The sequence below is a fragment of the Microcaecilia unicolor genome, chromosome 6 (assembly GCF_901765095.1).
Source record: "Microcaecilia unicolor chromosome 6, aMicUni1.1, whole genome shotgun sequence".
NCBI lineage: Eukaryota > Metazoa > Chordata > Amphibia > Gymnophiona > Siphonopidae > Microcaecilia > Microcaecilia unicolor.
Genome location: NC_044036.1, coordinates 92,069,567 through 92,645,182, shown reverse-complemented (window position 1 = coordinate 92,645,182; position 575,616 = coordinate 92,069,567). Strand labels below are relative to the sequence as shown.

Sequence of the window (575,616 nt, the reverse complement as noted above, 5' to 3'; positions counted from 1 at the left end):
CGGGCCATGGGAGTCACATGAACTGTGGAGGCCATATGGCCCAGCAATCTCAACATCTGCCGAGCTGTGATCTGCTGGGACGCTCGCACCCGCGAGACTAGGGACAACAAGTTGTTGGCTCTCGTCTCTGGGAGATAGGCGTGAGCCGTCCGAGAATCCAGCAGAGCTCCTATGAATTCGAGTTTCTGCACTGGGAGAAGATGGGATTTTGGATAATTTATCACAAACCCCAGTAGCTCCAGGAGGCGAATAGTCATCTGCATAGACTGCAGGGCTCCTGCCTCGGATGTGTTCTTCACCAGCCAATCGTCGAGATATGGGAACACGTGTACCCCCAGTCTGCGAAGTGCCACTGCTACTACAGCCAAGCACTTCGTGAACACTCTGGACGCAGAGGCGAGCCCAAAGGGTAGCACAAAGTACTGGAAGTGACGTGTGCCCAGCTGAAATCGCAGATACTGTCTGTGAGCTGGCAGTATCGGGATGTGCGTGTAAGCGTCCTTTAAGTCCAGAGAGCATAGCCAATCGTTTTCCTGAATCATGGGGAGAAGGGTGCCCAGGGAAAGCATCCTGAACTTTTCTTTGACCAGATATTGGTTCAGGGCCCTTAGGTCTAGGATGGGACGTATCCCCCCTGTTTTCTTTTCCACAAGGAAGTACCTGGAATAGAATCCCAGCCCTTCTTGCCCGGATGGCACGGGCTCGACCGCATTGGCGCTGAGAAGGGCGGAGAGTTCCTCTGCAAGTACCTGCTTGTGTTGGAAGCTGTAAGACTGAGCTCCCGGTGGACAATTTGGAGGTTTTGAGGCCAAATTGAGGGTGTATCCTTGCCGGACTATTTGGAGAACCCACTGATCGGAGGTTATGAGAGGCCACCTTAGGTGAAAAGCTTTCAACCTCCCTCCGACTGGCAGGTCGCCCAGCACTGACACTTGGATGTCGGCTATGCTCTGCTGGAGCCAGTCAAAAGCTCATCCCTTGCTTTTGCTGGGGAGCCGAGGGGCCTTACTGAGTCGCATGCTGCTGACGAGAGCGAGCGCGCTGGGGCTTAGCCTGGGCCGCAGGCTGTCGAGAAGGAGGATTGTACCTACGCTTGCCAGAAGAGTAGGGAACAGTCTTCCTTCCCCAAAAAAATCTTCTACCTGTAGAGGTAGAGGCTGAAGGCTGCCGGCGGGAGAACTTGTCGAAAGCGGCGTCCCTCTGGTGGAGCTGCTCTACCACCTGCTCGACTTTCTCTCCAAAAATATTATCCGCACGGCAAGGCGAGTCCGCAATCCGCTGCTGGATTCTATTCTCCAGGTCGGAGGCACGCAGCCATGAGAGTCTGCGCAACACCACACCTTGAGCAGCGGCCCTGGACGCAACATCAAAGGTGCCGTACACCCCTTTGGCCAGGAATTTTCTGCACGCCTTCAGCTGCCTGACCACCTCCTGAAAAGGCTTGGCTTGCTCAGGGGGGAGCTTGTCCACCAAGCCCGCCAACTGCCGCACATAGTTCCGCATGTGTATGCTCGTGTAGAGCTGGTAGGACTGAATTTTGGCCACGAGCATAGAAGAATGGTAGGCCTTCCTCCCAAAGGAGTCCAAGGTTCTAGAGTCCTTGCCCGGGGGCGCCGAAGCATGCTCCCTAGAACTCTTGGCCTTCTTTAGGGCCAAATCCACAACTCCAGAGTCGTGAGGCAACTGAGTGCGCATCAGCTCTGGGTCCCCATGGATCCGGTACTGGGACTCGATCTTCTTGGGAATGTGGGGATTAGTTAGAGGCTTGATCCAGTTCGCCAGCAATGTCTTTTTTAGGACATGATGCATGGGTACTGTGGACGCTTCCTTAGGTGGAGAAGGATAGTCCAGGAGCTCAAACATTTCAGCCCTGGGCTCGTCCTCCACAACCACCGGGAAGGGGATGGCCGTAGACATCTCCCGGACAAAGGAAGCGAAAGACAGACTCTCGGGAGGAGAAAGCTGCCTTTCAAGAGAGGGAGTGGGATCAGAAGGAAGACCCTCAGACTCCTCGTCAGAGAAATATCTGATGTCCTCTTCCTCTTCCCACGAGGCCTCACCATCGGTGTCAGACACAAGTTCACGGACCTGTGTCTGCAGCCGTTCCCGGCTCGACTCCGTGGAACCACAGCCACGGTGGGAGCGTCGAGAGGTAGACTCCCTCGCCCGCACCGGCGAAGCTCCCTCCGCCGACGTAGTCGGGGAGCCTTCCTGGGAGGCTACCGCAGTCGGTACCGCAAACGACACCGATATCAGAGACCTCACCCCGGAAAATGGGCCAGCCGGCGCCTCGCTCGACGGTACCGGTGGCGCAAGCACCCCCGGTACCAGAGGGGTAGGGCGCAACAGCTCTCCCAGGATCTCTGGGAGAACGGCCCGGAGACTCTCGTGCAGAGCGGCTGTGGAAAACGACATGGAAGCCGATGCAGGTGTCGATGTCAGAATCTGTTCCGGGCGTGGAGGCTGTTCCGGGCTGTCCAAAGGGGAGCGCACCGACACCTCTTGAACAGAGGGCGAGCGGTCCTCTCGGTGCCGATGCCTACTGGGTGCCGACTCCCTCGGCAACCCAGAGCTCTCGGTGCCGACACGGGAAGGGGACCGGTGACGATGCTTCTTCGACTTCTTGGGACGAAGCATGTCACCGGAGCTTCCCGGCACCGACGAGGAGGACATAGAATCCAGCCGTCGCTTCCTCGGGGCCGAGGCCGAAGGAGGTCGGTCTCGGGGGGGGCTGTACCGCAGGAGCCCTCAGGGTAGGGGGAGACCCACCCGAAGGCTCACCGCCACCAGCAGGGGAATGGACAGCCCTCACCTGCACTCCAGACGAAGCACCACCGTCCGACGACATCAGCAGACGAGGAGGTCTCGGTACCACCGACGCCGACGCAGCCCTCCGATGTCTCAGCCCCGATGCAGAGGGCCGATGCCTCGATGCACTCGATGCAATCGGGGGCGAGGATGAAACTCCGGGCGGCGACGACGTCGAAGCAGTCGATACTTCCGGTGCCGATGCCGACGAAGAGCCCGAGAACAAAACGTTCCACTGGGCCAATCTCGCTACCTGAGTCCGCTTTTGCAAAAGAGAACACAGACTACAGGCCTGCAGGCGGTGCCCAGCTCCCAGACACTGAAGACACGACACGTGCCTGTCAGTGAGCGAAGATTACCCGGGCGCACTGGGTGCACTTCTTGAAGCCGCTGGAAGACTTCGATGTCATGGGCGGAAAAATCGCGCCGGCGAGATCAAAACTCGAAATGGCGAAAATGGCACCACAAAAAAAGGGAGAAGAAAAACTTCGAACCGAGGCCTAAATAGGGCCTACCCCGACGACGAAAGAAAACTTACCGGGGCAAAACTAGAAATACGGGAAGGGGAGCAGACTGAAAAGGTCTCCTTCCGACACTTTTTTTTTTTTTTTTTTTTTGAAGCGAAGTCCAAAAACGACGCGCGAGGTCAACTTTCGGGGCGCGAACGGCGAAACACAACCGTACCGAGCGCGGACAAAAGAAGACTGGCCAGCACGAGCCGGTTCGGGCGGGAACACGGCCGCGCATGCGCGGTGCGCATCGGCGCGCGAGGACTAGCAAAGGACTTTGCTAGAAAGTGTTTGGAGGGGCTGCCGTGGACGTCACCCATCAGTGAGAACAAGCAGCCTGCTTGTCCTCGGAGAAAGCGTGACGCGACTTCTTTTTTTTTTTTTTTTTAACGCTGTGAGGAAAGCAGAGGCAAAAGAGGTAAATAAAATCACTCCGGAGGCTCAGATAAGTGGGAAAGGCAGGGAAAGGCGAACCAATGTGCCTGCATCCATTGAGTGGGAAAGGACAGGGAAAAGCAAGCTAATATGTCCACATCCACGGGGGCATGGGTAAGGCAGGAAAAGGACTGACCTATGTGCCTTCAAAGTGAAGCTGCTATAGCCTCTAACACCCCGGCTAACAACTGGCAAGCCAGGAGCCACCCCCAGGCAGATTTTTTATGGAGCTCGAAGAAGCTGCAGCCACCCTGCTTGGGGAGATAGAGAATACCGAAGAGGCAGTGGAGCTAGCTGACCATTAATAGGCACTGTGAAAAGTTGAGTGCTCTCTATCTCCCCCTGCTGGTTGATGGACACAACCCATACGTAATGGCTTCATCTGCTTGATGACAAGGAATTTTATTTTAATAATATTCTTGAAGTTCACATTATCTCAGTCTTGATGCTTTTCTCTTGTTGTAATAATTGAACTACTTTGTTAAATCATTCATTAACATCACACATAGCAGCGGACTCTATGGGTAATTCAGTAACTCCAATATTGAACAAACTCCTTGATTCTGACAGGGGAGACGAATTTTTCTGTTGGGTTTAGGACCCCAATAATTTTTGAAAAATTGGCCCCCATTACAGCAATCTGATTGTATGACCTGCTATTTTAGTGCTTGATAAATTCACAGCACATCACATACTACTTTGTTTTTCCTAACTTCATGTTCTTATAGATGCGTGTTTTTATATTTTAAAACACTTCTTCAACCAGAGTCTCTATTCTTTACAGTCCGAGGTTCTCTCCAAGTATATTTCTGATTCATTACTTCTATAATGGTTATTTCCCTGTTAACAAAGCATCCAGTAAATCAACTGCTTTTTCTCCTCTTTTGTTTTCTGGAGTTTGGCAATGTTTGCCTATGCTTCTACATCCTTTTGATCAGTCATATTCCTCCGTTTTGAATTTAGCACTAACAACAAATAATAGACTACGAACTGTGCAGTATCACTCTTTTATATTTTACTGCTTGTATTACGTTTCACACTTGTAATTCAGTATCATTCCTCTACTTTCTTAGATAACCTGTATCGATTAAAAAAAATTATTGCCACATCTCTACCCATCTTCTTTGACTCAGTTCTACCCACCTTTCATGATTGCTTTACCATCTATTTCGGTCAGCTGCTGATAGAATTATACTACAATTTCACAACCTATAGTGGCCTGTCTTCACTATGTCTTTAACATTATGAACAAAAAGTCTAGTTTAGAACCCATCTTATTGATGTCATACTACAAAGTTAGTCTTTTGACATCTTCCAGTAAGAACCTGTCTCCACTATGTCTTTAATATTTGGATACCAAGTAGTGCTACTACCTGGATACTAACAACAATGCTGTTGTTTTTGTCAGTATCATTCTATTGTTTTTGCACATCCATTAGTGTGCACACTGACTGAACTCCCATTACAAAACCACCTTATCCAGAGTGGACTACTTGTATTTTCGTTTTTTAACTATTGGAGAATTTTACAGCATACCTTCCACATGATTATGCTTCTCTTGCATCATAAGTTTTGTTTTCTCGTATTCATTGACAGATTCCATTTATTGCCATTATACAAGTGATCAGATCACTGTTACTTATTGTACAATTACTAATTTAAAATGAAGATACATACCTGTAGTAGGTATTCTCTGAGGACAGCAGGCTCAATATTCTCACGTATGGGTCGTCGTCCACGACGGCCCAGGAGACCGGAACTTCAAAAACGAAAAAAAGAAGTCTCTAGAATGCGGCGTCGCGCGGGCCGAACGCACTGCTCATGTGCGAACGGCTTCCCACCCGAGACGCGAGCATGCCCTAATCAGTTAGTAAAAAGCAAAGTATAGAAAAAGAAACAACTCCAACGGGGAGGAGGGTGGGTTGTGAGAATATTGAGCCTGCTGTCCTCAGAGAATACCTGCTACAGGTATGTATCTTCATTTTCTCCAAGGACAAGCAGGCTCAATATTCTCACGTATGAGGTATCCCTAGCCCCCAGGCACACTCAAAACAAGAAACATTGGTCAACTGGGCCTCGCAACGGCGAGGACATAACAAAGATTGACCTAAAAACAAATTGAACTAGATGAGAGTGCCCCTCCGAAGGGACACCACCTTGTAAGTGGTGGAGGGGCTTCCGTGTTTCAATGACTTAGAGGGCTATGCTGAAGGGTTACCCATATCAGACAGGCCTCTGAGGAGAAACCAGACAAAGAGTGTCCCAAACTGGAGGATCCAAGATGGTGTCGAGGGAGGACATACGTTAGTTGAGTTCCCGTTTTACACCAGAATACCTGAAGAAGTAGGCGCGCTCCCCAGAGAATGGGGAAGAAAAAGGCAAAGCCGTGGTGTTGTCCTCCTCGAACACGGCTGGGGTTCCCACCACTTCTAAGTCTACTTTGGAGAGATTCGGAGTCATAATGTCGGGGAACAGCAAGGCTTTATCGCCGAATCTCAGTGGAGAGGGAGTGACTTTGAGTTCCCCTGTTGGGGACCCGGAAACAGTAACGCTTCGCTATGGAGGTCGACAGTGGAAACGCCCGAAGTGGGTTAGGATTCGCACGCGATCCGAGGAGGTCCTGGCGCAGCATTGACTCCGGATAATAAACCAACTGGGGGATTGGAGAGTGAGCTCTTCCCCCCAAAGATATCTGGAGTGGTTTCTGTGGAGAAATTGGACCTGGTGAAGCTAAAAAATGTCATAATGGACGCACTATGGGAAGTGCTGCAGAGTGTGAATAATTCTCTTCTTCAGATGTCAAAAATTTTTCAGGAATAAATATGTGATTATATCAATACTTATCTAACAAAGTTGAAGTCCAAGATATAAAAATAGAGACTTTGATTACGGAAATGGTTTCTCTACGAAAATCAGTTAATCTGGTAATGAAGGACAGTCATGTTTCTTGTAAAAAAGTGGAACTTCTGGAGAACCAATTAAGGAAAAATAGCTTGAGAATGATAAATCTTCCTAAAATACCCTATATATAGAGTTATATTACTAGTGACTTTTGCCTTTGATTTAGATAGGAACAATGTTTTGAAATTGAATTTCCGATACATGGCTGATAGTTTTTTGGGTTCAAAGATAAATATATTTCCTGATATATCAAGGGAATCGCAGACTAGGAGGTGTGAACTCTTTGCTTTTAAGCCAAGAATCATTGCCCTAGGTGGGACCTTCCTAGAGCGATTCCCTTGTAAGTGTTTCATTTCCTTATTACTTATTTGTTGAACCCAAGAAATTACAAGAGTTTGTGGAGTTAAAAGAACAGATGAAGAACCCTCTGCAGCAACTTCCTTTAGTTACCACTGTACCGGCTGCAATTACCAATTAACCTTCCTCCCCCAGAAAATATGAATTTGTAAGATTAACCACTTCGTGTTTTTCTTATTTTCTTTGAGATTGTTTTCCTGATCTTGGATCCCCCAATTGTGGACAATTATATATATTGTTGAGAGAAAATGTTTTTTCTTTTTCCTTATGTTAATTTCTGTTTTTCCTTACATTTACATGATAAATGTGAATGTAATTAAGTAAAATGATAAATAAAAAAATTAAAAAAAGAACTAGATGAGAGTGTAGCCTGGAACAGAACTGGGCCTAGGAGGGTGGAGCTGGATTCTAAACCCCGAACAGTACGCCAGCCCAATATCCATCAGCGACATCTGAGGAGTTCCTGGCATATCCGAAATCGAATCCATGACAGAATGCACCAACTGAGACAAACTCTAGCCGCATAAGAACTACAAACAGAAGCTTGAAGTGTCAAAGCGGCCACCTCAAAGGCACGTTTTAAAGAGGCCTCTAACCGTCTGTCTTGCATATCCTTAAGTGCCACACCACCTTCCACTGGAAGAGTAGTCTTCTTAGTGACCGCCGTCACCAGGGCATCCCACCCTACATACAGCAAACTGCTCTAAACGGTCCGCTGAAACCAGATACAGCCTGGCCATAGCCCTGGCTACTTTCAGCCTCCCATCCGGATCCGCCCACTGGGCCAAAATCAACTCTTCCAATAGCTTCATGTACCAGAAAGGCCTTAGAAGGTCGCCTGGTACTAGCCATCTTGGGGTTGACCGCCTGAGAAACTGCAACCTCGGGGTCCTCTATATTCAAGGCTTCCAGCGCCTGAGAGATAAAGGAGGACAACTGGCCCTTGTGGAAAATCCTCACGGTGGAAGAATCCTCCGGTTGGTCAGTGAGGACACCGTCCTCCACGTCCTCTACCCCATCTGCTCTGAGAGAGCCACCACGGAGGAAGCTGCAGGCGACCATATGCAGGACCCCTCCTCAAACCAAAAAGAAAGCCTAAGCTTTTTAAGAGAGGAGAAATCCTCTGGGGAAAACCCCCAAATCTCTTGGTTACCCCCAGACCCCCTGAGAGAATCAAAGGCCGAAGCTGTCGCAGCCATGTGAGGGGGGGGGGCAGAGCCATTTTCAATAAAAACGCCTGATGGAGTAGCAAAATAAACTCTGGCGAAAACCCCTCCCCCGCAATGGAGGTCGCAGCCATGGCACCTGCACCACTGCCCACAGTGCCTGACGACCCCCCCCCCCCCCCCCCGACTCCCCTGCCAGCGGAGAAGAAGCTTTGCCCAAAACTGCTACTGGAGCAAGCTCCGCGACCGATCGCAAAATATTGCGAGAATCACCAGGCTCTGGCCGGGAAAGCACGATCTCAGGGGGGTGGGGGGCACTGCTCCATCGAGTCCCGCCAAATCAGCGCACCCCGCGCTGCAAAGGCCTGCCACCGAACGCAGTATCCCACATCGGGAACAGCGTTTTACCGCCTCCGCTGCCATCGCCCGTTCCCAAACAGGAACCCAGCAGGACTTACCCCGGACCGGGAAAGCGCGGGAACTGACAGCTGAGCCGAAGGGAAAAAAAAACTCTCCGACTCCACTTTGAGGCAGGCTCAGACAAGCAGGCAACAGAAAGCAGGACTCGGACAGCAGTAAAACAAACCTGCTCTCAGCAAAAACACACTTCCCTGTGCTTCTGTTTCTCTTTTAAATAAATTCTATGGTTCTCTTTTTTTTTTTTTAGTGAGGAGGCAGAAAAACAGGGAAGGAAAGGAACAGCAAAAGCCTATTCAGAGGGAATTTGAGGTGTAGCAGGGACCCAGCAACTGCGTATGCTGCCAAAGGGCACACCACCAGTCTGCCACCCCCGGCTCAAACTGGTCACCGGCCCAGAAGCACCCTCAGAGGCCTTGGGCCCAGGAGCTGGAGAAAAAGCCATCCACCACCTGCTGAGATAGAGACATACTAACTGAGGAAGGAGTTGGCCATCTGGCATCACTGCCTTTAGTTTGTTTAACTCTATCTCCACCTGCTGGTAGGCGGACTTAACCCACTAGTTCCTGGATTCATCTGCAAGTGACAAGGAATGTGCCATTGGGGAGGGTGGGAAGAGGAGCAGACAAAGGTGAATGTGCTATTGGGAAAAGTGGGAAAAGGGAAACTTGAGGAAAATAGGAGGAAATTTCAAGCCTTAGAATGGGGAAATGAGCAAAAATGCTAATAGCGCAGAATTTTCAGACATTTTGCATAAAAACAGTTTCTACTTTATGATGATGGACCTGACTGTGCCCCACTGAAATATCCTTATAACCTTCCCCCAAATTTATACCTTTAAATAACTTTATCCCTGAGTTCTTCTGATAGCTAAGTTTTCAGTGTGTTTCAACCTTTGTTTCAAATTACTTTATACAAATGAAACAGCTTAATTTTTCATTCAGGAGTATTTAAATTAGCTCAACTACTGTGACTGGACATAGGTAGGCTCTAACTTATTATAGGCCTTGTTTTAGAAAAGGAGCTAATTAGGTTTGCTGCTACAAAAGATGTGAAGACCTATGCAATCAAACCACTTTGGTTTCTTATTCTTTACTTTTTGCACATTTGTAAAGTTATTCTACACTTTCAACGTGAAACAGCATGTGTAGATGAATTAAATCAACTCCTACTTCAATGAATTCTGAATTGTATTTTTTTATACAGCAAAATATGAAAAAAATATACAAGAACGTGAAGACTTTTACAAGGCACTACAGTAAGCATCTTCAAAACAAAGACAGTACTTCTCCATTTACATTTAAAAAAATGTAAACAGTTACCTCAACTAGGATTTCAACAAAAGGTATGGAAGACTCTTCATACTGTAATTTAGCAAAGAAAAGTTCTGGATTGGTCTTCCAAACCCCTATCCACTTATTTTTCTCCTTCAGTTTTTCAGAAAGATATTTGCTCATAGACTCATCTGCTTCTTCAGCCTGTACAATTGGAAAATATAGACAAAAAGAACAAGAAAAACAGTATTACATCCTTGAAGTCAAAGAACATTGCCAAATGGAGTCAACAAGATTATTGAAAGTGCATGTATGACTAACTTACAAAACAAAAATGTAATTCCATTTATTCCTTCCGTTCCAATGTAATATTATTAAGAAACTACTATATATAAATAGTTGGAAAAAATGTGTACACGTCTATCTGTTTGTCTCGGGGCAAAGTAGCTCTCCAAAAATGAAATGGAGTAGGACTAAATTTGGCATGGAGACCAGGGCAAAGATATATGAATTTGAAAACAGGCCAAACCAGACCAGGGATTTCAGAGAAGTGAAGCTCTCTTACCCCCTTCCCCCAAAAAATATAGTCCAATGCATTTCTGTGGGAGAAGAAGTTCCAAAAGCTGCAACATACAAATATTATTTCACTGTTAACATAGTTTAGAAGGAAACATTATATCTTACCGGATAATTTTATTTCCTTTAATAACAGCAGATGAATCCAGAAACTTGTGAGCTATGACCACCTACCAGCAAATAGAGACAGAGGACATCAAACTGAACTATGCCATAGGATGATAGGCATCCTGGTCAGTTAGAGCGAAAGCTACAGACCTGAAGAATGTATTCTCCTAGGACAGCAGGCTGATTGTTCTCACAAATGGGTGATTTCCATGGCAGCCCCTCCGATCGGAGATCTTCACTAGCAACAGTGTTTGCTAGCCCTCGCGTGCGCATGCACGACCGTCTTCCCACCCGAACGCGAGCGTGATCGCCAGTCCAGTAAATAGCAAGACAAGGGAAGACACAACTCCAAAGGGGAAGCGGGCGGATAGGTGAGAACAATCAGCCTGCTGTCCTCAGAGAATACCTTCTACAGGTATGTAGCATTCGCTTTCTCCGAGGACAAGCAGGCTGCTTGTTCTCACAAATGGGGTATCCCTAGCCCCCAGGCTCATTCAAAACAATAAACATTGGTCAATTGGGCCTCGCAACGGCGAGGACATAACTGAGATTGACCTAAACTTATTCAACTAACTGAGAGTGCAGCCTGGAACAGAATAAAAATGGGCCTAGGGGGGTGGAGTTGGATTCTAAACCCCAAACAGATTCTGTAGCACCGACTGCCCGACCCGACTGTCGCGTCGGGTATCCTGCTGAAGGCAGTAACGCGATGTGAATGTGTAGACAGATGACCAAGTCGCAGCCTTGCAAATCTCTTTGATAGTGGCAGACTTCAAGTGGGCCACTGATGCTGCCATGGCTCTAACACAATGAGCCATGACATGACCCTCAAGAGTCAGCCCAGCCTGGGCGTAAGTGAAGGAAATGCAATCTGCTAGCCAATTGGATATGGTGTGTTTCACCACAGCCACTCCCCTTCTGTTGGGATCAAAAGAAACAAACATTTGGGCGGACTGTCTGTGGGGCTGTGTCCGCTCCAGATAGAAGGCCAATGCTCTTTTGCAGTCCAATGTGTGCAGCTGACGTTCAGCAGGGCGGGAATGAGGATGGGGAAAGAATGTTGGCAAGACAATTGACTGGTTCAGATGGAACTCCGACACCACCTTTGGCAAGAACTTAGGGTGAGTGCGGAGGACTACTCTGTTAAGATGAAATTTAGTATAAGGAGCATGAGCTACCAGGGCTTGAAGCTCACTGACTCTGTGAGCTGAAGTGACTGCCACCAAGAAAATGACCTTCCAAGTCAAGTACTTCAGATGACAGGAATTTCAGTGGCTCGAAAGGAGGTTTCATCAGCTGGGTGAGAACGACATTGAGATCCCATGACACTGTAGGAGGTTTGATGGGGGGCTTTGAAAAAGCAAACCTCTCATGAAGCGAACAACTAAAGGCTGTCCCGAGATCAGCTTACCTTCCACACGGTAATGGTATGCACTAATCGCACTAAGATGAACCCTTACAGAGTTGGTTTTAAGACCAGACTCGGACAAGTGTAGAAGGTATTCAAGCAGGGTCTGTGTAGGACAGGAACGAGGATCTAGGGTATTGTTGTCACACCAGACGGCAAACCTCCGCCATAGAAAAGAGTAACTCTTTTTAGTAGAATCTTTCCTGGCAGCAAGCAAGACACGGGAGACACCCTCTGAGAGACCCAAAGAGGCAAAATCTACGCTCTCAACATCCAAGCCGTGAGAGTCAGGGACTGGAGGTTGGGATGCAGAAGCGCCCCCTCGTTCTGAGTAATGAGGGTCAGAAAACACTCCAATCTCCACGGTTCTTCGGAAGACAATTCCAGAAGAAGAGGGAACCATATCTGACGCGGCCAAAAGGAAGCGATCAGGATCGTGTTGCCTCGATGTTGCTTGAGTTTCAGCAAAGTCTTCCCCATCAAAGGTATGGGAGGATAAGTATACAGGAGGCCTTCCCCCCAATCCAGAAGAAAGGCATCCGACGTTAGCCTGCCGTGGGCCTGAAGTCTGGAACAGAATTGAGGGACCTTGTGATTGAGTTGAGTGGTAAAGAGATCCACCAAGGGAGTGCCCCACACTTGGAAGATCTCGCGTACAACCCTGGAATTGAGCGACCACTCGTGAGGTTGCATTATCCTGCTCAATCTGTCGGCCAGACTGTTGTTTACGCATGCCAGATAGGTGGCTTGAAGAAACATGCCATTCCGGCGAGCCCAAAGCCACATTCTGACGGCCTCCTGACACAGGGGGCGAGATCCGGTGCCCCCCTGCTTGTTGATGTAGTACATGGCAACCTGATTGTCTGAATTTGAATAATTTGATGGGACAGCCAATTTCTGAAGGCCTTTAGAGCGTTCCAGACCGCTCGTAACTCCAGGAGGTTGATCTGTAAACCTTTCTCCTGAAGGGACCAACTCCCTTGGGTGTGAAGCTCATCGACATGAGCTCCCCACCCCAGGAGAGACGCATCTCTTGTCAGCACCTTTTGAGGCTGAGGAATTTGGAAAGGACGTCCCAGAGTCAAATTGGACCGAATTGTCCACCAATGGAGGGACTGAAGAAAACTCGTGGACAGTAGGACTACATCCTCTAGGTCCCCAGCAGCTTGGTACCACTGAGACGCTAGGGTCCACTGAGCTGATCTCATGTGGAGGCGGGCCATGGGAGTCACATGCACTGTGGAGGCCATGTGGCCGAGCAATCTCAACATCTGCCGAGCTGTGATCTGCTGAGACGCCCGTACCCAGGAAACGAGAGACAGAAGAGTGTCGGCCCTCCCTTCCGGAAGGTAGGCACGAGCCGTCTGAGAGTCCAGCAGAGCTCCTATGAATTCTAGCTTCTGGGCTGGAAGAAGATGGGACTTTGGATAATTTATCACAAACCCAAGTAGCTCCAGGAGTCGAACAGACACCTGCATGGACTGTAGAGCTCTTGCCTCAGAGATGTTCTTCACCAGCCAATCGTCGAGATAAGGGAACACGTGCACTCCCAGTCTGCGTAGAGACGCCGCCACGACAGCCAGGTATTTTGTAAACACTCTGGGCGCAGAGGCGAGACCAAAGGGTAGCACACAATACTACTACTACCACTTAACATTTCTAGAGCGCTACTAGGGTTACGCAGCGCTGTACAGTTTAACAAAAAAGGACAGTCCCTGCTCAAAAGAGCTTACAATCTAATGGGCGAAATGTCAAGTTGGAGCAGTCTTGATTTCCTGAATAGAAGTATGGTGGTTAGGTGCCGAAGGCGACACTGAAGAGGTGGCTTTGAGCAAGGCTTTGAAGATGGGCAGGGAGGGGGCCTGGCGTATGGGCTCAGGGAGTTTATTCCAGGCATGGGGTGAGGCGAGGCAGAAAGGGCGGAGCCTGGAGTTGGCGGTGGTGGAGAAGGGTACTGAAAGTAGGGATTTGTCTTGAGAGCAGAGGTTACGGGAAGGAACGTAAGGGGAGATGAGGGTAGAGAGGTAAGGAGGGGCTGCAGATCGAGTGCATTTGTAGGTTAATAGGAGAAGCTTGAACTGTATGCGGTACCTGATCGGAAGCCAGTGAAGTGACTTGAGGAGAGGAGTGATATGAGTATATCGGTCCAGGCGGAAGATAAGGCGTGTGGCACAGTTCTGAACGGACTGAAGGGAGGATAGATGGCAAAGTGGGAGGCCAGTGAGGAGTAGGTTGCAGTAGTCAAGGCGAGAGGTAATGAGAGAGTGGATGAGAGTTCGGGTGGTGTGCTCAGAGAGGAAAGGGCGAATTTTGCTAATGTTATAGAGGAACAAACGACAGGTCTTGGCTATCTGCTGGATATGCGCAGAGAAGGAGAGGGAGGAGTCGAGGTTGCGGGCAGATGAGACGGGGATGATGAGGGTGTTATCAACTGAGAGAGAGAGTGGAGGGAGAGGAGAAGTGGGTTTGGGTGGGAAGACAATAAGCTCGGTCTTGGCCATGTTCAGTTTCAAGTAGCGGTTGGACATCCAGGCAGCAATGTCGGATAAGCAGGCCCAGACGAGTTCCCAGACGGAATCGAAGATACTGTCTGTGAGCTGGCAGTATCGGGATGTGAGTGTAAGCATCCTTTAAATCCAGAGAGCATAGCCAATCGTTTTCCTGAATCATGGGAAGGAGGGTGCCCAGGGAAAGCATCCTGAACTTTTCTCGGACCAGATATTTGATCAGGGCCCTTAGGTCTAGGATGGGACGCATCCCCCCTGTTTTCTTTACCACAAGAAAGTACCTGGAAAAGAATCCCAGCCCTTCCTGCCCCGGTGGTACGGGCTCAACTGCATTGGCGCTGAGAAGAGTGGAGAGTTCCTCGGCAAGTACCTGCTTGTGCTGGAAGCTGAAGGACTGAGCTCCCGGTGGACAATTTGGAGGTTTTGAAGTCAAATTGAGGGTGTATCTCAGCCGAACTATTTGAAGAACCCACTGGTTGGAGGTTATGAGGCCACCTTTGGTGAAAAAGTTTTAACCTCCCCCCGACAGGCAGATCGTCCGGCACTGATACTTGGACTTCGGCTATGCTCTGCTGGAGCCAGTCAAACGCTCGTCCCTTGCTTTTGCTGGGGAGCTGCTGGGGCCTATTGAGGCGCACGCTGTTGACGAAAACGAGCGCGCTGGGGTTTAGCCTGAGCAGCAGGCTGGCGGGAGGGAGGATTGTACCTACGCTTATTAGAAGAATAGGGAACAGTCATGGGCGTAGACTGGGGGGGCGAGGGGGGGCAATGCCCCCCCAAACACAGGGCCGGCACCAGGCAGCTCTCCCTTCACCCCGCCCTCTCACTGTTCCTTCTCCTCCCCCACCTGGCATCCCCGTGAGCCGGCTCTCCTCCCTCCCTCCGGATCCGTCCCTCACCAAACTGATCTTTGAATCCTTTGCCTGCCAGCTAGCGCTCTCTCCCCTGCTGGTTTGCGCTTTAAAAATGGCCGTTGAGACTTCCAGAGGAGGCCTCGCTCTCGGCGGCCATTTTGAAGCGCGAACCGGCAGGGGAGAGTCAGCGCTAGCGGGCAGGAGAAGAATTCGAAGATCAAGTTGGTGAGGGACGGATCCGGAGGGAGGGAGGAGAACTGGCTCGCTGCGGGGGGGGGGGGGGTGCGGGGGGGAGGAGAAGGAAAGGGGAGAGGGCGGGATGAAGGGAGGGCAGGGGAGAGGAGGGTCACTGCTGGACTGGGTGGATGGAGGGCAGGGGAAAGGAGGGTCACTGGGTATGGGTGCTTGCAGGGCAAAGGGAGAGAAGGGTCGCTGGACATGGGTGGATGGAGGGCAGGGGAGAGAAAAGAAATGCTGGACATGGATGGAGGGGAGGAAAGAGTGAGGAAGGAGATGAGATGAGGGAAAAGGAAGAGAGGAGAAAAACTGCACATGGATGATTAAAATAGGCAGAAGCTGAGGACCAGAAATGAAGAGGAAAGGAAAGAAATAAATGGAAAGGAAGCCCTGGAAACGGAGTTAAGAGGACAGATAGCAGCAGAATCAGATACTGGACCAGCATGATTGAAAAAAGAAAGTCACCAGACAACAAAGGTAGAAAAAAAATTATTTTATTTTCATTTTAGCGTTTGGAATATGTCCACTTTGAGAATTTACATCTGCTATCTTATTTTGCAATGTATAGCATGATCAGAAAAACAGTCACCAGACAACAAAGGTAGAAAAAAATCATTTTATTTTCATTATAGTGTTTGGAATATGTTCACTTTGAGAATCAGGTGCTCAACATTAAAAGTTTATATTTACTTATTTATACCCCCTCCCCCCCCCAGGCTCTCTCCCCGGCTATAGCCAGCTCTGCAATTTGGGGGGGGGGGGGGGGGGGGGCGCAGAGCTGGCTATAGCCGGGGAGAGAGCCTGGGGGAGAGCCTGTTGTTAAACATTTACCAGCACACCACTGCCTGCCGCCAAACCCGCTGCCTCTCCGATTCAGTGGTTATCCATCGGCAAACGAACACTAGTTATTCCCAAAAAAGTCAGCTCTTGCTTCCCTTCCTTCCTCCATATTAGCATAATTTGCATATACATATATGCAAATGATATGCTAATATGCCCCGCACCTTCCTTTGCCCCTCCCCCCTCCAAATGAAACAGTCAAACTACGCCTATGGGAACAGTCCTCCTTCCCCCATAAAAACGTCTACCAGTTGAGGTAGATGCTGAAGGCGCCCGGTGGGAGAATTTGTCGAAGGCAGTGTCCCGCTGGTGGAGTTGTTCTACCACCTGTTCAACCCTTTCTCCAAAAATGTTATCCCCCCCCGGCAAGGAGCATCCGCAATCCGCTGCTGGAGCCTATTCTCCAGGTCGGAGGCAAGCAGCCATGAGAGTTTGCGCATCACCACACCTTGAGCAGCGGCCCTGGACGCGACATCAAAAGAATCGTAAACATCCCTGGCCAGGAATTTACGACACGCCTTCAGCTGCCTGACCACCTGCTGAAAAGGCTTGCCTTGCTCAGAAGGGAGCTTATCCACCAAGTCCTTCAACTGCCGCACATTATTCCGCATATGAATGCTCGTGTAGAGCTGGTAGGATTGGATTTTGGCAATGAGCATTGCAGAATGGTAGGCCTTCCGCCCAAAACTACTACTACTACTTGACATTTCTAAAGCGCTACTAGGGTTACGCAGCGCTGAACAAGAATGGTAGGACTTCCGCCCAAAAGAATCCAAGGTTCTAGAGTCAAGGCCCGGGGACGCCGAAGCGTACTCCCTAGAACTCTTGACCTTCTTAAGGGCCAGATCCACCACACCAGAGTCATGGGGCAACTGGGTCCTCATTAACTCTGGATCCCCATGGACCCGATACTGGGATTCAATTTTCTTGGGAATGTGGGGATTAGATAACGACTTCGACCCAGTTCGCCAGCAATGTCTTTTTGAGGACATGATGCATGGGTACAGTGGACGATTCCTTAGGTGGCGAAGGATAGTCCAAAAGTTCAAACATTTCGGCTCTTGGCTCATTCTCCGTAACCAGAGGGAAGGGAATGGCCGTAGACATTTCCCGGACAAAGGCCGCGAAAGACAGACTCTCAGGAGGAGAAAGCTGCCTTTCAGGAGAGGGAGTGGAATCAGAGGGAAGACCTCCAGACTCCTCGTCAGAGAAATATCTCGGGTCCTCCTCTGCTTCCCACGAGGCCTCGCCCTCGGTATCGGACACAAGTTCACGAACTTCAGTCCGAAGCCGGGCCCGTCTCGACTCCGTGGAAACATGGCCACGGTGGACACATCGAGAGGAAGACTCCCGCATCGGCGGCGATGAAGCTCCCTCTATCGATGTCGTTGGGGAGTCGGCCTGGGAGGCTGCCGATGCAGGTACCGCAAGCGGTACCGGAACCGGAGACCTCACAACGGGCGAGGGGCCAGCCGGCGCCTCATTCAACGACACCGGCGGCGCAAGCACCCCCGGTACCGGAGAAGGGCGCAACAGCTCCTCCAGAATCCCTGGGAGGATGGCCTTGAGGCTCTCGTTCAGAGCGGCTATCGAGGAAGGCAAGGAGTCCAGTACAGGCGACGAGCTGAGAATCTGTCCAGGACGCGGAGGCGTTACCGGGCTGTCCACAGTGGAGCACATCGACACCTCCTGTATGGAGGGTGAGCGGTCCTCCCGGTGTCGACCCAGAGCTCTCGGTACCGCGTCTGGAAGGCAACCGATGACGATGCTTCTTTGCCTTTGCACGAAGCACCAGTACCTCCCGGTACCGCAGAGGAGGACGTCGAATCCAAATGTCTCCTGTGGGCCGGGTCCGAAAGAGGTCGATCCCAGGGGGCCTGCACCGCAGGAGCCCTCGAGGCAGGCGGAGATCTACTGAAGGGCTCACCGCTACCAGCAGGGGAATGGACAGCCCTCACCTGCACTCCGGAAGACGAAGCACCCTCCGACGACATCAATACCACCGATGACCTCGGTATCACAGATGTTGGAGCACCGGCAGATGAGCTGGGTACCGCAGACGTCGACGCACCGGACGATGACCTCGGTACCGAAGACGTCTAAGCACCGGACAAGGCCCCGAACAAAAGGTTCCACTGGGCCAATCTCACCGCCTGAGTCCTCTTCTTCAACAGAAGACAAAGTACAGGCCTGGGGACGATGCCCGGCCCCCAGACACTGAAGGCACGAAACGTGCCTATCAGTGAGGGAGATAATCCGGCTGCACTGGGTGCACTTTTTGAAGCCGCTGGCAGGCTTCGAGGACATGGGTGGAAAAATCACGCCGGCGAAGTCAAAATTCGCGATGATGGCTAATGGCACCAAAAAAGTTAGAAAAAACCCGCACGGGCGGCTACAAAGGCCGTGTCCGACAACGAAAAAAACTTAACGGGAAAATTCTCGAAATAAAGGATTTAAAAAAAAAAGAAGTACGAACACGACGGAAAAGAAGAATCCGGACACTTCCGAACAGAATGCGGCAAAATGACGCGAGGGGTCTCCTTGGGGCGCAGACCGACCGAAAACAGCCGTCCTGAGCCGCGGAAAAAAGAAGACTGGCGATCACGCTCGCGTTCGGGCGGGAAGACGGTCGCGCATGCGCACACGAGGGCTAGCAAATGCTGTTGCTAGTGAAGATCTCCGATCGGAGGGGCTACCGTGGACGTCACCCATTTGTGAGAACAAGCAGCCTGCTTGTCCTCGGAGAATATTTTTCATAACAAAGGAGAAGGAAAAATTAGAAAATACGACAGCTCTCCTTCCTCACAGAAAAGAGGTACGTACAATATAAAAATATGAACTGCAAAGAATAGGAACTTGCAACAACTAATCTAAACATAGAAACCAACTGATATGATCATGTTGTTACAACAGAGAGATTAAAGGTTTCTGGATTCACCTGCTGTGGTAAAAGGAAAGAAAATTTTCGGGAAAGACATAATTTTTCCTTTCTCGTCATCAGCAACAGATTAATCCAGAAAACTTGTGGGATGTAGCAATCCAGTCCTTGCACAGGGCAGGAAACAGAAACACCCACAGAGAGAACTGAAGCTCTGAAGGATGTCCAAGCAATAATGTTTGGAAAAGGTACATAACGAGGACCAGATAGCCAATCTGCAGATTTCTATTTAAAAAAAAAAAAAAAGAAAGAGATTCTGACCAAGACGTGGAACAAGCTCTGGTAGAATGAGCTCTTAAGGAAACCAGAGGTTGCTTGCCAGAGAGTCTGCAAAACCAAAGAAACAGATTCCTTAATCCAGTGAGCAATGGTTGATTTTGAAGCCACATTCCCTTTATTTGGACCCACCAATAAAACAAAAAGGTGATTAAAACAATGAAATGAATTGGTGACCTAAAGGTAGTGGAGGAGTAGTGCAACAAATGAAAGTCCTTCTCATAATCTTATTTTCAAAAGGATAAAAGAAACAAAGGTTGGTTTATATGAACAGAAAAAGAACCTTAGTACAAAGAAAGGAACAGTACAAATAATTACTCTTGCTTTCATGAAGCCAAGGAAGGATCTCTGCAGAACAATGCTTCAAGTTCAGAAATTCTTTGTGCAGACGTAATTGCCACAAGAAAGCCAGATTTCATTGTAAGATCCTTTAAAGTAACCTTTCTCAGGAGTTCAAACGGTGACTTCCGGAGAGATCAAAGTATTAGGTTCAGATTCCACTATAGACAAGGAAAGCAGAGAGGTGGCTGAAGACAGCTGATTCATTTTAAAAAATGAACATCAGGTGTGCAGCTATGGAGGAATTCATCAGTCACCCTCAATAACAAGTTAATGCTGGCACTTGAACTTAAGAGAGTTACAGGCCAGACCATTCTTAAAACCATACTGCAAGAATACCAAAATTTGAGGAAAGGAAGAATGAAAGGGAGATATATTTCTTTCCAAACACCAAGCTTCGAAAACTCTCCAAACTGGGGCACATGTGGTAGAAGTAGAAGATTTCCTTGACTGAAGCAAGGTAAAAACTTCTTCAGAGTATCCTTTCTTCCTTAATTTTGAATGCTCAAGAGCCAAGCCTTAAGATCAAAGGGGGATGGATCTTCCATCTGCACTGTTTCCTGCTCAAGTCTTGAAGAGGTAGCCGAATTGGCTTGTCGACTAACATATGAACCAGGTCCACATACCAAGACCTTCTGGGCCAGAACAGAGATATCAGAATTACCTGACCTGGATGAAGAAGGATTCTGTGGACTACTCTTCTTATCATGGGTCATGGGGGAAGAGAGTAAAACTCTCTTCATCCAAGATTGTAGAAGAGAATCCATTCCTCCAGAACCATATTCTTTTTTTCTGCTGAAGAACCTTGGTACCTTTGCATTGTGACAAGATGATGTGAGAACCAGAATTTGAGCCCCTAATCAGATAATATGCAAGGACATTCAGCGAGCCTTGCTGCTGAAATCCATAGAAAATGCATCTATGTCCATTGGATCAACTAATGTGTCACCTTATCTGTTTATGTAAGTCACTTGTGACATTGTCCAACAAAATCCAGACCAGCTTGCCTTCCAGAATAAACTGAAAGGCAAGTAATGCCTGGCGGACTGCTCTGAGCGCCAAACAAATTGACAAAGTTATTCTGTCTTGTTCCAAAAGCCCTAAAGCACTGTGTTGGAGACAGTGAGCACCCCAGCTGGACAAGCATATATGCATCACCACCACTACCCAAGGTGGAATGAATAGAGTCCCTCAGAGGAGATTGTTTGAAGCCACCAGCACATGCTGCCTTTCACTTTAGGAGTCCAGAATAGGTGAAGACTGTGGTCCTCAGACATGGGAGACCAGTGGGAAAAGAGAGATTGATGAACAGGACACAAATGAGCTCGGGTCCAGGGAACTACATTGATGGTTGCTACCATGAACCCCAAAACTTGCACATAAAGCAAAGTTATTCACCTGTAGCACGTGTTCTCAGAGGACAACAGGCCAAGTATTCTCACATATGGGCAACATCATCCGACAGAGCCCAGTGCGGATGCTGACTAGCGAAATGATTGAAGAAATTTCTAGCAGTGTCCCACCACGAACAAGCTGATGCTTTCAACCTGACAGGCGAGTGCAGATACCTCAGTCATGTAAAATAAAATAGTTAAAGAATACAACTTCAAGGGGAAGTGGGAGGGTATGTGAGAATACCTAGTATGCAGTCCTCGGAGAATATCTGCTACAGGTGAGTAACTTCACTTTCTCCAAGGACAAGCAGGCCGTCTATATTCTAACATCTGGGAATTCCTAACTACCGAGCTCACCAAAAACAAAAATGCTAGGACAATGGACTCAAAACGTCAAGGCCTCAAAGTAAAAGTCAATCAACCTGAAACTATTTATGCACTAGCTGTGAAGGTGCAGCCTGAAACCAAAGAAAACTAGGCAGGGGGGTGAAGTTGGATTCTAGACACCAAACAAATTCTTCAGGACTGCTTGACCAAACCAGCTGTGAAGTTCGGTATCCTGCTCAAGGCTGTAATGAAAGATGTGAATGTCTGGACAGAAGGCCATGTTGCAGTTTTGCAAATCTCCTCTATGGAGGCTGACCTCAAGTGGGCTACAACAGTAGCTATGGCTCTGATATTATGAGCCTTGACATGACTCTCTAGAGTAAACCCAGCCTGGGCATAAATAAACAAGATGCAATCTGACAGCCAATTGGAATACAGTGTGTTTGCCGATGGCTACCTCCAACCTGTTTGGGTCAAAAGAAACAAAGAGTTGGGTGGACTGTCTATGCGCTTTAGTCTACTTCAGATAGAAGGCTAAGGCTTGCCTGCAATCAAAGGTATGCAGTACATTCTTGCCAGGATGGGAACGTGATTTGGGGAAAAATGTTGATAGAACAACTGACTGAGTAAGATGGAACTCTGAAACTATCTTAGGAAGGATTACGGTGCATGCGGAGAACTATTCTATTGTGGTGAAACTTAGCGTAAGGTAGATCAGCTACTAGGGCCTGAAGCTAACTGACCCTGAGAGATGAAGTGACTACCACCAGAAACACAACTTTCTAGGTCAAATACTTCAGATGACAGGAATTAAGCAGCTCAAAAGGAGCTTTCATAAGCTGGGTGAGGACAACGTTGAGATCTCATGACATAGTTGGAGGCTTGATGGGAGGCCTTATCAACATCAAACTTCTCATTAACCGAACAACTAGAGGCTGTACAGAGATGGGCTTACCACCTACATAGAGATAAGCACTAATTGCAATGAAATGAACCCTTACAGGGGTTGGTTTTCAAACCAGAGGTGCAGCAGATATTCATCCAGTTTTTGTGTAAGACAAGTGAGGGGATCTAAGGTCTTACGCTCACATCAGATGGCAAACCTATTCCATTTAAATTAATAACACCTCTTAGTGGAGCCTTTCCTGGAAGACAAGATGTAAGAGACACCCTCCGGCAAATCTAAGGGTTCAAATTCTACGCTCTCAACAAACAAGTCGTAAGGGGCAAGGATTGGAGGTTGGGATGTAAAATGGATCCCTCATTCTGAGTGATAGAAAACAATCCAATCTACATGAATCTTCAAAGGACAACTCCAGAAGAGGAAACCAAAACTGCCTCAGCCAACAAGGGGCGATTAGAATCATAGTTCCCTGATCTTGCTTGCATTTCACCAGTCTTCTCTATGAGAGGTAGTGGAGGATACGCATACAGAAGATCTTCCCCCCAATGAAGGAGAAAAGTATTCGACGCTAGCCTGCCATGTGATCTCAGCCTGGAACAGAACTGGGCGGCCTTGTTGTTGAGATGTGTGGAAAAAAGATCTCCCGAGGGAGTGCCCCACTCTTGAAAGAACTTGCAGGCTACACCCATGTTGAGAGACCACTTGTGCAGTTGCAAAACCCTGCTCAGTCTGTCTGCCAGGCCATTGTCCTTTCCTGCTAGGTATTTGGCTCAGAGGACCATTCCGTGAAGGAGGGCCCACTGTCACATCCCCACTGCCTCCTGACAGAAGAGATAGAATCCTATATTCCCTGCTTGTTCACACAGAACATTGCAACCGGTTTGTAAGTTTGAATTGAGAATAATTTGGTTCTGTAGCCAATCTTTAAGGTGGGGATGGATCAGAAGGGACCCTATAAAACTCCTCCTCTGTGAAGTAATGAGGGTCTTTTGAGTCCCATGAGCGGTCGCAGTCAGACTCCTCATCGTACTCAGTTTGGACTGAGTCTGTGCCTGCCCCAGCTCGGCAGAACCATGTCCATGCCCCAAAGATCGCCAAGGTACAGTCCTACCCTCAGACTCTAGGAAAGCTTCCTCCTCCGACATCGAGTGGTACTCTATGAGTTGATGTCGACCCCCTTCAAGGCGCCAACACAGAGGATCTCTCCACAGGCATGGTAGGAGTCTAAGGAAGAATCTGGGGCTGATCTGCAGTTGGCGTACGTGCCCTCAATGCCTAAGCAGAGTGCAACCGCAGTATCTGTGCCAGCTCCTCCCTGAGCATGGCTCGGTACCACTTATCGAAGAAAGGCATCGGCAAAGGTAGAGCAGCGAGGACAGAGGCAGCCTGAGAAGGAGTCGGTTTCGAACCAAAAGCAGGAACTTGGCTGTTCGGAGACCTGTGCACCGGCATCTCTACCAAAGAGGGGGAGCACTCCTCCCAGCGCTTCTCGGGTACCAGCGATGCTGATGTCCCAAAGATCCCGGCAATGTGCGTCGAAGAGGACCAATGCTTATGCTTCTTGGACTGCCCCAAAAGCTCAGCATTGTAGTCCTTTGGTGCCAACAAGTTTGATGTCGAACTCATACACACCCATAGTGTCGGGTCCAATAACAGACAATACTAAAAAACTAAAAGGAAGCAAAATAAAATGAAGATGAAGAATAAAAGATTTGCGAAAGAGACAAGAATACCCGCACCGGAAAGCACTGCAATAGCAGAGAAAAAAAAGCCCTGTGAGGAAAACATAAAGACATGTCCTCCCTAAGCTGCAGAAAAACAAAGTCAGAGGGACCTGCGCTCGCAAGGGAAGGCAGCAGCACATGAACAGTGGGACGCTGTTAGAAATATCTACAATCACCTCACTAGTCAATGTCTGCACCGAGCTCTATCGGATGACATCACCCAGATGTAAAAATACGGACAGCCTACTTGTCCTCAGAGAATCCTAGGTACGAGGATTCGAAATAAGCAACAAGAATCAGATCTGGTTCTGGACCTTGTCCCTTCTGTAATCTCGTGGAAATACTTTCCCTTGCAACATATCAAACTAGACTCCCAAAAACTCCAAATATTGCGAGGGAGTCCACTGGCCCTGGTGATGACTTGGCAACTCACAAGCATGGATGAGGCCCTTATGAATCAGTCATCCAGATAGGATGTATTCGGATTCCCTCCTTTCTCAGAAATACCGCTACCAGAACCATGACTTTGACAAATCTTCTTGGAGCTGTAGAGAGGTCAAATGGCATTGCTCGGAACTGAAAGTTGTGACCCTAGGACTGCAAACCATAAGCGCCCATGCTGGGGGGGTGGGGGAGGAGAACATGGAAATAATCCTCCTTGAGATCTAACAAGGTGAATTCTCCTGGCTGCACAGCTGCTATTACAAGGTTTCCATTCAGAAATGCTTGACCCTGCTCTGTGATGATTTTGCTTGCTTGCTGCTCATTAGTTGCAGTAGTTGATGGGGCATGGGTACGTTACAAAGGACTGTCTGCTTTGGCAGATGCACACTGGAATCTTCCAGGGGGCACCACAGTTTATTACCAGTGACGTCACTGGTAGAATTCAGTCTTTTTCTACCTCCACCTGCTGGTAGGAAGGAATAACAACTCAATTGTGAAGAAAGGTTGAGCTGACACAGAGAAATGGCCATTTTCTTGTGCAAGGTTCTGAATGGGGATTCCAAGAAAAAATCTGCAATTTGAGAGAACTCTAATTTGTAACCGTCTCTGATGATATCTAGAATCCAAAAGTCGAGAAAGAGAGGCCTAGGAAGACTCAAGACAGTCACAACCCTGAGGGCAGAATCCTGCTGCCACACTGAGGACAGAGAATCTGCTAGTCCAGGAAAGCAGGAACCTCATTATGCTCTCCACTGCTACCTTGGTGCAATGAGGGAAACACAGAGTTGCTAGGCAGATGACAGGGGCTCAATGCCTAGGCCAGGTCTCCGTTCCCTTGGTCACATTGTGCATTCACCACCCTGAAAGAGAAATCCTTAGAACACGATAATCACATACAGTAACAACCACACTGTCTTAACACAAAAGATTCCCTCTTTGTATTTTGGGGTTCTTTTAAACAGCAGTGACTCCTCTCATAGTTATTTCTTCTACTACTGCTGCTTGAACGATAGCTCAGTACCGCTATAACAGCAGTGTAGGCCTCACATTTTCAAAAAAAAGGCAGAGTAGCTCCCCCCTCCTCCGACTACCTTACAATCTCTTGTGGTCTAGTGGTATAGTAAGGGCAGGAGTGTTCTCTAGTTGCTCTTGCCCATGTCAGCTGTACTCTCAAAATGGCTGCCGTGACCTCTTGCAGCAGTCTCACAAGATAGTCACTAGAGATCAAAGAGGTTAGATTGAGAACAGGAAACGGGGTGAGCCTATCCAGCCCATTATATGGGCTCAAGCCAGTAGGCAGAGCTTGCCACCATCTTCACTCAACCAAAACAACAGCAAAAGATTATCAAAAATAAGGGACTGTCTATGCGTGGTCCATCTGTAAAAAGTCAAAAGCTGTTCCAGTTGTTGGATAAACAGTGCCTTACAAGGTGGAGGACAAAAGATTTTTTTTCTTTTTTCACTTATCTGACTGCTTTTTAATTTACTTGAAAGCTTCCCATATATGTAGATATAAAAATCATGAAATAAAAATTGAATATCACTAAAACAGCTTAAAAATTATTGTAGCTAGCAGAAACAGCAGTTATAAGGAGAAACTAGGCCTTACCTGCTAATTTGCTTTCCTTTAGTCAATCCAGACCGGCCCAGAATGTGACTGATGGGTTGTGCATGCCTTCCAGCAGGTGAAGACTGAGAATTAACTCTAGAAAGCCAGCCAATAAGAGCCCTTGCCAGCTACAGAAAGATCCAGTATTCTAACAAAGCAGAAGGAAAGGAGTAGAACCTCGTCTGTGCATCCGCGGGTCTGAGCAGCCACTGGCACATCGCCAACATAGAGCCTGTGCCTCATATCGAACGTGCTTCTCAAAGATGCCACTCCAGGTAGAGCACTGATTTCTTTGCTGCATCTTTTTTTTTTTTTTTTTAAATAATAGAACAGCAAATGTGCAACACAGCTCCAAGAGGAACCCTATAGCAGAACAACAGAATACACTGAGGGATCTGGGCCGGTCCGGAGGGACTAAAGGAAAGCAAATTAGCAGGTAAGGCCTAATTTCTCCTTCCTTAGCGTCCCTCTGGACCGGCCCAGAATGTGAGTAATAGGAAGTAAGAAAGCAGTATGAACCTGGGAGGGAACCAAGTAACCTCACCAACAGAACAGTTGTACCGAAAACCAAATCCTCACAACACTGCACATTCAACCTATAATGTTTGAAAAAGAATGCAAAGACAACCAAGTGGCCGCCTTAAAAAACTGTAAAAGAGGTACCAAAAACGCTTCGCCCAAGAAGTCGTCTGTCCTCTCATAGAAGCGCCTTCACCCCTTCCGGTATTGACTTTCTGGAGAGCAGATAAGTGGAAGAATTCACATCTGTAAGTCAAGAGAAACAGTAGGCTCAAAAGTCATGCTGGGTCCACTTCCAATAACTACCACACAGCCTTTGCATTAAGCGCGTTTAAACATCTGACAGAACAGTGGGAAAGCACACTTTATCATTGTCTCTGGGAGTGCCCTGTTATACAAAGGTACTGGCAAATGATAATAAAGTACCTGGAAAGCTTAGTAAATTCTCGGATTAGCTTCACTCCTATGGGGATTATATTTGACAAATATGAGATTTTTGCCCTTCAACGGGGAGGTCAGAAACAATTGATCCGTAAAGCTTGCCTGATGGGGAAAAAATTGATCCTGAACGGGTGGTTGAGTGTGGACCTACCAGAATTCTGGCATTGGAGGAACAGATTTCATGATTTATTACTGCATGAACACAGGGCGGTGGGACCCTCCCAGAAGAAAAGAACACGCTTTTTGGAGATCTGGAAACCTTACATTCAGTCCCTATCTTCAAGTGCGTGAAGTTTAGTATTAAATGGTTTATAATTTTTTTTTTCTCAGGGGTTTAGTTAATTAAGGGGTTGGTCATTGGGGCCTTATTGGGTATATGGTGGATCCATGACAGGGCTTAATAGGAGAATGGGAGGTGATAAGGGACAACAACCTCTCATTCGACTAACGATATTTATCACATGGAACCCTAGCCATAGCTATATAGTGGCAGGGACTGAGGTTTCCATGGTGTATAATCTACCAGAACGCATGGATAAATTGGAGAGACGGATCAAGCAATATTAGGTTGTGCAACTCCTAATGATTTAAAGGGTAGAGGGAGTTCGGTGGGGAGTGGGAGGGTGGGGACGAGAATATTTACAATGAATGTTGAATAGCAGTCATACGGAGAATTCTCAGTTACATATATTTTGATTGGGGGATAGATAAGATGAGGTAGGGGGGAGGAAGACGTCAGGAGGGGTGGGGAACACAAAGGAGGGTGGGGGGGAGAAGGAGGGCTGATTGGGGATAAAAATGAAAAACTAATTTACATCTGCTGCAGTGACAGTTGTTGGTTGCACTGTTATTATTCTTTTGTTGCAACATTCTGCGTGTATTTTCTGTTCTTTAAGTCAAAATAAAGCGAATGCTACATACCTGTAGAAGGTATTCTCCGAGGACAGCAGGCTGATTGTTCTCACTGATGGGTGACGTCCACGGCAGCCCCTCCAATCGGAAACTTCACTAGCAAAGGCCTTTGCTAGTCCTCGCGCGCCCATGCGCACCGCGCATGCGCGGCCGTCTTCCCGCCCGAACCGGCTCGTGTTCGTCAGTCCCATATGTAGCAAGACAAAGACAAGGGAAGACACAACTCCAAAGGGGAGGCGGGCGGGTTTGTGAGAACAATCAGCCTGCTGTCCTCGGAGAATACCTTCTACAGGTATGTAACATTCGCTTTCTCCGAGGACAAGCAGGCTGCTTGTTCTCACTGATGGGGTATCCCTAGCCCTCAGGCTCACTCAAAACAACAAACATGGTCAATTGGGCCTCGCAACGGCGAGGACATAACTGAGATTGACCTAACAATTTTTCCAACTAACTGAGAGTGTAGCCTGGAACAGAATAAACATGGGCCTAGGGGGGTGGAGTTGGATTCTAAACCTCGAACAGATTCTAAAGCACTGACTGCCCGAACCGACTGTTGCGTCGGGTATCCTGCTGCAGGCAGTAATGAGATGTGAATGTGTGGACAGATGACCACGTCGCAGCTTTGCAAATCTCTTCAATAGTGGCTGACTTCAAGTGGGCTACCGACGCTGCCATGGCTCTAACATTATGAGCCGTGACATGACCCTCAAGAGCCAGCCCAGCCTGGGCGTAAGTGAAGGAAATGCAATCTGCTAGCCAATTGGATATGGTGCGTTTCCCCACAGCCACTCCCCTCCTGTTGGGATCAAAAGAAACAAACAACTGGGCGGACTGTCTGTTGGGCTTTGTCCGCTCCAGATAGAAGGCCAATGCTCTTTTGCAGTCCAATGTGTGCAGCTGACGTTCAGCAGGGCAGGAATGAGGACGGGGAAAGAATGTTGGCAAGACAATTGACTGGTTCAGATGGAACTCCGACACAACCTTTGGCAAGAACTTAGGGTGAGTGCGGAGGACTACTCTGTTATGATGAAATTTGGTGTAAGGGGCCTGGGCTACCAGGGCCTGAAGCTCACTGACTCTACGAGCTGAAGTAACTGCTACCAAGAAAATGACCTTCCAGGTCAAGTACTTCAGATGGCAGGAGTTCAGTGGCTCAAAAGGAGATTTCATCAGCTGGGTGAGAACGACATTGAGATCCCATGACACTGTAGGAGGTTTGACGGGGGGCTTTGACAAAAGCATAAGTACATAAGTACATAAGTACATAAGTAGTGCCATACTGGGAAAGACCAAAGGTCCATCTAGCCCAGCATCCTGTCACCGACAGTGGCCAATCCAGGTCAAGGGCACCTGGCACGCTCCCCAAACGTAAAAACATTCCAGACAAGTTATACCTAAAAATGCGGAATTTTTCCAAGTCCATTTAATAGCGGTCTATGGACTTGTCCTTTAGGAATCTATCTAACCCCTTTTTAAACTCCGTCAAGCTAACCGCCCGTACCACGTTCTCCGGCAATGAATTCCAGAGTCTAATTACACGTTGGGTGAAGAAAAATTTTCTCCGATTCGTTTTAAATTTACCACACTGTAGCTTCAACTCATGCCCTCTAGTCCTAGTATTTTTGGATAGCGTGAACAGTCGCTTCACATCCACCCGATCCATTCCACTCATTATTTTATACACTTCTATCATATCTCCCCTCAGCCGTCTCTTCTCCAAGCTGAAAAGCCCTAGCCTTCTCAGCCTCTCTTCATAGGAAAGTCGTCCCATCCCCACTATCATTTTCGTCGCCCTTCGCTGTACCTTTTCCAATTCTACTATATCTTTTTTGAGATACGGAGACCAGTACTGAACACAATACTCCAGGTGCGGTCGCACCATGGAGCGATACAACGGCATTATAACATCCGCACACCTGGACTCCATACCCTTCCTAATAACACCCAACATTCTATTTGCTTTCCTAGCCGCAGCAGCACACTGAGCAGAAGGTTTCTGGGTATCATCGACGACGACACCCAGATCCCTTTCTTGATCCGTAACTCCTAACGCGGAACCTTGCAAGACGTAGCTATAATTCGGGTTCCTCTTACCCACATGCATCACTTTGCACTTGTCAACATTGAACTTCATCTGCCACTTGCACGCCCATTCTCCCAGTCTCGCAAGGTCCTCCTGTAATCGTTCACATTTCTCCTGCGACTTGACGACCCTGAATAATTTTGTGTCATCGGCGAATTTAATTACCTCACTAGTTATTCCCATCTCTAGGTCATTTATAAATACATTAAAAAGCAACGGACCCAGCACAGACCCCTGCGGGACCCCACTAACTACCCTCCTCCACTGAGAATACTGGCCACGCAATCCTACTCTCTGCTTCCTATCTTTCAACCAGTTCTTAATCCATAATAATACCCTACCTCCGATTCCATGACTCTGCAATTTCTTCAGGAGTCTTTCGTGCGGCACTTTGTCAAACGCCTTCTGAAAATCCAGATATACAATATCAACCGGCTCCCCATTGTCCACAGGTTTGCTTACCCCCTCAAAAAAATGCATTAGATTGGTGAGGCAAGACTTCCCTTCACTAAATCCGTGCTGACTTTGTCTCATCAGTCCATGTTTTTGTATATGCTCTGCAATTTTATTCTTAATAATAGCATCCACCATCTTGCCCGGCACCGACGTCAGACTCACCGGTCTATAATTTCCCGGATCTCCTCTGGAACCCTTCTTAAAAATCGGAGTAACATTGGCTACCCTCCAGTCTTCCGGTACTACACTCGATTTTAGAGACAGATTGCATATTTCTAACAGTAGCTCCGCAAGTTCATTTTTAAGTTCTATTAATACTCTGGGATGAATACCATCAGGTCCCGGTGATTTACTACTCTTCAGCTTGCTGAACTGACCCATTACATCCTCCAAGGTTACAGAGAATTTGTTTAGTTTCTCCGACTCCCCCGCTTCAAATATTCTTTCCGGCACCGGTGTCCCCCCCAAATCCTCCTCGGTGAAGACCGAAGCAAAGAATTCATTTAATTTCTCCTCTCATGAAGCGAACAACTAAAGGCTGTCCTGAGATCGGCTTACCTTCCACACGGTAATGGTATGCACTGATTGCGCTAAGGTGAACCCTTACAAAGTTGGTCTTGAGACCAGACTCAGACAAGTGCAGAAGGTATTCAAGCAGGGTCTGTGTAGGACAAGAGCGAGGATCTAGGGCCTTGCTGTCACACCAGACGGCAAACCTCCTCCATAGAAAGAAGTAACTCCTCTTAGTGGAATCTTTCCTGGAAGCAAGCAAGATGCGGGAGACACCCTCTGACAGACCCAAAGAGGCAAAGTCTACGCTCTCAACATCCAGGCCGTGAGAGCCAGAGACTGGAGGTTGGGATGCAGAAGCGCCCCTTCGTCCTGTGTGATGAGGGTCGGAAAACACTCCAATCTCCACGGTTCTTCGGAGGACAACTCCAGAAGAAGATGGAACCAGATCTGACGCAGCCAAAAAGGAGCAATCAGAATCATGGTGCCTCGGTCTTGCTTGAGTTTCAACAAAGTCTTCCCCACCAGAGGTATGGGAGGATAAGCATACAGCAGACCCTCCCCCTAGTCCAGGAGGAAGGCATCCGATGCCAGTCTGCCGTGGGCCTGAAGCCTGGAACAGAACTGAGGGACTTTGTGGTTGGCTCGAGATGCGAAGAGATCTACCAAGGGGGTGCCCCACACCTGGAAGATCCGTCGCACTACACGGGAATTGAGCGACCACTCGTGAGGTTGCATAATCCTGCTCAACCTGTCGGCCAGACTGTTGTTTACACCTGCCAGATATGTGGCTTGGAGCACCATGCTGTGACGGCGAGCCCAGAGCCACATGCTGACGGCTTCCTGACACAGGGGGCGAGATCCGGTGCCCCCCCTGCTTGTTGATGTAATACATGGCAACCTGGTTGTCTGTCTGAATTTGGATAATTTGGTGGGGCAGCCGATCTCTGAAAGCCTTCAGAGCGTTCCAGACCGCTCGTAACTCCAGGAGATTGATCTGCAGATCGCGTTCCTGGAGGGACCAACTTCCTTGGGTGTGAAGCCCATCGACATGAGCTCCCCACCCCAGGAGAGACGCATCCGTAGTCAGCACTTTTTGTGGCTGAGGAATTTGGAAAGGACGTCCCAGAGTCAAATTGAACCAAATCATCCACCAATACAGGGAGTTGAGAAAACTCGTGGACAGGTGGATCACGTCTTCTAGATCCCCAGCAGCCTGAAACCACTGGGAAGCTAGGGTCCATTGAGCAGAGCGCATGTGAAGGCGGGCCATGGGAGTCACATGAACTGTGGAGGCCATGTGGCCCAGCAATCTCAACATCTGCCGAGCTGTGATCTGCTGGGACGCTCGCACCCGCGAGACGAGGAACAAGTTGTTGGCTCTCCTCTCTGGGAGATTGGCGCGAGCCGTCCGAGAATCCAGCAGAGCTCCTATGAATTCGAGTCTCTGTACTGGGAGAAGATGGGACTTTGGATAATTTATCACAAACCCCAGTAGCTCCTGGAGGCGAATAGTCATCTGCATGGACTGTAGAGCTCCTGCCTCGGATGTGTTCTTCACCAGCCAATCGTCGAGATAGGGGAACACATGTACTCCCAGCCTGCGAAGCGCCGCTGCTACTACAGCCAAGCACTTCGTGAACACTCTGGGCGCAGAGGCGAGCCCAAAGGGTAGCACACAGTACTGGAAGTGACGTGTGCCCAGCTGAAATCGCAGATACTGCCTGTGAGCTGGCAGTATCGGGATGTGCGTGTAGGCGTCCTTCAAGTCCAGAGAGCATAGCCAATCGTTTTCCTGAATCATGGGAAGAAGGGTGCCCAGGGAAAGCATCCTGAACTTTTCCTTGACCAGATATTTGTTCAGGGCCCTTAGGTCTAGGATGGGACGCATCCCCCCTGTTTTCTTTTCCACAAGGAAGTACCTGGAATAGAATCCCAGCCCTTCTTGCCCGGATGGCACGGGCTCGACCGCATTGGTGCTGAGAAGGGCAGAGAGTTCCTTTGCAAGTACCTGCTTGTGCTGAAAGTTGTAAGATTGAGCTCCCGGTGGGCAATTTGGAGGTTTGGAGGCCAAATTGAGGGTGTATCCTTGCCGGACTATTTGAAGAACCCACTGATCGTAGGTTATGAGAGGCCACCTTTGGTGAAAAACTTTCAACCTCTCCCCGACCAGCAGGTCGCCCGGCACTGACACGTTGATGTCGGCTATGCTCTGCTGGAGCCAGTCAAAAGCTCGCCCCTTGCTTTTGCTGGGGAGCCGAGGGGCCTTGCTGAGGCGCATGCTGCTGACGAGAGCGCGCTGGGGCTTAGCCTGGGCCGCAGGCTGTCGAGGAGGATTGTACCTACGCTTACCAGAAGAGTAGGGAACAGACTTCCTTCCCCCATAAAAACGTCTACCTGTGGAGGTAGAAGCTGAAGGCTGCCGGCGGGAGAACTTGTCGAAAGCGGTATCCCGCTGGTGGAGCTGCTCTACCAACTGTTCGACCTTCTCTCCAAAAATATTGTCCGCACGGCAAGGCGAGTCCGCAATCCGCTGCTGGATCCTATTCTCCAGGTCGGAGGCACGCAGCCATGAGAGTCTGCGCATCACCACACCTTGAGCAGCGGCCCTGGACGCAACATCTAAGGTATCATACACCCCTCTAGCCAGGAATTTTCTGCACGCCTTCAGCTGCCTGACCACCTCCTGAAATGGCTTGGCTTGCTCAGGAGGGAGCTTGTCCACCAAGCCCGCCAACTGCCGCACATTGTTCCGTATGTGTATGCTCGTGTAGAGCTGGTAAGACTGAATTTTGGCCACGAGCATAGAGGAATGGTAGGCCTTCCTCCCAAAGGAGTCTAAGGTTCTAGAGCCTTTGCCCAGGGGCGCCGAAGCATGCTCCCTAGAACTCTTAGCCTTCTTTAGGGCCAGATCCACAACTCCAGAGTCGTGAGGCAACTGAGTGCGCATCAGCTCTGGGTCCCCATGGATCCGGTACTGGGACTCAATCTTCTTGGGAATGTGGGGATTACTTAGAGGCTTGGTCCAGTTCGCCAGCAATGTCTTTTTTAGGACATGATGCATGGGTACTGTGGACGCTTCCTTAGCTGGAGAAGGATAGTCCAGGAGCTCAAACATTTCAGCCCTGGGCTCGTCCTCCACAACCACGGGAAGGGGATGGCCGTAGACATCTCCCGGACAAAGGCTGCAAAAGACAGACTCTCGGGAGGAGAAAGCTGCCTTTCAGGGGAGGGAGTGGGATCAAAAGGAAGGCCATCAGACTCCTCGTCAGAGAAATACCTGATGTCCTCCTCCTCCTCCTCCTCCCATGAGGCCTCACCATCGGTATCAGACACAACTTCATGAACCTGTGTCTGAAGCCGTGCCCGGCTCGACTCCGTGGAAACACGGCCACGGTGGGAGCGTCAAGAGGTAGACTCCCTCGCCCGCACCGGCGAAGCTCCCTCCGCCGACGTAGTCGGGGAGCCTTCCTGGGAGGCGACCGCAGTCGGTACCGCAAGGGGCCAGCTGGCGCCTCACTCGACGGTACCGGTGGCGCAAGCACCCCCGGTACCGGAGGGGAAGGGCGCAACAGCTCTCCCAGGATCTCTGGGAGAACGGCCCGGAGACTCTCGTGCAGGGCGGCTGTGGAGAAAGACATGGAAGCCGATGCAGGTGTCGAAGTCAGAGTCTGTTCCGGGCGTGGAGGCTGTTCCGGGCTATCCAAGGTGGAGTGCATCGACACCTCCTGAACAGAGGGTGAGCGGTCCTCCCGGTGCCGATGCCTACTGGGTGCCGACTCCCTCGGCGACCCAGAGCTCTCGGTACCGATGCGGGAAGGAGACCGGTGTCGATGCTTCTTTGACTTTTTCAAACGAAGCATGTCACCGGAGCTTCCCGGTACCGACGAGGAGGACGTAGAATCCAACCGTCGCTTCCTCGGGGCCGAGGCCGAAGAAGGTCGGTCTCGGGGGGGCTGTACCGCAGGAGCCCTCAGGGTAGGGGGAGACCCACCTGAAGGCTCACCGCCACCAGCAGGGGAATGGACAGCCCTCACCTGCACTCCAGTCGAAGCACCACCGTCCGACGACATCAGCACTAGTGGAGGTCCCGGTACCACCGACGCTGACGCAGCCTTCCGACGTCTCGGTACCGACGATGCAGAGGGTCGATGCCTCGATGCAATCGATACAGTCGCCGCCGAGGTCGGAGGTCTTGACGCTGTCGACGTCGATGCACTCAATACTCCCGGTGCTGTTGCCGATGAAGAGCCCGAGAACAACACGTTCCACTGGGCCAATCTCGCTACCTGAGTCCTTTTTTGTAAAAGGGCGCAAAGACTACAGGCCTGCGGGCGGTGACCAGCCCCCAGACACTGAAGACACGACGTGTGCCTATCAGTGAGCGAGATTACCCGGGCGCACTGGGTGCACTTCTTGAAGCCGCTGGGAGACTTCGATGACATGGGCGGAAAAATCACGCCGGCGAAATCAAAACTCGTAATTGCGGTAAGGCACCAAAAAGAGGGAGAGAAAAAACTCGACCTGAGGCCTCAAAAGTGCCTACCCCGAAAACGAAAGGAAACTTAACGGGGCAAAAACTGGAAATAAGGGAAAGGGAAAAAGACCGAAAGGCCTTTCTCCGAAATCCCTTTTTTTTTTTTTTTTTTTAAATAGTGAAAAGTGAAAAAGACGCGCGAGGGTCAACTTAAGGGGCGCGAACGGCGCAAACACGACCGTACCGAGCGTGGACAAAAGAAGACTGACGAACACGAGCCGGTTCAGGCGGGAAGACGGCCGCGCATGCGCGGTGCGCATGGGCGCGCGAGGACTAGCAAAGGCCTTTGCTAGTGAAGTTTCCGATTGGAGGAGCTGCCGTGGACGTCACCCATCAGTGAGAACAAGCAGCCTGCTTGTCCTCGGAGAAACAGATTTAAACATAAACATCTGACAGAAATAGATGTAAACTATTTCTCAGCCCTGTAGCCTGGAGATAGGTACATAAAAGATAAGGAAATTTTGCCCAAGAATAAAATCATCTATCGATATTTTTTTTATATAACGAACAGAGAAGCACATCCATCTGGAAGCTGTTGTCTGCATCCAGCAACCTTCCAAAGGCCATACACACAGCATTAAGTTTAGACCATCTTCATAAAATATTTAATTTTTTTTTTATTTTTTAATCAAGCCAGAGCATGCCTAGGAAGATCAGCCTTAGCCCTTTCCAGACTGAGAAATGTGGGATATGCTCACAGACTTCAGCAATCAACAGCGTGCACGTGAGAGCCAGAGAGCCATTCCCAGCCCTGCCAACTGAGGAATGCAGATATCAACTCACTCTCAATGAAAGGAGAGCAAGACCGTTTCTTCTACTGATTTAATTACAGGGAGCTCACGAAAATGCTCAACTTAGCCAGAACCTGAACGAATTAAACCTAACCACACTTGAAGTACCTCTTAGGTAACCTATGGAAAGACTTAGGGCAATAGGATTACATTCTGTTAAGACAGCTTAATGGAAAAACTGGATTGCACATATTTTCAGAGCTGCCTGCAATACAGTTACAATATACACCCCTGTATTCAGAGGTGCAGCTCCAAGTTCTGTGAAGGACTCTTAGCAAGAGTAAAAGAAACTTCCAAAAAGGAGGTCTTAGAGAAATCCTTCCCCTCTCCACCTTATGATCTCATATTGTAACAACCAGTACTGGAGATACAAACACCTAAAACACATGCCAAAGGTGAGAGAGAGCGTTAAACACTTTCGAACTGGCCAACTTCTTCCAGAGAGGAGCTGCTGTCTTCCCCTAGAGGAAAACACTCTTGCCTAAGACCTGTGACCCAAATTTCTCTGCAGGGCAAGCTAGAAGTAAAAATGTGACAGGACTGTGGCAGAGAGGCTATGGGGATATAGAGCACTCCCCCTGACTACATCCTTAGACTGCCAGGGTTTGTAAGATAGGCCTGAGGGGAGCACCTACAGGTGGCGGGAGGAGGAAATTCCTGTTTGGAGGGGATGGGGAGGGAGGCAAATAGGACAAAGCACAAAGTTTTGGCCTTCACTGAAAACACGCAATCAGTTTCAGCCGAAAGAGACACCATGGACGTAGCCTTTTAGCAAAAAAAAACGGAAATTCATTCAGCTTCTAGACCATGACTACTCCTACTCCCAAGGAGAGGTCTCAAGCTCAGAGTCTGAGAGGAGATGACTGGGGCTCAAAGTTCCCCTGCATCCTCACAACAAGCCCTGGCCAGCCAGAGAGCCCCAAGGATGAATGGTCCCCTCTAGCAATGTTTGGTACCCAGAGAGGGACCACCACCACTTGGAGGTGGTCCTAGCATCTGCAGCCAATCAGCAGAATCACCTAGCTAAACCATTCAGGGCTTGAGGACTATTCCCGGGGCCAGGGTATGGTAGGGTGGCAATACCCTCCCCATACCTCCAAGTCCCGAGGACTGCAAAAGCTCTTGCTGCTGCACAGCTGCAGTGAAAAAAATGGCTAATGTTCCCGCCAACAACATTCAGACTGTGGGTGCCCCATGGTGACCATTTCTGAAGTCAGAAATGGTCTGTTGCAGGAGGGGGCAGAAAGAGCCAACAGTTGCACTCAGCCTGCTGGGCCACCTGGGCTCAAGTGTAGCCCAGGACTCTAGCGTCCTCGCCGCCTCCCATCCAGCTCTCACTAGGATGTGTTGTCGCTGGGGAGGGGGAAAAAGGGGTTGGGAGGGGGGAGGAATTAGCTTTATTTCCAGACCAAGGAAATAAAGCAAGCAGGCAGGGTTTTTTTTTGTTTTTTTACAGGTTGCCTGGAGCTGCAGAGAAGCCCAGGGGGAAAGCACCTCACAGGAGCGCAAGAGAGCAGGAAAGGGGGGAAATGAGGACCAGTGCTTCCTGTAGAAAGGGCTCCATGGGGACAAAGCCGGGTGCCTCATCAAGGTAATTCCCACATGCAATGACTAGGGGCCGTGGAGGCATGCTATGCACTCATCCACCTGGACTGTCAGAATAATAGGAACACACAAGACCTAATGGATTTCCTGGACACGTGGAACTTCCAACATACAACAACCAATTTCACCCATAACAAATGTCACCAGGTAGACATGCTAGCCTACAGACTAGAAAACAGTCACAAGATGAAAATCAGAGATGCACTATAGTCAACAACTCCATGGTCAGACCATTACAAGCTAAAATTCATCCTGGAGTGGCACGAACAGGATAAAAAGAGAACCAACAATGCCCGATGAAACTCCAAGGGAACAAAATCGATGCTGACCAATTCTGACAAAACATAAAAGTCTCAAATACAAACTAACGCATGTGTCAACCTTTTCCTACCTGAGCACACAATTCTGGAATGTGCTGCCGCGCAACATAAAAACAATCTATGAACTAGCTAACTTCCGAATTCTGCTGAAGACTCATCTCTTCAACAAGGCATACAACAATGATCAACAAATATGAACTCCTGTACACATATCCAGAACTACCTCCACTATATCTACCTGCCAAAATATTAACATGTTTTCTCATCATCACGCTACCCAAGATCCTTTTGCTATTACGAAATGTATATTTTCTTATATAATTCTTATATATTTCTTATATATCTCTTATTATGTTTGCTGAAAAATACTATCATGTTCTATCATTATCATGTTACCCAAAATCCTTCTGTTATTACTAAATGTATACTTTCTCATGCATTTCCACTACTCATGACGTATTGTAAGCCACATTGAGCCTGCAAAGAGGTGGGAAAATGTGGGATACAAATGCAACAAATAAATAAATAAACCAAAGCCATGTCAGACCAGCACAACACCTTCCTGAATCAATAGTTGAACACTGGACAAAACAGCATGGGAGAAGTTGAAAAGTCACCACAGGAGAACAATCCACTCATGGCTCAACCAAGATCTATAACAGATGTAAAAAGCATGCAGGAGACTTGAAAGGAAATGGATTCACAACAAATTCAATGCAAGCAGATCACAATGGCGCAAAATGATCGAAAAATACAAATCTGAAATCAAGAAAGCCAAAGTCAAGTATTAAGAAGACAAAATAGGAGATAATTAAATTTTAAAAAATGTTTCGGGCTGGTAAATGGTCTGCTGGACATACAAGATCTGACAGCGGACAACAGACAACATCCCTTGGCCCAAGAGCTGGCCAATGTCGTGTTCTCGAGGACCTTGGCATTCTGTCAGGCTTCTTCCCCGGGAACCCTGGGTACGTGAGTCCTTGGACCACGGCCGAGGAGCGGCAGTGGCAGACAAGATCACCTTCGGAGCAGAGAAGAGACAAGGCTGGACTGGAACCCCGGACTGGAGTCCTGCACTCGAACACTCGGGACTGGAACACACCGGACCGGAACACACTGGAGTAGGCTTCACCTACGCTTAGCTGCCTTTCCTCGAGGGTTGAGCCCTCAGGTTCGAGCAGCCAGTAGGGCTTACAGGAAAACCAGAACTGGAACCAGCAACAGGAACAACCGGAGTCAGGATCCAGCAGTGCTCCCAGGTACCTAGGCTAACGTGAGACAGGCAGGCAGGGAATGTCCGGGTTCAGGCAATAGGCAGAGACAGGTGGCTGGCAGAGAAGATCTGAGTATAGGCAATAGGCAGAGACAGGCGTGGTCAGGTTCAAAGCAGGAGTCTCTGGGCAGGCGGCTAGCAGAGCAGTAGATAGGTACAGGCAAGGGTCAGAACCAATAGCAAGACTAGGGCTGGAGCTCCAGTAACAAGGAGAACTGGCAAAGGACAAGATTAGGGCTGAAGCTCCAGAAACCAAGGAAACCCCACTGGGGAAAACCAGAGGCTAAACTCAGGAGACCTAGAAGCTGTACACAAGCTAACAAGCAGAGCAGTGCCCAAGCTAACTAGGCAAACACTAGGAACTCACACAGAGCAAACACAGAAGAACTAGTAAAGCTGTATACAGGCTACCAAGCAAGGCTGTGCCCAAGCTAACTAGTCTAACACTAGGCAATCACACAGAACTGGACAATGTAGCAGTGCACAGAGCACTCTAGCATACCAGGGACCTTATACAATGCAAAGGCAAAGGCTGCAGTCTCTAAGTGATTAATAAAGCCCTTCAACACCAGAGACACAGCTGCAGCAATCTCTAAGTAACTACAGAGGCTGTTCAGGCACAAACCACAGAGCAGGCAGAAAGCACAGTGAAACACAGAGAGGCTTCCCACACCCAGGTGTAGTGTAGTGAAGCAATTAGAGTCATGCTGGAAGCAGCCAGCAGACACAGAGAGAGAGAGAGCTAACCCAGGCAACACCCACAGGTGCAGTATAGTGAGGCAATTAGTGTCATGCTGCTGGATGCAGCCAGCACAGCCAGAGCTAGCTCAGAAAGGACAGACAGAAGAAACATGAGCCAGCTAGGAAGCTGACCCCCAGGAGCAAGGTAAGTCTGAGGGTGGTCACGGCCACAGACGTGACAGCCAACTACTTCAAATAGAAAATCTCCAATATCAAAAGAGATCTCCCCACCCTCATGAACATAGAATACCTAAACATGACAAGTAAAACGGAAGACCCCACACCAGAAGATAGAACATGCGACAACCTTCACACCTCCCTCCACCGACATGGTCAAAAATATTGGGAAAAAATATGCCAAATCACAATGTCCTCTAGACACCTGTCCAAATTTCCTGCTAAAGAATGCCCCCAAAACACATTACTTCTATGCTTAACCAGGGACAAGTCACAAAAGGAAAAAGGAAGAATCATCTTAACCCCATCCCAAAAAATAAGATCACGCAGGATTTTATATACAACTACAGACCTGTAGCGTCCATCCCCCTGCTTACCAAAGTAATGGAGGGCATAGCCGCTAACCAACTCATGGAATATATTCAGTGCTTTTTTTGTAGGAAAAAGTCACCAGTACTCATTATGGGTGGGGTCACCATTGATGGCTCCGCCCATGTGGTAGCCAAACTCACCATAGCCACATCCCTTATACCAGCCACGGTGCATATAAACAGGTATCATTGAAAATACTATACCAGTATAGGAGAAAAAAATAACTTGTGGTTTTTTTCATTATAAATAATTTCTGTAAGCTGATAGAGTTCCAGCATACCCAGTGCATAAAAAAGACAAATGTAAGTTCTCAAATTGGACATATTCCAAACACTAAAATGAAAATAAAATGATTTTTCTACCTTTGTTGTCTGGTGACTGTTTTTCTGATCATATTGTTCCCAGTCTCCGATTCTGCTGCTCTCTATCTGTTCCCTTAACTCAGTTTCCAGGGCTTCATTTCCATTTATTTCTTTATTATTCTCCTTTCTTCTTCATTTCCTGCTCTACATTCATAGGTAAAAGCTGGGTCCTCCGCAGACTTGACTGGAGGAGGTATAGAGTGGATCCAGTTTTTGCCTATTTTCTCCATCCATGTGCAGTTTTTCTCCTCTTTTCCCTTTCCCTCATCTCCGTCAGTATGCATCTCATAAGTACATAAGTATTGCCATACTGGGAAAGACCAAAGGTCCATCAAGCTCAGCATCCTGTTTCCAACAGTGGCCAATCCAGGTCACAAATACCTGGCAAGATCCCAAAAAATTACAAAACGTTTTATACTGCTTATCCCAGAAATAGTGGATTTTCACCAAGTCCATTTATTTATTTGTTGCATTTGTATCCCACATATTCCCACCTATTTGCAGGCTCAATGTGGTTTACATAGTGCCGGAGGTGCGATTGCAGACTCCGGTGTAAACAAATACAGTGTGATGTAGAAATAACATTAGGTTCATGTGGTATAGCAACATGAGATAGGATAAGGTTCGTGTGGCATAGCCATTTAGGTGCATCGTACATGGAATAATTATGTGTCCATGATGTATTTTGATATCATTGTCCATATTGTATTTTGATTTTATTGTGTCCATTCTGTATTATGGTTTTGATTGTGTTGCAGCAGTCAGGCATTTATGTTGGATTGGTAGGGTATGCCTTTTTGAACAAATAAGTTTTTAGTGTTCTCCGGAAGTGTAGGTGGTCGTATATAGTTTTTAAGGCTTTTGGAAGTGCGTTCTACAATTGTGTGCTTATGTAGGAAAAATTGGATGTGTAAGTTGACTTGTATTTGATTCCTTTGCAGCTTGGGTAGTGCAGGTTTAGGTACGTTCGTGTTGATTTTGAAGTATTTCTGGTTGGTAGGTCAATCAGGTCTGTCATGTATCCAACCAGGGCTTCACCATAGATAGTTTTGTGAACCATTGTGCAGAGTTTGAAAGCAATATGTTCTTTGATTGGGAGCAAGTGTAGTTTTTCGCGGAGAGGTTTTGCGCAATCAAATCAGGTTTTTCTGAAGATAAGTCTGGCTGCTGTGTTCTGGGTGGTCTGGTGTTTCTTTAATGTTTGTTCTTTGCATCCCGCATAGATTCCATTGCAGTAGTCCATGTGACAATACCATTGATTGGATCAGGTTGCGAAAAGTATTCCTCGGGAAGAATTGTTTCACGTGTTTAAGTTTCCACAATGAGTAAAACATTTTCTTAGTTGTGGATGTCACTCGTTTCTCCAGTGCTAGGTTGCTGTCTATTATAACGCCAAGGATTTTCAGGTTGTCAGAGATAAGGAGGGTGTGATCTGGGGTGTTGATAAATGTAGGCAGTGGTGTGCTGGTAAATGTTAACAACAGGCTCTCTCCCCAGTCCACCTCTGCGCCCTCCCCCCCCCCAAATTGCAGAGCTGGCTATAGCCGGGGAGACAGCCTGGGGGGGCAATGCATTACTCCAGGAAAAAAAAAATTAAATGATCCCAGGTTCCAATCTAATTCATGTTTAATGTGGGATAAAATGCCATAAATAAGTAAATAAATATAAACTTTTAATGTTGAGCACCTGATTCTCAAAGTGGACATATTCCAAACACTATAATGAAAATAAAATGATTTTTTCTACCTTTATTGTCTGGTGACTTTGTTTTTCTGATCATGCTGTCCCAGTATCCGATTCTGCTGCTATCTGTCTTCTTAACTCAGTTTCCAGGTCTTCCTTTCCATTTATTTCTTTATTTTCTGTCTTTCTTCTTCATTTCTTGCCCTACATCCGTAAGTAAAAGCTGGGTCCTCCGCAGACTTGACTGTCCAGTGGATCCAGCTTCTGCCTATTTTCCTCATCCATGTGCAGATTTTCTCCGCTCTTCCTTTTCCCTCATCTCATCTCCTTCCTCACTCTTCCCTCCCCTCCATCAATGTCCAGCATTTCTTCTCTCTCCCTTCATGTCTAGCAACCCTCCTCTCCCCTGCCCTCCCCTCCATCCACCCATGTCCAGCAACCCTCCTCTCCCCTGCCCTCCCCTCCATCCACCCATGTCCAACAACCCTTCTCTCCCCCTGCCTTCCCCTCCATCCACCCATGTCCAGCAACTCTCCTCTCCCCTTCATCCACCCATGTCCAGCAACTCTCCTCCCCCCTGCCCCCCTCCATCCATCCCCAGTGATTCTCTTCTCTCCCCTGCCCCCCTCCAGCCATCCATACCCAGCGATTCTCTTTTCTCCCCTGCCCCCCTCCAGCCAACCATACTCAGCGATTCTCTTCTCTCCCCTGCCAACCACCCATACACAGCGAATCTCTTCTCTCCCCCGCCCCCCTTCCAGCCACCCATACACAGCGATTCTCTTCCCTCCCTTGCCCCCCCTCCAGCCATCCATACCCAGCGATTATCCTCTCTCCCCTGATTACCTCCGTCGAAGCGGCCGCATTATTGAAAGCCCTACCGGTCTCTAGCCTACCCTTAAAGTTTGTTCCCTCAGAGTCCCACCCTTGCGGAAAGAGAAAATGACGTCAGAAGGCGGGACTCTGAGGGAACGAACTCACGAAGGGAAGGCTAGAGACAGGCAGAGCTTTCAATCACTTGACCACTTTGACGGAGATAATCAGGGGAGAAGAATCGCTGGGTGACGCAGGCAAACGAGGGCAGTGGTGGGAGGTGAGGTAAACGGGGTAAGCATGGCTTGTGGCATCCTCCTGCCATGCTTACCTCGTTTACCGGAGCCAGCTCACTGTGCTGAACTGGCTCGCAAGATCTTTAAAAAAATTAACAACTGGCTCTTGCGAGCTGGCTCCAGCACACCACTGAATATAGGATTGTCCGCATTGTGTTGGGATGAGACAGCGAGACAGTGAGTTTTTTCTTTGTTTAGTTTTAGTTGAAATGCGTTTGCCCAGGAGTCCATGGTGTTCAAGCTGCTCTCGATTTAACTGGTGATTTCTGTCAGATTAGATTTGTAAGGAATGTATATGATGATGTCGTCAGCATATATGAAAGGGTTCAGGCCTTGGATGGATATGGTCTTGGCTAAAGGGGTCATCATTAGGTTGAAGAGAATAGCTGATAGCGGTGATCCTTGTGGTACTCCGCAGTCTGCCTTCCACGGTGATGATATGGTTGATTTTGATTTTACTTGGTATGTTCTTGTAGTTAGGAAACCACTGATCCAGCTAAGTATGTAACCACCAATCCCGAACTTATCTAGGAGTCTTAGTAGTATATTGTGGTTTACCATGTTGAACGTTAGACATGTCGAACTGGAAGAGGAGGATGTTTTTGCTGTTGCTATTTCCTGCTTGAATTTGGCTAGGAGAGTGAGTAGTACTGTTTCTGTGCTGTGTAGTGGGCGGAATCCTGATTGGGATTCGTGTAATATTGAGAATTTGTGCATATAGTCAGTAAGTTGTTTGGCTACCATGTCAGTTTGACTGACAGCGGGATGGATGCTACTGGTTGGTAATTGGTAATTTCATTCGCTTTTTTCGTGGTGTCTTTTGGTATTGGGGTTAGTAGAATGATGCTTTTTTCCTTTGGGAAGAGACCTTGTTGAAGCATGTAGTTAAGGAGGGATGTGAGGTCTGAAACAAAAAAGTGAGGAAAACGAATGAGGATACCAAAAAATGCTTTATTATATAAAAAAAACGACCCGACACGGCCGTGTTTTGGCCCAAAGGCCTGCCTCAGGGGTCTCGAACAACCTCAGATGGTATGGTGTAAAATGTACACTGTTGAAAATGTGCTACAACGAAAGCTTCTTTGGTCTCCTCTCTTCCAAAAAATATATAAAACGTCAATACCAGGAACAAGCCTGTTCTGCGTCTCTCCTGAAGGAACATGTGTACAATTGCCAACTGACATCAGTTGGGTCTAGTTTACTGAGGAAGGTTTCTATGTCTGAGTTGCCATAGCATGTTGCGTAGATTTACAATTTTATCATTGAAATAGTTGGCAAGTTTATCTGCAGATGGGATGTCTGTATTTCATGAAGTGACCAAGTTGGTGTCTAAGAGTTTGTTCACGAGTTGGTATAATTTCTTCTTGTCTTTGTAGTCTGTCCCTATTTTAGTTTTATAGTATGATCTTTTGGTTTGTCTTATTGTGTATTTGTATTTTCCTAGTGATTGTTTCCATGTGTTGAGTGTGTATTTATCTTTTGTTTTTTTCCATGCTCTTTCAAGTTTCCTGGTTTGTGTTTTTAGTTTTTTCAGTTCGTCATTTAACCACGGCATCCAGTTGTGTTTGTGTGATGTTTTTGTTCGTAGGGGTGCTATATCATCTAGTACATCTTTGCATCTTGTATCCCATTCCAAGAGATAGTTTATGGAGTCTGTTTGCGCTGTCCAGTCATTGTTGTATGTCATTTGCCAAAATGTTTTCGTGTCTACGTGACCTCTTGTTCTGTAGGATGTGGGTTCTTGGGTTTGGTGTGATCCCTTCTTCCGCCAGTGTAGGGAGAGGTTTAGTTTGTAGTGATCAGACCAGGGTGTTTCTGTCCATTTGATATCTGTTATGCGTAAGTTCTGGTTTGGTGACATTTTATGTGAGATGAAATCTAGTGTGTGCCCTTTGACGTGGGTTGCTTGCATTTGAGATCCCATAGATGGAGGAATTCCTTGCATTCTCGTGCGTTGATTGAGGTTGGGTCTTCTAAGGGAAGGTTGATGTCTCCTAGTACTAGTACATTGGAGTCGGCTACACAAGTGTTTGAGATGAAATCCATGAAGTTTGTCTGAACCTCGTTCCAGCTAGCTGGTGGTCTGTAAAACAAGACACAATTCAAATGGTCACACAGGATTTTGTTGTGGATTCTGATTGAGGTTATTTCAAGCTGAGGTGACATGGATTCGGCATTGGATTCGGTGGTAAAGTGGGATCTACAGATTAGTGCTATGCCTCCGCCTCTCTTTTCCTTTCTGGTCCAGTGTGTGATTTTGCATCCTGGAGGGCACAGGTCTAGGATTATGGGGTCCTTTAGGTCGTGGATCCAGGTTTCGTTGATGAAGATCAGGTCCAGGTTTTCTGTCGTGATCCAGTCTGTTATTAATGCTGTTTTTTTAATTGCGGATCAGGCTGTCAGGTTCTCAGGTTCAGAGCCCGCGGGGCTGGGCTCTGGAGCACACGTGAGCCCTTGGGCTGCTGACGAGGAGCGACAGCAGCAGGCAAAACCCACCAACCAACACTGGGTAAGCACACTGGCAGGGACTGCAGGCACTGCCCAGCGAACCGGAACACATGGACTGGAATCCCCCGGACTGGGGAACACAGGACTGGAACACTGGACTGCAATCCCCCGGACTGGAACACACACCGGACCGGAACACACTGGACTGGAGCGCACCAGACTGGTCCACACAGCTTCACCTGCACTTAGCTACTAAGCCCCCCAGGAGTTGAGCTCATGGGTTCGAGTAGCCGGCAGGACTTTCTGGACGACACAGGGACCAAGACTAGAACAAGCTGTAACTGAAGTGCACCTAACTCCTAAAGTGACCAAAAGTGTTCCTAAGCCCAGCACCCACAGAAAAGCTCCTAAGCCCTCCACTAACAGCAGTGCTCCTCACAGAAACTAACAGGGGTGCCCCTACGCCCTACACTAACAGAAGTGCAGGGAAACCACAAGGGAAAATGAAGGGAAGACAAATGCCAGACCTAACACTGGTACTTCCTAAGCACCAAGCTGCAGCAGCTAAACATGGGTTCTCATCCTGGTGCTTCCTAAGCACCCAGCTACAGCAGCTAAACACAGGTCACAAGGAAAGCGGGGCAAGCACAAGGAAACAAGCAGGAAAGCCAAATACCCCAACAACAAAAGGTGCTTCCTAAACACTTACTCACAAGGCAGCTCCCAGCACCAAACTCCAGCACTGCACAACAGCAGTGCCACACCCTAGCAAAAGGGAAAGCAGAGGAGTCAAACACACAAGACTCAAGTGCACACTGCACTAAACTAACCTGGACCTAAAGCAAGTAGCCAGAAGCAAACGTTGCGAAGGCCCTGAAGGAAAGAACCCACTTCCTTATCAAGGCCCTCCCTGATGATGTCACACTCCCTAGACCCAGGCAACAGCACACTAACCCAGAGAGCACACTGAAAACCATAGAGCCCAACCCACACCAATGCAACACCGTGAAACACTTGAAGCCAGTACACCCAAAGAGCGTTAGAGCAACTCAGACTACCCACACAGGTGCAGTATAGTGAAACAATTAGAGCCCTGCTGCTGGAAGCTGCCAGCACAGAGAGACAGAGCCAGCTCAGAAAGGACAGACAAAGAAACAGAAGCCAGCTAAGAAGCTGACCCCCAGGAAAGAGGTAAGTTTGAGAGGGGTTCAGACCCCAATCATAACACAGGCGTTGATGTAGCCCACAAGGATTGTTTGGAACGGGTCTTCTGCGTTTGGTGTTATGTGAATTTTTATTAGTTGTCATTTCTTTGTTATGGTGGATTTATTTGGACCCTTCTTTGCATTCTGTGGAGGTTGTCCGCATGTTGATGTTCTTCCTTTGTTTAAGTCGTTGTCAGTTTGGAGAGGTGCGGTGTGTCTGATTAGTCTTTGGTGATTGTGCAGTATGCGCACAGTGTTATGTTCTGTGAGAGGGGTGGTTAGTGTAAATCGGATCAGTGTTAAGGAGTAGATTATTAGGAGTAAATTGAAGATATTCATTTTGGTTTCTGTTTTGTTTTGGTCTACGGTAGTACAACTAGGCACTGAAGCCTGCACTAATGCCCTCTTTGCAGTTATATGTAGGGAGTGCGGTGGGGCAGCAAGGGCAGTTAACAAGTGATGGGTTTTACAAAACATTGGTAAACCCTAGCCAAACTGAGGAAAGGGGGCATTTAAAAGCAGAACCAGGATTACAGCGTGACTGAAGACAGCATGCTATAGAAAAATCAGTGAAAGAAACTGGCTGCTCCCGTGCCCTTTGAAAAGTCTTCACTCACATTTATTTTATCACCACAATTGTCCTTCAGCTGTTTTATTGTGGTCCAAGGTAGTACCTTGTGGCGCTAGCGGCACCTAAAGACCCCTTGTTCTCATCCGTTTAACTTCTCTGTACAGCCGCTTGTGGTCTGCATACAGACAGCTGTTCCTGAGTTCCTGAGGCACTGAGACTCAGGCTGCTTCCATGGTGGACGCGGGCTTCTCCTACCACGGCGGCTGGCGGGTGCGGTTAATAGACTCTACCATTTTGCCCGGCACCGACGTCAGACGCACCCGGTCTATAATTTCCCAGATCTCCTCTGGAACCTTTTTTAAAAATTGGCATTACATTGGCCACCCTCCAATCTTCTGGTACCATGCTCGATTTATAAATTACATATTACTAACAATAGCTCAGCAAGCTCATTTTTCAGTTTTATCAGTACTCTGGGATGAATACCATCTGGTCCAGGAGACTTGCTACTCTTCAGTTTGTAGAACTGCCCCATTACATCCTCCAAGTTTACAGAGAATTCATTGTTTTTCCGACTCGTCAGCTTCAAATACCATTTCCGGCACCGGTATCCCACCCAAATCTTCCTCGGTGAAGACCGAAGCAAAGAATTCATTTAATCTCTATGCTACAGCTTTGTCTTCCCTGATCGATCCATTTACTCCTTGGTCATCTAGCAATCCAACCGATTATTTTGCCGGCTTCCTACTTTTAATATACCTTAAAAAATGTCTACTATGTGTTTTAGCCTCCAACGCAATCTTTTTTTTCGAAGTCCCTCTTAGCCTTCACTATCAGCGTTTTGCATTTGACTTGACATTCCTTATGCTGTTTCTTATTATTTTCAGTCGGTTCCCTTCTTCCATTTTCTGAAGGATTTTCTTTTAGCTCTAATAGCTTCCTTCACCTCACTTTTTAACCATTCCGGCTGTCGTTTGGTCTTCCGTCCTCCTTTTTTAATACGCAGAATATATTTGGCCTGGGCTTCCAGGATGGTGTTTTTGAACAGCATCCACACCTGATGTAAATATTTGACCCTCGCAGTCACTCCTCTAAGTTTTTTTTTCACCGTTCTTCTCATTTTATCAGTCTCCTTTTTTACAGTTAAACGCTAACGTATTTGATTTCCTATGTATACTTACTTCAAAGCTAATATCAAATCCGATCATATTATGATCACTGTTATCAAGTGGCCCCAGCACCATTACCTCCAGGACCAGATCATGAGCTCCACTAAGGACTAGGTCTAGAATTTTTCCTTCTCTCGTAAGCTCCTGTACCAGCTGCTCCATAAAGCTGTCCTTGATTTCATCAAAGAATTTTACCTCCCTAGCGTGCCCCGATATTACATTTACCCAGTCAATACCGGAGTAATTGAAATCACCCATCATTATTGTGTTGCCCAGTTTCTTTGTGTCCCTAATTTCCTTTAACATTTCCGCATCCGTCTGTTCATCCTGGCCAGGCGGATGGTAGTACACTCCTATTGCTATCCTTTTCCCCTTTACAAGTAGAATTTCAATCCACAGTGATTCCAAGAAGTGTTTTGTTTTCTCCAGAATTTTCATTCTATTTGATTCAAGGCTCTCGTTAATATACAATGCTACCCCTCCACCAATTCAATCCACCCTATCACTACGATATAATTTGTACCCCGGTATGACAGTGTTCCACTGGTTATCCTCCTTCCACCAGGTCTCAGAGACGCCTATTATATCTAATTTTTCATTTAGTGCAATATATTCTAACTCTCCCATCTTATTTCTTAGGCTCCTGGCATTCGCATATTGACATTTCAAACTATGTTTGTTGTTCCTATTTACATCATGCTTACTACTTGACAATATTAATTTACAATCTTTTGTCTGATTTTTATTCATATTTAAGGACACCTCATCTACTACGGTCTCTTTTGCAACCTCACTATCAGGATACCCTATCTTCCCTGTTTTGGTGATATCTTTGAAAGATACCTTATCCCGAACCATACGCTTTTGAGCGACTGTCGGCCTTCCCCCAGTTTCTAGTTTAAAAGCTGCTCTATCTCCTTTTAAAAAGCCGATGCCAGCAGCCTGGTCCCACCCTGGTTAAGGTGGAGCCCATCCTTTCGGAATAGGCTCCCCCTTCCCCAGAATGTTGCCCAGTTCCTAACAAATCTAAAACCCTCCTCCCTGCACCATTGTCTCATCCACGCATTGAGACTCCGGAGCTCTGCCTGTCTCTTGGGCCCTGCGCGTGGAACAGGTAGCATTTCAGAAAATGCTACCCTAGAGGATCTGGATTTGAGCTTTCTACCTAAGAGCCTAAATTTGGCTTCCAGAACCTCTCTCCCACATTTTCCTATGTCATTGGTACCCACATGCACCAAGACAGCCGGCTCCTCCCCGGCACTATCTAAAATCCTATCTAGGTGACGCGTGAGGTCCGCCACCTTCGCACCACGCAGGCAAGTCACCATGCGATCCTCACATCCATCAGCCACCCAGCTATCTATATGCCTAATGATCGCCAACTAGAACAGCTGTCCTAATCTTTCCCTCCTGGGCAGCACTTAGAGACATATCCTTGGTGCGAGAGGATGGTACATCCCCTGGTGGGCAGGTCCTGGCTACAGGAGTACTTCCTACTTCACGAGGGTGATGCTCTCCTTCTAGGAGACCTCCCTCCTCCAAGGTAGCACAGGGGCTACCAGATTGGAGGTGGGACTTCTCTACAACATCCCTGTAGGTCTCCTCTATGAACCTCTCTGTCTCCTTCACCTCCACCAACTCTGCTATTCTAGCCTCAAGAGAACGGACACGTTCTCTGAGAGCTAGGAGCTCTTTGCATCGGGCACACACATATGATATCTCCTTCCTATTATTCCCTCCACTCCATCCATATGCATCTCCTTCCTCTCTCTTCCCTCTCATTCATCCATGTCCAGCATTTCTCCTCTCTCCTCCCCTCCAGTGCAGCGGACTTTGATCCTGGGGAACTGGGTTCGATTCCCACTGCAGCTCCTTGTGACTGTGGGCAAGTCACTTAACCCTCCATTGCCCCAGGTACAAAATAAGTACCTGTATATATGTAAACCGCTTTGAATGTAGTTGCAAAATACCACAGAAAGGCGGTATATCAAGTCCAATTTCCCTTTCCCTTCCATCCATGTTCATTTCACCTTCTCTTTCTTCTCTCCCCTCCATCCATATCCAGCATTTCAAAACTCACCCCTCCATCCATGTCCAGAATTTCTTGTCTCCCCTAAATCCATATGCATCTCCTTCTATGCCTTCCCTCCTCTCCATCTATGTACGGCATTTCTCTTCTCCCCCTCCCCTCCATCCATGTTCATCTCACTTCCTCTTTCCTCCTCTCCATCCATGTCCAACATTTGAACTTTCTCCCCTCCCCTCCATATGCATCTCCTTCCTCTGTCTTCCCTCTCCTCCATTCATGTCCAGCATTTCTCCTCCCTCCCTCCCTTCCTGTCTTTCCTTCCCTACATTTCTCTTCCCTGCCCTCCACTCCATTCATGTCCAGCGATTCTCCTCTCCCCTGCCCTCCCCTCCATGTCCAGCGATTCTCATTTGCCCATATTCTTCCCTCCCAATCCTGTCCAGCAATTCTCTCTCCCCTGCCCTCCCCTCCATGTCCAGCGATTCCCCTTTGCCCCTATTCTTCCCTCCCATCCATGTCCAGCTATTCTCCTCTTCCCCTGCCCTCCCATCCATGTCCAGCGATTCTCCTTTGCCCCTTTTCTTCCCTCCCATTCATGTCCAGCAATTCTCCTCTCTCCCCTGCCCTCTCCTCCATGTCCAGCGATTGTCCTCTCCCCTGCCCTCCCATCCATGCCCAGTGATTCTCCTTTGCCCCTATTCTTCCCTCCCATTCATGTCCAGCGATTCTCCTCTCTCCCCAGCCCTCCATGTCCAGTGATTCTCCTCTCTCCCCTGTCCTCCCCTCCATGTCCAGCGATTCTCCATTGTCCCATATCCTCCCCCTCCCTTCCATGTCCAGTGACTCGCCCCAGCCTCCACCTGCCCCCGAGATCATTCCAACCCCAGCCCCACGACTTTCCGTTTGTGCCCCCTGCGTTGAAATCTTCTATTTACCCGAAGTGGCAGCGACGAACCGGCAGAGAAACTAAGCAGCAGGCAGGCAGGCTCGCATCCTCGTCGCTTCCCTTCCCTCTCAGCGTCCCGCCCTCGCGAAAAGGAAATTACATCAGAGGAAGGCGGGACGCCAAAAGGGAAGGTAAATGACGAGGAAGCGAGCCTGCCTGCCTGCTTAGTTTGACAGTGTCGGTTCGTCGCTGCGACTTTGGGAAAATAGAAGATTTCAACAGAGGGGCATGAACAGAAAGTTGGGGTGCTGAAGGTGGGCAGGTGAGCCAGCCCTCAGAAAGAAAGGTGCCGGTACACCGTACCGGCACAAAAAAGCAGTGAATATTTGACACACTTTTCCATACTGCAGAGCTATCAGGCTTCTACCCAATTCATACAACAGAAACTGTTTTAATATCACTGGTGTCAGACCTGAGAAAAATGACAAGCACGAGTCGCAGGGCCATGATTCTCCAATTTGACATGTCATCAGCATTTGACCTGGTTGACCATGGGCTGCTAAATAAACATGCTAGATAACATAGGAATAGAAGGCAAGGCCGTATTCTGGTTTGAGGGATTCATGAGCAGCAGATTCTACAAAGTGAAGGTAACAGGATCTCTATCCGCGGAATGGATCCAAGAATGTGGAGTGCCTCAGGGGTTCCCCCCAACCTCTATTCAACATCCTGATGGCCTCCATGGGCCACAAACTAGAAGCAAGCGGCTTTAAAACATACATCTATGCAGATGATGTACCATATATATCCCCTTTGCAGATGACATCATGACAGCAAAATGAGAAATCAAACTTCACCTGATGGAAAACTTGACAGAACTCAAACTGAAACTTAGTAGTGAAAAACCAAGGTTTATGGCAATAACAAACCCTTCCAAACTAATAACAAGCAACAAATTTTAAATAGATCAAATGGAATACACACTAGATACAAATGTCAAAGTACTAGGAATAGTGATTGACCAACACCCGAAACTAGAACTACAAGCGTCCACTTTAACATCAAAAGTATTCAGATCCCTCTGGACATTACTGCCTTCCAAATTCTTGTCCAAGCCTTGTCCCAGATAGACTACTGCAATGCAGTCTACGTGGGATGCAAAGAATACATACTCAAAAAAACTACAAAAAGCACAAAATAACTCGGAATACCTGATCTGCAGCACATCCAAATAAAACCACGAAACGCCACTGCTGTAATACCTACACTGGCTACCAATACGAGCAAGAGTATGAAAACTTCATTGGCTCCCTAATAAAGAACGAGTCAACTTTAAGGCCATCACACTAATCCACAAAATCATCCATGGAGTATCACCAAGTTACATGGTCAATCTATTAAACCTTCCGACCAGAAACATGTCTACATCTTCAAGATCATACCTTACTACTACTACTTAACATTTATAAAGCGCTACCAGGGTTACGCAGAGCTGTACAATTTAACCTGCACCTTCCCAACTGCAAAGGACTAAAATACAAAACCTACCATGCATCTAACTTCCCCTACCTGGGATCCCAACTCTGGAATGCTCTACCCAGATACATTCGGTCAATTAGTGAATATCTTCCCTTTAGGAAACTATTGAAAACCTATCTATTCAAACAGGTTTACCCGAACGACTTGACTTATCATAAGCAAACATAAGCAACCCATCTACTTACCGGTTCATCTAATCATTAATAACAATGACTTAGATATTATCTCCTACCAACCTTCTTACCCTCAACTTCTCCTTTATCGTTCCAACTCATTACCTATCCCTATCCTTTCACTCATACCTCTTTTATCCCATTTACTCCTTGTTCATTGTCCTATCACATACATCCTTGTTGATTTTGATACTACAGATTGTATTCTCTTGTTACTGTGTAAGCCGCATTGAGCCTGCAATGAGCGGGAAAGTGCGGGTTACAAATGTAATAAATAAATAAATAAGAATGATCTTCAAAATTACACCTCAGTGTACCATTGTATATGGCACTGCACCAAACTTCATGATGTCACTAGTTGAACTACAGCATCCTACCCTCAAGGAAAAACAGAGACTACCTCATCATACACCATCCCAGCTGTAAAAGGGTGACCTACAAAGCAGCCCACACCACAAATTTCCCATTTAACATGGCCAGATGGTGGAATGCATTACCAAAGGACACACTACATGACATCACCTATGAACGGTTTTGCAAAATATTAAAAACATTTTTGTAGAAACAATTCCTGAGGATTGATGCAACTTAACATCAAACGTCAACACAACAAATATACCCAGATCATTATACTGTACTACCTCCCAAGATTATGTTAACTCGTCCATCTATCTCTAGTCTCCCTCTTCATGCAACCTTGACGTTTTATTGGTATATCTGACCTCTATTTGTATATCTGACTGAACGCAATGTAAGCCACATAGAACTGAGTCCCTGACTTGGACGTATGTGGGGTATAAATCAAATAAAGTAAAGCAAAGTAACCAGGTCTGGTCCATGGGAGGAAGGCTATTAATCTTAACCAAGCTGTATGGCCTTAGCCAGCACTGCTGGCAGTTAGGCAAGGAACAAAGAAGCCCCAGTTTGAACTTACTATCTGATGGAGGTAAAATATATTTGAGTTCTCCACTGAGCACCAGCCCCTTATACCGGTGGTATTACAGGAAAAGATCAGTTTCTTTCTATCTCCATCTGTTGGTAGACGAAGATAACAACCCAACAGTTAAGGACAGTACAGCCCCGATGCTAAGGAATGTGAATTACCTGGGAAATCACCACTCCATCCATTTGGGCCAGGGATGTTCACGAGCTTCCTCCTTCAACTGCAGAGAACAGGAAAAAGCGAAGAAACTTACCTGTAGCAGGTATTCTCCAAAGACAGGAAACTTCTTATTCTCACAAGTGGGTTGACACCGTCCCGCGTCACCCACCCAGGCAATATTGCCGTAGAAAAAAAAACTAGAGCTTTCAGAAGCACGACCTACACACCAACACACATGTGCAAGTGCCTTCCCGCCCACCGTGTGAGCACGCCACTTCAGTTTAATACAAAAGAAAACAAAACAAAACATGTAAATAGACAACTCCAAGGGGAGGTGGGCAGGACTGCGAGAATAAGAAGCCTGCTACAGGTAAGTATCTTCACTTTCTCCAAGGACAAGCAGGCTCCGTTATTCTCACAAGTGGGGCATCCCTGGCATCCAGGCTCACCCAAAACAACAAACACTGGACAACTGGGTTTCGCAATGGCGAGGAATTAATGTAGATTAACCTGAAACTATATACAAACTAGACGAGAGTGCAGCCTGGAACAGAATAAAATGGGACTAGGAGGGTGGAGTTGTATTCTAGACCCCAAACAGATTCTGCAACAGGGCCAGGCGGGGATGCAGCGGGAAGTATGGTAGGGGCAAGCACCCCCCCAATACTGAACTACATTGCTGCATTAGGCCATTCAGAAGCTCAGAAAGCAAGGCCCGGATGCGCTCATCGAGGGTCGCCATTGTGAAAGAGGATGGTGTCAGCTGAGGCGCAGGCCACAATCATTGGGATCGCGGCTGCTTGGAGACACACACATCTGCACCTCCTGGATAAAGGGGGAGTAGTCATCCTGGCGTCGACGCTTCTCGAGTGCCGAATCTCTCGGCGCCCCAGAGTTCCTGACACCATACATCAAAGGATATCGGTGTCAGTGCTTCTTGGCCTTCGCTCGATGTACGTCACCCATGTTCCTCGGTACCAACAAGGACAACGTCGAATCCTCCCATCGCCTCAGGGTTCAGTCTGACAATGGATGGTCCCAGAGGGCCTGCATAGCAGAAGTTCTCAAGATAGGTGGAGACCCACTCGATGCCTCACTGCTCCCAGTGTCACGGAGCCTCAAAGCAGCCATCCCTACCTGGGCTTCAGATATCGGTGCAACGCACATCAACGCTTTCGACCTCAATGCCGACGTCAACGAACCAAACCTAAGTACATAAGCATCGCCATGTTGGGACAGACCAAGGATCCATCGAGCCCAGCACCCTGTCACCGACAGCGGCCAAAAGAACAAGCAATTTGTCCCGCCCATCCTAGAAATACTGTAATATTCCCTCATCCATTCAATAACATTCTATGGCTTTTTCCTCCAGGAAGCCGTCCAACCCTTTTTTGAAGTCTGCTAAGTTAACCGCATTAACCACCTTTCCCGGCAGCGAATTCCAGAGTTTAACTATGCGTTGAGTGAAGAAACCTTTCCTCAGATTCATTTTAAATTTACCACACTGCAGCTTCATCGCATGCCCCCTTGTCCTAGTATTTTTGGAAAGCGTAAACAGATGCTCCACATCGACCCGTTCCATTCCACTCATTATCTTATAGACCTCTATCATATCTCCCCTTAGCTGCCTTTTCTCCAAGCTGAAGAGCCCCTGCCTCTTCAGCCTATCCTGATAGGGAAGTCGTCCCATTCCCTGTATCATCTTTGTCGCCCTACTCTGCACCTTTTCCAATTCCACTATGTCTTTTTTGAGGTGCGGCGACCAGAATTGAACACAATATTCGTGATGCGATCGCACCATGGAGCAATACAACGGCAGAATAATATCCTTATTTTTGTTTTCAATTCTTTTCCTAATGATACCCAACATTCTATTTGCTTTCCTAGCCGCAGCATCACATTCAGCAGAGGTTTTCAACGTATCATCAACGATGACACCTAGATTCCTTTCTTGGTCCATGACTCCCAATGCTGAACCTTGCATGACGTAGTTATAGTTTGGGTTCCTCTTTCCCACATGCATCACCTTGCACTTGTTCACATTAAACATCATCTGCCATTTAGACGCCCGGTCTCCCAGTCACGTAAGGTCCTCTTGTAGTTTTTCACAATCTTCCCACGATTTGACTACTTTGAATAACTTTGTGACATCGGCAAATTTGATTACCTCACTAGTTACCCCCATCTCTTGGTCATTTATGAATATGTTAAAAAGCAGAGGTCCCAGCACCGATCCGAGGGACCCCGCTAATTACCCTTCTCCATTGCGAATATTGACCTTTTAATTCTACTCTCTGTTTCCTATCTTTCAACCAGTTTTTAATCCACAGTAGGACACTACCTCCGATCCCATGTCTCTCTAATTTCCTCTGTAATCTTTCATGAGGGGCCTTATCAAACGCCTTCTAAAAATCTAGATACACAATATCAACTGGCTCACCTTTGTCCACATGTTTGTTTACCCCTTCAAAGAAATGCAGCAGATTGGTGAGGCAAGACTTCCCTTCACTAAATCCATGTTGACTTTGTCCCATTAGTCCATGCTTTTGAATGTGCTCTGTAAATTTTGTTCTTGATTATAGTCTCTACCATTTTGCCCGGAACCGATGTCAGACTCATCGGTCTATAAATTTCCCAGGTCTCCTCTGGAACCTTTTTAAAATATCAGCGTTACATTGGCCACACTCCAGTCTTCCGGTACCACGCTCGATTTTAAGGATAAATTACAAATCAATAACAGTAGCTCTGCCAGCTCATTTTTTAGTTCTATCATTACCCTAGGGTGAATACCAACCTGGCTCCAAAAATCTTCACTCATTGAGCCTCTCAGGAAGCCTGCATTCTCTTTTTCATACAAAGCTAGAGGACACAGTTGGCAGGGTTATGGTCAGATCCTAGGCGCTGAAGACACCATTAATGGACGTCTTTCCCCGAGATCGTCCAGTTGCACTAAGATACCAGAAGGTAATCGAACAACAAAGCCCCACGGGACAAGCAGCAATACACAATAAAATGGGAACGGAGGAAGGATGGACAAACTTCAGGAACAATGAAGTTAAAAGTTTATTGCTTAAAGTATGTGTAAAAACACTACAAAAATAACGTAAAATCAGTGCTCAAAATACAATATGTATAAAACAATACACAATGAAATAAATATACTTAAAAACTCGATAATGTATAATAAAAGTAATGTCAGTGCTCAAGTCTCGATATGGCACCATGTTTCAGCATGTAATATGCCTGCCTCAGGAGTCTACAATAAAAGCAAAAAGTAAAATAATGATAAAATATTATCTATAGTGTGTATAAACATCAAATAAATATATGTACTAAACACAATTATTTATATATATATTTCTTTTATTTATGAGCAAATTAATCATAAAATAATATAAACATGAATACAAATATGAGCATCAAATGAGGGTATTCAACCACAAATAACAACGAAATAAAATATACATTAAAAATATATAAAATACATATAGTAAATGCATCAGAAGGTAAAATTAGTCCTTACCTGATAATTTTCTATTAGTCCCAACAGATCAATCCAGAGACGAGTGGGTTATATCCCCCTACCAGCAGGTGGAGATAGAGAGAACCTCAGAGGTTTACTATATGTGGACCTATGCATCCATCTTAACCTCAGTATTGTCGATATCAAAGCAATGGAAGATTACAAGTAACTCCAACTTAGAACTCTACCCCTGCCTCTGGAAAGCTCACTTAGGCTCTTCCTCCACCACTCCTGTGGGAGGGAAACGTCCGCGGTGGAAACCGCTGCCTGAAACTTATCTCGTTCCTTCTTTTGTTTTGTTTTTTAAACCTATAAAACCAAATTCAACCAAGGGCGGGCCTCTGGATTGATCTGTTGGGAATAATGGAAAGAAAATGATCAGTAAGGACTAATTTTACCTTTCATAGCATCTGACAGATCAATCCAGAGATGAGTGGGATGTAACAAAGCAGTCCCCAAGTAGGGTGGGATCCTCAAGACCGAACCAACCTCGATGGATAACCCTGGAGCTAGACTCCCGACATGGAGGCAGAAGAAAGAAGGAACTTCCTTCCATCAGTGAAGAGAAGCGGCACCAAAGAGAGACATGAGAGAGGAGAAAGAGCAATCGCCAGAAAGAGAGGGAGACCGCAAATCGCTGAAGAAGCCTGATATGAAGCGGCATACAAAAGTGGCCCAGCTCACGTTCCTCAACCAGTGACAAGCGAATGCCAGCCGAGCTCGATAAGCAGTGACAGAGCCAGACTCCCTAGCAGAAGAGATGAAAACACTGCGCTACTCCGACATAAGACCAGATGCTAAGGGTGGAGCCGCAGAAACAGCTAAGTCGAATTGGTAGAAGGCTCAACCCCCGAAAGGGAGCACGGCTTGCTCACCCGAGATGAAACCAGTTTCAGCAACAAGCCATCCTGAAAGCAGGAGCCAATCCCAGCCTAATCCCTGAGAGGAGGTCCCAGCCTAACAAGCCAGATTAAACCAAAGCAAGAGACGGAGCCCAGGTGACCTTCAAGAAGGAGTCTAGGCTCACCCTCCAACAAGAGGCAGGCGCAACAGCCGAAGATCGCTCCAGACACAAAAGGCAGAAGGGAGCTAGTGAGACTGCCAGAAAAGGGGGGCAGGCGCAAGGACAGTGACAACGGTCGGCTTGAAGAATAGTGACGGGACCAGACTCGCCCCCCAAAATGGACTCCAGAGACCGATCAAATCCTGACCCCCCCCCCCCCGAACACTTCACCAGGTGCAACCTGCCGACGTGCAACAGGTACTACAAGGACTTGATGAGCAAGGCCAAGACAAGCCCAGTCACAGAAAGAGCCACCATCTAAAGATGAGAGTATGTTCACCCTCCAGGGCTGCGTGTTGCTGGACCCCAGTCCAGATGAAGGTCAGGCAGAGACGACTACCATGATGGAATCCAACTGAACTCCGAATCGAAGTCACCTATCAAGGCGACACAAAGAGCGGTAATCAAAAAGTGGGAACAAGTGAGAGGGAGAACCGACCTGGTCCAACAGCCTTAGATGGTGGAGCCTCGGTGGTCAAAGACCAAAAAGAGTCAACCGGCTGAAAAAGAGCCAGTCTAGCAGTGAAGAGTCAGCCAACCCCAGCAGGCAGACATGGCAAAGAGCCGTCCGCTGCGAAGGACCTTGTTCCCATACCCAGCAATGGTGCGACCCACTACCGCAGGGAGTCATCAGCTGAAATAGCACACAGAACGCTGCCAGAACTGAAGAAAAAATCCGCCTCCAGGGAAGGAGTGGTAACCCGAGACCAGGAAAGGTGCCAGAACCAGGTCAAGAAAAAGGCTTGAAAGACCTAATGGCCCGAAAAGCTATCTCCCTAAACGGAAGATGCCTCAAACAGGAGCCAGCTGGAGCAAGGAAGTCTCAACACCTAAGACCAGAGAAAACCTTGGTGTCCAGATAGCTAGGAATGGCCACCACTCGAAGCCCGAGCCTGGGGAAAACATCTAAAGCCAAGGAAGAATCCACTTCCATATACCAAGGAAGGGACAACGTCTAGAGATTTGGCAAGGGTCGACCACCAGAGACCAGCACAGGTGTAAGCCCAGTGACCGAGCCAGAGCCAATGGCCAGAAACCGAATATGAATTAACTCCCAGGAACTGACAAGTGCAGCTAGCCACAGACCAATGCAGGAACTACCTGAGGCTGAAGCTGGTGCCAGGGTCGACGGCAAAAAAGGAGAAAGGCTCAAAGGCCCGATCCAAAACAAGGCTCGATGGTCGAAGCCGGAGCAGGTCTCAACGTTCTGAAACGGAGCAAGGCTCAAGGACCCGACACAGTGCAAGCTCCCAGACATAGACAGCGCCAGGACCTACATCCAGAGACGGAGCCGCCTTGAAGCGCAGCAAGCCAGGCTCGACGTCCCGAGACGGAGCAAGCCAGGCTCGACATCCCAAGATGGAGTAAAGCTTGTTCTACTGAGGAGGAGCAAGACTTGATGTCCTGAGGCTGTGGAGGGCTCGACATCCTAAGGCCAGGGAAGGCTCGACGCCCAGAAACGGAGCAAGGCCCAATGGTCTTAAATGGAGCAGGGCCCGAAGGCCGCAGACAGAGGAAGACACAGCACGCAGAGACAGAGCACAGCACTCTGGCAAAGACAGACCAATTCTCAACGTTACGCCCAGAGAAGGAACAACTTCCAAGGATCAGGAACCAGCCTCAACGTCCAAAGATAGAGCAGAGGATGCTGTTTCAAGTCAGTTCAAAACTGACAGTCCGCAGGAGGGCAAGATTCTAGACCCGACTGACACCAGGCCTGACCTTGAAAGGGGTTACGCCCCGATGCCCCAGGACACTGCGGAAACATGAGAAACCGAAAACGGCTTCCAAGTGTCACGATGGTGACTGTTTCCTTGTCTGTGCTCACCTCGCCCTCTGGTGACTAGAACCGGTGGCTGCTATGGACTGTCACACGTTCCAGACTTCAGCCCAGTCCGGTCCGGATCTTCCGGGCTGCCAGACTTGCTTCTCTTGTTTGTGCCTGCATGGCACCCATAGCTGCCTTGTGATTCCTACAGCTGAACTTCAGCTGCTGATGGGCTTTATTAACCACCTGGTAACTTCTGTGTTTGCCTTTGCAACGTCTAAGGTCCCTGGTATGTTGGTGTGCTTTGTTGCACTTCTGGTTATTCTGTTTCTTGTCTGAAATCCTTGCTTGGTTCTAGTCTAGTCTTTGTGTAGCTTAGCTTGTACTTTATTGCTTGTTTCCTAGTCTTGTTTCTTTTTTTTATTTCTTTGTCTGCTCCTTGGTTAGTCTGTGTGTAGGTTAGCTATTAGCTTTTGTTTGCTAGTTCCCTGCTTAGTGGCTGCTTGGCAGCTTTCAGTCTTTGCTGTTACCTGAATTTGTACCCTTTTCAGTGGCTGCCTGGCAGCTTTCAGTTCTTGTCCTTTAGCCTGTCCACTTCCTGCCAAGTGTTGTATTATCTGTCTGTGAGTCCTAGCCCAGTATTCTGTCTTGCTTCCCGTATATATTCCTGTCCCCTCTGATCCTCAGTCCCTGTTCAGCCTAGTTGGTATCCAGTTCCTGTCCTGTAAGTTCTGCTGGCCGCCTGCACCCAGGGGCTCAACTCCTGGGGAATGGCGGTCAAGTGCAGGTGAAGTCTAGCTGTTCCTGTCAGAGTTCTGCCTTGTCTCTGGTATGGCAGTGGAGGAGTGGCCTAGTGGTTAGGGTGGTGGACTTTGGTCCTGGGGAACTGAGGAACTGAGTTCGATTCCCGGCACAGGCAGCTCCTTGTGATTCTGGGCAAAGCACTTAACCCTCCATTGTCTGCCGCATTGAGCCTGCCATGAGTGGGAAAAAGTGCGGGGTACAAATGTAACAAAAATAAATTAATGGGGTTGTTTTGCCTGCCACTGCCGCTCCTCGGCCGTGGTCCAAGGGCTCACAAACCCAAGTTCTGCCTTGAAAACCTAACACCATGCAACCAAGAAAATGTGGGCACTGTAGGGACAACCCCGCCCACAGAAACGTAACCAGTATGCCACAAGAACTATGTCGCCATGAGAGGAAGCAATACTGCCCCAAAAAGAAAGGGGTCCTAGCAATCCCTTAGGAGGCCTCAAAGGAAATATCTGACTAATGGAAAGAAAATTATCAGGTAAGAACTAATTCTACCTTCCATAGTGTCCCACAGATCAAACCAGAGACTGGTGGGATGTACCCAAGCAGTCCTTAAGTAGGGCAGGACACAGAGATCCCAGTTTCCAGAACCAAAGCCCCAAACGCAGCGTCAGCTCTTGCTGCCACGTCCAACCGATAATGCTTCAAAAAAGTATTAACAGACAACCAAGTTGCTGTACTGCAAATCTCCTCTAAGGACACCAACTTCGACTCCACCATAGAAGTCGCTTGCGCTCTAGTGGAATGAGCTCGAAGCTGAGCAGGCGGATCTTTCCCAGAAGCGATGTAGGCTGAAACAATAGCTTCCTTCAACCAGCGAGCCACTGTAGCCTTAGAAGCTTGCTGCCCCTTTTTACAACCTGCAAAAAGCACAAAAAGATGATCCGAGCAACGGAAGTCATTCGAAACCTCCAAGTACCTGATAACAGCCCAGTGGCGTTCCGAGGGGCGCTGACAACCAGGGCGGATCGCCGGTGCAGCGCCCCCCCCCCCCCGTGCGCACACCGCTGGGGGGGGGTTGCCGCGCGCCGGTCAGCGTCGTTGGTTTCCATGCTCCCTCTGCCCCGGAACAGGTTACTTCCTGTTCCAGGGCAGAGGGAGCATGTAAACCAACGACGCTGACCGGCGCGCGGCACCCCCCCCCCCCCCCAGCGGCGTGCACCCGGGGCGAACTGCCCCCACCGCCCCCCCTTGGTACGCCACTGTAACAGCCCGCCCCACATCCAGACACCTCAGAGCGCAAAACTCCATAAGATAATCTTCCCTACAAAAAGTGGGGAGACAGAGTTGTTGATACATATGAAAATGCAACACAATCTTGGGCAGAAAGGAACTGTCCGCAGCATAACCCTGCCTCAGTAAAACGAAGAAACGGATCCCTACAGGACAAAGCCTGCAGCTCCGAAACTCTCCTCACCGAAGAAATAGCGGCCAAAAACATCGTCTTCAATGTCAAATCTTTCACTGACAAAAGAGACAGAGGTTCAAAGGGAGGTTACTGCAAAGCCCGCAGCACCAAATTCAGATTCCAGGTTGGAAATACCAAGGTCCGCGACGGGCGCAAATTATTGACACCTCGCAGAAAACGAACAATGTCTGGATGGGAGGCTAGAAAAGATCCCCATAAACGGCCCCTAAAACACATCAAAGCTGCCACCAGAACCTTTAGGAGCTCAAAGACAGGCATTTATGGAGACCATCCTGCAAAAAGGCCAGGATCGAAGCCACTGAAGCCAAAGAAGCTGACAGCCATGCCACCATACACCAAGATTCAAAAGTCTGCCACACTCGTGACTACGCTGTAGAGGTGGAATGCTTCCTAGCCCACAGCATAGTAGCAATCACTCTGTCCGGATATCCCTTTTTTCTCAAATTCACCCTCTCAATAGCCAGGCTGCAAGACCGAACGGGGAGGGATCCTCCATAACGATGGGACCCTGATGCAACAACCCCCAACAAACCTGCAGATGTAATGGGTTGTCAACTTGAAGGCGAATGAGATCTGTGTACCACGGACGCCTGGGCCAATCCGGAGCCACTAGAATCATGCGGCCTGGGTGACGAGCCACCCGACCTACTATCCTGCTTACTATGGGCCACAGCGGAAAAACACATACAGGAGGCCTGTCAGAGGCCACGGCTGAAGAAGTGCATCGATCCCCTGAGACCGGGGATTCCTGCCTCTGCTGAAAATTTGTTGGCATTGGATGCTCACACCATCAGGTCCATAGCAGGAACTCTCCACCGGATCAATGAATGCCCGCTCGGAGAGCTCCCACTCCCCCGGATCCAGCACGTGCCAACTCAGAAAATCCGCTTCAACGTTTAGCGACCCCACTATGTGAGCCGCTGAGAGCTAAGTGTTCCTCCACCCAACTGCAGAGAAGCAACGCCTCCTTGGCTAGCGGGGCACTCTTGGTACCCCCCTGGCGGTTGACATAGGCTACTGCTGTTGCGTTGTCGGAGAGCACCCAGTCTCCCTGCCAACTCTGAGTGAAAGACCTGCAACGCCAGCCGAATCGCTCTCAGTTCCAATCGGTTGATGGACCAGGAAGCTTCTGCCGGAGTCCAAGAACCCTGCGTTGTACGACCCAGACAATGGGCTTCCCATCCCATAAGACTGGCATCCGCAGTCACCACTACCCAGTCTGGTACTGCAGAAGGCATCCCCAGCCCCAGCTTGTCGTTTCGCAGTCACCAACGCATGTCCAGCCTGACCAACGGTTCCCAGGGGAGACGAACTGTGTAATCCTCAGACAAGGGGGACCACCGGCTCAGCAGGGACTTCTGAAGAGACTGCATGTGACTCCTGGCCCAAGGCACCACTGCCAGTATGGCCGCCATGGAGCCCAAAACCTGAACATAATCCCAGGTCTTGGGTGCTTGAAGGTGCAACAGACTCTGAACCTGCGCTTGGAGCTTCAGCCTCCGATTCTCCGGCAAGAATACCATACCCGACCGAGTGTTGACGAGCACCCCAAGGTATTCCAGGGATTGAGAAGGAACGAAATGACTCTTGTCCAGGTTGATGATCCAACCAAACAATCGCAGCAGACTGATGACCTTATCTGTCGCCTGTATGCTCTCCTGGTAGGATGGAGCCCTTATCAGCCAAACATCGAGATAAGGATGCACCTGCACACCTTCCTGTCTCGGAAATGCTGCGACTACCACCATAATTTTGGAGAAGGTCCTGGGTGCCGTAGCTAACCCGAAGGAAAGCGTTTGAAATTGACAGTGTTTGCCTAGGACCGCAAACCACAGAAACCGATGATGAGGCGGCCAAATGGGAATGTGCAAGTAAGTCTCTGAGATCGAGGGAGGTAAGAAACTCCCCTGGTTGAACCGCGGCTATGACGGACTGAAGAGTTTCCATCCAAAAGTGAAGCACTTGGAGAGCTCTCTTTACCCTTTTGAGATCGAGAACCGGACAAAAGGAACCCTCTTTCTTGGGTACCACGAAGTAGATGGAATAGCGGCGTAGAAATCGCTGTGTTACCGGCACGGGAACCACTGCACCTAAGTGAATTAAATTCCCTAAAGTCTCTCTGACTGCCGCTACCTTTTGTAGAGATTTGAAAGGAGACTCCATGAAAAGATCTGCCAGGGGCCGAAAAAATTCCAGCTTGTAACGATCCCGAATTACCTGTAGAACCCACTCGTCTGAAGTCACCCTGGCCCATTCTCCCAGAAAAAGGGACAGCCGTCCCCCTATCGAAGCCATGAGATGGACCAAGGCCTCATCATTGGGTACGTGCTACAGCGGCCGGTCTCGAGTAAGGACCACCTGGTCAGCGTTCCTCACAAAATACCTGCTGCTTCTGAGGAAAACGTGATTTTGTAAATGAAACGGATCTGCCTGGATGATAACGCCGGGTGTCCCTAAAATGGGCCCAAGAGGAACCCGCGCGAGCTTGCCTCTGAATGGCATACGAGCAAGGCGAGACTTAGCAGACCAGTGACGAAGCCACAACCAGTGGCGAGCCGCCACTGAGAGGAGACCTTTTTCGCTGATGCTCAAAAAATGTCAAAGCAAATCCGCCAAATAAGCGAGGCCAGCTTAGAGTGAAGGCAAGGCCGCAACCAGCTCTTCCGAGAAGGTTGCCTTCTGAACCCAGGAAAGGCACGCCCTGGCCGCATAGGAACCGCAGACTGATGCCTGCATGCATAACGCCGCTACCTCAAAGCACATCTTCATGGAAGATTCTAACTTCCTGTCCTGAGGATCCTTAAGCGCCTTGCTGCCTTCCACAGGCAACGTCTTTTTAGTGACCATTGTAATCAATGAATCTACCGTGGGAAGACGCAAAGTTTCCCACTCTCCTTCTAGAAGTGGATAGAGACGCGCCATGGCCCTTGCCGCACGCAATCCTGCCTCTGGCGTATCCCACTGTGTTGCAATGAGCACCTTCATTGCCTCATTAATGTGGAAGGTCCTAGATGGCCGCTTGTTCCCGGACATAATCGAGGGAGCTGCTGAAGAGGAGAGACTGGTGTCCGGAGCCGAGATATTCAAGACCTCCAAAGCTCTGACTACAAGGTTAGGTAACTCCTCCTGGCGGAACAGCGTGCCGCTGGGGATCATCTCCCCCTTCAGAAGATTACTCACCCTCCTCTAAGGACTCTGACCGGGCTAGATGGGAAACTTCTGACAACTGACCGTCATCTATCTCTGAACAGACCGAAATCAAATCCAAGTCCCGTGTATCAACACGTGGACATTTAGCCATTAAGGAACGGGAAGCAGGAACGTCCCCCAGAGTGCTCACAGATGGAACCCCCCCCCCCCCCAGATCTCTTGAGGAGAAAGGCTTTGTGCATTAAAAGCACAAAATCTGGAGAAAAAGGCATACCAGCCACCTTCAAATCATTGTTCCCCATTTGTGTATCATCAGCAAAGGAACCTGTCGTTGTGCCACAGGATCCGACGCACACCCCCCCTGCTCTGGATTCAAGATGGCGCCCGAGGAACCCAGCCACGGAGATCAGCGCAGGAAAAGCTTTGTGCCTCTGCAAACACCAACGCTCCTCCGGTGTCTCCTGCGCCTTGCGCCCCAGCCAACACAGAATCTGTCGCCAGGCCCATGCTCGAACTGGGACCGGAGTCCGCCACCGCTCGCGCCAACTGAGAAGGAACGGCACCAAAGTCATCTGCTGCAGGAACCTAGCAACGGAGCTGACAGGCCCGTGACCTGCCCTGACCGGTCTCGCACCTCTGACGAACTCCCTTCCAAAGGAGAGCCCAGAGGGCAGGCGGAGCACACTCCTGACGCTGCTCTCCAGCTCCCACATTGGAAGCAGCGCTTAACGGATTCTGAAGGAGCTGCCATGTGCTTCCTAAGAGATCAGGGTCCCCCTGCCCGCTACAGAAACGGAGTCCAATGGACCTGCTGCCAAAACAAAGCCCCGCTTACTGTGAGTGCTCAATTTAAAACAAAAAAAAAAAAAAAAGATCAACAGACTCACGTGCGGCCCTCTAAGAGGTTCTGACCGGGAACCAGCAGGAGGGGGGAGAAAGGGAGGGACCTGGCACCACCAGGTATCCCTGCTCAGCACCGTAGCGAGCCCTCAACCCCTTAAGGTATCTCAACTCAGCCTGGGGGAACAGATGAGGAGCCCAACACCCAGAGCTATGACCTTCCACCTGCTAGATAGAGAGAATACTGAAGAGGTTTGGGTGGCTGCACATGACCACATATAGTGAACCTCAGAAGTTCTCTCTATCGCCACCTGCTGGAAGAGGGACATAACCCACCAGTCTCTAGATTGATCTGTGGAACGCTATGAAACACCTATTAAGAACTTATGCCGCCATAACACAGACCGCCCCACCGAAGCCTAAGGCAAACAGAAGTACTCACTGGAGCTCTAAAGAAGAAGCTCTCAACAGAGGCGGCAACTCTCTTAAGGAGTCCAAAGGCGCTCCCGCTCCCCACAGCTCGGCAGTCACTAACCCCAGAGAGCCGAACTCTAGGAAAGACTTTTTTTGTTTGTTTACTGCAATGTTGTGAGGAGAACTGTGTGTCTTTCTTTTTTTTAGCCTGTTCAACAGAACCGGGAGCTAACAGCAGAGTGCAGGGGGGAGATGGGGTAGGACAGGAACCTGAATAAACAAGTATGTCCTTAAGGTTGGCAACCTCAGCCACACGCCCCCAAGCTAAACTAGCATCTACGCCTAGGCGTCCCACAAGCAGAATTCAGGAGCTGACAAAAATCCTTCCACAACCTGCTGGAGATAGAGATATAGTGTAAGGACCTGGACGTCCAGAGTCACTGCTTTTTCTTCAGTGTTTGCTATCTCCACCTGCTGGTGGGCAGATACAACCTACCAGTTCCTGAATTCACCTGCTGCTAAAGCTAAGGAATAGCTGGCTACCAAATGTAAAAAAGAAAGAAGAAAAAGATAGCTTGAAAAACGCTGCGGGGTAGTATTTTAAAAGTAGGATATAGAAGAAATATAAGTGCTCGTATTGGTTTTGATCCCCCCTAAAAAAAATGTGAATATAAACAAACTTACCAAAAGTGCAAGGTAACAGTATTAATGCTCATTCGCTTTGCTCAAGGAATGAAGCGTCTGTGCCAAAAGGACTGCAGGAAAAATGGAAGCATGCTTATGAGACAGAGGAAGCAGTAGACCTGAAACAGATGAATAGTCAAATATGCTCAAAAAGAATGACGTAATGGCGAATAGCGCTTGGTATAGAAGAAAAAAAGGGTGGTTACAAAGTGCTGCTGAATGCAATACTGGGTGATGAGAAAAGATCCACAGAAAGGCATAAAGGGCTTAAAACAAAAGGCATGGAAAAAAGACAAAAAAAAAAGAGAAGGGGCACCTCGAAGAAAGCTGCCCTTTTGAAGAAACATGAAAAAAAAAAATAAAAAATAAAATAAAACAAAGGGTCAAATATGTACAAAGGTTGTTTAAAAATCAATGCTGTCCTCCGCGAATGTGAGCATCCGAAATACTAGGCCACTGATGGCGAACCTATGGCACGCGTGCCAAAGAGGGCACGCAGAGCCCTCTCCCTTGGCACGTGCGCCGTCGCCGGTCTGCCCACTCTCCCTCCCTCCGAGTACCAGGCCGGCCTCCCTCCCTCCCTCCCTCCCACAAAGCACCAGGCCGCCCGCCTGCCCTCGCTCGCTCCCTCTTCCAACCAAACAAGTATCAGGCGCCCGCCTGTCCTCCCTCCCTCACAGCACCAGGGCCCCCCTCCTCCTCTGAAATTTAAAAAGCGTACCGGGTTAAGGCGGCGTCGGCAGCGAAACGCATGTTCTTCACTCAGCGCGCCTTCCCTTCTGTCTCTCAAGCTCTGGTCCAGCCCTCATAGGCGGGACCAGAGCTTGAGAGACAGAAGGGAAGGCGCGCCGTACAAAGAACACGCTTTTCGCTGCCGCTGCCAACACCACCTTAACCCGTTACGCTTTTTAAATTTCAGAGGAGGGGGGGCCTGGTGCTGGGAGGGAGGACTGATGCTTGTTTGGTTGGAGGGAGGGCGGGAGGTAGGCCTGGTGCTAGGTGGGAGGGAGCTAGGCAGGCCTGGTGCTGTGTGGGAGGGAGGTAGGCCTGGTGCTGGGTGCTGCTGGGTGCGAGGGAGGGACGCCTGATGCTGGGTGCTGCTGGGTGCTGGGTGGGAGGGAGGCCTGATGCTGGGTGCTGGGAGGGAGGGAGGCCTGGTGCTGGGTGCTGCTGGTTGCAAGGGAGAGAGGCCTGATGCTGGGTGGGAGGGTGGGCTCGTGCTGGGTAGGAGGGCTGGTGCTGGTTGGGAGGCTGGGTGGTCTGATGCTGGTTGCTGGGAGGGCAGGCGGGTGGGAGGGCAGGGGGGAGAAGAGGGTGGCTGGACATGGGTGGCTGGAGGGGAAAGGAGGGTTCATGGATATGGATGGAGGGCAAGAAATGAAGAAGAAAGGAGGAAAGTAAAGAAATAAATGGAGGCAAGAAATTAAGAAGAAAGGAGGAAAGTAAAGAAATAAATGGAAAGGAAGCCCTGGAAACGGAGTTAAGAGAACAGATAGAGAGCAGCAGAATCAGCGACTAGGACCAATATGGTTAGAAAAACAAAATCACCAGAAAACAAAGGTAGAAAAAATCATTTTATTTTCATTTTAGTGTTTGGAATATGTCCAATTTGAGAATTTACATCTGCTGTCTTATTTTGCACTGGGTATACTGGAGCTGTAACAGCTTATAGAAATGATTTATAATGAAAGAAAATCATGTTATTTTTTTCTCCTATACTAGTATAATATTTTCAATGTCTGTTTATATGCGCCATGGCTGGTGTAAGGGGTGTGGCTATCATAGGGGTGGAGTCATAGGTGGTGACCCCGCCCATAATGAGTACTGGCACTTTGCGATAAATAATTAGATAGATTTTGGGTTGCTGTTTGGGCACTCGGTCTCTGAAAGGTTCGCCATCACTGCACTAGGCTGTCAGAATTCCCTAATGGGTTAATTAGCATCCAGAGAAGGAAAGAAAAAAAGCACTTACGTTTCTGATAGGAGCGACGCTATGGTGCTAGTAGGTTGTGTGGAATAAAAATGAAAAAAAAAAAAAGGAAATATTGTATAAGAAATATAAAAATGTATAAAAATAAAACCTTGTATAGTATTAAAAGGTATACCATGAAGTGGAAAAAAAGGAAAGTAATGAAGAAAACATAGAAACAAGTATGAAGGTCAAAAAAACGGAGAAACAAGTATAAAAGTAAAAAAAAAATGGAATGTATAATGTATTCAGCATATGGAAATGGTACAAAATATAAATGAATGATATATATGAAATGATGTTTATTTAAAAATATACGAGTTATTATGTAAAAAAATTAAAAATAAATTAATATTGAAAACATCTTTCCAGTGTTTTAGGCACTTGTAACATAACAGGAAATCAAAAATAGTGATGGTGAAAAAACACTGTTGACCTGAAAAGGTGCATATGAATGAAAAATGAATAGCAAAAAAGAATGATTGTACTGCTAGAGTGAAAGAGGAGAACAGTAGTTCCATCAGTGCTATTCAGCATAAAAAAATGTGACGTAAGGGGATGCAGTGAAGCCATAAATTTAGAGAAATGGAAGGAAGTCAATTTCTGATTTAGACCTGAGGGTATGACAGTATTAAATTTGTAGATGAAACGTTGCTCTTCTTGTAAACGCTTGAAGCCACTTGGAGTCATCGTGGACATGAAAGGAAAAAACGCACCAGCCAAATCAAAAGACTCGATAGTGATTGAAAAAGGCACAAAAGAAAGAAGCCCGACTGGGCAGACCTGAAAATCACCCGCGTCAAAAAATAAAGGAAACTTATACGTGGGGGAAAAAAAAAATTAAAGGATTTTTTTTTTTAGAAGACAAAAAGAAGCGGGTAAAGAAAACTATCGAAGGCACTCAAAAAATAAAAAACACTGGGTGTGTGAGGAACCACCACAAAAAGCAGCTGCTCCTCAAGCGGAGAAAGCGAAACTGAAGCAGCGCATTCAAACGGCAGGACGGGAAGGCACTCATGCATGCATGCTGGAGCGCAGCTTGTGATCTGAAAAGCTCTAGTTTTCTCTATGGCAATATTGCTGGGCCTGGTGATGAAGGACAATATCTACCCAATTGTGAGAACAACAGAGCCTGCTTGTCCTCAGAGAAAAAAAGATATCTACAACACTGGACATCTCAATCCTGGAATCACCAGAATTGCTGACTGAAAGACAAACTATGGAAAACATTAGGTAGTTAAACCCTCAAAGCTGCACTTGCTCAGTGAACCTGGCTTTACCAACAAGATCAGGCTCTCTAGCTGACTCAGTATCAAAATTCTCTCCCATCAAAGACAAATTATGGCCCTCCTTTGGTCAAGAGCATGGGGCCCAAAAGGAGAGGACTGCCTAAGGAGATCTGCTCCAGCTAGCTACATATCAGTGGGAGGAAGGGGTACAGAGCCCTGAACTAGATGGGATTTTATCCAGGAAATCAACCATTGTAAGACACAAGACACTCTTAGATAACTCCTGATCCACTCAGAATGGCCCTTGCCATGTCCCCAGAAGCCTACTCCTTTGTCTTGGGGGGGGGGGGGGGGTAATGTTTTACAACTGGTTTGAACCACCTCCCACCCACCAAACTGCAACACCAGGTACACCTACCTGGAATTCAAGAGCTAGACACTAAGGCCACCACCTTATCAACATGAAATCATCAACCTCCCCAAAGCTCCCTGGGCAAGAAACCTATGAGGCCCTTGCCCAAAAGTAGGAAGGAGGCAGCCTGCCAAATAAAATAAAATAACCCTCTCCCATGACAGAAAGACCCCAACCCCAAGATAACCCTCAGTACCAAAAGCCACACATCCTTTGCAGGAAACCAGGTTTGCTTCACATCACCCTTCCCCCACTAGCATATCCACCCCAAACGAACAAAAAGTCAAGCTGTGGGACTACTAGCTGCCCCTTTCCTTACCATATTTTTTTTTAACTACAATGAAGAAAGGGACCATGGGAGCATGGGGGAGATGGCCAGGAAAAGAACAAGTTCTACACCTGCAGCTGCCTCGGCCCCCAATCATATGTCAGGCACTCCCCTACACTGCCATTTCCAGGCAGCTGCCTTGCTGTCCCTGGAAGCCTAAGGTGCCCATCATTCCTACATAGGGGAGCTGATCTATGTCCCTAAGGCATGCCTCGCCAGCCCAAGTACACTGAACAGGGGCCAGAATCACTGCATCCTCAGGCCCACCTAATATAGTATCTATGGCTACACCACTGTGACAAACCATGGTAAAGCAAGCTACAATAGTTGAGGCAGGAAACATCAAGGGGCAAAAGAAGGAGTTCTGATCAGACAGGAATGTAAGAAGGATTTGATAGAGTAAATATGATGGAGGGCATAAAACAAGGGTTTCACAACAGTCAAATATTTCATGCATGTTCCTTGTGGAAATCTGGAAATTCAAACTGGCCTCCTGTTTTTTTTTAGGATTGAGTGGAGTCCCCCATTTCCTTTGGTAGTTGAGGAGTGCTCAGGAGAAATTAGATCTTACCTGCTAATTTGCTTTCCTTTAGTCCCTCCGGACCGGACCAGGATTGGACTGATGGGTTGTGCTCGCCTACCAGCAGGTGGAGACTGAGAAAAAACTCTGACTCTAGAGAGCCAATAGGAGCCCTGGCCATGTGACCTTAGCCTCAGTATTTGAATAACAAAGCAGGAAAGAAAGACCTTCTGTGCCGTATGGAATCCTAGCAGCCACAAAGCACTCGGCAATGCCAAGTATCAGAGCTCACCAGCAACTCTCACCAGAGAAGTGGTATGGCCCGATATGTATTACAGCTCACCAGCAACTCTCACTAGAGAAGTGGTATGGCTCACATGTAATATAGCTCACCCGCAACTCTCCCCAGAGAAGTGGTATGGCTCACGTATAATATAGCTCACCCGCAACTCTCACCAGAGAAGTGGTATGGCTCACTTGTCTTATAGCTCACCAGCAACTCTCACCAGAGAAGTGGTATGGCCCACTTAAGATTTTATATATATTCCATCAACTGAGCTTACCAGCAACTCTCACCAGAAAAGTGATAAATCATATTTAAGGTTTTATAGATATTCCAGCAACTGAGCTCAGCCACAACTCTCACCAGAGAAGTGGTATGGCGTATTTAAGGTTTTATAGATAGATTCCAGCAATTGAGCTCACCAGCAACCACCAGAGAAGTGGTATAGACCACGTAAAGTTCTGTATATATATAGTATTGTTCCACGAATCGTAAAGGAATGAATACACTTCCTACTGAATACACTTCCTACTTAATAAAAGAAGCTAAAGAGTAGAGAGAACATGGGAGGGGCCTGGTCCGGTCCGGAGGGACTAAAGGAAAGCAAATTAGCAGGTAAGATCTAATTTCTCCTTCCTTAGCGTCCCTCCGGACCGGACCAGGATTGGACTGATGGGAAGTACCAAAGCAGTAATCTGAAGGGAGGGACCCTATGAAAACTGCAGAGAAATGTTCATGCTGCATAGGCCACCTGGCGACAACTAACATGTAGTGTGTCCCAATGAGCAAAATAAAATGAAACTAGGACTAAGTTGCCAACTTACCAATGTGCACCGAGAGCACCAAAAATCGCCGTAGTAAGAATAGAGCCCGCTTCTGAAGTTGTGGAATATGTTGTAATACGCTGTGGAACTGCCCTCTCAGCGAGAAGAGAAATAGACATTCTCATTTCCTTGATCCTTCGCGATATAGCGGGTTAGAAACAATGAAAAACTTTTATGCCTACTGGCTAGAAGGACAAAACCAATAAGAAAAAACCGACTGGGAAAGGTGAAAACTTTAAACTACAGCAGACCGAAAAGACGTTACCAACCGTAGAAGTATTCCACACATAGATCTACTTGCTGCAATGGCTACTGGGAAACACTGCTTGAAGAGGAAAACTTTATAGAAAAAGTTATGGCTACTAGAAAACAGAACTTTAAGAGTCTGTTCACCTAGTTGGTGGACGAAGCGGGAGGTACAGGTGCAGGACTCCTTTAAGAAACCGCTTTGACAGTGGATGCTGCATAAGCGTGCGGTTGTCAACAGTATCATGCATCACTGATAGAGCTGCCAAATGAACTCTAATGGATGAGTAAGACAGACAAGATTTCGCAAGATGCAGAAGATATTCCAAAACATGCAAAATGGATACTGTTTGTGGAATGAAGTGGCGAGAGGAGTACCACAGAGTGAACCGTCGCCACTTTGATTCATAGGACTTTAATGTAGATTTCTGTCTGGAAGCAATTAAAACTTGAAGTACTTCCTGCGAAAATATCAAAGATGTTGCAGACCCAGTAACCACGCCATAAGTTTGAGTGACTGGGGGTCCGGATGTAGAAGGGTGCCTTGGTTCTGCGTAAACACCTAGTGAGATGATGGAAGAAACGCATAAAGAAGGCTGAAAAACCCCTGCTGGACGTTGGCATCTGTCCCTGTCTCCGTCAAGACTGTTGCTGAACGGAAGAAGCAAGAAATGTTCGTGAGCCTGAAGGCAAAAAGAGATAGCCCTGAAGTGTCGCAGTGAGGAAGTAAGGCTGAAAAAATGAGAGTCCATTCACCTAAATGCAGGGTGACACAACTAAGAAAAAATGAGTACAAACTCAAGAGTATACTCTTAACTCCTCCTTGGCGGATGACATAACCCATTGCCATGGCAAGGACCAACATAGCTCTCTCCGCCTTGTTTGTCAGTAGGGAAAACAAAATTCACCCGAAGGTAAAACGAATTGCTGAGGTCCCCCAGAAAAAAAATATATACAAACAAGCTTCTGCCAAAAAGTGTACTGCACGAAGCATCCCAATGACAGAACTAAGGTTCTTGAGATAACTAGATGACACTTAAATAGTGCGATTGATGACCCTGAGATTCGCAATAGGATGAAGGAAAATTCCTTCTTGGGCATTAGAAAGTAAAATTGCATTCTGCAGAATAGAGCGAGGAAATGGCCGAAGGCCCAAGGTCACCAAGAAAAATATAAACTGGGATGTTTGCAGAGGAGACAAAAGACTGTGCGCCAACCTGACTAAACAAAGAGAAAATCAGAGATATCTGATGAGAGATCAAATGAGAGGCCTGGCTACAATCACCACCCAACCTAGAGACTGTAAGAAATGCAACACCCGGTGCGTGACCTGAGAACTCTGCTGATAAGACTTTCTCCAATTAGGCAGTCGTCTAGGTAAGAATGAAATGACCCTAAGAGCGCAATGAACATCCTCTTAGATCTATAAAAGAACGGAAGAGAGAGTACTGCTGAAAATGACCGGTTAATGCATAAGCAAAAAACTAGCCATTCTCTGGATCCTGAGGAGAAGAGGAAGGGTGACCAAGGACACCAGTTAAATAGGGCTACAAACTCCAACCCTATCTCTATGGCGTTCCATAGTTGGGTAAGTTCTGAATATAGAAAGTTCTGAATATAGGAGTCCACCAGCTATGGTAGTACACTCCGGACAGAAAACAATTGTCCCAGTATGAACGTCTGATTCACCGGCCTGTAATTTCTTGGATCTCCCTAATCCACATACCACTAATCCACGTACCACGGTCATGCGTCCTCCCTCACTGAGATGTAGATTGTAAGCTCCTTTGAGCAGGGAACGTCCTTCTTTGTTAATTTGTACAACACTGCGTAACCCTAGTAGCGCTCTAGAAATGTTAAGTAGTAGTAGTAGTACCAGACTCACACCCAATAGATATGAATGTTGAGCTTGTTTCAGGTTAAAACACCGAACCTAAGCCCAGGGTCCCCGGTTTTCCTAGTGGTGAACAGCCATGGCAAATATTGTATGCGTTAGTTTGCAGAATTACTGCAAAGCCTTGCTTTTGGAGCAGAGATTTCTGTTCGATACTCTCGTGAGGTTTTTTTTTTTGTTTTTCCTTTTCTTTAATGCTGTTCTGGCTGTAGAAAGGTGGACATTTGAGCTTCCCCAGAATGGCAAAACTTATGTACCTATGCCCATTAGATATGAATGCTGGACTTGATGGACTTTAGGCCTTACCCAGCATAACCATACTTATGTACCTATGGTATAAATACACAGGAAGTGAGTGAATCCCCTTCCAATTGAAAGAACACTCTGGAGTGAAGGCGCATAGAATGAAAATGAAAAAGGACAAACTTGGAAATTACCTGTAATGAAAAAAGTGAAGTTGTGCCACAGCCACTTGGTGAAGGCAGTGTAGACAAGACTGTATCTGAATTCAAGAAAGCTTGATATAACATCAGGTCTCTAAGGAAGAGGAAGAGATAGCAGATGGTATGTATAGGCATACTGGACCAAACCAGGATGTTTATAATCTGCCAATGCTGAACTGATAGAGTAGAGACAAACACGAGTAGATGGTTTGAGGACCGTCCACTATCTTTAAGTGAAAGGATGACTTTATTCTCTAAGTGACCATATGTCCTGTAAAAACCAAAAGAAAGCTAAAATGAAAAATGAGAGGCTTCAAGGCAGTTGGAAAAGAAGGGAAGACATGAATAAAGCATGCCTGCTAAGGCAGCTGAGTGACTGGGAGCTTGGTAGACAGGACTGTCCCTCAGAGAATATGAAAGAGCTGATATATCCCCATGGCATCTGAACAATATACTGTATGCCTCTAGAGAAGGCTTCTTAAAGTCGGAAAAAGAAAACACTGTATAACACTACAGCCATTGAGAGTGTCTGTTAAGTTCTTAAAACACTATATAACATCATAGGCATGGAGTAAAATGCTTGAGAGGAACTAAGATATTATGGTCAGAATTGCAAAGTACCAATCAATTGACTCTTAGACAATTTAGTCCTATTCACCAGGGAATGAGAAAGACAGAAATTTACTCTATGCCTATAGAGAAAGTTTCTAAAGTTCTTAAAACACTGTATAATATTACAGCTATTGAGGAAAATGCTTGAAATGAATTATGATATTATGATAAGATGTAGATTTTCCACCAGTCAATGAAAAATGACTGAGCACCAGAAAAAACTAGTGTTAACAGCCCCGTGATACATAGAAATTTAAAAGAAGAAAAGCTTGTTATATATCCATATATGAAAGGAGCCCCCTTTCAACCAAATATTGCCTGCTGATGTGAAGAGCATTTTAGAATACGCCGTTCAGCACATACAAAAGTGTACACATCTTGGAGCCGAACTGCTCTATGAACTGCAGCCTTACCTTCAGCAGAGAGATCCCCGACTGATAAGATGGAGGGAGAAACAAAATGGCCGCCGTTCGCTTCACTGGCCCTGTGGCGATCGTCGACAGCGCGCCCGACACCTCCGAACAAGCGGAGCCCAGTGGAACGGCGAAGAAACAACAGCCGGCGAAAAAGGCCCCGAAAAAACTGGAGGCAGCACCGGACCCGAAGAAACCTTGAAGGAAGAGCAAAATTTACACGTTCCGGCTGCGTGAACTGCGCGACGCTGACTGACAGCAGCTGTTTGAACTTTTAAGCCATATCGGAAAAACAGGTGGCCGCGCTTACGCGGTTCGCACCTTTCTTTTTTTTTTTTTCATTTGTTTAAACTGCCGCCGCCAAAACGCAAGAAAATGGAGGAAATTAATTCTGACGAGAAAAATCGCTGTATAAAGTCACAGATACTGAATTATTTTCTTCTGTTTGTTTTTTTTTTTTTTTTATAACCCCTCAATCATAATAAAACACTGGAGCTGCCTGCTCGTTAGAAGTCTGGGGAAAGAAAGGCTGCTTCTTTGAATTTCCTTTTATTTGATTTAATTCTTTTAAAGCAGCTACCTGTTAAAAGTGGCTGCCTCTCCCAAAGACGGTACACCTTTCCAGAGAAAGGGACGGCCCTTCCCTGCTAAGCCAGGGAGATGGGGAGGAAGGGGGGTGGACTCGAGACACCCGAGTTTAACACCCCCGAGGCTGTCAAAGAAAGAAGAGAAAGGAAACCCTGTCAAGCCTCTAAATAAGATTCCAGGCACAGAAGAATTATCACAAATATCTGTAATATCTAAAGAGAAAAGGAGAGAGACTAATGGGCTCACTTCCTACCTGCTGGGAGACTGAGAAAATACTGAGGCTAAGGTCACATGGCCAGGGCTCCTATTGGCTCTCTAGAGTCAGAGTTTTTTCTCAGTCTCCACCTGCTGGTAGGCGAGCACAACCCATCAGTCCAATCCTGGTCCGGTCCGGAGGGACGCTAAGGAATAATCTGTTTTATTGAGGGAACTTTAAATCAAGCTTTATTACTGGGGGAATTCTGTGTGAAAATCTGGAAAATTCTGTTAACAGTAATTTTAAGTTCTGCATTTTATGTGCAGAATTCTCTCATTATAAGGCCTGAACCCCCCCCCCCCCCTTTGGCTTGAAGTCCCCCACTGCCTTTTTTAGCCTCCCAAGTGCCTTTTATCCAGAGTCACCCCATTTCTTTTCAGAAGACTGTGAATACTCTGAGTCATCTTCGATACACACCTCACTTTTAAACAGCAAAATACATGCTACCTTTGTCTCTATTATATACAAACATATGCATATCCATTGTAGAAGTTCTGAAGACCAGACTAGTTTACAGCCCTTAAGGACAGGATCTGGAGATATCTAGTTTAAGTAATGCTCAAGTAGCAAGTATTTTTATTTGTATTTAAGCGTTTGCATTTTCTTTCTCCTTCTCCTCTTCTTCTGCTGACCATCAGAAGCTTCTGGGTCTGAGTCAGGCCCTGTTCCCTCTCCAGACCCAGCAATGACTCGTCCACCCAGTCCTCACTTCTGCGGCAGCAACTTTGCCCAGTCCCAGATTCTCCTCACAGCCCTTGGACTAGCCCTAGTCACAGCACCTCCACCAAAATTCCAGCAAATCTGCCTGAGCTCAATCTTGGCACTAGGCACCAAATTTTAGGCATCCTGAATTTTGCCTTCCTCTCTTAATGGATGTATCGAAAAAGAAAAAGAAAAAGAAAATAAAGACTCCTAATAGAGGTAGGAAGGGAACATGCAATAACAGGATACAAGAAAAAAAACAAAACAAAGGCAGTCATCTTTGGTGATGGGGGAAGAAAGGTTACAAAGCCAGAGATTCAGAAAGGTCTGTTAATACTGTAGTAGGCTAAAAGAAACAGACCAAGGCTTCCCAGACAGTAGGTCACAAAACCCTTGTTTGGGGGTCATGCCTTGAGCACTGGTCTTTAAAAACATCACTGGCCTACACCTCCAAGCACTGCATGTTTTGGCATCATGGCCAAAGAAGATTTGAAAATCCTTAGCTAGACTTTTTTATAGCTATGAAATTTAGAAAGTACATCATGGTACTGGAAGAATTTTTTTAGTAAAACCAATTCTTTAACCTCCCATGTTTTGTGCTCTTCTCTCACAAGAATATGAATAATATAGTTCCAGAGCGTACGTGGCCAGCCCATTCAATAGAACACCACCTGCTCTCACACAGGATACATATAGGAACCTTAATGAGGCAACAAGTACAATGGTCATTATTCCACAATCAAAATGGGGACTATGAGGCTCATTTTCAAAGCACTTAAGACATACAAAGTTCCACAGGTTACTATGGAACTCTAAGTACTCTGAAGATATGTCTCCACATGTCTCACAAGGCGCCACAATTAATGGCTGTAATGCAATGACAGCAGAAGAGCAAGAAAGCACATTTTATTTATCTTCAACATCGCATTCATAGTTCTTTCCTGTTCCTTCTTTTTTTGTATTTCTCTCAGCAACACTTCATCCTCCCAGTGCCCACAACCTTCAAAATATGCTGCTTCTTTCTGTGTTACAGTGTTTCTCACACTGGTCTCAATATCCTCTTCCAGCCTGGTGTTCAAAATACTCACAATGAATTAGAGAATGACATGGGGACAACATTCGTCCCCGTCCTGTCCACGAAGTCCAGTCTATCCCCATCTACATAAGCCTTTTTTTTTGTTACATTTGTACCCCACGCTTTCCCACTCATGGCAGGCTCAATGCGGCTTACATATTATATGCAGGTACTTATTTGTACCTGGGGCAATGGAGGGTTAGGTGACTTGCCCAGAGTCACAAGGAGCTGCCTGTGCCTGAAGTGGGAATTGAACTCAGTTCCTCAGGACCAGAGTCCACCACCCTAACCACCAGGCCACTCCTCCACTTGAGTTTTATATTTAAATCTTTTTACTATAAAAGTATTAAAAAAAACAATATTCTGCACAACTGTTTATAAATCACAAAGAATAACATAGAACAAGGATTAACAAAACTTCCCGTCCCCCCTCCTCCTTCACAAACATCTCCTTCACTATCAGGAAAACTAAACAAGTCAAATTACTACAGAATGCTACATAAAAAAAATCATGCTAACAGAATACCTGGGTCACATATACAGAACACAAATGACAAATACAGAACAGCTGACCAAAAATTATAAACGTAAATTAAACCAAAATCCCAAGAGGCCATACCTTGTATAGAGCACAACACCTGTCCCTATGCTCCCATTCATGCTCATCATCTCCCCTCTGTTTCTGTATACCTCCCTGTGTCCAGCTACTCCCCTCTTTCTCCTCCACACCAATGTGTCTCTCCTCTCCAACTCCACTCCATCCAGCTTCTCCCCTCTCATTTCCCTCCTCCCAGCATCTGGTTCACCTGCCCTCCTTTTCTCCCTTCCACTGTGTTCATTATTTGACTGCCTCTTCCTTTATCCTCTTGTTTTATCATTTCTTGTTCCCTTCTCTCCCCTCCCCCCTGTAGGTCCAGCACTTTTCTCTCTTCCCTCCAGCCCCCATTCCTGTGGGTTTAACACTTCACTCCCTTCCCTCCAGACCCCCCCACCATAGCACCTCTCCTTTCCCTCCAGCCACTCCTATGGGTCAAGCACCTTTCTCCCTTCCCTCTAGCCCCCCTCCCCTGTGGACCCAGCACCTCTCTGCCTCCCTCCATGAGTTCAACATCTCCCTGCCTTCTCAACACCCCCCCCCCCCCCCGCAGGTCCAGCACCTTTCTCCCTTCCCTCCAGCCCCCCCCCCCCCCCCCCGCGGGTCCAGCGCCTCTCTGCCTTCCCTCCAGCCCCCCTATGAGTCCAGTACCTTTCTGCCTTCCTTCCAGCCCTCCACCCTGCTGTGGTACCTCTACATTCTGCCTTATTGAGCAGCAATTCCTACAGACCTGCTCCGAGGCCTTCCCTCTGCCAGGTCCCACCTTCTGATGCAACTTCCTAACTGGTGTAATACAAAGGCTTGCACCAAATCTAATGAAAACATCTCTCTCCCTCAATACTAAGCACTGGATGCAGCAACAGTGCTTTGAGGGAGAGAGATGTTTTCATCAGATTTCATGCAAGCCTTTGCATTACACCAGTTATTGGCCCTTGAGGCAGCACAAGAAGTATAGAGGGAGAGAAACGTTTTCATCAGATTTGGTGCAAGCCTTTGTAATACACCAATCTGGTACCATTGGCCCCAGAGGCAGCACAAGAAGAACGCAACTTGGCCAAGTTGGGTGCTGCTAACCCCTCCAGTATTGTTGCTAATGAACAGTGATTTAGATTACTTTGGACTACATGGTCTATTCTTCAGTCTGCTCACCTTTCTTCATCTCTGTTCTCAGAAATTTTCTAGTAATGCTCGATACATCTCACCCCTTATGCAGCATTATTAATTGTGAAATGAAGGCCTCCATTGAGCATTAAGGGGCCCTTTTACTAAGCTACGTTAGACACTAACGTGTGCTTCATGCAGCTTTCAATGGCATACCACAGGATGCATTCAGGCATTCTGCAGTAAGTGCCATTTTAACACATGCTAAAAAAAGTTTTGATTTTTTTTGGGTGGAGGGGGCATGTCAGGGGGGCATTCCTGCACTAGTTTGCGCAGGTACATTACTGCTGACCAACTGGTTATCCAAGGATAACCATGTGACCCCCCTTACTACCTGCTAAATGGGTGACAGTAAGTGCTCACGCAGTAATTTTTTATTAATGGCCACACACTAATGGCAATATTAGAACATGGGCATTAATACAACAAAATGGGAAAATCAGCCATTTTTGGGCTGCAGCAAAAAAAGGCCTTAGTACATGGGAAAAACCCACACAAGGGTGCGCTATGACCACTTTTTCATGTGCTTCAGTAAAAGGGCTCCTAAGAAACTTTGTGGAGAAAATAGGTTTGTGTTAGAGTTAAAATGCTAATAGATTATTCTGATACATCAACATTAGTTTAAAACCAGTAGTTGCGCATTTGTGCTATGAATGGAAGAACATGAACGGTACTGTTTTTTTTATTATAAAATTCAACATTCAAAATTTTCTAGTAACCAGTTAAAAACAGAGGATTTGTTTCACACCAGTGGTTAAAGGTATAATCCTGTAAGTTTATATACTATATACTTGCAAGGAGCATATTTTGGGTCCTTTTCTCCCAAAACAAACACAAAAAAATACTTTTTTTAATAGAATTTTTTTAATGATCAGACTTGCACACATTAAAAAAAAAAAGTTCATGATTATGTGCTGTTCCTGCACTGTTATGCCACCATTCAACCTTTAAGTAAGTCTGTCTGCTCTTGGGAATAATACTCCTACTTCCAAAACCCAGTTTCTACCACTGTCTTATAGAACGACAACATGTATAGGGCGTTAGGCCCATCTATTGAACAATACACTTTATATGGCAAGAATCCACAGATGCAAGACAACGTGGACCCTTGTCCTCCAAAGCTCGTGTACTGCCTAATACATTGAAAGTGGCAGTATATTTTAGGTCCACCTATTGCACCCAATTTCATTCATCTACCAGACTCCCTCGGGTGGTTACTGCGAACGGGAACTTCCAAGCTGGTCGATTCTCACCCTTTCCAGTATGATCACACAGTTCCACTAACGTTTAGACCTGGGCAGATGGTAGTACTGTATATTTATGTACTCCTCCATCCCACCCCTGAGCACAGAGAATGATAATAGTAAACAAGACACACAGAACGACGGGTTGTCTCTTTTCATGTATTTTACAACTTTTATTATTTTTCATTTGACGTTGAAAGACGAAAAGAGAAACGATCATTCGATCTTTGGCATCATGTCTTAATTTTCTCCTACCTGTTGACGCAACATACAAATGCCTTTAAAGCAACCCTCTAAACTTGGGGTTACTTAAGCCTTGAATCTTAATCCCTAATCATGTTGTTACTGTAATGAAGAGCGAGATGCTTTTTATCCGAACTGTGAAAGGTCTGTTAATTTGTTTAAACCCTTACAAGCCCATGTCTCTTTACCTTACAGTTCTGGAGAATCCGGTCACAGTATAATGTAATCCTCTCCTGAGCCGCCAGCTTAACATCGGATACATAGACCGGCGGCGGCAACAAGGCATCATTGAGTACTAGAGGCACATTATCCTCTACAGCGTCTGCCTCCTCTTTATTATCAAGATCTGGAGGGAGCAACCGTCTTCTGGCCTCTCCGAAGCCGGAGGCCCCTTTTACTAGCCGATTAGATGAAAGCATGTATTGGACCGGCGACAAGGCATTTCGCTCTTCAGACTCTCCGCGATCGGTAGGATACCGCTTGCCTTCCCCTGAGGAGTTGGGTTTCTTAGGTTGTACATTAGGCGCGGCCCTCCGCGGGGACATCTTCTCGGTCCCCTGCTCATTTTTATCTTCTGGGCCTATTAGGGTTTTGGGACTCAAACCATCGATTTTGTCAGACGACATCGTCTCGGTTTTTTCGAGGATAACAATCGACGCCATTTCTCTCGTAAGGCACACGTCCGTTACGGCTCGTTGTCTTCCCGCTCAAAGCACGAGACAGCACGGCTATTGGCTAACTGAGAAGATGGCGCGCGCGTCTCGCAAGTTGGAAAATATAGTGATGATGAGCCATTTCCATAGCTTGTCGTTAGACGCTGGGTGTGGCCTGGAGAGACTTATGAGAGAACCTCCAGCGGTTTACGGTAGGGTTACCATATTTGCCCTAAGAAAAAAGAGGACACATACCCCGCCCCCTGACACACCTCTTCCCCGCCCCTACCCCGCCCCCTATGCAAGACTTCAATGGAAGTCTCCGAAGCTGCCTGCCGCTTGAACTGTTAGCAGCAATTTTGAAGTGGCACAGGGAGCAAGACAGTCTGTAGGTGTGCCGGGCAGGAAAGAAGGGGCTGTTTTCTTTTTTTTGTCATCTACCGTCTTTCCCCCCCCCCCCCAACAAAAAAAACAATCAATTCCCAGCAAACACATGAACAACACTTCATGCATATCTGATCTATCATCTACACTGATTTTTTTCTATGTTTTTTTTTGTTACATTTGTACCCCGCGCTTTCCCACTCATAGCAGGTTCAGTGCGGCTTACATATTATATACAGGTACTTATTTGTACCTGGGACAATGGAGGGTTAAGTGACTTGCCCAGAGGGAGCTGCTTGTGCCTGCAGTGGGAATTGAACCCAGTTCCCCAGGACCAAAGTCCACCACACGCTATACACTAGTACTAACAAATTAAATAATCCGTGCAACACTTTGACAGCTGTATCGTATTTACGAGTAATCGTCAGCGAGCGTATTAGTACATGGGCTGGCTGGGGCCCATTTTGCAAAACCTTACAGTTTAATGGCAGCAGTTACTACTATTATATTCAAGGGTCCTGGGGAGGAGAATTCTATGCAAAAAAAAAAAAGAATAATAATTGTGCACCTGTTTTGTAATTTTCTTGTGTAGAATACTCCCATTATATTATAACAGGCTTCTTCTCCCTCGCCCCCCACAGCAGCAGTTTCCCTCTTCAATTCCATCTCCAATTCTTAGTTTGTATCTCTTCCCCCTTCTTAAGTTCAGTCAGTTTTCTCTACCCCTCCTTCTTAACAAATCTCCAAAATTTTCTCCTTCTCCTCTGACCTCCATCCCCTTTTTGGTCAGCTGTTCTAAAGACTTTAGCTGCAGCATTCATTTCTACCTTCTTAAATTCTCTTCCCAAACCTCTTCCTTCCACTTGCTGAGTCCCAGCAAGGTCCATGTTCTCTCCATAGGTATGGCCTACACCCCCCTCTCAGGCAGAAACCCACCTACTTTAATTTTTCTACTTCAATCCGATATCAATATTAGCATACATTCATTCTCCATCCACCTTTGCCAGCTCTCTCGCCCCCCCTTACATGCTTCTACGTTCCCTTCCCCCCACGTCCCCACTGCAACCACATGGGCCACAACATGGCAGCCTACCTGCCTACCTACCAACTACCAAGTTACCTACATCCGAAAGAAAGTGTCTCCGTCCGACCAGGTCCCGGACCCAGAAGAGTCGGATAAAAACAAATTGACCTCGTGGTCCTCATCGTCGATATGGCGACGGCTGCAGGCGGCAGGCAGTAGAACTGAAGCGCTGCACTGCGCGCCTGCCTGCGTGCTTGATTCGTGCAGGGCGGAAGATGGATCAACTAATCAGCTGACTGGGACGGGCACACGCACGGACGCAGCACGTCGGACGAGGGGAGGAGACTGAGATTCAGGAGGAGGAGTGGAGGACTCGGAGAAAACCCGGACAAAGCCAGCAAATGAAGAAATCCGCCCGGACTCCCGACAGCGCCCTCAAAAAGAGGACATGTCCGGGGAAATCCGGACAGATGGTAACCCTAGTTTACGGTGACATGTAATGGGTTTCCCCCGCCTTTGCTTTTGAGTAATTTTTTTCCTGGTACGTTCAAGGGATAATTTTATAAATAACTTCATTGTGTAAAACAGCCTTTCACATGCTTTAATACATGTATTATAAAATTACTCTGGCATAACTATACATAAATGATGGGGTTCAGCAAATAAAATGCTTAACCTCTGTGCTTTGTGCAAGATTTGGGGGGGGGGGGTTGGACCCCAGGGTAGCTTTATAAAGCATTTTTTTCTAGGCAACTCTATGCCAGATATTTAATGGTGATGAATTCGAAGAAGTGAAACAACTCTGTAAACCTGTAAGATGTAATGGGGCAATTTGACAAACTAAAGAGTAGCAAATCCTCCTGGACCAGATGGTATACATATGAAAGTAGTGTTAAAACTAAAACATGTACTTGTAGAGCGGTAACACAGTAAATGATAGCAGATAAACACCTGCACAGTTCATCCAGTCTGCCCAACAACGTGGCCAGAGCCACACCCATCACTGTGCAGGTTATAATCATTCATTCTTAAACACTGGTTGCAATTTGCCATACCAACCACATATAGGCAGTTAAATATGATGGAGTCTTGGGACAATCTATTTACAATCAAAAAGTATTACTAACAATATTTAACTTGCTATTTCAGACGTTTTCCCCTCCACCTTAAGTTGTAGAGCAACTTCACTGCAGTGTATGATAATGTAATATAGAAGTGATAAGTAGTAGTAGTAATATACAGCACTGGAGTTGCCAGATCATCTCTTCTATGCCATTTAAGAACATAACATAAGCATTGCAGTACCAGGACAGACCAAAGGTCCATCAAGCCCAGTATCCTGTTTCCAGTCCAAGTCACAAGTACCTGGCAAGATCCCAAAACAGTAAAACTGATTTTGTACTTACATTCATGTGTTTGAACATCTTATTCTAGAAAGAAGCAGTGGATTTTCCCAAGTCCAACTTAATAATGGCTTATGGATTTTTCTTTTAAAAAATAAGCCAAATCTTTTTTAAACCCTGCAAAGCTAATTACTTTTACCACAGTGTCTGGCAACGAATTCCAGAGTTTAATTACATGTTGAGTGAAGAAATATTTTTCTGGTTTCTTCTAAATTGAATTCTTAGTAGCTTCATTATGTGCCCCCCCACAATTCCTTGTATTTTTGGAAATTGTAAACAAGCAATTAACATCTACTTGTTCCATTCCACTCAGTATTTTATAGACCTCTATCATATCGTCCAACAGTCGTGTCTTCTCCAAGCTGAAGAACCCAAGCCACAGTAGCCTTTTCTGTAAGGAAAATATTCCTATTCCCTTTATCATTTTTGTCACCCTTCTCTGTACCTTTTCTAATTCTGCTATATCTTTTTTGAGATAAGGTGACCAGAATTGCACACAGTACTTGAGGTGTGGTCACTACATAGAGCAATACAAAGGCATTATAACATTGTCATTTTTGTTTGCCATTCCTTTCCTAATAATTCCTTACATTCTATTTGCTTTCTTAGCCACCACTACCGCTCACTGAGCTGAAGATTTCAACATATCATTAACAATGACATCTAGACCCTTTCTTGGATGCTGACTTCTAATGTGGAACCTTGCATTACGTAGCTATAATTTGGGTTCCTCTTTCCCACATGCATCATTTTGCACTTGCTCACATTAAAGGTCATCTGCCATTTATATGCCCAGTCTCCCAAGCTCCTCTTGCAAGTTTTCATAATGCTCTTACAATTGTAACAACTTTGAATAACTTTGTATCATCAGCAAATTTAACTACCTCATTACTTATTCCTATCTCTAAATCTATATAACTATATTAATAAACAGCAGTCCCAGTAGTGCCCTGAGGAACCCCACTTTCTACCCTTCTCCACAGAGAATGCTGACCATTAACCTACCCTCTGTTTTCTATCTTTTAACTAGATTTTAATCCACAGTAGGCCATTACCTCCTATAATCTCCCTTCTCCCTTTCCTCTCCAAATTACTTGAACGTGTTGTTCACCGCCGTTGTCTTGACTTTCTTTCTTCGCAACCCACTCCAATCTGGTTTTCGCCCTCTTCACTCTACTGAAACTGCACTTACCAAAGTCTCTAATGACCTGCTACTGGCTAAATCCAGAGGTCTCTATTCTATCCTTATCCTTCTTGACCTATCTGCTGCTTTTGACACTGTTGACCACACTATACTTCTGGATATGCTGTCCTCGCTTGGATTCCAGGGCCCTGTTCTTTCCTGGTTCTCCTCTTACCTCTCACTTTGTTCTTTCAGTGTTCACTCTAGTGGATCCTCTTCAACTTCCATACCGCTTTCTGTTGGTGTGCCTCAGGATTCTGTCCTTGGACCCCTCCTTTTCTCCATCTATACCTCTTCCCTTGGTACCCTGATTTCATCCCATGGCTTTCAATACCATCTTTACGCTGATGACTCTCAGATCTACAGCTCCACCCCTGAAATCTCAACCTCGATCCTGGACAAAATCTCAGCCTGCTTGTCCAACATTGCTGCTTGGATGTCTCAACGCCATCTAAAGCTCAACATGACCAAAACTGAACTTCTCATTTTTCCCCCTAAACCCACCTCCCATCTTCCCCCTTTCTCTATCTCTGTTAATGGCTCTCACATCCTCCCTGTCTCCTCGGCTCGTAACCTTGGAGTAATCTTTGATTCCTCTCTCTTCTTCTCTGCGCATATTCAACAGATCGCCAAAACCTGTCGTTTCTCTATCTACAATATTAGCAAAATTCGCCCCTTCCTTTCTGAATACGCTGCCAGAACCCTTATCCACCCCTTTGTCACCTCTCGCTTGGACTATTGCAATTTACTTCTCACTGGTCTTCCGCTCAGCCATCTCTCTCCTCTCCAATCTGTCCAAAATTCTGTGGCACGACTTATTTTCCGCCAAAATCGTTATACCCACACTAGCCCACTCCTCAAGTCGCTTCACTGGCTCCCTGTCCGCTTTCGCATTCAGTTTAAACTTCTCGTACTGACCTTTAAATGCATCCACTCAGCAGCCCCCCATTACCTTTCCACTCTCATCTCTCCCTACATTCCTCCCCGTGAACTCCGCTCACTGGACAAATCTCTCTTGTCGTCCCCCTTCTCCTCCACTGCTAACTCCAGGCTTCGCTCCTTTTCTCTTGCCGCACCTTATGCCTGGAATAGACTTCCTGGACCTATACGTCTAACTCCATCTCTACCTGTTTTCAAATCTATGCTGAAAACCTACCTTTTCACTTGTTACGTTCCTCACCTGGTTCCAGGTCTGCACGGCCGATTCGCCGGCGAGGCGAGGTCCGGCAGAGATAGCTGGCTATTTTGGTAATGGTTCTCCAGGATAGGTCGGCCATCTTGGGATGGGCATCTCAGCTTATGGCAGCCATCTTGGGGTTGGCCGGCTGCAGGAAGGAAGCCTGTATTTTGGCGCTGGGTTTCTCTGCTGATGGGGGCAGCCATCTTGTTTCAGCTGCACATGTTTTAGCCTGATTCCTTCACTATTTAAAGCTCTGCCTCCAGGCCTTCATTGCTTCAGCCTCAATTGTTCTGAGGAGTTGCTGTCGGAGTGCTGTTCGCCAACTATCTTCTGTTCCTGTTTTCCTTTGGCTAGTTTTCTCGGTTTACGCTTGTTTGCTGCCTGCCTTGACCCTGGACTGATTTTGACTATTCTTTGCCTATCGGAGTACTGGTTCTGGACTGAGTCTGTTCCCTGCCAACCTGGTCAGCGGCTGTGCAACCCCGCCAGTTCCAGAAGTCCTGGTGGCCACCTGCAGCTGGGAGCTCAACTCTCGGTGAACGGTGGTCGCTTCCCAGGTGAAGCTAGGGGTTGTCTGGCTGCCTGACCGAGTGCGGCATCACTCCATCTCAGCCGTGGTAAGTTGGGGCACAGGGGCTCACTACTACCGGGTCATAACATCACTGCTGCTTTTTAGCTCCTAGCCACTACTCAATTGCCCTCCCCTTGTCCCTTCCTTCCTTCTCACCCATTACTTCCCTCACCCATAACTGTCTTGTCTGTCTGTATTATTTAGATTGTAAGCTCTTTTGAGCAGGGACTGTCTCTTTGTATCAGGTGTTCAATGCTGCGTGCATCTGGTAGCGCTATACAAATGCTAATAATAATAATTACGCTGGTCCCAGTCTCTTTTTCACTTTCCATGTGTCAGTCTTCTCCTAAATTCTTTTCTGGGTTGGCCTTTCCATTTCTTCTCTCTCCTCTTGTCTTCTTCTTTTCTTTCTCTATATCTCTCTGGCACTGATCTTTTGTTTTATATTCCACCTTCTCCCCTCCCCCCCTGCTTTTCTCTTCTCTGCATTTATGTCCACCCATTTGGCTTTACTCTCATTATCCCTTTCACCTTCTAGTCCTTAGTCTCCTTTTCACTTTTCATCTACCTACTGGCTTTTCCCATTTCCCTCCCATTGCCCCCTCTGTCTCTGTCCTTTTCCTGTCTCCTATCCCCCTCCTCATCTTTCACCCACTTCCTTACTCTCTCATTCCCATTCTCTGTACTCGCTGTCTTAACCCTCATCTACCCTCCACTGCTTCTCATCCTCTCACCAGCCCCAGCTCCAGCTCTGTCTCTTGTTGCCTTCCCTCTAGACCATTCTATCCTTTACCCTATACCCCATGTACTACTGCCACCATCTTTTTAACCCCATTTCCTCCCTCACACAATCCCTTCAGAGACCCATCCCCTTCCTCCTATACCTCTCTCCAGTACCCCCATCCCTTTTCAGTGTCTCTCATCCTCTCCAGTGTTAGTCATTCACATTATGTCTTAAACATCCCCCAAACTTCACCCCCTTTTTCCCCCCTCTTATCTGTTTCACACCCTCACTCATTCCCCCAACTCATCAACATACCCCCATTTATACTTACCAATGCCAAGTATTAGTATTCCCTCAAAATTCCCATACCATCCCATACCATCTGTCTTATCTGTAATTCCCTGCTCTACTCCCCAACACTCTCTCATTCAATCGCCAAGTCCCAGTTGTCTTCTAATCGGTTCCCCTTCTAACCTCATCCCTTCCATCTTCTGATCTGTCCCCCTTCTCCTCTAGTCCCGCCATCTTCTTCTTTCCAATGTCTCCTGCACATTTGACATTTCTTCTTTCTTCATGTCCATCGTCATTCCCTCTGTGTTCTTATGTCATGTCTAGCACCTCCCCTCTGTGTCCATGTCCCTGTTCCTATTTCCCTCATGTTCGGTATCTGCCCTCTGTGTCACCATCCCTCCCCTGTCCAGTTTCTCCTCTCTTCCCTTTCTCCTGGCAAAGTGGTGAAGGGACTGAAGCCTGAGGAAGGGCTGCTGGCTACTTTTATTGGCAAGTAATGCTTTATGTGAACCTAAAAATGGATTTCTATATTATGGTATGTTTCATATTTTAAACAATTATTTCAAGCACTTACTAACTCTAAACCACATACACACATCTATGGAAACAATTCAACTGTATTAAACACACACACACACACAAGAGACTGTATCTTATAATTTAAACCTGATCAGACAAATGTCTGCTATAAGACAACCATCTCAACACACATCAGATCCTGCAGCATGTTCTAAAACCTTGTCTGATATTATAACTAAAATTATATTAACGTTTTGATGTAATCTCAGTAAGGCCAACACACAATCCCTCCATTGCAAAACACTATGCACAAACTTGTCTCCACGCGCAAGGCCCAAGGGACAGGCAGAGCTCCGGAGTTTCAATGCGTGGATGAGAAAATGGTGCAGGGAACAGGGTTTTAAGTTCGTTAGGAACTGGGCAACATTCTGGGGAAGGGGGAGCCTATTCCGAAAGGATGGGCTCCACCTTAACCAGGGTGGGACCAGGCTGCTGGCATCGGCATTTAAAAAGGAGATAGAGCAGCTTTTAAACTAGAAACGGGGGGAAGGCCGACAGTCGCTCAAAAGCGTATGGTTGGGGATAAGGTATCTTTCAAACATATCACCAAAACAGGGAAGATAGTGTATCCTGATAGTGAGGTTGTAAAAGAGACCGTAGTAGATGAGGTGTCCTTAAATAAGAATAAAAATCAGACAAAAGATTGCAAATTAATATTGTCAAGTACTAAGCATGATGTAAATAGGAACAACAAACATAGTTTGAAATGTCTATATGCGAATGCCAGGAGCCTAAGAAATAAGATGGGAGAGTTAGAATATATTGCACTAAATGAAAAATTAAATATAATAGGCATCTCTGAGACCTGATGAAAGGAGGATAACCAGTGGGACACTGTCATACTGGGGTACAAATTATATCGTAGTGATAGGGTGGATTGAATTGGTGGAGGGGTAGCATTGTATATTAATGAGAGTAGCATTGTATAATAACGAGAGCCTTGAATCAAATAGATTGAAAATTCTGCAGGAATCAAAACACTTCTTGGAATCACTGTGGATTGAAATTCCATGTGTAAATGGGAAAAGGATAGTGATAGGAGTGTACTACCGTCCGCCTGGCCAGGATGAACAGACGGATGCGGAAATGTTAAAGGAAATTAGGGACGCAAACAAACTGGGCAACACAATAATGATGGGTGATTTCAATTACCCCGATATTGACTGGGTAAATGTAACATCGGGACACGCTAGGGAGGTAAAATTCCTTGATGAAATCAAGGACAGCTTTATGGAGCAGCTGGTACAGGAGCTTACGAGAAAAGGAAAAATTCTAGACCTAGTCCTTAGTGGAGCTCATGATCTGGTGCGGGAGGTAATGGTGCTGGGGCCACTTGATAACAGTGATCATAATATGATCGGATTTGATATTAGCTTTGAAGTAAGTATACATAGGAAATCAAATACGTTAACGTTTAACTTTAAAAAAGGAGACAATGAAAAATGAGAAGAACGGTGAAAAAAAAATTAGAGGAGCGGCTGCGAGTGTCAAATATTTACATCAGGCGTGGATGCTGTTCAAAAACACCATCCTGGAAGCTCAGGCCAAATATATTCTGCGTATTAAAAAAGGAGGACGGAAGACCAAACGACACCAAATGACATCTGGCGTGGTTAAAAAGTGAGGTGAAGGAAGCTATTAGAGCCAAAAGAAAATCCTTCAGAAAATGGAAGAAGGAACCGACTGAAAATAATAAGAAACTGTTAAATATTTTAGGTCTTTTTACCACCTCTCCAAATCTTCATATACCAGTTACCCACAATTTGTAGAGATAAAAGGCCGAGGCTGCCGCGTATGAGAAAAGTAATTTATTTACTTACCAAGTATTGATACAATTAATATTTTCTCATGGGAGGATAGAACTACTGCATACATATGCTTTCTGTATGTATCACTCCAACATACTGAACTGAAAATGCTATTTTTATACACTTGTATTTAACAATGAGTTACACGGCTTCAGCAAGTTATCTTACTCAGGATCATCTGGTCTTTTTCAAAACTATCTGGTTTCCCTCACATGCTAGACCAAATTCTCATGTTTGTTTATGCTTCCTCCTTTCCCAGGCCTGTTTCCCGTAAAGATATCATATCAGATCATAAGTTCCTGGGCCTCATGATTTATGGCCTTTGCCCTTTGACTCTACTCCAGGGTGCATAACTGTGTTTATTTTTTTTGTTACATTTGTACCCCACGCTTTCCCACTCATGGCAGGCTCAATGCGGCTTACATGGGGCAATAGAGGGTTAAGTGACTTGCCCAGAGTCACAAGGAGCTGCCTGAAGTGGGAATCGAACTCAGTTCCTCAGTTCCCCAGGACGAAAGTCCACCACTCTAACCACTAGGCCACTCCTCCACTACAAAACAGCATAAGGAATGTCAAGTCAAATGCAAAGCACTTGATAAGGAAGTCTAAGAGGGTCTTTGAAAAAAAGATTGCATTGGAGGCAAAAACACATAGTAAAAATTTTTTTAGGTATATTAAAAGCAGGAAGCCGGCAAAAGAATCGGTTGGACCACTAGATGACTGAGGAGTAAAAGGGGTAATCAGGGAAGACAAAGCCATAGCGGAGAGATTAAATGAATTCTTTGCTTCGGTCTTCGCCGAGGAAGATTCGGATGGGATATTGGTGCCGGAAATGGTATTCGAAGCTGACGAGTCGGAGAAACTTTATGAATTCTCTGTAAACCTGGAGGATGTAATGGGGCAATTCTAATCTCTGCTCTTTTCTGATATTACCCCCTCCCGTGTCCCCGTCTCCCCATCTCTTTCCTGCATTACTCTTCCAGTATCCCCATCTCTCCCCTTTCCAGCATTACTCCTCCAGTGTCCCCATCTTCCCATACCTTTGCAGCATTACCCCCTCCACATGTCCTCATCTCCCCATCCTTTTCCAGCATGTCCCCATCTCCCCTACCCAGCATTAGCCTCCGTTTTCCCATCTCTTCCCTTTCCAGCATTAGCCCCCATGTCCCCTATTTCCCCTCCTCTTTCCAGCATTAACCCCAGTGTCCCCATTTCCCCCTTTCTAGCATTACCCCTCGTGTCCCCATCTCTCTCCCTTTTTAGCATTACTCCTCGTTTCCCTATCTCCCTCCCTTTCCAGCATAACCCTGTGTCCCCATCTTACCCCTTTTCCAGTATTGTCCCCCATCTCCCTCCAGCATAGCCCCGGTGTCCCCATCTTCCTCATTGTCCCCATATCTCTGTCTTCCCCCTTTTCAGTAACATCACTCTGTGTCCCTATTTCCCCCTTTTCCAGCATTACGCCCCCCTTATGTCCCCATCTCCCTCCCTTTCCCACATAATCCCTATGTCTCCATTTCCCCCTTTTCTAGCAGTATCCCCATATCTGTATCTCCCCCCTTTTCCAGTAGTGTCTCTCTATGTTCCTATCCCCCCCTTTTCCAGTAGTGTCCCTATGTCTGTATCTTCACGCCTTTTCCAGTAGTGTCCCTCTGTGTCCCCATCTTCCCCTTTTCCAGCATAACCCTTCCCCCATGTCCCCCTATCCCCCCTTTTTCAGTAGTGTCCCTCTGTGTCCCTATTTCCCCCTTTTCTAGCATTACACCCCTTGTGTCCCCCATCTCCCATCCCCTTCCCCTTTACAGCATTACCTACCCCATGTCACTTCCCCTCCCCTTTACAGCATTACTCCTCCCGTGTCTCCATTTTTCCCTTTTCTATCAGTGTCCCCCCTATCTCCCCCCCATTTTAAAGTAGTGTCCCTCTGTGTCCCCATCTCCCCCTTTTCCAGCACTGTCTCTTTGTGTTTTGTGTTCCACAGTCCCTACCCTTTCCCTGACTACCATTGACACTCTGCATCCCTGCCCATAATTTCTTTTATATCTCTTCTCATGTTCATCTTCTCCTCTGTCTCTTTCTGCACTCCCACTCCACCTTGGGGCCACATACCTCCCCAGCATGTTCCCTCAGCACTTACCATTTCTTTCCCTCCATTCCTGTTTCTTCCTCCCTTCTCCGCACCTGACCCCTACACGCAAGTACACAGAAATCCTGCATCTCTCCTTCTGCCTGCTGTCTCCTGTGTCCGGGATCCTCCGTGCTACTTCTCTCCGGCACCGGTGATTGTCAGTCTTCTTCCAGCATTTTGACCTCTCTTCAGACGCTTCCGCCTACTCTAATGTAATTTCCTGTTTTCCACATAGGTGGGATGTGCCTGAAGAGAGGCCCTAACACTGGAAGAAGGATGACAGACTTAGGGCCAGATGCACTAAACTTAACGAGCCCTTAACGAGCAAGTAGTAAACCCTGGCATTCACTAAATACTTTTTTCCAACGACGGTAGCAGCTAACGAAAACGGAATGCAGATGAGCAAATTGTGTAGAAACCCCTATTGTGATGAGATGCACTAACCTTTTCCGATTGCCTTAACACTGGAAAACGGTGGAAAATCTAATGAGAGGTCTGTACCTCTCGTTGGGGCTGCGCAGGATTGGAAAACTTCATACAATGTAAAAAAAAAATTGGGGGGGGGGGGGCAAAAACGGCCAAGTACTTGTCATGGACAGCCATTATGGGGGTACTGCACCCGAAAAACAGCCCAAGTGCTCGTCAGGAGCGTTCTTTATGGACGTTCTTCACTATATTAAAAAAAAAAAAAGAAATCAAACAGGCTCCAATGCTGCAAGCTCTTTTTTGGACCCCGGAATAATAAAAACGTCTTTTTTGGCCGTGCTTCACTCAGCTGAGAGACCTAGAAGTCTCTGAGCCAATCACAGCGCGTTTAGCTCTGCTGAACGCATTGTGATTGGCTCAGGGACTTCCAGGTCTCAGCTCAGTGAAGCACTGCCAAAAAAGACGTTTTTGTTATTAAGGGGGCCAAAAATAGACATGGGGTTTTTTGGATGGGCGCCCATTTTGGCCGCCTTCCCCCTTTGCTTCACTCAGCTGAGAGACCAGGAAGTCTCTGAGCCATTTCCAGTTTATTTTTGCCAGTTTATGTTTAAAACTGTTTATTGATGATACACATACCCCAAATACACAGGAAAAAGAGCATGAACTTGTGTTACAGATTACACTGTCTGATCATACATACAGCTATTCATAATAACATTTCGTCATCAAGTTTTTAAAAACGTTAACCCCCCCCCCCCCCCACTCCTTCCTCCCTCTTCCCTCCCCCTCATAACCTACTATACTCCCCAACAGGTTAATTCAATCCATAGACTTCATTTGCTAACATAGCAAAAATCTTCAGTCTTACTTAGCAAACTGGCAGTGCCATCTAACTATTCTTGTCTCCCTCTTAACTAAAGCTAAGTCCATCCCTTAATTAGAACCTCAATAACTCTCACTCAGTCTAATCCAAAGGCAAATTATATAGCAGCAGTACATCCCACAAGTACTGGGTATTTGTCACTCCTCAACAATAAACCAAAAGCACGCAAGACATAATCAAATCCACTTAGGGAGTATTTAGCAACAAAATGTATTGTAGCCCCGGAAGTAGGTACATACTGATATTTTAACAATCCTTCCACAAAATTCACCCTCCCTCCTACCCTCCCCCACATCCTATGAGAAAAACAATAAATAACTGTGTGTTGTGAAGAGTAAGGGGCTGTCCTATCCTGGGTGGGCCACTAGGTGGCGCTGTTCCCATAGCAATGGGGGGAAATGTCCAGGATGAATCACTAGAGGGAGTCAGTAGGGGAATGTCCAGGTGGAGGTTGCTAGGACCAAGGAGAGTCCTGGGCTGGAAACAGATGTAGGTTGTTGTGGGCTGGGTCCTGCCTGGAATTAGGGGGAAGAGCCTAAAGGGATGGAGAAGCTAATTAACCACCCTATACCTGCCTGTGTGAGGAAAGAGAGGAGAGGAGCTGGAGACCTGGCAGCTGGAGGAAGAAGATCCCCTTGAAGGTACTGGCTGAACTCTGTGGACTTTTGAAGTGCTCTGCTGAAAAGGGGGGCAGCTGCACTACCCTTTGAGAAAGAAAAGTAAATGCTTTTGTTTGGCTGTTTGAACTATGAACGTTTGAAGAACTGCTTTAAATGTTTGAATTGAAGAAGAAATGTTTAAGTTAAAGAAGGAATAAGCCATGAAGATTATGTTAAATGGCAACTAATAAAACCTTTAGTTATGAGAAGCCTGGTGTTGGTGAACATTTGTGAAAGGTGAAGAGGAGGCAGAGAACGCCCCTGTGTTTGAGGCAGAGTCCTGGTGAATTACCAAGAACTGTAGAGCCCAACTGTGACTGTGTGTGAAGGAAGCTAAGCAGGGTCAGCCCTGGCCAGGGCCTGGAAGGGTGACCAGCTCACAGTGTGTAGATATAACAAAACACAGCCAATCAATGGTCAAACGTTTAGAGCGGATAGGCTTCACAAAGGTGAAGATATTATGAAGAGTTCACCACTAGGCTTCTCCCTCATGGGTGCAAAGACTGTATATAGGATCCGCAAATTTTTAGGAACTCTATCCTCCTCTTAGAAGAGTATCGCTCCCCACGCCTCTCAAATAGCATAAGCCCATGAAATTTATTCCTCCAATGCCAGAAGTCTGGTGGAGAATCACTAACCCAAAGGCTCAAAATAATACGCTTGCCAACCAGACAGGCTTTGCGAATCAATTGCCTAGCAGGACCAGTCTGTAATACAAAAAGTTCGTATTTATCCAAAAGAACTCCGAGAGGGGTAAGCGGAATTCTGGAACCCAAAAGAAGCATCAAGTATTGTAAAATTGAGGTCCAGAATCTCCGTACCCAATGACAATCCCAAAGGGAATGAAAAAAGGTGCTAGGCATTCGCTGCCACTTTGCACACAAGGGTGTCTCCACACCTCCCATTTTAAAAAATTGAACTCGAGTTAGATATGCCCTGTGCAAAATATGATACTGGCACTCCCTAAAGTCTGCATTAACAGTCAATGTGGGAATCCGAGATGTGAAAATAGTGAAATCTGGGGAAAGATTAGGCTTAACCAGATCCCCAGCCCAGTGCAACCTAATAGGCACTTTGTCCCGCTGAACCTGAAGAGTAGCAAGTGCTCTGCAGAGACCTGACACAGACAGCTTATCTCCCCTCACCAGCTTAAAAAATTGTCGCAGACGATGACTATGTCGTGATTCCAAGGCATCTGCATTCAAAGAACGGACATAATTAGTCAATTGATTATAAGCAAAAATATTATTATTTTCTATACCAATCCCTAGTGCTCCTAAGCTCAGTAGCGAAACCCTATTAGTCAGAACATGTTCCAACCGGCTAATACCCATTTGTGCCCAGCCACAGAAAGTATTATTTTCATTCCCAGGTGAGAATAACAGATTCCCTCTTATGGTGAGCAAATCAGATGTATGTGAGTCCAAACCCCAAAACCTAACCACATCCCTCCAGAGCATTCTCAACGGGTACAACAATAAACTAGTTTTAATAGGAGTGGGAATAGCCAGGCACGGCGCTTGTAATAAAAAAAAAAAAGAAGTGGCAAGGAGCAAAATAACTAATTTCCAGCTCTCTTGGTGTATAATCCTGCCTCTCAAAAAAAAACAATCCCCCAGATAGCAGAGTAGGCAGACCTGGTTATACTATCTGAAATCTGGCAAACCTAACCCACCCTCCTTCCATGAACCCATCATAAGTGGCAATGAGAGCTTGGACTTTTTACCCCCCCCCCCCCCCAACAGAAGCATCCCAACAATTTATATAGCAGATTCAGATCTTTCCTCAGAATATAAAACGGTATTAGCTGCATCATATAAAGCCAACGTGGAAATTCTACCATGCAAAACAACTGAATTCTACCGTGCAACGTGAGTGGTAGTGCCAACCATGCCTTCAGTCTTTTCACTGTAGCCTGCAACAACCGGGAGACGTTCAAGTCAGACGTCTTCATGCAGAACCTCACACCCAGGTAAGGGAAGGAGCCCTGTGCCCAATGCAGCGGAAAATCAGTCCCCTACCCTCTCTGTACCTCCACTGTTGATGCTAGTGCTAGCGACTTGGAGTAATTAAGTTTGAATCCAGAATAGTCTCCAAACTCCTGGAATAATTCCAATAAAGGCAGCTAGTGATCTCATGGGATTGGTGAGATGTACTAATTAATCATCTGCAAAGGCCGACAGAATAAATCATGCCTGACCCATAAGAACACCTGCAATCTCTGGATATTGGAGTATCTCTCTAATTAGGGGGTCCAAAGACAAAACAAAGAAGAGGGGAGACAACGGACTTCCCTGGCGCGTACCCTGGGAGATACAAAACTGCTGAGAACACACCCCATTTACCCATATGTAAGCCTGTGGATCTGTGTAGAGAACCCTAACTGCTTCCACAAAAAAAAACCCTTCAAAGCCATTGTGCCTTAACTTCAAATAAAAAGGGCCACAATATAAGCACATAAGCACCACCATACTGGGAAAAGACCAAGGGTCCATCAAGCCCAGCATCCTGTCTCCGACAGCAGCCAATCCAGGCTTCAAGAACCTGGCAAACCCCCCTGCCCCCCCAAAAAATGATTTTTAATAATGGTCAATGGACTTTTCACTCAGGAATCTGTCCAAACCTCCCTTAAACTCCATAAGGCCAGCTGCTGTCACTACATTCTCCGGCAACGAGTTCCAGAGTCCAATTACATGCTGAGTAAAGAAAAACTTTCTCCTATTTGTTTTAAATCTACCATATTCTAGCTTCATCTTGTGTCCCCTGGTTCTATTGTTGTTTGAAAGTGTAAACAAACTCTTCACATCTTTCCGCTCTACTCTGCTCATTATCTTGTACACTTCTATCATATCACCCCTCAGATGCCTTTTCTCCAAGCTGAAGAGCCCTAACCTTCTTAGCCTTTCCTCATAGGGGAGTTATTCCATCCCTTTTATCATTTTCGTCGCCCTTCTCTGCACCTTCTCCAATTCCTTTATATCTTTTTTGAGATGTGGCGACCAGAATTGGACACAATATTCGAGGTGCGGTCGCACCATGGAGAGATACAACAGCATTATAACATCCTCGTGTTTCTTTTCCATCCCTTTCCTAATAATACTCAACATTCTGTGCAATTTCTTAGCTGCCGCAGCGCACTGAGCAGAAGTTTTCAACGTCTTATAAACAATTACTCCCAGATCCCTTTCTAGGTCTGTGACTCCTAACGCGGAACCTTGCATGACATAGCTGTCAGGGCCGTGCCGATGCGGTAAGCGAGGTAAGCGCTGCAGGGGGGCGCCCACCTCTGGAGGGCGCCGTCGCGGTGCTTACCCTCGCCCCGCGCCGCCGAGGCCTTTAAATCTTTTGGTCGCAGCAGCGTCAGTAAAAGCGGTGCCGACCAGTGGCATAGCAAGGGCGGGGCGGTCCGCCCCGGGTGTCACCAGAAAAGGGGGTGCCGCTGCTCCCGCTGCTCTTCTTCCTGGCCCCCCCCCCGCACCAGCCCTTTAAAAATAAATTGCCGACGCGATAGCGAGCGCAGCACCTCGTGTGGAAGTAAAAGAAGCGGATCCGATCATCTCATTGGGCCTTCCCTCACTGTCCCGCCCTCCTCTGACGCAACTTCCTATTTCCTCTAGGGCGGGACAGTGAAGGAAGGCCCAATGAGATGATCGGATCCGCTTCTTTTACTTGCACACGAGGTGCTGCGCTTGCTATCGCGTCGGCAATTTCTTTTTAAAGACCGGGTGGCAGGGAGAAGACGAGGCAGGGTGAGGGTGGGGGACAGATGGGGTGAAGGTGGGGGGGACTCGGATAGCAGAAGGGACTGGGTGGGAGATAGATGGGGTGAGGGGGACTCGGATGGGCAGAAGGGACTAGGTGGGAGACAGATGGGGTGAGGGTGGGAGGCACTTGGATAGCAGAAGGGACTGGGTGGGAGCCAGATGGGGTGAGGGGGACTCGGATGGGCAGAAGGGACTGGGTGGGAGACAGATGGGGTGAGGGTGGGGGGCACTTGGATAGCAGAAGGGACTGGGTGGGAGACAGATGGGGTGAGGAGGACTCGGATGGGCAGAAGGGACTGGGTGGGAGACAGATGGGAGAAGGGGCATGGAGCTGGAACTGTGGTCTGAAAAGTGAGCAGGAGGGAGAATGGGGTCATGCCTGGGGCAGGGGTGGATGGGAGAATCAATGGATCTGGAACTAGGGGCAGCCGCAGGTGGGAACTGGGAGCCGAAAAGAGGGGGCAGTGAGAGAGGGGGGATAGATCCTGGATGGAATGGGGAGTGAGAGGGAGGGCAGACTCTGAATGGATGGGAGGGGGAAAGAGAGAGGGCAAATGGTGAATCGAAGGAGCAGAGAGAAAGGGCAGACAGTGGATAGAAGGGAGTGAAAGAGCAGACAGTGGATGGAAGGGGGCAGAGATAGAGGGCAAATGCTAGAGGGAAAGGAGAGAGAGAGGGCAGATGGTGGATGGAAGGGGGAGAGAGAGATGGCAGACTGGGGCAGATGGTGGATGGAAGATACAGAAATAGAGGGCAGATGTGGATGGAAGGGACATTAGAGAGGGCAGACTGGATGGCAGAGAGAGAGCGAAGACAGATGCTGGATGGAAGGAAGACGGTGAAAAGAAGATGAGGAAAGCAGAAACCAAAGACAACAAACTGTAAATATATATTTTTATTATTTTGCTTAGGATATAGTATTTTAGCTGTGTTAATAAATGTTTATAAATAGAACATGTAAATAAGGTAATCTTTTTATTGGACTAATTTTAATACATTTTGACTTAACTTTCAGAGAACAAAACCCCCTTCCTCAGATCAGGATAGGATACTGTAACAGCACTATACAGTATTGACCTGAGGAAGGAGATTTTGGCCTCTGGAAGCTACATGTATTAGTCCAATAAAATGGTATTATTTTATTTTCTGTATTTGTTTTATTTCTATTTGTTAATTTGTAAAGTGGTGATTGGTATTTGTTAGTTTTTTCAAATTTACATCTGCTGTCTTTATATTTTGCACAGTACTAGGAGACATTTTCTGTTTCTGTGGTGTTGCATTGTATGCAGAGTCTGGCATCGGGGGTTCAGTTTAATTTTTGTCTAAATAGAAAGTTTATGATTACTTATTCTATAGTGGATTAGGGTGTATCTGTGTTTGTGAAAAAGACATGGCTTTCAGTTGGCATTGACTGTGCAGGATTGACGATCTGTACTATTCTGTCTGGTTTCGTTTTACAATAGGTGAATTGATGTTCTAGTGTTCACTGTAGTGCTTAAGATGCTTTCCTTTTCCTTGTGTGACTCATAGAAATGACTGCTTATGGTATGGTAAAATTGCTCTATAGGTTGTGAGTGTTTTGTATTCTCGGTATGCCTAGTACTGGATTTGGGGGAGGGGTGTTAAACAATGACCGGTCCCGGGTGTCAACTACCCTAGCTACGCCACTGCTGCCGACGTCTCCCTTCCCTTGCACTCGTTGGTTCCCTCAGTGTCCCGCCTTCTTCTGACGTCAGAAGAAGGCGGACACTGAGGGAACCAAGAGCGCAAAGGGAAGGGAGACGTCGGCAGCGCTCGGCTTTCACTGATGCTGCTGCGACCGGAAGTAAAAGATTTAAAGGCCCCAGGGTGCGGAGGGAAGGGCAGAGAGGCATGGATGGGAGGGCAGGGCCCAGGGAGAGGACAAATTGCTGGAAGGGGAGGGGAGGGGAGAGAGGATTGCTGGCTATGGATGGAGGAGGGAAGGGCAGAGAGGGACAAGGATGGACATGGGGGCCCAGGGAGAGGACAAATTGCTGGAAATGGAGGGGAGGGGGGGAGAGAGGAGGCAAGGATTGCTGGCTATGGATGGAGGAGGGAAGGGCAGAGAGGGACAAGGATGGACATGGGGGCCCAGGGAGAGGACAAATTGCTGGAAATGGAGGGGAGGGGAGAGAGGAGGATTGCTGGCTATGGATGGAGGAGGGAAGGGCAGAGAGGGACAAGAATGGACATGGATGGGAGGGCAGGACCCAGGGAGAGAGGAGAAATTGCTGGAAATGGATATAGAGCAAGAAATGAAGAAGAAAGGAGAAAAGTAAAGAAATAAATGGAAAGGAAGCCCTGGAAATGGAGTTAAGAGGACAGATAGCAGCAGAATCAGATACTGGACCAGCATGATTGAAAAAAGAAAGTCACCAGACAACAAAGGTAGAAAAAAAATTATTTTATGTTCATTTTAGCGTTTGGAATATGTCCACTTTGAGAATTTACATCTGCTATCTTATTTTGCAATGTATAGCAATTTGTTTCTAAGAATATTGCTGACAATTCCTTTCAGTGTGGCAAGTGGTGAGCGATCATTTTCATGGGGGGGGGGGGGCGTGATCATTTTCACAGGGGGGGGGGGGGGGGCGCCAACTGATAGTCTGCAGGGGGGCGCCAGAGACCCTAGGCACGGCCCTGATAGCTGTAATTCGGGTTCCTCTTACCCACATGCATCACTTTGCACTTGTCAACATTGAAGTTCATCTGCCACTTGGACGCCCAATCCCCCAGTCTCCTGTAATCTTTCACACTCCTCCTGCTACTTGACAACCCTGAATAACTTTGTGTCATCTGATCAAACGCTTTTCTGCGTGAAAGCTAACCAGAATAGATGACAAATGTTTCTGGGCTACAACCTCCAAAGGAGCCAGAATAGCCCGCATATTTTTAGCTGCCCCTTTCCCTCGAACAAACTTGACCTGAGCCTCATCAACCAGGTCTGGAAGCACCTGCGCTAATCTGTTGGCTAGTATTTTTGCATATCATTTCACATCAACATTAAGGAGAGAGATCGGTTTATAGGAACCAGGATCTTCAGGGTCTTTCCCCACTTTGGGCAGTACAATTATTTGTGCTAACTTCAAGGTATCCGGGAGTGTATGGTCCACCAACATCGTGTTGAACATAGCAAGCAGCGGGGATTTAACCTGTTCATAAAATTGTTTATAAAATTCCACTCGATACCCATCAGGACCAGGAGTTTTATACATCACACTCTGCTGTAATGCCAACATAAGATCTGTTTAAAATTTGACGCTGTTGTGGGGAAAGTTTGGGTAACACTAAATTATTTAAATACAGATCACTATCCAAATCATCCCCCTCCGGGACTGCATAAAGAGATTCATAATATGCACGAAAACATTTGGCTGTCTCGGTATCCGCGCGTAATACTTTACCCTTAGGGTCCCTTATTCAAAAAAAACCCGAGAAGGCCCATCTCTACTCCCGCCCAGACAGGCCAGCAGTCGTCCCGCCTTATTACCATGATGAAACAGCTGATATTTGCAATAGAGTTGCGACTTCACCACCCGCTGATGTAAAAGTTCATTTAATTCCCTCTGGGAAGTCATCAAAGCCACTCTCTGCATCTCGGAGGGAGGATGACCATACTTAATTCTCTGACTTCTTATCACTTTCTCCAATCTAAGAATTTCCTTATCCCTCATTTTCTGAGCTCGAGCTCTGTAAGAAATTGCATCCCCTCTTAACACAGCTTTCGCTGTTTCCCAATAGAGAGCCGGCTGTGGCCTATGAACCCCATTATGGAACTTAGTCCGCCCAACATTCCATTAAAAAGGCATGAAACATTTGGTCTCCCACTAAATCCAGAGGATACCTCCATTTGTAACCCCCCCCCCCCCCCCCCCCCCCGCTGCTCCAGATCCTAAATCTAATTGAAACCATATCAAGGCATGATCTGACTCTTCATAAGGACCAATCTCTGCCCTGGAAATGTTTGAAAAGAGGAAACTAGAGACAAACAAATAATCTATGCAGGATTGAGAGGCATGTGCTCTGGAGAGATGGGTATAATTCCGATTGTGTAATCCCTGTCCCTTGTCCCTAGGGAGGGGAAACACTTCAGCCCTGTGGGCGGAAAAATAAGAGAGACATTTAGACTTGGTTGTAGGCGCAACCAGTAAAAATCTTTATTGGTATATCACTAAGCCAAATACAAAATAATGTTCTCTCTGGAGCAAGTTGTCACACAGAAAAACTGAATAACAAAGTCTGCTCACTAACACCTTTCTTAGCCATCACATATATACCATTTGTAAGTTTTGTTTTCTCCCAAATCATGTGATTTCTCCTAAACTAAAATCATAAAGTAGCCTGTGCCATATATGGATGTTCCTGTATTATATCAGTCTCTCCTGATGTGTGCGCACATGCACACTCGGTGGCCATTGGCTAATTACTTATCAGTACAGTGTGTAGTTAGTCACAGAGCAAACTAATACATATTACAATCTCCTTGTGTCCTCTCTTCCCAAAACTGAAACATTCTGGACATCTTAGGCTCACAGTATCCTCAGTCTCTCACCACCTCCCAAGGTTATATCCACCTTATATGAAAGTCATGGTCTCATCTCCAGCCAAATGTGCATCCTTGAAGTGTTATTCCTCAGTTCCTGAGAAAGCACTGTATGTTACAAAGATGCTAACTTATTAGACTAACTTGTGAGAACCAAACAGAGCAATGTAAAGGCTTTTGTAACAGGCCTAGCATAAGAAGGAATATACACGATCCATTGGGTGAAGGACCCGCCACACATCCACTAAATCTAATGCATTACAGAGCAATGCCAAGGTGCCATGACCTCCCCCAGGACCTCGAGCACCACGAGCCGATCTATCTAGAGAAGGGTCCAGGACTAAATTAAACCCCCCCCCCCCCCCAAGAATTACCCGCCCAGCCTTGCAAGGGGTCAACAAAGCAATTAAGCCTTGATAGAAAACTTTATCAAAAACGTTCAGTGCATAAACATTACAAAGAACCAGGGGGCGACCAGCAAGCTCAATTGAAGCAAAAATGTACCTCCCTCCTGGGTCCCTGACTATAGACTTAACCTTTACATTTAATCCTCTTCAGATGAGGATTATCACTCCTGCCTTCCGGTGGACTGCAGGGGCCTCCAACAAACTACCCACCTACCCTTTTTGAAATTTACCATGTTCCGCTGAAGATAAGTGTGTTTGTTGCACAAAAGCAATAGCCGCCTTTTGTCTTTGTAAAGCCTGTAGCACCTTAGTCCTTTTATTAGGAGAGGAAACCCCTCCCAAGTTCCATCAAACTACCTTAAGTGATCCCAAGGGCCCAGTAATCCCACATGGCAACAAAAAATAACTTCAAAAGGAGAACATTCCAGAAGGGATACCCCCCCCCCCAGCCCCCGGGCACCCTCCCACACTCATCCCAATCACCATCCTTCCTACAATCCCGTGATACCACTCCAACTTAAACCAAAACATACCTACACTCAAATCCCACCCCCACATCCAGCCAATCCCTCCCTGCCCACTCCCCCTCTCCCCATTCACCTTCCCCATTAGACCAAACACGTCCTCTTACAGGACCAGATCACGTGAGCTCCCCTCCCCCCTCCCCGCTATGTGAGAAAAAAAAACTCTCAGAGATACATCTCAAATAGTCTCTCTGTACTGAAGTGCAAACCTTCACAGTGCCCTTAATATCAAAGTTCTGTCACATGAGGAGAAACTCAATGTGGCTCCGACGGACCAGTCACCCTGTTCGCAAAGTGCAGTTCCTCATCAGCTGAAGTAAACACATTCTCCTTTCCTTCGTGCCAAATCTTCAGTCTCGCTGGGTACAGTAGAGCAAACTGAATCTTTTTGGTATATAAAAGATTAAAGGCTCCCCTAAACTCCCTGCGGTGTGCCGGCACGACCGCAGAGAAATCCTGGAAACAACGGATCTGACTAGTCTCGTATTTTAGGGGGCTCTCACGACGTAAGGCCTGAAAGATCTCCTGCTTATGGGCAAAATTCAGCAATTTAAATATCACAATCCGAGGGCGCAAGTCCTGAGTCCCAAATGATGTGCGTGCTCAATGCGCAGTGCTTCTGCCAGGAGCTGCAACTTTAAAGCCTTAGGGACCCACTTCTCCAGAAATTCCTGCAGCTCCGACTCTTTAATTGTTTCTGGGAGCCCAATCATACGAATATTACTCCGACGTGCCCGATTCTCTACGTCTTCCAGCTTAGCTTCAATGTGATCTATTTTCTGTTGCATAGCCTGCTGTTTTGTTATTTGTTGTTAGACCTTGTCTTCTGCATTAGAGAGGCGTTGTTGGTAGGCTGAGAGATCTGAACAAATTGTCTCCAATTTACCATCAGTTCCTTCTAATTTATCAGTTACCTTTTGTAGCTTTCGATCTACTGAGGCCTCCAGCATGTGAGACACCTCCGCCGCAATTTCCGCAGCCCACTGATTGCGAGGACAAGGTATTTCCGTCCGCCATTTTGACTTCTCCTGCACGGCCACAAGTGCCATCTTTCTTTGGCTGTTTAGACGACATTTCAGCATGAGTTGTGCATCAAAAGCCTCAAACTGCTCACTGACTCTATCAGGAATTAAACACTGCAGACTGGGTAAAGAAAAAACAAACTAAACTAATGCGGGGGGGGGGGGGGGGGGAGGGGGTTAGATGTTAGATCAGGGGAGCTGGGAGCTCAGTGACATCCACTCCCTAGCTCAGTATCACATGACCCTCTCTATTTTTACCGGTTTAAAGATACCCGGCTAAGTCGATATTCAGACTTAGTCAGTTATCTTTAAACCAGCCAAAGATATCCCACCTTTTCATGTGGCCAAATATGGCCTCTAAACCGGCTTTAAAAATAGGCAGATAGCTTCTAACTGGGGATATTCAGAAGGGGATAGCCGGTCATCCCACCGCTGAATATCGGCAGATTGCTAGTTAAGTAAGTTAACTGGTCAGCAGCTGTTCTGGCCAGTTAAATAGCGCAGAATTTCGGCTGACATATGTTTTCAGACCTGTGTAGAGTGAGTTACAGTAGTCAAGTCTGCTAATGACAAAGGAGTTGGTAACTATATTTTTCCGAGGACAAGTAGGCTGAATAATCCTCACAAGTGTATTGCCGATCAGCGCCAGCCCAGGAACCGGCATTCCAAATAGCAAAAATCTTTGCTAGAGTCTTCTGAGCGCGACGCTCGGCCGACTGCGCATGCAACAAGTGCCTTCCCACCCGCAGTGCAGCCGCGCTCCTCAGTTGTATTTTTTTCACGTGAGGAGTGGCAGTTCTTTTTTTGGCTCTGCTTCTTCGCCCGGGAGAGCCTTCAGTACCTTGCTTTTTCGGTGTTCAGCCTTTATTTTTTTTCTTGCTTGCTGTTAAAAAAATAAAATAAAATTTCTCCCTTTAATTTCTTAGCTTTTGCTTGAGCCGCGTAAAGTTTTCTTTCCTTTTGGTCATGGCCGTCTTTAGGCCTACTCAGCCGGGTCTTCTCTATTTTGTGCTTAATTTTTCAGCGCAATCGCGTTTTTTGATTTGGCTAGGGCAGTCTTCCCTTCCATGTCATTGAAGACTCCCAGTGGCTTCAAATGCTGTTCTCAGTGCAACCGGACCTTCTCAGGAACTGATACCCATTTGTGATGTATTCAGTGCCTTGGGCCCAACCATAGACCATCTCATTGTGCCCTTTGTCTTCGTATGAAGAAAAGGACTCAAATGGCTCGAGAAGCCCATAGAGAGAAATGTTTTGGGGCTCAGTCCAATCCTTTGACGTCAGCATCGGCATCGAGGATGGCGGCTTCGGCATCGAGGGAGGCATCGACGTCGGGAGTGGAGGTAGGCATGGCTGCTAAGAGACCACGATATACTGAGAGCATCAAGGCATCAACTGGGTCTCCACCTGCCTCAAGGCCTCATGCTATGCAGGCTTCCCAGGACCGTCCATCATTGGACCCGACCCCGAGGAGACGTGGAGTTTTGACATTATCCTCGTTAGGCACCGAGGAGTCTAGGTGAGGTGCATCTAGTGGAAGCTAAGAAGCACTGACACCGTTCTCCCTTGACGCATGGTGCGGGAGCTCCGGGATGCTGAGGGCATCGGCACCCGAGAAGCGTCGGCGCTGAGAGGACCACTTCCCCTCCATACAAGAGGTGCTGGACGCGTTGATCTCTCAACAGTCCAGTTCCTGCTTCCAAGCCCCAGGCGACTCTGCCACTGACTGCTCCACCAGCCCCACAGCCTTTTCCGATGGCGGCTCTCAACGAGCGTATTCAGGCCTTGCTTCCAGAGCTTCTGGAAGGACCTACTGTGCCACACTGCATCTGCGTCGGGGGTGCTTGCACTTATCTTGCAGTCTACTGCAACTATGTCTGGCCCTCCACCCACGGTGAGGTCTCCGAGATTGGTATCCGCTGCCACCCAGGTCAACTCCCCATCAACGTCAATGGAGGAAGCATCTCCACAGTCCATGCGGGGATCGGACCCTTGACATTGCCATCAAGACCACGGGTCTTCGGCATCGAGGCGGCTTCAATCTCGGAAGTCACTGAGGGAAGTGCTCTCCGACACCAAGGAAGGACGCTCGTGGGAGTCAGAGGAGGATCCCAGGTACTTCTCCTCAGATGAGTCCTTTGTGATTCCCTCTGAACCTTCCCCTTTACCTGAGAGGAGACTGTCTCCTCCTGAGAGCCTCTCCTTCTCATCTTTTGTGCGGGAAATGGCTCAGGCCATTCCATTCCCCCTAGACATGGAGGATGAGCCCAGGGCTAAGGTGCTCGAGGTCCTGGACTACACCTTGTCATGTCCGCTGCTTGTGCAGGGTATGGGCATCTGAGGAGATGGTGGCCATCTTGGATTTGGGCATATCAAGGAGAGGGCGGCCATCTCAGAGGTGGGCATCTTAGGATGGGGTTGGCCATCTTGGTGTTGGGCAGCCACAGGAAGGAAGTCCATGTTTGGGCTTGAGGGCGTCTCCGTTTGGGGCAGCCATCTTGAAGACAGCTGTGCATGTTTGGGCCTAATTCCTGCACTATTTATTTATTTATTTATTTTTACATTTGTACCCCGTGCTTTCCCACTCTTGGCAGGCTCAATGCGGCTTACATATTGTATACAGGTACTTATTTGTACCTGGGGCAATGGAGGGTTAAGTGACTTGCCCAGAGTCACAAGGAGCTACCTGTGCCTGAAGTGGGAATCGAACTCAGGTCCTCAGTTCCCCAGGATCAAAGTCCACCACCCTAACCACTAGGCCAATTTAAAGCCATGCCACCAGTCCTCCCACGCTTCGGCTTCTATTCAGTTCTCTGGGTAGTTGCAGTGCTTCTGGTTTTTCTTCTGTCTGCTGCCTGATATTGACCTTCGCCTGATTCTGGATTTTGCTTCTGTTTGCTGCCTGGTATTGACCTTTGCCTGATCCTTGACTTTCTACTGATTGCTGCCTGGTATTGACCTTTTGCCTGATCCTGGATTTTCTACTGTTTGCTGCCTGGTATTGACCTTCGCCTGATTCGGGATTTTGTACTGTCTGCTGCCTGGTATTGATCACTATTTGCTCCTGGTCCGTCTTTGCCCACTGTGCCCAGTGGACTTTGTTCTGGACTCAGTTCTTCCTGCTGTTGGCTTCCGGCATCTGGGGACTCAACCCCAGGAGAACGGAGGGAGACACACAGGGGGAACTCGGGGTTGGCGGACAGCTCGGTGGGGATTCTTCCTTCATCGGGCACAAGGGCTCACATCTACACTTGGCATGCCTGACACACCTCTCCACCTAGAGAGGCAGTGACAGCTCCTTTGCATAAGGTACTCAGGGAAGTCCTTATGCGAAACTGGACGTCCCCTCTGTCTGTCCTCATTGTCCCGAAGAAGATAGATTCTCAGTATTGGATCCATGGGGAACCTAGGTTGATGAGGTCTCAGTTACCCCACAACTCCATTATGGTGCACTCCACCCTCAAAAGAGCCAAGAGTACTAGGGACTATGCTTTGACACCCCCAGGCAGAGAAGCTATGTTCCTGGGAGCAATTTATGAAGTCCACTGCAGTGCCCCCTAGGGTGCCCGGTTGGTGTCCTGGCATGTCAGGGGGACCAGTGCACTACAAATGCTGGCTCCTCCCATGACCAAATGGCTGGCATTTGGTTGTTTTTGACATGGACATCTTTGGTTTCGAAAATCGCCAAAAATCAGAAACGTCCATGTCTAGGGACATCCAAATCCTCCCTAAAGGTATTTTTTAAATGAAGGATGGATGTCCATCTTGTTTTGAAAATACAGGTTTCCCTGCCCCTAGAACTGGACGTTTTGCAAGGACGTCCAAATCGCAACTTGGACGTCCTTTTAAAAAATGCCCCTCAATGTCATCTTCCTGGATGGACGCCTGATTTTGGGCTTCAGTTCTTCCTCCCAAACTAATGCTTATATCTCTAACCATCTGGAGTTCTGCAGTATGATTACACAGACTCGCTTTGCTGCTGTCACGTCTGTGGTCGTGACCACCCTCAGACTTACCTTGTTTCTGGGGGTCAGCTTCCTAGCTGGCTCCTGTCTCTTCTGTCTGTCCTTTCTAAGCTAGCTCTGGCTCTCTGTGCTGGCTGCTTCCAGCAGCTTGACTCTAATTACTCCACTCTACTGCACATGGGGGTGCTGCCTGAGTTAGTTCTACCTCTGTCTCCAGCCTGGCTCTGTTTGCTCCTCTGTGCTGCACCTAGGTATTCCTGTCTCTCTATGATCTGTGTGCGCTCTGCCTGCTCCTTGGTTTGTGCTCCTCTCACCCGCTGATGGCCAGAGCCAGTGGCTGCCATAGTTTGTCTTGCTGTTCCGACCCGTTCCAGAGTTTAGCCCAGTCTGGTCCAGTTCTTCCAGGCTGCCGGATTTGTCTCTCTTGTTTGTGCCTGGACAGCCTCCGTAGTTGCTTACTGATGGCTGCAGCTGCTCCTCGGGTGTTGAAGGGCTTTATTAATCACTTAGAGACTGCAGCCTTTGCCTTTGCATCGTTTAAGGTCCCTGGTATGTTAGAGTGCTCTGTGCACTGCTACCTTGTCCAGTTCAGTGTGAGTTTCTAGCTTGTTACTAGTAGCTTGGGCATAGCTTTTCTTGTTGGCTTGTGTACAGCTTTACTAGTTCTCCTGTGTGTTGTATTGTGTGAGTTCCTAGCGTGTGACTAGTTAGCTTGGGCATAGCTTTCTTGTTAGCTTGTGTACAGCTTTACTAGTTTTTTTGTGTTTAGCTTTCTGGTTTTCCCGTGTGTGTTTTCCTTTGCTTCTGGAGCTTCAGCCCTAGTCCTGTCCGCTGCCAGTACTCCTTGCTACTGGAGCTCCAGCCATAGTCTTGCTACTTGTCCTGACCATTGCCTGAATCTGACTACTCTCTGCCTGCTGTCTGTCCTTACTGCCTGAACCCCGATACTCGCTGCCTGCTGCCTGACCCGACTACTGCCTGAACCCCAATATTTGCTGCCTGCTGCCTGACCTGACTACTGCCTGAACCCTGATACTTGCTGCCCGCTGCCTGACCCGACTACTGCCTGAACCCCGATACTTGCTGCCCACTGCCTGACCCGACTACTGCCTGAACCCGGATATTCTCTGCCTGTGGCCAGACCTGACTATTGCCAGAACACGGACATTTCCTGCCTGTCTGCCCTGCTTTCGCCTAGGTGCCTGGGGGCACTTCTGTATCCTGATTCCTGCTGTTTCTGCTTGCTAGTTCCAGTTCCGGTTTTCCTGTAAGCCCTGCCGGCTGCCCGAACCTGAGGGCTCAACCCTCGGGGAACGGTGGCTAAGCGTAGGTGAAGCCTAGGTCCAGTGTGTTCCTGTCCAGTGGGTTCCAGTCCCGTGTGTTCCAGTCCAGTGGGCTCCATTCCAGTGTGTACCAGTCCAGTGGGTTCCAGTCCAGAGCACACCCATCCGGTGTGTTCCAGTCCTGTGTATTCCAGTGCAGAACTCCAGTCCGGGGTTCCAGTCCAGTCTTGCCTCGTCTCTGCTTTGAAGGTGACCTTGCCTGCCACTGCCGCTCCATGGTAGTGGTCCAAGGGCTCACAACCCAGTGCTTCCAGGGAAGAAGCTGGAGAGAATGCCAAGGCCCTCCAGAACGCGACAGCTGCTTATTCAGGATGTCTCAGAAAGCAAAATCACTGGATATTAAAGAGACTATCCGTCAATTTCGGTGAACCGAATAAGGGACTGCTTCCACACAGGCCTAGAGACCTGCTTCCCCTGCCAAACCTCAGCCAGATCCTTCTTATAGTTGCTCAGAAGAAGAAGATATTGAGCCTATGAACTTACACAGTATTACCCAAGAAGTGCAGTGTTATTTCATAGATTTATGCACAGAGTTGAAAGATGTGTGGTGAACTTGCATCATGCATTAATACTATGCATAAAGATATGTGTGAGTTGGGGGCTCATTTTGAGGGCTTGGAGGTGCAAGTGTGTCCCGTCTTCCACCGGGAACAACGCGCGCCTGCTCGCCGCTGGCGCCGGTGGACCGGGGGACCCGGGGCTGCCAGGGATGGCCGGCCTTCGCTGCGGGTCCTCCGGTGGCCGGCCATCGCCAGCCAGAAGGGAGAGGCGGCCATTACCTTAGTCCGGCAGCAGAGGATCGCTGGTTGTTCCCGCCGATGGCCGGCTTTCCAGTTCCGCTATGGAACCCCTGCAACATGGCGCCGGCGGTGGATAGCCGGCGTCTCTTCCGGTTGCGGGGCCAAGCAGGGGAAGCGGTGACTGGAGTCACCTTGGATTGGTTACGTAAAGGCTCAACCTCAGGAAACACCAACTGAGCCCCACGCTAATGGGAAGGCCTACTTAAGGAGCACCACTCCTCTTGGCCAGTGCTTTGGCTTCTCGTTCCTGAGAGCTCCGCATCATTGGATGGAACTCTGTACCTTGCTATCGGACTTTGCCTGCCTAGACCCCTGCCTGCTACTGACTCTCCTTGACCGCTGCCTGTCTCGACCACGGCCTGCTACTGACTCTCCTTGACCGTGGCCTGTCTCGACCACTGCCTGCTACTGACTCTCCTTGACCGCTGCCTGTCTCGACCACTGCCTGCTACGGATTCTCCTTGACCGCTGCCTGTCTCGACCAAGGCCTGCTACTGACTCTCCTTGACCGCTGCCTGTCTCGACCACGGCCTGCTACTGACTCTCCTTGACCGCTGCCTGTCTCGACCACGGCCTGCTACTGACTCTCCTTGACTGCTGCCTGTCTCGACCACGGCCTGCTACTGACTCTCCTTGACCGTGGCCTGTCTCGACCACTGCCTGCTACTGACCCTCCTTGACCGCTGCCTGTCTCGACCACTGCCTGCTACTGACTCTCCTTGACCGCTGCCTGGCTCGACCACTGCCTGCTACGGATTCCCCTTGTTCTGTCTGCTTCTTCCAGAAGCCCTGTCCGCCCCCTGTTCCCGAAGCCCTGTAGGCTGCCCGCACCTGGAGGCTCAACTTCCAGGGAACGGCGGCCTTCCCAGGCGAAGAGTGGGGGTGGGTCGGCTGTCCTCTGGAGAAGGAGGGGTTTACTCCGCCGTCTCCGGCTGGATCCAAGAGCTCACACCCGGAAGCTGCTCAACCTTTGGCGGAGCAAGACAGTAAGCCGAAGCCATGAGCTCGCCGACTCCACCTGACTTGAGGGACCTGGCGAGGATCCTGCAACAGCAGCAGGAACAACTGAATGCCCTCTCTGGGGCCTTCCAGAATGTGTGTTCACAGATCAACTCCAGGCAAACCCAGGCACAGGCTTCACCAGCGGGTTCCTGTACAACTGCCACATTTTCGGGGCCCCACTTTCCTGAGCCTAGCCGGTTCAATGGGACCCCCAAGAACTGCCAGGGATTCCTGAACCAATGTAATCTCTACTTCGAGATGCAACCGGAGGCCTTCACCTCGGACCGCACGAAGATCTCCTGTGTGATCTCCCTACTAACCGGGCCGGCCTTGGCCTGGCTTCACCCCTCTGTGAACAACGGGACCCCATGCTTACGGACTTTGAAGAATTCCAGCGCCGATTCCGGATCGTCTTTGATGTTCCGGGAAGACCATCCTCCGCATCCTCGGAACTCCTGCGGATTCAGCAGGGGTCCGGGACCGTGGGCGAGTATGCCGTGTGGTTCCGCACCTTAGCCTCAGAACTGCGGTGGAACTCTGAGGCCCTGTCCGCGATCTTCTGGCAAGGATTGCAGGGTCACATCAAGGACGAACTGGCCGGACGGGACCTTCCCTCCACCTTGGATGCTTTGATCACGCTCTGTACCCGGATTGATACGCGCTTCCGGGAGAGGGCCCGGGAACGGGCCGAACAGCACAGGATGGCGGCTCCTGGGCCGTGACCCCAGAGGGTTCCTTCACCTCGAGACCCGCTGGGCAGGGCAGTGTTCCGGAGGAGCCCATGCTCGTGGGCCGGCAGCGACTGGCTGCCTCAGAGCGTAACCGGCAACGCCGGAATAACCTGTGTTTCTACTGTGGGGAAGCGGGACACTTGATTCAGGCGTGTCCTACTCGACCGGCGGGAAACGCCGAACCCAAGGCCCCATGAGGGGGCTGGTCTTGGGTCACTCGGGGCCCCCTCCCGACGCTGTTCACCATACCAGTGACCCTCCAGTGGCAAGACCATTCAATCCAGACCCAAGCCCTGTTGGACTCAGGGGCTGGGGAAAACTTTATTAGTTTGGAACTGTTTGAGCAATGGCAACTACTGGCGCAGGAGTGCAACCCGGCTGTGCAGGTGACGTCCATTCAGGGAACGGTATTACCCAATCCCATCTCCCGACTCACTCCGCTGGTCGAGCTAAGGGTAGCCCAGCAGCATCAGGAGAAGATCCAATTCTTGATAATGCCTAAGTCCATTCATCCCCTGGTGTTGGGCCTGCCCTGGCTACGCCGTCATTCACCCTTGATTAATTGGACGTCGGGGCACATACGGGGCTGGGGAAAGTATTGCTCAGAGCAGTGTCTAACCCCGGAAGGGAGCCCCTGCTCGGTGCTGGCAACCTCCCCGGGAAGACTGCTGGCCTGCAAGGCGACCTTACCTAAGGAATACCAGGCCTACGCGGATGTCTTTAACCCGGTAGAGGCGGACAGGTTGCCCCCGCACCGGCATTTTGATTGTGCTATTAATCTCCTGCCAGACCGGATGCCACCTCCCGGGCGGCTGTATACCCTCTCCCGGGGGGAATCAGCGGCCATGCGGGCCTATGTTCAGGAAAATCTGGAGAAGGGATTCATCTGGGCATCGTCCTCCCCGGCGGGAGCCGGCTTCTTCTTTGTCAGCAAGAAGGACGGAACCCTCAGGCCTTGTATCGATTACCGGGCCCTGAACGCCATCACGATTAAGGACCGGCACCCGTTGCCCTTAATTCCAGCGTTATTTGACAGACTCCAGGGAGCCCGGGTATTCACGAAGCTGGATCTGAGAGGAGCGTATAATTTTATACGGATTCAACGGGGGGATGAGTGGAAAACCGCGTTCAATACGCACGAGGGGCATTTTGAGTATTTGGTTATGCCTTTCGGATTATGTAATGCCCTGGCGGTTTTCCAAAAGTTTATCAACCACGTGTTTCATGATCTCCTCTACTCATTTGTTATTGTCTACCTAGACGACATCCTGGTATTTTCCCGGTCTCCACAGGAACATGTGGACCATGTAACCGAGGTCCTCCGGCGCCTAAGGCAACACCGATTATATGCCAAGTTAAGCAAGTGCGTGTTTCACCAGGTAGTGGTGCCCTTCTTGGGCTATATTATATCTGGGCATGGGTTCCAAATGGACCTGGACACAGTGAGAGCGATTCGAGACTGGCCGCAGCCGCAGAACTTGAAGGCCCTACAAAAATTCTTGGGCTTTGCCAACTATTATCGCCAGTTCATCGAGCACTACTCCCTGGTCACGGCTCCCTTGACTGCTCTCACCCAGAAGGGAGCGGATGTACAGCACTGGCCAGCCCCGGCGGTGGAGGCGTTTGTTGCTCTAAAGAAGGCTTTCCTGTCGGCTCCCATCCTCCGAAGTCCAGACCCGAGTAAACCTTTTGTGGTGGAGGTGGACGCTTCGGCCGTGGGGGCCGGGGCCATTCTCTCTCAAGTCACGTCTGCGGGGAAACGACTGCCGTGCTTCTTCTTCTCACGAAAGTTCTCTCCCGCCGAAAGGAACTACACTGTGGGGGATCGGGAGCTTCTAGCCCTCAAGTTGGCCCTGCAAGAATGGAGGCATCTGTTGGAGGGCGCCGAACATATTTTCACAGTAATAACCGACCACAAGAACCTGTTGTATCTCCAAGGAGCCAAGAGGCTCAATCCACGACAGGCTCGGTGGTCCCTATTTTTTGCCCGATTCCAGTTTCGCCTAATGTTCCGGCCCACGGAAAAGAACATTCTTGCCGACGCCTTCTCCCGGGCGTTCGAGGCCCCCGAGGAGCCTGAGGACTCGCAGCCTATGTTGAACCCGGAATGTTTGCCAGCAATGCCTACGGCCCTAGTACCTACCAGAACGCTGGTACCTCGCCAAGACCAGAGGAGAGTGATGCACTGGGCCCACTCGTCAGCGTTTGTGGGGCATTTTGGGTTCCATAAAACGTTGCACTTACTCGCACGACAGTACCACTGGCCACGGATGGCACAGGACGTGCTTCACTTTGTGTCCTCCTGCCCCGTTTGCGCCCGGACCAAGTCAACGGTAGGGCAGCCGTGGGGGGAACTCCAGCCCTTGCCGGTACCACAAGGCCCCTGGGAGGAGCTCTCCATGGACTTCATCACCGATTTACCTCGCTCCCAGGGGCATACGGTCATTTGGGTGGTAGTGGACCGGTTCTCCAGAATGGCCACTTCATTCCCCTGAAGGGACTTCCCTCGGCAGCCACGCTAGCCACTTGCTTCATCCAGCACATCTTCCGCCTGCATGAGCTCCCCGTACGGATCATTAGCGACCGGGGAACCCAATTCACCTCCCGGTTCTGGAAGGCGTTATGCGCCGCCTTAGGGGTCAAGGCCCATTTCTCATCGGCCTACCATCCTCAGACTGACAGGATAGTGGAACGTATTAACCAAACCCTGAAGGGGTTCCTCCGAGCTTTTGTGAACAACCGCCAGGACAACTGGGTGGCACTCCTTCCCTGGGCAGAATTCGCCTACAATAATAGCTTACACTCAGCCTCCCAGCAGTCGCCGTTCTCTGTGGTGTTCGGCCGGCACCCCCGTCTTCCTCCGGCTATCTCCTCGGAACCAGATATTCCTCAGGTACAGCAGGTCCTGAATAGTATGCAGGACTCCTGGAAAACAGTCCGCGAGCAGCTGCGGAGGACGGCTGCCAAGTACAAACTATACGCGGACCGCCGCCAACGTCCCGCTCCTGTATTCCAACCGGGGCAGAAGGTCTGGCTAAGCACCAAGCACCTGCGGCTCCGGCTGCCGTCTCAACGACTAGCGCCACGCTTCATCGGACCCTTCTCCATTCAGGAACGGATTGGAACTGTCACCTACCGGCTTCGCCTGCCCCGGTCTCTGCAGGTACACAATGCATTCCACGTATCCCTCCTGAAACCATTTCAGAGGTCCCGCTGGCATCCACGAGGGGAGGCATCAGTGATTCCGGATTCTGAACCAGATCCAGAGTTTGAGGTTCAGGAGATTGTAGACTCCAAGTGGAAAAGAGGGAGACTGTATTACCTCATCTCTTGGAAACATTTTGGCCCAGAGGATAACTCATGGGAGCCGGATTCCAATGTACACGCTCCGGACCTAGTACAGGAATTTCATCTACGCTATCCACAGAAACCCGGACCCCGGGAAGGAAGGGGGTCTTCCAGGGGGGATACTGTCCCGTCTTCCACCGGGACCAACGCGCGCCTGCTCGCCGCTGGCGCCGGTGGACCCGGGGCCACCAGGGATGGCCGGCCTTCGCTGTGGGTCCTCCGGTGGCCGGCCATCGCCAGCCAGAAGGGAGAGGCGGCCATTACCTTAGTCTGGCGGCAGAGGATCGCTGGTTGTTCCCGCCGATGGCCGGCTTTCCAGTTCCGCTATGGAACCCCTGCAACATGGCGCCGGCGGTGGATAGCCGGCGTCTCTTCCGGTTGCGGGGCCAAGCAGGGGAAGCGGTGACTGGCGTCACCTTGGATTGGTTACGTAAAGGCTCAACTGCAGGAAACACCAGCTGGGGCCCCACGCTAATGGGAAGGCCTACTTAAGGAGCACCACTCCTCTTGGCCAGTGCTTCGGCTTCTCGTTCCTGAGAGCTCCGCATCGTTGGATGGAACTCTGTACCTTGCTATCAGACTTTGCCTGCCTAGACCCCTGCCTGCTACTGACTCTCCTTGACCGCTGCCTGTCTCGACCATGGCCTGCTACTGACTCTCCTTGACCGCTGCCTGTCTCGACCACGGCCTGCTACTGACTCTCCTTGACCGCGGCCTGTCTCGACCACTGCCTGCTACTGATTCTCCTTGACCGCTGCCTGTCTCGACCACTGCCTGCTACAGATTCTCCTTGACCGCTGCCTGTCTCGACCACTGCCTGTTACTGACTCTCCTTGACCGCTGCCTGGCTCGACCACTGCCTGCTACGGATTCCCCTTGTTCTGTCTGCTTCTTCCAGAAGCCCTGTCTGCCCCCGAAGCCCTGTAGGCTGCCCGCACCTGGAGGCTCAACTTCCAGGGAACGGCGGCCTTCCCAGGTGAAGAGTGGGGGTGGGTCAGCTGTCCTCTGGAGAAGGAGGGGTTTACTCCGCCGTCTCCGGCTGGATCCAAGAGCTCACACCCGGAAGCTGCTCAACCTTTGGCGGAGCAAGACAAAGTGGAAGAACAGGGAGAAGTGGTGTTGGACTTACACACGAAATACACTGCTTTGGAGTCCCAGTTTGAGGATCTACAATTTAAACTTACGATTTAGAGGAATACCGGAGAATAATAACCAGGAAAATAGGTGGGAGGTGATTCAGACCTTGTGTCGGCTACTATTAGGCAGTGGCGTAGCCAGACCTGACATTTTGGGTGGGCCCAGAGCTAATATGGGTGGGCACTGTGTATATAGGTATATAGGTAGGATAGGAGAAGCATAATAAAGTGGCCCTTTTACTAAAGCTTAGCACTTCCACCCCCACAGTCTAGATCAGTTATTCTCAACCATAATGTTTATGTAGGCGAAGCAGGGAACGCTGCAGTTTGTGGTACAAAAAAAAAAGGACATGAGGGAAATATAGAGTACTCTTTACAGAATTTACTTTCATTTCAACAACAATTTATTTACACCAGTTAATAAACTTACAGTTTTCAGAACTGTTAACCTTTGTCTACTCTTCAAAATATAAAAAACTGCATGAAACAAAGCTCCAGATTTCTAACTAACGAAATAAGAAAATCACTGTCAACGTTAAGATTTGTTTCTACCTACTGTGGAATCTGTAGAATACAGAACATAACTAGAATGTTTCCTCGTACAGCCTTCCATAGGAACAACGTATTCAAATTCTGGTAGCACCTCATTAATAGCAACAAAAAAATCCCTTCACTGCCAGGTATTTCGTGAAGTAACACTAAATCCTGCAGAGGCTTCTCAGAGCCATAACACCAATTCCAGTAACATAAGCACAACCCTCATCAATTACAGAACTATTACCATCCTTTAATTTCCATATTTATGAAGAGGCTACAAGACCTCCTCTTTGACTACCACCTCCCCCATGGGACCTCAATATAGTTTTGATACAACAAACTAAAGGCCTATTTGAACCTTTAGTTCAAACATCCTTACAACACCTCACCTGGAAAGTTTTCTGTGTCGTTGCTACTACCTCAGCCAGGCAAGTGAGTGAATTACAAGCTCTTACATAGTAATATAGTAAATGATGGCAGATACTACTACTACTACTTATCATTTCTATAGCGCCACCAGATAAAGACCTATACGGTCCATCCAGTCTACCCAACAAGATAAACTCATATTCAGTGTTCTGACTGGGGAAAACAGCAGATGTTCTGTCATTTGTGCTACCTCTCCGGAAGTTATTTGACCTTTTGGGTACCAATTAGGTCTGCAAAATACAGGAGGAAGAGGTCAAGCTTCCAAAAACAGGTGGGAAAAAAAAAAGCAGGGAGAATTCATCAACATTGATTTGTTCTCTCTCTCAGAAATTGTAATTATTCATTAAGATCATTACAAAAAATGAATAACTAGATCCCTTTGATCCAGGAAGGAATACAACTTTTTAGTTACCCACAAAGTTTTCTAATAACACACACACACACTTGAATCCAACAAAGTACTTACATTCGGGAACAGACAGCTAATCATAAACAAGTATTTCTGGATTTCAGATCATTCTGCAGTGTATTGAGTACATGTGTAAACTCCGAACATCTAAAGCAAAGCTAAACTTCAAGCTAAAAAGTGACAGTGTCATTTAGTTTTGGCTGGCTGCGCACTGCACTTTCCTAAGTGATTGGTTCAGTGGAGCCGCCTGGACCCGGCGGGATCCCCAGCTTTTACTCACCCAGGCCGGCAGCTGCTCGACTTGCAGCCCCCTGCTAGTACTGGCTCCTACCTCGTCTTCCAAAAGCTCATAGGCGGCGGCCAGGCGCGACTGTTTCCAGTTCTTGTACTTCTTTCACCACATCCACAGGAAGAGCCCGATCAGGACCCAGCTGACGCTGAAGCCCAGGTAGCTGACCAGGTAGACGGGGATTAGGTAGGAGAGCACCTCCAGCATGAGCTGGTTCATGGCTACCATGTGCTCCTTCTCCCCAGGGGACTCGGACTCCCCCAGCTCTTGTTTGAGTTTTGGGGCTGTTTCCTTCCATGCTCCTCTTCGCAATGCTCCTGCTGGCTCACACTAAAGGGCAGCCGCTTTCGCTGCCAGCTTATCTTTCCAGCCGCAACGGTAACCGCGGGACACTGATGGCAGACAACAGATTTCTGCACTCTACTGTGGCGCCATCAGGCACACGGGGGTTGGGGTGGGAGGGAGGAAAGCGAGCATGGCAAAGCAGGAGCAGAGTAGTCCACACACCGGATGGAGGCAGTGAGCGAGTGGTAGCAGCACCGGTGTGCAGCTGCAGCGCTATGGCCTACAACTTCCAGGTCAATTCAGGACCCGCCCAACCCGCCAGCACTAAAAAAGAAAAAAAAATGTAAGCACAATCGTGGCAGGCCAGGTAGGACTGGGGGAGGAGGACCCAAGAGCTGCCGGCTGCCTGGGCCCATCCAGGCCCACCCGTAGCTACGCCCCTGCTAGGGCTTGCAGAATCAGCGCCTCCCATTGAACTAGAACGGGCTCATAGAGCGTTGTGCACTCCCTCAAATAATAGGCCCCGTGATATTGTGGTGTGCTTCTTGAGAAATGCTGACAAGGAAACAATGTTGCAAAACGAACAGGCTCTTTCTTCCTTTTAGTTTCAAGATGCTTCCGTCACAATTTATCAGGATTTATCATCTTTTACCTTGGCTAAACGACAGGAATTCAAACCGGTGTTGGACATCCTTCGGAAGGAACAGATTAAATATTGCTGGCTTTTCCCCTTGCTCTTAGCTTTCCACTTCAAGGAGTTTTACATAGATTCAAGAGACCAGATGAAGCTTGGAAGCTACTGCGAGAGTCGGGGATGGCCAAAGCTTCTTCCCCAGGGCCTAATGTGTCGTCCTCAGGGATGGCTTCCAAGGCCAAATGTTGGACCAGAATAGCCAGTAAAGGAAAATGCCTCCAGCACCACTAGGACTCTAAATCCTGCGCTTCTGTGACTGGTGATAGATTACTGAGGGGCCTGAATCTTCATCGGTGGTCTGCTTTGCCATTTAGTTTTCAGTTCATGGAGCGGGGAACTTTACTTTCTCCATCTTTGCTGTTGGATTATGCATTAAGGGTTCCAGTTTTACAATGACTGAGATGCATATTGTAACAATTCAGAGCAGTGGTTTATTCAGCTAAAAGGCTCCTTTTGTGGTTAACTTGAAATGTTCAAATGATATGGGAGGGAAGTGTGGGAAGGGAAAATTGCTAATCTGTGAATGTGTGGGCAATGTGTTGGAGATGTTCTTATTTTTTGTTTGGGTTTTTCTTTCGTGGGAAGAAGAATGGATTTTCCATGTGGGATGAGGGTGTAATTCCTCTCTTTAGGGAACTTCTTGTTGGTTCTCTTCCTTCTATTGGGGGGGGGGGGAAGAGCTCGGGGAGTGTATGGGGTATTTAGAAGGGGGTTGGGATGGGATTATTTTCTGTTTGGTATGTATGGGATGGGTGGGTTGGAGGATGGGTTATTTTTCTTTTGGGTTGTTTTTTTAATAGCCTTCCCTGGGGGGTGGGGGGAGGGGGATTTGAGGGGGATGAGGAGGTTGATTTTTACCTTGGAGTTTGGGTGGTTTGGGAGGTTTGGGATGCTGTTTTTTTGTTTTTCTTTACTATGCCACCTGCTGTAAATATATTAACTTTAAATGTGAATGGTCTCAACTCGCCCAGAAAACGATCACTATTGTTTCAATTTCTGTTGTGTCAGAAAGCACAATTGATCTTTTTGCAGGAGACTCATTTCAAAAGATCCCATGAGCACTTGTTACACCATAGAGCATACTCCCATATACTGTTTGCATCAGATCTTTCTGAGAGGCTAAAAATCAAGGGCTGGTAATTTTGGTTGATAGAGATCTGAACTTACAGATTCAAAGAGTAAAAAGATATCCCCGGGGGCGAAATTTATTGGCCCAGTTTCAGATAGATGAGGTGAATCTGACCATGGCCAATGTGTATGCTCCCAATGTTGGACAGACTGAATTTTTGGTAGATGTTAAACTTCAAATTTGGGGATTTACTCACAGCCCCTTGGTCTGTGTGGGGGATTTTAATGCCTGTCTAAACCCTAAAGTTGATGCTATGGGGTCTCGTTCTGTTCCTGATAAACCAGTCACGAAAGGCTTTAAATCTTTTTGTGCATGAATTGGTTTTATATGATGAGAGCAGTGCTTTATTTGTAGGAAAAAAGGTACCGGTACTCATTATGGGCGGGGTCAGTGGTGTGCTCGAGCCGGCTCGCAAGAGCCGGTTGTTACATTTTTAAAGCTCTTGCGAGCCGGTTGTTCTGGCAGGTGAGCTGGCTCCCAGGGGCGGCGCAACCTGGCGGTAAGTGAGGTAAGCATGGCAGGAGGGCGCCACAAGCCATGCTTACCTCACCTCCCGCCGCTCTGGGAGGTTTAAATCGTTGATTTACCTCTATCGCAGCAGCCGCAGTGAAAGCCCGTCGTCTTCCCTTTGTTCCCGTCAGTGTCCCACCTTCTTCTGATGTCATTTCCTCTTTCCGCGAGGGCGGGACACTGACAGGAAACGAAGGGAAGGCTAGAGACGGGTTTTCACTGCGGCTGCTGCGACGGAGGTAAATCAACGATTTAACCCCCCCCCCCCAGGACGGCAGCAGCAAAAAGAGGGATGTTGGGAGAAGAGGGCGGGCAGGTGGACATTGGAGCGGGAGGGCAGGGGAGAGAGGAGCATTGAAGCCATCGATGGATATGGATGGGAAGGCAGGGCCCAGGGGGAAAGGAGAAATTGGTAGACATGGAGGGGAGGGGGCAGGGGAGAGAGGAGAATCGCTGGGTATAGATGGCTGGAGGGGGGGCAGGGGAGAGAAGAGAATTGCTGGGTATGGATGGCTGGAGGGGGGCAGGGAAGCGAAGAGAATCGCTGGTTATGGATGACTGGAGAGGGGGCAGGGGAGAGAAGAAAATCGCTGGGTATGGATGGCTGGAGGGGGGCAGGGGAGAGAAGAGAATTGCTCGGTATGGATGTCTGGAGGGGGGCAAGGGAAATAAGAGAATCGCTGGGTATGGATGGCTGGAGGCGGACAGGGGAGAGAAGAGAATCGCTGGGTATGGATGGCTGGAGGGGGGCAGGGGAGAGAAGAGAATCGCTGGGTATGGATGGCATGAGGGGGGGGCAGGGGAGAGAAGAGAATTGCTGGGTATGGATGGCTGGGGGGCAGGGGAGAGAAGAGAATTGCTGGGTATGGATGAATAGAGGGGCAGAGGAGGTAAGAGAATTGCTGGGTATGGATGGATGGAGGGGCAGGGGAGAGGAGAATTGCTGGGTATGGATGGATGGAGGGGGCAGGGGAAAGAAGAGAATTGCTGGACATGGGTGGGTGGATGGAGGGGAGGGCTGGGGAGAGGACAGTTGTTGGACATGTGTAGATGGAGGGGTGGACAGGGGAGAGGAAAGTTGATGGACATAGGTGGGTGGATGGAAGGCAGGGGAGAGGAGAGTTGCTGGACATGGGTGGATGGATGGAGGGAAGGGCAGGAGAAAGAGGAGGGTTGCTGGACATGGATGGAAGGGAGGTCTGGAGAAATTCTGGAGATGGATGGAGGGGAGGAAAGACAGGAAGGAGATGCACATGGATGGAGGGGAAGGGAGAGAGAGAAGAAATGCTGGACATTGATGGAGGGTGAGGCAAGAGAGAGGAAGTGAGATGAACCTGAGGGGAGAAAGGAGAAATGCTGGACATGGATGGAGGAGAGGGAAGGGAGAGAGAAGAAATGCTGGACATGGAGGGAAGAGAGAGGAAGGAGATGAGGGAAAAGGAAGAGAGGAGAAAAACTGCACATGGATGGAGAAAATAGGAAGAAGCTGGATCCACTGGACAATCAAGTCTGTAGAGGACCAGAAATGAAGAAGAAAGGAGGAAAGAAAATAAATAAATGGAAAGGAAGCCCTGGAAACGGAGTCAAGGGAACAGATAGCAGCAGAATCAGATACTGGGCTAGCTTGATGAGAAAAACAAAGTCACTAGACAAGAAAGGTAGAAAAATTATTTTCATTTTAATGTTTGGAATATGTCCACTTTGAGAATTTACATCTGCTATCATAATTTGCATTGTATAGCAACGAGTTTCTTTCTGTTTTTCTGGTATTGTGCTTCTTAGGATTTCAGGTTAATTTTTGAAGAATTTGAATAGGGGCTATCTCTGTTCTGCATGTATGACTGCAAGGCCAAGTGTCTGAATAGGGATCTGTTTATTAGGTTCTGAGATTTTGATAACAAATTGATTTTCAGAGTTGGCAAGACTGTCTGTTCTCCTAATTCCTGGTCTGTATGCTAATTTGGTTTGTGTCATTTTGGGTATACTGCAGAGATTTTTTTTTTCCATGTAAAGGGCTTCTAAAACAGATATCATGCTATGAGAATCAGGTTCGCAATGTTAAAAGTTTATATTTATTTACTTATTTATGGCATTTTATCCTACATTAAACATGAATTAGATTGGAACCTGGGAGCATTTATTTCTTTTTTCCTGGAGAGAGTAATGCATTGCCACCTCCCCCCCCCCAGGCTTTCTCCTCGGCTATAGCCAGCTCTGCAATTTTTTTTGGGGGGGGGCCAAGGTGGACGGGTAGGCGCAGAGGTGGACCAGGGAGAGAGCCTGTTGTTAAACATTTACCAGCACACCACTGGGCGGGGTTACCATTTATGGCTCTGCCCCTGTGGTAGCCACACCCCTTTCACCAGCCGTGACGCATATAAGCAGTATCATTGAAAATGCTATACCAGTATAGGAGAGAAAAATAACTTGTGATTTTTTTTTTCTTTATAAATAATTTCTATAAGCTGTTACAGCTCCAGTATACCCAGTGCAAAATAAGATAGCAGATATAAATTCTCAGATTGGACATCTTCCAAACACTAAAATTAAAATGATTTTTTTCTTCCTTTGTTGTCTGGTGACTTTCTTTTTCTGATCATGTTGAGTCTCTGATTCTGCTGCTATCTGTTCCCTTAACTCCGTTTCCAGGACTTCCTTTCCATTTATTTCTTTACTTTCCTCCTTTCTTCTTCATTTGTTGCCCTACATCCATAGGTAAAAGCTGGGTCCTCCGATGATTTGACTGGAGGAGGTATAGAGTAGATCCAGCTTTTGCCTATTTTATCCATCCATGTGCAGTTTTTCTCCTCTTTTCAATTTCTCTCATCTCGTCAGCATGCATCTCCTTCCTCTTTCCATCCACGTCCAGCATTAGTCCTCTCCTCCTCCATCCATGTCCAGCATTTCTCCTCTCTCCTCCCCTCCATCCATTTTCATCTCACTTCCTCTCTCTTCCCTCCCCTCCATCCATGACCAGCATTTCAACTCTCTCCCCTTCCCTCCATCCATGTCCAGAATTTCTCCTCTCTCCCCTAAATCCATGTGCATCTCCTACTCTGTCTTCCCTCTCCATGTCCAGCATTTCTGCTCTCCCCCTCCACGCCATCCATGTGGATCAACTTCCTCTGTCTTCCCTCCCCTCCATCCTTGTCCAGTATTTCTCCTCTCTCCCTTCCTCTCCACCCATGTGCATCTCCTTTCTGTCTTTCCTTCCCTCCAACATTTCTCCTCTCTTCCCTGCCCTCCACTCCATCCGTGTCCAGGATTTTTTTCTCTCTTCCCTCCCCTCCATCCATGTGCATCTCCTTCCTGTCTTCCCTCTCCTCCATCCATGTCTAGCATTTCTCATGCCCTTCCCTCCATCCATCCATCCATCCATGTCCAGCAACTCTGCTTTCCCCTCCCATCCATGTCCAACAATTCTCCTCTGCCCTCCCCTCTATGTCCAGCAATTCTCCTTTGCCCCTATCCTCCCCTCCCAACCATGTCCAGCGATTTCTCCTCTGCCCCCCCCTCCCATCTATGTCCAGCAATTTCTCCTCCCTCCCTTCCCATCCATGTCCAGCAATTCTCCTTTGACCCCTATCCTCCCATCCCATCTCAGTAATTTGCCCCAGCTCCACCTACCTGCCCTTAGCTCCCCGACAGCCCTGCTTTCTGTTTCTGCCGGTATGCCGTACGAGTGCGTACCGGCACAAAAATAGCACTGGATGAGAGAGATCAATGGCACCCAGAGAGATTACACCTATTTTTCTTCCCCTCATGTGCAATATTCCTGTATTGATTATGTGTTGCTGGATGTAACTTTTCAGGGCCACACAGGGAAGGCCTCTATAGGGAACTTAACTCTTTTTGATCATGCCCCTTGTCAAGTTTAAATTTTAGTTATTTATGCTGAACCTGTGGATCATTTTTGGACTCTTAAAATTACTCTCCTGAAAGATGACTCTATAGTGAGGGAATATAGAGAATTGTTAAAGGCATATTTATCCCATAATTTGCACTCGGGGCCTTCTCTCTCGGTGGTATGGGATGCTTTGAAAGCAGTCATGAGAGGTTTCTTTTTGAAACATGCAGCTTTAAAAAAATGAAAATTTGATTCCCTTAAAGAATTTTTTCTCACTCGCATAGCCCACCTGGAAAATTCACATAAAGTGAGTGGCCCTTCCAGGACATTGGGGGAACTATGTGAGGTGAGGCTGTCTCTTGAGAGCTTGTATCAGGAGGATGTCCAGTTTGACTTGGATAGGGTGAAACCGTGCTATTATGAATATTCTGGTAAGGCAAACTCAAAGGCACGGGCAGATAGAACGATTGGGAAAATTAAGGACAAGGAAAGCCACTTGCTATATAAATCCTCATTAAGTAGAGCTCATTTCTGTGATTATTTGAAAGAGTTATATACCTGAGATGATGCAATACACGCCTCTGGTATTGATTTGTATTTGGGTTCCTCCGCTTTGCCCTGCCTTTTGGAGTCCCAGAGGGAACAACTGGAAGCATTGGTTTCCCCTGAGGAAGTTGTGAAGGCCATAAGCACTGGGTTTGGATGGTCTTTCATTGGAATTTTATAAAACGTTTGCAGTGGAGCTCTCCCCCTTATTGGCAGAGGTTATTAATAGCATAAGAGATGGAGTTCGGATGCCTTCCTCCTACCCTCCTCTCCTCCTTCCTGTACACATTAATTGATTTGCTTACTTTATTTTTTGTCTATTAGATTGTAAGCTCTTTGAGCAGGGACTGTCTTTCGTCTATGTTTGTGCAGCGCTGCGTATGCCTTGTAGCGCTATAGAAATGCTAAATAATAGTAGTAATAGTGTTGGAGGCCTGGATTTCTGTTATTTTAAAAGAAGGAAAAGCTAGCACAGATTGTCAATTCTATCACCCTATTTCGGTACTAAATACAGATGTTAGACTTCTGGCTAAGGTCTTGGCAGTTCGTTTGGGCTCTATGCTGCCTACTTTGATACATCCTGATCAGGTAGGGTTTGTTTCTAAGAGGCAAGCAGCTGATAACATTTGTAAAATTATCAACCTAAACTATATTTCCTCTAAGGCTGATCAGCAATTTTTTTCTGTTGGGAATAGATGCTGAGAGAGCTTTTTATAGGGTCCATTGGGGCTTTTTAGACCGATTTTGGTAACCATGGGTATTGGACCTTTATTTTGGATCAGGATTCTAGAGCTTTACTCAAACCCTCTCGCCTGTGTTCGTATCAGTGGTGGAAAGTTGGCTAAATTTCCCTTCACCAGAAGCACGAGACAGGGATGTCTGTTATTTCCCTTGCTATTTGCCCTGGTGATGGAACCACTGACATCGTCCGTAAGAGCCAGTCCTGACATCCGAGGTGTTTTGGTGGGTGATACTGAACATAAAATAGTTTATTTGCTGATGATGTTTTCTTGTCCTTAACGGCCCCCATTACTACTTTGACTAATTTTATGCTGTCTATGTTACAGGCTTACTCTCAGGGCTCGGTTTTTAAAGTGAACATGAGTAAAACTGAAGCCCTTAAACTGACTATGGGCAGCCCCTCTTTACTACAACTACAGCAATCGTTCCCATTTCGGTGGGCGGGGGAGGGGCTAAGATATCCAAGAGTATGGTTGAAATCTGATTACTCTCAATTATATGCTGCTAATTACCCAAAGTTGTTTTTGGCTATAAAAACTGATTTAGATTGCTGGAAGCATCAGAATCTGTCTTGGTTTGATAGTATCTCCACCATTAAAATGAATGTGTTACCCAGATTGCTGTAGTATTACCAGTTAAGGTTCTCCATCAGGTTATCTCTTCCTTTCAGGGGGTTTTAACTATATTTATTTGAGGAGGTAAGAAGCCCAGACTTTCCCGTCAAGTTCTTTTTTGGGATGCTGCCAGTGGGAGACTGGGGGTTCCAGATCTATGGAACTGCTAACGAGCAGCTCAAGGGCATTTGGCGATTTGAATGGTTTCAAAACAATCCTAAATTGTGGGTACAAATTGAACAAGATCAGATGGAGCCGGTGTTTTTTAAATATTTGTTATGGCTTCCCCATAGACATAGATTTTTACAGCCGAGCACTTCCCCTATAATTTTGCATACTTTTCAGATCTGGGATTCCCTAAGCCCAGTAGTGGACTTTCAGTTTTCTCGTCGCACTCCCATATGCTATAATCATGAATTCCCATCATAAAATGGAAGAAGGAACTGAATGAGGAAAATAAGAAGCAGCATAAGGAATGTCAAGTCAGATGCAAAGTGCTGATAAGAAAGGCAAAGAGGGATTTTGAAAGAAAGATAGCGTTAGAGGTGAAAACTGATAGTAAAAAATGTTTTTAGATACATTAAAAGCAGGAAACCGGCAAAAGAATCGATTGGCCCGCTGGATGACCGGGGTGTAAAAGGGGCGATCAAGAAAGACAAAGAAATAGAAGAAAAACTAAATTAGTTCTTTGCTTCGGTCTTCACTGAGGAAGATTTGGGTGGGATACTGGTGCCGGACAAGGTATTTGAAGCTGAAGAGTCAGAAAAACGTATTGAAATATCTGTAAATCTGGAAGATGTAATGGAGTAGTCCTGCAAACTGAAGAGTGGCAAATCTCCTGGACCGGATGGTATTCACCCTAGGGTACTGATAGAACTAATGAGCTGGCATAACTACTGTTATTGATTTGTAATTTATCCTTAAAATCGAGCATGGTACCGGAAGATTGGAGGGTGGCCAATGTAACGCTGATATTTAAAAAAGGTTCCAGAGGAGACCCGGGAAATTATAGACCGGTGAGTCTGACGTCGGTGCCGGGCAAAATGGTAGAGACTATTATCAAGAACAAAATTACAGAGCACATTCAAAAGCATGGACTAATGGGACAAAGTCAACATGGATTTAGTGAAGGGAAGTCTTGCCTCACCAATCTGCTGCATTTCTTTGAAGGGGTAAACAAACATGTGGACAAAGGTAAGCCGGTTGATGTGGAGGGGCATAATCGAACGCCTATCTCCATGGGTGTCTATGTCCGAAAATGGGTACGTGAAGAGGCGGGACAGACCGTATTTTTGAAAAAATGGACGTTTTTCAGTTGGGTGTTTGTTTTTTTTAGCGATAATGGAAACTAAAAACGCCCAGCTCAAAAACATCCTAATTTGAGCCATTTGGTCATGGGAGGGGCCACGATTCGTAGTACACTCGCCCCCCTGACATGCCAGGACACCAACTGGGCACCCTAGAGGTCAGTGTGGTGGACTTCAGACAACGCTCCCACATGCATAGCTCCCTTACCACGGGTGCTGAGTACCCAACCCCCTCCCCCAAAACCCACTACCCACAAATGTACAACACTACCATAGCTTTTAGGGGTGAAGGGGGCACCTACATGTGAGTACAGTGGGTTTTGGAGGCCTCCCATTTACCAGCACAAGTGTTACAGATAGGGGGGATGGGCCTGGGTCCACCTGGCTGAAGTGCACTGCGGTACCCACTAAAAGTGCTCTAGGGACCTGCATACACGCAGGCCTGTAGGACTTGTTGCTGCTATATAACATTGGCACACCAGTTGACACCTGAAGACTAATCTCTCCGAAAACGTCCTTTATTGGAATAAGCATGCTTACTCACAGTTAACTGCAGATCAAAGGTTGTGCCCCACTGGCAATGAGTCTCCCTGGTACTGAGATTAGCAGTAGGTCAGAGCTGGCAGAATGCTGTACAGTGCCCTCTTTCAGCCACTTTCAAGGGAAGAACTAAGTTCTCTAACATCGCTAACACATGAAAGGGATCTAAAACTGGCTTACAAAAATGGATACTACCTCATGGACTACCGGAAACAAAACAGGGCACACTCTGACCCAGTAAGCAGGGGGAAAAGCACCATGGGAGTAGAGCCTACCAACTACCAACATTGTGAGCATTTGCCACAAGCTAATGGAATCACGGAGCCCAATATCCTACACCCACCACAATGCATTGCTGATGTGAGTCTGCAGTGCTCATAACAGAAAAGCTGTCCCACTCACCCGAGAGCCACATCAGAACCAGGGAAAGGCTGTCACAGGATAGAACACATTCTGCTGTCATGGAGGTGGGTACGGCATTTGAGGCTGGCATACAGGCTGGAAAAAAAGTTTTTAAAGTGGGTTTTTTTGGGGGGAGGGGGTTAGTGACCACTGGGGGAGTCCGGGCAGGTCATCCCCGATTCCCTCCAGTGGTCATCTGGGCAGTTGGGGCACTTTTTTGGGACTTCTTCGTGAAAAAAAAGGATCCACAAAAAGTGACCCCAAAATCGCGGTAAAAACGCCTTTTTTTCCATTATCAGCTAAAGATGCCCATATCTCCTCTGCCGATAACCACGCCTCTGACACGCCCCTGTCAACTTTACCCGTTTCCGCGACGGATTGCAGTTGGAAACGCCCAAAATCGGCTTTCAATTATACTGATTTGGACACCCACAGGAGAAAGACGCCCATCTCCTGATGTGGGTCGCAATATAGGCGTTTTTCTCTTTCGATTATAAGCAGGATTGTGTATCTAGATTTTTAGAAGGCGTTTGATAAGGTCCCTCATGAAAGATTACAGAGGAAATTAGAGGGACATGGGTTCGGAGGTAGTGTCTTACTGTGGATTAAAAACTGGTTGAAAGATAGGAAACAGAGAGTAGGATTAAAAGGTCAATATTCGCAATGGAGAAGGGTAGTTAGCGGGGTCCCTCAGGGATCGGTGCTGGGACCTCTGCTTTTTAACATATTCATAAATGACCTAGAGATGGGGGTAACTAGTGAGGTAATCAAATTTGCCGATGACACAAAGTTATTCAAAGTAGTCAAATCATGGGAAGATTGTGAAAAACTACAAGAGGACCTTGCGAGACTGGGAGACTGAGCGTCTAAATGGCAGATGATGTTTAATGTGAACAAGTGCAAAATGATGCATTTGGGGAAGAGGAACCCAAATTATAACTACGTCAAGCAAGGTTCAGCGTTGGGAGTCACGGACCGAGAAAGGGATCTAGGTGTCATCGTTGATGATACGTTGAAAACTTCTGCTCAATGTGCTACTGCAGCTAGGAAAGCAAATAGAATGTTGGGTATCATTAGGAAAGGGATTAAAAACAAAAATAAGGATATTATTTTGCCATTGTATCGCTCCGTGGTGCGACCGCACCTCGAGTATTGTGTTCAATTCTGGTCGCTGCACCTCAAAAAAGACATAGTGGAATTGGAAAAGGTTCAGAGAAGGGCGACAAAGATGATACAGGGGATGGGATGACTTCCCTATCAGGATAGGCTGAAGAAGCTGGGGCTCTTCAGCTTGGAGAAAAGGCGGTTGAGGGGAGATATGATAGAGGTCAATAAGATAATGAGTGTAATGGAATGGGTCGATGTGGAGCGTCTGTTTACGCTTTCCAAAAATACTTGGACAAGGGGGCATGCGATGAAGCTGCAGTGTGGTAAATTTAAAACGAATCAGAGGAAATTTTTCTTCACTCAATGTGTAGTTAAACTCTGGAATTCGCTGCTAGAAAAGGTGGTTAAGGCAGTTAACTTAGCGGACTTAAATAAAGGGTTGGACAGCTTCCTGGAGGAAAAAGCCATAGAATGTTATTGAATGGACGAAGGAATAATACAGTATTTCTAGGATGGGCGGGACAAATTGCTTGTTCTTTTGGCCGCTGTCGGTGACAGGGTGCTGGGCTTGATGGACCCTTGGTCTGTCCCAGCATGGCGATGCTTATGTACTTATGAATGGTTCCTTCAACCTATAGACTATGGGAGCAACATGAATTAATCAGATGGGGTCAACTCTATAATGAGGATGCCTTGATCTCTTTCCAGACTCTAAGGGTTTTGACTTACCCCAATCCCATTATTACACCTATGTTCAGTTGGCTCGTTTATTGTCCTCTACTCGTCTTAAATCTAGGCTTACTGGACACTGTACCTTTTTGGAGGATACTTGTGAGGATTTTAGATCAACAAAAGTTTTGGTGAGTACGCTGTACGGATATCTATGGGATTTTAGGGTCCATGTGTATCTGGACTTTCAAAAGACGTTTGACATAGTACCTCATGAAAGACTCCAGAGGAAATTGGAGAGTCATGAGATAGGAGGTAGTGTCCTATTGTGGATTAAAAACTGGTTAAAAGATAGAAAACAGAGAGTAGGGTTAAATGGTCAGTATTCAAACTCTGGTAAATTGCTCCGTGACCATATCTTCTGCTTCTAGGGTATTTCAGAACGCTTGTAGGCTATACACTAGTAATGTGTCGCGTTCTCGAGGGCCTTGGCATCCTGTCAGGTCCTCGAGGCAGGACTGGAGTTCGTGAGCCCTTGGGCCACTGCCGAGGAGCGGCAGGCAAGACCACCTTGGAACTGGATACCCCAAAGAGCAGTACTGGAACTCTGGACTGGAGTAGTACAAGGCAGGCAACTAGAACAGACGAAACAGGAACAGCTTCACCTGCACTTAGCCACCGTTCCTCCGGAATTGAGCTCTGAAGTGCAGGTGGCCGGCAGGACTTGCAGGATAAGGCAGGAACTGAAGATCCAGAGGACCCATCCTGGGTCTGGGATACACGAGGGAGACCAGACTAGGAACTCAACACAGACAGTGTGCTGCTGCACAGCCACTAGCAAGACCCAGAAGACAGACCAAGGAACACAAGGCGTACAGAAGCCTAGCAGGAGCAAGGACTAGGGCAGCATACACACTAGGCAGAACGGGAATCCAGGAATACCCACAGGGTAAACCCTCTAGCTAGGTGGAGACACGATACAGGAATAACCACCCAGGAAATACACACTAGCTAGACAGATACAGGATTCAGGATATACACTCAGGATATACAAGCAAGGTAGGCACACAGGCTAGGCAAGGCAGGACTTAGGGTAAAAAGAGCAAACCAGGAAGAACAGACCAAGGGTCTTGGGCTGGCAGCAGAGCAAACAGAGTAACCAGGAATAACAGGCCAAGGGTCTTGGGCAGGCAGCAGAGCAAACAGAGTAACCAGGATTATCAGGCCAAGGGTCTTTGGGCAGACAGGAGAACAGACAGAGTAAACCAGGAAGAACAGGCCAAGGGTCTTGGGCAGGCAGCAGAGCAAACAGAGTAAACCAGGAATACAGGCCAAGGGTCTGAAGCCACAGCCGTTCCACACACTGACTGGGGAACTCACAAAGGTTGAGGCTTCGCATACAGACAGAGAACAAACCCGGACAAAGGCTTCACCCCAACCCAGGGTAAGCCAGGGACAGAGGCTTCACCCCAACACAGGGTAAGCCTGGAGCAGAGGCTTCACCCCAAACACAGGGTAAGCCTGGAGCGGAGGCTTCACCCCAAACACAGGGTAAGCCAGGAAGGACCCGCAGTCCACAGACAGACAGTGGCAGGGAAGACCCCCCACGGAAGGACAACAGACACAGAAAGAAGCTGGGCAGGAACCCAGAGAGAGGCTAAGCAGCAGTGCAGCAGACACTTACTAACCTGACCTGGCCTAAGAGCATAACACTATGCAAAGGCCCTGACTGCAAGCACAGCACTTCCTTATGAAGGCTCTCACTGATGAGTCACCAGCAGCAGGACAGAAGCAGGAAGTACACTGACCCCAAAGAGAGGCTTGACACACATAGGAAGTGAGCCCACAGGAAAGACAAGCAGGAGCCATCTTGGAAGCTGGCACAGAGCCGGTGGCAGCTATCTTAGATGCTGGCTCCCTAGAGAGGCATAGCCCACACAGGTGAGGTCTAGTGAAGCAATCAGCACACCCGGACAGAGACAAGACTAATACAGAGACAGACAGAAGCCAGCAGAGCTGCTGACCCCCAGAAAGAAGGTAAGGTTGAGGGTGGTCACGGCCATAGACGTGACATAATGTTTGTTTTAGATTTGTACCAAAAAAACACAACAAAAACGGAAGATGCACAGAAAGACCAAACTAAAATCACAAATGTAAAAAAGCCAATATCTTAAATAAATGATATTGGCTTTTTTACATTTGTGATTTTAGTTTGGTCTTTCTGTGCATCTTCCGTTTTTGTTGTGCTTTTTTGGTGCTTTTTACGGGAGATTTGGACTCTCTTTGTCGTTGTTTTAGATTTGTTCCACAACGGTTTAGTTCCTTATAACTCTCTTTGTATTAGCACAACAGCTTTGTCAACTAAGGTTTATGGATTGACATCTATATATATATATATTTGGTTTTTTTTACCTCAATTATTTTTAATGCTTTATTAATTTACATTTTAATTGTTTCTCAATGGTATATGTGCATTTTTTATTTGATTATTATTTTTTTACTAAACATATATTTTCTTTAAATAAAATTTTTTTTATTTTATATGTTGGTAATTATGTTTTTAATTTATACGTTGATAGTTATGTACATGGTTCAAATTATATTTTGTATTCTCCGAGGACAAGCAGGCTGCTTGTTCTCACTACTGGGTGACGTCCACGGCAGCCCCTTCAATCGGAGATCTTGACTAGCACAGACGTTTGCTAGCCCTCGTGTGCGCACGCACACCGCGCATGCGCGGCCGTCTTCCCGCCCGAACGCGCTCATGTTCATCAATCTTCTTTTTTCCGCGGCTTGGGACGGCTGTGTTTTCATCGTCCTGTGCCCTGAGGAGACCCTCGCGCTTTTGCCGCTTTCTTCCGTTCGGAAGTCTTCTTTTTCTCTTAAAAGTTAATTGCGTTTGTGTGTTTGTTTAAAAAAAACCGAAAAAGCCTTATTTTCGAGTTTTTTCCCCCCGTCAAGTTTCCTTTTGCTTTCAAAAGCGGCCCTTTTGGCCGCCCATAGGGGTTTTCCTTCTTATTTTTTGGTGCCCTTTGCCATCATCGCGGATTGTTTTTTTTAATTTATCTTTATTACATTTTTTTTTTTTCATGTTTATTTATATTTATTGAACATACACAAATCGCACATAAAAAACTTATGAACAAACAGTGTCTCCATTTCACTCTTCAATATCAACATAAATTTTGTTTTGTTCCTAATATTCTATAATCCCCCCTATTCTTCCCATGCCCCCTCCCCCACCCTCCCTCCCCCCCTTCCTATTAATTAACTGGCAAGGCAGGGTCCGGCTGCGCCAACCATTCAGTATATGGGTCCCATATTCGATGATATGTTACCAGGCGACCCTGTCGCATCGCCGTCAACTTAGACATCAAGCAAATATAGTCCAATTTCCTTATAATAGTCTTAAGTCCTGGTAGAGTTTGTTGTTTCCATGCCGCTGCTAGCACCAATCTGCCAGCCACCAATATCTGAGTGGCCAGTTGGTATGTATATTTTCTGGACCCCTGGGGTCGCATATGCAACAAGCAAAAGTCCGTAGTCATAGGAAAGTTTGATTTCGTTATACTTACAATCAACCTCACCACTCTTGTCCAGTACTGCTGAGCGTGAGGGCAGGCCCACCATATATGAGCCATATCTCCTATCATTTCACATTGACGCCAACAGAGAGCTGACCTCCCTTTAAACATTCTAGCTAGTCTCTGTGGTGTATAGTACCAACCATACAATATTTTATAACCATTTTCTACAAGAGCATTAGAAATTGACACCTTAAGCAACGAAACAAACACTTTTTCCCACACTGGATATTCATAAGAGGTCCCCAGTATTTTCTCCCACTTACAGTGGTGGAAATAAGTATTTGATCCCTTGCTGATTTTGTAAGTTTGCCCACTGACAAAGACATGAGCAGCCCATAATTGAAGGGTAGGTTATTGGTAACAGTGAGAGATAGCACATCACAAATTAAATCCGGAAAATCACATTGTGGAAAGTATATGAATTTATTTGCATTCTGCAGAGGGAAATAAGTATTTAATCCCTCTGGCAAACAAGACCTAATACTTGGTGGCAAAACCCTTGTTGGCAAGCACAGCGGTCAGACGTCTTCTGTAGTTGATGATGAGGTTTGCACACATGTCAGGAGGAATTTTGGTCCACTCCTCTTTGCAGATCATCTCTAAATCATTAAGAGTTCTGGGCTGTCGCTTGGCAACTCGCAGCTTCAGCTCCCTCCATAAGTTTTCAATGGGATTAAGGTCTGGTGACTGGCTAGGCCACTCCATGACCCTAATGTGCTTCTTCCTGAGCCACTCCTTTGTTGCCTTGGCTGTATGTTTTGGGTCATTGTCGTGCTGGAAGACCCAGCCACGACCCATTTTTAAGGCCCTGGCGGAGGGAAGGAGGTTGTCACTCAGAATTGTACGGTACATGGCCCCATCCATTCTCCCATTGATGCGGTGAAGTAGTCCTGTGCCCTTAGCAGAGAAACACTCCCAAAACATAACATTTCCACCTCCATGCTTGACAGTGGGGACGGTGTTCTTTGGGTCATAGGCAGCATTTCTCTTCCTCCAAACAAGGCGAGTTGAGTTCATGCCAAAGAGCTCAATTTTTGTCTCATCTGACCACAGCACCTTCTCCCAATCACTCTCGGCATCATCCAGGTGTTCACTGGCAAACTTCAGACGGGCCGTCACATGTGCCTTCCGGAGCAGGGGGACCTTGCGGGCACTGCAGGATTGCAATCCGTTATGTCGTAATGTGTTACCAATGGTTTTCGTGGTGACAGTGGTCCCAGCTGCCTTGAGATCATTGACAAGTTCCCCCCTTGTAGTTGTAGGCTGATTTCTAACCTTCCTCATGATCAAGGATACCCCACGAGGTGAGATTTTGCGTGGAGCCCCAGATCTTTGTCGATTGACAGTCATTTTGTACTTCTTCCATTTTCTTACTATGGCACCAACAGTTGTCTCCTTCTTGCCCAGCGTCTTACTGATGGTTTTGTAGCCCATTCCAGCCTTGTGCAGGTGTATGATCTTGTCCCTGACATCCTTAGACAGCTCCTTGCTCTTGGCCATTTTGTAGAGGTTAGAGTCTGACTGATTCACTGAGTCTGTGGACAGGTGTCTTTCATACAGGTGACCATTGCCGACAGCTGTCTGTCATGCAGGTAACGAGTTGATTTGGAGCATCTACCTGGTCTGTAGGGGCCAGATCTCTTACTGGTTGGTGGGGGATCAAATACTTATTTCCCTCTGCAGAATGCAAATAAATTCATATACTTTCCACAATGTGATTTTCCGGATTTAATTTGTGATGTGCTATCTCTCACTGTTACCAATAACCTACCCTTCAATTATGGGCTGCTCATGTCTTTGTCAGTGGGCAAACTTACAAAATCAGCAAGGGATCAAATACTTATTTCCACCACTGTATATGTATAATGTAGAATTGGCTGTGTTTGCAATAAGAGTGCTTTATATAGTCTGGAGATTCCCCCTCTGCCCCCCCCTCCGGCCATAGCCTTCTCTAATTGTGTTTCCTCCAGACTCAACTCTTCCTTTGCTCTCCTCATAATGTAATCCCTTAGTTGGCTATATTGAAATGCATTAGACATTGGGATCCCGTATTCCTCTTGTATGTCTGTAAATGTTAATATTTCCCCCTCCTCCCACAGCTGCCCCAACTCCCTCAAGCCACTCCGCTCCCAGCTTCTGTACCGTGAATCCAAAGATCCCGGTATGAATCCTGGTGCATGGCGTATTGCGGTGTGCAAAAAATATATGCGTCCTCGAAAAAATCTATTGCGTACATTACTCCAAGTTATGAGCGGCCATCTAATAATCGGTGGTATGTCTGTTTTTATTATGTCTTTGATCTCTCGGTCAGATAGCCAAGGGATAACTCGCAAGGGGTGCGAGACACACCAAGTCTGCTCCATAGCCTTCCAAGCCTTCCCATTACTCTGCATCCACTCTGCTAGTATGCGAAGGTGAGCCGCCTGGTAATAGAGCAGGAACGAGGGCACTCCCATACCCCCATGTACCCTTGGCTGATGCATCACCGACCTTCGCACCCGTGGTGGTTTTCTTTTCCAAATGAAGGAGAATACTCTACGTTGCAACCCCTTAAGAAACTTGTCAGGTATAGAAATGGGAAGCGCCATAAACAGGTATAGCATCTTCGGCAATAAGATCATTTTAATCGCATTTATCCTACCCATCCACGAAATTGTTAAGCCCTCCCATCTCTCCATTTCTAAAAATAATTCCCGTACTTTTGCAGGGAAATTGGCCGCATATAGGTCCTCAAATCTCTTTGTGATATTCACCCCTAAGTATTTAATACTTCTGGAGGCCCATTTAAAGGGAAAAGTGGCCCGTAATCGTGCCACTTGATTCATTGGTATGGAGATATTCAGCACCTCAGATTTCTCCATATTGACCTTAAATCCGGCCACCCATCCAAAGTCCCGCAGTGCCGCCCCTATAATTGGGAATGACGTACCAGGGTCTGTTAACGTAAGGAGAATATCATCCGCAAATAATAGCACCCGTGTTTCAATGGTTCCCATTCTCAACCCGTGTATGTCAGGATGTGATCTAATGTAAGCCGCCAAGGGCTCCACGACCAATGCGAATAGGAGTGGCGATAAGGCACATCCCTGTCGCGTCCCTCTCTTTAGCAAAAACGGTGTGGACTGGCTCCCATTAACCCTCACCGAGGCCATGGGCGCTCGATATAATAGATGTACCCAATGCATAAACCCTTCCGGGATACCTACCCTCTTCAGGGTTGCAAACAAGAATGGCCAATGCACCCTGTCAAACGCCTTTTCTGCGTCTAGAGAAAGGATACATAATGGTTGTTGCCTTATTTGTGCATTTTGAATAAGGTGAAGCGCTCTGCGAATATTATCAAATGTTTGTCGAGCCCGCACGAACCCCGCTTGATCTTCATGAACTAATTGTGGTAGATATTGCTGGAGACGGGATGCTAGAATTGCAGTAAAGATCTTATAGTCCACCCCCAAAAGAGAGATTGGCCTATAAGAGCCGCCCATCTGTGGATCCTTGCCTGGTTTGGGGATAACTATGATATTCGCCTGATGCCAAGTCTCCGGAAGAGATCTTTGTTCCCCCAGATCATTAAACACCCTTAACAGCAGGGGAGCCACCAGGGATCCAAAAGTTTTATAGAACTTATTCGTAAATCCATCAGGTCCAGGTGCCTTACTGGGTGCTAAGTCTTTTATTGCCTGTAGGACTTCTACTAACTCAAACGGTCTAGAAAGTTTAAGTTTAGCATTCTCCGTAAGTGTGGGGAGTATATTCCTATCCAAGAAGGCCTCTATCTCCACTTCCTCTGGACTAATATCTGGAGTATAGAGTTTTTCATAAAAGCCTTTAAAGGTTTCTTGTATGGCCTGAGAATCTGTTATGTGTTCCCCCTTATCATTCCTCAACTGGGTTACATGAGCTCTTTTTGCTTGCAGTTTTAGTTTATGCGCCAGTATCTTACTGGCCTTATTGCCAAATTCAAAATGAGTCTGACGCACCTTTTGCAGTTGCTCAGATAAATCCGCCAGTTGAAGCTCTCTAATCTCCTGCCTTAATTTATGCGCTTGGTCTAACAGAGTTCGCGCTGGACCTCCCTTACCCTGTCTACTGATTAATCTCTCCACCTGCGCCAATTGATTGCGCCTTGATTCTTCCGCTTGGAATCTTTCCCGTCTCACATGTGCTTTCAAGGCAATAAATTGGCCTCTCATCACCGCCTTAAAGCTGTCCCAAAGCACCCCTGGAGTCACTTCCCCATTATCGTTAAATTGGATATATTCTTTGATTATTTTCTCAAGTTGGAGTACATGGGTCACCTCAGCCAGCAATGCATCATCCAAGCGCCACTGTGGGGCCTCTCTCTTTCCCTCCTGCCCTTGCAAAACGAGGGTGACTGGGCTATGATCTGACCAAGTTCGTGGCTCTATGTGTTGATCTTTAACCCTGCCCATCGCTACCGCATCTCCCAGCCAAAAATCGATACGAGAGGAGGAGTTATGCACTTGGGAAAAGCATGTGTAATCTCTTTGTGTTGGGTTGGCCTGCCTCCACAGATCATTCAACTGCCACCTAGCTATAAATGTGTGAAGTAGCTCCCGTCCCTGCTTGGCATATTGAATTGATGTAGAGGAGTTATCCAAATGAGGATTAGGAGTAACATTAAAATCTCCTCCCACTAGTATAATTCCTTCCCCCTGTGCTAATAGTATTTGATCTAGTCGGTGAAAAAAGTCCCCATGATCTGTATTGGGCGCATAGATATTAACTATGGTGTAAGTCCGTGTTCCCAGCTGAATAACTAATAAGATGTATCGACCTTCCTTGTCTCTACTGACCTTTTTAATCTGCCATGGCTGGGAGTCGTTAAGTGCTATCATAACCCCCCTACTCTTGGTGCCTGATTTGTTCGATGCAAAGAACACATGTGGATATTGGCGATGCCTACAGAGCCTCTCATGTTGTTTTTTTAAGTGAGTCTCCTGAATCAGGGCTATATCTATTTTTAAACGGATCAACTCCCGAAATAGGAGTTGTCGTTTCATTGGCACATTTAGGCCTCTGACATTCAGGATCGCTAGTGTTATATCTTGCATTTTATCACTTCCCACGGGCACCCCGAGCCAGCCCAAGTATCTTCTCCCACCTTGTCCTTTCCTTGTATCGTTCCCCTCTTCCATCTTCTCCCCCTCCTCCCTCCCTCACCCTGTCCCTCCCTCCCTGTCACCCCCCTCCCCCAATGTTCATGTAGATCCTCTCTCATATATGAAAGAGTATCTCTTAGAGGAAGTACCTCACCTCTTCACTCACCCTCTTAATGCTACTAAACAACCTAACAACTGTTCTCCCGCTATCTGTCAACAAAAACTTTTTACCAACCGGAACCAAATTACTCTTACGAGCTTTACATTCTGAATTTTCATTGGGTCAAGACCCCACACATATTAACACAGCATTTGTGCCCCCCTTACCCACAGTCATGTAAGGTGGCCAGCCGACTGCTGGCGTTGCAATCTCTTCTGTCCCTTGTCTACTCGCTGCCATTTCGAGTGGGATGCTGAGGCTCTATCACGCCTTGTTTTCCCCGGAGTTTCCGGCGGAGGCTCTTGTTGTATTTCTGGAAGAAGTATTCTAGCTTCCGCCAGGGATCTTGCTTGGTGCATGCGGCCTTCCTTGTAGAATGCTAGTGCAAAGGGATGTTTCCAGCGGTAACGAATTCCCATCTCCTGCAGCTTTTTTGTTATGGGCTTCAGCTCCGCACGTCGTTTTAAAGTGGCCAATGCCAGGTCCTGATAAATTTCCACCTGGTGTGTGTCCCATTTAACACTTTGTAGACTTCTGGCCGCCTGGAACACTTTCTCTTTTAATTTGTAATCCTGAAAGCATGCTATAATGTCTTTAGGTAGATTATTCCGGGCTGGGCCCAGCGTTCTATGAGCGCGCTGGATCACTACTGCAGATGCTTCCACTGGGCTGCCCGTCTCTTTCAGTATAGCACACACCACCTGTTGCACTACTGCCTCACTGTCCGAATATTTCGGGGTTTCGGGCACACCCCGGAATCGCAAATTCTGCCTCCGACTTCTGTTTTCTAAGTCTTCCATTTTGTCAGTCAGCTGTTGCTGGTCCGTTCGGACTTCCACAAGCACACGGTCTAGCGATCCAAGTTCCTCTGCGTGCTCCTCCACCCGGGACTCCATCTCTTCCATCCGATTCCCCAGCTCTCTGATCTCACCGCGGAGGTCGGAGCCTAACGTTTCCAGCTCCGCTCGAACCGCCTTTACATCTGCTCGAATTTCTAATAACCATTCTTTTAGCTCCCCGAGCGGGTCCGCTGCTGTTTGATCTGGGTCTTCTCCAAAGAGACAGGGGCTCTGCTGCAAATCTCCATCTAGGCGTTTGCCAGCCTGTTCGGGTTGAGTTTCCAGGCCCGCCATGCGGTTAGCCGTCTTTCCGCTTTTAAAGCCGTATTGGCTAAGTTCCGGCTGCATATTTATCGTTTCCCGGAGCGCCACCGATTCCGAATGTGTCTCGGATCAAAATCGCACCGGGAGGACACGCTCCGCGGGAGAACTCACGCTATTTTTATTGCGGTGAGCTGGAGCTAACCGTTTATGCCTCCATCTTTGTCGGTGACGTCACTTCCTCCCTCTCTTTTTATTACATTTTTAACAATCATAATAATATCTTATGAGTGTTTACACAAATAGGTAATACTATAGAAAATAATAAAAAATTCAAATCTAAGGTATCCTTTCTATCATCCACAATACAATTAAGAAAACCATCCAAGAAATCATCGCGGATTTTGACTTCGCCGGTGTGATTTTTCCGCCCATGTCATCGAAGCCTCCCAGTGGCTTCAAAAAGTGCACCCAGTGCAACCGGGTTATCTCGCTCACTGATAGGCACGCTTTGTGCCTTCAGTGTCTGGGGGCTGGGCACCATCCTCAGGCCTGTAATCTCTGTCTTCTGTTGAAGAAGAGAACTCAGGTGGCGAGATTGGCCCAGTGGAACGTCTTGTTCGGTGCCTCGCCTGGTGTTTCGACGGTCACAGTATCGAGGTAATAGGACGGTGCATAGACATCTGCGGTACCGAGGTCATCGACCGGTGCTCCAGCGTCTACGGTACCGGGATCATCGTTGGTACTGATGTCGTCGTAGGGTGCCTCTTCGTCAGGAGTGCAGGTGAGGGCTGTCCATTCCCCTGCTGGTGGCGGTGAGCCCTCGAGTAGGTCTCCGCCTGCCTCGAGGGCTCCTGCGGTACAGCCCCCCCCCCCCCCCCCGGGATCGACCTTCTTCGGACTCGGCCCGAGGAAGAGACGCTTGGATTCGACGTCCTCATCGGTACCGGGAGGTTCCGGTGACATGCTTCGTGTGAAGGCAAAAAAGCATCGGCACCGGTCACCTTCCCGTCGTGGTACCGAGAGCTCTGGGTCGCCGAGGGATTCGGCACCCACTAGGCATCGACGCCGGGAGGATCGTTCACCCTTCATTCAGGAGGTGTCAATACGCTCTACCCTGGACAGCCCGGTTCCGCCTCCGCCAGATTCTGAGTTTGTCGCCTGTGCCGGACTCCCTGCCTTCCTCGACAGCCGCTCTAAGTGAGAGCCTCCGGGCCATCCTTCCAGGGATCCTGTAGGAGCTGTTGCGCCCTTCTCCTCCGGTACCAGGGGTGCTTGCGCTGCCGGTGCCGTCGAGTGAGGCGACGGCTGACCCCTTGCCCGTTGTGAGGTCTCAGATACCGGTACCGCTTGCGGTGCCTGCGTCGGCTGTCTCCCAGGCAGATTCCCCGACATCAATGGAGGGACCTTCACTGCCGCCGATGCGGGAGTCTTCTTCTCGACGTTCCCACCGTGGCCATGTGTCTACGGAGTTGAGGCGGGCACGGTTTCGGACTGAAGTTCATGAACTGGTGTCCAACACCGATGGTGAGGCCTCGTGGGAGGCAGAGGAAGACGTCAGATATTTCTCAGATGAGGAGTCTGACGGTCTTCCTTCTGATCCCACTCTCTCCCCTGAAAGGCAGCTTTCTCCTCCTGAGAGTCTGTCTTTCGCGGCCTTTGTCCGGGAAATGTCTACGGCCATTCCCTTCCCTGTGGTTACGGAGGATGAGTCAAGGGCTGAAATGTTTGAGCTTTTTGACTATCCTTCGCCACCTAAGGAATCGTCCACAGTACCCATGCATCATGTCTTCAAGACACTGCTGGAGAACTGGGCGAAGCCGCTAACTAAGCCCCACATTCCCAAGAACATCGAGTCCCAGTATCCGGATCCATGGGGACCCAGAGTTGATGCGGACTCAGTTGCCTCACGACTCTGGGGTTGTGGATCTGGCCCTTAAGAAGGTCAAGAGTTCTAGGGAGTATGCTTCGGCGCCCCCGGGCAGAGACTCTAAAACCTTGGATTCTTTTGGGAGGAAGGCCTACCATTCCTCAATGCTCATAGCCAAAATCCAATCTTACGAGCTCTACATGAGCATCCGTATGCGGAACAATGTGCGGCAGTTGGCGGACTTGGTGGATAAGCTCCCGTCTGAGCAAGCCAAGCCTTTTCAGCAGGTGGTCAGGCAGCTGAAGGCGTGTCGTAAATTCCTGGCCAGGGGTGTTTACGATACTTTTGATGTCGCGTCCAGGGCCGCTGCTCAAGGTGTGGTGATGCACAGACTCTCATGGCTGCGTGCCTCTGACCTAGAGAATAGAATTCAGCAGCGGATTGCGAATTCTCCTTGCCGGGGGGATAATATTTTTGGTGAAAAGATCGAACAGGTGGTAGAGCAGCTCCACCAGTGGGACACCGCTTTCGACAAATTCTCCTGCCAGGCGCCTTCAGCATCTACCTCAACTGGTAGACATTTTCATGGTGGAAGGAGGACTGTTACCTACTCTTCTAATAAGCGTAGGTACAATCCTCCCTCTCACCAGCCTGCTGCCCAGGCCAAACCCCAGCGCGCTCGTTCTCGTCAACAGAGTGCGACTCAACAGGCCCCTGTGGCTCCCCAGCAAAAGCAAGGGATGGGCTTTTGACTGGCTCCAGCAGAGCATAGCCAAAATCAATGTGTCCGTGCCGGACGATCTGCCAGTTGGGGGGGGGGGAGGTTAAAATTTTTTCACCAAAGGTGGCCTCGCATAACCTTCGACCAGTGGGTTCTTCAAATAGTCCGGCTAGGATACTCCCTCAATTTGGTTTCAAAGCCTCCAAATTCCCCACCGGGAGCTCAGTCCTTCAGCTTCCAGCACAAGCAGGTACTTGCAGAGGAACTCTCCGCCCTTCTCAGCGCCAATGCAGTCAAGCCCGTGCCACCAGGGCAAGAAGGACTGGGATTCTATTCCAGGTACTTTCTTATGGAAAAGAAAACAGGGGGGATGCGTCCCATCCTAGACCTAAGGGCCCTGAACAAATATCTGGTCCGAGAAAAGTTCAGGATGCTTTCCCTGGGCACCCTTCTTCCCATGATTCAGGAAAACGATTGGCTATGCTCTCTGGACTTAAAGGATGCTTACACTCATATCCTGATACTGCCAGCTCACAGACAGTATCTTCGATTCCGTCTGGGAACACGGCATTTTCAGTATTGTGTGCCACCCTTTGGTCTCACCTCCGCGCCCAGGGTGTTCACAAAATGCCTGGCTGTAGTAGCGGCATCTCTACGCAGACTGGGAGTGCACGTGTTCCCTTACCTCGAGTATTGGCTGGTGAAGAACACCTCCGAGGCAGGAGCTCTACAGTCCATGCAGATGACTACTCGACTCCTGGAGTTACTAGGGTTTGTGATAAATTATCCAAAGTCCCACCTTCTTCCTGTTCAGAAACTCGAATTCATAGGGGCTTTGCTGGATTCTCAGACAGCTCGTGCCTACCTCCCGGAAGCGAGGACCGACAATCTTCTGTCCCTTGTTTCTTGGGTACGAGCGTCTCAGCAGATCACAGCTCGGCAGATGTTGAGATTGCTCGGCCACATGGCCTCCACAGAGCATGTGACTCCCATGGCCCGCCTCCACATGAGATCAGCTCAATGGACCCTAGCGTCTCAGTGGTACCAAGCTGCTGGGGACCTAGAGGACGTAGTCCTACTGTCCACGAGTTTTCTTCAGTCCCTCCATTGGTGGACAATTCGGTCCAATTTGACTCTGGGACGTCCTTTCCAAATTCCTCAGCCTCAAAAGGTGCTGACAACAGATGCGTCTCTCCGGGGGTGGGGAGCTCATGTCGATGAGCTTCACACCCAAGGGAGTTGGTCCCTTCAGGAGACAGGTTTACAGATCAACCTCCTGGAGATACGAGCGGTCTGGAATGCTCTAAAGGCCTTCAGAGATCGGCTGTCCCATCAAATTATTCAAATTCAGACAGACAACCAGGTTGCCATGTACTACATCAACAAGCAGGGGGGCACCGGATCTCGCCCCCTGTATCAGGAGGCCGTCAGAATGTGGCTTTGGGCTCGCCGGAACGGCATGTTTCTTCAAGCCACGTATCTGGCAGGCGTAAACAACAGTCTGGCCAACAGATTGAGCAGGATAATGCAACCTCACGAGTGGTCACTCAATTCCCGAGTGGTATGAGAGATCTTCCAAGTGTGGGGCACCCCCTTGGTGGATCTCTTTGCCACTCAAGCCAATCATAAGGTCCCTCAGTTCTGTTCCAGACTTCAGGCCCATGGCAGGCTAGCGTCGGATGCCTTTCTCCTGGATTGGGGGGAAGGCCTCCTGTATACTTGTCCTCCCATACCTTTGGTGGGGAAGACTTTGCTGAAACTCAAGCAGGATCGAGGCACCATGATCCTGATCGCTCCCTTTTGGCCGCGTCAGATATGGTTCCCTCTTCTTCTGGAATTGTCTTCCGAAGAACCATGCAGATTGGAGTGTTTTCCGACCCTCATTACTCAGAACGAGGGGGCGCTTCTGCATCCCAGCCTCCGGTCCCTGGCTCTCACGGCCTGGATGTTGAGAGTGTAGATTTTGCCTCCTTGGATCTCTCAGAGGGTGTCTCCCGAGTCTTGCTTGCTTCCAGGAAAGATTCCACTAAAAAGAATTACTTCATTCTATGGCGGAGGTTTGCCGTTTGGTGTGACTGCAAGGCCCTAGATCCTCGCTCTTGTCCTACACAGACCCTGCTTGAATACCTTCTGCACTTGTCCGAGTCTGGTCTTAAGACCAACTCTGTAAGAGTTCATCTTATTGCGATTAGTGCATACCATTACCGTGTGGAAGGTAAGCCGATTTCTGGACAGCCTTTAGTGGTTCGCTTCATGAGAGGTTTGCTTTTGTCAGAGCCCCCCATCAAACCTCCTACAGTGTCATGGGATCTCAATGTCGTTCTCACCCAGCTGATGAAACCTCCTTTTGAGCCACTGGATTCCTTCCATCTGAAGTACTTGACCTGGAAGGTAATTTTCTTGGTGGCAGTCACTTCAGCTCGTAGAATCAGTGAGCTTCAATCCCTGGTAGCTCATGCTCCTTATACCAAATTTCATCATAATAGAGTAGTCCTCCGCACTCACCCTAAGTTCTTGCCAAAGGTGGTGTCGGAGTTCCATCTGAACCAGTCAATTGTCTTGCCAACATTTTTTCCCCGTCCGCATACCCGCCCTGCTGAACGTCAACTGCACACATTGGACTGCAAGAGAGCATTGGCCTTCTATCTGGAACGGACACAGCCCCACAGACAGTCCGCCCAAATGTTTGTTTCTTTTGATCCCAACAGGAGGGGAGTGGTTGTTGGGAAACGCACCATTTCTAATTGGCTAGCAGATTGCATCTCCTTCGCTTACGCCCAGTCTGGGCTGACTCTTGAGGGTCATGTCATGGCTCATAGTGTTAGAGCCATGGCAGCATCAGTGGCTCACTTGAAGTCAGTATCTCATACAAAGTTGGGTCCGGTAATTAGTACTATTGAAACAAAGATCTTCACATTATTTTAGAGTTTTCTACTGCTCAAATATATAGAAAAACAGTGTCTCAAACATTCTCATATTCTCTTGTTTTTCAAAGGCAACCTCAGCGGCGCTCATTACCAAAAACTTAGATTTGGCATTGTAACTAGCGCCCACTTCTTCATTGGTTTAGCCAATTTCTTTACAACAATTCGGTTTCAAACTCTTTTATATTTTTATCAGATTTAATTACTTATCTTTAATGATCAGACCAAAGGGTTCAACTGCCCGACATGCATGTTTCGCTCTATATCGAGCTGTGTCAAGGGCTATCCCCTAGAATAGAAAACCCAATATATTAGTATATTTTCCTAGCAATTGGAAAACCTTCCCTCATAAGTTTTCAAAATCTAGGTTATTTAAAGTTCTACATATCAGGAAATCTTACCTACAGTCTATCCCAGCGTCAGCTCTACTTTGTTATCACGGGTTTACCCCTTTTTAAGATGGCGCCGGCGTTCTCAACTCTTACTTAAATATTTTAATTAACTCTGACATCACGGGTCCTCCCCCGGGCTCTATTGGACGTCTAAAGTAAGAATGTCACTAGTCTAACCAATCAGTGACATCCATTCTAACTCGGCATTTAGGCCAGCCGGCGATACCGTATTTAAAGAAAAAATGTAGAATTCACGATAATTTAACAGTTTTTTAACTGAGCCTCCCTCCTCCCCCAGGCCTACATATTCCAGAATTCTCCAACGTATTTCATCTACTGTGTGATTTTTTTCTAGCCAATGGGCTACTAAAGGAGCCTGTATATTCTGAGTGGTAATTCTGGATTTGTGCTCTGTTAGACGGATCTTGATTGATCTAGCACTTCTCCCTATATAAATCAATCCACAGGGACAGGTAATACTATATACCACATTATTCGAGTCACATGTAACTTTTTCTCTTAAGCGAATAATGTTACCTTTGCCAGGGGCATACCAGGTAGGGCCCATCATTCCCGTTTTACACCACTAACAGTGGCCACGTTCTGCTTGTTCACCTCTTACTTCTGTCCCACTAGAATAAAGAAATTTTTTCTTTGACAGCACCTCCCCCATCGTTTTTCCCCTAGTATATGCAATTCGAGGAGATTCAGAAAAACAGGGGAATAATTGTAAAATATGCCAGTGAGTTTTAATACTTTGTAACAGCTTCTGACTCATTGTAGTGAACGGAAGAACACAAGTTAATTTTTCTTCTCGAATTTCAACCTCAAGCATGTTTTCTTTCAATAGCAGGGATCATTGAGCATAACAAGCTCGTAAATATGCTTTTTTAATCGATGATGTAGGGTATCCTCGTGCCTGAAATCTCTGAAGTCAGCCACTAGATTTGCAAGGCTGCGACGTGGTCATCTGTCTACACATTCACATCGCATTACTGCCTTCAGCAGGATACCCGATGCGTCAGTCCGTTCGGGCAGCCGGTGCTATAGAATCTGTTTGGGGTTTAGAATCCAACTCCACCCCCCCTAGTCCCATTTTTATTCTGTTCCAGGCTGCACTCTCACTTAGTTGGTTAAGTTAGGTCAATCTCAGTTAATGCCTCGACGTTGCGAGGCCCAATTGACCATATTTGTTGTTTTGAGTGAGCCTGGGAGCTAGGGATACCCCAGTAGTGAGAACAAGCAGCCTGCTTGTCCTCGGAGAAAGCAAAAGCTACATACCTGTAGAAGGTATTCTCCAAGGACAGCAGGCTGATTGTTCTCACCAATCCACCCGCCTCCCCTTTGGAGTTGTGTCTTCCCTTGTCTTTGCCTTTGCTATTTACTGGACTGACAAACATGAGAGCGTTCGGGAGAGAAGAAGGCCGCGCATGCGCGGTGTGCGTGCGTACGCGAGGGCTAGCAAACGTCTTTGCTAGTGAAGATCTCCGATTGAAGGGGCTGCCTTGGACGTCACCCAGTAGTGAAAACAATCAGCCTGCTGTCCTCGGAGAATACCTTCTACAAGTATGTAGTTTTCGTTTTTTTGTACACTGCCATACATGTTTATCCACCGTTTTCATTTATTATTATTTCATTATTATTTTTTTACCTATAGATCTTATTGTTTGACCCCTGATGTAGGCACTTGCATGCGTCGAAACATGGCCCGTGTTGGGTCCTTTCTTTATTTTCATCAATAAAAGACTGTTGGACTATATCTCCAGTGGTGATTCGTCTCTGGTCAGCCTCTACTTTTTCCTGCTGTGATTCGTCATCGTAGAGGGATCCCCTGTTTTGTTCTTTGGTTCCTGGTAGATAGTGGGGTTACCCAGGGGCCTGTGCTCGGACCACTGCTTTTTACCATATTTATAAATGATCTAGAGATGGGAGTAACTAGTGAGGTAAGTAAATTTGCAGACGACACAAAGTTATTCAAAGTTGTTAAATCGCAAGAGGATTGTGAGAAATTACAAGAGGACCTTATGAGACTGGGAGACAGGGCATCTAAATGGCAGATGACATTTAATGTGAGCAAGTGCAAAGTGATACATGTGGGAAAGAGGAACCCGAATTATAGCTACGTCATGCAAGGTTCCACGTTAGGAGTCACTAACCAAGAAAGGGATCTAGGCGTCGTCGTTGATGATACGTTGAAACCCTCTGCTCAGTGTGCTGTGGCGGCTAAGAAAGCAAATAGAATGTTAGGTATTATTTGGAAAGGAATGGAAAACAAAAATGAGGATGTTATAATGCCTTTGTATTGCTCCATGGTGCGACTACACCTCAAATATTCTGTTCAATTCTGGTTGCCGCATCTCAAAAAATATACAGTATAGTGGAATTAGAAAAGGTACAGAGAAGGGCGACGAAAATGATAAAGGGGATGGGACGACTTCCCTATGAGGAAAGGCTAAAGTGGCTAGGGCTTTTCAGCTTGGAGAAAAAGCAGCTGAGGGGAGATATGATAGAGGTCTATAAAATAATTGGTGGAGTGGAAGGGGTAGACATGAAGTGTTTGTTTATGCTTTCCAAAAATTCTAGGACTAGGGGGCATGCGATGAAGCTACAAAGTAGTAAATTTAAAATGAATTTGAGGAAATTTTTCTTCACTCAACGTGTAATTAAACTGTGGAATTCTGTGCCAGAGAATGTAGTAAAGGTGGTTAGCCTAGCAGAGTTAAAAAAAAAAAAGGTTTGGACGGCTTCCTAAAGGAAAAGTCCATAGACCACTTGGGGAAAATCCACTATTTCTGGGATAAGCAGTATAAGATGTTTTGTACTTTTTTGAGGCTCTTGCCAGGTATTTGTGACCTGGATTGGTCACTGTTGGAAACAGGACGCTGGGCTTGATAGACCTTTGGTCTTTCCCAGTATGGCAATACTTATGTACTTTATGTACGCTGAAAAGAACCAGGGCGGAAGGGTGTTTGCTAGCCTAGGGAGGGGGTCGGGGGGTGCCTGCAATAAATGCTGTTGGTTTGTTCGTAGTATTTTTATTTGATCTTGCTGTGTACAGCCATATGCTGTACACATGCCATTGCCAGCTTGTATAGCATATAGATGTACACAAAGAATGGAAGTATTGGTTTTTCATCGGAGTAGTACTTGGTTTTAAATTGTAAATCATTGTGCCATTTTGAGGGGCTGGTTATAGGGACTCCCTGATGATTATGCTGCTTATGATTATGATGCTGTTTATGATGATTACAATATCAATATTATCAACTTTATTAATATTCATATTGACCCCATTAATATTGACCTCATCAATATTCATATTTACCTTGTTAATGTTTATATTAATATTGGGCTATATTTTGGGCTGGTTTGGGGCTGGAAAATTTTTTGCCATCTGGCAACACTGGCATGTAACCTGTTTTTATTTTAAACTTGACTGTTCTAGGCTCTGATTGGCCTGGACTTTTGAAAATTACCCAGTAGTGCTGACTGTTGCTTCAGTTCTAGCCAGGAAGGAAAGAGAGACAGATCTCTTTGCCGAGGCTCTGTGAACAGTTATATGTCCTGACCTTCACAGGTACTGTTTAGACAGTATATAGTTGTTTAGTTAGTGTTATCACTGATCCATATTTCTATTACCTGTTATTGTATGCTAATTGCATATTTTTTTTGTTAGTTGCTCCAGTGTGAGAATAAACACATTTCTTTGTTCTGCCTATCTGGACTAATAAATAATCCTGGTGGTTTGTGTGTTGGGTCTGTGAGTGCTTTCTGGGAACTGTGGGACCACTAGGAATGTGGCTCCAGTAACCTAGAAATTACTAGGGATAATTTGAGAGTGGGAGACTCGCCCAGAGGCAGTTGTGACCCAGTCAGTGGGAGGAGGGTGCTAGTGTAGAGCACAAGCAGCAGGGACAGACGCTCTAAGTGGCCGCAGGGTAACCCCTGGCAGGTGGCTAGGCATTTCATGACAGCGCTCTAGCATTTTTAGCGCATGCTAATGCTAGAGACACTTATTCCTATGGGTGTCTTTAGCGTTAACGTGCATTAATTTTTAGTGCATGCTAAAAATGCTAGCACACCTGAGTAAACAGGGCCGAAAGTGCAGTCACACCATTGAGCGATACACAGGCATTATGATTTTTTTCTTTGTTTTATTCTCTATTCTTTAACTAAAAATGTCTACAATTCATTTTATGGCTGCCACCAGACACTGAACAAAATATTTCAATATGTTGTCTGAGTAATGCAGGAAAAGCCAACCAAGTTGTAAGAAAAAATGAAGCCTATCTAACTGTTGGCACTTCCAAGTTGATTTTTCACATACACAGACTAAAATTTGGCTTCACATGTTGTTCTCAAACATCAAGAACAGTTCTCCTTTTGTAGGATAAACATAAGCTAGCAACATCTGAAAATAAGCAAGAGCTGTAATCTAAATTTTAATTTGAATGCTTTTAAATATTTCATCTTTACTTTTTATCAGCTGCAGTGCAATAATGTAGATTTATCTGCTTGAAAGGTAATGTATAAAAACTGTAATTCTTTTACAAAGTAAATAGGAATGCACCCCACTAAAGATGAACAGCTTTGGCTGCTTTGTTTCTTGCTTAGTTTCTCATTTGGACATTTTTTTGTTTACAGGGTCAGAGGAAGCATGGAAAACTCTAGAGAGAGAACATCTGCCAGTTTTCCTTCACATCTGGAGGAAGACTCATTGACTGGTTTCAGGATGAGGAAAGCATTAGCTGTCTTCATATAAAAAAAAAAAACTATATAGAAAGCAGCTATAATTCCTGTAGTTCTTAAAATATTGGCTTGCTTGGTTCTTGGTTCTATTCCTTCTTTAGTTATTTGTATTCTAAGGTCCGTTTTTCTTATGACCACCACACTTTTGGTTTATATTTATACCTCTTGGGACTGGCCCAGTAGTCCAATGGCAGCATCATGCAAAGCCCTAGGTTAGATTCCTGCAGCCAGCTTCTGCTTCTGAGACCAGCATTCACATCATTTGTGAATGTGGAGAGTTTCAGCCATCACATAACAGAGTCATCTACTGGTGAAACACGATGCAGACATACTGGATTCCAAAGTAAGCCATGTCTTCTTGTCCCTGGTTGAAAACTGTCACTGCAGTGTTTGAGGTAGAAGTAAAGGGAAAGAGAGATAGCAATAAGGAAAATACCCAAGTATTTATGAATTATTTTTATGTATGCATTAAAATTTAGCATGTGTGCTGTGGGGGTGTGGGGAGAAGCAGGGCAGGCAGCGTGGCAGCGAACAGTGCTGGAGGAAGGCTTCTGCTGGCGGGGCTTGGGAACCCCTGCCAGCACATGTATGTGAGGCTGTGGAGGGAGGGGGTGGAGAGCACTGGGGAGGCAGAGCAAAATGTGCCCCCCTCCAAGCTGAGATCTGGCTACACACCTGGTTTCAGCTGCACACCAGGCATCAAGAGTGCTTCCGCCAGCTATGACTCAGCCTCAACTCTTTCCTGAGGCTCGAAGTCTGCCTCTGGAGCAGTTTTTGATGCCAATGCCTTGGCAGGTGTGAACATCAACATTGACCCATTCAGTACCACTCTCTGCATCAGGGGAGAAAGATTCCATGGAATCTGAGAGTAGGGCTCTACCTTGGTGCCTTTCAGGGTGTGGACAAGGTTCCACTGAGCCGTGGGAGGCACAGATTCATTTTGTCTGTCTGGAGAACTGCTCATGGGAGTCAGATGAAGATTCACTTTACTTCTCAGAGTATAAGTCATATGGAGTCCCTTCTGGCCCCTCCTCACCTCAAGACAGACATAACCATCCCATTTAAGTTGGAGACGCAGGAAGAGCCTAGGGTAGAGATGTTACCTGTCCTGGACTATGAATCTTCTGAGGAAAGGGTTACAGTTCCATTCAGGGCAGGTTGTACGAAAGAAGGTAGATACTCATTATTGTATCCAGAAGGCTCCCAAATTTGAGAGGGTACAATTGGTCGAATCCGCTCTCAAACAAACTAGAAGTTCCAGGACTCGTGCCCTGGCTCCCCCAGGTAGAGAGGCTCAGACTCTGGATTCTTTTGGGAGGAAAGCTTATTGGGCTTTGATGCTCATTAACCATATCCAGTCCTACCAGCTCTACACAAGCATATATTTGAAGTCTTTGGTGCGCAGTACGCTCAGTCTCATGGACTCACTCCCTCAGGAGCAGACTGCAGAGCTTCACCAGTTGGCCAACAAGCAGCTGGAGTGCAGGAAATATCTAGCTAGAGGGACTTTCAACACTTTTGGTATTACGTCCAGAGTCTTTGCTATGATTGTGGGGATGTGCAGACTCCATGGCTGCATGTCTCTGACATGGAACCAGCGGTTCAGGAGAGATTAGCGGACATATGCCTAGGAAATAATATTTTGGGGCACCATTCTTTCGGCAACCTCCAGCTTCATCCTCCTGTACTATCAAAGGTGGCCCCTTATAACCACTGACTGGTGAGTTATTCAAGTGGTCAACCTTGGATACGCACTTCATTGGCATCAGAAACCACCAAATTGCCCACCAAGAACATCTTACCTCTCTCAGGAGCACTATAGACTAAGATTACCCTTGGCGTGAGAACTAGTGAAGCGGGAACATAACATCAGTCGGAAGGTGATTGTGAAATTAGCCTTCCTGTTTGTCAGTTGTTATAATTGGGAAGCTATGGCTGTATCTGTGATGTTCTAGCAATGACTCAGTTAGTGCCTTATCTGGGAGACTGAAATGAAATACCTGTTGTCTTGAAGATATTTGACTTTGGGATCTTACAGTGAGGTATTTCTTCTTCTAGGTCCCATGTGTGTTTGGGGGATAGTAAGATGGATGCTGTGTTCCTAAGAGAGGCAGCGATTCGGGGAATCAGTCAAAGTTTGCATAAAATAGCTCGCCTGGTTCCGTTGCTGCTCCAGTCGCTGTGCAAAGACACATGCCAAGATGTGCACCTTAGGCAACACGCCGTTAGGTGCCATGGAGAACATTTCATGGCATCTGATGGGCTGAGGGGGGTGAAGCTTCTGTTTGCCTTTTAGGAAACTGCCTTTTAGTTGATGAGCCGCGGACCGATAGAGGCTCTCGTTGTGGAGCTCCAGGGAGAGAAGCTGGCTGCTCCAAAGTCCCATGTTGTCTGATGCTGGGCTGAGGGGGCAGAGCTTCCATTTGCCCCTGACTTCCACATGCAGGCTGCTGGAATGATAGAGGGCAGGAAGCTGCCTTTTTGATGAGGAGCTGTGAAACAATGGAAACAATGGATGGTACTGGAACATCACGAGTGATCTCTCAATATGGGCATAGTCCACAGGAGCCAATAGTGAGGTACCCCCTCGACCAATCTTTTCACCATTCATCTCAACAACAAGGTCTTTGAGTTCTGCTCCAGGCTCAGATCACATGGCAGGCTAGCGTCAGATGCCTTTCTTCTTCATTGGAGGGAAGGTTTTCTGTATGCATATCCTCCAATACTTCTCATACAGAACACTGCTGAAACTCAGGCAAGATCAGGGAACAATGATCCTGATTGCTGCATTCTGGACGAGACAGATCTGGTTCCCTCTCCTTCTGGATTTGTCTTCTAAGGAGCCTTGGAGATTGGAGTATTTTCCAATCCTTATAACACAGAATGAGGGGTCCCTTCTGCATACCAACCTCCAGAACCTGGCCCTCACAGCCTGGATTATGAGAGCATAGAATTTCCATCCTTGAATCTGCTTGATGGTGTCTTCAAAATCTTGATTGCTTCCAGGAAAGATTCCACTAAGAGGTATTCTTCTTTTAAATTAAGGTTTGCCATTTGGTATGAGGGCAAGCAGTGGCGTTCCTAGGAGGGCGGCGCCCCGCCCCCCCACCGATGCAGCGCGGACCCCCCCCCTCGGCGAAGGACCCCCCCGTGAAAGAGGCCCCCCCGGGTGCATGCCGCTGGGGGGTGGGGTGCCGCAGCGCGCGCCTGCTGCGAGTTTACTAACTTTGCTCGTTCGCTGCAGCTCCCTCTGCCCCGGAACAGGAAGTAACCTGTTCCGGGGCAGAGGGAGCTGCAGCGAACGAGAGAAGTTAGCAAACTCTCGCAGCAGGCGCGCGCCACGGCACCCCCCAGCGGCGTGCACCCGGGGCGGACCGCCCCCCCCCCCCCCCCCCCCCTTGGTACGCCACTGAGGGCAAGGCCCTAGACCTTTTCTCTTGCCCTATTCAAAAATTGCTAGAATACCTCCTGCACCTGTCTGAATCTGGTTTAAATACTAACTCTGTAAGGATACATCTCAGTGCAGTCAGTGTTTACCATTTTTGTGTAGGGGGTAAGCCCATCTCTGTACAGCCTCTAGGTCGAGTTATGACAACTTTGATGATGTTGTCAGAGTTCCCGGTCAAACCTCCTACTGTGTTATGGGATCTCAATGTCGTTCTAACCCAGCTGATGAGAGATCCTTTTGAGCCTCTTGACTCCTGTCATCTGAAGTATTTGACCAGTGAGCTTCAGGCCTTAGTAGCTGATCTACCTTACATGATCACAACAGAGTAGTTGTTTGCACACACCCCAAGTTTCTTCCTAACGTAGTGTCGGAGTTCTACCTTAACCAATCAATTGTTCTGCCAACATTTTTCCCAAAGCTGCATGCCCATCCTGACAAAAGTGTGCTGCATATCTTAGATTGCAAGCAAGCTTTAGCCTTTTATCTGGAGCAGACTAAAGCACATAGACAGTCCACCCAGTTTTTTGTATCTTTTGACCCAAACAGGATGGGGGGTAGCCATAAGCAAACACACTATTTCCAATTAACTAGCAGATTGCATCTCCTTCACTTATGCCCAGGCTGGATTGATTCTAGAGGGTCATGTCAAGGCTCATAATGTCAGAGCCATGTGTTGGTAGCCCCCTTGAGATCTGCAAGGCTGCAACGTGGTCTTTGGTCCACACATTCACATCTCATTACTGCCATGAGCAGGATATCCAACATGACAGTTGGCTCGGTCAGACAGTCCTACAGAATTTGTTTGGTGTTGTGATAAGTATGAGGCTGTCCTATCCGGGGTAGGCCACTAGAGGGCACTAGTAGAATAGGTGGAGGTCGCTAGGACTGGGGAGAGCCCTGGGATGTCCACAGGTGTAGGAGGTTAGGGGCTGGGTCCTGTGTAGCTAATTAACCACTTTATACCCCACCTGAGTTGTGAAAGGAAGTGAAGTGAGCTGGCAGCAGGAGAAGAGAGATCCCCCTGAAAGATACTGGCTAACCTTATGGACTTGTGGTGGACTGGGTGTCCAAAGGAGACAAGCAGGCTGAAAATCCTGGGGTAAGAAGTCCCTAAAGCATTAGTGTCAGACTGTGTGTCCTCAGTACTTATAGGAACTGTGTGTCCAAAGAAGGAAGGACTGTGTGTCAAAAGAAGGGGGGACTGTGTGTCCCAGTACTGAGAGAAGCAGGCTGCAAAGCCTGGGGTTAGAAGTCCCCAAAGTATTGAAGTTAGTACTGAGCCCATGTGTCTGTGTGGGGAGGCTCAGTGTGAAGACCTATGAAAGTATAAAGTATTAAGCTAGAAGAAGTGTGCCCAGGGGCTGGAATAAAGAGTTGCCTGAGAAATATGCAGTTGGTGAGACCTGTTTAATTTGCTTAGTGGGAACCAGGTCACCCTGCGCGAGATGGGGTAGCACACTAATTTGCATATGATCTGCATATTGAGAACCAGGTCACCCTGAGTGAGAAGGGGGATATCACAGTGTCTAGAATCCAACTCTACCCTCCTAGGCCCAGTTTTGTTCTGTTCCAGGCTGCAGCTCCACAACTAGATTGCATATAGTTTAAGGTTGATTGACTTCAAGACCTCGAGGTTCAGAGTCCCTGTTGTGCTTGCTTTGTTGTTTTTGGTGAGCCTGGTAGCTAGGGATTCCCAGATGTGGGAATACTAATGGTCTGCTTGTGTTCGGAGAAAGCAAAGTTACCTGTAGCAGGTGTTCTCCGAGGATAGAAAGCCAAGTATTCTGACATACCTTCCCACCTCCATAGGAGTTGTATTCCTTCAGCTATGATATTCTACTGAGAAACCTGTGCATGCACAGTGAGATGCTGCTAGAATTTTCTACTTGCTGTATATGCTAGGCAGAGTCTACACTGGGTTCCGTCTGATGACATCACCCAAATATGAGAATACTTGGTCTGCTGCCCTCAGAGAATACCTACTACAGGTGAATAACTTCACTTTATCTGTAATAACACCTAGAATTTGTAATTATGATACTACTGGAATAAAGTGCCCATATATCTGTAATTTAAGCTAGGAAGAGTGAAGATTCAATTCTCCAAGGACAAGCAGGCTGAATATTCTCACAGATGGGTCGTCGTCCGCGATGGCCCAGGAGACCGGAACAACTTGGAAAAATGTAGAAGTCTCGGGAACACTCTGTTGTGCGGCCCGAGCGCACTGCGCATGTGCGAACGGCTTCCAGCCCGCGACGCGAGCGTGTTCCCTTCAGTTCTTTTTTATCCGCGACCCAAGAATCACGTCTTTCTCGGTTGGCGTTTTTTCTTAGCTCAGGAGGCCTGGGTAAGCATTTATGCTTCCCCCCTTTTGCTTTATTTTTCTCAGTTTTATTCTTTCTTCAATATAAAAAAAAAGAAGAAGCCCTTTTTTCCTTTATTTTTTAGTTTTATTCTTCACCTTTTATAAGTTTTCTTATTTTTTCCACCATGGCCATCCTTAGGCTGCTCGGTCGAGTTATTTTTCCTTTTTTTGTGCCTTTTTTATTGGCACAATCGAGCCGTTTAATTTCGCAGCCACTGTTTTCCCGCCCATGTCATCGAAGACTCCCAGTGGCTTCAAGCATTGTACTCACTGCAACCGGACCATCTCGGGTACCAACCCCCACATGTGATGTCTTCAGTGCCTTGGGCCCGACCATCTGCCAGCTGTCTGTAAGCTCTGTAAATTGATGAAGAAACGGACCCAAGTGGCTCGGGAGGCTCAACGTGAGAAACTTTTTTCTGATTGGTCTGGTCCTTCGACATCGTCATTGACAACGGTACCGAGGTTGGCGGCATCGACGTCGAGGGAAGCAGCGACATAGAGAGTCCAGGTAATGGCTGCCGAGAGACCACACCGCGCTGGGAGTAGTGAGGCATTGAGTGAGTCTCCACCTATCTCGAGGCCTACTGCTATGCAGGCCCCCTGGGACCGACCTTCATCGGCTCCGGCCCCGAGGAAGCGTGAGGATTCCACATCCTCCTCGTTGGTACCGAGGAGTCTCGATGATGGGTGTCGGGCGAAGGCTAAGAAGCACCGTCATCGATCTCCTTCCATGCAAAGTACCGAGAGCTCTGGGGAGCCGAGGGAGTTGGCACCCGAGAAGCGTCAGCGCCGGGAGGACCGCTCACCCTCCATACAGGAAGTGCCGATGCGTTGGTCGTCTGGCAGCCTGGTACCGGCTCTCCACCCCCATCAGATTCTGGCACCGACTCCTGCACCGGCCCCCCAGCCTTTTCCGATGGAAGCTCTCAACGAGCGCATCAGGGCCCTTCTTCCAGAGCTTCTGGAAGGGTTGCTTCGCCAGTCTGCCTCGGTGTCGGGGGTGCTTGTGCTGTCTGTACCGACTGTGGAGGCGGCTTCTGGGCCATCGCCTGTGGTGAGGTCCCCGTCCTCGGTACCGCCTGCGGTACCAGCGTTGGCTGACACCTGGGTCGATTCCCCCTTGACATCGGGGGAGGAAGCTTCGCCGGAGTCCAGGCAGGGTTTGACTCCTCGACACCCCCCACGAGGTCGTCGATCCTTGAGACAGGCTCAGGTTCAGGCTGCTCTTAGGGAGCTTTTGTTCGATACCGATGAGGAGTGCTCATGGGAAGTGGAAGAAGACCCCAGATACTTTTCAGGGGAAGAGTCGTGTGGGGCTCCTTCTGATCCTACTCCGCCAGTTGAAAGTAGAATGTCTCCACCTGAGAGTCTATCTTTCTCATCTTTTGTTAGGGAAATGTCTAAGGACATTCCATTCCCTATGGAGGTTGTGGATGAGCCCAGGGCCGAGATGCTCGAGGTCTTGGATTATCCTTCCCGGCCTGCTGAGGTTGCAACGGCCCCCTTGCATAATACACTGAGGGAAGTGCTTATGCAAAATTGGTCGTGCCCTCTTTCTAATCCTGTGGTCCCCAAGAAGTCCGAGTCCCAGTACAGAGACCATTGAGAGCCTGTAATGGTGAAGGCCCAACTTCCTCACAATTCCATGGTGGTGGACTCTGCTCCCAGAAGAGCCAAGAGTACTAGAGACTATGCCTTGGTGCCCCCAGGCAGAGAGTCTAGGACCTTGGAATCTTTTGGGAGGCAAACGTATCAGGCCTCTATGCTCGCCGCCAAGATCCAGACTTACCAGCTCTACACAAGCACCCACTTACGGAACTCGGTGAAGCAACTGTGTAGTTTGGTAGAAGCACTTCCTCCAGAGCCTTTTCACCAGGTGATCAGGCAGCAGAAGGCGTGTCGCAAATTCCTGGCCAGGGGGACTTACGAAATTTTTGATGTAGCATCCAGAGTAGCTGCTCAGGGTATAGTGATGCGCAGACTCTCATGGCTGCGTGTCTCTGACCTGGATAATAAGACCCAGCAGAGAATGGCGGATGTTCCTTGCCGGGGGGATAATCTTTTTGGAGAGAAGGTAGAGGACATGGTCGATCAGATCAAAAAGCACCATGATGCTATGGATTCTCTCTCCCACCGGGCGTCTTCTGCTACCACCTCCTCAACCAGGAGTTTTTTTGCAAGGAAGAGGAGTGCTCCCTATTCCTATAATAGGCGTAGGTACACTCCTGCTTCTCGACAGCCGGTTCAGGCTCAGTCCCAGCATGCTCGTTCCCGTCAACGCCATGCGCCTAAGGCCCCTAGGGCTCCCCAGCAAAAGCAAGGGACAGGCTTTTGACTGCCTCCAGTACAGCATAGCCTCACAAAAGGTGTCCGTGCCAGATGGCTTGCCCGTCAGAGGGAGGTTGATATTTCTTCACCAAAGGTGGCCTCTTATAACCCTCTGATAGGTGGGTTCTTCAAATAGTCCGGTTAGGATACACTTTCAATCTGGTATCCAAGCCTCCAAATTGCCCACCAGTAGCTCAGTTCTTCAGCTCCCAGCACAAGCAGGTTCTTGCAGAGACACTCTCTGCCCTTCTAAATGCCAATGAAGTCGAACCTGTTCCACCAGCGGAAGAAGGGCTGGGATTCTATTCCAGGTACTTCCTTGTGCAAAAGAAGACAGGGGGAATGCGTCCCATCCTAGACCTAAGGGCTATGAACAAATTCCTAGCCTGAGAAAAGTTCAGGATGGTTTCCCTGGGCACCCTGCTCCCCATGATTTAGGAAAACAATTGGCTATGCTCTCTGGACTTAAAGGATGCCTATACTCACATTTTGATACTCCCAACTCACAGGAAGTATCTTCGATTTCGGTTGGGAACTCAGCACTTTCAGTACTGTGTACTACCCTTTGGCCTCGCATCTGCGCTCAGGGTCTTCACAAAGTGCCTGCAGTTGGAGCAGCATCGCTACGCAGTGTGAAGGGGTGTAGCAGATGGAAGGGGAAGGAGTGAGGAGGCTCAAGAGCAAAAGGAGACAGAACAGAGTCTTGCCTTTACTACTTCCACAGAGAGAGAGAAGAGAAAGGTTAGTGCCCCCGGAAAAATGGAGGAGAGAAAAAGACTACACTACCCAACAGCCCCGGCGCAAGCCCTGGTATATAGATTACCTTCCCCAGCAGGTCACAGGGGAGAACTCTGACAAGGCAAGGGAGGGGCCCCTGGAGGGTAATCAAGTGAACGAGGAACAGCTGAAAAGTGGGTGGGACGAGGAACCCATGGAATGGCAAGAGGCTGAGGAGAGGGAGAGAGGGGAGAACCCAGAGGAGCCGATGGACCTCTCAGCCTGGGCTCATTCCTTAGGAAAAAAGCTGAAAAAGCAGGTGAACTCGTGGTATGGCAGCTGGGTTTCAAAGGGGAAAGAGAAAGGGTCATGAAGGAGGAGGGTCAGTGCATTGATAGAGTGACCCAGAAAGGGTGGGATCTTTTCCCTTTCCCCAACAAGAGTTCAGTCTGTGTTTGAACTGTGTGTAAAGGAGTGCTAGGGTGTGGAGGAGGGGAGTGTTCCCTCCCCCGAAGTGACTTGCTCCCAGACTAAAGGAAACTGGGTGCTTTGAACTGAGTGCTAAGGCACGAAGAAGTGTTTATTTGAACTGTTTTCAAAAGCAAGGAGGGAGCAAGTTGCGGAGATTTTTTTTGAAGCTGTGGACTGGATGCTCACCTCCCTCCCAAAGAGGGGGGAGGTGGTGAGCAGGAGAGCCGGCCTGTTGGGACTGTTTAAGGAGGCTCCCCCCTGGTTCTAAAAACAGCCGGGCTTGAGTTGTTTTCTTTTTGCTTTTTACCCCTGCCGGGCGTGTGCCCTGAGAGGAAAACAGGGGAAGACTGTTTTGAAGGGCCGCTGTATTTCTTTTGAACTTGCTGGACTGTGAATCCCTGAAAATAAAAGGAACTTATTGCTTTTTACTTTTTTGAGTTTGATTTCTTTAAGCCTGCCCTGAGGACTCCCGTGGACTACAAGCTTGGGACAGGAATCCTGTGGGCGTAACAGCCGTTCCCAGGCAGGCAAGATCCTCCGGACCCTGAGAGGCCATGGGAGCTTTTCACAGCAGACTGGGAGTACATGTGTTCCCTTATCTCGACGATTGGCTGGTGAAGAGCACCTCGCAGGCAGGGGCCCTACAGTCCATGCGGATGACTATTCGACTGCTGGAGCTACTGGGGTTTGTAATCAATTATCCCAAGTCCCACCTTGTCCTGGTACAGAAATTAGAGTTAATTGGAGCTCTATTGGACACACGGACGTCTCGAACTTATCTTCCCCGGGCAAGGGCAGACAATCTCCTGGCCCTAGTGTCCTCAGCTCGAGCATCTCAACAGATCACAGCTCAGCAGATGTTGAGACTCTTAGGACATATGGCTTCCACAGTTCATGTGACTCCCATGGCACGACTACATATGAGATCAGCTCAATGGATCCTAGCTTCCCAGTGGTGCCAGGCTACAGGGGGTCTAGAGGATGTAATCCATCTCTCAACCGAGTTTTGCAGATCCCTTCAGTGGTGGACCATTCGATCCATTCTGACCTTGGGACGTCCATTCCAAATTCCTCATACAGAAAAAGTGCTGATGACAGATGCATCCCTCCTAGGGTGGGGAGCCCATGTAGATGGACTTCACACTCAAGGAGCTTGGTCCTTTCAGGAAAAAGATCTTCAGATCGACCTCCTGGAACAGCGAGCGATCTGGAATGCTCTAAAGGCTTTCAGAGATCAACTGTCCAACCAAATTATTTTAATTCAGACAGACAATCAGGTTGCTATGTATTACACCAACAAGCGGGGGGGCCCCATCTTTGGCCATTTTCAAATCCAGGCTAAAAGCCCACCTCTTTAACGCTGCTTTTGACTCCTAATCACTGCTCACTTGCCTGTACCTTTTATCCCCACTTCTTTAATACCCTTACCTATTAATTGTTCTGTTTGTCTGTCCTGTTTATATTGTAAGCTCTTTGAGCAGGGACGGTCTTTTCATGTATGATGTACAGTGCTGCATATGCCTTGTAGCGCTATAGAAGTGTTTAGTAGTAGTAGTAGTAGTAGAATACCAACAAGCAGGGGGGCACCGGATCTCGCCCTCTGTGTCAGGAGGCTGTCAAGATGTGGCTTTGGACTCACCATTATGGCATGCTTCTCCAGGCCACGTATCTGGCGGGCGTAAAAGCAGTCTGGCAGACAGGTTGAGCAGGATCATGCAACCTCACGAGTGGTCTCTGAATATGGATGTTATCCACAAGATCTTTCGAGTGTGGGGCACCCCCTCGGTGGATCTTTTTGCCACTCAGATCAGTCACAAAGTCCCTCAATTCTGTTCCAGACTTCAGGCCCACAACAGACTAGCGTCGGATGCCTTCTCCTTCATTGGGGGACAGGCCTTCTGTATGCGTATCCTCCCATACCTCTAGTAGGGAAGACTTTGCTGAAACTCAAGCAAGACCGTGGAACCATGATTCTGATTGCGCCCTTTTGGCCCCGTCAGATCTGGTTCCCTCTTCTGGAGATTGGAGTGTTTTCTGACCCTCATCACCCAGAACGAGGGGTCGCTTCTACATCCGAACCTCCAGTCTCTGACTCTCATGGCCTGGATGTTGAGAGCTTAGAAATTGCTTCCTTGGGTCTTTCAGAAGGTGTCTCCCGAGTCTTGCTTGCTTCCAGGAAAGATTCCACGAAAAAGTGTTATTCTTTCAAATGGAGGAGGTTTGCAGTCTGGTGTGACAGTAAGGCCCTAGATCCTTTTTCTTGCCTACACGGGCCCTGCTTGAATACCTTCTACACTTAACAGAGTCTGGTCTCAAGACCAACTCCGTAAGGGTTCATCTTAGTGCAATTAGTACTTTTCCTTCACTTTTGCCCAAGCTGGGCTGACTCTGGAGGGCCATGTCACAGCTCATAATGTCAGAGCCATGGCTGCACCAGTGGCTCACTTGAAGTCAGCCTCTATTGAAGAGATTTGCAAGGCTGCAACGTGGTCATCTGTCCACACATTAACATCTCACTACTGCCTTCAGCAGGATACCTGACATGACAATCGGTTTGGGCAGTCGGTGCTGCAGAATCTGTTCAAGGTTTAGAATCCAACTCCACCCTCCTAGGCCCATTTCTGTTCTGTTCCAAGGTGCACTCTCACTTAGTTGTGTTTCTTTTTAGATCAATCTATGTTATGTCCTTGCCGTTGCGAGGCCCAATTGACCAATGTTCTTTGTTTTGAGTGAGCCTGGGGGCTAGGGATACCCCATCTGTGAGAATATTCAGCCTGCTTGTCCTCGGAGAAAATGAAGATACATACCTGTAGCAGGTATTCTCCGAGGACAGCAGGCTAAATAGTCTCACAATCCCTCCCTCCTCCCCTTGGAGTTGTTCCAGTTTTCTATTTTGCTTTTTTTTTTTTTAATAATTCTTATTTATTGCAATTCAAACTATATCCAGGTACAGCGATCTCAGAATAAACAATAAACAATTACAGTGTTTGAGCTGCGTGACTTTTTAAAACATTTTGTCCCAACTAAACCCCCCCTCTCTCCCCCCTCCCTCCCCTTCCCTCCCTCCCCCCCCCCCCCCCACCCTACCCTTTCAACCTTACTTTAACAATTCAATATCTTGCTTCTTGCTACTGGAGTGAGAGAGTCCCAAAATGGAGACCAGATGTCACAAAACTGTTCACCTCGCTTGGAGGCCAGGTCCCTTATTCCTTTCTTCTCTAGCGCACAGGCTTGAATCATTGCTGACCTCCAGTGGGATATGGTTGGGCGATCCGCAACCAACCACAATTGCAAGATGACACGCTTTGCCATCAAGACTGCTCTTTTCAAAAATGCTTTAAATCCCACCGGGGCCGGCTGTTGTATCCCAAAGACATCAAACAGTTGTCGTGGAGATGGCCTCCACAAATTGTTCCAAATCTGGGATACATGTGTGCTCAACTCAATCCAAAAAGATTTTATTAATGCGCAACTCCAATACATGTGTCCTAAATGCGCATTAGCACCATTGCATTTTGGGCAGGTATCAGTGTCTCGAAGAGTAGCTCTATATGCTCTATGGGGGGATATGTGCAGATGAAGCAAAAATTTATACTGCATCTCCTACCAAGCTGCATTCTCCGTCGTTTTGTACAAAGATTTGAGACACACCCCAATTTGTTCTGATTGGAGGTTAAGCTGCAGTTCCATGTTCCAGGCGAGTGCCACCACCCGATAATCAATTGGCTTTAATGAGTCTCTCAAATTGCGATGAAAATATGAAAATAGCTCAATGGAACTCGTAACTGCGCATCCAGTCCCAGCAGTTCATTGAGCTTCTCCCAGGGAGCGGCATTCAGAGAGGCTGTGGGTAAGGAGTTTACATAGTGTCGCAGTTGTGTGTATGCTAGCCAATCATTCGTACCCAACCCTTACTCCTCCCTTAACTCCTCGAATGATTTTATTACCCCCCGTTCCGTTACCACATGGAATATATACTTGACCCCTACTGCGGCCCACCTCTGAAAGGAAACTGAGGAACTTCCCATAGGGAATGCTAAATTCCCCCTGAGTGGCAATAATACTGAAACTTTGGTATCTATCTGGAGAAGCTTACCTAGCCCTTTCCACGTGGCACGCGACGGAGAAAGGATATATTTATAGGGTCCTAAATGTGGTAATTCCCTTGAGGGCGCATGGAGCCAGTATGAAAAATGCAATTTGCCCACAGCTGCTACTTCTGCCTCTGTGCAAGAAAAAAATGTAGTAGAACGAAACCAATCTGACAGGTGTCTCATGTTACTAGCCATGGAGAACAATTTTAGATCTAATAGGCCCAATCCCCCCCCCCCCCTGAACGCGGCAGCATTACCCTTGATAGTGGCATCCGAGCTCTCCTTCCCTGCCACAGAAAATAATTTAGTTTTTTTCCGTAACCAACTTCCCTCACTGGGCCGCAGTAATAAAAGGAGCATCTGGAACACATAGGTCCACTTTGGGAATAGGACCATATTGTATAGTGCAATGCGACCCAGTAAGGTGATCGGGAGTGCTTGCCATCTTTGAAATGCTTCCATTGCTCGCTGCTTCAGGGGGGTCATGTTCAATGCATAGAGCTCTGATAGGTCTATGGGAATATAAACCCCCAAATATTTAATTTTAGATTGTGCCCAATGAAAGGGAAAATCACCTGCCCATTGCTCCCGAATTTCTGGCTGTATTGGGAGGGCCATTGATTTGTGATAATTTAAGGAAAATCCCGTGAGAAAACTGAATTCATCCAGGGCTGCCATCAGATGCCGCACTGACGACCCGGGGCTTGTCAGGGTCAAGAGTATGTCATCGGCGAACGCCAACACCTTAACCGCCAGTGATGGCATGGTGACCCCCACAATATCCGGGTCCCTAATGATCGTGTGGAGAAGCAGTTCTATATATAGTAAAAACAGTAAGGGAGATAACGGGCAACCTTGCCGTGTGCCCCTTTGTAACTGAAAAGCTGCGGACTGTGTTCCATTCGTGACTACGCGCACAGAGGAACTCGAGTATAATACTGCAACCGCCTCCATATACCAACCCCCCAATCCGATATAATTTAGCACTTTAAACAGATAAGCCCACTGTACTTTGCCAAATGCTTTTTCAGCATCGAGGCTCAACAGTATCAGCTGTTCTTTTGTGGAATGGCTATGCGCTATAGACATAAGGACCTTGCGCACATTTACTGTGGCCTGACGGCCTCTAACAAAACCTACTTGGTGGTCGCCTATTAAAGTCGGTAAGTGTTGCGCCAGTCTATCTGCCAATACTCTTGCCAGGATTTTTATATCCACATTCAACAAGGATATTGGTCTGTAGGATTCTACTTGGTCCTGGGATTTACCTGGTTTTGGGATCAGGGTAATTAGGGCCTCGTTCTCTCCCGGGGAAAAGTAGCCTCGCCCTACCACTGCATCGTAGTACGAAATGAGGGGCCCCACTAAATCTTGACCCAAGATTTTATAGTATTCACTAGAAAACCCATCAGGGCCTGGAGCTGATCTTAATGGGAGGGACTTCAGGGCCATTTGGAGTTCTTGTGCTCTTATAGGGAGAGATAGTTGTTCCCGCACCCTCTGCTCCAGGCGCGGCATACCCGCATCCACCAGGTAGTCTTCTATCAGAGAATCCTGGTATCCTTTTCCCTGGGCATATACCCCCTTAAAGTATTCTTTAAATGCGTTTGCAATCTCTTCCGGTTGAAAGAGCCGAGACCCGTTTTGTGGCATGATATAGGGAATAAATTTTTTTGCTGTTTGGGCTCTGGCTACATGTGCTAACAATCTGCCAGATTTATTCCCGAATCGTTGGAAATTTAACCGTCTAGCATACAAGAGTCTGATATTTTTCATGAATCATCGTGTTCAAGGCCACCAGGGCAGCTGCCATTTTTTCTTGGTTTTCTTTATTTGGCTTAGCTATATGCAATCTCTTTGCAGCTCTGTATGCCGATTCCAATCTAACTATGCCTGCTGCTAGGCGTTTGGCACGTGCACTCATGAACGCAATTATCTCTCCGCGGAGGACTGCTTTGGAGGCTTCCCACAACAAAATTGGCAATGTACAGGACTGTGCGTTTGTGTCTACATAAAATTGCCAGCGGGATTTCACATGATCTATGAGTTCTTTATCCTGATAAAGATAAGAGGGGAAGCGCCAATGGGTATTAATTGTTCCTCTGGCACTTAAATCCAAATCTATCCCAATTATGGCGTGGTCAGAGATCTCTGTGGGTCCTATGAATGCCTTCCCAACTCTGAAAAACCATGAATGTGTCAATAATATGTAATCAATACGTGACCAAGATTGGTGCGCCTTAGACTGGTGGGTATAATCCCGGGTCTCGGGGTGGAGCAGGCGCCATGGGTCTACCAACTGGAGTGATTTACATAACACGGGGAGACCCCTCCCTCCTCCCAGCGCTGCTATTGTCCTTGGGGAGGACCTGTCCAAAGCTGGGTCCATTACTTGATTAAAATCCCCCGCCCACATCCAAGGGGCGTCTGTATATTGCGCTCCCAATGCAGCTAAAGATTGAAAAAATTTTGGGCAATAATTATTTGGGCCGTATACTACGCAAAAAATAAAACTTGTGTCCCTGGAAATTTAAATGGATCAACACCACCCTTCTTTCTGGATCTTTGTATACTAATTTGGATTGGCAGGGGAGACCTTTCTTCAGTAGTACAATCACATCACTTCTGCGATTCCCTGAAGAAGAGTAGTGACACTCCCCCACCCACTGCTGAGATAATTTCGCATGCTCAATGTCCGAGAGTTTTGTCTCTTGTAGACAGGCAATATCAGCTCCATGCGCCCTCAGTTGGGATAAAATTTTGTAGCGTTTAACTGGTGAATTGATCCCTGCTACATTCCATGACAATATTCTCAAGTGGCGTTTACCCTTCATCTATATTGGTATGGATCTCTTTTCCCCTGATTCTCTTATCATGAGCAAACCCCGGGAGCCCAGCCTCCCCCAGAGGTATCTGTCCCCAACCTGTGGCCTCCTGCGCTTTCTTCTACCTTCTTTCCATCTTCTTAATTGCGCCAGCTCCATTCATACCTCCTCTCACTCCAAGCCTATCCACTACTCCCCCCTCCTCCCCCTTATCCCCACCCTCTCCCCTTCCCTTCTTACCCCCCCCCCTCACTAACTCTGGCTTCCACCCCCATCAAGAGCGGGCCAGGGGTCACTCCTAATGCTTTACGAGGACTACCCCCCCTCGCTCCCCAACTACAATAAGTATTCACATCTCTCCTTTAACATTAAACTGTTAACAATATTATAACTTGCCATTTACATGTGGGTTTAGGGTCCATACTTTCAGGTCATATCACTCAGTCCATCCTGTGAGCTCACCCAGGTTCGAAACTCCTCCGGGGAGCCAAAGGAATGCCACTTGTTATTATACTGCAGCTTCAGTATAGCTGGGTATTGCACCAGAAATCGAACGTTCTTTCTTACCAGCTGCGAGCAGATTCCTGAGTAGGCTCTGCGTTTCAGAGTCAGTGCTGCTGAGTAGTCTTGAAATATCCGGATCGATTGGCCTTCAAATTGTAGCTCCTCTGCCTGAGATTTAAACAAGCGCAGAATTTGCGCTTTTTGGGTAAAGCTGTGAAACTTCACTATCACAGTCCTTGGTCTGTCCGCTGATGCCCAAGCCGGCCCAATTCGGTGCGCTCTGTCCAGGCGAATCGGGCCATGCTCTCCCGCCGCTGGGAGATTCTCCAGCAACCATTCCTCCAGCCATGTAAGTAAATTTGCATCTTTTATTGTTTCTGGGAGACCCACGAATCTCAGGTTCTCCCTTCTGGCTCTATTTTCGAGGTCTTCAATTTTAGATTGCTGTGCTTCAGTGAGAGCTTTCAGTGCAGCAATGCTCTCTGTGTGCTCCTGTATAGTATCCTCCGCATCGGCGACTCTACATTCGAGCTCGCCTGTCCGACGAGTTAGCTCCGCTGTTTGGACCATCCCTGCTATTTGTTCTGACAACTGCGTGAATTGGGAGTCTAGGGCTTTCACTACAGCGTCTGTTAGTTCGGGGATAAAGTCCGGAAGCGCCGGTGAGACTGGTGGGGAAGCCGCCATTTTGTCCTCGCTCTGGCGTGAGCGATCTGGCCCCTTTTTCGGCGTTTTGGCAGGCATTTGCCGTTCCGTTTTGGCCACAAATTTGTCCATTCGTTTCCTCACCCCTTTAGCAATGGCAAGTTTTGTTGATATTTATTACAAAGGAGGTATTTGTAGCGGAGGGAGGGAGTCCCCTGAGCAGCTCTCTCTCTGCATGTCTTCCGCTGCTCACAGCATCACGTGACCTCCTCTATTTTGCTTTTTATAAAAATGAAGGGAACACGCTCGCGTCGCGGGCGGGAAGCCATTCATGCATGCGCAGTGCACTCGGGCCGCACAATGGAGCGTTTCTGAGACTTCTAGATTTTTCCAAGTTCCGGTCTCCTGGACCGTCGCGGACGATGACCCATCTGTGAGAATATTCAGCCTGCTGTCCTCGGAGAATACCTGCTACAGGTATGTATCTTCATTTTCTCTGAGGATAAGAAGGCCATAATTCTCACAATAAGGTAATGCGATCCCACGTTGCCCGGTCCAGAGCTCAAACTTAAACAGAGCTTTGTGGAGCGTAGGAGTTGCTCCACCATGCATGCGTGTGTGCCCACCCACCACAAGAGCACGGTTATTGCAGTTCTTTTTCTACCCTGGTGAAGAGAGGCTGTTTTTGTGGTGTCTCTTCACGTTCCAGTCTGGAAGAGCTTTTTTGTGCCTTTTGGTGTTTTTTTTTTCCACTGTTTTTTCAGTGTGCCCAAGTTTGGGTCCCCTTTTTTCCTCTTCCTGTACATTTTTAGTTTCTTTTGTCCAAGTTTTATGTTTCCTTGTTTTCTGCATCATTAGGCCTTGTTTAGACCTTGACATCAGCTGAGTTTTCCCTTTTATTGTTTGCTGCCTTTCCCCTTCTTCCGTCCATGTCCACTCAAGTTCCCAGTGGCTTCAAGCGCTGTACCCGATGCAGTTGGACCATCTCGGGCAAGGACACACATTCTTGGTGTCTTCAGTGTTTAGGGCCCGACCATAGCCCTGCTGTGTCCTCTGTCCTCTGTCTTCGGATGAAGTGGACCGGGTTGCCACAGAGGCTCACGTGAGAGGATTTTTGGAGCCAGGTCCAATTCCTCGACGTCCACATCATCATCGAGGTCAGCAGCAGCGGCATCAAGGTCAAGTACTGCACTAGCATTGGGAGCCTCAATCCGCATTGGTGCTATGAGACCTATGGACACTGGGAGCAGTAGTGCATCGAGTAGGTCTCCACCTGTCTCAATCCCGACTGCTGTGCAGGTCCCCCAAGACCGCCCAGCATCGGACCTGACCCTGAGGTGGCATGAAGATTCAACATAATCCTCGTTAACACGAAGGAGCCTCAATGCTGAGCTTTGGGCAAAGGCCAAGAAGTATCAGCATTGGCCCTCTTTGACATGTGGTGAAAGGAGTTCAGGAACGTCAAGGAATTATGTACCCGAGAAGCGTCCGTTGTGAAGAAGGGGATAAGGGCACAGAGAGGGGGGTACCGGCGGAAGAGAAGATAAGGCCCAGAGGAGGGGACAACCCAGATTCTTAGCTCAGGGAGTTCCACATGTCAGGAGAAAGCATAGATCATTTTCCCCAGAGGGCTGGAGGCAGGGTAAAAACTATGATTCCCAGCAGCCCTTGAAGAAGTCTTACAACAGAATCAAAGACTTCCTATCCCAGCAGCCCTCAGTGGAGCCCAAGAGAAAGGCAGGTAAAGGTGAAACCCAAGACACGGAGGGGAGGCCAGGAATGGAGGGGGAGCCTCTAAGCAGAGCTAATCAGGGGAGGAGGATCAGCTGGGGAATGGGTGGGGTGAGGAGCCCATGGAATGGAAGGGGGAAGAAAAGGAGGAAGAAGTGAGACAAGAGGAGCCGATGGAGATTGCAGCCCTGGCAAGATCTGTTGGATTATTTGTAGTAAATAATTAGCAGATTTTAGTACACACAGCTTCAGCTTTAGAAATGTTAATTTCTTTCTTCATCTCTCTCTCATTCACCCCTGAATAATTCACTGCTGAGTCACTTTAAAGTTGAAGTAACAAAACATCTGTTTACTCACAGTTTGTAGTTAGATTATAATCAGACAGGCTTATATATACATATTACTATACATTTGTATTATCAGCTCCTTCCATGTGCTTAGATGGTAATGGATGCTCACACCACCATAGATCCTCTCAGGTTAGGAGAGATCACGAGCTCCATGTGCTTCATGTGCTGCATGTGCTGTGTCTGACCCCCACAGGAAGTTGCATAGCTGTGTGACCTCTCTAAGTAATTCACATCAGAGGTCACAGAGTAATCACAGAGAAATAATAGGTGACAGGCAATGCATGTAAAATACAATTACATTCCAACAAACCCCTTCTCATGCATAACTGTCATGCAATTATTTATTCATACAAAGTCCAAGCTTTATACGCAGATTCACAAAATGTTCTCTGGGTAACGGTTTGGTCATGATGTCAGCTGTCATCTCACTGGTGTGACAATAGTGTAGACTAATGACCCCTTCTTTCGCCAACTCTCGCACGTTGTGGTATTTCGTTGCGATGTGCTTGGTGCGTGACTGAACCTTGTCATTCTGTGACAGTCGGATGCAGCTCTGATTATCTTCCATTATCTGGATTGGTCTCTTTTCAGCTATTCCGAAATCCAGCAAAAGTTTTTCAATCCACATCAGTTCTCTGCACGCTTCCGATACGGCCACGTATTCAGCTTCTGTAGAAGACAAACTCACAATACTTTGTTTATGACTGGCCCATGAAATGTGTACATTTCCATACATAAACACATATCCACTTGTGGATTTATAATCAGAATGATCCCCTGCCCAATCTGAATCACAGTAACATATTAGTTTTGGATTACTATTGGCTGAAATCTTTAATTTACAATCAATGGTACCTTTTAAATACCTTACCATCCTTTTAACTGCAGTCCAATCTGATTTGGTAGGTGAGCTGACCCTTCTGCTCAAAATTCCTACTGCATTTGCTATATCAGCCCTGTATGTGGTAGCTAGATATAAAAGCTTACCTATGGCTGATCTATATTGGATGTTATCTGGTAAAGGTTCTCTTACTGTTTCATCCTTCAGAAAATCAGTGATCATGGGAGTGCTTACAACTTGGGCATCTTGCATACCTAAACTTTCAATAAGCTCATTTATTTTCTGCTTCTGGCTTAGAAGATAAGAACCATCATTTTGTTTCTCAATTTCTATACCAAGATAGTATGACACATTACCCAGTTCTTTTATCTCAACATTGAGGTTTAAACACTTTACAATGTCCTTGTACTCTTGCTCACTTTTGCTTGCAATGAGCAGATCATCAACAAAAGCCAAAATGTATGCATATTGTCCATTTCTGCACCTAGTGTACAAGCATTTATCTGCTTCACCTTGTTTAAATCCTAAATTTGTCAATATTTCATGCAATTTGTCATTCCAACATTTTGCACTTTGCTTTAATCCATAAAGACCTTTGTTTAATTTACACACTAGCTGTCTTTGTTTTGTATTTATGAAACCTGTTGGCTGTTCCATGTACAAGTCTTCAGTTATATCTCCGTGAAGAAATGCTGTTTTCACATCAATGTGGTTGACTTGCATGCCTTTTGAGACTGCAATGCTCAGAAGTGTTCTTATTGTCGTGTGTTTCACTACAGGTGCAAACACTTCATCAAAATCTTCTCCATATTTTTGAAGATATCCCTTTGCGACTAATCTGGCTTTATACCTTTCCACTTTTCCTTGTGCATTCCTTTTTAACTTGAATACCCATTTGCATCCTATAGCTTTCTTGCCAGGAGGTAATTTTGTAAGAATCCAAGTATTATTTTTATCCAATGCATCAATTTCTTCTTGTGCAGCTTTATGCCATTCAGCAGCTTCTTCTGCTGGCATTTTCTCAATCTCATCCCATGTTAAGGGCTCTTGAGCTTCTGCTGACTTTGTTAAGTAAGACAGTCTTGGGGGTGGAACACCTTTGTTTTCCCTGGATGAGCGTCTGACAACAGGTTGGTCTGACCTTTCTGCATCCTCTAAATCTGAGAGTCCTTCTCCAATTGATTCCCCTTCTCCAACTGTACTGTCTTCTTCAATGATCCTTTCTGTGTCTGTTTCCTCTGCCTGTTCCTCGTTAGATACAGATGAGTTGCTTTCAGACATCTGCCTTGGTATGGCATTTATATACACTGGCATGTCTATTATGGTTCTAGTTTCATATTCTGGATGATAAGGCTCATCTGGGATAATCCAGCCTTTATCAACCCTTTTGTTTTCATCAAAATATGTAACATGTCTTATGCCAACAATGCCAGTTTTCAGATTTAAAATTCTATATCCTTTGTGTCCTGGAGTATAGCCAACTAAAATGCCCCTTTCTGTTGTGGAATCCAGCTTATGCCTTCTTTGCTTTGGTACATGAGCATATGCTGTACTTCCAAATGTTCTTATGTGTGACAGGTTTGGCTTCCTACCATGCCATGTCTCATGTGGTGTGCGCTCAGCACCTTTAGTTGGCATTCTGTTTTGTAGGTACACTGCTGTGAGAATGGCTTCCCCCCATAGTCTTTTAGGGAGATTGCTATCTGACAGCATACATCTGGTCATTTCCACAAGTGACCTAAATTTTCTCTCTGCAACAGAATTTTGCTCTGGTGTATAAGCTACTGTTGTGACATGTTGAATGCCTTCTTGTTCTAGAAATGTGCGCATGCTTTGTGAAGTGAACTCACCACCATTGTCGGTCTGAAGAACCTTTGGTTTTCTTTCAAATTTATTGCTCACCATGGCTACGTATTTCTTCAGCATGTCTGTGACTTGACTTTTCTCTTTCAGCAAATAGGCCACACAATATCTAGAGAAATCATCCAAGAATATTAGCACAAATCTGTTATTTCCCAATGATGGGATATTAAACGGTCCACATAAGTCACTGTGTATTAAGTCCAGCACTTTATTACTCCTATTTCCTGTGTATGCAGGAAATGAGGGTCTCACATCTTTTTGAGTAACACAGTCTATGCATTTCTCCATTTTACCAGCATCTGCACTTATCTGAATGCCGGTGGCCAGTTGCTTACTGTAAAGATCCTGGATCACCTTAAAATCACGATGTCCCAGGCGGCGGTGCCAGATTTCCAGACTACATTTACCATCATTCTTCCTTACTTGCGCCATATGTGAGGCTTCACCTGAAATGTTCAGCTTATAAACATCATTATGCATAAAAGCTTCAGCATACACTTCATCATTTTTAGAGATTGTGCACTTACTGTTTTCAAAATGAATCACAAATCCCTTCTTATCTAATGTAGATACACTAAGCATATTGCAAACTGCTTGGGGAATATACAAGACATCACTTACAGGAATCTCTTTAACTTCATTAGACACTTTGCATTTTAAGAATCCAATACCTTTTGCTTGGATCTTAGCAGTCCCTGCGTTTGCAGTTTTAAGAATACCTTCCTCTGGACACATTTCCTGAAAGAAATCTTTAGAATTGGTTAAATGGCATGTGCTCCCCGAATCCAAAATCCAAGTACTTTCATTTGAATTATTATTTACCATAGTCAAAGATTTTTCTGCCATTAGAAAGCCCTTGTGTTTATCTTTGTCCTTCATACATTTCCTGGTTTGAAAATTCTTTAGTTCCATTGGCTTAGGTGAGCTAGAGGGAGTGTTTTGTGTTTCCTTACACCATTTAGATACATGTCCCTCCTTTCCACATAAGTAGCAAATCAGCTTGCCCTTGGGTGGAGTTTTCCCATAGCTCCGCCTTCCTCTGTTCTTTGCCAAGAAATTTGTTTCATTTCTCTCTGACTTGCTTTGAGAACACATCTCCTCAGAATCATTTATTATGCATTCCTGCCTTAGTTTTGATGTTGTCTGTTCAAAAGATTGCCCTTCAATGGCCTCATTTACAGACCTAAAAACATCAAACTTCTTTGATAGTGAGGTAAAAAGAAATGCTCTTTTCAATGCATCACACATGGGAATTCCAGAAAGTTCTAGCTTTTGAAATGAAGACATAAGATGCATAATGTGATCATTACATTTACTTTTATCCCTTAATTTGGTTTCATTCAACTCTGCCAACCAAATTGGTTGCTGCTTTGCATATGTAGTTGCATACATAGTTCTCAGTTTATATAAAATGTCCTTTGGTGTATCTTTTCCCTCCACTAATATGGCTTGTTTCTCTGAGAGAGCTTCCAAAAGCATGCACTTCACATAATAGTTTGCATTGTCCCATTCAGCCATATTTTCAGCTGTTCTGTCTTGGTCTAAGCATATATTTAATCTTTTTGCTCGAAGGAGACATATGAATCTTAGTTCCCACTGCTGATAATTAAACTCAGTTAATTTAGGCACCTTGAGAGAATAGAAAAATGGTGAATTTCTTCCCTCAGCCATTTTCTTAGCCTTCTGTCTGCTTTGTGGGGGGAGAGAGAGACAGACTGAATCTTTCCTTTAAAACTTAAGAGAAAAATGTGGCCCTTTTTTCTGCCTGGTAATATTTCTCTTCTTTTTCAATTCCTGGACCCTGGGCCCATAACCCTTTTGTTGGATTATTTGTAGTAAATAATTAGCAGATTTTAGTACACACAGCTTCAGCTTTAGAAATGTTAATTTATTTCTTCATCTCTCTCTCATTCACCCCTGAATAATTCACTGCTGAGTCACTTTAAAGTTGAAGTAACAAAACATCTGTTTACTCACAGTTTGTAGTTAGATTATAATCAGACAGGCTTATATATACATATTACTATACATTTGTATTATCAGCTCCTTCCATGTGCTTAGATGGTAATGGATGCTCACACCACCATAGATCCTCTCAGGTTAGGAGAGATCACGAGCTCCATGTGCTTCATGTGCTGCATGTGCTGTGTCTGACCCCCACAGGAAGTTGCATAGCTGTGTGACCTCTCTAAGTAATTCACATCAGAGGTCACAGAGTAATCACAGAGAAATAATAGGTGACAGGCAATGCATGTAAAATACAATTACATTCCAACAAGATCCACAAGTAAAAGGTTCAGACAGCAGGTAACCGCTTGGTGTAGGGTCTTGGTAAACAAAGGAAGGCAGTGGCTATCGTGGAGGAGTCAGGGAGCGACGGGGTCAAGTGGGAGGAAGCCAGGAGATAGAGCTGGCCAGAGGAGGGAGGGGACCCCTGGGAGCTCTCTGCCTCTGAACTGCTGATGGAATTTCTAAACTGCTTGTTTGAACTGCCTGTTTGGAAGTGCTTGTTTTCTTTGAACTGCTTGTTTTTCTTTGTGGAACGTTTTTTGCTTTTGGGATTACTTATTTTGAATTGCATCATTGGGACTGCTGAGATTCATGTCCGGTTGGTTTATGAACTGCATTTTTTAAGCTATGGAGATTCCTGAACTACTTTGCTTTTGGAACTGCATTATTAAAAATGACTTTTTCTAAACTGTTTTTGGGATTGCATTCTTGAAACTGCTGGGATAATTTCCCTGGCGGATATCTTGGGAGCTGTGCTGGAATAGTACTGCTGACGTACCTCAGGTCAGAGGGTACACCTGTGGAATATCATATAGAAAACTTGGGCCGGAGGCCAGAGTTTTCCTGAGAGGAGCGGAGGGATCCTTCACACCGTGCTGGGAAGACCGCTCCCCATCCATTCAAGAGATACGATATGTCGGTCTCCAAGCAGTCAGGACCCAGCTCCCGTCTCAACACCACCAGTTCTGCAACTTGTCTCGGTGCCAGCACCCCAGCCTTTCCTGGTGTCAGCCCTTGATGAGCGCATCTGAGCCTTGCTCTCCGAGCTGCTGGATGGTCTTTCAACGGTGTATGCATTGAGGGGTGCTTCCGCCTACCCTGCCGCCCATTGTAGCCCCATTTGGCTCTCAGCTTGCAGTGTGGCGTCCGACACGGTGTTATGTGCGGCTCTGGTGTTGTGAAGAAACAGTTTGTTTTAAGCATGTAAAATGTATTTGATATTTTCCTGCATTATGTCTGAAGTGTATTTCTCCTGTTTGGCCAGCAGATGGTGCATGTTTAAGCTTAAAGATGTTACAGAGGACTGACTTGTCTTTCTTTATTTGACACACAGATAATAGGAAGTATCTGTAGTGATGTAACCAGTTTTTATTTGAAACTTGACTCCTGGTCTCTGATTGGCCTAGAGTTTTGAAAATTACCCAGTAGTGCTGACTGTTGTGTCAGTCTTAGCCTGGAAGAAGAAAGAGACAGATCTTTTTGCTAAGGCTCTGTGAACAGTTATATGACCATATCTTCCCAGGTACTGTTTAGACAGTACATAGATCTTTTAGTTAGTTTTCTAATTGATCCATCTTTCAGTTACTTGTTACTGTTTGCTAGTTGCACCTTTTTGTTTATTGTTCCAGTGTGAGAATAATTACAATCGTTTGTTTGTTCTGCCTGTCTAGACTGATCAAGAATCCTAGTGGTTTGTGTGTTGGGTCTGTGAGTGTTTTCTGGGAACTGGGGGACCACTGGGAGTGTTGCTCCAGTAACCTAGAAATCACTGGGAATAATTTGAGAGCGGGAGACTCGCCCAGAGGTGGTTGTGACCCAGTCGGTGGGAGGAGGGTGCTAGTGTAGAACAAAAGCAGCCGGTGCAGGCTGACCTGAACTGTACTGGGGATGGACCCTCTAAGTGGCCGCAGGTAACCCCAGGCGAGTGGCTAGTGTTTCGTGACAGGTGTCGACTTCCACCCAGGCCGGTACCCTCTTGATGTCAGAGAAGGAAGCTTTGTTGGAGTCGAGGTGGGAGTCGACTCCTCAACACCCTTCTCGAGGGCATGGCTTCTCTAAGTCAAGGCAGACTTGGTCTCAGCCCTCCCCTGAGGAGTTCTTAACTGACACTGATGAGGAACGCTCATGGGAGTCAGAGGAGGATCCATAGTACTTTTTGGAGGATGAGTCCTATGGTATTTCCTCTGAACCCTCCCCTCCACTTGAAAGGAGAAAATACCCTCCAGAGAGCCTTTCTTTTCCCTCTTGTAAAGGAAATGGCTGAGGACATTCCATTTCCTTTAGAGGTGGAAGACAAGCCCAGGGTCAAGGTGCTCAAGGTCCTGGACTACGAGTCTCCTCCTAGGGGAGGCTGTGACTGTCCCTCTCCATGAGGTACTCTAAGAAGTTCTTGTTCTGAATTGGGAGTCCTCATGGAGATCATCATGGTGTACCGGATCCATGGCACACCTGGATTTGATAAGCCCCAGTTGCCTCATGATTCCATGGTGATGGAATCCACCTTGAAAAGAGCCAGGAGTTCTAGAGACTATGCCTCGGTGTCCCCAGGCAGAGAAGCTAGGACCTTGAACTCTTTTGGGAAGAAGATGTTCCAGTCCTCTATGCTCATGCTCCGTATACATTCTTATCAGCTCTTCACGAGCATGTACTTGCAGGACTCAGTGCGCAAATTACTGGATTTGGCTGACTGTTTCTTACCAGAGCAGGCCGAGTCGGTTCACCAGTTGGCCAAGCAGCAGAAGGCGTGTCATAAGTTATCGGCCAGGGGTGCCTATGATACTTTTAACATGGCATCCAGAATCTCTGCCCAAAAGCTCAGATTCTCATGGCTCCATGTTTCTGACTTGGAACAGGTGATTCAGCAGAGGTTGATGGATGACCCATGCCGGGGGATAATCTTTTTGGATAGAAGGTTGAGGAGGTTGCTGTCCAGATCAAGAAACATACTGATACCATCTGTTCTTTCTCCCACTGGGCACCTTCTGCATCAGCCTGCTCATCTAGGAGTTCTTTTGGCAAGTAGAGGAGGAGTCCCTACTACTTTCAGAGGCATAGGTACTCCACCTCCTCTCACCAGCTTGCTCAGGCTCAGCCCCAGCACACTCGTTCTTGTCAACAGCGTGTGCCTAAGGCCCCTGCTGTTCCCATCAAAGCAAGATATGATGTTTTGACTGGCCGCTGTCAAAATGTCCATCCCGCACTACTTGCTGGTCGGGGGAAGTCTGAATTTTTCCATAAAAGGTGGCAACTGTTTATATGGGACATGCAGGTTATGAACCATAAAATAACTTTGCACCAGTAACTGAGAATTATAAGGACAGCTATGCCTCTGTGAACAGGCTATGAACAGGTTAAGAATCACTAAGAAGCTAAATCATAAGAAATTATACAGAATGTGAGTCTCATGTCAGCTTGCTCCTTCTGTTGGAGACACAGGCAGATATGGAGTCATAACAAAGATATGTGTGGCAAGAGAATACTATAATGTAAGAGGGAAAATTTGCTGTTGGACCATGAAAGCAGATAATGAAGGAGACATAACTTTAGTTGCTGGGAAGATGGTTTTGGCAAAGTAGGATAATCTTACTGACCTTACTTATTATAAACAAATATGTTATGAAGAACTTTGCTTCTGTAAAGATAGAATTTGCTAGAATAGGCTGGAATATGAGAGAAATGCTGACTTTGTACTTCTAATACTAGTCTATGAGAGAAATGCTGACTTTGTACTTCCAATACTAGTCTATGAGAGAAAAGAGTATAAAAGGAGAATTCTGGAGAGAGGCAACCAGAGAGCTAATGTCAGAGGTCACGTTTGTGTCCTGGCTGCTGTCTCATATGAGAATTAATTAATTATATTATGTAATCTAATTGTATTCCTGATTGGTAAGTGAAATAAATAATTATTGATTATTCTCATATTATTATTATAGCCTTCTGTGTCTTTCTGTCTCTCCACCTGGTGGTGTTAGGACCATATTCTCTGGAGTGCTGGACATTCCAGCTTGCAGGTAAATAGTACCTTTATACCTGGGAGAGGGCAGAAAGATAAACACCCCTTATAACCTCTGACCAGTGGGCTCTCCAAATAGTCCATCTCTGATATGCCCTAAATTGGCTTCAGAAACCTCCAAATTGCTCACTGAGATCTTGTTACTACAGCTGTCAGCACAAGCAGGTACTTGCAGAGGAACTCTCCGCTCTTCTAAAGGCTCATGCAGTCGAGCACATTCCACCAGGGGAAGAAGGGCAGAGATTCTATTCCAGGTACTTCCTTGTGCAAAAGAAGACAGGGAGCATGTGTCCCATCCTAGACCTAAAGGCCCTTGACAAATTCCTGCTGAAAGAAAAGTTCAGGATGGTTTTCCTGGGCACCCTTCTCCCCAAGATTCAGGAAAAAAAAATTGGCTATGTTGTCTGGACTGAAAGGATGCATATACACACATCCTGATACTTCCAGCCCACCCTATTTTACCAACTTTTGGATCCGCCAGAGGAAAACCCTCCCCCAAACCTTTATTCATTTTTAACGATACATCCTGCTGTCTAATATGTGTCTCTTGTAACATTACAACATCCCATGTTATCCTTCTCAATTCCCGAAAAATAATGCTTCTTTTCCCAGGGCTATTTAAGCCATTCACGTTCCAAGATCCCACCCACCAACAACTGGCCCATTTTCCCTCCAGCCAGTTTTTGCACTGAGGAAGTGTGTCAACGCCAGAAGACCTCATTACACCTTTCATATCCCCTTCTTAACAGATACTTCACTAGTTTCCCCCCTCCCTCCTCTTACTAAACCCTCATCCTTACATTAACTTCGCATAACCAAACTTCAAACCAAGCAATGACTTGCACAAACTTTTCAAATTGAGTACAACCACCTGCTAGTAGTCCCAACGTCCACTCATGTTACACTGTCCGTCTGTGGTGGCCTTTGGTTCGCTTTGGTTACTTTCATCCATCCTGCTTCACTCTTGCTGTAACCATCCATTTGGGTTCGCGGTGAGGCCTTGGGGTCAGCTGGTAGATTAAAACATCCCATTTCGGCAAGGATTCTCCAGGAGTGCTCCGGTTTTTGTAGTCTCCATGACTTATCTCCTACGTAGGGTTACCATATGGCTCCAGAAAAAGGAGGACGGATTGAGCCAGCCGGGTTTTACTTCCATTGCTTTCAATGGAAGTAATTGAGCCAGCCGGGTTTTACTTCCATTGCTTTCAATGGAAAGTAATGGAAGTAAAACCCGGCTGGCTCAATCCGTCCTCCTTTTTCTGGAGCCATATGGTAACCCTACGTCCTACGGAGACCTGGAGCCCAAAGGGATACAGCCATCTGTATCGTAACCCTTCCTTCTGAAGATAGGAGGTAACCTCCTTAAAATCTCTTCTCTTTTGGAGGGTCTGCTTGGCAAGATCCTGATAAACCTGTGGCTTGCAGTTCTTCCATTGGAGCTCCCCCATTGCCCTGGCCTTCTTCCATATCATTTCCTTCACTGAAAACTCATGATAACAGACAATGATGTCTCTGGGCTGATTTCCTCTCTGAGGTCCAAGGCTCCGATGCACCCTTTCAATTTTGATTTTCATAGTTCCTCTGTCCTCCGTTGCTTCCTCTCCATTGTGCAGTATAAACGCACTGAGATCTTTCACCACTGCCATTATGTCTTTAAACTGCTCCTCCTCTGGCACTCCTTTAATCCGTAGGTTACATCTCCTTCATAGGTGGTCGGTGGCCCAACTGTTTGGGGAGGCTAAAGGGAGCAGGGTTAGGGGTGGGGCCAGGGGTGGAGCTTAAATCCATAATTGTTTGATAACACATAGAAAAAAATAAAAATAAGTCACAATTAATACCTTTTATTAAATTTAGATATTAGATATGTATCATATGTCAAAGAATAAAGTGGTTGCTCAAAGCATATGCTAACCACAATCGCTCAACTACAAAACACTATGCACAACTTTGTGCAAAAACACACTCGGAACCTTACTGTACCATAAATATTACACTGGGCAGAACCTAATACACCAATATACCACCCATACGGAAAATGCAGACCGTCAACAATATGAAACAAGGGATCATATCATCACAATTCTCATGTAGAGCCACAAAACACCCTAATTCATGTTTAATGTGGGATAAAATGTCATAAATAAGTAAATAAATAAATAAATAAATATAAACTTTTAATGTTGAGCACCTGATTCTTAAAGTGGACATATTCCAAACACTATAATGAAAATAAAATGATCTTTTTTACCTTTGTTGTCTGGTGACTTTTTCTGATCATGTTGGCCCAGTATCTGATTCTGCTGCTATCTGTCCTCAGTGGTCAGGAAGTCATCCTCATTAAATATCTCCCTAGCAACCCAGGACACCTCAAGCCAACCCCCTCTGCTCTCCCAGCAGTAAGGTAAACAAACCATAAACCAATTTCTACAACTGGTTACACAAGGCTAGAGGGCTTTCACTGCAGCTCCTGCTGTGAGGATGGAGGTAAATCAACAATTTAAACCCCTCAGAGCACAGCAGGGGAGGCTTAGCCTCTCCAACCCTCTTATACCGGGTGCCTATGATCTCCTTGTTCAATTTTCTAAATCTTCAATTGCCCGCTCCAGTTCCATCCGCATTTGCAGCTCAGCTTCCAGACCTGATTTTAAAGTTCCTACTTCCTCCCCCATCGCCTCAACCTTCTCCTCCGTCTCAGCCATGCGCCGTCCGATTTCTTTTACCTCCGCATGTAACTCCGCCACCACCATCTGGATACTCTTTCTGGTCGCGATGAGCTCAGATTTCATCTCCTTAAACCATTGAGAGATGTCTCTAGCATTCACTGCCATTTCGCCCCCTTCTGCAGTATCTGGGTCCATATCAGATTCAGAGTCCTCAGGCGCCATTGTTGCTCCATGCGTTGTGACTCTCTGGGACCCGCTCTGCCCCGGTCCCGGTTTCTCCATAATATATTTAAACTTTTACAGCTTTTTCTGCGCTGCCATCAGTATCAGCGTCGCGTTACTTCACCACTCTGGCAAAATCCGCTGCTTTCTTTAGGGATTTAAGCACTTTATTTCGGTCTCCAACGGAGCTCCGATCTTAAGCGGCCATTGTTCAGCGCTGACGCCACTTCCCACCAGAAGGTCATTTTCTTGGTGGCTGTTACTTCAGCTCTTAGGGTCAGTGAGCTTCAGGCTTTGGTGGTGCATGCACCATATATCAAGTTCCATCATAATAGCGTAGTCCTCCGCACGCACGCTAAGTTCCTGCCTAAGGTGGTGTTGGAGTTCCATCTGAACCAGTCAATTCTCTTGCCAACATTCTTTTCCCGTCCTTGTACCCGCCCTGGCAAAAGCAGTTTACATACCTTGGACTGCAAGAGAGCATTGGCCTTTTACAAGGAGCGGACACAGCCCTTCAGACAGTCCGCCCAGTTGTTTGTTTGTTTCTTTCGATCCCAACAGGAGGGGAGTCGCCATCAGAAAATGCACAATCTCCAAATGACTAGCAGATTGCATTTCCTTCACTTATGCCCAAGCTGGGCTGATTCTGGAGGGCTATGTCACGGCTCACAATATTAGAGCCATGGCGGTGTCAGTGGCTCAATTAAAGTCAGTCTCCATTTAAGAGATTTGCAAGGCTGCAACGTGGTCATCAGTCCACACATTCACATCTCACTACTGCCTTCAGCAGGATACCCAACGCGACAGTTGGTTTGGTCAGTCGGTGCTGCAGAATCTGTTTGAGGTTTAGGATCCAACTCCACCCCCCTAGACCCATTTTTGTTATGTTCCAGGCTGCACTCTGAGTTAGTTGATTTTGTTTTCAGGTCAATCTTTGTTCTGTCCTCGCTGTTGCGAGGCCCAGTTGACCAATGTTAATTGTTTTGAGCCTGGTTGCTAGGGATACCCCACATGTGAGAACAAGCACCCTGCTTGTCCTTGGAGAAAGCAAAGATATTTACCTGTAGCAGGTATTCTCCAAGGACAGCAGGATGATTGTTCTCACAAACCCGCCCTCCTCCCCTTTGGAGTTGTTGTTATTGTTGTTTCTTGTTTACTAGTAAAAAAGGCCCGTTTCTTAAGGGAAGGAAACGGGCGCTAGCAAAGCCATCCCCCACCCTCCCTCCCTCGCTGTTCCAGACTCTGCCCTCCTTCTGATTTCAACACCCCCCCTGCTTTACAGCCCCCTGTATCCCCCTTCCGCGATGCTGTCGACCTCCCTTTCCCGCCGAAAACTGTCCCCCGCCGCCGTGGAGTACCTATGCTGACGGGGGACCCCAACCACCGTCAGCCGAAGTCCTGTGCTGGCCTTCGGGGCGTTGCTTCCTCAATGATCTTCTGTTGACGTTCCTCTGCATGCTTCTGACGTCAGACGCATGCAGAGGAACTTCAACAGAAGATCATTGATGTTAAATTTGTTTATTAATTTTAAACATTTCAACAAGAGGATACTTGTTATTGAAATACAGCCATGATTCATAAGAGGAAATTAAGCAACATTTAAGGAAATATCATACAATTATACAGATATACAAATCGTATTCTATCAAGTTCCTATAACATAAAACATTTTTGCTTCCTTAGACCACATTAAGCTGAGAAGGGGGGTCGGTGGAATTTAGAGAGGATTTAAAACAAATATTTATTAACAAAATTAGGAAAAAAAAGATAGTGGCTTAACATTCCCACGTTATATTTATATCATTACTGCTGCCTTGAACCAAGAAATTATTTTAGATGTTCAGGTGAATAAAAGGTATATTTAATCTGACCCAATTTAACAGTGCATTTTCATGGAAATGCTAAGAAGAAAGTCCCCCCTATATCAGATGTTTTTGATTTTAACGCAAGGAAGGCTTTCCTTCTTTGTTGGGTAGATTTCGCTACATCAGGGAAAATCTGAACCTTGATTCCACCAAAACAGGTTTTCAAGTTCTTAAAATAAAGTTTCATGATATTATTCAAGTCCTGTTCAAAAATAAATGACACAATTAAAGTGGATCTTTCAGTATTTTCATCCAATGTGTGTTCCAGTATTGCTGAGATATTATTTAAATCCAGATTGACTTCTTGAGGTTCTTGTTTTTTCCCTTTCTCTCCTTTAGGAACAGGAATCTACTATAATAAAACGCACCCTGAACGTTCTGAGGACAAAGGTTTCTGAACTCACAGCACAAGGGTTCGTAAGTTCATGGTGGTGAAGCCATCCCACTATGACTCGGAGCCCCACCCTCACGTCAAACGTCATGATGTGAGTTCAGAACCTTAGCAAAAAGAACCTTCAGGGAGCGTTTAAAAATAAAAAAAGTCAAGGAAAAACAAAAAACAAACAAGCAGGGGGTGCCCCCAGGATGTGCAACACCCACCCACCCCCCGCACCGCACACCCCCCACAAAGCCACACACGACAAACCGCAAAAAAAAGAAAAAAAACCCAGCCAACACATGCTGCAGGTGCAACAAACACACCTGCGCCCCCCCCCCCCCCAAGGCCACCCATGAAAATCCTGCAAAAAATAAAACCACGCAACACAATCCACATGAAGTAACCCCCACCTCTACCCACCCACCGACGTGTAGCTTTGCCGCCGGGGAGGAACCCGAAACCCCACAAGAACACGTCCGGCGTGATCTGCAGGCAGGGCTTATGTACGTCTGACGTCATGCACGTGCACGACGTAAGACGCACATAACCCCGCCCTGCACAGGCTAGGTGCAGAAGATCAAGCGGCACTCAGCAGAGCCCACGACGAAGGACTTCTGCTGGCGGGATTTTGGGTACCCCGCCAGCAAAACTAACACACGGTAGGCTGGAATGGCGGCGGGGGGGGGGGGGGGAGCAACGCACGGCGGCGGCGGGTGCGTGCAGGGCTTATGTGCGTCTGACGTTATGCACGTGCACGACGTTAGACGCACATAACCCCGCCCTGCACAGCCTAGATGCAGAAGATCAAGCGGGACTCAGCAGAGCCCACGACGAAGGACTTCTGCTGGCGAGATTTTGGGTACCCCGCCAGCAAAACTAACACACGGTAGGCTGGAATGGGGGGGGGAGCAATGTGCGGCGGCGGCGGGTGCATCACGCGGAGGAAGCGGAGACGGAACACAACAACTCAAGAAAGCAGCCTCCGCTTCCTTCGAAATTCAACACAATACAATCCCCCACCCAAAATGGAAGAAAACACTCACACACACACTCTCACAACCCCACCATACACACACTCTCTCATGTGGAAACGCACAATAAACACACCCTCACACACACTCATCAACTGCCAGCGCTTCCATAACCAACCCCCAAACCCCTCTTCTTCCCTGCTGAAACCCCAAACACACACACCCTGACACCCCTACAACACACACACACACACTCTCTAACTACGGCAGCGCTTCCTGAACCCCCTCCCCCCCCAAACCACTCTCTCACATCTGGCAGCGCATCCTAAAATCCCATACACACACACACTCACTCATCTGGCAGCGCTTCCTGAAACCCCTGCCCCATCCACACACACACTCAATAATCTGGCAGCCGTCCCTAACCCCCCCCCCCACACTCACTATCATTTGGCCCTGCTACCTCAACCCCCCCCCCAAACACACACACTCACTCTCTCTTCTGCAAGTGCTTCATGAACCCACGCCACAAACACACACACACTCATCTGACAGTCACACAATCACTCACACACTCGCTTGGTTTCATACACTCAGTCTCAAAGAGCATCTCAGTATCACACACACTCTCTCTCACGCACACACTGAATCTGTGTGAAACACACTCACAATCACACTGTCTCACATACGCACTTGCACACACTCTCATTCTCACACATACACTCACACCCAAACTCTCTCTCTCTTACACACACACACTCGCACTTTCACTCTCTCTCTCACACACACTCACTCTCACATACACTCTCCCAAACATACACACTCCGAGGACAACCTTGCTAGCGCCCATTTCATATGTGCCAGAAACGGGCCTTTTTTACTAGTATAATATAATTTATTTACAGGTGGAATAGCTTCCAAAGGAATTTATAAAACTTCATTCACATATCTTTTAAACATATCATAAGGAGTAATCCCAGGGAGGTTAGGGAAATTTAACAAACGTAAATTTAATCTTTTATTAAAGTTCTCAATCAGTTCCATCTTTCTCCGAATGTCTACATTGTCTTTAATCACAGATACTTTAAATTCCTGTAAAGAGTGAACATTCTTTTGAACACTAAATTTTTTCAGCAGTTTCTTCTTTAATTAAATCCACTTTAGAATTAAGTTCTTGAAATTTACTATTAAAGGCTCTAATTTCACCTGATGTCTGATGTAAAGTAGTATCCATTTCATTCAACTTCTTCCAAATCATTTCAAGATTTATCTCCGGTTCTTTCCCTGCGGCTCCTGCCTCTACTCTCGGCGTCTTTCTCAACGTTTCTTGACCCTCACTGGGAGCAGCAGCCAAAACACTTCCGGTAGGCTGCTGCTTCCCAACCAGACTCGTCGATGATGCCGGGCACGGAGGCTTCAGCATTGCCGGTGGTGAGAGAGACACCTCCTTTCCCAGCATGGTCTCCGCCTCTCCCGAGGGCCGTGCAGCGGGATCCACGTCTCTAATTCCGTGGGAAAGTGGCAAAAAGAAGCGCTTGAGCCCCGTGTGGAACGGGGAGGACGTCGAGGTAGGTGGGGGAGCTAACCTCGTAGTCCCCTTTCGTTTGGTGTGGGGCATCATCGCGGAAAAAACTTTAGCGCCAAACGGGACCCTAGAGCTACCTCTCGACGCGTCTTGCTATGCCACCATCTTGGTTCCGACTCCAGAAGATCATTGAAGAAGCAACACCGCAAAGGCCAGCAGAGGACTTCGGCTGATGGGGGTTGGGGTCCCCGGTCAGCACAGGTACTCCACGGCGGCAGGGGACGGTTTTCATTGGGAAAGGGGGGTCGACAGGTTCGCAGAAGGGGGGTACAGGGGGCCGTAACGCGGGGGGGGGGGGGTGTTGAAATCGGAGGGAGGGCGGAGTGTGGAACTCGGTGGGAGTTGCGTGAGGGGACAGGGGGTGTTCATGCTCATTGGGTGGGGGGGGCGGGTTGGTGATACGGCGAGGGGGGGGGTCTGTTGCCCCACCCCTGCCACTTGCTCCGAAGTGGCCGGGAGCGGCGCAGTGACAGCTGATTCCCAGGCAGGTGGAGGAGTAGGGAAAGACAGACCACCTCCGAGGGAGGCACGGTCCCAGGCACATTAGAACGTTGGAGGTGAGAATTATTATATAGGATATGCTTTTTGATTTAATTAAAGAGGCACGCTTGCACGGCGGGCGGAAAGTCGTTCGTGCAGCCCACACAACGGAACTTTCCCGAAAGACTTTTACTTTTATTTTGCTTGCAAATTTTTTTTACCGATTCCTGGGCTGCCGTGGACGATGACCCACATGTGAGAACAATCAGCCTGCTGTCCTCGGAGAATACCTGCTACAGGTAAGTATCTTCGCTTTCTCTGAGGACAGCAGGCTGATTGTTCTCACAGACCCGCCCACTTCCCCTTTGGAGTTGATTTGTTTCTTTTTATGCTTTTGATTTAACTGAGGAACGCGTTTGCACGACAGGCAGGAAATTGGTGCGCACTGCACACGCGCCAGAAGACTCTGGCAAAACTTTTTTTAATATTTTGCTTGCAAAATGCCGATTCCTGGGCCGACGTGGACATCGACCCACATGTGAGAACAATCAGCCTGCTGTCCTCGGAGAATACCTGCTACAGGTATGTATCTTCGCTTTAGCTTAGTGGTGTTTAAAAAGATGTGGATAGCTTCCTAAAAGAAAAGTCCATAAGCCATTATTAAAATAGACTTGGAGAACATCCACTGTTTCTAGGATTGACAGCATAAAACGTATTGTACTGTTTTGGGATATTGTCACGTACTTGTGACCTGGATTGGCCACTATTGGAGGAAACAGGACACTTGCCTTGATAGCAGTGGTGTAGCTACGGGGCCTGGGCCCCCCCCCCCAATTGGCTCTGGGGCCCTGTGTGCACAGCGACTGGAAACAGGACAGGGCACTAGGCAATGCAAGACCAGCGTGGGACAAACACTTTAGCTGGTGGGGGTTGGGGACCCCCCCCCCCACCAGCCAAGGTACCTTCGCAGCAGCGGTGGGGGGGTGGGTGGAAGTGGCAGCGGTGGAGAAGCAGGCCAAAATGTGCCCCCCCCCCCACCTTGGGCTCTAGCTACGCCCCTGATTTACCTTCCATCTGTCCCAGTATGGCAATATTTATGTACTTATGTCTTCTAGCCTACAAACTCCATGGAGCAGGGCTTCAGTCTTCAATGTGTTGGCTCACAGCAGAACTATACAAACATTTAGTAGTAATAATAGCACTTGATTTCTTGCTTGGTGGTAGGTAAGGCTGGAGAACCGCTTGAACTGCACTTTCCCTGAGCTACAGGTAGCATGCGGGGGACCCACCCTTACCAGTCCACACCGTGCAAGCACACGAACTAACTAGCCCTATGGTGGCGTTTCCTCTTAAAACATCCGGCCCGCGGCTCTTCTCTTCAAACGCATTCCGAGGACGGAAATAGCCGACATATCCGGAGGACACAACAACACTCTTTCTTTGCTTTCCCTAGTATTCCCAGGGTGCAGCGCGAGGGTGTGCTTGATTACTCCCCGTTGCCCCGCCCCTATTCCTATCCTGTGTGTCCCCGGTCGGATTGGATTCTCCATAATCTCCTCCAACCTTACCAGCGCCCGCCGGCGAAGAGAGGAGTACAAATCATCACTCAGAGTTTGCGGTAGTGTGTTTTGAAAGTAGCAGGCACTGCAGGTTTACGTGCCGTAGTCTGCTGTTGGAGAAGTATCCGACAAGTCCCGGGACTTCTGCTGTTGCTGTGCGCGAACCAGTCTCTGTTGCTCCTTTCTATAGCGTTTCTTTGCACACAGTGGGGTGCATTTGTCCGAGTTGTCCCGGTCCTCCAAGTTTGTCAAGCTTCCTTCCTTTCGTCTTGGCTAGCATTTCGGAATCCTGCAGAGCCGAACGAGCTACTTGCTAAACATGAGTTTGTGTGGAAGGGTGCGGCCGTTGCCGTGGCCTCGACTGTTCATGATTTGGTTCCTGTCGGGGGCTGCGTTGGCCGCCATGGATGAATGCACGGACGAGCATGGGCGAGCCCAGCGCTGCATGCCTGAATTCGTTAATGCTGCCTTTAATATGACTGTAGTGGCTAGCAACACGTGCGGCTCTCCTCCAGAGGAATATTGCGTGCAGACCGGAGTCACTGGGGTCACCAAGTCCTGTCACCAGTGCGATGCCAGCCAGGCTCACCTGCAGCATGGAGCCGCATACCTGACCGACTATAACAACCAGATGGACCCTACCTGGTGGCAGAGTCAGACTATGTTGGCGGGCATCCAATATCCGAGTTCTATCAACCTGACCCTTCACCTGGGTAAGTGGTCAGCATCTGGAATGTCGACATTAGTTTATTTGCTGATGAATTGTCGTCGGTCGAGAGGTCTGTTGGAGTGAGTGACAGAGAAAATCTCCTAGTTCTTACTAGTGCTAGAGGATCTCTAGGCGTACATAGAGTAATGTAGGGAAAGGGCGCAGGTTTGCTTATGTTCTTTATTTTAATCAGGGCTGCCTTACAAACGGGCACAATTAATGCACTAACGTGCAGCAACTGTTAAGACGTCCCATGTAATTACGATTGATTAATTATCTATGCCGTTAAATTTACCTGGCATATACTGATTATCCCCCATTCTGATCAGTTTCCCACGTTTTGCTCCAGATAGCTTCTATTCTTATTATAAAACGGGTCTGTAGTAGTTGTATGGTAGGAATTTGAAAATTTCCCAGCTCTTTATGTGCTTTTAAAGCCAACATTAGTATAATTTCCTTTCTGTTTTATGTGTGTATTTGAGTGACTTTGACTCACCCATTTCCTCTCCCTAAAAATCCCCTCAGCCTAAGGCCTAGTCCGAATAATCCAGTGCTATCATAGTAGTTGTGTAGGATATTTAACTGGAGGTATGGTGGTGCCAGAACTAGGTGCTTCTGTGGTTCTGGGGCTGCTTTTGGGAGGGCTTTAGTAGCTAGCTCATGTAAAAAAGCTGGGGGGGGGGGCTTAAAAAAATCTAGAAGCTTGTGCACAGGCTTTTTCTACAGGACTTTGTCTGTTAGAGTAGTATGGTAGCAGACCTGCTTGGCCTCTACCAGTTTAGTTCACTTTCATATATCCAGTTAAGGTGGGTGGGAAATGGAGTAAGGAGGATAACCTCCCTTGTCAAAAGAAAAAGATCTCTTCACTTGCTTTTTATATCTGTGGTAAGTTATATCTACAAATTTGAAAAGTTGTGCGCCCTTGTGGACTACAGAGCATTTGCAAATGTGTTCTTTGTGAATGTACTTTGAAATATGGTTAGGTCTTTTCTGTAGGCTAGTTCTCTGCTTAAGTGTATCTTTGCTGTCCCTCTTGTCTGCACTGTTTGACCTGCAGATGGATGCAGCTTTTTAAAAAAATGGATGAGTGAACTTTTTGTTTTAATGTTTGAGTATCTATCTATCTGAGGAGCTCCATCATCCTTCTTAATGACATTGTGCACCATCTTTCTAAGCTATGTCTTGAATAAACTGGCAGGCCTGCCCATGTCCCCAGGGCTCTGAGTCTTGTTTTGTTAATGGGAGACAGCAGTTCCTTTTTTGGTACTAGCTGGGATATGCTGCTGTTTTTAAAATGACATGAGAACATCAGCCATACTAGTTACTTGTTTTATGTATTCTTATCTTTGAAACAGCACAAAAACTCTGAAAAGTTTTTAATTTAGCATGGGCTATTAGTACAGTACGAGTAACTTTTGGTGCATAGGCTATATGTACAAGTGTACTGTTTTTAAACTGACACAGAAATAATGGAACCTTTTTCTTCCATATGATTCCTTAATTTCCAGGTGCTGGAGAAAATTTATTTTTGGCCAAATCTCTTCAGCTCAGTGAAGGATTGATCCCCATGACACCATCCTTATACTGAGCTGACCTATTGTAATACCTTCACAATAAAAAAAAAAAAAAGTTTGCTATAACTCAATTCAGTGAGCCCTCATTGCCATTGTTCTATAATATTTTAAATTAGAGACCTAAAAAAAATTTCAGGGATAGGTACAAAGACCTAATTCTAGCAAACAAGCTTAATCCCTATATGGAGTCTCAGTTGTTATCATAGGTTTCTTATATTGGTACTGAAAAAAAGAGGAGCCATAAACTCCCAACGGGAGAAAAAATAGCTGCTCAAAAAACCCAGTGTCTTGATATTAACTTACAGAGATCAAAAAGGCAATGCTGAGTTCACACAAACTGAGGAAAAAAATCCCAAGAAGTTCAAAATATTAGAAAATCACACAAACCCCCCCCCCCCCCCACACACTTATCTTCCAGTCACTGTAACAAATCCATAAGCTTCTGGGAGCTTCTGAGCGTGGACAATTCACCAGTCAAATCCCATCACGGAGCTTCAACCTGAAAGCGCTTGTTTCGCGGTAGAGCTTCTTCCTTCTGGTGAAGCTGTGCTGCTAAACAGTAGCTTGGGCTCTGACTGATCATCTAGGCCTCACTCCTGTGCAACAACTGCTAGTCGTCATTGCACAGGACCATCATTGAATTGGTCTGAAGTGAGAGGGGCTGCAACTCTGTTCTAAGTTCTTGAACCTCAGTTGGCTGAATTATTGTACTCTGTATCATATTGAAAGAGTTGAGAGGGGACCAGGAGACTCTTTCCTAAGACTGCACATCTAGTTTGCCATGTCCACTTTCTCATAGCCTCGAGGCACCTAAATGTGTTGCATTGCTGAAAGAGCATACTAGTGGAGAACTCGTGCATGATTCATGGTGATCTTGGGTAATGCTCTTACATTTCTCTCTGTATATTAGTCTGATTTTTTTTGCATTGTTTCATCTATATTTGAGTTACACTGTGCAGGAAAATACTGAGGGGGGAGGGTTGTATGGGTATGGCAGAGGAACAGAGTAGGTTGTCATTGCCCTACTAAAGTTTTTATCCTTCACAGCATCAGGGCCGCCAAGAGACTGAACTGGGCCCAGCCCAGGGAAGGCCTGGCGCCAGAGTTTTCTGTCTTGTGCTTCTGTCAGGACATGATCACTTGGGTTCCGTCAGGAGCAGGAGAGATAGAGACCCTGGTGCTGGGCTCTCCATGGAGGTCCGGGGAATTTTGCCCCCCCCACCCCCCACCCCCGGCAGCCTTGCATAGCATTAGCAGCCAGGGGGATGAGGGAGCAGAGACAGAGCTTGGTTTGTTTTGCCGTTCTAAGCAAAAAGATGTTCCACTGCTTCTGTTGGGAGGGATGGGTTCTTGAATCTTATGCATTTCTCCTTAAAGGACCATTTTGTGCTTAGTCTTCTGAGGATCCCGTGGGCCAGTGCTCAGAACTCTGGTGCCAGAAAATACCAAAAAATCAAGTTCCCGATACTAAACAGCATGCAAAATTTTTTTTTTTTTTTTATAGTAAGGTGCAATAGCATTTTTAGCTTGCCTTAAAAATCAGCTGGTGCTAAACACTGAGACACCCATTATTTATTTATTTAAAATGTTATATTCAGCCTACAGCTATATGGATTACAAATCAACATACACAGTAAAACAAAATAGTCAAAAGCAGCTCCAAACGTCTCTCCTAAAACAGCCATTGTGATGCCTATGGGCGTCTCAGCATTTAGCGCCAGCTGATTTTTAGCGTGAGCTAAAAATGCTAGTGCTTTGTAGTAAGGGACCCACCCTATATGTTCTCTGTGCAAGGTGGAGGAACGTGCCTGGCGCATGTGTACAAGAGTTTTGCAGTAAGCAGAGCTCTTGTACGCATGCCCATTCAAACCCAGGAGTGCAGGCACACATCAACACTGTTCTGCTCCTGCAATCTGCTGCTACTACTACTAATCATTTCTTTCCTTAGTGTCCCTCCTGACTGGCCCAGAAAGATACTGATGGGTTGTGCACTCCTTCCAGCAGGTGAAGACCGAGAATTCTGATTCTGGTGACAGCCAATAGCTGTAGTAAGATCCAGTATTCTCAGTCTCCAGCAGGTGGAAGGTGGTGAGCCCTTCAGTCTCCTATTCTTATTTAATATTTAACTATATTCTTCCCTTTTTCTGTTTGTGTGTGTGTATATATATATATATATATATATATATATGTGTGTGTATTTCAGATTTGTGTTCTGTGCAACGCTAAAAAAAAGCAAACTTTATTGATAACGGAGGCTGAGGCCCGCAGGGGTTCTCTTATAGCCTTGAGGGTGTTATACTCAGGTGTCCGGGTCCCTCCCCCCACAACTACCGCTGACTTATTTACTCAGTTTGCTAAATCAGTTTATTCAGCACTCAGCCCCTTTGAGGGAAGGGTGTTCTGAGGACAAGGAGCGAGAGCAGCATTGCTTTGCTGTGGTTTAAAAATAACAAAAATTCAAAAGCGCCAAAAGAGAAAAGCAGCTCAGTTTTCAGGCTTGCCACATCTTCTACTGCAGCGGTAATTAGTTATCCTGATTTTTGAAGCTCTTCCTTCATTTTCTTGTGTTGAAAAAAATAAAATAAAAAGCGCGCTCTAAAGTAATGGCAGAGAAGTTGCGGCGATGTGTAGTATGCCGACGCAGGGGGCTTATGGCATCTGGCATTTGCAAGTTTTGTACCGCCATGGAGGTTCTGACTACTTCTTCAGAGTCAGAAGCAGTATCGGGAGCCATACTTTCTCCTCCGTTACAAACAGCTCTTTAGGCTCTGGTTTAGGCGGGAAGCATCGCCATTTTGCAGCCACGGTCCTCAGCTTCAGAGCTTTAGCGCCACATCAGCCCTTAGATGTGTCTTTGGTACAGGGGGCATCTCAGGAGACAGACCCTTTAAGGAGAGTTTTCTCCAGAATTTGTTCTGCAAATGTATAAAGTGTTTTTGATGCACAAATCGGATCCTTTTGCAGCTCTCCCTCCTGAGGAGTCAGGGGGTCTTGGATCTTCTCTCCATCATCCTAGGGTTTCCTGGGCTGTAGATGAAGAAGCTGATATGGAGTTTGATCCTGAGATGCCTTGCCTAGAGGAAGATCTTGCAGTAGAAGACAGGTTTATCTGAGGAACCTGCTCTGGCAGACCCGGTAACATTCTTTCATGCCTGCTGAAGATCCTTCTCTTGTATGGATTTTTCATAAAGAGGATTTACAAGAGCTTATAGCTTTGGTCACTTTTACATTAAACTTTAATGAGGATTCAGAGGTAATTAAGGAACGTAAGGTGGATCTTTTACTCAAGGACATTAGGAAGGCTGGTAAAAATTTTCCAATGCACCAAGATATCAGGGACATCATTTAAGCACACTGGAACATGCGGATGCTCCTTTTTCTTTCTAGGTCCATGATTTGCTTATATTCAGTACTGGATCCAGACATGGCTTTAAGCCTCCTGTAGTTGATGCCATGGTTTCTGCGGTTACTAAGCACAATACTGTCCCTGTTGAGGCCCTCAACAAATCATACGAAGTATCCGCTAAGAAAGCTGAGGCCATCTCAATCTTAGCCACCTCTGTTTCTACTAAGGTGAAGTCATCTGAAGACCTATCTAAAATAAGCTCTAGCTACCAAAGAACCACAGATAGCTGCTTGAAGTGCCAGCACGGAGGCATCAAAGGAAGATTTTAAGAGAGACTTCATAAGCCGATCTTATACATCTTTCAGAGCTGTGTCTCCATCAACATGGACAGTATTGCGCCAGTAACCGCAGAAACCATGGCATCAACTATGAGAGGCTTAAGAAAATCCTTGTCTGGATCCAGTACTGAATATAAGCAAATCATGGACCTAGAAAGATAAAAACAAGCATCCGGCATGTCCACTGTGCTTAAATGCTGGGAATGTTTGCTTCAGACTGGTTGTAGCCAGTCTAAAGCGAACGTTATTTAGTTAGTAGTACACAAAGGGTGTTTCCTTGCCTCTAACGTGCTGTTAGCAACCACCGAGAACCCATGTAAATGTATTACAATGAGCTCATTGGTATTTTATGAGTATTCTGGGGGATGCAAATTTTACGGCTACTCTGGAGCTGTTGGAGAGGAGGAACAAGCAGGCAGCTGCAAAGGCTGCATGCATGTGCTCCCTACCTTGAACCTTGCCTACAGGCAATTCCCTGGTGGTTCAGTGGACCCTGAACCAGTGGAGTAGCCAGTATGGGGCCATGGGGGCCTGGGCCCACGTAGATTTGCCCCTGGACCCTCCTGCCGATGACCCTCTCGACCCCCCCTCCCGCTGCCAAGCCGCTGTCGCCTACCTTTGCTAGCGGGGGACCCCAACTCCCTCCAGCCGAGCTGAGGTCCTCTTCTTCCCAATCCTGCACAAGGCTTCGTTCTGTTTCTGTGAGTCTGACGTCCTGCAGGATGTCAGACTAGAACAAAGCCTTGCGCGGGATTGGGAAGAAGAGGACCTCGGCTTGGCTGGTGGGGGTTGGGGTCCCCCACCAGCAAAAGTAGGCGATGGCGGGTTGGCGGCGGGAGGGGGGGTCGAGAGGATCGTCGGGGGGAGGGGCTAAAATGTGCCCCTCCCCTCGAGCTCTGGACCCCCCCCTCCTGCCAAAGTCTGGCTATGCCCCTGCCCTGAATCCCACCCCGCATCCCTCCCTGACAAAATTCCCTGGCGGTCTGGAGACCTCCCCCCCCCCCCCGTTAAACAATGTATTGGTGATCAAGCAGACCCTTTCCCCCCTACCTTGGCAAATTACCTGGGTAGTCTAGTGACCCCCTCCCCTCTCAGGTACCTTGAAAAAGTTGGACAGCAGCAACCTCTCCTGCCTCGGGCCCTTCTACTTTCGAAATGGCAGTGCCCAACCCCTGTCTGGTGCATTCTGGGATGCAATGGGGTGGAATGCACCAGGCAAGGGCTGGGCACTGCCATTTTGAAAGCGATGGGGCCTGAAGGAGAAAGTGTTGCTCCTGCCTAACTTTTTTAAGATACCAGGGAGGGAAGGGGGTCACTAGACCACCAGGATCATTTGCTGGTGTGCAGACAAACTATTTCAGGGGAGGTTTGGGGTCCATTGGACCACCAGGGAGTTTTGCTAGAAGGTGGTCTATTGGACCATCAGGGTTTTTTTGGACAAGCTGTTAAATGCATTTGACAGCTTTGAGTTGCAAACAGCAACCAAAATACAAAAGGGGATCCATTCATCTCATTTGCACGTGATCCCCTTTTTGCATTGGTCGCTGTTTGCGACTCATTTAAATTTTACCGAGATGGCTGCCTTTGTGTATCTGGCCCACAGTCTCTGAACTGGAAGGAGGCAGGACTGGAGAGAGCTACAGTGGGCAAAACTCTGAAAAATATCCAGAACCTTTAGCCATTTTTTTGGCTTTGAGACAGAGAATTTACAAATTTGTAGAATCTTCAAAAAAAAAAAAAAATCCAGCCATTTGGCAATTCTAAACTTCTGAGTCCTTGGCACATCTGACAGGGCCCCCTACACTTCTGGGACCTAGATACATGCCTAGTTTGCTTATACCTTAATCTGGCTTTGGATACAGGAGGGGGGGGGGGGGTGACAGGCTTGATAGCATGGATTGATCTTGTGATTGAGGTAGAGGGATGGTTGTTGTCTTAGAAATTACTGTTGAATGTGATGTTTGAGAGAGGTACACACTTTCACCCAAAAATTGGCCCAGTCCATTTGTTTTGTTTTTTAATTCAAGGTCAAAGTAACCATACAACAAACAGCTGCACAGCAATGCTAAGCAAAGTCATTAAACCATTACATGATAGTAAGTAAACAATGAAAAATTAGAGAACAGAACACAATATAGCATATGACTGAGAGAACTTAACACCTTACCACCACCTCCATAACCCTCAACATGAAACTACAACTAAGATGGTTGATCATCTGGACTTCTATGACTTCAGGCCATCTATTGAAATTAACCTGTCCAAAATGTCCTAACCCCCTCCCACCCACCCAGAGGACCCCAAGACAGCCCATGATGGTGGAGTTTATTTAATACTGCATTTCTGTTCCTGAATGCGATAGTAACAATTCCAAACAGACAAAAAAAGCTTGCTTTTTTCTTGAGGTTGCAAATGAAACCAAAGCTTTATGCAGCCCAGATACAGAAACCTGTCCAAAAATGTCCCCCTCTAAGAAGTCCCTGAGCTTCTGTCCCAATCTCGTTTTCAAGGCTACCTGTTATAGACTAATGTAGTAATGATAAAGCTGTATATTTGCAAAGTGATCTTTACAGGTTAAAGGTTTTTGCTATAATTCTAAGCATGAACATCTCCTCATTGAGGATGGAGGTTTCTATTCTGTCAAGGTGATACCCAATTCTGCTCATCTCCTAGTGTCCAGACTTCATTCCTTGCTGGAAATCAGCATTGCCCCTACATGGTAACAAATCGCTAATAAGAGTTTTGATTCCAAAATTTCAAAAGCTGTTGCCAGATACTTCTCAAGGGTTACAGCAAAATACTCCTATGACAAGCTTGAAGCTTTAGCCTGGAAAAGAAAGTTTAAATGCCATGGAGCAAATAGTACCCGTTCCCAACGTGTTGGGGTAAATTGCTCAGAAGCAAAAATCTAATCTCGAAGATACCTCAGGAGGCAAGCTTGATTGTACCACCGAAGGCAGGGTAAGCTTAAACCTCCCTTTGACCAAGTGCCATGAAGATACTCCATACGAAGTTTGTTTCTTTCCACCCCTAAAAACTTCCTGCACATTCTATTTAACAACTGCAAATCTTTCCACAAGAGACGTAGTGGAAGAACTTGCAAGACATAAAGCCAGTGAGGGGAAAAGCACCTTCCTTCCCATTAGGGATAAAGGTAAATGACAAACCATTTTTCAAATTGAAGATTAGTATCCCGCAACAACCTGTCTGCATTCATACAATATATAGTTCATGGTTCCGTGGACAGTTACCCTCCCATTTCAACGGGAAGGATCCTTGCCAATCTAAACCGTGGTCTCCAGTCTCGGAGAATTACAAAGTTCGGATTCCCTGGTCGATCCAGGCCCAGGTGAGCATGGCTTAGTGGCTCTCTGGGAATCTCCAAGAGAGTCTTCCTCTCACTATACAGGCCTGTCTGGATAGGGGGTCCTTCATCACATGGCACATGTTTGGTGATCTCCAGAGGAGGCCTCTTAGGTCGATCAACCGGCTGGATCTTGGGGCCATCGGATGTTTTCAGCTTTGCCCCACTCTTCTGGGGACAGCCTGTGTGGATCTTCTTGGACAGCTTGATAGCAGTGGCTTATTTCAATCGGCAAAGGGGAACCAGGAGTGTCCCCTCTTGCCCGGGAGTCCTGCCTCCTGTTCCTTTGAGTGGAGGCTCATGTTCCCCTTCTGTCGGCCACTCACATTTTGGGGAGGCTCAGTATGGAGACCAATTTATTTCTTCAGTCTCCTTTGACCCAGGAGAATGGCATCTTGCTCAGGAGGTTTTTGACCTAATAGTGGACCGGTGGGAAGACCCCCATACTCTCTGATGGCTTTTCAGTCCATTGCGCAACTAGGAGCCACCTTCAGTCACAGGAGGGAGGTGGGTTCCCTAGGGATCGATGCCCTCGTCCAGCTGTGGCCAGTGGAGGGCCTCCTGTACGTCTTTCCTCCCAGGCCGATGGAGGGTAAGGGTATTACAGAGGATTGTAGCGTATCGGGACTGGGTTGTCCTGGTGGCACCGGACTGGCCCAGACATCCTTAGTATGCGGAACTGGTCCAACTTCAGATGGATGGAAGCTCCAATGCCCCTTCCACTTTGGAGGGGCCTTCTTCATCAAGTCCAGATCCTCATGGAGGATTCCTCCCCCTTTGATCTTTCGGCCTGGCTCTTGAAAGGTTGCAGCTGAAGAGGAAAGCGCTGTACTTCTACAGCCTATGCGAGACTTCTACTGCCTATGTGAGAGTGTGGTTGGACGTTTGAGGCCTGGGCAGCCCATTGCCTCACTTCAGGCTTCTTTAGGACACATTTTGGCCTTTCTGCAGGACAGGCTGCAACAAAGCTTGGCTTTCAACACCCTGAAGGTTCAGGTGTCAGCCTTGGCCTGCTACAGGGGTTGATCAGCGCACATCTATCGCAGCCCATCTGAATGTGGTCCATTTTTTTGTGCAGGAGAGGTCTTTTATTCTCCTGTGCAGTCTGTTTGTCTCTCAGGGATGTCTGGCTTGTACTTCGTGTGCTCTGGCAAGCCCTGTTTGAGCCTCTCACTCAGGTCATGCTTAAAGATCTTACCTTTAAAGAAGGTGCTCCTTGTGGCCCTCTCGGCGAGGCAGATCTTGGAGCTCCAGGCCTTGTCTTGCTGGTATCCTTTTCTCTGAGTTGCACAGTCCGGAGGTACATCCATTTCCTTCCTTTCTGCCAAAGGTGGTTTCAGCCTTTCACCTTACTCGGACAATTTTTCTTCCCTCCTTCTGGAGGGAAGATTGTTGCTCAAAATATGCAGCTTTGCATTGGTTGGATGTCAAACGTGCTTTTTTTTGCACTATTTCAAGGTTACCAATGACTTCTGCCAGTTGGATCATCTCTTTGTTCTGTTTTCAGGGTCCAGGAAGGGCCTCCAGGCTCTAAGGTGACAGTGGCTTGCTGTGTGAAGGAATGGTTAACCTGTTGTCGGGCAGGAAAACTCCACACCATCATAAGGTGAATGCCACTCGGTCTCTTTCTACCTCTCTGGCGGAGGCCCATGCGTTGTCTTTGGGGCAGTTTGTTAATCTGCTACATGGGTGTCATCTTCTACCTTTTATAAGCAGTATAGGATGGACATGGCAGCTAAAGCGGAGGTTGCCTTTGGGGCTCGGATTCTATCTTCTGTAGTGAGCTGGTCCTGCCCCCCCCTGCGAGTATTGCTTTCTACATCCCAGTTGTCTGGACTGATTCTTGGTGACATAATGGAAGGAAAAATTGTCTGTCTTGGTAATTTTTTTTTTCCTTTAGTCCCAAGGATCAGTCCAGAATCCACCCCTCTTAGTGCTCAGCTATCATTTTGTATGTAGTTGGGTGCTTTTGGTTCAAGGCACAGCTTGGGGTTGATTTTTCTTTCTTGTGGTTTTCAATAAGAGGCAGGCATTTTCTTTGTGTGTCTGTCTCATTCCTACTGCTTAGCTAGCAAATACTGGCTCAAGCTGGATGTACAAGGCTACATATAATCACAGCTTAAGAGTGCTCTCATTTCCACCTGCTGGTCGATGAGGGACACAACCCAATGTCTGGACTGATCCTAGGGACTAAAGGAAAGAAAATTATCAAGTAAGACAAAATTTTCCCTTCAAACATCCTAACGCCTGCTCTGAGCTGGTATTAGGTTTTCAGCGATAAAGGCAGCTTTGTTTTGTGCACTGTTCTCTGAGCATTGGGAGAGAATAGATTGACTACATTTGCATGATATTTATGCTAATCTTTGGTGTTCACATTGTGTCCCGCACTAGAGCCCTCTGAGCATTCTGTGCTCACGCTGGTGCTAGCTAGTCCAGCACTAATCTTGAGCACCGGCATTATGTTTTGAGCATCGGCCCAATACTTATGTTCATATCTCTCATGATAGTTAAAGCTTGGGAAAGCCATACCCACTTCCTTTCTGTGGAAAAGTCAAGATTAGTAGGGGATAAAGAGAGAGGAAATTGAAAACATAAAAAGGGCAGATAGAAACTTTTGTTTTGTGAAAATAAAAGGCTCTTGTCTTGTGCAGTATTTTCCTGATCTGGCAGAAGTTAAATTTTAAATGTGCTTTTAGGCCTTTCTGACACAGGGTTAAATTGCTGCTTTGTAGTGTTCCAACTTAATTAAGTCTACAAAGCTTCTGCAATGTTAATCCTATGGCAGAGAAAACAAAGGGAAATGTGTCTGCAGAAAGCATTAATAAATGACTGAAACATTTCTTGTCTGTGTCAACAGGCTGTTAACCAGGGAAGTTCCAGTTTGCTTCTGTTTGTTGGAATTTCTCCGTTTAGGAAACCCAAGTTCTTAGTTTACTGTAATTTCTAAAGCAGTTGGCAAGAATTGTTCAATCTCATGTGGAAAGGGATGGATATTAGATACAGGGTTAATGGAGATGCATTACGCAGCCTAAGAATTGTCAAGTACTTAAAATGAGATTCTGTAACTTTTTTTTCTTTTCTATTTTATTTAGGTTGCCCTTTCTCTTGGCAGACCTGTGTAATTAAAAAAAAACAAAACACTTACATACAAGTTTAGTGAGGGCCCGATGCACAAAGCATACTAAGCTTGCAACGTTTGCTTTAGACCAGAGGTTTTGTGAGGACTGGCCTAGTGGTTAGGGTGGTGGACTTTGGTCCTGGGGAACTGAGGAACAGAGTTCAATTCCCACTTCAGGCACAGGCAGCTCCTTGTGACTCTGGGCAAGTCACTTAACCCTCCATTGCCCCATGTAAGCCGCATTGAGCCTGCCATGAGTGGGAAAGCGCGGGTACAAATGTAACAAAACAAAACTTCAACCGTTTGCTGTAGCAGCTCTGAGAACCCTATGCAAATGTTTTACAATGCGCTTATTAGTATTTAAATGAGCATTCTGAGTGATGCACAGCCATTTATGGGCACTGCACCTTCCAACCTTTTAAGGTACAGAAATTAACGACTGGTCTGGAGCTGTCATTAGTTAGAGCAGTGTATAGTGCAAGCAGATTGCTCCCCATGGTAAGCTATCAGTTCACAGACTAGACACCTGACCAGACCCCCTAGTGGCAAGCTCTGGTGCTCTAGTGGGATTCCTTCCCTCCACCCCCTAGACACCTCCATATACTGTAAAAACTGAAAGCAGGAGGACCAGCCTCCCCCCTACTGCGTTTGGCCTGCCCAGTGCATCCCAGGATGCACTAGGCAGGGGCTGGGCGCCATCATTTTATTCTGAGCGGGCTAAGGCAGTAGGAAGGAGGTAGTCTTCCTGCTTGCCACTAGGGGGTCTGGTCGGGAGGGGATCCACTGGACCGCTAGGGATTTATTTTGGGTCGGGAGGGGGGGTCCTTTGGTCTTTGGAGGGGGTGTCGGATTAGTGTGTGTGCACCGTAGTGGTCTAGTGGCAGGTGCTGATGCTGTTTGTGCATGTGCAAGTTAACCGAGTTGCAAACAGTAACCAATGCACAAAGGGAGAAATTTGCTGCTGACAGTTTGACTTCTCATTTTTATTTTGTGAAAAATCTCTAATCCAAAGGAAAATTATTCAAATGGTTACTTGATTTATATTTTTGTATTTAATGAACAAAAACAGACTAGAAAAACTGAGGTTCTAATGCAGGTCAGTATAACAAGCACTGCACTGGTAGAAAGATGGAAAAGGAATTGTTAGGATTATTTTTAGAAATTGTCTAGCAATTTGAGCCTTGGGATCATGGTTTCACCATTAGTGTAATAGTATTTTCAGCAGCTCCACAAATACAAAAAAAATGTGTTGTTGTTTTTTTTGTTTTGTTTTTTTTGCATGCAAAATGTCAGTGTGCTTGTTAATGTAGAAAATATAATATGACAGCTGTAAAGTATGAGTAGGAAATCCAGGGGTGGTAAGCTGAGATGCCTCTCTACTGGAGCTGAATTTTTTTTTTACCCATAGGGGCTCTATTAGTTACTAAGAATTTGATTAACGTTTTGCAGGCTTGAACATGACAAGCTTCAGATTTTCTTTTAATGGCCAACAGTTTTTTCAGTTCTTGTTATGTTAAATCTGCTTTAAAGAGATCCTTTTTTTACTTTTGTCCCTTTCTGCATCTGGCTGCCTCTCCCACTGACTGCTGTGTCAAGTTTGCCCGCAACATTATCCAGAGGGCTGAGCATTTATTTTAAGGGATGGAGATTGGGTGGCATTTTAGTATACAAAATAGCTATTAATATTTGTCATGCTTCTAAGGTGCAGCTAACTCAGTATATATTGCACACAGATCCATGAGGCAGTGTCTGCTGAATATTCACCTACTCTTCTGAAGTTTTACATTTTTTTAAAAATTTTATTTTTGTAATCGGCTGCATAGGTTTGGATTATGAGATTTAAACAATGGAATTTCTTGCTAGTTTCCTAGCCAGACATTGTTGTTAATGTTTGTGCTGAAAATTTGGAAGCATCTCCTGTGTAGACAAGATGCAGATTGTCATTGTACAGTCAAAATACAATTGAGAAATGAAGTCAACAATTGATTTAATAAAGGTGAAATAACATTTTAAACAATTGTGGGGAAGCTAACAAATTTTATTCAAGCACCTTTCTGACCTGATTTGTATTTTTCTTTAAATCAGTACCTTATTTTCTTACTTCTGTTACTCTTATCTATCTGTATGTTCCATCTTTGCTTACACCCTATACTGTGTATTAAAATGTTTTATTGTATTGACATTGGAATGCAGCATATTATTTATTTATTTAGATTTTGCTCACACTTTTTTCAGTAGTAGCTGAAGGTGAGTTACATTCAGGTACACTGGATATTTCTCTGTCCCAGGAGGGCTCACAATCTAAGTTTGTACCTGAGACAATGGAGGGTTAAGTGACTTGCCCAAGATCACAAGGAGCAGCAGCAGGATTTGAACTGGCCACCTCTGGATTGCAAGACCAGTGCTCTAACCACTAGGCCACTCCTTCACTCCACTTTTGCCATACTATGTATTGTGTGAATATTTTTAATGCTGTAATTGTCTATTTCTTATGTTGACTTATTCTTGCTGTACACTGCCTTCAGTGAATTCCTTTAAAAAGGCGGTAAATAAATCCTAATAAAATAAAAAATAGCCAAGTGCCCTCCATTCTGCTGAACTTTTGGTAGTACTGAGGACCTGGGGGAAGGTGGGGAAAGCTGCATTCTTTCAGCTATTTCTTTGGGACTTTACTTAACTAGTTCTGCTGGCCTTATCCTTCATAGACCCTGAGGGGTAATTCTGTGAAGCATTTTCCACATGAAAGGTATGCTTTGCTTTCAGGAAATGACTGTTATAAAACTGCATATGAATAGAAATGTGTAGAAAATTGCATTGCAAGATAGTGCCTACTCTTATGTGATCTTGTGTAGGTGTTTGGGGATGGGGGGATGGTGGAGTTAAAATGTATGCATCCTTTTTTTTTTTAATACATTTTTTTATTATACTTTGAAATAATTACAAAGAAAATCTTTGTGGAAATTACAGCACAGAGTATAACAGAAAAAAATGCTTCAAGCATAAGACAGTATTAACTGTGCTTATTAGCCCACCACAGGGAGAATCCAAGACAAGTGAAGAAATTCTACAAGAATATTAATTGTTACTATTCTATCTAATACTAGAAAAGTGTAGGACCTACGCTATTACTCTGATTGTCCTGATATGTTGAAGTACAGCACACTGGAAATCAAAAAGACACAACCCCTTTCCCCTCTAGAAGAATTGTAACTGAGAGGGCTCAAAGAAAACATATTTCACATTATTTAAGGAAATTAAGCATTTACAAGGCTAACGTAATTGAAATGTAGCACCAAGTACCAAAACCTTCAAACGATATATAAGGAAATTTCACCTCCTAACGATGGACTCAAGTTAGAAGGTGAAATTTCCTTATATATCGTTAGTCCTTCTGTCTAAAAAAACATATGCAACAAAGCTTCTTTGTCCTGTTGGAATACATATGAAAATTACACTATGGAAGGCCAAACCACTTTCTTTTTATGTAAAACAAACAATGTTTTAGGAGAAAAAAAGGCCTCTGTACGTCTGTAGTCTCGATTTTGTGTTTTGTGACTCAGAACCACAATCTTCATCGACTACAAATAGCTCCAATCTTCTTGCTTTAATTCTCCTTTTTAAACTTTATCTCTTCTGGTGGTTTGGGCTTCTATTGTGTAATTACCACATTTTTGACAGAAAGTGCTTCTTTTGTATGAGTGGTAAGTTCTGTAAGATAAAAGGGATATATATGAAACCAAAAGAGTAGCATGAGAGAGTATCTCCTTCGTGGAGGTCTCTAGTATGCCAGTCAAATTCAAAACTTCTGCAGTAGATTCAGGTTGATCAGGTCTCAGAGAACTGCTACACTTTTTTTATGGTAATGGGTTAAAATATATGATTCAATGGGGTAAGTCCCAACTCTTCATACTTAAAGGTCTCTTTCAGAAATCTATAAAAACTTTATGCAAGTGTTGTCAATTGAGGAAAATTAAGTTGTCTCAAATTTAGACACTTAATATAATTCTCAAGATGTTCTATTCTACGATACAAAATCATTTTATCCTGCAACAAAGTAATTTGAGTAGATTTCACCTGTTGGATTTGCCAGGGCTGGTGTTAGACATGCTGGGACCCAGAGCAGAAATTTAAGGAGGAGGCCCCCAATCCCCTCTCTTCCCTGCCCCCTCTCTTAATTTCCCTACCCATTATTACTAACACACACAAAACAACCTTAAATGACTTCTTCACACACAAAACACAGACAGACCTTCACCAAATATAGAGCAAGGGATCACAAATTAGAAATATGAACAAACTGGGGAACCCCAAGAAGTTAAAATTGGCAAGTACTGCCCCATTAGAGAACTAAAAATAGAAATGCATTTGTCATTTTCTACTGAACAGTCGGTGGCATAACCATGAAGGGGGGGAGAGAGGACTTAGAACCCCCCCCCCCAAATTAATCTCTCTTGCTGTGGCTGATGGGGCTCCTCAAGCCTCACCAGCTGATGACCGCCTCCTCCCCCCCCCTCCTCAGATCCAGTGACCAGTACTCTCCAAGCTCTGTAGCTAGCAGCAGTATTTCAGAGATGCGGCCCCCCCCCCCCCACCTTTTCATCTTTCACATATTCATGAAATCTGAACGTGGAGGGGCAGTGGTCATTTGGGGATACCGCCAACTACAGAGCTTGCAGATTTCTGGCTGCCAGACTAGAGGAAGAGGTTTCAGTTGGCAGGATTTGGGGAATCTGTGCCAGCTCAAGTATTTATATTTAGCATTTGGGGGGGGGGGGGGAGAGAAAACTTGGTACCCACCCATATTGGGCTCAAGCCCCCTCCCTCCCCCAAATCAGCCATCTGGCTATGCCATAGAATACAATACAAAAACCATCTGTGATGCACATATCTCAAAGCTAACATATTCCAGTTAATAAATTCAAAATAAAACACTTTTTCTACTTTTGTTGTCTGAACATTTTGTTTTTCCATCATCTTGGTCCCAGTTTCTCTCTCTCTCTCTCTCTCTCCTTTCTTGTCTGTTTTTTTGCTAATCTCTTTCCAGTGTCTGCTGTCCATTTTTATTTTCTTCTCTCTTCTGTCTCCTTCCATTCCCTCAGTACACCTGTCTCTAACATATTGATTTTTCTCTTTCAGCTATTTCCTCTCTTTTTTCCTTTTCTGCCTCTGTCCACTCAAATTTCACTCTTACCCTTCTTTTTAATTTTCAGCTACCAATCAATTTTCTATCTCTTCTCAGTCCCTAGCTCTCCCATTTCCCATCTCACTCCTTTCCCAGCCTCCTATCTCTTTCCATCTACTCCCTTTTTCACATTTCTACCTCTGTACTCACTATTTCCCTCTCACTCATCTTCTTGCTACCCCCTTTTGACTTCTCCCACATGGTTCCACCATTTCCAGAATTTCCTCTCCCTCTCTTCACTCTTTTAGCCCATCTCAATCTCATTGCCTGACATTTCCCTGTCCCTTTTCCTCCACCCCCTAGCAGATTTCTCTCCCATCTTTTCCCTCCTGCCCCCCATGGGTCCATCTCCTCCTCCTCCTCTCTGTCCCCATCCCCATTTCTCCCTCTTTTCTGTTCTTCTTTCCTCTCTCTCCTTTCTTCCCCACCACCCTGGGTCTATCATCTCTCCCTTTCTCTTCGTAACTACCCTCCCATCTAGTATCTCTCTCCCTTCCTCTGCACCACTCCCAGGCCTCTTCCCAACTGTCCTCCCATCCACTATCTCTGTCCCCTTCCCTCCACACTTCAGGTCCACCTTCTGTCCCTTTCTCTTGCCTCCCTCCATGCTTACTGTCTGCTTTCTCTCTCTCGCTTTATTCTGTTTCCAAGCCCATTATTCCTTACCTTTCATCTTCTCCCACCACCCTCGTTCCAGCATCTATCCTTCTCTTTGAACCCTTCTCCCACCCAGTTTAGTTAACAAAGTTGCTTCAGGGTGACCCGGTGGGCCTCATGCCTTCCTCTTCTCTCCACCCTGATCCAACATCTCCCTCACCTTCCTGGTCTAACTGTATTTTTTTTCTAGGCAGAGGGTTTCCAGCACGGAAGCGATTGAAACATACTGCCTTCGGTGAAATTCTGCTTCCACGGCACTCTTTCTCTGCCACTGTGCGGTCCGCCCCACCTCTGAAACTAATTTCTGTTTCCGCTTGGGTGGACTGCAACGACAAAAGAAGAGTGCGAGGAGGCTGAATTTTGCCGGGCAGCGTGTTTCAATCGCTCCTGCGCCGGAAACCCTCTGTCTAAAAAAAAAAAAAAAAAAAAAAAAACATTTTTAATTTAGGTGAAGGAGACACTGGACTGGGGTGGAGAGATGGGAAAGACTTACTGGCCCATGGGGGCCCCCCTGGAGCCGTGGGACCCAGGGTAGCTGCCCTGTTTGCCCTCCCCTAACACTGGCCCTGGGATTTGCGATTCCAGGGTCTTCAACTTACCTTTCAAAGCAGTAGGGCTCTCCTCCAGTTTCTGAATATGTCAAGCATTCTGGGCCAAAGCGGGTAGGACTTGCAAAGAAATAGTATAGAGGGCTTCCAGGGCATGCCAAATTGCCTCCAGTTTGATCTCCGCCAGTTTGACTAATGGTGGAAGAACCAGAAAATGCTCCTCTGCCAGTCTCCCTGGACGCTCCCCCTTCGACACTACACCGACTGGTGTAGGTTGAGAAATGACTTCTCCAGCAGAAACCTCCATCTTTTACCCACTCACTCCCAGGACGTGCAGCAGATCTGATGCCGACCTGGAAGGACCCGGCAGAGGCAATAAACTAGGACATGAGGGAGCGATAGGATCAGCATGGCAAAGTGAAACATCACTTCTGAATCTCAGGCTCTTCTCCCTGAGCAGCAGGTTCGCCAGACGTTGTGCATGTAAATGCCGTGATCCATGATTTGCACATAGAGGGAAACACCATCCGCTGAATAGGCTGAGCACACAGCTTCCCCCGGTGCTTAGGCATCATAGACTAGGAAAAGAAAGAGAAGAATCAAAAATGTCATGCTCTGGCTCTTGGAACCCCCTAGGCGACTGTCTGCTTCCCCCCCCCCCCCCCCCCATTTTAGTTTAAAAGCTTCTTTATCTCCGTTTTAATTGTTAGCGCCAGCAGCCTGGTTCCATCACGGTGCTTGGTTCAATGTGGAGTATCCTTGAGGGATACTATTGAAACAAGATCTTTTAGGGAATTCTAATAGAAAAGTTTGAATAACGGTGTTCAATGGGAGATCAGAGTAAAGGATGCAAATTATCCCTATTAGCTTCAAAGCAGTCTGTAGATGCAAAGAAAAAAAGACAGTTTGAAGTATCTATATACAAATGCTAGAAAGATGTGAGAATTTGCGTATATAGCACTAAATGAAGAGGTAGATAGTAATAGGCATTTCAGAGACCTGGTGGAGCTCAGTCAATAGGACACTGTTAGGGTGTAAATTATATCTAGATAATAGTGAATCAAATTGTGTGTGTGTGTGTGTGGGGGGGGGGGGGGTGCATTATATGTTAGAGAGGATAGCATGGATAGCATGAAATATTTATGGCTAGACGTTCCAGGTGTGAAAGGAAGGACTATACTGGTAGGGCTGTACTACCATCCGCCGGGACAGAACGAACAGACTTGAAAATATGTTTACAGAAATTAGGAAAGCTGGCAAATTGGGCAGCATTATAATGGGTAATTTAAATTATCCTAATATTGACTGGATAAATGTTACATCAGGGAGGTAAAATTTCTAGATGTTCATAAATTCTTGAAGGTGAATGAGCTATGTTTGGTTCAGTCTTAACAGACTGCTTTACAAGGGAATCCAGTCTCAAGGTTTTTAGCTCTCTTCCTTGTATTACGCTATGGAAGTTTTACCTACTGCTATTAGGTCAGATAATAGCTACTTGATCTTCTGGAACAGGTTAAAATCTTTACTCTTTACAAAAACTGTTATATAACAAACCATTACTACTATTGTATCATTTTCCATCTACAAGCTTATTTATGATGCACCTTTATTACTTTCATATAGTTTAATTGATTTGTCACATCCACATAGGATTTAACCACACTGAACCCTGAAAAGGGGATTTTTAGCGGTATAAGATTTCATTTGATTTGATACCAAAGGCTGGTGTAAATGCTAGTACCTGAATGCTGTCAGTTGTGTGTGTAACTGACAGTATTAAGTAAATTTAGTGCATAAGTGTCTGACACACCCCTGATCTGCGCCGCCCCTATGCTAACGACCCCTTTGCAGTTACACACTATAGAACTTAGGCTCCAAGTTTATAGAATAGTGCCTAAGTGCAGTTGCATGCATAACTGCAAATTGGTTCCAATTAGTGCTAATTAATGCCTTAGGTCATTATTGGCAGTCAATTTGCATCCATTTAAATGTTAAGCGCTATTCTATAACTTGCATGCATAATTTTGTATGCTATTTGTAAAACTGTATGCCCAAGTTTATAGAATTGGGGGGGGGGGGGGGGGTATATGGTTTATTTGGTTTAATGTACTGCCCTTCATATGCATACAGATGGAATGAGACGGAGTTGAGAATCAGAGGACCCGACACAGCCTGTGTTTCCGCAAATGCCTGCATCAGGGGTCTACACACAAATCATAAAAATATTAAAATTGTATGCCAGATGCATATATATATATATAGATATTAAAAAATGCATTTAAAGTATTTCACAACAAATTAAAACTAAACAAATACTGGAATGTCATTACAGCAATGTCAAGCTTCCTGTTTGATTCCACAATGACAGTATTACAGTGACGGATAAACTGTAAAAAAAAAAAATAAAAATAAATGACAATCTAATCTTTAATAAGATACAAAGCCTATAAAATAACACATTAAACCTAGCTTCAAAATACAAAAATCTTATTGTATTTTATTACATAGGATTGATTAAAATCAAGGAAAATATGAAAGTACACTTTATAGGAAAATATTTTTATTAACCTTTTAGACAAACAGGTGGACTCACCACAATCAGCCAAGGCACCGTCAGTGATAGGAAGCAGTAAACATACAGAGAAGAAAAAATTACAGTAATCTTCCACCCTCTCAAAACTCTCCTTCCCACAATAAATCCATCCCCCCTCCCCCAAAGACTAAAATGCCCAAAAGTCAAAAGAATTAATTCAGGACCAATATGCCTTTGAAATCATACACTCATATTGTCATAAGTCTAAAGTGTTCAGAAAAAACTGATCTGTCTTGCGTGGGAAGAATGTGCAGGTACATAGGCCATAGCATAAGGAATCTGTTCTTGACTTTACGTACTTGAGTGTCTACTGATGTTCTCTTCATCCAAAAGAGTTCATGCATTTGGTTACACCACTGGGTAAATGTGGGAGACGGATCTCAAATCCATTGCAGTAACAAGCAATGCTTTGCAATCAAGGAGGCCTTGAGTAGAAACAAGTCAGAAACTTGAGTACCTTCTGCTATCAAGTAAGCAATGTCCAGAGGTCACCTCCCATCGGTGAGCATAAAGACTACCCTGCTAGTCAAAACATCTTTCCAAAATTGACGGATGCTTGGACGGTCCCATATACACTGTTTATAAGAACTATTGGTGGCTCTACATTTCAAACAGGTCCTATCTGAAAGGAAACCCATCTTTTTGGCTCTCAGGTGAATAGACATCCACAACAGAAATTCATAATGAAGTTCCTTCAATTGAACACTTTTCTGCAAGTCACAGGCCAGATTTTAGGCTTCTCAGAAGGCTTGATATATATGTAATTGTTGATTTGCTTTTTAAGGCCCTCATAGTAACGACCGACTAACCCTTTAGTAATTGCAGGGATCGGCCAACATTCATCAAAGTCAGATTCAGTAAAATCCAGTGTGTATTTTTGGAGAAAGGGTTTAAGATGATGATATTGCAGCTGCATATGAGTAAGCCAATCTCTTGGAATCAGTTGGAAAGTAGCCTTAAGGACATCATAAGACAGCATAACTGGTTCATTATCTGGGCGTGCTGAAGAAGTGATAAACCTTTAGTTGCCCAGTGAAGACTATGAGTATGCAACAGTCCTGGGGGGAAATCCGCATTGCCCACTATAGGCAGATATTTAGAATAGGTGGAATGCAGATCATATTTTCTCTGAAGTGATATCTATGCACATATTGCAGGCTTAAGCCATAAATGTCTTTAGATGTGAGGAGATCTTTCCAACTCCAGCATGAGCCAAATCTCCCCCTCCCCCTAATATCCATTCAAAGTTCACATCAGAAAATTCAGATGTACCAAATAGCCAATCTCTGAGGTGGTGCAAATTAAAAGCAATGTTATGAGCTTGGATTCCAGTAGTCCCAGGCCTCTGTCTATATGTATTAATTGCAGAGCAAGGTATGGTTTCTAATCATGCTATTAAAACATTGCAAGTCACGAGGCTTTATAATGAAGGATAAATGTTGCATAGGATGCATCCATTTAGGCAGCAGTACCATTATAATAAGATAAACTCTACCCCATAAAGAGAGTGCAGGGGATACTGATGTGTACACAATTTCTTGGTTTTATACAACAGATGTGGATCTTTACAATGATAAAGATTGGGCAAGTGATCAGGGTTATATAAACCCAGATACTTCAATTTGTCACCTGTCCAATGCAAAGAAAGAACCTGGCCACCTGTGCTCCAGGCCTTAAGGCTTTAGATTTGTCAGCATTAACCCTTAGGCCCGAAACCTGCCCAAAAAGCAACAGCAGGTCCAAGATTTTTTTTGTAGTGAGGTAGGGGGCGCTGTGAAAGGTAGTGAGAAGGTCATCAACAAATGCAAGCTTAAACGTCCCATTACCCACAGGAATACCCTGAATGCCAGGGTCGTCCTGGATTTTCAGCGGTAAGGGTTACATACAGAGAATTAAAAGGAGCAGGGACAAGGGGCAACCCTGCCTAGTGCCTCTCAAGATGTTAAAGGAAGGGAAAAGGACACCATTGACTAAGACGTGTTTTAGGGGTCTTGATAGAGAACTCAAATCATGGCCAGAATGGGGCCCTGGAAACCAAAACATTGCAATACTTCCCAAAGATAAGGCCATGACACTGAATGAAAAGCTTTCTGAATATCAAAGCTAATCAATTTTGACTCCAGCTGCTGAATAGACACAGCCTCCATGGCACACAAGGCGATGCACATTGGCCACAGCATTTCTACCTTTAACAAAGCCAAACTGATAAGGTGCTACTAGCATAGGAATAATATCTAAGAACCTATTTGTCAAATCTTTGCATATAACTTGAGGTAGACATTCAGCCAAGAAAGGGGCAATATTATCGGCAGTAGTGAGCTGGGTGTCCTTACCTGGCTTCAGAATGTGCAAAACTATGGCACCTCACATTGTATCTGGAAATTTGCTAAGGCGCAATGCATCATCATAAATGACCGATAAAATGGGGACCACATGATGATTCAATATTTTGTAAAGCTCCAAGGGGAGTCCATCCGGCCCTGGTGTTTTAAGGGAAGCAGTGGTTTTGATAGCATAGTGCATGTCAGCTGGATGGTGCAGGGCATTAAGAATTGCCAGGTCAGACCCACAGTTGGAAGCAATACTCCTGACTAGAACTTGGAGTCAAGAGGCAGCCATTACCTGTTGGTCAAAATACAATGTTCTGTAATAATTAGCATCTGAGCAATGAGCTGCTTATCAGTTAAACTTCTACCAGCAGGATCTTTGAGAATAGGGACAAAATGCAGACCTGACTCAGGCTCAGATGCACAAAGGTTCCATTAAAAATTCATTTTTATTTCCAAATCGGTAAAAATTTACCGATTTGGAAATCCAGAGGGATTCACAAAGAGAATCACAACCCCCCTTCCGCTCGCCCAACTTCTCCTACAAAAATTGGTGCAATCTCCTCCTTTTTTTCTCATCCCCTTTGCTTTTCTGTCTTCACTTTCCATAGCTGCTTGTCTGCTTGGCTTTATGTTGCAACTTCAGAGAGAGGGAATTTAGTGTGTTGTAAGTTTGACTGCAGCTGACGTGAAGGGCTTGTATTAGTATGAGGCACTCATTGTATCCCTTATGTACAGAAATGCCTGTGAAGTTTGTGCTCACTGCTCTCTTTGCATTAAATATATGACTGGTTTTCATACAGTAGATCCTGGTGCCAGTCTTAAATAGCCTGGTGACAGACTTGTCCTGTGGTATGCAGGGCTGAGTTACACATTCCTGAGGTCACACATCTCTGGCTGAGATAAAGTTCTGGTAATATACTGAAAGCTTTTTATGTACATGGAAGTTATTAACTAGAGCTATGTTTTACATGCTGTGTGAAGGGACCTTTGACAATACCTCTTTTGTGGTGTTGGTCTCAGCTAGGTGCCATGACCTCTTATTTTATGTTTTGTATTTTTAACAAAAGGGGATCAGTTTGCACTACGAAAGTAATCCTAGCTACTTAAAGCTTGAAAATTGGTGGTGTGGTTCTCTAGTAGTGTATGCTGCAGCTTTGGGTTTACTTGCTCCTTCCCCACACATTAGCAGGGCCAGCTTTTCTATCACTCAGATTAGGCAGTAGCATAGGGCAGCAGTTTCTGGGGATAGTAAAGAACAGCTGCTGTCAAAACAATAGTTCCTGTCCACCACACAATCAAAGAACCATCAGCATGTACTTTTACCCACAGGCAGGGTGTGCAGTTTTAAAGTTCTCATTCAGATGGCTTTAGGAAATTGCCCTCGTTTTATATGTTTATATGAAACATTTAATATTTTAAAAATATAATGCCCAGTAATGGGCTTGATGCAGTAACTCATGTATTAGAATTGTGCATTCAGCTTCAGTATGCAGTATTTTAATGCACATGTTAAAAAACTTTTACCCCTGATTTTTTTAACTAATGGTATACAAATTACTGCAGTGTTTAGTGTGCAGAAAATTGGTGAAAACCACTATTGTAATTTTTCAGCAGTTTGCTGCATCAGGAATAAAATGTCTCCATTCTTGTCGGTTATGAATGGGGACCCTTTAAAAAAAAAAATTCTGTTAGTCCACATTTTCTCCCTTCCAATGGGATGCCTTAGACCAAGATAGAAACATAGAAACATGACGGCAGATAAGGCCAAATGGCCCATCCAGTCTGCCCTTCCTCAGTAACCACTAACTCCTCCTTTTCCGAAGGGATCCCACATGCCTGTCCCATGCTTCCTTAAATTCTGACACAATCTTCATCTCCACTACCTTCACTGGGAGGCCATTCCATGCATCCACCACCCTTTCCATGAAGGAGTATTTTCTTAGATTCCTCCTAAGCGTATTTCCTCTCAACTTTTTCCTATGTCCTCTCATTCCAGGGTTTTCCTTCATTTGAAAAAGTCTCACTTAACATCTCTATCATATCCCCTCTTTCCCGTCTCTCCTCCAGCATATATATGTTGAGGTTCATAAGCTTGTCCCCATATGTGTTTATGATGGAGACCGCTTACCAATTTTGTAGCCGCCCTCTAGACCGACTCCATCCTGTTTATATCTTTCCGTACGGTCGGTCTCCAAGCCATCCTTGGTCTAAGGCATCCCAGACCTAGGCATGTTGAACAGAGGACCTTCGATGCAGGTAGACCTCCACTCGCATGGTCCAGTGCTAGCATCCTTGTCCTGTCGCCATCATAAAAATTGGCAGTGCCTGACCCTAGCAGTACATCAGAATGCACTCCTAGGGTTTGGCTTGCCAAATATGGCAATGCTTCCCAATACAAGAAGGCATTGGTGAGAAGAGGATATTGCTGGATGCCTTCCTGGGCCAAATAAGTTTAATTGTTCACTTGGGGAGGTTTCTTGCTGCATCATAGTGTCTGGGAGGGTTGGCAAATGGGCCATAAAGACCAAAATGGCTCATGTAGTCTGTTCAGTTGCCATCCATTTACTTTGGGCAGAGGCATATATAAACTAGTCCCTCTCCCTCCAAACCTTCGTGTGTATTTTAAAGGAAGACGGGATAAAAGGTTTTGTAGCTAACAGAAACTGAGACTGCTGTGAAATGGTCTGTGCCCTGTTCAGCAGGGCATTTAATGTAGATCACCAGTGGGACTTGGGACGGCAAGAGAGGCGCCGTGGGGGAAGGTGATGGAACTGAGACTGCTGTGAAATGGTCTGTGTGCTGTTCAACGTGGCATTTAATGTAGATTGCTAGTGGAACTCAGGACGGCAAGAAGGGTGCCGTGGGGGAAAGTGGGAAGGTGATGGGGGTGGGACACCACATCATGTGAGGGAGAAGGGAGTCCAGAGGAAGGCGGTTAAAAGTGAAGTCTTGTGAGTGAGTAAAAAAAATAGATTCAAATCGATTTGCTAAAAACGAATTGGTGAATTGATTCAAATCGCAAATTGGACAGCACTGGTGCAGGGAGCAGGTTGGCAGCCAGTAGTTCCTTAAAAAAAAAAAAACAGGCACTTGACTGACCATCAGGGTTGGGGGCCTGAAGCTGGAATGGGGGGGCCTAGGCCCCCAAGGCCCCTTATAGCTACGCCACTGCATGAAAGATACAGCACCAGTAATCTGATGGGAGAATTGGGGGAGGGGATGACCATTATTGCCTGCGGGCCAGGATCCACGTCAGTCCAACCCTGCATCCAATGAAGGCTGTCCTTATATGTCTGTTTATCTTTCCTTTACATTAGCATTTTTCTGTCTTGAATCTTTATTTTTTAATATCTTTGGACAATATTGTAGAAGAATTAGAAGGATTTTGATGTGTAGGCAGAATGAAGAGTGATACAAGAAAGCTGATGGAATGGTTATGGGCTGAGCAGTTCAGGTTAAGTGCAAACAATTGGGAAAATGTATATATTCTGGATGCCGAAATCTAATGGAGCATACACATTTGGGATGAGAGACTGATGTGCAGCAATTAGAGGAGGTACTTTGACGTGATCATTTAAGTATCTAAACTGTGTGATGGACACCAGAGCCAGAGGGATTCTGTGAACTTTTGGGAGAGGCATAATTAAATACAGTAGTAAAAAGGAGGTGGTAATGCCTCTGTGTGGTTTCTTGATAGGGCTGTATCTAGCATATTGTGTTGAAATTTTCTCCACGGAAAGGGTGTTGGATGCATGGGATGGCCCTCCAGAAGAGGTGATGGAGTTAGAAAGAGTAGTGGACTTCAAGAAGGCCTGCAATAAGGACAGAGGATCTCTAGCTGTGAAGACTAAACAAGAAGATCAGCTGGATCTGTGCCATTGTACCAGGAATTAATTGGGAAGACTTTTGTTTCTTATCTGCCATCATTTTCTCTGTTTCTTTGCTAATAGAAATTGCTGGCAAGTGTAGCAAAAAAATTCTGCAAAAACCTAAGTAGAGCCTGGAAATACTGGAGATCCAGTATGCAGAAAATAGCTCAAATTGGAACATATTAGAAATTGATGTTGCTTTAACTGCATTTTATGTTTTTAGTTCCAGGGTGATGAAAGAAACAACATGGGCAGAACGTGTCCTCTTTCAAGCATTCTATCTTTAAGGACACTCGTCAGTTTTTTTTTTTTTTTTTTTTAACAGGAGATTATGAGCATTCCCCCCCACCCCCTAGCAATTCATTGCTGTTCCACTAGAAGCAGAGTATGGTGGGGACTGTGGATTGCTGCAAGTCTGAGGGTACTACTACTACTATTTAGCATTTCTATAGCGCTACAAGGCGTACGCAGCGCTGCACAAACATAGAAGAAAGACAGTCCCTGCTCAAAGAGCTTACAATCTAATAGACAAAAAATAAAGTAAATCAATTAATGTGTACAGGAAGGAGGTGAGGAGGTTACAAGTGGTTACGAGTCAAAAGCAATGTTAAAGAGGTGGGCTTTCAGTCTAGATTTAAAGGTGGCCAAGGATGGGGCAAGACGTAGGGGCTCAGGAAGTTTATTCCAGGCGTAGGGTGCAGCGAGACAGAAGGCGCGAAGTCTGGAGTTGGCAGTAGTGGAGAAGGGAACAGATAAGAAGGATTTATCCATGGAGCAGAGTGCAAGGGAAGGGGTGTAGGGAAGGACAAGTGTAATAGTACAGTAGCAGGGAAGCCTTACCGAGGGTAAGCCTAGGACTGTTGAACGCTGGTTTCCTAATTCATGCAATTTGTTCTTGAATTTGGTATTTATCATGGCAGGTTAAGACTTGACATTAGTTTCATTTCAGTGGGTGTGGGATGTTTCATAAAGTATGCAAGATCATTTTTTTCCCCTTTTTGCCTTATATTTTTTATATCTGCTGCTGGAAAGCAAGAAGAGTGTTTGAAGATTGTGTGGAGCGCAGGTACAACCACTGTTGTGCTACAAGGAGTTCACGTCTCTGATATAGTCTTGGTTTAAACTTTCAAAAGCCTAGTCTGAGACTTGCTGTGATAGTGGGGCAGACCTCCAGAAGTTGCTGAGATTTTGAGTGTATTACAGTGCTATTTGTATGCAATTTGATTTCATTTTTGAGGGTTTAGGATGATAATTGAGGAATCTGGATAATACCTAGTTCTCTTTGTTTCTTTCATTTTAAGTGCTTAAAACAGGCACTTCTTTCTCTGAAGAAGGGAACTATATAATTTAAGCAGTTAAGTTACAATGTGTGATTTCTGCATATGGTGGTCTGTGTTTTCTTTCTAACTGAGGTCAGTCCTTTCTGGCAAGTAGTTGTGGCATCAAACATGCAATCACTGCAGGATAGATGTTTCTTTGCTGGGAAACCACTTGCTTGGCAAGATATTTTGATTGTGAATCCTTGTCTTGGATATTTACAGTTTTTTGATCGGTTAGGTGGCTAGCATAGCTCCTCACAGTTTCATACAGCTTAAGTGCAGTCATGAGTAGTCTTTCCTATAAGGCAGTGGCTCCCAAATAGTGGGTTGGGAACCCTGATGGGGTCACAGAAATAGGGCTGCCCCCCTCCTCCTGGACCTCCATTGTGATCTATGTCCAGTAGTGGCAGTTGGCATGCAGCTTGTGTGTTGGTGAATCTTCACAGACTCTGCTCCCTGCTTGTGCTTCCTACTAAACTGGAAACCCATGCAAAGTACTGGGACCTATGAGTGCACGCTGATGCACAGACAGGGCCTTGGGCTGGCTGACTGTTATTGTGACCAATGTTACTACTTCTACTTTAATGCTTTGGAATGAGTGGGGGGAGAAGGAAGTGGAGGATAGTGATCTATTTTTCTTTTCATCATCTGAGGTCATTTATTTATTTGTTACATTTATATACTAAATATATAAAGAAGTTTGTACACTTTAGTTTGCGGGTGTCCCCCAACTATGAACACTTTAATCAATGGGAACCTCAAATCTCCTGATAGGGATAAATACAAATATATTAAACAGTCACTATCTATAAGGGAGTCTGATAATATCATCGGTTCCACTAAGGGAAGAAAAGGAGAAAAACCAACCAACCGTAACCGGTTGGTTAAAAAAAAAAAAAACCTTTAAATATCCCCTAGTCAATTACTTAATAGGGGACACCAACCACCAAACTAACACAAATGATATCTAATCCAACAGTGTTTGGGGGGGGGGGGGATCTTCGGAGACACATCCATACCACCCCACAATCAAAGAATCCAAAGAACATCTATCCCTATACTTGGCCCCTAGGGCTTCCAATGTGCATTTAATAGTACTTAGCTGTGGGCTGGAACATGCTGAATCCACAGCTTGCAAGATCCTAGGGATGAGGTCTGTCAATGAAGGGGGTTGGTAATTAACAGTCACTTTTTAAATCTAGGAACTCCGATATATCCCTTCTCAAATAGTGCGTGATGTGCCCTTCGACAAGTGCGCCTTGTTTCGCCCCTTACTGGGCTGCTTCGGAAAGGGTGCTGGAATCACTTCACAAATCCAAAACAACGAAGGATATTTAAATCTCTAACGTTAATATGCACAAAGATGGTGCAGGAGGCATCTGAAGCATCCATCTATTTAAACTTCTAGGGCATCATTAAAGGGCCAATCCAATCATAGGGAAACTCCCCCTCGGCACCAACAGCCGGTACTCTAATGGTGGAAAGCTTTAACTCAAGTAGTTGTACCTGGCTCCACACAATCTTCAAACACTCTTCTTGCTTTCCAGCAGCAGATATAAAAAATATAAGGCAAAAAGGGGAAAAAATGATCTTGCATACTTTATGAAACATCCCACACCCACTGAAATGAAACTAATGTCAAGTCTTAACCTGCCATGAGTCTATCTTACATTTATATCCCACATTTTCCCACCTATTTGTAGGCTCAATGTGGCTTACATTTGAATTTATAAATACTAAAATGGAGTCCTATTGGAAAAAAAAATTGGAAAGCACTGCTAAAGGGGACTTGAATGCTGTTGCCTGCCCATGCCTCAGTGATTGAAAGATGTGCCTCTCTCTCAACAATTGGTTGTTAGATGCTATTCCACAGAATCTTAAAACTGAAATTCTTTGTTATACATGATCCGAAAAGGAAGGCGGGAGACCTCAAGGTGCTGAATTAAGAAAGTAGTAAATGTAAAATAAACCAGAGAAAATATTTTTTTCACTCAACGTGTAATTAAACTCTGGAATTCATTGCCAGAGAATGTGGTAAGAGCAGGTAGCTTAGTAGGGTTTAAAAAAAGGGTTGGATAATTTCCTAAAAGAAAAGTCCATAAGCCATTAATAAGATGGACTTGGGTAAAATCCACTTCTTATTTCTAGGATAAGCAGCATAAAATCTGTTTTACTCTTTTGGGGTACTTGTGACCTTCATTGGCCACTGTTGGAAACAGGATACTGGGCTTGATGGGACTTGCGGTCTGTCCCAGTACGGCAACACTTATGTTGTTAAGTTAAGTGGTAGATAATGATGGGTATTATGTTGTGACCCCCTTCCCCCATGTGCTCATGAAAGAGGGGCATACTGAGTCACAGATTAGGTGGTGGTGGACAGTGACATTAGTGCTTGTCTGCTTATTGGGTATTTTATACCTTTCCCTTTGAGGGGTCATTCCAAGTGGCACAGCAGAAGCTTTGTGGAAATTTGTGTGTGGGTATATCCTTCCATGTTTTGAGGTTTTTTTTTTTTTTTTTCAGACAGCTGGCAAAGTAATCCTATTTAAATCAGGCTTGCCACTTGGGTCCCTCTTTGATATGTGCTTTAAAGCCCACCCTCTCCATTCTATTGCTTTTCCTTCCTCTTCTGGAGGAGCACAGGGGAGGTTGGCTGTTTTTGCATACATGAGAGAGCTTGAGAGGCATGAGTCACTGCTCCCTAAGCAGACAGTGGTACAGTAGCCAGGTTCTCACCCACAGCATTAGGAAGTTTCCCTCAAGCATTTAAGGCCTCCTCTCCATTTTCTTGTTTTCTGTCTGGCCTTGGAAGAGTTCTTCATTTATTCTGTTTCTGTGGCTGTTGGGTCATTTGGGACCTTTTTTTAAAGTTCAGAACTGGAGAAGATATTCCCATTCATCCTGAACCTTGTCCTCCTAGAAAGCAGAGAGAAATGAGTTGACCAATGTCGTTTTCTATAGTAGAACGTATAAATGATAATGGATTGTTTTCCATTCTAATTGGGAGGCACTTATTGTAACACCTGGAACTTGTGCTCCTACTTAAATATGCTCAAAAACATTTTAATCATAACATTCATAATTAAATATTACATTTTGTAGACATTACATACTGGTAATTAAACAGTGATCTGATACGTACAGCAAACACTTGAGTATTAAGTCATCGTGGCATCACATCTTTATTTGCCTGTGTCATTTATCTCTCTGCTTCCTAGGAATCTGAAGTTTTTAGGGCCAGGAGGAGGACTGCAAAAGACAAACACAGATAGGAATGGAGGTGTGGAGTCCTGAACAATTTTCAGAGGACGTTGTTTGTGAGGAGCTAGCTAAACTAAATGTGGACAAAGCAATGGTGCCTGATGGCATACATCCAAGGGTACTGAAGGGCCTTAGGGAAGTACTGGTGACTCTCTGGTCACTGATCTTTTCAGTGCTTCTCTAGAGTTGGGAGTGGTCCCAGAGGACTGGAGAAGGGTAGATGTGGTCCCTCTCCACAAAAATGGAAGAGGTTGGGAAACACAGGCCGGTAAATCTGACTTCTGTGGTAAGTAAATAAATGGAAACACTTTTAAAGCAGAGCAAATTATAGATTACAGGACCTGAGTCACATGATTTCACTAGAGGTGTCAGACAAATCTGATTTCTTTGTGTGACGAGAGCTGGATTGAAGGAGAGTGCTAGATGTGATATTTAGATTTTAGTCAATCCTTTGACATGGTTCTGCATAGATGACAGATAAACTGAGTGTCTTCAGTATGGGCTCTAAAGTAACTGGGTTAGGAACTGGTAGAGTGGAAGATAACAGAGGATAGTGGTAAATGGAACTGAGGGAAAGGGGTTTTGCCAGTGGTGTGCCATAGGGTTCAGTTTTTGGACCTGTTCTTTTAAACTTTTTTGTAAGTGGTATTGCTGAAGGACTGTCTGGTAAAGTTTGCCTCTTTGTGGATGATATAAAAATCTGCAGTAGGGTAGATACCCCTGATAGTATAGATAACATGAGGAAGGACCTAGTGAAGCTTGAAAAATGGTCTGGAATTTGGCAGCTAAGATTTAACTCACTGTAAAACAAACAAACAAACAAAAAATAGTGTCATGCATTGGGCTGCAAAAACCTAAGGGAGCAGTACAGTCAAGGGGGTGAAGAACTTTTTGTGCACAAGAGAGGAGCAGGACTTGGACGTGATCGTATGTGATGATCTTCAGGTGGGCAAACAGGTAGAAAAGGTGATGGCAAAAGCTAGAAGGATGCTTGGGTGCATAGAGAGAGGAACGGCCATTAGGAAAAAGGAGGTAGTGATGCCCCTGTGTAAGACTCTGGTGAGACCTCATTTAGAATATTGTGGACAATTCTGGAGACTGCACCTTCAAAATGATATAAACAGGATGGAGTAAGTCCAGAGGGCAACTACTTGAAATGGTCAGTGGCCTTCATTATAAAGCGTATGGAGACATACTTAAATATCTCAATTTATATACTTTGTAAGAAAGGTGGGAGAGGGTGATATGATAGATATGTTCAACTATTTATGTGGCATAAATGCACAGTAGGCAAGTCTCTTTTAAAAGAAGCTCTGGAACAAGGGGTCATAGGATGAAGGTGAAAGGGGATAGACTCAGAAGTTACCTGACAAAATACTACTTCATGGAAAGGATGGTGAATTAGTGGAACGGCAGCCTGGTGGAGGTGGTGGAGACAAAAACTGTCTGAATTCAAGGAAGCTTGGGACAAATACATAGAATCTTTAAAGGAGTGAAAGGGAGAGTAGATGGCCCAAGGACAATATTCCTGGCAGCATTCTTATTAAAATGGCCACATAGATGTCCTTGCAGAACACAGAAGCAGCCTACTGGTTAGTGCAGTGGTCTGTAAACCAAGGGGTGCAGGTTCAAATCCCACCAACTGTTTTTTGCTGGGATTCCCTACATAAACAGAAAGATATAGGACACTTGTAAGCTGAAGGCTTTTGAAGTGGTGTACATTCAGGTACAGTAGGTATTCTATTAATAAGAGCGCTGCCAGACAGATGTATGCCCTTTCTCCTGTTAATAAGTTATTTATTTCAAAATTTGTTTATTGTTTTGCATGAGATTACAATAAAACATTTAACAAATTCTTCTCTCTCTCCAATGCAAATCTATTCTATAGGTTATACACAGGTCTGGTTAGGGAACATTACCCCTTCCCAGTCTCAGTACGATATTCTGTGTAGTCACAAACTTTAAAATTTAACTCTTTAGATCTTACCCCTCCCCCTTCCACCCTCTCTATCCCCATCTCTATCCCCCCTCCCCTCCTCCCATCTCCCGCCCTCGTCCCTTTTAAGTAAAGACTATTCTTCTTGATTGTAACATTGACCATTTCTCACATATTTAAAATACGTCCTCTACCCCCTGGGGGTATTGTCTGCCAAAATGGGGTCCATAGTCTATAAAAGTCTTTGTCTGTGAATCTCCGTTCTCCTCTGTAATCTGCTAATCTCTTTTCGAATTTCATGTAATCCATTAACAGCTCAAGCCACTTCTGCAGAGTCGGTTCTTTGTTTGTAATCCACTCTGTGAGAATAAGTTTTTTCGCTGCCAGTACAGCTCTACAAGTAAATCCCTTGAAGCCTGCTGTAGTTGGTTGAACTATCCTTGGTCTTCCGAACAGCAACAGCGGCCCTTTCTTCCATGTGGCGCCCCACATACTGGATGTCATTTGTATTATTCTGGTCCAAAATCTTTGTATTTTTGAGCAAGTCCAGAACATGTGCCCTAGTGTTGCGCCCTGCATCCCGCACTTTGGGCATGCTCCATCTGGAGAGATGCCCATATGGAAGGCTCTCCTCGGTGGAATGTAAGTTCTTAATGCAAATTTGTATTCCATTTCACAATATTGGGCCATCTTTGATGATTTTTGCGTCGAATAAATGTGTTCCTGTAGTATTTGAGGCGTTAAGGTCATTTGCAGTTCCTCCGTCCACGCCTGGGCCAGAGCTACATAATCTGTTTCCTCTGTCATGTCTCTTAAATGTCTGTGATGCATTGTCAATGACACTCTGCCCTGTGCCCTAAATGAAAAGGCTGAGGAAATCTCCTCCTGCACATCTTCCGTGAGGCATTCCCAGGGCAAGCTGTTTATATAATGTCTCAATTGCCAGTAGTAGAATCTATATAAGTACATAAGTACATAAGTAATGCCATACTGGGAAAAGACCAAGGGCCCATCGAGCCCAGCATCCTGTCCACGACAGCGGCCAATCCAGGCCAAGGGCACCTGGCAAGCTTCCCAACGTACAAACATTCTTTACATGTTATTCCTGGAATTTTGGATTTTTCCAAGTCCGTTTAGTAGCGGTTTATGGACTTGTCCTTTAGGAAACCGTCCAACCCCTTTTTAAACTCTGCTAAGCTAACCGCCTTCACCACTTTCTCCTGCAACGAATTCCAGAGTTTAATTACACGTTGGGTGAAGAAAAATTTTCTCCGATTTCTTTTAAATTTACTACACTGTAGTTTCATCGCATGCCCCCTAGTCCTAGTATTTTTGGAAAGCGTGAACAGAAGCTTCACATCCACCTGTTCCACTCCACTCATTATTTTATATACCTCTATCATGTCTCCCCTCAGCCGTCTCTTCTCCAAGCTGTATAGCCCTAGCCTCCTTAGTCTTTCTTCGTAGGGAAGTCGTCCCATCCCCGCTATCATTTTAGTCGCCCTTCGCTGCACCTTTTCCAATTGTACTATATCTTTCTTGAGATGCGGCGACCAGAATTGAACACAATACTCAAGGTGCGGTCGCACCATGGAGCGATACAACGGCATTATAACATCCTCACACCTGTTTTCCATACCTTTCCTAATAATACCCAGCATTCTATTCGCTTTCTTAGCCGCAGCAGCACACTGAGCAGAAGGTTTCAGTGTGTTATCGACGACGACACCCAGATCCCTTTCTTGGTCCGTAACTCCTAACGTGGAACCTTGCATGACGTAGCTATAATTCGGGTTCTTTTTTCCCACATGCATCACCTTGCACTTGCTCACATTAAACATCTGCCATTTAGCCGCCCAGTCTCCCAGTCTCGTAAGGTCCTCTTGTAATTTTTCACAATCCTGTCATGATTTAACGACTTTGAATAACTTTGTGTCATCAGCAAATTTAATTACCTCGCTAGTTACTCCCATCTCTAAATCATTTATAAATATGTTAAAAAGCAGCGGTCCTAGCACGGACCCCTGAGGAACCCCACTAACTACCCTTCTCCATTGTGAATACTGCCCATTTAACCCCACTCTCTGTTTCCTATCCTTCAACCAGTTTTTAATCCACAATAGGACATTTCCTCCTATCCCATGACCCTCCAATTTCCTCTGTAGCCTTTCATGAGGTACCTTGTCAAACGCCTTTTGAAAATCCAGATACACAATATCAACCGACTCCCCTTTGTCCACATGTTTGTTCACTCCTTCAAAGAATTGAAGTAAATTGGTCAGGCAAGATTTCCCCACACAAAAGCCATGCTGACTTGGTCTCAGTAATCCATGTCCTCGGATGTGCTCTGTAATTTTGTTTTTAATAATAGCCTCTACCATTTTCCCAGGCACCGACGTCAGACTCACCGGTCTATAATTTCCCGGATCTCCCCTGGAGCCTTTTTTAAAAATGGGCGTTACATTGGCCACCCTCCAATCTTCCGGTACCACGCTCGATTTTAAGGATAAGTTGCATATCACTAGCAGTAGCTCCGCAAGCTCGTTTTTCAGTTCTATCAGTACTCTAGGATGAATACCATCCGGTCCAGGAGATTTGCTACTCTTCAGTTTGCCGAACTGCCCCATTACGTCCTCCAGGTTTACCGTGAAGTCAGTAAGTTTCTCCGACTCGTCCACTTGAAATACCATTTCCAACACCGGTATCCCACCCAAATCTTCCTCGGTGAAGACTGAAGCAAAGAATTCATTCAGTCTCTCCGCTACGTCTTTGTCTTCCTTGATCGCCCCTTTTACCCCTCGGTCATCCAGCGGCCCAACCGATTCTTTTGCCGGCTTCCTGCTTTTAATATACCGAAAAACTTTTTTACTATGTTTTTTTGCCTCTAATGCTATCTTTTTTTCATACTCCCTCTTGGCCTTCTTAATCTGCGCCTTGCATTTGCTTTGACACTCCTTATGCTGTTTCTTGTTATTTTCAGACGGTTCCTTCTTCCATTTTCTGAAGGCGTTTCTTTTAGCCCTAATAGCTTCCTTCACCTCACTTTTCAACCAGGCCGGGTGTCTTTTGGACTTCCGTCTTTCTTTTCTAATTTGCGGAATATATATGGCCTGGGCCTCCAGGATGGTATTTTTGAACAGCGTCCACGCCTGTTGTACAGTTTTTACTCTCTCAGTTGCCCCCCTAAGTTTTTTTTTTTTACCGTTCTTCTCATTTTATCATAGTCTCCTTTTTTAAAGTTAAACGCTAACGTATTTGACTTTCTGTGTACAGTTACTTCAAGGTCGATGTCAAAACTGATCATATTATGGTCACTGTTATCAAGCGGCCCCAGTACCATAACGTCCCTCACCAGATCATGCGCTCCACTAAGGACCAAGTTTAGAATTTTTCCTTCTCTCGTCGGCTCCTGCACCAGTTGCTCCATAAAGCTGTCCTTGATTTCATCAAGGAATTGTATCTCTGTAGCATGTCCCGATGTTACATTTACCCAGTCTATATTTGGATAATTGAAGTCACCCATTATTATCACATTGCCCATTTTGTTCGCGTCTCTGATTTCTTTTATCATTTCTGTGTCTACCTGCTCATCCTGGCGAGGCGGACGGTAGTACACTCCTATCACCATTTTTTTCCCTTTTATACATGGAATTTCAACCCACAGTGATTCAAAGGTGTGATTTGTGTCCTGCTGAATTTGTAATCTATCTGAGTCAAGGCTCTCGTTAATATACAATGCTACCCCTCCACCAGTCCGGTCTACCCTATCATTACGATATACTTTGTACCCCGGTATGACAGTGTCCCACTGGTTATCCTCCTTCCACCAGGTCTCAGTAATGCCTATTATATCCAATTTTTCATTTAGTGCAATATATTCCAACTCTCCCATCTTATTTCTTAGACTCCTAGCATTTGCATATAGACATTTCAGAGTATGTTTGTTGTTCTTATTTGCATGATGCTTAGTACCTGACACTATTGATTTGACATCTTTTGTCTGATCTTTAGTTGTATTTAAGGGCACCTGGCCTACCACGGTCTGTTGTGTAACCTCTATATCCAGAAACCCTATCTTCCCTGTTTGTGAGGTATCTTTGCAAGATACCTTTTCCCGAACCATGCGCTTTTGAGCGACTGTCGGCCTTCCCCCCATTTCTAGTTTAAAAGCTGCTCTATCTCCTTTTTAAATGCCGACGCCAGCAGCCTGGTCCCACCCTGGTTAAGGTGGAGCCCATCCTTTCAGAATAGGCTCCCCCTTCCCCAGAATGTTGCCCAGTTCCTAACAAATCTAAAACCCTCCTCCCTGCACCATCGTCTCATCCACGCATTGAGACTCTGGAGCTCTGCCTGTCTCTTGGGCCCTGCACGTGGAACAGGTAGCATTTCAGAAAATGCTACCCTAGAGGATCTGGATTTGAGCTTTCTACCTAAGAGCCTAAATTTGGCTTCCAGAACCTCTCTCCCACATTTTCCTATGTCATTGGTACCCACATGTACCAAGACAGCAGACTCCTCCCCAGCACTATCTAAAATCCTATCTAGGTGACGAGTGAGGTCCGCCACCTTCGCACCAGGCAGGCAAGTCACCAGGCGATCCTCACGTCCACCAGCCACCCAGCTATCTATATGCCTAATGATCGAATCTATCTCTTTCATCAAATTTAAACTGGGCCTGAAGCTCCACGAAAGGCCTGGTTCTTCCCTCTGACGTCAAAACCTGATGTAAGTATACCAGTCCTCTCTGCTGCCATTGGCTAAATCTACGGTGTAGAGTTCCTGGTAGGAATTGTGGGTTATTGCAAATTGCTTGAAAAGGCGTAATTCGTCCTGAAAATTGATGGTGACGGCATACCCACTTCCAGACCGCCTTTGCCGTGGGCATTATATGCGATTGTTGTAGGACTTTAGGAGCTTGACAGCCTCCCACATGCAACAGGCTACTGAAATGTATTCCCTGTGTTAATGTTGTTTCCAGATTTGTTGCTGAAAAGTCTGAGGTTGATCTGTACCAATCAGAAATATGTCGCATGCCACTTGCTATTGTGAGATACCTGATGCTGAGCAATCCCAATCCTCCATATTCTCTTGGTATTTGCAACGTCCGTACTGGGAGGCGTGCTTTCCTTCCCTTCCACAGAAAGCGCTGTATATACCGATGCAAGCGTTTTTCATCTTCTTTCTTGAGAAAAAGTGGAAGGGTTTGAAATTTATAGAGCCACTTTGGCACTATCATCATGTTATAAATAGCAATTCGTCCCATAAGGGACAGCGGATATTTCTCCCACAACTGGAGTTTTATGCGAGTGGTCTCAAGCAAGGACTCGACATTTTCTTGGTATAATTTAGATAGGTCTTGCGGTATGTTGGTTCCAAGGTATTTAATTTTCTCTTTCACTCTGGCTATGGGGCAACTTTCCTTCTCCTGCTGGGTTCCACTCGGATATACATCCATTATTTGAGACTTTTTTTTATTTAGCGTGAAACCAGAGACTTGCCCAAATTCCTTTGTTAGGCTCAGCAGTTGGTCCAATGAGCTCATTGGGCAGGCTGATATTATCATCAGGTCGTCTGCAAACGCTAAGGCCTTTATAGTATCCCCTCAACTTTCACCCCGGGGATTCCCTCTGCTCTCTTTATAAGTCTCAGTAGGGGTTCTAATGATAGGATAAACAATGTAGGGGATAGGCGACATCCCTGTCTGGTGCCCCTGGATATTCCAAATGATTCTGCTTTAACTCCATTTACTATCACCGAAGCAGACGGATTTGCATACAAGGATTCTATAGCTCTATAATACCAGCCCCCAAAACCCATATGCCTCAGTACTTGGAACAAATATGTCCACCCCACCTGATCAAATGCTTTTTCAGCATCGAGTGAAATTATGGATGTTGAGGTTTTTGTCAGCTGACCGGTCGCCATGGCTAATAGTAGTCTGCGCACGTTTTTGGCTGCCTGTCTAGTCTTAACAAATCCCACCTGCTCCTCACCCACTAACCTGGGCAAAATCCCGGCCAAACGATTTGCTAGTATCCTGGCCAGTATTTTTAGGTCAACATTGAGTAATGAGATGGGCCTATATGAGTCAGCCTGACCCTCTGGCCTCCCAGGTTTTAAGATCAGGGAGATCAAGGCTGTGTTTGCATGATGTGGGAACTGTCCCTCCCCAACTACTTGTTCATAGTAGTCACTAATAACAGGGTAAAATGAGAGTGGTAGAATTTTATAAAATTCCCCGCCTGTTAATAAGTTAAATGTTTCAGTTTGTAAAATGGTTAAGGATGGACGTCTCCAGCATAATGATGTTCTTTTCACATATTTTTGAACAGGAAATCTGGACCAGTTTCCTGAAAAATGGCTGTCAGATGGATGGGGTTTTTTTTGGACATTATGAGCAGGACGTTCTAATTCTGAGTTGGACAGTTGGACGTTCTTTTAAAAATGCTCCTCAATGTGGAAAGTCCCCCGTCCCCCCCAACCATTCAATATCAGAGTTGGTTTTTTTCTGTCTCTGTTTTGATTGGGGCTTCCTATTTGAAATACCCTAGGTCTCATAAGCAAAAATTGCTTTTGACATCTCCTGGGTATCTCTAGAGATATCCAAAAAGACTCTGAAGCCAAAGAAGGCCTCGTCTCTATTTCTGAAGAACAGCTTCAAAAGCCCTTCTTTATCTGTCCTAAGAGCCAGCACAGCAGTCAAGGTGGAATTGGTTGCAGATTCAGTATCCAAGATCACCAATAAATCTGAAACATCCAATGAAGCAACAGTCTCAATCAGTACTTGCTGGACACCATTAGTCTTTTTCATTGGTGGTAAATAATAAACGTGAGAGATAAGGAGGCACATTCTCCTTAGGAATTTTAGGAATTTCCACTAAATGTCTTTTTAACATGCCCCTTGCAGTAACAGTAGTAACATGGGGGAAATTCAAGAAGTGCAAATTATTACTTCTGGAAAAATTTTCCAAGAATTCATATTTGCCCCTCAAAATAGTACATTTAAAAGAAATTTGAGAAAATATTTCTTCAAAGTGTAATTAATTACCATATATACTCATCTAAATATAAACCAAGGCATAATTGGGGATTTATATTCAAGTATTCCTTCCCTCCTCCATGGTGGTCTTCAACCACTGCTCCATCCCTCCCCCCCGGCCTATGTCCTGGTGGTCTGTTGGAGAGTTGGGATTGGAGGGAACCCCACTTACTCCTTACCAAAAATGCAAGGAAGACAAGGGTCAGACAGCCTCTGCTGGGAAACAGCATCCCCCATGCTAGAAGCACAACAGAGAGGGGCTAAACCAATTGGACAGTGTCAGCCTGGGATGTCCTGCCCACTCACTACTGGAAGGGGACACCAGGAAGTTCGGATCAAATCAGCTCACAGCTCTAGAGTGATATCATCAGGGAAGCCCTGCAGGTAAGAGGAGTTGGGGACAGCAGTCAGCCAATGAGAGTCCATCTTCAGGGAGATGGGCGTTCCAGGATGTCAGCTGGCCAATAGAAGGAAGCAGCAGGAACAGCTGGGGGGTGGAACCAAGCCCTGATGCTGATTCCTCAGAGCCAGAGCAGCAGCAAGCGTATTCTAGGCTTTTTCCACTTTTTCCCAGCAGTGTGGAGGCAGGGAGCCCCAACACAGGTCTGTCCATCCAAAAAAAAAAAAAAAAAAAAAAAAAAAGCGCTTTTGTGCTTATAAAAAAAAAAAAAAAAACCCAAAGGGCTACATCTACTGCTTTCAAAGAGCCGTCTGTAGCATGCGCAGAGCAGCCACGCATAGCGATCGACTGTTCTGCGCATGCTCAGCTCACTGACTGACTTCCCCCATATGACATGCAAATGAGCTGGGTCTCAAAAGCAACGAGCAGCTCATTTGCATGCGATTCTCTTTGTGAATTCCTCTGTGTTTCTAAATCAGTAAATTTTTACAGATTTGGAAATGCAGATGGATTCTTAATAGAACTTTGTGCATCTGGCTCCAAGCCCAGCCATTCCAGTAACAGTGGTGACCAGGGGCCACAAACAGTGGCTAACGCAGCCTAAGTCCCAGCCCCCATCCCTTCTGCCCTCCCTAAAAGCTGTGAGCACTGCTTTCATAGCACCTGGAAATTGAACCCATATGGCCTGCATGGCCCTGTACATTCGTGCGTTTGTGAAATAAGTATATTTGGCTGAATAAATATTGTGTGGGCAAGTTACCACTAGAAGATTCATGTACTGGTAACTCTGACCCTTTTGAGAGAGGGCACAAATGGCCATTGTGAGTTGGGAGGATCCTCAGCTGCCACATGTGGTTTGAAGAAATAAAGACCTGCTTTTCTTACTACTGGCTGATTCCTTTGTGCGCTTGGGTGTGTGCAGGTAATTTATCTGTGTTAGTTTATGCACTGTGACTTCATAACCTTCCAGCCTCTGAGAGCTGCATTTGCTCTCCACACCTAACATTGATGTTTATGTGTTGTTGAAAAGGCCCCTTAAAGGGTTTTTGCTTTGAATACTCAACACCATGGGATGTGGTGATGTGTTTAACATCTGGTGGTAGTATGTATATATGCATGTGTCTTCTAAGCTTTGCTCCATTCTGGTTTTGTCAGGGGCATAGGCTTCATATAGTTGTACGGAACTTAGTACAAGGTGTGCTTGGTGCAGAGGCTGAAGTCCCATATGTAGAATTGTAAATTTAGCAACCCCCGCCTCAGAAGTTCCAGTGAGTAACACCTGGAGCTATTTGCACTATTTATAGTATTTCCATGGTTTTTAGACACTGTACATAATTTGTTTGCAGCTAACCACACGGAATATAGGTTTGTCATGCCAAAGCAGTGATTCCAAGCTGCATGCCCACTCTGCATATTCCTGCTACTGCTATATCTGCGTTTTGGCACTCGGCTAACTTGGTCAGAGTATCAGTTTTCTTATTTCTTGGCTGTGTTGTACCAGTGATGAACTGACAATAACTTCAAGGCCCTCAGTGTGGCTGTTCCATAACAGAATTTGATGGAGCCTAACTTGATTGAGAAGAGGGGGAAATGTAAATGGGCTTACTGTGCTGAGGTTTTTAAAGAAATAACTTAGTTCTGCTGCAGTATTTCCTCTCCTTGGGCCTTCTGGGCTGGCTTTTTTTTTTTGTCATGTTTTCATGTTGCATCTGTGCTGACACTCTGCATTTCTAAGGGCCTCCTTCCTTGTATTTGCTCATCAGCAGATTGCGTGATTGTGTCTGTAGGTACATTTTATGCCTGAACAAGCATTTTTTGATAAAGATCAGCAGCAACCTACTAATGATAGTTTTATCATAACTATGGCAGTCCCAGACTAAGAGGAGCTATCAAAACCCCCCAATGCTTTTATTTATTCTCCACAGTGAAACAAAAATCTTTGAGTCATGGTAGATTTTCCACAATTTTTTCTGCTGGTGACTCAATTGAAATCAGGGTTGGCAACTGGAACTGAAGTGGAGTAGCCGCTTAATGGCAAGAGCAGTGGTCTGAGACCCAGAGAACTGAGGGTTCAAATCCCACTGACACTCCTTGTGACATTGGACAAATCTCTTAATCTTGTGTTGCCTCAGGTCCAATTAAATAAAAATAAACCCCCCAAAACTACCCCTCCATGAATGTTCACAATTACCCAGAGAATTGCCCCCCCCCCCCCGTCTTCATATCACATCCGAACTCATTCAGCTCAGTCATTGCAGCCTAATCACTGCAGCCATAGACCTTGAATCCAGCCATTAGCTGTCTGTGAGAGATGACATTCTCCATGAACTGTGAGTGTTGCTTCCCAGTATTCCCGGCCCCAGGCAATGGGGGGAAACAAATATATATACCACAGAATTATCACAAAGTACAAAGCATGTGCCCCACAAATGGCTAAAGACAGGTGAAGCTGTGTTGTAGATCACTTTGTCATCATGTGCTGCGAGTGAGGGTGCTGTGCAGCTCAGGTTGGGGGTGGGGTGGGGGAGGAGATATCTTGACTGGTAAGTTGAATACTGTTAGCAGTACATGGTTATAACCACATATCATCCCCATCATTTTCGGCTGCCTTTATTCTTGCCCCAGGATTGGTAGCATGGAATGTTGCTGCTAATTGGGTTTCTGCTAGGAACTTGTGATCTGGCTTTGGCCACTGTTTGGAAAACAGGATACTGGGCTAGATGGACCATTGGTCTGACCCCTTATGTTCTTATAACTTGACAACTAGTGTTTAAGCATGGGTGAGTGACGGGTACAGTTTTGGCCACCTGTTTGTTCAGACTGGATGGACCATGCAGGTCTTTGTTTGCTGTTATTTACTATGTTACAGTGTTAAAATCAATGCAGTAATCTGTAGTTCATTGCAAAAAGTTGCCATTCCTATTGCTGCCTGAGCCACATTTGGCTCAGACACTGACTAGAAGGGAATTTTTTTTTAAGTTGCTGGCAGTTTGCAATGTTCCTTGATTTCCCTCCCCTCTTGCTTTCTGCGTTGGTCCCTAAGTTTTCAAGACTATTTCTATTCTTCTACAAAGGTGGCTGTGTGTATGTTTCTGAGATACTGTGAAGATGAAGTTTACATTTGATATCTTGTGTAGCTGGAAGAAGTTCTGTGCATGAAAACAATAGCTGAGAGCAGTGGCGTACCTAGGGTAGTTGACACCCGAGGCTGGTCATTTTTTAACACTCCCCTCCAAAATCTAGTACTAGGCATACTGAAAATACAAAACACAGAGGACCTATAGAGCAATTCTACCATACCATAAGCAGTCATTTCTACGAGTCACACAAGGAAAAGGAAAGCATCTTAAACACTACAGTGAGCACTAGAACATCAATTCACCTATTGTAAAATGAAACCAGACAGAATAATACAGATCGTTGATCCTGCACAGTCAATGCCAACTGAAAACCATGTCTTTTTCACAAACACAGATAACACCCTAATCCACTATAGAATAAGTAATCATAAACTGTCTATTTTTTAGATTGTAAGCTCTTTTGAGCAGTGACTGTCTCTCTCTGTGTCAGGTGTTCAGTACTGCGTGCATCTGGTAGCGCTTTACAAATGCTAATAATAATAATATTTAGACAAAAATTAAACTGAACCCCCCAAGATGCCAGACTCTGCATACAATGCAACACCACAGAAACAGAAAATGTTCCCTAGTACTGTGCAAAATATAAAGACAGCAGATGTAAATTTGAAAAAAAACTAACAAATACCAATCACCACTTTACAAATTAACAAATAGAAATAAAACAAATAATATCATTTTATTGGACTAATACATTTAGCTTTCAGAGGCCAAAACCTCCTTCCTCAGGTCAATACAGTATAGTGCTGTTACAGTATCCTATCCTGACCTGAGGAAGGGGGTTTTGTTCTCCGAAAGTAAAACGTATTAAAATTAGTCCGATAAAAAGATTACCTTACTTACATGTTCTATTTATAAACATTTATTAACAGAGCTACAATACTACTTTATCCTAAAGTAAAAATATATATATTATTTACAATTTGTTTTCTCTGGTTTCTGCTTTCCTCATCTTCTTTTCATTGTCTTCCTTCCATCCAGCATCTGTCTTCACTCACTCTGTCTGCCATCCAGTGTCTGCCCTTTCTCTCTGCCCCTTCCATCCACCATCTGCCCTTTCTCTCTGCCCCTTCCATCCTCCATTTGTCCTCCCTCTCGCCCCCCTTCATTTCAGGATCTGTCCCCTCTTTTCGGCCCTCAGTTCTCACCCCATTATCCCACCTGCCCCTAGTTCCAGCTTCAGCCCCAGCCACTTTTCAGCCCTCAGTTCCAGTACTGGCCCCCTTATCCCACCTACCCTCCTTTTCAACCTCCAGTTCCAGTCCCCTTCATCCACATGCTTTGCATTAGGGCCCCTCTTTTCAGCCCCAGAACCATTCTCCCACCTGTCCCAGGCATAGCCCCATCCCTCCTGCCCCCTTCTTCCATCTGAGGCCCCCCTCCTCCCATCCGAGCCCCCCTCCCCGACCCAGTCCCCACCTGCCTACCAGCTCCATAGCCAGATGACCCTCTTCTCCTGCCACCCGACACCTGACCCAGCCTTTAAAAAAAATCTCTGAAGCGGCGCCTCGCGTCTGCTCTGCGTGTAAAGGAAGAAAAATCGCCTCGTCGGCCGGCCTTCCCTCACTGTGTCCCGCCCTCTGATGTAACTTCCTATTTCTGTGAGGATGGGACACAGTGAGGGAAGGCCAGCCGACGAGGCAATTTTTTTTCCTTTACACGCAGAGCAGATGCGAGGCGCCGCCACTTCATAGATTTTTTTTAAAGGATGGGTCAGGTGCCTGGTGGCAGGAGAAGAGGGTTGTCTGGCGACACGGAGCTGGTAGGCAGGTGGGGACTGGGGCACCAACGGAGCACCCCCCCCACCCGCTGACACCTGGGGCGGACTGCTCCGCCCTTGGTACGCCACTGGGTGAGAGTGACATGCCATTATGCCATTAATGTCTATATTGCAAGAACTTGATTCCTGGGGGAACTCTTTACCATGTGATGTGACATGTTCCTTGTATACCGCCAACTTCCACTTATCAGTGGTTCATAGCAGTTAACAAAAAATATACTTTCCTTGTCATCAAGCAGATGAAGCCATTACGTATGGGTTATGTCCATCAACCAGCAGGGGAGATAGAGAGCACTCAAACTTTCACAGTGCCCTCTTGGCCAGCTAGCTCCACTGCCTCTTCACCCTTAGCAGGGTGGCTGCAGCTTGTTCGAGCTCCAGAAAAATCTGCCGGGAGGTGGTTCCTGGCTTGCCAGTTGTTAACCGGGGTGTTGGAGGCTATAGCAGCTTCACTTTAAAGGCACATAGGTTAGCCCTTTCCCTGCCTTACCCATACCTCTGTGGATGTGGACATATTGCCTTGCTTTCCCTGTCCTTACCCACCAACAGTGGATGCAGGCATATAGGTTCGCCTTTTCCCTGCCTTTCCCACTCATCTGAGCCTCCGGAGTCTTCAATACCTCTGCTTTCCTCACAGCTTAAAAAAAAAAAAAAAAGGTCGCGTCGCGTTTTTAAACGCAGAGACGCTGGAACAGAGATTTTTGACCTGATTTTCAGCAGGATCGTAGTTGTACACTAGATCCTTTGAGGTAAGAGTGTTTTCCAACTCCTCCGGGGTGGGCCCGCGATCGGGGCGATTTTGGCGCGAAACCGCCATTTTGGATTTTACCGCCGTTTTTCGGCGATGGCTGCGGACAATGTAAAGCGCTGTTCCACTTGTGGCAAGCGCAAATCAGCAGCAGGGCTCTGTAAATCGTGCTGTATTGGCGTAGGAGCCGGCCCGAGCATGGCGAGCGATGTTTCTTCCCGCTCTGAGCTGGCAGCGGGCACCATTTTGCTTACACCGCATGGCGCGGCCTCCGTGGACACGGAGAGACCTGAGCCGGGTGGGGCACCTCGAGATGAGGTTATTTCAGGAGTGGCTAGCACCGGACAGGATTTGGGTGCCCAGGGTGAGATTTTCTCCCCGGATTTTGTGCTTTTGCTGCATAAAGCATACATGATGAAAAGAGCCCTTCCTCAAGGGTCGCCTGAGGCTCCTCTGATTGCCCCCCCGATGGATTCTGGCCTGGGACTGCCCAGTGAGGCTTTTTTCCCGGATGCTTGGCCTAAAGATAAGCGCAGAAGGGTTAATTCCCCTTCAGATTGTGGTGCACCTTTCCCCCCCCCCCCCTCCCCCCCGTGGTCGGGGTGTGAGGATTTGGAGAACTCTGACAGACGTTCTTGGTCTGAGGAACCAGAGTCAGGTGCGGATTTACCACAGGATCTGGATGATTCCTCCGCGGTGAGGATTTTCCACCGTGATGAGCTGCCAGCGCTTATTTCAGATACCCTGCAGGCCCTCTCGATTGAAGATCCTGACAGTGGCATGGCCTCCTCGGGTAATCCCAGGATGGCTAGTACCAAGAAAGCTGCTCGGGCCTTCCCTTTGCATGACTCCATCCTAGAGCTTGTTTCGGCTCAGTGGGCTGACCCCGAGGGACCTTTGAGAGTTTCCAGGGCTATGGGGCAGTTATACCCTCTGCGTGAGGGACATATGGCTCGTTTTCAAATGCCTACAGTGGATGCCCTAATCACTGCGGTGACAAAGAGAACTACCCTCCCTGTTGAAGGAGGTGTTGCCCTGAAGGATGTTCAAGACCGTAGGCTGGAAACAGCGTTGAAACGGTCCTTTGAAATTGCAGGTCTCACTGTTCGGGCGTCTGCATACAGCTGTTATGCTGTGAGAGCCTGCCTAGCTTGGCTGCAACAGGCAGTGGCTCAGCCCGGAGATGGAGCGGAGCCCTTCTTGGATGTGGCTCCGCGGATGGAGGTGGCCTTGTCCTTTCTGGCTGATGCCCTTTATGACCTTGTCAGAGCTTCGGCTAAACAAATGGCAGTAACAGTGGCGGCTCGCCGTCGTTTGTGGCTACGACACTGGGCAGCGGACATGGCCTCTAAGCAAAGGTTGGTGAAGTTGCCTTTTCAAGGACTTCTCTTATTTGGTGAGGAGTTAGAAAAAATTGTGAAAGGCCTGGGTGATCCAAAACCCCAGCGCTTGCCCGAAGATAGGCAGAGGCCTTCCTCTAAGGGCCAGGCGGTCCACTCCTCGTACAGACCTCGCTTCCGTGAAGCTAGGAGGTACCGCCCGGGGCGTTCTGCTGGGTTCACTTCTCGTGCCCGTGGTCAGCAGAGGAACTCCTTTCGCTCGGACAAGCGTTCCGCAGCTGGTGGCTCAAGACCAGGAGTTCAGGGGCGACCCTCTCAATGATGGTGCGCCAGCCCTCTCCTCGATGCCTGTCATCGGAGGACGGCTTTCCCTCTTTGTCGAGGAGTGGGCCAAGATTTCCTCAGATCAGTGGGTTCTGGACCTGATCAGAGATGGATACAGAATAGAATTCAACGCCCCAGTAAGAGACGTGTTTGTGGAGTCCCGATGCGGTTCTGCCGTCAAACGGGCGGCGGTGGAGGAGACTTTACAAGGTCTGATTCAGTTAGGGGCAGTGACCCCGGTGCCTCCCGCCGAGCAAGGCTGCGGCCGATACTCCATCTACTTTGTGGTGCTGCGAAAAGGTGGGTCCTTTCGCCCTATTCTGGACTTAAAAGAAGTGAACAAGTCCTTGAGAGTGCGGCATTTCCACATGGAATCCCTGCGCTCCGTCATTGCGGCGGTTCAGCCAGGAGAGTTTCTCACGTCTCTAGACCTGAAAGAAGCTTACTTGCACATTCCGATTTGGCCCCCGCACCAGAAGTTTCTGAGGTTTGCGGTGTTGGGAAAACATTTCCAGTTCAGGGCCCTGCCTTTTGGCCTCGCCACAGCTCCCTGAACCTTTTCGAAGGTAATGGTGGTAGTAGCTGCTTTTCTCAGGCGAGAAGGTATTAGGGTTCTCCCGTATCTAGACGACTGGCTCATCAGAGCAGACTCTGCAACAGAGAGCTTACAAGCTACAGCCAGAGTGGTCTCAGTACTGCAATCTCTAGGCTGGGTCATCAATATGGCCAAAAGTCACCTGTCCCATTCACAATCTCTAGAGTTTTTGGGGGCCAGGTTCGACACAGTCTCGGGCTATGTGTTCCTACCCGAGCTAAGGCGGTGCAAGCTTCAGAATCAGGTCCGTCTGCTCCTGAGGATGCCCCGCCCGCGAGCTTGGGACATTGTCCAGCTGCTGGGATCGATGACAGCCACGATGGAAGTGGTACCCAGGGCGAGAGCGCACCTGAGACCTCTACAGTATTCCCTACTCCGGAGATGGTCTCCTATTTCTCAGGATTACCAATGCAGACTTACTTGGCTCCCTGCGGCCCGTTTCAGCATGGAGTGGTGGCTCTCGGACAGCATGCTGCAGCGAGGAATGCCGCTGACGCTCCCCGTTTGGTGCCTAGTGGTAACAGATGCCAGCCTGAAGGGCTGGGGCACACACTGCAAGGGGAAGCATGCCCAGGGTCTATGGACACCCGAGGAGTCGGAGTGGTCCATCAACCGCCTAGAGTTGAAAGCGGTGTTTCAGGCGCTTCTGGCCTTTCAAGTGACCCTGGAAGGATTGGCTGTCAGAGTGATGTCGGACAACACGACAACGGTGGCCTATATAAATCGACAAGGCAGAACAAGGTGCAGAGCACTAGCCGCGCAGGCCGAACTGATTTGCCACTGGGCCGAGCTGCATCTTCAGTGTCTGTCGGCAACTCATATTGCAGGTCAGAGCAATGTGCAGGCCGATTATCTGAGCAGGCATCAGATCGATCCAGCAGAATGGAATCTGGCAGATGAAGTATTCCTGCAGATCTGTGCCAAATGGGGCAAGCCCGTGATGGATCTAATGGCGACAAGTGCCAATACCAAAGTCCCGTGCTTCTTCAGCAGACGGAGAGATCCTCGCTCGGCGGGGTTGGATGCCTTGGCTCAACCCTGGCCTCCGGGTCTACTTTATGTGTTTCCCCCATGGCCCTTGATAGGGCGCCTGCTCTTGCGGATTCGGCTGCACCCAGGAGAAGTGGTCCTCATCGCCCCGGATTGGCCAAGGAGACCTTGGTATGCAGACCTCCGACAGATGCTCCTGGAGGCTCCTCTGCCGTTACCTCTGGTACCGAACCTCTTGACTCAGGGACCGGTAGCCATGGAGGACGCCGGCCGCTTTGGTCTTACGGTATGGCTATTGAGAGGGCGCAATTGAGGGATAAAGGTTATTCCAATAAAGTTATTTCCACTCTCCTGCAAGCCCGCAAGCGGTCCACTTCCGTGGCTTATGCCAGGATTTGGTGCCTGTTTGAGTCTTGGTGTGCTTCCAGAGCCATTGTTCCAATGCGGGCTCCTGCCTCGCCGATTCTGGACTTTTTGCAGGAAGGTGTACAAAAAGGCTTGGCCTATAATTCCCTGCAGGTGCAGGTGGCAGCGTTGGCCTCCCTTCGTGATAAGGTGGAAGGTGTGTCTTTGGCTGCTCACCCAGATGTGGCACGGTTTCTTAGAGGGGTGCTTCGGCTCCGACCTCCAGTGCGAGCACCCTGTCCTGCTTGGAACCTGGGGCTAGTTTTGAAAACCCTGCAGGCATCTCCTTTTGAGCCGCTTCGGCGAGCATCGGAGAAAGACTGGACACTGAAGGCCGATTTTCTGGTGGCCATTACCTCGGCGAGACGGGTGTCAGAGCTCCAGGCGCTGTCCTGTAGAGACCCATTTCTGCAATTTTCAGAGTCCGGAGTCACGGTTTGGACCGTGCCTTCCTTTAAGCCTAAGGTGGTTTCAGCCTTTCACTTAAACCAGCCTATTTTCTTGCCCTCTTTTTCAGAGGAAGAGTTTCCAGAATCTTTTGGGCAGCTGCACCTTTTGGATGTGCGCAGGACTCTGCTGCAGTATCTGCGAGTTACTAACTCTTTCAGGACTTCTGATCATCTGTTTGTTTTGCTATCCGGTTCTCGCAGAGGGTCTCCAGCGTCTAAAGCCACTATTGCCCGCTGGCTCAAAGAAACTATCTTTTCAGCTTATCTGCTGGCCAGCAGGGTTCCGCCTGTAGCCTTTTAAGGCACATTCTACTAGAGCGATTTCTTCCTCTTGGGCTGAAACTGGAGCACTCTCTCTTCAAGAGATATGCAGTGCAGCAACATGGGCTTCTAAGCTCTCCTTTGCCCGACATTACAGGCTGGATGTGGCTGCCAGGAGGGATGCGCGTTTTGGTGCACAAGTGCTAGCGCGTGGTGTGGCTTGTTCCCACCCTATCTAGGGATTGCTTTGTTACATCCCATACGTAATGGCTTCATCTGCTTGATGACAAGGAAGGGAAAATTAGGTTCTTACCTTGGTAATTTTCTTTCCTTTAGTCATAGCAGATGAAGCCATGAGCCCTCCCTGTATGATTGTCTGTATGCTGTGAATCTGTTTTTCAGGTTCTGTTCTAATTTCCTGAAGTTCCTTCCTTGGGAGAAAGTTGGAAAACAATCTTCAGGATTCATGTTCAGTTTAAATTTAGGAGGATGTGTTCATTCCCTCCAGGAGGCGCGTGTGTTCCCCTCCAGTTCTATAAATAGGAGGATGAGTTCATTCCCTCCAGTGTGTTGGGAGGATGTGTGATTCCCTCCAGGAGGCGCGTGTGTTCCCCTCCACTTATACAATAAGGAGGATGAGTTTATTCCCTCCAGGAGGATGTGCATTCCCTCCTTTGAGTTCATGCCCTTGTGATGGGCCTCGTTCGCTGTGAGGAAAGCTCTTGTGATTCCCATTGCGGTTTGCCATACTGCTTTGGAAGCTTCAAATACTGAAGAGGCAGTGGAGCTAGCTGGCCAAGAGGGCACTGTGAAAGTTTGAGTGCTCTCTATCTCCCCTGCTGGTTGATGGACATAACCCATACGTAATGGCTTCATCTGCTATGACTAAAGGAAAGAAAATTACCAAGGTAAGAACCTAATTTTTCCATTATCAACATTCCATGCTGCCAATCCCAGGGCAATTGCAGACTATTTATTTTATTAGGATTTATTTACCGCCTTTTTAAAGGAATTCACTCAAAGCAGTGTACAGGAAGACTAAGTTAACATAAGCAATAGACAATTACAGCAGTAAAAATATTTAAACAGTACATAGTATGGCATAGTATGCTCAGTGGCGTAGCGAGGGCAGCTGACACCCGGGGCGGGTCGCCGCTCCCGCCCCCCCTTTCTACGCCACTGAGTATGCTGCATTCCAGTGTCAACACAATACACAATAAAACATTTTAATAGTACAGGATGTAAGCAAAGATGGAACATATAGATAGATAAGATAGAGTTACAGAAGTAAGAAAATAAGGTACTGGCAACAAGTTCCAGAGCTTTAACTATTCGAGTGAAAAATATTTCCTTCTATTTGTTTTAAAAGTATTTCCATGTAACTTCATTAAGTGTCCCCTAGTCTTTGTAATTTTTGAAAGAGTAAAAAGTTGATTAACTTCTACTTGTTCAACACCACTGAGGATTTTGTAGATCTCATTCATATCTTCCCTCAGCCTTCTCTTTTCCAAGCTGAAGAACCCTAACCTCTTTAGTATTTCCTCATATGAGAAGAGCATCCCCTTTATCATTTTGGTCACTCTTCTTTGAACCTTTTTTTTTAATTCCACTATATCTTTTTTGAGATACAACGACCAGAACAAGGTTGCACCATGATAACAATATAGAGGCATTATAATATTATTGGTCTTAATTTGCTAATATCCTGTTGGCTTTTTTGGCAGCCACCACACACTGGGTGGAAGATTTCAGCTATGATGGTGTGTAGGGGGTGGGGGGGGGGGGGGGGGGTTGAGAGAGCTACAGGAATGTATATGCAAAGGTGGAAGTTTGAGAGAGGGGAAGTCAAAACTGGGTTGACCCTGCTAGAGAGGGGGCAGAGAAAGCAGGGGGTGGAAGCACAGAAAGGGGTTCAAGCTGTTGGAGTGACATTTCTGAGCGACATTGCTGGGTAGGGGAGTGGTAGAGCCTGAGCAGGGAGAAAGCTGGGGAATGTTTGGCCTGGGACACAGAGGAATCCTGCACAAAAAAATTACATATGAATAATGTAGAATTCCCTTAGGAGTAAATCACTGTTACCTTGTTTCTACATAGTACTGAGGTAGTTGGGAGGGAGCTGTATCCTGCTTTGCAGGGATGCAGCTTTTGTAGAAGGACAGAGAGTACAGAGCAATGGAGTATGTGCTAAGAGAACAGTTACAAGGGAAGAGGATGGGACTATGGAAACACAAGAAATCTGTTTAGAATTTGTGAGGGTGTATATAGGGATGGGAGAGCTGATAAAATACAGGCTTTTTAAATGTAATGAACTTTCTGTGTACATTCTTTTTGTGAGCAAAAGATCATCTTTTTTTTTTAAATAGTAGCTGGATGTTGGTCTGGTATGACAAGTTGAGTGTGTGGGAAAGGCCTTTTATGTTCAGCAAAGGACTTGGTGATATTTAGCAGGTTATTACTGGTGGGATTTCCTTATCTGGATCTGCCTGTGCATGAGGGACCATTGAGCTGGCAAAGAAGAGGGTGACTGCAGCATTGTCTTTCTCTGGAATCTGTACAGATTTGTATAGAACTCCTAATCCCCAGACAGCAGCTGTATGTCCTGGCCTGCAGAGCGGGGGATGGGGGGAAGAGGAGACAGCGTCCCTCTAGGCTTCAGAGCCAAGGACAATAATTGTAAAAGGGGGAGAAAACTCCTCAGCTACCACACAGAAGAAGTGAGAAATTTAGTGTTTATAGTATGGGGCTTCCACACTCTGAATACTGCTAAAGTAAGAAGATAGCTAGGAGCTGAAGTCCTTACTTTGTTACTAACTTCCAGGAAAGATTTATTAATGGACGTGAAATGTATTGCAAGTACTGTATATGGTTGTGTTTTGTAGCCTTGCCTCCAGGCCCCTCCTCTTTCTTGAAAGCACTGTATTAAACTTTAACTTCCCAACCTGCACTTATTTTCCTGCTGCTGTGTGGATTCACAGTTTAGATATTTCTGGTTACAGATGGAGGAAATGAATGGCGCCGTGTCCTGTTTACTCTGAGGGCCTTCCTTCAGGTGTGCATAGGTACTTTGCTTTGTCCTGAGAAAAGTGTCAGATGCTTTCAACTATTGTGCTTTTTTACTTAAAATCTTGCCATGATAGCTTTATGCCCCTGCAAACAGAGACTGTGATCGTATGGCCAGAGTTTGGAGAGGCACAAAACTTAGGCAGTGTAAAATCTAATGCCTTTGTGCAGCTTTTCATTGGGTCTTTTGTGTATGGTGTACAGTACAGCACTGCGTATGCCTTGTAGCTGTATAGAAAAAAGTAGTAGCATGGTCTTGGGTCTTCAGCACTGTTTGTTTGAAGATGAGTACAAGCTCAGCAGCTCAAGCAGGCTATGAAAAAATATAATACCTGGAGGAGGCAGTTGCATATCTACCCCCTTCATTTGACAGATTTTAATATGCAAAAAGTGTAGGTTAAAACAATATCTTGCTAGTGTTTTAAGATTCTGGGTACAGTACAAACTGATACCTCTGACACACAGCAAATGTCTTGAGATAATTTCACTCTTTCTTTTCCTTCCTAGGGTTGCCTTTCTTTTTGTCCTAAGACAGTGGTTTCTAAACTATGCTCTGCAGCAAACTCTCAGGGGTGCCGCGCAAATTCCGACCTCTCTCCCACCGCCACACAAACCGCTACTGCTCCCTCCAATCCAGCGTCTGCCTGCATCCCCGCTCCACCAACACATACCCATCCCAGCTGCTGCTTCTGTAGATGTGGCGCCAGACTCTTCATATATGCGTCTGACGATTTTGCCCCCTCGAACATCACTTCCTTTTCTAGGGCACAGCTGGCAGCCGTAAGTATGGAGAGCCTGATCCCACGTGCCTACAGCTTGTTTTGCCGCTATTGCTCATCTAGAAAAGCAGCAGGGATGGGTGTGGGGGAAGTGGGGACAGTTAGTTTATTGATAGCCTGCTAATACCAGTGACATAGTTCATAGTGGATTACAACTAAGATACTAGATCAAAATAAATCTAGGATGTAACAAAATCCAAAGTTACAACAGCTATTAATATCATGGCTGTCAATAACCTTACAAAAACCAACATCTTCACAAAGTAACTGCCACATAGTGGTTCTTTATCACATATTTATAAAACAGCAATGTCTTTAATCCCTTTTTAAAATTATGACTAGACACGTGTCTTAATTTGGGAGGGAGTTCCATAAGCTAAATGCTTGATATGCAAATAAGTAAACTGTTTCTTCGAGGTAATCCCCCGGGGACTGGGAAAATAAAATAAAAATGAACTTGAGTATTATGATGATGTCCTGATATCGAATAGCATACAACAGAAATCATATATTGAGGAATAAAGTCACCTACAATCTTGAATAATAGACATCCTAATTTAAACAGTACCCTAACTTCTACAGGAAGCCAAATATAGCTTAATAAAATATGGTGTAATTTTTTTCTGATTTCTTAAGAGAAAATTCAGATGTACAGACGTATTTTGAATAGTTTGAATTTTTCTCAGTAAACGTTTTGATAAACCCAAATATACAATATTGCAATAATCCTGGAGGGTGGAGGAATGGCCTAGTGGTTAGAGCACCGGTCTTGCAATCCAGAGGTGGCCAGTTCAAATTCCACTGCTGCTCCTTGTGATCTTGGGCAAGTCACTTAACCCTCGATTGCCTCAGGTACAAACCAAGATTGTGAGTCCTCCTGGGACAGAGAAATATCCAGTGTACCTGAATGTAACTCACCTTGAGCTACTACTGAAAAAGGTGTGAGCAAAATGGAAAAAAAAAATCCAATTTACTATGAATCATTGATTGTACCACTAATCTGAACAGGTCTTCGATAAATATTTCCAAATGCTTCTTAGCTTTCTCATAACATAAAAAGAACTTCATACAAGTGAATTAACCTGATATTCCGTAAGTAATTTATCATCTAACACAACACCCAAGATTTTAACTGAATGATCTAATGAATAAGATTCACCATCACTGGTAAAGTTTTGATCCATAATTTGGTTCTGCTTGGCACCCAGCAACAAGAATGTTGTTTTCTCTCAATTTAAGATGATGAGAGGCCATCCAATCTCTATATATAAAAGGCACCGCCAACGTTCTAAATTTGTAGTTGCAAAATCGCATGAGTGTCTGCCCCGCCCCCGCGTCACAATGTAATGGCGTTGAGGGCGGAGCAATGACACTCAACAAATCAGATTGTCATTGGGTAATCTGTTTCCACTCCCCAATGCAGCCGCCATTCCCATACACTCAAAAACAAATAAAATCGGCGCTGGACCCTGTCCCCCGCCTACAGTCCCCCTCACCCACCCTCCCGCAGCCGCTCGCTCACCGTTCCACCGCCCTCCCTCTCCGACTCCGGCCACGGTGGTCAACGATTACTACACACGAGCAAGGAAGCCCATTGGTTAATCTCTGTTTCCACTCCCCAACACAGCAGTCATTCCCATACACTCAAAGCCAAGCACACTGACTGTTTTTTTTCCCTTCTGAGGAGACTCAACAGCACAATGAGTCACTTTCTGTGCAGCACAGAGAAACGAGGAACGTCGCTGGAAGGACAAAACTATTTGGATGCCCATGCTCCTGCTCCCGGTATGTGCAGCCACCCTAAGAAACGACCACCCACACAAAACTAACCACTGACTCAACGGCTGCATCCCCTCGCCCCCCCCCCCAACCCACCCAAAATCTAAACGCACACTTCCACACAACCAGAAAACCAGACAAATACAAATGGAGATAAAAACAGCAAGCAGGCAGGTTCCCAAGTGCTTACAGAAGCTTCCAAAGACACACTCCCCCCAACCACAAGTAAACACAGCTATCCACAACACACATTAACGACTTCACAGGCAGGTACCCAAGTGCTTAAAGGAACTTCCCCCCCCCCCCCACTCCCCCCCCCCCAAAAAAAAACACATCAAAACCCTGCCTTCCACAGAACAAGGAATGCTGACAAATACACATGCAGTTCAAATTTGCAAACACAGCTCACCAGAACACAGGCATATTAACAACTTGGCAGGCAGGTTCCCAAGTGCTTACAGGAGCTACACCCCCCCCCCACACACACACACACAAAAAAGGAAAAAACAACCTTCCACACAAGCAACAAACACACACAAAAAAAAGAAACACACACACATTCACTCTCTCTCACACACAGTCAATCTCACACATACTCACCCAAACATACACACTCCAAGGAAAACCTTGCTAGCGCCCGTTTCATTTGTGTCAGAAACGGGCCTTTTTTACTAGTTTGTAATAATTTAAAAACAATGAGAAATAGTATCATGAATATCCTTTAATTCAGTAAGAACAGGAAAGATTATAGTTATTTCACCCATATATATATATATATATATATATATATATATATATATATATATATATATATATATAGTAACCTTCCTTTTCCAAGTGTCTACTCAAAGAAGACGTAAATATATTACAGTACTGGTGATAGGGGAGATCCTTGTGGCATACCTAAAGGTAAAGACCAGCTTTCCGATAACAATCCCTGCTTCTTAACTCATAGGCTATAAAAGCCAGAAATCCCCTAAACCATGAAGAACTTTACCGGTTACACCAAAACCATCAAGGATTTCAAGCAAAACTTCATGATCAGCTAGGTCAAACGCTCAAGATCCAGTTGCATAATGAGAACTCTGTCTCGTTCTCAAAAGATGTCTAATATAATTCAAGAGTATAACCAGCAAAGTTTCTGTGCTGTGATCAGCACAAAACCCAGACTGTGAAACATGCAGCAACTCAAAATTATCCAGATAAGCTACCAACTGCTTTGTAACTAAGGCCTCTATTATCTTTACAAAATAAGGAATTGAAGCCACAGGTCTATAATTGGCTCTATCAGACTTAGAAGCCAAAAGATTTTACCATATAGGTGTAAGAATAATCTCCAAAAAATTCTTTGGGAAAGTACCAGAAGCAAAACAAAATCTTCAATCCATTGAAGTCTTCTTAAATACCCTAGGTGCTAGGACAGTTATCAAGATAGTGCGAATTTGCAAACTTTAGACACAGTGTCCAGTTCAATAAAGAGTGACCATAGAAAAGACAGTCCAACAACAATCAGTAGGCCAACCTCCATCAGACAAATGAACATAACTAGATCTGTTTATATTCTCATGAGTATGTAACAAGTTAAAAAGTGTCGTGATTTTTGTTTGAAAGTAATAGGTCCCCAAGACCCTTTATGGTAGGAGGCAGGAGAAATGCCTACTCCTTTTGGACTTGCCCTCTTCAAAATGGTGGCCCTGTGCACCCTGGTGAAACCATTAGAGTACTCGGAGCACACTAATACTAGCGCTAGTCTTCAAGCACCAGCATTAGGTTTTGAGCATTGGCCCCTTAGTTTGTTACAGCAATAGCCCCTGCTGAGATTTGCCCTGTTATGCTGGTGTCATTCAAACTCTGCTCCTCTTGTTTTTTTTGTCTCTTGTCTGTCTTGATTAGATAGCCCTTGTTCCTTGAAGCTTGCTATCTTATCTCTCTCTATAAAACGCACCTCCAGCGTTCTATGAAGCCTCCACAACTCCCAACATTCTACATGCATGGTGGTGAAACCCAAAATTCACCCATGACGATTTGCTCCGCCCCCGCGTCAAACGTAATGACGTCGAGGGCTCAGCAATGACACACAACAAATCGGACTGCGGAGCCATTACTAAGCGACACAACGTCACATAAGACGCATCGCGGACGAAAGAAAACCAGCACAACACAAACCGTTGCTATGCAACGTACAAACACACCTAAGATGCATCGCGGACCAATTAAAAATAGCAGGACAAAACCCGTTGCTACGCAACGCACAACGTCACCAAAGACACATCGCGGACCAATGAAAAGCAGCAGAACAAAAACCGTTGCTACGCAACGCTAAACGCATCGCAAAATTCACCAATCGCAAAAAAATGCAACTGCCTCTTCCAACTTTAATGCACCTTACTTAGAGGTTAACCTCTGCTGTTACGAATTACTTTCCTGCCACGGAGTACACAGACCAAACAGAGAAGGGGGAAGTGAGGCACAAACAGTGAGATTTGTCTACAGCATAACGGAGGAGCATTGCTGCCAGCAGGTATGGTTACAGATGGAAAACAGGCAAAATGGAATACAGGCGAACCCAGTGCAGGAGATATACACACACTCACTCTATCTCTTAACACACTCCCACAGACTCTCTTTCACACAAACACACACTTTCACTGTTTCTCTCTTCCAACACACACTCTCACACACACACACATACACTTTCACAGACAAACGCTACAATTGAAAAATAAAAGCAACTGACCCTCCACTGTCACAGGGACTACTAGCAACTCTCTCTCTCTCTCACACATGGGACACGGAGGGGATGGAAGACAAGGAAAGAATCACACAAACAAACACTTTCACTGTCTCTCTTCCACACACTCACTCTCACACACATACACTTTCTCTGACTCTCTCTCACACACACATATACACTCTCAATACACTCTATTCAGACACACACACACAAAAAAAAACACACAGAGGGGACGAGAGGGGAGGAAAAAAACCAACACATACACACTCTCTTACTATGTTAACTAGCTATAACGACCAACTGACCCTCCACTGTCACAGGCACTCCTAGCACCTCTCTCTCTCTCACACGGGACACAGAGGGGATGGAAGACATGGTCTTTGTCTTTTTTAAATGCTTTATAATCAATTAATGACAAACACAAAACACACACACACACAAAAAATCCTTGCTAGCGCCTGTTTCATTTGTTTACGAAACGGGCCTTTTTTTTTACTAGTGTCTCTATAAAGCCTTGTGTACACCTTTGTAGTGCTATGCAAATTACAATGTGCCTGTTTGTATCTAATAGAGATGAAGGTCCCTTTGAGGGCCATCTGTCAGTGCTCCTCTCTCCAGATCAGAAGAAAGTTTATTTAACTGGTGGTAATCATGAACTATAAAAGTGGGAAGAGAGAGGCATTACTGCTCAACAAAAGTAGCAAGATGAAAGAGAGTAAATTGTTTAGGACCCACAAGGACCCACAATGCACAGAGGTCTTCTTTTACAAAGTTGCGCAACAAATGAGAAGAAGCCCATAGGAGTTGAATGAGCTTTCTCTCATTTGCCGCACCGAGAATCGGTAGCATGATTTTGTAAAAGAGGCCCTGAAATTGTAACAAAATTTCTGGTGATGGTTTTGGGGTAAGGGAGCCTGTGTTATTTCTTATTTTTTCCAGGGTCTTCTATCACTTTAATTTGACCTTGTCTGGGAGTTAATGCTTATCTTTTGTCTCAGGTGATATGTTAGCTTGGTGCATGATACATTGATTCTTTTCTGGTACCATTATGTCATTGAGAGTTTTTCTCTCAGGCTTAAATGCTATTTTAGCTTTCTTAGTTTCTGGTGGTCTCAGTTTGTGTATGTGGTGTTCCGCAGCACATGTGGCTCTTGCCATGAGCCACTAGCTATGTTTCTTCAGTATGAAAGTTATGCTGTGTTTATCTTTGTTAATTTCTCTATTTATTTATTACATTTGTACCCCGCTCTTTCCCACATACAGCAGGTCCAGTGCGGCTTACATAGTAATATGCAGTAATAGCCTACTTCATCAAAACTCTTTTTAACAGAGTATGTTTTGACATGGAAACCGTAGACCTAACACATTTCAATATTTTAAGTCCTAATTGTTGTAAATTAACATGCTAGGAGTCTGCACTGCCCTGGAGGTTGTGTTAGCTGCTAATCTTTCATGCTGCAAATGGCCCCTCCCTTACCGCTCTGTGGTGACAGCAAGCAAAAAAGGATCCCCTCAGGCTGCACATTTTTACAGGTACATCTGTGGGGTAGGTATTGAAGCAGTAATCCCACCACACATGACTGTTCATGAAAAGAATCCATAGCACAAGTGCACTCCTTTTGGCCTCCCAGCATAGCATCTACTGTAAGATCTCAGCTGCAAAGTGAGTGCATACTGTGTGTTCTCCAAAAACAGGCAAGACTGTAGTTCTCACATGTAAGTGATGTCATCGGTGCAGATGCTGCTCAGCAGTCCTTCAGCTTCCAGAAGCTTTTGGCAGGCCCGACTGCGCATGTGCGTGTGCCTTTCTGCCCACCTGATTCGCCTGTGACTGTTTAGTTTTCTCCACGGAGTTCTTGAGAGGTGTCACAATCCTCTGTCACACAGTTTTCTCCAGTGATGTTTTCCCTAGCTGCCTTGCCCTTTTTTATTCCTCCTTACTTTTGTGGCACATTTTAAGTTCATTATTTTCTGTGGCTTGTGGCCTACTTAGACCTGAGCACCATTTGCGGAAAAAAAAAAAAGAATTCTAACTCCCCCCCCCCCCCCCCCACCAGTCATTGATCCATTTGATTTTGCTTCAGCTGTTTTTATGGAAATGTCCCAAAAACATTCCAGCAGGTTTAATTGTGACTGATGCCTACTGTGCCTCTGTCCTGATAATTGGCCTTTTCACTTTAAACTATGTTCCATTACATAGGGGGGGGGGGGGGGCATTTGTGCTTCCTCATCAGACAGATGTGCCTGCCTGGAATCTTAAGCTTGTCCTTGCGAGCCTTACAGAGGTCTCATTTTGAGCCTCTGGATCATCTGTATTTGAAGGATCTCACCCTGAAGTCGGTATTTCTGGGGGCCATTGCCTCGGCTCATCATAGAGTTGCAGACACAGTCATATCGGAACCCTTTTCTCCACTTTACAGAGGCAGGGGTGTGTGTTCAGATGGTGCTGTCCTTTCTGCCTAAGATTGTGTTAAGGTTTCTCCTGAACCTGCCGCTATTTCTCTTGGCTTTCTGCAGGGAGGATTATCCGGAAGACTACTGGGCTGTGGTGTGTTCTTTTGTACCACTTGGAGATTACAAATGAATTTTTGTTGTTTGGACCATTTGTTTGTGCTGTTTGCAGGGCAGAAGAAAGGGGAGCAGTCTTCCAAGGCCATAGTTTATTGGTGGTTACGGGAAGCTATCACCTCTGCGGCTTTTGAGGGCACATTCCACTAGAGCGCAGTCCACTTTCTTCACAAAGTCTCAGGCAGTTTCTACTGAGGAAATTTGCTGATTGGCTACATGGTCCTCAGTCCATACCTTTTTGAAGCATTACAGGTTGGACGCGGCGCTTAGGGTTGCATGCTGCTTTTGGGGCTTTGGTCTTATTGGCCAGGGTTGCTGGGTCCTGCCCAACTTGAGGACTTGCTCTGGTATGGCTTGATCTGCGGGATCCTATGGAAGGAAAAATTAGTTTTTACCTGATAATTTTCTTTCCATTAGTCCCATCCGATCAATCCAGAGACCCGGCCTTCTGTCTGTACCTCACCTGGCTATAAGGTTTTTTTTTTCTCACACCCCTGTCGTATGGGGACTGTGGCTTCCTTTGTGTCTGCATTCTAGGTTCACAGTTTGGATTCGGCCTTGGTTTTTGGCACAGGTTTAAAGTTATGTTGGAATTGTATTGGAAAAAGGAGAGTGCTTGGTGCTATTCTTTGGTTCTTCACTGCTATAGTATCAGCAAATCTGAGAAGGTGGTTGCTGTATTTCAGATATCTGACATTCTCTCTGTTCACCTACTGGTAAGGGGACATAATTCACAAGTCTCTGGATTGATCTGTTGGGACTAATGAAAAGAAAATTATCAGGTAAGAACTAATTTTTCTTTTACAGTATCCGATACCTGTTGTAAGACTTTGGCAGTAGCCTGGAGTATGGGAGGTGGAACAGAATCCTGTATGAGGCATATTTTCAAAGCACTTAGCCTTCCAAAGTTCCATAGAAACCTATGAAACTTTGGAAGGCTAAGTGCTTTGAAAATATGCCTCTATGTATCTCATATGATGGAGAACGCATTTTCCAACCCACACTCTTAGTGAACTTTCTGGCACCACTTGCTTGATGAATGTCAGGAAAATTGTTACAGGCTGTGCGCCATGCTCTTCTCCAATCATATAACTTAATTTCACATGGCTATAGCTAAAGGTTTACTGTGTATGTTGGTTTTGCTCTGCTGTCAATGTTTCTTCCTGTTTCAGCGAGCAGTGATGCATATTTGCAGCAGTGCCAACATGGATGCACTTGGTGCTGAGGGTATAACCCAGTGGGAGCTGTATATCACACACCTGGCAGAATTGGTCACATACCTCTCTAAGCTCTGACCTTGCCACATTTAAATACTGCATGTCAGACTTCTTGAGGCCAGTGGAACATCATATTTCCTGCAGCCTCTGCTCCTTCAGGAGGCCTTTCAGTGTATTTGAAAGGTTAATTTGCAAAACTTTATGGAGGTATAAATAGTTGTAATTGGCTTTTGTGTTACATTTTTTTAACCTCTTGTATGTGCTTAAATGTATTGAACTATATTATTCTCGTTCCTTCTCCCTCCCCCCCTCAAAAGAATTCATTGTATATATGCTGGTATACTGTATATATAATATTGAGAAGGGATACGTCACCACACAGCAGTATATTAATCAGCTAATAGAACATGCTGATTTTCTGGTGATATGTATGTCTCAGCTTATGGTAGTTCACACAATAATGTTTCCACCCCTTCTATCCTTTAATTTCTCAATTTGGAAGAAACTGTTGTGGGTTTTTTTTTTTTTTTTCTCTCTTTCGCTCTCTCTCTCTCTCACACACACACGCACACGAGTAGACTGGGACAAAAAAATAGAATTGTGGGCCCTAGGCAAAAGTTGATGTACTTCCACATGTGTGACTATGCTTGTCCCTGATAACTCACATTTTCAGGAAGTCTAAAGGAACAGAAAAATCCTGTTTTTTTTTTTGGGGGGGGGGGGGTAGTATTTCAGATGCAAGTAAGTTGTTGAATGTGCAAACATTTGCTTTGGAAAGAAGGTTCCTTTAGTTTGGAGTGAAACTTCTTAGTGTGTGGTCAGTTCTTTCCTTTTCTTTTCATGCTTTGTTGCTCTTTTTCCTTTTGGCTTTGTTTTTATATTTTTTATTCTGTTTACCTTTTTTTTTTCTTCTACCTTCCCTTCTTCCAACCTATTTTTCTGTGTTTATAATGTGTAAACACAGTGGTTCCTGCTTTTCCCATGCAGGGCAGGTGCCATTAGGGTTATTTGGCACCCAAGGGTATGTTACCCCTGGACGTATTGCTCCCTATTTTTGTTTTCTTCGGTGTGCATTGTATAATGTTCTTTGAATTTTCTACTGGGTAGGGGCATAAAAGTTACTTTGCGTATGCCTTCTATTAAGGATAACTCCTTATAATTAGGTGATGATTTTATAAGTCTCTTTATACATGTGAAGCAGTGTTTTACGTACAGAAATAGATGCTTGTAAAATTGCCCATGAGTATATATGCGTAACAGTATGTGCTGCTGATGCACAGTTGTACTTTTAGTTCTATAACTGTGTACGTAATCAAGTGCACAGAGGGTGCCTGGTAGGAGCCTGTTCTCTAAACAGAAGTAGGTTTATAAATTATATATGTATTTGTGCAATCAAGTTAGATCTATCTTGCAGCAAGAGTAACTTTGTGTGGGAGCTTTTAGGAATGCAGTTTTATTAAGGCACACATTGCATTTATAAAATAGCTACTACATAAGAGCCTTGTGTGCCTCTTTACAGGTTGTTATAAAATTACCATCCCAATCTATACACACCTGCATCTTTTTGTGGTGGAAGAGGGAGGAATAATGGATATAGGGTTGAGAGAGGTGTAGCTGTGAGGTTGAATTGTGGACAGATACGGGTGAGACCGCTCATCCTCCTGTTAGAGCAACATAGTTGGCCAAATCAGATGGTCATTTCTCCCTGCAATATAGCCATCCTTGCAACCTGAAGACGTTCAGTATGCCTGATAAAACCGTGTGATGTAAAAATACAGGCACAGATCAGAGGGACCTGCTTACATGTAAGTCTCAGAATGTACCTTTGTATATGTGCCATCTTATGGAACTGCTTTATTGATTTTTTTTTTCTTACAGTGTGGATTTTATGGCATATCTATGATTTCACTTGCATTTTGGGGGGAGGGAGGGGGATGACATGGAGCTACCATGCAGCTTTCTTCTTTCTGCTTTGTTTCATGGCTTGTTCTCGCTGTGTATAAAGCAGATGTGACTTTATCACCTTTGTAGGGGAGTATTTTTGTGTTAGTCTTATGTCTCTGGGCTTCATAAGTAATTGTCTAGTAATGTGTCTTAATGATAATTGCTAGAGAGAGAGGACAGGAGAACACTAACTCAGGTTCTGAGGCTTTAGAAGATGGATGTGGAAAAGGGAGAGAATAGAAACTGCAGGCCTGAATGAAAGAGAATTTTATGAACTTCTCTTTAAATCTATACCTTACAATTTCATTCTTTTTCAGACTATCAAGTGATATGTCTTGTTTTGACTGCTTTCCTCCTGTAGTCTTCTTGGTGTGTGTTTGTATTGTATTGTTGTATTTGTGTTTACACCCACATACACACACTATACATAAGATTTAGAAATATTTTTTGTGTCTTTTGGTAAAAAGAACCTATTAAAAAATTTGTTTTGGAGAATGCTCGTTTTTAAGGGGCACAAAGAAGCTGCTTAGTCTGCTGATTCATTCCAGTACTTTTGAAAGTGTTCTTAACAAAAAGGTAATTTCCTTTCTTGAACAGCCACAAAGAGTAATTCTAGTTCTCACTTGCTATTAACTCCCAAAAACTAGTCAAGATATTGTGTCACAGTGATCCTTATTTTAAATGGACTAACTTAATATTGGGTCAACATTCGAAGAGTGGAGGAGTGGCCTAGTGGTTAGAGCACCGATCTTGTAATCCAGAGGTGGCCAGTTCAAATCCCATTGCTGCTCCTTGTGATCTTGGGCAAGTCACTTAACCCGCCATTGCCTCAGGTACAAAATTAGATTGTGAGCCCTCCAGGGACAGAGAAATACCCAGTGTATCTGAATGTAACTCACCTTGAGCTACTACTGAAAAAGGTGTGAGTAAAATCCAAATAAAAAAAAGGTACTTTGTTAGTTTATGCTGCTAACTGGATAAATAACAGAAGAAAAAGGCTGTCTTAACTTTATTTGGTTAGTGGTCTGAATATTGACACAAACTGGATGATGCTTTGTCTGCACTGGAATCATATATTCTGCACTGGCTGGTATCAAGAATATCTAGTTTTATTTTAACCATGGTGGTTGGCATTCCTTTTAAACCCTGACCTTTGTTTGAATATAGTCCCCTATATTTTTGTGTTTGCTGACCTTTATTTGTATGGATTCAAGTGGGCTATAAAGATTTTATGTAAAGAGAATGGAACTGGTAACATTTTTAGCATCTCTTGGCTTGTGTCGGTCTCATGGACACTGGCACTGCAGCACAGATCGTCCTTCTCTCTCTTCCTTGTTTTTACTAATTTAATTTGTTTATTATTTAGGTACTTATCTGCTTCACCAATTTAGTTTGACAGGTTTAACATTTTTGACAGGGTATCTATTTCTTACAAATACTGTTTGCCAGTCAAGGACCAGATTACTTGATATGAAACATTAAAAAATATGTCCACTGTGTAATACTTCAGCATAAAATCTCAGAAACTGCTTGACTGGCCTTGGTCGATTTTGTGGCCCATGTGTTTTATGTTTTGGTGCTCCCCCCCCCGAAAAAATATTAATGCTGTGCGTGCTTTATATTTGCTATAAATTCAACTGTACTGCTGATTTCTTGCTTTTCAGTTTGTACAATGAGAGGGATCCTCTTATTTCTGTTTTAGTCTGTTCATAAGTAGTATATAAACTTTGATAGGACCTCTCTTTTCAGGATTGTGGTTGTCGCAGCTGTCTGTGGTTGTAGTGATTAGCCACATCCTTCTTGTGGTTATGTTATCATCTTGTAACTGCTGGCTTGTCTACCTCTGCTCTTTTGCTTCCTGCTTACAATTCTTTTGCTGTCTTCTGGAAGCCGAGCTGATTTCTGGTGTCTTAAATCACCCTGACAGTGTTTAGTTTTCCAATAGATCCATGTGCCATGTTAAATCTGATTTTAGTGGTTGCATTTAATAGATTAGTAATAGTTCAGAGTTGGAAAATTACTAGGTGCCAGGTTGCCCTAGGCCTGATATAGTCCTTAGGTTTATAGCTTGAGTTACTAAAACCATAGTTCTGACTTAACTCAGAATATTTTTTAAAACCTGTGTACAGTTTCTCAGTTTTGCATATCTTCACCATCATAGATTTAAACATAAATTAGATAATGCATCAGAACATGAGGCAGGGGTAGTCCCTAATTCCTAGTAATAAGCCATGGAAAAGAAAATACTACTACTACTATTTAGCATTTCTATAGCGCTACAAGGCATACGCAGCGCTGCACAAACATAGAAGAAAGACAGTCCCTGCTCAAAGAGCTTACAATCTAATAGACAAAAAATAAATAAAGTAAGCAACTCAAGTCAATTAATGTGAACGGGAAGGAAGAGAGGGAGGGTAGGTGGAGGCGAGTGGTTACGAGTCAAAAGCAATGTTAAAGAGGTGGGCTTTCAGTCTAGATTTAAAGGTGGCCAAGGATGGGGCAAGACGTAGGGGCTCAGGAAGTTTATTCCAGGCGTAGGGTGCAGCGAGACAAGGCGCGAAGTCTGGAGTTGGCAGTAGTGGAGAAGGGAACAGATAAGAAGGATTTATCCATGGAGCGGAGTGCACGGGAAGGGGTGTAGGGAAGGACGAGTGTGGAGAGATACTGGGGAGCATCTGTGTTAGTCCACTCTTAAGGTTATCAATAGAAATCAAACAAAATAAAACATGGAAAAGAAAATAAGATACCTTTTTTATTGGACATAACTTAATACATTTCTTGATTAGCTTTCGAAGGTTGCCCTTCTTCGTCAGATCGGAAATAAGCAAATGTGCTAGCTGACAGTGTATATAAGTGAAAACATTCAAGCATTACTATGACAGTCTGACAGGGTGGGAGGATGGGGGTGGGTAGGAGGTATGCATGGGGACATCAAAGCATATCATTGATATTCTAACAGGATGAGTGTGGAGAGGGGTGGGGTGATCAACAGAGACATAGCTTTATGGTTTATAATGGACTAGGAACCCCAGATCCTCACACCCATCCTGTTAGAATATCATTGATATGCTTTGATGTCCTCATGCATACCTCCTACCCACCCCCATCCTCCCACCCTGTCAGACTGTCATAGTAGTGCTTGAATGTTTTCACTTATATACACTGTCAGCTAGCACATTTGCTTATTTTCGATCTGACGAAGAAGGGCAACCTTTGAAAGCTAATCAAGAAATGTATTAAGTTATGTCCAATAAAAAAGGTATCTTATTTTCTTTTCCATGTTTTATTTTGTTTGATTTCTATTGATAACCTTAAGAGTGGACTAACACAGCTACCACACTCCTACTAGTAATAAGCCCAAATAATACAAGACAGAACCAGTTTATGATCAGTTTCCAAAGTGTGAAGATCCTCACCGCACACAGGTTCGCATATCTAAGGTGGTGGTCCAGAGATCACATTCCAGTATCTAGTCCAGGTCCTCAGGGCAGACCTTGTGGATCTTACATCAAGGTTTTCCCTTTGTATGTAGTCTAGAATTACTGACACCATCCAGTAGCTCAAGGGACAGGTCAAGGCAGTTTACAGATTAACAAAGTTTGTAAGTGGATAGTAAAAAATCAGTGGGGATAATGGAGAACCTTGAGGGACTTCTGTTCCCAAATAAATATCTGAGACATGTTGGTGTCTGCCTTGACCTGAAAATTTTGATTGCAAAGAAAGGAAGATAAATTCTTTAGTGGCTTTACTCTTAATCCTAAAGTAGAACAATGTCTTAATAAAATATTGGGTTCTACCAAATCAAAGGCAGATGAAAGGACCAGGGAAAGTAGTAACACTGGGACCCGTTTATCCAAGTGGAAGCAAACCCAATCTATTATAAACATCAGCATTGTTTTAGTGCCACTGCTCACCCTGAACCCAGCCTTAGCTTTACCTAGCAGCAAGTTTTCATTCAAAAAAACTGGAATTTGAAAAAAAACACTTTCCATTTCAATTAACTTGGTCAAAGATCAAGATGTGAAACTCCCACATATATCCAGAAATGTTAATGCCTTCTGTTATATCACTATCATGTATTCCATTACCATGAAACCCCAAATCCTTTTGTAACACTAAATGTCTATTCTGTTCTCATTTCCACTATCCATGATGTATTGTAAGCCACACTGAGCCTGCAAAGAGGTGGGAAAATGTGGGATACAAATGCAATAAATAAATAAATATTGGTGCATACAATATGCAAAAGATTATTTGAACAACTTCCTAAATGAAGCAGCGCTCTGCTGGAATGTTCTCCCTCATGATATAAGATATTTAAGAGATTATCTGCTTTTTCAAAGAAAATTTTGTGGTTGAATTATACTTCAATCTCTGCATGGTGTGATAGGCGCTCTCTCTCAAAACAGCAAGAGGATGGAAGAAAGATGGTTCCACTCTCATTTTTTGGAACCCCCCAACTTTTTTTTTTTAATTTTCTATTTTATGTTTTTTTAAATTCCACTTTCCTATTGCCACATGTAGAGCCTTTTCTTCCAGAGGGCTCAGGCACTGATATTTATACTCTGAAGAAGTTCAAACCACTAGATGTTGCATGAGGGGGTTAGAATGATCTTTCATGCCCAAGTTCTACATTGTGCAACAGACGCTCTCTGAAGAAAAGAAGGTGCAATAAAGATGAACCCGCTCCCATAGTGCCACAGGCATATCTTTCAGCAATAAATTTGAGAGATTAATTGTAGGCAAGAGTGAAAAAATATTTTCTCTGATTTGTTTTAAATTGTACTATGCAGTAATGTCGTGGAGTATCTCTGTTTTTGTATGTTTTTTTTCTTTCCAATCCAGTGGCTGCCTTTTTCAGCTAATTTTAATGTAAAATGGAGGCATAGGCATGCATGGCCTATCTACTTTGAAGTCAAACTACAGTCTGAAAAAGAGGCACCTGTAATGTATGTGCAGGGCAGGAGCTGGCTGAAGAAGAAACAGAGAAAGGGGTGTTTCTAGGCCTGGAGTTATTTTTCTTTTCTCTCTCCCACTCTTGCTCCTTTGCAGCTTGGTGTGATGGTTCCTGCAACTTTTTGCATGTACTCGGAGAATATTAATACACAAAATCCCCCATCAAATAAGGAAATAACATTTCAGTAATTTAGCCTAAAATATTTGGGAGCTAAAACAAGGAAATAATTTATTAAGCAAAAGAAATAGTTAAGGAAGGAGAGATCCATGTTGTTTGTGTACTTTATGCATGCTGACATTAAGAGGACTAAATGAGTGATCCATCGAAAGCTAGATGGTATATGAAGGAGGAGTTTGGCAGTGAGTTCAGCTAGTTGCGCCCCTGATGGGTCAGTTTACTTGGGAGGCATTTGAACTTGGTTCTGGTGAAGAGAAACACCCGATTGCAATGGATCCTGGGTGAAGGGGCATCTTTGGTATGAGCTTTGCTTGCAGAAAGGTATGAGTAAGCCAAATTGTAATTATACATAACATTGATAAAGGGGTACTTTTTCAAATTCAATGAATATGAACTGACTGAGAAGGGAGATGGATGCCATTCTTGTAAGAATAATGGGGGTATCTTTTTAAGTTTCATATTATAACCCATACAAGGTTAGGCATAACTACTTAGAGACATGGTTAAACATGATGGTCAAAGTGCCATTTGAGGAGGGGATGGTTGGACAGGTCTGTATTTAACAATGCTTTTTTCTACCTAAAGAGAGTGCCAGTCCTCACATACAGGGCTGTTTTTAAAGGGATTCACCCCCACAATAGTCCCATCTCTGTATCCTTTCACAGAGTCTGATAAGGCAACATTGCAAACTTATACCAGTTTCCTAGAACATACCTCTTGGGAAAAGGGAGCAAGCTATACTGCTGCAAATCCCTTCACAGGAACTACAGGCTCACAAAATACCTTACCTTGTACACACATGCAAAGTATGGATAGAGCCTCACCAAATGCAAAGTAAATGAATGCAGATTAGATATGTGCAGGCAAAAACTGTATTGAGAATGCCAAGAAGCCAGGCTCTACAATAAAGTTCTTCCTCTACTATGCAAAATTCAGGTATCAGATGCTGCACATTCAGATTCCCAAAGGTAGCATATTCAAATCACTAAACCAAGACTAAACACATTTTTCCACCTTTTATTGTCTGGGCAGCCCAACCTCTAGTATCCCCACATTTTGCAGCACTATTGTGTGCTGGCTGCCGCATGCAGGGCCGCCGAGAGGGGGGGCAAAATTCCCCGGGCCTCCAAGGGGGGTCAGGCCACCGGCGCTGCAGTTCCCGGTCTCACCTGCGTGCCTCCTCTGCTCCAGGCCCCCCTGCATTCGAAGCAGCAGTCACAGATCGCCTCCCTTCCGGTCTTCCCTCCCTGTGTCCCACGCTCGCGGAAACTGGAAGTTACATCAGATGAGGGTGGGACACAGGGAGTGAAGGCCAGAAAAGAGGCGATCTGCGATTGCCGCCTTGAATGCACGGGGCCCGGAGCCATGGAGGCAGGCAGATGAGACCGCGGACTGCAGCCGCGGGGGGAGTGATGGGGGCGGCAGCAGTGGGAGGGGGGGGGCGGCCTTGCCATGGGCCTGGCCTAGTCTCTCGGCGGCCCTGGCCGTATGTACCTCCTGTGGGCTTCTGGAGAGTGGCTGAAGACACTGCTTCCCCCATGGGGTGCATGCTCGGTATGTGTTTGGGGTGTGCAGAGCCTGGACTTGTTAATATTATTATTATTAGCATTTGTGTAGTGCTACTAGGCACAAGCAGCGCTGAACACCTGATACAAAGAGACGGTCCCTGCTCAAAAGAGCTTACAATCTAAATAATACAGACAGAAAAGACAAATACGGGTGACGGAAGTAATGGGTGAGAAGGGAGGAAGGGACAAGGGGAGGGCAATTGTGGCTAGGAGCCAAAAGCAGCAGTGAAAAGGTGGGTTTTCAGCATAGATTTGAAAACAGGTAGAGAGATGGAGCTAGACATATAGGTCCAGGAAGTCTATTCCAGGCATAAGGTGCCCCGAGAGAAAAGGAGCGAAGCCTGGAGTTAGCAGTGGAGGAGAAGGAGGACCACGAGAGATTTGTCCAGTGAGCGAAGTTCACGGGAAGGAATGCAGGGAGACCATGGATCAGTTTTTGCTGATAATGGAAACAATGCTGGTAATCAGTACTACCAAGTACTTCCCTGCAAAAGATCCCCATATTACACATTGTGGAATGGATGCTGAGTGACATTTTAGAGAGCATTACCCAGGTGCAGAGAGTACACTTTCTGAGCACTTCCTTCTGGTATTTAGTGTGTTGCAGATGTGCTCTGGTTGTTTTGCCTGCAGCCACCAGGAAGCAGAAGATGAATACAGTCCTTTGAAAAATTTCCACATAAAAGGAATAGGTGAAGCAAAAGAACTCATTGTTTTTACTGAAAGTTGTGCAGGAAATCTTACAGTTTACAGGCAAACTATTGCTGTGTAATTTTAATGTTGCAAGCCACATTGAACTGAAACAAGTTTTTGGATAATGGGATAGAAGAATGAATAAATAAAAATAAAATAATAATGTAAGTGCTTTAGTTGATTATGGGACACAGCTAGTTTATTTAGAAAAATAAGGTATATAGTGAATTCAGTGGACAAAATTGTGTTTTGAATTTTGGAAGAAGCACTTGATTTGCATAGGATATGGTCAATGGTCAAATGAGCAGATTAACTGAAACAGTTTTGAGTGTCTTGTCTTACAAAGAAACAGCTGCAAACATTGGAGAAAACGTGCTACAGAATTGAAGCAGATTTGAAGAAATGTGTACATTTTTTATTCATATGAATCATTTTAAAACATATCGCCTATACTCGTGCATAGGTTGCACAATTCATGACCATTTTTAAGGTCAAAAGTCGGGAGGGGCAAACCTGTATGCAAGTCAACTAGATTTCCTTATTCATGCTGGTTCCAGCATCTCCCTTTCCCCTCCCCAGGGTATTCTCTGGTCCTGCTGGCAGCAATGGCAAGCATGGTGTCCTCCTCCAATCTTTGTGTTGGAACTGGAGTGAGTGGGTGGAGAGAGAGATTGGTGAAGGCTGGGGGGGAGGAGGGGTTGGGGCAGATATGTGCTCCTGCTATGCCACCTCCTCCCTTAAATGCTGTTGCCCTTGGGAAGGGAAATGCTAGACCAGGGGTGGGCGTCCTGGGTCATCGAGGATCGCAGCAAAGTCGGGTTTTCAGGATTTCCTCAATGAATATGAATGGATCCATTTGCATACAATGTATTTATTATTTATTTATTTGTAGCACTTGTTTTCCCACCAATTTGCAGGCTCAATGTGGCTTACATTTGCCGTAGTGGCGATTGCCATTTCCGGTCAGTAGAATTACAAATGGTATTTTGTTCAAGTGCGTACATACATGATAGAGGAATACATTAAGGTATTGCAAATAGATTCTTAAGTAATAGATTAGATTGTAACATATGTTGGGTCATCATTTATAGAAAGATCATTTTCGACAAAAGGGTAGAAGTGGTAACATTTATACATTAAAAGCAGTGAGGCTAGCCAGTCAGGTGATTAGAGATCGGTTCTGTCTCGTTCCTGATCAGTCTTATTGTTTAGTAATTATGGTGGTTGGTTGTGGTATGTCTTCTTGAATAGGTCAGTGCGTATGCAATGCATGCTCTCGTGCATATTCTTTGGGGAAATCCTGAAAACTCGGTTGTAGCCCTCGAGGACCCAGAGTGCCCACCCCTATGCTACACCCATGGATAGATAGGGTGACCTATATGCAAGTCAAGGGGGAAAGTAGAAAAGTGAACTGTTGTGTCTCTTTGTATGAATATATTTTTTCTCTTGACTTTTCTTTTATATCAATGGAGTTCCTACCCTACTATAAATTACTACTATAAATCACTTTTATAGCGCTACCAGTCGTACGCAGCGCTTTACAATTGAACATGAAGAAGAAAGACAGTCCCTGCTCAAAAGAGCTTACAATCTAAATCAGGACAAACAGGACCAAAAAGGATAAGGGAAGGACAGACAGAAGGACACATAAGGATAAGATAAAAGTTACAAGTCAGGAGTCGAAAGCAACATCAGACAGGTAGGCCTTTAACCCGGATTTGAAGGCTGCGAGGGATGGAGCTAGACATAAAGGCTCAGGAAGCCTATTCCAGGCATAAGGTGCGGCGAGATAGAAGGAGCAGTCTGGAGTTAGCGATGGACGAGAAGGGTGCAATTAGGAAAGATTTGCCCAGTGAAAGGAGTTTTAGGGAAGGAGTGTAAGGAGAGATGAGGGTGGAGAGGTAGTGAGGGGCTGCAGAGTGAATGCACTTATAGGTCAACAAGAGGAGCTTGAATTGTATACGGAAACGGATAGGGAGCCAGTGAAGTGATTTCAGGAGAGGGCTGATATGGGCATAACGACTTTGGCGAAATATTAGTCGTGCGGCAGAGTTTTGAACAGATTGAAGAGGAGAGAGATGGCTGAGTGGAAGACCTGTGAGAAGCAAGTTGCAGTAGTCTAAGCGAGAGGTGACGAGAGTGTAGATGAGGGTTCTGATGGCGTGTTCAGAAAGGAAAGGGCGAATTCTGGCGATGTTGTAAAGGAAGAAACGACAGGTTTTAGCAATCTGTTGAATATGGGCAGAGAAGGAGAGGGAGGAGTCGAAGATGACCCCAAGGTTGCGAGCAGACGAGACAGGAAGAATGAGCGTGTTGTCAACAGAAAAAGAGAATGGGGGAAGGTGAGAGGTTGGTTTAGGAGGGAAGATAAGGAGTTCAGTTTTGGACATATTGAGTTTCAGGTGGTGGTGAAACATCCAGGTAGCAATGTCAGAGAGGCAGGCAGATACCTTGGACTGGATTTCTGCCGAGATTACTGGTGTGGAGAGGTAGATCTGGGAGTCATCAGCGTAAAGGTGATACTGAAAGCCGTGTGATGAGATCAAAGCACCAAGGGAGGAAGTATAGATGGAGAAAAGGAGAGGTCCTAGAACAGATCCTTGGGGTACACCCATTGACAGCGGGATAGAGGAAGAGGAGGAACCACCAGAGTATAGACTAAAAGTATGCTGTGAGAGATAAGAAGAGAACCAGGAGAGAGCAGAATTCCGAAATCCAAGTGAGGACAGCGTGTCAAGGAGTAGGCTGTGATCAGCAGTATCAAAGGCAGCAGAATGGTCGAGAAGGAGGAGGTTAGAGTAGAGCCCTTTTGGATTTAGCCAGGAACAGATCATTGGAGACTTTAGTAAGTGCTGTTTCAGTTGAATGAAGGGGACGAAAGCCAGATTGGAGCGAATCAAGAATAGGTTGAGAAGAAAGAAAGTTGAGGCAGCGACGGTGGACAGCACGTTCTAATAACTTAGATAAGAAAGGAAGGAGGGAGATGGGGCGATAGTTGGAAGGAGAGGTAGGATCCAGAGAAGGTTTTTTGAGGAGTGGGGTGACTACGGCATGCTTAAAGGCATCAGGGGCAGTCGCAGTGGAGAGTGACAGATTGAGGATATGACAGATGAAAGGGGTGACAGCAGGAGAGATAGTGTTGAGTAGGTGAGTGGGAATAGGGTCAGAGGAGCAGGTCGTTAGTTCTGAGGATTGAAGAAGTAGAGTTTCTTCTTCAGTGATTTCGGAAAAGGAAGAAAAGGAGGTAGGGGTAAGAGGGTTGGGAGAGTGGACTAAGGGAAGAAGGGGTGGAGGAGAGCTGGTTGCGAATTCAAGTTTTATCTTGTGAACCTTATCGTGAAAGTAATCGGCCAAAGTCTGGGGAGAAAGTGAAGGGGGAGTTGGAGGAGAAGGCGCTTTGAGGAGAGAGTTAAGCGTGGCAAAGAGACGTTTAGGGTTTGAACCAATAGAGTTAGTCAATTGGATGTAGTAGTCCTGCTTGGCAAGTTGGAGAGCAGATTGGAAGGAGGTCAGCAAGAACTTGAAGTGTAAGAAGTCAGCATGGCACGAAATTTAAGCCAGAGTCGTTCAGCAGAGCGGGCACAAGAGCTTAGGTGACGGATTGTAGGGGTCAGCCAAGGTTGAGGTTTGGTATGTTTAACAGGACGAGACACGGGAGGAGCGAGAGTGTCCAGAGCAGATGACAGAATAGTATTATAGGAAGAGACAGCCTCAGTGACTGATTTGGTTGACATAGCAGTAGAGAAGAGATTTGAGATGTTGAAGGACAGGGTAGAAGGGTTAATAGCCTGTAGATTCCTAAATGTGTTGGTTAGAATAGGACGGGACTGGGGAGGAGGGTGTTGAAGTGTGAAAGTTATAAGATGATGGTCAGAAAGGGGGAGAGCTGAGGCAAGGAAATTGGATGGTGAGCAGTTGGAGAAGAGTACGAGATCAAGACAGTGGCCATTCTGGTGAGTGGGGGGCGGTGGAGCACAGTTGAAGATTGAAGGATGATGTTAAGGCAAGGAATTGGGAAGCAGAAGAATTAGAGGAGTCATCAGCGTGGATGTTGAAGTCACCAAGAATGAAGGTTCAAGAAAAATGGAGAGCCAGTCATCGAAATCAGTGAGGAAAGAAGAAAGGGACTTATCGGGGGGTTGGTAAATAACTGCAACTCGGAGTGGCAGCGGGTTGAATAAGTGGATGGAATGGACTTCAAAGGATGAGAAGGGGCTGAAATCTGCAAGAGGGTGAAAGTAGGAACCCAACACCGCCTCTGCGAGGAGTGTGAGAAAAAAGGTAGCCTCCATGGCATAGGGCAGCGACTGAGGTAGAGTCATCAGGTGGGAGCCAGGTTTCAGTTAGGGCGAGGAGTTGGAGAGAACGGGAGATGAAGAGGTTATGGGTAAAGGAGAGTTTGTTGCAGACAGATCGGGCATGCCATAGGGTGCACGAGAAGGGGAGGGAAGAGGGGGAGAGGAGGGGAATAGAAATGAGGTTGGAGGCATTCCAGAGTGGTCTGTATAGATAGGGTGAGGATTGGTATGGGGGACCCGGATTGGGATTGATGTCCCCTGTGGATAGCAGGAGAAGGAGTAAGAGAATACGAAAAAGGGTAGGGGAGGTAGGGTGACGAAGGCGGGATTGTGCATAGGAGGAATGGAGATGGGTTTACATTATGAAGGAAATGTTGAAGGTTGAGAGCTAAGTAAAAAATTTTTATTCTTGTTTTTATCTTTTGTGTACTTCATAAATTGTGAACTGCGTTGTTTGGCAAAGTTAAGCAGTATACTAAGTTTTTAATAAACATAATCATAAACATTTTTCTTCATTTTCCTTTGTATACACAAGATAAATATTTTGCACAGTTATTTATGCATCAGCTTTGTCTTTGGGGGCAGTGTGTACATGGAAAAGGGAAGCTGTAACCAAGAAGTAAGATGATGTCTTTACAAGCTAGTAAGGGTAAGGAAGAAGAGGGCCAGGATTCACTTTGCCCAAGGTACTATTACTGGGCCTTTTATCTCGCTAACTGCACAAGGCTAAACAGAATAGTGGGTACACCCCAAAGAATGATGATGAGACTGAGTGGCATTGAGGTTTTGGAGAGTAGAACAGAGGGGAAAAAAATCTCTTTATTGTAGCCACCAAGGAAGGAAATTCACCAAAAGAACAATAACCAAACCAATGGAAAACTTACCACACGTGAACAAAGTCAACACAAAGGAAAGAAAGGACACAATAAACCCAGATTCCAAGAGAATAGACAACTAATAAAAAATTAACACAACTCCAAACCTAACTGACCCCTACCAAACAATTCAAGTGGGATACATAAACGCCAGATCAGTAGTCAACAAAACAACAACAACAGACTGGATTACGAAAGACAATCTTGACCTTCTATTCATTAGCGAAACCTGGATACACGATCTTAAGGACCCCATAATCTTAGATCTATGCACCCCAGGATACAAAATCACTCACTGGACAAGGAAAGAAAAAAGAGGAGGCGGTATAGCCTTAATCCACAAATCCCACTTCACCGTAACAACAACAGCCGAATCCAAAATCCCCCAACTTGAAATTGCCTCAGTCAGAATCAACCACACATACTTGCTCGATCACCTAAACGCTGTCCTGTTTTATAGGCCACCAGGTAACTGGCATGAATGCCAGCCACAATTAATGGATTTCATATTAGTTAAGGTCTTCTAGGTGTAGGTTTATGTCCCCTATTATAAGTAGATTGGAGTTAGATACATATCTAACTCCAATCTACTTATAATAGGGGACATAAACCTACACCTAGAAGACCTTAACTAATGCACGTGAATGTAAGGATTTCCTCTAATTATGGGACCTCAATTGGCCAAATATGCAAACAACCCATGTCAAAGGACACACTCTTGACCTCATCACTTACAAACTGTCCTCAGACTTAAATCTAGTACTAACAGATACAAAATGGACAGTCACACCATGGTCAGATCACTACAAACTAAACCTATCCCTACAATGGCGAAAAACCCCCCCCACACATATAAGTACATAAGTAATGCCATACTGGGAAAAGACCAAGGGTCCATCGAGCCCAGCATCTTGTCCACGACAGTGGCCAATCCAGGCCAAGGGCACCTGGCAAGCTTCCCAAACGTACAAACATTCTATACGTTATTCCTGGAATTTTGGAGTTTTCCAAGTCCGTTTAGTAGCGGTTTATGGACTTGTCCTTTAGGAAACCGTCCAACCCCTTTTTAAACTCTGCTAAGCTTCACCACTTTCTCCGGCAACAAATTCCAGAGTTTAATTACACGTTGGGTGAAGAAAAATTTTCTCCGATTTGTTTTAAATTTACTACACTGTAGTTTCATCGCATGCCCCCTAGTCCTAGTATTTTTGGAAAGCGTGAACAGACGCTTCACATCCACCTGTTCCACTCCACTCATTATTTTATATACCTCTATCATGTCTCCCCTCAGCCGTCTCTTCTCCAAGCTGTATAGCCCTAGCCTCCTTAGTCTTTCTTCATAGGGAAGTCGTCCCATCCCCGCTATCATTTTAGTCGCCCTTCGCTGCACCTTTTCCAATTGTACTATATCTTTCTTGAGATGCGGCGACCAGAATTGAACACAATACTCAAGGTGCGGTCGCACCATGGAGCGATACAACGGCATTATAACATCCTCACACCTGTTTTCCATACCTTTCCTGATAATACCCAACATTCTATTCGCTTTCTTAGCCGCAGCAGCACACTGAGCAGAAGGTTTCAGTGTGTTATCGACGACGACACCCAGATCCCTTTCTTGGTCCGTAACTCCTAACGTGGAACCTTGCATGACGTAGCTATAATTCGGGTTCTTTTTTCCCCACATGCATCACCTTGCACTTGCTCACATTAAACATCATCTGCCATTTAGCCGCCCAGTCTCCCAGTCTCGTAAGGTCCTCTTGTAATTTTTCACAATCCTGTCGCGAGTTAACGAATTTAAAAAAAAAAATAAATAGGTTTGCTTGTTTTGTTTTGAATGGGATGGGAAAATAGCCTGACCTGGCTTCAACTTTTTGACTTCATCCCTTCTCCTGCAGCAAAAGCAAGTCCCGAAAGCCATCTGCTCTGTGTCCCCAGTGGCCGCGACAAGAAAAAAAAAAAAAAGCAAGCGCGGGGCCGCAGCAGCCTTGAGGCATTCGCTGTCGGCTCGGGGCAGAGGACTGGCAGAACTGACAGCACATGCTTGAAGGCTGCTGTGGCCCGGTGCTTACTTTTTTGTTTGGCAGGAGGGGAGGTCAGGATTTGCAGCGGCGCCCCAGAGTTCAATGCAGCGTAATGGGGCCGCAGCACACAGTTTGGGAACTGCTGCCCTGATGTGTAAATTCAAATAGATTGTATCTGACGGTTGATGATCTTTTGTGCTGTTCTTATCACTATTTGTTTAACATACACTATGCTTTAATTGCTTTGGGCAAGTCATCAGTAAAAGTTTGTCCACTGATGTTGCCCAGTGACTTCAGATTTTTGGGACAGGCCAGTCAAGTCCTGGTTTAAACACTCCCCCCCACCCCCCCTGCACGTACACATGCATGAACTTACACAGCCTTACCTTGAAATAATCTTTGGGTAGGACCAAGACGAATTCAACCTCTTCTGTAAATCTGAAACCAACTGGTAACCCTGCTTTTCCATACAGGTATAATACAGATACACACAGAGGACAAAAACAGCAGGGATTAAGGAATAGATTGGGAAGGATGTTTGAATACTGAAGCATAGCTAAATTATTATAAGTGCTCACCTTTTTTATTCAGAAATGTTTGAAAACAGTATTTAGAAAGACAGACCTATTTATTTTAACACATTTATACCCCACATTTTCCCACTAGTTGCCAGCTCAGTGTGGCTTACACAATACCGTAAGGCAGGCTACAGTTCAGTAAAATACAATTAAGCAATGTAATAGTAAGATAGTAATCGTATAGGTATCGTATAAAACAAGAAAGATAATAAAAATCAATAGGGTCCATGAATTCCTCTTGAAGCCAGCATGCTAGGATGGATAAGATCTGTACAACCAACACAGTCTCAGAAAAGCTAACAAATCTGAAATTGTCCCTCCGCGATCAATTTTCCAGCTCCTCCTTTGAATTGTTTCTAGTGTGGAGAACCATCTTTGCGTCCCTCAAAAAGCAAAGACCAAGTGATACCTCTGCCAGCGTGGTCAATCTACGGAGGCCCATACTATAATTACTGGATACAGCTGATTTGTATTTTAGGGAAAGTAGGACTAAGTTCAACACCAGTACTCTTTGAGGGTATAAATGTAAAGTACAGACTTTTAGGCCTTTTACCTAGGCAGTACAGTGTGTCTCAGCCAGACTTGGTCCCTCTGTAAGAAACCTGTGGAAGAATGAGGAGAAGGGAAAAGGACAAGCAAGAGCCTTGACTATAGGAGTGATGAATGGTTAGGGTAAGAGTCAGACACAACAGGTGAGTCCATGTTGTACCTGGGGAGAAGGTCTTGGTTCTATCCCCACATTCTACAGTTGATACTGCACTCTGGGCCCTGGGGCTGATAAAGAAAGCTAAGGCAGAAGTGTGTGGTGTTAGTGCATGTTACTGGGTGCACAATTCACAAAGCAGTTCAGTGCAGACGTTAACTCTGCGGTACACATAGGTGCTTACAGTGTATTTAAAATGAATGGTAGTGAGGCCATCAGGTATTCCTTTGCAATGCACAGAAGTAAATCAAGGATGCTAATGCATGCATGATGTGAGAAATTCACCGCCAGGTCCGAGGCAGTATAGAAGGCTTAGTTGAGAGGATTCTGTCATTTTAGGATTTACTACAAGGTGTTTTTTTTTTTCCCAAACCATCATAGCAAGTACCTGGTTCTTTAAGAGACAGAATAGGAGGTAATAGCTCTGTGTGCACATGTGTGAAGAAGAGAAAAGAACCAGCGCACAACTGCAAGTGAACTAGGATGATGATCTGCTCATAAATATTAGCCTTGCAAAAATTATGTGAGATGTTTGTGAGGCTAATATTTATGCACAGAACATATTCCAGTTCATGTGCAGATATGTGCAAGTACTTTTGTTTTCTTTAGATATGTGCACAATGAAGCCGCCCTTCCCACAGAACCTTTGTGTATATGTCTGACAGGTTTTCCTTGATTAGCGCACAAGTCCTGTGTTCTTTGAATTTGCATCCCATTAGCTTACTGTATTCTCATAGAATATTTTCTCATTAGTCTCATGGTAAAAGCCATGCTGCTTTCTGCATCGACCTCTATGTAAGTTGGATGGTACTTCCAGTCTAGGATAGTCCTGATGTGTGGCTGGATGGACTGTAGACCACCTTATGTGTCTGTCTCATCTAGTATTTCCTGAACTCATTCACAGTCCAGAGCTGAGCTTGTTAATAAATAACACAAACAGTCCCCTTTGCTCCCTGCAATCCTGGTGGTTTCTTTTTGTTTTGCTTTTAATATTGGGCTCTTTTGTATTGCAGATCTGCTGAATTGGAATAGAAAGAGTGTAGGTGATTTACAGTGTGAGCTGCTAATAAGCACATGGCTAGCACTGAATAGAGTCTGTGAAGTGGGCAGGGTAGGAGTTGTATTGCCCAGCAAGGAGGTCTCACTTTATCTTTGCTTAAGCAAACACCTCTGGTGAGCTTCTGTGACATTCTTTATTCCAGAGGGCAGGACCTCCAGGACAGGGGATTGTGTACAAGGTGATTCGGGCGTATCTAAATTCTTAAATGTATCTAAATACAGGGGTCATCCATATAGGGCACCGGATGCTTTGCTGTTGGACTGTAAGAAATCAAGAAACTTTAGAAAGTTAGGAAACCCAGTAAAATGCATTAGTAACTCTTCAGTGAGAGAGGACTTGTGCCTATCCTTCTAAATACCATAGCTGCATGAACGTTGAGTAATCCTGACATTGCTAATAATAATTTGGATATATGTGGCACCTTTCAGGCAGACAGGATCCCAGCTGGCTTTACATTTTAATACTTCAGTAGCTTGTACATGACTGTCTCTTTGATGGACAACACAAGGGCCTGTTTGGCCACCAGGAGAGCACACACATTGTCAAAGGGAATTGGGAGGTGGAGAGGGCCAGAGAGGCAGAACCTTTTATTACTTCCCATGTTCAGCTGTGTAAATAGAATCACAGGGAGATAGATTGAATCCTCAAAGTCAGTTCAGTGGCAGACAGCAGACAAGTCTCTGGGCTTCTCTTGTTTACCACAGAGGGGTGCCACTTTTGTCACCCCATAGATGATTAATTGATATATAGGGTGTAGAGGAGTATGAAAGAGAAATCAGAAGTTAGAAAGATTTTAAAAAAAAATATTATCTCTTTCTGCCATACATCTCCTTATGAGAGAAGCATTAATGAGAGGCACTCTTGCTGACAAGGAGATAAATGAAGCCTGGTTTAAATGTAGAGGAACCCCCAGGGATGATGTTAAACATGTAGGGGGCCCCAAAGCCCACCTGCAGGCTATGCTTCCTTCAGCCCAAAACTGCTAAGGGAGCCCAGGGCATGCCATTGTCCTGTTTGCCACTCCCTCAGATTTCTAGTTCAGAAGTGGTGAGGGGACATCCAGAGAATAGCTGGTCTCTGTAGCATTGCACCATTGAAATTGGGTAGCCTGAATAAGCCTACAGCCCCTTTATCTTCCCTCAGATTCTATAGTCTGTGCTTTACTAGTTCTGGTGAAAGACAATTATAACTGTCTTAAAGTCTAGATATCATATACAGTGGGGGAAATAAGTATTTGATCCCTTGCTGATTTTGTAAGTTTGCCCACTGACAAAGACATGAGCAGCCCATAATTGAAGGGTAGGTTATTGGTAACAGTGAGAGATAGCACATCACAAATTAAATCCGGAAAATCACATTGTGGAAAGTATATGAATTTATTTGCATTCTGCAGAGGGAAATAAGTATTTAATCCCTCTGGCAAACAAGACCTAATACTTGGTGGCAAAACCCTTGTTGGCAAGCACAGCGGTCAGACGTCTTCTGTAGTTGATGATGAGGTTTGCACACATGTCAGGAGGAATTTTGGTCCACTCCTCTTTGCAGATCATCTCTAAATCATTAAGAGTTCTGGGCTGTCGCTTGGCAACTCGCATCTTCAGCTCCCTCCATAAGTTTTCAATGGGATTAAGGTCTGGTGACTGGCTAGGCCACTCCATGACCCTAATGTGCTTCTTCCTGAGCCACTCCTTTGTTGCCTTGGCTGTATGTTTTGGGTCATTGTCGTGCTGGAAGACCCAGCCACGACCCATTTTTAAGGCCCTGGCGGAGGGAAGGAGGTTGTCACTCAGAATTGTACGGTACATGGCCCCATCCATTCTCCCATTGATGCGGTGAAGTAGTCCTGTGCCCTTAGCAGAGAAACACCCCCAAAACATAACATTTCCACCTCCATGCTTGACAGTGGGGACGGTGTTCTTTGGGTCATAGGCAGCATTTCTCTTCCTCCAAACACGGCGAGTTGAGTTCATGCCAAAGAGCTCAATTTTTGTCTCATCTGACCACAGCACCTTCTCCCAATCACTCTCGGCATCATCCAGGTGTTCACTGGCAAACTTCAGACGGGCCGTCACATGTGCCTTCCGGAGCAGGGGGACCTTGCGGGCACTGCAGGATTGCAATCCGTTATGTCGTAATGTGTTACCAATGGTTTTCGTGGTGACAGTGGTCCCAGCTGCCTTGAGATCATTGACAAGTTCCCCCCTTGTAGTTGTAGGCTGATTTCTAACCTTCCTCATGATCAAGGATACCCCACGAGGTGAGATTTTGCGTGGAGCCCCAGATCTTTGTCGATTGACAGTCATTTTGTACTTCTTCCATTTTCTTACTATGGCACCAACAGTTGTCTCCTTCTCGCCCAGCGTCTTACTGATGGTTTTGTAGCCCATTCCAGCCTTGTGCAGGTGTATGATCTTGTCCCTGACATCCTTAGACAGCTCCTTGCTCTTGGCCATTTTGTAGAGGTTAGAGTCTGACTGATTCACTGAGTCTGTGGACAGGTGTCTTTCATACAGGTGACCATTGCCGACAGCTGTCTGTCATGCAGGTAACGAGTTGATTTGGAGCATCTACCTGGTCTGTAGGGGCCAGATCTCTTACTGGTTGGTGGGGGATCAAATACTTATTTCCCTCTGCAGAATGCAAATAAATTCATATACTTTCCACAATGTGATTTTCCGGATTTAATTTGTGATGTGCTATCTCTCACTGTTACCAATAACCTACCCTTCAATTATGGGCTGCTCATGTCTTTGTCAGTGGGCAAACTTACAAAATCAGCAAGGGATCAAATACTTATTTCCCCCACTGTACCTCTAATGTATTTAAATTGTCAGGAGATACTTTAGTGTGACTGCATCAATTTTTTTGTTGATGTGTTTGAGCCTGGGGTTATTCATGTAGGAAGCTTAAGGCTAGTGTGCATGAGCTCTGAGCAGCAATCTGAAGCAATGATCAAACCCAAGATGGTGATTGGTGTATAATCTGTGACTGAGTCAGGGTGTATGCTTCATCTGATCCACAGCAACCATGGAAGACTATGCTGCACACACCAGCCAGGCATATCAATGCTGCAATCATACATGGGCAAAAGGAACCAATTGCAGAATTAATCCTACAGCTCCTACAGGCTCCACAGTGATGCCTCTGATAAGCATACCCCCCTTGCTTGCAATCTGTGGGGAAATTCTTGGCTGCTGTTGAAGGGGAACAAATACACTGTGGCTGCATCTAGTCATACCTCCTGCTTGCTTCCTTTTCTTTTTTTTTTTCTTCTAAGAAACGTTTGCCAACTCTAACCTGTAGAGCAAGGGTTCTTATCCAGTGGTACCCGTGCTGTCAAGGGATGTGGGATGAGGTCCCCAGAGGGCAGGGTAAGAAATCTTGAATAAACTTGGAAAAGGTTAAACGATGTGCGTATCATTTGTAAACGGTCATTAGATTGTGAGCCCTCTAGGGACAGAGAAAGTACCTGCATATAATGTGTACAGCGCTGCGTACATCTAGTAGCGCTATAGAAATGATTAGTAGTACCGTAGTAGTAATTTTATTCAACACATTCAATTTTATATACAGTGGTGGAAATAAGTATTTGATCCCTTGCTGATTTTGTAAGTTTGCCCACTGACAAAGACATGAGCAGCCCATAATTGAAGGGTAGGTTATTGGTAACAGTGAGAGATAGCACATCACAAATTAAATCCGGAAAATCACATTGTGGAAAGTATATGAATTTATTTGCATTCTGCAGAGGGAAATAAGTATTTAATCCCTCTGGCAAACAAGACCTAATACTTGGTGGCAAAACCCTTGTTGGCAAGCACAGCGGTCAGACGTCTTCTGTAGTTGATGATGAGGTTTGCACACGTCAGGAGGAATTTTGGTCCACTCCTCTTTGCAGATCATCTCTAAATCATTAAGAGTTCTGGGCTGTCGCTTGGCAACTCGCAGCTTCAGCTCCCTCCATAAGTTTTCAATGGGATTAAGGTCTGGTGACTGGCTAGGCCACTCCATGACCCTAATGTGCTTCTTCCTGAGCCACTCCTTTGTTGCCTTGGCTGTATGTTTTGGGTCATTGTCGTGCTGGAAGACCCAGCCACGACCCAAGGGACAGCTGTTCACCAAACCAGGCTTCATTCAGTCAGAGGTCCATAGACCAGTGCTCATGAGCTCTGGTCACATCCTGCTAAACTGGTCCGAAGTGTGCCACTATTTACTGGACACAGAGAATGCTGAAAAGTTTCAGGGCTGCATAACTCCTTATACTAATGATGTCATTAGAAAAGTCATGTTCTCTTCTCCATTTGCTGGTGGGTACGTAAATCCTGGTCTTGCAGGATGAAAAGGAAGAAAGTTTAAGGACACTAGCTAACAATTTAGTGAACTCCCTTCAAAAGAGGAAGAGCATTAGCAGTAAATTTGAGAGATTGAGGTAGTATTCCTCATATCCTAATTTAGGAGTCATTCATTGGAAATATTTATTTATTTATTTATTTAACACATTTATACCCCACATTTTCCCACTAGTCGCAGGCTCAATGTGGCTTACGCAGTACCGTAGGGTGGACTACAGTTCAGTAAAATACAGTTAATGTGTAAAGTAAGGTAGTGATCGTATAGGTATTGTATAAAACAACAAAGATAATATTCCTCATATCCTAGTTTAGGAGTCATTCATTGGAAATATTACCTCCACGGAAATGACTTTGTACTCTGTGTGAAGCTAATTACTACTACTGTCCCAGCAGAACTATCTCCAGAAAAGTTTGGAGTGCCAGGGACTGAATGGAAAAAAAACCACATTTTTTCTCAGTCATTTGTAGTCCTAGTTTCCTCTCGGGGCAAGGTTAACCCTTTGGTGGACTCTAGGCAAACAAGTATGTTGAGCCCCCATCATAATAGAAAAACATTTTTTAAATCTGAAAAACGGGTATGGGTGTGTGTGTGGGGGTGCTTGTGGGTTGACTGAAGAGGAAAATCAGCAGAGAACGAAGCACTGGAGGATATTGCACAGACTTTTGTAAGCAGAAGTAGCTCTGCCTTCCCTCCCCTACCCCAGTATACCCACTCTTTTTTTTTTTCTTTCTGCTAGCTGCTGATTTAACAGCAAAAATCTGCTTTGGAAGCCACTGAATTAGCACATCTATGGAGGCACTTCAGAATGCTTGGGCCATAGGCACTTGCCTAGTTTCCTTTTGCTTTAATGCAGCCCTGAGTCCTCATCAAGCTGCAGTGTAATGGGAGAGTAACCAGGAATCATAATAGGATATAGGGAGAGCAGGAGGTGGTGGAAGCACAGAGGAAGCTGATCCTTTAGAGCTCACTTTGTTTACTTTTCAAGTTAAACTTGACATTTTGGGTTTGTCAGGTTAATTGAAGCTGTAAAGCAGGTTTATGCTTCTTTTTTTTTTTATTATTATTTGATAAGGGTGGAAGTTAGGAATTTGCTGAGTGGCAAAGTGGAAGGTAAAATCAAAGGAAAGAGGCCACTTCCAAGGGGCATGGGAATGTATCCTTGATTACATTTTAACAAGCCCCACTAATCCTCTGTTAAAAAATAATTAAAAAAAATATCTGTGTTTGACTTAAAACTTTTTTTTTTTTACTTTTGCATTTACAACAGATTGACACTTGGAAGTAAGATGAGAGTGCATAGAAAAGCATGGGGAGGTTAGCTGACAATATTTAATTTGCAACCTCAATTGATCTTCTTGTGTGCCAGCATATTTTATGCTAGTGATTTGGGTGGTATTGTTCTCATTTCCTGTTTTTGAGACATATAAATTGATGCTTCTGTTGTGCTGGTAGGCTGGGAAATAGCCAGAGGATATTTTCATCTTGTTTCTTGAGTGAGGGTCACGTATAATACTCAGTACCTGAGAAAGGTGTATGTGTAACTAGAGAGGCCTTCAAGCTAAAGGGGGATAAACATGTCTTTGACACATTCTTAGAATAACAGGGCATTTAATTTTAATTTATTAACATTTGTAGCCCACATTTTCAAAATCACTAATTCAATGCGGCTCATAATACATGTTATAAATAAAAATCAAATATTACATCCCTTAAAAAAGCATAAAATAAACTATAACATCATAGAATAAAAAGTATTTCCTGACTCGCTATCCCTCAGAGAAGAATTTTCTAAAAAGAAATGTTTTCATTTGTTTGTGAAAATTGAAATAACTTTCCGTACGTCTTAATTCTCTAGACATTTTACACTCTGATAAGCAAACCCAGCCAAATAAACTGACTTTTCCTTAGCGTCCCTCCGGACCGGTCCAGATTATGATTGATGGGTTGTGAATGCCTTCCAGGAGGTGGAGACTGAGAATTCTGACTCTACAGAGTGAGCCAATAAGAGCCCTTGCTAGGTAGAGAAAGATCCAGTAATCTCAGTCTCCAGCAGGTGGAAGGTGGTGAGCCCTTGTGTATTTTTCCTCTGTTTTCTTAGTGAGTTTATTATTCTGGGTTTTTAGTAGTTTTTCCCTTTTGTTCATCTGGGGTTTGTCTGAACCTGTTCTGTGGAGGCTGAGGTCTGTGGCGATCTATTCCAGCCTCGGGGGTGTTACACCCGGGTGGCTGCCCCCCCCCCCCCACCAAATCCTCCCTGATACAACATCTCTTACTGTTGTGTGATTTGCCGTAGCCTCTTCAAGAGAAGGGCGGCTAGGCAGGGAGAGGCAGCCATTTCTGTACAAAAAGAAAAAGAAAAAAAAAAACAGTGAGAAGCTTAGTTTTCTCAGTGTTATGGGGTGATCGTGCAAACTGGCTCTCCTGCTGTTATCGGCTGTCCTCTCACTTTCCTCTCTGGTGCACTGAGTTGGAAAAAAAACTCTGTGCTGCCGTTGGCTGAACCATGGCTGAAAAACTCCATCGCTGCACTGTCTGTCAGCGCCACAATTTAGGCACTAGTGGCTGCTTCAAGTGCTGCACAGCCATTGGTAGCTCCTCTGAGGCAAATCCACTTAAATTTCTGTGGTTCCGTCAGCGGGGTGTAAAGACTTGGCAGCAGTGAAGGTGAAATTGGTGGTCCCAATTTTGGCGGGAATAGCCACCATTTTGGCTGCTTCTGCAGGCAGGCAGAGCAGTCTGCTGCTTTGCCGGTTCCTTCAAACCAGGCATCTGCAGAACATCTTTCCCTTTTCCCTTCGGGGTTGGATGGGGTTTCCATCCAGAATATGTGCTGTAAATATATAAAGCATTTATGTTGCAGCAATCTAATCCTGCTCCTGTAGTTTCAGGGGAAAGACCTTCAGAGGGACAGTTAGTGGCTGCTAAGAGGTTCAGGGAATCCTGTGCTCTGGATGAGAATCTTGCATCTGACCCAGATCATGCGATGCCTGCCTTGGAGGAACAGGAGTTTTCTCAGGCAAGCCATTTAGAGGAGGACTGTGTTCAAGGAGATTCAGAGGCTGATCCTTTTATACCCGGGGAGGACCCTTCTGTCCTTAGAATCTTTCATAAAGGAGTTAATTTCTTTGGTTTCGTCCACCTTACATTTTTGAGGAAGAGGAGTCTCCTGCTGCAGAGTTGCGTAAGGTGGATCTTTTAATAAAAGGGGTCCGTAAACCATAGAAATGTGAAAATCTGGAAGTACCTCTGATATTGCGGAGTGCTTAACAACAAGAGTATGAACAAGGTCCTTGCTGTAAAAACCTTTGGTTATCTAAATAAAACATAAAAATGGATACATGCATTTTCATATGAAAACATATGAAATGTATCTAAATATGAATAAAATGGTGGTGCATTAGCTCTGTTTAATATGCAATGTTAACGAAAGAGTGTGTGGTGATAATAAAATAGTGAAGTTGCATGTGTGTGCATTAAATTGAAGCACAGTTTGGAGCTGTGTCTGTGGATTGAGAAGACGCAAAAATGACGGGGCTAATAAGCCAGTGAAGTGGATGAAAGTGGATGGGCGAGCGAACCGGTATGTGCGCATGTTAAAAGGGGTGGTGGTGAAACGTTTAAAGAAAAACCGTGATTGGTGTATAAGGTGCTTACATCGTACATTTTTTTGAAAATCAGCGCCAAAAGAAAGTGTTTCTATGAGTGCGAATAAGCTATAATAGCGGATAAAATAATAAAAGCATGCAAAGAATAGGCTGCTGTTAGGGTAAAAACAGCTGAGTGGTTTATGGCAATTATTTACAAAATAGCCGTTCTGGCAATTGCCAGTAATGCGAGTGTTGCAAAAGATGTTATACCGGAGGCGTGTTGGTTAAATAGGAGAGTCAGCGTGAATGTGACGTCTGATTAATAATGGTGTATGACGTATGAATGTAGTTACGTATGAGGTGTGTAAAAAATAAATTTTGTTAGTGATGAAAGAAAGAAATAACTCCGATATTTGAACAAAGAGGTGTATATATTACAAACTAAATGTATTGAACTAAATATATTACAGTATGTGCTATATATTACAGTATGTGCTACAGTGATCTGAGGAAAAGCTGTTAAAGTGTAGACCTTCTCTGTAGGCACCCTAGACTCTTGAGGTTTCCTTTATTTAAATTTATCAAATTTACTAGGTGCTTGTAGTCCGTGGTCAATAACTTACATGTAAGAGCATTCTTGAGATATTGTAAGAAATGTCATACAGTGTTAGAGGGTTCCTTTATGTACATCTGACACTCGGGGCAAAACACACTTTGAGGATGTATTTGGGGAAATGGTAAAATATGGAATCTTGTAAAGAATTACTGTTGGCTGGCTACCTGAGAGTGGAATTAGTTTGGAAAAGTTAAGAGAGGTGCATTTATGGGTGGAACGCTATGATTACTATTTCTGCCAACTCTTTTTGAAGGCTTGGGTTTGTGGGCCTTATGCATGCTCATTGTTAGAGATGTTTTGGAACATGACATTTGCACATGCTGCTTAGGCATTTCTGTAGATTTAGGATAGTGTCATAGGATGTTCTACCAGTCTGCATTTTTCTAGATTCTTCACAGTGATGGCAATAGTTTATCTGATGAGTTAACGGTTGGTAAACAACCATCCTGTATTCTTTGACACAACTCTTAATTGATTTTGCCATCTCAGAAGAATTTTCACCCCATAGTTTGTTATTGAGGGAGACATGGAGGAAGATGCTGTTTGCCCTGGGATTGGTAGCATGGAATGTTGCTACTACTTGGGTTTCTGCCAGATACTTGTGACCTAGATTGGTCACTGTTGGAAGCAGGATACTGGGCAAGATGGACAACTGGTCTGACTCAGTATGGCTGATATGTTTTAACAGCATTCAGGTCTGTTCCCACGATGGATCAAGAACTATCCTGGATGATAGACTTATATGAGGTTAAGGCATTGGCATACAGCTGTATCCAAAATGGGTTCCTTAATATTTTGGTTGCTGATTTGTGAATTGTGACTGTTATGTTTTTTTCGTATGTCCACTTCTTCTGAAGCCAGTTTTAGTGTTTCTTTTCTTATTAGTATAATTCTGGCCAGTTAAGAGTGGAAAATAGGATATTTGAGGGAAAGGCGAGGTTCAGAATAGAACTTTGCTACTTCAGGAAATGATTCTTTCTATGTGTTTGCTCCTTAGTTAAGCATCTGACCTGTGAAAACATGCCCTCCTGATCAGGTATTAGCATTTTAGCTGAGATTGTGTACGTTTAATGGGAACATCCATATCCATAATGCATGAACTAGTGTGGTTTTCAAACCAGCCCTAAGGACCACCCAGCCAGTCAGGTTTTCAGAATACCCACAATTAATTGAGTGAGAAAAATTTGCATATCTTGTGTTTTCAATGTATGCAACTTGCTTTCATGCATATTGTGAATATCCTGGGAGTGGAACAGAGTGTGAAGAACTGCTGTACAGTGCTTTGTGTGAATCTCTTCATAAAGGCGATTAATAAATCTCAATAAATGAACTTTGTCATGTTATGAGTCCTACCCCTCATCTCTCTTCTCAACCTTATCTTTCTCCTGCCCTCTCCTACTTTCCAGGGCCATGCCTAGGGTCTCTGGTGCCCCCTGCAGACTATCAGTTGGCGCCCCCCCCCCCCCCCCCCGGTGTGGCACAAGATGCAAAGGAAACAGGAATTGTCAGCAATATTCTTAGAAACAAATTGCTATACATTGCAAAATAAGACAGCAGATGTAAATTCTCAAAGTGGACATATTCCAAACACTAAAATGAAAATAAAATGATTTTTTTCTACCTTCGTTGTCTGGTGACTTTCTTTTTCTGATTATGCTGGCCCAGTATTTGATTCTGCTGCTATCTGTCCTCTTAACTCCGTTTCCAGGGCTTCCTTTCCATTTATTTCTTTACTTTCCTCCTTTCTTCTTCATTTCTTGCTCTATATCTGTAAGTAAAAGCTGGGTCCTCCGCAGACTTGACTGTCCAGTGGATCCAGCTTCTGCCTATTTTCTCCATCCATGTGCAGTTTTTCTCCTCATCTCATCTCCTTCCTCTCTCTTCCCTCCCCTCCATCCATGCCCAGCATTTCTTCTCTCTCCTTTCTCCTCCATCCATGTGCATCTCCTTCCTCTGTCTTCCCTCCCCTCCCCTCCATCCATGTCCAACAATTCTCCTCTCTCCCTGGGCCCTGCCCTCCCATCCTGTCCATCCTTATCCCTATCTGCCCTTCCCTTCTCTATCCATATTCAGCAATTCTCTCTCCCCTCCCCTCCATTTCCAGCAATTTCTCCTCTCCCTGGGCCCTGACCTCCCATCCATGTCCATCCTTATCCCTCTCTGCCCTTCCCTTCTCCATCCATAGCCAGCAATTCTCATCTCTCCCCTCCCCTCCATTTCAAGCAATTTCTCCTCTCCCTGGGACCTGACCTCCCATCCATGTCCATCCTTGTCCCTCTTAAATATGTTTTAAAAATAGCCTTTAAGCACTGTATCTGTGATTAGACTGGGTGTGCCCGGATTGACTGGTGTCAGGGGGTAATGCTGGGGGCGAAATCTGGGGCACTGGGGATGGACTGAACAAAGAGGTATTGTGTGCTGTGGTCCTCTGAAAGTCCCCCTCCCTCACCCAGGTTAACTGTTTTAGACTGAAATCGTGAGATTACTTACCTGTAATGGAGGTTCTCCCTACACAGTATGATAAGTGAGTAATTCAACGGTGCCCTGAATAGATTAGCTCTGCAGAGCTTGAAAAGGGCCCTTCTTGCAGGGGAAAGTGGTTGGGTTCGTGTGGCTGATTCATCCTGTTCATGAAGAACCCCCCAAGTCAGCCACGCTGGTGAACCTGAAACAAAGGGGAAGGGGAAATAGAGCGCTCACCTTTTACAGTCTGCAAGCGAAATTATAATACATTAGCAAAAGGAACCACATCACTGAAGCAGCTGGAGGCCAGAGGGGGCTGGTGCACTGCAGTTCAAGGGACCATTAATTGTATTTTTACATCAAAAGTGTGGACAGTCTTCTTAGAAATGAGCAATTGAAATCTGGACTGGACACGAGAGAGAGACGCATGATGTCACCTACCTGCCTTCTTAATGTACTATTGTACTGGTGGGTGGGTCTGACCAAGAGTCTTCGGGTGTGCTATGCCCCTCCTCTTTTTCCCTCCATAACCAATAGAGCACAGGAGAGGGAGAGGGGTGGAGATACAGGGTGCATTCATACTGTACAGTGAAGGGGCAGGCCTGAAAGAACCAGGGCGCTGCTTGCCCCGCCTCCTCCCCTATGATATCCAATCATTGCATGGGAAAGGACTGGAGTCAACAGCAAGAAGGGTTATTTGATAAGACTTATAGGGTGAAGGAAGGGCAGGACTAAGACCCTGTAAGGACACCGCTTTCTCTGCCTCCTCCCATATGGTATCCAATCAGTGCATAGGAGAAGTAGGGGGCGGGCACGACAGGCATAGTCTGTACCAAGGACCGCCCCCTGGAACCTTTGTATCACAAAACTCGAAGTGCGGTAACCAATAATCAGAATGGACCGATTACGTCACTGCAGGCAAAATGACGGCGACTGTGATGAGCGGCTGGTGAGTGGGCAGAAGGGTCAGATATTTCGCTCCCCAGGAAAGGAGGGGGGTGTATGGCAGGTCACCCTGCACCACGTAGGGCTCCACTGGGCACCGAGCTGAGAGATCCCTGTGTATGAGAGTGAAAACACTGGCAGGGAGTAAGCGACGAGGGTAAGCATGGCGCGGGGGCGCCCTCCAGAGGTTGGCACCCCCCTGCGGTGCTTACCCCACTTACCGTGTTGGCACGGCCCTGCTACTTTCCATTATGTTTTCTTTTTTGCCCTGTTATTTCTCTCTTCCTTAAGCAAGCTGTCACTGGGGTGAATACCCTAAAATAATGCAAGAGGCTGCTGAGCTGCTGCTGTTTGTGAATTGAGAGTCCAAGTTGGTGTCATGCCATTTGCATTTGGTCAGTAACTGTTTTTGCAGCTATTTATGTGCTGTTCTTCCAGGAGAGGCTTGAATTCTTCTTTTCAATGCCAAAATGGAGGGAGAGGAGCAGGCCGCAGGGGGGATGGTAGAAATTGAGGGAAAGTAGCATATGCCTTAGTGTATGTGCTGGTAATTGGGTAACAGTTGTAAAACATTATTTAGCTCCCGATTCTTTTCCTTCATGTGGAAGAGTAGGGAGTATGTGTTGGGTGATGAGGGTCTCAGTGGGCATATGCTTTCTTAATGAGTGATTTTATAGATCAGTAGAGTGCCGATTATCCGAACTATCCTCTTCAGAGGGTGGTCCGGATAATCATAAATACGGATAATTGGACATATCAAATTTCTGTAAAGAAAACAAGATTACAGCATTGCATATTAAACATTTGTTTGCAGAAAAAAAGTAGTTCTAATCAAAAAGTACTGTTTTAAAAGTAAAGTGCCACAGTGCTGTATTTCTTGTACATACTGTATATACACTACTGTACACTAAAAAAGGAGGTAATTCTTAATTGCTTCAAAGCCGCTGCAAGATCACGTAGTTTTTTCAGAAAAAAAAGCTGGATTGTACTGCTTTCTTCCTGCTTTTCCAGCCAAGCCATTGCTGTATTTAAACATTAAAAGGCTTCTGCATGTGTTGGTCCTACATCAGCATTATAAACACAATCAGGGTCATAGTTCTTGATAAGGTCATTAAATTGAAGAAGAACGTCATTAGCTGCTGGCAAATTTGCAGAAAGCTTCTCACCATGGATTTCAATTTGCTTTATTCCGTGGAGGTGCTTGAAATTTTGAAGCCATCCACTGCTGACTTTGAAGTCTGAATCCCCCTGAAGTTGCTTATTAAAGAACACTGCCTTTTCGGCTAATAGCGGTCCAGAAATCGAGTGGCCCAAGGATCTTTTTTGCAGGAACCAAAGATATAAAGCTTTATCTACCTTTTCAATAGGTGACCTTTTCATGGTTTTTCTGAACAGCTCCTTTGATCTTTTTCAAAAACTGAGAAGGTAGTTTATAATACATCACTTTGTCTTTTTATGTTGGATATTGTTGATGTTTCTACACCATATTCTTCTGCTAAATTTTTCCCCGACACTCCCTTTATTAATTTCTCCACATTATCAATTCTTTTAATGACAAAACTTACCACCTTCGCTTTTTTTCCATTTCCAAGCAGTGATGATAAGGCTGTTTCCTCTGCCACGTCCCTGCAAGAGCAAGGCAGAAAGGGCTTTTTTCTGCTGCATATGAGTCGGGAAAAGGCAGAGCTTTTCTTCACAGGAAGGTATTGGCGGAAAACGGGTCCGGATAATTGGAAATCCGGATGATCGGCATTCAGATAATTGGCGTTCTGCTGTATTATGTTTGATTTTTTTTCATGAAAGTTGTTTTAAAAGTCAATGCTAATTTGTGTTACTGTAGTACTGATAATATGTTTTGATTTGCCTTGTGTATGGGTGTGGTAGGCTGGTAACTAAAGTTTGTCTGAGAAGTCATTTGGTTCATGTTATGCCTCACCAATTCCCTTGACAAACATTCACATTCACCTGTTGTGAAATTTCCCCTGCACTTCCTTTGTCCTGACATCTCCAGGCTTTTTGGAGGGTGGCCAATGTAACGCCGATTTTTTTAAAAACGTTTCCAGGGGTGATCCGGGAAACTACAGACCAGTAAGCCTGACTTCAATGCCGGGCTAAAGAGTGGGAACTATTATAAAGAACAGAACACATAGACAAACATGGTTTAATGGAACAGAGTGTGCATGGGTTCAGCAAAGGGAAGTCTTGCCTTATCAATTTGCTTCATGTCTTTGAAGGTGTGATTAAACATTTATTTTATTTATAGCAGCATTTATATCCCTCATTCTCCAAACGTGTTTGGTTTGATGTGGCTTACAAAGCAAGTTAGAAGGGGAAGAGAACTACATTTTGATAGGAAAACTGAATAACATTTTGATAGGGAAGGCGAGGAAATAGAGAATAGGGATGAGAGAGGGCATGGTGGGAAGAGGGGTGGGGGGGGTTGTCTGCATAGCATCGTAAGGGTGCGAATGGTTTAGTTTTTGTTTTCTGTGGGTAAAAAAACGTTTTGAACAGTTAAGTCTTGAGGTGTTTTTGAAAGTTGGTGTAGGGCATTATGGACCTTAGTGGTTTGGGAAAGGGCGTTCCACAGCTTGGTGCTTTGATATGGGAAGTTCGCTGAGTGGATGATCTTGTAGATGAGCTTCTGGCATCTGAGGTAGCAAAGGGAAAGGTAATTCCTCACCTGCTTCAGTGTGTTCTTGAGAGGTAAGATAATCATGTCTGATAGGTATGCAGGTGCTTCACGGTGGATTATAAACCAGGCCATTGTGCAGAGTTTGAAGGTTATGCAGGCTTTGATTGGGAGCCAGTGAAGGCGTATAATAGATGGGAGGTCTTTTCATATCGAGGCTTTCTGAAGATGAGTCTGGCTGCTGTGTTTTGAGCTGTTTGTTATCTCTTGGTATTGTGTTCTTTACATTCCTCTTAGATCGCATTGCTGTAGTCGAGTTGTGTAAAAACTGTGGATTGTACTATGAATCAGAATACTTTGTGGGGAAATTGTTTCTAATTTTTCTCAAGTTTCCACATTGTGTGGAATGAATTCATTACTACCTTTGTGACTTGGGGTTCGAATGTCAGTTTTTGATCTATGATTACTCCCAGTAGTTTTAGGTTGTTTGTGAGGGGGTATGTAGTCCCATCTATAGTTATGTTGGGTATGGTGGTTTGTTTGTGGGGTGCTGTTATTTTCAGGAACTGGGTCTTTTCTCTGTTAAGTTTGAGCCTGAATGCTGTGGCCCAGTTTTCTAATGTGTTTAGGCCTTTTTTGATTTTCTCTGAGATATCCGTGATGTCATAAGCACCGCCACACTGGGAAAAGACCAAGGGTCCACCAAGCCCAGCATCCCGTCCCCGACAGCGGCCAATCCAGGCCTCAAGAACCCGGCAACCCCCCCCCCCCCCCCAAAAAAAAAATATATTTTTTAATAAATGTTCAATGGACTTTTCCTTCAGGAATCTGTCCTAACCCCCCTTAAACTCCGTAAGGCCAGCTGCTGTCACTGCATTCTCCAGCAACGAGTTCCAGAGTCCAACTACACGCTGAGTAAAGAAAAACTTTCTCCTATTTGTTTTAAATCTACCGTATTCTAGCTTCATCTTGTGTCCTCTGGTTCTATTATTGTTTTAAAGTGGAAACAAACGCTTCACATCTGTCCACTCTACTCTGCTCATTATCTTGTAGACTTCTATCATCTCTCAGCCGCCTTTTCTCCAAGCTGAAGAGCCCTAACTATCTTAGCCTTTCCTCATAGGGAAGTCATTCCATCCCTTTTATCATTTTCATCACCCTTCTCTGCACCTTCTCCAATTCCTTTATATATTTTTTTTGAGATGCGGTGACCAGAATTGAACACAATATTCGAGGTGCGGTCGCACCATGGAGCGATACAACGGCATTATAAGATCCTTGTGTTTGTTTTCCATCCCTTTCCTAATAATGTCATTTTTGAAGGGGATATAGATGGTCACGTCGTCAGCGTAGATAAATGGGTTGTCCTTGGTTGGCGAGTGTTTTGGCTAACAGGACCATCATGATGTTGAATAGGATAGGAGAAATGGATGATCCTTGTAGAAATCTTGATTGAGCTTTTCAGGAGGAGGATAATTGATTTAACATGTGCATAAAGGTGAGCTGGTTGATGTAGTGTATTTAAATTTTCAGAAAGCTCTTGACAAATGTAAAAAGCCATGGGATAGGAGGCAGTATCCTTCTGTGGGTTAGGAATTGGTTATTGGGCAGAAAAGAGGGTAGGGTTAAATGGCCATTTTTCTCAATGGAGGAGGGTGAATAGTGGAGTGCCGCAGAGATCTGTGCTGGGACTGGTGCTATTTAACATATTAATAAATTATCCAGAAATCAGAATGATGAGTGAGGTGATCAATTTGCAGATGACACAACACTATTCAAAGTTGTCAAAATGCATGCAGATTGTGAAAAATAGCAGGAAAACATTAGGAAACTGGAAGATTGGGTATTCAAATGGCAGATGAAATTTAATATGGACAAATGCAAAGTGATGCACATGAGTAATCCGAATCATAGTTACCTGATGCTAGGTTCCACCTTGGGAGTCAGTACTCAAAAAAAAACTCTAGGTGTCATTGTTGACAATACACTAAAATTTTCTGTCCAGTGTATGGCGGCAGCCAAAAACGAAAACAGGATGCTAGGAATTATTTGGAAGAGGATGCAAAACAAGACCAAAAATATTATAATGCCTATGACAGGCTGAAGATAGGACCCGACGTGGTAAACTGTAATAGGAACTGGTTGACGGACAGACGCCAGAGGGTGTTAGTTAATGGAATTCGCTCGGATGAGGGAAAGGTGAGCAGAGGAGTGCCTCAGGGATCGGTGCTGGGGCCGATTCTGTTCAACATTTGTGAGTGACATTACCGAAGGGTTAGATGGTAAAATTTGCCTTTTTGCGGATGATACTAAGATTTGTAACAGAGTGGACACCCAGGAGGGAGTGGAAAACATGAAAAAGGATATGCAGAAGCTAGAAGAATGGTCTAAGGTTTGGCAATTAATATTCAATGCAAGGAAATGCAAAGTGATGCATTTAGAGAGTAGAAATCCACGGGAGACGTATGTGTTGGGCGGTGAGAGTCTGATATGTACAGACGGGGAGAGGGATCTTAGGATGATAGTATCTGAGGATCTCAAGGCGACGAAACAGTGTAACAAGGCGGTGGCAGTAGCTAGAAGGTTGCTAGGCTGTATAGAGAGAGGTGTGACCAGCAGAAGAAAGGAGGTATTGATGCCCCTGTATAAGTTGTTGGTGAGGCCCAACCTGGAGTATTGTGTTTAGTTTTGGAGGCCGTATCTTGCTAAGGATGTAAAAAGAATTGGAGCGGTGCAAAGAAAAGCTACAAAAATGGTATGGGATTTGCGTTACAAGATGTATGAGGAGAGACTTGCTGACCTGAACATGTATACCTGGAGGAAAGGAGAAACAGGGGTGATATGATATAGATGTTCAAATATTTGAAAGGTATTAATCCGCAAACAAACCTTTTCCGTAGATGGGAAGGCGGTAGAACTAGAGGACATGAAATGAGATTGAAGGGAGTCAGACTAAAAAAAAATGTCAGGAAGTATTTTTTCACGTAGAGAGAGTGGTGGATGCTTGGAATGCCCTCCCACGGGAGGTGGTGGAGATGAAAACGGTAACGGAATTTAAAAATGCGTGGGATAAACACAGAGGAATCCTTTTCAGAAGGAATGGATCCTCAGAAGCTTAGCGGAGATTGAGTGGCAGAGCTGGTGGTTGGGAGGAGGGGCTAGTGCTGGGCAGACTTCTACAGTCTGTGCCCTGAAAATGGCAGATACGAATCAAAGTCAGGTATACACATAAAGTAGCACACATGAGTTTATCTTGTTGGGCAGACTAGATGGACCGTACAGATCTTTCTTCCGTTATCTACTATGTTACTATGAGGCTCATTTTCAAAGCACTTAGCCTCCCAAAGTTCCATAGAAACCTATGGAACTTAGCCTCCCAAAGTGCTTTGAAAATATGCCTCTATGTATCTCTCAATGGTGCGACTTCACCTTGAGTATTGTGTTAAATTCTGGTTGTCGTATCTCAAAAAAGATATAGTAGATTAGAAAAGGTTCAAAGAGGAGCAACCAAAATGATAAAGGGGAGGAAAGGTTAAAGAGGTTAGGGCTCTTCAGCTTGGGAAAGAGATGGTTGAGGTCTAAAATCCTGAGTGATATAGAACGAGTAAAAGTGAGATTTTCTCACTTTCAAAAAGTTAAAAGACCAAGGTACACTCAGTGAAATTACATGGAAATACTTTTAAAACAAGTTGCCAGAGGATGTGGTAACAGCGGTTAGAGTATCTGGATTTAAAAAAAATGTCTTAAGTTCCTGGAGGAAAAGTCGATTTGGCTGTTACTGAGATGGACATGGTGGAAGCTACTGCTTGCCTTGGGATTGATAGCATAGGCTGTTGCTACTAATTGGGTTTCTGCCAGGTACTTGCTACCTGGATTGGCTACTGTTGGAAGGAAGATACTGGGCTAGACCGACCATTGGTCTTGACCCAGTGTGGCTATTAAGTTCTAGTAGAAGCACATGTCAACCTGGAGGTTGCTGGTTGTGGGACAACTGGTATTCCATGAGGAGAATCTTGTAGAACTTGGAGAGGGGGCTTGATAAGACTTATCGGATTACAATTCTGCTGTATCCTTCCCTGTTCTGTATCAGATATTCCGCATATTCAGTGTAGAAATATCCATAAGCTTGTATTCAGGTGTGAGGGCTGAATTTTTGTATGAGTTCCTATTTTTGACTGCAGGGCACATGAGTTGAGTTTCTGATCTCAGTAGAAAAGTGAGGCCCTGATTTAAAAAAAAAAAAAAAAGTCCCCGATGGATATAACCTGTTGGGGAGTGCTGCTCAGCAGAGTTAGTATGTCTGCTAGCAGTGAAACCGTTATCCTCCAAGCACCACCAGTCTGAACAAGTGAAGCTTGCACAGTTTCACTGGAGGACATTCGTAGATCTGTGACCTGGTTGTTTCTGCACTCTTTCATGAAGAAGCACAGAATTGATGTTCTGGCCAAAGATTGTTCAGCCTTTGGCAGAGCAGTAATTCAAGGGCCCTTGCTTTGACTCCCAGGTGGTCAAGTATTCAGTATGTTATATAAAGCAGGGCACAGCACTTGCTGAGAAATAAAATGTGATGCTTGTTGGCCAAGATAAAGTTCGAAGCTGCTAGCAAACTGTTTCTATATAAAGCCAGGAATGGAAAAATCCTGGGTGCTAAGTCACCTAGGAGTAAAAATCAACATTGGCCAAGTGGGAGACACCAGTGCTACAGCCCAGAGTTCTGTTTTTCCAATGAAAATGGAGGAAGGGCAGGGGGAGGAAGAGGCTGGAGGAATGTCGAGGAAGTTTGAGTGATGAACAAAAGCAGTCAAAAGAAATAGCATTGGGAAATAATTTCACAGAATGGGTGGCGGCTACATGGAATGACCTCCTGGGGTACATGCCAGAAACTAAAAACACAGTAATAAAATTCAAAAAAAGCTTAACGCAGAGGAATCTGATTATGAAGAAGTAAAGGAAAGCCAAAACTCAGCTAATATATGGCAATGAGAACAAAATTGTGGTAAGAGGCACAGCGATCACACACCCGCCCATTGTGTGTGGCCCATTGTGAGCTTTAGAGAGTCTCACAGCAGAGGTTTGAACTGTGGTACCTGGTGACTGTTTTTTCTTTTCACCATAACACAAAGGAGAAAATTTAGAACAGGACTACCCCTGATGCAGGCTATAGTTGATGAAACACAGACCATGTCGGGTCTGTTAAATAAAGTGAAATTGAGATGCCCCCATTTTTGAAGACTCATTGAACAGATTAGATAGGGCCTTTGGTTTTAGGTTTTAACTGCCAAACACTGAGAAGAACCACTAGCAAAACACCACTTCCCCTATTACTCTGTCCCCTGCCTCTGGCTTGTCTTGTATCATCCACTCTTTTGCTTGTTTGGTTTTTTTTGTTTCCCTCTGTATGTTTTCAGTACCGATGATCCAAAATGGCATAAAGGTACATATTTTTGATTCCACTAGAGAACATATGCAGCAAATAGTACCTGTGGCATGAAAACAGATTTTTCTGTAACCTAAATTTTGTAATTTTATAAAAATGTAGGAATGGACGCTCGAAATATAGATGAACAGATTTATTGAAGCATAAGCTTTTGAGAACAATAATCTGTCTTTAGATTATAGCTGTCCAATCAAAACATTTAATTGCAGTTAATCACACAATTCCTTGTCATCAAGCAGATGAAGCCATTACGTATGGGTTATGTCCATCAACCAGCAGGGGAGATAGAGAGCACTCAAACTTTCACAGTGCCCTCTTGGCCAGCTAGCTCCACTGCCTCTTCAGTATTCTCTATCTCCCTTAGCAGGGTGGCTGCAGCTTGTTCGAGCTCCAGAAAAATCTGCCGGGAGGTGGTTCCTGGCTTGCCAGTTGTTAACCGGGGTGTTGGAGGCTATAGCAGCTTCACTTTAAAGGCACATAGGTTAGCCCTTTCCCTGCCTTACCCATACCTCTGTGGACGTGGACATATTACCTTGTTTTCCCTGTCCTTACCCACCAACAGTGGATGCAGGCATATAGGTTCGCCCTTTCCCTGCCTTTCCCACTCATCTGAGCCTCCGGAGTCTTCAATACCTCTGCTTTCCTCACAGCTTAAAAAAAAAAAAAAAAGCTGCGTTGCGTTTTTAAACGCAGAGACGCTGGAACAGAGGTTTTTGACCTGATTTTCAGCAGGATCGTAGTTGTACACTAGATCCTTTGAGGTAAGAGTGTTTTCCAACTCCTCCGGGGTGGGCCCGCGATCGGGGCGATTTTGGCGCGAAACCGCCATTTTGGATTTTACCGCCGTTTTTCGGCGATGGCTGCGGACAATGTAAAGCGCTGTTCCACTTGTGGCAAGCGCAAATCAGCAGCAGGGCTCTGTAAATCATGCTGTATTGGCGTAGGAGCCGGCCCGAGCATGGCGAGCGATGTTTCTTCCCGCTCTGAGCTGGCAGCGGGCGCCATTTTGCTTACACCGCATGGCGCGGCCTCCGTGGACACGGAGAGACCTGAGCCGGGTGGGGCACCTCGAGATGAGGTTATTTCAGGAGTGGCTAGCACCGGACAGGATTTGGGTGCCCAGGGTGAGATTTTCTCCCCGGATTTTGTGCTTTTGCTGCATAAAGCATACATGATGAAAAGAGCCCTTCCTCAAGGGTCACCTGAGGCTCCTCTGATTGCCCCCCCCCCCCGATGGATTCTGGCCTGGGACTGCCCAGTGAGGCTTTTTTCCCGGATGCTTGGCCTAAAGATAAGCGCAGAAGGGTTAATTCCCCTTCAGATTGTGGTGCACCTTTTTCCCCCCCGTGGTCGGGGTGTGAGGATTCGGAGAACTCTGACAGACGTTCTTGGTCTGAGGAACCAGAGTCAGGTGCGGATTTACCACAGGATCTAGATGATCCCTCCGCGGTGAGGATTTTCCACCGTGATGAGCTGCCAGCGCTTATTTCAGATATCCTGCAGGCCCTCTCGATTGAAGATCCTGACAGTGGCATAGCCTCCTCGGGTAATCCCAGGATGGCTAGTACCAAGAAAGCTGCTCGGTCCTTCCCTTTGCATGACTCCATCCTAGAGCTTGTTTCGGCTCAGTGGGCTGACCCCGAGGGACCTTTGAGAGTTTCCAGGGCTATGGGGCAGTTATACCCTCTGCGTGAGGGACATATGGCTTGTTTTCAAATGCCTACAGTGGATGTCCTAGTCACTGCGGTGACAAAGAGAACTACCCTCCCTGTTGAAGGAAGTGTTGCCCTGAAGAATGTTCAAGACCGTAGGCTGGAAACAGCGTTGAAACGGTCCTTTGAAATTGCAGGTCTCACTGTTCGGGCGTCTGCATACAGCTGTTATGCTGTGAGAGCCTGCCTAGCTTGGCTGCAACAGGCAGTGGCTCAGTCTGGAGATGGAGCGGAGCCCTTCTTGGATGTGGCTCCGCGGATGGAGGTGGCCTTGTCCTTTCTGGCTGATGCCCTTTATGACCTTGTCAGAGCTTCGGCTAAACAAATGGCAGTAGCAGTGGCGGCTCGCCGTCGTCTGTGGCTACGACACTGGGCAGCGGACATGGCCTCTAAGCAAAGGTTGGTGAAGTTGCCTTTTCAAGGACTTCTTCTATTTGGTGAGGAGTTATTGCGAAAGGCCTGGGTGATCCAAAACCCCAGCGCTTGCCCGAAGATAGGCAGAGGCCTTCCTCTAAGGGCCAGGCGGTCCACTCCTCGTACAGACCTCGCTTCCGTGAAGCTAGAAGGTACCGCCCGGGGCGTTCTGCTGGGTTCACTTCTCGTGCCCGTGGTCAGCAGAGGAACTCCTTTCGCTCGGACAAGCTTTCCGCAGCCGGTGGCTCAAGACCAGGAGTTCAGGGGCGACCCTCTCAATGATGGTGCGCCGGCCCTCTCCTCGATGCCTGTCATCGGAGGACGGCTTTCCCTCTTTGTCGAGGAGTGGGCCAAGATTTCCTCAGAGCAGTGGGTTCTGGACCTGATCAGAGATGGATACAGAATAGAATTCAACGCCCCAGTAAGAGATGTGTTTGTGGAGTCCCGATGCGGTTCTGTCGTCAAACGGGCGGCTGTGGAGGAGACTTTACAAGGTCTGATTCAGTTAGGGGCAGTGACCCCGGTGCCTCCCGCCGAGCAAGGCTGCGGCTGATACTCCATCTACTTTGTGGTGCCGCGAAAAGGTGGGTCCTTTCGCCCTATTCTGGACTTAAAAGAAGTGAACAAGTCCTTGAGAGTGCGGCATTTCCACATGGAATCCCTGTGCTCCGTCATTGCGGCGGTTCAGCCAGGAGAGTTTCTCACGTCTCTAGACCTGAAAGAAGCTTACTTGTACATTCCGATTTGGCCCCCGCACCAAAGTTTCTGAGGTTTGCGGTGTTGGGAAAACATTTCCAGTTCAGGGCCTTGCCTTTTGGCCTCGCCACAGCTCCCCGAACCTTTTTGAAGGTAATGGTGGTAGTAGCTGCTTTTCTCAGGCGAGAAGGTATCAGGGTTCACCCGTACCTAGACGACTGGCTCAACAGAGCAGACTCTGCAACAGAGAGCTTACAAGCTACAGCCAGAGTGGTCTCAGTACTGCAATCTCTAGGCTGGGTCGTCAATATGGCCAAAAGTCACCTGTCCCCTTCACAATCTCTAGAGTTTTTGGGGGCCAGGTTCGACACAGTCTCGGGCTATGTGTTCCTACCCGAGCTAAGGCGGTGCAAGCTTCAGAATCAGGTCCGTCTGCTCCTGAGGATGCCCCGCCCGCGAGCTTGGGACATTGTCCAGCTGCTGGGATCGATGACAGCCACGATGGAAGTGGTACCCTGGGCGAGAGCGCACCTGAGACCTCTACAGTATTCCCTACTCCGGAGATGGTCTCCTATTTCTCAGGATTACCAATGCAGACTTACTTGGCTCCCTGCGGCCCGTCTCAGCATGGAGTGGTGGCTCTCGGACAGCATGCTGCGGCGAGGAATGCCGCTGATGCTCCCCGTTTGGTGCCTAGTGGTAATAGATGCCAGCCTGAAGGGCTGGGGTGCACACTGCAAGGGGAAGCATGCCCAGGGTCTATGGACACCCGAGGAGTCGGAGTGGTCCATCAACCGCCTAGAGTTGAAAGCGGTGTTTCAGGCGCTTCTGGCCTTTCAAGTGACCCTGGAAGGATTGGCTGTCAGAGTGATGTCGGACAACACGACAACGGTGGCCTATATAAATCGACAAGGCGGAACAAGGTGCAGAGCACTAGCCGCGCAGGCCGAACTGATTTGCCACTGGGCCGAGCTGCATCTTCAGTGTCTGTCGGCAACTCATATTGCAGGTCAGAGCAATGTGCAGGCCGATTATCTGAGCAGGCATCAGATCGATCCAGCAGAATGGAATCTGGCAGATGAAGTATTCCTGCAGATCTGTGCCAAATGGGGCAAGCCCGTGATGGATCTAATGGCGACAAGTGCCAATACCAAAGTCCCGTGCTTCTTCAGCAGACGGAGAGATCCTCGCTCGGCGGGGTTGGATGCCTTGGCTCAACCCTGGCCTCCGGGTCTACTTTATGTGTTTCCCCCATGGCCCTTGATAGGGCGCCTGCTCTTGCGGATTCGGCTGCACCCAGGAGAAGTGGTCCTCATCGCCCCGGATTGGCCAAGGAGACCTTGGTATGCAGACCTCCGACAGATGCTCCTGGAGGCTCCTCTGCCGTTACCTCTGGTACCGAACCTTTTGACTCAGGGACCGGTAGCCATGGAGGACGCCGGCCGCTTTGGTCTTACGGCATGGCTATTGAGAGGGCGCAATTGAGGGATAAAGGTTATTCCAATAAAGTTATTTCCACTCTCCTGCAAGCCCGCAAGCGGTCCACTTCCGTGGCTTATGCCAGGATTTGGTGCCTGTTTGAGTCTTGGTGTGATTCCAGAGCCATTGTTCCAATGCGGGCTCCTGTCTCGCCGATTCTGGACTTTTTGCAGGAAGGTGTACAAAAAGGCTTGGCCTATAATTCTCTGCGGGTGCAGGTGGCAGCGTTGGCCTCCCTTCGTGGTAAGGTGGAAGGCGTGTCTTTGGCTGCTCACCCAGATGTGGCACGGTTTCTTAGAGGGGTGCTTCGGCTCCGACCTCCAGTGCGAGCACCCTGTCCAGCTTGGAACCTGGGGCTAGTTTTGAAAACCCTGCAGGCATCTCCTTTTGAGCCGCTTCGGCGAGCATCGGAGAAAGACTTGACACTGAAGGCCGTTTTTCTGGTGGCCATTACCTCGGCGAGACGGGTGTCAGAGCTCCAGGCGCTGTCCTGTAGAGACCCATTTCTGCAATTTTCAGAGTCCGGAGTCACGGTTCGGACCGTGCCTTCCTTTATGCCTAAGGTGGCTTCAGCCTTTCACTTAAACCAGCCTATTTTCTTGCCCTCTTTTTCAGAGGAAGAGTTTCCAGAATCTTTTGGGCAGCTGCACCTTTTGGATGTGCGCAGGACTCTGCTGCAGTATCTGCGAGTTACTAACTCTTTCAGGACTTCTGATCATCTGTTTGTTTTGCTATCCGGTTCTCGCAGAGGGTCTCCAGCGTCTAAAGCCACTATTGCCCGCTGGCTCAAAGAAACTATCTTTTCAGCTTATCTGCTGGCCGGCAGGGTTCCGCCTGTAGCCTTTAAGGCACATTCTACTAGAGCGATTTCTTCCTCTTGGGCTGAAACTGGAGCACTCTCTCTTCAAGAGATATGCAGTGCAGCAACGTGGGCTTCTAAGCTCTCCTTTGCCCGACATTACAGGCTGGATGTGGCTGTCAGGAGGGATGCGCGTTTTGGTGCACAAGTGCTAGCGCGTGGTGTGGCTTGTTCCCACCCTATCTAGGGATTGCTTTGTTACATCCCATACGTAATGGCTTCATCTGCTTGATGACAAGGAAGGGAAAATTAGGTTCTTACCTTGGTAATTTTCTTTCCTTTAGTCATAGCAGATGAAGCCATGAGCCCTCCCTGTATGATTGTCTGTATGCTGTGAATCTGTTTTTCAGGTTCTGTTCTAATTTCCTGAAGTTCCTTCCTTGGGAGAAAGTTGGAAAACAATCTTCAGGATTCATGTTCAGTTTAAATTTAGGAGGATGTGTTCATTCCCTCCAGCATGTTTTTTTTGGAGGATGTGTTGATTCTCTCCAGGAGGCGCGTGTGTTCCCCTCCAGTTCTATAAATAGGAGGATGAGTTCATTCCCTCCAGTGTGTTGGGAGGATGTGTGATTCCCTCCAGGAGGCGCGTGTGTTCCCCTCCACTTATACAATAAGGAGGATGAGTTTATTCCCTCCAGGAGGATGTGCATTCCCTCCTTTATGAGTTCATGCCCTTGTGATGGGCCATCGTTCGCTGTGAGGAAAGCTCTTGTGATTCCCATTGCGGTTTGCCATACTGCTTTGGAAGCTTCAAATACTGAAGAGGCAGTGGAGCTAGCTGGCCAAGAGGGCACTGTGAAAGTTTGAGTGCTCTCTATCTCCCCTGCTGGTTGATGGACATAACCCATACGTAATGGTTTCATCTGCTATGACTAAAGGAAAGAAAATTACCAAGGTAAGAACCTAATTTTCCCTTAAAAACTTTGATTGAAGGTCCATCACATTTTAATCACAGTCTCTAAGGCTTCCTACCTCCTTGTAGTAACCCCCCCCCCCCCCCCAAGCTTAATTAAAGATGGCCTGGTGGTGTACGATAGGATGGGCAGTTGCTTCTGCCCATGTTGGATCCGGGTTCAAAATGGCAGCCATGACCTGAAGTGGCAGTCTCACGGTATTACCAGTACTTATTGTGGCCTCCGATTTGAACCTGGAGCAGGCATGGGCAGGGCATCCTTCAGATAGACCTGAGGGGCTACAGGGAGAGCAGAGATGGCTTTTTCGGGAGGAGAGATGCTCTTTTCGGGAGGAGAGGTGCTCTTGTGTGGAAGCTTCAGAAGGTGAGAAAATATTCAATTTAGGCAGTGGCAATCATCAGTGGTGGTAATTTTAATCATGATTAGGGTTTGCCCATTAGTCATTAATGGTGATTAAAAACAGTACTTCAGATGCATCTAGCAAAGTTGACCTGATGTTGAAAGCTTATGCTTCAGTAGATCTATTGATCCATAAGGTGCTATCAGTCTCTGTGTTGTTTTTTTCCTACTGCAGATCAGTTTGGCTGCCCCACTAGAAGGAATATTTAGAAATGGTCTTTAAGTGGTAACTCGACCTACCATTTTTTGGAGCAAGAAATACATGACTACTTGTAGCCACACCTCTCGATTATAACACCATACCAGTACATACATCCGATTTAGGATTACCAGACACACCAACCTCAAACAAACTGGCAACAGAACTTACTATAGCAAAACATTATCCCACAAACAAACTGCACAACCACAAAAAAAGCTCTAATAAATCCAAATCAACATACAAACGACAACTAATAAATGTTCCCACTTTCACCATTACGGAAGAGCCATATCTTACAATTCAAATAGGTTACATCAATGCCAGATCAACAGTAAACAAAACAGAAATTATAAAAGATTGAATCACATCGGAAACCTTAGAGTTACTCTTTATCAGCGAAACCTGAATCCATGACCAAAAAGATCCCATGATACTGGACCTTTGCCCTCTGGGATACAGCATTACACACTGGACCAGAATAGGTAAAAGAGACGGAGGCATTGCCATAATCTACACATCTCACTTTAGAAACCACTGCTGAATCAATCACACCTCAACTAGAAATTGCCTCAATCAGATTGCAACGTAAAAGTGTAGCCGGCAATCTAAATTGCGTCCTATTCTACAGACCGCCAGGCACTTGGAGCGAAGCATATATAACCCTAATGGATTTCATATCGGCCACTTGTACATTTAAGTCAAACATACTAGTCACTGGGGACATAAACCTTCATTTAGAAGACCTAAACTCAACTGGTGTCCAAGATTGTAAGGAATTCTTCCAACTATGGGATTTCGAATGACCACATCCAAATGCCACCCACAGAAAAGGCCACACACACTTGACCCGCTAACCCATAAATTCGCATCAGACCAAATCATTAAAATCATTGACCACAAATGGACGGAAATTCCATGGTCAGATCACTTCAAATTAAATCTGACCCTACATTGGCTGAAGAATGGGCATCTCAAACCTGATGAAAAAAAAAATCTTAAACCAGAGGTAAAGTGGACACAACTGCATTTTGGCAATCAATTTACGACAACAATTGGTCTATTTCATCTGATTCCATCAACTATCTTGCAGATTGGGAATCGAGATGTATCACCGTTCTAAATGAATTAGCTCTTTTATGAAAAAAAAAACATTCACAAACCAAACAGGACCCCATGGTTCAACGAAAATGTGAAACAATTAAAATCTAGAACCAGACAACTCGAACAAAAAACAAAAACTATCAAAATCTAAACGCTTGGAAAGAATCACATAGAAAATACAAATATGAAATCAAAAAATCCAAACGGAACTACTATAATGAACAACTAGGTTCTGACTTCAAAGACATGAAAAAGTTATACAAGCTACTGGATAAATTACTTGACACTAAACCAGTGTCCTCAACAAAATCAGGAATCCCAGCAGCAGACGATCTTGCTAAGTACTTCAAAAGCAAAATTGTCGATGTACGCAAAAATATGTCGCAGGACTACACCAACCTTGATACCTTCCTTAATGAGCTAGACCCATGCTCAGAAGAATACCCAGCTGACTGAACTTGGACAAATTTCGCCCAGATCACACAAGAAGCAATTTATTTTTATTTTTCTTACATTTGTACCCCGCGCTTTCCCACTCATAGGTTCAGTGCGGCTTACATATTATATACAGGTACTTATTTGTACCTGGGGCAATGGGGGGTCAAGTGACTTGCCCAGAGTCACAAGGAGCTAGCTGCCTGTGACTGCAGTGGAAATCGAACCCAGTTCCCCAGGACCAAAGTCTACCACTCTAACCACTAGGCCACTCCTCCACTCCTTAGGTTGTTACACCCAGAAAGAATGGGTTTAGACAGGAGGAGCTGTAAATATGTACACACTGTAGGATTATAAAATGGATAGCACTGGTAACCAATAAGATCTCTACAGCCTACTGTCAATTGGACACCTGCCCCAATTATCTAATGACCCCCCCCCCCCCCCCCGGCTTGATTCATCACTGAACTTACCTCCCACCTCAACTTCTTGTTCCAGCATGGCATATTCCCCATTGAAGAGAAAGGTAATATACTACTCACACCATTACCAAAAGATACCAAAAAGAAAACTAACAATGTCACCAACTACCGACCTGTGGCATCCATCCCACTTACAACCAAACTGATGGAAAGCATTGTAGCTAAACAACTTGCTGAATACATCGACAATTTCTCAATCCTTCATGAATCACAGTCGGGCTTCAGATCTCTCCACAGTACGGAAACCGTCCTGGTAACTCTCCTAGCCAAGTTCAAAAAGGAAATCGCATTAGGTAAAAACATACTTCTCTTGCAATTCGACTTGTCAAGCCCATTCGATATGGTTGACCACTATATACTATTAAGAATACTCGACAAGATAGGCATAGGAGGGAATATACTCAAATGGATCAAGGGTTTCCTAACCACGAGATCTTATCAAGTAAAAGCAAACTCAAACGTATCATTATCATGGAGCACCAATTGCGGAGTACCCCAGAGTTCACCTCTCTCACCCATATTATTTAATCTGATGATGATCCCCCTTGTTCATGCCCTATACAAGCATACAGTGGCGTAGCAAGGGCAGGGTGGTGGGGGCGGTCCGCCCCGGGTGTCGGTAGGTGGGGGGGGGGGTGCTCCGCCGGCGCCCCAGTCCCCAGCTACGTACCAGCTCCGTGGACAGATGACCTGCCACCCGGCGCCTGACCCAGCCTTTTCTGTGAAGTGGCGGTGCAGCGCAGCGCCTCGCGTCTGTCTGCTCTGCGTGTAAAGGAAGCAAATTGCCTCGTCGGCTGGCCTCTCACTCTGTCCCGCCCTCTGATGTAACTTCCTGTTTCCATGAGGGCAGGTCACAGTGAGGGAAGGGGAGTGCTCAGATGGGAGAAGGGGACTGGGTTGGGGGATCAGATGGGAGAAAGGGGACTGGGTCGGGATGGGGGATCAGATGGGAGAAGGGGCCTGGAACTGGGGTCTGAGAAGGGGGCAGGAGGGAGAATAGGGCCATGCCTGGGCAGGTGGGAGAATGGGTCTGGGGCTGAAAAGGGGGGCCCTAATGTAAGGCATGTAGATGAAGGGGACTGGAACTGGGGGCTGAAAAGGGGGCAGGGTCTGAAACTGTGGGGACTGGGGGCTGAAAAGGGGACAGGGAGAAGTAGCTGGGGCTGAAGCTCGGCACTGGTGGGAGAAAAGGGCTGGGGCTGAAAGTGGGGACATGGGATAGTGGGGCTGAAACTGGTGGCTGTAAAAGGGGGGCATGTGGGAGATGTAGGCTGGGGCTGGAACTAGGGGCAGATGGGATAATGGGGCTGGAACTTGGGCTGAAATGAGGGGGCAGAGAGAGAGAGAGAGGGGACAGATCCTGGATGGAAGGGGAGTGAGAGGGAGGGCAGACCCTGGATGGATGGGAGAGGGAGGACAAATGGTAAATTGAAGGGGCAGAGAGAAAGGGCAGACAGTGGATGGAAGGGGGAGAGAGAGAGAGGGCAGATGGTGGGTGGAAGGGAGAGAGAGGGTAGACATTGGATGGCGGGGACAGCAGAGACAGAGCGAAGACAGATGCTGGATGGAAGGAAGACAGTGAAAAGAAGACGAGGAAAGCAGAAACCAGAGACAACAAACTGTAAATATATATTTATTTTTTTGCTTTAGGATAAAGTAGTATTGTAGCTCTGTTAATAAATGTTTATAAATAGAACATGTAAATAAGGTAATCTTTTTATTGGACTAATTTTAATACATTTTACTTTTGGAGAACAAAACCCCCTTCCTCAGGTCAGGATAGGATACTGTAACAGCACTATACTGTATTGACCTGAGGAAGGAGGTTTTGGCCTCTGAAAGCTAAATGTATTAGTCCAATAAAATGATATTATTTGTTTTATTTCTATTTGTTAATTTGTAAAGTGGTGATTGGTATTAGTTTTTTTTCAAATTTACATCTGCTGTCTTTATATTTTGCACAGTACTAGGGGACATTTTCTGTTTCTGTGGTGTTGCATTGTATGCAGAATCTAGCATCTTGGGGTTTCAGTTTAATTTTTGTCTAAATAGAAAGTTTATGATTACTTAGGGTGTATCTGTGTTTGTGAAAAAGACATGGCTTTCAGTTGGTATTGACTGTGCAGGATCAATGATCTGTACTGTTCTGTCTGGTTTCATTTTACAATAGGTGAATTGATGTTCTAGTGCTCACTGTAGTGTTTAAGATGCTTTCCTTTTCCTTGTGTGACTCATAGAAATTACTGCTTATGGTATGCTAGAATAGCTCTATAGGTCCTGAGTGTTTTATATTCTCAGTATGCCTAGTACTGGATTTTGGAAGGGGGTGTTAAAGAATGACGGCCCCGGGTGTCAACTACCCTAGCTACGCCACTGCAAGCATAATCTTAATCCTATTCTGTATGCGGATGATGTCACCATTTACATACCGTTCAACTCTAATCCAACAGAAATCACTGTTGCAATAAAGACTAGTTTAATGAATGCCTGGGCATCGGCATTCAAACTCAATAAGGAAAAAATACACTGCCTTATTCTCTCTTCTCACCACAAAACAAATCTCTCTTCATCCATAAAAACCCCAGAACATACTCTCCCAATATCTAACAAACTGAAGATCCTTGGAATTACTATTGACACCAACCTAACCCTGGAGAGTCAAGCCTCTGCCACCACAAAGCAAATGTTCCCTGCAACGTGGAAACTCAAACAGAACAAACAATTCTTCCCAAGGGAAACTTTCCGTAACATAATTCAAACAATGGTAATATCACATGTTGACTTATGCAATGCCGTATATGCGGGATGCAAAGAACAGATCTTAAGGAAACTCCAGACCGCGCAGAACATGGCAGCTAGAATCATTTTCAGAAAGACAAGATTTGAAAATGCTAAACCCCTACACGAAATACTGCACTGGCTACCAATCAAGGAATGAATAGCCTTCAGAATTTGCACTCTGGTCCACAAAATAATCCATGGTCTGGCCCCAACCTACATGACCGAACTTTCTAGAAACATCATCGAATCAAGAATGTTTCTAAACCTGCATTACCCAAACTGTAAAGGACTAAAATAGAAATCAACATATGCATCCAGCTTTTTCCTACATTTGCACCCAGCTCTGGAACGCTTTACCTAGAAACATTAGAACTGTGAATACCCATCTAAAATTTCGGAAAGACCTCAAGACTCACCTCTTCCGGAAAGCCTACCCAGCAGACCCAAACTAATGCATCATATCTTTCGATCTAAGAAATGAACAATACTCCTTCCACATAATCCTATTACTTCAAACTGTACGAATCGTATCACTCCAGTTATAATTAAGTGTATTTCTACCCTTATCCTACTCTTTATTGCTCACTAGAAGCTGTAGTCTCATCCCCAGAGATTTATCAGCCTCATTAGGATTACTTCTCTCTATATGCTACTATATATTCGTCCCAGAGTTGTATTCTCTTTTCCGGAACCGTATCAGCTTCCTTGCACCTACTGTTACTCTATTTTCCACTCTGTATATATTCCCGGAGTTGGTACTCTCCTCTCTGGAACCTGTAAGCCACATTGAGCCTACTGCTATGCAGGAAAATGTGGGATACAAATGTAATAAGTAAATAAAAGAGAGGGAAAAAAAGGTTACCCAATTACAGCTGGGTGAACTGAGGCGTGGGAGAATGAAGTAGCTTGCCTAAGGCACTTTGGTATCAGAGGAGAGAAGAATATTAGCTTCCATTCCCAGGCTTTGTTGCTTGTGTGAACTTTGCAGCCTTTTGCTCTTGAAATGTAGTACATTTTGAAGGGCAGAGAGAATTTGTAGGGTTTGGGGTAGAAGGGCTATTATCCAGTAGGTTACCAGTGCAGAGGACAGGTTGCATGCTTTTTCTATTTGTTAGAACAGAGAATTGAGTTGTAATTGGGGGTGGGGGGGGGGGGGGGGTGGGAATTGGAGAAACATGTAGGGTAAATTCCTTGCAAATAGATGTAGACCAGAGAATGCTTGGATTTGAGTACTGTTCTAGGCTCTGATGCAAGCTGTGGCATGAGCTGGACTTTTTGCATTAGTCAAGTTACTGTTCTCAGATTGCCTGTTTTTGTAACAGTGATCATGTTCCTTCTCTTTTCTTATCTGAGAGGCTGTCATGTGATGTCGTGTTGCAGACTTCATGTTTTGTTCTCTATGGAAATTGCTACTTGTGCATTTCCTGTTAGGAAATGCTTTGGGGGTCCAGTTTGTGTGTACTATATTAAACAAATTCATTACAGTGTAAAGAAAACTGAAGAAATTTGACCATTCACAGTGCCAAGAATTTGTAAGAATTTGGTTTGTTTCCCTGGGCAATGTTCTTCAGTGCAAGGCCCAGGGGGCAATGGCAGCCCCTATAGTCTTCTGGGATGGCTTCCCATTGTCATTCTGTGTATTTTTGCTACTCAGTACTCTCAGCCTCTCAACCCAAGCTTGTCATACAGAGAGGGAAGCGGATGGGGTAAGAGCCATATATTTTGAAGGACAAGGCATTTCTCAATAGAAGAAAAATTGGGCTATTTTGTGTGTGTGTGTGTGTGTGTGTGTGTGTCTCTAGTGGCGCAGTAGGTGAATATTTCTTCTTCTTTTTTTTTTTTTTTTAATCTTCTGAGGACAGTGTTGTTTGTAATAAGGGTCAGTTCCGTTCAGTTTCATTTTGAAAAACATGAATGACTTAAAAGAAAGAGCGCTAAGATGTCTGAAGGTGACAGCATGTCCAGGAGATGAGATAATTCCCTTTGAAGTATATGTGGGTATAATTCTACAGTATCTTATTCCAGAGAGACGGGAAGTCATGATGTGAGAGAGATAAGTTTGCTAATAAAACAAAGGGAACTAATCATGCCAAGGAATCTGTGTAGTGCATGCCTAAACTCATCAGTGCTCTGTTTTGTTTTGTTTTTTTTGAGAGGACCTTTAGTAAGCTTATGTAGAAATAAGTAGTGTATGTGTGTGTAAAAATATGTATGTTGAAAAGTGATGCCCTGCCATTATATGCTAATTTTATGGCAGTGATTCAAAACATTGTGTCTGTCACTTTTCTGATTTCCACACCATCAGTCTGGCTGTTGGAGCCAGCTCTGCAGCAGTGGTTGAAAAAGCAAATAGAAAGTTATGAATTAAGTGGCCCTTTTACTAAAGCTTAGCGTAATGGATATTAGTATGTGCTAAAGTGCCACATAGCCCATAGGTATAAAATAAGATACACAGTATTTAGCGCATGATTAAACTTTTTTTTTTTTTTTTTTAATTTCTATAAGGGCCCCTAAGAAAGGAATGAAGAATAAAATGGGAGATTAATAATTAAAGTTTGATTTATAACCAGAAAATCCTGATTAAAAACACACTCTGCTGGGATAATCTGGGCTTTCGAGTTATGAGACCCCCCCCCCCCCCCCATGGTCCTTTCCCATCTGCTGCAGTGATGTTGTTTGACAGCTGGTATTGCTGCCAGTGACACTGAAGTGGGCTGCTGCCAGGGGCAGTGTGCCAGGATCTACCTGCTGAGTTCCAGAAATCTTTGCAGAGTGGCAGCAACTCCTGCTGCACAGCCCTGCCTCTCAGCCTCTGGCTGTCTCTATCAGGAGAACTGGTATACAGTGGGGGAAATAAGTATTTGATCCCTTGCTGATTTTGTAAGTTTGCCCACTGACAAAGACATGAGCAGCCCATAATTGAAGGGTAGGTTATTGGTAACAGTGAGAGATAGCACATCACAAATTAAATCCGGAAAATCACATTGTGGAAAGTATATGAATTTATTTGCATTCTGCAGAGGGAAATAAGTATTTAATCCCTCTGGCAAACAAGACCTAATACTTGGTGGCAAAACCCTTGTTGGCAAGCACAGCGGTCAGACGTCTTCTGTAGTTGATGATGAGGTTTGCACACATGTCAGGAGGAATTTTGGTCCACTCCTCTTTGCAGATCATCTCTAAATCATTAAGAGTTCTGGGCTGTCGCTTGGCAACTCGCAGCTTCAGCTCCCTCCATAAGTTTTCAATGGGATTAAGGTCTGGTGACTGGCTAGGCCACTCCATGACCCTAATGTGCTTCTTCCTGAGCCACTCCTTTGTTGCCTTGGCTGTATGTTTTGGGTCATTGTCGTGCTGGAAGACCCAGCCACGACCCATTTTTAAGGCCCTGGCGGAGGGAAGGAGGTTGTCACTCAGAATTGTACGGTACATGGCCCCATCCATTCTCCCATTGATGCGGTGAAGTAGTCCTGTGCCCTTAGCAGAGAAACACCCCCAAAACATAACATTTCCACCTCCATGCTTGACAGTGGGGACGGTGTTCTTTGGGTCATAGGCAGCATTTCTCTTCCTCCAAACACGGCGAGTTGAGTTCATGCCAAAGAGCTCAATTTTTGTCTCATCTGACCACAGCACCTTCTCCCAATCACTCTCGGCATCATCCAGGTGTTCACTGGCAAACTTCAGACGGGCCGTCACATGTGCCTTCCGGAGCAGGGGGACCTTGCGGGCACTGCAGGATTGCAATCCGTTATGTCGTAATGTGTTACCAATGGTTTTCGTGGTGACAGTGGTCCCAGCTGCCTTGAGATCATTGACAAGTTCCCCCCTTGTAGTTGTAGGCTGATTTCTAACCTTCCTCATGATCAAGGATACCCCACGAGGTGAGATTTTGCGTGGAGCCCCAGATCTTTGTCGATTGACAGTCATTTTGTACTTCTTCCATTTTCTTACTATGGCACCAACAGTTGTCTCCTTCTCGCCCAGCGTCTTACTGATGGTTTTGTAGCCCATTCCAGCCTTGTGCAGGTGTATGATCTTGTCCCTGACATCCTTAGACAGCTCCTTGCTCTTGGCCATTTTGTAGAGGTTAGAGTCTGACTGATTCACTGAGTCTGTGGACAGGTGTCTTTCATACAGGTGACCATTGCCGACAGCTGTCTGTCATGCAGGTAACGAGTTGATTTGGAGCATCTACCTGGTCTGTAGGGGCCAGATCTCTTACTGGTTGGTGGGGGATCAAATACTTATTTCCCTCTGCAGAATGCAAATAAATTCATATACTTTCCACAATGTGATTTTCCGGATTTAATTTGTGATGTGCTATCTCTCACTGTTACCAATAACCTACCCTTCAATTATGGGCTGCTCATGTCTTTGTCAGTGGGCAAACTTACAAAATCAGCAAGGGATCAAATACTTATTTCCCCCACTGTATATATCCTGAAGATACAGAAAGCGTCCGCTCTTGCGTTTTAACCCTTGTGCTGTGCCGGCAGTAACAAGCTGAGAGGCAGGCTGAGTGTTAGGAGCCAAAGAAGCAAGCTTTCACTGCTTTGCAGAGAATCCCAGCATTGGACAGGTGGGAGAAGGTGACAGATGCTAGAGCTAGAGGCTGCTGTTCAGGTTCGGAATTTATATAGGCACACAAAAATAATTCTCTCAGTATATTGCAAAGAAACTGTCCAATTTTATTCAAACAACGAACTTATCTTCTCATGATGACTCAAAAGAGATCCTGAATACAGTATTAAGCATCTGTCTTATGAGTGCTTGTTGTTTCACCAAAAATATGGCTTCATCTGGGTCTTTTAATGAACAGACAACCAATCTGAAAAATCAAACGTAATATTACCTAAAGCAAAAACGTTAACTGCTGAAACAAAACAAATTCTTTGCGGTTGTTGTCTCGGCAAGGTGCTGCTGACATCAGACGCCAAAAATTTACTCTCAAACAATATGCACTCATTAAATATGAAATAACACAAATACTAAAGACATGAAATAAAAACCTGCCACTCTGATTAGAAATACATAACTCCCTTATGATGATATCACAGGATGGCTAGCAGCCAATGGAAGACTGTGTATGGGTTTACCAATGAAGAAGCAAATACATTATCATCAGGACCATCACATTTTGATATCAAGCATATTAAGAATGAGGATTTTACATCTTGAACAGAAGTTATTAATTTAAATAGATTGTCAATTGGGAACTGAATGCGTCCATTCTGACAGAATATTGTAAACGAGAGGATCCCTAGGGGTCTTCGAGTGTTCAAAGAATCCCAGGTGTTTAAGGACGATGTTGACTTTCTGTATAAGTGGAATAGAATATTGAATAAATGTTCTTTCGATCTCATGCTGTTAATCATAGAGAAAAGTCAGGAGAAGTTTGATGTAGACTTGAAAAAAATTAAAAGATAAAGTCAATAATGATGAATATGCTAAACATGCATTGCTATTGGAGAATATTAATACATTTAAAGAACAATTAAAGAGGAATAAGATGTAAAGGTTTTGATGAGACAAACAAGATTACCAGAAATTGAGTATATCCCTGTGTGTATAAGATTCAGGATTCAAAAGGAATGGAAATGCCAATTGAGACATCTATAGGAAGTGATTATAGCACAAATGGTACTTTGAGTTCAGGTTCTAGTGATGATAGTAGATCCAGTTCAAAATGTTTTTTTTTTAGGAAAACAGTCAAGGGGGAGGGGCCAAAGAGTGAGGGAGTCAACCAGACCTAGAGGTCAAGCAAGGACAAGAAACCCACTGAACAGGTGGTAATAAATATATCCAACAGAGAACTTGATAAGGATGAACTACAATTTACTTTCATTGGGCTTGTCCTTTGTCCCCTCTACTCAATTTGATATGCTTCAAGTTAGAATTGATCTAGAAAGGTTCTTTAGAACTTTATTATTGAAAATTTCATTTTTTGGGGGATAACACCAAACCTTGACAAAACTGTTTTAAAATCTCATTCTATTTGGATACTGAAGGAGGTTATAGCTTCACAGTTGGAGTTATTCAAGTAGAATGTTCTGAAGGAGGTGGATAAATGGGCTAAACAGCAACCGTATGGTTAACAATTTGTCTAAAAAAACGTAGAATAGCGTGGAAAGGCTTGAGAGAGGATTCCTCTGTTACCATTAGAAAGTCTGATAAGGGGGTGCCATGGTGGTCTTAAACACTGCTAAGTACCATAATGAGATTGAGACAATTGAATGATTAAACTGTGTACAAGAAAGTTGCTCTAGATCCCACTAGAAGGGTTCAGAAAGATATATTCAAACTTGCAAAGGCTGGTAGGCTGGGTTCCTGACTCAGAGGTTTTAGATATTTAAACCATCAACATCCAGTGATACCAAATTCACAAAAGTTTAATAAATCCACCAGGAAGACCAATTATGTCTTCAACTAACTCTCTCCTTGAACCAATTGTCTTGCTTTGTAGATGAGTTTCTCAAAACAGAAGTTTTCAAGAGTAGGTTTTAGATACTACTATTACTAATCATTTCTATAGCGCTACTAGATGTACGCAGCGCTGTACACATTATATGCAGGTACTTTCTCTGTCCCTAGAGGGCTCACAATCTAATGACCGTTTATAAATGACACACACATCGTTTGACCTTTTCCAAGTTTTATTCAAGATTTCCTACCCTGCCCTCTGGGGACCTCTTCCCACATCCCTTGACAGCACGGGTACCACTGGATAAGAACCCTTGCTGTACAGGTTAGAGTTGGCAAACGTTTCTTAGAAGAAAAAAAGAAAAGAAGGAAGCAGGAGGTATGACTAGATGCAGCCACAGTGTATTTGTTCCCCTTCAACAGCAGCCAAGAATTTCCCCACAGATTGCAAGCAAGGGGGGGGTATGCTTATCAGAGGCATCACTGTGGAGCCTGTAGGAGCAATTCTGCAATTGGTTCCTTTTGCCCATGTATGATTGCAGCATTGATACGCCTGGCTGGTGTGTGCAGCATGGGCTTCCATGGTTGCTGTGGATCAGATGGAGCATACAGCCTGACTCAGTCACAGATTATACACCAATCACCATCTTGGGTTTGATCATTGCTTCAGATTGCTGCTAAGAGCTCATGCACACTAGCCTTAATTTACCACACTGCAGCTTCATCGCATGCTCCCTTGTCCTAGTATTTTTGGAAAGCGTAAACAGATGCTCCACATCGATCCGTTCCATTCCACTCATTATCTTATAGACCTCTATCATATTTCCCCTCAGCTGCCTTTTCTCCAAGCTGAAGAGCCCCAGCCTCTTCAGCCTATCCTGATAGGGAAGTCTTCTCATCCCCTGTATCATCTTGGTTGCCCTTCTCTGCACATTTTCCAATTCCACTATATCTTTTTTGAGGTGCTGCAAGCAGAATTGAACACAATACTCGAGGTGCAGTCGCACTATGGAGCGATATGACGGCAGAATAATATCCTGATTTTTGTTTTCAATCCCTTTCCTAATGATACCCAACATTCTATTTGCTTTCCTAGCCGCAGCAGCACATTGAGCAGAAGTTTTCAACGTGTCATCTACGACCACACCTAAATCCCTTTCTCGGTCTGTGACTCCCAACGCTGAACCTTGCATGATGTAGTTATAGTTTGGGTTCCTCTTTCCCATGTGCATCACTTTGCACTTGTTCACATTAAACGTCATCTGCCATTTAGACGCCCAGTCTCGTAAGGTCCTCTTGTAGTTTTTCACAGTCTTCCCGCAATTTGACCACGTTGAATAACTTTGTGTCATCGGCAAATTTGATTACCTCACTAGTTACCCCGATTTCTAGGTCATTTATGAATATGTTAAAAAGCAGAGGTCCCAGCACCGATCCCTGAGGGACCCCGCTAACTACCCTTCTCCATTGCAAATATTGACCTTTTAATCCTACTCTCTGTTTCCTATCTTTCAACCAGTTTTTAATCCACAGTAAGACACTACCTCCGATCCCATGTCCCTCTAATTTCCTCTGTAGTCTTTCATGAGGGACCTTCTCAAACGCCTTCTGAAAATCTAGATACACAATATCAGCCGGCTCACCTTTGTTCACATGTTTGTTTACCCCTTCAAAGAAATGCAGCAGATTGGTGAGGCAAGACTTCCCTTCACTTTGAGCCCTCATAGTCCATACGAGACAAAGGATCCACTTAAGGTGAAAGAGAGGTTTTGATGGGGGAGCACAGTCAGGGCACTTATTCCATTTATTTGTGCTGCCCAAAAAGGGTGGCTCGTGTCCTGTTTTTGATCTTATGTGGGTCGACAGAGCCCTGAAGGTGCACCACTTCTGCATAGAGACCCTTCGGTCCGTAATGGTGGCGATGCATCCAGGGAAGTTCTTGATGTCTCTGGACTTCAAGGAGAGGAGTACCTGCACATCCCCATTTGGCCACTGCATCAGTGCTATCTTTGATTCGCTATCCTCGGAATGCACTTGTTTTCAGGCCATGCCTTTGGGCTGGCGATGGCACCCAAAACATTCTCCAAGATCATGGTGGTCGTGGCAGCATTTTTGCGGAAGGAGGGGATCGGAGTCCCATTCCTACTTGGATGATTGGTTCATTTGAGCATGCTCGGTGGAGGAGAGTCTACGGGGGATGCGTCAGGTGGTCAACCTGCTGCGGACACTAGCTTGGGTGGTCAACTTCAAGAAGAGCAGATTACAGCCCGCGCATACCCTCAAGTATCTTGGGGTGCTCTTTGATACGTGAGTGGGGAAGATTTTCCTTGGGTATCTTTTCTCTTCCAGTTGCTGGCTTTGAGGGTCTGGGACAATGTGCAAGTGTTGTGCTCCATGGCGGCTACCTTAGAGGTCCTACCATGGGCCTGGTTGCACATGAGATACCTCCAGCTGTCGCTTTTGCACAGGTGGTCTCTCTGGTTGATGATTATCACCTCTACCTTCCCTGAATGAAGGAGGCCAGGATTGGTGGTTGCGTTGATGGCTGCAGCTGGACAGCCTGCAGCAGGGGATGTCGTTGGCCACCTAGGATTGGGTTGTAGTGATGATGGACACCAGCCTTTCAGGCTGGGGGACTCATTGCCTGGACAAACCGTCACAGGGTCTTTGGTCTCCAACGGAGGTGACATGGTCAATCATCTGCTTGAAGTTGAGGGCGGTGCAGAGGGCTGGATCCTGTTCGACAACAAAATGCCATAGTGGTGGCGTACGTCAACAACCAGAGGAGAACCAAAAGTGCCATCGTGGTGCAAGAGGCTGGTTTTGTCTGCCGTTGGGCAGAGAGGCACCTATGCATGCTGTTGGCTGCACACATCACCAGCGTGTTCAATGTTTAGGCGACTATCAGCTGCAATCTGTTGGATCCTTGGGAGTGATGTGATGGTGACACAGATCAATATGAAGGTGCCCCAGTTTTTTAGTAGACAGAGGGATATCATGTCAGAGGGCCTGGATGCTGTGCTACAGCCTTGGCCCTTTGATGCTCTTCTTTACGTTTTTTTGCCTTGGCCGATGATCGGCAGGCGCTTGGGTTGTATTGCACAGCATCTGGGACTGGTGGTTCTGGTGGCACTAGATTGGCCTCGGGTCAGTGGTACATAGATCTTGTTCGGCTTCTGATTGCCCACTTCATTTGCCAGGCGACAGGGGGCTGCTAGCACAGACGCTGCCCTCATGTAGGATCCTTCCCCCTTTAGTCTTATGGCCTGGCTCTTGAGAGGTCGAAGTTGATTGATTATCCTTGCCAACAAGAGCATCATAAAATCCACATCCATTGCATATGTGAGGGTTTGGAGAATGAGTCCTATTGTAGTTCGCTGGGTGTGATTGGCTCACATATTGTCCCTTTTGTAGGTGCTAGGCTCCCTGAAGGTGCAGGTGGTGGCTTTGTTGTGGTTCCGCAGTCACCTGCAGGGCACTTAGCTGGCAGTGCTTCCAGATGTCCATTTTCTACAAGGGGGGGGGGGGGATGTTAACCATCTGAAGCCCTCAGGTGGCTGGTTTGCCTGGAATGGCACCTCAATTTGATGCTGTGGGCTTTCCAGCAGCTGCCATTTGAGTCTTTGTAGAAGATTTCCATTAAGGATTTGACCTTGAAAGAGGTGTTTCTGGTGGCCATTGCGTCCACCAGTAGGGTTTCGGAGTTGAAGGCCCTTTCGTGCAAGGATCCGTTCCTTTGATTCATAGAGGCAGAGGTACAGCTAAGGACCGTTCCTTCCTTTCTTCCGAAGGTGGTCACTGGTTTCCATTTGAACCAGCCAATTTTTAAACTCTGCTTTTGCAGGAAAGATTACCCGGACAACTACCGGGCTCTTCGGTGCCTGGACATGTGTCAGATCTTTCTTCAATATTTGGAGGTCACCAATGATTTTTGGTAGTTGGATCACCATTTTGTGCAGTTTGCGGGCCAGTGGATGGGATAGCAAGCTTCTAAGGTGACTGTGCGCTGGCTGAAGGAGGATATCTCATCGACTTACCTGTTGGTGGGGGAAGTCTCTGTCCTCTGCTGAAGGCACATTCCACTCAGGCTCAAGCAGTGTCATTTGGGAAGGCCCAGCTGATGGTGGATGAGACTTGTAAATTGGCAATGTCTGGTTTGGTGCATACCTTTTTGTGAGACATTACAGGCTAGACATTGCGGCTTGGCAGGACACGGCCTTTGGCACCCCATGTTGCAGGCTGGGATGATACAGTCCCACCCTACTTGAGGACTGCTTTGTTCCACAAGTCTGGATTGATCTGAGAGATGCTATGGAAGGGAAAATTAGTTCTTATCTGTTAACTTTCTTTCTGTTAGTCTCAAAAGATCAATCTGGAGGCCCTCCATATGTAATGTAATCTGTTTGTTTTTGCTCTGGGCCTATCTAAGTGGAGGATCGTGGCAGAGGCATGGCACAATGTGCAGGACTGCATTAAGACAGCAGAAAGTCATTGTGTTTCTGCAGCATTAATGACTGGCTGCTAAGTGCTTGGTAGCACAGGGCTGCAGAGTCTGGTGGCACAGTCTCGGTGGTGGTTTGCCACATTTGAGCCTCAGCTATTGCGGAGCAGCTGTTCACTGATGAGTAGTAGTCTGTTGTAGAGGCTGGAAAATTTTCTCTCATAGTTTGTGTTCTTCACTGCTTTGGGTTTCGACAGTACTGAAAGGGAGACAGCAGGTCCTATATAGGAGAGTTCTGGTGTTCTCTTTTTCTCCACCTGCTGGTAGACGGACATAACCCACAAGTCTCTGGATTGATCTTTCAGTACTAATGGAAAGTAAATTAACAGGTAAGAGCTCATTTCCCCTTTCCTATCTTTTTCCTTTTTTCTTTCTCCTTCAGTTGATCAGCAGTTTTTCAGGACAGGATATTGTATTAAAGCAAGTAAGCAGAGACATGACTGGGGCAGGTTTTTGGCCTGATGCATCACAACTTGTGATAGCATAAGCTCCCCCACTCCAAGAGTTGTGCTTAAATTCCTTGGTCTTTGCTGCCAGTCCGTGAGGACTGCCAACAGGTCAGATTTTCATGATATCCCTAATATGCATGAGAGACTTTTGTATGATAAACTCTTTCATGCAATATCCTGAAAATCTGACCTATTGGCAGCTCTCGAGGACTGAAAGAGAATTCCAAGACTTTAATTTCTAATTTTCGATATTGTTTCCTTATGACCCAGTGAAAGGAAAGCACTTGCGCCATAAGACCTAAACAACAATATCCTTGATTTTTTGGGGGACGTGGGGACAATTCTATAAAGAGGCACCTGGGTAAATGAGTATAAATGTGTGTATATGATTAGGTGCAAACTCTGAATGTCAGCCATAAAGCTGGTGCAAATTATTACATCTGGTTACTGGCGACATATGCATATAATTTATAGTATTATATAAGTTATGTGCATAAATGAGTCCTGCCCATTAGTATGCCCACCTGTAAAATACTCGCTATGGAAGATATTTATTGGAAGTTGATTCTGTACATGCGTAACAATTTCAGCAGGGAGGAATAAACTCAGCAATTGAAAGATCCCAAATGAGTAATAAAGCACAATTTGTACATATTGTACTTGGTAGCGTATCATCTGCTGTATTATTGAGGAATATGTCAGCTGTTGTATTTACAGAACAACATACAGCTGGATTTTTGGCATTTACACCCACATGTGCATATACTGGTTTTCTAGTCATTTATGTACATTTTTGGTGCCTTTATAAAATTACTTCCTAAGCATTGGCTTTAATGACCTGACACCAGATATCCATTAAGAGGGTAACTTTATTGGGGGCAGCTTTTGTAAAGACAAATAGGAGCTTGCTTGTTCTCTGCCACTTAATGCTAGTATTTTATAGATGTGGCCATTATTCCTTAGAGCTGGTGTAAATATCGGTGCCAGTATTTATCATTATAATCTTCATTCATAAGAGGTTGTGTACAGGCATATGTGGCCACATCCATATTAAATGACTAAAATACCCCAAAACTTAAAATATGCACTCCCCACTTCCCCCAGGAGGGTAATTTCTGTATAGAGCCACCTTATTTTAGGCAGCAGGTAATCAAGTAAATATGACTGTTCTAGTTATTTAGGCTTGTAAGTACCCATATTCTGAATGTGCTGCAAAAAATTACTTGGACATGAAGGGTGCCATGAACCAAAAATGTTTGGGAGCCATTGCAATAGTATAATCTCGTGCATGTATCTGGAATTTGAATGAGAGCATTTACACCAATTCTCTGCTGGCTGAAGTGCTTGTGCCTAAACGCATATGCATGTACAGTGCAATCCGCTTAAGTGCAAGGGTCTGGGACCAAAGAAATACATGCAGTTAACCGGAGCATTTACTTAACCGTTGTGACCCAAAGAAGCTTGACATCTGATAAACGTACATACAGTACTGTGTATTATACGTACAGTATACAGTCTCCGTTAACTGACAGGCTTACTTGAAGTAATCAGTCAGAGTTCTCTGTACACTCTTGTGTCTGTGAGTTCCATAGACTGTCTGCCAGATGGTAAAAACTGTCATAGCACTGACATCCAGTGGCCTCCAGATAGGCCCGCACGGTGTTGACTCTCCAGTGCTCCTGCAAAAGTGACAGGAGGTTGTTGAATTTCGTCAGCATGTACTTCGCTGCTCATTTCATCATCAGCCGTTGCCTGCATGTAGGTGCATATCTGGACATCAGTGCTGTCGTCAGCTGTTTGTAGATCGTAATCAACAGCTACGTAGTGATGAAACGCCTCTTCAGTAACACAGACTGGGATGTTAATAGCCTGTTCATGTGACACGTTTGCAACAGCTGCATCTGTTTCGTCCCTCTCCACATCCTTAACAAAGCTTGCCCGCTTCTAGCAGTTCACAATGGTTGCCTGTGTAACATGAATTCAGGCGTCTTTCTACATATGTAGGGAATCCAACAGTGATAGATTATGAGCCAGTTCAGCAGCACCGTTTATCCTTGCTAGTCTGGTCATCCATAACGTTCATGAGACGACGTAAGAGCCCGATAATGTTGTTTGAAATTGGCTATTATGCCCGGATCCATAGGTTGGATCAGAGAGGTAGTGTTTGGTGGCAGGAAGACCACCTTGACGTTAGACAGCCTGACATCATCACTGTGTGCAGCACAATTATCACAAAGCAACGAAATCTGACGCTTTTGTGCCCGCATTCTAGTGTCTAACTTGTTTAGCTATTGCTTCCAAATTTCCCCAGTCATCCATGAATTTGCGTTAGCCTCATATGACACAGGAAGTCGCTTAACATTCTTGAAGCAACGGGGCTGTTTGCTCTTTCCAATGACGAGGGGTTCCAACTTCTCACTCCCATCCATATTGCAGCAAAGGAGGATCGTCAGTCGGTCCTTCGACATTTTACCTCCTGTAGTTTCGGCGTGTTTGAATGCAAGTGTTCCATCAGGAATCCCTCGCCAGTAGAGACCGTTTTCGTCAGCATTGAAAATGTCATGAGGTGCAAACTTGTTCAAGATGGTAGGAAGAACTGAAACAACCCAATTTTCAGCACCAAAGTCATCAGTGTCTTGTTTTTCACCATGCTGTTTCTTGAATTTTATGTTGTTCCTCTCCTTCCAGCTTTCCAACCATAGGATTGTAAGCTCTTTGAGCAGGGACTGTCTTTCTTCTATGTTTGTACAGCGCTGCGTATGCCTTGTAGCGCTATAGAAATGCTAAATAGTAGTAGTAGTAGTAGTACAACAGTGGCTTTGAATTAAATTAGTCCAATACTTTCAGCTAGCTGATTAGCTTTCTCCATAAGCAGTGGACCACTGACAGGAAACTTCTGCTCCTGACTTGAAAACCACCGAAGAAGAGCATCTTCTACGTCCTCAGCTTTTTCCGCCCATTTTCGTTTCCAGTGTGGATTTGTATTGTTTTGCCAGTCTTCCAGAAGCTGGTCTTTCTGCTTCAAGACTCGTGAAATTTGACTGGAGTTGACACCATATTCTTTAGCAATAGATGCTTGACTTTGTTACATAAGTACATAAGTACATAAGTACATAAGTAGTGCCATACTGGGAAAGACCAAAGGTCCATCTAGCCCAGCATCCTGTCACCGACAGTGGCCAATCCAGGTCAAGGGCACCTGGCACGCTCCCCAAACGTAAAAACATTCCAGACAAGTTATACCTAAAAATGCGGAATTTTTCCAAGTCCATTTAATAGCGGTCTATGGACTTGTCCTTTAGGAATCTATCTAACCCCTTTTTAAACTCCGTCAAGCTAACCCGCCCGTACCACGTTCTCCGGCAACGAATTCCAGAGTCTAATTACACGTTGGGTGAAGAAAAATTTTCTCCGATTCGTTTTAAATTTACCACACTGTAGCTTCAACTCATGCCCTCTAGTCCTAGTATTTTTGGATAGCGTGAACAGTCGCTTCACATCCACCCGATCCATTCCACTCATTATTTTATACACTTCTATCATATCTCCCCTCAGCCGTCTCTTCTCCAAGCTAAAAAGCCCTAGCCTTCTCAGCCTCTCTTCATAGGAAAGTCGTCCCATCCCCACTATCATTTTCGTCGCCCTTCGCTGTACCTTTTCCAATTCTACTATATCTTTTTTGAGATACGGAGACCAGTACTGAACACAATACTCCAGGTGCGGTCGCACCATGGAGCGATACAACGGCATTATAACATCCGCACACCTGGACTCCATACCCTTCCTAATAACACCCAACATTCTATTCGCTTTCCTAGCCGCAGCAGCACACTGAGCAGAAGGTTTCAGCGTATCATCGACGACGACACCCAGATCCCTTTCTTGATCCGTAACTCCTAACGCGGAACCTTGCAAGACGTAGCTATAATTCGGGTTCCTCTTACCCACATGCATCACTTTGCACTTGTCAACATTGAACTTCATCTGCCACTTGCACGCCCAATCTCCCAGTCTCGCAAGGTCCTCCTGTAATCGTTCACATTCCTCCTGCGACTTGACGACCCTGAATAATTTTGTGTCATCGGCGAATTTAATTACCTCACTAGTTATTCCCATCTCTAGGTCATTTATAAATACATTAAAAAGCAACGGACCCAGCACAGACCCCTGCGGGACCCCACTAACTACCCTTCTCCACTGAGAATACTGGCCACGCAATCCTACTCTCTGCTTCCTATCTTTCAACCAGTTCTTAATCCATAATAATACCCTACCTCCGATTCCATGACTCTGCAATTTCTTCAGGAGTCTTTCGTGCGGCACTTTGTCAAACGCCTTCTGAAAATCCAGATATACAATATCAACCGGCTCCCCATTGTCCACATGTTTGCTTACCCCTCAAAAAAATGCATTAGATTGGTGAGGCAAGACTTCCCTTCACTAAATCCGTGCTGACTTTGTCTCATCAGTCCATGTTTTTGTATATGCTCTGCAATTTTATTCTTAATAATAGCCTCCACCATCTTGCCCGGCACCGACGTCAGACTCACCGGTCTATAATTTCCCGGATCTCCTCTGGAACCCTTCTTAAAAATCGGAGTAACATTGGCTACCCTCCAGTCTTCCGGTACTACACTCGATTTTAGGGACAGATTGCATATTTCTAATTTTTTAAGAACTTCTATTCGTTCAGCCAGTGTTAGTCTTACAGTTGTGCGACGACGACTCCATTGTACACTCTTAACAACATTCTTTTGCTTATTCTGCCTGTGGCAGTTAAAGGGGCGGTAAATTTGAATTCTCGTTGGTTGTCACGGGCCAATCAGCTTCCATATTCCGTGCTTGCGCGCTTATGCGGAGTCTTTCCTGCAGAGGAGCGGTCTTAAACCATGCATGTAAGCAAATCTTGCACGTGTTACAAGAAATGATTTATTTTGGGGAAAATAGCTCTAGAGCAACTCGCCACTTTTTATAATTTAAGAGCAGGCGCTGTATTTATAAGTTTTAGGATATTAATTTCTCCACCAATCACCAAAGGTGATAATTGCAATAAATTAAATAAATTAAATATATATAGCTTCAATATACTCAGAACACAAAGAGACCGTATTTTTAGCTTCAAAAAGATTGATTTAATATACAATTGCACACGAGAGGTAGTTTTTAAGAGATCTTTACAGGTCCTCTGTGCATAAAATAGAACAAAGTAGCAGGTCTAGATCAAAAGTTATGTTACTTACAAGTCCTTGTTACACAGTATGAACAGCATTAGGTAAGCACATGTTTGCAGGACAGGAACAGGGCTTCTGCAGTAAGTGGATCATCTGAATTGCTTGAAGAGAGTCTGAGTCTTGCTTGCAGTTGAAGAGAATCTGACTCTTGGGAAACAGCTTGTCCTTTTATATCTTGCAAGCTGCAGGAGGATATGCCATGTGGATCTTTGTCCTGATTTCCTGGTTTCTACACGACCCTTGGGCATTTGCAAAGCATTGTGGTATCTTGGTCTCATGTCTGCACACGACCCCTGAGTTGGTCTCATGTCTTATGACATCACGAGACTTGCTGTCTGGATTTTGCTGGCAAAATGGTCTTTTGATGTCCTGCTCAGTCTCTGGGGCAGGTACACATTACAAGTCCTTCCTTTCTGCACATGTCTGAAAGCTGATGGGAGGGGCAGGTATACCTTTGACAAGCAAATGTCCTGTTTATGGTTTCCCTTCTGAATTCTTTGTTTTCAATGGGGTATTCAGGTGCCCACCTTAGTCATGCCTTTGTTAGGTGGGAGGGCAGAGGAAGCTCTTTTGTGTTTAAGTGTTTGTAATTAACTATCCCTGCTCTCAGAAGTTCCCAGAAAAAGGAATGGGGAGAGAGGGGCTTAAAATGAAACTCTTTTCTATTTAAAAGCTGCACAAATATATTGGTGTATATATATGTATCTGATCCAACACAACATCATGCTACACATTTAATTCTGATGATTGGCTTATACCATAACACACGTATCAGTGGTGCGCTAAACTGAAGTTCGTCCCCATAGAAATTGATGGCGCCAAAAACGGGACCGTAGTACGGCATGCAGTTAAACAGAGCATTCGGTTATCTGACGTGCACTTAAATGGAGTGCACTGTATATACCCCAGTTACATTAGTGTTCTATAAAAGAGAGCAGACACCTACTTTCCTTTATAGATTAGGCTCCAAATAGGCGACTCCTATAAAATGCCCTTTTAGGTTTTTGGGAGTGAGTGGGAGTGGTACTTCTGTATGTGTTCTATAAAATATTCACCTATTCCTTCTGGCACATATATGAACACAGTTACTCCTGCTTCGGAGCAGGAGTGTGTATGTGTGTACCTGCTTTCCCTGGGATAAATTTTTTTAAAGGCACATAGGGTGAATTTTGTTGCCCTTTCTAAATAAGCACAATGTGTATTAACCTATGTCTTGATAGCCTAGACACGCTTATAAAATTATCCTCCACATAACCCATGTATGAAAGTCAGGTTACGTTTCATAGTACTTTGTGCCTGCGTATTCCATATCTGTTTCTCAGTTTGGTCAGAAAATGAGTGCGGCCCATATATCCTTGATTTTCTTGCCTTTTCTCGTTTCCAGTGCTCACAAACTCCATTGTCCTAGTCCCCATTACTCATCTCACCCATTTCCCTCTTCCCCATATAGCTGTGTGACACTGTTACATGATCTCTTTTACCCCTCAACTGTGAAGATGTATGGATATTGCATCACTCAGACTGATGATAGCTGAGTGCACCACATATATGCAGCATTGTGTTACTTTTTCCCATCCTGCAGAACAGCTGCAATGAATGTGAGGACAGGAATGAGGTCATTATCTTGTCATGGACATGCTGCATCCCAGTTACTGGACTGTGACCGTGAGTTTGAAAACCATTGCTCTAATCCAGTAATTCTCAACCTTTATTCTGTTGTGACATATCTGACAGTGTTCATGTGTATGATACAATCACTAAAATTCACAGCTGAAAAAATCATCTAAATATTTCATTGTTAAAAATGATGTAAGTGAAAATATGAAATAATGTACTTTAAATTTTAACAGGTTTTAAAACAAGGTTTTTAGTTTTTATCAAAAAAGTTTTTATCTCAGTCTGTTTTATAAGTAAGAAATTTGGGACTGATGTTTTGCATGCAGTTTTTCAAATTGACACTAACCTGTTGACTCTAGAATGGTAAAAGTTTCTTAATGTCTATACAGAGCAAGGGTGTTAACCCTTACAACTTGTTATACAAAACAAATATATATTCAAATTCTGGTATCACCTAGTAACAGCACTACAAAATCCCTCCACTGCCAGATACTATGAAGCAGGGTTTCTCAAAAGGTGTGCCACGAGAGAGCCAGAGGTGTACCGCCAAAGTTTTTAATTTTAAGAGATGGCTGAGTTGAGAAATATTCAGCTGATCGAAACTCACCCTGCTACATTGCCTGAGCGCACCATCCAGCCAGCCAACATCTGTCCTACTAAGAAGTTCAAGACTCAAAGAAGAACCGTTGACATGTGCAAACGAGTCATCTGGGTTTTGACCTGGTCATACGATCCTGCTACACATACGCCAGGTTCCCTTGATCGTGTGGCACCATGGAGTCATGCATGTTCAGCTGCAGGCCTTTAAGCACCAACAAATTAAAAGCCTCTGGCTTAGAAGGTCCGGGGTCGGTCAGCCAACACAAACCACGACACTAGTACAGCAGCACTGTTAAGTTTAGCAATTCCATCTTCAGTAGTTTGACTTGAATTTTTTATTATTATTTGTTCACTTTTTCACAATGGATAAGTATCTGGTTACCAAAGAAAAGTTTTTATCCTCTGATACAAGCATGAAGGAACCCGATGCAAAGAAGACTAAGATAATCTACAGACAGTATAGTGACAATTATCTGCATTTCGGATTCTCATGGACAGGTGATTCTTTGTGCCCAGTGCCCTTTTGCCTTGTATGTGGTGAGACTGGGTCCATGGTACCAAGTAAGTTAAAGACATCTTGACAATAAACATTCATCAATTTCACAAAAATGTACAGTTTTTCATACGCTTGCGAGACCAGAATGTAAAGCAAACACAGTTTATGGCTGGTGTAACAAATGTTTCTTAGAAAGCACTGGAAGCCAGCTGCCTCGTTACTTAGCTTGTTGCGAAGGCCAAGCAACCCCACACAGTAGCTGAAGATCTGTTAATGCTGTGCTGTCCAGAAATAGTTATGTTAGGTGTAGCTGCTGCTGCTAAAAAAAAATTATGAAAGTGCCTTTGTCTTACAGTACGATCAGTCATCAAATTGAAGATATGTCAGACGATATCTTGGCCCAACTTTGGGTAAAATTGTTAGCAAGTGCAGGCTTTGCTTTACAACTCTATGAATCTACAGATATAAGAGGGAAGGCTGCACTTTTGATATATATCAGATATGTTGACGACAATTGCGTTGCTCAGAATTTTCTGTTTTGATGAGAAATCCCTGGTTATACAATAGGGGAAGAGGTTTTTAAAGTGCCTCCAAAATATTTTGAGGAAGGAGGTCTGCAGTGGAAAACCTGCATTAGTATGTGCACAGATGGCGCAGCTGCCATGACTGGTAAAGTGAAGGGATTTCTGACCAGAGTGAAACAGCAAAATCCTGATGTAAAAACTTTACCACTGGAACTCAAATCAGTGCTTGATTTGGCTGTAAAAATTGCCAACTTTAAGTCCCATCCACTGAAGTCATGACTATTGGAGCCATTGTGTGAAGATATGGGAGCTGCTTATAGAAATCTGTTGCTTGCTGCATACAAAAGTAAGTTGGTTGAGTCACGGCAAAGTTTTGTTACATGTGTATGAACTCGGAGAACAGGTGAAGTTATTTTTGGCTTCTGAGAATTGTGATTTTGAACATTTTATCAGCGATATGTGGTGGACAAAACTTGCATATCTGGCAGATATTTTCTGACATCTTAATTATTTAAATACAGAAATGCAGGGTAGAATGAATCTCTGATTACAGACAGGTTTCGTGGCTTCCTGCTGAAGTTAGCACTGTGGTGAGAAAAGGTTTCACGGGGAACGAAAGAAATGTTCCCCACTTGCAGCGACTGATCATGAAGGCGGGAATTTGATCATGAGCATTGGCCAACATACGGAGATCTTCATGGAAGGTTTGCTGCTTACTTTCCTGACACTGATGTTGCACAATAGGATTGGATGAGGAAGCCATTCAGCCAGTTCACTGTAGCAGGTTCCACTGAACTGGACCTAACTGCTGAGTGTGGATTACACATTGTTCAAATTCAACAAACTAGGCTTGGAGAAATTTTGGCTTACTGTTAGCAAAGAATATCTGGACATTGCTAGATACGCTGTTTCAATTATTTTGCCATTTTCTAGCCTTACTTGAATTAAAATTCAAATCTGAACTTCAGGTCAGTGGAACACAATTTAAGAATGTGTTTGTCCAATATTCGTCCACGATTAAAGAAGATCTGTGCCTCCAAGCAGGGTCACATTTCACTTTGAAAACAGCATTTAGAACTTATCTAAAATATTTTCATTTTTGTCTTTATTAATTAGGATTTATTTACTTGTACTATAAAAATATAGTTATATTGTAATAGAATTTGACTATAGTCAATATATGTAATGTAAATTGTAAAATGCTTTAATTATGGTTAATTACATGAGAGTGAAGCATTAATAGTACAGCTATGCCTTTACAAATTTGCATTTCCAAGTGTGACGCAGTCTTTAAAAGCTTGATCATCGCTGCCAAACATTTGGTGACACACCTCCCATCTCTTGGGGAAATGCTGGTGTGTTCCCACACACTGAGAACCACTGCTCTAATCTGAGGGCTCTCAAACCCAGTTCTTGAGTTACATTTGGCATTTAGAGCAATCAAAATATGCAAACTAATATTAGAATGGCCATATTGAATATTTATTAGCTATTTGCATACAAGTGGTCTAACTGCTGGAGAAGAGGTTAATTTTAGTTTAAGAACTGCAGTGATTTCTTGATTTTGAGGCAGAGGTCTTAGTTTAGTTTATTAGCATTTGCTAAACTGCCTTTATTAACTTGCAGATCAAAGCAGTTCACAATTTTAAAAACGCATAGTAAAAATGAGTGGAAAAGAAACGATGAAAAATTGACAGGAAAGAATAGGGCAGTGCTGTTTAACTTTTTAATTTCTTTTCATTGCCTTCTGGTTCATAGGACAGTGTTTCTTTTTCTATTTTTTTTTCTGATTCAATCCTGTGGTTAAAGGTTGACCATTGAACAGCTATTGTGGATGTACTTTATATACATCCTCAATAAAAAAATGCTTCTTGATTGAAACATTCAAAGGCAGTTTCAAGGATGGCTCCAGCTGTGGTGATGGGTAGCATTTTACAAAGTAACCCTTATCATTGATGGTACTTAAGATGAGAGTCCTGTAGAGTGAGGCCAGGAATGTTCAAACTGAAATGCTGGGTCATCTGCACTGTATTTACTTTAAATACCCATTATGCCTTTGGTGTGAAGAAGAGTGAAGGGCCTCTTCAGCAGTTTGTCTTTCAAAAAGAAACTATTTCTAATAATTTCTCGATAAAGTATAGCCAGATATAACATTTTTGTTCTTTTTAACCCAATGGATTGTTAGAACAAAATAATACATAAGAGGTTAAGAATGCCTGTCTGTCAGGAACAAAATTAACTCCAAAAATGTAATGTAATGGGACCATTTTTGGTTCCATAAAAATTAGTCTCCTAAACAGTTGCTCAATGCATTTCCATAGGAGAAGCCATTCTAGCATAAAAAATATTGATACGTTGAAACATAACATGGAATTGACCTTTCAAACTGCCTCTCCACTCAACTCTGCCAGTCAATCGGCATGTGCCATGTTCCATATGCTTTCCCCACCCCCTCTTCTCCTACACCCTTATCCTATCTGGGCTGGTTTTAGTGATTCAGATGTGTATTTTGTTTCCTTTGTAAATTCTACTGTGAAACCTACTGACTAAATTGATATAGCTTTTAATGGATGTTTTGTTTGATGACAGTGATTAGTTTCTATATAGTGCAGGCCTTGTCGGCCAAAACACAGCTGTGTCTGGCCACGTTTGCTTCACAATAAACATTTTGACTATCTGGAGCATCGTCTGTTGATGTTTGAGTCATCTTCGTTGTTGTGTCACCCTTTTTCTACCCTGCGAGGATTTGCTTCTTCTGTGTATACATTGACTAGATCTGTTCAGCTATGCATACACTGTATAGTACATAAGTACATAAGTATTGCCATACTGGGAAAGACCAAAGGTCCATCGAACCCAGCATCCTGTTTCCAACAGTGGCCAATCCAGGTCACAAATACCTGGAAAGATCCCCAAAATGTACAAAACATTTTATACTGTTTATCTCAGAAATTGTGGATTTTCCCCAAGTCCATTTAATAACAGTCTATGGACTTTTCCTTTAGGAAGCCGTCCAAACCTTTTTTAAACTCCGGCAAGCTAACCACCTTTACCACATTCTCTGGCAACGAATTCCAGAGTTTAATTACACGTTGAGTGAAGAAAACCTTTCTCCGATTCATTTTAAATTTACTACATTGTAGCTTCATCGCATGCCCCCTAGTCCTAGTATTTTTGGAAAGCATGAACAGACGCTTCACATCTACCCGTTCAACTCCACTCATTATTTTATAGATCTCTATCATATCTCCCCTCAGCCGCCTTTTCTCCAAGCTGAAGAGACCTAGCCGCTTTAGCCTTTCCTTAGTTACAACGGTTCTGACCCTGTACCCTCATGGGAGAAGTGGATGGATTGTTGCCATCTGTGGGTGATGCAGTTTGTCTTGAAGACTGGTGTGCACTCCTACCAGCATATTGTGAAATCTGTACTGTAGACGAAACTGTCACAACAAGGGTGACAAAGGGCAGCAAACGATGTCCAAAATACCTTTATTAGAACATCCAAAGAGTCGACACGAGCCGTGTTTTGGCCTACAAAGGCCTTCCTCAGGAGTCTTTCTGCTGGGTAAATATGGATGAAAGCCGCTATTTACTCATTTCGTCCATATTTATCCAGCAGAGAGATTCCTGAGGAAAGCCTTTGTAGGCCGAAGCACGACTCATGTCGACTTTGGATGTTCTAATAAAGGTGTTATTTTGGATTTAAGAGTTTAGTTGTGCAAACCTGCTTTGTGTATGTTGACACAGTGCAAACATTTCTATCCATTGGAATAAACAGTGCTTTTTCAGTAGTTGAAAAGTTGAAGGGTGTTATTAGAGGTGTTCAAACAGCAGGGATTGTGTGTGAAAACGCAAAAGGTGGTGTGGTACGCATGCTCTCTTCACTTCATCACATTCTGTATTCTCTGTGAGGGGTTTTTTCCAACCCTTTCTAGAAACAAACTATGAAAAGTAGATTTGCTTTTTTGGCATCTGCCACTTCTGACCGGTCACAGTCAGACACAGGATTCTGAACTCAATGGACCTTGGCTTTTCTTATATTCTACACTGTAAAATTTGAGGGGAAGGAAGGGATTGTAGAACTTAGTAGTTGGTGTAAATTTTGGCTGTATATTCTTTATTTGCTGTCATTTGTTTGTAAGTTAATGAGTGGTGGTGGTGGGGTGAAGCAGAAAAGTTAAATTTATTTTTAAAATATTTTTTTATTTAAACAGCTTTATATTATTTCTTACACAGAGTGGAGTGTCATACTTATTAAGAAAGTCACAGCTGTGTCTGGCCACGTTTGCTTCACAATAAACATTTTGACTATCTGGAGCATCGTCTGTTGATGTGGGCACTCCATTTGCAGTGCCTTGATGCTGATACCCCTCTTCTAAACTGTCGTCCCTTCCCTCAGCCCGAGCACTCCGTTCCTTCTCTCTCTCTCTCTCTCTCTCTCTCTCTCTCTCTCACACACACACACACACACACACACACACACACACACACACACACACACACACACACACACACACACACACACACACACACACACACACACCACACACCACACACCACACACCACACACCACACACCACACACCACACACCACACACCACACACCACACACACACGCCACAGTCACCAGTCATACTGAAGATGAGGTAATACAGTGTAGTTTCAGGAGAATATTATGTCACAATCCAGCACTCTCTTAGTGATAACAGCTCTTTACTACTTTCATTGGAACTTCCTGCAGGAGTTTCCTATGCTTAAATTTTGACACACAGTGTGAAATCCGATGAAAAGTCATTTTGTTTATGTTAATTCTAATGTGTTTTTTTAATAGCTTAGGGGTTCTTTTATTAAGCTGTGGTAAGCGTTAGCGTGCACTTACACCAACTCAAAATGGCTACCACAGGATGCACTTGGGCATCCTATGGTAAGTTTGAAATTGGTGCATGCTAACTGCACACAAAAATGTTTAATTTTTGCACAGAGTGGGTGTTTTTGTGCTAATCAGCACAGCTACATTCCTGTACGCTAAACTGATTAGCGCAGGATTACCACGAGACCATACCGCCTACAAAATAAGTGTCAGTAAGTGCTAACAGTAATTTTTTTAATGGCCGTGTGCTAATGGTGACAGTGCATGGACCAAAAATAAAAAAACCCAAAGGAGACTAACCCCTATGCACAACAAACAACAGTATTAAGGAGTAGGGGTGGACCGAAAGGACCATCCAGCAAGCAGTGGTGGTAGAAACACCTCGGATGTAAAAGATATGACCCGGGGCCATGTTTCGGTGGAAGATGCCGCCTGCCTCAGGGGTCACAGTAACTGTGTTTAAATGTAGTTGCTGTTCAAAACAAGGTGCAGGGACAACAGAGGTCCAAGTATAAAAACCAAATGCAAGGTGAAAATGCCACTGATAAGATGAGTTTGAGAATCCACACAGAATATAGTGTCAGATCTTTTACATCTGAGGTATTTAGTAAAGATGTTTCTACTACCACTGCTTGCTAGAAGGTCCTTTTGGTCCACCCTTACTCCTTTATTCTGTGGCATTAGTGCATGGCCATAATACAAAAAAAAAAAAAAGAAGTAAAGTCAGCCATTTTACTGCTGCAGTAAAAATAGCCTTTGTGCGTATGAACGACCCGCATATGGATGCATTAAGGCCACCTTATATCGCACCTTAGTAAAAGGACCCCTTAGTGATGCAGCTACTTTAATCTACAAAGTTAGCTGTCTCAATCAGAATATCTGTTTTCAAAACCACAGAAGCTTAAAACCATTATTTTAAAATTGATGATTCATCTGTGGACAGAGACCAGGAGAGGAGGGCAGCTTTGTGTTTATTAGCACAGGTATACATCCTGGCCCTTGCTGCCCCCTCCCCTATTACTGCTGGAAGGGGACTTTGTGTGCAACATACATGCATATGTAAGCTTGCTGTACATTTCTGAGTTTGCTGCTGTTGGTAGCCTCCTACATGCATGGTAAATCAATTCTGCTTTGTTTGCTGCTCTGGAGGAATGTATGAGCTAATGGGAGAGTGTGAATTTAGAAGGCCATTTACAGTTTAACAGAACAGGCTGAATTTCAGTGGACTCTGGCTACTTCCTTACTCAAAGGAATTGGTCATGAATGCACATAGCTTAGGCATGGTGGTGTTCATTTGCAATCCAGTCTGCAAGTGTTAGTGATTTTCGGTTTGGGCTCACTTTTTAGGTTTTATAAATAAATGCCTTAAGAACATAAGCGTTTCCATACTAAGACAGATTGAAGGTCCATCAAGCCCAGCATCCTTTTTCCAACAGTGGCCGATCCAGGTCACAAGTACCTGTCAAGATCCCAAAACAGAACAATACATTTTATACTGCTTATCCTAGAAATAAGCAGTGAATTTTCACTAAGTTCATCTTAATAATGGATTATGGACTTTGTTATCCAAACCTTTTTTAAACCCTGCTAAGCTAATTGCACATTGAGTGAAGAAAAAGTTTCTCCAGTTTTAAATTTACTACTTTGTAGCTTCTTTGTGTTCTCCTTAAGACCTAGTATTTTTGGAAACAAGTGATTCATGTCTTCCTGTTCCACTCAATATTTTATAGACCTCTGTCATATCTCCCTTCAGCTGCCTTTTCTCCAAGCTGAAGAACCCTAGCTGCTTTAGACTTTCCTCATAGGAAGTCGTTCCATCTGCTTTATCATTTTCTTCACCCTTCTCTGTACCTTTTCTATTTATTTATTTGGATTTTTCTCTCATCTTTTTCAGTAGTAGCTCTCATCTTTTCCAGTAGTACACTAGGTATTTGTCCCTGGAGGGCTCACAATCTAATTTTTTATCTGGGGCAATGAAGGTTTAAGTGACTTGCCCAAGACCACAAGGAGCAGCAGTGGGATTTGAACTGGCCACCTCTGGATGTCAAGACTGGTGCTCTAACTACTACTTTAGTCACCTTTTCCCCAAAACGGTAACAATTTATCGTGGTGCCGTTAGGTTTCTCCTTGTTCGAGAATATGGCTTTATGCCGTGCTAAACAGAATCCCTGAAGCAGTTTGAGGGATGAGCAAAACGGTGACCACTGTTGGATGTGTGCATGTTAGATTATAGTTCAAAAGCTTCATAGTGGAATAAACATAGAACAAACTAACAGCACTAAGATACGTTGTTCCATCTGTAACCCTTGTCTCACCAGTCTGGACACCAGCTAGCATGGGCAGCACCCAAGACCAGGGCCACAAAGTTATTTCCAAGTCCAATCCAAGAAACCCTCTTGGTCATACAGATTGAGCTGGGTGCAGGCCAGGGCCAGATAAAAATCCAGAAGGCCGTAGGGAGTTAAGCCGGGGCTTTTATTCTTTATATACTCTGCACACTTTTCTCTGTTAGTCCAGAAAGTAAGTAAATTCCCACGCTCATGCAAAGAAAAGACTCCAGTCCAGAGTTTTGTGTGAAACCTCTGCAGTAGGCAGTTCAAATCCCTTTTTAACACGTCAAATTGAAATTCAGTAACAAATAAGTCCAGAAGCAAACTCAGGGATATGGTGTACCTTGGGTTCCATTTTATAATCCTACAGTGTGTACATATTTACAGCTCCTCCTGTCTAAACCCATTCTTTCTGGGTGTAACAACCTAAGGAGTGGAGGAGTGGCCTAGTGGTTAGAGTGGTAGACTTTGGTCCTGGGGAACTGGGTTCGATTTCCACTGCAGTCACAGGCAGCTCCTTGTGACTGGGCAAGTCACTTAACCCCCCATTGCCCCAGGTACAAATAAGTACCTGTATATAATATGTAAGCCGCATTGAACCTGCTATGAGTGGGAAAGCGCGGGGTACAAATGTAATAAAAAAAAAAAATAAGGCTCTGCCTGCAGTATTTGTGCAGCAAGCAGATCTTCCTTTGGACCAGACCTCCCCTTCTGTCTACACCCTCCTCTGAAGCAGGGTTGCAGAGAGGGGGGGGGGGGCAAAATTCCACAGGCCCGGCCTCCAAGATGGGGGGGGGGGGGGGCCCGGGCTCTGGCCCGACATCGGCAAGCTTCTTCCTGCCTGCTTCCAGGTCTGTCCTCTCCTGCTCCTGCATGCCACCCAGGATCCGGATGATTACCAATGCGATATCGCTTTAATGCAATCATCCTGGACCCGACTCCTCTTGGCACACCGGAGCAGAAGAGGACAGAGCGAGGGAGTAGCACAGCAATGACTCGGAGAGAGGTGCGGGGGTGGCCCTGGGGGGGGGGGGGGGGCATGTGTCTGCGCGCTACAGTCCATTCCTGCCCCGGGCCTGGCTGTGTCTCTCAGCGGTCCTGCTCCAGAGGAGTATCTCTTCGGGCTACCACCTTTTGGCTCTGAACAGGCTCTTTCCTCTTCCTTCTCCCAGGCTGAAATTCCCTACTTCCCACCTGGACCACTCCTTCACTTCATGGTTAATGCTTTACTGGCAGAAACATCCCTCTTTGGTCGGCCTTAGTTTGTTGAACCCAACCAGGACACTCTCCTCTTCTCAAGGGTCCTGGCAGGGATAGAGGCAACCAAAGACCTCATGCTTTTCTCAACACTAATGTTTATTAACTCCTAACTCCTCCCGTACTGCCATTCAGTGGAGGAGTGGCCTAGTGGTTAGAGCACTGGTTTTACAATCCAGAAGTGGCCAGTTCAAATCCCACTGCTGCTCCTTGTGATGTTGGGCAAGTCACGTTAACCCTCCGTTGCCTCAGGTGCAAACTTAGATTGTGAGCCCTCCTGGAACAGAGAAATATCCAGTGCACCTGAATGTAAAACACCTTGAGCTACTTCTGAAAAGGTGTGAGCAAAAAAAAAAAAAATTCAACAAGCAGAAACATTTCCCTCTGCAACTTATCCAGGAACCCACCCCTTGGTCTGGATCCTTTACCACCCACAACCTCAGAACCCTCCCCTCAATAACTTGGGAGACTTTTCTCATGATCTTTAGTAATTCCTATTATAATGGGGATTACATATCATTTTTAAGATTCATTTATATATTTGAGGAAATGAGCAAAAGTTGGTGCGTGTTTGCATGCTGGAGGGGGTTTTGGTGTTTTTGGAGACCATTGACAATTGCTTCCAAGCTGGGTCATATGCTTAAATGTGCTTGGGCTGGACAAGTTCAAAGGTCTTTTTTTCCTTAAGAAAATTATAAATGGAGAAAATATAATCATAAATACAAAAAATGAGGAGACTGGAAAATACAATGTGATTGAGTGCGTTATTGTTGTAGCACTTGTTGGGATTGTCATGCCAATAAAATCGGATCCTCCTGTTTTATGTGTCTCTTGGTTTGCTTTGTCCCATAATCCTGCTCAGACATGTTGGGCATTTGTGTGTGTGTGTGTGTGTTTTTTTTTTTTTTTTGGGGGGGGGGGGGTTGTATCTTCCTATGCCAATTGAAATGTTAATAGCCCCTTCCATCCCTCTACACACAAGTCATTAATTACCAATTAATCTAGCAGTATGTTGAAAATTAATTTGTGGTTTTGTTGCATTTCTGAAGGCCTTTTTCTCTGCAATAAAGGAAGTGGTGAGGATAGAGTTTGCCTTTTGTTAGAGCTGTGTGTAGGTGGGGAGAGCCCAACACTGAGCAGACAGACTTCCTGTCTGGCACCCTGAGGATAGGGGCAGATTGTGCCACCCTCAATCCCTAGCACCTTGGGAGATGTTAGATCCTCTGTGGCAGGATTAGGGTTTGAATACAATGAGTGAGTTTGACTCTTGTGAGGGAAAGTAAACAGCTGTGTCTCTAGGTGTGAATCAAGCCCTTGCCTGTCCTGAAGCCAGTGCCCTCAAGCAGATTGCAATAAAAGTGTGTGTGTGTGCTCTGACCTTTTGATACAATATTTTTGAGGAAGGAGTGAAAAGGATTTGAGTGTTATCTGAGAAGTGGTTAGAGGATACTACATTGTGTGCTGTTGTGAATCACATCACAGTTTCACAGGGTACATCTTTCTGAAAGCTGGGAGCAGAGGGGGGAGGTAATTGTTTTACAAAAATGTCTAGACTCTCGTTAGATATGAGTAGAGAGATATGGTAGTCCACTTTTAAAGTTAATCAATAGAAATAGAACAAAATAAAACATGGAAAAGAAAATAAGATGATACCTTTTTTTATTGGACATAACAATACATTTTTGACTAGCTTTCGAAGGTAGCCCTTCGTCAGATTGGAAATAATCAAATGTTGATAGATGACAGTATATATAAGTGAAACATAAAGCATTTCAGTGACAGTCTGAGGGGTGGGTTAGGTGAGAGGGAGAGCTGGGTGGATGAGGGACAGGGAGATATGCATAGAGATAAGAGGGTGACAAAGCAGTACAATTTTATGGTTTGTAATGGGCTAGAAAACCCAGATCTTTAAGTCCTGTCTGGTTGGTGTCAAAATATTTAATCATTCCGATTTCAAAGGTCTTGCGTTCCTGTATTGTGTTAAAGTTCCCTTTTAGTATTTTCACCTTAAAATTACTGGTTCAGTGTTCTGGTTTTGTAAAGTGCTGCCCCACAGAGGTGACATCCTGGCTGGCACTGGTATTTTTTATGTGATGTCTGTGTAAATTAATTATATTTTATTTATTATATTTCAATTTCGCAAATATACAAAATTGATAAGAAAAATCAGTAAATGAGGTTACAATATCAAGCAAAATCTATTACCCATCTACTTCCTCAAAACCAATATAAGTCCACGTTTAGGAGTTCAAAATATAAGTAATAGTTGAAGAACTGAAGGAAATAGAGAAAAATACAACACAAATGGTAGATAGGCGTGATTAGGACATTTTTTTGTTTTCAAACACTATTTATAGTTGGTGAAACTGTTCCAACTGTCCTTCTAGATGTTATAAATGTTTCCAGTTGGGAGGGATCATAAAACACAAATTTTTCAGACCGGTAGGTAACCAAACATTTGCACGGAAATTTTAAAAAGAAAGTTGCTCCCATTTGTAACGTTTCCTGCTTCTTCTGAAGAAATTTTTTCCTGCGCACTTGTGTTTCTCTCGACACATCAGGGTAAACATTGATCTTAAGTCCCTTGAAAGTCTTATCACGGTTTTTATAAAATAATTTTAATATCCAAAATTTATCCGAGGAAAAAGTAACTGTTGCTACCAAAGTAGCAGCTGTTGCTTGATCTGTTATAGAAGATTCCAACAAATCTGTTACATCAAGGGATTGATTTTCCAAAACTTGTTGGTTCCTGGGAGGGAGATAAAATGCTTGTGCAAACAGGGGAATATTCTCTTCTTTTGCTTGGAAAATTTCCTGGAAATACAATTTTAACATCTCCCTAGGGGATATCTCTTTCAGATAAGGAAAATTTATAAAGCGTAAATTATTACATCTAGTGAAGTTTTCCAAGGTCTCTATTTTCCTTCTAGAGTTTATTAAATCCTTTAACATAGTCTGCTGTACTTCTTGTAATTGTTTTATTTCTTTCCCCTGTTTTTCCACTTGAATATTCGTTTGTTTTACTTGTTTGTCTGTGTAAATTAAATCTCTTCTTTAGTATCTGACTTGTTTCTCCAGTGTAGATTTGAGAAAGCGGGAGCAGTTGCATATGAGCAGAGACCTGTGCCTCAAGGCTATGTGATTCACAGAACTGTATGGGGTTGCTTAAAATAGACATTCTCTTAATGTAGTAATATAACCAAAATTACTCTTGAGGAGTGAAGTTCTAAACACCAATTCAACCAAAAAGTAGTTCACTAAATTAATGTCACAACTGATCACTACATTTATGTGAAGAGCAGAAGGGAAAGCTTCAGAAACTCTTACAGCACTATCATTCAGTGCTCTCATGCATTTTCAATCTTCTTGTGTAGACATTTTCTTCAAAACCTTAATTCAGATCTGGCAGTGGCCAGCACTCCTCAGTGCCATCACTGCTACATCAGGGAAATTGGGCATTCATTGCACATTTCACTGCTTCCGATTCTGTGAACACCATATTGTGGCAGATTGGCGTTTAACGAACTCTTTATCATAGAACATTCTCTTAATGGCCACGATTCATAGAGACAGAGAAAATTATGGCAGATAAAGACCATGAGTGGTAGGTTCTCATTAAGAGAGCTCTCTTCCCCTCCCCCTGACCCTTGCTTGCTTCTTCTTATTTGGGAGGGGGGATGTGTGAGCAGAGTGCTGTTTTGTATTCTGTGCAGGTTGAGGAGGAAAGCCAGATTAATAAAAGCATAGGCAGAGTGCTGCTGCTATGATCAGAGTGCTATGTGTCTGTTCACAATCCTGCACTTGTAAACTTGCTGCCAGCTGGCAGGAATGTCGTCTTGATGTCATTAATTATCCCTCTGTTCTGATGGGTTGTTGCACAAGGGGCCTTTTTGTAGTACATAGATTTTAACCCTCCAGATAAGGAAGGAAGGTTTTTAGAGCTACAGAAATACCATAATTTTCCGTTGTCTGTTTATTGTACAATACTTGGCATGCCCCTTTTTTTGACTTAAATACAGAGCCTGTCCTTACAGATGCTGAATGCAGTAAATAAGTCCCCTCTTTTTAAAAATTCCTGCGGACAACTTTAAAACGGCGGTTTAGGGGGGGGGGGGGGAGTTATTCTCCATTTGCAGTTTGTAGGAAAAGAATAGTATGACGACTGGTGTACCTTAACTACATGCAACTGGGTTCCACCTTATATAATTACCCCCTTGGAGAATAAAAGTGGAGAGGTTGGAACAATTTAAGATGTTTGAATTTTTCTAGTTGTAAATTTATTCGGTAGAAATGCTGATCAATTATTTTCTTGATACTTAAACTTGGAGCAGCGCTCCTTCCTATCATGTGACAGGCTCATTGAGAAGGCTTGAAGAGGAAGTAAGATGACCCCAGTAGTGATTTGTCCCCGGCTTGAGTGTTTTTCTAGACATTTCTGTGAAGGAGACCCAGCAGGGTAACCTTGGTGGTCTCCTATTATCTGCCTCAGATCAAGACTATTTTGAAGCTTTATTTTAGGTTTTGATCAGAGTTATTTCATGCTCATAAGATACAAGTCTTCTCAGATGTGCTTTTTACAACGCTGAAGATTAAAGTCAGTTTCTTAAGTTGCTTGCTTTTTCAAATTGCTTATAAATTGTTTTATCAGATTCAGAGGGAAGGACTTTGTGGATTCAGTCCATCTACAGGAGTCTGAGTCAGGGATATGTGCTTCCTCTGCAATTTCTGGGGATGAACCTGATAGACGTGGCTTTTGTCCATGAATAAGAGTATAATAAATTTGAAGGACCAGTAACCTTCTAGGGGACCCTTTTACTAAGCTGCAGTAAGCTCTAATGTGTACTTACCACAGGTTAAAATCACTACTGCGGTATGCGCTCAGGCGCTCTACAGTAGTTTTGGCTTCTTCGTGTGCTTCCCATATGCTAAAAGAAATACTTTTTAGTTTTTAGTGCTGAGGGCGTGTTTGGGGGTAGAGAGTAGGTGGGGGTACAGAGTAGGCATGTCCAGTGCTAATCGGTTAGTGTAGGTACATCACCAAGCGCTAACCGATTAGCACGTAGCTAGCACAGGAGCCCTTACCACTAGAAAATAGGTGTCAGTAAGGGCTTCCATGCTAATGGTCACACTAATTGGGAAATTAGTGAGTGGCCATTAATTGATGAAATAGAAAATGCTGCTATTTTACAGCTTCGCTAAATGTGGCCTCAGCGCACTTTTTAGCGCAGCTTAGTAAAAGGGCGCCTAGATTATTTTTCTAGGATTATCTTTTTGCTTTTGTGTGTTCCTTTCCATTTGGGGTCCTGAGGGAATATGGATTGTTGATGTCGCCTTGACTTTTGAGGCATTATATTTCCTTTTCTTCTGATGAGAGTATATGTTCCGAGTTCTTAATTGCTTGCTTTGATTTTTTTTAATCCCATTTTAAATTCCATGAAACACTGAATTAAAATTCTTTTGAAAAGAAAAATATTTTTATTATGTCCCAGAAATCAGTCCAGGCTTGTGGGTTATGCCCATCTACCAGTAGGTGGAGATAGAGGGTACGGCAGATCTGTCTTAAAGGCTGTGCATCTGCTCTCAACCAGTATTCTCTATCTCCAGCAGGCAGGTAGAGGGCTTATCTTGTGCAGCTCTGAAACTGGTGCCTTGCTCCCAGGCTACTAAATTGGGCCAGTTGAGCTGGGGGTTGAGAAATTCTACTGCTGAGTAGTTTTGGGTGCAAACCTGCTGGTGACAGGTCCCTCTCCCCTCCTCGTACCCTGCCTCCTTAACTTGAAAAAAATGGCTCTTACCTTACCAGCACCTTCGGGGGGGGGGGGGGGGGGGGGGGGAGGGGTTGGACGCATCAGTCGCTTAGTGCTGGGACCTGTGGAGACTTTAGATTTCAGTGGGAGACAGCAAGTGAGTACTGGTGGTTTTCCCTCTATTGCGGCAGAGTCAGGAAAACATTGCTCATGGTGTGGGAGCCACCAAACAGCATTGGGAAAGTGCTCTATGTGTTTGCTAGTTTGTGAGGGGCAGGATTTTACCACCATGGATGCCTTGCCAGGCCCAAGTACGCTGTGTGAATGGCAGCAACGGGAGGACGTTTTGGTGGGCTCTGCTCCCATGGGTTCTGACCACACATTGGCAGCCATTTCAGGAAATGCAGCATGTCTTACTGTTACGTACGCGGATAAAATTCCTGTGATTCCATCAGGCTCTTCCCAGCACATTTCTGCTCCTGCTGCTCTCTTCCAAAGTTTAGCAATAGTACAGGGAGCTGAGGGAATCCTGTTTTCACCTGGGTTTTATTATTGCATCAAGCTTACTTAAGAGGTCTTACTCTGCTAGGGACATGGTGCCCCCTCAGCTTCCCTCAGAGGGATCTCTCTCCTAAGAGGAGATCAGATCAAGAGGCAGATGCACTAAACCTTAACGACCCTGTAACGACCCCCTTAACGAAGAAATTTTGAACCGTAGCATGCATTAAAGGCCATTTTCCGAAGACGCTTGCAGCTAATGAAAACGAAATGCAAAAGAGTAAACTACCATTGAAATGTGGACAATTTGGAATGCACTAACCATACCGAAGATTGCAATAATTCATTTACCGTCTACAATTTTACATGAGCTCAGACCTCTCGTTAAGGCCTGAGCTGTCATCTCTCCGCTTCCCCCTGCACCTCAAAACAAGCTGGCAAAAAAAAAAAAAAAAGATCGGGAGGGGGCAAAGGCGCTCGTCAGGAGCATCCTTCATGGACAGCCTTGCCCCCCCCCCCCCCCCACACTCGAGTTCACCGCTTCCCCCTGCATCCAAACAGATAAAAATCCAAAAATCAAAACTTTTGAGGCTGGCCCGAGCCCCCCTCCTTTTCTCTCTTTCCCAGCCCCATCCTCCGCCTCGCCCCCGCTGCCCCCCCTGAGGTCATCGCTGTCGTTCCCCCTCTCCACCGTGCCCCCCTCCCTCCTACCGGGACCGCGCAGCGCCTGTGAGGCAAGAAGAAAAGCAAGAAGAACAGCTCAGCTGATGCCTTCCAGTCTTCGGCGTCTCTCCTGTGCTCCTGGGCCCGCCCCCGTCTGACGTAAGGGGCCCGGTGGAGAGGGGGAATGACAGTGATGACCGCGGGGGGGGGGGGCGGCGGGGGCGGAGGATGGTGGGCGGGGCTGGGAAAGAGAGATAGGGAGGGGGGCTCGGGCCAGCCTTAAAAGTTTTGATTTTTTGATTTTTATTTCTGTTTGGATGCGGGGGAAGCGGCAAACTCGGGTGGGGGGGAGGGGGCAAGGCCGTCCGTGAAGGACGCTCCTGTCGAGCGCCTTTGCCCCCTTCTTTTTTTTTATTTTGTTTTCATTTTTGACGTTTTTTGGCATGCACAGAGCAGCCAGCATAACGCTTGGCTGCTCTGCGCATGCGTTAGGGGCCGATTACCGACGGGGATTACACAGGTTTGATGCATTGTACTTTACAGTACCGCACCGAACATGTGCGACTTTTTTTTTTTGGTGCATCCTTCGTTTTTTAAAATTCGTTAGGGACTTTAATGTTTTGGATTTTTTAACGTTTGGTTGATGCATCTGGCCCCAAGTGAGGGATTTAAATGAGCTGTCTGCAGTTTCTGACTGTGATTCTGACACTGCCCTGTCAGTGGCCTCTGGTCATTCCTTATCTGGAGTTTGTGTGGAAGGAGATGTGGCCCTTACTTAAGGGGATGATCCTACAGCAGTCAGACTTTGTTTCACAGGGAGGACCTTACTGGTCTTATCACTTAAGGCTGTAGAAATTTTGAATATTTCCTCTCTTTCTCAGGCACCTTCATCTTCTAATACTATTATGTCAGGGACAAAAAAGCTTCCCTAAACCTTCCATATACATGAAACTATGCATGAACTAATTTAAGCACAACGGGACCCACCAGCTTCAAGTCTGAGTGTCATGGGCTATGTGTAGGCTCTATCCTATCCTCCCTGATGCAGTAGATAGGTTTCAACAGCCTAGAGTAGATGCCCTGATCATGGCAGTCACTAATAAGGCAACTATTCTGGTAGAAGGTACCGCTCTCAAAGATGTCCACGATTGCAGATTAGAGTCTTCTGTAAAGCTCAGCTTTGAGGTAGCTGCCCTCTGCAAGCTACTATTTGCAGTTCTAATGTAGTTAGTGTCTCTCCTGGTTACAGCAGTCTTACTCTTCAGAGGAGTGCAATGTTCACCTTCCATCCCGGGAATCAGGTCTTTCGTATCTAGTGGATTTATTGTATGACCTGCTTAGAGCATCTGCTAAGCAAATGGCCTTAACAGTTTTAAGCAAGATGGTAGTTGTGGCTCAGATGCTAGGCGGCTGATGCAATCCAAGTCCAGGTTAGCGAAGCTCCCCTTTCAGGGTAGGTTATTGTTCAGAGAGTAGTTGGAAAAATTGATTTAAGGAACAGGATGATTCTAAGACTCAGCATTTGCCTGAGGAGAGGTCTAAAGCCCCCTTTAGGTCTTCTCAGTCTCGCTTCTGATTTTGGGAGACAAAGCGCTATAGGTCATGAAAGTCTAGTTCCTCCTCCTCCTTTCAATTACATTTTCAGCAGCAGCACTCTTAATCCCAAGTAAGCATTATTTTCCCACTTTAAATTCCATTAAGCATTCAATATAAAAAAAAGGAACAAAATGTGTAATTCTAGATAAGCAGTGATGTTATAAAAATTGATTTGGACAGTAGTTTTCATCATCATGTAATCCACATGTGTGGGGGGTTTTTGTTTTGTTTTTTTTAATGTTAACTTGATAGTTATTTTGATGTACATAGCATAGGTACTGCTTACAGTTGAGAGAATTCCCCATATTGGCATTCTCAATTTTCAGCTCTCCTTAAGCAATTGGTACTCACATCTGCGTACAACAATTACTTAAACTAAGATCAGTATGTATTTAAGATGTTGTAGATTTTCCATTGAGTGAAATTTTAATGTCTAAATATTGAAAGTTTCTTTCTGTAAGAGAATGATGGTATAACTGGCTTCATGGATCAAATGAGTAAACGGCTTCATGTTCCTTGCAGATATTAGAATGCTTTCTGATTTTCAGCTGGTTCTTAGTTAAAGCACTGCCTTGTAGGGCAGGATTTAGAGAGTTTTCTGCTTCCAGAGTCTGTCAATGCTGAGGAAGAGTAAAGGTTGGAAAATTAGATGAAGGGAGTCGGAGGCCCACTGGGTTGATCACCAGCTTATGCTTGTCAGCTTTTCCTTCTGTCTGTTGGATGTAGTTTTGAGAGGATAACAGTGTGATGATAGGGAAGCATCTTTAAATTTAGGGCATGGGAAAAGGGTATGACAAACAAATTATTGTGCCCTTGGAGCCCTAAATAGTTTCCATGATTATATGTTGTGACTCACTGAAGAAGAGCACTAGAATCAGTTCCAGAAGAATTGGTCTTCAGAAGGTCACCACAAAGTGGAAGCAATTGAGAGGTAACAGGAAAAAAGGAAAAAGTGAGAGGAAAAATAGGGCTTAATCTACTAACCTTCCTTCACTGGCTTCCTATCCGTTTCCACATACAGTTCAAACTCCTCTTATTGACCTATAAGTGCATTTACTCTGCAGCTCCTCAGTACCTCTCCACTCTCATCTCTCCCTACATTCCTCCCCAGGAACTCCGTTCACTGGGTAAATCTCTCTTATCTGCACCCTTCTCCTCCACTGCTAACTCCAGACTCGGTTCCTTTTTTCTTGCAGCACCATATGCCTGGAACAGACTTCCTGAGCCAGTACGTCATGCTCCATCTCTGACCGTCTTCAAATCTAAGCTAAAAGCCCACCTTTTTGATGCTGCTTTTAACTCCTAACCCTTGTTCACTTGTTCAGAACCCTTATTTTATCATCCTCACTTTAACATTCCCTTATCTTTTGTTTGTCCTGTTTGTCTGTCCTAATTAGATTGTAAGCTCTGTCGAGCAGGGACTGTCTCTTCATGTTCAAGTGTACAGCGTTGCATACGTCTAGTAGCGCTATAGAAATGATAAGTAGTAGTTATCATCGTAGACCAATTGTGGAAATATGACTATGGGGGCTGGTGGTTTTTTTTGGTGCCAATAAAGGTTTTCTTCCTGGACAATCACCTGTGTGGATTCTTATTATATATACTCCCAGAGCTGATACTTCTGTTTTCCTCTCTACTTGCTTATGGGGGCTGGTGACAGGAATAGCAAGAAGCCATGGTTTGGCAGACTGGTAGAATCTTAGCACGGGAAAACCATCAGAGTTGTTGAGGCCGTGATGGCAACAGCTCTGTGAGGTTTGGGGACTGACTTGTCAAAAGGTCGTTCAAGTAAAATCTTAAAGTAGTATAATTGGCCCCTGAATAGGAGTTGTGCACAAAGCCGCTTTTGCCATGTGGTTTTGCATTACTGAAATGCTTTTAGCTTCACGTCCTCCTAAGGATTACAAGGACTTGACATACTCATCCAGCAATGTAAATAGAGTTAGTGTGTGTAGCCTTTTAAACCTGCCTCTGGCACAGACAGAGCTTATGGATTTGAAGGGGTAACAAACTGAGTATTTCAAGGAATTTAAACGAGTTATTGCTTTGCAGTTTTTTAGCAGCCTTTCTTCATTAGTACATGTTAACACGTCATTCGTTCTTTCACTGTTTGTGACTGTGGCTGCCCTGAGGTCTGGCATGGCCTTCTTGTAGAACCTCTCAATTTATTGAGATAGTGTGTGTACAATTTGTCCAAAGATGTGGAATATAAACAGCTGGCTGCAGCTGTGCACATCACCCTGGGAATGATTTCCTGAGCCATCAGGTCTTCTGGAAAAAAAAAATGCTATACGCATTGAATTCTCTTGTATTGTTGCTGTTTGGTTTAAGTGTTTTGTAGTGCTGCTATCCCCATGGACTTTTTGTTGCTGAAGCAGACTGTTATCCCAAACACACAGCTCTATGTACTTCTAGATCCCTGAATGAGGGAGAGAAAATGCTTAGTGCCTGGAGTGCTTGGCCATTCTATTGTTGTGAGGGAATTGTGGATTTTTTTTTTTATTGGGATTTTAATCACTTGCCGACAGTTTGGTTTCATTTTATAGCTAACACAACTGACAGTAACAATATCCACAGTTAGTCTTTCCACACACATGCGTCCTTCTTGCAGTTACACAGGAAGATCAGTGCTGTCCTGTACGACATCTAGCACTGTTTTAGAACAATCCAGCACAGTCCAAGGGCGTTCTTGCTTAGTTGTACAGGAGAATCCAGCAGTATTGTTTTGATATCATGAGCAGGAGGAGACTTCCAGGGGCATTTCCAGCTTTGAAAGTTCTCCGTGGATAAGATGGATGATGCAGTCACACTTGGTATTGTCCTTTGTTGGCAACCTTGAATATGAAACAGCCCTCTCTAGATTGAAAGTCTTTTAACCATCAAGTGCTCTGTTCTCTTCCTGCCATGCTTACGTCATTGCACTTTGAAATTTAGTCTTTTTTTTTTTCTTCCGTGCCACGAGTCAGAAGTGCCAGCCCTCTCTCATTCACAGTTCAGAGGACATTTTTTTCCAGAATAATACAAAAGATAATTTAAAATTTCACTGAAACTGGACGGTGCCAACCTGAAGGACCTAAGGTACCGGAGGGCTCTGTAACTTTGAGTGCTATGAAAGCTCCAGTCCCAGTGGGCTCTCTTAAAGCACCAATGGGAACTGGCACCAACTTCTCACATTCAACAATTCCCCTATAGGGGCTAAGCATGTTGAGGAAAAAAAACTTCTCACAAGAAGCATTCAAAACTAAAACGCCCAGCTGACACAGCTTTTTCTCAACAGGAGAAAGCTTCAAAGATTGCAGCTGTTCTGGCTCCTTACTCTGGAACGTTTTCTGTAAGTTCACATTCTTGTCATTCTACTTCTTCTCCTAACTCAGCCCAGACATCTGCACAGCTGTCTCCACCAGTTAAAAACATATTCTCCACACACTCTGCCACATCTAACACCTAGACAGACTCAAGTGCTTTCAGTGAATGAACAGTCTGTCTACACCAAATTCACCTGCCTTAACTGCACAAACCACCTCAGTGGCGTTATTACAAAGGAGGTGAGCCTTTTTCAAATGAAGGAAAACTCTGGGATGAGAGAACATAGGATGAAGTTAAGAGGAAATAGGCTTAGGAAGATCTAAGAAAATACTATTTCTTAGAAACGGTGGTGGATGTGTGGAATGGCCTCCCAGTGGAGCTTCTGGAAAAGAAGACTATCGAAATTTAAGAAAGCGTGAGACAGGCATGTAGGATCCCTTAGGAAAAGGAGGATCTTGTGGTTATTGAGGAAGGGCAGACTGGATGGGTCAATTGGCCTTTATCTGCTGTCATGATTCTTTGTTTCTATGTTTGTAATTCAGTGGGAGTTGGTTTCAGTGGTCCCAAGGTTTTCTTTTCTTTTCTTTTTTTTTAAACAAACCTTTATTGATGTAACCAATACCAAATTTACACATGTAAAGACAGAAACACAGTGGTTCCTTCAGTGCATCTATATAATACATACACCCCAATCCTCCCACACCCACAAACAGCCACCCAGCATAAGACTCATGGTCCTGAGAAATTTCCATGACTCTTTCCAGCTCTTATAGCAGGCCCAGCACCTGTCAAAATACCATACCCTGAAATGGCAAACTATTGTAAGGTGATACATATACCAATTGCTGCTGTTAATCCAAGTCTCTACAGGAAGTCTGCGCTTTGACAAATGTGGTAATGGCATACTCAACAGAGCCAGGTCCATGCTAGACTCCAGGTCCTCCTGCAAAATCTGGGAGAACATCCGCTGCCAGAACGGTTGGATCAGAGGACATCTCCATCACATAGGTCTCCTGTTGCTCACACCCTCACCAGCACATATCTGATTGGCAAAGCCCCATTTTGGCCATCCTAACCAGAGTATAGTACCACCGCAACAGGACCTTGTACCTATTCTCCACTACAACATTAGACATTCCCAATTTAGCTGTTCACAAGCAGATACTCCTATTCCTCCACCCCCAAGCCCCTTGCCTAGGTCAATCTCCCAAATAGCCATATACTTGTGAGGGAACATCCCTCTGTGGTTCAGACAATGATATATCTGGGAAATGGCCCCTTTTTGCATCACAGGTCTTAAAAGCCCCTCAAGCTCTCCCTTACCCCTCCTCAAGTCCTGTCAAAACCCGTGGACCTAAGAGATAATGTTTCACTTGCAAATAGGGAAAAACATCCCTTGGTAGAAGTCCGTATCTCTGTTGACGCTCTCAAAGTCCTCATTTTCCCAGTAATGGGGTCAAAGAAGTGATCCATGCATACTAGACCCTGCCGCTCCCAGTGACAGAATAGGGCCTGTCCTCTCTCCAGAGTAAACTTCACATTATACCTCAATGGTGTGTACCAGGAATAACGTCGGCCCTCCAACAATCCCCCCCCCCCCCCCCCCCCCGAACCACCCACCAGATCTTCAAAGTTAATGCTCGGTAGGGTTACACTTTTCCCTCTTCAAACCGATTACCTGGCGGTAGCCAGGGGGAGATGTATCAAAGGGACGTCATCCTCCCCCCTCCTGCTCCAGCTCTGCCCATTGCTTAACTTTCTGTGCGTGCCACACCAATATTGCCCTCAGTTGAGCGGCATAGTAGTGTCTGCGCACATTGGACACCACCAATTCCCAAATAGTGAAAAGAGAAACGTGCCCATTTGAAAGGAAACGGTGACTGTAGTGCTATCTCTTAGGCGTGATGAATGCTAACATTGCCTCCGATTTCCCCATATTAACCCAGAAACCCAAGGCCGCCCCATAAGCTTCCAGCTCCGCCATTACGCCATGCAGGGAGACCTTGTGGTTTGTCAACATTAAAACATCATCATCTACAAAAAGATTGATTTTTATGTTTCCAGTTCACCCGAATGTCAGTGATTGAACACGGATGTAATCCTTGCTGCTAGGGGCTCAATAACCAGCACAAAAAGCAATGACGATAGGGGACATCCCTGAAGGGTGCTGTGACTGAGCGCAAAAGTGTTAAGAGTATCCCCCATTAATCTTTACACAAGAATAAAGGGTTAGCATAAATCGTTCAGATCCAACCCAAGAACCAGGGTCCCAGCCCGATAACCCGCAAGACTTTAAACATAAAGGCCCAAGAGACCCAGTCAGAGGCCTTCTTTGTGTGCAGCAAAAGCAGCAGCATATCCTGGTGTGTACATCTAGCTCAATCAATCACATTAAGAACTTTGTGGATATTATCCCCCATCTGCCTCCCACTCACAAACTTCGCCTAATCTGGATGTATAAGCCCCGGCACCAAGTAGGACAACTGATCGGCCAACACCCGAGTCAGGATCTTTTTGTCTACCCCTAAGAGAGATGGGTCGGTAGGAACTACATGATTCCTGCTAACCGCATAAAGTATGGGAGTTGTGAACCCTCCTCCAGGGAATTAAGTGTACCAAGGGCCCCATTAGCAAATGTTGAAACCTCTTGTAGAAGGCCACTGTGAAGCCATGTAGGCCTGGCACCTTTCCCAATTTCATAGATTGAATAAATTTTGGTACTTCCACTCCAGTAATCAAGCATTCCAATAGACCCATCTCTCGCTCCAGCAATTGCACCAATCTAAGATCTGCAAAAAAGGCCCCCAGGTCAGCTGCAGATGGCTCTCGTTCCAGTTTGTAGAGATCCTGAAAAACTCCACAAAATGTGACTGAATGAGTCATCACCCCTCAACATCACCCCGTTTTGCTGTTAACACGAAGAATGTTATTCTTGGTATGCTGCTGTTTCAAACAGTGAGCCAAAAGCCTACTGGCTTTGTTATTAAATTCAAAATAGTGCTGTTGCACTGATTGTAGGTGATACCTAAGATCCTTCATCTCCCAGTCTTGTAAACACTGTTGAACCTCCCCCATCTGGCAGAAAACCAGCTTATCAGATGAGTGCGCCCGGTGCCATTGTGTCAGGGTAACAAGATGTTGGCACAGCTCCACCACCTCAGCCAAACGCTCTCTGTTCCATTGTGCAGCCACCACAAATGACCACGCATAGTGGCCTTCATTTCCTCCCAAAGAGCCTCAGCCGAGACCCCTCCCTGGTAATTCGTAGTCAAATACTCCTCCACTACTACTACTTATTTCTAAAGCGCTACTAGATGTACACAGCGCTGTACACTTGAACATGAAGAGACGGTCCCTGCTCGACAGAGCTTACAATCTAATTAGGACAGACAAACAGGACAAACAAGAGATAAGGGAATATTAAAGTGAGGATGATAAAATAAGGGTTCTGAACAAGTGAATAAGGGTTTGGAGTTAAAAGCAGCATCTAACTGAGGGGCTAGTGTTAAATTAACATAGCCCCCCATTATCTCTCCCTCTTGGTGAGCCAAAATCTGCTACAAACACTGGTCCAGAAACTGCCACTGCCCCCCCCCCCCCTCCTTCCATTGGGAGCATAAATATTAACTAAAGTGAAAACCCGCCCTGCCAAAGTATCAACAGCCAACAAGAAACGTCCCCTAGGATCTCTTTTGGTCAATTTAACTTCAATTTGAAACATTTTAGAGAAAAGGATGCCCACTCCCCCCCCCCCCCCCACTCATTCATACTTGACCATTCACGCTACTCTCCAAGTCTTGAATGCAGTCCTTAAATCAAACAGTCTAGGATAGCCTGCCAGGGCCACATGCTAAATCAGGTCACCATCCAGCCTCTGGTGTCGCTGGTAGCCCCCAGCTCCCTGCCAGTGGTACTCCACGAACTGTCTCCGGATCTCCTCCTGATGGTTGTCTTTTGCAGGACACTGCATTCCAGTCTTCTGTAATGCATCCCAAGCTACGGTCACCAAAGTAAACTTTGTGGGCACTCTATTGAGGGTTGCCAGCAAACCAAACGGGAAAGTCCAGCAATAGTGGATCTGAGCCTTTATCAGCGCTTGGGTGACCTCCCTGAAGGAGCAGCATTTCGCCAGCATAACTTCCGCCAAATCCTGGAACAGCTCCACTTCTGCCCCTTTCCACTACAGACGGCTCCGCTCTCTCGCCTTGCACATCGTTATATCCTTATCAGTGAAGCGCAAGAAGCAGGCCACAATCATTAGGTTTGCCTTCCACCCGTGGCCCCAGAGCTCTGTGCACCTCTTCAATAGCTGGTAGTTCCACCTGGACCCCCTCACCAGAAGACATCAGCCATTCATGTAACTGTTGTATGGTTTTCTGGTTTGGTTCTCCAGATCTTCAAGCTTATACAAAAGATCCTGATGTTCCTTTTGAGTTCCGCCACTGACCTCGCTCTGTGCTGCTGCCACGTTATTCTCACAGTGGTATACCCATTCCTCTACTTGATTGATATGAGAGCCCAGGTTTGCAAGGTCAGACTTGATCTCATGCACTGCATCCTTTATCTGGGTTTTAACAGAAGCTATGTCCGTTTTTAACTCCCCGAACCAAGAATGCAAGTTCACCACCATCACGCCTGCAAGGGTTGTGTATCTATCTGGCGACAAGCTACCAGTAGCCTCCGAGATTACCTCCTGCATCACAGAACCACACAGGCCATGCACCGCTCCCTTCTCTCCCAGTTGAGCTGGAGTTTGGCCATCGCCGCTTCAGTTTTTCAATGCCATCTGTCAGATGCTTTTATAGCCTTCAATATGCTCTAGAGGGGATTCAACAGAGGAGCTGTGCTGCTGCAAGGGAAGGACAATTGCTGCGACTGCCGGAGCCCTGAAATCAAGTAGCCATCACCCTTGGTGATGTCACTTCCTCAGGTCCCAAGGTTTTCAACTTTTGTCTCAAAAAGTACTCATCACCCCACGGATAAAACAGGCACTTCATTGGTGGAACAACCCAGATCTGATACAGGGAGGTCTGTTGCAATTCCTCACTCCAGACCTCACCTTGACACAGATGCTTCCCTTGCAGGATGGGGAGCTCACCTTCATCACTTGCACACACAAGGGACTTGGTCATCTAGGGAGCTAACCTGTCAATCACATCAATCTCTTAGAGCTGTGTGCAATATATTATGCAACTTGATCATTCAAGAAGCTGCTTGCAAACAGAAATCTTTTAATCAGAACAGACAATCAAATAGCCATGTACTATATCAACAAGCAGGGAGGGATGGGATCCCTTATTTTATGCAGGGAAGCATATCGCATTTGGATGTTGGCAAAGACTTTATACATCTGCAAGCAACTTATATTCCAGACAAACAGAATACATTGGCAGACAATCTCAGCAGAATGCTTCAACCTCATAAATGGTCGCTTTCCACCCACTGTTCAGTTTCTGTTCAACCAATAAGACACTCCACAGGTGGATCTGTTTGCAACTCATCTAAACAAGAAATGTCGACTATTCTGCTCAAAGATTCCAACTCCTCAGTCTATCTATAGACACGTTCACCATCTCCTGGAAACAGGGTCTTCTATATGCGTTACCCCCAATTTCTCTGATTTCAAAGGTGATCCAAAAGACAGTACAGGATTCAGGAGACATCATTCTTATAGCACACAACTGGCTGAGACAACTGTGGTACCCTTTGCTCTCAGCTCTATTGATAAACCAGATGGTACGACTGGGCATACATGTGCATCTTTTCACTCGGCAGGAGGGACAAATGTTGCATCCCAATCTCAATTCTATTGCCTTAATAGTTTGGAGAATCAAGATATAGATATATACACTGTTATAACTACAATCCAAAACATTATTACAACATCTAGGAAACCTTCAACTCAAAAATCTTTCCTAAAACAGAGAAACTTTTCTCTCTAGTGTGAAGCTATTCATCACAATCCATATTCCTGTCCAGTTTCAGTCATCTTTCAATATCTTCTACACCTATCTGATACAGGTCTGAAGATGACTTCAGTAAGAGTCCACTTAGCAGGGATATCAGCTTTCAATGAATTATTAGATAAGAGGCTGGTCTCTTCACACCTTATTGCACACTTTATTAAGGGCCTTTGGAACATTCGACCACCAATTCAACCTCCTCCCCCTCAGTGGGATTTTAATATAGTTTTAACTGATGACTGCGCCTTTTGAGCCAATGGACTCTACTTTGTTAAAATTTTTAACTTTCAAAACTTTATTTTTGGTTGTTGTTGTTAGGCAAGAAAATTTGTGAACTATAGGTCTTGTTTATTTTATTTGTTTTCATATTTAATCCATAGCCAGCTACAGTAAAACACACACACAATCATCATTAAAAATAAAACAACATAATACATTTCTGCAAATATCTTACACTGTGCTATGGTCCCTAGGAGAACAGCTTAAATGTGAGATCTGCCATCACCAATAGATTTCACAAAGAAATACGTTTTCAAATATTTCTTAAATTGCTGTCTATTGGAACAAAGTCTTAAATGTCCTGGTAAATGATTTCATAAGCTAGCCCCTGCAATAGAAAAAGCTTGATTTACATTTATCAGTCTAGTAGGAACACACAATTGCTTGGTAGTTTCTGAGCATAATGCTCACTTTGGTTGGTAAATAGGCAAGGCATTAAAAAAATATTTTGGAACTATAGAATAAACCTGTTGATGAATCATAGCTAGTACGTTAAGCAATACTTGAAATTTAGGTAACCATTATTGCCCATTCATAAAACTTTCTCCCACCAAAGTGGTTCGTTGAACACATCCAAAATTTCTCCCTAAAGTTGTTTCTACTTTTCGTATTAGGACATTGTATTACCTGTTTTTGTTCTTAAATCACATAGCCTTCCAGCAGAGGCTCTACATACTTTAGGGTGTCACCACTCTCTCCTTTACTATTTTGATCGCAACAGGGGCTTACGATGCTCCATACAACTGTTTGTCTCTTTTCATTCAACCTCCTTGGGTCAATTAGATTCCAAATTATCTTTATCTACTTGGATAGTGGACTGCATAGACATTTTGTTATCAACAAGCCAAGCTTCAACTTCGTCATAATACTACTCACCTCAGAGCCATGTCTACCTCTATGACTCACGTTAGAGGAATCTATCTTGGACATCTGCAAAGCAGCACTATGGCCCCCTCGAAACCCACCCCCTCCCGCGAACCTGTCGATCCCCCCCCCCCTCCGCTGGAACGCCGAAAACTGCCGCCACCGTTGTTGTGCTACCTTCCCTTCCCTTCCCGTAGGTTGTTCAATCATCTTCTTAGAAAGTTTAACTCCGTGCGTCTGACGTCAGACGCACCAGCCTGGTCAACACTTCACGCTTTCACAACACATTATTTTTTAGAAGGTGCAGCAAGGTTTGATAGCAAATTTGGACAAGCAGTGCTGCATAATCTTATTGCCTAATCTCTCACCTCCACCCTTATAATGTACCAGGTTGTCTATCACAGCATAATCATATCCGACAACCCTCAGCTTGGGAAATACAGAGTGTAGCTGCATTATCCAGCTTATCCGTGGAGAAAATGTAGTTGTTTTCCTGTAACGGGGTTCTCTGTGGATAACTGGGTAATGCAGACACACACACACAAAAAAACTAAACTAGAAGAACTATAATCATCTTCAACCTCACTACATTACCCACATTACCCAGTTCATAGCTACAGAAGTTTATCCTCAAATATTTCCCATTACTGTTAACTCTTGCCACCTTGTAATTGACTGATTTCAAAGCTCTATGACATCAGTGAGGCAGGAAGAGGACAGAGTGCTTGATTGGTTAAAAGATTTTCATCAAACTAGAGAGGTCTGTTCCGCGTTCAAGGCTCTGCCGGAGGACAATACTGAGTGTTCTACATTTATCTAGTTATCCACGGAGAACCCCTGTTACTGGTATGCAACTACGCTCTTTGATATCCCTTGAGTGGTTGATCTATTCATAGACCTTTAGTGAATTAACAGTCCAGAGCTCTGTTTCCATGTGTCATTCATGGTGAGGCATAGGATCCAGTGGCAGCCCCATAGACCCTCAGTGTGGCTCCCTGACTGTTCCCCAATCTACACAATCCCTACCTTTTCTGGTGACTTGCTGCTGGCACTACCTGCATATCAGCTCTTCTGTTTTCTGCCTTCACCACACAACTCTTACTGGTTTTGAGCTGTGCTTTTTTCCAAACACTTGCATCATTATTGCATTCGGGCACCAGGTGGGTCATAGAGAGCCATGTGATGCCAGAAGAAAACAAAATAGATGTGCCAGTACAAGGTGGTACTGTCAATGAGTCTCTGGAGGGAAGGTATTAATGGGCGAAGATAAAAAAAAGTAGGGTAGAATCAGAATGGTAGAGAGACTGACTAGTGGGATGGCAGCTGAAGAGTGGGATTGGCTGGATTGAGGTAGGAATAGATCATGTATTCGAGGGGAGGGAGAGTGTAGGGAAGATTTGGATTTAGTTCATATCTTCTGAGTGGTAGCTCAAGATATATTACATTTCAGGTACATTCAGTATTTCCCTGTACCAGAAGGCTTACAATCAAAGCAGTGTATTTACTAAGCTGCATTGTGGGAATAATGTCTTCCCTAATAATGCAGCTTAACACTGGATTTTGTTACTGCAGTACATGTTAAATAATGAGCAGCAAAGCATGCACATGGAATGTGAAACAGCTCATTAATGCAAGCTGCATCATTAATTTTGCATAGTAATCTGTTGCTGCATTGTGAACTTTTAGGAAACAGCACATCAAGAGGCAGTAACTAACCATTTCCTGAAGCATCAGTTTGCTAATATGCACATGCTAGTACTCCCAGGGCACAAGTTAGGGAAAGGGAATGGGACTTGATATACTGTGTTTCTGTGTTGGTGTTTTTGCAACTACATTCAAAGTGGTTTACATAGTATATACAGGTACTTTTTTTGTACCTGGGGCAATGGAGGGTAAGTGACTTTCCCAGAGTCATAAGGAGCTGCAGTGGGAATTGAACCCAGTTCCCCAGGATCAAAGTCTGCTGCATTAACCACAGGCTATTCCTGCACAGCTGTTGATGTAAAAAATTGTCCTTCCCACATTCATCCATTAAATATTGCACCTCCCCAAAGAAGAAAGTTGTCCTGATCTTTAAAAAGTCAAATTACCCTGGTTCATCTTCTCTTTTTGTAATACAGACTCTACCTTGACTGAAACCCAAACCTCTGATTTCTTTTTTTTTTTTTTTTTTTATTATTTTAATTTAGAATGCGGCCTGTTCCCTCCCCCACTACTTGTGGCATACAGATCCCTAGTGGTAGTACTGTGAGATTACAGGTTAGGGGCTTAGAGGATACCATTTTGGATGATAGAACCTCTGAGGCAAAGGCATCTGGAGATGGTTCCTGCCCTCTACTAGATCATGGCAGAAGTGTTGGGGGAATGACAGGGGGCTAGCTAGTTTGGTTAGAGGGGTTTGGTCAAGAGGAGGGGATTGAGAATAATTAAACTTTATACAGATTGAAAAGAGTGCATCGATTTGGAGAGACTACTTTATTTCATGGATTGGGGGTGGAGAGGGATATTTTCACATCAGCAGCGTAGGTTTTCAAAAGGTGACAGGACTGATGGGGCCCATTCTCTCATGCTCACATCTGTAGCAATACTGTGATATTACTGGCTGGAGCCATGCAAAAACTGAGTTTACTGTGAGACTCACCTGAAGTATTACAGTTCCACGAGTGTGAGAAAATAGCATACACATGCATTTTATTACCCTGTGATAGTTAAAACGTTTGTACCTGAGGAAATGGAGGGTGTAGTGAGTTGCTCAAAGTCACAAGAAACGTGTGAGAATTGATCAGATTCTTTGAAAGTATATTGGTGTTGAGTAGCAATGTTTGTTTCTTTACGAGTAGGACAGAGGACTAAGTTTCCCATTCTAAAATACTTCTCCTTATGGGAGCATTTACTTGAGTATGCCTTGACTTGTCGTGGGAGTACGAGAATTCTTCACCCTTTCTCTCTGCCTGTACATTTTAATGTCTTACAGCCCTTTTTGTTCTTAACAGATGCATTTATAATTCCATAAAATAAAACATCTGCTTGTAGGAATTTTGGATCCCGAAGCCAAGAATGCAGCAGGACAACCAAAAGTCAAATATTTCCTGCAGGGTGGTAGGGAACCCCCCAGCTAACTTGTGAGTCATGAAGAGGCTGGTTTAAAATGTGGGTTGATGTGGATTACAGTATCAGCAGTTTATCTTAAACAACTGGCTGGTATGTAGAGCTGTGCTCTTCATACCTCTCTCAGGGAGAAGCCATGTTTTGAACGTTTCAGCTGTAAATCTTGGAAATCCTCGCTGATCTTGAAGTGAAGCTTTACACCTGTTCCTTTTCAGTCCCTGCTGAACAGTGAAAACTTTCTTGTGCTACCTCTCTGCCTTTCAGTCTTCTTTCTGCAGTCTTTTCTTCCTCATTAAGTAATACCATATATACTCAAATATAAACCCATCTAAATATATACTGAGAACTCCCCCCCCCCCTAAAAAAGGGGGGTGTTAAGGTTTATATTCAAGTAGTCTTCTCCTTTCCCCCCTCTCCCATGGTGTCCAGAATTCCTCCCTTCCCCTTCTTTCCCCTCTCGACACACCTGTAGGCCTTCCCACCTCTTCTGGGTCTACCGTTTCACCTGGAGGTCTAGTGGAGAGTCAGGGCAGGAGAGCTATTCTCACCCGCTCCTGCTCCGTGACTTCCAGCGGCAATCTTGTGAGACTGCTCCTGGAAGTCATGGCAGCCGTTTTCAGTGAAGAAGACTGCATGGGCAAGAGTGTATGAGAATAGCTCCTGCCTCAACTCTCCACTAGGCCACCAGGTGAAATGGTAGGCCCGGGGGGAGAGGGGTGGGCCTACAGATGCGTTAGGAGGGGGCTTTCTCTGCTCAGGAGAGGGCAGTAGCGGTGGGTGGAGGAGGGAGGGAAATGCTACCCACTATGGTGGAGGGGAAAAGTTGGTGGAGGGGAAAAGTGGAGGAATGCCAGTAAGACAGTATTATAAACCGAGATTTAAATTTTGGCTCTTTTTTTGGCCAAAAAAATCTCAGTTAATACTTGAGTATATATGGCAATGTAATGATCATGCAGGTTTTGTTCAGTAATATGTGTTCCATATCATCAAGCTGATCAATCCATAGACTGGTGGGTTGTGTCCATCTACCAGCAGGTGGAGATAGAGAGCAAACTTTTGCCTCCCTATATGTGGTCATGTGCTGCCGGAAACTCCTCAGTATGTTCTCTATCTCAGCAGGTGGTGGTCACACACAGCAGCAGCTCTGGCTAGGCCTCCAAGCCTAATCCTTAGGTTTTGTTGAGGCCTGGGGTTGAGGGCTCTTTTGAGCAAGTGCAAACCTGGTGGTGCCAGGTCCCTCCTTTTCTCCCCCCTCCCGCTGGCTCCGTTTAAAAAAAAAAAAAAAAAAAAAAAATTTTGAACGTCTTTAAAGGCGTTTATTTCGACGTTTATTTAAGCGTCTATTGCAGCTACTCACTGGGACACCAGGTCGTTACAACTCGGAGCGGACAGCAGGTAATTTTTACCTTTTTATTGCGGGCAGGGGGTTCCCCGATTCTTCTCCTCGTGGCAATGGCGTCGGAGGGCGAGGGCGCAAAGGGTCGCTCCCCGGGTCGCTCGAGCGCTTCTAGAGGGGATGCGGGGGTTTTTAAGTCTGATTCGCCCTGCTTGGGTGACAGTTTCGTGACCGATGAATGTCCCGGTCCTTCCTCCGGCGTGGCGGTTTTTCCCGCCATAAACGCCCATCCCCCGCTCCTCGCCTCCGCCATCTTGGCCGGCCACGCGGCTCGGACGGCTTCTTCTTGGGCCGCCCTTGAGGTTGGAGACATTAATGCCATGAACGCCCTTAATTTGGGCGACGGCTCAGAAGCGGCTAATATCAAGAGCCGTTCTTCCCGCGCGGCTCCTTCGCGGAGTTTCGCGCCGGACGCCATCTTGGATGCGCAGCATGTCTCTCCCCCGCTATTGCGAGCGCCGGTTGAGAGTGCGCCTAGGGCTGTTGCCCAGGCTGCGGAAGTGCACAGTATGGGGGGTTTCTCCCCCGAGTTTGTTTTGCTGTTGCATCAGGCCTTCCTCATGCACAACGCTGCCCCTGCTCCCTCGTCTGGTAAAGAGGTTGAGGTTCCCAGAGGTAAACGCCCTCGGGTTGATTCCCAGGCCTTGGAGGAATTTGTCTCCTCCGATGTAGATGAGGGCAGCGTGTCTGAGGTCTCCCAACGGTCCTTTGCGGATTCCTTGGAGGAGACGGATCCCCGCTCGGATGGAGCGGATGACCCCTCTGCGGCGCGGCTTTTTTGCCCAGAGGATTTGCCCAACCTGTTGTTACAGGCCATGGACACTTTGAAGATTTCCTCTCCGGAGGACGTCTCTCCCTCAGCCCCTGTTGGCTCTGCCATTATGCTGGGGACGAAGCGCCCGCCTAGAACCTTCCACGTGCATGATGCCATGCACACCTTAATTTCGGCTCAATGGGATGTCCCAGAAGCGAGCCTTAAAGTGGCTAGGGCTATGTCCCGCCTCTATCCTTTGGCTGTGAATGAACGTGAGGCCTATCTGTGGCCTACCGTGGATTCTTTAATCACTGCGGTGACTAAGAAAACGGCTTTGCCGGTGGAAGGTGGCACGGCCCTAAAGGACGCCCAAGACAGGAGATTGGAGGCGGCCTTAAGGTCGTCCTTTGAGGCGGCTGCTTTATGTTTGCAGGCCTCAGTTTGTGGCTCCTATGTGGCCAGGGCGTGCCTGACTATGGTGCAGCGGGCTTCCCCCTCGGATCATTCCTTGAGGGCTGATTGGCCGGCCCTGGAATCGGGCTTAGCCTATTTGGCAGACTTGCTGTATGATGTCTTGAGAGCCTCAGCTAAAGGCATGGCTCAGACAGTCTCTGCGCGGCGGTGGCTTTGGCTGAAACATTGGTCTGCTGACCACGCCTCTAAATCCCGCCTGGCTAGATTGCCTTTTCAAGGCAAGCTGCTTTTTGGGGTCGAGCTGGACAAAATCGTGACCGATCTCGGCACGTCTAAGGGCAAGAAGTTACCAGAGGTCAGGGCTCGGGCTAGTGCTCGTCCCGGTTCCTCCAGAGGACGGTTTCAGGAAGCCCGTCGGTACCGCCCGGGCAAGTCGGGTTCCTCTGCCCCCTCTTACTTCAAGAGAAATTTCTCCCCCAAGCAGCGTTCCTTTCGCAGAGACCGCCGTCCCGGAGGTGCTCCCTCCGGTCCTCCCCCAGGGGCTCGTACCCAATGACGGGGTATTGGTCCACGCCCCAGTGCAGATTGGAGGACGGCTGTCCTCGTTTCTGGGCGAGTGGACCACAATAACTTCAGACGCTTGGGTGCTGGAAGTCATCAGAGACGGCTACAAGCTAGAGTTCTGCCGACCCTTAAGAGACGGGTTTGTACTCTCTCCCTGCAAGTCTCCGGTCAAAGCTGTGGCAGTGCAGCAGACTTTGGACAATCTGATCCGCCTGGGTGTGGTCGTTCCGGTGCCAGAAAGTCAGCTTGGCAAGGGGCGTTACTCCATTTACTTTGTGGTACCAAAGAAAGGAGGTTCTGTCCGGCCTATCCTCGACCTCAAAGGGGTCAATCGGGCCTTGAAAGTGAGGCACTTTCGCATGGAGACTCTCCGCTCTGTTCTAGCGGCAGTGAAGGCAGGGGAGTACCTGGCATCCTTGGACATCAAGGAAGCATATTTGCACATTCCCATCTGGCCTCCTCATCAACGCTTTCTGCGTTTCGCAGTCCTGGGACGACACTTCCAGTTCAGAGCCCTCCCGTTCGGGTTGGCTACTGCTCCGCGGACCTTTTCCAAAGTAATGGTGGTCATAGCGGCCTTCCTGCGGAAGGAAGGAGTACAAGTCCATCCTTATCTGGACGACTGGTTGATCCGAGCCCCCTCTTATGCAGAGTGCGGCAAAGCTGTGGACCGGGTAGTTGCTCTTTTGAGCTCCCTGGGATGGATCATCAACTGGGAGAAGAGCCAGCTGCGCCCGACTCAGTCCCTGGAGTATCTGGGAGTTCGATTCGACACCCAAGTGGGCAGAGTGTTCCTGCCAGACAATCGGATTGTCAAACTTCAGGCTCAAGTGAACCAGTTCCTAGTAGCCTCTCCTCTTCGGGCTTGGGACTATGTGCAGCTGTTGGGCTCTATGACGGCCACGATGGAAGTAGTGCCCTGGGCCAGGGCTCATATGAGACCACTTCAACACTCCCTGCTGCAGCGCTGGACTCCGATCTCGGAGGATTCTGCTGTGCGCCTTCCCTTGGATCCAGCAGTGCGCAAGGCGCTGAGCTGGTGGATGCAGACAGACAAGTTGTCTGCGGGAATGCCTCTGGTGACCCCAGAGTGGATTGTCGTCACGACGGACGCCTCGTTGTTGGGCTGGGGAGCCCACTGCTTGGGAAGGACAGCGCAGGGTCTTTGGTCTCCGGCAGAAGCAAAGTGGTCTATCAACCTCCTGGAACTCAGAGCCATTCGGTTGGCGCTTTTGGAGTTCATCCCGGTACTGGTGTGGAAGCCGGTACGGGTCCTGTCGGACAATGCCACGGCTGTGGCCTATGTCAACCGCCAGGGAGGTCCCAAGAGCGCCCCTCTAGCCAAGGAGGCCATGGCTCTATGCCAGTGGGCGGAAGCGAACCTGGAACAGCTGTCAGCGGCCCACATTGCTGGAGTCATGAATGTCAAGGCGGACTTTCTCAGTCGCCATACCTTGGAACCCGGAGAGTGGCAACTATCGGCTCAGGCGTTCTTGGACATCACGAAGCGCTGGGGCCAGCCGAGCCTAGATCTGATGGCGTCATCGGCCAATTGCCAAGTGCCGCGCTTTTTCAGCAGAGGACGGGACCCTCGATCTCTGGGAGTAGATGCTCTTCTCCAACAGTGGCCGACTCAAGAGCTCCTCTATGTGTTCCCGCCCTGGCCCATGTTGGGCAGGGTGCTAGACCGGGTGGCAAAGCATCCCGGCAGGATCATCCTGGTGGGTCCGGATTGGCCCAGACGTCCCTGGTATGCGGACTTGATCAGGCTCTCAGTCGACGATCCTCTGCGGCTGTCAGTGGAGCAGGGCCTGTTACATCAGGGTCCCGTGGTGATGGAGGATCCCTCCCCCTTTGGTCTTACGGCCTGGCTATTGAGCGGCAGCGTCTGAGGAAGAAGGGCTTCTCAGACAAAGTCATCGCCACTATGCTGAGAGCGAGGAAGCGCTCTACTTCTACGGCTTACGCCAGGGTTTGGCGTACCTTTGCAGCGTGGTGTGAAGCAGGCTCACTTTCTCCCTTCACTGCTCCAATTTCTTCAGTGTTGGCGTTCCTGCAAGAAGGTCTGGAGAAAGGCCTGTCGCTCAGTCCCCTTAAAGTCCAGGTAGCGGCTCTGGCTTGCTTCAGGGGCCGCCTGAAGGGTGCTTCCCTGGCTTCGCAGCCAGATGTGGTGCGCTTTCTCAAGGGAGTTAATCACCTGCGCCCTCCTCTGCACTCAGTGGTGCCTGCGTGGAATCTCAACCTGGTGCTGAGAGCATTGCAGAAGCCGCCGTTTGAACCCTTGTCGAGGGCATCTCTGAAAGACCTGACGTTGAAAGCAGTCTTTTTGGTGGCTATCACTTCAGCCAGAAGAGTTTCCGAGCTCCAGGCGCTCTAGTGTCGAGAGCCTTTTCTGCAGTTCACTGAGGCAGGAGTGACTATTCGCACAGTGCCTTCCTTTCTGCCCAAGATTGTTTCTCGCTTCCATGTGAATCAGCAGCTCTGTCTCCCTTCCTTTCGTAGGGAGGACTACCCAGAGGAGTACTCTGCTCTTAAATATCTAGATGTGAGACGAGTCATCATCAGATACTTGGAAGTGACCAATGATTTCCGGAAATCGGATCATCTGTTTGTCCTGTTTACAGGTCCTCGTAAGGGTCTGCAGGCTGCTAAGCCTACAGTGGCAAGATGGGTCAAGGAAGCCATTGCAGCGGCTTATGTGGCCGCGGGGAAGGTGCCGCCTGTCCAGCTGAAGGCTCACTCCACAAGAGCTCAGGCGGCCTCGATGGCAGAGGCCGGTTCCGTCTCCTTGGAAGAGATATGCAAGGCGGCAACTTGGGCTTCGGCCCATACATTCTCCAAGCATTACCGCTTGACTGTGGCTGCTCGGGCGGAGGCCCGGTTTGGAGCTTCAGTGTTGCGGTCAGGGATTTCTATGTCCCGCCCTGGGTGAGTACTGCTTCGGTACATCCCACCAGTCTATGGATTGATCAGCTTGATGATATGGAAGGTAAAATTATGTATAATCATACCTGATAATTTTCTTTCCATTAATCATAGCTGATCAATCCATAGCCCCTCCCAGATATCTGTATTGTTTTTATTCTGGTTGCATTTCAGGTTCAAGTTTAGTCTTCAGTTACTTCAGAGGACTTCGTGTTCAAGTTTTTTCACTTGGATTCTTCAAGAGTTAAGACGAGTTTGTGTTACAGTGAGCTGCTGCATTCCTCTCCCCTCCGTTTTACGGGGCTGGATTGAGACTTAAAATTCTGCCGGCACTCCCTCCCGCTTCGTGCGGCTGTAGGGCAGTTTTGTACCCTTCCCGCTTCGGCGGTGTTAGGGTCAGTCAGCTCCTCCCGCGGTTGCGGTTGCAGGATAAGCCAGATCCCCCCGCATCGGCGGGTGTGGTGTCCCTCCCCCGCTCCGCGGGGATGAGCTGGACGGATTCCCCTCCCCCACTTGTGTGGGGATGAGCTGGGTTAATTCCCCTCCCCCGTTTCGGCGGTGGTGAGCTGGGCAGAGTGTCCCTTCGTGGGTGTAATTCTCTAAGTGCTGAGTCCTGCGGATGGTGCTTTGATATCGACATACTGAGGAGTTTCCGGCAGCACATGACCACATATAGGGAGGCAAAAGTTTGCTCTCTATCTCCACCTGCTGGTAGATGGACACAACCCACCAGTCTATGGATTGATCAGCTATGATTAATGGAAAGAAAATTATCAGGTATGATTATACATAATTTTACCTTACTGTGCAATACCAGAGTATATATCTTGTATCCAGTGTTCTTGTTGCTGCTTACTGTATGTTGTAAACATTTTTGGTCTTGATAGCTGCAGAGGGGTGTACTACATGTTCTGCTCCTTTTTGTCTTAATATCACTTAAAGTGGATTAATAAGCGTTTTCCTTTCTTTTCAGGTAAAGCCTTTGACATCACATATGTGCGACTCAAGTTCCACACAAGCCGGCCAGAAAGCTTTGCCATCTACAAGCGAACTCGGGAGGATGGGCCCTGGGTGCCCTACCAGTACTACAGCGGCTCCTGTGCAAACACATATCACAAACTAAACCGTGGCTTGATTCTCACTGGGGATGATGAACAGCAGGCGTTGTGCACAGATGAGTTTAGTGACATTTCGCCGCTAACTGGTGGCAATGTAGCCTTTTCTACACTTGAAGGCAGGCCTAGTGCCTACAACTTTGATAACAGCCCCATTCTACAGGTATGACTGAAGTTCTGGATGATAACATTAAAGGATGGAGACAGCTAGTTATTGATTGTGCACCCTGTTAAATAAGGTTGATGGAGTGCAACTTACAAGCAGTGCGTGTTCTGATAAAGGGGGTACACAACCTGGAACATAGGACATGGCCATATTAGGTCATTCTGGCTGACAATGTTCAATCGGGTTAATTTGAAAGAAATACTCATTAGATACTATTAAAAGAATCTAATCCCTTTTCATAGCCATCTTAAACTACTGATTAGCACATATTCTAGCAACACATTCCATAGTCTAATTGAGCATTGACTGAAAAAATACCTTCATTATTGTTTTTAATTTGTTACCAGTTACTTTTCATTGTATTTTCCTAGTCCTAATACTGTAACTGTTCCCTATTCACTTGTTTTGCATTGCTTATGAATTTATAGACCTCTGTGTTTACCTTGCTTTTCAGTTTAAAGAAGAATGTCATTAACCTGTCAAGCCTTCCTTGATAAAGGAGCTTTTCTAATTTTCTTTTGCCCTTCTCCAATTATATCTTTTGTTGACATGTGGAGACTAGAACTAAAGAGTATACTGTGTGGTCATGCTATAGATTTATATAACAGCATTGGGGTTCCAAGTTTTATTATTTTTCTTTCCAAATAATTAACATTTTTTTAATTGCCATCACATACAGAGCTGAGAATTTCAGCATATGGTTCACAGTGAGAACATAGAACATAAGAATAGCCATACTGGGTCAGACCAGTGATCCATCTAGCCCAGTATCCTGCTTCCAGCAGTGGCCAATCTAGGTCAGAAATACCTGGCAGAAACCCAATTATGCATACACAAAAAAAAAAAAAAATTATATGCCATCCTTTAAAGCACTAGGTCTCAAACTATAGACTTGCATGGGAACGGGATTCGTGGGGACGGAAGCAGCTCCTGCGGGGTTCCCCTGGGGACGGAAGCAGCTCCTGCGGGGTTCCCGTGGGGACGGAAGCTGCTCCTGCGGGGTTCCCGTGGGGATGGAAGCTGCTCCTTCGGGGTTCTCGTAATGACAGAGACAATTCCTGGGGGGTTCCGGTGGAAGTGTACGCTGCACTTCTCTTCTGCCAGCCTCTCACCTACCAAGTACCAAGTTCTTTGAATACTGTCTCCTCCTCCTCCTTGCTTTAACAGCACAGATGTGGAAAGTCTCCATTAAGAAGGTGGTAGAGACACAAATGGTGACAGAATTCAAAAAGGTGTGGGATGAACACAGAGGATCTCTAATTATAAAATGGAAGTTATAAAAAACTAAACTTAGATGGCTGCGTGTGTGTGGTTGTGTCGAGTGATGTTTAGATGGCGACGCCTGGCTGTGATGAACTAGGGCTATCGGACAGACTTGTAATGTCTGTGTCTCATGTATGGCAATGTGGTTTAGAATGGGCTGAAAAGAGTTTAGACAGCAACTTTAGTGGCTGGAAAATGAGGACAGTGCTGGACAGGTTTTTACGGTCTGTGTCATGCAAATGAGAAGACGAATAGGCTGGAGTGGGCTTTGATGGTAACTCCAGCAATTGGAACATAAGGATAGGGCCAGGCGAACTTCTATGGCCTATGTCCCAGAAATGCCAAAGAGAGACCGTAATCAAGTATATAATAACGCGTTCATTGTTTATTTAATCATGAATTGATAATGAGTGTGACTATTGGGCATTCTGGATGGACCGTTCAGGTTTTTATCTACTGACACTGTGTTACTATTAATCCTCTCTGCTCCTGGGCTGATGTGCAGACCTCAGCTCTGACACGGGCACAAGCATCAAATGTCACCTGACCTACTTTGGCATGCATGTGGCGATCTCTTAATGCACAGTGCTAGTGAATCAGAGACAAGTCTTACATGTGCACACCAGAGTGTTCCAGGCTCCAACTTCTGTTCCTTACTTGCCTGCAGTGCTGCAGCTCGAACCCAGAGAGAGACAGAGCTGATGAGAATTGTTTTTTATGTATCATTAAATTCTTGCGGGACTGAGTGGGGACAGGTTATAATCTTCCAGGGACGGGTGGGGACTGGTTAAATTCTTGCAGGGATGGGTAACATTTTTGTCCCCGTGCAATTCTCTATCTCAAAGTTGTCCTAGGGGACCTCCAGCCAACTGGATTTTCAAGATAAGCAAAATTTAAAAAAAAAAAAAGCACAAGATGAGATGTTGGTGGACTGTCTCCATTGCAAGTAATATCAGTTTTCATTGTGTGCATTCGGAAAATCAAACCGGCTAGAGCTAAGTCGAGGACAGGTTTAGGAAATGCCGCCCTAAAAAAAAATCATGCAAAACAAAATTACGACAGAAGTTTATATGGCTTGGTTAGTTTCTAAGAAATGTTTCTTCACATCTCTTATTAGGATTTTGTTATGTACAAAACCTTAATACTGGGATATACTACAGACACTAATTACGTATAGTATTTGAGGCAGTACTTCTTTAGCTTCCTGCTTTTTGGCTTCCACCTCAAATTGGAACCAGGGTTAGAATTTGACACCAGTCGCTTTCACCTGAGAATTCCCAGTGTAACCTGGAGCACCCCCGAAACTCTCATAATCTTATGTTTGTTGTCACCACCTCCCATTGTGTGATCAGAAAGAGAGCTCCAATGGTCAAATTCCTGAGAAGCCACCACCTCTGCATACCCCGTCTAGCAACCAGGTTTCAAAGAAGATAAAGGTCATTATTTCTGTGATACCAGAGACCAGCAGCTGAGAAAAGATTCCTGTAATGGCTGCATATGAGCCCCTGCACACGGCACCACTTCTGTTGCTGCCATCATTGACTACAGAACCTGGGCCTGCCTTGACTGAGGAAACAACAAATCTGATGAACCAGCTTCGACTTCCTGTGCTCCATGAGGAAGTTCCTTCCGTACTGTGTCAAATTGAATGCCCAGATACACCAACATCTGCAGTGGAGTTGGTCTGCTCTTCTCGAAATTGATCACCCAAGCCAATGACCGCAGAAGATGGACTTTACCCATTGCTGCCACACTGTCTGCAAGACATAGAAACCTCTGATGTGGTGGTTATATGGGTATATGCAAGTGCGCTTCTTTGAGATCACGGGCGGTGAGAAATTCTCCTGCTTGAACTGAGGCTGTGACTGCTCAGTATCTCTGTACAAAGGCAGGATGCTAGGAAGCAGCGGTTTTAGACCTTTGACACTTAAGACCAGATGAAAGGTGCCTTCCTCCTTTGGGACAAAGAAGTAGACCGAGTATCTGCCTTGTCCCTGTTCAGCCTGGGGAACTGGAACAATGGTCTGGAGCACTAGCAAGGAAGCTACAGGGGCCTGAACCTTGACTGCCTTGGTTCTCTTTTGACAAGGAGATTGCAAGAAGAGAGGAGTGACCAGGCAGGAGAACTCCAATTTGTAACCTTCTGTAAGAATATTCAGAACCCATCCGTCTGATGTGATTTTGGCCCACTTCTCCTTAAACTCTTTAAGACATCCTCCTACGGGAGGAAGTGAAGAGTGGACCATGCTTGCATCATTGTGAAGCTCTGGAGGCATTGGGCACTCTACCTGACTGGAGAAAACTTCCCGTCCACACGAAAGGAAGATTGGCATTCCTGAAAACACAACATCTGTCCATACTGCCGAAGACCAGGCTAGTACTGTCTGCTGTCTCAAAATAAAGATAGCCCCCTGAAGATGGATGACCAGACGCTTACAGCTCATCCTCCAGCAACTGGAAACCACTTACTTTCCCTCAGTACTTTCACCAAATTCTGAGGTCTCCTCCAAATAGCCACTTGCCCCGAAAAGGCAGTTTAGACATGACAGGTGCTGCATTTGCTGCCCAATGCTGCAACCGGAGTTGCCGATGTGCCGTGACAGCCAGAGACATACTGCAGGCTGTATCATGTCAAATAGCATCTTCCAAGTAGACCAACCCCACTTCCTTATGGTGCCCGTCTTGTGTTGCCAACAGCTGATGCCACTTCAGGTACGGACTTGCCATGAACTAACTGCACACTATCACTTGAAGGCCCAAAAGAGACCACTTCAAAGGCATGTTTCAGTGAGTCTTGGGCTTCCTATCCTGCAGCACCGTAACCAGGGAGCCCACCCTGGGAAGCTGCAATTTATCTTCCCCCTCCAGAAAAACAGGTAGAGGCAAGCCATGGCTTTTCCCTCTTTCAGCCCTGTATCCAATGATATCCATTCTGCTTAATCAGGTCCTGAATGCTCCCTCATGGCTAAGATCCTCATTGATCTTGAAGTGAAGCTTTACACCTGTTCCTTTTCAGTCCCTGCTGAACAGTGAAAACTTCCTTGTGCTTCCTCTGCCTTTCACTCTTTTTCCTGCAGTTTTTGCTTCCTCATTAAGTAATACCATGTATACTCCAAATATAAACCCATCCCATGGTGTGCAGAATTCCTCCTTTTCTTTTTCTTCCTTCCCCTCCCGACACACCGTTAGACCTGCCTCCCCCTCTGAGCCTACTATTTCACCTGGAGGTCTAGTGGAGAGTCAGGGCAGGAGCTATTCTCACACGCTCCTGCTTCTACTGTCTGTCCTATTGAAAATGTCTGCCATGACTTCCAACGACAATCTTGTGAGACTGCGGTTAGCGTAGCAGAGTTTTAAAAAGGTTTGGACAGCTTCCTAAAGGAAAAGTCCATAGACCATTATTAAATTGGACTTGGGGAAAATCTACTATTTCTGGGATAAGCAGCATAATAAGTGTTGTACTTTTTTGGGATCTTGCCAGGTATTTGTGACCTGGATTGGCCACTGTTGGAAACAGGATGCTGGGCTTGATGGACCTTTGGTCTGGCCCAGTATGGCAATACTTATGTACTTATGCTCCTGGAAGTCATGGCAGCCATTTTCAGTGAAGAAGACAGCATGGACCTTTATGCTCCTTCATGGCTAACGAAGATGGAACTCTCAACACCGAAGCAGAAGGCTCCTAATTGGAAAGCACCACCAATGCGTCAGAAATGAGTACTGAACTATTCTTTGTGAGAGAACCTCAGTACTTTCAGATAATCCCCCTCCTCTAATGGCTCCTTCAATGATGGCTCCTCTGAATAGACCGAGGCCAAGATCCTTTTCCTGAGTAATAGTTTCTAATATAGCAAATGACAGCAGATAAAGGACTAATAGATTCATTCTGTCTGTCCAGTTGAGATATTCCTCTGGTTGTCTATAACTCTATGTAGATGAGCATACAGTTTCTATACACAAACCAATATCATTTCTACCCCTTACCTCTGCAATGTTTTTCACCTGAACTCTCAAAAGCAGTTCACACTACTGCTTACTGCTTTCTTGATCTGTGTCAAGCATGTACAGAATCTGCCACTATACTGGCCACCATCACCTCCATTCCAATATGAAACTGAGCATTGCATACATACAGTTGGGATTAACTTTTATATATATATATATTTTTTTCTTTATATTTTTCCTTAACTAAGCTATTGTATGCTGCTTTGGACCTGTCACCAGGGATTCAAAGGGTTACAAATGTCAAGATTAGGTTAGGTTTTACAATGTCACACTTAATTTTATCTGATGTATAAATACCCAGTCCCTTAGTTTTGCAAGGTCCTCCTGCAGTTTTTTTTTAGTGTGCTTGTGTTTTAACTACTTTGAATAATTTTTTCATCTGCAGATTTGATCATGTCAGTACCTTTCCCTAATGATATATTAAGTACTAATGGTCCCAATACAGACCCTGAGGAGTGCCACTATTTAACTTTTTTCCACTGACAAACCGGACTGAGTTAGGCATGCAAGTAGGTAATGTCATCTGACAGCATCCGGCTGGAATAGCTGGTGGCACATAGCAGTTTCTTCAATCTCCTGCTTTTTCCTTCCTGCCAAACGGACATTAAATAAAAGGTTTCCCAGAAAATTGTTGGAAGATTCTCTGTTCTTATTCTGCTGCTGTTCTTTGTCTTTTTTTCTATTTCTTGTTCATTCCTTAAAATAAGAAAAAAGTTATGTGCTTTAATCCCTGTAGCTTCTTCAGCACAAGTCGTGCAATGGCCAAAATCGAGCTTCATGGTCTGTCTGACTTGGGAAAGGAATATGATGTGTCATCTGTATGGGGACCTTCTTATCAACAGGATGACTGTTGTGACTAGATGAAAGAATTAAGGGACTAGAAAATGTGCCTCTTTTGGCTCCAAGAATATTATAAGGCATTAGACCAGCTCCTGAAAATAAGGGAAAAGTCATTGGTTCAGAAGTCAGCCAGCTCTTTGCAGTCTAGTAGGTTTTCTTTGTTATGGTACCTCAATGTGGATGTTTCTGCCATTATCCAAGTGTAGACCTCCTGTTCATCTCCACTTCCTGCACAAAACACTTCTCAGTGACTGTCAACCCTGTTCTCTGGACTTAACCATCCAGCCTGGTTTTCAGGATATCCACTATGGGTATGCATAAGAGAGTTGCATATGATGGAGCTAGTGTATGTAAAACTATCTCATGCAATACCCATAGTGGATATCCTGAAAACCAGACTGGCTGGGCATGTCCCAGTCTGGTTGAGAATGCTGTGCTGCCATCTTGTTTCAGTGCAGTAGAACCATAAGTTCATTCTTCCAAAGAAAGCAGTAACCTTATGGTGGAAGATGATTTGTCCTCTTCAGTATCCTTGCCTGTAATAGAACAGCTGTAATCCTTTTTAGAAAAAAAATGCTCAATTTAGTAAAAGGCTACTACAAGAGATACCAGGCATCGCTTATCAAGATCCATCGCAATAGGTGCCTTAATTTTCTCAGTCCATCAAGATTACTCCAGTGCAAAGAGGAGCACATTTTTTTTCCAGGATCCAGTAATATCCCTTTTTCTTTATTGGATTCTGAGTCTCAAGAAGACCATTTATTAATTATTTCATCTACTCCATCCTCATTCCCAGAATGTTCGGGAAGATTTCACAGAGGCCTCCTCTGATAAGGATGGCCTATCAACTGGGATCATATCCTCCTCCTACAAGAAATTTCTCACTTTTGAAGCATAGATTATGTAAAGCTTGATATTGGTTCCAATCTACTGGAAAAGGAGATTTGAACCAATATCAGATGCCTTTGATTTACTGAAGTTTATCAAACCTTTCAGTGATATAGTAGCTACTCTAATCATCAGATTACCTCAAAAGCAACAAACTCACATATGCAGCTAGACCAGTGGTTCTCAAACTTTTTAAGACTGCGGCACACTTGGAAATACAAATTTATGTTGTGGCATGCCTGTGTTGTTAATGCTTCACTTGTGTAATTAACCGTAAATTAAAACATTTTACAATTTACATTATGTACATTTACAGTCAAATTCTATTACAATATAATTATATTTTTATAGTAAGACAAGACAAAAATAAAAATATTTTAGAGGCGTTCTAAATGTTTTCAAAGTGCATTGTTTTCACTGTGAAATGTGACCCTGCTTGGAGGTCCAGATCATCTTTATTCATGGATGAATATTGGACAAGCACACTCTTAAATTGTGTTCCACTGACTGAAGTTCAGATATGAATTTGGTCTTAATGAGGCTAGAAAAGTCTGCTTCATATAAGTGGTAGCTAATGGCATCAGAATTGAAATAGCATATCTAGCGATATCAGGATAATCTTTGCTAACGGTAAGCCTAAATTTGTCCCAAGTTTAGTTCATTGAATTTGAGCAACAATGGGATTTCTCTGCAAAACGAAGTTCTCAGCAATGCAATTATCTTCAACATATCTGACATATACCAAAAGCTGAGCCTTCCTTCTTATATCATTGAGTTGTAAACCAAAGCCCGTACTTGCTAACAAATTTACCCAAAGTTAGACCAAGATATCGCCTGATGTATCTTCAATTCGATGACCAATTGTATTGTCAGAGAAAGCACTTTTCGCAATTTTTGGTTTTTTTTTAGCAGCTTCACCTAGCGTAACTCTTTTTTTTGATAGCATGGCATTAGGAAATGTTCGGCTATGGTATGGGGTTTCTTGGCCTTAGCAACAAGCTCAAGAGCAAGCAGCTGGCTTCCAGCGCTTTCGCAGAAACTATTTTTACACCAGCCATACACTGTGCTTGCTTTACTTTCTGGTCTCACAAACCTATGAAAAACTGTACATCTCTGTGTGACAACGATGAATGTTTACTGTTGAGATGTCTTTTTAACTTGGTACCATGGACCCAATCGAAAATATCTCACCACATACAAGGCATAAGGACACTGGGCACACAGAATCACCTATCCACAAGAATCTGAAATGCAGATTATTGTCGCTATACTGTCTGTTGATTTTCTTAGCCTTCTTTACATCAGGCTCCTTCACGCTTGTATCGGAGGATGAAAACTTTTCTTTGGTAACCAGATACTTATCCATTGTGAAAAAGCAAACAGTAGTAATAAAAATTCAAATCAAACTACTGAAGATGGAGTAGCTAAATTTAACAGCGCAGCTGTACTAGTGTCATGGTGTGTGTTGCCTGACTGACCCCGGACCTTCTGAGCCAGAGGTTTATAAGTTGTTGGTGCTTAATCTTGGCCTGCAGCTGCGCATTCCCGGCTCCATGGTGCTGCGAGATCTAGGGAACCCGACGTACATATAGCAGAATCATATGACAAGGCTGAAACCCAGATGACTCGCGTATGTCAAGGGTTGTTCTGTGAGTCTTGACTCTCTTGGTAGGATGAGTGTTGGCCAGCTGGATAGCGCGCTCAGGCAATGTGGCAGGATGAATTTCGCTGGGCTGAATATTTTTCATCTGTCATTCGTTAAAGTTAAAAACTTTGGCGGCACATCATTTGTGAAACCCTGAGCTAGATATTTCTAAAGCATGTAGTAGCACAGTGTGCCAAATTTAAATTATCTGGACAACTGGCATTTTCCAGCCCTACCAAATGTAGGGTTTTATTTGAAAACTTTTAAAAAATCTGCAAAATAGAAATGGTACTGTAAGAGACCAGTGATGTGGGAAACTGGGTGAACTAAACCTGGATACACATTTTTACAGAATGGTCTTGAAGATAAGGCCATTTCTTCAAATGTTATATATAAGTGGGTATTTTTTTTTTTGGATGGTTTCTGATGTAGACGTGTTTTTAAATGGTCACATCTGAAATTATTAACCAGATATTAATTGGACAGAAGATTCAAAATATTGTGACGATTAGCATAAAAAAGAATTAGATTTAAAAATAGCTGTTCATATCAGGGGATCATCTTGCAGCGGTTCGGACTGCCCACACACAGCAGCCAAACATTAGAAAGAGGTTCTATATTGTTTTTCATGGGGAGTTGGTCTTCAGCAGCAGATGCCAAATTTTTTAAATAGGAAGGATAGGGATGATATGACAGGTTCACTGGCCTTTTGATGCGTGGATTTTCTGCCTTTTAGCATTTAGATTTTAAGCTCTTTTGAGCAGGGACTGTCTTTTCTTCATGTTCAACTGTGAAGCGCTGCATACGACTGGTAGCTCTAAAGAAATGATTTGTAGTAGTAGTAGATAGCAGATGGGATGGTGATCTGTTTCAGAGGGTTGATGTAGAGAAATGAAAAGCTTATTATGTCCTTTCATACAGTTCTTATAGTATCTTTTCTAGACGCTCTCAGCCAACCTGCAAGTTCCTCAAACCCTTCCTTCCCTCCACTTTGCGCCTTTATTGGAATGTACAACAACATACTCACTTTGTTTTATTTTCTTGCAGATTTGTGAAAAGGGTTGTGTTAAATTTGAACCCAATTAGGCAGTATAACATTGTTGCCCATAGGTAGGTAGTTTAAGCTGCATATCGCTCCACTACCTCCTTAAATGATTAGGCAACAAAAATCTTCTGTTTGGCTGAGGACTGGAAAGATGACCTTGCCTTTAGCCCAATCCGGCTAATGCTGGTTACTGACTTTCCCGTTCTTCTCCTCCCCATCCTCAAACCACCAAAGCCCTGCAGGACCATCCTCAGCAATATAGCCAGACCCCACTAATGGTAAGACTAGACCCTTGGTGCTGCTGTCACGGTTTCCAGGTGGCCTGTTTATGCAACAAATAATTTATTTTTCAGTGTTAGACAAAAAAAATAGAAACCATAAACAGTAAGTATTAATAAAAGAACATTTCTGGCATTAGCCTATCTCTAGCTAATATCTTAAATACTTTCCAATTGTACCTTGTAAGGCTTTTAGAGGTGGGATGACTTGGACTGCTTAGAGGGTAGTTCAGCCTCGTTTGTCCTTCTAATGGCTGAATAAACAGTGGAGTAGTGTCCCATGCTTACATTCCTTGTCATCAAGCAGATGAATCCATTACGAGTGGGCTGTGTCCATCAACCAGCGGGGGGAGATAGAGAGCACTGAAAAACCATAGTGCCTCATGGCCAGCTAGCTCCATCTGTCTCTTCAGTATTTGTTTATCGTTCATTCATTTTACTATACCGTCTCAAATTGTGGTTACAAAACAGAAACGGTTTACATATTAATATAAAATTAATAATAAAAACATAAAAGAACTCCATCAAGTTGATAGGAAAGCAAACTAAAACAGCCATTCATTAAAAGATAAAACACCAATTTTGCTAAACAGCCATTCATAACAACAACATGACTAACATATAAATTTTACTGCATAGTCAATTCTAACTAGTATTGCCATTTTATCACCGATTATTTTTGACTGTCTCCTGGAATAAATACGTTTTCAAAAATTTTCAAAATTTATTATAAGACTCTTCTAATCTAAGATCTTTTGGGAGACAATTCCAGAGAGAGGGAGCCAAAAAAAATATGCTGAATTTCTGGTGGACTCCCATCTAGCCTTTTGTGGAAAGAAGATAATCAATCTGTTATCTGTAAGAGAACGAAGAGTTCGCCTGGGCGAATATGGCACAATAAGATTCGATAAGTACGATGGAATAAGCGAATATAGTACTTTATGAGTCAGTGTAGAGATTTTAAATTTTTTTCTGGCTTCAACTGGAAGCCAGTGAAGTTGATATAAAAGTGGCATCGTTCTATCATATTTTGAGGCCCTGCAGATGATACGAGCTTTCTGTATCATCTGTAAACGTTTTATATTTGTCTTTGTAAGTCCTGCATAAACACTATTCCTTCTCATCAAGCAGATGCAGCCATTACAGATGGGTTGTGTCCATCAACCAGCAGAGGGAGATAGAGAGCACACTTTTTTCAGTGCCTTATACCAGCTTGCTCCACTTCCTCTCCTTCAGTAATCTCTATCTCCCCTAGCAGAGTGGTTGTAGCATCTTCGAGCTCCATCAAAAATCTGCCTGGAGGTGGCTCCTGGCTTGCCAGCTGTTAGCCGGGGTGTTGGAGGCTATAGCAGCTTCACTTTAAAGGCACATAGGTTCGCCCTTTCCCTGCCTTACCCATACCTCCTTGGTTGTGGACACATTGCTTAGCTTTCCCTGTCCTTCCCCACCAACAGTGGATGCAGGCACATAGGTTCGCCCTTTCCCTGCCTTTCCCACTCACCTGAGCCTCTGGAGTTCTATTTACCTCTGCTTTCCTCACAGCGTTTAAAAAAAAAAAAAAAAAAAACAAGTTTTTTTCCTTGCCTTTTTCTGTGGGACCGGAGCTGTGATACTCGGTCCAGTGAGGTAGAGTGTTTTCTGACTCCTCCGGGGTGGGCCCGCGATCGGGGCGATTTTGGCACAAACCGCCATTTTGAATTTTACCGCCGTTTTCGGCGATGGCTGCAGAGAATGTAAAGCGCTGTTCCAAGTGTGGCAAGCGCAGATCAGCAGCGGGGCTCTGTAAATCGTGCTGTACAGACGTTAGAGCCAGCCCAAGCATGGCGAGTGACGATTCTTCGCGCTCTGAACTGGCAGCGGACACCATTTTGAATTTACCACATGGCGCGACCTCCGCTGAGATGGAGAGTCCTGAGCCCGGGTTGAGGCCTCGGAGTGAGGCTGATATGAGAGCCACTAACCTCGGCAGAGATCCGGGTGCCCAGGGTGAGTTTTTCTCCCCTGATGTTGGCTTATTAATGCATAAAGCATACATGCTTAAATGAGCTCTCCCACAAAGCCCTGCAGGGGCCTCTTCTAATGCCCCCCCGGTGGATTCTAGCCTGGGTATGCCCTCTGAGGCGTTATTCCCTGATAATTGGCAGAATATGAAGCGCAGAAGGGCTCATTCCCCTTCAGAGAGTGCTGCACCTCCATTTTCCCCCCCGTGGTCGGGCTGTGAGGATTCGGAGGACTCTGGCAGGCCTTCATGGTCTGAGGAGCCAGTGTCTGGTGCAGAAGTGACTCAGGATCTAGACGATCCCTCCGCGGTGAGGATTTTGCACCGTGATGAGCTGCCAGCACTTATTTCTGATACCCTGCAGGCTCTCTCTATTGAGGACCCTGGCAGTGGCTCAGCCTCCTCTGTGAATCCTAGGATGGCTAGTACCAAAAGGTCTGCTCGAGCCTTTCCTTTGCATGACTCCATCCAAGAGCTTATTTCGGCTCAATGGGCTGACCCCGAGGGACTGTTGAAAGTTTCCAGGGCTATGGGGCAATTATACCCTCTGAGTGAGGAGCATATGGCTCGCTTTGCTATGCCTAAAGTGGATGCCCTAGTTACAGCTGTGACAAAGAGAACTACCCTCCCTGTTGAAGGAGGTGTTGCCCTGAAGGATATTCAAGACCGTAGACTGGAATCAGCACTTAAACGGTCATTTGAAATTGCAGGTCTCACTATTCGGGCGTCTGCATGCAGTTGTTATGCTGCTAGAGCCTGCCTGGCTTGGTTGCAACAGGCAGTGGAACAGCCCGGTGATGGAGCGGAGCCCTTTTCAGATGTGGCTCCGCGGATGGAGTCGGCCTTGGCCTTTCTTGCTGACGCCCTTTATGATATTGTCAGAACTTCGGCTAAACACATGGCAGTAGCAGTGGCGGCTCGCCGTCTTCTTTGGCTATGGCATTGGGCAGCGGACATGGCCTCTAAGCAAAGGTTGGTGAAGTTGCCCTTTCAAGGCCTTCTCCTGTTTGGTGAGGAGTTGGAGAAAATTGTGAAGGGCCTGGGTGAGGCTAAAACCCAGCGCTTGCCAGAAGATAGGCCTCGGCCTTCCTCTAAGGGTGGGGCGGTCCACTCCTCTTACAGACCTCGCTTCCATGAAGCTCGAAGGTACCACCCGGGGCATTCTGCTGGGTTCACTTCTCGTGCCCGTTTTCAGCAGAGGAATTCCTTTCACTCGGACAAACGTTCCGCAGCTGCTGGCTCAAGGCCTGGAGTTCAGGGGCGACCCTCTCAATGATGGTACGCCGGCCCTCTCCTCGAGTCCTGTCATCGGAGGACGTCTTTCCCTCTTTGCCGAGGAGTGGGCTAACATTTCCTCAGATCAGTGGGTCTTGGACCTGATCAGAGACGGTTACAGAATAGAATTCGAAGCCCCTGTAAGAGACGTGTTTGTGGAGTCCCGATGCGGTTCTGCCGCCAAACGGGTGGCGGTAGAGGAGACTTTGCAAGGTCTGATTCAGATAGGGGCCGTGTCCCCAGTACCTCCCGCCGAACACGGCTACGGCCGCTACTCCATCTACTTTGTGGTGCCGCGAAAAGGAGGGTCTTTTTGCTCTATTCTGGACTTACTTGCACATTCCAATTTGGTCCCCGCACCAGAAGTTTCTGAGGTTTGCGGTGATGGGAAAGCATTTCCAGTACCGGGCCTTGCCTTTTGGCCTCGCCAAAGCTCCCCGCACCTTTTCGAAGGTTATGGTGGTAGTAGCTGCCTTTCTAAGGCAAGAGGGTATTCGGGTTCACCTGTACCTGGACGACTGGCTCATTCGAGCAAACTCTGCTGCAGAGAGTCAGCATGTCACAGCCAGAGTGGTCTCAGTACTTCAATCTCTGGGCTGGGTCGTCAATTTGGCCAAAAGTCACCTGACCCCCTCGCAGTCTAGAATATTTGGGGGCCAGGTTCGACATAGCCTCAGGGTATGTGTACCTACCCGAGCAAAGGCGGTGCAAGCTTCAGAATCAGGCCCGTCTGCTCCTGAGGATGCCCCGCCCGTGAGCTTGGGACATTGTCCAGCTGCTTGGATCGATGACAGCCACCATGGAACTGGTGCCCTGGGCGAGAGCGCACCTGAGACCTCTACAGTATGCTCTACTCCAAAGATGGTCTCCAGTATCTCAGGATTATCAATGCAGACTCTCTTGGCTCCCTGCGGCCCGACTCAGCATGGAGTGGTGGCTCTCAGACAGCATGCTGCGGCGAGGAATGCCGCTGGCGCTCCCCGATTGGTGCCTAGTGGTGACAGATGCCAACCTGAAAGGCTGGGGCGCACATTGCAAGGGGAACCATGCCTAGGGTCTATGGACACCCGAGGAGTCGGAGTGGTCCATCAAACGCCTAGAGTTGAAAGCGTTGTTTTAGGCGCTTCTGGCCTTTCAAGTGACCCTGGAAGGATTGGCTGTCAGAGTGATGTCGGACAACATGACAGCAGTGGCCTACATAAATCGACAAGGCGGCACTCAGTGCAGAGCTCTAGCCGCGCAGGCCGAACAAATTTGCCACTGGGCCGAGCTGCATCTTCAGTTTCTGTCGGCAGCTCACATTGCAGGTCAGAGCAACGTGCACGCCGATTATCTAAGCAGGCATCAGATCGATCCAGCAGAGTGGGAACTTGCAGACGAAGTATTCCTGCAGATATGTGCCAAGTGGGGCAAGCCCGTGATGGATCTAATGGCGACAAGCACCAATGCCAAAGTCCCGTGCTTCTTCAGCAGACGGAGAGATCCTCGCTCAGCGGGGTTGGATGCCTTGGCTCAACCCTGGCCTCTGGGCCTACTGTATGTGTTCCCTCCTTGGCCCTTGATAGGGCGCGTGCTCCTGCGGATTCGGCTGCATCCAGGAGAAGTAGTTCTCGTCGCCCCGGATTGGCCCAGGAGGCCTTGGTATGCGGACCTTCGACATGCTCGTAGAGGATCCCCTTCAGTTACCTCTGGTTCCCAACCTGTTGTCACAGGGTCCGGTGACCATGGAGGACGCCGGCCGATTTGGTCTTATAGCCTGGCGATTGAGAGGGCGCAATTGAGAGACAAAGGCTATTCCAATAAAGTAATTACCACTCTCCTGCAAGCCCGCAAGCGTTCCACTTCCGTGGCTTATGCCAGGATTTGGCACCATTTTGAAGTCTGGTGTGCTTCTAAAGAGATCACACCCTTGCGGGCTCCTGTCTCGCCAATTCTGGACTTTTTGCAGGATGGTGTACAAAAAGGCTTGGCCTATAATTCCCTGCGGGTGCAAGTGGCAGCGTTGGCCTCCCTGTGTAGCAAGGTTGAAGGCGTGTCTTTAGCTGCTCATCCAGATGTGGCACGGTTTCTTGGAGGGGTGCTTCAGCTCCGTCCTCCCGTGCGTGCACCTTGTCCAGCGTGGAACCCGGGGCTAGTGCTGAAAGCCCTTCAGGGTGCTCCCTTTGAACCGCTTCGGCGTGCTTCAGAGAAAGATTTGACACTGAAGGCCGTCTTTTTAGTGGCCATTACTTCGGCGAGACGGGTGTCAGAGCTCCAGGCGCTGTCCTGTAGAGACCCTTTTCTGCAGTTTTCGGAGTCCGGGGTCACGGTTCGGACCATGCCTTCCTTCTTGCCTAAGGTGGTTTCAGCGTTTCACCTAAACCAACCTATTTTCTTGCCCTCCTTTGTCAAGGAGGAGTTTCCAGAATCTTTTGGGCAATTGCACCTGTTGGACGTGCGCAGGACTCTGCTGCAGTATCTGCGAGTTACTAACTCTTTCTGGACCTTTGATCATCTGTTTGTTTTGCTATCAGGGCCTCGCAGGGGGTCTCCAGCGTCTAAAACCACTATTGCCCGCTGGCTCAAAGAAACTATATTTTCAGCTTATTTGCTTGCCGGCCGGCCTCCGCCTGATGCCTTTAAGGCGCATTCCACTAGAGGAATTTCCTCTTCTTGGGCTGAAACTGGAGCGCACTCTCTTCAAGAGATTTGTAGTGCAGCAACATGGGCTTCTAAGCTCTCTTTTGCCCGACATTACAGGCTGGATGTGGCTGCCAGGAGGGACGCACATTTTGGAGCCCAAGTGCTGGCGCGTGGTGTGGTTTGTTCCCGCCCTATCTAGGGATTGCTTTGATATATCCCATCTGTAATGGCTGCATCTGCTTGATGACAAGGAAGGGAAAATTAGGTTCTTACCGTGATAATTTTCTTTCCTTTAGTCATAGCAGATGCAGCCATGATCCCTCCCTGTCTGATTGCTATCTGCTGTAAATCTATTTCAGGTTCTGTTGATGTTTCCTGGAGATTCCGTCCTTGGGAGAAAGTCGGAAAACAGTCTTCAGGATTCTTGTTCAATTAAAGGAGGATGACTTAATTTCCTCCAGTTTCATGTTTTGGAGGATGAGTTTATTCCCTCCGGGAGGATAAGTTTATTCCCTCCAGTTATGCCTCAGTGGAGGATGAGTTTATGGCCTCCGGGAGGATGTTTCATTCCCTCCATTCTCAGTTAATGCCCTTTGTTGTAGGGCCATCGTTCGCTGTGAGTAAAGCTCATGTTATTCCCATTGCGGTTTGCTTTGGAAGCTTCAATTACTGAAGGAGAGGCAGTGGAGCAAGCTGGTATGAGGCACTGAAAAAAGTGTGCTCTCTATCTCTCTTTGCTGGTTGATGGACACAACCCATCTGTAATGGCTGCATCCAGGGCCGGTCTTAGGGCGAGGCGACTGAGGCGGCCGCATAGGGCCCCGCGCTCAAGGGGGCCCCGCGTGGCGCGCCTGGGGTTGCCCCGCCCGCCGCTCCCCCCCCCCCCCGACGATCGATCGCTGTTTTCAGAGGAGGGCGGGACTTAATGCGGGAAGAGCCTATTACTTCAGAGGAGGGCGGGACTTAAAGCGGGAAGGCCGGCCCGACGACGTGCAGGAGATTTTTACTAGCAGGGCAGACGCGAGGCACTGCCTGCTACTCGGCGCTTCTCAATTTTTTTTTTAAAGTTAGTGGGTGCAGCAGGAGAACAGAGTTGGTAGGTGGGTCAGGGGGGGGACTCAGATGGGAGAAGGGTGTGGGATGGGGGTTCTCAGTTGGGGGGAGGGGGTAAGGGGGGCTGGTGGGAAAATGGGGCATGCGTGGGTCAGGTGGGAGAATGGTTCTGGGGCTGAAAAGGGGGGCTCTAATACAAGGCATGTGGATGAAGGGGGCTGGAAGTGGGGGCTGAAAAGGAGGGTAGGTGGGATAAGGGAGCTAGTACTGGGACTGGAGGCGGAAAAGGGGCAGGGGCTGAAACTGTGGGTACTGGGGGCTGAAAAGGAGATAGGGAGAAGTGGCTGGGGCTGAAGCTTGGGACTGGTGAGAGAAAAGGGCTGGGGACTGGGGTTGAAACTGGGGACTGAAAAGGGGACAGGGAGGAGTGGCTGGGGGCTGAAGCTCGGGACTGGTGGGAGAAAAGGGCTGGGGCTGAAACGGGGGACTGGTGGGATAGTGGGGCTGGAACTGGGGGCTGAAAAAAAGGGGCAGAGAGAAGGGCAGATCCTGGATGGAAGGGGGAGCGAGAGGGAGGGCAGACCCGGATGGATGGGAGAGGGAGGGCAAATGGTGGATTGAAGGGGCAGAGAGAAAGGGCAGACAGTGGATGGAAGGGATAGAAAGGGCAGACAGTGAATGGAAGGGGCAGAGATAGAGGGCAGATGTGCACGGAAGGGGCAGGGAGAGAGGGCAGACATTGGATGGAGGGGACAGCAGAGAGGGCAGACACTGGATGGCAGAGAGAGAGCGAAGACAGATGCTGGATGGAAGGAAGACAGTGAAAAGCAGATGAGGAAAGCAGAAACCGGAGACGACGAACTGTAAATAAAATATATATTTTTATTTTTTTGCTTTAGGATATAGTATTGTAGCTGTGTTAATAAATGTTTATAATAGAACATGTAAATAAGGTAATCTTTTTATTGGACTAATTTTAATACATTTTGACAAACGTTTGGAGAACAAAGCCCCCTTCCTCAGGTCAGGATAGGATACTGCAACAGCTCTATACTGTATTGACCTGAGGACGGAGGTTTTGGCCTCTGAAAGCTAAATGTATTAGTCCAATAAAATGGTATTATTTTATTTTCTATATTTGTTTTGTTTCTATTTGTTAATTTGTAAAGTGGTGATTGGTATTTGTTATTTTTTTTTTCAAATTTACATCTGTTGTCTTTATATTTTGCACAGTACTAGGGGACATTTTCTGTTTCTGTGGTGTTGTATTGTATGCAGAGTCTGGCATCTTGGGGGTTCAGTTTAATTTTTGTCTAAATAGAAAGTTTAAATATTACTACTTATTCTATAGTGGATTAGGGTGTATCTGTGTTTGTGAAAAAGACATGGTTTTCAGTTGGCATTGACTGTGCAGGATCGACAAGCCCTGGAGCTGGGGGCCTTGGAGCTCGGAGGGAGGGGTGGCCGGCTCTGGAGCTAGGGTGGGGCAGAGTTAGGGTGGGGGCGGGGTTAGGGTGGGGCCCCGTCAAATTGGTCTGCATAGGGCCCTGCACTTGCTAAGACCGGCCCTGGCTGCATCTGCTATGACTAAAGGAAAGAAAATTATCACGGTAAGATCCTAATTTTCCCTTACAATAGTCCAGACGTGTTGTAATACCGTGTTTCCCCGAATATAAGACACTGCCTTATATTAATTTTTGCGCCCAAAAAGGCGCTAGGTCTTATTTTCAGGGAATGTCTTAATATTTCGGGGAAACACGGTTGGCCCGCCCACCTTCCCTCCGTCGCTCCTGCAACTACCGGTAACCCCCCACCCGAGGTCGCCCCCCCACCCGAGATGGCGCGCCCACCCGAAGTCGCCGGACCCCACCCCCCTCCGTCGCTCAGAAACTAACCTGAACTTAAGCCTCCTTTCACTTTCCTTTCAGTTCGCAGGAGCAGCAGGGCAGGGCAGGCCTCTCCTTCCTTCCGAGCCCCACCCTCGCATGACGTTACGTTACGTCAGGCGAGGGCGGGACACGGAAGGAAGGAGTGGCCTGCCCTCCTACTGCTGCTGCTTGCTGCGAACTGGAAGGAAAGTGAAAGGAGGCTTAAGTTCAGGTTAGTTTTGGAGCGACAGAGGGGGTTGGGGTCCAGCAACTTCGTGTGGGGGCGCCATCTCGGGTGGGGGGGGGCGACCTTGGGTGGGGGGTTAGTTTCAGAGCGACGGAGGGGGGGGGCCCGGCGATCTCGGGGGGGGGGGGGGGGGGACCCTACTTACCGGGAAAAGAAAAACTTTGTTAGGCCTTACTTTCGGGGGAGGCCTTATATTTTCTAAGGGCACCAAAAACCTCGGTAGGTCTTATTTTATGGGGATGCCCTATTTTCGGGGAAACACGGTATATGCAGGGTGGTTGCAGCTTGTTCAAGCTCCTTCAGAAAATCTGCCTGGGGTGGCTCCTGTGCTTTTGCCAGTTGTAGCAGGGGTGTTGTGGCTGATGGTGCCCACATTAAAGGCAAATAGGTTAGCCCTTTCCTTGCCTTACCCGCCCCCCCCCCCCCGATGTGGAATTAGACAAATAGGCAAGCCCTGTCCCTGTCTTTGCCCACGCTGTGGATGCAGGCACATAGGTTCGCTACTGATCATCCGGAGTTGGAAATTTGCCTCTTTCACTGTTGCCTCAAACTTTCCTCACAGCGTTTAAAAAAAAAAAGGTTTTCTTCTGATTTGTGCAGCGTGACCGGAGCTCGGAGACTCGGTCTGGTGAGGTAAGAGTATTTTGTAGCTCTTCCGGGGAGGGCCCGCGTTCGGGACGATTTTGGCGCAAATCCGCCATTTTGAATTCCGCTGCTTTTGGTGATGGCTGCTGAGAAATTTAAGCATTGTTCCGTTTGTGGCAAGCGCAAATCTGTCGCAGGGCTCTGTAAGGCGTGTTTTTCAGAAGGTAGAGCCGGCCCGAGCATGGCGAGCGATGTTCCTTCCCGCTCCGTGGAGCTTGCAGCGGGCGCCATTTTGGAGCAGCATGGCGCGACCCCCGCTGAGGCGGAGGGGTTTGAGCCTGGAGGGGCACCTCGTGTAGAGGCTAATAAAAGAGCTGTTTCCCCCGGACTGGAACCAGGAGGCCAGGGTGAGCCATTTTCCCCTGAATTTATTTTATTGCTGCATAATGCATACATGTTAAAAAGAGCTCTTCCGCAGGGGTCCCCTGCGGCCCTGCTTTCTGTATCTCCTCCAGCGGAGTCTGGCCTTGGATTACCGTCAGGCGCGTTTTCCCCTGACAGATGGCCGCAAGACAAGCGCAGAAGGGTGGATTCCCCTTCAGAGAGTGGCGCATCCCCTTTTCCCCCCTCGTGGTCGGGATGTGAGGACTCTGAGGGGTCTAGCAGGCCTTCGTGATCTGGAGAGCCAGAAGAAGGTGCAGGATTGCCACCGGATCCAGATGATCCTTCCGTGGTGAGGATTTTCCACCGCGATGAGCTGCCAGTGCTTATTACTGATGCCTTGCAGGTCCTCTCTATAGAAGACCCTGGGAGTACTGAGACCTCCTCCGGCGATCCGAGGATGGCAAGTACTAAGAAGCCTGCTCGAGCCTTTCCTTTGCATGACTCCATCCAAGAGCTTATCACGGCTCAATGGGCTGACCCCGAGGGGCCTTTGAAAGTCGCCAGGGCTATGGGGCAAATATACCCTCTAAGTGAGGAGCATTTGGCGCCTAGCAGTGCCTAAAGTGGATGCCCTAGTCACGGCTGTGACAAAGAAAACTACCCTCCCAATGGAAGGAGGAGTTGCCCTGAAGGACATGCAGGACCGTCGCCTGGAGGCACCTGTGAAACGGTCCTTTGAAATTTCAGGCCTATCCTTACGGGCGTCTGCATGCAGCTGCTACGCTGCCCGAGCCTGCCTCGCTTGGTTACAACAGGCAGTGGAACAGCCCGTAGATAGAGCAGAGCCCCTTGCGGAGGTGGCACCACGGATGGAGTCGGCCTTGTCTTTTTTGGCTGACGCCCTTTATGATCTGGTCAGAGCTTCGGCTAAACAGATGGCTGTAGCGGTGGCGGCTCGCCGTCTTCTGTGGCTACGGCATTGGCCAGCTGACATGGCCTCTAAGCAAAGGTTGGTGAAGTTGCCCTTTCAAGGCCTTCTGTTTGGTGAGGAGTTGGAGAAAATTGTAAAAGGCCTGGTGGATGCCAAACCCCAGCGCTTACCCGAGGATAGGCCGCGGCCTTCTTCCAATGGTCAGGCGATTCCCTCCTCTTACAGACCTCGCTTCCGTGAAGCTAGAAGGTACCGCCTGGGGCGTACTGCTGGGTTCACTTCGTGTGGCTGTTTTCAGCAGAGGAACTCCTTTTGCTCGGACAAACGTTCTGCAGCAGCAGGCTCAAGACCTGGAGTTCAAGGGCGACCCTCTCAATGATAGTACGCCGGCCCCCTCCTCGATTCCTGTGATGGAAGGATGACTTTCCCTCTTTCTCGAGTAGTGGGCCAAGATTACCTCAGATCAGGGGGTCTTGGACCTGATCAGAGAAGGCTACAGAATAGAATTCAATGCCCCGATAAGAGACGTGTTTGTGGAGTCCCGATGCGGTTCTGCCGCCAAGCGGGCGGCGGTAGAGGAGACCTTGCAAGGCTTGATTCACATAGGGGCGGTTTCCCCCGTGTCTCCCGCTGAATGCGGCTCTGGCCGTTACTCCATTTACTTTGTGATGCCGCAAAAAGGAGGGTCTTTTCGGCCTATCCTAGACTTAAAACAAGTCAACAAGTCTCTGAACGTGCGGCATTTTCTCATGGAAACCCTGCACTCTGTTATAGCGGCGGTACAGCCAGGAGAGTTTCTCACGTCTCTGGACCTGAAAGAAGCTTACTTGCACATTCCGATTTGGCCCCCGCACCAGAGGTTTCTTTGTTTTGCGGTGATGGGAAAACATTTCCAGTTTCGGACCTTGCCTTTTGGCCTCGCCACAGCTCCCCGAAGCTTTTCAAGGTAATGGTGGTAGTAGCTGCTTTTCTCAGGCGAGAGGGTATCCGGGTTCACCCGTACCTAGATGACTGGCTCATCAGAGCAGACTCTGCAGAAGAGAGTCATCAGGTTACAGCCAGAGTGGTCTCAGTACTGCAATCTCTGGGCTGGGTCGTCAATATAGCCAAAAGTCACCTGACCCCCTCTCAATCTCTAGAATATTTGGGGGTCCGGTTTGACACAGCCTCGGGGATGGTCTTCCTACCCAAGCAAAGGCGGTGCAAGCTTCAGAATCAGGTCTGTCTGCTCCTGAGGATGCCTCGCCCGCGATTTTCTAGGCGCTTCTGGCCTTTCAATTGACCCTGGAAGGATTGGCTGTCACAGTTCTGTCGGACAACATGACAGCAGTGGCCAACATAAATCGCCAAGGAGGCACTCTGCATTGCACTAGCAGCGCAGGCTGCGCAGATTTGCCACTGGGCCGAGCTACATCTGCAGTTTCTGTCATCAGCTCATATTGCAGGTCAGAGCAACGTGCAAGCTGATTATCTGAGCAGGAATCAAATCAACCCAGCGGAGTGGGAACTTGCAGACGAAGTATTCCTTCAGATATGTGCCAAATGGGGAAAACCCGTAATGGATCTTATGGTGTCAAGCACAAATGCCAAAGTCCTGTGCTTCTACAGCAGACGAAGAGATCCTCGCTCGGCAGGGTTGGATGCTTTGGCTCAACCCTGGCCTCAGGGCCTCCTATATGTGTTCCCTCCATGGCCCTTGATAGGGTGAGTACTCCTGCGGATTCGGCTCCACCAAGGAGAGGTGGTTCTCATTGCCCCGGATTGGCCCAGAAAGCCGTGGTATGCGGACCTCCGGCGGATGCTGGTAGAGGATCCCCTGCCGTTACCTCTGGTAACCGCACCTGTTGTCACAGGGCCCGGTGACCATGGAGGACGCCTGCCGCTTTGGTCTTATGGCATGGCTATTGAGAGGGCGCAATTGAGAGACAAGGGATATTCCAGTAAAGTCATTTCCACTCTCCTACAGGCCTGCAAGCGTTCCACTTCCGTGGCTTATGCCAGGATTTGGCTCCAATTTGAGGCTTGGTGTGCTTCTAAAGCAATCACACCCATGCTGGCTTCTGTCTTGCCGATACTTGACTTCTTGCAGGATGGTTTACAAAAAGGCTTGGCCTATAATTCCCTGCGTGTTCAAGTGGCAGCCTTAGCATGTTTTCGAGGGAAGGTCGCTGTCCTCTCTCTGGCTGCTTGCTCGGATGTGACACGGTTTCTTAGAGGGGTGCTTCGGCTCCGTCCTCCCGTGCGGGCCCTGTGTCCGGCCTGGAACCTGGGGTTAGTTTTAAAGGCCCTTCAGTGTTTGCCCTTCGAGATGCTTAGGCGAGCTTCGGAGAAGGATGTGACCTTAAAGGCGGTCTTTTTGGTGGCTGTGACATCGGCGAGACTGGTATCTGAGCTCCAGGCGCTGTCCTGTCGAGACCCATTTCTGCAATTCTCAGAGTCCGGAGTAATGGTATGTAAGGTGCCTTCCTTCATGCCTAAGGTGGTTTCAGCATTTCACCTAAACCAGCCTATTTTCCTGCCCTCCTTTTCTAAAGAGGAGTTTCCAGAAGCCTATGGGCAGTTGCACCTTCTGGATGTGCGAAGGGCTCTGTTGCAATATCTGCGCATGTCAAATGCCTTCAGGATCTCTGACCATCTTTTTGTTCTTTTGTCAGGTCCGCACAGAGGGTCTCCAGCGTCTAAGGCCACTATAGCCCGTTGGCTCAAAGAAGCTATCTTTTCAGCATATCTTTTATCTGGCCGGCCTCCGCCTGAAGCCTTTAAGGCACATTCCACAAGTGCGATTTCCTCTTCTTGGGCTGAAACTGGAGTACTCTCTCTTCAAGAGATATGTAGTGCAGCTACTTGGGCTTTGAAGCTCTCTTTTGCCCGACATTACAGGCTGGATGTGGCTGCCAGGAGAGATGCGCATTTTGGAGCATAAGTGCTGGGGCGTGGTGTGGCTTGTTCCCACCCTATCTAGGGATTGCTTTGATACATCCCACTCGTAATGGATTCATCTGCTTGATGACAAGGAAGGGAAAATTAGGTTCTTACCTTGGTAATTTTCTTTCCTTTAGTCATAGCAGATGAATCCATGAGCCCTCCCTCAGTGGTTCATTGTGTGATTCATCTTACTTTTATGTTCAGTTTTTCCTATAGATATGTTCCCTCATTGGGAGAAGTTGGAAAACAGTCTTCAGGATTTCTGTTCTGTTACAGGAGGATGAGTTAATTCCCTCCAGGAGGATGAGTTAATTCCCTCCTTTGAGTTATAGCTCCAGTTTTGGGGTGTTCATCCGCTGTGAGGAAAGTTCATGTTATTATGCTTTGCGGTGTTACACTGCTTTGGAAGCTTCAAATGCTGAAGAGGCCGATGGAGCTAGCTGGCCATGAGGCACTATGGTTTTTCAGTGCTCTCTATCTCCCCCTGCTGGTTGATGGGCACAACCCACTCGTAATGGATTCATCTGCTATGACTAAAGGAAAGAAAATTACCAAGGAAAGAACCTAATTTTCCCGTCTTCCATCTCTTGCCCTGGGATTCAGAGTAGCATCTCCTGCCTCCTGTGCTGGTGGGGAAACTGGTTTGCATAACTGTTTTCTTCTGGCCAAGTCTCTTGTGAGAACAGGGAGTGTACAGGAACAGGACTTGGTTGGGGTAGATTGTGTACAGTGAAGGATGGACCGCTTCAGACATTATGCAACTAGTTAAAAAAAATAAGTGTTTTGTCTTGACTGGAGTCTCCTGCTTATCTTTTGTGTTATGTTTGTGAAAGAAACTGACTTTTTTTTTTTTTGCAGATCTTCAGGCGCCTTTGTCTGTGTGATTAGAAAATTTGTGGGTTTCTTCATCTCTTTTCATATTTTAATGTATCTCTTCCTCTCTCTGTGTCTCCTCCCCCCCCCCCCCCCCCCCACCGTACAATATAGGATGAGATGTGCATGTTTTACTCACTTATAGCTTGTCTCAGTTTTCATCAGGGGAAGAGAAAGACGGAACTGCTGCAGGTCAGAGCCCATAGTGCAGATAAATCCTTTGTGTAGACTGCCAGTATATTATCTTCTAGCCCCTGCTTTTTCTGTCTGTCTTTTATGCCACATGTTTTATTTTGTTCTGGGACCTTATTTTTTTTTCCAGTGGTTTTTATATTGTGTCAATGTGGTGAGGGGTACATAAAGAGGCCTAGCCAGCTCTCAGTCACTCCCTGTAGCAAACAAGGTAAGAACACAGAGAGCCCTTATGAAGAAGGCATATGAGCTACCTTCAGTTAGGGTTACTATATTTGTGGAGACAGAAAAGAAGACACACACACAAAAACAATGCCACCCCACCCCTCCTGCACAGTCACCTTGATCCCCCAAGAAAGGCAGATTCTATAAGCAGTGAAGAAAATGGTAAAAGTAACAAAATGCATTTTCTTCTGTAATCTAAATACAAAGTTAGAAAAGATGTACATTTCCAAAAAAGCAAACATCCATGAGCAGCATGTTCCCCTTTCCTTTTCTTCCCATCCATGAGCAGCATGTCCCTCTCTCTTCTCCATCCCTGTCTCTCCATGTGCTGCATTTCCCCCTTTTCCCGTCCCTTCCCTCCATGTATAGCAGGTCCCCCTCTCCTCATCCTTCCCTCCCATCCACGTTCAGCTTGCCCCCTTTTCTGTCATCTATGAGCAGCCTGTCGCCACCCCTTCTGTGCCAACCTTGTAGCCCTGATGGTCTAGTGGCCTTTTTGGGGCAGGAAAGAGCCCCACTCTTTTCTACCTGCTGCTGCCGATTCTTGAAAATGGCTGCCAAGACTTCTGGCAGTGGCCTTGTAAAACTTCCGTGAAGTCCCGGCAGCCATTTTCAAGAAGCAACTGTAACAGGGAGGTCAGCGGCAAGCAGGAAGAAAGAGTGGAGTCTTTCCTGCCCCAAAGAGGCCACTAGATCACCAGGATGCGCTACGGTAGGCTTAGGGAGGGGGAAGGGAGAAGGCCATCCCGTCCCTTCATCTGCCAGCCACCTTGCCCAGAAACCCAGACAAATGGGCTGACTAGAAGAAACTGTCCGGGCTCTCACCAGTCCCCTGAAAAGGAGGACATGTCCGGGGAAATCCAGACGTATGGTAACTCTATGTTCAGTACTAAACATGTTCTGTTTTGGAGATTGTAAGCTCTTTGAGCAGGGAGTGTATCTCTGTCAATTGTTCAGCGATGCATGCATCTGGTAGCGCTATATAAATGCTAATAGTAGTAGTAGGGGGTGGTGAGCTTATGAATGTAGGTTGTAGCTATGCAGTACATTTTTTCTGGCTGCTTATATACTTGTTCCTTCCTATTTCTGGACTGTAATAATTCTCCCCTTCCATAGGAATGGGTGACGGCTACTGACCTCAGAGTGACTCTGAACAGATTGAACACCTTTGGGGATGAAGTATTTAATGATCCTAAAGTTCTGAAGTCCTACTATTATGCAGTCTCTGACTTTTCTGTGGGTGGCAGGTGAGTGCATCCTTATAAAATCATAGGTAAGACCCTATGAACTTTTGTTTGTTGCAGGAGACTAATGCAAAGTACAGCTTCCACCAAACCTACATCCCCCATGACCGGCATCTGTTTTGGGTTTGTGTAAAATGCCTTAGTAGCTTTATCTATTGCCTGTAGCTGCTGTATCTGTGTAGTTCTACAGATGGGGTACGTCAGCCCCATTGCTGTCGTACAGGCGCTTATAAGTTTCAGCCACAAAATGGACTCACTGCTGCAAAATCTTTTTATAATTATTTCCTGTCCGGCAGTTTTTTTGCTTTGGTTAAGTGAAGTCAAAAAGTAACTGAAAATTTGTTAAACATCATCTCTTTCCTCTGCAGAAACACTGTGGGAACAGTTTTGTATAGGACACCAACATTTAGGTGCCAAAATGAAAGGATGGGTGCTAAGCACTATTCTGTAATGGGGTCTGTTTGCCCAGGTGCCATAATAGAGTAGAGCAGTGATTCCCAAACCTGGTCGTGGAGGCACCCCAGCCAGTCAAGGTTTTGAGATATTCACAATAAATATTCATGAGAGATATTTGCGTGTACTGCCTCCACTGCAAGCAAATCTCTCTCATGAGTATTCATTGTTGATATCCCAAAAACCTGACTGGCTGGGGTGCCTCCAGGATTAGGTTTGGGAACCACTGGAGTAGAACATAAGTCGGCTTTTACATGCCGGCATTGGTCTGCTCAACTTTTAAAGATACGTGCTAGTTTGCATGTAGGAAATTCTATATAGTGTGATACAGCAAATGCCACTAAACATAAAATTTAGAATGAGATACGAGAGATTTGAAGAATATTGATTTAAAGCAAGAATATAAGAAAGTAAAATGACCAATTAATATAGCAGTCTGGAGCACATTGGTGCAATGGTTTAGCACAAAGGTCCACAGGATTGAAGGAACACCAAACACTACAAGTACAAACTCAACCAAAAGGAGTGGTGTAATCCACGTGGCACTTCCAAAAAGCACAGGAAAATGAAGTAGATGCAACAAAAGACCCAACACTGCACCATGTTTCAGCTATAATGTTTGCCTCGGGAGTCTGAAATAAAAAATATAAATATACAATTCCATATCATCAAGCTGATCAATCCATAGACTGGTGGGTTGTGTCCATCTACCAGCAGGTGGAGATAGAGAGCAAACTTTTGCCTCCCTATATGTGGTCATGTGCTGCCGGAAACTCCTCAGTATGTTCTCTATCTCAGCAGGTGGTGGTCACACACAGCAGCAGCTCTGGCTAGGCCTCCAAGCCTAATTTTTAGGTTTTGTTGAGTGCCTGGGGTTGAGGGCTCTTTTGAGCAAGTGCAAACCTGGTGGTGCCAGGTCCCTCCTTTTCTCCCCCCTCCCGCTGGCTCCGTTAAAAAAAAAAAAAAAAAAAATTTTGAACGTCCTTAAAGGCGTTTATTTCGACGTTTAAGCGTCTATTGCAGCTACTCACTGGGACACCAGGTCGTTACAACTCGGAGCGGACAGCAGGTAATTTTTACCTTTTTATAGCGGGCAGGGGGTTCCCCGATTCTTCTCCTCGTGGCATATGGCGTCGGAGGGCGAGGGCGCAAAGGGTCGCTCCCCGGGTCGCTTGAGGGCTTCTAGAGGGGATGCGGGGGTCTTCAAGCCTGATTCGCCCTTGTTGGGTGACAGTTTCGTGACCGATGAATGTCCCGGTCCTTCCTCCGGCGTGGCGGTTTTTCCCGCCATAAACGCCCATCCCCCGCTCCTCGCCTCCGCCATCTTGGCCGGCCACGCGGCTCGGACGGCTTCTTCTTGGGCCGCCCTTGAGGTTGGAGACATTAATGCCATGAACGCCCTTAATTTGGGCGACGGCACAGAAGCGGCTAAAGTTAAGAGCCGTTCTTCCCGCGCGGCTCCTTCGCGGAGTTTCGCGCTGGACGCCATTTTGGATGCGCAGCATGTCTCTCCCTCGCTATTGCGAGCGCCGGTTGAGGGTGCGTCTAGGGCTGTTGCCCAGACTGCGGAAGTGCACAGTCTGGGGGGTTTCTCCCCCGAGTTTGTTTTGCTGCTGCATCAGGCCTTCCTCATGCACAACACTGCCCCTGCTCCCTCGTCTGGTAAAGAGGTTGAGGTTCCCAGAGGTAAACGCCCTCGGGTTGATTCCCAGGCCTTGGAGGAATTTGTCTCCTCCGATGTAGATGAGGGCAGCGTCTGAGGTCTCCCAACGGTCCTTTGCGGATTCCTTGGAGGAGACGGATCCCCGCTCGGATGGAGCGGATGACCCCTCGGCAGCGCGGCTTTTTAGCCCAGAGGATTTGCCCAACCTGTTGTTACAGGCCATGGACACTTTGAAGATTTCCTCTCCGGAGGACGTCTCTCCCTCAGCCCCTGTTGGCTCTGCCATTATGCTGGGGACGAAGCGCCCGCCTAGAACCTTCCACGTGCATGATGCCATGCACACCTTAATTTCGGCTCAATGGGATGTCCCAGAAGCGAGCCTTAAAGTGGCTAGGGCTATGTCCCGCCTCTATCCTTTGGCTGTGAGTGAACGTGAGGCCTATCTGTGGCCTACCGTGGATTCTTTAATCACTGCGGTGACTAAGAAAACGGCGTTGCCGGTGGAAGGTGGCACAGCCCTAAAGGACGCCCAAGACAGAAGATTGGAGGCGGCCTTAAGGTCGTCCTTTGAGGCGGCTGCTTTAAGTTTGCAGGCCTCAGTTTGCGGCTCCTATGTGGCCAGGGCGTGCCTGACTATGGTGCAGCGGGCTTCCCCCTCGGATCATTCCTTGAGGGCTGATTGGCCGGCCCTGGAATCGGGCTTAGCCTATTTGGCAGACTTGCTGTATGATGTCTTGAGGGCCTCAGCGAAAGGCATGGCTCAGACAATCTCTGCGCGGCGGTGGCTTTGGCTGAAACATTGGTCTGCTGACCACGCCTCTAAATCCCGCCTGGCTAGGTTGCCTTTTAAAGGCAAGCTGCTCTTTGGGGTCGAGCTGGACAAAATCGTGACCGATCTCGGCACGTCTAAGGGCAAGAAATTACCAGAGGTCAGGGCTCGGGCTAGTACTCGTCCCGGTACCTTCAGAGGACGGTTGCAGGAAGCCCGTCGGTACCGCCCGGGCAAGTCGGGCTCTGCCCCCTCTTCCTTCAAGAGGAATTTCTCCCCCAAGCAGCATTCCTTTCGCAGAGACCGCCGTCCCGGAGGTGCTCCCTCCGGTCCTCCCCCAGGGTCTCGTACCCAATGACGGGGTCTTGGTCCACGCCCCAGTGCAGATTGGAGGACGGCTGTCCTCGTTTCTGGGCGAGTGGACCACAATAACTTCAGACGCGTGGGTGCTGGAAGTCATCAGAGACGGCTACAAACTAGAGTTCTGCCGACCCTTAAAAGACGGGTTTGTACTCTCTCCCTGCAAGTCTCCGGTCAAAGCTGTGGCAGTGCAGCAGACCTTGGACAATCTGATCCGCCTGGGCGCGGTCGTTCCGGTGCCAGAAAGTCAGCTTGGCAAGGGACGTTACTCCATTTACTTTGTGGTAGCAAAGAAAGGAGGTTCTGTCCGGCCTATCCTCGACCTCAAAGGGGTCAATCGGGCCTTGAAAGTGCGGCACTTTCGCATGGAGACTCTCCGCTCTGTTATAGCGGCAGTGAAGGCAGGAGAGTTCCTGGCATCCTTGGACATCAAGGAAGCGTACCTGCATATTCCCATCTGGCCTCTTCATCAACGCTTTCTGCGTTTTGCAGTCCTGGGACGACACTTCCAGTTCAGAGCCCTCCCGTTCGGGTTGGCTACTGCTCCGCGGACCTTTTCCAAAGTAATGGTGGTCATCGCGGCCTTCCTACGAAAGGAAGGGGTACAAGTCCATCCTTATCTGGACGACTGGTTGATCCGAGCCCCCTCTTATGCAGAGTGCGGCAAGCTGTGGACCGGGTAGTTGCTCTTTTGAGCTCCCTGGGATGGATCATCAACTGGGAGAAGAGCCAGCTGCGCCCGACTCAGTCCCTGGAGTACCTGGGAGTTCGATTCGACACCCAAGTGGGCAGAGTGTTCCTGCCAGACAATCGGATTGTCAAACTTCAGGCTCAGGTGGACCAGTTCCTAGTAGCCTCTCCCCTTCGGGCTTGGGACTATGTGCAGCTGTTGGGCTCTATGACGGCCACGATGGAAGTTGTGCCCTGGGCCAGGGCTCATATGAGACCGCTTCAACACTGTTTGCTGCAGCGCTGGACTCCGATGTCGGAGGATTATGCTGTGCGCCTTCCCTTGGACCCAGCAGTGCGCAAGGCGCTGAGCTGGTGGATGCAGACAGACAAGTTGTCTGCGGGAATGCCTCTGGTGACCCCAGAGTGGATTGTCGTCACGACGGACGCCTCGTTGTCGGGCTGGGGAGCCCACTGCTTGGGAAGGACAGCGCAGGGACTCTGGTCTCCTGCAGAGGCAAAGTGGTCTATCAACCTCCTGGAACTCAGAGCCATTCGGTTGGCGCTTTTGGAGTTCATCCCGGTACTGGTGTTGAAGCCTGTACGGGTCCTGTCGGACAATGCCACGGCTGTGGCCTATGTCAACCGCCAGGGAGGTACCAAGAGCGCCCCTCTAGCCAAGGAGGCTATGAATCTTTGCCAGTGGGCGGAAGTGAACCTGGAGCAGCTTTCAGCGGCCCACATTGCCGGAGTCATGAATGTCAAGGCGGACTTTCTCAGTCGCCATACCTTGGAGCCCGGAGAGTGGCAGCTATCTGCTCAGGCGTTCTTGGACATCACGAAGCGCTGGGGCCAGCCGAGCCTAGATCTGATGGCGTCATCGGCCAATTGCCAAGTGCCGCGCTTTTTCAGCAGAGGACGGGACCCTCGATCCCTGGGAGTAGATGCTCTTCTCCAACAGTGGCCGACACAAGAGCTTCTCTATGTGTTCCCGCCCTGGCCCATGTTGGGCAGGGTGCTAGACCGGGTGGCAAAGCATCCCGGCAGGGTAATCCTGGTGGGTCCGGATTGGCCCAGGCGTCCCGTGGTGATGGAGGATCCCTCCCCCTTTGGTCTTACGGCCTGGCTATTGAGCGGCAGCGTCTGAGGAAGAAGGGCTTCTCAGACAAGGTCATCGCCACTATGCTGAGAGCGAGGAAGCGCTCTACTTCTACTGCTTACGCCAGGGTTTGGCGTATCTTTGCAGCGTGGTGTGAAGCAGGCTCACTTTCTCCCTTCACTGCTCCAATTTCTTCAGTGTTGGCGTTCCTGCAAGAAGGTCTGGAGAAAGGCCTGTCGCTCAGTTCCCTTAAAGTCCAGGTAGCGGCTCTGGCTTGCTTCAGGGGCCGCCTGAAGGGTGCTTCCCTGGCTTCGCAGCCAGATGTGGTGCGCTTTCTCAAGGGAGTTAATCACCTGCGCCCTCCTCTGCACTCAGTGGTGCCTGCGTGGAATCTCAACCTGGTACTAAGAGTATTGCAGAAGCCGCCTTTTGAACCCTTGTCGAGGGCATCTCTGAAAGACCTGACGTTGAAAGCAGTCTTTTTGGTGGCTATCACTTCAGCCAGAAGAGTTTCCGAGCTCCAGGCGCTCTCATGTCGAGAGCCTTTTCTGCAGTTCACTGAGGCAGGAGTGACTATTCGCACAGTGCCTTCCTTCCTGCCCAAGATTGTTTCTCGCTTCCATGTGAATCAGCAGCTCTGTCTCCCTTCCTTTCGTAGGGAGGACTACCCAGAGGAGTACTCTGCTCTTAAATATCTGGATGTGAGACGAGTCATCATCAGATACTTGGAAGTGACCAATGATTTCCGGAAATCGGATCATCTGTTTGTCCTGTTTGCAGGTCCTCGTAAGGGTCTGCAGGCTGCTAAGCCTACAGTGGCAAGATGGGTCAAGGAAGCCATTGCAGCGGCTTATGTGGCCGCGGGGAAGGTGCCGCCTATCCAGCTGAAGGCTCACTCCACGAGAGCTCAGGCGGCCTCGATGGCAGAGGTCGGATCCGTCTCCTTGGAAGAGATATGCAAGGCGGCAACTTGGGCTTCGGCTCATACATTCTCCAAGCATTACCGTTTGACTGTGGCTGCACGGGCGGAGGCCCGGTTTGGAGCTTCAGTGTTGAGGTCAGGGATTTCAATGTCCCGCCCTGGGTGAGTACTGCTTCGGTACATCCCACCAGTCTATGGATTGATCAGCTTGATGATATGGAAGGTAAAATTATGTATAATCATACCTGATAATTTTCTTTCCATTAATCATAGCTGATCAATCCATAGCCCCTCCCAGATATCTGTACTGTTTTTATTCTGGTTGCATTTCAGGTTCAAGTTTAGTCTTCAGTTACTTCAGAAAGACTTCGTGTTCAAGTTTTTTCACTTGGATTCTTCAAGAGTTAAGACGAGTTTGTGTTACAGTGAGCTGCTGCATTCCTCTCCCCTCCGTTTTACGGGGCTGGATTGAGACTTAAAATTCTGCCGGCACTCCCTCCCGCTTCGTGCGGCTGTAGGGCAGCTTTGTACCCCTCCCGCTTCGGCGGTGTTAGGGTCAGTCAGCTCCTCCCGCGGTTGCGGTTGCAGGATAAGCCAGATCCCCCCGCATCGGTGGGTGTGGTGTCCCTCCCCCGCTCCGCGGGGATGAGCTGGACGGATTCCCCTCCCCCACTTGTGTGGGGATGAGCTGGGTTAATTCCCCTCCCCCGTTTCGGCGGTGGTGAGCTGGGCAGAGTGTCCCTTCGTGGGTGTAATTCTCTAAGTGCTGAGTCCTGCGGATGGAGCTTTGATATCGACATACTGAGGAGTTTCCGGCAGCACATGACCACATATAGGGAGGCAAAAGTTTGCTCTCTATCTCCACCTGCTGGTAGATGGACACAACCCACCAGTCTATGGATTGATCAGCTATGATTAATGGAAAGAAAATTATCAGGTATGATTATACATAATTTTACCATTGTGTTGAATAAAAATTGCTGGCAAAACATACAGTATCTCACAAAAACTCATAAGCACAATTTGAAAGAGTAGAAATGTCACTAACCTTTGTGATAAATGCAGCGCAAATATACGAAAATATTGTCCAAAATAACAATCACATTTGTTTTATTTGTATTTTATTGTCCTGGTTGCTTATTTATTTATGTATTTAAATAACTTTTTTAGTATATATGAATTACATGTGTTTCTTCTCATATATGTATTTTATTTCTATTTATTTTAGACTCCTGAGGCAGGCATTATAGCCAAATAACGGTGCCGTGTCTCGTCTTTTATAGTCTTTTGTGGCATCTAGGTCATTCTCCTGTGCTTTTTGGGTGTGTCGTTTGGTGACACTACTCCTCTTGGTTATGCAATGATTTAACACCTTCATGTATCGCTTCTGATGGTCATTAAAAAAAAATTACGTTATTTCCAAAGTGAAATATAACTTTAAGCTATATCCACAATAGGTCTTAACATTTTTTTAAATGGTTTGAGTGTGTGAGTTTGAGGTATTTAGGCGCAAGTACTTAACCCCTGCACTATAGCAGATGTAAATGCAGGTGTCTGAATGTTGCATTTTAGCACATAACTTAAAGTATTCTGTAAATTATGTGCATAACTGTGGGAGCCACCCACACCCTCTCTGTGTGTATACCTCCCTTGCAGTTGCATACTATAGAATTGCAGTTATGCATGTGAGTGCACATTTAAACCTAATTAGTGCCAATTATTGCTCCTGTGTGCAATATTTATAGAATTAGGACGTGTATCCTTATAGAATGCTTCTAGCAGGCTGCTCATGGTCATCTTAGTAAGCTGCAAAACTACTTTTGTCTTCTATAAGTGGAGGCAGTTTTTTTTTAAATAGGGTTGTGTATTTAAATAGTATATTAAGTAGACATTCTCCCTCCCCCCTCCAGCCAAGAACACCTACATACAAACAACTTAAAATATACATTTAAAAATCTTAGCTTATAAAGAATTTCCTTCCATATACAATGATTTTTCATTGTTCAGTAATACTATATGTGTATACTACACTAGAAACACACGCAAGAATTTTTTGAATTATGGCTACAGAATCCCATGCAAAATCAACTAGGGGCTTTGACCTGCTCTTAGGATATGCATTTGTGGAAGAGAATGTTCTCAGTCTTTTATGGGGGGGAGGGGGCCAGGTGACATCTCAAGATATCTCAACATCCCAGATTTGCATTGCTCTTCAGTAGGTTGAGTATTAAATTAAAAAGTAATAGATAGGGGTCTGGAGTGTTGTTAAACCTAGTACTATGGAAGACACAATTGTGTACTTGGTGATTTCCTAAGAGAGGCATGGAACCCCCCTCTATCCCAAAAGCTGTCAAGTACATATGCAATGCCTTATCACAGATGGAATGGCCCACCTTTGTGGTCTAGAGCGCCATGTGAAAGTGCTGCCTTAGTTGATCCCTGAGGCCTTGTGTGAGTGAAATCTGGATCTGGGAAAGCTCTGTCTAGATAGCTAAGGTTTTTCTGTGCTTCTTCCTCCTGCAGGTGTAAATGTAATGGCCATTCCAGCGACTGTTCATTCCTGACACATAATAAACTGGTGTGTAATTGCAAGCACAACACCTACGGGGTAGACTGTGAGAAGTGTCTCCCTTTCTACAATGACAGGCCATGGAGACGAGCAACAGCGGAGAGTGCCAACGAGTGTTTGCGTACGTTATAATATCAATTTCTACTACATTAACTCCTTTGACGCTGTTCTGCTTAGAAACTTGAGCAAGCTAGTTAGCCTGGGGAGCAGGTTGAGAAATAAAAACTGAATGAGATATTGGTTAACCAGTAGAATTTGTCATGATGGTACATTGAGTTCTCTCTGGTGAAGGGCTCTGACATGGTTTCACAAGTGTTGGAGTTAAACCAGTGTTTTCGTAGATAATATTGTGAAACAGCTAGAACAGGAGGAGTGCCCTTTTATTGAATTAAATGAAATATACAACAGAGAAAATAGACTTAACATATACAACAGAGAAAATAGACTTAACATAGGAATAGAAGAAATGAAAGATGACTTTGAAAAATTGAAAGAATGATCGGATTTGGTAACTGCTTTTTTTTTTTCCATTTGTTTATGCAAGGGCCTGTTCCATCTTTGTAAGGTCCACTAATATCTACTTAGATACACAGCTTCTGCAGCAAAACTGTCTCATTGTCTCTCGTTTTCCTGAGATTTTTTTCTTAGATTTAAAAAGAAAAAAATCATATCTGTGGTTCATAAATTCAAGAGCATATAAGCGAAAGAGCTGTCAGTAAACAGAAATGGGAATAGTCACTTCCGATGACTTCAAAGTAGCCAGTCGGTATGACAAAGCTGCATAGATGCAGGACTCCAAAAATTTGGTTACAAGGGGCAACTAAAAACTTGGGGTTGGTGAGCATGGGAAGAAAAACATAAGCTAACTGTATGCTTCACAGGAATGTTGAAAGAGTGTATGAAACCTCAAATGTGGTCAATATCATTCAAGGGGATCTCAATTGCAAAATACACAGTCATATATAAGAAATTCCAACGGAACTTTATTTAAGACCATCAGAAGGTTGGCTCTTTCTCTCTTTTTTGAATGTATGTACTGCATATATGTATGGACTACCACACCATAGAGTCTTATCAATCCATATATATATTTTTTCAAATATCCTCTCTTTAAAAAAAAAATATTTTTTAAATAGGTTAACTTCAGTGTCCTATATATAAATATCTTCAAAATTCAATCTAAGATACTTATCTTCAATTATAATTCAGCTCCATTTCAGCTGCACTCTGCTTCATATCAGGTAGCTGTGCTCTTAGTTTCCGTGAAGGATCGCAGCTATCTGATATGCAGCAGAGTGCAGACGAAATGGAGCTGATCTACCTGTACCAGAAATGGTTTTCAAGTGTGGTGGTGTGGAGGAACTGAAGGAAATCTCAACCTGGAAGACGTATTAAGCCAAATCAACAAATTAAAGAGTAGTAGTAAATCATCTGGACCAGATGGTATGCACTCCAGGGTACTGAAAGAACTCAAACATTGCTGGGATAGGAGGCAATGTTCTGTGTGGATTAGGAGCTGGTTAATGGATAGAAAATAGAGGATAGGGCTAAATGGCCATTTTTCTCAGTGGATGATGGTGAATAGTAGAGTGCTGCAGGGATCTGTACCGGGACCTATGCAGTTTAACATATAAATGATCTGAAAATCGGAACATCAAGTGAGGTGATTAAATTTGCAGATGAGACAAAACTATTCAAAGTTGTCAAAACACATGCGGATTGTGAAAAATTGCAGGAAGACTTCAGAAAATTGGAAGACTAGGCATCCAAATTGCAGACGAAATTTAATGTGGACAAATGCAAAATGATTCACATTCCATAGCGTCCCACAGATCAATCCAGAGATTTGTGGGTTATGGCCCTCTGCCAGCAGGTGGAGATAAAGAGAACATTTGAGGTTCGCTTCATCAGGTCATGTGCGGCCTCAACCCCAGTAGTCTAGCAGGTGGGGGGTTATACCTGTGTAGCTCTGCATTGATCTGGCTCCTAGTCCATCTCCAGGCCTTATAGAACCTAATCTGGGGTTGAGGTGAGCCTGTGTGGGTCTTTTGGGGTACACCTGGTGGTGCCAGGTCTCCTCCCTATCCAACCCCAACACGGTCTTTAGGGCTGTTAATCCTTAGGACATCTGACTCCAACTCCTGCCTATATATTAAAAAAAAAAAAAGTAATCCAGTCAACTGGACTGTGGTAAACTGCTGAGCATTTAGAAAACAAAAAAGAAAAAACTTAGGCAATCAGATGGAGGAGCGCTGTTCCACAACCATGCACAATGGGGGGTGGGGGGAGGTGTCAGTCTCTGTTAGACCACAGTGCGCCTGTATGTCTGTCTCTGTGGAATCGGTGAAACGCTGCTCCTGTTGTGGGAACCGGAGAGCAGGGGGGGATGGTGCTAGGTGTGTTCAGCAGGCAGAGTCATCTGGGAAACCGGCTTTGGAGACTTCAGAATAGAGAATGACACGGGGACAAACTTATGTCACTTTCTACTTTGAAGTCTGTTAATGAACTGAACTGTTATTTATGTTTGACGCAGACAACAATATTTTTATTTTTTGGAAAAACAAGCAAACATGTTGGCCACAGCTAGCAAAATTTTCATGGGGGATCCTGTATATCCTGCTACCAGCACATCCTCTAAGAAGACATCTTTTTTTGCAGGAGGGACTGTGGAAGACAGGAGAACTAGACTGAATCCTGAGATTGTTGATGATTTCTTATTCATCCACAGATTTAAAAAAATCATAGTGCTTCATAGGGCATATTTCTCCCCTCTAGGGCATACAGAATGGGTTGTATTTTATGCCCCTGCACATTTTAACAGGGTGGATTAGGATTCCTTGGGGTAGTAGAAGTCAGCTGTTGTTGGGTTTGGAAGGGTAGAGGGTGGTGGTGTTGGGAGGGTTTATTATAGCTACTCATTGTTACTGTTTTCTATTTGTAAATTATACACAGCAGTTGCACAGCATATTGTTCCTTTTTATACTTTAATAAGATTTAAATATAAAATCATAAGGCCCCCGAAGACCTTTCATATCCATGAGGTCATGAAAGTCCTCATTTCGGTGCAATGGGATTCTCTGGACGCTGGCCTGCAGGTGGCATGGGCAGTGGTATGTCTTTACCCGCTGCTTGCTGAAGAGTTGGAATCCTTGCACTTTCCAGCGGTGGACTGATCAAAGCAGTCACTAAAAAGACAACGCTGCTGGTGGAAGGGGGCACGGCTCTAAAGGACACCCAGGATCGGAAGTTGGAATCTTGTTTGAGGACATCCTTTGAGGTAGCAGTGTTGTCCCTCCAGGCGTTGGTGTGCTGGTCTTCTGCGGCACACCTTGTATTTCGTGGGTCCAGAAAGCGACTTCTCCCAGTGAGCTCATTGGATCCTTGCCGGCCCTGGAATCTGGTCTTGCACATTTGGTGGGGCCTCCTTTATGATATCCTTCATGCGTCGACCAAGGAGATCTGTTTGGCAGTGACTGCTCATCACTGGCTTTGGTTGTGACATTGGGCATCTTTCAAGTCAAGTCTGGTGCTGCTGCCTTTTTGTGGCAAACTGCTTTTCAGAGAGAATCTGAAAAAGATTGTTCAGGCTCTCGGTGATCCCAGTGGTCAGTATCTGCCAGAGGACAGGCCTAAGGTTAGTTTCTGCGCTCGCTCTGCCCGTTTTCGGGAGGTGAGGCGATATAGTCCGGCCCACTCTGGGGGGTTTTCAGAGACCTCACTTCCAGCAGAAGCAGCAACCCTTTTGGGGGGGGGGGGGGGGGAGAGACATGCTTCCGCTTCCACCCCTCAAGTGTCTCCGGCCGTTAGAAGTTCCCAATGATGGGACCCTAGTCTATTCCCTGCCAGTCATTGGGGGATGGCTGTCCTATTTTCTGGGGGAGTGGACCAAGGTCACTTCAGACGAATGGGTCTTGCAGGTACTCTGGGATGGGTACAAACTTGAGTTTGCGTGTCCTCTGGCAGATTTTTACTTGGAGTCACCCTGCAAGGCCAATGCCAAAGTGGCAGCAGTTCGAGAGGCTCTCACTGAGCTGTCACAGCTGGGGCAGTACTGCCAGTCCTGTCGTCAGAGATTGGTTTAGACTGCTACTCCATTTACTTCGTAGAGCCAAAGTAGGGTGGATCTTTTCATCTTATTCTTGACATCAAGTCCATCAACAAGCCATTGCAGGTGCAGCATTTTCAGATGGAGACCTTGCACTCCGTTATCGCACTGGTGCAGCCGAGAGAGTTTCTAACCACTCTCGATCTCAAGGAAGCTTATTTGCATATCCCCATATGGCCTCATCGGCATTTCCTCAGTTTCGCAGTGCTTAGGCAGCACTTTCAATTCCAGACCCTGCCCTTCGTTCTTCTACAGCACCATGGACTTTCTCCAAGGTTATGGTGGTGGTTGTGGCATTTCTCCAGAAAGAGAGAATACAGGTTCATCCTTATTTAGACAATTGGCTGATTCAGGTGCCGTCTTACAAGGAAAGTCTGCAGGTGATGGACTGGGTGCTCAGCCTCCTCCAATCCTTCAGCTGGATAAATCTGCACAAGTGTCACATGGTTCCTTCAGTCACTGGAGTACCGGGGGGTGATTTTCAACACTCAGAAAGGGACAGTGTCCCTTCCAGAGGCACGCAGGGTGCTCCTTCAGAGGGGGCTGGCCCTCAGGACGTGGGACTATGTGCAGGTCTTGGGCTCCATGGCAGCGACATTGGATGTGGTTCCATGGGCCAGGAGCCATATTTGACCGCTTCAAGTTGTCGCTGCTCAACCATTGGTCTCCTCTGTCGGAGGATTATCTGATGTAGATACTTCTATCGCCTCCCGCGTGATTTGCAATGCGCTGGTGGCTATACCCAGAGAAGCTGACACGGTGTCTCCCCCTGGCGAGCCAGTTTGGTGGGTTGTTAGCACGGATGCAAGCCTCTCAAGATGGGGGGGGGGGGGGGCTCATTTGACTGGACGATGCAAGGCACTTGGTCTCTGAGGCATCCTGGTCGATCAACTGACTGGAGTTCCGCGCAATTCAGATGGCACTTCAGAACTCTCCATTCTCCTGCAGGGCCAGCCGGTGCATGTTCTTTCCAACAATGCAACAGTAGTAGCATATGTCAACAGGTAGGGGGCACCAGGGGTTCTCAGCTAGCGAAGGAGGTGTCTCTTCTCTGCCTCTGGGCGGAGAAACATCTGTCTCTCCTCTCGACAGCGTACACTGCAAATCTTTGAATGTGCAGGCAGACTTCCTCAGTCGGGTACAGTTGGACCCGGGGGAATGGGAGCTCTTGCATCAGGCCTTTGCTCCAGTGATCGATCTGATGGCCCACAGGTCCATTGCAAGGTTCCCTACTTCTTCAGCAGGGGCAGGAAGGTCAGATCTGATGGGATCAATGCTCTGCTTCAGCACTGGCCCTCGTCTCTCCTCTACATGATGGGCCGGATCATGGGTTGCATAGCAAAGCATTTGGGCCCAGTGGTTCTGGTGGCTCTCGACTTGCCCTGGCGCTCATGCAGATCTGATCTGTCTGCTGATCAACTACTGCAGCTGTCTGACTGGGGTGGTCTTTTGCGACAGGGGCCGGTTCCAGTGGAGGATCCCTACTCCTTTGGTCTTACGGCCTGGCTCTCGAGAGGTCGCATATAAGATTGAAAGGTTACACGGATAGGGTGATTACCACAATGCTGCAGGCACGGAAACGGTTCACTTACACAGCATATGTGAGGGTCTGGAGAACCTTTGAATTGTGGTGTTCCTTTTCGGGCATCGCAGCGACCTTGGTCTTGGTGTCTTTCATCTTAGCCTTTTTGCAGGATGAACTTGATAAGTCGTTGTCCCTGAGCTCTTTAAAGGTTCATGTGGCAGCCTTAGCCTGTTTTCGAGGCCAGGTCTCTCCTCTAGCCTCGCACCCGGACATGGTACGCTTTCTCCGGGGCGTTAACCACCTACAGCATCCCCCTGTTGGCATATTAACCTGGTTTTGTGCGCAGTGCAGCGGTCTCCATTTGAGCCCCTGGACCGTTTGTCCTTGAAAGACCACAGATCAAGATTGTGTTTTTGGTTTCCATTGCCTCGGCGAGACAGTGTCGGAACTTCAGGCACTGTCCTATAGGGATCCCTTTCTGCAGTTTACGGAAGCAGGGGTGTGCATTCGGACAGTTCCATCCTTCCTTTCTAAGGTGGTTTCATGCTTTCACCTGAATCAGCCGCTTTTTCTCCCATCCTTTCGCCGAGAGGACTACCCATCTGAGTTCCACACTTTAAGGTGTCTCAACGTTGTCAGACTTGAGTTCTTGTACCAAGTAGAGCGCTTCTGAGCCCGGTACTCGGACCAGGTTCTGCTTGGTGGCCGGACAACCCCGGGTTTCACCTGCACTGATCACAGTTCCCCAGAGGTTGAGCCCCTAGGTGCAGGACTTAAGAGACTGAGCTGGAAGTGGGATGGTGAACGTATTGGCCAGACAGGCAGCAGGCAAGAGAGTGATCCAGGTACAGGCAAAGTCAATAGGCAGGCAGCAGGCAGGGGAGTAATCCAGGAACAGGCAAAATCAATAGGCAGGCAGCAGGCAGGGGAGTAATGCAGGTACAGGCAATGTCAACAGGCAAGCAGCAGGCAGAGGAGTAATCCAGGTACAGGCAATGTCAATGGGCAAACAGGCAAGAGGGTAATCCAGGCACAGGTAAAGTCAATAGGCAGGCAGCAGGCAAGAGAGTAATCCAGGTACAAGCAAAGTCAATAGGCAGGCAGCAGGCAAGAGAGTAATCCAGGTACAAGCAAAGTCAATAGGCAGGCAGCAGGCAAGAGAGTAATCCAGGTACAAGCAAAGTCACTAGGCAGGCAGCAGGCAAGAGAGTGATCCAGGTATAGGCAAAGTCAGCAACGAGGGACAAGTAGATAAGAAACAAACTACTGAGCAAGTAGCACCTACCTAAGTAGAAGCCGAAGCATGGAGTCCAGGGAGAGCTCAGCTGATAAAGTGCTGGCGTCTGACATCAGCAGGAACCAGCAGGGAGAAGGAGCACAGCCATAGGACAAGAGCAGGGGAAGGAGGAATCGAAAGACCAATAAGAGAGAAGCAAGGGAAGCCAGGCAGAGAGAGGTGGGTGAAAGCAAAGCAATCAAGGAGACTGGAAGCCAGGCAGAGAGAGAGAGCAGACACAGGTGCATGGAAGCAAAGCAATTAAGGAGTCTGCAACCACCGCTCTCTGAACAAACCCAGAGAAGAACTACACACACATGGCTCAGGGCAGTGCCAGTCAAGTGTGCTTGTCGACGGGACCCCTTGCAGCCCGAGGACGCTGCTTGCGTTGAGGTAGGGGACATGACAGACGCGCGGCGCATTCTTTGCCGGTATTTGGAGGTCACCGTTGACTTCCGTCATTCTGATCATCTTTTCATCGTCTTTGCAGGCCACAAAAAGAGAGAGATGGCCTTTAAGGCCACGGTGGCTCGCTGGCTGTGAGAGGCGATCTCTTTAGCTTATATCGCCTCAGGAAAGCCCACTCCTTTGCAGGTGAGAGCAGTTCTACCCGGGCCCAGGACACTTCTTTCACTGAATCCCGCTTGATTCTACTGGAGGAGACATGCATGTCGGCCACTTGGGCTTCAGTGCCTACCTTTTCTAAGCATTAGATTGAATGTGATGGCACGTCAGGACGCAGCCTTTGGGGCTTGCTTCCTGGCTACTGGGATTGCAGTGTCCCACCCCACTTGAGGACTGTTTTGGTACATCCCATAAGTCTCTGGATTGATCTGTGGGATGCTATGGAAGGTAGAATTAGTCCTTACCACAGGCATTCAAGATGGCGTCCGGGGGAGGGAGCGTAGTCTGAAGGCTCCTGGAACTCAAGCCGCCTCACTCAGCATTTTGCTTTCTTTCACCTTCAAAATGGTGAAAAGAAAGGGGAAAACGGGAGTTAAAGCCGCTGCTAACCCCGCGAGTACCTTAGCGCTCCGTCAGCCGACTTTAGAAGATTTCGGACTTCAGACTCGTGGAACTCAGGTCGCTGCCCAGGTTGGATCCCCAGCACATTCGGGAGATCTTGGCGCGCAGGCGGAGGCGGTGTCACTGAGCCCGCCCAACCAGACTGTCCCTCCGAGACCGGGGGAGTTGCGGACCCGACTGGAGAGCTTCTTTCAGGATTGCTTGAGGCTGATAGCGGACCAATCGGATTCTCGACGCCGGAGAACATGACAACACAACGGAGGGAGAGAGAGGTTAACTCTTTCTCTTCCCTCACTCTGGCGTCTCCCCCAGCGGTTCCCGGAGTGACTGTGAAACTGGCAGTCGTAACAGTAGAGACCAGGGGCGTATCTGGACTCCGGCGGTAGGGGGGGCCAGAGCCAGAGGGAGGGGGCACATTTTAGCCCCCCCCTCCCCGCCGCCGAGCCCCCACCGCCACCAATGACTCTCTCCACCCCCCTCCCGCCGCCAACCCTCCCCCGCTGCCGTTCTTACTTTTGCTGGCGGGGGACCCCAACCCCCGCCAGCCGAGGTCTGCTTCCACCTGCCGCTGCCGTAAAAACTTCTTCTTCAGCCGGCGGGGGACCCCAAACCCCCACCAGCCGCCCCGCGGTGTTTAAAATTCATCTTCGGCCTCCGTGGCCGTGCTGCTGTGATAGGCGCTGTTGAAATCCACTTCGGACTGGAGTCTGACGTCGCAGCACGTACAACGTACAACGACGTCAGACTCCGAAGTGGATTTCAACAGCGCCTATCACAGCAGCACGGCCACGGAGGCCGAAGATGAATTTTAAACACCGCGGGGCGGCTGGCGGGGGTTTGGGGTCCTCCGCCGGCTGAAGAAGAAGTTTTTACGGCAGCGGCAGGTGGAAGCAGACCTCGGCTGGCGGGGGTTGGGGTCCCCCGCCAGCAAAAGTAAGCAACGGCAGCGGGGGAGGGTTGATGGCGGGAGGGGGGTCCAGGGCAAAATCTGCGGGGGCCCAGGCCCCTGAGGCCCCACGCAGATACGCCCCTGGTAGAGACCCTCTGGGAGGTTATTCAAACCATGAACACGTCCCTGCTTCAACTTTCTTCTTTGTTTAAAACGGAAGTACAGGACTTGAAAACACATCAACAGACGCTGGAAACGAAGATGCAAGCACAGGAAGACAAAAGTGAGTCTAATTTACTTGAGATTAAAAAATTACAATTAGCTGTCGGTAATATAGCTATAGAAAGAGACATTGCTAAAAGGAAATTTGAATATTTGGACAATCAACTTAGACGCAATAACCTAAGATTTCTAAATTTCCCAAAGACGCCCTTGATACCGCCAGTAGAAATGCTGAAGAAATACTTTTCTGACATATTAAAAATTCCTACTGAAGCTATACCACCAATAATAAAAGCATACTATATTACCGGAGCAAAAACCCTCTCAGTGGAGACACCAGAACTAAATCTGACCCAATTGCTTGAAACTTCTATAGAATCTATCACTGAGCGTACAACTCTTCTTGTGTCTTTCGCCTTTGAATCTGATCGCAGCAACTTACTGAGACTGTACTTCAGATCAATTGCAGCTCAATTTTACGGTGCAAAAATTCAAGTCTTTCCGGACATTAGTAAAGCAACTCAAAAAAGAAGAAAAGAATTTTTGGGGTTGCGGCCCCGAATTCTTTCTCTTGGGGGCACCTTTAGACTTAAATTTGCATGTCGATATCTTATCTCGTTAAATAGGAATCAGTACGTATTTCTTGACCCGGATAAATTGAGGCAACTAGTTATTGCTAAAGAAAGCGGTGGTGTTGGTGCTTCGAGTACACCAGTGGTGAGCTGAAACCGCTGGCAGAGACCTTAGATTCTTCCCTCTCAATTAATGGTTTAAGAGTTTAATGCTCTGTATTTGCTTTATAAATATTGCCTTGTATCTTGACTATAACTAGTGGACTAAGTATTAAAATATTTTTTCTTTCTTTTTTTCTCCTTAAATATTTGGAGGAAAATTTATACTTTTCTTTGTAAACTTTTTTTTCCTATTTTGCCAGCATTTATGTTGAATGAATGGTATTATATTTGAAATTATAAATAAAGAAATTAAAAAAAAAAAAAAGAATTAGTCCTTACCTGATAATTTTCTTTCCATTAGTTCCAACAGATCAATCCAAAGGCCCACCCTGTGTTCTTCCTAATTGAGAATTGGTTTGTTCTGTTTGTTCCAGGGTTACGAGACAGGTTCCGTCGTTTGATTCGTTCTTTTAAAAAAAAAAAAAAAACCACACAAAACAAATCAAAACCACAGTCTGTTCATTATTATGAGGAAAGGCTGAAGCGTCTGGGGCTCTTCAGCTTGGAGAAAAGACGGCTGAGGGGAGATATGATAGAGGTATATAAAATAATGAGTGGAGTGAAACAGGTTGACGTGAATTGTTTGTTTACTCTTCCCAAAAATACTAGGACCAGGGGGCATGCAATGAAGCTACAAAGTAGTAAATTTAATACGAATTGGAGAAAATTTTTTTTCACTCAACGTGTAATTAAACTCTGGAATTCGTTGCCAGAGAATGTGGTAAAGGCAGTTAGTTTAGTGGGGTTTAAAAAGGATCTGGGCGGCTTCCTAAAGTAAAAGTCCATAGACCATTATTAAATTGACTTGGGAAAATCCACTATTTCTGGGATAAGCAGCATAAAATATTTTGTACTTTTTGGGGATTTTGCCAGGTATTTGTGACCTGGATTGGCCACTGTTGGAAACAGGATGCTGGACTTGATGGACCTTTGGTCTGTCCCAGTGTGGCAATACTTATGTACTTATGTCTTCTGTGATGTGGTAATGAGGGACCTGTATGGTCATCGTAGAGGTAGGAGAGATCTCAGTTGAATTTCTGGTGGTTCCACTGCTTTGGTATCGACAATCTGAGGTTAAGCAGGATGCATGTGACCTGGTGAAGCAAGCCTTAAATGTTCTTTCTATCTCCACCTGTTGGCAGAGGGAAATAACCCACAAGTCTCTGGTTTGATCTGTTGGGACTAATGAAAAGAAAATGATCAGGTAAGGAGTAATTTTATCTTTGGAAGAATATTCTAAATCATAGTTACCTGATGCTTTAGGAATCGGTACCCAAGAAAAATCTAGGTGTCATCATGGACAATATGCTGAAATTCTCTGTCCAGTGTGTGGCAGTGGTCAAACAGGATGCTAGGAATTATCAGCAAAGGGTTGAAAAATAAGATGAAGAATATTATAATGCCTCTGTATAGCTCCTTGGTGTGACCTCATCTTGAGTATTGCGTGCAATTCTGGTCACCATATCTCAAAGATATAGCAGAATTAGGAACGGTTCAAAGAAGGGCGACCAAAATGATAAAGGGGATGGCACTCCTGTCATATGAAGAAAGGCTAAGGAGGTTAGGGCTCTTCGGCTTGGAAAAGAGACATCTAGAGGTCTACAGTATCCTGAGTGGTGTAGAACGAGTAAAAAAAAAATGATTTCTTTGACTCTCAAAATGTGTACTTTTAAAACAAGTAGGAGGAAATATTTTTTCACTCAATGAATAGTTAATCTGTGGAACTCATTGCCAAAGGATGTGGTTACAGCGGTTAGCATATGTGGGGTTTAAAATAGGTTTGGACAAGTTCCTGGAGGAAAAGTCCATTGTCTGCTTTTGAGATAGACATGGGGGAAGCCACTTCTTGCCCTGAGATTGGTAGCAGGGAATCTTGCTACTATTTAGGACTTTTAACAGGTGACCTGGATTGGCTACTGTTGGACCCAGTATGACTATTATGTTGTTATGCCACTGAAAAGACACTTATTCTAGTAGCAAATTCTGGCTTCAACATATGCAGGGTTCACTGCCAGAGCTTTGTCTGATGGAAGTGGCCATGTGGGTTTATTGTTTTATTTTCCGTTAAAGCTAAAATTTCTTAGTGGCTTACAAAATATGCATACATAATCAAGTAAGCAGGAGCTTTTTCATGGAACGCTTTTAAGATTTTAAATTTAATCCTGCTGGCTTTTAACATCTCAAGATAGTTATATTCTGATAATATTGATTAGCCCATCACTTGTCAAGCTGCAGAACTCTGGTTCATCTGTAACATCTGAATAGGTAATCTCACATAGCATGCAAAGAATGCAGTATCGATCTGAACTCTTTACAGTACCACAGACTTAGGAGCACTTGTGAAATTTTCAGTAGCATGAGAAGCTGAAAGGCAAAAGTTATTCGAGGGAAGCTAAAGGGAGAGAGAGAGTGTGAAGGAATATATTAAATTTTTTTTTTTTAATGTAGAGGAGAGTGGTAGCCGTGTTAGTCCACTCTTAAGGTTATCAATAGAAATCAAACAAAATAAAACATGGAAAAGAAAATAAGATGATACCTTTTTTATTGGACATAACTTAATACATTTCTTGATTAGCTTTCGAAGGTTGCCCTTCTTCGTCAGATCGGAAATAAGCAAATGTGCACATTTGCTTATTTCCGATCTGACGAAGAAGGGCAACCTTCGAAAGCTAATCAAGAAATGTATTAAGTTATGTCCAATAAAAAAGGTATCATCTTATTTTCTTTTCCATGTTTTATTTTGTTTGATTTCTATTGATAACCTTTTTTTAAACTGGGAAGGGTGGAAAACACCAGGAACAGATTTCCAGTGGAAATGGAAAGAGCCAAAGTATGTATGGGGCAGACATGAAGAAATCTACTGTGGAAGAAGGAAGAACACCACAGTCAAGTAAGATTTGATAGTTCAAAAGAGTCCTTATCTGCCAGTACTGAGGATTCCTATGGAAAGCCCTTGCCGTTATCTCATATGAGAGCAGGTATACTAAATATTTCACCCAGTTGTCTGTGAGGATAATGCTTTTATACTTATGACCAGTAACATCAAGAGTCTGTAAACCCTTCCCTACATTGCTATTCATGTATCTTTTCTCCTGAGACTGAGAAAACCTGATGACATCAAAAGCAGCTTAAAAAAATGATGTAATGAAGTCCTGAAAAACAAATCTTTTGGCATGTTGGATATTTGCTACACCATGTGAGAACAGTTTATTAATTTATTTCTTTGCATAAAATACCTATTTCTTGAAGTCATCTTTGGATTTCACATCAGTTGGAGAGTACGGTTACTGGGATGTGAGGGCATGGGGCCCTGACACAAGCCAGTCATCAAATTAGGGTATATGAGATTACTTTTCTTCTGGTGATGGGTGGCCGCTACTACCAAATATTTTGTGAAGATAGCCGAGGCAAAAATGCCAAAAGAAAACATTCAGTATTGAAAGTGTTAAGTAGAAATGTAAGATTTTATTTATTTGGGTGTAGGTGAAAGCGAAATATATTTAAGTACTATAGGTATTCCATTGTCTTCAGAGGGGGCAGAGATTATCCTGAGTAGTCATGACTGTGTAGGCTTGGTCTGGTTTGACTTATTTGTGTTCTGCAGGGTGTGCAGGCTTCCAAATTTCAATCCATTGTGCTGCAATTGGGTAGAAGGCACAGGAGCTCCTGGTTTCATGCAGTTACTTTCAGATGGGAGCCCTAAACCTATGTCTCAGGTTTTCTCATAAATTAGGTTGAATAAAGTCACTGTTCCCCCTCTTGTATGGATTGCATATCTCACTTGCTCTTATGTAAGTTATATTCATCTTTTAATAGCTTTAGAAGAGTTGAGTTGTCACATCAGTTGTATACAGAAGTCACAATCCATTAGTTGTTAAGAGCCAATTGATGTCATGATTACATCAGTAAAAGCCTGCAAAACCTGGCAGAGTTGCCTTCCATTCATGTTTTTGTCTGTACACTGACAGGGTATGGGAGGAAACAGAGCAGGCCAGTCTGGCATCAATCCCTGGCAGCAAAATAATGGATCTGAATTATTTGTTTGAAGTGAAGACATTTTTCTCTCTCTGGTTGATATTTTAAATGAAGTCAGACTGGGTTTGCTTGTATTATCAGAGGAACCTTGCTGGAAAATATTTCTTTTAATTTCAGTGCTATTTGTTCAATTAATGTGAATAGCAATAACAATGGAATTGTTTTGCAATGTTGTTCAAAGTACTTGGTCAAAGTATTAAAGTAAAAGTATAGTGAAGAACACATTTAAAATTTTACTTATGAGAAAGTAAAAAAAAAAAGTTATTGTATTTTGAGTAAAAAGTACTGTAAGTACAGTGAATGAAACTATTAACATCTTTATCCCAACAACTTTATTGCTCTACAATTCAGTCCACTTTGCTTCTAGGAAAACTAAATTTTGAAAAAGACTGTCACTCATGCAAATGGTCTTGAGTTATTATTAAACCATCACAGCTAAAAAGGTGTTTAACTACACTAGCAGGGAATGGATTGTTCAGACTGATGAAAAGTTTCTTCAAATCAGACCAGTCTGCAATATTACTGATGTCTTTTGACTGAGTCTGCAAGTATTGATCAAGGGAATCTGTCTGAAACACTTGAATTCTGTATAACAAAGAATACTTAATCATTATTGTCATTATCTGCGTTAGAAGTAATGCAGTCTGATTTATTACTTGCATTTACATCTTTATCATTGTCATTCTGTCCAGTTACTAAGAAGGCTTTCACAAAGTTAGAATCATTCTAAGTTTTTCATTTGATGACAATCAACTTCAGCTTCATTGCTGCTTCAAAGTGAACCAACTCATCACTGTTGTATGACAGGCAACTCCACTGTTCTCATAGTATTCACTGAACAGCAAAATTTAGGATGAGACAATCCATTGTTTGTGTGATGAGGTTTCAAAATCCTGTTCCAGATTTTACTCCTTCATTTGGTTTATTGAGGAATTCTCATTTACTACTTCTACTTTTACTTTTAACTACAGAATCAAATGTAACTGAGTAAAAGTAGTAAGTGGTAAAAATATTACTTTGGTAAATATAAAAGTGACAGATGTTTCCTATACTTCTTTACAAGTAAATGTGATAAAACATTTGTTTAAGTACATTAACTAGTTACATTTACTTAGTTACTATACAACACTGGTGTATGTGTGAGTAATTGGATGCTGTGAGATCTTTCTGCTTCTGCTTAGCATTTGGTGCTTTTTGAGCACTGGGACTGTGTAGGTAATTTTAAGAGCCGTCTGAAGGTTGCTTTGCGTTTTCTCTGATGATGCCTATCCAATGAGTATAAACAGGTACATGTATGAATTGATAGGATATTGTTTTGAGGCATGGTTTAACAACACACACGAGTCTTTGCTCGTCATACACTGAGTAAACGGTATTTTTGTTCGAATGTGGAGAAATTTCTACCCTGGTAAGATGAATTGACATGTTAACTTCCATAATATGCTGTCACTGGTTCATAAGTATCCTGCCAGAATGCACTAGGCAGGCAACATTTTTGTGAGTTTAATTTTGAGGGATTTTGCTCATGCTTGCACGTTATTCTGAATTTTATATAATTTCATTTTATTATAAAATTTGTGGTCTGCCAATTAAAGCAGCCTTTATGGGTAATATTTTATTATAAAATTTGTGGTCTGCCAATTAAAGCAGCCTTTATGGGTAATAGAATGACGTTGAAGTAAAGAAAAGATGAGAGAGAGACAGTAAAAGACTAGTAAATGAACAGTAAGAAAATCATTCAGTGGCGCCAAAAGTGATATCAAAAAGTAGTGTCTTTAACTTCCTAAATCTAAATTTATTAAGATTTCTTTATGCGAAGAGATTTACCCAAGATGATGTATTATAAATTGACATAGGCAACATTTGTAGTAACAATATAACTATATAGTAATGTGAAAAAGGTTGTGCCATCTCCTTGATTTCCGCTGTTGTTGCATATATGTCACACTGAATGGTTTCTGGTCTTTTAAATAAAATGTAATATTAGACAAAAAGAACCTGTGTAAACATGTAACAGTTAAATTATCACTTCATTTATTTAAAGAACAAAGTTATCCAACACCCTATCACTCGTGTGAAAAAAAGTAACTGTTCCCTTAGTTAATCAACCTGGTCATATGCTGGCATATGAATGCCCTAGATTTATGCTTTATGATTTCTCAGAGTCTAGTGGTTCAAGCACAAAATTACCCTTCTCCCTCTTGTATGGACTACACCCCTCACTTGCTCTCACATAATCTATTTGTTGGTAAAAGAAGCACATAGAGCAGTGTGGCTTCAAATATCGTGCCTTCACAAAAATCTCCCATAATTGCTTGGCAGATGCTCTGTGCTCAGGAGACAAGGGCAAGGACACAGTCTCCAAAATTAGATTTATTGCTCCACAGGTCCAAGGAGTTTCCTCCCAGTATGCTGATCAACAGTCACTATCACAGATCTCGACAAACTCTTCACAAGAAGCAATATCTATGTATTTTTTTCAACAGTTCTATCCATGATGACGCTATTGGCCATGTTCCGAATGTCACCACGGTGCCTGACTACAGAAATATACCCTAATGACAGACCGCATAAACTTTTGAAGCCCATCCCCTCCTTTGCATCCCCCCCCCCCCCAATGAGGTAATTATACTTCATCTTCAGGGAAGCTTGGCAAGCCATCACCACCAACCACTGAGTTCTCAGGATCATCGCTTATCGACAAAATTATTTTTTCATGATTCCCACCAAGAAGAAGGCCATAGGACTTTGAAAACCTGTCCTAGTTGTGGAACTAGAGACTTTTCTGATCAACTGCATTTGTGTATGTCCCTCTCCCCCCTTAAGATCAAGGGATCCTTTTCTAACTTCCTCATCCCTTAAAATCCAAGTGACTATGGCCCATCCTTGACCTGCAGAATGTTAATTTGTCAAAATAAAAAAAAGTTGATGACGAACAACTTGGCCTGGACTCTTCTCCACAGCCACTCACTTCCCTGGAGCTGAAGGATGCCTATACCCATGTCCCCTAAACAGACACTTTCCATATTGAATGTTCCCTTTTGGCATTTTTGCCTCCGATATTGTCACAAAATATCTGGTAGTAGTGGCCACCCATCACCCAAAGAAAGATAATTTCATCTGTCTGTAAATTGATGACTGGTTTGTGTCAGGGCCCCATGCCATCACACATTGCAAGCATACTAGAAGAACCTATCAGTAGACTAGGCTTTCTCATCAATGTGATGAAGCCCATACTCATCAACACAATGCATTCTACATGCAGGTTCCAAGGCCTGTCATCCAGAAGATGGGCTACAAGGAATCATGTCCCTCTGCAGATGGTTTTTTTTAGATGGTTCAGCCTCTACTTATAGCATCCACGGATGACTCGGACACATGGCAGCAACTGTGCATATAGTTTTCTTAGCAAGGTGGCATAAGAAAACCCCCCTTCATTGGCATCTCTGACTACATTGGAATCGGTGCCTTCAGTCAGTATCTAAAAGAATTTCTCAACAATTAGGCATAAGAACAAACCTTCATTAGTGCCTAGATTGTCATAGTCTGTCAACAGGTTGCCTGTTCCAAGTGCCTCAGCTGCAAGTTGTGCTCGCAGTGGGGCAGTAGGATGCATTGTGTTTGTCTACGTGCCCAGATAGTATGGGGACATCATACTAACATACTGAATTGATAGCAGATGCTTGGTTAGGCTGCTGAATGTGATATAAAATATGCATACTTGATGGTGTGTCTTTGCTGTTTTTGGGTCACAGACCATTGAAAGCTGCCATCACATCGATCAGCTAGAATTCTGAACAGTTTTTTTTAACTTCCTACAAACATTTCAGGAAGAGGCTCCGAAAGTATCCTCATCTGCAGAGACAATCAGATAACCATGTTCTAAAAAACAAGTTGCAGACTCCCTAAGCTGCAGCTTGGACCCACATGAGTGGTTCCTTGAATAAGCCAATAGCACAGCACCTTCCCCTACCAGATGTAGACCTCTTCACGTTACAGGGAAACAAGAAGTGTGCCATTTTTTGCTCCATGAGACCAGCACAACATATTCACACACCACACATTCTTCCTCTTGAAACCACAGTCCTCTACGCATTCTCACCATTTCCACTCATCTTTATGTTTCAACTTTTTATTGAAGATACAACAGGCTTAATAATCAACAATCTCAAAATACAGCCAGTAAATCCCAACAAAAGGACGATAACACAATAATAGATACATCTGCATAAATTTCCCCCATTTTCTCCCCCACCTCCAATTCTCCTGGGTCACAGCAAATTCTGATCCAAATACTGAAACAGCCTCTCCCCCCCCCCCCCACATAATAACAGCTTACAAAATTGGACTACCCTCCCCCAAAGTCAACAACAACTTGTCTCGCATGGTCTTAGCACTTGTGACATAAAGATTAAATATGTTTTACAATTTGTGGCCAATGTAATAGAGCGTCCTACATAACAATAACCATAACAGCATACAGCCTTTTATCTCGTGACACCTAAGAACAATTGAACCATACCATCCCCAGCATGTACCACTTCTTCTTCCTCCCTCCCAGCCCTCCCCCACTACCCACATTTCCACTCATCTTTAAAAGTTGTTGATAAAATTTGATATGCTGCCGTTCTTAGAACACAAGCCAGAGCAGTTTACAATGTTTCATAAACCATAACGAGGAGCATAGAAATTTTAAAAGAATAATAACCCCCCATATGCCTATTCCCCTGTTCCACCCACCCACCCCATAATGATAAGTATTCTGTAAAAGCTAAATTGAAATAATAAGCTTCCATTATGTAGCTTCCTACTATTCCAGAACTTGTGGGATAGTTGTGTCCATCAACCAGCAAGTGGAGAGACAGAACTAAAAACTGAGCTGAGACGTATATCTCTTGGTATCCAGTCCAGCTCCTCAGTATTTTCTGTCTCAAGCAGGTGGATAGACACTTTTCCACCTATGGTTCTGAGTGATTTGCTCCTGGTCCAGTTGGTCAATTCCCAGTTGACCTTTGCAGGTCTTCAGATCCCCCTGCGAATTTACTACTTCCCTCCCTTCACCTTTTTTCTGTTTCCTGTGGAGCTCTCCTTATCTAGCACAAGATAAAAAAAGGGGGGGGGGGGGGGGCGGATGTTTACTGGAGAGTGGGACTGAGTGTCCGTCCTCATTTTTTTCTCATTTGATGTAAGACTTCTGGAGACTGTGAGCTTGGGGGGAGCAGCCAACAGTGACCAGTCCGACTAAGGTTTGACTCAAAACCACTTGGCAAGCTGAAAGTTCTTGGTGCAGAGGAATGATCCTGACCCACCGCTTAGGACTGCGTTTGCTGTGCTTATGCAAGTTGAGTTGAATGATGATCCTGCCGAGACAGTTACGGAGTTTTCCTGCCGGTGTTGGGGCGTTGCAGTGTATGCAAGCTGGGAATACTGCAAGAGGTGATGGAAATGGTTGGCAGCAGCACATCTTCAGATTTGGTGTAGCACTCAAATGCCATGGACTTCAGGCTTTCTGGCAGGGCTGGTGTGCAGTTTGATGCAGGAGAGCATAGGAATGGGTACTATTTTTTCAAGGCCGACTAGCAGTGAGGAACAGCCTCTGATCACGTGCGGAGCACAGCCACCATTTTACAACTTCAGGGCCTGACTGAGCATGCAGCTGCATCGGGATCTTTCTTTTTTTCTGGAATTTATATCACTCTTACACCAGGCCCCAGGGACAGTTGCTGCAAGGTGCTTCAGTTTCTTGCCTCGCTTCCCCTCCGACTGTATTTGTTTAGCCTCCTTTGTCCACTCCTTGAGGTATATCTCTGCTTCTCCCTCCTTATCTGATGTGGCCTTGGTCTATTCAGAGGAGCTATTGTTGAAGGAGCACTCCTTCCTGAGGAGAGGAATGACCCGAAAGTACTGAGGTGGTTTCACAAAGAGGAGCTCAATATTCTTATTTTCTGAGGCATTGGCGGTGCTTTCCATTGAGGAGCTTTGTGCTTTGGCGTCAGGAGTTCCATCTTTGTCAATCATGAGTGGGCTTAGAGATCCTTCTAAGGCCCACCCAATGCATCCAGACATTCAAGACCTGGTTACAGCAGAATAGGTCTCACTGGACGCAGGGCTGATAGTGAGAAGAGCCATGGCTCGCCTCTACCCGTTGGTTTCAGAGGAGAAAAAGAAATTGCAGATTCCCGGGGTGGACTTTCTACGGTGGTGACTAAGAAGACACCTTGCTGTTGGAAGGGAGCATTGCTCTAAAAGACCTACAAGATAGGAAGCTAGATGACTCACTGAAACAAGCCTTTGAAGTGGCTGCTTCGAGCCTTCAACTCGTTTGTTGCTAGAGCATGCCTGAAGTGACTCCTAATGTGAAACTTTGCAAAGCTATGCAATGCAGGGTTCCACATTAGCAGTCATGACCACGAAATGGATCTAGATGTCATTGTTGATGATACATTGAAATCCTCTGCTCAGTGTGTGGCGGCAATTAAGAAAGCAGATAGAATGTTAAGTAGTATTATGAAAGGAATGAAAAAGCAAAAATGAGGATGTTATAATGCCTTTGTATCGCTCCATGGTGTGACAGCACCCTGAAGCACCTCGAATATTGTGTGCAATTCTGGTCACCTCATCTCAAAAAAGATATTGTGGAATTAGAAAAGGTACAGAGAAGGGCGACCAAAATGATAAAGGGGATGAGCGACTTTCCTATGAGGAAAGGCAAAAGTGTTTAGGGCTCTTCAGCTTGGAGAATAGACGGCTGAAGGGAGATATGATAGAAGTCTATAAAATAATGCTTGGAGTGGGATGGGTAGATGTGAATCACTTGTTTACTCTTTCCAAAAATACTAAGAATAGGGGGCATGCAATGAAGCTACAAAATAGTAAATTTAAAACGAATCGGAGAAAATATTTCTTCACTCAACGTGTAATTAAACTCTGGAATTCTTTGCCAGAGAATGTAGTAAAAGCAGTTAGCAGGGTTTAAAAAAAAAGGTTTGGATAACTTCCTAAAAGAAAAGTCCATAAGCCATTATTAAAATGGACTTGGGGAAAATCCACTGCTTATTTCTAGGATAAGCAGTATAAAATGTATTGTACTGTGTTGGTATCTTGCCAGGTACTTGTAACCTGACTTGACCAGTGTGGCAATTCTTATGTTCTTAACAGAAGGCGGGTGCCATAACGCTCAGCTGGAAGTGGGGTTGGCCTCCTTGGCAAATGCTATTTATGACATGATATGGGTTACAGCCTGCAGTATGTCTTTGTCTGTCATGGCACGTCAGCAACTCTGGTTTGGCATTGGGCAGTGAATGCAGCATCAAAGTCTCATCTAGTTAAACTGTCTGTCTTTTCAGGGCAAGTGGCTGTTTGGAAAAGATCTCAGTAACTTGGTGAAAGATCGGGGGGGGGGGGGGGGAATTAAGCAGTTGCTGGAGGATAAGCTGAAAGCCTCTGGTTGTCTATCTTCTGGGGTCTCTCGATTTCAAGACAGCAGATGGAACCAGCCTGGTCGTTAGCAACAGGGCCGGTCTTAGGGCGAGGCGACCGAGGCGGCCGCATAGGGCCCCGCGCTCAAGGGGGCCCCGCGCGGTGCGCCTGGGGTCGCCCCGCCCGCCGCTCCCACCCCCCCCGACGATCGAGCGCTCTTCTGTAAAAAAAAATTGAGAAGCGCCGAGTAGCAGGCAGCGCCTCGTGTCTGCCCTGCTAGTACAAATCTCCTGCACATCGTCGGGCCGGCCTTCCCGCATTAAGTCCCGCCCTCCTCTGAGGTAATAGGCTCTTCCCACATTAAGTCCCGCCCTCCTCTGAGGTAATAGCCTATTACCTCAGAGGAGGGCGGGACTTAATGTGGGAAGAGCCTAGTACCTCAGAGGAGGGCGGGACTTAATGTGGGAAGGCCGGCCCAACGACGTGCAGGAGATTTTTACTAGCAGGGCAGACGCGAGGCGCTGCCTGCTACTCGGCGCTTCTCAATTTTTTTTTTTAAAAGTTAGTGGGTGCAGCAGGAGAACAGAGTTCTTAGGTGGGTCGGGTTGGGTCGGGTCGGGGGGGGACTCAGATGGGAGAAGGGTGTGGGATGGGGGTTCTCAGTTGGGGGGAGGGTGTAAGAGGGACTCGGGAGAAGGGTGTGGGATGGGGGTTCTCAGTTGGGGGAAGGGGGTAAGGGGGACTCAGATGGGAGAAGGGTGTGGGATGGGGGTTCTCAGATGGGAGAAGGGGGCTGGAACTGGGGTTTGAGAAGGGGCCATATGGGAAATGGGGGCCATGCATGGGGCTGGTGGGAAAATGGGGCATGCATGGGTCAGGTGGGAGAATGGTTCTGGGGCTGAAAAGGGGGGCTCTAATACAAGGTATGTGGATGAAGGGGGCTGGAACTGGGGGCTGAAAAGGAGGGTAGGTGGGATAAGGGGGCTAGTACTGGGACTGGAGGCGGAAAAGGGGCAGGGGCTGAAACTGTGGGTACTGGGGGCTGAAAAGGAGATAGGGAGAAGTGGCTGGGGCTGAAGCTTGGGACTGGTGAGAGAAAAGGGCTAGGGACTGGGGTTGAAACTGGGGGCTGAAAAGGGGACAGGGAGGAGTGGTTGGGGGCTGAAGCTCGGGACTGGTGGGAGAAAAGGGCTGGGGCTGAAATGGGGGACTGGTGGGATAGTGGGGCTGGAACTGGGGGCTGATAAAAGGGGCAGAGAGAGGGGCAGATCCTAGATGGAAGGGGGAGCGAGAGGGAGGGCAGACCCGGATGGATGGGAGAGGGAGGGCAAATGGTGGATTGAAGGGGCAGAGAGAAAGGGCAGACAGTGGATGGAAGGGATAGAAAGGGCAGACAGTGAATGGAAGGGGCAGAGATAGAGGGCAGATGTGCACGGAAGGGGCAGGGAGAGAGGGCAGACATTGGATGGAGGGGACAGCAGAGAGGGCAGACACTGGATGGCAGAGAGAGAGTGAAGACAGATGCTGGATGGAAGGAAGACAGTGAAAAGAAGATGAGGAAAGCAGAAACCGGAGACGACAAACTGTAAATAAAATATATATTTTTATTTTTTTTGCTTTAGGATATTAGTATTGTAGCTGTGTTAATAAATGTTTATAATAGAACATGTAAATAAGGTAATCTTTTTATTGGACTAATTTTAATACATTTTGACAAACTTTTGGAGAACAAAGCCCCCTTCCTCAGGTCAGGATAGGATACTGTAACAGCTCTATACTGTATTGACCTGAGGACGGAGGTTTTGGCCTCTGAAAGCTAAATGTATTAGTCCAATAAAATGGTATTATTTTATTTATATTTGTTTTATTTCTATTTGTTAATTTGTAAAGTGCTGATTGGTATTTGTTAGTTTTTTTTCAAATTTACATCTGTTGTCTTTATATTTTGCATAGTACTAGGGGACATTTTCTGTTTCTGTGGTGTTGTATTGTATGCAGAGTCTGGCATCTTGGGGGTTCAGTTTAATTTTTGTCTAAATAGAAAGTTTAAATATTACTACTTATTCTATAGTGGATTAGGGTGTATCTGTGTTTGTGAAAAAGACATGGTTTTCAGTTGGCATTGACTGTGCAGGATCGACAAGCCCTGGAGCTGGGGGCCTTGGAGCTCGGAGGGAGGGGTGGCCGGCTCTGGAGCTAGGGTGGGGGTGGAGCTAGGGTGGGGGCGGAGTTAGGTGGGGGTGGGGCTAGGGTGGGGCCCCGTCAAATTGGTCTGCATAGGGCCCCGCACTTGCTAAGACCAGCCCTGGTTAGCAACATGGTCAGAAGGCCTGCTTTTAGGAATGTCAATTTTCCTTTCATGCAGACAGGAAGTTCTAGCACACAATACCTCTCCAGCTTCATAATGAGGCAAATCTGGTCTACTCTTCTCTTCCTCTGGTGGGAGGATGTCTTCAGGCGTTTTGGGAAATGTGGGCCAAAATCATGTTAAGACCAATGGGTTGTGGATATTCTTATAGAATGTTACAAGTTGGAGTTCTCCCACCTAGTTGCTCCTCTCTTCTTGAAATCTCCTTGTCAAAAAGGACCCAAGGTGATTGAGGTTTAGGTCACCATAGATTCCTTGCTGGCGCACTGGGCTATTGTTCCAGTTCCCCAGGCTGAACCCAGATGAGTCAGATACTCCATCTACTTCATTGTCCCAAAAAAGAAAGGCATCTTTTATCTGGTCTTAGATCTCAAAGGTCTAAACCACTGCCTCAGAGTGTCCTGCTTTCGCATGAAAACATCGATAGCAGTTATAGTCTCTGTTCAAGCGGGAGAATTTCTCACTGCCCTTGATCTCAAGGAGGCATACTTGCATATATCCATATGGCCGCCACATCAGAGGTTTCTGTGTTTTGCAGTGCTGGGTGACTTCTAGTTCAGGGCTTTGCTGTTTGGTCTCTCCACGGCACCAAGAACATTTACCAAGGTTGTGGTGGTGGTGGTGATGGTAGCTGTCTTCCTTCAGAACCAGGGAATTAAGAGTTCTCCTGTATCTCGACTAGTTCATTCATGTGTTGCCCTATTCGGACAGCATGGTGGCAACAAAGTTGTCCGTCTTCTGTAGTCATTGGGTTGGGTGAGCAATTTTGAGAAGAGCAGACTAAGTCCATCACAGATGCTGGAGTATCTGGGTGTTCTGTTTGACACAGCAAGGGAGAGGATCTTCCTCACAGAAAGTAGTAGGTCGAAGCTGGTTCAGTAGATTTTAGTTTCTCCTCAGCCAAGGCTGACTCAGGGTCAGGGACTTTAGCCAGATTCTGGGGGCAATGGAAGTGGTGCCATGGGCAAGGGCTCATAGGCGTCCATTACAGGAGTGCTCAGCCGTTGGTCACCAGTGTCACAGAATTATGACCTTCATCTTCCTTGGATGCTGGTTGCCAGACTGAATATACAGTGATGGTTGTTGCCCAGGAATTTGACATTCGAAGCTCCCTTTCCAATAATACAGTAGGAGGTGGTGACAATGGATGCCAGCAAGTCAGGTTGGTGAACTCATTTCAAGTTCCATCTGACACAAAGTACCTGGTCTTTTTTAGAGGGAGAGAGACTGTTGTAGAATGAAGGGTGGTGGTGGTGGGGAGACTGAGGATGGAGGAGATTGGTTGGTAGGTAGAAAGAGAGAGAGAGAAAGAAACCAGCAGGGGCTGGGTGGGGGCTGGCAGAAGGGGGATAAAGAATGGTGGAGATAGCTGGTGGGGAAGAAGGGAAAGAGACTGGTGGGGACAAGGCAAAGGACAGAGAGGACAAGTGGGTACAACATTGGTGTTAAGGGGAAAAGGAGTATTGTAAGAATGGTGGGGATAAACTTGGGGGTGGGGGGGTATCTGAAATTTTGTTAATTTAGTAAGAAGTCTACCAAAAAGGTTGGAAACATCTGTGATGGAGTTGTTCAAATAATATTAGGATGAGGAGACACTCCATGAATCTAAATGGTGGCAGGTATAAAACAAATTTAAGACTTAATAGTGTTTCTGCATAAAATATAAATACTTTAGCATTTATTTAATGATTTATCATTACCTATTAATACTTAAGGCTTCTGAGTTTGTTTTAACTAATAAACATTGATAAAACACATACACGGAGGAAAAAAAAATCAAAATAGACGTTTATTGACTAAACACCACTTCCCCTAATACTGTTTCACCCCCTCCCCTTGCTTGTCTTGTATCCTCTACTTCGTGCTTGTGCCTTTTCTATGCTGACAACCCCATAAGTGACAAAAAAACATACATATTTGATTCCACCAGAAAAAAAAGTACCTTTCGATTTGTGAAAATGCTGATTTTTTTTTTTGCACCCTCAATGAACCCTTTTAATTAGCTGGAAATTAAGCACTTAAATTTACGATTTATAAATAATCTAAGAATAGAAGTTCTAATGATAACTGTACATGTGAGTGGCTAAGTTGGCCCTAAGGGCAGTATCACCATGTGCCTGGCAAAGCTGAGTATTGCTCAGCAGCTCACCAGTGGTAAGGTGGGACCTATGAGTCAAAGCGGGGTAGAAACAAAGTCCAGTGGAAAGATTTGTTTTCTGATCTAATATCCCAGCTTCACATCATTGAATTAGTTCATACCTGTTGGCTTGCCTTGCCTTGTCTTGAAGACAGAGAAGCTGTAGCTGGAAACTCCTATAAATCAGTCCTGAGCTGTGATCACAAATGCACTATGCAAACATGCACTCCCTTTTGGCAATAGGTAGGACATTTCTGTTGTAGAAGTTCTAAAATATCTCAAGTAAAATGTTTGCCACATAAAATTTTGGAATGTTTCCTGCTGTGGCTGTGTATGTTAGTGTGGGGGTAAGGGGGGGTGAGAAATAGGAAAGCTTTGGGAGTATATGAGGAGTAGCTCCTGTGCAGCTGGTGTTTGAGTGTAAAAGCCTCAGCTGTTCTTGGGAACTCTGAGTTCATTGAGAAAAGCTTTGCATCCAGCTGTGGTTGCCACTGGATCCTCCTCCGCATGGATAGGGTTTAATCAGCATCCCATGATCCTGGTAGGGAGGAGAGGAGGCAGACTTTCCTCCCAGAGGATGCAACTGATAGCTTTTTTTCCAGCTGTGTTCTGGCTCCTCATTGTTTCCAGATTAACATGGTGACGTGAGAATTCAGCAGGCTGTGGTCCATCTCTCCAGGCAGCATCCGCCCCTCCCCTTCCCCCAACTCTGGGGATCAGGCATCATTGTGGAGCAGGATTCCCATTTCTCATACACAAAACAGGAAAGAATCACATGGGTCCCACGATAAAATTTGTAGCAAGTTTGTGAGGGTAGTTTTCAAAGGATTTGATGTGGATGAATACATTTATCAATGCAAAAGTGCCTTTTGAAAATTCCTCCTTTCTTCCTCAGTACAGGTTAAAATACTTATGTTTTTGCACAATGCATGTACTTCTTGCCCTTGGGGAATAGGGGTGGGGTTCTCATGCAGCATGATTTTTGGTATGTACTACACATCTGATGTAATGTAAGTGCAAAGTTCTGGTGATGTGATCTCAATGGGAAATTCTGCTGGGAAGTTTCCCTGAAAAATGAGCTTGCAGGTGCTTGGGTACCTCACCTGCAGACTGCAAAGAGAGACAATTAGCCCTTGTGGGTCCCATATGTGCCATGTTTCTCAATTAACCAGCGTCTTTATAGGCCATGATAGGCTGTAGATTTTAAATTTAATTACCTTTTCAGATCCAAGCTATCTGGTATTTATTTTCCTATCCAAGTGAATAGTGAGGTTGTACCTGAGGCAGTGGAGGGTGATGTGACTTGCTCAGTCAGAAGGATCATTGGTAAAGAAGCAGGATTTTAATCCTAGCTTCCCTGGTTCTCAGCCTGCTGCTCCAACCACTAAACTACTGCTTTTAAAGGATGATGAGGAGAGACTTTGGACCATGAACTTTCAGGACCACTTGGGCCTCTCGGATGTGACCCTTTTGTTTCATAGGCTTAATTAATTTGCATGCCTTTAAAATATCCTGTCTCAGATCTATTCATAAATGTCTTTCTGTTTTTCTGTACATCTCTCTCTTTGCTGGTTGAAAGATGGCTCCGTTGTACCAACTAGAGCTGTACCGAATAGCACATTTTGACTATTCAACTGAATGCAAATAATGAAAAATATTATTTGGCCAAATGTTTAATACCGAATACTAATAGTGGGCATTGAGCTTTGGCAGCAACTCATCACCACCATGGACACTGACCTGCAGGGTACCACAAGGATCGACACTGTCACCTATTCTGTTCAATATCTACCTCAAGCCACTTGCTGAGCTGATTCAGTCAATGGACACTCAGTTCTACATCTGTGCGAATGATGTGCAGCTACTCATACCTATTGAACCTGACTTAACCTTAGCCTTGAATAAACTGATTACCTGTGTAACATCAATTCAAGAATGGGCTAAACACAACAAACTTTGCCTGAGCCCAAGTAAAACCGAGCTTCTCTGAGTCCCTAACACAAGTAGATACATACCCAGACATCAAAATCCCTTTTGAGAAGTACGAACTCCCCTCTCAAATCACAAGTCAGGAACCTTGGAATACATTTAGATTCAACACTTACGCTGATTCCCCAAATCCAAGCAACCTTCAAGAGCTGCTTCTGTTATTAGCTACGCTGCCTCTCTCCTTGGATCGAGAAGGTAAATGTTATCCCAGTTGTGCATGCCATGATAACATCAAGATTGGATTACCGCAATACACTATATAATGGTCTGACTACAAAGAGCCTGCACCAGCTCCAGTTGATTCAGAATGCAGCAGCAAGACTCATAGAAGGTTGCAAGCGAAGTGACCACACCACACCATTTTTGCAAAAACTTAATTGGCTACCATTACAATACAGGGTAAATTTAAAACTCGTGTCTGATCTTCAAGGCCCTTAAAGGAAATGGCCTTGAGTACCTGAAGAACAGGATGATCTTCTACACTGCCAAGGACACTAAGGTCCTCTCAAGGTCTGTCACTAACCACACCCTCTCCAAAAAACATTACACAATGTGATACCTGCAGTCGAGCCTTCTCTGGAGTAGCCCCCACACTCTGGAATTTACTGCCTGAAAGGCTCCGCTTAACACAAGACTATCTGTACTTCAGGAAGCAGGTGAAAGCTTGGTTCTTCAACCAAGCCTTTAATGGAAGAAGTAACTAACTTGGTAGTCTCACTCAAACACACAAGGAGTGACACGGGCTGCACATACTGCAGCAGGAGATGTTTATCCACTCCTACCCTAGCTGAGATAATATTTAACCATCTTTGACCTTGTGTGCAACTTTCTTTAAATTAAGTCATCTTACTTTCTAACTGTTCTTACTCTTACCTATCTATATGTTCCGTCTTTGCTTATACCCTACGCTGTATATTAAAATATTCTATTAGATATTGTGTTGACATTGGTAGTATACAGTACCATACTTTGTATTCGAATATTTTTATTGCTGTAATTGCCTATTGCTCATGTTTGATCTATTCTTACTGTACACTGCCTTGAGTGAATTCCTTCAAAAAGGCGGTAAGTAAATCCTAATAAATAAATAAGTAAACACAAAAGAAGCAATGTCAAATCAGAGATCAAATGTTTATTTCAATAGGATTTAGCACAGTAGAGCCCCAGATTATTCGTATTTGAATTTAAATCACTATTCGGCTGAATACGAATAATCTATTCGGGGCAAATTGAATGCGAATGTTTGGTACAGCCCTTTTACCAATATCTCTCATTTAGTTCAGCACAGTGCACTTGAACATTTGGTATTTAAGTGATGTTACAAGTCGGTGGAATGAATTAATAGCTGGAAAAGAAATTCCTTTTGCGCTTAGCTCTGAAGGATGGGATTAGTGGTTAAAATCTGTATTTTAGTTCTCAAATTTTAATTTCTAAAATGAGTGCTTGGTGACTGAGGAAAGACTCCTCGTCTTTCAGGCAAAACTGTTCTTTTCCATGGTGCTCTTTAACTTGTCATTTCATGTTGCTTTCTACTCTCTCGATTGCTTTCTTAAAGCCTGCAACTGTAATGGCCGGTCCCAGGAGTGTTACTTTGACCCTGAGCTGTACCGGTCTACGGGTCATGGAGGTCACTGCACTGGTTGTACAGATGATACTGATGGAGCCAACTGTGAAAGGTGCCGAGAGAACTTCTACCGCCTGGGGAACGAGGAGCGCTGCCAGTTCTGTAACTGTAACCCTGTTGGTAAGTGGAAGTATTGAGATGGTCTCTCCTTCTGTTGAAGCAATGTGCAAAAACTCAGTTGACACCCATAAATTTTTCTTATTTAAAAAAAAGTTATTTGCAATATGCATGATTGTGTGGCAGAGGTTTAAGCATCTCATGTTGTTCTTAAGAACTGACAGATTCTCTCCTTGGGGGTGATAGAGATACCTGTCAGATGCAGACAGCAGTGACCTCTAGTGGTAAATGGTGAGACATACAGTTTAAAGCATACTTCCTGTATAGCTAAAGGTTGATCTTGGAACCACTGATTCTAGTCTAACTGCTGTGGTTCTATACACCAACATCAGGAAGTTCCACAAATCTTTTCCAGCTGACTTGGAGCAGAGTAGTACAGTCTGTCACTGGGCAGACGCTCAGCCAGTTGTGGTAGACACTAGTTGATGACAACAGCAGATCATACACCCTGAGTATTTCCCCATAAGATAGATGTTCCTGCCCAAGTCATGGCTTGGGAAATTGGCTATGACAGTATAAATCCTTCTAGGTTGGTTTATGGCGATAGAATCACGGTAAGTGTGGGTGGGTGCAGTCAAGTCTACCTGGAAGAAATATGGGTCAGATCCAGAGGGTAAAACCCTTCATATACTCCCAAGAGACTCTGTTTTGACACTTTACCCTTGTCCTGTTTTGAAAGTTATGACCTGCCTTTTTTTAAAAACTTATCCCCTGCTTTACCTCTAAGCGGCTTCCAGCATCAAAGTTGGAAGAAGAGGCTTGAGCTTGCATTCTCCAATTTCTCCTGATGTGTTCAGTGTTGGAACCACTGGAGGTTATAGACAATACATTTGTATTTATTGTGAACTTTTGAAACATCTATTTCATAATCCCTTGATGGATTCATTTTGAAGTGAAGCACTTTGCATTGTAGTGCTCTTTAGCAAAAAATGAACGATGAAAAGTACAAGCAAATGTGTGATTTATTGCACAAAAGCATAAATATAAACAGTCCATAAAACCCAACATGGAAGCATACGCTTGTCTCAGGAGTAAAAGTACAAGATGCTGTAAATACAAGTCTGTAAAAATAAAGAAATCAATGATCTTGCTAATGATTTACAGTCTATAAAACAAATGGTGTAACCATTCTTTTCTTTTTACTCTTGCATATCTATTGCAGTTAAAAAGAATCTTCAATCTGTTGATATACATAGTGAGTATAAGTAAATTGACCAAAAATATTTTACTAAAGAGTAAAGAGATCACCCACAATAGTGTTCACAGAATTAATTTACTTACAAAAGGAAATTTCAACGCCTCCTGATAGTGGCACACATGAATTGGTACTCACTGTCATTACTAGTGTGCCAGTCTTTTCAGTTTAATAAAATGGGGATTATCAAGACGGGATCTGTGTTTGCTTTGCGATGGCGATTCTGGAGGTTTTTTTTCCTGATTGTCAGGTGATGTGTTAGTTTCTTCATTATGGAACAGAGATTAAAGTGAAGGAGTACAGGATTGCAATACAGCTGAGGAAATTGTTAAAAATTCAGCGGGATATTGACATTTTAAGATGTCTTCCCTTTTTTGTGTCTAATAAGCATGCTTGCACAGTCCATTTAAGTTATTTTTTGAGGAACTATGTTTAAAAGAGACACCCACAATGTTATTTTGTTGATACAAATAGAAGGGATTTTGGGAGAACAGATTTTTCTTCTCATAGGAGGAGTTTTGTTATACTGTTCCTTGTTTTCTCCATTTTATGAAACCTGTGATAGGGTTGGCATGCCAGTAATGATAGTGGCTAGCAATTAATGTATGCCACTATTGCGAGGTATTGAGGTTTCCTTTTGTAAGTAGATTAACTCTGTGAACGCTATTCTGGGTGATCTTTACTCTTTAGCAAAATATGTTTTGGTCATTAGAAACTATATTTTGTCACTCCAGATAATTTGTTTATAAGTAAATTGATAAATATTCAAGGATGTTTGTAAAGAATATTGATAAAATTTACTTTGTAGCTGCTTATCCTCTTTGATCAGCTGGATTGTAAATTACCCGGGAAAAACTTAAAATATCATTGAAGGGAATAGATAATTGTGAATTTCTTATTGAAATGACACAATTTTATGAGGTGAAATATTTAGTGAGTCACTTCGCTCTTCATAAAGGCAAATTTCAACTTTTCATAATTTGCACAGCATAAGTTCAGTCTATACTATGTTCTATTTTTCCAGTTAAGTACATAAGTATTGCTATACTGGGACAGAACAAAGGTCCATCAAGCATCCTGTTTCCAACAGTGCTCAATCCAGGTCACAAATACCTGGCAAGATCCCAAAAAAATACAAAACATTTTATGCTGCTTATCCCAGAAATAAGCAGTGGATTTTCCCCAAGTCCATTTTAATAATGATCTATGGACGTTTCCTTTAGGAAGCTGTCCAAGCCTTTTTTTCAAACCCCACTAAACAAACTGCCTTTACCACATTCTTTGGCAATGAATTCCAGAGTTTTCTCCGATTCGTTTTAAATTTACTAATTTGTAGCTTCATCGCATGCCCCCAAGTCCAAGTATTTTTGGAAAGAGTAAACAGACGCTTCACGTTTACTCGTTCCACTCCACTCATTATTTTATAGACCTCTATCATATCTCCCCTCAGCTGTCTTTTCTCCAAGCTGTAAAGCCCTAGCCTCTTTAGCCTTTCCTCATAGGGAAGTCGTCCCATCCCTTTTATCATTTTTGTCGCCCTTCTCTGCACCTTTTCTAATTCCACTATATCTTTTTTGAGATATGGCGACCAAAATTGAACACAGTATTCAAGGTGCGGTCACACCATGGAGCAATACAAAGGCATTATAACATCCTCATTTTTTGTTTTCCATTCCTTTCCTAATACCTAACATTCTGTTTGCTTTCTTAGCTGCCGCAGCACACTGAGCAAAAGTTTTCAACATATCATTACTACTACTACTACTACTATTTAGCATTTCTATAGCGCTCCAAGGCATACGCAGCGCTGCACAAACATAGACACCTAGGCAGTGCCGTAGCGAGGGTGCCTGACACCCGGGGTGGGTTGCCACTGCGCACCCCCCCCCCCCCGAGTGCAGGGCACGGTGCGCACCCCCCCGAAACGCACCCTTTCAGCGGGGGGCAGGCGGGAGGGCCGATCCGCCCCCAGTGTACGTCACTGGGAGCTGCGTCGGCTTTGCTGCTTCCCTGCTTTCTCTGCTCCGGAACAGGAAGTAACCTGTTCCGGGCCAGAAAGAGCAGGGAACCAGCGAGCCGACCCCCCCCCCCCCCCCCAGCGCGTGCACCCGGGGCGGACCGCCCCACCGCTCCCCCCCCTTCCTACACCACTGCACCTAGGTCGCTTTATTGGTTGGTGACTCCTAACATGAAACCTTGAATTATGCAGTTGGAGTTATAATTTAGGTTCCTTTTTCCCACATGCATCACTTTGCAGTTGCTCACTTTAAACATCTGCCATTTAGACGCCCAGTCTCGTAAGGTCCTCTTGTAATTTTTCACAATCCTCTTGCAATTTAACGACTTTGACTAACTTTGTGTCATAAGCAAATTTAATTACCTCACTAGTTACTCCCATCTCTAGGTCATTTATAAATATGTTAAAAAGCAGCAGTCCCAGAACAGACCCCTGGGGAACCCCACTATCAACCCTTCTCCATTGGAAATACTGACCATTTAACCCTACTATCTGTTTTCTATCTTTTAACCAGTTTTTAAACAAAAATACCTATCCCATGACTCTCCATTGAGGTACTTTGTCAAATGCCTTTTGAAAATCCAGATACACAGTAACAACTGGCTCACCTTTATCTACATGTTCACACCTTCAAAGAAATGTAATAGATTGGTGAGGCAAGATTTCCCTTCACTAAATCCATGTTGACTTTGTCTTATTAATCCATGCTTTTGAATATGCTGTTATTTTGTTCTTTATAATAGTCTCTATCATTTTGCCCAGCACCAACATCAGGCTCACCGGTCTATAATTTCCCAGATCTCCTCTGGAACCTTTTTAAAAAATCGACGTTACATTGGCCAGCCTCCAATCTTCCGGTACCACGCTCGATTTCAAAGAAAAAAATTACATATAATTACTAACAATAGTTCCGTCAGTTCATTTTTCAATTCTGTCAGTACTCTGGGATGAATACCATCCGGTCCAGGAGATGTGGTACTCTTCAATTTGTCAAATTGCCCCATTATATCCTCCAGGTTTATAGAGGTTTCATTCAGTTTTTTCGACTTGTCATTTTTGAATACCATATCTGGTACCGGTATCTCTCCCAAATCTTCCTTGGTGAAGACTGAATTAAAGAATTCATTTAATCTCTCTGCTATGGCTTTGTCTTCCCTGATTGCCCCTTTTACCCCTCGGTCATCTAGAGGTCCAACCGATTCTTTTACCAGCTTCTTGCTTTTAATATACCTAAAAAAAAAAAAAATTTTTTTTTACTATGTGTTTTTGCCTCCATCGCAATCTTTTTTTTTTTTTTTTTTTTTTTTCCTCCAAAGTTCCTTATCAGTGCTTTGCATTTGACTTGACATTCCTTAAGCTGTTTCTTATTTTCATTCGTTCCTTCTTCCTTTTTCTGAAGGATTTTTTTAGCTCTATTAGCTTCCTTCACCTCACTTTTTAACCATGCCAGCTGTTGTTTGGTCTTCCGTCCTCCTTTTTTAATACGTGGAATATATTTGGCCTGGGCTTCCAGGTTGGTATTTTTGAACAGCATCCATGGATGATGTAAATTTTTGACCCTCTCAGCTGCTCCTCTTTTTTTCTTTTTCACCGTTCTTCTCATTTTATCATAGTCTTCTTTTTGAAAATTAAGCACTAACGTATTAGATTTCCTGCGTATACTTACTCCAAAGCTAATGTCAAATCTGATCATATTATGATCCAGGGGCGTAGCCAGACACCCAATTTTGGGTGGGCCTGGGCCCAAGATGGGTGGGCAGAAGAACTCTGCCTTGTCCCACAAGTAATTTGGTCTTTCCCTCTCTCGTCTGCATACCATATGGTCTCTCAAAGATTCCCCCCCCCCCCCTTCCGCATACCTTTTAAATAGAAGATGTTCACTGGCAGCAAGCAGCAACTAATACACACTGCTCATGTTGGCCCCACAACATGTATCAGTCACTGCTTGCTGCAGGCGAAGATCTGCTATTTACAAGGTATGCAGGAGGGACAGTTGTTGGGAATGTTCGGCTGGTGGGACTTGGGAAGAATCCCTACCAGCCACATCATAGGTGTGCTGCTACTGGGTGGGCCTGAGCCCAAAGTGGGTGGGCCTGGGCCCACCTGGGCCCACCCTTGGCTACGCCACTGGTTATGATCACCGTTATGAAGTGGCCCCAAAACCATTACTTCCCGTACCAGATCATCCACTCCACTAAGGACTAGGTCTAGAATTTTTCCTTCTCTTGTCGGCTCCTGTATCAGCTGCTCCACAGTCCTTGATTTCGTCAAGGAATTTTACCCCTCTAGCATGCTCTGATGTTTCATTTACCCAGTCAATTTTGGGGTAATTGAAATCACCCATTATTATTGTGTAAGAGAACTCCATAGCGTCTTTCAGTGCCATAACAACTCCTGAAGATCTATGAAAACAATATGAAGGGTAGCTGACTATTCCACCGTAATCACATAGTTTACTTGTAAGCTGAGCTCCCCTCTTTCAAAAGATTTCTTCACAAATAACCAAACTTTCATTTAATAAGAAAAACTGCAGATAAATACACTGATAGAAAATTGCTAAGCCATCACAGAAATGAAGAGGCAACTTACTATTGGGAGTCATTGGGTTTGGTATACAGCCTTTTTGTATGCGTTAAATATATTATATGAAGGTACTATTGTATACCACTTGCTGTACAGTTTCTGTGTGTCCTGAACAGACAAAACTAAAAACACTATAGTGGCTATTTTAAAAGGTTTTCTTCAGCATTCTCCTCAATTGACATCAGCGCTCATATTACTGATATTATTGATTGTTTTTACATTGACTAAGCATGGTCTGCACCTTACATCTTTAATGCTATTACAGTAAAACTTGTGTTTTATTTTATCAAGGTCTTTTGAATCTCATTACATCAATATTTAAATTCCCAGTCATGAAATACTAGCTCTCAATCACATGTCATATATAAAAATGATGTGCGTAAAATATTAATGACTACTACATCCTAGGTTGCATTAGGAAATACAGCATGAGAGACCACAGCTCTTGATAGCTACGGTAATTTCTTTGACTGGGTGAATAGACAGTTGGCTCAAGGGAAAGCAATAGATGGTGGTGTACTTGGAGTTTTAACAATGCCTTTGACACAGTTGCACATAACGTATAAATGAATGCCTTTGGAATAGCCCCTAACCTGACTGGATAGAAACCGGTTGAGTGGAAGGCGGCAAAGGGTAGTTGTAAATGGAATTGATTCTAAAGAAAGAAACGTTATCGGTAGTGTGCCACAACAATCAGTTCTTGGTCTGGTTCTTTTTAACACTTTTGTAAGCGATATTATGAAAGAGCTGTCTGGTAAGGTTTGCCTCTTTGCAATGATACCAAAACCTGCAATAGGGGTAGACGCTATTAATGGTGTGGATAACATAAAGGCAGGTATCTAGTGAAGCTTGAAGAATGGTTTAGATTGTGACAGCTAAGATTTAATGCTATAAAATGCAGGGTCATGCATTTGGGCTTCAAAAACCCAAGGGAGCAGTGCAGTAGGAGGGGTGAAATACTTCTGGGCATGAAAGAAGAATGGGAGTAGGGTGTGATCAGGGCTGATGATCTTAAGGTGACTTAATCTGGTAGAAAAGGCGATGGTAAAAGCCAGAAGGATGCTTGCGTTCATAGGTAGAGGAATGATGAGCAAGAAAAAAAGAGGTGATAGTCTCTTTGTAAAAAGTCTCAGACCGGATTACGGGTACTGTGTACAATTTTGGAGTTTGTACTTTCAAAAATAGATACATAGGATGGAGTTGGTTCATAGGGCAGCTCTGAAATGGTTAGTTGTCTTCATAAATTATATGGGGACAGATTTAAATTTCCAAATATGTATAGTCTGGAAGAAAGATGAGAGAGGGGGAGATAGATTGTGCTGGAGGGGAGAGTATTGCTGCTGCTGTTACCTGTCTGTTGTGTCTGGAACACTTCACTCCCCTTGAGACATCAGCCTGGTCTCTGCTCTGGGACCATCATTGGTTCTGCCCCCTGTAATGATTTTCATGAGCATTTGGAGAGATCGGAAACCAAAAGGCCTTGAGCATGTGCAGATGTTCAAGGCCTGGCTTGCAGTAACTTTGATGTCGGCAGCAGCCGTCCAGAAAGAGGTACTGGTAAGAAGAGAAATGCCGGTCAATACAGGGAATTTAGGGGGGGGGGGTTGTCATACAAGGAGAGAAATTCTGATCACTATGGGGATAGGGAGGGAAAGAAATGCAGATCATTGGGGGGGGGGGGGGGTCTGGAGGTTGGGCTTCATTGGAGGGGAATGGAGGAAGTAGGAGTAGTTCTGGTTCGGGGGTCCAGCAGTGGTGGAGAAGGAGGGACACCATGGGGGGGGGGGGGGGGGAGAATGCTAGACACCACAAGAGAGGTGGGAAGGAGAGGAATGCTAGAAAATAAACCCTTTGTTTATATGTGGGTAAAGAAAAAAAAAAAGCATACTACAAACACATATCCAAAAAAATACTAAAGTAGTAATATCCAAACATCCCAGACTCCACCTTCAAATACAATTTTATCCTTAAATATTTATAACTAACACACCAAACCTCAAAGGTTCCCCAGGGAGCTTTTACACATTAACTCCTCTAACTTGGAGAGTCCATTCCTGCCAATCCAGTAAAAAAAAAAAAAAAAACTTTATTCAGCCAATATGTGGAGAAAACCCCAATGGCTTGTTTGGTGGTTTGTATCCATTCTTTGCCTTTTGACCACCTCTCATTTGACACTAATGTTTTGATGTGATTTTGTGTTTGGAAATTTAAAAATAGTTCACTGTAATTTGTTGGTGGATTGTGTATAGTGTTTGCAGTGTTTATGCTTTATTTTTATAGTCCCAGGTTGTACCCTGCCAGATCCCACTGTAATCCATCTATTCCTGGGTTGTTTGATTCTTTGTGGGAGTAGGGATAGATTATGTTCTGGTTTCTGGTTTATTTAGACTTGCTATATCTTCCTAGAGAAATATTTCAGAGTGGTTTACAAATATAATATATAGTTACAAGAAGGTAAAAAATAACGGAAAAAGAACTACATTGGTGGATAGGAAAGAAAGATAGACAGAATTATTGCAGGGCAGGCCTACCCACTGTTCTCCCAAGGCATCACCTCAGCATGGCAGTCCTAGTAAAGGTGTTAGGAATTGGCTTAAACAATTTTAGACCAGTTCTAAATTTCCCTAAGGAGTGTAGATGTGGAGGGAGTGCATTCTAAGGGAAGGGCCAGCTACACTAAAAACAATTTTGATCAGTCATAATAGATATGATGGAAGGAGGGGACTAGTAGACTGTTAGATTGTGAGGATCTGAGAGTTCTGGATGGCAAATAGGGAATTAGTAGACAAATGATACGGGGGAAACTAGAATGATGTACTTTATGCATGGACAAATTTTAAAAGAGATTCTGTGGGTTATTAGCAGAGAAGTGGCCTAGTGGTTAGAACACTGGTCTTGCAATCCAGAGGTGTCCGGTTCAAATCCCACTGCTACTCCTTGTGATCTTGGGTTTGTATCTTGTTGCCTCAGATACAAACTTAGATTGTGAGCCCTCCTGGGACAGAGAAATATTCAGTGTACCTGAATGTAACTCACCTTGAGCTACTACTGAAAAAGGTGTGAGCAAAATCTTAATAATAATAATAATGTTCTTTGTGTAGAAGAGGGGGTTACATAGTCATATTTTGAACCAGTTGTAAGTGTCTTAGCGCGGAGATTTTCATGCTATGGAGAAGACTGTCGCAGTAGTCAAGGTTTGTAATCACCAATGAGTGAATTAAGATTTACAGAGTGGGTTTTGTGAAGTTCATGGACTGAATATATATCATTTTGAGTTTGAAAAAAAGCATCGGACAATATATTGTGACCTGGGTTTAGGCCATTTTTATTGCAGATAACTCTGAGTTGACTCTTCTAAAGCAGAGATCTGGAGACAAGACGAGACAAGCTCTAAGTCTCCAAGTGATATGTCTTAGGTTGGATAAGAGTTTAACTGGATCAATAAAACATACTGTAGATTAAACTTGTATTGTGACATATGATGAAAAGTTGGATTTTTTGTTTTATGTTTGAGAGAAATGACTCACAAAGATAATTGGAATGATACAATTTATAAGATCAAAGGGAAAAAAATACAATAATCTATTCCCTTGGATATTTTAAAGTTTTGCAGCCACTTTGGAGCCTAGCTGATCAGAGCAATAAAGCTATAAGGTAAAATTTATCAATGTTAAGATTACAAACGCCTTTGAATAATTATTAATTTAATACACATTTCTACTTATTTTGACAGATTGAACATTGTATAAATAAGGTAAAAAAATATGAATGGTTGCATCATTTGTTAATATAATTTTAATGTATTTTCATTTCACATACCTTTTACTCCTGATGTAGGTGGAAGCTGAAACATGGCTGTTAGGGTTTTCAGACTTCTAATGATTGCTTTTATACAATAAATTATTCATACTTGGTTTTACTTTTATTGTGCAAAACCTGGGCTCTTGGATCTTCTGTTCTTCACAAGAAGACACCTGGCTGGTTTAACATAAAAACAGCAGAAAAATTATGAAACACAGGGGAGTGGGAGGCGAGGCTGGTGGTTAGGAGGCGGGGATAGTGCTGGGCATATTTACACGGTCTGTGCCAGAGCTGGTGGTGGGAGGCGGGGCTGGTGGTTGGGAGGCGGGGATAGTGCTGGGCAGACTTATACAGTCTGTGCTCTGAAGAGGACAGGTACAAATCAAGGTAGGGTATACACAAAAAGTAGCACATATGAGTTTATCTTGTTGGACAGACTGGATGGACCGTGCAGGTCTTTTTCTGCCGTCAACTACTATGTTACTGAGATATCAGCAGTCCAAAGAGTCCTGTGCTTTGGCTTGTATTGTACAGTACCTTTAGCTGCAGTATATACCTGAAGAGGATTTGGAGTTTACTCAGGAAGTTTAGTTTGGTTTCCACATCTAAATATTCCTGTCACTAGAAATTCACTTGGCACATTGTACATTATCCTTTGCAATGACACTTTTCCCTTATTGCAGTATGTTTTGATGCTCTTAGTACATGGTACTGTTTTCTTTGCAATGACCCTTTTGTGTTGCCTCTTCAGGCTCCCTCAGCACTCAGTGTGATAACTACGGACGCTGCAGCTGTAAACCAGGTGTGATTGGCGAAAAGTGTGACCGATGCAAACCTGGATTCCATTCTTTGACGGAGGCTGGGTGCAGGTAAGGACCTGGTATCGCAGGATGAATTGTATTCTGTATTCCAAGGTTCCTTGTCATCAAGCAGATGAAGCCATTACGTATGGGTTGTGTCCATCAACCAGCAGGGGGAGATAGAGAGCACTCAACTTTTCACAGTGCCTCATGGCCAGCCAGCTCCACTGCCTCTTCAGTATTCTCTATCTCCCCAAGCAGGGTGGCTGCAGCTTCTTCGAGCTCCATCAAAAATCTGCCTGGGGGTGGCTCCTGGCTTGCCAGTTGTTAGCCGGGTGTTAGAGGCTACAGCAGCTTCACTTTGAAGGCACATAGGTTAGCCCTTTCTCTGCCTTACCCATGCCCCCATGGATGTGGACATATTAGCTTGCTTTTCCCTGTCCTTTCCCACTCAGTGGATGCAGGCACATTGGTTCGCCTTTCCCTGCCTTTCCCACTCATCTGAGCCTCCGGCGTTCTTATTACCTCTGCTTTCCTCACAGCGTTAAAAAAAAAAAAAAAAAAATGGAACAGAGGTTTTCCTTTGATTCTTCTATGGGACCGGAGCTGTGATACTCGGTCCGGTGAGGTAAGAGTGTTTTCTAACTCCTCCGGGGTCGGCCCGCGATCGGGGCGTTTGAATTTTCCCGCCGTTTTCGGCGATGGCTGCAGAGAATGTAAAGCGCTGTTCCTGGTGTGGCAAGCGCAAATCAGCAGCGGGGCTCTGTAAATCATGCTGTACAGGTGTAAGAGCCGGCCCAAGCATGGCGAGCGATGATTCTTCCCGCTCAGAGCTGGCAGCGGACGCCATTTTGAATTCTCCGCATGGCGCGGCCTCCGTTGAGACAGAGCCCTGAGCCCGGGGGGGGGGGGGGGGACCTCGAATTGAGGCTATTCAGGGAGCGGCTAGCCCCGGACGGGATCTGGGTGCGCAGGGCGAGTTTTTCTCACCTGATTTTGTGTTGTTATTGCATAAAGCTCTCCCTCAAGGATCGTCTGAGGCCCCTTCTATTGTCCCCCCCCCCCCCCCCCCCCCCCGGTGGATTCTGGCCTGGGACTGCCCGCTGAGGATATTTTCCCTGATATTTGGCATAAAGAAAAGCGTAAAAGGGCTAATTCCCCTTCAGATTATGGTGCACCTCCTTCCCCCCCCCCCCCCCCCCCCCCCCCCCGGGTCGGGCTGTGAGAATTCGGAGAGTTCTGGCAGGCCTTCGTGGTCTGAGGAGCCAGAGTCAGGTGCAGAATTACCACAGGATCTGGATGATCCCTCCGCGGTGAGGATTTTCCACCGTGATGAGCTGCCAGCGCTTATTTCAGATGCCCTACAGGTCCTTTCTGTTGAAGAGCCTGACAGTGGCACGGCCTCCTCTGTGAATCCTAGGATGGCTAGTACCAAAAAGCCTGCTCGAGCCTTTCCTTTGCATGACTCCATCCAAGAGCTTATTTCCGCTCAGTGGGCTGACCCCGAGGGACCTTTGAAAGTTTCCAGGGCTATGGGGCAATTATACCCTCTGCGTGAGGAGCATTTGGCTCGCTTTGCAATGCCTAAAGTAGATGCCCTGGTCACTGTGGTGACAAAGAGAACTACCCTCCCTGTGGAAGGAGGAGTTGCCCTGAAGGATATACAAGACCGTAGGCTGGAAGCAGCACTTAAATGGTCCTTTGAAATTGCAGGTCTTACTGTTCGGGCGTCTGCATGCAGTTGTTATGCTGCTAGAGCTTGCCTGGCGTGGTTGCAACAGGCAGTGGAACAGCCCGGAGATGGAGCGGAGCCCTTCTCGGATGTGGCTCCGCGGCTGGAGTCAGCCTTGTCCTTTTTGGCTGATGCCCTTTATGATATTGTCAGAACTTCGGCTAAACAAATGGCAGTAGCAGTGGCGGCTCGCCGTCTTATTTGGCTACGACATTGGGCAGCGGACATGGCCTCTAAGCAAAGGTTGGTGAAGTTGCCCTTTCAAGGCCTTCTATTTGGTGAGGAGTTGGAAAAAAAAATTGTTAAAGGCCTGGGAGATCCTAAACCCCAGCGATTGCCCGAAGATAGGCCGAGGCCTTCCTCCAAGGGCCAGGCGGTCCACTCCTCTTATAGACCTCGCTTCCGAGAAGCTAGAAGGTACCGCCTGGGGCTTTCTGCTGGGTTCACTTCTCATGCCCGTTTTTCAGCAGAGGAACTCCTTTCGCTCGGACAAGCGTTCCGCAGCCACCTGCTCTAGGCCTGGATTTCAGGGGTGACCCTCTCAATGATGGTGCGCTGGCCCCCTCCTCGATTCCTGTCATCGGAGGACGTCTTTGCCAAGGAGTGGGCCAATATTTCCTCAGATCAGTGGGTTCTGGACCTGATCAGAGATGGCTACAGAATAGAATTCAACGCCCCCAATAAGAGACGTGTTTGTGGAGTCCCGATGCGGTTCTGCCGCCAAACGGGCGGCGGTAGAGGAGACTTTGCAAGGTCTGATTCAGTTAGGGGCCGTGTCCCCGGTACCTCCCGTCGAACACGGCTACGGCCAATACTCCATCTACTTTGTGGTGCCGCGAAAAGGTGGGTCTTTTCGCCCTATTCTGGACTTAACAGAATTAAACAAGTCCCTGAGAGTGCGGCATTTCCACATGGAAACCCTGCACTCCGTCATTGCTGCGGTACAGCCAGGAGAGTTTCTCACATCTCTAGACCTGAAAGAAGCTTACTTGCACATAACAATTTGGTCCCCGCACCAGACGTTTCTGAGGTTTGCGGTGATGGGAAAGCATTTCCAGTACCGGGCCTTGCCTTTTGGCCTCGCCACAGCTCCCCGAACCTTTTCGAAGGTAATGGTGGTAGTAGCTGCTTTGCTCAGGCAAGAAGGTATCAGGGTTCACCCATACCTAGACGACTGGCTCATCAGAGCAGACTCTGTAACAGAGAGCTATCAAGCTACAGCCAGAGTGGTCTCAGTACTTCAATCTCTAGGCTGGGTCGTCAATTTGGCCAAAAGTCACCTGACCCCCTCGCAATCTCTAGAATATTTGGGGGGGGGGGGCCAGGTTCGACACAGACTCAGGCTATGTATACCTACCTGAGCTAAGGCGGTGCAAGCTTCAGAATCAGGTCCGTCTGCTCCTGAGGATGCCCCGCCCGCGAGCTTGGGACATTGTCCAGCTGCTGGGATCGATGACAGCCACATATGAAGTGGTGCCCTGGGCAAGAGCGCACCTGAGACCTCTTCAAAGATGGTCTCCAGTTTCTCAGGATTATCAATGCAGACTTTCTTGGCTCCCTGCGGCCTGACTCAGCATGGAGTGGTGGCTCTCAGACAGCATGCTGCGGCGAGGAATGCCGCTAGCGCTCCCCGATTGGTGTCTAGTAGTGACAGATGCCAGCCTGTGAAGGGCTGGGGTAACATTGCAAGGGGAAGCATGCCCAGGGTCTATGGACACCCGAGGAGTCGGAGTGGTCCATCAACCGCCTGGAGTTGAAAGCGGTGTTTCAGGCGCTTCTGGCCTTTCAAGTGACCCTGGAAGGATTGGCTGTCAGAGTGATGTCGGACAACACGACAGCAGTGGCCTACATAAATCGACAAGGCGGCACTCAGTGCAGAGCACTGGCCGCGCAGGCTGAACAGATTTGCCACTGGGCCGAGCTGCATCTTCAGTTTCTGTCGGCAGCTCACATTGCAGGTCAGAGCAACGTGCAAGCTGATTATCTAAGCAGGAATCATTTCGATCCAGCAGAATGGGAACTAGCAGACGAAGTATTCCTGCAGATATGTGCCAAATGGGGCAAGCCCATGATGGATCTTATGGCGACAAGTTCAAATGCCAAAGTCCCGTGCTTCTTCAGCAGACGGAGAGATCCTTGATCGGCAGGGTTGGATGCCTTGACTCAGCCCTGGCCTCCGGGCCTACTATATGTGTTCCCTCCGTGGCCCTTGATAGGGCGCCTGCTCTTGCGGATTCGGCTGCACCCAGGAGAAGTAAGCAACTTCATCGCCCCGGATTGGCCCAGGAGGCCTTGGTATGCGGACATCCGACAGATGCTAGTGGAGGCTCCCCTTCCTTTACCTCTGGTACCGAACCTGTTGTCACAGGGCCCGGTGACCATGGAGGATGCCTACCGCTTTGGTCTTATGGCATGGCGATTGAGAGGGCGCAATTGAGGGACAAAGGCTATTCAAACACAGTCATTTCCACTCTCCTGCAGGCCCGCAAGCGTTCCACTTCCGTGGCTTATGCCAGGATTTGGCGCCAGTTTGAGTCTTGGTGTGCTTCAAAAGCGATCACACCCATGCGGGCTCCTGTCTCGCCGATTCTGGACTTTTTGCAGGATGGTGTACAAATAGGCTTGGCCTATAATTCCCTGTGGGTGCAAGTGGCAGCGTTGGCCTCCCTTCGTGGTAAGGTTGAAGGCGTGTCTTTAGCTGCGCATCCAGATGTGGCACGGTTTCTTAGTGGGGTGCTTCGGCTCCGGCCTTCCGTGCGAGCACCCTGTCCAGCTTGGAACCTGGGGCTAGTTTTGAAGGCCCTGCAGGCTTCTCCTTTTGAGCCGCTTTGGCGAGCATTGGAGAAAGATTTGACACTAAAGACCGTTTTTCTTGTGGCCATTACTTCGGCGAGACGGGTGTCAGAGCTCCAGGTGCTATCCTGTAGAGACCCATTTCTGCAATTCTCAGAGTCCGGGGTCACGGTTCGGACCGTGCCTTCCTTCATGCCTAAGGTGGTTTCAGCGTTTCACCTAAACCAGCCTATTTTCTTGCCCTCCTTTGATAAGGAGGAGTTTCCAGAATCTTTTGGGCAGTTGCACCTTTTGAATGTGCGCAGGACTCTGCTGCAGTATCTGCGAATTACTATCTCTTTCAGGATCTATGATCATCTGTTTGTTTTGCTATCAGGTCCTCGCAGAGGGTCTCCAGCGTCTAAAACCACTATTGCCCTCTGGCTCAAAAACTATATTTTCAGCTTATCTGCTTGCCGGCCGGTCTCCGCCTGTAGCCTTTAAGGCGCATTCTACCAGAGCGATTTCTTCCTCTTGGGCTGAAACTGGAGCACTCTCTCATCAAGAGATATGCAGTGCAGCAACATGGGCTTCTAAGCTCTCTTTTGCCCGACATTACAGGCTGGATGTGGCTGCTAGGAGGGATGCGCGTTTTGGAGCACAAGTGCTAGCGCGTGGGGTGACCTGTTCCCACCCTATTTAGGGATTTCTTTGTTACATCCCATACGTAATGGCTTCATCTGCTTGATGACAAGGAAGGGAAAATTAGGTTCTTACCTTGGTAATTTTCTTTCCTTTTAGTCATAGCAGATGAAGCCATGAGCCCTCCCTGTATGATTGTCTGTATGCTGTGAATCTGTTTCAGGTTCTGTTCTTGTTTCCTGAAGTTCCTTCCTTGGGAGAAAGTTGGAAAACAGTCTTCAGGATTCATGTTCACTTATAGAAGGATGAGTCCATTCCCTCCAGTTTATGTTGTGGAGGATGAGTTTATTCCCTCCAGGAGGTTGCGTGTATCCCCTCCAGTTATACAATAAGGAGGACGAGTTTATTCCCTCCAGGAGGATGTGTTCATTCTCTCCTTTTGAGTTCATGCCCTTGTTAAGGGGCCATCGTTCGCTGTGAGGAAAGTTCATGTTATTCCCATTGCAGTTTGCCATACTGCTTTGGAAGCTTCAAATTCTGAAGAGGCAGTGGAGCTGGCTGGCCATGAAGCACTGTGAAAAGTTGTGTTCTCTATCTCCCCCTGCTGGTTGATGGACACAACCCATACGTAATGGCTTCATCTGCTACGACTAAAGGAAAGAAAATTACCAAGGTAAGAACCTAATTTTCCCCTTGTGTCTACTTTTTTTGCACAAATGGAACTAGTCAGTTTCACTTTCAAGCTCCTCAGAACCAAATTTAGTAGAATATTTAGAAATATTTATAAAAACTCAAAACAGCACAAGAAAATAGGATTGGACTAGAAGCCACCAGTTACCAATATTTTTATTATTTAACGTTCCTGAAGTTGGTATATCACTTTTTAAGACTGCAAAACTTTGGATTCTATTCATAGAAAAACTAAAGGTTCGGTTTGCCAAAGACCGGAGTAACTTGTGAAATGGACTCTTGTCCTCGGTCTCGTGCCTCAATAAATTGATGGTGGTTTTGTAAAATATTATTCTTTTGGGGGAGTATGAATATCCTTTTTTTTTTCTAATTTTTTCTATCTTAATTTTTCAGCCTTAGGGGCTCTTTGAGGGCTTTATTTGACTGAGGAGCATTGACCATTTTTTGTTCAAAATGTGCTCAAACTCCCCAGACAATTGAGCTTTTTGACCTTGTGTCAGCCATTTTTCCCTCCGTGTTAACGAGGTTGCTGAGTGGCTTTAAAAAGTGTGTTTGGTGCAATAGGACTGTCTTGGGCACAGATCCCCATAACGAGTGCATTCGGTGCTTGGGTCCGGAGTACTGGGACATACAGTGTAACCTTTATTCTGCACATTCAAGTGAGAACACTTAAAGCCCGCAGAGTCCAATGTGAAAATTTTTTTGGTTCGAACATGGCAGGGGATGCAGCACTGGACGCAGAACCTGCATTGATGTCTGCATTGACATCTGGTGCACCAACAGTGTATCAAGGATGCCCAGCATTGGACTCCATGTCTTCCTCATGGCGTGTATCGAGGGACCTACAGTGTAAAACCTAAGAAGCATCACCATTGTTCTCCATCTAGGCATGATGCTGAGACCTCACCTGTACCAGCACCTTCAACAAGTGTGTGCTAAACACTAGAGATGCCCATAGGAATGGGCTTCTCTAGCATTTAGCACACGCTTATTTTCAGCAAGTGCTAAAAATGCTATCGTGCCTTTGTGAAAGGACCCCACAGTCATATCTTCAAAAAAAAAAAAAAATGCAACACACAACCCTTCCATTAACTCTGCCAAAACAGATACACCTAAGACATCCATCCTCCTATTCTACGTAGAGCTGTATACCCCTCACATTTGCACCTTCACCCACCTATACATACCCTACCTATACCCTCCCACACTCCTATCAATCTGTTGATGAGCGTTCCCAAAGCCATATTTTTACATGTTTTCACTGCCTATCTGTTTAACTTGTGTAAATGTCTTACAAGTGTAATTAATTTACATCAGTATCAACCCATTTCCAGTAGAACGCACTGAGTGATCGTAGATTTGCTTACTTAATGCTAATTTCTCCATGTCCTCATAGGCCCTGCTCTTGTAACCTTGCTGGCAGTTCAGATGAGTGCAACAGTGACACTGGACGCTGCAGCTGTAAGGACAATGTGGAAGGATTTAACTGTGAGAGGTAATGGCCGTTGTGAACTATAAGGCACTACAGAGTTACTATTTTTTTATCATTTAAAGAAGGAATTTGACTGTAATTTCTGAGCCGCAATAGTTATTAAACTAATTTTATGCAACAGTTAAAGTAAACCACCTGCAGCAGAATTAAAGAGCTGTATGCTGTTCAAATTGAGATCAGTTATGTGATACGAGGTGAAATATTCACTGATGTGTATGCTGCCATATCACTAAATAAATTGTCTTGCTTGAGACACTTGGGAAAATGGCTTTCTTTCTAATGAACATGCTTAAAGGTGAGAGCAGAGAAAGAGGGCAGACGCTAGATGGAAGGAGGGAAGAGGAGGACGCAGACGCTGGATGGAAGGGAACAGAGAACGAGGGCAGACGCTGGATGGTAGGGAACAGAGAAAAACGGCAGACGCTGGATGGTAGGGAACAAAGAAAAACGGCAGACAGTGAATGAAAGGAGGCAGACGCTGAATGAAAGGAAGCAGGGAAAAAGGGCAGATGCTGGATAGAAGGGAGCAGAGCACCCTTTCTCAGTAATAGCTGAAGGCAAGTTACATTCAAGTACAGAAGAGGGCTTATAATTTAAGTTTTGTATCCGAGGCAATAGAGGGTTAAGGGACTTGTCCAAGATCTCAAGGATCAGTACAGTAGTGGGATTTGAACCCTGGCTTCCCTGGTTCTCAGCCTGATGTTCTAACCATGTTTGGAAGCTCATCAGCAAACTAAAGGCTAGTGGAGCTGAAGCCTGGTAGCCATTTGGCAACCTACCAAAAACTCTGATAGGTAAATTTATATTATAGTTGTCAATAACTTCAATTTCTGTTACATTACTGTTCACTTGGCCAACAGGAAGATGCGTGACTGGGAAGCTAGGGGTGACACAGCCAAGTGTTAAAGTACCTGCACATAATATCTCCAGAGTACTATAATACTGGAATGCTTACAGTGTGTATAATACCATAGAAGTACTGGGGTTCTTCCCTCCCCCTCATTTTTATTTATTTTGAATGGTGCTCATACAGAGGGAGCAGTGTTTCCTTTTAAGCTGTGCTAAACATCTAGGTATCTGAGTAAAATTCAGAGTAGCTATCAACTACACGTGAACAAGTAGAGAAAGCATGCAGAGTATAGCTCATGGAATTCTTTCCAACTTCCCTGCGAGAGTTTATGTATGTATGTGTATATCTGTGTATGTATCTGTAAGAAGCGCTCACAAGGTAATATAACTGAAAATTTTTGCTCACATCAACTCAGTCCTTTGCTTGTGAAGAAAATTTTTTGCTCATGCCAACTCAAGTCCTTAGAGGGAACACCGTTTTTCTCTGTTCCCTACCATCCAGCGTCTGCCCTCTTTCTCTGCTCCCTTCCATCCAGCGTCTTTGTCCTCCTCTTCCCTCCTTCCATCTAGCATCTGCTCCTTTCCATCCAGCGTCTGTTCCAAAACCAAAAAGTAAACAATAGCGGGGCCACACTATACACACCTGCAGCTGCCGGCTCTGCCCCGAAACAAGGAGTAACTTTGGAGGGGAGCGGGATTGGAAGCTGAGGGTATGTACAGTGTGGTTCCGCACATTCATATTTTGTTTTGCCACTGCTGGTTTGGGGAAAGTAGCAGCGGCAGATGGAGCAGGTCTCGGAGCACTGGCTACACGTTGGGCCAGGATGGCTGTGCGGCCTCATAGCAGAAGGTGCACAACCATGCAGCTTAGAGGGAACAGTGGTGTTCAGGAAATAGAGTTTAAGGAATGAAATTGATTGTTATACTCTTTACATAGCATTTTAAATTATGTATTAAAATTGGGTTTTGCATACCAAAAGTGTCAAAACGTGGCCTAGCGGTTAGGGTGGTTTACTTTGGTCCTGGGGAACTGAGGAACTGAGTTCTATTCCCACTTCAGGCACAGGCAGCTCCTTGTGACTCTGGGCAAGTCACTTAACCCTCCCATTGCGCCATGTAAGCCATATTGAGCCTGCCATGAGTGGGAAAGTGCGGGGTACAAATGTAACAAAAAAAAAACAACTTGTAAATGTATTCGTATACTATGGGCTTTTCATACAATAGCAAACAGAGAGGCTCTTCAGATCTGCACTTTAGTGAGGCAGAAAAAAGCAGATCCCAAATAGTGAGGCAGAAAAAAGCAGATCCCAAATGAAATGCTCCAGAACAAGATTCCTTTATTAAAACAATCACCTGATGTGGTCCGCATTTCACCCACTCAAGGGTGGCTGCTTCAGGGGTATAATACTAAAAAGAATAATTAAAACAATTCAATAATAAAAATATGTACAACTTCAATGAGTTGCTGGTAAAGATTATTTAAAAAGCACATGCACAGAAGATACACTGAGGGGTTCTTTTACTAAAGATTAGCTTGAGTTATCTGCAGCAGGGCCCATAGGAATAAAATGGGACCTACTGCAGATAACTTGAGCTAACCTTTAGTAAAAGACCCCTTGAGTTTTTTTAATCTGGAACAATGCAACACACAGACTTGTTCTTATTTATTGTTCATTATGATTTTTTAAATAGTTTTGGTGGCATGATTTCATTTATAAATGCAAGTATTTTATAATTTATATGATGGTCTTATAGTTAGTGCACATGATATTTTTCCTGGATCCCTCACATTTTATGTTTGCCATGTATTGAAAATATACATATTTTTTAATTATTGAGTTGTTTTAAATATTGTTTTTAATATTATACCCTTAAGTGCTGGCAATGAAATATTTGAAAGAGCTAGAGGTGAGAGGAGGGGGGGAGGGCTGAGGGAGGATGAAGGAAAGGTGCTGGACTCTTGCGAATGACGGCGGGATCAAGATGGAAAAGTTTCCAAAAAGAAAACAAAACCCTGCAGCTGCTGTTCTTTATGTGTTGGCCCTGTGACACACCTCGCCCTATGTTCATGACACACAGGTTGAGAACCGCTGCCCTAGACTGAAAAGGGAGGGCTGATAATTATCTTGGAGAAACACATGGCTGACTTTGTGTTTAACTGGAGGACAGATCTGAAGGCTATCAAGTTTGTTAGTTTGCAAGTTGCTCAGGGATATGCCGGAAGTTCTGTTTGCCTATATCCCCTAAAGAAAGCCTTTGGGCTAACTTGACTAACTTTAAGATCTTTAAGGCTTTTCTAATAGGCTCATTGACCAGGCTGAATGCTTAATGGTACATAGAGACTACCCCCCTAAGCAGGGAAAAGATCCAGAGCAGTGTGGGTCTTAAAGACCAGTTTCTCTGCTGGGTACTGACGATAAAATATTCACAAAAATAATAGTAACCTGATTGCAGGGGTATATTCCTGGGCTGATTTGTGAGGACCAGACGGTACATATAATAGATAATTGGCAGACAATGGATAACAGGCATATTTTACACCATTTATGGTATACCCATACCAAGGGCAAATTGGCATTGGTGTTATCAGTTAATGCTGAGAGTACCTTCAATTGGATGTCTTGGTCAAATGGGGTTAGGTGGAAAGTTTTTACAGTGGGTATGAGTATATTGTATTTTAAAATTTTTTATTTATTTAGTTTCATTTGCTATACCATTTATCAAACATAAATATCAAAACACAAGATAGAATTTTATAATACAGACAATTGCGTCAGAATTTTATAATACAGACAATTGCGTCTAGACGCAACAGAGTGGGAGTCAAATTGCACAGCAAAACAAAACTGGCAAACTAATGAATTGGAGCATATAAGGTGTGAAGACAATCCGATATGGATAACAGCCCAAAGTTATCTGATCAGTTTTAAAGTATAATTCAATTCAAGTTATAAGCTTGTTTAAACATCCAAGTTCTAAGGACCATTTTAAACTTAAAGTAGGAACTTTGACAAAGTTCCGTATGGAGAGAATTCCAGGGTGATAGAGCATTGCGTGCAAAGGCAATATTATGTGAAATATGCAGCCATAGTCTTTAACAGGAAGGAATTATAAAAAAAAATAGCTTGACATGAACACGGGTTCCGCAAAAGCTGATAAGAGTATGTAAGTAAATTCCAGTATAGTAGGCACGATAAGTCAAAATGAGGATTTTGAACTTAATGCAGTATAAAACTGTCAACCAATGTTTTTGCAACATGATCATACCACTCACTTGTTTTGTTTATTAATGGGGGTTATACAGAAAACCTTAGTTTGAATAGAGGAATTAGACAATGATGTCCCTTGTCTCCTTTACTTTTGGCTGTGGCAGTGGAGCTCCGTGCATAATGAGTATACGGAGAAGCTGATATAGTCACAATCAGAAGGCAAAATGTTCCACTGGAGGGAAGGCACCAAGCAAAAAACAGTAGAGCAATGGAACCTCTCATAGATGGTGTTCATAATTCTTTATTGAAAGCAGTAAGAGTGGCCTGACACAATTCATGTTTCGGCCTACACCGACCTGCATCAAGGGTCTATAAAATATTAAACATCATACACAATATGATGAAAAAAAAATTGTACATAAATATACATGGAAAACCTAGAAAATTCACCGTACTTAGGAAACTGTCATCTAATAAATGTTCCTAGATTGGTCATCAATGGATAAAATCTCCTGTTAACAATTTAGAAACGATCTAAAATGTGAGAAGAGAGACAATATATTAAAAAGACATTTACACAAACATGTGGAAATAGATAAAAAATCTATGTCAACATTCATTAAAGCATCAAATAATTAATACCCGGCATAGTAATATATTATGTTTCAACATTTTTATTTTTATTGATGGCTCAACATGTTAAACATAGCCAGCAAACCTTACATATAACAATCCAAGTAGCTATACATACCGGCATTTGTTAAAGTACTATAATTCTACATCAAAATTTTCAATTTTTTCCCTTCCCCACCCTAACCATTCCTTCCCCCCCACCCCTATTGCTTTACCTCCCTAATTAAGAACAGTCCAGAATGTTAGATGGTGCCGTCCTGCACATCAACAGTCTCTAAGGTGAATTCAAAAAGAAAACCGTGTTGCCATTGAGTAGCAAGATAAACAATAACTCCCTCCCCACCAAACCCCCCCCCCCCCCCACTCCAGGAAGGAATAGACCTCTATTATCCTTAACTTCTTAACGTCTAATTCCATCCAATCAGGCACATACCCAAAAGACACTTAGATCAATAAACCTTCTAATTGTACTACAAAAAACAATTGGAACTCTCTCCATCTTCACCAGTAGACCTCAAACCGAACCCGATATCCATTGCCTAATAAAGCCCTCCCCACCACCCCACCTCCAGGGCTATCCCAAATCCATCCCAGAAATCCCATTAAAAAAAAAAGAAGGCTTACCAGTGTACCCCATCCCTAAGCTAACCAGGGTTACAAGGAGACCCCTACACCCCTCCCCATCTCGTGAACAAAGAACTGAAAACTCCCTCAGTGGGTTTATGAGGTAAATAACAAATTTCGCCCTTTAGAGGTAAGATCCTCGTTTAGGGGAAGTTCTCGCCTCCGTAGCCTCCCAGGCCGCCAGAAGATGTACTTGGTTTCACCAGTGCCAATAAGCAGGAGACATTTCCGCACTACTAAGTTCAATTTCTGACAGAACAAGCGCGATGGGAGATCTAAGGGCGCGAAGGCCCTGGGCTGGTCCAGCAGAAACTGCCTCTCCATCCCTCGAATTATCTGCCCCAATGACCTACTCGGAAAGCTTCTCACCCGCAGCCAAAAGGCTCGCACCACAGGACACGACCAAAAAGAATGGGGAATAGCCCCACATTTAGAGCAGGTCGAAGTCATCGTTCCGGACAGATGCGCCAATTGAGATTTTGTCATGTAGCCCCTCAACACCACTCTGTAACCACATTCTTTCAATCTCATCTGTTACCAACCTACATATGCTTTTTAACGTGGCCGCCACATCCCATTGCGCTAGAGATACTCCTAAGTCTTCCTCCCATCTCTGTTTAAGGCGGTCATAATTTTTCTGGGCCTTCGTCTAACTATGGCCTTATGAAGCCCCGAAATCGAAAGACGCTCCTCTAATTTCTCTTGAAAAAAGCCTGAAGCAGCTCTCCCAATCGCTGACCCAAAGAAGCTTGATCTAATGAGGCCACATAGTGTTTGATTTGCACATACACAAACCGGTTCCCCCAAGTAGGTCCCACCTTGTCTTGCAAAATATCAAATGGAATCAACCTCCCATTCTCCTGGAGGAGATGTTCTAATATGGAAAAACCCTTACAAGCCCACTCCAGAAAGACCGGATTGTCCATCCCAGCTTCAAAATTGATACTACCTCGAATGGGCAGTTGATCTGTAATCCGTGGATTCCCCCCCAACAATCTCACTAGCCAAATCCACACCTCATGCATCGGTCGCAACAACATACTCCTGTTTACATGTTTAGGCACACGCCCCTGGGGGAGATGTAGAAGGGAGAAAAACCCCTGGGTGCCAAAATACTCTTGCTTCAAATCTGTGGGCGTGTATGTCTGTGTTGAATTAAACCAGTCCCCCAGGTGCCGGAGTAAACACACCTGGTAATATATTAAACAAGACAATTTCACAGGTAAACTGGGTCCAGTCTACAGTATAAACAACTGCATCCTCTGGGACAGTTTGTAGAAGGAGCGCTCTTAGCCATTTGATGAGCCAGTGGAAGAATATGGAGTAAAATGGAGAGAGAGAGGGAATACCATCAAGTGCTAGATTTTCTCCAACATAAAGCCTTTAGGGACCTTAAAGAGGTCAAAAGTCCTCTTGAATGTTCTCTTCGTCCAGGGATGAGTAAGGGCACCATGTCGCTTATGGAACCCTTCTGGCACAGTACGATGGGATTACCCTGTCGGAGCATAAGTGGGAGGTAATACTAGAGAACTGGGTAGGAAAGGATGGGAGAAGATTTACCAGAGCTTGATGAACGTGTCAGTAGCTAGCAGTTTGGTTGGGAACAGCTGTAAGATTTTTTTTTATCAGTGGTATTTTACCCCAGGAAAAAATACAAGAACTTTATAGATTGGGCACTGGCTTATGTTGGCAGGGTTGTGGTAATCAAGGGTATTTCTCTCGTGTGGTGGATTTGCCCAGTTATCCAAATTTTGTGGGAGCAAGTGGGGACTGTGCTGGAGGTGATACTACATCTGACATTGGAAAGGATGATGAGACCCTTTTTGCCAACTGAAGCAGGGGCAAAATGATAGCAATTATGGTAATAACTTGAGTAGTGGTGGCTACACACTGGACCACCCTTTCAACAGGTGATAACTAAGCTAGACTGTGTTTTTTTAATATCTAAATCGACAGTTCTACACTGCAATAGAATTGGGCCCTTAATAAGAATTTGGGAACCCTTTGATAAATAGAAGGAACTTACTATTGAATAAGTTGTACTAAAGCTCAAGGTATGGATATTTACACATACAGGTTTCCATGAGAAAATTATGTGAACAGGACCTATCCTGCTCTTGTATTCCTTGGGGAGGCTATAGAGAGGGAGGGGATGTGGGGGAGAGGGCTACAAAGAATAATGAATGTGAGATAATTTTGTGTAATGGTTTTGAAGCTTGCATTCCATCTTTAATTGTATTTGGTAATGTACTGAACGGAACAGTACATCATTAGGTTTGTATATTGTAAACTATTAAATTGAAGAAAATTCAGTGTACTCAAAGAATGAAACGTTGTAATCCTGTCCCTTGAGGAGAACTTGTAACTCTTGGATCTCGTTATTCAAATTATTAGGGCACAGTAAAATATATTTTATATTGCCAGCTTGCTGGAACATAGGGTAAAAGTCTTATTTTTCATAGATTGAGAGAATAAATCTAGAAAGATACCGAACCCCCTCCCAAGAAGAAGAAAAGTGAAATGAAATAAAAGGTTAAAGCCCATTTCTTTTATTGTTAAGATAAATTGTTCTGCTAGACAGAACGGGAAACCAAGAAACAGGATGTAAAAAATATGCCAACAAATTCAGTGATGTGAAAAGGTTTTTCCTCCTTTCCTGATTTCCCCTGTTGTTGCATATGTGTCACGCTGAGGGTTTCTGATCTTTAAACAAAATGTAGTATTAGAGGGGGAACCTGAGTAAACATGTAACAGTTTTAATTATTATTTTATTTATTTAAGGATCAAAGTAATACACACCTATATCACCCATGTGAAAAAGTAACTTACTCCTGGGGAATTCTGTGCAAAAAATACTGAAAGTTCTGTGCTCAATATTTGAAAATTTCTGCAAAATACTGCACACTTTTGGAATGTTCTTATGTGGAGTTCCCCCATTATAAGGGCAGACTCCTCCCCTTCAGGCATGAAATATTATCCCTGCCATCACAGCTGTTTTCCTTCTCAAGTTCCACTTTCCCCATCTCTCTCAGCTTGGATTCTTTTCCTTCACCTAGTAAGTTCATCCTCTAGCTTTCTCTTCCCCTTCTCCAGGGTGAACACCCATGTTTCTCCTCCTCCCCCACCCCTTTTGTGTTCACCTCCTCTCTACTCTCTAGCAGCAATCTGTCTTCTACAGTCCTCTGTCAAACTCACAAGACCACAGTTCTGTCCCTAAAGTCTCTTCCGCCTTCCTCGCGGTAAAACCACCTCATCTTTCTCTGCTCTAATCCCCATGGCATATACACTTCATCCATCTTTCTCCCCCAAAGTGCGTACCACCTCAGCCACATTTCTCCAGGCTTGTATGGATGAACTGAGTTTGAGTGCAAGGTGGGGATTTGGTGACGGTGTTTGTGAGTAGCCAAATCATATTTTAGGGTGGATGAAGATTTATGGGGATTGTCATACGTGGGCTTGGTGGTTGAGCCGCTACTCTGTAGTGGCTGCTGAGTGAGCCAGTGTTGGGGCTAGGGGATGATATGTGGGAGGGAAGCAGCAATAGTTGGGGATAGTAGATGGAGAGATGGTGAGGGCAGAGGAGGAACCAAGGTACTTGAGCTGAGTTGGATGGGAGGATGGATATAAGTGTAGACAGTGGTGTGCTGGAGCAGGCTCTCACAGGCTCTCGAGAGCCGTTTGTTAAGTTTTTAAGAATTTTGGGAGCCGGTTCTCCATGGCTACTTTAACAAATGGATCCCAAAATGTGAGCTCGGGCCCCTCCTGAATTCTCTTTTACTTTGCTGGTGAGAGAGAGCCCCCTGTTAACAATTTACCAGCACACCCCTGGGTGTAGATATCATGGAGATTAAATTGCATTGTGTGCTGGTATCTCTAAAGGTTGTGTCTGAATTCTTGGCGGAAAAGGAGTCTGTTAAAATGGAAGGGGAGGAGACTAAAAGCTGATGTCACCTGCATACAAGAGATGCATCTGAAGAGAAGCCAGAATTATACCCAGGTTTTCCTAGCTTCTAACACACTACAACCTAAAAAGGGAGGGGAGGGGATCCTGGTTTCTTCTAGGCTGGGGTTTAAAGTGCTGGAGGTTAAGAGGTATCAGAGGAAGAAGTTTGTTTTACGGGCAGAGGTTGCTGGACAACAAATGGTGGTTGGGAGTATTTATGGCCTCAGTACTGCACAAGGCAGTGTGTTGAGTGACCAATGCCTGCTAATAGGTATTTGGCAGGATTGTAATGAGAGAAAGAGGAAGTATTGCCAAATTGCTGTACTTAAGTCACATCTAAGGCTGCCAACTGGATCCAGATTCTCAGGACAGGGTTGATCCAGTCCTGGGTTTTACCCCAGTGCATGCTTGGACTTTAAGGAATGCAGGGGGGAAATCAGAAATACAAGTTCCAGCATGCAGCAGGGTAAACCCAGGACTGAATCAACCCTGTCCTGTGAATCTGAGTCCAGTTGGCAGCCTTAATCATGTCCTTTGTGCATGATTGGAAACCAGCCTTAGTCTAGATCAGGGGTTGGGTATCCATAGTCATTGAGGGCCACAACCCAGTTGGGTTTTCAAGATTTCCACAATGAGTATGCATGAGATTGATTTGCATGTACTTCTTCCATGGTATGCAATAGATCTCATGCATATTCATTGTGGAAATCTTGGAAATCTGACTGGGTTGTGGCCCTCAGACTGTGGTTGCCTACCTCTGGTCTTGATAATCATCCTATGCTTCTAAATTTCTGCATTATCACATTGACCATGACCAACAATACCAAACAATAAAGAAGTCTCTCAAAACTTGAGCTGAGACTGCTTTCTCTGGCCAAGAGATATACACATCTTAGATAGCAGCAATTTTCCTTCTTCTCCCCTCCCTCTCCCTAAAAATTGTAAAAAAAAAAAAAACGTTAGCCCATCTGAAGACATATAGAAATCACTATTGAATTCTTGTGACTTCCTTCAGCTGTCTGTTTGGCGTGAACATGCATTCATTCGCTGTGTGTGCATGGACGTACATGGGTTATCCTCATGTTTTATTGATTTCCATTTGTTCTTAACCACTATTCAGGAGACAGGAAAAAATTTGCATTGAGCTATCTCCATGGGGATTTTAATGAAAACTATAAAACTGTCTGTATACCAAGGGACCAAAATCAAAGGGGGGGGAGGGGCGCAGCTTTGTCTATTTGCTCTGCCTCCTTTTGACATGTATAAGTGTGCTTTGTCAGATGTAGCCAGGCTGATTAGTATATTCAACTCTATTTAATCTAAAATCTTAACCCTTACTTTCCATGATACTAACAGTCCTAAACGTAATTTAAAAATGCCCCTTTTTAATGTGGGTAAAAAGACACAATACATTGTTAATCCTGATGATATTTTTATCCTCTTTTGTGGAGGGCAGTTTTTAATCCGACCGTTTACTAGGTAAATAGCTATTTGCCATGCAGATCTACACATCTCTTTCATCGTCTCGTCACCTCCTCCAGTCTTTCACTGGTGGATTGTTTAAACCAGTTCGCTGAAAGATTTTCCATTCCAGCAGCCTCAACATTGACAAGAAGCACATATCAGCAAAAAAGGCGCTCAAGCTTTTTGACCAACAAATGAGACTCTCTACGTCAGCCAGCTGGAGCTCAGAGTGTAGTCTGCAGTGCTCTCCATCCCTTCATGCCCCATCTTTGAGAAAATGTAGTTAATATAATCAAGTGACAATGTACTGTACCAAGCAAGGAGGCATAGGGTGCTCATCACTGTTCCAGAAGACAGCAAAAATTTGGGATTGAGCAGTCTCTACGAAGCTTTTTATGAAAACTGCATGCCAGAGGACCAGAATCAGTTGGCAGATTGTGTCTTACATTTCCATTTGAATAGCAAAGAAATTGCAAAATATAGAACGGAGAGAGCAAAGCTGTTTATGAATTTGTCTTTCAAAGCCAAATCTGTAATGGGTTTTCTGTATAAGCAGCAAGATAAATTAGACACAATCCTTCCCAGAAGTTGGTCTTCAGTTAAATGCTGAAGTGCCTTTGTTAGGATGCGCATGCTCAGAAGCCTTTCCAGTATTAGAGCTGCTCCATCCTGGCAGTATTGGATGCCGTCACCTACTCATCTGTTTGATTTATCCTGCTGTTTATGGAGAACATCTGTTAAAAGGTAAGCAACTTAACTTTATCCTTTTCTCTATTTTATAACAGTTTATTCTCTTCTTTCTCTCAAGAAGCTCCAGTGTCTTTAAGTAGTAAAAGAGCTATTTTGATGATTGCCCACACTGTATGTGGGAAAAAATCCATGTGCTGTTCTGCAATGTGTACACTTTTTACCTGCATTTTGTGGAAGCACAACCTGGGTATGGTTAGACCGAGGGAGGAAATAACCGACATAGTTCTGTATTTTCAAAGCAAAGCACATGACCGTGGATACTCTTTTTCTTAGGCAATTTTTAAAGAATGCTTTACATCAGTTTTCAAAGGCAACTCCAGGCTCCATCAGTTTTCAAAGGCAACTCCAGGCTCCATCCCTTCTATCTCGCCTCACCCCATGCCTGGAACACACTCCCTGAGCCCATACGCCGTGCCCCCTCCCTACCCATCTTCAAATCAATGCTCAAAGCCCACCTCTTCAATGTCGCCTTCGGCTCCTAATCACTACACCACTTCTCAGGAAACTTATCTACCCCAACTTGACATTTCGTCCATTAGATTGTAAGCTCTTCCGAGCAGGGACCGTCCTTAATTGTTAATTTGTACAGCGCTGCGTAACCCTAGTAGCGCTCTAGAAATGTTAAGTAGTAGTAGTAGTACTAGTGCAGGTTTTCAGTGAAAAATTATGGGAATTCTTTTGGGGAAAGCTTTTTATAAAATTGTGCAGGGGTATATGTACATAAATAAGCATGCATGCCAAATGTTTGCACATACGTTTATGCAGACTATATGGGAAGAGCAGAGACAAAGTTGTAATGTACAATTGCATTTTATAAAATACATAGGTACATGCATAGAAAATGGGCACAAATTTACATCATCTTTTCAGCAGGTGTATATTTGGTGCATGTGATTTCTTTATTTATTTATTTTTTTAATGTTACTAATTAACACATTACTGGGCAGCAGTAACAGAATGGACTTGTTTGACTGGCCTATTTCATTTCAATACCTCGTTTCTCTTCTGTAAATTCTCCTTTGCCTTAAAGCAAAAACTTCAGTGCCTGAAAACCTTCACTTTTTCTATTTTTTTTCTGTATTCTAGGGCTCCTTTTACAAAGCAGTGCTACTGATTAGCTGCACACTGAATGCAAGGAAAGCCCATTCAATCCCCATGGGCTTCTTTGCGTTCAGGGCAGGCTATTTGGTAGCGCAGCTTTGTAAAAGGAGCCCATAGTTAATGATGGCTGTGGGGTTTTTTGTGCTCTGCATCTTCCTTTGTGTCCAGACATCCTATTTAAAGGATTGTAATTTCTGTCCCTCTGTTTCACAAACTTCACCTGATTGAATGTCTTGTTTACAATTTCTATAAAGTATGTTGCAAACAAGCTGGATGTCTAGGATTTTTGTTTTGGTCTGTATTGTCTCCAACAATATAAAATGTTGGCTAGTCATGAGAAAGGGGGATAATTTTAAAAGTAACTTGCACTAAAATTAAATTTCTTATGCATAACTGCATAACTTTAAGGGCCTGAAATGCAGCCGGCAGCACTCAGCGTTTTGCTGACCGCTGCTGGTGTTATGCCTGGAAATTCAGTGTCGGGCCATGTCTCGGCTTCTGCATTAAATTTCCTGGTTTGCGGAACTGGCTAACACATAGCTGAAGTGCAATATTCAGCACTTAAACAGTTATAGGGCACTGCATAAAGATAGGTCCGACTTTTATGCAGTTAAGTGCTGAATATTGGCACCCCCAGAATGCCCCCTCAAATCAGCATAGCCAGGACCTTTTTACAAGGGGTGTGTCTTTCCCACCCCCTTGTGCCGCTTCCATCCCCCACCTTAATCCTCTCTGCTTCACCTGGGCAGTGGTACTCATAGGCTGCCTTGGTGGCCTGCTCCGGGACTTCCTCCCTGAACCATCCCACCCCATCTAGGTGGGTCGATTCAGGGAGGAAATCCCAGAGCAGGCTGCAGGCAGTATCTCTCCACACTTGTCCTTCCCTACACCCCTTCCCGTGCACTCCGCTCCATGGATAAATCCTTCTTATCTGTTCCCTTCTCCACTACTGCCAACTCCAGACTTCGCGCCTTCTGTCTCGCTGCACCCTACGCCTGGAATAAACTTCCTGAGCCCCTACGTCTTGCCCCATCCTTGGCCACCTTTAAATCTAGACTGAAAGCCCACCTCTTTAACATTGCTTTTGACTCGTAACCACTTGTAACCACTCGCCTCCACCTACCCTCCTCTCTTCCTTCCCGTTCACATTAATTGATTTGATTTGCTTACTTTATTTATTTTTTGTCTATTAGATTGTAAGCTCTTTGAGCAGGGACTGTCTTTCTTCTATGTTTGTGCAGCACTGCATATGCCTTGTAGCGCTATAGAAATGCTAAATAGTAGTAGTAGTAGTAGTAATATGGATGCTGCTGCCCAGGTGAAGCTCAGAGGAGTTTTAAAGGGAGGGGAGTAGATCTGACGGGATGTGTACGCCAAAACACAAATACACCACTGCCCCAAATAGCCAGTTTTTACATAGATGCTAACCGTTTCTGGTCTGTTAAATCGTTTTGAATATCGATGAATAAATGTATAACTTATTCATTTAACCCATTTACTGTCAGTACATGGATATACTTAACCCAGGGGCAGGCAATCATTATATACAGAGGGCAATATGAATGTCGATATTAGCCTTAGTGGGCTGCGATATTATGTAATGTTGGAAAATGAATATAGGCCACCTGTGATGAATATAAATTTAACTAAAAATGATGGAAACAAACTGCTAGAGTGACAATTCTGAAAATATTTGTGAAAACAGTGTTTAAGATTGCTAAAACTCTGGTTAATGATGTTTTCTGTGTGTCCTTCCTGTGGTCTCGTGAGCTGCATTTAGGCTACAGGTTATTCACCCCTGGGTTAATCAAACCAAGTTTTACTTTGGAACATATTGATCTCAATTTGAACTTGTTCAGAAAAATAAGTGAGTTACTCAACTTAGTGTTATTGCAACATCGGCAGAATCCATACTACAAATTCTCTACAGCAGTGTTAGTGTCCTAAAATAAGTTCTGCTAGCAAGAGCTATTTTTAAAATGATAGAAACTAAAACATTTAGCATGAATGTCAATCTGGTATCTGCTGCACATATAGCAAGTGGTACTTTTACATTCACAACAATGTAGTCATCATCCATCAGGAATTTTGATGATGTGATGATCCAAGATAAGATCAGAGAGCTTTCTTCAGATATGAATCTCTGCCTTACAGCTGTTCTCTGATAGATGGCATCTTGGGACCCTTTTCAACCCAAGAGCAAGATAGTCTCCATCTTTGCCACAGACTAGTCATATATATTACAAAACATGCCCATCATCATTTCTTTCCTTTCACAGCTATTCAATATTTGGTAGTGGAACTGCCCTAACAGATCCCCACTCCACCCATGTTGGCGTTGTAAATTGCTATGAAGTTGGGTTGAGTAATGCTGACTACTTTCCACTCTGCATGAAAATAGCTTAGCCATAAAAAGTGGATCCATACTTTGAAAATTACTTGCCAGCTGTGTTGTCATTCCACTTTTCACCTAATAATTCATTTTTTGTATCACAGACATAATCATAGTTGCCATATTTTTTTTGTGCAATGATTTTCTTTCCTGTAATTCACTGCCAAGTAGTCTTGGCTCATATACATTCCCAACTGAATGAGAGTTTGACTGTCAGAGCTTGAACATCAGCCAATGAGAAATGAAAACAATTGTTCTGCAGGGATGGTCCATTGACCTGGAAGAGAGAGAGACTGGATTCTAGGAAGGTAGCTCCCTTGTGCAGACTGTGATAGTAAAACAGCTGCCAGAGAATGCCTTAAACCTCAGTCATTCACATAGGAGGTCTTTAGTCCAGAGTTCCCCCCCCCCCCCCCCCCAAAAAAAAAAAATCCTTCCTATCACACAGCTAATAAGCTTTAAAACTCCTTTTCAGTGGCTAGCATACAAAGTACCATACCACTCTGTGCTCAAACAAAATCCAATATTTAGCAGGTAGCTTTTCCAATCCTGCTAATTGGCTGAATTCATCAGTTTATTATTCAGTTCTGGGCCACAGTCTTTCCATCTAGAAATCTAGCTGCAATCAACCAAACTATAAACAATTCTTCACTCTTGCTTTGGTTGGTAGTCCAGCACAGGATTTCTCACCAAGCAAACTTAAACCCCCCATTTTGTGGAATAGCTTCTTCTCAATTCTTTTCTAAACAATTCTCCCCTAATATTTCCTTTGCATTCCCCAGGGATCAGGAGAAACACAGGAGGAAGATCTCTACCCACTTGCCTAAACATGCCAAATTCTTCCCCAGTTGGCCTTCCTTATTTTTTTTTTAAACCGCACCCCTTTATACTTGTGCTATACTTTAAATTTAGCTCACCCCAGCCTCTTTGTTCTTGGCTTCTGAATGATCCACGGACATTTCCATTTCTTCTGGCTCGAGAAGCAGTTCAGTATCTGCCAGGAACTCCAGTCTCTGCTCCTTTACTCTGGGGAAATGATGATTAAAAGCCCTGTCTAGCTGCCTGGCCACCTGAGCTCCACCCTTGTCATTAGGATTCCCTGATTGATTTCCCCCCTCCTGGTCATTTACTGGAGGAAGGGGCCAGAGACTACCCCTCCCATGATTCGTAGGGATCTCCCACATAGGCTGAGAAAACCTGGCTCTATAGGAAGTGCCCCAAGCACCTCCCCCCCCCCCCCCCCCCCCAAGTCCTGCCTTTTTAAAATTCTGACTTTGTTCAGGGGCCAGATTGCTCTCGCCTTTGGTAAGAACATTGATTTTCTCTTTTTTTCTAGTTGGGCTTGGGTTTATGTGAAACTTCTGGGATATTGGGGTACAGTGGTTTTCCCCCCTCCCCCTCCCTTTGACTGTGCCTCTTCACCTAGATCACACTGGAAAAGTTTGTGTTGCAAAAGCATATTAGCTATAAGTGAGTTAAAGGTCTGCAGTGCCTGTATAGCTAAAAATTAACTCCATTAATTATAGCTAGGACAGTAAAAATAACAATTCTATGATTTTTGTTTTGCTCTGTATTGTTTCCAACAATATAAAATGTTGGCTGGTTTTGGGAAAGGGGGATAATTTAAAAAGTAATTTCCACAGGTAAAACAGTATTACTGCACACTTTTGGTAAACGTATAAGCTGGTATGCTTATAAGGTAATTCAACCTATGTGGTGGTGAGTTTGGAGAGGGTTAGCACATATGCATGTAAATAAGCTTTGAAATTTTTTGCATACTTCATAACAGGTGTGTGTATATGTGTGTATACTCGCTGCCCAAGTTAGGTGGCCTGTTACAAAGTTATCCTCTTATGGATGGAGGAGTAGCCTAGTGGTTAGGGTGGTGGACTTTGGTCCTGGGGAACTGAGGAACTGAGTTCAATTCCCACTTCAGGCACAGGCAGCCCCTTGTGACTCTGGGCAAGTCACTTAACCCTCCATTGCCCCATGCAAGCCGCATTGAGCCTGCCATGAGTGGGAAAGTGCGGGGTACAAATGTAACAAAAAAAAAAAGTCTAAATAAAATACTGTTGTCATTTAACAGTTTAAACATTTTTAGCACTGTTTATTCCTGGGGGAGTTCTGTGCAATACAGAATTCTGCCCAGCCACCGGCAGCAGCTGCTTTGATCAATCTTTCTCCCCGTACCCTACAGAAATTGTGCAGCAAGAGGAGGAAGAAGAAGTGAAAGGATGCACATTAGGCCGTGTATTCCAGTGCTGACGTAGATCTGACTATTTGAACCACAGGGCTCAACAGAGGCCCACACGATTTACATAAATAGTCAGGTCTGTGCCAGCACAGGAGGAGGAAACAGCCCCATATAATGCTGTTTAATTCCTCCTCCTCTTGCTGCATAATCTCTACAGGGGTAGGGAAGAGAGATGGAGCAGGGCAGCAGGTGAATGAATGGTGGTTGAGTGTGCCATAGGGGTAAAAGGGAGGAAGAACAAGGTAAGTGTACCATGGGGAGGGAGGTGAGCGCAGCTCAAGGTGAGTGTCCTGTGAGGATTTTGAGTGGGGGGGGGAGTGAAAGCTGTGTTGGGGGGATGGGCAGAGTAAGCTGAATGTGTGCCATGGAGATGGTGGGTGCAAAAAAAGCTGAGTGTGCCATAGGGATTAGGGGGGGCAGAGAAAAAAATGTGCTGTGAGAATGGAGAACCACAAAATAATTTAGCTTTCTTTGTCTTGTAAGTCTTCAGTTCCGTATGAAAAATAGATGCAAAACATGCAAAGAGAAACTTGTTAGTACACAAACCCCATCCCCCTCCCAGAAGTTCCTCATCCCTTCTCCTACCTCTTGTCATGTAAGCTAATGCAGCTAAGGCTCTGTGACAATAGTTTGGAGACCCTGGCATAGAGGTTAAGTCTTACACCCCCCCTTCCGTGTTTCAGCATCTCTTTTCTCCTTCCCCAAAGGTCCAGTGTATCTCCCTCTTTCTTCTCCCCTCCCCCCACCTTGTCACTCATATTTCCCTCCTTTCCCGTGGTCCAGCATCTCTTCTTCCTTTGATGCTTCCATACCTTTTTGAATGGTCCAGCATCTCTTTAACTTCCTATTCCTCCACCTATAATCCAGCATCTATCCTTCCTCCCCCCCACCCCCACAGTCTACCTTCAAAATTATTTTATTGCAGTGGTTGCTAGCAGCGAATAATACACATTACCACCCGCTGGCCCTGTGACCTTTCTTCTGCTGCTCTCTGCACTCTGCCAGAAACATTGTTAAGTCAGAGGGGGCAGGGAGACAAGCTTGAAGATAAACAGGGAGGGGGTGGGGTGAGAAGGAGAAATGCTAGACCCACAGGCTGGGGATAAATATTGGACCAGAGAGAGGGAAGGGACAGTGTTGTGCTTAGCTTGGTTACCACCTGGGGCAGAGCACCAGGCGCAGCACCCCCCTCACCCTTCCTCCCTCCTCCCTCCTCCATGCAATAAGAGGGTACATTGAGCAGTCACAGAGCCACTGTTGGCTCTGTGACTGTCAACTTCCTGTTTGAGGCAGAGGACCGGTAGAGCCAACAGCCACGTGCTTTGTAGACTATGGCTCCATGACTTCTCGATGTACCCTCTTACTGCCTGCACCCAGGTCAGACCGCACCCACCGCACTGCCCTTTGGTACACCACTGAGAAGAGATGCTGGATCACTTGAGAGGAGGTGTAGGGTCTGCTGAATATATGTGTCACATGCTGAGTGCGTGTGACTTGTATCTCAGTCCTTTGCCTGGTGTTCAATGTGGCTCCCCAAATTGGGGCAAGCAAGGCTTCTATAGGCCAGTGTGAGGAATAAATTTGCATGTTGGAAGGTGGCCCCTCCCTGGTCTCTTACAGTTCCAGCCAGTTCTTTTTATATTAATCATTTAAGCTACTGAAACATACATGATCAACCATTTAAACAGATGACTTTTTTTTAAATAGTTTATATCTTTAATGTTCTCTGGTCATATTAAGTTTCTGGCCTGGAACAGAATACAGTGTTATGGTGCTGTAGCTGCTGTTTTGCCTGCTTTCTCCAGAATTATACAAAGTTTTATTTTCCTGCTCATCCTTTTGTGGGGTATCCCATCTTTTTTCTCCATTTAGGATATTTTTATATTATGCACAGTTTGGGAAAAAATGTATGTGAGTTTTTTGTATTTTGTGTAAAGTCTACCTTTTTAGGAGTTCGATTCATTTTTTGTTGGCATATTTCTGTTTTTAATTTGTGACTCCTTATTCTCAAATGAAGTTCTCTCCATATTCATGTGACTAAGGTGAAGTATTCTGTTGGTGTATAATTTCTGTGCATAGATCTGTAGCGGTCCAGTTTATTGTGTTCTCAATGGGAGGTGATTTAGAGCATATTGCAGTACTTGCAATGCTGCCTTTTCATAGTTAAAGCTATAGTAGGTGTTTGAATCTAGGAGTTTGTGCTGTTTGCTACACAAGTGTTGAATACTGTGGCGGTACAGGGGACTAATGTCTGTGATTTCTTATGTGAATGTATGGCATATTTCTTCCCAGTGCATTTCTCTTGTTTGGCCAGCAGATGGTGTTTGTTTTGTTTGTAAAGCTGTTGCAAGAGTGACCGTTTTCTTAACGCCTAAGCTCTGAGGAAAAAGAAACCTGCACTGCTATTGGCCAGAGGCCCCTCAGTGGTTATGCTCTGGGCTCTGAATCTGCTGGAAATCTTTAGTCTCAGAGTGGGAGTATGGAAGGTACAGACCTCTATACCGAGACCCTGTTCAAAACCTGTGAGCAGTTAATTTTCCTGAACTCCCCAGGTTCTACTCAGGTAGTGAATAAGTGTTTAGTTAGTTTACTATTGATTCCTGTTTAATTTACCTGTTGTTGTTGCAGGTCACCTTGCACCGTCCACTGTTCTATTTTTCCATGATAATAAATCAATTTTTCATTTATTTGCTCTGTTTATTCTGGACTGACTAAGAATCCTTGTGTTTGTGTGCTTGGTCTGTCTATGCTTTCTTTGAACTGTGGGACCCCTGAGATTGTGGCCCCAGTGTCCTTAGAAACCACTGGGGAAATAACTTGTGGGTGGGAGACTCGCCCAGAGGCAAGTGAGATCCAGCAGGCTAGTGGAATGGTATGCCAGTGTAGAGCACGTGCACAGGTGGTAGCAGGCCTGAGCATTGCTGGGACACCCCCCTAGGTGAGTTCTAGGCATTTTGTGACAAATACGTTTTGTGGGGTTTTGTATTATGAATCCCCTCTTTGCCTCTTTTAACAGCTCTCTTAATGGTGTTTTGCTGGCCAAGTGTCTTCATGGCTTGAATCTATTTTGAAGAGCAGAATGTTTAGTTTTCAAAATAAAAAAAACATGAACACTTACCTTGGCTAATTTGCACATGGTCCTTATTTATAAGCTGTTAGCTTGCTTGGGGGGCAATTACTATATATATGCTGATGACCTTCAGGTTTTTTTGTACCACTTGAGATCTCTTTCAACCATTTTTTTAGTTTGTTAATGCACAGATGAATGCTAAGATGCAGATATTGTTGGACAGTTCCTTCAGGATCCAATGGGTAGTAGCTCTCAGATAACCATTCAATAGCAAAATTACTGAGAAATTGTTATGCTACTCTGTACACCGCTTGTGATTTAGATGTTGCAGCACAGGAGATATTTCTTAAAGATTTACCCCTTCCCACATTGCTGCTGGAGGCATTGGATTTGCGTAATGTGCCTATTTACCATGCAGAGATCCAGATGGCACTTCGTGGACTGGCTGTACAAAAGACCCTAGGGCCTGATGGCCTTCCTTTAGAATTTTACAAAATTCTTGCCAGCTGGATTGCCCCTGTGTTGCGGACTGTATATGATGAAGCTCTTAATACTGGTACTGTGTGGGAGGCAACTATATTGCCTATATTGAAACCAGGGAGAGACCCCCTCCCCTGCTCACCAGCTCATATAAGCCGATTTCACTCCTTAATGTGGACATCAAAATCTTTGCTAATCTCATTGCTACCAGATTACAAACAATTATACTGCATCTAGTAGCCTCACATGAAGTGGGCTTTGTTAATGAGAGAAACACACTAGTCAATGTTCGTCGTGTACTGAGGGCCATAGAGATGGTGCACAAGCTAGATTTGGATGTGGTGTTGGTCGGCTTTGATATTGAAAATTCTTTCGACACTGTCTCTTGGTCCTATCTGTGGGCAGTGTTTGGTTTTCAGGGTACGATCTTTTGCATGCTTCAGACATATGTCGATCATGGGGCTCAAGTACTGGTGAATGGAATGCTGTCTAGAGAGGTATGTGGCAGGTTTGCCTTTTGTCTCCCATGTTGTTCATCCTCTGCATGGTGCCATAAGTAGTGTTATACACTGATGATTTAATGACCGTATTGGTTAATCCAGCTATCACTTCACCAAAAATGCTTGATTTGTTGCATTTGTAAGCATCCTTTTTAGGTCTTTGGATAAATGCCAATAAGTCAGAGGTACTTAGCTTAAGGGTTGGGCAGGCGAAGGAATGGTTGAGTACCTTTTCCTTACGCTAGGCAACAAGATTGAAATATTTGAGGCTGCACATCCCTAATAATTTGGCCCACTTATATGAGGCCACTATACCAGCCTTATCACAGATATCCAAGATTTTAAGTTCTCATTGGGTTCCTTTGCCTTTGTCACTGTGGGGAAGGATCCATCTTGTTAAGATGGTTCTTCTGCCAAAATGGCTATATCCTCTTCAACATCGTGACTATTATATTGAAACCAACTGATTTACGCAGCTGAAATACTATTTTGAAATGATTTCTGGGGGGGGGGGCAAGAAGTCTCACTTGCCTTTGCACCATCTTCAGCTACATTGCCAAGATGGATGCATGGATTTTTCCAGACTTGGAGGCATATAATGTAGCTTGTCACCTACAACAGATCAGGGATTGGGTCTATGGCACCTCAGAGTTTTGTAATAATTTATTTAAAAGAGAAATTCCTTGTGGTTTGGTCATTGGGATATTTACTTCATGAATATGATAAGTATTTATCTCCCTGGTTGAGAGAGCATTCATTATTAAAACCATTACGATGGGCATGGAATTATATACGTAGGCATTTTCGATTGCATGCCCTTTGCTCTTGGTTCCTGCCCATTGTGGGTAACACATTCTTTCCTGAGGGGCAAATACGCTGTGGTTTCCAGAGGTAGGTGGAAAAGGGCATTATGTTGCTTCATCATGTTCTTGAGGAGGATGAACCAGTGATGCTTTCCTTTGAGTTGTTATAGCAACAGTATGGACTTTTACCTTGGGATTGGTATGCCTACAGACAATTGCACCACTGTTTCACTGTTCTCAAATTGATTTTGAAGAATCTAACTTTAATGAGCACTGGCCCCATTTGGTGACTCTCAAACATTTACTAGGCAATTACTATGATAGCTTTTAGAAACCTTTGGGCTCCACACAGTTGTTGACTATTTTAAACAAATGGATTGAGGATTTTGGTCCATATGATATGGATGATTTCTTGGCTCACCTGCAAGAGGGTCCTAAACTGGCAGAAAGTATTTCATTACAAGAGCTGCATTATACATTTTCTATGCACATCTATACACATTCCTCTCATGCAAAAAATATGCGTCTCCTCACAGGTGGATCCTGTCCTAAATTTGGCAGATTGAATGCGTCATATAAGCATTGTGTGTGGGATTGTGCCCCTATCCGTAGATGTTGGGTTTTATTATGGCTGCAGTTTGGACACGTGTATGATCGTCAGTGGGAACTAACCCCACAGCGTTGCATGCTGGACAGTATGGCAAATATAGAAGAGGGCACACAAATTTCTGTATTATTTCTTCGTAAGACAGTTTTAATAGTCAAGCATTGTGTTATGATTCAATGGATTTGGGATCAGGCCCCTACTGTCATGCAGTGGAAGATGTATGAACTCTCACTTATGGAGTGTTATACTGTGGATATATGGGGGCCAAGGGCTAAGAAAACTATTTCTTAAAGTCTGGGATGCATATTTGGCCACCTTATCGATGAGAGTGCGTTCCACTTTTTGAATACATTGGAGATGTAATTTTATAATGAATGCTCACTCACAATTTTATTGTTTCTAGAGAGTGTGGGATATTTTGCTCATAGTGTTTTTATATTAGTCTTTTTATCACCTCCCCAGATTAGTACTCACCAACCACCCGCAATTTAGAGAGATAAAAGACTAGGAAGGCCACGTTTTATGAGAAAAGAAATTCTTTAATTTCTTACCAAGAGAAAGTTACAATTACAAATGCTAGTTTCTCATGTGGAGAGCAGGGGACACAAACATGTGGTCTGCTACTGCCTCTCCAACGTAATGCTCTGGTTCAATTGTTTATATACCTTTTGTGTTAAGCAATGCTTCACATTACTACAGGACTTATCTTCCTCAGAGATCATTCTGTTCTCACCATCTATTTTCCCTTAAGTTGCTAAATCACACTCTTCTGTCCATCCATAATTGCACCTTTCCCACGCCAGCCAGCTTGCCTGTAAGGGTATCATAGTAGATCATAAATTCCTGAGTTTACACAGGCTCATGTTCTTTAATAAATTACAGACTTCTCAATCTCTGATAGATTCCAGAGTCGCACTGGCTTGTCAGCCTCTGCCCTTTTTGACCTGTGCTGGGGTGCTGACCTGTGCTCATGATTCTACAATAGAAGGAAGGGGAGGCTGGAGGTATAGGTTGGATTGGGGGATAGTGTGTGTAGGGGTTTGCTAGCTTGGGCAGAGGGTGGCATATATATTGGTGAGGGGAACACTTCAAAAAATTCCCTGCTGTCACATTGATGGGAGAGTATATTGTTTGGTTCTATTGCGTATGCAAGTGTTGCTGTTTGCGTCATGTTTGGTGACTTCAATAAAACATATTTAAACATAAAAATAATAGTTACAACAAAATCAGATTTTTTTAATCCTTTTTTTTTTTTTCTTTTTCAGGTGCAAACCTGGGTTCTTTCATCTGGACCCAACAAATCCACGTGGCTGTACCCCTTGCTTCTGCTTCGGTCATTCTTCTGTGTGCACCAATGCTGAGAGTTACAGCATATATACTATCTCTTCCACCTTCCAGATCGGTAACGTCTCGCTCATTGGCCTATCCTGCCACTCCAGATATAGGAAACCAGCTGCACTGGGCTGGGCTGATGCCATTATGCACTTAAACTTTGAAAGAAACGTGTAGTAGACCATGATTAATACTGCTTTCATCCAGTGCCCCCCAGAATGTTAGTCTCTCATTACAGCCAAGTAAAGTTGGCAACTGCACCTTAAGCCACTCGCTGTATTTGATTGTAATTTACCTATCTGAAGGGACTTAAAATGCAGTGTTTCCTGTGAATGGTAAAGGTAATTTTTCTCTGTTTTTCTTCTTAGATGAGGAAGGATGGCGTGCTGAACAGCGTGATGGGAGAGAAATTTTATTGCGTTGGTCCCGTGAAAACAGGGATATCTCTGTCATCTCAGACAGTTATTTCCCCATCTATTTCTTTGCTCCAGGTGAGTGACATGCCAGGCATAGTTGCTGAAAAGGCATCTGTTGCCTAAGCCAGAAACCTTCATTGACATAGCTACTTTAATTATTTTTCTGCTTCTCAGACAAGTTCCTGGGCAATCAAGTTTTGAGTTATGGGCAGAACTTAACCTTCAGTTTCCGAGTGGACAGGAGAGACACACGACTCTCAGCGGAGGACTTGGTCCTGGAAGGAGCTGGCCTGAGGGTATCGGTGCCTCTTATTGCACAAGGAAATTCCTACCCCAGTGAGAATACTCTGAAATACGTCTTCAGGTGGGAGACCGGACTGACCTTATATCTGAACAAAGCAGCATATATGTATGTGTTGGGAGAAAAGGGTTAGCGTTCTTGTCTATATGTGTACCCCACTCTCTGATATAAACTAGGAAATACATGGTATATGAATATTCTTTGCCACTTTGGAAGTTTTAGTCTAAAACCTACAGTCTGTCTAAAAAGTGGGTTATTTAATTTTTGGGTTAATTTGTTGGGCTTTCTTCATACATGAATCAGACACTGTTGCCTATTGCTTAATGCTGCACTAGTAGAATTAATTACCAAGTTTTGCAGCTAGCTTGGTGTTAACTAATGTGAAATTCTGTACTTCAGTTTTTTCCGAGGACAAGCAGGCTGCTTGTTCTCACGACTGGGTGACGTCCGCGGCGGCCCCCACCAACCGGAAGAAGCTTCGCGGGCGGTCCGCACGCAGGGCACGCCCACCGCGCATGCGCAGCCGTCTTCTAGCCCGTGCGCGACCGTTCCCGCCAGTCTTTTCTTTTCCGCGCCTGGAGAGAGTCGTGCGACTGCCGCTCTCTCTTAGTCAGCCCCGGAAAACCGTCGTGTTGTTCGCGAATTCGTTTATTTCTTGTTTCTGTTGCTGCGCGCTCCAGTTTTTCCTTTTACTTTAAAAAAAAAAAAAAAAAAAAGAGAGAGAGCACGCGCTTTATTTTCCCTCGTTTTCTAGCGGGGGCGTCGCGTTGCGGCCTTGTGGCCGCGCGGTTGATTATTTTTCGAGGTGTGATTTACCGCCAACATTGACGACTTTAACTTCGCCGACGCGACTTTTCCGTCGATGTCCTCGAAGGTCCCGAGTGGATTTAAGAAGTGTGGTCGGTGTGGCCGGCCTATCTCGCAGACCGACACCCACGCTTGATGCCTCCAGTGCCTCGAGCCGGAGCACAATATCAAGTCGTGTTCTTTGTGTCTTGGTCTCTGGAAACGGACTCAGGTTGCGAGGCAAGTTCTTCGGGACCGTCTTTTTGGAACTTGCGCCGGCCCCTCGACATCGACCTCGACGGCATCGGTATCGACGGCCGGTTCTTCGGTACCGGTATCGATGCCCGCGAAATCGGCACCGATGGCATCAACCCCAGGAACACAGGTCCCGCCGGTCCTCCGGTGAGAGGCCGCGTGGGCAATCGGCCCTCGGGACCGAACCCTGTCTGACCCGGTTCCTCGAGACCGAGGGGGATCGACCTCCTCCTCCTCCATTCCACCTGGCACCGATGACGGGCACCGCAAGAAATCTAAGAAGCACCGTCATCGGTCGCCTTCGATGCATCCGGCTCTCGGTACCGGCGAGGAGTCAACGCCGAAGCGTTCGCGTCGAGAGGAGAGATCTCCTTCGGTAGTGGAAGTACCGACGCGTCAGGGTCCCAGCACTTTGGTGCAGTCTCCTGGACCCGAGCAGCTTCCGGCACCGACACCTCTACCGGCACCCCCGTCTTTCCCGGCAGCGGGCCTGGACAAGTGCCTCCGAGCCATCCTTCCGGGGATCCTGGAAGGGCTGATGCGCCAGGCTGTGCCGGCGCCGGGGGTGCTTGCGCCCTCGGCGCCGTTGACTGTGGCGCCGGCGAGCTCTAGCCCGGTGCCGAGGCCGTCGACACCGCCGCCGCTTGCAGCGCCGTTCTCGACCGCCACGCAGGTGGAGTCGACGTCGATGGAGGGAGCTTTGTCCCCGCCGGCGCGGGAGTCCACCGCTTGACGACACCGAGGCCTCGGTGCCTCGACGTCGAGCCGGGCCCGGTTAAGGACTCAGCTACATGAGCTTATGTCCGATACCGAGGAAGAGGCCTCGTGGGGGGAAGAGGAAGACCCCAGATATTTCTCCTCAGAGGAGTCTGCGGGTCTTCCCTCGGACCCCACGCCTTCACCAGAGAGGAAGCTCTCGCCTCCTGAGAGCCTCTCCTTTGCCTCCTTTGTAAGGGATATGTCTATTTGCATTCCCTTCCCCGTGGTCTCTGTGGATGAGCCGAGGGCTGAGATGCTCGAGGTCCTCGACTATCCATCACCACCTAGAGAGTCCTCCACGGTGCCGTTGCACAATGTCCTCAAAGAGACACTGCTTCGGAACTGGATGAGACCACTATCTAATCCCATCATTCCCAAGAAAGCAGAGTCCCAGTACAGAATCCACTCGGACCCAGAGTTAATGCGGCCCCAATTGCCCCATGACTCGGCGGTCGTGGATTCTGCTCTCAAGAGGGCACGGAGTTCGAGGGATACCGCCTCGGCGCCCCCGGGGCGGGAGTCTCGCACTCTGGACTCGTTTGGGAGGAAGGCCTACCAATCCTCCATGCTCGTGACCCGCATCCAGTCGTACCAGCTCTATACGAGCATCCACATGCGGAACAATGTGAAGCAACTGGCGGACCTGGTCGATAAGCTCCCGCCGGAGCAGTCCAGGCCTTATCAGGAGGTGGTCAGGCAGCTGAAGGCGTGCAGAAAGTTAGTACATAAGTACATAAGTACATAAGTAGTGCCATACTGGGAAAGACCAAAGGTCCATCTAGCCCAGCATCCTGTCACCGACAGTGGCCAATCCAGGTCAAGGGCACCTGGCACGCTCCCCAAACGTAAAAACATTCCAGACAAGTTATACCTAAAAATGCGGAATTTTTCCAAGTCCATTTAATAGCGGTCTATGGACTTGTCCTTTAGGAATCTATCTAACCCCTTTTTAAACTCCGTCAAGCTAACCGCCCGTACCACGTTCTCCGGCAACGAATTCCAGAGTCTAATTACACGTTGGGTGAAGAAAAATTTTCTCCGATTCGTTTTAAATTTACCACACTGTAGCTTCAACTCATGCCCTCTAGTCCTAGTATTTTTGGATAGCGTGAACAGTCGCTTCACATCCACCCGATCCATTCCACTCATTATTTTATACACTTCTATCATATCTCCCCTCAGCCGTCTCTTCTCCAAGCTGAAAAGCCCTAGCCTTCTCAGCCTCTCTTCATAGGAAAGTCGTCCCATCCCCACTATCATTTTCGTCACCCTTCGCTGTACCTTTTCCAATTCTACTATATCTTTTTTGAGATACGGAGACCAGTACTGAACACAATACTCCAGGTGCGGTCGCACCATGGAGCGATACAACGGCATTATAACATCCGCACACCTGGACTCCATACCCTTCCTAATAACACCCAACATTCTATTCGCTTTCCTAGCCGCAGCAGCACACTGAGCAGAAGGTTTCAGCGTATCATCGACGACGACACCCAGATCCCTTTCTTGATCCGTAACTCCTAACGCGGAACCTTGCAAGACGTAGCTATAATTCGGGTTCCTCTTACCCACATGCATCACTTTGCACTTGTCAACATTGAACTTCATCTGCCACTTGCACACCCATTCTCCCAGTCTCGCAAGGTCCTCCTGTAATCGTTCACATTCCTCCTGCGACTTGACGACCCTGAATAATTTTGTGTCATCGGCGAATTTAATTACCTCACTAGTTATTCCCATCTCTAGGTCATTTATAAATACATTAAAAAGCAACGGACCCAGAACAGACCCCTGCGGGACCCCACTAACTACCCTCCTCCACTGAGAATACTGGCCACGCAATCCTACTCTCTGCTTCCTATCTTTCAACCAGTTCTTAATCCATAATAATACCCTACCTCCGATTCCATGACTCTGCAATTTCTTCAGGAGTCTTTCGTGCGGCACTTTGTCAAACGCCTTCTGAAAATCCAGATATACAATATCAACCGGCTCCCCATTGTCCACATGTTTGCTTACCCCCTCAAAAAAAAAATGCATTAGATTGGTGAGGCAAGACTTCCCTTCACTAAATCCGTGCTGACTTTGTCTCATCAGTCCATGTTTTTGTATATGCTCTGCAATTTTATTCTTAATAATAGCCTCCACCATCTTGCCCGGCACCGACGTCAGACTCACCGGTCTATAATTTCCCGGATCTCCTCTGGAACCCTTCTTAAAAATCGGAGTAACATTGGCTACCCTCCAGTCTTCCGGTACTACACTCGATTTTAGGGACAGATTGCATATTTCTAACAGTAGCTCCGCAAGTTCATTTTTTAGTTCTATTAATACTCTGGGATGAATACCATCAGGTCCCGGTGATTTACCAGTTCCTGTCCAGGGGTATCTATGACACCTGTGACGTGGCATCTCGTGCTGCGGCCCAAGGTATAGTGATGCGCAGGCTCTCATGGCTGCGTGCCTCTGACCTGGACAACCGCACCCAGCAGAGACTGGCCGACGTCCCTTGCCAGGGGGATAATATTTTTGGTGAGAAGGTCGAGCAGCTGGTGGACCAACTGCATCAGCGGGAAACCGCTCTCGACAAGCTCTCCCACCAGGCGCCTTCAGCACCCACCTCAGCAGGTGGACGTTTTTCCCGGGCCCAGCAGGCCTATTCTTTTGCAAAGCGTAGGTACACCCAGCCGGCCCGAAGGCCTCGTCAGGCACAGGGACAGCCCCAGCGCGCTCGTTCTCGTCAACAGCGTACGCCTAAGCAGCCCCCTGCGCCTCCACAGCAAAAGCCGGGGACGGGCTTTTGACTGGATCCACGGGAACATAGCCGCCCTCAAAGTGTCCGTACCGGATGATCTGCCGGTCGGAGGGAGGTTAAAATTTTTTCACCAAAGGTGGCCTCTCATAACCTCCGACCAGTGGGTTCTCCAAATAGTGCGGTGCGGATACGCCCTGAATTTGGCCTCCCTGCCATCAAATTGTCCTCCGGGAGCTCAATCCTTCAGCTCCCATCACAAGCAGGTACTTGCAGAGGAACTCTCCGCCCTTCTCAGCGCCAATGCGGTCGAGCCCGTACCACCCGGGCAAGAAGGGCTGGGATTCTATTCCAGGTACTTCCTTGTGGAAAAGAAAACAGGGGGGATGCGTCCCATCCTAGACCTGAGAGGCCTGAACAAATTCCTGGTCAAAGAAAAGTTCAGGATGCTTTCCTTGGGCACCCTTCTGCCAATGATTCAGAAAAACGATTGGCTATGTTCCCTGGATTTAAAGGACGCATACACTCACATCCCGATACTGCCAGCTCACAGACAGTATCTCAGATTCCGCCTGGGCGCACGGCACTTTCAGTATTGTGTGCTGCCCTTTGGGCTTGCCTCTGCCCCACGAGTGTTTACAAAGTGTCTCGTGGTGGTAGCGGCGTACCTAAGCAAGCTGGGAGTGCACGTGTTCCCATATCTCGACGATTGGCTGGTCAAGAGCACCTCGGAGGCAGGAGCCCTCCGGTCTATGCAGTGCACTATTCAACTTCTGGAGCTGCTGGGGTTTGTGATAAATTACCCAAAGTCCCATCTCCAGCCAACACAGTCTCTGGAATTCATAGGAGCTCTGCTGAATACCCAGACGGCTCAGGCCTTCCTTCCCGAAGCGAGGGCCAACAACCCTCCTGTCCCTGGCTTCGCAGACCAGAGCATCTCAGCAGGTCACAGCTCGGCAGATGTTGAGACTTCTGGGTCATATGGCCTCCACAGTTCATGTGACTCCCATGGCTCGTCTTCACATGAGATCTGCTCAATGGACCCTAGCTTCCCAGTGGTTTCAGGCCACCGGGAATCTAGAAGATGTCATCCGCCTCTCCACCAGCTGCCGCACTTCACTGCTCTGGTGGACCATCAGGACCAATTTGACCCTGGGACGTCCATTCCAAATTCCGCAGCCCACGAAAGTGCTGACGACGGATGCATCTCGCCTGGGGTGGGGAGCTCATGTCGATGGGCTTCACACCCAGGGTCTGTGGTCCCTCCAGGAAAAGGATCTGCAGATCAACCTCCTGGAGCTCCGAGCGATCTGGAACGCACTGAAGGTTTTCAGAGATCGGCTGTCCTACCAAATTATTCAAATTTGGACAGACAATCAGGTTGCAATGTATTACACCAACAAGCAGGGGGGCACCGGATCTCGCCCCTTGTGTCAGGAAGCCGTCGGCATGTGGCGTTGGGCTTGCCAGTTCGGCATGCTCCTCCAAGCCACATACCTGGCAGGTGTAAACAACAGTCTGGCCGACAGACTGAGCAGAGTCATGCAACCGCACGAGTGGTCGCTTCATTCCAGAGTGGTACGCAAGATCTTCCGAGAGTGGGGCACCCCCTCGGTGGACCTTTTCGCCTCTCAGACCAACCACAAACTGCCTCTGTTCTGTTCCAGACTACAGGCACACGATAGGCTAGCGTCGGATGCCTTTCTCCTCCATTGGGGGACCGGCCTCCTGTATGCTTATCCTCCCATACCTTTGGTGGGGAAGACCTTACTGAAGCTCAAGCAAGACCACAGCACCATGATTCTGATAGCGCCCTTTTGGCCCCGTCAGATCTGGTTCCCTCTTCTTCTGGAGTTGTCCTCAGAAGAACCGTGGAGATTGGAGTGTTTTCCGACTCTCATCTCGCAGAACGACGGAGCGTTGCTGCACCCCAACCTTCAGTCCCTGGCTCTCACGGCCTGGATGTTGAGGGCGTAGACTTCACTGCGTTGGGTCTGTCTGAGGGTGTCTCCCGTGTCTTGCTTGCCTCTAGGAAGGATTCCACTAAAAAGAGTTACTTTTTCAAGTGGAGGAGGTTTGTCGTTTGGTGTGAGAGCAAGGCCCTAGAACCTCGTTCTTGCCCTGCACAGAACCTGCTTGAATACCTTCTGCACTTATCAGAGTCTGGCCTCAAGACCAACTCAGTAAGGAATCACCTTAGTGCGATTAGTGCTTACCATTATCGTGTGGAAGGTAAAGCCATCTCTGGAGAGCCTTTAGTCGTTCGATTCATGAGAGGCTTGCTTTTGTCAAAGCCCCCTATCAAGCCTCCTACAGTGTCATGGGATCTCAACGTCGTCCTCACCCAGCTGATGAAACCTCCTTTTGAGCCACTGAATACCTGCCATCTGAAGTACTTGACCTGGAAGGTCATTTTCTTGGTGGCAGTTACTTCAGCTCGTAGGGTCAGTGAGCTTCAAGCCCTAGTAGCTCATGCTCCATATACCAAATTTCATCACAACAGAGTAGTGCTCCGCACCCACCCAAAGTTCCTGCCGAAGGTGGTGTCGGAGTTCCATCTTAACCAGTCAATTGTCTTGCCAACATTCTTCCCCAGGCCGCATACCCGCCCTGCTGAACGTCAGTTGCACACATTGGACTGCAAGAGAGCATTGGCCTTCTACTTGGAGCGGACACAGCCCCACAGACAGTCCGCCCAATTGTTTATTTCTTTCGACCCTAACAGGCTAGGGGTCGCTGTCGGGAAACGCACCATCTCCAATTGGCTAGCAGATTGCATTTCCTTCACTTACGCCCAGGCTGGGCTGGCTCTTGAGGGTCATGTCACGGCTCATAGTGTTAGAGCCATGGCAGCGTCAGTGGCCCACTTGAAGTCAGCCACTATTGAAGAGATTTGCAAGGCTGCGACATGGTCATCTGTCCACACATTCACATCACATTACTGCCTCCAGCAGGATACCCGACGCGACAGTCGGTTCGGGCAGTCGGTGCTGCAGAATCTGTTTGGGGTTTAAATCCAACTCCACCCTCCAGGACCCGAATTTATTCTGGTCAGGCTGCACTCTCAGTTAGTTGTTCTTCGTAGGTCAATTTTCTGTTGTATCCTCGCCGTTGCGAGGTTCAGTTGACCTGGGTTCTTGTTTTGAGTGAGCCTGAGAGCTAGGGATACCCCAGTCGTGAGAACAAGCAGCCTGCTTGTCCTCGGAGAAAGTGAATGATACATACCTGTAGCAGGTGTTCTCCGAGGACAGCAGGCTGATCGTTCTCACCTACCCTCCTTCCTCCCCTTTGGAGTTGCGTTTTTCATCTTTTTGCTTGTCATTCAACTGGCGGGAACGGTCGCGCACGGGCAGGAAGATGGCCGCGCATGCGCGGTTGGCGTGCCTTGCGTGCGAACCGCCCGCGAAGCTTCTTCCGGTTGGTGGGGGCTGCCGCGGACGTCACCCAGTCGTGAGAACAATCAGCCTGCTGTCCTCGGAGAACACCTGCTACAGGTATGTATCATTCACTATTCCTGAAACTATCCTGGAAGACCTCCCTCAGCCAGTTGCACTTTCAGAGTACCCATAATGAATATGCATGAGAGAAATTTACATGTAGTGGAGGCAGTGCATGAAAAATCTGTTGCATGAATATTCGTTTTGGGTAACTGACAGACCCAGGACAGATTTGAGAACCACTGGTGTACTTCAGTAAGACCATGCTGTCTATCCCTATCTCAGTGCATATGTGTATATAGATGGATTCACTGGAGATTTTGTGAGCATTTTGGTAAAGATGACAGTTCTGAAGAGATGTGGCTGACGGGTAAAACCCAGATTGATTTCTCCTTCCTTCATTCTGGAACAGAACAGCATAACCAAAGTAACTCATTCACCAACTGCAGCTAAGAATAAGCAGACCTCATGGTTCTTTTTCCTCCCAGCTGAGACTGAGTTTTACAGGCCACCCTGACTTCTCTGGATCCCTGATATTCTGATGGGGAGTATGGGCACATGCTTTGCTCAGTGTTGAACGGGTGCTTTGGAACTGTACAGTATCACCATTTGTGATTTAGTACCCCAGGCAGCAGTTTTGTGATGGTTTAAAATAAAGCGAATACTTGTTTACCAGTGATCAGGAATTGAAAAGCTCATTAGGGGCAGAATACACTCACTGTATACTCCTGCCCCTCAGTAGAATTTCTGGTATTTAGTATGGTGGAGGGGGAGCTGAGAGAGGTTAGTAGCATAACAGTACAGATATTCAGTTTCCTAAATTCCTTTTATCCTTTTCTGCTCCCCAGACAATATGTGGTATGTGAGAAATCCCCTTGCACAGTCAGGGATTCTGCCAAGTACTTTCTGTAAGAGTACATTGGAGTCCGTGCAGCCAGTGGTATTGCTGAATGAAGTATGGTGACCAGCTTCCTGTGGATCAAGGGTGCCCGAGTTCCTGTCCCATTATGATCTATAATTTGTAGTTTTCTTTCTGCTTAGAAAAAGCGTAGAAGGATAGTAATTTGGAGGATGGGGAAAATAGCTGTCATGAGTAACTTGAACACATTTAGTTCCATTGTTATTATGAACAGACAACTAAATGCTTCTTTCTGGATATGGTCATCACATAAATATGATAGAGAAATTGGCACAACATAGCATAATCAATCCCAGATTCATAATATGAATATCTTCTCACAGGCTTCATGAGGCAACAGATTATCCATGGAGGCCTGCACTCAGTCCTTTTGAATTCCAGAAGCTTCTGCACAATCTGACTGCTATCAAAATCCGTGGAACATATAGTGAGAAAAGTAAGCAGCCCCTCTGTGAAGGATTCCTGAAGATGTGTAATAATAACTGTAACATGATCCCAGCAAGAAGTGCGTCCTTAGCCTGCCACTGCATAGCACATGGGGTGGGGGGTGAAGAAGCTTTAGAGGTTCAGCAAAGCATGTTCAGCTGAGAGCATTAGTCTAAAGCTCAGCAGAGCAGCCATATAAGAAATATTCCACTATGTTGCCATATAGGTGTCTGGAAGTATTTCTTGTCTTTGTAAAAATTGACATCAGTATTGAAAAGCCCACTGAGCAGGTAAGATAGCAGGGTGAGTTTACCTGGTTATCTTTATCGGCGGAAGATGCCACTGAATATTCTATTAAATCTACCTGCACAAATAATCACACTACTCAACCAAATTTAAAGTGTCTTTTCCAGGAATGCCCCAACCTGGACCCTTTTCTTGCCTAGCTAAGTTTGTACAGATACTTATTTTACCTTTGTGGGGTTTAGCATTGGAGGGGGTGGGGGGAGGAGGAGGATTTTTAACATGTAAGTCTTACCCAGCTAAAACCATCTTCTAAGCCATAAAACAGATCTGTTCTCCCTTTGTACCACATTCAGAACCCTCGGAACCTCACTTTGTGCGTTCGCGAACCCGCAGAGCTCTTTAGTCTGGCTCACTGTCTGCTCTGGCATTTTGTATCCTTGCTACTTCAAGCATATTAATGAGAGAGATTTGTACTGCATAATGGATGCAATTCATAAAGTATGCTTTAACTCTTATATGCCAGTAATGCACATAGATCATTAGAATAATGGCATATGCATGCGTATGTATGTATGCATGCATACGTAATTGCCAAAATTTTGCTTAAGCACTATTCTGTAAAAATGCACATTTCTTATACTGGTATGTATTGTACAGATAGGAGTACACACAAGCAGGACACTGTCACGTAACTTACAGAATTCTGTTAGTTCTATATGCAACACCAGAACTTAGATGTACGCACTCCAACTCTGTTGTGTAATTTCTTGTGCCTAACTTAAATGTGTAGTTTTACTGTTATGCTATTAACCTTTAGGTACCTTCTAGGCACTTAAATAGAGGCACCCAATTACACCATTACCTCAAATGTGACTTTAAAAATAATGCAGAGAAAGTGCATGGTGCTATTGAATAGCCTGAGGAGCAGCAAGGAGTATGCTTTAGATTTTGGCAGGGCAAGATTCTGTGGACTGGGGCAGTATGCTGATGAGGGCTGGGAAGTGAGGGAGGTTACCAAGTTTATTACAAATTTACTATCCCACCCATTATACCGCAATTTCTGGGTGGCTTACAGTCTTAAAAAGAAACAAGAAAAGAAAGGGCAGAAAAGAAACAAAAAGGAAGGGGGAGATTGGACATGACAGAGGGATGGAGGGGGTTGAACTACAATAATAGGAAAGATGGGGATAATACATAAGGAGGGGGTAAAATTGTTCCGGCTCATCTTGGGACCAATGTGGCAGTTTGTCTTCAAGTAGCAGAGCCATAGGCATCAGTAAAAATAGGAAAGTTTTAAGTTTTGTTTTAAGGTCTTCTAACGATGTCTGGTGTCATAGAGATTGAGGCAATTTGTTCCAGTGTAATGAATGTTCCAGGCTGGGGAGTAAGCATGGAGGCAGATAGTGTTCTGGTTAATTTGCTTGCTTTACCATCTTAGACACTTACACTGATGAAGTTTGATTTCTTCCATCTTTAATTAGTCTTTCCCAACACATAAAAACAAACAGTACTTTCTATCACATACACTTGTGTGCCATCCCTCCAACAGTGATGGGAAAAGTAGTCTCTGTACTGGCAGAGGTCTATAATTTTCTCAGTTTTAAGGTGACAATTCTACATTACTCTTTACAGGTTTTCAAATGTCACAGAATGCCTGGTGGGTTTTCTTTTGCTTGCCTTTGTTTACCAGTTAAATGCTCAGACATTATTACTGTAACCTGTCTTCTTTTATTCTTCAGGCGCAGGATATCTGGATGATGTCACTATTGTGAGTGCTCGTGTGGGTTCTGGAAGACCTGCCACCTGGGTGGAGAGCTGTACCTGCCCAGCAGGTTACCTGGGGCAATTCTGTGAGCACTGTGCTCCTGGGTACAGGAGAGAGACTCCTAGTCTGGGGCCCTATAGTCCATGTGTGGTGTGTACCTGCAATGGACACAGCAATACTTGTGACCCAGAAAGCGGTAAGGAAGGGGGATGTGGAATTCCCACATCAATCATTACTACCCTATCCAGCATGATTGGGATTATGAGATGGAGTAAGGGTAAAACGTGAAAGAATGTTATTGAGTGGTGTTTGCCACAGAGGATGCGAGGCTTAAAATAGCCCTTTCGGGGGAAGCAGAGCTGATCTCGGATCTTGTGGTGCCCGATGTGGGCTCAGGGAGAGGGGATGGCTACCGGCTTGATCAGTGTCCCTCTCAGCTGACTCCCTACTTTCTTCCCAGGAGATCAAAACATCCACCCTTTGAGTGTTGCAACAGTACTCTGTTGCCATGTCAGTCGCACACCCGTAAAGCTAGAGGAACACTAATACAAGCTAGGTGCATGAATGTATTTGGTGCTAAGTGTGAATAATGGACTGCTTAAACTGTGGTGGCAGACTGTGCAGTAGTAAGTGTGAAACAAACAAGTTGGTCCAGGAATTGGCTTTCAGGCGTTACTACCAGAGTCTATTTTTTGCTCTCATAGTCAGTCTTAGTGGCTTAGTAACTTAATGGTTAGTGCAGTGGTCTGAGATTCAGGGGAATTGGGTTGGATTCTCACATGGGCATAGTTTGGCCATTTCGTTGGGGGGGGGGGGGGGGGGGAGGGCTTGGTACATTAGCATATTCATTTGCATACATACATCTCATACAAATTCATTATGGCTATTCAAAACACACACCCAGACTAAAACACTTAATATGAAACCAGTATCTCAAAACAATTAAGTTTTTTTTTTTTTTGTTTGTTTGTTTGTTTGCTTTTTTAAACTGAAATGAGCCCAGCACCAAAGGAAATTTCTCTCATTATACCCATCTCACATTCACACAAATTAGCAAATTCCCTAGGCCTGACACCAGCATCCTCTCTGTTCGCTTTCTCCAAATCCTAACTCTTTCTCCTTCCTTACCAGCAACTCTCCATATCATGCCACATGGATAGAAACGAAATACCCCCCCCCCCCCCCACAAGCAGGCAGCACTTTTTTCCTGAGGCCATCCACCAGCAGCACTTTTCCATCCCCTCACCCCTTGCAGCCAGCACTTTTTTTCCTAGCCCTCCTGCCCCAGAAGCAGTACTTACCCTACCTCTCCCTCTTTTAACATACCTTTTTTCTCATTGATCCCCTCCAGTGACAGCACTTACTCCTGGGGCAGCTCTCAGCAGTCTGTTGCCTGAGGAAAGGAATAAAGTGGTACCCCATGAAAGCACCCAAATGAGAGGATCCATTGAAAAATTCTGATTGGGAAGGAGGATGAGTAGGTCCCCTCACTCTAAACTAGTCAGGCAGTTGCCCCAGGAAAACTAGAATGCAGTTTATATTCCCAAGCTACACACACACACGCGCACACACGCACACACACGCACACACACCAGCACGCACACACACGCACACACACCAGCACACACACACACCAGCACACACACACACACACACACACACACACCAGCACACACACACACACACACCAGCTGTGAATAGCCAGGCATATGCAGCCGGAATTTAACTGGCTAGGATGAACTGCATTAAGATAGTACTGTGTTTGATGCAGTTATTCTAGCCACTTAAGTGCTTTATGTCCCTTACAACTCACCATACAAAAATATTCAAATTGTGATAACCACCTCAGGAACAGCACAAGCTTAAAGCAGATGGGGTTTTGTTTGCTCTAGTGCCTGCTTTCAAATAGGGCCAGACACTTTATGAAATAACATAAAACCCTGCAAGAAACTCAGAACCTATACAGAAAATGTAACACATTGTAACAGCGCTAACCTACCTATGAAAGGATAGTACTGTAAGCCCTAGAGCACCAATATACCTGCTACTGGGAAACTGGAATAATCTGGATTGTTACACATTGCTACACAGACACTACATGCTAGCAGAATCATTCAGAACATGGACAGACCCTCACATGATACAAAATAGGGAAAAGAGGGAGGGTAGTAGAAGAATCTTCCAACATAGGACACTATCACACAGATAATTGCCAATAAAGCCTCTTGAACAATTACCTGTATGTTAGTGTCCGATGTTGGAAGACCCACTACCTTCGCTCTTTTCCCTTCTGCTACTATTCATAGTGGTCACCTGTTCCTCCACCTTGGTGGTTTTTATCGCTATACAAAATAGGGAACCACAGAAAAACTGAAATAGAGATCTCACTCAAGAAAGCCAGACTCTGTAAGCAATGCAAACACTGGTAAGAGAAAAACAGAAATGTATTTTCTTCTGCATCCTGCAAAACATAAAAATAGAAAAGATGTACATTTCACAAAGCAGGCACATCTCAGTCCTTAAAAAGTATTAATTAAAAATACTTTTTTCTTTTCTGCCTTTGTTGTCAGAGCATTTTATTTAGCAACTTGGGCTGGCCCCAGTTTCTTTTCCACTTTCCATGTGTCAGTCTTCTCTAAATTCTTTTCCAGGTTGGCTTTTCTATTTCTTCTCTCTCCTCTTGTCTTCTTCCCTTCCTTCTCTACATCTGTCTGGCACTGACCTTTTCATTTCATGTTTCTCCCTCCCCCCTCCTTTTTTTCTCCTCTGCATTTATCCCCTTTCTTTCACCTTTTAGTCTTTGGTCTCTGTTTCACTTCTCATCTGCCTTAATATATTTTACCATCGCCCTCTCATTCCCTCTCCAGCACTCCCATTGCTCCCGCTGTCTCTCACTTATCCAGTCTCCCTAAATCCCTTCCCCCATCTTTCACCCACTTTCTTAGCCCCCATTCCCATCCTCTTAGTCCTGATACCCTCCATTGGATCTCATCACCCTATCAGTCCCCAGCTCCATCCCTGTCTTTCCTGCATTCCCTTGCCTCCAAAGCCTTTCTTATATCTCTTACCCTATACCCCATGACCAATAGTGTCTTTCACCATCTTTTTAACTCCATTTCCACCATCACTGAACCCCTTCAGAGAGCCATATCCCTCTCCAATACCCCCATCCCCTTTCAGTGCCTCTCATCCTCTCTCCAGTCTTCCATGTAATTCACATTGTCTCAACCTTTCCCCACATCATCCCCCTTTCTTGCTTCTCTTCTCAAATCCCTCAGTTCACACTCTCACTCATTCTCCCATCAATACACCCCCACTTATTTCTAAAATTGCCGAGTATTCACTCAAATTCCAACTCCATCTCTCCTATCCATTGCTCTGTTCCCCTTTCCCTCCTTCCCATCCACCCACATCCCATAACTCCATCCATCTTCTACTCCGTTCCCACAACACACCTTAGCCTCATCTTCTACTCTGTTACCCTCCCCTCTACCCATACCCCCAAGCCCCATTCATCTCCATCTCCTCCTGCTCCTTCCCCCTCCGCATCCATCTTTTGTTCTCTCAGCCCACACCCCCTACCATCCATCTTCTGCTCCTTCCTCCTTTCCCAGAGTTCCATCCATCTTTCCTCCCCCCACCCCATCCATCTTCTGCTCCTTCCCTTCTCTCCCAGTCCCATCCATCTTCTGCTTTCCAGTATCTCCTGTCTATTTGACTTTTCTCTTTTTCTATGTCCACTGTCATTCCCTCTCCGTCCTGTCCTGCACCTCCTCTCTGTGTCCCTCCCCCCTCCCTCACTATAAGATACGGTGTTGCTCTCCCTTCCCACAAGGTGTAGCGTTGCCCGCCCACCCTCCCCACAAAGTCTAGTGCCGCCCGCCCTCCCTCCCTTTTCACAAAGTCTAGTATCGCCCGCCCTTCCCACAAGGTCCAGTGTCGCCCACCCTTTCTCTCTCTCCCCCTCCCTGCCCCCCAACTGCAATCTTTCTATCTTCCGGGCCACTGGCAGCATTAGCAATGTAAGCACGCTGCCTTTGCATGGCCCGGAAGCCTTCTTTCTGCAGTGAGCAACCCGCCTACGTGGAAACAGGAAGTACCAACAGAGAAAAGGCTTCTAGGCAGGGCAAAGGCAGCATGCTTACATTGCTAACGTTGCTGGCGGCCCGGAACATGGAAAGGCTGTAGTGGAGGAGAGGAGGAGCAATTCCGGACCTTGCAGGGAGGGGTTGGAAGTCAAGAGGGAAATGCCAGATAAAGAAAATTAAGAGAGAAATTCTGGATGAAACAAATGAAGGTGCAAGCCGTTTTGTGGGGCATGCGCCCTCACCCCCCCCCCCCCCCCCTCAAACTACACCCATGGATTCCTACTGCAGCTCCTTGTGACTCTGGGTAAGTCACCACTTAACCATCCATTGTCCAAAATAAGCATCTGTATATAATATGTAAACTGCTTTGATTGCTGATGCGGGGAAAAGAGCTGGCATAGATGACTTGGTTATATTTTTTCTGCCTGTTTTGTCTGTACGTATTCCCACTCCCTCTCTGTCTCTCCTTCAGGAGCTTGTGACTGCAGGGACAACACAGCAGGTCTCCACTGTGAGAGGTGCAGTGATGGGTATTATGGAGATTCAACTTCAGGCACCCCTAACGATTGCCAACCTTGCCCATGTCCTGGAGGTTCCAGTTGTGCTGTTGTGCCAAAGACAAAGGAGGTGGTGTGCACAAACTGTCCTGTTGGTACCACTGGTAGGTCATTTGACTTCCTCTGAGTGCCACATTCCCAGTTATATCCCTTTGAAATTTCCATACTGATTGCCAATAAACTTTCCTAAGCATGGAGTTGGAGGGGTGGTCTAGCGGTTAGAGCACCGGTCTTGACATCCAGAAGTGGCTGGTTCAAATCCCGCTGCTGCTACTTGTGATCTTGGGCAAATCACTTAACCCTCCATTGCCTCAGGTACAAACTTAAGATTGTGAGCCCTCCTGGGACAGGGAAATACCCAGTGTACCTGAATGTAACTCACCTTGAGCTACTACTGAAAAAGGTGTGAGCAAAGCAGGGGCCATGGAACATACTATACATTCAAATCTGCATCGATGGAGGAGTGCATCCATAATACTAAATAATGCAGAGTCTAGTGTTCCTTGGAGCTGTTCTGTCCAAAGACTTGACATTTCAGAAGAAGCAGTATTTATCAAGAGAATAAAAATTAAGTAAAATACTTTCTCTTCTTTCTTTCTTTTTTGTTATTAAACTGATATTGATCTCGGAGATGCTGGTCATAAATTTTCTTCATATCCTTTGGTTTGTATAGTGCAATGCAGAACAAATAACAATAGGTATAAAGCTATCTTTTATGTCATCTCAATTAGGTAGATGAAATGGAAGATCTCTTGGTTTAAATGGGAAAGGAAAGAACGGTGATAACTTTCTAGAAGACCTTTTTGTTTTCTTGTCTCACTAGTAGTCTAATGTATTATCTTGACAGGTAAAAGATGTGAGCTCTGTGATGATGGATTTTTTGGGGACCCTCTGGGTGAAAGTGGCCCTGCACGGCCCTGCCGATCCTGCCACTGTAATGACAACATCGATCCCAATGCAGTTGGGAATTGTGACCGGCTAACGGGCGAGTGTCTGAAGTGCATCCACAACACCAGTGGCTTCTACTGTGATCGCTGCAAAGATGGCTTCTTTGGAAATGCATTGGCCACCAACCCAGCAGACAAATGCAAGCGTAAGTGCTGTCTTCTCCTGCCTCCTTGCTTGGGTGCTTCGTGATAACCATCTAGTCCAGGTGCCAGTGATTTGGACTTTGCATACTAGGATTCTTGCTGTTTGTGAGGCAAGTTTGGGACAGTTGCATAGGATCTCCAAAGGAGTGGATGGGGTAGTAGATGGCATGGATGAGCAGACTGTTTAGGCCATATGCTCTTTATCTGCCTTCATGTTTCTGTGTGCTATAGAAATCCATTCAGGCTTAAGAAAGCCGAGAGATGTGAGCAGAATCTCCAGAAAGCATGTATACAGTGTCTCTTTTGGCAGCTATTGATTAATGCTCAGACCTTGTAGAATCAACACAGTGTAATGCGGGAATCCAAGAATGCTTGGGTGTGGTGTTGGCAGGAAGCAGGGAATGCCGTCTGTAAAACCAGCAGCAGAGAAACGCATGCTGTTCTGATAGAGACTGCTGTCTGATTATATTCCTTGTTTCTGCAATTCTCATTAATGGATACATGTTGTTTCCTCCCTTTTATTCAGCTTGCAGTTGTAATCCTTATGGTACTGTAAACCGGCAGACCAGCTGCAACCAGGTGACTGGTCAGTGTGAGTGCCTCCCTCATGTTTCAGAGAGAGACTGTGGGGCTTGTGAGCCTGGGTTCTACAACCTACAGAGCGGGCGTGGCTGTGAGAGGTGAGTCGCTTCCCTGAGCTCCCTTGCATTAGTGCAGCATGGCTGAGAAGCTGGCTTTTATCTACTAGTGACTTTGGTTCATAATGAGATGCATGAAGCAGATGCAGTATGAGGGAGAAGACTTAACATCTGCATCATGGCCAGATGTATCCACTGTGCAGGCCTGCTTGGAGCAGCAGGGATCCAACTTATCACAGCAATGTCATTTGGTCCAAGTTTCAGCAGTGGGGCTCTGTGACCTTTTTCCTATTGAGGCAGATTGTGAAATGGAGCTTACCGCTACCAAACCTGCCCAGAGTCCACTGCAGAGCCTATACTTCAGGGAGAGAAAGTTAACCATTCAGAGGGCTAGGTCCTCACCTTGAGAATCCTACCTGAGCATTACTTGGTATTGGGGTAGGAGGTGGATTGCAAAGGAAAACTGCATATAAAGAGGAAGAAAGGGCAGGAAATCCGGTGGCGCCGTAGACTGACGCTGAAGAAGGCTTCAGCTGGCAGGGGTTGGGGACCCCTGCCAGCAAAACCAGGGGCCCAGACAAAATTTTAGCTACACTACTGGTGGGCAGATGAGGTAATCACCTAGGGTACTGTTGAAAAAATATATTATCTGCTACCTATGGTGCTTTTCTAAAAAGATGAAGTGAAAGATAGCTGTGCCAGTGTAGTAATCTTTACACTATGCTCATTTCTGCAGATGTGAGTGCCATGCCCTGGGATCCACCAGTGGTCAGTGTGATATTCGGACAGGGCAGTGCGAGTGCCAGCCTGGTATCACTGGCCAGCACTGTGAACGCTGTGAAGTCAACCACTTTGGATTTGGTCCAGAAGGCTGCAAGCGTAAGTTGAGAAAAAGCCCTGCCAACAGCTAAGTAGATGAATTTTGAAGTGAGAGGTGGAGGGGAGGGGAGGTGGAGGGGAAGATGCAGTGCTGAAACGAATCCTTTCTTCCATTACTGCTAATAGCAAGGAGGCCTTTTCAGAGACATGAGATATAGGTGGTGACATCATTGAAATCCTGACAGAAGCAGATGTTTATCTTTCATGTAATATCAGAGAGCTGTCATAGAAGTGGCCTTTCACCAGTTGTACTCAGATGTAAAACAAATTTGATGCTCTCCTAGTGCAGATATTGATGTGGAGATGGGTAAACCATTCGTAGTAAGTGCTTCCTTTACTGGTAGGAGGGAGAGTCAGCTCTAACAGCATTTGCATCTTAATGTATTACTGTTTGTTTTACATTATAAAAATTATCCCCCTTTAGCTGCCCAGTTATTTGATCTCTAGGGCATGCTGGGAATGTTTCTGGCAAACTGTATTGATCTGGCAGAGGTTTTGTTTTTTGGAGCTGTTCTATTGTTGTGTTTGTCAGTCGGCATAGTTTTTTATGGAACAAATTACAATCAAAATAATATCCTTGGCCCCATTCATACATTGGGAAGTGGCAGAAGCTAGAGAGACTAGGGTTGTCAGCTGGATCCGGATTCACCCAACAGGGCTGATTCAGTCCTGGGTTTACCCCATTGCTCATTGAACTTGTAATAGGGAAATTAGAAAAGCAAGACAAGTCCCTGCATGCAGTGGGGTAAACCCAAGACTGGATCAGCCCTGTCAAGCAAAGCCTTTGTCACTGAAGGTAGTTTACTGGGAAATATGTTCCTCGTGTGCTGGGCAAATTCTAGATCAGTAAAGAGGGATTACCAAGGGAGGGGGAGGGGGGCACAATTTTGTGGACATTCATCCTATACCACAAAAGCCAGTATCTGCATGTCCTGCTGTAGGAGGCTTGCTCTTAGTGTGTCTCCTGTTGCTTGATAGATTTGGTTTAATGTTTTTCCATGAGGCTAAGAGAGGAGGGGACACAACAATGTTGTCAAGTAGCAGCAGCTTCTAGAGGGCAGTTCATTGGTGGCCCCTGCAAGACCCAAGAGCAGCAGAGGCATAGGTTCAGCAGAGGATGCATTTCAAAAATTAGAATTTTTTCCTCCATCTGTTATGAACAGATGATGAAGCAATGCACACTTTTATCCACATATTTCTGTTTTCTAAATAATACTATTGTAACACAATTTTTGCAAGAGTTCTCCTACAACAGTTGAAATATCTTCAGACTTTACAAAATGCAGCTCGTTTTTTGTTACACCCAAATATTTGACTGTGTTCACTCATTGTTAAGTTTGCTTCTGGTATTATTTTGATACCAATTTAAGAGCGTTTTCCTAACTTTTAAAGTAATTCACAAGGGAATTCTGAATTATTTGATGATGGCCTTTACTTACTTACTTACTAGCTGTCCCTGCTGGCGTTGCTCAGCAATAGGTTGGTACTTTGTAATTGAGAAAAGCAAGGTTTATTTGTGTGTAATAACATTGCATAAGTATGTATTTTTAATGCAAGAAATGAAACATAAAGAATAGGTATAGATATTTTTATTTGTACAAATAGAACACACAGGAGTAGATAAATTTTGAATATGTTTAATATAATTTGTAATAGGTTCTCATTTGAGCACATTTTGATAGACAACATTTTTTGTTTTTCAATTTGGAACATATATGTATAAAGACTTATTTGAGCCAACTAGTGAACAGGCGACATATAACTGGCATGTGAAAAACATGGGGTTTTTAAGTTGACACCTGTGTGTTTTAACGTTTGATCTTGAGCCTTATTTATCGACATTTCAAAGGCTAGTTGAACTGGAAACTACAGTCTTTTCAACTGTATCTGATAGATGGAATAAGAGGAATTTTAGGTATAAAAGCGTGCTGTCCTTTGGCATAACCTGTCAAGATTGTAGCGTCAATAACATGTGGCATTAGAGTTTTAAGAGTTAAACATGTGCCATTACATAGCTTTGGAGCATTTACATTTCATAGCAGTGTGATTGGCGAACCAGTTTTTAAGTGTAGTTGATGTGATGGCATTCCTGATGGATGCAGTGAATTTAGAAATTCAACCGGATATTCCATATCATCAAGCTGATCAATCCATAGACTGGTGGGTTGTGTCCATCTACCAGCAGGTGGAGATAGAGAGCAAACTTTTGCCTCCCTATATGTGGTCATGTGCTGCCGGAAACTCCCCAGTATGTTCTCTATCTCAGCAGGTGGTGGTCACACACAGCAGCAGCTCTGGCTAGGCCTCCAAGCCTAATCCTTAGGTTTTGTTGAGGCCTGGGGTTGAGGGCTCTTTTGAGCAAGTGCAAACCTGGTGGTGCCAGGTCCCTCCTTTTCTCCCCCTCCCGCTGGCTCCGTTTAAAAAAAAAAAAAAAAAAAAATTTTAAACGTCTTTAAAGGCGTTTAATTCGACGTTTCTTTAAACGTTCATTGCAGCTACTCACTGGGACACCAGTTCGTTACAGCTCGGAGCGGCAAGCAGGTAATTTTACCTTTTTATAGCGGGCAGGGGGTTCCCCGATTCTTCTCCTCGTGGCTTATGGCGTCGGAGGGCGAGGGCGCAAAGGGTCGCTCCCCGGATCGCTGGAGCGCTTCTAGAGGGGATGCGGGGGTTTTACAACCTGATTCGCCCTTGATGGGTGACAGTTTAGTGACCGATGAATGTCCCGGTCGTTCCTCCGGCGTGGCGGTTTTTTCCCGCCATAAACGCCCATCCCCCGCTCCTCGCCTCCGCCATCTTGGCCGGCCACGCGGCTCGGACGGCTTCTTCGTGGGCCGCCCTTGAGGTTGGAGACATTAATGCCATGAACGCCCTTAATTTGGGCGACGGCACAAGCGGCTAAAGTTAAGCGCCGTTCTCCCGCGCGGCTCCTTCGCGGAGTTTCGCGCCGGACGCCATTTTGGATGCGCAGCATGTCTCTCCCCCGCTATTGCGAGCGCCGGTTGAGAGTGCGTCTAGGGCTGTTGCCCAGGCTGCGGAAGTGCACAGTCTGGGGGGTTTCTCCCCCGAGTTTGTTTTGCTGCTGCATCAGGCTTTCCTCATGCAAAACGCTGCCCCTGCTCCCTCTTCTGATAAAGAGGTTGAGGTTCCCAGAGGTAAACGTCCTCGGGTTGATTTCCAGGCCTTGGAGGACTTTGTCTCCTCCGATGTAGATGAGGGCAGCGTGTCTGAGGTCTCCCAACGGTCCTTTGCGGATTCCTTGGAGGAGATAGATCCCCGCTCGGATGGAACGGATGACCCCTCTGCAGCGCGGCTTTTTAGCCCAGAGGATTTGCCCAACCTGTTTTTACAGGCCATGGACACTTTGAAGATTTCCTCTCCGGAGGACGTCTCTCCCTCAGCCCCTGTTGGCTCTGCCATTATGCTGGGGACGAAGCGCCCGCCTAGATCCTTCCACGTGCATGATGCCATGCACACCTTAATTGCGGCTCAATGGGATGTCCCGGAAACGAGCCTTAAAGTGGCTAGGGCTATGTCCCGCCTCTATCCTTTGGCTGTGAGTGAACGTGAGGCCTATCTGTGGCCTACCGTGGATTCTTTAATCACTGCGGTGACTAAGAAAACGGCGTTGCCGGTGGAAGGTGGCACGGCCCTAAAGGACGCCCAAGACAGAAGATTGGAGGCGGCCTTAAGGTCGTCCTTTGAGGCAGCTGCTTTAAGTTTGCAGGCCTCAGTTTGCGGCTCCTATGTGGCCAGGGCATGCCTGACTATGGTGCAGCGGGCTTCCCCCTCGGATCTTTCCTTGAGGGCTGATTGGCCGGCCCTGGAATCGGGCTTAGCCTATTTGGCAGACTTGCTGTATGATGTCTTGAGAGCCTCAGCTAAAGGCATGGCTCAGACAGTCTCTGCGCGGCGGTGGCTTTGGCTGAAACATTGGTCTGCTGACCACGCCTCTAAATCCCGCCTGGCTAGATTGCCTTTTAAAGGCAAGCTGCTCTTTGGGGTCGAGCTGGACAAAATCGTGACCGATCTCGGCACGTCTAAGGGCAAGAAATTACCTGAGGTCAGGGCTCGGGCTAGTACTCGTCCCGGTACCTCCAGAGGACGGTTGCTGGAAGCCCGTCGGTACCGCCCGGGCAAGTCGGGTTCCTCTGCCCCCTCTTCCTTCAAGAGGAATTTCTCCCCCAAGCAGCATTCCTTTCGCAGAGACCGCCGTCCCGGAGGTACTCCCTCCGGTCCTCCCCCAGGGTCTCGTACCCAATGACGGGGCCTTGGTCCACGCCCCAGTGCAGATTGGAGGACAGCTGTCCTCGTTTCTGGGCGAGTGGACCGCTATAACTTCAGACGCGTGGGTGCTGGAAGTCATCAGAGACGGCTACAAGCTAGAGTTTTGCCAACCCTTAAGAGACGGGTTTGTACTCTCTCCCTGCAAGTCTCCGGTCAAGCTGTGGCAGTGCAGCAGACCTTGGACAACCTGATCCGCCTGGGTGCGGTCGTTCCGGTGCCAAAAAAATCAGATTGGCAAGGGACGTTACTCCATTTACTTTGTGGTTCCAAAGAAAGGAGGTTCTGTCCGGCCTATCCTCGACCTCAAAGGGGTCAATCGGGCCTTGAAAGTGCGGCACTTTCGCATGGAGACTCTCCGCTCTGTTATAGCGGCAGTGAAGGCAGGAGAGTTCCTGGCATCCTTGGACATCAAGGAAGCGTACCTGCATATTCCCATCTGGCCTCCTCATCAACGCTTTCTGCGTTTTGCAGTCCTGGGACGACACTTCCAGTTCAGAGCCCTCCCTTTCGGGTTGGCTACTGCTCCGCGGACCTTTTCCAAAGTAATGGTGGTCATCGCGGCCTTCCTACGAAAGGAAGGGGTACAAGTCCATCCTTATCTGGACGACTGGTTGATCCGAGCCCCCTCTTATGCAGAGTGCGTCAAAGCTATGGACCGGGTAGTTGCTCTTGTGAGCTCCCTGGGATGGATCATCAACTGGAAGAAGAGCCAGCTGCGCCCGACTCAGTCCCTGGAGTATCTGGGAGTTCGATTCGACACCCAAGTGGGCAGAGTGTTCCTGCCAGACAATCGGATTGTCAAGCTTCAGGCTCAGGTGGACTAGTTCCTAGTAGCCTCTCCTATTCGGGCTTGGGACTACGTGCAGCTGTTGGGTGCTATGACGGCCACGATGGAAGTAGTGCCCTGGGCCAGGGCTCATATGAGACCACTACAGCTATCTCTGCTGCTGCGCTGGACTCCGATGTCGGAGGATTATACTGTGCGCCTTCCCGTGGACCCAGCAGTGCGCAAGGCGCTGAGCTGGTGGACGCAGACAGACAAGTTGTCTGCAGGATTGCCTCTGGTGACCCCGGAGTGGATTGTCGTCACGACAGACGCCTCTTTGATGGGCTGGGGAGCCCACTGCTTGGGAAGGACAGCGCAGGGGCTCTAGTCTCCTGCAGAGGCAAGTGGTCTATCAACCTCCTGGAACTCAGAGCCATTCGGTTGGTGTTATTGGAGTTCATCCCGGTACTGGTGTTGTAGCCTGTACAGGTCCTGTCGGACAATGCCACGGCTGTGGCCTATATCAACCGCCAGGGAGGTACCAAGAGCGCCCCTCTAGCCAAGGAGGCTATGAGTCTTTGCCAGTGGGCGGAAGCGAACCTGGAGCAGCTTTCAGCGGCCCACATTGCCGGAGTCATGAATGTCAAGGCGGACTTTCTCAGTCGCCATACCTTGGAGCCCGGAGAGTGGCAACTATCTGCTCAGGCGTTCTTGGACATCACGAAGCGCTGGGGCCAGCCGAGCCTAGATCTGATGGCGTCATCGGCCAATTGCCAAGTGCCGCGCTTTTTCAGCAGAGGACGGGACCCTCGATCCCTGGGAGTAGATGCTCTTCTCCAACAGTGGCCGACACAAGAGCTCCTCTATGTGTTCCCGCCCTGGCCCATGTTGGGCAGGGTGCTAGACCGGGTGGCAAAGCATCCCGGCAGGGTAATCCTGGTGGGTCCGGATTGGCCCAGACATCCCTGGTATGCGGACTTGATCAGGCTCTCAGTCGACGATCCTCTGCGGCTGTCAGTGGAACAGGGCCGGTTACATCAGGGTCCCGTGGTGATGGAGGATCCCTCTCCCTTTGGTCTTACGGCCTGGCTATTGAGCGGCAGCGTCTGAGGAAGAAGGGCTTCTCAGACAAGGTCATCGCCACTATGCTGAGAGCGAGGAAACGCTCTACTTCTACTGCTTACGCCAGGGTTTGGCGTATCTTTGCAGCATGGTGTGAAGCAGGCTCACTTTCTCCCTTCACTGCTCCAATTTCTTCAGTGTTGGCGTTCCTGCAAGAAGGTCTGGAGAAAGGCCTGTCGCTCAGTTCCCTTAAAGTCCAGGTAGCGGCTCTGGCTTGCTTCAGGGGCCGCCTGAAGGGTGCTTCCCTGGCTTCGCAGCCAGATGTGGTGCGCTTTCTCAAGGGAGTTAATCACCTGCGCCCTCCTCTGCACTCAGTGGTGCCTGCGTGGAATCTCAACCTGGTGCTAAGAGCATTGCAGAAGCCGCCTTTTGAACCCTTGTCGAGGGCATCTCTGAAAGACCTGACGTTGAAAGCAGTCTTTTTGGTGGCTATCACTTCAGCCAGAAGAGTTTCCGAGCTCCAGGCGCTCTCATGTCGAGAGCCTTTTCTGCAGTTCACTGAGGCAGGAGTGACTATTCGCACAGTGCCTTCCTTCCTGCCCAAGATTGTTTCTCGCTTCCATGTGAATCAGCAGCTCTGTCTCCCTTCCTTTCGTAGGGAGGACTACCCAGAGGAGTACTCTGCTCTTAAATATCTGGATGTGAGACGAGTCATCTTCAGATACTTGGAAGTGACCAATGATTTCCGGAAATTGGATCATCTGTTTGTCCTGTTTGCAGGTCCTCGTAAGGGTCTGCAGGCTGCTAAGCCTACAGTGGCAAGATGGGTCAAGGAAGCCATTGCAGCGGCTTATGTGGCCGCGGGGAAGGTGCCGCCTATCCAGCTGAAGGCTCACGCCACGAGAGCTCAGGCGGCCTCGATGGCAGAGGCCGGATCCGTCTCCTTGGAAGAGATATGCAAGGCGGCAACTTGGGCTTCGGCTCATACATTCTCCAAGCATTACCGTTTGACTGTGGCTGCACGGGCGGAGGCCCGGTTTGGAGCTTCAGTGTTGAGGTCAGGGATTTCAATGTCCCGCCCTGGGTGAGTACTGCTTCGGTATACATCCCACCAGTCTATGGATTGATCAGCTTGATGATATGGAAGGTAAAATTATGTATAATCATACCTGATAATTTTCTTTCCATTAATCATAGCTGATCAATCCATAGCCCCTCCCAGATATCTGTTCTGTTTTTATTCTGGTTGTATTTCAGGTTCAAGTTTAGTCTTCAGTTATTTCAGAAAGACTTCGTGTTCAAGTTCTTTCACTTGGATTCTTCAAGAGTTGAGACGAGTTTGTGTTACAGTGAGCTGCTGCATTCCTCTCCCCTCCGTTTTACGGGGCTGGATTGAGACATAAATTCTGCCGGCACTCCCTCCCGCTTCGTGCGGCTGTAGGGCAACTTTGTACCCCTCCCGCTTCGGCGGTGTTAGGGTCAGTCAGCTCCTCCCGCGGTTGCGGTTGCAGGATAAGCCAGATCCCCCCGCATCGGCGGGTGTGGTGTCCCTCCCCCGCTCCGCGGGGATGAGCTGGACGGATTCCCCTCCCCCACTTGTGTGGGGATGAGCTGGGTTAATTCCCCTCCCCCGTTTCGGCGGTGGTGAGCTGGGCAGAGTGTCCCTTCGTGGGTGTAATTCTCTAAGTGCTGAGTCCTGCGGATGGAGCTTTGATATCGACATACTGAGGAGTTTCCGGCAGCACATGACCACATATAGGGAGGCAAAAGTTTGCTCTCTATCTCCACCTGCTGGTAGATGGACACAACCCACCAGTCTATGGATTGATCAGCTATGATTAATGGAAAGAAAATTATCAGGTATGATTATACATAATTTTACCATTTACAATGTCATTAGTATCTTTCATTGTGTCAATGGACAAGTGCTCTTTAGTTTCACCTGGTAGCATTTCATTCTTCATTTCAGTTAACGTTTGGTTTTTGGAGCTGGAATTGCTCGTTCGCATAACCATTTGTGGTTTTGATAATAATTTGCAAGCTATTAATTTCTTCTACAATGTTGCATAAATCTGCAGTTAGTTATTTGTCCATCAGCAAGGGGGGTGTACTGGGGAAGAGGGTTTGAATGGTTTTTTTCTGCAGAGGGGTGTGTGAGAATGGGTGAGTATGAGTGAGGGTGTTTTGCTGATGGGTGTGTGAGAACGAATGAGTGGGAGTGTGCTATTCTGTAGTGTGTGAATGTGGGGGTGTTTTGCTGAGTGATGTGAGAATGGATGAGTATGAGTGGGGTGTGCCATCTATCCCCCCTTCAGTCTGTTCAGAACTCTGCTGCACGTCTCATATTCCGCCAGAACCGATATACTCATATCACCCCTCTCCTCAGGTCACTTCACTGGCTTCCGATCAGATACCGCATTCAATTCAAGCTTCTCCTTCTTACCTACAAATGCACTCAGTCTGCTGCCCCTCACTACCTCTCTACCCTCATCTCCCCTTACGTTCCCGCCCGTAACCTCCGTTCACAGGATAAATCCCTCCTCTCAGTACCCTTCTCCACCACCGCCAACTCCAGGCTCCGCTCATTCTGCCTTGCCTCACCCTATGCTTGGAACAACCTTCCTGAACCCTTACGCCAAGCCCCCTCCCTGCCCGTCTTCAAGTCTTTGCTTAAAGCCCACCTCTTCAATGCTGCGTTCGGCACCTAACCCTTACCGTTCAGTGAATCCAGACTGCCCCAATTTGACTGCCCCTATCGGACCGACCGTTCACTTGTCTATTAGATTGTAAGCTCTTTGAGCAGGGACTGTCTCTCTTTGTTAAATTGTACAGCGCTGCGTAACCCTAGTAGCGCTCTAGAAATGTTAAGTAGTAGTAGTAGTAGGTGTGCTACTCTGGGGTGTGTGAGAACGGGTGAGTTTCAGTGGGGGTGTGCTATTTTGGAGTGTGTGATTGGGGTTGTTTTGCTGAGGGTGTGTGTGATAAAGGGTGGCATTGAGTTTAATATTCCTGTAAATCACAAAATGTGGAGACTGGATCCCTAGCTAACGCTATATTTTCTTTTCTGATCAATTTGTTTAGGTTGATTTTCTTGATTAGCTCTGTCTTTCAATCTAGCAAGTGCCTGTTGTTTGGCTTTCACTGTTTTCCTGTTAAAACAGAGCCTTCTTTTCAAGGGCATATTGAAATTCAGTTTCCCACCCTTTTCGAGGAGCATTTCCCTGGTGGAGTAGTGAAATCATGTATGCACACACACGTACACTTCTCAGCCTGACCCCAATACTTTCTCCTTACCCAGCAGTCTCTGAACCTCCCTTGTACTGAAATTTTTAGGGAAGAGGGTTTTAGAGAATGAGACAACTGCACAGCTACTGTCCGTGTTTCTCCCCACCAGTCTCTTGAGTCCTCACCCTGTCCCAAGCAGTTTGTCGCTTAGCAACAGCAAGAAAGAACTTTCCGACCTGCAGCCTATTCATTTAGTGGATGGAGGTGTTGCTCCCCCTCCCCTGAGTGCCCCCGTGAACCGAATCGCTTCAAATTACACAATAACCTCAGCAACGGCAGATAAGAGTCTGCATGCCAGGTTTGGTGGCCTTAGCTCTTTGGGGGCCGGATGAGTTCAAACACGGACAAACATTTACCTGTCTGTTGGCTGCAGCAAGATGATGAGGAGAGATGATATATGAGTACCAGGAGCTGTTAAGAGCAGGGAGGTGAAAGAAAAGCTGTTGCAGAGGTTGACAGCATGTGTGGTGAGGGAGGGGCTGAGAAGTAGAGGACGGTGTGGTTAAAGGGAGCTTGGGGGGGGGGGTAGATCTGTGAAGTTTGGTGGGAATAGAGGGTGAAGAGCAAATAAGAGTAGTGAGAGTCTTAGGTATAGGAGAGAGTGTGTGGTTGAGACATTTTAGGGAGTGAGCAGGAGAGAAAAAGAGTGGTGGGGTTCAGCTTAGGGGTGAGAGGTTACTGCAATGGGCTTTGATCCTGGCAACGTGGGTTCGATTCCCACTGTATTTCCTTGTGACCTTGGGCAAGTCACTTAACCCTCCATTGCTCCAGGTACAAAAAAAAAACTTAGATTGTGAGCCCCCTAGGGACAGAGAAAGTGCCTGTATATAATGTGTACAGCACTGCATACATCTAGTAGCGCTACAGAAATGATTAGTAGTAGTAGTACTAGAGAAGATGCAAGTACATATTAAGGGATCCGACCGATTATTATTTCACCACTGACAGCCTGTCAAAAGGTCAGGTAAGTCTGCTGAAGACCTTGAGGAAAAGGAATGGAAATCAGGTTCTCTATTGGTGTTTGTATGCTCACCTACCCAAAATGGACCTTTATCTTCCATCATTTACTCTATTAGGATTGTGTGATATAGTTTCAGAATATTCTGTGGCAGAGTTCTAAATAAAATGCAAATGCTGGGAAAAGAGGCTATGTTATCAGGAACGTAACAGATGTGGCATCACTCCAGAATTGTCTGAGACCTCTCTGGCTGTGCGGGTTATGTGGCAACCAGTGTAATATAATGAAAGCAATGCATCTCAGGAAGCTGGCAAACCACATAGACTACTTCTTCTGATGAAGTTTTATGTCTTCTAGTTGTGTTATATTTTTTTTCACTGTTTGAGTCGTTAAGTTTTTGTTTTGTGTTTTTAGTTTTGGGGATTGATTTATTTTTGCCCAATTGGCCATAGCCTGCTGAAGTATAAATGTTAGATTTCTCCCTTCTCCAAACACTTACATATTCTTCTTCCCTATTCTCTCATCTTCTAATTAATACAATTGGTTTGTCTCCCCCTCCCCCCCCAAACCTGTCTAGCCTGCGACTGTGACCCTGAAGGTTCCAGCTCTCTACAATGCAAAGATGATGGCCGTTGTGTGTGCAAAGAAGGTTTTGTGGGGCATCGCTGTGATCAGTGTGAGGAGAACTATTTCTACAATCGATCATGGCCTGGCTGTCAGGAATGCCCTGCTTGCTACAGACTAGTAAAGGACAAGGTGAGACTGGTAGAAGCACTCATCTGTTTTCTTACTCCTATGATAGCACGCACAGTTGAAACAAATGCCAAAGCTCTGCAAGCAAGTGAAAAGCCCCTGCATTTGTACCAGAGCTCAATGGGAAGTGCAAGTGAACTGTCCCCTTATTGCCACCTCCTGCCTAGCTCAGCCCTAGAAATATCACTGCAAAACAAAAATGTATGTAAGTATATTGTGAACAATAAACCTTTGAGAAATTTCTTGCTCGATAAGTCCTTTTACCCTGATAAATAACCATTTACATGGGTGAATAATGTTTGAAAATTGCTGATAGTGTGAACACCTGTGCACATCTTCAGGTGGGGCACTTATTCAGGGGCAGATTCAAGGGCTGATGGCAGTTCCAGCTATGTCTCTGCAGGCAGTGTTTGAGTTGTGCCATATGTTTGAATCTCTACAGATTCATGGACTGCCATCGCAATGAAGCCTGTCTCTAAATATTTATGCATTGAATCTTTTTGTGCAGATGGGTTTTGACACACACCCCCACTGAAGATAAATCCGAGTGTATGCATTCCCTAGAGAGCTGGATGGTGTCTTCCTTCCATAATACTGAATATAGAGGCTAGCTTCCCTACTCTTCTGTTTTGCCTGCTTAGGTTCTTGACCTACGAGGAAAGTTGCGAGAGCTGGAGACCCTTATAGCAAACCTGGGGACAGCAGGTGAAGTGGTGACAGATGAGGCTTTCGAAAACAGACTGAAAGAGGCAGAGAGAGCTGTCATGGACCTGTTGCAAGAAGCCCAGAACAGCAAAGGTTGGTGTGTGTGGTGCTTACAAGGGCCACTAGAGTGTGTTTTTTGATAGATTGTACACTACACTGAGCTGGAAAGGTAATACAAAAGCAGTGAATGAAATAAAATGAAGCATAGCTCATTCCTCTCACAGACTCACAGAGCATTCTCAGCTCCAGGAAAAGCAGAGTTCTAGGGGTCCTTGTTTATGCCTAACTTAACTCATCCTTCTTTATTACCAAGATTAAATTCTGGAAGTGAAGTAATCCATTTCCGTTCACAACTTTTGGAAGGCTTTTTTTTTTTTTTTAAGGTCCATGTGTTCAAATTTGGATATATTTCTGTGTGTTGTTTTTCTCATTTCTTAGAGGATAAAGTGAGTCTTCGGTTTTCATGATTTGTACTTTTGAAGGATTTATTTTAAATAAAAGGTCCAAGTTGAAATAAAACTCTCGATACAGGTGTAACATTTTTACCTGGTGTACAGGCAGGGCTGTGGAGTTGGTACACTAAACCTTTGACTCGGACTTTTTTTACTGTTCAACCCTCGACCCCCCAACTCCTACACCTACTATGTAAAGTAGAATCTAAGAGAAATTTTAACTACCGAAACATTGGATATTTCTTTATGTACAAAATTGGGACTAATAGACTACAACATATATTTGAAGTTTGAACAAAGAACTTGCTGTTAAATGAAAATATGTAATGCACTGTTACTTAATAGTTTAAATAAATCTTTGAAAAAATTGTCCTCAGAAAAAGAATCACCTCAGTTAGATCCTCCTTCATGGATGCCCTCAAATCTGATCCAATTATTCTCAGAGCAGAGAACAACCTCTCAACACTAACTTGGGTCAGTGGCAAAGCAGTAACCACCAGGACAACATCTCTAACAATTCTAGGATATATTTACCAGTACTTTAGATCCAGGACAGAAAATAAGTATCAAATATTAAATTTATAATATATTATAAAGTTCTTTTTTTTTTTTTATTTTGAAGCTGAATTCGAAGTTGGTACATTTTTTTTCCAACTCTGACTCCGATTCCACAATCCTGTATACAGGGGATCCTTCCTGTAAGTGTTTTCGTGGCTACTTGACAAACACGTTCACATTTAGGGCACCTTCTTTTTTTTTTTTTTTTGAGTAATCTTTTAATAACAAGCAGAGCAGATTAATACAAACACTTAACCAATATGAGCAAGAGCCAAAAGACCGTTAAGATTGTTTAGATCTGTTTAATGAGACCGCAAGGAGCGTATATCTTGTGTAAATGAATAACCTGTAATGAGTAACTAGATGTAGATAATAAGCTAATACCATCTTTTGTAATGTGTGTTCCCATTTTATTCTGTAGTGCTTTTTTTTTTTTTTTTTTCTTTCTTCCTTTCCTCATTCCCTTTAAAGATGGGTGCTTCCTGGCTGGAGGGGTGCCTCCTCAGAATCATATCATTGGTGCCACTTGGTTTACTTGTATGGCTTTCCATAAAGGCAGCAGTAGACTTTTTGCCCTCCCCAAGTCTAAACATACCACTCTGCACTTGTCCAGACCCCACTGGCCCTGAAAATAAGGGAATACAAACCAAACAGGTCAACTCCTGTTGGTGCTTTATTTCTTAAGCATTTCTCTAAGTGGTTTAGGATATCAGACTTTTAGGTAAGGGTGCCTCTTTGTAAAAGCTAGAAAGCAAAATGGGGGGGGGGGGGGGGTTCCATAAAAATCATGGATCTAGCACAACTGTAGAAGGAAGGGAAGAAAGATTTTAGAAGAATCCTCATATGAGTAAATGAAGACTTCATCCATGGTACATAAGACCAGTGTTCATCTGCAAGAACATATAGTTTTGAAGCATCTATCTTGGACAGCTTAAAACGCTACCTAAATTCGGCAACACTACCAGTTTAGATAGTGCCACTGAATATCCATAGTAAGTTTAGATATTTCAACTTACACCTGCTATTTGTGTGGTCCACCTAGACACTTAAATATCTAAATTATATGTCTGTGGTGTCTCTAGAACTGCCCAAAACCTGTCCCCTTTTTCAGTTTTCAAGTCTTTTCAACATGGATGTCATGTTTTGATGGCGAACAAGTTTTTTTTGGACTTCTCTTAAAGAGCCTCCTTTATCAGAAAGAGTAGGATACCTGGATCAGCCAGAAAATCTTGTGGCAGAAGGGTCTGACACTTCTCTGGGGGGGGGGGGGGGGGGGGGGTTGCAATTTGTTCCAGCACTGTTGGGACATGACCATATATTGCAGGGGTGATCCTTGTGCTCAAGTTGCTCTACCAGCAATTGATGACTTTCAGAAGAAAAGTTCCTATTTTTGTCTACTATATTTACCACCATTTATCTAGTCTTTTACAGGCACAGGACAGAATGAGACATGCACACTAATTGGGGAGGGAGAATTGCTGTTTACAGTTCTTCATAGATACATTATACCTTCAGCCAGGGGTAACAGATAATTTAGAAAACTTGTGTGCCAGCGTAGATATTTTAGGAGCCAGGGAAATGTTTTCATACCTAATTTTTGGAAGTGTTATTTCTTTTACCCTCTCTTTGTGTTTCGGCATGGTAGTGTTTTGTTTTTATCTCTATTTTAAAATCTGTGTGTTTTTTTTTTTTACTCTGTTTTCCCTCTTTCCTCCTTGTGTTCTCCAGTAGATTTTCATTATCTCCAGCTTCAATCTACTTCTGTCTCTCTGGGGAGACTTGCTGATCATAGTTTGGCCCTGCTTTCAGATGACTCTTTCAAAGTTTATGGGATCTGTGGGGTTCAGTGAGGTTTGTTCTGAAACTGAGACATGATAGTTCAGGCAAGGCAAAAAAAAAAAAGACCAAAGACTCTTAACGTGCACGCAAGCACATATATGTGGAAGTTAATTTTCTTGTAGGTAGGCAGTGTTGAATCAACAGCTGTGTGAATGTGGTCAGAGAATTAAGTAGACTTTAGAGTTAAGATGTGCTGAAAAGGAACCACGCTTCACGTTCTGGGAAATATACCTAGAATGGATTATTCTGTGCTGTCTACTAAAATCGATTTCTGTTCTTTCTTTTGTTCCAGATGTAGATCAAGGCCTAATGGATCGTCTCAATGAAATTAACAATACTCTTTCAAGCCAGTTGGGCCGCCTGGGGAACATTCAGAAGACTGTGGAGGAAACAGAGGGTTTAGCACAACAGGCTCGTGACCGGGTGGAGGACACTGAGAATCTGATTGAGCTTGCACGTGGCGAATTAGAGAAAGCAAAAGTGGCCATTGCCAATGTGGTAAGGATGGAGATTGGAGATAGAGCAAAAGTTTATAACCTATCAGTTAAGTTGCATGCGTCCAAGCCAATAGTGATGGAGGTGTCAAAATACTACTACTACTACTATTTAGCATTTCTATAGCGCTACAAGGCGTACGCAGCGCTGCACAAACATAGAAGAAAGACAGTCCCTGCTTAAAGAGCTTACAATCTAATAGACATAACTACAGTTAGGCAATTGTGCAGAATTCCATGTTCTGGTTTCCCACCTACAGGTACATATCCAGATATTATAGCTGGTATGTTTCATTTCAAAAAGATGAACACAGCTAGAAATGGGGCTTGTCTTGGACATGTAGCTGAAAGGTATGACATTTCCTGGAGGCACACTCCTTTCTCTGAGGATAAGCAGGACATCATTGTTCCCACAAGTGGGCAGCCTCAGCCAATAGAGTCCAGGACTAAGAATAGTGAAAAAAAATAACTTTTAGATTTTTTTTTTGTTTGTTTTTGTTACAGTGGTACATTGAGCATGTGTAGGATTTGTGCTTTTTAGTGCATGAGTTCATTTTTCCACGGAGCCCACAGGACATGAAGTCCCATCTCAGTGGTATTTGTTTTCCAAGTGTCAGTAACTTAACCCAACATGCAAATGGATTTTTATCTCAGCTTTATAGTTGCTCCTCTTAGTTATCCCTTAAGGTTTTTAAGTGTTTTTGTAAAGGTTCCTTAATTTTTTTGGCAATATCAGCCTGTACTAGTAACAAACAAGCCAACTTTTACATTGGCTATTTTTTTTCTGATGTTGTGTGAAACACAAAACCTCCCCAGCAGGTTCATGGTTTTATTATTTTGTTTTTTTGATGTAATTATAGAACCCTGACGAAGGTTTGTCTGAAACTTGACCAGGTCGGGTTCTGTTTTCCAATAAAATCTTGTTTGGGTGAACTCTTGCCTACTCTTTCCCTGGACCATTGCTGCTGTTGTCATTTGGGCTGTCTCCTGTTTGTTTTCTTACAGCAAAATCATCCTGATCTAGACAATCTGGTAGCCATTCTCTACATAAACAAGCAGGGAGGCATGGGATTGTACCCCCTCTGTTCGGGAAACTATCAGGATGTGGAGCTAGATTATCTCACATGGGATGAAACTTGGAGCCACTTTGCAGATCATACCTGACCAGAAAGAACAGTGTTCTAGCTGATAAACTGAGTGGTTTTGCACCTTACACTAGTCCTTGGACAGAGAAGGTAGTAAGTGACATATTCAGTAAGTAGAAGACACCCATGGTAGATCTCTTTAGATCCCTCTGAACAGAAGGTTCTTCAGCAAGCCAACATTAGATACCTTTAGGCCTAGACTGGGGCCTTCTGTATGCATGCCTTGATCCCTTTAGTGACAAAAATGTTTCTAAAGGGGGTATGACACTTTTAGCTACTTTCTCCATCAGGTAATTGATCAGTCCCACCTGTCCTTGGTTTTTCTCATACTCTCTTCCATCCTCAAAGAAAACCACATCTTTATCAGTGTGATTGGCATTCCCATCCACGCTATCATTTAAGATCTCCTTCTTCAGAGTCTCCAATAACATCACTCCTGCTTGGAATGTAGACACTTGTAGTTCCTATATTTAAATCCACCTCTGTCTGAGGGTTTCATGTTTCACTGCACTTCTTGTGTAAGTGTGCTTGAACTCTGTTTTTCCTATTGCCAGAACAGAATGGAACATAGATATATCATTACAGTGATTTATCTGTTTAATACAGGGTTCTCTAAAAATGGGGTTGCAAAACCTACATTTGGGGTCATGACCTGGGTGGTTCCAATCCCTACCCCCCCCCCTTTCCTGTTCAGCATCTCACACCTTCTGAGAAGCCTGCCTATAATGAAGCCTGTGCAGGTTCCAAGGAGGGCAGGGGATGATGGCAGCATCAGCTTCAACACTATAAGACAGTTATTATACTTCTGGGGTAACTTAAAGGCCTGGTTTCAATGTGGAAACAACCTCATGAAACAGAAACCGTTGAATATATCAAAAGCACTTTTTTTATTTTTAATATACAATTAAGTACAAGTGTATAAATACTTTTTAAATGATATGTGAGTTCTCAGTAAAGTGTCAATTGCTGCGGCTGGTCTACAACATAGCAATGGCTTATATCATACCATCATCGCACTCAGCCCTACCTGCCATCCTTCTACTCTCATATGATAATACACTCTCATGGTATTAAATCAGAAAATTAAAATTTATGCGTATGTATGAGGAGAAGGCAAAAAACAGTGCTTAGCTTGAGGCTGAATCTTTAACTGTTGTCAAACTCCCAATGCCATAGACCGGCTGAGCTTGATTGTGAAGTGCAGGTGCTCATGCTTAAAAAGCACTTGTAAAAATTTTCATAGAATTTCTTCTTTACTCATAGCTGTATCTCAATTGTATATCTTATACACTCATGCTCAGGTCCCTCCCGATCACTCTCTCGTTCTCAACACTATGAGTGTTTCGCCATTAAAGGCGTCTTCAGGGCGGTTGGCCTCGTATGGGATGGTCTCCCCTCCTTTTCAGAACTAGGTCGTCCAGTGGGAGTAATGCTCTGAGCTGGTTAAGTTCTCCTGAAGATGCCTTTAATGGCGAAACACTCATAGTGTTGAGAACGAGAGAGTGATCGGGAGGGACCTGAGCACGAGTGTGTAAGATACACAATTGAGATATAGCTATGAGTAAAGAAGAAATTCTATGAAAATTTTTACAAGTGCTTTTTAAGCATGAACACCTGCACGTCACAATCAAGCTCAGCTGGTCTATAGCATCGGGAGTTTGACAACAGTTAAAGATTCAGCCTCAAGCTAAGTACTGTTTTTTGCCTCCTCCTCATACATATGCATAATTTTTAATTTTCATTTTCTGATTTAATACCATGAAAGTGTATTATCTTATAAGGATGGCAGGTAGGACTGAGTGCGATGATGGTATGATATAAGCCATTGCTATGTTATAGACCAGCCGCAGCAATTGACACTTTACTGAGCACTCACATATCATTAAAAAAGTATTTATACACTTTTACTTAATTGCATATTAAAAATAAAAAAAGTGCTTTTGATATATTCAACGGTTTCTGTTTCATGAGGTTGTTTCTGTTGGATTATTTGTAGTAAATAATTAGCAGATTTTAGTACACACAGCTTCAGCTTTAGAAATGTTAATTTCTTTCTTCATCTCTCTCTCATTCACCCCTGAATAATTCACTGCTGAGTCACTTTAAAGTTGAAGTAACAAAACATCTGTTTACTCACAGTTTGTAGTTAGATTATAATCAGACAGGCTTATATATACATATTGCTATACATTTGTATTATCAGCTCCTTCCATGTGCTTAGATGGTAATGGATGCTCACACCACCATAGATCCTCTCAGGTTAGGAGAGATCATGAGCTCCATGTGCTCCATGTGCTGCATGTGCTGCATCTGCTGCATCTACTGTGTCTGACCCCCACAGGAAGTTGCATAGCTGTGTGACCTCTCTAAGTAATTCACATCAGAGGTCACAGAGTAATCACAGAGAAATAATAGGTGACAGGCAATGCATGTAAAAATACAATTACATTCCAACAAACCCCTTCTCATGCATAACTGTCATGCAATTATTTATTCATACAAAGTCCAAGCTTTATACGCAGATTCACAAAATGTTCTCTGGGTAACGGTTTGGTCATGATGTCAGCTGTCATCTCACTGGTGTGACAATAGTGTAGACTGATGACCCCTTCTTTCGCCAACTCTCGCACGTTGTGGTATTTCGTTGCGATGTGCTTGGTGCGTGACTGAACCTTGTCATTCTGTGACAGTCGGATGCAGCTCTGATTATCTTCCATTATCTGGATTGGTCTCTTTTCAGCTATTCCGAAATCCAGCAAAAGTTTTTCAATCCACATCAGTTCTCTGCACGCTTCCGATACGGCCACATATTCAGCTTCTGTAGAAGACAGACTCACAATACTTTGTTTATGACTGGCCCATGAAATTTGTACATTTCCATACATAAACACATATCCACTTGTGGATTTATAATTAGAATGATCCCCTGCCCAATCTGAATCACAGTAACATATTAGTTTTGGATTACTATTGGCTGAAATCTTTAATTTACAATCAATGGTACCCTTTAAATACCTTACCATCCTTTTAACTGCAGTCCAATCTGATTTGGTAGGTGAGCTGACCCTTCTGCTCAAAATTCCTACTGCATTTGCTATATCAGCCCTGTATGTGGTAGCTAGATATAAAAGCTTACCTATGGCTGATCTATATTGGATGTTATCTGGTAAAGGTTCTCTTACTGTTTCATCCTTCAGAAAATCAGTGATCATGGGAGTGCTTACAACTTGGGCATCTTGCATACCTAAACTTTCAATAAGCTCATTTATTTTCTGCTTCTGGCTTAGAAGATAAGAACCATCATTTTGTTTCTCAATTTCTATACCAAGATAGTATGACACATTACCAAGTTCTTTTATCTCAACATTGAGGTTTAAACATTTTACAATGTCCTTGTACTCTTGCTCACTTTTGCTTGCAATGAGCAGATCATCAACAAAAGCTAAAATGTATGCATATTGTCCATTTGTGCACCTAGTGTACAAACATTTATCTGCTTCACCTTGCTTAAATCCTAAATTTGTCAATATTTCATGCAATTTATCATTCCAACATTTTGCACTTTGCTTTAATCCATAAAGACCTTTGTTTAATTTACACACTAGCTGTCTTTGTTTTGTATTTATGAAACCTGTTGGCTGTTCCATGTACAAGTCTTCAGTTATATCTCCGTGAAGAAACGCTGTTTTCACATCAATGTGGTTGACTTGCATGCCTTTTGAGACTGCAATGCTCAGAAGTGTTCTTATTGTCGTGTGTTTCACTACAGGTGCAAACACTTCATCAAAATCTTCTCCATATTTTTGAAGATATCCCTTTGCCACTAATCTGGCTTTATACCTTTCCACTTTTCCTTGTGCATTCCTTTTTAACTTGAATACCCATTTGCATCCTATAGCTTTCTTGCCAGGAGGTAATTTTGTAAGAATCCAAGTATTATTTTTATCCAATGCATCAATTTCTTCTTGTGCAGCTTTATGCCATTCAGCAGCTTCTTCTGCTGGCATTTTCTCAATCTCATCCCATGTTAAGGGCTCTTGAGCTTCTGCTGACTTTGTTAGGTAAGACAGTCTTGGGGGTGGAACACCTTTGTTTTCCCTGGATGAGCGTCTGACAACAGGTTGGTCTGACCTTTCTGCATCCTCTATATCTGAGAGTCCTTCTCCAATTGATTCCCCTTCTCCAACTGTACTGTCTTCTTCAATGATCCTTTCTGTGTCTGCTTCCTCTGCCTGTTCCTCGTTAGATACAGATGAGTTGCTTTCAGACATCTGCCTTGGTATGGCATTTATATACACTGGCATGTCTATTATGGTTCTAGTTTCATATTCTGGATGATAAGGCTCATCTGGGATAATCCAGCCTTTATCAACCCTTTTATTTTCATCAAAATATGTAACATGTCTTATGCCAACAATGCCAGTTTTCAGATTCAAAATTCTATATCCTTTGTGTCCTGGAGTATAGCCAACTAAAATGCCCCTTTCTGTTGTGGAATCCAGCTTATGCCTTCTTTGCTTTGGTACATGAGCATATGCTGTATTTCCAAATGTTCTTATGTGTGACAGGTTTGGCTTCCTACCATGCCATGTCTCATGTGGTGTGCGCTCAGCGCCTTTAGTTGGCATTCTGTTTTGTAGGTACACTGCTGTGAGAATGGCTTCCCCCCATAGTCTTTTAGGGAGATTGCTATCTGACAGCATACATCTGGTCATTTCCACAATTGACCTAAATTTTCTCTCTGCAACAGAATTTTGCTCTGGTGTATAAGCTACTGTTGTGATATGCTGAATGCCTTCTTGTTCTAGAAATGTGCGCATGCTTTGTGAAGTGAACTCACCACCATTGTCGGTCTGAAGAACCTTTGGTTTTCTTTCAAATTTATTTCTCACCATGGCTACGTATTTCTTCAGCATGTCTGTGACTTGACTTTTTTTCTTTCAGCAAATAGGCCACACAATATCTAGAGAAATCATCCAAGAATATTAGCACAAATCTGTTATTTCCCAATGATGGGATATTAAACGGTCCACATAAGTCACTGTGTATTAAGTCCAGCACTTTATTACTCCTATTTCCTGTGTATGCAGGAAATGAGGGTCTCACACCTTTTTGAGTAACACAGTCTATGCATTTCTCCATTTTACCAGCATCTGCACTTATCTGAATGCCAGTGGCCAGTTGCCTACTGTAAAGATCCTGGATCACCTTAAAATCACGATGTCCCAGGCGGCGGTGCCAGATTTCCAGACTACATTTACCATCATTCTTCCTTACTTGCACCATATGTGAGGCTTCACCTGAAATGTTCAGCTTATAAACATCATTATGCATAAAAGCTTCAGCATACACTTCATCATTTTTAGAGATTGTGCACTTACTGTTTTCAAAATGAATCACAAATCCCTTCTTATCTAATGTAGATACACTAAGCATATTGCAAACTGCTTGGGGAATATACAAGACATCACTTACAGGAATTTCTTTAACTTCATTAGACACTTTGCATTTTAAGAATCCAATACCTTTTGCTTGGATCTTAGCAGTCCCTGCGTTTGCAGTTTTAAGAATACCTTCCTCTGGACACATTTCCTGAAAGAAATCTTTAGAATTGGTTAAATGGCATGTGCTCCCCGAATCCAAAATCCAAGTACTTTCATTTGAATTATTATTTACCATAGTCAAAGATTTTTCTGCCATTAGAAAGCCCTTGTGTTTATCTTTGTCCTTCATACATTTCCTGGTTTGAAAATTCTTTAGTTCCATTGGCTTAGGTGAGCTAGAGGGAGTGTTTTGTGTTTCCTTACACCATTTAGATACATGTCCCTCCTTTCCACATGAGTAGCAAATCAGCTTGCCCTTGGGTGGAGTTTTCCCATAGCTCCGCCTTCCTCTGTTCTTTGCCAAGAAATTTGTTTCATTTCTCTCTGACTGACTTTGAGAACACATCTCCTCAGAATCATTTATTATGCATTCCTGCCTTAGTTTTGATGTTGTCTGTTCAAAAGATTGCCCTTCAATGGCCTCATTTACAGACCTAAAAACATCAAACTTCTTTGATAGTGAGGTAAAAAGAAATGCTCTTTTCAATGCATCACACATGGGAATTCCAGAAAGTTCTAGCTTTTGAAATGAAGACATAAGATACATAATGTGATCATTACATTTACTTTTATCCCTTAATTTGGTTTCATTCAACTCTGCCAACCAAATTGGTTGCTGCTTTGCATATGTAGTTGCATACATAGTTCTCAGTTTATATAAAATGTCCTTTGGTGTATCTTTTCCCTCCACTAATATGGCTTGTTTCTCTGAGAGAGCTTCCAAAAGCATGCACTTCACATAATAGTTTGCATTGTCCCATTCAGCCATATTTTCAGCTGTTCTGTCTTGGTCTAAGCATATATTTAATCCTTTTGCTCGAAGGAGACATATGAATCTTAGTTCCCACTTCTGATAATTAAACTCAGTTAATCTAGGCACCTTGAGAGAATAGAAAAATGGTGAATTTCTTCCCTCAGCCATTTTCTTAGCCTTCTGTCTGCTGTGTGGGGGGAGAGAGAGACAGACTGAATCTTTCCTTTAAAACTTAAGAGAAAAAATGTGGCCTTTTTTTCTGCCTGGTAATATTTCTCTTCTTTTTCAATTCCTGAGCCCTGGGCCCATAACCCTTTTGTTGGATTATTTGTAGTAAATAATTAGCAGATTTTAGTACACACAGCTTCAGCTTTAGAAATGTTAATTTCTTTCTTCATCTCTCTCTCATTCACCCCTGAATAATTCACTGCTGAGTCACTTTAAAGTTGAAGTAACAAAACATCTGTTTACTCACAGTTTGTAGTTAGATTATAATCAGACAGGCTTATATATACATATTGCTATACATTTGTATTATCAGCTCCTTCCATGTGCTTAGATGGTAATGGATGCTCACACCACCATAGATCCTCTCAGGTTAGGAGAGATCATGAGCTCCATGTGCTCCATGTGCTGCATGTGCTGCATCTGCTGCATCTACTGTGTCTGACCCCCACAGGAAGTTGCATAGCTGTGTGACCTCTCTAAGTAATTCACATCAGAGGTCACAGAGTAATCACAGAGAAATAATAGGTGACAGGCAATGCATGTAAAATACAATTACATTCCAACAGTTTCCACATTGAAACCAGGCCTTTAAGTTACCCCAGAAGTATAATAATAACAATTCTATACCCATGTCACGCCAATGTCAAAAATATTATTATCCATGCCAGGCATAAACTGGGAATTACCACCAATTGGGAGAAAATCTGACACTTCCGAGGATGGCGCCCAACATTACATGATCTCATGCCAAATGTCCCACAAAGGCGGCAGAAGAATGTTTCTCCACACCTCCATTGGAAGCTGATGAATTGGAGCTTGCAATAAAAAAAGATGCCATGGAGCAAAGTAATGCTTTTTCATCATCAGGGCGTATAATCTTGGCTGTCCAGTAGCCAATCTGCAAGATGTCTAAATAAATAGGCCTGATTGTATTTTTTGAGGTTTGGCAAGCTCAATCCTCCTATCATCCAAGATCCTAAAAGCCTTTTAAACAGCAATTTCAGTTTGGTCCCTCCCCAACAAAATTTTGTTGATATGTTTTGAAAAACTTTAACATCATCATTCATCATCATTGTTTATCATTTATTCATATTATATACCGTTTCTTATTGCTATTGCAAAACAGAACGGTTTACATTAAAAAGAAATACTTCTCATACAAACAAACAAATAAGAACTCCAATCATTGATAGAAAAGCACAGCAACCCAAAAAGACAAATAAATACATTTCTAATAAAATCTACTACTCAAAAAAAAAAAAATCCTTCTTAAGCAACTTTATTGGGCGCATCTGTAGTACATTAAGCCATCTAGGGAATTCTATCATTTTAAAGAGCTGAATCCTACCATGCAGGTTGAGAGATAGAGACTCCTCCAGCTAGTCAGTGTGGATGTGGTGGTAGCCAATAATTTATCCACATTAAGGCGATGTATTTGAGAGATGTCACCCATCAGTTTTTATTTTATTTATTTATTTTTGTTACATTTGTACTCCGCGCTTTCCCACTCATGGCAGGCTCAATGCGGCAGGCAATGGAGGGTTAAGTGACTTGCCCAGAGTCACAAGGAGCTGCCTGTGCCGGGAATCAAACTCAGATCCCCAGGACCAAAGCCCACCACCCTAACCATTAGGCCACTCCTCCACTCTGTTGTATACCTAAGTATCAGAAAGAAACTTCCGCCCAATACAATGGGAACACACCTGACCATTGACAGCGTACGAGGTCCCGTGAGACCACTGCTAAAGATTTGGAATAATTGAGTTTAAATCCTGCAAAGTCTCCATATTCTGTGAATTTCTCCATAAGGGCTGGTGGCAATTGATAAAGATTAGTGATATGGACCAATAGATTGTCTGCAAACGCTGAGATCTTAAAACTGGAGGCCTTGAGAGAGACCCTGCATATTTCTGGATATTGATGTATCTCTCTAAACAAAGGGTCCAAGGTGATATAAATAGTAACTGAGAAAGGGGGAAGCCCTGACGCGTACCCCTCCGAATAGAGGATTCCATTGACAGGCAGAATGACTTTTGGATTAGATATAATAATTGTGTAGCTTCTAAGAAAAGGCCCTGGAAGCCATAGACTTCTAAAACTGAGAACAGAAAAATCCCAAGAAACCAGATCAAATTCCTTCTTCACATGAAAACTGGTTAGTAGAGAAGGCTCCCAATCCCTCTGGACCTGCTCCAGAGATGGCAGTTTCGCTTTTATGTTTTAACAGTGGTATGGCCCCAAACAAACCCTACCTGAGACTCATCAACCAGCGATAAGAGTACCTTCACCAGCCTATTAGCCAAGACCTTAGCTAACAACTTTGTTTTATAGTTAAGTACAGAAATAGGCCAATATGATGAAGGAGATGTGGGGTCTCTCTTGGGTTTAGGCAGAACTATCATCTGTGCTAACTGTGAAGAATCCTGAAATTACCTAGTCTCAAGAATGGTGTTGTATTGGGGGAATACACACTTGACCAAGAGTTTGTAGAATTCAGCCCTATACACATCTTGTCCTGGAACCTTTCCCAAAGCGCTTGAACCAAATAAAGTTGGTCCAGGTAAGTGGCGCGTTCATTTGAGTAAGTTGCAAAGGGGTTAACTTGGGCAGAGTCAAGTTTTCTAAATAAAGCGTTCTGGCCAGAGAGGGCGCCTCCTCATAAAGTGTAGCGTAATAATCCCTAAAAATCCCATTAATGACTGTGTCTGAGTTGGTGAGAGAGTTGTCATTTTGTTTGAGTTGAATTATCTTTTTACGACACTGCTGGACTTTGATCAAGTTTGACATAAGCTTTCCGCTCTTGTTACCATAGAGGAAGAACTGAAAATTATAGTAAAAACTAGCCTTAAGAGTGCTTTGATGCAACAATTCATTAAGTTCAGTCTGAAAGGCAAGCAGGGAGGCTTTGTTAGCTTGTTGGGGACCTGCCAAAATGCATTCCTGTGCGTGCAAATCTGCAACTCCAAGTGTAGGATATTACTATCCTGCATCCGCCTTTTGTGAGAGTAATACGCTATAGTATCCCCCCTCAACACGGTCTTAGCTGTTTCCCAAAATAGTATAGGTTGGTCCATATGTTGTCTATGGTAGGTAGAATAATCTAGTCATTTCTGGCTTATGTATTCCTGATACTTGGTGTCATAGTATAACTTTAAGGGGAACCTCCAGTGTGTTTTGGCTGGGTGTCTCCTACCCACCTGAAATTGAATCCAGACCAGTGCATGGTCTGAGATGCCATATGGACCAATCTCTGCTCAGTTGACCTGGGAGAATAACTGCCGAGATTTCAATAAGTAGTCTAATCTGGCTTGAGTAGAATGAGCCTGAGATAGGTGTGTAGTATCTCTCTCTCCTGGGTGGAGGATTCTCCATACATCTATTAAACCTAACTTGTTACACAACAGTGGTAGCCCCTTACTTAAATCCAACTGGGCCTGCACTTTCGGGTGAGATTTTTCCATTGGCAGATCATAAACCGTATTAAAATTTCCTCCCATTGATATATTGTTATCTGAGATTGGGAAAATTTGTATCAATTTGCAAAAAAACCTGGTTATTAAATATGGGTGCATAAAAATTGCATAGCATATATTTTGTCCGCAGTAATGTTAATTGGGCAAACACATAGTGCCCATCAGGTCTAGAGTAAGTTTTATGGATCTGAATATCCAAGCCTTTGCGTATCAGAATGATTACTTCTGCTTTATGATTGAACGCTGGTGATTCTATTATCACCCCACCCACCACCTCTGGAATTTTGTATGTTCCAAAGAGGTTAAGTGCGTTTCCTGAAGGAAAGCTATATCCACCTTCTGCCTTTGAAGAGATTGCAATATCTTTTGGCATGTAATAGGAAATGTTACCCCCACACATACACACATGTTCCAAGAAACCAATTTAAGTGACATCTCCCATATCCAAAAAATATGGTTAAAAAAAAAATGTTGTTAGGAGTGAGATTGTCCCAGCCTGCATCTTTTAAAAATTTTTTTTTGTTTGGTTACATTTGTACCCCGCGCTTTCCCACTCATGGCAGGCTCAATGCGGCTTACATGGGGCAATGGAGGGTTAAGTGACTTGCCCAGAGTCACAAGTTGCTGCCTGTGCCTGAAGTGGGAATCGAACTCAGTTCCTCAGGACCAAAGTCCACCACCCTAACCACTAGGCCACTCCTCCACTATGTTCCATACCCCACAATAGTCCATTGCCCTACAGGACCGGGCCAGCCCCTCCTATAACAAAAATCATTAAAACCGTAAAAGTCATAAACATAATAAAAACAAATTGAGTTCCTGAGAACTTTGCCTCCTCCAAACATAAATTAAAGACATGACTTAGCTCAAAGTATGAAACCATCTCCACCAAAAGGAAAAAAAATAAAAAGAGAAGAAAATAAAAAACAGCAACCATACCAGCATGAAACTTGAAAGACCAGAATCCCCTGTAACGGTCCATTCTCTCTTCCCACTCCCTCCCCCAACCAACCCCCTCCCCACATTGATACAGAACTCAACAATAGTGAGCTTGTCATATCCTGATGCCCTCCCCTACCCCAGAGAACTCCCAGTGTAATGTCCTCCCAAACCAGTTACTGGAGTCCCCCTAAGCTGTGAGTTTAAATAAGATCCCCTTAAAAACATTAATAAGTACAACTGTGCTGAGTGTAATAAACTTCCTATCTAATATAACGCTTGAAATAGACCCTGCTACAAGATACCAGTCATTTTTGCAGCCTCATTCTTTGTCCAGCCATCAGGACCCTACAACTAGTCAGAGATTTATTCCTGTTTTAAATTATATTTCTAGTTGCTGAATTTTTTGGAGAAGTACTGAGGAGTAAGAAAGGACTGCAGGCAGCAAGAGAACGACACCCCTGAACAGGAAGCAGAAATATTTTCTCTGACTGCTGGTTATTATACTACTCGAGATGCTGTTGTTTAATCCCTGGTAGATTAGCAGCCCCCATCTATCCCCCGCCCCAACAAACCAGTCCAGACCATCCCCTTCACCAATATTTGTTATGGGAAATACCGGGGGGGGGGGGGGGGGGATTTCCCCCCCACAGCAAGTGTTCTATACCACACTTCCCCTGGTTGCAAGAAATAACACTGCTACTTCATTAGTTTCTTATACTTAGAAATATTTGCCACAAACTTTCAGCGGGACTACTTTCTATGAATGGGTAAATGTCAGGCACTTCCTTTCAGAGCTCGGCAACAAGCTGTTCTGCTTCTGTGCATGTTCCAGTACAGCCAAATGTGGTCTTCATCAGCTCTGGTGTCTGCTCTCGTCAGCCAACCCCCTCTTGGCTTTGATGGTTCTTATATACCATTTCTATATCTTAGACTCTCTGCATTTAGCAGAGTCATATATTCTCAGGACTGATAACTAGGTGTGACCCGTCAACAACGCCATATTATGTTGTCCTGTCCCAGGCTTTTCAAGCCACTGGGGTTGGCTCCTGAAATGCTATTAGCCCTTCAAGCCACTCGGGCTGTCTTGTTAGTTAATCACTCAGGGTACTACATTATCTGAGTCTGGCAGTACTGTTCTGTGTTCTCTGTAATTCTCTAAAAAAAACAGCTTGTTTGTCTTAAAGTAAATGTGTGAAAGTCTGGCTTTTTCCACTCATCCAAAAGAGAAATCCTACCATGGCCTAACTCCTTATAATATCCTATATAAATAATTTGCACCTTCGTCTGGATGCCTGGGTTCGTAACACACTTCCCATTGGTCCACCCTGGCGATGACATCATAGGGTGGATCAGTGAGAGGGAAGGGAAGCCAGCACCAGCCAGCCACAGAACGTTGGAAGTGAGTAGGGAATCGCCCCCTCCCTCCCCCGTCCTCCCTCAGAGTTCCAGGCCCCCTCTCCTCCTCCCCCCTACCTCCCTCCCTCTCCTCCGAGCTACAGGCCCCCTCCCCTTTGAGTTGCAGCCCCCTCCCTCCCTCCGAGTTCCAGGCCCCCCTCTCCTCCTCTCCCCCTACCTCCCTCCCTCTCCTCCCCTCCGAGCTACAGGCCCCCTCCCCTTCAAGTTGCAGGACGCCCCCTCCCCTTCGAGTTGCAGCCCCCCTCCCCCCCTCCGAGTTCCACACCCCCGCGCCTCCCTCCCTCTCTCTCTTTCTCCCCTCCGAGTGCAAGCACGACCTGTCCTCTGGCAGCCCCTCGCCTTCCTGCGTGCCAGGTGTAATTTAAAAATTCCTATCTTGGGGTCCGGCGTCAGCAGTGAAGGTGAGCGGCGCTTCAGACTGCCTTCCCATCTGTCTCAGCTCTGCCTCTGGTCCCACCCTTCCGGAAACAGGAAATGAGGGCGGGACCAGAGGCAGAGCTGAGACAGATGGGAAGGCAGTCTAAAGTGCTGCTCGCCTTCACTGCTGACGCCGGACCCCCAAGGTAAGAATTTTTAAATTACACCCGGCACGCAGGAAGGCGAGAGGCTGGCGGAGGACAGGTCGTGCTTGCACTCGGAGGAGAGAGAGGGAGGGAGGCACGGGGGTCTGGAACTCTGAGGAGAGGGGGGGCGTGGAACTCAGAGGGGAGGGGGGATCCTGGAACTCGAAGGGGAGGGGAGGAAGGTAGGGGGCCAGGAACTTGGAGGAGAGTGAGGGAGGTAGGGGGGCCTGGAACTCGGAGGGGAGGGGGACTGGAACTCGGAGGAGAGAGAGGGAGGTAGGTAGGGAGGCGTGTAACCTTGCTAGTGCTCGTTTCATTTCTGTCGGAATGGGCCTCTTTTACTAGTATTATATTAATTCCACCCCAGCTGTTTTCCATACACATTAAAACCAAAATTCTTGCAGCCTAGTGACTCCACTCCCTCTTCTCCAATCCAACCATCCCCACCCCTGATATTGTAATCAAAAGCATTGGTAGTCTAGTGGCCACCTCCCTCCCCTTCACCCCACCCCCTGCCCATGACATTAAAAAAAGCACAACTTTACTGGTGTCTAGAAGCACCTCCCACAACCCCAACTGCTTTCCTGGGTACCTTGGCCTCCACAGCATACCTTCAAGAGGCAAGGGTGATGTCCACTCCTGCCTCCCCCACTATCTTGGCAAATGGCGATGTATCCTGAGATCACTGAGCTGGATCAGTCTGCCAACTACCAGGGGTTCGATTTTAATGTTAGGGGGCCAGGAGACAAAGGGTCAGATCACTTCGGTTCAGGGGAGAGGGAGGGTAGCAACTAAACTTCTAAAGATTAAAGGGGCCGTTGCAGAAAGTTATGTTGGGTGCAGGTGGTTCAAGTCAGGATGCATTTCTTCTGACCAGCAGATGGAGAGAGAGCACAATTTCCAATGACATCATGAGTGTAAGAGTAGGCTCAACCAGGAGCTAGTCAGTGTTTCCCTACCTACAGCAGATGGTGCAGGTTGGACTGATGCAGCTGGTTCTTTTTGTTTAAGGCCTGACTCCCATGGTCACAGGTCACAGCCTGCAAGCTGGTGGTAGAGTCCAGGGCCCTGTTCTTCCAGGAATAGGTCTATGGACCCTTCCATGGTTGTCATCAGTGCTGGATTTTATGTAGCCCACCACTGCTCTGAGCCCTCGCCTGTAGCAAAATTGAGGCTGATACTTTTTTGGAAGAAAGTTTTTTTTGTTGCTGACTACTAAGGATAAAATTGTGGAGTCTTTGAGCAATTGGTCTAGTTTAGAAGCTAGAATAATCTGTGGTTTTCAGAGAAGTTGCGGAATTTAAAATGAGAATGTTGTCGGTTAGAATTAGCATGGTGGAAGAATGGAGACTTAAGTTCGAAGAGACGTCGGAAGGCTTCTTCTTGTCATTACAAAAATCAATTAAGATTTGCAAAAAGATCTCATTATTTAGGGCTGATTGGAACAGGAAGGCCTAATCAAGCTAAAATGTTCCAATTAATGTAACGTTTTTGACCACCTCTCTGGAAGCCTGTGTTTACTGTTAGCCAAAACAGAGGGAAATAATTTTTAATCAGGCCAATTTACCTTAGTGGCTTTGAAATTTGCCCTCATAGCCATAGGATAATCTCTTGGTGCCCCATTAATGAATAAAAGCATAATTCTCAGCTACACTGAAATATAAATTTGGAGCAGGTTTGCTTTTACAAATTAATTGTGTGACAGAGAATTTCCATGTGGTCACCTGATGCCATCTGATCAATATAATTTCTTTTCCAGTTCCCCCAGTATAAGACACATTACTAGGCATCTTACTAGGTTCTGTTAGAATTTACCTTGAAAATGCAGTTTGCTGGTCCCTGAGCTATTTGTCACTGAATGTCTGGTTATATCCTGGGGAATCTCACATGCATACCTCTTATGTAAACTAAGTAGTTATGGTATCACTAATTAGAGTTTAGTTTGTATAAAAGAGGATCCTAGTAGATTCTGAAAGGGTATGTTTGTTTGTTCCCAGTCTATCACCCAGCCAGAATCCACTGGTGACCCGAGTAACATGACACTGCTGGCAGAAGAGGCACGGAGACTTGCAGAACGGTAAGATATCAGCATTTTGGAACTGTAGCTCAGTAGAAAATGATTCAGATAAGTAGCAGATCTGGTATGATATTTGCCTGGCATCCATGGAAAGAAGCAGACGTTAGGCACTCCCAAAATAGATTTTTCCTTCCTGTTGACTTTGCACTTTCATCGGCTCTTCATGCTAGTTAAGGGGCTGAATGAATGGTAATAAATTCAGCAATGCTAGGATCTGTGTTTTTTCTATTTCATGTTTCCTGGTTACAACAAAAAGTGAATGAATTTCATGGAGTGTGAAGCCATCATTGAATTTTAAAAAATATTGGTGTTTAGGGGTTTATGATTGTCTGAAAAGTGGTATTACAAATGAGGCCAGCAGAAAAGCCATGTTTTTTTTTTATTCTGTGCATACTGCTGAATAAATCTTAAAAATTAAACTACTCCTTTTTCATTTTGAACTTATATAGCAATATATTAGTTTAACCATTTTTCTTCAGCAATTGGAAGCCCCTTCCAAGGTCGTCACTATATTCCGTTGCCTGGAATCTTCCATAGGTCATTTGTCATGAAGCACATAAATTTGATTTTACAATAAACCTGTTGCACAAAACTCATTAAACCGTTGCTGGTAAACTGGGGGAAGGGGGAGGAATGCTTTCTTTTTTGCTCTCAGTTATGCAGAGGAGATAAACCTTTGGTCAGCTTTGGGTAATTTAAGAGCCATTAAGTCCAGCAGTAAATGGACTTTCCTTTTCATCCAGACCATTGGGAATAGTTGTCCCTCAACCAGCGGATGGAGACAGAGAAAGAAAGTAGTTATTTGTAATTCGCCCCTCAAGAGTATCACACAGGCCTGGAATGTTCAATATTTTCTCTGTCTCCAAGCAGATGGTTGTTGGACCACGCAGCTTCTCTTTGGTGCTCTTATGGTTCCTAACCCAGCTGTTATCTGGGGGTTTACTTCTAGACAAGTTTGGCTCCTTTTTACTTGGCCTGGTGGTCAAGTTGGAGCTGGGTGAAATTCGGTGGGTAAGTAATTGTCTTTCGGGGTCGGACCTCTAGCACTTTTCTCTCTCATGATTGAGCAGGCAGCGGGAATTCTTCCCGCCTAGTTTCTTTACTCTGCACTTCTCAAACCACGCAGTTCTGCAGACTGTTTCTTCTTGCTTCCTGGCTGATGGTGCGTTTGCTTGTAGTTTTGCTCTTCAATGCAGGTGTGAGGTTGGTGGGCTTTGTTTCCCATCACTGCTTTCTTTGCCGCCTGCTGCTGCTATCCTACCGTGCTCCTATTTATGTGTTATAGACATATTTCCAGAGGGATTCTAAAAGCTATACGCTTCTGTTGGCTCTGCCTTTGGAAGGCAGTAAGCCGCTAGCAGACCTACTGCTTACAGCCTTTTTACTTCTGTAGTGCACAGGGTAGCTCATTGACAAAGCTTCTTGTGCTAGCTGCTGTCTGTGACATGTAGCGGAGTTAGCAGGTCGCCTTAGAACCATGGAATTCTCTTCTGAGTTTAGTCCGTACAGTCTGTCAGTCTGTTAAAAAAAAAAAAAAAAAAAAAAAAACCTAGTACAACGGCTAGCCTGCTTTCTCTCTTTGGTACCCCTTATGAGGTTTTTCTTTTGTGGGCTATTTTCTGCACATCAGAGGTTGGTTGCTGCCTGGTCATTGCGGTCCCTCTTTTTTTGCGTGTGCTACAGGCATAGTCACACTGGATGTCTGTTATGGGAACTTCATATCTTAGGACTACTCCAAGGCATGCTGCATTGTTTGGCTCTGAAACTTTAAAAAAAAGCAACAGTACTCAGCTTTTCCTAAGCTGGAGTATCTTACAGTGCAACACAACTTGTCACCGTCCTCTTGTACTTCAGAAGGCAGATTCATTCTGAGGCTGGGAGTGCAACTCATCATCTTTGTTCTACAACTGAGTTGCTGACCGCAACGTTTTTTTCTATGGTGTACTCTGTTCTTGCTACTCTGTACTATAGTCCATCCGCTGGGTGGACTGTAGTTTGGCTATTGCACCCAGCTGATCGGGGCATATTCTTGAGGCAGGATTCTCCTGTAGGGCACGTCTGCAGTGTTACTGGGCACATCAGCTCCCCTATCTTTAAGCTGGGTAGCGCTACATTATAGGCACTTTCCTGTTCCCTTAACTTTTTGGCATCCAGCTGAACAGAAAGACTTCGCTGCAGCCAGATCCAGAGATAGAAGCGGCCGTATGCAAGGCACAGTTTTGACGACCTTCTCTGCAGCATTGCTTTGGTTACAACCAGTGGCTTCTCACAGCTTAGCTGAGGTTGCCACGGGGTATTGCTTAGCCACAGCTGTCCTTGTGAAGTTTGACTTCACAGTGACACCTATAGGGCATGGCTTCAGCAGCAGCACAGACTCCTTGGCATTGCTTCAGCAGCATCATATTGCATGGCACAGTTTAGCAGCGGCACCGACAGCTTATGGTTTTAGCAGTGTCCTCCCTGATGCCGCAACAGCATGCTACCGCATGGCATGCCTCCAATGCCACCAACTACCTGCATAAGGTATTTGGATGTAGCAAGCAAAAAAACAAGAAGTAGAATATAAGACGGAGCTTTCAACACTAGGCAACGATACCTAGTACAAAAGTGTATTATTGTAGACAAATTGTCACAAAGGCTTGACTCTGCTTGACACAATGCCATGTTTCGGCGCTTCTGCCTACATCAATCAAGAGTCTATAAAAATGCATGTACATAAATATTAAACACACAGTAAACAATCATAGGATAAATCTTTGAATGTAACCTTTCACTCAATTTAATATTTATATTTTTAACCACTAGACAATAAGATTTGTCCTATGATTTACTACGTGTTTAATGTTTATGTACATGCATTTTTATAGGCTCCTGACATAGGCAGAAGTGCAGAAACACTGGATTTGTTGTGTGATGTTTTCAGTGAGTTTGTACTACTTTTGATGTGCATTGTTTTATGTGTTGTTGTATTATGTATGTTTGAGTTGTTCACCGCTCTGGATAACGGTGGCATTCAAATGGTAATAAATAAAATGAAATAAAAGACTTTTGTACTGGTTTTCATCACATTGTGTTGGAAGCAACATCTTATAGTCCTCATTTTTTTTTGCTTGTGACTTTTTGTAGTTGTGGTCTTGTTCCCCACCTTTTGTGCTTTATTTTGGATTTGGATATAGCAGCCAACTTTGTCACGATTATACAGATACCATATGCTTGGCACAGCTGATCAAGGGTGCAGCGTCGGCATAAGCCTATTGCATGGCACAGTCCCGGAGGCAACAGCAGCTGTTGAGTGACACAATTTCAGCAGTATCTGTGGATGGGATGACACAGCATAAACATCAGCGATCTGAGGCAGGCCACAGCTACAGCAGTGGCATTCACCTATAGGGCACCTCAGTATTGCCAGTTAAGATATCAGAGCCCCAAGAGCTTATTAACACAGGAGTTCAAAGTAATTTGAGGACTTCCTTTCTCATAATTCCATGTCACTCAGGGAATCTGCACTCTATATGAAACAGTCAGTAGGGAGATTAATATACAAGATGAATCATGCGACACGTTTTTCTAAGCTTGACCATATTGGCATTTGCTTTAACAGCTTCAGTGATACTTATGTCGTCTGAGATTAGAAGGTGCCATGTATTGGTTAGTAATTTCTTTTCCGGTTGCGTTGCAGACACAAGCAGGAAGCACAGGACATAGAGCGCATTGCCAAGGAAGCTAATGCCACATCTACTGAGGCGCTCAAGCTCCTGTTAAAAACACTGGAAGATGAGAACCGGACAGCTGCTGAGATTGATGAGCTGAACAGGAAGTGAGTCTGAAAGCAAATCTTTTCTCACAGCTTAATAATTATCGCGGTGCCCCTCTACTTGCTGAAGGAATAGATTTGCTCACCATATGCATCTTCTGTCTCATAGGTACAACCAAGCGAAAAATATTTCACGAGATCTGGAGAAGCAAGCCACCAAGGTGCATGCTGAGGCTGAAGAGGCTGGGAGCAAAGCTCTGCAGATCTATGCCAACATCACCAGTCTACCTGCTGTGGACACCAAGGTGCTAGAGGTATGGAACTTAAAACACACTTGGAACTAGTACAGGTCCCCTCCACCCTCCGCAGGTACACCTGTACAACAGAAGGTTCACTCAATACCATGGCTAAATTCTGGCATGCATCCTCCAATAGGATTTTCCTTTCAGATCCCAAGATATGACTTAGCAATTATCATGAGACACTACATACAGATTTTTGGTGTTCTAAATAGTTTATTGGGTAAATTCTCTTCAAAAGCAAATAGTGGTTAGTGTTTTCAAAGTACAGCAGGGACTTTTGATTCTTTGCATACTCTTCCTAGGACACCTTCCTTCCCTTATTTTGAATTTTAGGTTCCCTGTGGACTGGTGCTATGCTCCTTGAGAATATTGTACGGCCGTTGTATCGCTCCATGGTGCGACTGCACCTCGAATATTGTGTGCAGTAAGCATGGCAGTCTCTGGTGCCCCCCTATCATGCATACCCTACTTACAGCGTTCTGCCAGCCCTGACCTAGCAGGGTACCCAAAAGTAGCAAGATTCTATGCTACTTCCCCTCCCCCCCCCCCCCCCCAGGATGATAAACAGTGACTTTCTTCAGATTTACCTTAACAGTTTATGGACTTTCCTTCTAGATATTTGTCAAACCTTTTTTTTAAACCCAGCTATGCTAACTGCTTTCACCACATCTGGGAATGAACTCTAGAGCTTAACTTGAATATGTCCTTGTCCCGTCTCCCCCCCCCCCCCCCCCCGAAAGAGAGAGTTGGTATCCTCAAAACAGGAATGCTCTCCACACCACTGCTTGATCCCTCCTGATCAGCCACTTACAGTGAAATATCAGAAACATCGTGTAGGGACCATACTGTGGTCCTGTACATCCACTTCAAAATATTAGAAACAGGAAGCAGGCTTCACTCAACTCCTTTCTCCTTCTGATGAAACTGGAAGTAAGACAGAGGGCAGCTTCCTCCTCTTTTCACCGGCTCCAGTGCTCAAACCTAGAATATTCTCTGGCTGCACTGAGCACCAGTCTGGGCTCTACCATTCTGACTATTCCTTGAGGAGCGTGCCCTGTCAAATAATTCACTCACTCACTATACTGACAAACATAAGTATGTGCTGTACTGGGAGAAGTATAAACCTTATTAACAGGCTCTGTAGGCCCATCAAACTGTGGTCCATCTCAGTGACTAGGGGCCAGATGCACTAAACTTAACGAGCCAGCAACGTGGTTTTTAAACCAGTTCTAGCCAGTCTAGCGAGCAAGTAGTAAAACAAGACATGCACAAAAGGGTTCTCCGAGCCATTTTTCTGTCACGGTAGCAGCTAACGAAAACGGAATGCAAATGATCTAAAAGTTATTATAATGAGCTAATTAGTATTATAATGCGCATGCAAGGCAGATGCACAGCTGTTTTCTGACCCCATGCATCATGGAAAACCTAACGGGAGGTCTGTACCTCTCGTTGGGGCTGCTGTGAGCGGGACCCATGCAGCGTAGGACGCCCATCGCAAAAATCAGAAGAAAAAAAAATGTCCAAGTGCTTATGGACGTCCTTTCAAGTGCTTAACACTTGGACATCCTTCACTCAAAAAAAAAAAAAAGACATCCCTGATGAACACATGGATGTTGTTTCTTCAGATTTTGTGATGGGAGTCCTTCTCTTGGACGTGTTTTTCTTACGAGTAAGGTGCCCAAAATGACCACCGCCGGAGAGAATCGGGGATCGGGACGTGCGAGGACGTCCAAATCAAAGCTATTTGGACATCCCTTTTGATTATGCCACTCCAGGTCTCTCTCAGCCAATCACAGCGCGTTTAGCTGTTACTGGTGTCAGCTAAACGCGCTGTGATTGGCTGAGAGAGACCTGGAGGGGCATAATTGACAGGGACGTCCAACTAATTTTGATTTGGGCGTCTTCGCACGTCCCGATCCCAGATTCTCTCTTTCTAGGGTTCCGCTCTCTCCCTCTGCTGCACAATGCCCGGCAATTTATTGGTTGTGGACAGCTATTATACACGCAGCTTGTCTTTGGCATGCGCAGAGCAGCCAGCGTAATGCTCGGCTGCTCTGCGCATGCTCAGCTGGCTGACTGGCTTCCCCTCCTTAGGAAGGAAATTGCATGCAAATGAACTAACAGCGAGCAACTCATTTTCATTCGATTTCCTTCATGCTTGCCCATTTTTTACCGATTCGCTAAGGGATCGGTAAGGGAAGGGCTCTTTCCGTGGAGTTAGTACATCTGGCTCTAGGTGTGCCCAGCACACCAAGGTGCTAAAAATGAAACAGTTTAATTACAAAGGGCAGAGACTACATAGCAGTGGTAGAAATCTCCATTCATTAAAGGAATGTAAAAAAAATTGAGGACAAGTTATAACTGGCCACATAGGTTAATTGAGCAGGAAGGTGCTTATTTTTGTAAAGACATATAGATGCCTATGTGTGTCTATAAAATATTAGCACAAATCCTACAGAAATTGTGTCTACATTGTAGGTGCACACGTTTATGCCTGCTCAAGTAGTTGCTCTCTATCCCAATTAAAGTACATAAGTATTGCCATACTGGGAAAGACCAAAGGTCCATCAAGCCCAGCATCCTGTTTCCAACAGTGGCCAATCCAGATCACAAATACCTGGCAAGATCCCAAAAAAGTACAAAACATTTTATACTGCTTATCCCAGAAATAGTGGATTTTCCCCAAGTCCATTTAATAACGGTCTATGGACTTTTCCTTTAGGAAGTCGTCCAAACCTTTTTTTAAACTCCGCTAAGCTAACCGCCTTTACCACATTCTCTGGCAACAAATTCCAGAGTTTAATTACACGTTGAGTGAAGAAATATTTTCTCTGATTCGTTTTAAATTTACTACATTGTAGCTTCATCACATGCCCCCTAGTCCTAATATTTTTGGAAAGCGTGAACAGACGCTTAACATCTACCCGTTCAACTCCACTCATTATTTTATAGACCTGTATCATATCTCCCCTCAGCTGCCTTTTCTCCAAGCTGAAGAGCCCTAGCCGCTTTAGCCTTTCCTCATAGGGAAGTTGTCCCATCCCCTTTATCATTTTCGTTGCCCTTCTCATAATAGTTTCAAGTTTATTAAAAAGTTATTAAAAAAATTGATATACCATCGTAGAGCAAGGCCTTCAGAGCAGTTTGCATAATAAAAAGAAAACCAAAATTTAAAAGAAGAAATATAAATGGGAAAAATAGGTTGAAGTAAGAAAAGAGGAACTCCACTTGGTATAGGACAGGGAGGATAAAGGAGATAAAAGTATCAGAGTGCTGGCATACTTAGTCATGTACTGCGTTGTGGCGGTCGCCTGATGTACCATAATGCTATACTATGAATTGAGTGACAAATTAAGAATTATAAGCATCTCTAAAAAGGAAGGTTTTGAGAGCAGAACAGAAGTTGGTATGAGAAATCAACAGCCGTAATTGAAGAGGTAAAGCATTCCAAAGAGTGGGGCCTATAAAGCTGAAGGGACCTAGTGCCTGTAGAATCATGATATATTTGCCGAAGGGAGGGGATATGTAACAGATTGGATTGAAATGATCGTAAGGTTCTTGAGGGATTATATGGAATTAAATGTCAAGAAAGATAAAGTGGTATGTCTGACTAATGGATTTTATGAATGAGAGTAAGGATTTTAAAAGTAGTTCAGTGTGAAACAGGGAGCCAATGTTTCTCTTTAAGGAGAGGAATAGCATGGTCTTTTGGGGTTTTTTTTTACCTATCAGCAATAGTATAAAAGATTAATACAGGGTTTCCCTCAATTGGTCTAGCTTTTCACAAGGAAGCACTTGGAGCTGAAATACAGAATTTATTGCCCTATTGTGACGCCTGTTCACAGAGACTGGCTTGTTTTTACCTTTCTTCCTGCAGAATGAGGCAAATAAGATCAAGAAGGAGGCCGATGATCTGGATCAGCTGATCAACAGAAAACTGAAGGACTATGAGGACCTAAGAGATGACATGAGAGGGAAAGAGCTAGAAGTGAAGAATCTCTTGGACAAAGGAAAGACAGAACAGCAGGTCAGTTCTGTGTACCCTTCTCTGAAGCATGTATAGAGTTTCCTGGCTTTTCTACAGGAGCACTTAAGTGTCTCATCTCATTTATTGAATTTCTTATGTGCCTGTAGAACTCTTGTGGTGAATTTTCATATTGTCTTTGGGTAGTTCCACTTGATCACAGTAGCATCAGAATATTATTGATGAATATAGTTCTATGAAGAATGGTTGAGACATGACTAACTGGCAGCAGGGTAGATGATATGCTTCTGAAATAGCCACATGCCTCTGTCTCTTTGGCTATTATCGACACCTGTCCAGACTGATCTGACTAACAATTATCTGCCTGTCTGTCCATACCTGTATATCTAGACCACTCTATGTGGAATGGGTTTGTATGAAATTTGACAATAAAGTTAGAATCTTGCTATTATAGCAAATTTCATACAAATTGGTACAAGGAGAGATGTTCTGATACATGCATACTGATAGACAAGGCAGTCCTAATAGGTCTCTTCTTATTGAAGAAAATATATTTAAGGCAACACAACACTGCAAACTTAGTCCCAGATGCACAAAACCTAACAAGCCAGCAACGTGGTTTTTATACCAGTTCTAGCCGGTTTAGTGAGCAAGGAGTAAAACGAGACATGCACAAAGGGGTTCTCTGAGCTCTTTTCCTATCACGGTAGCAGCTAATGAAAACGGAACGCAAAGCTATCATAATGAGCTAATTACTGTACAAATGTGCATGCAAGGTGATGCACAGCCATTTTCCAACCCGTTGCACAGAAGCAGTCCCTAGCTTTACTGTGGATAAGTTAACAGGAGGTCTGGAGCTGTAAGTCCTGACAACTCCAGATCTCCTGTTAAATTAAAGACAACACCATTAGCGTGCTTAAAATTACCATATCTGCTGCCCTCAGTTTGAATTTCAACATTGTAACCGTCAGGAGCCATGCAGATTATCATTTCAGTATAAAGCAGGAACAGATGCAGTGACATTAATACGGCCACGTCAGATTCCCTCCCTGATGTTCAGAAGCTCCATTCAGCTTCTTGTTTCATCCAGTGCTTTCTGCTTACGATGCAGTATGCACAAGAATCCATTAAAGGCAAGGTTCTGTGCTCCAGAGAGAAACCTACATGGGCAGTATTGGCAGTTGAGCTGTGGGTCACATTTGCTTATATCAAGTAAACACCTCTGCCAGTGAATGGAGAAACAGGGGCAATTTTATTCTGGCTTTTTTTTTGGGGGGGGGGGGGGGGGGGGGGAGGATCCCGTTGCAGCTCCTCCTGCAGTAGTAGCTGCCTGCTATCTTGCACCCTTGCTAGATGTAGCTGTTTTGTATTGAAGAAGGGGTATAGGTAATATTTTTTTTTGGGGGGTGCGCGTATGGTTTCTCCATATTTGACTACATAAAAAGTTGCATCCTAATGTCAGGGAGCTTGATAGGTTAGCTGGATTCATATTTTAATGCTATTTCCCCAAGATTGGTGGGAAGGGGAAAAGGTGGTAGCACTTCTGATGGTTGGGCTGGGGGGGAGGTCTTAGGATGTCTCCTTATTTCACCTGTGCCCTTAGGAAATATAATTTCTTATAACTTACATTAAAGCCCCTGCACAGGTCCTGTTGGTTCAGATTAATAAAGCCACAGGTTTGCTATTTGGGGGGATGAAATAGCTCAAGTTCTGAGCTATTCTTAATTCTGAACTGCATATTGGCCATACTTTTGTTTCCTTGTAATAGAACAGTGGAAGGTGAGACCACTTATTAAAAGGCTAATTGGGCAGACTAAGGTTTGCACTGTGTTGGCTGGTCTGCTTTATCCCTACTGGTGACGCATGATTTTGTTATATAGCATACAGAAACAGAGAAAACATTATTGAGCCCCAGGAGTGTCATACATCCATTTGAACAGCATTTTGGCACAGTGATATCAGAGGCATCCATATTTTTCTACCTTAGTTTAATGTTTGATTTTGAAGGGGGGAAAAAAAAAAAGCTTCGCTGGCCCTCACACACACAGCTTGTCTGCGTGTATAACAGCCATCTGTAGCATGCGCAGAGCATGCTTAACGATGGGCTGCTCTGCGCATGCTCAGCTGGCAGACTGACTCCCCCCCCCCCCCCCGTTGCATGCAAATGAGCTGGATCACAAAAGCAATGAGCAGCTCCTTGGCATGCAACTCACTCTGATAATCCATCTGTATTTCCAAATTGGTAATTTTTACCAATTTGAAAATACGAATGGATTTTTAACAGTGATCTTAGTGCATCTAGACTTTTGTTCCTTCACTTATGTCGTCTGTGGAGTTGGAGAAGGGAGAAAGAAGGAAGGCCCATGAGAACCTCTCATTTAGATTTCCTTCCTAGAAGCTCATCTGCTTATATTCATTCATGAACAACAAGCAGTTTGAGTTTCCTTCATCTAATTCTACTGAGTTTTGATAAGGGTGGATATCCATGTTTCTTGTATGGACTGTGCAAGTTGTCAGGGATAATTCTGCACCTGGACTAACTTGCTATACACTAACTTAAATCAGTTATACCTTGCTTAACTGTATAAAGAACTTGGCTTGAGTTTACCACCCATCTGTTTATTCCAACTGACTCTGTACCACGCATCTTGTCCCCATCTACTATACATCTGCATTTGGCCCCTCAGTTATATGGTAAGCTATATTTTAGAAAAATATTAGTATCATAGGTAAGTTATTTTAATGTTCTAATGTGTGCTCATTAGATATTATGCTGTTTAGATCTGTTGTTTGAATTTCAGTGCTGTTAAATGTTTGATCCAGTTTCATGGTAGTTCTATTAGGTTTGAATTTGCTGTTTTCATGTTTACCTCATTTATTGTATTTATGTTTATACTTATTCATTTTACTATTGTTATGCTTTTAACAAAATTGAAAGTTCCATAGCGTCCCTCTGGACCTGCACAGATGGGTTATGCACTCTGACCAGCAGATGGAGACTGAGAACAAACTGAGCTTTGTTAACCTATAAGTGGGCTGTGCAGTCCTCGGGGAAACCTGTCTGTTTTGTTCTCAGTCTCAGCAGATGGAGGAGTGGTAAGCCTGTGCAGTTGGTTACTTGTGGGCCTTGAGATTTCTTTTTTGTCTTGTTTTCTTCCTGGGGCTACTTGGTAAGAGAAAACACTCCTCTCCGTATTTAAAACAAAATAAAAACGCCAAAGGTAGTTTCGAGTTTTGCTTCTTTCTTGTCTGCCTGCTGAATAGGGATTGAGGTCTGCAGGGGGGGCTCTTTTGCCCCGGGGGTGTTAAACCCTGGTGGCCGGGTCCCTCCCCCCCACTTGGACCCTGCTGCGGGTACCTTTGGTTTGTAAGCCTCAGCTGTCTGGCTCTGACTTTGAGCAGACTGGCAGTTTTGAGTGTTGTGGGGTCTGTCTTGCTACTTCTTTCTGGCCTGTCAGTTAAAAAAAAAAAAAGAAACAAGTGTCACCAGTGATTAACTGCGGAGAAGCCGCATGTTAAGAGAAAAAAAAAAAAGAGAGTAGCAGACTTTTTTTTATTTTTTCCCTTCACTGATTGTTTTCCTGCTGCCCTGACTCTTCTCCAGGGAGCTGCGGAGTTCCCGTGGGTTTTTTCTTAGCAGCGATGTCTTGGTGCCTTAAGTTCTGTGCAGTTTGCTAGCGTAAGGGGATGGATGCGATATGATATTGTGGCCTCAGCGCAGCTCCAGAGTGCACCGAGTCAGGATGTGGGTAGTCCAGGCAGGTGGTTGCCTCGTTTTCGGTGGGAACTGCCAACATTTTGTCCCCAGCATTTGGCCTTGATCTCCCTCCACGCTTGGATCCCTGTTGTGCCCAGGGGTCTCTGCTCTTTGGCCCAACACCACCAGGTGCTTCAGGGGTTGGTTTTCCCCCGGAATTTGTTTTGGCCGTGTACAAGGCCTTTGCCTGAAGCAGGCTGGGGCTGCTCAGCAGAAGAGAGCTGTGCTGCAGGGAAGACTCCTCTTCCTTCCCTCCTTCTACATTCAAGCATGAGGAGTGGGAGGAGGAGGGGGAAATCCTGGACTGTGCTTCTCAGGGGTTGGAGGCTTTACCTGGGTGGTCTGAGGAGGAGGATCTCCGGGAGAAGATGACTGGGTTGTCCACATTTTCTATTGGGAGGCGCTGCAGGAACTGATTTCCAAGGTGTCTTCCTTGCGGTTCATTGGTTTCTCCGATGGAAATTTGTAAGGCTGAAGCCTCGTCTTCTCTTCATTCCTTTACATGCCACTATCGCCTCAATGTGTTTGCTTGTCAGGATGCGAGGTTTGGAGTCAGGGTGCCTTGGGTCCCACTCATGATGGTCACTGCTCTAAAAAAAAAAAAAAAAAAAAATACAGACACAGCAGTGGAGTGTCGGAATTTAGCCCCATACCAGCCTTATTGCAGGTGGTCGAGACTAGTGTATCCTGTTTCTCCTATTTGGCAGCAGCAGTGCAGACCGCCTCGGTTAGGGGGATCAAGGTGCCGAAATTGGATGGAGACATTTCCTTTTGGAGTGTGGGTCATCTGCTTTGCTAGGTGTAGACTGGTTTCCTGAGAACTGCACTGCCTATTTATAGGCTCACTTGAAGCTCAGTTTGTTCTCAGTCTCCATCTGCTGGTCGGAGTGCATAACCCATCTGTGCCAGTCTAGAGGGACTAAAGAAAAACCAATTAGCAGGTAAGATCTGATTGCTTCTTACATAAGTACCGCCATACTGCCTAATTGCTTCTTACATAAGTACCGCCATCAAGCCCAGCATCCTGTCTCCGACAGTGGCCAATCCAGGCTTCAAGAACCCGGCAACCCCCCCCCCCCCCCCCCAATTTTTTTTTAATAATGTTCAATGGACTTTTCCCTCAGGAATCTGTCCAAACCCCCTTTAAATTCCGTAAGGCCAGCTGCTGTCACTACATTCTCCAGCAACGAGTTCCAGAGTCTAACCACACGCTGAGTAAAGAAAAACTTTCTCCTATTTGTTTTTAATCTACCATATTCTAGCTTCATCTTGTGTCCCCTGGTTTTGTTGTTGTTTGAAAGTGTAAACAAACGCTTCACATCTGTCCACTCTGTTCCACTCATTATCTTGTAGACTTTTATCATATCACCCCTCAGCCGCCTTTTCTCCAAGCTGAAGAGCCCTAACCTTCTCAGCCTTTCCTCATAGGGAAGTCGTTCCATTCCCTTTATCATTTTCATCGCCCTTCTCTGCACCTTTTCTAATTCCTTTATATCTTTTTTGAGATGCGGTGACCAGAGTTGGACACAATACTCGAGGTGCAGTCGCACCATGGAGCGATACAACGGCATTATAACATCCTTGTGTTTGTTTTCCGTCCCTTTCCTAATAATACTCAACATTCTGTGCGCTTTCTTAGCCGCCGCAGCACACTGGGCAGACATTTTTAACGTCTTATCAACGATGACTCCCAGATTCCTTTCTACGTCCTTAACTCCTAACAGCATGACATAGCTGTAATTCAGGTTCCTCTTACCCACATGCATCACTTTGCACTTGTCAACATTGAACTTCATCTGCCACTTGCACGCCCAATCCCCCAGTCTCGTGAGGTCCTCCTGTAACCTTTCACACTCCTCCTGCGACTTGACGACCCTGAATAATTTTGTGTCATCTGCGAATTTAATTACCTCACTAGTTACTCCCATCTCTAGGCCATTTATAAATATGTTAAAAAGCAGCGGCCCCAACACAGACCCCTGCGGGACCCCTACTAACTACCCTTCTCCACTGAGAATACTGACCATTCAACCCTACTCTTTGCTTCCTATCTTTCAACCAGCTCTTAATCCATACTAATACCCTACCTCCGATCCCATGACTCTCCAGTTTCCTTAGCAGTCTTTCATGAGGCACTTTGTCAAACGCCTTTTGAAAATCCAGATACACAATATCCACCGGCTCCCCACTGTCCACAGGTTTGTTCACCCCCTCCAAAAAAATGCAGTAGATTGGTGAAGCAAGACTTCCCTTCACTAAATCCGTGCTGACTTTGTCTGATCAGCCCATGTTTTTGTATGTGCTCTGTAATTTTATTCTTGATAATAGCCTCTACCATTTTGCCCGGTATCGACATCAGATGTTAAACTGTATCTGCTATACACCGCCTTGGGTGAATCTCTTTATAAAGGCAGTTAATAAATCTCAATAAATGTTTTTTCTGATTTCAGACTGCTGATCAGCTGTTAGCCAGAGCAGATGCTGCCAAGGCTCTTGCAGAAGAGGCAGCCAAGAAGGGAAGAGCCACCTTGCAAGAGGCCAATGACATCCTGAACAATCTAAGAGGTAGAAAACCTATCCTGGCTGGGAAAGTTGTAGAGGGAAATGGGGATGAATGTAGGGGAAGGCAGTGAAGACAGGAGTAGAGAACAATGGCAAATGGGTGAAGACTCTGTAAATTGTTAACAAAAGACAGAGGAAAGCAGAAACCAAAGAGTGGGAGCAAGATGGTTAGAAAAATAAAATGACCAGACAAAGGTATAGAAAACGTTATTTCCAATTGTTTTTGGATTTTTCTTCTGTTATCTTTATATATTGCACATCACAAGAAGAAAAGCATTGCTATATCTCTCCCCTCCCACCCCCCCCCCACCCCCAAGTGATGTAATGTGCAGAGTGTGGTTCCTTGGATTTTTAATTTAATTTTTTGTCTAATTATTTCTATTTTTAGTTCGTGGCAATTTACTTTGTATGTTGCTAAGTATTATTTCTTGTTTTGTACATGTGATCAAAGCCAGGTATTCTGTTAGCATAGAATTTCTATGTAAAGATCTGTAGTAATCTAGCTTGTTTGGTCTTCTCAGTAGATGCACTTATGTTTAGAGCCCATTAAGGTATTTAAAGTGCTGCCCTTTTCTGGGTAGGCTCCTTATACAAGTTTTGGTCCTGAATTACTTTTATGGGATTTTATCATAAGCTTTATACAGGAAAGGTTTTAGGTTGGTGTTACTGAAGAAAATAGAATCGGGCTTTTATTATTTTCTTCTACCCCTTTTTTGTATGGCGGCTTCTGTGGAGAACTATCCTAGCTCTGCTCTGCACTCCATTGATGGATATGGTGGGATTTTGTGAATGCAGAATGTGTGTGTACAATTAATACGGTGGGCTAGAGAGCAGGGTCAGGGGTCAATAATTTTTACATTAGAATCATAGGCTACATAATTTTTTGTTGAGCATGGCCACCAATTGTAGAGGTTTTTTTTTCCCATGTAACTATAAAGCCTGCGAATATAAGTTGCATTTTTTTTCCTTGGGGCAGCTTCCTGACAATGTTCAGAATGAGGGGATTTTCAGGATTGCCACCCACCCCACCCCTTAACCAGAGCTCTGAGAGTGCCTTCACTTTTGAATACCTTGGTGCCATCTCACACCTTGCATCAGGCAACAAATTGCCTTGAGCCCCCATAAGAGGGAGAGGAAAAGGGGCACATGGCTTAAAGTTTACCTAGGGCATCAAATATCCTTGGATTGGCCCGGATAATTTGCCTGTGAAAATCATTGCATTTGCTGTTAGCATGTGCATGTTGTCTGGAAAATTTATATGCACACTTTTGAAAATCCAGATGTTTATATTTAAGTCCAAATCTGGCCTCAACTCCAGGAACAACTCTGCTTATCGCTGGTAAAAGTATAGACAAAATGGCTTTATGCATATATTTACCTGCATAAACTCTGAACAGTTTTATAATAAGCACAAATCTTTTATTATCCTCATAATATGCAATTGACCAAGTGCAAACACTGTAAATTTAACTATAAGGAATGGCCCCACAAACAGAAAATTCATATTTTGATGACATTGTCTTACTTTTAAAAAGTTAATGAATATATTTGGTATCTTCTATTATGTGACAGATTTTGTATTTATTTTATTTTTTTATCTGCCGGTCATTTTACAAGCCTGGCCACCACTGTGGGGGTATGGCAGTATGATGACTGCCATGTTTCCTGGTTAGTGTAAGGTGGTGTTTCTAAAGCTGGTCCTGAGGTAGCTTCTAGGCATCCTAGTTTCCAGAATATTTACAATGAATATGCATATGATTTGCATACTCCTTGTGGATATTCTGGAAACCAGACTGCCAGGGCCTTGGTTTTCACTCCCAGTGCTCAATGGTTGCCAACATTCAGGTTTTCAGGATATCCCTAATAAATATGCATGAAAGAGGTTTGCATACCTATTTACCTCCTTTCTATGCAAATTTTTCTCATGCATATTAGGGATATGCATGAGTTAGGGGCTACTCCCGGACCTGCTCAAGAAGCACTGATGTAAGCAGGGCCGGTCTTAGGCAGAGGCGACCGAGGCGGCCGCATAGGGCCCCGCGCCTAAGGGGGCCTCGCGCGGCGCGCCTCAGCTCTGCCTCGCCGCCGGACTGCCGCTGCTCGCCCGCCCTCCACCCATGTCAAACGACGGGACTCTCCGCGTTCCCCTGCTTCCCCTCCCTCCAGGCACCTGAGCCCCCCTCCCGTCCGAGCCCCCCCCCTCCCCGACCCGCGAAACGACCCTCTTCTGTCACCCGACCCGGCCGGCACCTCACCTGACCCAACATTTAAAAAAAAATCTTCAAGCGGAGATGCCTGCGTCTGACTAGAAGAAGAAAAACCGCTTCGCGGTTCGTCCATTGGCCGGCCTTCCCTCATGTCCCGCCCTCTGATGTAACTTCCGCAAGGGTGGGACATGAGGGAAGGCCGGCCAATGGACGAACCGCAAAGCGGTTTTTCTTCTTCTAGTCAGACGCAGGCATTGCCGCTTGAAGATTTTTTTTGAAATGTTGGGTCAGGTGAGGTGCCGGCCGGGTCGGGTGGTAGAAGAGGGTCGTTTTGCGGAGAGGGGGGGGCTCGGACGGGAGGGGGGCTCAGGTGCCTGGAGGGGGAGCAGGGAAACGAGTCTCGTGCTGGACAAGGGTGGAGGGCATGGGGGACGGGGGGTTACTGGACATGGGTAGATGGCAGGGGAGGGGGGGTTGGACATAGGTGGATGGCAGTTGGCAGGGGGGACAGGAGGGTCGCTGGACATGGGTGGATGGCAGGGGAGAGGGGTTTGGACATAGGTGGATGGCAGTTGGCAGGGGAGGGCAGGAGGGTCGCTGGACATGGGTGGATGGCAGGGGAGGGGGGTTTCTGGACATGGGTGGATGGCAGGGGCGGGCAGGGAGGACAGGAGGGTCACTGGACATGGGTGGATGGCAGGGGAGGGGGGTTTGGACATAGGTGGATGGCAGTTGGCAGGGGAGGGCAGGGGGGACAGGAGGGTCGCTGGACATGGGTGGATGGCAGGGGAGGGGGGTTTGGACATAGGTGGATGGCAGTTGGCAGGGGAGGGCAGGAGGGTCGCTGGACATGGGTGGATGGCAGGGGAGGGGGGTTTCTGGACATATGTGGATGGCAGGGGGGGACAGGAGGGTCGCTGGACACGGGTGCATGGAGGGGAGGGGGGTTTCTGGACATAGGTGGATGGCAGGGGCGGGCAGGGAGGACAGGAGGGTCACTGGACATGGGTGGATGGCAGGGGAGGGGGGTTTGGACTTAGGTGGATGGCAGTTGGCAGGGGAGGGCAGGGGGGACAGGAGGGTCGCTGGACATGGGTGGATGGCAGAGGGGACGGGGGGGTTGCTGGACATAGATGGATGGCAGGGGGGACAGCAGGGTCGCTGGACATGGGTGGATGGAGGGGAGGAGGGTTTCTGGACATGGGTGGATGGCAGGGGAGGACAGGGGGTCACTGGACACGGGTGGAGGGCAGGGGAGGGGGATTTCTGGACATAGGTGGATGGCAGGGGCGGGCAGGGAGGACAGGAGGGTCGCTGGACATGGGTGGATGGCAGGGGAGGGGGGTTTCTGGACATAGGTGGATGGCAGAGGGGACGGGGGGGTTGCTGGACATAGATGGATGGCAGGGGGGATAGGAGGGTTGCTGGACATGGGTGCATGGAGGAGAGAGAAGAAATGCTGGACATGGATGGAGGCGAGGGAAGAGGGAGGAAGGCGATGAGGTGAGGGAAAAGGAAGAGAGGAGAAAAAGTGCACATGGATATAGAAAATAGGCAGAAGCTGGATCCACTGGACAGTCAAGTCTGCAGAGGACCCAGCTTTTACTTACGGATGTAGGGCAAGAAATGAAGAAGAAAGGCGGAAAGTAAAGAAATAAATGGAAAGGAAGCCCTGGAAACGGAGTTAAGAGGACAGATAGCAGCACAATTGGATACTGAGCCAGCATGATCAGAAAAACGAAGTTACCAGACAACAAAGGTAGAAAAAAACTATTTTATTCAGGATTTATTAATTGGAATATGTCAGTTTTTGGAAGTGGTGGGGGATTCCCTAGCGTTTACAAGCTGCCGTCATTTAAAGATAATTTTATGCACTGAGATATGTTGGGCATATTTTATTATTAAAAACAGTTTTGCTGGATTACATAAATTATACGACTTGGAAATTAAACAGTGTGATATCTAATATAATAAAACGCTCCCTCAACGTTCTGAGGACAACGTTCTGAAGTCACTCAGACTCTCTCTCAGAACGGTTCGTAAGTTCGTGGTGGTGAAGCCACTGACGAAGACTCGCTGCCCCGCCCTCGCGTCAAACGTCATGACGTCGAGGGCGGAAAAAAAAAACAGCAGCGAAGCGTCAGGGAAGGAGGCGGCGCTCCCGACCTCTAGCCTTCCTTTCGCTGTGTTCCGCCTTCTTCTGACGTCAAGGATGACGTCAAAAGAAGGCGGAACAGAGCGAAGGGAAAGCTAGACGTCGGGAGCGCCGCCTCCTTCCCTGACGCTTCGCTGCCGGAACCGCCACGGAGGTAAATTTAAAATGAAGAAAAAAAACAAAAACGGATGTTGGGGGGAGAGAAGAGGGTGGCCAGTAGTAGTAGTAGTAAGGGCAGGGGAGAAACGATAGCATGGATGCGAAGGGGGGGGGGGGGGAAGAGGGCGGCCCAGGCTGGAACATGGGAGAGAGAGGAGCATGGATGCGAGGGGGGGGTCATGGAAGGGAGAGAGGGGACTTGCTGGAAAAGGATAAATGGAGGGGCCAGGTGACAGAGGAGCATGGATGGCCATGGATTGGGAGGGCAGGACTCAGGGAGAGGGGAATTGCTGGATAGGGATGAATGGAGGGGACAGATGGGCATGGATGGATAAGGATTGCAGGGCAGGCCTCAGGCAGAGAGGGAAAATGCTGGATAGGGAAAAATGGAGGGGCCAGGTGACAGAGGAGCATGGATGGGCATGGATTGGAAGGGCAGGACTCAGGGAGAGGGGAATTGCTGGATAGGGATGAATGGAGGGGACAGATGGGCATGGATGGATATGGATTGCAGGGCAGGCCTCAGGCAGAGAGGGGAAATGCTGGATAGGGAAAAATGGAGGGGCCAGGTGACAGAGGAGCATGGATGGGCATGGATTGGAAGGGCAGGACTCAGGGAGAGGGGAATTGCTGGATAGGGATGAATGGAGGGGACAGATGGGCATGGATGGATATGGATTGCAGGGCAGGCCTCAGGCAGAGAGGGGAAATGCTGGATAGGGATGAATGGAGGGGGCAGGTGACAGAGAAACATGGATAGCCATGGATTGGGAGGGCAGGGCTCAGGGAGAGAGGGGAATTGCTGGAAAAGGATGAATGGAGGGGGCAGGGGACAGATGGCCATGGATTGGGAGGCCACGGCTCACACTCTCTCTCTCATATACAATTTCTTTCTGACTCTCACTCTCACACACTCTGTCTCACACTGTATCACATTCACTCTCTATGTGCCACACAGTCACTCACACACTCGCTTGGTCTCATACACTCACTCTCACAGAGAATCTGTGTCTCACACACACTCTCTCTCTCGCCCACACACACACACTCTCTCTCACACTGTGTCTCACATACACACTTGCACACACTCTTATTCTCACACACACACTCTCACAAACACACTCACACCCAGACTCACTCTCTCTCTCACACACTCACACTTTCACTCTGACTCTCAAACAGTCACTCTCACATACACTCTCCCAAACATAAACACTCCGAGGAAAACCTTGCTAGCGCCCGTTTCATTTCAGTCAGAAACGGGCCTTTTTTTACTAGTGAATGATAAGAAGGGGATTCAATGAGGATTTGCACCACACCATTGCGCTTGTGACGCAAAGAACATAATTGTTCAGATGGATGTGAGAGGCGGTTAGATCTGATGAACCCCGAAAATAATTTGGAGTAAATCGTGGATGACTATAAAAATTTGTAAACCCTGCAGTGAATATATATGTTTGGGACGCTAATAGGATATTGGATGGAAGTTTAGTCCCCACATTTGTTCTATCTGGTGGGCTGTAATTTGAATAGTTTTTGGAAATGTGCATCTGTGATATTTTTCAAGTAAGTTTCAATTTTTGTAGTATTGCTGCATGCTGAGTCTGACTTCTTGAGGTAACTTTCCAGTTCAGTATTTTGCCTTCATGTGTTTTTCAGGTGTGATCAAGGAAGGTACAGTATTCTGCTAGCGTATAGTTTGCAGCCCTTTTTGTTTGTTTTTTTTTCACTAGGTTGTGCACTGGTGTTTTAGAGCCCGGTGTAATTACAGTTGCCTTTCCACGCCACGCATAAGGTTGTAGCTCGTCCTGTCCTTGGAATTAGTGCTGTTTATGGTTTGTTAAGGTTATGAGTGTGTTTTTGCACAAGTTTGTGTACAGCGTTTTGCAGTGGAGAGATAGTGTGTTGGCCTTACTAAGGTGGCACCAAACATCAGAAAGGGTGTAGAGCCTAAATCATGACACACTACCTCTAAAAGGGTGATTTGTGGCTCTACATGAGAATTGTGGTATTATGATCCCTTGCTAGCTTCATATTGTTGACGGTCTGCATTTTCCGTATGGCTGGTATATTGGTGTATAAGGTATTAATTGTGTCTATTTTATTTTTACTTATTTTTTTTCTGTGTGTTGTCAGACAATTATGGATGACAGACAGAGTCGGAGTCTTCTTGAGTCAGAGAGCTGTGGTATATATTTTAAAACAATTTTAATACCTTGGTGGTCTATATGTTTTTATATTGTACATTATATTTTACACATCACTTAATTTTATTGTATATCTTTTCATTTCATTTTTCTTTTATTGCATATATGGGTTACAGAGTAATAGGGGAATTTGAAAGTACTGAATCTTTTCTTAATATTTTTCCTTTATTCTCCTTTGTTATGAGAATTGGAACTACTAATTGTAGTGGACTTGAACTGAATAATTTCTGGGGAGGGGAGGTTTCATGATAGCATTGTGCTTATTATTTCAATCAGTTTTTTTGTACAAGTTTAGCTTCATTTGTCGTTATTTGAAATTTCATTATAAAATGTTCTAAAAATGGAATAATCTTATCAATGGGGCGGAGCTAGGGTGGGGGCGGGGCTACAGTGGGGCGGGGCTAGGATGGGGCCCCACCAAATTGGTCTGCATAGGGCCCCGCACTTGCTAAGACCGGCCCTGGATGTAAGACACACAGACCCTGGAGTAACAGATATTACCACATAGCCAGTCTTATCTTATTGTTTGCATTGGTGTAGTTGGGTCAAATATTGACTATGCATTATGGCAAATCCTTTATTCTTAATCTGCAGTAGATCCCTGAAGGTTAAGAAGGAAAGGCTTGGACTACAGTCATTTATCTTTTTTTCTTCTTAAGTGTCAGAAACTGTGTTTGGTCTGAGGTTCTCATATGTGCTAATACGCTAATTGTTCGTTCCTCAGATTTTGACAAACGAGTGAATGACAACAAAACAGCAGCAGAGGAGGCCTTGAAAAAAATCCCTGCCATTACTCAGACCATTTTAGATGCCAACAACAAGACGCGGCAGGCAGAACAGGCACTAGGCAATGCTGCTGCTGATGCCAGAGAAGCCAAGAACAAGGCTGAGGAGGCAGAGAAGATTGCCAATGCTGTTCAAAAGGTATTCCAAGAATTAAAATTGCAAACAAAAGCGGAAGCAATGTTCTGTCATAGTGATATGGTATTCAGGAACAAAACTGGTCTGTGATGGTCTTTCCCAGAAGCAGTGGAATCAGGATGATACCTCTGGCAGTTTTGAGAAGGATTAGGAACTTGGAATAGGAAATACCAGTTATAAGATAAGGGCAGAGGAGATCTTGGGTAGATATAGCAATGTTGAGCACTTACAGACTAGGGCAAGGCAGGAAAGCCAATTTCTGCAGAGTGATGGTTTATGATAGGCCTCCATGGTGGAGGCTGGTGTTTATGCAGAGAGTGTACCAAAGGTTGTAGCAACTGGAGATGAATATTATGCATGTCACATACACTGCCAGGTGTAACTTATGCATCTCTGGTAATTGCATGGAACAGTTACAGCAGTGGGAGGAATTTCACCTTTAAATTTAGGAGGCAAGAGAAAAATGAAAAAGGGGAGAGTAGTATAATACTTGCATATTAGGCTGCTGTGTGAGGAACAGGGACATGTTTCCATCCCCATCATGCTCCTCCCTCCATCAGAATATTCTGTGCAAAACTGACAGAAAAGAACTGTTTGAGAAAAGTAAATCAGCTTTTGAAAAAAAGTTTTTTAACAAGGAAAAATATATATAAAGTTTGCATTTCTTCTGGTTTTTTAGCTCTCTGTGTATTTGTGTATTTGTGTGTATATATATATATATATATATATATATATAATATACACGAATCTATATTGAAAAGATCTCACCAGATAACTCTGGGACCAATCTTTCCATTTGAAAAAATTTACCCCACAGACTGGATAAATTGTCTGAGCAGTTCATTGCTGGGATAAAATTTATCTAAAAACAGTAAATTAAACACAGTCGGTGTCATGTGCAGACTGGATAGGACATATGGTCTTTATCTGCTATCATTTTCTGTTTCTGTATTTGGGAGGAATGGCTTCAGTGTAGCCAAATAGCACAGAATTAAATTGGACTACACAGATAGTGTCCTAAAGTTAACCAGATGAGCTTTATGTTCAACAGCCTGACCTAGCCAGATGTGCCCACTGAATGCCCTGTTAAAGTTAACCAGAAATCTTATCCATAAGAACACAAGAATAGCCATACCGGGTGAGACCAGTGGTCCATCCTGCCCAGTTTCCTGTTTCCAACAGTGGCCAATCCAGGTCACAAGTACCTGACAGAAACCCAAATAGTGGCAACATTCCATGCTACCAAGCAGTGGCTTCTCCATATCTATCTCAATAGCAGATTATAGGCTGCTGAATATTGGTCTCACAGTGTGTTTTGTTTTTACAAACTTGTGCAACTTGCTTTCTGCAGCAGCTGAAATCATACTGCATTCAAATTTAGTGGATCACATGTGGATACTGCACCAGAGCCCCGTGTTACTGCAGTGCCTGGGAACTGCTGCAAACTGGCCTTTAGCCACAGAACTGTAGCATACTGTGCAAATGCATTACTATCACTCACCCATGTTCTGGCCTCTCTTCTGCTGCTATATTACTCTTTAAGCTTACAGAGCAGACCCTCAGATGCTACTATAACAGACTGCCAACTATGTCTCTTCCGCTGAGCTACTTTTCACTGACTTCTGCAGCCTAAGGTGGCTCACTGGTGCTTTGTACCTAGACTTAATTGCTTCTTTCCTCTCCCTCATTTCTGGTCTACAGGGTCCCATCCAGACTTCCTTTTCCACTAATCTCTGTGCCTTTCACTTGTTCACTTCCCTCTATTGCATCATTGGGTTGCCTGTTACTCCCCCTGCTTCCCCATTGCAGGGAGGAAAACTGAATGCAGGAGAAAGCAACAGAGGAGAAATGGGGAAGGAGGGTTCAGATGTCAGGAGGAAGAAAGACATGGTCGAGAAGGGGAGCTGGTGATTGGTTACCTTGGCAAATTTTATATGCACATTCCCCAAGTGAATGTATCTAAACTGGATAGACCATCTTGATCTTATTACTGTTGACTACGTTAATGTGACATGCATTACACAGTGGAAGGACGATATCTTTTCCTTGATTCTTCTCCCTCACCATTTAATGCAGGGCAGCATGCAGCCAGATTTGGTTGTAGCTAATACAGCCAGGTCTTTCCTGGTTAATGCTTTCAAGCAGTTGGCATTAAAGTTTATTGAACATAGCCATCCTTGCCCCCAAATGTATTATCCTGTCCATATCCAGATCAAAACTTCACTGGCCAGCTGCCCATTTACTTATAGGGCCTGATATTCAAAAACAGCTGAGCTCCTAAATTTATGCCCCTAAGTTATGTTTAAATATTTGTACCTAATTTTGCAACTGAAATTTTAACTTAATAAAGGAGCTTAAAAGTTGTGCTCATACACTAGAATACCAATAGTATGCGGTAGACGGGGAAGCAAAGACTTAAACTGCATTAAAGTGGAGCACATGCAAGTGAATCAGGCTACTTAAATAACGGACCACAGTCTGGATCCCGGAACCACATGTTTGTTTGTTTGTTTTTTTAATCTGATGCCACAGCAGGGGTGGACTGATGCCCTTTCTTGACTCCCTCCCTTAACCCCCTTCTCTGGCCCCAGGTTAGGCGCTCCCTAAATACAATCCTTTCTCTGCCCTAGTCTGTGGCAGCGATTCACACAGGCTGTCTGCCCAAGCCCAGAGCCTGCTGTCTGCTGTGCCTTGCCTTTGCAGAAACAGGAAATTAGAAGTGTGTGGGGCGCAGCAGAGAGCAGGCTCCGGGCTCAGGCGCACGGCCTGTGTGAATTGCTGCTGCTGCCAAAGTCCTGGGCAGAGAGAGAATTTTAGGGTGCGCTGGCCCTCTACAAAATCTGCTATATTCACTGTCAGAATAAAATTACTGTATGATACCAATGCGGCGTCATTGGGTGGCATGTTACTATTGTGCAAAATCTGAACATGTGCAATAATGGGGTGGGCACATACAAGCAGTTCTCTACTGTAAATTTAAGCCTGCCATTTATTTGCCTAGATTTGTGAGCCTAATTTATGAACCTAAATTGCTGAGATCATTGCTAAGTTCCTAATTCCTTTTCTCCGTTCTAAATCAACCCTAATTACCACCCACTTCTATGCTTCTAAATTTAAGAATTTAGTGAAATATTGCGTATAAAGTTATGCATTCAGCCCCAGTAAATTTTCAAAAAGGACAATTCAAAATCATTACTTTCAAATTTAGAAGCAAAAATCCTTTGACTATCAGGCCCTTGTGTTAGTGTTCTTTAAAGTCGATGAGTTCTGCAGTGCATTTACACCAGTGTCAGACTAACTGGCCTGTACTTTCCAATCTCTTCTCTGTTACCACTTTTGTGAAGAGAGACTTCTGCTTTTCTTCAATGACACAGAATCACTTCCATCTTCCAGAACCTATTGAAGAGATTCTTCAGTAGGCTAGAATCTCTGAACTCCCTTTCATTTCTCCTGATGCAGAGGACTTCCAGTGTGATTTCTCTGCTCCCATTCCTCCCATAATAATCAGCTCATATGTGTATAGAACAACTTGGTATCCCAGTGTGGGTTGGCTACTGGCATTCTCAGCTGGTGATATTGTGAATGTCACCAGACCCTGATGGCATCGAAATAAGCTAAAAAAAAAAAAAATAGAGCAAGAAAAGCAAGCCTGGTGGAAGTAAGATGATGGATAAAAGCGCGCCTTCCTCACCCACTCTGAGCTCAGAATGGGCGGCCAAAATTACGGTTGAGGTTAGAGCGGCCATAAAACATACTGTGGGTAAACAGATGCAGTTGATATTGGACAAGCTGAACACTATGGAGCAGTGTTTCAGTGCAGTAACTACTGAGATACAAGTGGTTCAGCAATGTGTGGGGATTGTGGAGGACACACTGCAGATGGTAGAGCGGGGAGTAGCCTCCAATAAGTCCTGCCCACTTAGGAAGTGACATCACCCGGCTCCTTACTGACTTGTTCCTCTCCTAGGCCACTTTGAATTTGGCTCACAAGTCCCACCCACATAGGAAGTGATATCATCCAGTAGTGGCCTTCTCTGATATCCTACTAGCAATGCACAGTGCTTTTGCTGTTGCTTAACTGTGAAACTTGTATTGCGAGTTTCCTCTTGTGCTCTTTGTCTTTCAGGCTTCTTACTGACTCGCTGCTCTCCAGGGCCACTGTGAGCTAAGTCTCGTCCACATAGGAAGTGACATCACCCAGTAGTGGCCTAATCTGACTGTGGGACTACCATTCCAAAGATGCATCCAGCCTAGGATGGGGAGCTCATGTAGATAGGCTTCACACCCAGGGGACTTTGTTCAGGAAACAGATTTCCATATCAATCTCCTTGAGCTCAGGGCCATTTGGAATGCTCTGAAGGCTTTCAGAGATTGGCTGCAAAACCAAATTATTCTTATGCAGATGGACAACCCAGGTTGTAATGTTTTATATAAACAAGCAGGGGTTACAGCATCCTACCACTTGTGTCAAGAAGCAGTGGGTATGTGGCAGTGGGACCTCCTTCATGAGATGGACCTCTGAGCCACATACCTCCCAGGAAAGGACAGCTACCTGGTGGACTGAGCAGGGTTTTTGCAACCACACAAGTGGTCTCTCAATATGGGCGTAGCCTGCAAGATCTTCTTGAGAGTGGGGCACCCCCTTGGTGGATCTCTTTGCCACTCATCTCAACAACAAGGCCCCCCAGTTCTGCTCAGGCTCAGATTGCACAGCAGACTAGCATCAGATGCCTTTCTCCTACATTGAGGGGAGGGTCCTCTGTATGCATATCATCCAGTAACTCTCATAGTTTATTGAAACTCGAGCAAGATCAGGGAACTATGATCCTAATTGTGCTTTACTGGCAGAGGCAGATCTGGTTACCGCCTCTTCTGGAGTTATCCTCCAAATATCTGTAGAGATTGGACTGTTTTCTGACCCTCATCACTCAGAATGAGGGGTCTCTTCCAATCCCTGGCCCTTACGGCTTGAATGTTGCAAGCATGGAATTTGAAACTTTGGAGTTGCCGGAGGGTGTCCTCCTGCATTTTGCTGGCTTCTAGAAAAAAACTCCACTAATAGGTGTTACTCATTTAAGTGGAGGATGTTTGCTGTCTGGTGTGAGAGCAAGGCTTTAGTTCTACACCAAAACGGCTTGAATACCTCCTGCATCACTCTGAGTCTGGTTTGAAAACCAATTCTGTAAGGGTTCATCTCAGTGTAGTTAGTGCTTATCACTGTGTAGGAGGTAAGCCTCTGGTTCTTTGCTTCATGCAAGCTTTGCAATTGACAAAAACCTCTATCAAACCTCCGACTGTGTCATGAGATCTCAACGTTGTCCTCATCTAGCTGATGAAAGCTCCTTTTGAGCCACTTGATTCTTGTCATCTGAAATATTTGACCTGGAAAGTTGTGTTTCTGGTTTCAGTCACTTTAGCTCACAGTGAACTTCAAGCTCTAGTAGCTGACTCACCTTACACTAAGATTTAACCACAGTAGAGTAGTTCTCCGCACACTCTTTTAAATTCCTTCCTAAGGTAGAATCAGAGTTCCATATTGATCAGTCAGTTCTACCAACATTTTTCCCAGAACCATATGCCGGCAAGAGTGTACTTTATACCTTGGATTGCAAGGAAGCCTTAGCATTCTATCTGGAGTGGACTAAAACCCATAAACAGTCCACCCAGCTTTTTTTTTTTTTTTTTACCAAACAGGGTGGGGGTAAGCCATCGGCAAATGCACAGTTTCCAGTTGAATAGCAGATTGCATCGCCTGTACTTATGCCCAGGCTGGGCTGACTCTAGTCCTGCAGAATTTGTTCAATGTCTAGAATCCAACTCCACCCCTCTAAGCCCAGTTTTCTTCTGTTCCAGGCTGCCCCCACCACAACTAGTAAATAAATTGCTTCAGGTTAATTGAATAAAAGGCTTCATTGTTTCGAGTCTCTGTTGTCCTAGCATTGTTATTTTCGATGAGCCTGGTAGCTAGGGATTCCCAGCTGTGAGAATATGATGGCCTGCTTGCCCTCAGAGAAAGCAAAGTTTGCTCACCTGTAGAAGGTGTCCTCCAAGGACAGCAAGCCAAGTATTCTCACATACTCTCACACCTCCCCCTTAGAGTTGAATTCTATAGCTTTTTATAATGACTGAGGAGCCCATGCACACGCACCAGTTCATGTGTAGTGGGATGCTGCTAGAAAGTTCTTGATCTTGCTAATCAGCATCTGCCATAGGCTCTGTCGGATGACATCACCCAGCTTTGAGAATACTTGGCCTGCTGTTCTCGGAGAACAGCTGCTACAGGTGAGTAGATTTTCTGTTTCCCTCTCCCCTCAGGGTTTACAGTCTAAGTTTGAACCTGAGGTAATGGAGGGTTAAGTAACTTGGCCAAGATCAGAAGGAGCAACAGTAGGATTTGAACTTGGTTTCCCTGGTTCTCAGCCCACTGCTTTAACCATTAGGTGTGCTACTCCATTCTGCTTTGTTCCCCTAAACCATTGGTCTTCACAGGATTCCAATAGTCAGGTTTTCAGGATATTCCTAATGAATATGCAGATGAGATTTGCATTCCTACTACCTCCACTGTATGCAAATCTCTGTCATGTATATTCAATTAGGGAGATATCCTGAAAATCTGAACTTTTGGCAGCTTTCAGGGACTGGGAACGAAGAGCACTCACCTAAACTAGCAGTGTAACTGACTTATTTTCAAAATTTTAAATAATTGTAAAAGCAGTCTGAATAGATGCTGCTGTTGATGGTATATTTGATGCTGATACTAAAGCACACAGGAAACAGCAAAGGTGACTCAAATTAGGAGGATTGGACAATGATCTTTAATATAGAGTTTATTGATCAATCTACAGACTCTACACAGCTGTTTTGGGGCCAAAGGGCCTGCCTCAGGAGTCTAATTGCTGCAATTATTGCCTATATCTCAACTTGGAATAATTAAGTTGAAATCAGTGAATGCTGGTAGCAAGTCTTGGTGGGAAGATAAAAAAAACCGCTGTCGCTGTTAAGACTGGAGTACTCAGAAGAGATGCACGTTTGGATCTCTAGTCTAGCACCTTGGTAAGTTTTAGTCACAGTATGGAAGCACAGAGGTAAACATCTCTGTTCTAAGACCCTGTTCAAGGCTTGTGAGCCGTTATTATCCTGAAGCTACCCAGGTAATGACAAAGTGTTTAGACAGTTTTAATATTGATCCTTATTCATTTACCTGTTATTGCCTGTTAACTTTTCCATCTGTTTTATATGGTGCACTGTTCTAATAATTTGACAATAAACCTTGTTAGTTTATTTGCTCTGATGTCCTGGACTGACAAAGAATTCTGGTTTCAGGTTTTGCATTTTATTACTTTTCCCCTCAAATTTGGAAATTTCAGTCTTGAGTGTAGCCTGTATAGCAGTCCTCATTTCCAGTTTGCTGATTGAATATATATACTTCTATATTGAATTTTGATGTGTTTCCTCCCATTGCTATGAGAAAAGGTCTGATTAATTCTGTGAGAAATAGTAGCAGCTTTTGTGTTTGTTTTCAAAAATGTATTCAGCTGGGAAAATGTCAGTCATGCTTTGGTGCCCTGAGAAAGACCCTTTTGTTCTAATCTACTCCATAGAATGCTACTAAAACTAAGTCGGATGCCGACCAAGCCTTTTCAGATGCCATGGGCCTGGACACAGAGGTGGACGGCATGCTGAAACAGCTTCAGGATGCAGAGAAGGAGCTAAAGAAGAAGCAAGCTGAGGCCGATCAGGACATGATGATGGCAGGAATGGTGAGTTACCTGTAGTTTGCTGTAGAGAGGAGGATGCAGGTGATGCACCAGTGATCAGCACCCACTCTTGTCAAGAAAATTGATGGTGGGGCATGTTCAGTGGTAGCATTGGACACTGCCAGGAAGTCAAACTGAGTTTAATTCCCAGGCTAGGACTCTGCTCCTGTGCCAGTCAAATCTGGGGTTGCTGTGGAGGCAGCGCTCACAAGTCCAGGAAAGATCAGCCATCATGCTGCAGGAAGGCTTTCTGAAAACTTGCAGTCTCAAGCATTGTGTTCTGTGGTTTGTGGCTGAGTTAAGTAAGTTGGGGATGGGAGCATAAAAGTAACTTTGTTAGTTTCAAATGAAGGTTTGTGGAGCAGTTCCAATTAACCTGCTAGCCCCAAGGTGGGAAAAAAAACCTGCCAAAGCCAGGGAAAAAATGGAGAATACTGGCTCTTCCCTGACTAAGGCAAGCATAAAAGTATTTGTTCAGGTACTTTGTTTATAGGAGATTAATTGGTGAGGCAGTCATGTGAATTGGTAGATTCTGTAAGATCGTGTGGAAACTGGAGCTGTATATGCGCCCTTAGACTAATCTGATGCACATCAGAGCAGAGAGCCAAAACTTGCTCTGCTGTTTGTGTGCAATTTCATTTTCAAATCATATAGATATTTTCTGTCCAGGACCAGCTCAAGGGACTGTGGCATCCTGAGCCAACTTTTGCATTGACTCTCACCCCCAGGAAATCCAGTTGCCCCCCCATCTCAAGTCCCTCCCCCTTGCTGCTGTCAAAGGGTACCAAAATCCTGGTCTGGCGTTTCTCCCTCCCCCCCCCTCCCATTTTTCTGCTCTGCTTTTCAGCACCCACTAACTTATGCAAATGAGGCCCTGCAGTGAGTCTCTTCATATGACCTCACATCCCCCCCATGGACCACCTCTGGTCACAGGGTGTGTGAGTGGCTGTGTCAGGGGTAGGAATGGGAGGCAGTATTTTGTGGCAGAGCTGTTTGGTAGTGAGGGGGGTTTGTGGGAGTGCATAGGAGAATGTGAGGGGTTGGTGGTATGTATGTTAGAGATATGGCTGGGCTGTTGGGAGGCATACTTTCTTACCATCTCACCACCTAATTTGACGCCTCCTCTTTTACCCACTCCTCATACTGTTCCATGTTCTCTTAACCTTCTGGTTCCCCCTCCCCCATTCCTTTATATGAAAGGTCTCTTCAGGGTGAGACTGAGCACATAGGCGGTCGGTGGCCCAACTGTTTGGGGAGGCTAAAGGGGGCAGGGTTAGGGGTGGGGCTTAAATCCATAATTGTCTGATAACACAGAAAAAAAAATAAGTCACACAATACCTTTTATTAAATTTAGATATTAGATATGTATCATATCTCAAAAAATAAAGTGGTTGCTCAAAGCATATACTAACCACAATCGCTCAACTGCAAAACACTATGCACAACTTTGTGCAAAAACACACTCAGAACCTTACTGTACCATTAATATTACACTGGGCAGAACCTAATACACCAATATACCACCCACACGGAAAATGCAGACCGTCAACAATATGAAACAAGGGATCATAATATCACAATTCTCATGTAGAGCCACAAAACACCCTAATTCATGTTTAATGTGGGATAAAATGCCATAAATAAGTAAATAAATTTAAACTTTTAATGTTGAGCACCTAATTCTCAAAGTGGACATATTCCAAACACTGCCCTCCCCTCCATCCACCCATGTCCAGCAACCCTCCTCTCCCCCCTGCCCTCCCCTCCATCCACCTATGTCCAGCAACCTTCCTCTCCCTTCCCCTCCATCCACCCATGTCCAGCAACCCTCCTCTCCCCTCCCCTCCATCCACCCTTGTCCAGCCAGCAACTCTCCTCTCCCTTTCCTCCATCCACCCATGTCGAGCCAATATCTCTTCTCTCCCCTGCCCTCCATCCTCCCATGTCCAGCAACCCTCCTCTCCCCCTGCCCTCCCTTCCATCCAGCAATGTTAACTTCCAGCCCACCCCCCCCCCCCAATTCCCGATCCCCCGCTCGTCCATCCAGTCTGCCCTCAGCTCTCCCCTAGCCCTTGTTTGCTTCCTGCCGCTGCCCTACCTTTAAATATTGCATTTTTCTTCCAGTCGCGGTGCCATTATTAAAAGCAGAATCAGGCTCTGCTCCAGCCTTCCCTCGCATGGCTCCGCCTTCGCGCAAACAGGAAATACGTCAGAAGAGGGCGGAGCCATGCAAGGGAAGGCTGAAGCCGAGCCTGCTTCTGCTTTTAATAATGGTGCTGCGACGGGAAGAAAAATGCAATATTTAAAGGTAGGGCAGCGGCAGGAAGCAAACGAGGGCTAGGGGGGAGCTGAGGGCAGACGGGATGAACGACCTGGGGAGCGGGGAAGCCTGCAGCTCGTCGCAGGGTGGGGGCAGCAGGCGAAGAAGGTCACAGTTGGGCTGGGGAGGCTTAGCCTCCCCAAGCCTCTTATACGGGGCGCCTATGACTGAGCAGCAGACTGTTCCTCTAACAGTGGTGCCCTGCCTACAACCAGACTGATAGCAGGAGCAGTGCTTATGCATCTGTGAGATCACATGGCTCTTACTACGAGGAGGGAGGAGAAATAAATGTAAATTTGTGGGGGCAAGGAGTGGGAGTTTGGAAGAGGGTTCCAGCATTAATACCTAGATCAAAAACCCTGCGCTGTTCCAAACGGCGCTCTAAAACTAGTGCTAGAGCAGCGCGGGGCTTTACCACCTGTATGATCAGCATTAGAGACATTATAGCATGCAAATTTATGCGCGCTATCTCTGATCATAGGATAAAGTGTGGGAAGGTTGTGCCTTAATCCTTCCGCACTTGTTTGAAAGGTCTAGGCTGTCAAAAGCCCACAGACCTGTCAAACACAGGGGCTAGGGGTCAGTGGGACCACCAGACCCCCTGCAACAGCAAGTCCCTGGTGGCCTAGTGCCCCCACCCCAAGCCAGCGACACGGGGGCTGGAGGTCAGGCAGACCTCCAGTCCTCCTGACCCACACACCCTGACACAAGTTCACAGGAGGGCTGGAGATTGGTGGATCTCCAGCCCCCCTTGCATCCTGCCCCCCCCCCCCAAACCAAGCACCGCCAACCTGGTGGTCTAGTGGCCTTCTTCCCACTCCCCTCCCCCCCCATACCTGAAGTGTTGCAGGAGGGAGTAGTACATTCCCTCCTCTTCCAGTGCCGCCTTGAAAATGGCAGCGCACAGCCCTTCCCAATGCATCTCCACCATATAAGGGAGAAAACTCCCTTTTATGGTGGTGAAGCCCTGCCCAGCCCATCCCAGGATGCAATGGGCTGGGCCTGCCAATTTCACGGCAGTGCTGGAAGATGAGGGAGTGCACTACTCCCTCCTCCAACACTTCAAGCACAGGGGGCGGGGAAGGGGGCCGCTAGACCACCAGGTTGGGGGGCTTGGTTTGCGGCCCACTGGATCACCAAGGCTTTTTTTTTAGGGGGGGGGGTTAGGGGGGCTGGAGATCCAACAGATCTCCAGCCCCTGTGAGCTTATTTTGGGAGGATTAGAGGTCTGCTGGACCTCCAGCCCCCGTGTCACTGGCTTGGGGGGGGGCTCCTGCGGGGGAGTTTTTATATTAGGGGAGATGAGGGGCCTGCTAGCACGCAAGTGCATACTGGACAAGGCTCACAATTCCCCTCCAATGATCTGCAAACCCTAATTCCAGCTCCAAGCTGGCGTAGGGTTTGGCGCACGGCCTGCTGATCATTGGGGAGGAATATGTTGACTTGTGGTCATAGCCTACAGGGGCTCTGATCATGAGGCAGTAGCAAACGCAGGCGCCAGTACAGAGCTAATAGACTGTAGTGCCTATGTTTGCTTCTGATCATCGGCCCATAAGTGTGGCAGGCATAAGTGCTAACTGGGTGCTTGAGCATTCCCAATATCAAGCAAATTCCTTCATTGTTCCGGGAAGGGTAATTTGTGTTGAGTTTAGCACCCCTGTTCATTTTGCAAAGTTTCCTGGCATGGTGGAGGAAGATGAGGTTACGGATTCATAGTAAAGGGAGGGAAAAAAGTGACCATAGGATTATAGAAAGATGAAAGAATATTTAGGAAGGAAGGCTGATTTGGGGAAGGAGAAATGATAGGGAGGAAGTTAATAATCCAACAAAGTGATAGTTTCAAGAGAAAAGACTGAACAATAATGATGAAAAATGAGATAGGTAAAGAGGAGATGGAATAGATGAAGGAAAATGCCATAAAGACTATAAAAATTGCTTAATCAATTTATGGCATTTGTTTGCTATGCAGTTTTTAAATTAACTGTTACACAAAACTGTTCAACTGTTTTAGGAACAACTAGAAATATTTTCAGCTCAAAACTTGTGGGTGAGGTCTCAACACATTTTCAAGTGTCTGCCAAGGGCATGTTTGGGCTAGGTGTTTTCTGGCATTCACAATGGGAAAAGTGAAAACTGAGAGATGGTGACATACATACAGCAGTTAAGCTTAGTGCTCCTTGGTCATGGAGCTTCACCTTTCATTTTAGAACCAGGTTACAGCCTGTCAACTTGAAACTAAGTTTACCATTGAGTTATAGGGACAACTCCTGTACCTGAACTGGTGATTGGGTCCCCATCTCTGTTGGCCTAGTTGACCCTTTCTGTTCCATTGCTTCATTCTGCCACCCATTTGCTGCCATGACCCCCATCAAACTCTTTACATCTTTCTCTGTTTCAGGCTTCACAGGCAGCCCAAGAAGCAGAAGACCAAGCTAGAAAAGCTAAAAACTCAGTGAACAGTATATTGAACATCATTAATGACCTCCTGGGACAGCTAGGTATGTACCTTGTGGCACCATTCATCACTACAGTTATGACAATGTGATAAGAGGCATCATTCTAACATAACAAAAAATTACCAGAGCACACTAAAATAGCGGCAGATCGTGGCACGTTGATGTTCCCACTGGTGGTTCTGTTCTTTGCTAGTAAAGGCCATTTGTGACTGTCTCTGGGAAAACATGACTGAAGTTAACCAAAAAATGAGGGAGTAAATATTCATCTGGCGGCGGTGAGCATTTTGCTGATCGCCACCTGCGTTATTCCTGGATATTCAGTGCCGGGTCATTTCCAGGCTTCAGCATTGAATATCCAATTTTTGCAGAGCTGGCTAATGCATAACTGGTTTAAGTCAATATGATGAAGTATCTTTATGTGGCTATGAGTTGGTTACTGCATAAGTACATAAGCACTGCCATGCTGGGAAAAGACCAAAGGTCCATCAAGCTCAGCACTCTGTCTCCGACAGCGGCAAATCCAGGCCCCAAGAACCTGGCAAAAACCCAAAATTTAATAACTATCAATGGACTTTTCCTTCAGGAATCCGTCCAGACCCCCTTTAAACTCAGCAAGGCCAGCTGCCATCACTACCTTCTCCAGCAATGAGTTCCAGAGTCTAACCATGCGCTGAGTAAAGAAAAACTATTTATGCAGTTAACCTGGCCAATTAAATGCTGAACATCGGCACTTAGCCAGCCAAGTGCTAACTCTGCCCCCAGAATACTCCCAAAATAGTTTTCATTTAGACACTAACTGCTAATTTTCAACATTGATAACCAGTGAATGCTGCTGAAAATTAGTGGATAGCCCTAAACAAGCAACTTACCCAGTCAGTGGCTGTTTCTGGCCAATTAAATTGCTTTGAATACCAACCTAGAGGTTGTAATTAATTTTATTAGGGCAAACAATTTGCAGACAACAGTCTAAACCCCATCCTTTTATGTGAAAAATTTATTTTTTTACGTTGCAAAGTTCAAACACATGACTGCTTTTGGGCCCATGACTTGAAAATTGGCCATTCTGAACGTTTTGGATTCACAGCTTTAGTCTTGTTTTCACAGAGATGGCCATATTTTTATGCACAATGTTGAGATTGGTATTCGGACGTTCAGGCCAGTGTGTGCTCATTGCTGGTGGTACTTTACAAAAGGCTTTGCTGAACATGGGAATCTTTTTTAAATTACTTATAAGGACATGCAGTAGTGCTGGCACACACAGCTGGAGGAGCCATTTTACAATACACATGGAAAGAATAAGCAGCATGAACCCAGCAACTTCAGCATGTAGCTATCCCATTTTACAAACCTAGACATGTATGTGCTGCCAGATTAGTGAAAAATAAACAATTGTGGGGTTAAGGAGAACACTCTTGTAATCCCTCATGTAAAGCCCTGGCTGAAGCAACTACTTTTTAAAGATATATGCATATCTTTATGCTGGCGGAAGCAACTACTTTTTAAAGATCTGTGCATGTCTTTATGCTGGTATAAATCCTGATCAGGAAATTTGTTCCCCTAAACCTATATTCCCTTTGTAAAATAGAGAATACGCATGTACATTTTTGTTTCCCACCCCCCTGACATACCCAAGCCATACACCCCTGCCATGCCACCTTGAGATCCCTGTGGGGTGTGGATCTCCACATCTAAATAGCAGTTGTCTGAAATTATTAAAAACCTGCTATACCGCTTAACTACCACAAAGCATATCAAAGCAGTTTTTGATCTAATATTCACATAAAGGAACTACATTGTCATAATAGGAAAGTTAAATCAGTCATACCAGTGAACACACACAGTAAAGATAAATTCAGGTTAATGGTGCCTGAAACTCCAACCTCCACAACCCTAATTGACCTCAAAAGCCTTCTCAAAAAGCCAGGTTTTTAATTTTCTCTTAAACAGTTTTAAAGACAGTTCACCTCTGATTGACAGAGGAAGAGAATTGGTTTTGGCAACATACATATATAAATGCTGGTATTTACATAATTCACGTACTGTCAAAAGTCTGTCACCTCTTATGTGCTTGCTAAAAATTAGCTAGATTTTGTTGTTTCTTCTACCATGCAGGAATGCTGCTGGCACCTCTTACATATCTCTGTTCATTATGCCTTGATTAAACTTAGAACAAGTGTCCACAAGGTTGCACTAAAAGTGGATCCTACACAGTTGTTAATATGGAGTAGCTGGGCATATTTTTAGTAAGAAACAGTAGGATGTGCTCTCAGTTTAGGAAACAGAGTAGCAGCGTTAGCAGTAACATTCCATGACTTACGGAAGGCATACAAAATATATAAGTGGGAGATCTGTGATGGTGCATGCTGTTAGGCTAATGTGAACAATCACAGGTTAGGCTGGGAAGAGCTATATCAGGTGTGAAATCATCCTTCATATCCCCAGATCTCATCTATCATCTATCATCTCTCTCTCTCTCTCTCTCTCTCTCTCTCTCTCTCTCTCTCCTCTCTCTCTCTCTCTCCTGATAGGAGTTGTCCCTGTGCAGCATTCTGTGTTAAAACAAATAGGTTTGGAACTGAGGCTCCAGGAACCATTATTTAGTCCTGTGAGAAATGTTGCATCTTCAATTTAATAAGTATCTGCTTTTAGCATATGGAGGTAATAAATTGTTAATGTCCTAGGATTCTGCACGTGAATTCCTCTTAACTCTCTTCCTGGCTTTTCAGGTCAACTAGACCCAGTGGACCTGAATAAACTGACTGAAATTGAGGACACCCTAAATGCTGCCAAAACCCAAATGAAGGAGAGTGACCTGGATGGGAAAGTAGCAAAGCTAGAGAGGGAAGCCAAGCTGCAAGATGACTCTATACAGGCGTACGAAAGAGACATTAGTGACATCATCAAGGACATCAGCAACCTGGAGGATATCAAGAAGACGTTACCAGTTGGTTGCTTTAACACCCCTAGCATAGAGAAACCCTAAGGCTGTGCAAGCAGAGGGGATATTTCCCCAGTACCCAGTGGAGCAGTTGTTTGGCTTCAGAGTGCCTTAACTCACCAATACCTTTTTTAAAAACTCATGATTGATTCTCACATTCAAGTCACATATTTGCCATTATTTTATAAAACAGAAAAAAAAATTGCTGAACTTTTGAGAAAGAAACGACCTTGAATATAAAGCAGTAGAGGGTTCTGGGTTTTATAAAATATCTTTCTTCCAGAACACTCACTTTTTCCTCACTACTCACTTATTTGCACGAGGACATGAAATATTCTGGTCACTAGCACTGGAGTGCACTAGTGACCATGAGAATCCAAAGGACTATATCCCCCACACTGTGTAGAATGGGGGTATAAGCATACTCTCCTCTCCTTTCCTGCCCCCACCCCATTCCACTCAGTCACAAAGCTCTGTAAAATGAAGGAAATATTCTCTGTGTTGACATTCTTGCAGTGGCCAGTATAACTGCACTTGCATGGAGTGGCAGACAACATCTCCAAGAAGGAGAGGTGTTCTTTTACAAGCTTAGAAAAATGTAGAAGTTCTGGTAGCGTAAGAAGTACAGTCCGTCTTTGAACAGAGTGCCATATTTCTTCTCAATTAAAAGAAGGATGGAGTATATGAAGTGAGTTCCAGAGGAAATGGGAGTAAGGAGTGAGGGATTGAAAAGATGCTGAACAGTCTGTTGGAGGGGGGGGGGGGGGGGGGGGGGGTGGAGTCTGGTGTCCCCCAGGTCTGCCTTCACTACGCTCAGCAGGTGTTACAGCAAAAGAGGGAAAGGACTTGGGCTCAATGCCAGAGATCCAGAAAGGAAAAGCCACTAAGGTCTTTCAGAAGAGAAGACCAAACACTTCAACTATGAGCTCCCAGAGCTCTGCATGTTCTGTCCTCTCTCTCTTCCCCCCCCCCCCCCCCCCCTACACACATTTGAACCTGTCTCTTGAGGTAATAGTGTAAGTTAGTGGAACCAGCATTACTAGTTCCAAAATGAAAATGTCTCGGTTCTCTTTGGAAAGCTTTTAGAATGAATTTTATTCACCCTAAAGTAACAGGATTTTCTGTAGCTTTGGTGCTCTACCAGAGAACTTAGAGCAAACCTCATACCCATTTCCCTGCTATTTCTGCTGGACCTCATAGCCTTTGTTATACATCATTTCAGATACCCATGCTTGAGCTGAAAGCAAATAGCAGGTCTGCACTCAGTATTTTTCACAACTGCCGTCACCATCTTCCTCCTCTTCCTCACTGGATAGGTGGTCTTCACAAAATAAGGAAACGGCTTGTCTTGACAAGACCCTCTCCCTTTTCCCAGCCTTTACATTGCTCCAGAGTTGAATTTATCAGTGAACTTTCCCCTATCTTCACTCCTACAAATCCCCTTATGTCCATACAGAAAGACATTTCCTGACTTGGCGATCATTTGTAATTGTGAAACATTATGCAGCTTTCTTAATGAGTGTGGTGAGGGAGAGGAGATGGAAGAATTTACCTGACACACTGGTGCTATATTAATTATTTCAAATTTATATTTTTGTGTGAATGTTTTTTATCTTGATTATAGTATGAGGAAAAGACCATTTTCCCCCTTTGTGTAAATACCTTTGTTCTGTTCCAGACTAGTTCTGTCCAGTCAGTATCCTACAAATTCTACTTGTTTATCCACCACCATACACCAGAAAGCCCATAATCTCTCCCTCTATGTATTCCTTTGAGGTGAGGGTTCATGTTCATGTTCCCTATTATCTTTAGTCTGTGGTGTGTGAATGAGAAATTGCTTGCCTGCATACACACCCTAGAGACAAAAGGAAACCCAGCCTTCCTGTTCTGATTTTCTTGACAGATTACATTGGCCTTCGTAATGAATGGCTCAGTGTTCATTTTCTTTCCTGTCAAGTGATTTAAGGAAGTCTTTTTGCCATAATGTTTGGAAGGTAGCACATGTGCTTTTACTAGTCCAGTCTTGGTACAGCAAGTGCCTTAGATATGACGAGAAGAGCATCAGAGGCTGAAACAGTCTTCTGCTCTAGCAAACTGACAGAATGATCCCTGAAGCAATGCATGTCGCTTACACTCCGCTTTTCTACTGTCAGGGCTGGGGAGAGATTTCCAACCTCTACTCCCCCACCATGCATTAGAGCATACCAAAAATATATATGTCTGTAGAACTCTACCACCAGCTTCCTGAAGAGCAGCAGCTGTGAATAGTCCCCACTGCTTGTCACGGGAATTAGCATTGTGCTGGTTCTTTGTTTAGGTATGTTACTTCATCATTGGCCTCCCTTCTGGGCTGTAGCTCTTCATGGTAGACCAGTGGTTCCCAAAGCTGGTCCTGGAGGCACCCCAGCCAGTCAGGTTTTCAGGATATTTACAACAAATATTTATGAGACATTTGCCTGTACTACATCCACTGCATGCAAATCTCTCTCATGCATAGTCATTGTGGATATCCTGAAAATCTGACTGGCTGTGGTGCCTTCGGGACCATGTTTAGGAACCACTGTAGTAGACAAATTAGCTTTCTGCTCACAGGCTCTCTTTGTCCTGAAGCAGTTTCTGGGCAAATTTATTTTAAATACATGGAATCCCAATACACTTTTCTTAAAACCTTCTTTTTTTTAATCCACTTTCTTGGACCTGTTATCAGCTTGTCTTTGTAGTTCCCATGACAGTAGAAGGAATTGGGTGATTATTGACTGCTGGGAGAATGTCTGGCTGTCATAGCTGAAATGCAGGGGACCTCTGTGGCTTCAGTAAAACCCTTTGCCTTATTCTATGGTCTTTGCTGTCTAAGGGAGATGAACAAAAACACAACACTTGCAGGTTTTTTTATGTATAAAAACAGTATTATTTATAATAAAGTGAATATTTGTAACCCCTTATGCACTGTTTTCCAAGAGTCTTACTTTTATTTTCTTACAATTCCTTGCTGCATGCTAAAAACTTACTTCCATTGCATCTGAAATGGAATTTTAAAACACATGGCTTGATCAATTGATGTAAAGTGAAAACCTGGAGTCTTGACTCATTTTTTCATACTTTGGTACTCTCTGAATGAGCATAAAGGGTTGGTCATTATCCAGGTTTGATTGAGGTTGCCTTTGGTGATTTATGTTTTAGCCAATTGGGGCATCTTTCTGGTGTTATCTTGAGATGCTTATGCCATCTCTCCCCCCCCCCCCCCCCCCCCCCCCCCCCCCCGCTCCACTAATTGCGGGATGGGGCACATCTTATTTAAAGCAGCAATAAGATTTATTTTTGTTATTTATTGCCTGAAAGTTATCAAAGTGGTGCACATTCAGGTACAGTAGTATTTTCTGTCCCCTGGAAGGTTAAGGTGTTTGTTTTAAATGTAATACTTCTCATGTCTTTTTCCTGGGCCTCCCTCTTTTTTCCTAACATTTCATACTTGTCTTTTTAAGTGAAAGACACTTATTTTAATTTGTTTTAATTCTACTCCCAGTTTTAAAAATGTCCATATTTCTGCTTGCTCTTTTTAGTTATTTGTTTCAGGTATTGCTTGAGTTTCTGGTTAGCAGTAGTCTGACAGCATCTAGTGGTGTTTGTTCTGCCAGCTTCCCAACTTCGAAGCCTTTTAGATTTTGCTTCCTTTTCTCCATTGCAGCTGTTATGGAAGGTGGAGGCCATCACTGGCCCTGACCTGGTATCTTTTGTCTAAGCTTTTCCAAAGCACATGAAATATTGGAAGTATATAAAAAGGATTGATGGCCATCTCAATACCAGCCAAAGGCACAATAATTCTTCAAAAATGGGACACACAGTCACATTTGGTGTGCAGGAGGAATATATAAGTACCTTGGATGAGTTCAAAAACCAGAAATATTTGGGCCTCAAGAATCAATCTCTTTGCTTTCTGTGGGAAACTACATCCTGGCATATTATGTTGAAACAATCTGAAAATAATACAATTTGTTTACACTATTAAATAGAATATTATAAAATCCTCTTTAGGAATAAGGGGTCCAATAGTTGCTTCAGAGATGAAGGGTAGAGAATGACATGGGCACGGGGCGGAGATGGGGATAAACTTTGTCCCTATGTCATTTTCTACTTTGAAGCCTATTAATGAATTGTACTGTTATTTATGTTTGAGTGATGCAGACAACGATATTTTGATGTCTTGGAAAAACTAGCAAACATGCTGGCCACAACTAGCAAAATTTGCATGGGGGATGCTGTACATTCTGCTACCAGCACATCTTCTAAGAAGACATTTTCTATTGCACTAAGGATTGTGGAAGACAGGAGAGCTAGATAATCCTGAGATTGTTGATGACTTCTTATTTATCCACAGATTAGAAAATCATAACAGTGCTTCATAGGGCGTATTTCTCCCCACTAGGGCATACAAAACGGGTTGTATTTTGTACCCCTGGACATTTTAACAAGGTGGATTAGGATTCCTTGGGGTAGTAGAAATCAGCTTTTGTTGGGGTTGGAAGGGTAGAGGGTGGTGGTGGTGGGAGGGTTATAGCTGCTCGTTATTATTTTCTATTTGTAATTTATACACAATAATTGCACAGCATATTCCTTTTTATACTTTAATAAAAAGATTTAAATATAAAATAATAATTGTTCGAGGCTTCTGCAGATGAGGATGGAGCGAGGAGGGGGTAGGGACGGAGACAGCCTGCGGGGATGGAGACAGAGCCCACAGGACGGGGACGTACTTTGTCCCCTTTTCATTCTCTGAGGGGTACACTGTATACATATACATATGCTGTTAGAGTGATGGGGGTGGTGTAGTGTGTTCTTGCTGGGGGAAGGGGGGGAGATGCAATATGTATAAAGACGAGGGCCCACTCCTTGCCATTATGTGCTATTCCTTTTCCTCACTTCCCTCCCCCATCCAGCATGGACCAGTCAGACTCAACCTGCCTCCCAACTGTTCTGCTGCTATCTTCCTCCTCTACCACATCTCTGAGCACTTCCTTATTGTCTTCTGGCATAGGAAGAGCTGCAGATGGCAGGGACGCCGGTGCCTCACCACCCAAACAGTGAAAGACCCAGCAGTGGAGCAATAGGAAGAGTGGAGCTGCAGGACCATGTCTGTACTTTTAATAGTGATACCCTGGTCTTGTTTCTAAACCGGTCCAACTTTCCCACACCGTTCCTTCCCTCCTTCATTAGGCACCCTTTTCCCTTCAGGGCCCTGCTTTACACTCTGCATTTCCCTCCCTATCCTCTCACTATCTTCCCACATCAACTCCTCTGAGCACCTTCCCCTCTCCCCATCAGATTCTCCTCTCTTTGCCCCCCTCTCACATAGTCCCTTCAGGCACTATCTGGCTACTTCTCAGGCTGCTGCAAGCATTTCTCTAACGTAGTGTCAGCAGTTCCTTGTGTTATCATAGATACAATCCCTCATCCCTAACTGTGTCTGTGATTTATTTGGTTTCATCTGCTAGTTCCTTGGTCTACATTCTCAGGGCCAGATGCACTAAACCTAACGAGCCAGCAACATGGTTTTTAAACTACTTCTAGCCAGTTTAGCGAGCAAGTAGTAAAATGAGACATGCACAAAAGGGTTCTCTGAGACATTTTCCTGTCACGGTAGCAGCTAATGAAAATGGAATGCAAAGCTATTATAATGAGCTAATTACTATTATAATGTGCATGCAAGGCGATGCACAGCCGTTTCCAACCCCATGCACAAAAGTAGTCCATACCTTTACTGTGGAAAGTTTAACGGGAGGTCTGGAGCTCTCGTTCTTCATTATCGCAAGTAGAAGGGGAGAAATAAGGTAGGAAAGGTAGAGCATAAAAAAAAAAGTACACGTGCTTATATGCAGCTTCTTTGCGTGTATGAAAGCCGTGCCATGCTTCTTTTTCAAATTACATTTTACTGGCAATAAATTAGGGGGGGGCAGGACTGAAATGTAAAGCCTAAAAGTAATGGTGACTTACCAAAATGCAATGAAGACAAGGGTCCATTAAACAGTGTCTGTGGGAAACAGCATCCCCCTTGCTTGAAGCAAAACAGAGGGGCTAAACCAATTGGACAGTGTCAGCCTGGGATGTACTGCTGACTCATTACTGGAGGGGGACACCAGGTAGTTCGGATCCAATCAGTTCACAGCTCTAGAGTGATGTCATCAGGGAAGCCCTGCAGGGAGGAGGAGTTGGGACAGCAGCCAGCCAATGAGAGTCCATCTTAAGGGAGATGGGTGTTCTAGGATATCAGCCAGCCAATAGAGGAAGCAGCAGGAACAGTTGGGGGTGGAACCAAGCCCTGATGTTGATACCTCACAGAAAATGAGAGCCAAGAGCAGCAGAGAGGCTTTTCCCACTTTTTCCCAGCAGCGGGGAGGCAGGGAGCCCCAACACAGGTCTGCCCATCCCCCCCCCCCAAAAAAGACGCTTTTGTGCTTGCAAAAAAAAAAAAAAAGGTACATCTACTGCTTTCATATACGCAGCTTGTCTGCGTGTATGAGAGCCGTCTGTAGCATGCGCAGAGCAGCTACGCATAGCAATTGACTTCTACGTCAGCTCAGCTCACTGACTGGCTTCCCCTATATCGCAAGCAAATGAGCTGGGTTGCAAAAGCAACTAGCAGCTCATTTTCATGCGATTCTCTTTCTGAATCCCCCTGTTTCTGAATCGGTTAATTTTTACCGATTTGGAAATACAGACAGATTCTTAATGGAACCTTTGTGCATTTGGGCCTCAGTTTTCAATGGCTGCCGTTAGGTCAGATTCTCAGGATATCCCTAATGAATATGCATGAGAGAGATTTATATACAATGTGCAGGTAGGCATGCAAATCTTTCTCATGCATATTCATTAGGAATATCCTGAAAAGCTGACCTGCTTGGCAGCTCTCAAGGACCAGGAGTGAAGACCAAGGTGCTAGTTTCCAGCAGAGACGAGATAGAGAAACCAGTTAACTTTTCAAATATCCACAATGAGTATGTATATGAGAGATGTGCATACACTCCCTCCTTGGTAGATAAAGCTATCTCATGCATATTCATTTGGATATCTCAAAAATCTGATTAACTTGGGTGTCTGTGCGGCAAGAACTGGATTGCAAACCACCAGAATAATTGATTAAAAATAAATTGGTATGGCTTAAAAATAACCCTCAGGACTGCCCTAGCCATGGAGAACTTACAGAAGCTGGCAACCCTTGCTGCTCCCCAAACTCATGCATGCTTTTATTTAGGTGAGAGCAGATGATAGGGAGTGATTGGCCCTGGCTGATTGCCAGTTCCTTTGTTGCTGCTAAGGTCTTGTGTTCCTGTATTATACCCTCCACTCATCCCTCAAATTCCCACACCCTCACATAACCATATCCATTAACCCAACAGACTCCTACAACCACACAAGCATAGATGTCCCTTTGCAGACAACACCACTTACCCCACACCTCAACAAACATACAGTTTCCTTTTGTACCCATGAACATACATTCACCATACAAACTTTGTATTTAACTTCTTCTAAAAACCTATAGTGGACTGCATTCCTGAAGTCACCTTTGCATCTTTCCCTACCACAGGTAAAATCCTAATTTATTTAGTTATGATTGTTGTAACTAAGTTGAAGGAGCAAGATACATTAATATCTTTGTGAAAATTAAATATAAGCCAGAATGAGATGCACCTAGAATTATCTGGTGCAGAGTTTTTGAAATTTAGCACAGAATGAGGGTTGACCCAAAAGGATCAGTGTGTAGCCACCACTCATTTAGAATGAGGAGAAAGAGGCTGCAGCCATGATCCACACATAAAAGGGAGTGCAGTGGGTTCTATGCTTGAAGGCTGGGAGAGAGAATGATAAAGCTGGGTGGACAAAAGTATAGAATAAGAGCCAGTGTTAGAGAATGCAGTGACAGGCAGCATGGGGTGGGGATGACGGCATGAGTGAATGGGGTTGAGACTTGAGGCAAGGGGGTAGTGGAGATCAGGGTGGCTGAGGCTTGCGAAAGAGAACCAGGGAACATTTGTTCTTCAACTCTTACAAAATAGCCCTCTCATTATATGGATACACCTTGTCAATAAACACACACACACAATCAGAAAACTGTTTTTATTTCTTTCTAGGATTGCATCACCGGGTCTAAATATCACAGAGCAAACCACATGAATCCAGCTTAAGGGAGGCTGTGATTTTAGTAATGAAAGGTTTGTGGATAAAACATGCTGATCTCTTTGCTGGCATCAACGTTAGAGTGCAGTTGATGCAAATCCTAATCTCTTTTTTTTTTTTTTTCTTTTTTTTTGCTTAATAGTTATTGGCCTTCCAATCAAGAATGTGTTCAATTGGGACCCTTCTATGATGGATTTATGTCCTACCTCTCTGCCCCTAAAATGACTGCAAGAGAGAGACATGGAGAAGAAAGACATTAGTGGGAATGGAGAGAGCAGAGATTACAAAAAAAAAAAGTAGGCAGAATAGCTAAAAAGAGGACAATCTGACCAGTCATAATGTTGCATAAATAGATCCTAATTAAAGGTAAAAGGTAAGTTTTCCCTTTCTATGTCCTATATAGCACTTATAGCGGAACAGCGCAATGATGCCTTCATCAACTCGCTTGCAACACAGTTAACAGTCTCATGTGAACATGTCTTTTTATGTGGCCTTTCTGCAAGTGTCAGGTTCAACTTCCTCTCTGAGGAAAGGATGAGTTACTCTTGAGCATCGCCTAATGACAGGATATGATGAAGGCCTTCTATACATGTTAGCGTATTCCCATTTGAATTCTATGCATTTCAGGAATGCTGATTATGTAGCTCATATTGAAAAATGTAAAGCTCTTGCAGCGTAATCTGTCTATAATGTATTCAATTTGCTTCTAAGCAGATTCCAAAAGAGCCATACAGAGGGAATGGGGGATAGAGTGATTTCACTTTAATTGGAAGGCTGTGTTCCTGAAGCTTTCTGTGACAGTATTAGAACCATTGGAGCCGACTCTGTGGGTGCTTGAGCACCCCCAATATTGAGAAAATTCCTAGTATGTGTCCAGCGAGGGGTTATTTCCATTGGGCTTAGCACCCCCAATAATTTTGAAAAGATAGCTCCTATAATTAGAACAGTTAATACGGAGATGGGGGTGGGGCAGAGATTACACCTGGAAATCCCTGCAGTAATGTAACTGTAAAAAAAGAGAAGAGATGAAGCAGGGTGCAGCAGCTTCTGTGGAACTGGGTGGGTTCAATGTTACATACACACAGGTTTCTCTCACCACTATACAGACACTGGCACAGGAAGTCGAGGAAAAACTGAGATGATGTATCTTGTTTACTTGCTATAACAGTACATGTTGCTTTCCCTGTAAGAATTAGCTTCTTTGTTCTGCTGACACTCTGCCTCCATAGTACTACTACTACTTAACATTTCTAAAGCACTACTAGGGTTACGCAGCGCTGTACAATTTAACATAGAAAGACAGTCCCTGCTCAAAGAGCTTACAATCCATAGACCACTCCCTCCCCGATAATGGGTGCAGAGCAGAATTATGATGCTTCCCCCTTCCTGATCAAATAACATAATCACATTTTGGTGTCATCTGTCAACAGCAGCAACACTACTTTAACCACTGTGAAGTAACAACATGGGGAAAACACACACATTGAACATGTATGTGGCAAACCTGTGATACCAAAGCAGCACTAACATCTGCTCTTCAATCAGCTACAACCGTCTACATGAAGAGGACAATGCAAATATTGCAAAATGCCCCAGAAAACCAATACAATTCCTCTCTAGACTGGGTGCAAATTCCTCTGCCATACTGCATGCTACCAACAATTTACCTTGGGCATACATGTTGTTTATTTACACCTTATATGTGTGTAAATAAAGAAACTGACACCTAGTATAAAGAAGAATAATCAACAATTTTTATTTTTTCAACTGTCCTCCCTTGGACAGAGGCAGTATGAGAACATCATACAGGAAGCAAAATATACTCACATTACACAATCAGCAATAACACACAGAAGTTAGTTTGCTCATTTTGCTTAGGTTACATATATTCTCCTTAGTTTATATACACTTACTTTCATACTGCACCCAATGCCTGCACGTCAGCAACCCTTTTCTTTGAAGCCTGTTCTTTCTTATCTACAAATGTCAGCAGCATTTTTTCTACCCTTGCACAGACTTTCTGTCTCTGTTTCACACAAGGCTACCCAGCTCAAGGCTGATTCTATGACTCCCTTATTGTTTTCACAGGTTTGTGACTCATAGTTCTTTTGCCTTAATACTTGCACTTCACTGACCATAGGAACTTTATACTGTTCAACTGTTTCTCATTATATTTATGCAGCATGTTTCATTATTAACAAATCCTCCCTTGAACCTTGTAAAGCAAGGTTCACCAAAATTTCATGGTTATAGTTTTCATCACTGTTAGACTGGGCATCATCCTATAAATAGGTAACACCTCAGGCCGTCATGGCAATGACAAACATTTTCTATCGAACCATAGAACTGTCAGGAGTCATTAGTAACCCAGGACAATTTGGTTCATAGTCACTGGTTTCAGCAGGCATTACATTTTGTATCTGAGTTACCATGGTCATCTTCAATGAATCTTGACATGCTCGTCTGCAGCAGCTAAGCAAACAAGGCAAACAACATAATAAGAGTCCTGCAACACATATGAAAACAATACATCCAGTCACAATCCCTCTTAACCATGGACCTAATCCTCCAAACCAATTTTTTATGGAATCCCACCATGACATGTCTAATATTCCTTCATAATCACTTACTTGAGTTCTTGCTAGAGAAAGAATGCGCTGCATTGCATTTTTCACAATTATCGATTGATTTCTAATAACTGTACAACATGATGTATCATTCACTATTCCGCATACTCCTCCAGATTGTGCTAACATAAAATCAACTGCCATGCGTGTGTGCATTGCATATCTTGCTGTATCATCAATTTGCTCTTGAATTGCTGTTATAGCTATGTCTAATTCATATGTTACAACATGTAATAGTGATTGTAATCGTCTGATTGACATACCCATTTCAGCTGCAATGGCAGATCCTGCAAATGGAATCCATCCAGTGGCTGATAAGGCATCTAGACGTTTCTTGGTCATAGGATATGTACTGTTAATATAATCTAATGCTAATTGTAAAGCTTGATCATCTCCTGTTAAATTACTAAAGGAGGTACTGGAAACATCTCTTTTACGGCGTCTCTGACTATTAGAACCATGTGATGTAGCATTTAATGGAATGATCAAATCAAATAAATTTATTTGAACAAGAGTGCAGAACTTATAAAAGGATGGCAGATAAGTGTACAGGATATTATCACATAACAAATAGTCCCCTAACCGTAAAGACAGTAGAGAAGTTAGGTTATGATATAAAGCGAATTTTTGAGAAAAAGGAAAAATAGGATTATTTGGTTCCTTATCTGAAGAACAAGCAGTAGGCACAGTAGTAATGGCTTGCGTGGAGGAGGGGTTAAATTGACATAATGAAAAGAAGAAGGTCAAATTGGTGAGAGTAAGGTTAGTAGAGGTAACATAAGAGGTAGTCAGTGTCCGGTTACAAGTTGTTTTGTTAGCACAGGCCACAGACGTTGCAGTCTGATTTATGACATAGGATCCCTGTAACACAGTCCAATTCTGGGATTGTATGTTATAAGTTTAATTACATAAAACATTAGGTTTCTCACCCTGAAGCGAACTAGAATTTATCAGACACCAATAGTTTAATGCAGGAGTAGTATGAACAAATAAGGAAGGCAGGCGTTGAGCAGTAATATTGATCCAATATTGCCTTAGCTCATCATTCTGACCCAAGTTGCAGGTACCATTAGTGAAACAGTTTTGAATACCTTGCAACTTAATCATAGAATAAGGATGGACATGTGCCGGAAGGGTAGTTACAGAAGTGACAAGTGGAGTGCAAACAATACAGTCAGTTAGATTAAGAGTCTTTAAGGCACGTTGAATTCTTTCAACATATGTATTGAGTCCATAAGTAAGTCCTACCAGCAGACAGATTACAAAAACCTTCATAATTCTTTTGTACTGATAATGTTGTTAATCAATGCCTTCTGGGGGTACAATGGTGGCTTCCATTTGCTCAGGTGGTCCTGGATCAGGAGCCTTGTGTAAATCAGATAGATGTATCCAGGTGGTATGATCTGACAACTTTGCTGCTGTGCGAGTTAAATCAGTGATAGTGAATGGTCCCACATAAACTGGATCCTTCCAGGTTTTGCGAGTGAAGTTTTTTCTTAAGACTTGCTGTCCTATAGCAAAGGAAAAAGAGAGATCATCACCTCTGTCCCAACGAGACTCTTTCTGAGTTGGTTTAGCTAAAGACTGAACCAGTTCCATAACACGTTGCAATTGCTGCCAGTAGACTTGAGGCGTATGTAACGGAGTAACAACAGGCGTTCTCATATGTCTGCCTGTTTGCAATTGAAAAGGTGAAATTTTTAATTTACTCAGTGGCGAGCTACGTATAGACATTAAAGCCACTGGAAGTAGATCATACCAATTGTACTTATTATGTGAAGCCACAGACTCCAAGTCATGCAACAATGTTCTCAATTTAGTTTTCAGTATACCATTGTATCGTTCAACCAGACCATTAGAGGTCGGGCTATATACTGACACCTTGCGGTGAGTAATATTCAAGATAGTCTGCAATTCCTGCATGAGTACATTGTTAAAATGTGAACCATTATCTGAAACAATTTTATGTGGACAACCATGTGCTGGCATGATATGTCGAATTAAAGATTGTACAACCACATGAGCTGTCTCCTTAGTACAGGGAAATGCTTCCACCCATCTAGAGAAAGCATCGACCCATAAAAGGATATAGCGTTTACCTTGTATAGGGTGGATCATATCAGTAAAGTCAATATGCCATTCAATACCAGGTCCTGTTGGAGTAGGCAAGCATCCCATGGGTATGGCTGGACCTCTACGGGGAATGGTCACGGCACAAGAAAGACATGTTTTAACAATAGATTCCGCCAATTCTTTAAGATTGGGGTTCCAATACAGTAAAGATAAAGAATCAACCAAAGCTGAAATAGAGTCATGGTGCTCACTATGTATAGCAGTAAGTTTAGTAATAGCTTCAGCTGTGGACAAACAAGCTTTTCCGGAAGGATGTATCCATCCGGTAGAAGTAGAGATACACCCCGTATTTTTCCAGATTGCTTGCTCCAATGGTGTGGGGGGTAGAATAGTCTGGGCAGTATTTTTACCAGTGCGTGTAACAACCATGCATAAGGGGGATAGCCTGAGAACTAACAACTTCCGTAGCCGCTGTATCAGCAAGATGATTACCACGGGCTTCAAAACTGTTAGCACCTGTATGTGCGGGGACCCAAATAAAAGCTGTCTTAACCCCTAAAGCCTCACGAGCCTGGAGTAGATCAAAAAGCAATTCCCAATAACAGAGGTGCTGTAATGTTTTACCATTAGATGTAATAAAACCTCTACGTTGCCATTTCAGGAGATGGTACTGCAATGAGCTAATAACATAAGAACTGTCAGAATATATTGTAGCAGACGTTTGCCGCGGCGTGTGTTGTATGGCGGTTATAACTGCGAGTAATTCTGCATGCTGTGCTGTGTGCTGGGGTGGACACAATAGTTGGTGTTTCTGTATTATTTTTAAATCAGTGTTGACTTGTAATGCTGCAAGTGCAGAAATACCTTCGTGGCTGGCACCATCTGTAAACCATATAACTCCTCCCTCCACCGGGGTAAACTGTAAAGTGAGCCACGGTGGCTTAGAGTCGGGATGCGTTAACAGTACTGAGGGGGGAAACAACAATGCTAATTGTTTGGACTGTTGCTCTGTTACTGGTTTCGTAGTAATATCTTGACCTAGTAAAATAGCCTGATATTTTCCGTACCGGGTACTAGTGAGTGCGGCCTGACTAGCAGACATCATATGATGAACTGAATGTTGGGTGTGAAGAATGATGGATGAATGTGGCATAATAGATCTCCATTTGGAAATTGCTGCACAAACCGCAACTAGATGTTTGGAAAAGGGTAGAAAACCCCTTTCAACTGCCGAGAAAGTCCCTGACAAAAAGCATACTGGGAAAGTCAGATCATTTTCTTGATTTATGAAAGCAGCCCAAGTATCTGTATGGTCAGTAACTCAGACATGCACGGGCTGAGACGGATCAACAGTGGATAAGGGATCACAAGCAGAAATATTGGCAATGATGGAGGACAACAGAGATTGGTGTTCTGGGGTAAGAACAATTGGGGTATGTGAACAGGAACCGGCAGGTACTTGGAGATAAGAGTAAAGAGGCATAATTTGTGCTGAATAATTTGGTATCCAATGTCTGCAATAGTTTAGTAAACCAAGAATGGATCGTAGGGATTTGAGACAAGTGGGCATTGTTATAGCCTGTACATTACTTAACAGTTCTTTATCTAACATATGTCTATCTTTGCCAATTTGTTGACCGAGGAAAGTAACTACTGGAGAGGCTAGTTGACATTTAGATCTGTTGCATTTATACCCAAGAGAATATAGTAAAAGAAAAAGATCAAGTGTATATTTGATACACAATTCTCGAGTTGGCGCAGATAATAGAATGTCATCAACATAGACAAACAGGGAAACATTTGAAGGTAAAAGTGAAATGAAGTCAGCGAGATCAGACATGAACTGTTTTGAAAAGACAGTAGGGCTGTCGGTAAAACCCTGAGGCATACGCGTCCAGCGGTATGCTTGATTTTGAAAAACAAAGGAGGTAAGATCACGAGAATCCTCATGTAGAGGGATAGAAAAAAATGCATTAGATAAATCAATGACAGAATTAAAAGCATGTATAGGTTGACTTTGCAGAAGGGTGGCAGGGCTTGCGCAAACCGGAAAAGAAGGTTTAATCAAATCATTAAGTGCTCATAAGTCATGTACTATACGAACATCTGTCTCATTTTTGGGTACCGGAAAAAGTGGCGTATTATAAGGTGACAAAGAAGGTTCAATAATTTTGTGAAAATGTAGATTTTGAATATGATGTTGTGCTTTCTCCATTAAAGAACGGCGGACAGGGTATGGCGCTACAGTAGGACCTCCCTGTTCGGGGTCCTTTAGTATAATGTGATGTGCTGGAGCATTCTTTGCAAGACCATAAGGGTTTTGGTCAGTACTCCATATTGGTTGGGGCAAGGTGTCAAGTGGATCTGCGATTTGCTGGACCATTGTAAGAAGGGAAGGTGGAGTGAAAGACAAGTTCAAATTTAACTGTTGTAGTAAATCTCTACCACACAAATTTACAGGGCAGTGCTGGGCGAGAATGAATTCAGTAAAGGCTTGGCGAGATTCTTGATTCTGTAAATTTAGAATTACGGACGTCTCAGTGGTCATTATACTTTTACGGGATTGGCCATCAAAACCAATGGTAGCACTTTCAGATTTAGAAACCTGAATTCCATCGGGTCGATAGCTAAGAACAGATGTAGTGGCTCCGGTGTCCAATAAGAATTTGATAGGAACTTGCTTAGGACCTACAGCCAATGTGATATATGGTTCGGCTTTACCTAAAAAGATGATAGGACCCTGCTGCTGCTGTGTTAGTCAGTATGTACCCTGGTCCGCTGGCCCTTGATCTTGGCCAGCCGGAGGCTGCCAGGTAGGAAAAGATGGTGGACGTGTATTGCGAGGGGGCTGTTGATCAGGAGGTACATTTGGATAATTATACTGCTGTTGTGGGGGCTTACGGCATTCTGAAGCAAAATGTCCAAACAGGCCACAGTTCCAACATTGTACCTGTCTACGATCGGGTGAGGGGCGGCCATATGGGCGACCCCTAGTTACTTGACCTCGACGCATACCTCTGCCTCGGGGGACTTTGGGAGTAGGAGAAACCCAGAAAATTTGATCAGAAATGTTGTCTTGCATAGTTCCCTGTGTTTTGGCGACCTTCTGATCTGGACCGTGGTCAGCGAGGTGCTTCTGTTCTAGATCTTTGATCTGTAGAGTAAGTAATTTTGTTGCCAGTTTCTGTTGGTCTTTTTGTGGGCCCTCAACAACCTTACAGTGAATTGTGCTGAAATGTAGTAAAGTAGCACGAATCTCAGGCCATGGCTTTGTCATAAGAGCAACTACACCATCTAGATTGGATCTCATATTTGTGGGTAATGTGTGGTAGAAAAGATGCATGAAAACAGCGCATCCGGGCTGTTTATCACCATCCTGTCCTGTCTGAGCCTTGTATAATGACAAACATTTACTTAAATGTGTGGTGAATGGTTCTTTAGGATCCCATTTAAGGGATGTAATGGAAGAAAAATCTACTGGTGTAGGATAAAGCACATTTA

General features: G+C 45.5%; 2 protein-coding genes across 2 annotated transcripts in view; one reads left to right on the top strand and one right to left on the bottom strand.

The window, feature by feature from the left end:
- The window catches only part of SHCBP1L (SHC binding and spindle associated 1 like), a 386,593-nt gene extending 301,817 nt beyond the window's left edge, over positions 1–84,776 (bottom strand). The window contains 2 exon segments of the mRNA XM_030208001.1: positions 9,916–10,071; positions 84,275–84,776. Of these exon segments, the coding sequence (XP_030063861.1) occupies positions 9,916–10,071; positions 84,275–84,748 (630 nt within the window). The 5' untranslated portion in view covers positions 84,749–84,776.
- A 108,374-nt stretch (positions 84,777–193,150) lies between these two features.
- LAMC1 (laminin subunit gamma 1) lies at positions 193,151–562,185 on the top strand. Its single transcript, XM_030207519.1, has 28 exons — positions 193,151–193,913; positions 364,686–364,990; positions 391,253–391,383; positions 399,839–400,005; positions 429,165–429,353; positions 439,698–439,815; positions 446,979–447,077; positions 471,019–471,155; positions 471,454–471,576; positions 471,676–471,865; positions 481,037–481,149; positions 483,125–483,346; positions 487,711–487,899; positions 488,643–488,888; positions 489,413–489,566; positions 490,261–490,403; positions 501,339–501,517; positions 502,156–502,312; positions 505,361–505,566; positions 521,684–521,763; positions 525,443–525,580; positions 525,687–525,831; positions 529,697–529,846; positions 536,012–536,126; positions 543,576–543,775; positions 551,374–551,532; positions 556,248–556,347; positions 559,032–562,185. The coding sequence occupies exons 1-28, from the start codon at positions 193,520–193,522 to the stop codon at positions 559,286–559,288; spliced, it is 4,806 nt and encodes a 1,601-aa protein (XP_030063379.1). The 5' UTR covers positions 193,151–193,519; the 3' UTR covers positions 559,289–562,185.
- The last annotated feature ends 13,431 nt before the right edge of the window (positions 562,186–575,616 follow it).

Excerpts from the sequence above, each read along its gene's own strand:
- LAMC1 (XM_030207519.1), top strand. The coding sequence starts at position 193,520 with ATGAGTTTGTGTGGAAGGGTGCGGCCGTTGCCGTGGCCTCGACTGTTC. Across the intron at positions 429,354-439,697 it reads CTGTAACTGTAACCCTGTTG|GCTCCCTCAGCACTCAGTGT; the intron begins GTAAGTGGAAGT and ends TTGCCTCTTCAG. Across the intron at positions 489,567-490,260 it reads AGCGGGCGTGGCTGTGAGAG|ATGTGAGTGCCATGCCCTGG; the intron begins GTGAGTCGCTTC and ends TCATTTCTGCAG.